Source organism: Coregonus lavaretus, assembly GCF_964263955.1.
Source record: "Coregonus lavaretus genome assembly, chromosome: 15".
In the NCBI taxonomy this organism is placed as follows: Eukaryota; Metazoa; Chordata; class Actinopteri; order Salmoniformes; family Salmonidae; genus Coregonus; species Coregonus lavaretus.
Window position 1 is genome coordinate 22,474,953 of NC_140002.1, and position 563,189 is coordinate 23,038,141.

Below are 563,189 nucleotides of genomic sequence, written 5' to 3' on the forward strand. Positions count from 1 at the left end.
TCAAAGCAGTCAGTAAAAAAAGAGAGGACACAAACTAAAAGGAATAAGGAAACTGCAGACCTTAACTGCATAGGAGCCGCTCAACACTCCACACACATAACGTCATATGATGCCAAAATGTATTTTCCCCGTGTCAAGCTATAACTCATAAGTGAAGTGTTGGATGAAAAGTGAATTGCGCTGAGACTCTTCAGTTGGAAGTGCCAACTCTTCATTGAGAATTACACTTTTATGGTTGAAGGGATTTTTTTTATTTTGTAACATTACGGTGACTAACTTCAATGTGAAGTTTGGTTTAAAAAACTAATCACATAACCTTCATAATGAAATTAAATTGCACAAAATTTCTATGGAAGCGATATCTGTACAACTAAAGTCTCCAATCACACTCCCATTTGCCAAAACAAGAGCTCAGCAATAAACCTTTCTTTCAAAGTACTAAAAGGTCTCTTTAGCAGTGGAAAAAGAATCAAACAATATTTGGTATAAAATCTGGATCTTCTTTCACCCATTTACAAAGCAAAAGCAAACAAACAAACTAAAACATGTTAGTCCCAATTATTTCAGAAAATCGACAGTGTCTATTGTAACAGGCATTCTCAAGTTCTGTAACTGAACGACATTTGACCAACAACGTGACCTATGTGTAATCAGATAGTATATACACTGAACTGAAAGTCTACTGAGACAGCAACTTGACATTACAGTAGATAAACTGATAGTGAGATGGCTACCTGACCAAACATCAGAAAGTTGGAGACCTCTGGCACTTTGAAGGTTGAGTAAGCCAAATTGGCACCATCCAACACTTAACACATACACTCAGATTTCTCCCCATGCTTGATAAAAGTAGTGTCCCAGTTTCAAAATCATCAGCTGAAAAATAGACCTTTAAGGAAGGTTGCTTATAAACCTGGTAGGGTAGTAGTAAAGGGGTGGAGCCAATACCATTGGTAAGTATAGCTAGCTTTGTTCTTAACACAATTAAGCCTTGTTCACACTGCAGGCCTTACTGCTCAAATTAGTTTTGTTTTTCAAATCTGTTTTGGAATACTGATTGTCCAAACAGCAAGTTACAAGTGACCAAATTGGATTTGTGTGTGTTCAGACAGCAGTCATTTGCTGACATGGCTACGCTAGTAACGACACTGTGGTGTAGGCTGATTGGTGGCGGTGCTCCTGCTTCCTATCACTCAGAAGTTATGTAGCTAGCTAAAGGTGACAACAATGCCTGCCATGGACGTTTCCCAGTTGTTTTGAATGTTGAAAATCATAGTGTAAGAACACTTTTAATGCCTCAAAGGATAAGATGATCCAACATTTAAAACAAGTCCTTTTTGGCTAGCTACAGCAGTTACTTAGCTAGCTGTTTAGCTTTCTAGCACATTCACTAACAATAAACAAGCTAGTTAGCTACCACATGTTCTTGTCAAACTGTAAACAGAGTAAATAATAAAATAATATGCCATTTAGCAGACGCTTTTATCCAAAGCGACTTACAGTCATGTGTGCATACATTTTTACGTATGGAGTAGCTAGCAAGCAACAAGATATGCCAAATAACAGTCTTAAAAACAATTTGAGGGTGAATAAATCAGATTTGACCGTTCAGACAAGTGGCATGGTCAGGAATCAGATTTGTATCGGACTTCAAAGGTACTTTGAAATGTGGCTTGAAATATTTGATTCCATGTGCTTTTTGGCTGTTGAGACCGCAGGAAAAAGACCAGATTCAAATCGGATATGCAATTTTTTTTGATTTGAGTCAACTTCCAATGTGAACAAGGCTTTAGTCAATGAAAATCAGATTAGATATAGCACATGGCCAAACAAAGGTGAACTGGACACAAACAAACTTGATGACTTCAGCAGTTTAGCAGGGATTTGTCCGGTTCCAAATCCATACAGTCAGTTGAGGCATTGGGAGCATATCAATATGAGTATGGAGGCATAGAGCTGAACTGAGGGAGGGGACTCCATAGACACCCAGCTTATATGAGTATGTAACTCTGCCACCACAACATCCTCTCATATGACTAGACAGCAAACAAGGTAGCAGCAAAGGACTGTGGGTGATGTAGTTCTATCATGCTTCCTTCACTAAAGCTCTAAAAACACAGCTTTCAGAAAACACAATATTGGATGTCAACTAAAGGGAGCCAAATTAGTTGTCCATTTGGAGTTGGCCGACAATGGCCCAAAACTACCGTAATACAACCAACTGTTAATCGATGTCAACATTTATTATATAGCTTTTCATCGTAATTTATATGCCAACCACCACTGTGTTGGAAACAAAATGTCAATCAGCAGTCAATCAGTAATGCATAGAGTAATATGTTTGACCACACTTAGATAATCCAAATTCAGATTGAATATGACATTATTAATGCCACCATTGTTGACCATTATTATAGTCTCCATTTCCAATGTCACTGGAATCACAACTCCATTAACATGGCGACTTCTGACTCTTCTCACAATCACAACAAGCCTACTGTCCCTGGCTGACTTCCAAGACTAAACACAAGCAAAAAGATATGAGAGCAAGAAAGAAACGTATTAATGTTTAAATCAAATCTCATCTTAAAACGGGAAGGCAAATCAAAAGCAAATAAATCCAGATTTCATCACACTTTTAGCAAATCTCGTCAAAAACCTTTTGTCACTATCAGTGGCTCTTGACATTGAATAAGGAGATCTAACAAGTCAAAGGGAGTGTATATAGTATAAATAAAAGCAAGTATAGATTGGGGCTAGTGATGTGCAATGACATGATATGGTTCTGTAATGTATATGCTTTATGAGAATCAAGGCATTGGTCTTCATGTTTACTGGGTTAACGTTTGTCTCACAAATAACGTAAGGTTATGAAATGATTGGAGGGTCATAAGAGAAATGTGAATCCATGATACAGAAACACCATGAGATTAGCGCTGGCTAATGCTAAAACGTCTGCAACGATCCTTGAAGTTGATCTTACAGTGTGAGGTTTTCGTAGTCCTGATATGGGGAAAAAAACTAAGCTATGGACACATCAACCCTACAGAGAAATAACTACCAATACTTTTGACAGTAATAACAAAAAACCAACCCATAGTAATTCTTAACAACTTGCTATAAGGATATATATCTGTACAACTTTATATGACAGTGTATATAATATTGATAGCAATCTACTTTAGTTCTATAGAAAAATATTTGCAAAGGGCAAAATCCTGAAATTCATCCAAAATAATCTTATGGTTTCTGCAACAATGGAACAACATATGTTTTTCTTAGCAACAGAAAAAGAACATGAAAACACAGAAGGGAACTGTAGCACAAAGAAACTGCACAAACACATGCAAAATGCCCTTTGTATAAACCAGTGTTGCTTTGGGTGCTTCCGCCAGGGTTCCACTGTGAAATCCAGTCCCCTAATTCTTCATGATACTCATAATCTTACCCGTTCATTCACAAAGCTACAGACAACTCTGTGTCTACAAAACTGACCAACACTTAAAGAAAACCTTTCCCTGTCAATGGCAGAAGTATACACATGAACAGGAGCAGAGAAAAGAGGATCGACCTCTAGTTCTTGGACTCCCAGTCCCTACAACATAAACACTGTATTAACTTGCGACTGATAAGCGTAGCCTGTCTTTATGACTTCTACATGAACATGTGCTAGACAATAACTCACAGGTAGTCAAGCCTGATTTGGTCCTCTTTCAGTTGTATTGCTCATGTATTGGTGTGTGATATCTGTCCTTGTCTATGTTCTGTGCCGGTCTAGTCAGCATTATTTCCATGACTGTGGCCTCAAGGAGAATCGTGTCCTTGAATACTAAGGGTGCAATCCCTTGTTCAAGAAAGAGAGTCTGACAAAGCAATGTCATATATGTGAACCTAACCTACAGCATGAGGAAAAAGAGGTGTGGTACACATTAACAAGAAGCAATGACGTTCAGACGGTTTGAAAATAGGGAAAAGTTAAAAACTAATTCCACCACTTTGGTTTCTACTACAACCAGAATTACTTCCATTAGCTCAGAGTGCACAACACCCCTTTAAATGATTACGATAAAATAATAATCCAAAACACATCGATCTATGAATTAATAGGGATAAAATCAAATAAAGATTAATGATGGTTGATCAAAAACATTTCCCTCTGGGTTAAAGGGCAAAACTACATGCAATGTTTCCAAAATGGCTGACAGCAGAACATGATTTGGGGAGAAAAAGTGAGAGAACTCATGTTCAAATCTTCTATTAGCATCAAATGAGAAATAGAAAAATAAAAACCAATCCACAGAAATTCAACTCCAAGTCAAAAAGCACTGCCTGTCAGCTATCGCTATCGTCGCCTGTACTAACAGGGCATTAGCTGGGAACAGTTGACATCATGATAGCACAACTTGACATGTTAGTAATAGTATCAAACTGAAATCCCTCTGGGAGACTCACATACCGTTGATCAAATCCCTTTCACTAGTGCCTACTCAAGCCTGCATCATTGTTAATGAGGGCCATACCGACTATCTGCATATGGGCTTTTGATTGTGTACCTCCTACAAATCTGTGGCCTACAAGTCTGCATTGGCATCACCTCTGGAGGAGCCAGCCCAGGACTGCAGACAGTCACAGAACTGGACCCCTTTCGTTCAACAGCAGTGGAGCATTTCCAGACAAAACAACTTTGCTACAGACGTCAACAGCTGTGTTGAGGACATGTGGGAGACCAGTCAAAATGATTGCTTGTTTCCATGTGGTGCCTGCACAAGACTTGGAGATCAGTGATGATAAGTCTCATGAGAATGACGATGGGATGGGCGCAAGACTTCAGTCCAAGAGACTGAGCCAGTTTACTGCATTCGTTTATGAGCAATCCTTAAAACAATATCAACACTTCGGTCACTTTAAGGCAAAGGCACTCCTATGAACTTAAGATAGTCCGGAGGAAAAGGCTCGCAGACGGTTAAGTGCTAAGCTAAGATATCTCTTTAATAGTGCTAAAACATCAACTCCTTTTTTTGAAAGGTAATGTTTTTGGGTATGATCAATTTAAGCTTTACTTTTCAAAAGCCATTATATGGAAATAACATTATTTTAAACTTGTCGCAGTACTTGTGCTTTTATCAAAAAAAGTTCAACACTCTTATTTTTTGGAGGGGTTCAATCTATCAAATCTTTCCAACGAAGTTCAGTAGAACAGTGTGACCAGCTGATAGGGACTGCTGTGGTTGGCCAGACTGGCAGTGTGGCACTTGAGGGAGCGTAGTTTGGAACCAGCCAGGACGCAGGGCTTATGAACAGTGTGCTAACTTCACTGCCCTCCAGAGGTGATCCAATCACCCCCAGCTTTGCTGTAGGAGGGGCAGCTGAGCAGTAGGCATTCAGGACCCACTCTATAGAGCCAGGGTATGACGCAAGGATCAGACAGCCATATATTAAGTCCAATGTATTGTGCTCCAAATGCGCACAATTTGAACAGTTGCCAATAATCTTTTTCTTTCTTGATAATGTGAAGTCTTTAAAGACTAAGCTTATTGTAAAGTCAGAATGGCATAGAACATTTTTAACAGCATGCAATTCAACTTTTAAGGTAAATTGTGACAGTTTTGTTGCCTTCCCCCCTTTTTAAGAGGTTTTTGGTCAGTAGTGCTTGTGCTTTACACACCTGTTTATTATTGTTATGTATAAAAATGTAATTTGATAAATTTTTGTTTTGTTTTAAAGAACTAAACCTATATTTAGCAAATAATAATTGTGGAAATAAAAATATTCTGAATAGTCGGGGTACGTAGTACTAAGAGCTTCACAAAAGTTTTAGATTTCAGCAAGTGCATCACAGTTTATAGTTTACTCCAGTTTTCTGATCCCTAGCCTTGTGCAGAGCCACATGTTGGTTAGGTTGTAGAGACCGGAAACCTCCCGGTCCTACAAATGAAGGCCAATAAACAGGAAATGCCAGTCACACTCTCTTGCTTGATCTAAGCCCATATATAGTGATCCTATCAGTGCTTATTTAGGAAAAATCTACCTCACTTTATTAATCTCAAATAAAGCTTGAAAATTTCAAAATAAATGTCAGATTCAGAGGTGATGCCAAAGGACAGCAGTTCCAGACCTTCAGATGCTATTGGTTCTCGAGCCCCACCACAACTTCTGTCCTGTGCTGGGTTCAGTGATACACGGAAAACGTACAAAATAGAATGAGTCAACCTGATTTCAATCATGCTTGCTGAGGTGATCTATCTTCATGGAAAATACATACAAATACAAGTTAAAAAGAAGAAAAGAAAAATGTACAGACACATCAAATCATGAACGGTGAATGCACCATAATGCTATCGACGACATCATCGGGTTGTTCTCTCATTTCAGTTCAAACCATATAAATGACACTGTCAAAACATATTCAAATTTCACTAATATACATGTATGACAACTACATCTCGTACGTATAACCCAATACTGCCGGCAGTCTATCAGTCTAAAAACATTTTTTTACATGACCCCTTATAGTCCCACACAATAATAATAATAATAATAATAATGTAAAACAGAAATCAAATAAGACATTAAAATGTAAAATACAGCCCCTATAAATAAGTAGAACAAAAAAATGAAACAAAAAAAACTTTGTTGAAGTCATCTACTGTGAGTCTTTAATATATGGCAATAAAGGAGACCTACTGTATTTGTGAGTCTGCTATGCCGTTAGCGATAACTTAGAAAACAGCTTAGAAGAAAGAAAGAGTGGCAGTTGTGCACTCTATGTGTGTGCAGGCATGTACAAATCAAAGCCACGCAGACTTATAAAACACACACAGAGACACACACACACACACACACACACTCAGGGGTGTGTATGGCAGAGCAGGGCAGCTAGTCCTCGCTCACACCCTTACACCCCTTTCTTACGGTACGTGCATACAAAATCACACACGCGCACATCTACTTGTGTACACGTACGTGTGTGCTCTCACACTCTCAAACACACAGGGAGAGGCAGTGGGCGGGCAGGCACTGTGAGCTTGTGGCATAGGAGGAAAGGGAGAGGATGGAGAAGGTTGCGATGTGTGCGAGGGGGTGTCTACTGTTCTACCATGTCTGGGAGAGGGAGGATGGGTTGAGGGTTGAGTATAAAATGAATGTCTTTGTTTCTTCCATTGACCCGTGTCAAGTGATCTTAACCTCTGAGATATATTCACATGAGGCAGGCCAAGAGTTTCAGCTGAAGGTAAGAGGACTTGTTGTGACCAGTGGAGAATGGAGATGCTACGTAACAGTCATGAATTGATCATAAAACTGGTCATATAAGGAAGAGAGCGCATTAAGACTGGTGGAAGAATCAGCTCGACTTTGAAACAGAGACGACCAAATTGGATGGGGGATGTCACATCAACAGTACTTTGGATATAACTTTTGGTATTGGTTATTAAATTAGTAAAAATGTACCTTGAAATATCTCTACTAAGTACTGGTACATTTGACCTCTTGACCTCTGAGCAACACAACATGACAGCCTGTGGAGAATATATGTCAGAGGGGTTTAAAGGAGGGACGTATGACAGGTCGACCATGACTAGGTCAGTCATGTAGCTCGTCGGTATGGGAACACACAAGCAGAGGAGAGTCCATCTCTTCCACCGACTCATAGTGCACCGCATGCAACAGGAACGGGGGTTTCTTGTCTTTCTTTTCTGTCTTTTGTTTTGACAATGTACATATATACACACAACCATAGGTAAAGAGTTGAGAGCAAAAGAGCCTGAAGCTTGGAATATACAGTAAAGTGAGCTGTGCATCTCCTGGCTTTTTCACCCAATGAAACGCAAGCCTCCCCGTCCTAGGGCCAGCCTGTGAAGTACAGCGGCCATCGGCTCCACTGCCCGCCCCGGTTCTGAGGTCTCAATAGTGTGTTTTTTTGTGGTTAAAAGAGGTTAAAAAGCAGGTTCGTAACTTTCTACTTTAAAAAATATCTAGACTGAAATATTTTTTTTCTCCATTAACTTGTATACATTTTTTACATCTTTTTTTTCTCTTTAGTTTTCTTAATTCTCAAACCTGATTTTGGCCTAAAATGGAGTGTATTAAACAAACGCTCCCAGTGCCACCAAAATGGCGTCCCCCGAAAGTCAGTTAAAGCTATGAAAGAAATGTGCACTACTTATCAAAGAGTTTCTAGATCACTCACGAGAAAGAACACTAAAAGTCAGCTACCACAAGATGTTTTCTGATTTTTCCTTTTTCCTTACATGACTGTTGCATTTTATGTTGTATGTTGAAAAATGGTGAATTAAAGTGATAATCTTTTTTCATCGTTCCTTTCAACAACTGATAATTCGTATTTTCACTTCTCATTTTATCCTTCCCAAGTATTTAGGAATCGAAACTAGCATTGTTTAGAGTCGACCGACTGTGCAATCTCTTAGTGGCAACCAAATTGCTATATACGTTTTTTTCTTTCTCAGAGGAGAAAAATAATTTTATAAAATTTTTGATTCCTTTCTCAATGGAGTCCATAGCATATTAAGAGTTCCAAAGCCATTACATGGCAACTTTTGGGGCACAGAGAAGAAGGTTGCTTGGGAAAGGGTTCTCCATGGTCCTTCTCTCCTGCAGACACAAATGTTTTAAATGCTTGGCTTTCCGTTTGACGATCCTTACAGATACCAAAGAGCTGCAATAGAGTTATGAGGAGGAGGAACCTCTTCAAAAACAGAGAAAAGAGAAAACATTGTAACATTTAGTCTGCTAGATGTGGTGAAAACTCACTGAGCGAACAAGGTTAGAAAAACTTTGAGGTGGCGAATAAATCTCTCAAAGGGAAACACACACACACAAATAAAACACAGAATTGCTTCTCGTGACAGTTTCCTCCTGTGGAGTGAAGCTCCTTTGTGAGTAGCGCAAGTCTTTCGTCTCTTTCGCACCTTTGGCCGGTGGTGTTAGGGCCCTGTGGCCAGCAGGGCTGTTAAGTGCTTTATCTACAAACAAAACAAGGTTGTTGCTGTCGTTTCGCTTCTGGAAAAAATCTCTAAACCCTCTTTGATATGAAAACTCGTAAAAGACACCAGTTCTTCTCTGGCAGCACTGCTCCAGGCTTGGCCTTGGGACTGTGCAGTCAGGGCTCTAGAAAAATAGGAACTCTCTCTTTCCCCGGTAGCGTGAGCAGGGGGGACCGTATTAGAACTCCCACTCATGGGGCTCGTCTTTGCTTGCGGCCTTCTCCAGACGGTGGATGATATTATTGAGGTTGGCGGCTTTCTTCTTGCGCAGGCTGTTGTCCCGGGGGTTGCGGGCAGCGGCGGTAGCAGCCACGGACACAGAGGAAACATGGCTGCTCTCTGGGAAGCTGAACAGGCTCTCCAGGGCACCGCCCTTGTGGTGGCCACTGGTACCTGCGGCAGTGCTGCCGGTGGCCAAGGTGGTTCCCTCGTCCCTGTGGTCGGACCCACCCTCGCCCTCCGAGGCCGGGTGGTGCTCGTGGCCGGGGCGTGTGCCCTCCACCGTGCCGTCCGACTCGGTGCCGTCGCAGCTGTCGCCCTCGCTGGCCTTGCCCGCTCTGGTGGACGGGGAGCCACCCTCACCGCCCTCGCCTCGCTGGATTTCCTCAATGAACAGCTCCCGTCGGATACGAGACCTGGAGGATAGAAAGAGAGAGAGCAGGACCCCAACAACCCTCAGTCAGACACAGACACAGTGCTGGGAGTCTCTCACATCAACAGAAAACATTTGGACCCAGGTCTGCATCCTTTCCCAGCCTTCTCCCCGTTCCTCTTCACCCACCTATAGTTGTGGAACCAGTTGATGACGGTGCTGGTCTTGAGGTTGAGCTGTGAGGCCAGCTCCTCGATGGTCTTGGGCGAGGGGTAAGGCTTCTGCTGATAGGCCCTCTTCAGGGCCTCCTTCTCCTCTGGGGCCAGCACCACACGAGCCTTCTTCAGGTGCTGCTGGGGGGGCTGTTGCTGGTGCAGGTGGTGGCTGAGGCCATGCTGTGGGCTGCCCCCCTGGCTGAAGTCTCCCCCCGACAAGCCCCCGCTGTCCACCGTCTGGCTCTCACTCACCGAGCTGTGGCGCCGCTTCATGTAGGCTGGCGGGGAGAGGAGAGACGGGAGGGGAAAGGGTTAAAAATGTGTGAGCCCCTACAAAGAGACGGAAGGGTTAACTAAATCATGAGGATGCCATGACTTGCCTGACAGGGCTGCACACAGGCCTGACAATGAAAATATTTCCTCTTTAATTCCGCTTTAAATTCTGTCCACAGCAATTGAAATATAACAGCATTCCATATAAACATTCAACAAATGTTGATGTGATATTTTATAAGGCTCACAGGCAGAAGCCATAGCTAAATACACTAATACAAGAGCCACAAAAATCTAACACATATTGCCACCAGGGGGCAGTATTACCACAAATACTCAGGAGACGCCAATTCACTCACAAGACAACATGGGTGGTAAGGTTCCCATGTAGAACCTGCACCACTTGAGACACATCTCTTCACGTACTTGATATGTTTAAATGGCTTGTGTGACGCAGAAGTCACACATAAGTTACATTATGGACCAAAAATAGAAACATGTTTTATGATATGGGTCATTCTTGAATTATGTGTTATTTAATAATAATGATAATAATAATATGCCATTTAGCAGACGCTTTTATCCAAAGCGACTTACAGTCATGTGTGCATACATTTTTACGTATGGGTGGTCCCGGGGATCGAACCCACTACCCTGGCGTTACAAGCGCCATGCTCTACCAATTGAGCTACAGAGGACCACTATTTGTATGGAGGCCCAAACCTGCTATAATTACAATTAAATGAATGAATAAATAAATACACACATACATAAATGAGCAAGGAAATACAAAAATGCTGACCAGAATTCATACATTTTTCTCTACATACAGTCAGGTCCATAATTATTGGCACCCTTGAAAATGAGGAGGAAAAAATACTATAAAATAAATAATACAAATACTGATCTATGCTCCCAAAAAAATTTAGAAATTATATTATTTTATACGAATACAATTGATCAGAGAAAGAGATTTTGTTTAATAAGTAAAAAAAGCTAAGGATAAAAATGATTGGCACCCCTGTTTTTAATACTCCAGCATCTCCCCTTGAGAGGATAACGACACCGAGCCTTTTTCTAAAATGAGATTGGAGAATACGTTGGGAAGGATCTTAGACCATTCCTCCATACAGAATCTTTCCAGATCCTTGATATACTTCGTCTGCGCTTATGGACTGCCCTCTTCAATTCAAACCACAGGTTTTCTGGAAACTGAGATGGCCATTGCAAAATGTTGATTTTGTGGTAAATTAACAATTTCTTTGTGGATTTTGATTAATGCTTGGGGTTATTGTCTTGCTGGAAGATCCACTTGCAGCCAAGTGTCAGGCTCCTGGCAGAGGCAACCAGGTTTTTGGCTAAAATGTCCTGGTACTTGGTAAAGTTCATGCCGTTGACCTTAACAAGGGCCCCAGGACCAGTGGAAGCAAAATAGCCCCATAACATCAAAGATCCACCACCATATTTTACTGTAGGTTAGGGCTGGGCGATATATCAAATTCATTTGAATGTATGTTTTTGCGCGATATTCCAAATGCCTGTATCGCAAGAACGTCGTTTCTTTTGTATTTTTTGTTTTATGACCGTTTATGTCAGCTTGTTCTCATGTTGTCTTTTTGGTCTCGTGTCCTTCGCTCCTGCTGTGTGCACCTTCCTATTTACACCAGAGAACTGTATATAATGACGAGATGCACGTCTCCACCCTAACAATAGGAGTCCCAAAGGACGGAAGGCTGGCGACAAGCTTAAATCCAAAATAAGCCTATAGAAACACATTGGGCTTATTTTGGACTGTTTTTAGCGAGAGTGAAACCTCTCGATTTGCCTCGTCCTCTATGGTTTACACAAATACACACCAAGCCCCTCCCACTCACAACAACAAAGATGAGAGATCACTCCTTCCTCTCTGACAAGCGGTTTCCACTCGCTATTTGCATTTGAGGTTTGGTCCGAAAGAATAGATCATATGAAAAACGAAACACATTGAGACATTATTTTACTGTAATAGAGGAGAACCTAACCTTTCTAACGATACCATTTTAATGTATCAACTACTTAAATTGCGCGCAGAGCAGACACTACTAAAACAAGAGTTGCAATGAACATTGATTCTGGAAAATGAATGCTGAGTTTGTTGAGCGTGGCATTGCGGTACCAAGTACCGCTAGCAGCATTTTAGCCAAAGACTGTTATACTAGCTGTCTAGTCTGTGTTTTATAAATGTGCAATAATCATAAAACACAATTACATAAGGAATTGGCAACTCGTTCTCATTCTGAAAAATAAGGTAAACCACTTGATTTCAACATCTGAACAAAGTGGACAGGCTAGCATGCTGTTCAAACAGTTGAAGACTGACAGAAGGGTGTGTTCATAACAATTCAACTGTTCTGCCTTGTTAGCTAGCAAATAAATCCAAGTTGGCTAAACTTGAAATATAAAGATTAGCTGCCTACTCACTAGCACGTGGGCTTGTACTTTAGAGATTGTTTATGAGACCTGTGCTAATTTTCTATAAATGGCTTCTACAAGAAGTTAGTCATTATTAGTGAATGCACATTAATCATGGTTCGGGATCAATTTCTAACTAACATTTTCATAGACAGACTTGAAAGCCAGATCAGTGATTATTGCAAAAAAGCAGGTTAAACTATTTTGATAAAATAATGTAATTATTAGTGGGTCTTGTGGAAGGCTTATATTTGTCTTAGGTATAATTTCACAAGACCTGAATTCATTAAATGATTGCTGACTGTTTGAAATGCAGTGTATTTGACCTGTAATTGTAAAACAAAGCTTATTTCGATTAAATGCTTTTATTTTTTATCAATATATCATAAATCTGCCATACGTTTGACCCAAAAATATTTTTAGGCCATATCGCCCAGCCCTACCGCATATGCTTCTGTTTTTCCAACGCCAAACCCACCACTGGTGTGCGTGGCCAAAGAGTGAAATGTTCATATCATCTGACATAGCACCACCTGGAGTTTGATAAATGGCATTGGCATCATGAACTTTACCAAGTACCAGGACATTATAGCCAAAACCCTGGTTGCCTCTGAAGAAATAATATAAATGAATAAAATGAATGAAAGTGGGATTAATGATTTATCTATTTATGTCTGCATTCATCCATTTATTTATTAATCTATTTATGTGTGCATTTATTTAAATGTTTATGTGTGCATTTATTTATTTATTAATGTATTTATTTGTGTGCATTTATTTATTCATTAATTTATTTCTAATTATGGAAGGTTTGGTCCTCCATACATTTTAGAAAAAATTAACATGATTTTCTGAAGTGGAGGCCACAAATGCTCAAATCATCAATACTTTTAAAAATATTTACTAAAGTAAATATGATTAATCTTTTTTCTGACAAAGTTATTTCCCTTCATTTAAATTGAGTAGCACCAAGTGACACTGGATTTAGACACACCAAATTATCAATGGAATCCTGAAATGTATGACATACTAAAAGGATGTGATTAGCTTATCATTTTATTTAATATAGACCCCTCCCCCCATAACAGTTTGCCCCGTGAGAGAACGCTCAAGGTTCTTATATATCCTACAATTGAAGTCGTAAGTTTACATACACTTAGGTTGGAATCATTAAAACTCGTTTTTCAACCACTCCACACATTTCTTGTTAACAAACTATAGTTTTGGCAAGTCGGTTAGGACATCTACTTTGTGCATGACACAAGTAACTTTTCCAACAATTGTTTACAGACAGATTATTTTACTTATAATTCACTGTAACACAATTCCAGTGGGTCAAAAGTTTACATACAGTGGGGAAAAAAAGTATTTAGTCAAATCAAATTTTATTGGTCACATGCGCCGAATACAACAGGTGCAGACATTACAGTGAAATGCTTACTTACAGCCCTTAACCAACAGTGCATTTATTTTTAACAAAAAAAGTAAAAATAAAACAACAACAAAAGAATGAGCAGAAGTAAAATAAAATAACAGTAGGGAGGCTATATATACAGGGGGGTACCGTTGCAGAGTCAATGTGCGGGGGCACCGGCTAGTTGAGGTAGTTGAGGTAATATGTACATGTGGGTAGAGTTAAAGTGACTATGCATAAATAATTAACAGAGTAGCAGCAGCGTAAAAAGGATGGGGTGGGGGGGCAGTGCAAATAGTCTGGGTAGCCATGATTAGCTGTTCAGGAGTCTTATGGCTTGGGGGTAGAAGCTGTTGAGAAGTCTTTTGGACCTAGACTTGGCACTCCGGTACCGCTTGCCGTGCGGTAGCAGAGAGAACAGTCTATGACTAGGGTGGCTGGAGTCTTTGACAATTTTGAGGGCCTTCCTCTGACACCGCCTGGTATAGAGGTCCTGGATGGCAGGAAGCTTGGCCCCAGTGATGTACTGGGCCGTACGCACTACCCTCTGTAGTGCCTTGCGGTCGGAGGCCAAGCAGTTGCCATACCAGGCGGTGATGCAACCAGTCAGGATGCTCTCGATGGTGCAGCTGTAGAATTTTTTGAGGATCTGAGGACCCATGCCAAATCTTTTCAGTCTCCTGAGGGGGAATAGGCTTTGTCGTGCCCTCTTCACGACTGTCTTGGTGTGTTTGGACCATGATAGTTCGTTGGTGATGTGGACACCAAGGAACTTGAAGCTCTCAACCTGTTCCACTACAGCCCCGTCGATGAGATTGAGGGCGTGCTCAGTCCTCTTTTTTTTCCTGTAGTCCACAATCATCTCCTTTGTCTTGGTCACGTTGAGGGAGAGGTTGTTGTCCTGGCACCACACGGCCAGGTCTCTGACCTCCTCCCTATAGGCTGTCTCATCGTTGTCGGTGATCAGGCCTACCACTGTTGTGTCGTCGGCAAACTTAATGATGGTGTTGGAGTCGTGCCTGGCCATGCAGTCATGGGTGAACAGAGAGTACAGGAGGGGACTGTGCACGCACCCCTGAGGGGTCCCCGTGTTGAGGATCAGCGTGACGGATGTGTTGTTACCTACCCTTACCACCTGGGGGCGGCCCGTCAGGAAGTCCAGGATCCAGTTGCAGAGGGAGGTGTTTAGTCCCAGGATCCTTAGCTTAGTGATGAGCTTAGAGGGCACTATGGTGTTGAATGCTGAGCTGTAGTCAATGAATAGCATTCTCACGTAGGTGTTCCTCTTGTCCAGGTGGGAAAGGGCAGTGTGGAGTGCAATAGAGATTGCATCATCTGTGGATCTGTTGGGGCGGTATGCAAATTGGAGTGGGTCTAGGGTTTCTGGGATAATGCTGTTGATGTGAGCCATGACCAGCCTTTCAAAGCACTTCATGGCTACAGACGTCAGTGCTACGGGTCGGTAGTCATTTAGGCAGGTTATCTTAGAGTCCTTGGGCACGGGGACTATGGTGGTCTGCTTGAAACATGTTGGTATTACAGACTCAGTCAGGGACATGTTGAAAATGTCAGTGAAGACACTTGCCAGTTGGTCAGCACATGCTCGGAGTACACGTCCTGGTAATCCGTCTGGCCCTGCGGCCTTGTGAATGTTGACCTGCTTAAAAGTCTTACTCACATCGGCTACGGAGAGCGTGATCACATAGTCATCCGGAACAGCTGGTGCTTTCATGCATGCTTCAGTGTTGCTTGCCTCGAAGCGAGCATAGAAGTGGTTTAGCTCGTCTGGTAGGCTTGTGTCACTGGGCAGCTCGCGGCTGTGCTTCCCTTTGTAGTCTGTAATAGTTGTCAAGCCCTGCCACATCCGACGAGCGTCAGAGCCAGTGTAGTACGATTCAATCTTAGTCCTGTATTGACTCTTTGCCTGTTTGATGGTTCGTCGGAGGGCATAGCGGGATTTCTTATAAGCGTCCGGGTTAGAGTCCCGTTCCTTGAAAGCGGCAGCTCTACCCATTAGCTCAGTGCGGATGTTTCCTGTAATCCATGGCTTCTGGTTGGGGTATGTACGTACGGTCACTGTGAGTCACAGTGACCGTCAGCCACCAATTGTGCAAGTTCTCCCACTTAAAAAGATGAGAGAGGCCTGTAATTTTCATCATAGGTACACGTCAACTATGACAGACAAATTGAGAAAAAAAATCCAGAAAATCACATTGTAGGATTTTTAATGAATTTATTTGCAAATTATGGTAGAAAATAAGTATTTGGTCACCTACAAATAAGCAAGATTACTGGCTCTCACAGACCTGTAACTTCTTCTTTAAGAGGCTCCTCTGTCCTCCACTCGTTACCTGTATTAATGGCACCTGTTTGAACTTGTTATCAGTATAAAAGACACCTGTCCACAACCTCAAACAGTCACATTCCAAACTCCACTATGGCCAAGACCAAAGAGCTGTCAAAGGACACCAGAAACAAAATTGTAGACCTGCACCAGGCTGGGAAGACTGAATCTGCAATAGGTAAGCAGCTTGGTTTGAAGAAATCAACTGTGGGAGCAATTGTTAGGAAATGGAAGACATACAAGACCACTGATAATCTCCCTCGATCTGGGGCTCCACGCAAGATCTCACCCCGTGGGGTCAAAATGATCACAAGAACGGTGAGCAAAAATCCCAGAACCACAAGGGGGAACCTAGTGAATGACCTGCAGAGAGCTGGGACCAAAGTAACAAAGCCTACCATCAGTAACACACTACGCCGCCAGGGACTCAAATCCTGCAGTGCCAGACGTGTCCCCCTGCTTAAGCCAGTACATGTCCAGGCCCGTCTGAAGTTTGCTAGAGTGCATTTGTATGATCCAGAAGAGGATTGGGAGAATGTCATATGGTCAGATGAAACCAAAATATAACTTTTTGGTAAAAACTCAACTCGTCGTGTTTGGAGGACAAAGAATGCTGAGTTGCATCCAAAGAACACCATACCTACAGTGAAGCATGGGGGTGGAAACATCATGCTTTGGGGCTGTTTTTCTGCAAAGGGACCAGGACGACTGATCCGTGTAAAGGAAAGAATGAATGGGGCCATGTATCGTGAGATTTTGAGTGAAAACCTTCCATCAGCAAGGGCATTGAAGATGAAACGTGGCTGGGTCTTTCAGCATGACAATGATCCCAAACACACCGCCCGGGCAAAGAAGGAGTGGCTTCGTAAGAAGCATTTCAAGGTCCTGGAGGGGCCTAGCCAGTCTCCAGATCTCAACCCCATAGAAAATCTTTGGAGGGAGTTGAAAGTCTGTGTTGCCCAGCGACAGCCCCAAAACATCACTGCTCTAGATGAGTTCTGCATGGAGGAATGGGCCAAAATACCAGCAACAGTGTGTGAAAACCTTGTGAAGACTTACAGAAAACGTTTGACCTGTGTCATTGCCAACAAAGGGTATATAACAAAGTATTGAGAAACTTTTGTTATTGACCAAATACTTATTTTCCACCATAATTTGCAAATAAATTCATTAAAAATCCTACAATGTGATTTTCTGGATTTTTTTTTCTCATTTTGTCTGTCATAGTTGACGTGTACCTATGATGAAAATTACAGGCCTCTCTCATCTTTTTAAGTGGGAGAACTTGCACAATTGGTGGCTGACTAAATACTTTTTTCCCCACTGTACACTAAGTTGACTGTGCCTTTAAACAGCTTGGAAAATTCCCAAAAATTATGTAATGGCTTTAGAAGCTTCTGATTGACTAATTGACATCATTTGAGTCAATTGGAGTGTACGTGTGGATCAAGGCCTACCTTTTAAGGCCTACCTTCAAACTCAGTGCCTCTTTGCTTGACATCATGGGTAAATCAAAAGAAATCCGCCAAGACCTCAGAATTTTTTTTTGTAGACCTCCACAAGTCTGGTTCATCCTTGGGAGCAATTCCCAAACGCCTGAAGGTACCACGTTCATCTGTACAAACAATAGTATGCAAGTATAAACACCATGGGACCACGCAGCCTTCATACCGCTCAGGAAGGAGACGCGTTCTGTCTCCTATAGATCAACGTACTTTGGTGCGTAAAGTGCAAATCAATACCAGAACAACAGCAAAGGACCTTGTGAAGATGCTGGAGGAAACAGGTACAAAAGTATCTATATCCACAGTAAAACGAGTCCTATATTGACATAACCTGAAAGGCCGCTCAGCAAGGAAGAAGCCACTGCTCCAAAACCGCCATAAAAAAGCCAGACTACGGTTTGCAACTGCACATGGGGACAAAGATCGTACTTTTTGGAGAAATGTCCTCTGCTCTGATGAAACAAAAATATAACTGTTTGGCCATAATGACCATCGTTATGTTTGGAGGAAAAAGGGGGTTGCTTGCAAGCCGAAGGACACCATCCCAACCGTGAAGCACAGGGGTGGCAGCATCATGCTGTGGGGGTGCTTTGCTGCAGGAGGGACTGGTGCACTTCATAAAATAGATGGCATCATGAGAAAGGAAAATGATGTGGATATATTGAAGCAACATCTCAAGACATCAGTCAGGAAGTTAAAGCTTGGTCGCAAATGGGTCTTCCAAATGGACAATGACCCCAAGCCATCACAAAACCTCAATCCTATAGAACATTTGTGGGCAGAACTGAAAAAGCGTGTGCGAGCAAGGAGGCCTACAAACTTGACTCAGTTACACCAGTTCTGTCAGGAGGAATGGGCCCAAATTCACCCAACTTATTGTGGGAAGCTTGTGGAAGGCTACCCGAAACGTTTGACCCAAGTTATACAATTTAAAGGCAATGCTACCAAATACTAATTGACTGTATGTAAACTTTTGACCCACTGGGAATGTGATGAAAGAAATAAAAGCTTAAATAAATCATTCTCTCTACTATTATTCTGACATTTCACATTCTTAAAATAAAGTGGTGATCCTAACTGACCTAAGACAGGGAATTTGTACTAGGATTAAATGTCAGGAATTGTGAAAAACTGATTTTAAATGTATTTGGCTAAGGTGTATGTAAACTTCAGACTTCAACTGTATATCCTGATTTTCAAGGCAGTAACACCAATGACATAAAACTGAGGGACACACATTATATTAGTAAAAAAAAAGGTATTTAAATAGTCTTCTTTATTTTTATTGATCTGTACAATATTTTAAATACTTTTGTTCACTTTCTAGCCTTCAAGATAATAGATATCTCTAAATCCCCAAAACATGTCAGTACTGCTCTTTCCTCGTCTGATCATATGTTCTCGCATACCCCGAGAGCATCTGGTCAGCGCGGCGGTGGCACAGGAATCCTCATCTCTCCCAAGTGGACATTCTCTCTTTTCCCTCTGACCCATCTGTCTATCTCCTCATTTGAATTCCATGCTGTCACAGTCACTAGCCCATTCAAGCTTAACATCCTTGTCATTTATTGCCCTCCAGGTTCCCTTGGAGGGTTCATCAATGAGCTTGATGCCCCTCACAGTTCTGGGTGACTTTAACCTCCCTACGTCTGCCTTTGACTCATTTCTCTCTGCCTCCTTCTTTCCACTCCTTTCCTCTTTTGACCTCACCCTCACACCGTCCCCCCCTACTCACAAGGCAGGCAATACGCTTGACCTCATCTTTACTAGATGCTGTTCTTCTACTAATCTCACTGCAACGCCCCTCCAAGTCTCCGACCACTACTTCATATCCTTTTCTCTCTCGCTCTCCTCCAACACTACTCACTCTGCCCCTACTCAGATGGTAATGTGCCGTCGTAACCTTCGCTCTCTCTCTCCCGCTACTCTCTCCTCTTCCATCCTATCATCTCTTCCCTCTGCTAAATCCTTCTCCCTCCAATCTCCTGATTCTGCCTCCTCAACCCTCCTCTCCTCCCTCTCTGAATCTTTTGACTCTCTATGTCCCCTATCCTCCCGGCCGGCTCGGTCCTCCCCTCCTGCTCCGTGGCTTGACGATTCATTGCGAGCTCATAGAACAGGGCTCCGGGCAGCCGAGCGGAAATGGAGGAAAACTAGACTCCCTGCGGACCTGTCATCTTTCCACTCCCTCCTCTCTACATTCTCTTCCTCCGTTTCTGCTGCTAAAGCCACTTTCTACCACTCTAACCCTAGGAAGCTCTTTGCCACCTTCTCCTCCCTGCTGAATCCTCCTCCTCCTCCCTCTCTGTGGATGACTTCGTCAACTATTTTGAAAAGAAGATTGACGACATCCGATCCTCATTTATTAAGTCAAATGACACCGCTGGTCCTGCTCACACTGCCCTACCCTATGTTTTGACTTCTTTCTCCCCTCTCTCTCCAGATGAAATCTTGCGACTTGTGATGGCCGGCCGCCCAACAACCTGCCCGCTTGACCCTATCCCCTCCTCTCTTCTCCAGACCATTTCCGGAGACCTTCTCCCTTACCTCACCTCGCTCATCAACTCATCCTTGTCCGCTGGCTATGTCCCTTCCATCTTCAAGAAAGCGAGAGTTGCACCCCTCCTCAAAAAACCTACACCTGATCCCTCCGATGTCAACAACTACAGACCAGTATCCCTTCTTTCTTTTCTCTCCAAAACTCTTGAGCGTGCTGTCTATAGCCAACTCTCCTGCCATCTCTCTCAGAATGACCTTCTTGATCCAAACCAGTCAGGTTTCAAGACTGGTCATTCAACTGAGACTGCTCTTCTCTGTGTCACGGAGGCTCTCCACACTGCTAAAGCTAACTCTCTCTCCTCTGCTCTTGTCCTTCTAGACCTGTCTGCTGCCTTTGATACTGTGAACCATCAGATCCTCCTCTCCACCCTCTCTGAGTTGGGCATCTCCGGCGCGGCTCACACTTGGATTGCGTCCTACCTGACAGGTCGCGCCTACCAGGTGGCGTGGCGAGAATCTGTATCCGCACCACGTGCTCTCACCACTGGTGTCCCCCAGGGCTCAGTTCTAGGCCCTCTCCTATTCTCTCTATACACCAAGTCATTTGGCTCTGTCATATCCTCACATGGTCTCTCCTATCATTGCTACGCAGACGACACACAATTAATTTTCTCCTTTCCCCCTTCTGATAACCAGGTGGCGAATCGCATCTCTGCATGTCTGGCAGTCATATCAGTGTGGATGTCGGATCACCACCTCAAGCTGAACCTCGGCAAGATGGAGCTGCTCTTCCTCCCGGGGAAGGATTGCCCGCTCCATGATAATAATAATAATAATATGCCATTTAGCAGACGCTTTTATCCAAAGCGACTTACAGTGATGCGTGCATACATTTTTTTTGTGTATGGGTGGTCCCGGGGATCGAACCCACTACCTTGGCGTTACAAGCGCCGTGCTCTACCAGCTGAGCTACAGAGGACCACGATCTCGCCATCACGGTTGACAACTCTGTTGTGTCCTCCTCCCAGAGTGCAAAGAACCTTGGCGTGACCCTGGACAACACCCTGTCGTTCTCCACTAACATCAAAGCGGTGACCCGATCCTGTAGGTTCATGCTCTACAGCATTCGCAGAGTACGACCCTACCTTACACAGGAAGCGGCACAGGTCCTAATCCAGGCACTTGTCATCTCCCATCTGGATTACTGCAACTCGCTGTTGGCTGGGCTCCCTGCCTGTGCCATTAAACCCCTACAACTCATCCAGAACGCTGCAGCCCGTCTGGTGTTCAACCTTCCCAAGTTCTCTCACGTCACCCCGCTCCTCCTTACACTCCACTGGCTTCCAGTTGAAGCTCGCATCTGCTACAAGACCATGGTGCTTGCCTACGGAGCTGTGAGGGGAATGGCACCTCCTTACCTTCAGGCTCTGATCAGTCCCTACACCCAAATGAGGGCATTGCGTTCTTCCACCTCTGGCCTGCTGGTCCCCCTACCTCTGCGGAAGCACAGTTCCCGCTCAGCCCAGTCAAAATTGTTCGCTGCTCTGGCACCCCAATGGTGGAACAAGCTCCCTCACGACGCCAGGATAGCAGAGTCACTGACCACCTTCCGGAAACACTTGAAACCCTACCTCTTTAAGGAATACCTGGGATAGTATAAAGTAATCCTTCTACCCCCCCTACCCCACCCCCACATTAAAATAAATAAATAATATATATATAAAATTAAAAATATACTCTACAAATTAAAAATGTAATTTAAATAAAATAAATTGTAAAGTGGTTGTCCCACTGGCTATCACAAGGTGAATGCACCAATTTGTAAGTCGCTCTGGATAAGAGCGTCTGCTAAATGACGTAAATGTAAATGTAGTACAACTCTACACATCACCACTGGGACAAGCCAATGTGCTTATCCTAAGTACTTTAAACAACGCATAAACAACGTTTTGCAGTATAAAGAACTTGCATTATGTTTTATTATTGAAAAACTGTTCAATATAAACAACATGATGTGTAACTATTTGTAATTTTAATGTGTTTTTCATGGTTGCAAAGGCAAGGGATGCAAATGCCACCATAATTCAACAACGACCCATATGTCTTCATATATATAAAAACATTTATCTAAACAATAGGCTACCTGACTGTACAATTCAAATGCTAGCTTCCCCATGATAATGGCCATTCTCTAACCTTTGGCTAACACTTTATCTTGAGATAGCTTGCTTTTTTTACCTCCAAAATGGTTAGGGTGAGGAGAGGACTGGGGTAGTGGTAAATGTATCCCTAGATAATCTGTTAAAGGGAAACAGAGCTTCCATTAAGCCCTTATAGCCGTCCATATCAGCTGCTCTATCATTTGACCATACAATTTAAAGTGCTTTTAGACCTAACAAAAAGCACTATATTAAACACACGTCATTATCATCACTATTAGTACAAAGCCACGTAGCCCTAGCTTTGTTATGAACTGAAGTATGCTCCAGGGGTGAAGCCAAAATCACACGGAGACACCGTCAACCGCATCAAAATTTGCGCGCGAGAGTAGAGAGTGTCAATTCACATACACTGCTTAGCGTATGCCATCTTAATTGTCAGGAGAATCCATAATAAACAGTTGTATTTGTTATGTTCTCTATGTAGCCCTTCATTATTTTTGTGTGTTCCTTTTGACTCACCTTATATGTCCTACGGGAGCCACCATACCTACCTGTGCTAAACAGTTATGTCAGTTTACAAACGTGAGGAGAGTTGTAGCTAGTACACCCGAGCAGTTTATAAAGAATTTAGCTAGTCCCGTGCGTCTACATAACAGTATTGTATGGAACGCCGTTTGGGTCTTTGCGTTTCAAAAAAGATACACGTCAAATAACACTATTAATAAACATTTAATTTGACACGTCAAATAATACAATTATATTATAGAATGTTGTGTGTGCTGAATTTGCTTGTGAAAGCCAAGCGCCACCACTACGATCAGTAGCACTGTCAAAGCTGTACAAAACAAAGTCTGCAAACAAGCACACACCCGCCACCAACGATGTGTTTCAATAGTGTGTTGGTAATAATGCATTATTTGTTCGACCGAATGGGAAAACGTCTGTGTGAGCATTTGAAATAAGATCAGGATCAAACTCGCAGGTTAAAAAATGTTTGCAAATATCTTTGATACAGATGTTATTAGCAACCTCTGGGGTAGCTAGCTAGCTTTAGCTTGGTAACGTTACATAGCTAGCACCAATGCAACTAACGTTAACCTGAAAACAATGACCAATAGAAACTGAAGTCATTTTCAATATTCTTAGCAATGATTTAGGAATCCATGTGAGTAAGTATTAGCTAGGTAGCCACTTGAACTTGAGTACATGAAAATAACTAGCTAGCCAGATACTTCACCCGGTTTCCCAAAAGCTAATGTTATAAGCAGCCAGTAAACTTCATTTGGCTGGTGAGGCTTGACCCGGACCGGGCTATGTGTTGTGAAAATAGCCACAATAAGGATTAGCCACAATAGTGGAATTTGCGGTTTGCCTTCCAAATAAAAGTACCTCTTTGAAAGTGACGCAAAGGGATACAATTGGTGAAATCATGCAATATTTAGACTAGATAATGTTAAACAAGGTTGGAATGTGGAGCAATGAAATTGGGTATCAGTCTATTGGGTGACACCCACAGAACACAACTGTGAAGAGTTTATGCAAATATTAGAGTTGTAGCTCTTATCGCGGGACTGTGCCTGTGTGAAATCACCTCCCCAGTCAGCCTTTTGTGCATATTGACATTTATATGGCACTGTACAGCCTTACCTACGGATTGGGGATCAATTAAATGGGGTGTCAGTCTACTCTACTCAGTACCAAGAGCTTTTCCCCCAACGTCCTCCTCAGAGTTATCAGACTCCAAAACATCCAGGTTGTATTGTTTTTCCTCTGGAATAGTGTTCAATACACATAGTAGGGTGACTGGTACAATACATGTGGCTCAATTCACAGTGGTTTCAGAGTCCCGCAATAAGAGCTACGACGCTAATGTTCTCTGGGTGTCACTGAGTAGATTGATACCCCATGTCATTGATCCATAATCCATAGGTAAGGCTGTACAGTGAAATACTGTGGTTTTCCACTTTAATTTTGAGGGTGACTCCAAATCCAGACCTCCATGGGTTGATAAATTTGATTTCCATTGATAATTTTTGTGTGATTTTGTTGTCAGCACATTCAACTATGTAGTATTTAATAAGATTATTTCATTCATTCAGATCTAGGATGTGTTGTTTAAGTGTTCCCTTTATTTTTTTGAGCAGTGTAAATATTCTCCCAATGCAATTCTAAAGTCTAATACATCCAGTGTAATTTCAACAGATTTTTGTCAAACAAACAAATTATTTTATTTTGTTGAATTTACAGAACCAATCAAAAGTTTGGACACACCTACTCATTCAAGGTTTTTTCTTTATTTTTTACATTGTAGAATTATAGTGAAGACATAGAAACTATGAAATAACACATATGGAATCATGTAGTAACCATAAAAAAAGTGTTAAACAAATCAAAATATATTTGAGATTCTTCAAATAGCCACCCTTTGCCTTGATGACACTTTGCACACTCTTGGCATTCTCTCTACCAGCTTCATGAGGTAGTCACCTGGAATGCATTTCAATTAACAGATGTGCCTTCTTAAAAGTTAATTTGTGGAATTTCTTTCCTTAATGCGTTTGAGCCAATCAGTTGTGTTATGACAAGTTAGTGGGGTATACAGAAGATAGCCCTATTTGGTAAAAGACCAAGTCCATATTATGGCAAGAACAGCTCAAATAAGCAACGAGAAGTGACAGTCCATCATTACTTTAAGACATGAAGGTCAGTCAATATAGAACATTTCAAGAACTTCAAGTGCAGTCGCAAAAACCCATCAAGCACTATGATGAAACTGTCTCTCATGATGACCGCCACAGGAATGGAAGACCCAGAGTTACCTCTGCTGCAGAGGATAAGTTCATTAGAGTTACCAGCCTCAGAAATTGCAGCACAAATAAATGCTTCACAGAGTTCAAGTAACAGACACATCTCAACATCAACTGTTCAGAGGGGACTGTGTGAATCAGGCCTTCATGGTCGAATTGCTGCAAAGAAACCACTACTAAAGGACACCAATAAGAAGAAGAGACCTGTTTGGGCCAAGAAACACGAGCAATGGACATTATACCGGTGGAAATTTGTCCTTTGGTCTGGATTCCAAATTGGAGATTTTTGGTTCCAACCGCCGTGTCTTTGTGAGACGCGGTGTGGGTGAACGGATGATCTCCACATGTGTATTTCCCACCGTAAAGCATGGAGGAGGAGCTGGGAAATTCAAGGCACACTTAACCAGCATGGCTACCACAGCATTTGCAGCGATACACCATCCCATCTGGTTTGGGCTTAGTGTGACTATAATTTGTTTTTCAACAGGACAATGACCCAACACACCTCCAGGCTGTGTAAGGGCTATTTTATCAAGAAGGAGAGTGATGGAGTGCTGCATCAGATGACCTGGCCTCCACAATCCCCCGACCTCAACCCAATTGAGATGGTTTGGGATGAGTCGGACCGCAGTGTGAAGGAAAAGCAGCCAACAAGTGCTCAGCATTTGTGGGAACTCCTTCAAGACAGTTGGAAAAGCATTCCAGGTGAAGCTGGTTGAGAGAATGCAAAGAGTGTGCAAAGCTTTCATCAAGGCAAAGGGTGGCTATTTGAAGAATCTCAAATATATTTTGATTTGTTTAACACTTTTATGGTTACTACATGATTCCATATGTGTTCTTTCATAGTTTTGATGTCTTCACTATTATTCTACAATGTAAAAAATAGTAAAAATAAATGAAAACCCTTGAATTAGTAGGTGTGTCCAAACTTTTGACTGGTAGTGTATATAACAACAATCCAACTTCGTTTAGCATGATCCATGGCATTATTACTAATTAATACTATTTGTATTAATTTGCATCACTGTCAATGACATACCTTTACTTTGAAGGCTAACAGCAAATTCCACTATTGTGGCTAAACCTTATTGTGGCTAGCTTCACATAGGTGGGTCCCCACCATTAATCAAATATGACCAGTTTTATAAATTAGGGGTATTCTAGATGAGGACACCTAGCTAGATAGTTAGCTAGCTAACTATAGCTACTGAAACAGATTATGTCGTTTTACTATGTTTTTGGGGAAGAACATTGTTTGCATCCATCAGCTAACGTTAGCTAGCCTTCTTTATGACTAGCACTGTCCAGAGCTTGGGGAAGGACAGGTGCGAGAGACAAAACTTTATCAGCATCATAGCATACGTATCGATGAGTCGTTGTGACATGAAATACGAGTGATAGTGTAATCAATGTGTAATAACTACGTAAAAACTTTATGACGTGTTCAATTATTATGTGACGTGCAGTCATATTCAGGTCCTGATTGGTCAACATGCTTATTTGACGCATCAAATAGTGTTATTTGAGACGTCAAATAGTGTTATTTGATGTGTATATTTTTTGACACGCAAAGACCCAAACGGCGTTCTATAGTATTCTCTCTTGAAATCGGAGTTCCTGGAGTTTCCCAGCCTTAGCCTGCCTAGGCTATATGCAATTGTTTTCAAATTTGTAGCCTATTTGACTGATAAACCTTAGCTTACAGCCCAACACATTTTAAACTACATATTTAGTCTACTTAGCATAGGGAAGATCATAACAATTCCTATTTTCTACAAATGACCTATGCAATTTATCTGCTTATTTTTACCAGCATTGCTCCGCGTAAACGTGAGAAAAATAGACTTGCTTTCCAATTTGATACGCGATGACGCCGTTGACGCTCGCAGCCCGTCTGCTTTCTCCCGTTCACTCCTGTGCATTCTAATTCAAGCCTGTACAACCGCCTAAAAACAAATCCACTTTTCATTTGATTTGGGCTTGAGGCAGGGAAAATAACTTCCAGGCCCTAGCGTTAGCTGGCTGATTAGGAGTCTCTCAGAGGTTAGCCTCCATGCTTTGCTACGCTAACCCACACACACCACTCCAGGCTACTTTGACTCATAAGTAGCCTAGTGTCAGCCCCAGCCCCAAAGAAGGACCAGTAATGATGATACCCCGGGAGAAGTGTTAAACAGTTCTAATCAGTCCAAGAATGTTCACTTAGCTTACAGAGAGAGGGAGGGGGAGCAGGAAGAGAGAGGGAAGGGGAGAAAAGAGGGATCTGATGAGTGCATTGGACTTTGAATAAGTGTACCCCGGAGAGATTGGGGCCCGTCATGTCTGATGAGAGCGTTGACGTCTCACGCCCAGATCGATCTTGACAGCACTGAGAAACACATACCCTCCGCCCCTCCGACACACACACACACACACACTCACGTCTCCTCCCCCTTTTCTTTTTAACCAGGAGCTCTGGGCATGGGCTGTTTGACTCTGCAGCCTAGGGACACATCTGGGCTATTAGAGGAGGAAAAAGAGCAATCTCTATTCCTTTTCTTCTCTCTCATTTGCTAGATCGTTCTCTTGCTCCATCTCGTTTTACAGTATTCTCTACTTCCAGCTTCGCGTTTACGAGGGTTGGGGGGGGGGGGGGGGGGGGGGGGGGGTTTAGGGGGGGGGGGGGGGGGGGCAGATGTTGGGGGGTAAAAATATGGCCTATGGAGGTAGCTATCTAGTAGCTAGATCAGCGTACAAAGACTGTTCTTTCTATCCTAGTCTCTGTCTAAGTAACAAGGACAAGACATAGGACACACTAATGCCCAACTCCAAATCCTATCCAAGGACAACGAGGCACAAATTCTGTCTAGCCTGTCAGAGCACAAGGCGGGGCAAATGCCATACTGTCCCTTGGCTTTAACCATTTCAGATTCCGTATAAAAGGGTAAGGGCTATGCTGGGGGGCGATTTAGAACTGGTTACAGAGGTGAGGTAGGGAGGGAGGTAAAGAAGAACACTAAAAAGAAACAGAGAGAGGGAGGAAAGAGGGATGGCGAGGAAAGAAGGATTACCTTTCTTCTCCATGCGTTTCATGTCCATGAGTTTCTCCACGTTGCTTGGATCCTGAAGCCAGAGCTGCATGCGGACGAAGGGCTCACGTCCCTTCAGACTGAGCTTGTGCCAGGGCTTGGGCCTCGCCAGCAGGTCAGACACCGAGCCCTGGGTCAGACCCAAGATGGTCTCCCCAAACAGACGCTGACCTGGGGAGAGAGGAGGGGTTAGATCCACACTGGGAGAGAGACAGAAAAGGTAGTCACTTGAAGTCCAGTAGAATCAGGAATACATTTTACGATTGACATGTTGTAGGTTAATACGAATCAAGGTTACACATTTGTTACGAAAAACTAAAACTGTAAACCACGTCAGCTGAAGCATGGATAGAGCAATATTCAGAAGAAAAGTGTAAAACTTAAACAGTGCCTGAAAATCTATTTAAAAAGGATGAGAATTAGGGCATGAGCTACTGTCAACATTCAACATTTAAAAGCTTTTTTTTCACTTTGCTTTCTGTTGGAATAAACTAGAATTCTTTGCACGAACACGCATCAACGTTACACATTCTTTAAGTTTCCGAGGTACGGGGGAGGGTGGCATTGAAAACTTGCCATCAGAAGTTGGCAGCGTTTTGTCTGGCTGACTTCACTCAGAGAAGAGACAGTTTAAATAGTCTTTGACTGGCGTTTGAGCGCCTGAGTTGGTTTAAAGGCATAAAAAAGGTCTGGATTCACATAAATAAATAAAAAACAACCAAGGTCTCCCTCTCTGTTCGCAGCATAAACATTCACCACAGCAGAATCCCAGGTTCTTGAAAGGCTTCAATGCTGGCGAGCTCTCACGCAGAGCGCTGCGGAGCTCCATTTCCCCCCACTATATCCCAGGGGACCCCTCAAACATGCCTTTGGCAGCAAGGAGGGGGGTTGTGTTGCTCTACACTGTGCTTCTCACAGTGTTTTTTATGCAGGTGAGTTGAGCGTCGGGCGGCTGAACAAACGCAGGAAGGCAGCGTAGCGGAGAGAGAGGCTGAGATGTGAAGCGCTACTGAAAGGCGCTGGGATTTGGGGAGCAGTTCCTCTAAAGAGAAGAGAAGTGGATGGGTAGACAGCATGGGGCTGGGAGGCTTTACAGTGTGAGATGGAAGGGCTGCTTTACAGTTTCCTCCTCTCACTGACTCCGACATGTGCTGAACACATACATTCTACATTTACATTTTAGTCATTTAGTCATTTTAGCGACTTACAGTTAGTGAGTGCATACATTATATATATACAGTGAGGGAAAAAAGTATTTGATCCCCTGCTGATTTTGTACATTTGCCCACTGACAAAGAAATGATCAGTCTATAATTTTAATGGTAGGTTTATTTGAACAGTGAGAGATAGAATAACAACAAAAAAATCCAGAAAAACGCATGTCAAAAATGTTATGAATTGTTTTGCATTTTAATGAGGGAAATAAGTATTTGACCCCCTCTCAATCAGAAAGATTTCTGGCTCCCAGGTGTCTTTTATACAGGTAACGAGCTGAGATAAGGAGCACACTCTTAAAGGGAGTTCTCCTAATCTCAGCTTGGTACCTGTATAAAAGACACCTGTCCACAGAAGCAATCAATCAATCAGATTCCAAACTCTCCACCATGGCCAAGACCAAAGAGCTCTCCAAGGATGTCAGGGACAGGATTGTAGACCTACACAAGGCTGGAATGGGCTACAAGACCATCGCCAAGCAGCTTGGTGAGAAGGTGACAACAGTTGGTGCGATTATTCGCAAATGGAAGAAACACAAAAGTCCTGTCAATCTCCCTCGGCCTGGGGCTCCATGCAAGATCTCACCTAGTGGAGTTGCAATGATCATGAGAATGGTGAGGAATCAGCCCAGAACTACACGGAAGGATCTTGTCAATGATCTCAAGGCAGCTGGGACCATAGTCACCAAGAAAACAATTGGTAACACACTATGCCGTGAAGGACTGAAATCCTGCAGCGCCCGCAAGGTCCCCCTGCTCAAGAAAGCACATATACAGGCCGTATGAAGTTTGCCAATGAACATCTGAATGATTCAGAGGAGAACTGGGTGTAAGTGTTGTGGTCAGATGAGACCAAAATCGAGCTCTTTGGCATCAACTCAACTCGCCGTGTTTGGAGGAGGAGGAATGCTGCCTATGACCCCAAGAACACCATCCCCACCGTGAAACATGGAGGTGGAAACATTATGCTTTGGGGGTGTTTTTCTGTTAAGGGGACAGGACAACTTCACCGCATCAAAGGGTCGATGGACAGGGCCATGTACCGTCAAATCTTGGGTGAGAACCTCCTTCCCTCAGTCAGGGCATTGAAAATGGGTCGTGGATGGGTATTCCAGCATGACAATGACCCAAAACACACGGCCAAGGCAACAAAGGAGTGGCTCAAGAAGAAGCACATTAAGGTCCTGGAGTGGCCTAGCCAGTCTCCAGACCTTAATCCCATAGGAAATCTGTGGAGGGAGCTGAAAGTTTGAGTTGCCAAACGTCAGCCTCGAAACCTTAATGACTTGGAGAAGATCTGCAAAGAGGAGTGGAACAAAATCCCTCCTGAGATGTGTGCAAACCTGGTGGCCGACTACAAGAAACGTCTGACCTCTGTGATTACCAACAAGGGTTTTGCCACCAAGTACTAAGTCATGTTTTGCAGAGGGGTCAAATACTTATTTCCCTCATTAAATGCAAATCAATTCATAACATTTTTGACATGCGTTTTTCTGGATTTTTTTGTTGTTATTCTGTCTCTCACTGTTCAAATAAACCTACCATTACAATTATAGACTGATCATGTCTTTGTCAGTGGGCAAACGTACAAAATCAGCACGGGATCAAATACTTTTTTCCCTCACTGTATATATATTTTTTCATACTGGCCCCCCATGGGAATCGAACCCACAACCCTGGCGTTGCAAACGCCATGCTCTACCAACTGAGCTACATCCCTGCCATTCCCTCCCCTACCCTGGACGACACTGGGCCAATTGTGCGCCGCCCCATGGGTCTCCTGGTCGCGGCCGGCTACGACAGAGCCTGGACTCTCACCTATAGTACACACGTAAATGTTACAGACTCACACAGAAACACACACGCACACAGCTCCAACCGCATTCTTATCGCATTCAATTGGATGCCGTGATGCACACAGCAGCCCTGTGGATCTCAGTCTGTGTATTAAAGTAAAGTAAAGTACAAGGGTGAACTTGTTCATCTATTCTAAATAAACCATGAGGGTCTAAATCAGATCACACAATTCCATTGTCATAAATCACAGCACCTTAGAAAATAGATATTGTGGACCACCACCTAATAAAATGTCCCATTGAAAATGATTAGATTTAGGTACAATCAGCAGGGGTAAACAAAAACAAAATCACAGTGATTGGTCACATTTGCATGCACCACTTTGAGTCCTGTAAGAAATCTGATTTGGCTGTGAATCTAACTTCATTTTGGTTGCCTTAACAATATTAAGGATAGTGGCTAGTTGATTTTGGTAAACAAGGGAGTATTTGGAGTGAGCTGCAGCCAGGTCTAGGGAACAGCAATGGAAGGATGTGGGGGAGTGAGACACTTCTCTGTGGGGCGAATTGAGCAGTCAGAGGTTGAGGCAGAGAGCAGTCTCAATACTCTAAAATTGCTTGCGTTCCTCATCTCCTTTCCTAAGGAACTAAGGCCAGCCATAGATGAAAGGACTGGATAAGTCTCCACTATGTTGCTTGAGCCTATTTCTCTGGTAATGTATCAACCAAACAGTAACTATTAAAGCTAGAATCCTTAGTTGAAACAATAACAAAGCCTGCCTCTGTTTTGGTAAAAAGCTGAGGGATGGGCCTGGAGAAATGTAACCATTCTCAAATTCATAGACAGAGGTATGGAAGCATGATATCAAAATTATAGTTTTAACCATGTTTTAAGGCTATACAGGGTTTGTTTACATTTACGTTGTTTACAAACATTGGAGTAAAAAAATTGTATATTTTGGGCTCTGATGGGTTATATTCTTCAAGAATCAATGGGTATCATTAATTTATATGTAAAAAACTGTATGTAGCAACTAAGGATTCAGATAAGTGACTCATTAAATCCAACTTGCTCAGAGGCTAACCAGCAAACACTTATGCTTAAAGCCGGGCCACATCCCAATTGTGACGCTACACTGGCTGTGATAGTAGCTAGCTCCAGCTTTGGGTCTTCCCAGGACAGTGTGTAAACTTTGCTTTCTGTTCCTCTGTTGTGTGAGTTGATAGCTGGGCTGCTTAATTTTAGCTGAGGGGACGGCTAATGAGCTAGCTGGCCAGCTTGTAGAACATGGCAACTGGTTAATTATTTCTGCCTTGGCAGCCCTGTGTGACGCTGGTGGGGTAAAGAGCATATCCCCGTTCTGGAGCGGAGCTAATGTGTACAATGATGACACGCTCCGAACCCGGCGCAACATTAATCGTTTGAAGTGTTGCAACTCTCAGCCAGGGGTTTTTAGAAATAATTGGAAAAAATTATTATCAGTGAGGAAAGAATGCTTGTTGAGAGATTGTGCTGCTTGGTGAACACTGATTGTAGCTTTGGCCCAATGTGCAATCCCTCCTCACCCCTCTACTGCCAGTGTGTGGTCACTGGTGACTGCCCTAGTACAAAATGGCTGTCATGGCATCACCCAGGTGCTACAGTACACAATAGTAGTGGATGAGGTGAGTTGTAGTTGTTGTTGCACACTTCAGGGAGAATAGGGGAGAAATTGATTTGGGTTTGTGTCTTTATTGTGCTGGTCAAGGCGAAAAGAGAGAGTTGTAGAAGTGACTGCTGAAAGAAAGAGTTGTATATCCCACCACTCCAACTCACCGAGGTTGTTATCGGTCAGCACCTCCTTGACCTTCTTGGTGATGACGTAGGTGTCCAGCTCCGGAGACATGGCCACCATCTCCTGGATGCTGAGGCCCGAGTGACCAGGGACGGGCAGCGGTGTGCCAGGCTGGGACTCAGAGGGCTCGCTGGGCTCCCTGGGGGGGAACTGGGACGACCCTCCTCCACCCCCACATCCCCCTCCTCCCCCCTGCTCCCCCAAGCTCTTCACTGACTCCTCGGCCGAGCTGAGGGGTGACTCTGGGGCTGGGCTGCAGCTGGCTGAGGTCTTTGGGGTGTTCTCTGTGGAAACAGGGGAGCGAGAGAACCAAGGGTCAGAGACAGAAAGACGTGATGGACCAGCCACTGCATAGACATAGTTGAAGGTGAGATGGCAACACGACCACAGTAGGACAGCCACATGACCAAAACATGTCAAGCTGTGCAGATTTCCTTTAATTGATTGAATTACAAGTAACCCTTTCACAAGAGCCCTGTTACTGCATTTCCACCAACTCTAGCGTCCCTACTGCATTAGCCCCCACACTGTCTGTCTATATCAGCTAGTCTCTAGCTAGCTTTATGGGCTACATGTACAGTCATGGTCAAAAGTTTTGAAAATTACACAAGTATTGGTCTTCACAAAGTTTGCTGCTTCAGTGTTTTTAGATATTTTTGTCAGATGTTACTACGGTATACTGAAGTATAATTACAAGCATTCCATAAGTGTCAAAGGCTTTTATTGACAATTACATTAAGTTTATGCAAAGAGTCAATATTTGCAGTGTTGACCCTTCTTTTTCAAGACCTCTGCAATCCGCCCTGGCATGCTGTCAATTAACTTCTGGGCCACATCCTGGCTGATGGCAGCCCATTCTTGCATAATCAATGCTTGGAGTTTGTCAGAATTTGTGGGGTTTTGTTTGTCCACCTGCCTCTTGAGGATTGACCACAAATTCTCAATGGGATTAAGGTCTGGGGAGTTTCCTGGCCATGGACCCAAAATGTCGATGTTTTGTTCCCCGAGCCACTTAGTTATTTACATTTACATTTACATTTTAGTCATTTAGCAGACGCTCTTATCCAGAGCGACTTACAGTTAGTGAATACATATATATATTTTTTTATACTGGCCCCCCGTGGGAATCGAACCCACAACCCTGGCGTTGCAAACGCCATGCTCTATCAACTGAGCTACATCCCTGCCGGCCATTCCCTCCCCTACCCTGGACGACGCTGGGCCAATTGTGCGCCCCCCATGAGTCTCCCGGTCGTGGCCGGCTGCGACAGAGCCTGGATTCGAACCAGGATCTCTAGTGGCACAGTTAGCACTGCGATGCGGCGCCTTAGACCACTGTGCCACTGTGCCACTGTGCCACCTGTGCCACTGTCAGTTTGGTGACCACTGTGCCACTCAGGAGACAAGTTATCACTTTTGCCTTATGGCAAGGTGCTCCATCATGCTGGAAAAGGCATTGTTCGTCACCAAACTGTTCTTGGATGGTTGGGAGAAGTTGCTCTTGGAGGATGTGTTGGTACCATTCTTTATTCATGGCTGTGTTCTTAGGCAAAATTGTGAGTGAGCCCACTCCCTTGGCTGAGAAGCAACCCCAAACATTAATGGTCTCAAGATGCTTTACTGTTGGCATGACACAGGACAGATGGTAGCACTCACCTTGTCTTCTCCGGACAAGCTTTTTTCCGGATGCCCCAAACAATCGGAAAGGGGATTCATCAGAGAAAATGACTTTACCCCAGTCCTCAGCAGGTCAATCCCTGTACCTTTTGCAGAATATCAGTCTGTCCCTGATGTTTTTCCTGGAGAGAAGTGGCTTCCTCGCTGCCCTTCTTGACACCAGGCCATCCTCCAAAAGTCTTCGCCTCACTGTGCGTGCAGATGCACTCACACCTGCCTGCTGCCATTCCTGAGCAAGCTCTGCACTGGTGGTGCCCCGATCCCGCAGCTGAATCAACTTTAGGAGACGGTCCTGGCGCTTGCTGGACTTTCTTGGGCGCCCAGAAGCCTTCTTCACAACAATTGAACCTCTCTCCTTGAAGTTCTTGATGATCCGATAATTGGTTGATTTAGGTGCAATCTTACTAGCAGCAATATCCTTGCAGGTAACAATGGTTAACAGAGGAAGAACAATGATTTCAAGCACCACCCTCCTTTTAAAGCTTCCAGTCTGTTATTCTAACTCAAATCAGCATGACAGAGTGACAGAGTCCTTGTCAACACTCTCACCTGTGTTAACGAGAGAATCACTGACATGATGTCAGCTGGTCCTTTTGTGGCAGGGCTGAAATGCAGTGGAAATGTTTTTTGGGGATTAAGTTCATTTTCATGGCAAAGAGGGACTGCAATTCATCTGCTCACTCTTCATAACATTCTGGAGTATATGCAAATTGCCATCATAAAAACTGAGGCAGCAGACTTTGTGAAAATTAATGTGTCATTCTCAAAACTTTTGACCACGACTGTACTCTGCTCCAATGCTCCGTCAAACAGGCAGTCATTCCAGCATGCACACACAGAGAGAATGATTGGAGCTATCATGTCACTGTGATTCTGTCATCTCCACCAGCACCCCCTTCCACCCTTCCGCTACCCAATGGCTGTGTGATGGCCCATTGCACGGCCAAAAAATTATCCTCCTGAGACAGCAGTCTGTCAGAGATGAGCAGAGAGAGGGAGGGAGAGAGAGGGAGAGGGAGAAGGAGAGAGAGGGCGGGAGAGGGAGAAGGAGAGAGGGCGGGAGAGGGAGAGAGGGAGAGCGAGAGCGAGAGAGGGAGGGAGGGAGAGGGGGAGAGAGAGAGTGAGAGAGGGAGGGAGAGGGAGGCAGAAAACGAGAGAATGCAGAGCTGAGGAGTAGAAAATCACTGCATGTGCAATTTTCTTCCTCTCTGCGCATCAGTAAGAAAAGCGCACGTTGAGTTGCATTGACGGGAAAGCGCCTGTCAGTAGATCAGATAAGTGTGTGTGTGTGTGTGTGTGTGTGTGTGTGTGTGTGTGTGTGTGTGTGTGAGAGAGTGCGAGTGTGATGGCTGTATGGGTTTTATGATTCTGTTCAAGCAGCACGCTTTAACAGTAAATTAACTTGAACACAAAACTTCTGACGTGCACATTAAAATTGACTCGTTTGTCACATTTCAGAGCACTGCCAAGTTGATGATGTGGGCGTGTCCAATACGCTGGTCTTGGCACTCCTAGGCCAGTGACTACCAAAAAGAAGAATGTTGTGTACCCTGACGTGTGTGTGTGTGTAACTATATCTACAGTGCATTCGGAAAGTATTCAGACCCCTTGACTTTTTCCACATTTTGTTACGTTACAGCCTTATTCTAAAATTGATTAAATAAAAAACATTCCTCATCAATCTACACACAATACCCCAACCTTCCAGAAGGACAACCATCTCTGCAGCACTCCACCAATCAGGCTTTTATGGTAGAGTGGCCAGACGGAAGCCACTCTTCAGTAAAAGGCACATAACAGCCCAAAAGGCACCTAAAATACTCTCAGACCATGAGAAACAAGATTATCTGGTCTGATGAAACCAAGATTGAACTCTTTGGCCTGAATGCCAAGCGTCACGTCTGGATGAAACCTGGCATCATCCCTACTGTGAAGCATGGTGGTGGCAGCATCATGCTGTGGGGATGTTTTTCAGTGGCAGGGACTGGGAGACTAGTCAGGATCGATGGAATGATGAACGGAGCAAAGTACAGAGAGATCCTTGATGAAAACCTGCTCCAGAGCGCTCAGGACCTCAGACTGGGGCGAAGGTTCAACTTCCAACAGGACAACGACACTAAGCACATAGCCAAGACAACGCAGGAGTGGCTTCGGGACAATCTCTGAATGTCCTTGAGTGGCCCAGCCAGAGCCCGGACTTGAACCCGATTTAACATCTCTGGGGAGACCTGAAAATAGCTGTGCAGCGACACTCCCCATCCTACCTGACAGAGCTTGAGAGGATCTGCAGAGAAGAATGGGAAAAACTCCCCAAATACAGGTGTGCCAAGCTTGTAACGTCATACCTAAGAAGACTTGAGGCTGTAATCGCTGCCAAAGGTGCTTCAACAAAGTACTGAGTAAAGGGTCTGAATACTTATGTAAATGTCATTTCAGTTTTATTTTATTTTATACATTTGCAGGAATTTCTAGAAAGCTGTTTTTGCTTTGTCAATATGGGGTATTGTGTGTAGATTGCTGAGAAGAAGAAAAAAACGATTTAATCCATGTTAGAATAAGGCTGTAACGTAACAAAATGTGGAAAAAGTCAAGGGGTCTGAATACTTTCTGAATGCACTGTATGTGTGTGTGTGTGTGTATAGCTACAGTGCCTTCAGCAAGTATTCACACCTCTTTTTCCACATTTTGTTGTGTTAAGGCCTGAATTAAAAATTTGATTTTGTGTCACTGGCCTACACACAATACCCCATAATGTCAAAATGGAACCATGTTTTTAGAAATTTTTACAAATTAATAAAAAATGAAAAGCTGAAATGTCTTGAGTCAATAAGTATTGATTGCTTGGTTTCTAGCATTTTGCTGAAAGGGAAAAATGGAGTGAATGTTGCTTGTTATTTATACTGAGTGTTCTCTACGGGCTGAAGATGTTTGTTACAAATTTTGTTATGGCAAGCCTAAATATGTTCAAGAGTAAAATGTTGCTTAAAAAGTCACATAATAAGTTGCATGGACTTATTCTGTGTGCAATAAGTGCTTAACATTATTTTTGAATGACTACCTCATCTCTGTACCCCACACATACAATTATCTGTAAGGTCCCTCAGTCGAGCAGTGAATTTCAAACACAGATTCAACCACAAAGACCAGGGAGGTTTCCAATGCCTCACAAAGAAGGGCACCTATTGGTAGATGGGTAAAAAAGAAAAACTGATTTTGAATATCCCTTTGAGCATTGTGAAGTTATCAATTACACTTTGGATGGTGTATGAATACACTCAGTCACTACAAAGATACAGGTGTCCTTTCTAACTCAGTTGCCGGAGAGGAAGGAAACTGCTCAGGGATTTCACCATGAGGCCAATGGTGACTTAAAAACAGTTACAGAATTTAATGGCTGTGATAGGAGAAAACTGAGGATGGATCAACAACATTGTAGTTACTCCACAATACTAATCTAAATGACAGACTGAAAAGAAGGGATATTCCAAAACATGCATCCTGTTTGCAATAAGGCACTAAAGTAAAACGTTATGTCCTAAATACAAAGTGTTATGTTTGGGGCAAATCCAACACAACACATAATTAAGTACCACTGGAATGTTGTCCCACTCCTCTTCCAATAGCCGTACGAAGTGGCTGGTTATTGGCGGGAACTGGAACACACTGTCCTAAACGTCGATCCAGAGCATCCCAAACATGCTCAATAGGTGACATGTCAGGTGAGTATGCAGGCCGTGAAAGAACTAGGACATTTTCAGCTTCCAGGAATTGTGTACAGATCCTTGCAACATGGGGCTGTGCATTATCATGCTGAAACATGAGGTGATGGCGGCGGATGAATGGCACGACAATGGGCCTCAGGATCTCGTCATTATATCTCTGTGCATTCAAATTACCATTGATAAAATGCAATTGTTTTCGTTGTCCGTAGTTTATGCCTGCCCTTACTATAACCCCACCGCCACCATGGGGCACTCTGTTCACAACGCTGACATCTGCCATCTGCCCGGTACAGTTGAAACCAGGATTCATCCATGAAGAGCATACATCTACAGCGTGCCAGTGGCCATCGAAGGTGAGCATTTGCCCACTGAAGTCGGTTATGACACCGAACTGCAGTCAGGTCAAGCCCCTGGTGAGAACAACGAGCACGCAGATTAGCTTCCCTGAGATGGTTTCTGACAGTTTGTGCAGACATTTTTCAGTTGTGCAAACCCACAGTTTCATCAGCTGTCCGGGTGGCTGGTCTCAGACAATCCCGCAGGTGAAGAAGCCGGATGTGGCGGTCCTGGGCTGGCGTGGTTACACGGTGTCTGCAGTTGTGAGGCCGGTTGGACGTACTGCCAAAGTCTCTAAAACAACGTTGGAGCCGGTTTATGGTAGAAAAATTAACATTAAATTCTCTGGCAACAGCTCTGGTGGACATTCCTGCAGTCAGCATGCCAATTGCACGCTCCCTCAAAACTTGAGACATCTGTGGCATTGTGTTGTGTGACAAAACTACACATTTTAAAGTGGACTTTCATTGTCCCCAGCACAAGGTGCACCTGTGTAATGACCATAATGTTTAATCAGCTTATTGATATGCCACACCTGTCAGGTGGACAGATTATCTTGGCAAAGGAGAAATGCTCACTAACAGGGATGTAGATAAATTTGTGCACAAAATGTGGGAGAAATAAGCTTTATGGGATCTTTTATTTCAGCTCATTCAACATGGGATCAACACTTTACATGTTGCATTTATATTTTTGTTCAGTGTGTATATGTGTGTGTGTATGTGGTTGTGTGTCTGTGTGTGTGTGTATGTGGTGGTTGGACTTTCTCCAGTCCTGCTCTGTGGAGTGGGTAGCAAGTAGTGGGTAGAAGTAGAGATGTAGTCCTACTGTGAGAGAGCGTTCCATGGTGCCTGGCTGCCAACAGAGGAGGGCCAACTCATCAGTCTTACCCAGCCAAGGCCAGGAGGAAGGCCAGCATGGGAGGAAGGGGGGCTGATGGAGCCCAAGGTCTCCCCACCACCACGGGCCTGGCCATTTGAGGGTGTATGTGTTTGAGGGAAGGGAAAAGGAAAGTAAAGGGGGATACCTTGTCAGTTGTACAACTGAATGCATTCAACTGAAATGTGTCTTCCGCCTTTAACCCAACCCCTCTGAATCAAAAAGGGGAGAGTGTGTGTGTGATGTACAAGGGTGGAACAGAGAAGGGGGTATGTGTGAGGGACAGTTGAGGGACATGAGATGGTGTGTGTGTGTGTGTATGTGAAGGACAGATGGGACATGGGAGGTGGAATGGTGTGTGTATGTTTGTAGGTCTGTGTGAAGGACAGGTGTGGGACAGGGAAGGGTGATTGGTGTTTGTGTGTTGATCAGTGTTGCAATACTCATACCTACAACTTTGACAGAGAAATAATGGCCAAACTGTAATACGACAGACCACATTGACATGCAACTCTTAAAACAAATCTATTATGATCAAAAGAGTAAACAACACATAGCAATACCCAACACAGACCTACCCTGTCCATTCTCAACACTATATAACTACAGACAGTGCCATCAGTTGTTTGCTAAAATGATTTCTGAAGTATGGAAAAACAAGACACTTATTTTGATGAGTCCCTTTGACATTAAGGTGTCAGAGGCTCCAAATGAAGCTCCTGCTCTCTTTCTCCCTCCACTATCCCTCCTTCCCACTCTCTGCCAACCCTGTGTGGTAGGGTGTGTGCATGTGTGTCTGTGTGTGAGGGTTTGTGCATGAGTTGTGTCTTTGTCTCGATGTGTGTGTGGCTGGCTGCGGCCCTAAAGTGAGCAGCCGAGGGGAGCCGTCACTAGTGATCACCTCCCTGCCGTGCTGGGAGAAAAAGCTGAGGGGGAGTGTGTGTGTGTGTGCAGGGGGGAGGCAGTCAGCTCGCATCTCCCGCCCGGCTCGCTCACCCGACTGGTGACATTTTAACTGGCGGCATGGCGCGAGGGGGGCAGGGGAGGGAGGTGGGAGTTGGAGACGAGGAAAGGGTGGGGTTCTCCACATGACATGTTGTCCTGTGACATGGTTCCCGCAACCCACAGCCCAGCCATGTCACCAGCCCAGTGGCCCCCAGAGGGACATTGCCCTGAGGAAGGGAGGGAGGAAATGAGGGTGGGATGGAGGGAGGGAGAGAGGAGATGAAAGAGGGAGGAGGAGGCAATGTTTTCAATTTTCCTCGCAGGGCACTCTGTTTTGCTTGATGCCAGAGGACGGAGTGAGAGGAGAGAGGATGGAGGGAGAGAGAGAGAGAGAGAGATAGCTGCATCTGGATGTACAGCTGCTTGCTGCTTTTAACTCTGACAGTGGTGACACTAAAAGGGCCTGAAACAGCTTTCACTGGCTTTTAGATAAACACTACTCCATGCCTGGCCCCATTCAACTGCAACCAACGGCTTTTTGTTCCAAAGATACAGCGGCACCAATTTAAATACCAATGTATGTCTACACTAGATATATATACATTTGCATATGCAAATGTGCACTCAATTTCGCACCAAACTACATTTCTAGATTCAATATCTGTACAAGTCAACACTCAACATTCTGATATACAGACGAAGCATTTGGGAACAACGCTGAACATGCAACATGTTAGTCATATGACCCTTGGTTAGTGTGTGGGTTAAAGCAGGCATCGGTATAAACAGTGTGTCTCCATGTTTCCCATCCCATTGTATCCGTGTTCCTGATGGAGAGGGCATGTTAGCACTGAGGGGAAAGGATGAGCTGAAACAGATGAGGAGGCAGGGAACACTCTTCACCTCACACACACATGCACACGCACAAACACAAATGTGCGTGAACACACACACACATTCTGAGAGGCACCTGGAGGGTGTGTACTCTGTATGTAGCTTCCACAGACATCCCTGGGGAGGGCTACTTATAGCTGGGCTAACTGTGGTGTGTTCTAATGAGGGGCAAGGATGTTATAATGTGCTGGGTGAAGAGCATACAGTGACACACGTTAACATGTCTCCTACACAATGAGGTACAAATTTAACCTTGTGTTGGTTTTGAAAGCTTTTGATCACTTTTCACAGATTTTAGAGCTTTTACATTATTTTCAGTCCATTCCATTTGCTTTCCTGAGAAGACTTTTGGACAACGTAAACAAACAATGGCTGAAGCGGTCTCTCTCTCCATCGCTTTTTCTTCCGTCCATCTGGGCTGTCCTGTTTCACAGGGCCCTGTGGTCTCCCCTCAGCCAGGGCACAGAAACACAGATTGGGACAATGTCATGTGAGCTTCTAAAGCCTGGTCCATTACACCGGCTATTCACATAATCCACCAAATGGGCCTTTTTAAACACACTTTGGCCCCCGCTGCCGTGACTGCCTAAGAGTGTGCGTGTGTATTTAGATAGAAAGAAATAGACAAAATATGTGTGTTCATGGGCGAGTGTGCATGTGTGTGTGAGAATGTGAATGATTAAGTGTTTTTGATTGTGTGTGTATCTGTTGGTGAGTGTGTGTGTGACAGAATCAAATCAGTGTATATGTATGTGTGCGCATGTTTCAGGAAAGGCCCACCCCTGCCCTGTCTGTCTGCCTGCCCTGCTCCATATCTAACAAGTGTCCCATTAAACCCCATCCCAAGAACATAATGTACTTTTAAATTCTCTGGCCAGCCCTGGATTAAGCAGACAGGCAAGCTGACATTTACATTTCTTTTTAAGCTACAGGCCCATTTTCAAAGCCATTAATTTCCGATCCTCTTTCTCTCTCACTCTCTCTTTTCACTCTCCCTGTGTTCCCGATCTCCCTCTTCGGTTCGAAAGTCATCTCTGTAATCTATATATTGCCGTGGCTAATTTACAGTGAAAATGATGGGGAAAGGGTACTTAATGTAGGACAGCCAGTAAATGTAATTCATCATGCCTCTGCTCCCCGACCAGGCTCTGCTCCTATTTAGCATACCATTGGCTGATTATTTGCATATTAATTAGCCAAAGGAGTGTGTGTGTGTGCAGACAGAGGGGCTGTGTGTGTATATGTAAGAGGTGGGGGGTGATGTAGCCCAGCAAAGCAGAGGGGCTGTGTGTGTGTATGTGCACGCAAGAGTGTATGAATTTGTGTTTGTGTGTGTGTGTCTGCGAGGGGGAGAGGGAGGGGGCTGTCTGAGAGGAGAGAGCATAGATGAGGGAGGGGAGGGGGCTCTCTCATAGTAATTATCATACATCAGTGTTCTGACGCTGTAATTGATTACAACAGCTCCGGGAGGCCCCCGGGAGAGAGAGTGCGCCAACCCCCCCACCCTGCCCCCCGCTCCTCATCTCCTGCTGCCCCCCCCGGCCTGTGTGTGTTATCGAGGATCCTCCTTTCATCTATAAGGTGTGACAGCTCTGTAAACAGGGCATGGAGCTCCCTCACATTAGAGGCTGACTATCCTCTGGTACCACTTCATCATCACAGCAAATGAGCTGGCGTCAAGTTGGCTAGCGCTGCCGAGGACCAGCTCTATAAAAAGATCAACCTTTACCAGATTCAGTGTGTATGAAGAGCCTACATGCTAGTGGTGCATAGTGGATTTATGAGTAACATCCATCCATGTTGTGCTTCTATAGATGTATCAGTGTGAGGTATGGTTTCTGTATATTGGTGGTGGTGAGTATTGCATATTTTTCTAAAATGGACGCAAATTAAATCAGGTTTAGTCCGACGAGCGTAGAGACCCACTCGCCGTCGATTGTCAATGTGACTATGAGGTGTGTTTCCACAGAACGTGACCAGACACACACACACACACACACACACACACACAAGACAAACACCAGGCTGGCTAAGCTTGTGACATGTCCGTGTCGCGTCTGCTCTCCGTCATGTGGAGCGGGTCGCTGTGTGGCTCAGCAGAAAGCTGCCATGACGACTCCAGCTCCACCCTGACACAATGGGCACTGCAGCATTCTGGGATAGTAGTCTTACTGTCTCTACTAATTGTCTGGAAGACGGCCTGAGGTGACCGGCCACACAAAACAGTAACGGTCAAGAAAATGTTTCGAAGTTCAACAGAGGCTTGGATATTGAATAGGAAGGGTTTTCAAATGCAGACATTTTTAATGAAGGAAAGAGGTTGACAAAAATTATAGTGAAATCTACAAATACAACATCTTTTATGAGGGGAACTTTGCCCACTACACTGAATCCTGAATGTTTCATCAGCAAAAATATCAAAGTTTCCCATCTTAACCAACACTTACAACACATTTTCTTAATTGTCTCCTGACCCAGTTCTAAGGCCACATAGAACCAAAACGTATTTGCATTAAAACACCTCATTATCTTCTTTAAAAACCAAATTTGATTTTCCTGTATCTTAATTCACGACAACAACAACATCAACACGGTGGCAATAATGTCCTTGGGTCTTCCTGGATGTCTTTTAGCAGTCATCACCTCCCTAGCGCCTTGTCTTTAATTAGCTATCCATAATTAGCATCCCTGCAGTAGGTTCGGCTCCGACTTGTCGGGATGCACACGCTCAGACAGGGTAGGTGGACGGGACGGCGTGGGTGTGTTACCCATAAACCCCCTTACCCTGGCGTATACCTTATCACGCTTCGGCTAATGAGAAATGAGTGGAGGCCATGGGCCTTTGATTTCAATGGTGTTGCTAAGCACTAGTCTTTTCAATGTTGTATCAAAATGAGAAGGTTTATTGAATCTACCTGAAATTATTTATTACGTTTAAAAAATATGTTGTGTTTTAGGCTTGTTTGAGAGAGTCTGAGTAAGAGGCATCAGTTTCTTTCAGGCCTGGAAAACAGACTTGGAATCAGCTCTTACTGACCCAGTCCAAACCTTAAAGGTGCTACACCTTAAATTTCCGATTTCCACTAGATAACACAGCCACAAAGTCAAAGCTTTCCCATTTTGACAACAGATGCCGCTCCGGTGGTAGAAATCAATAGGCGAATATCACAGCCAATCACAACACTAGCGGGTAAGTAATATTGTGAAACACTATCATTCCACTATTACTGCAGATATATTATGGAAATTGAAAAAAATCCTATGTGTAGCACCTTTAACCATTGTGGTCTAAATCAGATAACTGCTCCTGGGACAGTTGTTTGCGTAGCAATTGAGACTGGGAACAAGGACAGATTAAGAGTGAGTTAGAAAGGCGACAGAGAGAGCGTTCAGAGAGGATCTGGTATACTGTGTGTGTGGTGTGTGTGCACAGTATGTGTGTGGTGTGTACTTGTTTTCCTACCTTATCAGGACCCCAATGTCCTAACAATTTACCTGAATGTTTTCCTACCTTGTCAGGACAATAACTTTTCTTTAAAGTCAGGACATTTTTCATATCCTGAATTTGTTCAAATGCTATTTTAAGATTAAGGGTTAGGTTTAGGGTTAAGGTTAGGGTTAGGGTTTTTGGGGTTAAGATTAGAGAAAATAGGATTTTTAATGGTTAAACATTCTTACTCCCCAAAAAGTCCTGAAATTCCACAAAAAATTAAGCTGTGTGTGTGTGTGTGTACAGTATGTGTGTGTGATGGTGGGGTCAGGAGGCAGACAGACAGAGGACTGTGGGGGAGACCTGACGGACAGGTTCACACACACCCCTGGCTGATGGATGGCTCCCTCTCAGTGCATATGCCCAACTCTCCAGAGACGGAATAAAACCTGGAAAGATTTTCATTTCAATACAAGGACAGCAGCCGGGGAAAATTTAATCTCTGGGCAAGGACAGAGGCTCTCCCTGCTCTCAGTGGCCATCAATCAGATCAAACACTGGGACACGGACACACACACAGGCAGGTGCTCACACACACACACACACTTGTAGGTGGATGTACGCACAAGTGAATGAACGCAGACACACACATGCATGAAAGCATATGCTCACTGTCAATGAAAACGACAATGCTCAGTCTATGTTCCTTTGTGGTCAAAACATCTATTCCTTTCTGAGGAGGATTTGATCAGCGATAGTGTGTGTGTGAGGCTATAGTATCTAGTCCTCCATTACTAAATACCTGGTTGACCCTGTAAGCAGCATGTTCTGTTTGTGTTTGTGGGTGTGTGTGCATTAGTGCTGAGTGTTTATTGCTTTTTGAGGTCGGTTCGGTTTCAGTTAGATTATTAAAAAATAATCATGGTTTTCGATTTTTTAAACGCACTATGCATTATGTGGTTTGAATGCTGTAACAACACAGAATAAACAATTAATAAAAGTCCCATGATGGTAGTGACTGCCCATTACTGCTTATCACTTAACCATCATTTATTCACATTACTGAAATATTTCAGTTGTTGTGTATATTACATTTGTTTTATTTGATGACTTTATTATTTCATTCCAAGTCATCTCATCTCTATAGAGCTGCTGCCTATGCTGTCTGACAAAATCACTATTTTAGTAGTTCTTAAAAGTAAATAAAGCATACTTTTATGACTGATGAATACCAACTATCAATCACTTAGATCATGTATTTTCAGGTAGAGCTATCTCGCGAAGCAACTGCTCTCTATCCCTCTTGATCACGCATTCTTGTCTCTTCTCTCCCTCTCTGTGTCTGCCCCACACAGACCGAAAAAGTAGGCACACGCTAAACTATGTAGAATATTGGCCTGTTGGAAACTACAAATCCCTACTACATCGCACAGTTTTTTTTTTTTAGGGGGTAGATTCAGCTTTAATATTGCAGATAGATTGTAACGTCCATCAATGTAATTGTCTGCATCACTTCCAATCCCCCATATGTTTTTTTTCTCTCGCAAATATATATATATATATATACACACACACACACACACACACACACACACACACATACATACATACAGTGGGGAGAACAAGTATTTGATACACTGCCGATTTTGCAGGTTTTCCTACTTACAAAGCATGTAGAGGTCTGTAATTTTTATCATAGATACACTTCAACTGTGAGAGACGGAATCTAAAACAAAAATCCAGAAAATAACATTGTATGATTTTTAAGTAATTAATTTGCATGACATAAGTATTTGATCACCTACCAACCAGTAAGACTTCCGGCTCTCACAGACCTGTTAGTTTTTCTTTAAGAAGCCCTCCTGTTCTCCACTCATTACCTGTATTAACTGCACCTGTTTGAACTCGTTACCTGTATAAAAGACACCTGTCCACACACTCAAACAGACTTCACCCTCTCCACAATGGCCAAGACCAGAGAGCTGTGTAAGGACATCAGGGATAAAATTAGACCTGCATAAGGCTGGGATGGGCTACAGGACAATAGGCAAGCAGCTTGGTGAGAAGGCAACAACTGTTGGCGCAATTATTAGAAAATGGAAGAAGTTCAAGATGACGGTCAATCACCCTCTGTCTGGGGCTCCATGCAAGATCTCACCTCGTGGGGCATCAATGATCATGAGGAAGGTGAGGGATCAGCCCAGAACTACATGGCAGGACCTGGTCAATGACCTGAAGAGAGCTGGGACCACAGTCTCAAAGAAAACCATTAGTAACACACTACGCCGTCATGGATTAAAATCCTGCAGTGCACGCAAGGTCACCCTGCTCAAGCCAGCGCATGTCCAGGCCCGTCTGAAGTTTGCCAATGACCATCTGGATGATCCAGAGGAGGAATGGGAGAAGGTCATGTGGTCTGATGAGACAAAAATAAGTACAACCCCAAGAACACCATCCCAATCGTGAAGCATGGAGGTGGAAACATCATTCTTTGGGGATGCTTTTCTGCAAAGGGGACAGGACGACTGCACCATATTGAGGGGAGGATGGATGGGGCCATGTATCGCGAGATCTTGGCCAACAACCTCCTTCCCTCAGTAAGAGCATTGAAGATGGGTCGTGGCTGGGTCTTCCAGCATGACAACGACCCGAAACACACAGCCAGGGCAACTAAGGAGTAGCTCCGTAAGAAGCATCTCAAGGTCCTGGAGTGGCCTAGCCTGTCTCCAGACCTGAACCCAATAGAACATCTTTGGAGGGAGCTGAAAGTCCGTATTGCCCAGCGATAGCCCCGAAACCTGAAGGATCTGGAGAAGGTCTGTATGGAGGAGTGGGCCAAAATCCCTGCTGCAGTGTGTGCAAACCTGGTCAAGACCTACAGGAAACGTATGATCTCTGTAATTGCAAACAAAGGTTTCTGTACCAAATATTAAGTTCTGCTTTTCTGATGTATCAAATACTTATGTCATGCAATAAAATGCAAATTAATTACTTAAAAATCATACAATGTGATTTTCTGGATTTTTGTTTTAGATTCCGTCTCTCACAGTTGAAGTGTACCTATGATAAAAATTACAGACCTCTACATGCTTTGTAAGTAGGAAAACCTGCAAAATCAGCAGTGTATCAAATACTTGTTCTCCCCACTGTATATACATACATACACATACATATCCTTTAAAAAATATATATATTTCCCTTTATTACTTTCCAACCCCACCACCCCTTCCCTAATAAGAGTAAACTAGTGAACAACAATGCTTATGCCTCTACTTCCAGCTTATACATACTATATAAATTTTATGGACACAGTCAATTTTACAATAATTCTATTTTGTTTGTTTTTACTCCTGAACTTCCTCTACCCTCAACCTCTCCGATCATTTTCATAAATGATGTCCATCCGGTTTGCTTCTATATGCCATATCTTTCTAACTGTGCTCTTTCACAAAAGCTCTCAACCTATAACCTATATACTTATTATGGACACAGTATGCTTACATTATTAGTTATCTTGTTGTTATTAGTTGTTGTTAGTTGTTATTAGTCCCATCCTTCAACTCCATTCAACACCACCCATCTATCTCTTAACACCATCCATATTGGATTTCTATTTGCCATATATTTTTCAACTGTACTGTGATGTTTTACAAAAGTTTTACAAAAAAAAGTTCTGAACTATTCTCATTGTTTCTACAGATTGTACAATAGTACATTTTTGCTAAAAGTATTATTATATTATTGATTGATTGACTATGACTTTTCAGATCACCCAGTAATACATCGCACAGTTAGGGCTTGATCTGATTTATCTCAATAGAAACTGCGCATTGAGCTAACATAATTTTTTTTAACGAAATGGAATTCAAATAATTGAACCGACATCAGTCAATTAGTTGTTTAAAAACCATTTAGGTTATTCGCTCAGCACTAGTATGTATGTGTTTCTGTGTGTGTGTGTGTTTGTGCGTATGTCCTTGTACCTTGTGGCTGGTAATGAAGGTGCAGTACTTTCTAGCAGTGTGTGTGTGTGTGTGTACCTTGTGGCTGGTAATGAAGGTGCAGTACTTTCTAGCAGTGTGTGTGTGTGTGTACCTTGTGGCTGGTAATGAAGGTGCAGTACTTTCTAGCAGTGTGTGTGTGTGTGTACCTTGTGGCTGGTAATGAAGGTGCAGTACTTTCTAGCAGTGTGTGTGTGTGTGTGTACCTTGTGGCTGGTAATGAAGGTGCAGTACTTTCTAGCAGTGTGTGTGTGTGTGTACCTTGTGGCTGGTAATGAAGGTGCAGTACTTTCTAGCAGTGTGTGTGTGTGTGTACCTTGTGGCTGGTAATGAAGGTGCAGTACTTTCTAGCAGTGTGTGTGTGTGTGTACATTGTGGCTGGTAATGAAGGTGCAGTACTTTCTAGCAGTGTGTGTGTGTGTTTACCTTGTGGCTGGTAATGAAGGTGCAGTACTTTCTAGCAGTGTGTGTGTGTGTGTACATTGTGGCTGGTAATGAAGGTGCAGTACTTTCTAGCAGTGTGTGTGTGTGTTTACCTTGTGGCTGGTAATGAAGGTGCAGTACTTTCTAGCAGTGTGTGTGTGTGTGTGTACCTTGTGTCGGTAATGAAGGTGCAGTACTTTCTAGCAGTGTGTGTGTGTTTACCTTGTGGCTGGTAATGAAGGTGCAGTACTTTCTAGCAGTGTGTGTGTGTGTGTACCTTGTGGCTGGTAATGAAGGTGCAGTACTTTCTAGCAGTGTGTGTGTGTGTGTACCTTGTGGCTGGTAATGAAGGTGCAGTACTTTCTAGCAGTGTGTGTGTGTGTACCTTGTGGCTGGTAATGAAGGTGCAGTACTTTCTAGCAGTGTGTGTGTGTGTGTACCTTGTGGCTGGTAATGAAGGTGCAGTACTTTCTAGCAGTGTGTGTGTGTGTGTACCTTGTGGCTGGTAATGAAGGTGCAGTACTTTCTAGCAGTGTGTGTGTGTGTGTTTACCTTGTGGCTGGTAATGAAGGTGCAGTACTTTCTAGCAGTGTGTGTGTGTGTGTGTACCTTGTGTCGGTAATGAAGGTGCAGTACTTTCTAGCAGTGTGTGTGTGTTTACCTTGTGGCTGGTAATGAAGGTGCAGTACTTTCTAGCAGTGTGTGTGTGTGTGTACCTTGTGGCTGGTAATGAAGGTGCAGTACTTTTTAGCAGAGTGTGTGTGTGTTTACCTTGTGGCTGGTAATGAAGGTGCAGTACTTTCTAGCAGTGTGTGTGTGTGTGTACCTTGTGGCTGGTAATGAAGGTGCAGTACTTTCTAGCAGTGTGTGTGTGTGTGTACCTTGTGGCTGGTAATGAAGGTGCAGTACTTTCTAGCAGTGTGTGTGTGTGTGTACCTTGTGGCTGGTAATGAAGGTGCAGTACTTTCTAGCAGTGTGTGTGTGTGTTTACCTTGTGGCTGGTAATGAAGGTGCAGTACTTTCTAGCAGAGTGTGTGTGTGTTTACCTTGTGGCTGGTAATGAAGGTGCAGTACTTTCTAGCAGTGTGTGTGTGTGTGTTTACCTTGTGGCTGGTAATGAAGGTGCAGTACTTTCTAGCAGTGTGTGTGTGTGTTTACCTTGTGGCTGGTAATGAAGGTGCAGTACTTTCTAGCAGAGTGTGTGTGTGTTTACCTTGTGGCTGGTAATGAAGGTGCAGTACTTTCTAGCAGTGTGTGTGTGTGTGTTTACCTTGTGGCTGGTAATGAAGGTGCAGTACTTTCTAGCAGTGTGTGTGTGTGTGTGTTTACCTTGTGGCTGGCCCTGTAAGGGCAGGACATTCTGGCCCAGCTCTCCATTGAGCCACAGCTGCATACGGATAAAGGGCTCCCGGCCCTTCTGGGTCAGCTTGCTCCAGGGCTTGGGCCTGGACAGCATGTCGCTCACACTGCCCTGAGACAGGCCCAGCACCTGTAACACGTACACACACATTGACAAACAGACAGAAACACAGACACATCAGCCAATAAATAATTAAATATACCTGAGCTCACAATGACAGTAAAACAACATTCCAATGTGTAATTACACTGCACAGAAAGCATGCCAGAATGAAGCCTTATATTAGCTACTGTAAGCAAACAAAAACAATGGTCCTTACTGTACAGTACATAGACAAGTACAAGACATAGACAAGTACAAACACATATGCAAACACACAGAGATCATGCAGTTTTTCCTTCAAACCCCTGAGATCTGTACTGTACGTCATTACACCATCTGCTTTAGTTTGTACCAAAGAGGGTGTATAACAGAGTTTTTGTTGGTGGAATCCTGGTTGGCGGCCCAATGCTACATCACTGTGTGATGCCATTAACTAGATGACTGCTAAGAGAGACAGGCTTAGATGTGTCTAAATGGATGTGACAACTGCTGGCCAGTGTAGGAGCAGGGTCCCTCTGTACTGTACTGAAGCTTAGAGGACCACATATGTTGTGTGATGTCAATAGTGACCGTTTCACACAAATCTTTTTACACGCGTATGAATGGATTCATTCAGCAAACACACTCCAACGGAGGGGCTGAGCTAGCATAGTACACACAGTTTTGAGCTGTGCTGACCAAGGGTGGAGGGCAGCTGGGTGACTCAGTGGAAATGACAGGAAGGGAGAGAGGGAAGGGGAGCAGTATTACAGGGGAGATGTGAGTTGACACTACACTGGCGCAGGATGGGTATATCAGGCAGTATAAGGACACGGGTATGGGACGGTAGGGCGTAGGGTGGTCTGTGTCTTGCACACCTTCTCTCCAAAGATGCGCTGGCAGATGCCGTTCTTGGCCAGCTTGTCCTTGACCTGTTGCGTGAGCTCGGCCGTGTCCACCTCCTGGTACATGTAGACCTCGTACTGCTCAGGCGTGAGCGGCACCACCACCGGCTTGGCTGGTTTGGCTGCGGGAGTCAACAGGGAACCCAGGGGCCCCAGGCTCAAGGACAGAGGCAGGGGAGAGGGGCTGCTCTGGGGGGTGTCGGCGCGACTGGTCCCCTGGGTGTTGGTGCACCCGCCGGGCTCGGAGCCGGCCTGGGAGTACGGGGACTCGGCCCGGGGCCAGTCCTTCCAGTAGTCCACGGAGGAGATGGAGACGGAGGAGGAGAAGGGGGCCAGCGCCGAGGACGAGCCGGCCAGCCGGGGAGGCTTCTGGCGGAGACACAGAAAGGCACAGTCAGTGGGGGTGGTGGGGGAGTGGGGATGGGGCCTGCCACTAAAGGCAAACGGCTAATTGCTAACGGCACAGTCACTGTGCAGGGAGGGTGCTAACCACTAACGCTAACATCACACTATCGGCCAGCTATGGATACATAGGTGGTTCCTCTTCCCCTATAAAGGATTAGGACACAGCCACTGTCATTGGCTGGATCCAGAGTGGGTATGTGGAGCAAAGAAACTTAACTCCCATAAGTTGCTGGGTTAGGCCATGTTCTGCCTCTGAAAGTTGATAGTTTGCCATATCTGTTGGAGACGCACAGCAGAATGTCTCCGCCGCATTGCTAAACCGGTTTGCGGTGTCGACACGGACCTCACATACAGTGGGGAGAACAAGTATTTGATACGCTGCCGATTCTGCAGGTTTTCCTACTTACAAAGCATGTAGAGGTCTGTAATTTTTATCATAGGTACACTTCAACTGTGAGAGACGGAATCTAAAACAAAAATCCAGGAAATCACATTGTATGATTTTTAAGTTATTCATTTGCATTTTATTGCATGACATAAGTATTTGATCACCTACCAACTAGTAAGAATTCCGGCTCTCACAGACCTGTTAGTTTTTCTTTAAGAAGCCCTCCTGTTCTCCACTCATTACCTGTATTAACTGCACCTGTTTGAACTCGTTACCTGTATAAAAGACACCTGTCCACACACTCAATCAAACAGACTCCAATCTCTCCACAATGGCCAAGACCAGAGAGCTGTGTAAGGACATCAGGGATAAAATTGTAGACCTGCACAAGGCTGGGATGGGCTACAGGACAATAGGCAAGCAGCTTGGTGAGAAGGCAACAACTGTTGGCGCAATTATTAGAAAATGGAAGAAGTTCAAGATGACGGTCAATCACCCTCGGTCTGGGGCTCCATGCAAGATCTCACCTCGTGGGGCATCAATGATCATGAGGAAGGTGAGGGATCAGCCCAGAACTACACGGCAGGACCTGGTCAATGACCTGAAGAGCGCTGGGATCACAGTCTCAAAGAAAACCATTAGTAACACACTACACCGTCATGGATAAAAATCCTGCAGCGCACGCAAGGTCCCCCTGCTCAAACCAGCGCATGTCCAGGCCCGTCTGAAGTTTGCCAATGACCATCTGGATGATCCAGAGGAGGAATGGGAGAAGGTCTTGTGGTCTGATGAGACAAAAATAGAGCTTTTTGGTCTAAACTCCACTCGCCGTGTTTGGAGGAAGAAGAAGGATGAGTACAACCCCAAGAACACCATCCCAACCGTGAAGCATGGAGGTGGAAACATCATTCTTTGGGGATGCTTTTCTGCAAAGGGGACAGGACGACTGCACCGTATTGAGGGGAGGATGGATGGGGCCATGTATCGCGAGATCTTGGCCAACAACCTCCTTCCCTCAGTATGAGCATTGAAGATGGGTCGTGGCTGGGTCTTCCAGCATGACAACGACCTGAAACACACAGCCAGGGAAACTAAGGAGTGGCTCCGTAAGACTCATCTCAAGGTCCTGGAGTGGCCTAGCCTGTCTCCAGACCTGAACCCAATAGAAAATCTTTGGAGGGAGCTGAACGTCCGTATTGCCCAGCGACAGCCCCGAAACCTGAAGGATCTGGAGAAGGTCTGTATGGAGGAGTGGGCCAAAATCCCTGCTGCAGTGTGTGCAAACCTGGTCAAGACCTACAGGAAACGTATGATCTCTGTAATTGCAAACAAAGGTTTCTGTACCAAATATTAAGTTCTGCTTTTCTGATGTATCAAATACTTATGTCATGCAATAAAATGCAAATTAATAACTTAAAAATCATACAATGTGATTTTCTGGATTTTTGTTTTAGATTCCGTCTCTCACAGTTGAAGTGTACCTATGATAAAAATTACAGACCTCTACATGCTTTGTAAGTAGGAAAACCTGCAAAATCGGCAGTGTATCAAATACTTGTTCTCCCCACTGTACATACACACCGAGCACCTCGTTCTGAGTAGAGCAGCTGCACGTTACAGATGAACAAAGACAATGGCCCTCTGTTTGGTATGGTCTATTATAACACTGTCCAATATCACCTTCCAAATACATTCAAATTACAGGTACACAAGGGCTGTGTACAGAAGCTGATTTGAGTGATGGCCACCAACAAAAACTACAATAGTGAGTAACAAATCTCAGCAGTTTAAGGAGAAGTAGCAAACAACAGACAAACAGCATATACTGTAGATGTTCCATCAGAGGGCATTAGCCATGAGTGTAGAAATGAGTGATAGTGATTTGACCAATGTTCGCTCTAAACTGCGTGCGTGCGCGCGCAGCTCCCTCGGGACTGCCGCGCAGAAATATCAGCCCACAGAGAAGCACAAGATTGAACTTCACTCAACTTTCTAGAGTAGTGGTCACCAACCAGTCAATCGCGATCGACTGGTCGATCTCCAAGGCATTCCTAGTCGATCACCAAACATTTATTTAAAAAACCCAACGATAAAGCCTTGTGTTCCTATTTTTGGCGGTAGGTGCACACGATTCAGCTGCCCTGCGCGCCGGGTAGATGAACTGTTGCCATTTTGAACCATTTCATGTGTCTGAAGGTACAAACTCTGCTTTCCCGGCTGGCCCAGGGAGCAAATCAAGTGCACCATCGGCCTACCGCTGGCCAATCAGATGGCTCAGATGACCGTGTCTGCAGTAACGTAGCAGACATAAAAGAAAGCTACAGCAAAGTTGATATTGTGCGATTTCAAAACCATGATTAGAGAGAGACTGTCAACGAATACAGCAAAGAGATGCTGTTTTTATGAGTGAGTTCATGTTTAAGTTCTTACTCAGCACTGTCAACACTTTGTATTGAACACTTTTATAAGCCATAAAATGCGCGTTCTTCCTATTTCCACTCAACGCTACAACAAGCACTGCAGCAGTAATGAATGAGTAGGAAAGTGTATCTATAGGCTTGTGTTGTTGTTTTGGGGTCTTTTTTAATATCAAGGAATATTTCACTTTCTCTGTTCATAGGAGTAACAACATGTATTTGTGCATGAGGCAGAAATAATGCGGTGCGACTCGAGTTTCGCCATCATCAGGAAGACTGTGTCCCTTTTTGGTCAGTGTCAACCATCAGATTCAGGCACCATCAGCCCAATAAAATAAAAATAAAAAGCTAATTATTGAAATGTGTGCTCACTTAGCTGTGCTTCACAAGTAATACAACAACGGATCTATTACCGGTGTGATCATATAGCCTACCTCAACTTTTGAAATATAATTTTAAAAAATGGCCCGAACAACAATGCATTGGCAAGGCAATTCAAGCAAAGCCCAATATGCGGTGATAATGTATTGGGCCTATAGCTTACTGCACAAACCTAATTGCTACAGTACTGTTTTTAATTGGTTAATGTTGCATAGGCTTCCGTTTTTTAAGTCAAGTAAAAGAAAATCTGAGCGGTAGATCTCGGCTTGCATTTTGAATTAAAGTGATCTTGACTCAGAAAAGGTTGGTGACCACTGTTCTAGCGTTTTCCCTGTTAACACTATCAACGTTTCCCTTTACTGTGGAAATTGTGATTGACTCAACGCAATATTAGCCACTTTCAATGCAACAAAACAAACTATGCAAGATATTTTGTTGTAGGCAGAACACATCGGAGTAGGATTCTATTGCATTGACACGCACTACTCAGCCCGTACTCTACACAAACTGGTGTGGCATAAACAATCAGAGCTGCAGTAGGCCTATATGCAAATAGACCATTGCCATATATTGATCTGTGCCATTTACTTTGAACTGGACTGTGTTTACAGCATGAGTGGTCGTGAGTAGATGCGCTTGTTTTGAGATCAAAGCGACAGCTGCACGTAGCCACGTGTGCACATTTTGTTAATATCCTTTGCTAGTTAGTGAGTTATTAGCCCAGTTATAGATCAATTGTAGTCAGCAATAGGGGAGGGATTGCTTCCTACAAGAGCACATTTATACATTTATAGACATCTTTGAAAAGCGACTCAGGTAAGGAGCTTTATTTTTGTCTTAAAGGGGCAGTGTTGTATTTTGAGACAGGCTTGAATAAACTAAGTAGCCAATAGGCAGAGGGTAGAACAATTTGTCTGATTCTCTGTAATAATGGTATGGGAATAATAATGCATTTTATTTTGTAAAGTGGTTTCTTGCATCAAACAACACAACAACATTTTCAGTCACCTTCTTGTCTGAAGGACAAGTGGATAAACAGGTTAATGTCAAGCCCTCAAAAGTATCATGGAATGTAGGCCTACATTGAACACCACACATTGGCTGCTACTGTAGGCTGAATGATAGAACAGCTATTTCCATGTTAGAATGTTATGGGATGCATTTTCTCCATTGTTTTTGGTGGTAGGCCACTCTGGTAGGGCTACATTATGATCAAATAGCCACAGTAGCCTACATGGCCACTGTTAAAACTGTAAGTTAAAGCGGGTACAGCCTCAGTGTTCACAGTAAATTCGCGATGGAAGTTGCACATTGAATATGACACATTCTCAGAACATTTCAAAATTTTGTCAGCCAGTAACTGTCATGCAAATAACTGCCGGTCCGTTAATTAACAAAAACACGTTTAGTTCTTGGGGATCTCCGGCCACTGATGCGGGCCTTTGGAACATCTACATTGAAAAAAGTATAATAAATCCATTGAATATAGCCTACACCGTCACAATAAATTCATTATTTATATTAGACAGGTCTAAAGAAACATTATGATATGAAGAAAATTAAGCCTATTTCAGAAGAACAGAATAGCATATTCTATGTTAGGCCCTGATTTGGCTATGCCGTATGGCTGTGGGCTACACTAGTTCATTTTGCATACAAGATTTGGTTATAATTCTGTGGCATTATTTTATACTAAGAAGAATACAATTGAACATAGCTGAATAAAATAGAAAGGATACGATTGAGGGAGAGCACACATGCGGCTATTCTGTGTTGAGCGGTTAACAAAGTGATACTTTGAAACAGGTCCTCCTATATGCTTTATTTATTTATTTATGCAACTTTAGTTGTTATACAAACCTTAGGCTAAATGTTTTGATTTCTAATTCATTCTAAGGCTGCATGATGCAACGAATGATGATTTGAAAAAAGTTGCTCTGTTTCTTGCACAGGCTGAACACACTTCATCAGTCTCTCATTCACAATGTGACAAGCACTTCATAATATTCTCACCCAGACGACTATTCTCAATGTAATGTGGTCTTTACATATAGCCTACTAATATATGTGTGGAAATATTTTTTTATTTAGTGTAGAATGGCCAACAACAAAAAATACGTAATTGTAGCCTGTACTCGAATAGCGAATGGAGGAAGTGCTTACTGCGGTTGTTTTTAATATGCCAGGTAGGCTACACCGGTTGTAAAGCGGATTAATGTGCTTACATTTATTTTTATTTTTTATAAATATAGCAGCACCAGAAAGCTGGGATCATCTTTTAAATAGTGGCCAGTCAAAACTCTGTTTTCACAAGCCATTGTGCAATGACTGGGCTTATAAGAACATGTGTTTCACTTGTCTCTGTAGGCTATGGGCTCTCCAACCCTGTTCCAGGGGTCCTAGGCCTATAGGCTACGTTGAAAAGTTATTTGGCCACTTTAGTTGCGATACAAACCTTATCAAAACATACAGGTCTATAGGCTAAGCTACATGTGCATGCAACTATGATTTGAAGAAGTCGCCAAAAAATACATGCGCTGTTTCTTGCCTTAGACTGCACACGCTGGCATCATTCACAAGTGATACTATTCTCACCAGACTATTCTCAATTTAAATCTTGTCATATACTAAATAATACATGTGTAAAATTCGTTTTGATTTAGAATGGGCCATTATAGAATAGTGAATGGAGGACGCTTTTCCCGAGGTTCATTTTCATGCCAGCCAGGTAGGCTACTCTGGTTGTAAAGCGAAGCAATGTGCTTAATATTAGGAAAGTTGATAAATAAATATAGTAGGCCTAGCCTATAGAAAGCATTTGGATTGATGTCAGAGTGATTAGAGGGACAATAGAGCGCTGAGTACCAGGCCATTAGTGAATGGCTGTTAGCAAGTTTGGTAGACTACTAATGACCATCAGCAGTACCAGATTGCAGTTTTGGAGAATCCTAGTTACAGTCACGTGGAATTTGACTGCGGTCATGACTCGTGACTGCCGGTGTGGCGGTAATACGATGACCGTAACAGCCCTAATTGTGGCCCGACCACCATGGTTCAGAGGTGAGAGGTCATGAAGGCAGAGTGTGTAAGGTATTAACTGTACTGTACCTCCTTGCTGTCCTCCTGACTCCGTGCGTCGTCGTTCATGCTAGACGTGACTCCCCGCCCCCCGGGGTGCATACTATTCCACCATTGGTCCCTCCAGGAGCCCCGCCCCTGCTTGGTCCCTCCGTCCATTAGAGACCCTCCTCCTCCCCCGCCTTCTCCCACCGCCACCTCTCCTGCCTCCTTCTTCACTATGGTAGAGTGGAAGTCCAGGAGGGAGGAGGGTGAGGAGGATGGGGGGATGGAGGGCTTCTTGAGGGAGAGGGCCAGGGGTGAGTAGGAGGCCGGGAGAGTGGAAGCGCCCAGGAGTTTGGGGGAGAGCAGGGCCAGGTCAGAGGGGCCCATGGAGGAGGGCTTGAGGATGGGCTCCAGGGCGGCCTGCTGGGCCTCCATCTCCCTCCTCGCCTGCTCTAGGATGGAGCGGATGGTCTCGTCTGAGCTGGAGGATCCACCTGAGCCGATACTACCACCACCACCACCAATGCTGGACGAGGGAGGGGGTTGAGACGAGTCCACTGCAGGGAGAGAGACCGACAGAGAGGATAGACAGACATCATCAGACAACGCTACGAATGTCATCCACACTCAACCTCAGATGATGCTTCATGGCCCACGTATACAGTGCCTTCGGAAAGTATTCAGACCCCTTGACTTTTTCCAAATGTTGTTACTTTACAGCCTTATTCTAAAATTGATTAAATTGTTTTTTCCCCGTCATCAATCTATATACAAAATAATAATGGATATGACGCTACCAGCTTGGCACACCTGAATTTGGGGAGTTTCTCATTCTTCTCTGCAGATCCTCTCAAGCTCTGTCAGGTTGATGGGGAGCGTTGCTGCACAGCTATTTTCAGGTCTCTCCAGAGATGTTTGATCAGGTTTAAGTCAGGGCTCTGGCTAGGCCACTCAAGGACATTCAGAGACTTATCCCGAAGCCACTCCTGCGTTGTCTTGGCTGTGTGCTTAGGGTCGTTGTCCTGTTGGAAGGAGAACCTTCACCCCAGTCTGAGGTCCTGAGAGCTCTGGAGCAGATTTTCATCAATGATCTCTCTGTACTTTGCTCCGTTCATCTTTGCCTCGATCCTGACTAGTCTCCCAGTCCCTGCCGCTGAAAAACATGCCCACAGCATGATTCTAGCACCACCATGCTTCACCGTGGGGATGGTGCCAGTTTTCCTCCAGACGTGACGCTTGGCATTCATGTCAAAGAGTTCAATCTTGGTTTCATCAGAGCAGAGAATCTTGTTTCTCATGGTCTGAGAGTCATTTAGGTGCCTTTTGGCAAACTCCAAGCAGGCTGTCATGTGCCTTTTACTGAGGAGTGGCTTCCGTCTGCCCACTCTACCATAAAGGCCTGATTGGTGGAGTGCTGCAGAGATGGTTGTCCTTCTGGAAGGTTCTCCCATCTCCAAAGAGGAACTCTAGAGCTCTGTCAGAGTGACCATCGGGTTCTTGGTTACCTCCCTGACCAAAGCCCTTCTCCCCCGATTGCTCAGTTTGGCCGGGCGGCCAGCTCTAGGAAGAGTCTTGGTGGTTCCAAACTTCTTCCATTTAAGAATGATGGAGGCCACTGTGTTCTTGGGGACCTTCAATGCTGCAGACATTTTTTGGTACCCTTCCCCAGATCTGCGCATTGACACAATCCTGTCTCGGAGCTCTGCGGACAATTCCTTCGACCTCATGGCTTGGTTTTTGCTCTGACATGCACTGTCAACTGTGGGACCTTATATAGACAGCTGTGTGCCTTTCCAAATCATGTCCAATCAATTGAATTTACCACAGGTGGACTCCAATCGAGTTGTAGAAACATCTCAAGGATGATCAATGGAAACAGAATGCACCAGAGCTCAATTTCGAGTCTCATAGCAAAGGGTCTGAATACTTAATTTGTAATACATTTGCAAAAACGTCTAAAAACCTGTTTTCGCTTTGTCATTATGGGGTATTGTGTGTAGATTGCTGAGGATTATTATTTTTTAAATCAAATTTAGAATAAGGCTGTAACGTAACAAAATGTTAAAAAAGTCAAGGGGTCTGAATACTTTCCGAAGGCACAGTACAGTGCTATTTGAAGTGGAGGAGAATTCTGTAAGGTTTTGGATTTTCTGTTTGATACCTGAAGTTCTAAACAAAAGGGAAATGTATCATCTTACAAGAAGTGATTTCTTAACATTGCATTTGAGGCTAAAATAAATGCTCCATAGTAGAACCATATCCCTTAGATTTAAGACATGATCAAGGAAATGTTTTCTACATCCCTTACAGAAATAGAAGGCACAACAGTCTTGCAGTCTGTATTTGGTTTGTATATTCTCGATGTGGGGCCACACAGTGTGTAAGGTTAAATCCATTCCTCACCGAGTCTGAGACTTTGTGCATATTTTGCGAAATAGTTGCCCATGCCTCGGGGGTAACCTGTCTGTCGTCGCTGTCTGTCCTCCACACCATCTGTAGTGGGTGGCACGGTGTCAAAAGGGGGTTAGCACGAGGGACATCTCTTAGACATTCTAATGGCGGTGTATTGGGTAGTCACTAGCACTGTTTGACATTAGTTATGGCATTGGCAATTTAGGGATAAATGTAGGACCCATTAGATACAATTGGGAAAGCTTGATCCAACCACATCACATCCTAATGTATGTTCATCCACTTTACAGTATGAGGTCAACACACTAGGAAGTACCTTCATCCCTTCAATACCCACCATCCCTATAATTTACTTATAAGGGGCATGCAGTGTAATATGAGGGTTGGGGGTCAGACAAGAAGAATCAGACTCAACTACAGCGGGGGGAAAAAGTATTTAGTCAGCCACCAATTGTGCAAGTTCTCCCACTTAAAAAGATGAGAGAGGCCTGGAAAATAAGTATTTGGTCAATAACAAAAGTTTCTCAATACTTTGTTATATACCCTTTGTTGGCAATGACACAGGTCAAACGTTTTCTGTAAGTCTTCACAAGGTTTTCACACACTGTTGCTGGTATTTTGGCCCATTCCTCCATGCAGATCTCCTCTAGAGCAGTGATGTTTTGGGGCTGTCGCTGGGCAACACGGACTTTCAACTCCCTCCAAAGATTTTCTATGGGGTTGAGATCTGGAGACTGGCTAGGCCACTCCAGGACCTTGAAATGCTTCTTACGAAGCCACTCCTTCGTTGCCCGGGCAGTGTGTTTGGGATCATTGTCATACTGAAAGACCCAGCCACGTTTCATCTTCAATGCCCTTGCTGATGGAAGGAAGTTTTCACTCAAAATCTCACGATACATGGCCCCATTCATTCTTTCCTTTATACGGATCAGTCGTCCTGGTCCCTTTGCAGAAAAACAGCCCCAAAGCATGATGTTTCCACCCCCATGCTTCACAGTAGGTATGGTGTTCTTTGGATGCAACTCAGCATTCTTTGTCCTCCAAACACGACGAGTTGAGTTTTTACCAAAAAGTTATATTTTGGTTTCATCTGACCATATGACATTCTCCCAATCCTCTTCTGGATCATCCAAATGCACTCTAGCAAACTTCAAACGGGCTGGACATGTACTGGCTTAAGCAGGGGGACACGTTTGGCACTGCAGGATTTGAGTCTCTGACGGCGTAGTGTGTTACTGATGGTAGGCTTTGTTACTTTGGTCCCAGCTCTCTGCAGGTCATTCACTAGGTCCCCCCGTGTGGTTCTGGGATTTTTGCTCACCGTTCTTGTGATCATTTTGACCCCACGGGGTGAGATCTTGCGTGGAGCCCCAGATCGAGGGAGATTATCAGTGGTCTTGTATGTCTTCCATTTCTTAATAATTGCTCCCACAGTTGATTTCTTCAAACCAAGCTGCTTACCTATTGCAGATTCAGTCTTCCCAGCCTGGTGCAGGTCTACAATTTTGTTTCTGGTGTCCTTTGACAGCTCTTTGGTCTTGGCCATAGTGGAGTTTGGAGTGTGACTGTTTGAGGTTGTGGACAGGTGTCTTTTATACTGATAACAAGTTCAAACAGGTGCCATTAATACAGGTAACGAGTGGAGGACAGAGGAGCCTCTTAAAGAAGAAGTTACAGGTCTGTGAGAGCCAGTAATCTTGCTTGTTTGTAGGTGACCAAATACTTATTTTCCACCATAATTTGCAAATAAATTCATAACAAATCCTACAATGTGATTTTCTGGAGAAAAAAAATCTCAATTTGTCTGTCATAGTTGACGTGTACCTATGATGAAAATTACAGGCCTCTCTCATCTTTTTAAGTGGGAGAACTTGCACAATTGGTGGCTGACTAAATACTTTTTTCCCCCACTGTATACAGCAGGGTTGAAGTTGGGTTGAGGTCGGGTTGAGGTCAATTTATTTTAGCTCTGTCAATACAGGGAATCAATTGGAAATTAAAACCAGACCTTGGTGTATAGTAGTGTGCATCAGACAGAGAGCAAAGAGAGGAGTCACTCACCAGCCTTCTGGACCTGCAGTTCTCTCTTGGCCTGCTCCAGGATGGACTTGATGGCCTCGTCTGAGCCACTCTCCGGAGTACGGATCCGCGTGGTGATGTTACCTAGGGATGGGCAACAAAGGTCAGGGGTCAATGGACCGTACCAAAGGGAGGGACGGCGGGAGGCAATGGGGGTGATAGAAAGTTGGGGTAATTAATAAATGTTGCTAGTATTTGACTACAATATGTCACAGATGCACAGTCATAACATACCCAATCTAAAAAAGTGCTACTTTCCTATAAATATCCAGTAAAACAGTAAATACAGACAAGCTGTGAGCCCACTGTCTCCTGTCTAAAAGGAACCCAAGGTGACGTTTCTAGCCTTCTCCTTCAGTGCGTTCCGATAAACTGCTACGGCCCCCCTGGCCTGCAGTACTCCCCTGGGGCTCCCTTTACAACACAGCTCAATCCTGTTAACACAAGTGGCCAAGGCTACACATGTTCCTCATGAGCGCTGAACAGAACAGAACACTTCCAGCAGCCAGACAGCAACTCTCTCCGCAACAATGGGAACCAGACTTTGGACAAGCTCCATAAGAAAAATAAGACCTTGTGTTTTGGACGGGCTTCAGGAGGGAAGGCTAATTGCTGTTTGGAGCTAAACATGGAGGGGCCTGACATACGCGGCTCCCAAGCTTTCGGCTTCCTCTCCTCTCTCTCATTTGTCCTGAATAAGTGGTCGGAGTAATTGGGCAAGGTCGTGCTCGCTCATGTGTGTGAGTGAGGGAGCAGCTGGCTACGGGGGGTGAACTGGAAGTAATTATTGACAAAAAAGGGGTCTGACCCGGGCAAGGGCGGGTGACTCTGTAAGCGCTCCTCCCGGAGTGGAGACATGGTGGCCCACCAGTGACACCAGTAAGACCCAGCACGCTCTCACTCATACGCATACACAGAGACACACACACATGCACAGTCATGGTGGTGTTTGGGTACAGCTGCCGGGTCATGGGGACGTGATGTAACCTCTGTTTTTAAAGTTTCACAGTTTTGTTGAGGCCACCACCGCCTGTAAAAATAAAAAGGTTTGAAAATGTTTGTGTTTGCGGCCTACCGATGTGCCAAACAGCATGTAAGCACCACACCCTAGGCCATTTTCATAAGGCATGAAACACTGCATGGGTTTGGGGAAAGTACATAATACAGCATATAAAATAGCTTTTTAAAAGCTAAATTATATGTGTGAGGTTTCGCCCTGATGTCAGACTGGGAGAGAGATTGCGTGGGCTGGTTGGGACTGGATGTTTAGACTATGTTTTAAGACGCACCCTATGGGTTGAAAGGGTGCCTTTATACCCCCCTCCTCGTTTGCCTTATCCTGCCCCCCCTTTTCCGCCTGAGGTTGCCCTTAACCACCGATCTAGGACCAGATAAAAAACAACCCTTTAATGAGGAAGAAACATATCTGACCCTGTATCAGCCTCCTCCCTGTATTTTCAACCAGACTCCAGGCCAGAAGTGGTAGAGTGACTTTGACAATGGCTAACTGACACAACAAATTGGACAACATAAAAGCCGACCAAAACACTAAACCAACCACGATAGTGAAGGCAAAGAACAGACCTGCCCTCGAGGAGCCTTCGGAGCCGGTTCTTCGCTTCGGAACCTCCTGAAACACTCTGTTCAGGTTCTGGCCTGGGTTCTCTGTTGGAAAACAAGTGGCGACAGATAAGATAAGTGTCAGACCCCTAGACTGCCACATGGATGAGGGGAGATAACCCCTAGGCACAGGTCTAGGATCAGCTTACACTCCCCAAATTCAAAGCTTAAACATTATGGGGGAAAACTCAAAACTGACACTAGATCAGTGTCTAGGTGCAGTTTTATTCTACTCAATGGGTATAATGGTGGTAGTCAGGGCATTTGCTATATAGAGCTATAGATCTACAGTTACTAGACCACCTCATCACCACAACATCTAGACATCTGAGCAAAAACCCTAACATTTGGGCAAAATCAATTCAACTTATTTAACAAGAACGAAACCCATAGGTGATTTACTAAAGAACGCAAATCTAACTAGAAGGCATATGGTTCAGTATGTCATAGAGCTCTGCTACCTGACCCGAGCCCGACGGGCCCCGACATTATACATCGGGTTAGGGCCGGCTAGGGCCTGTTTCTTCATCAATAACTAGGCTAAGGGCAGGGCTTGGGTATCACCAAATTGATTACTAACATTTTGAAGCTAAGCCATTTGCTTCTGCTCTGCTGCGCAGTACAGCCATATCTTACTGAGATCATGGTGTCAGAAGTGCTTCAACCTCGTCAAATATAACACCAGAACATTGTCTCATTCGACAGAAGAGATTATTTCACCAAAAATAATAACGTTTCTTGAGTTTTGTCGGAGTTTAGAGTGACGAAAAGTAGCTAGCTAACAGCAAACTGCTCTCTCATGCCTCGTCATTGAGCAGAGAAGCCCCAAAGAGGAGCAGCTGCTATGGTTACTCACATACAGAGCCATGAACATGCAGCACAGGGAGGGAGCGGGGGACAGCAAAATACATCATCCCAGCTGAATTTCTGTATTTTGAAAAGTTATATATCTTAACTTAATTGCTGAAATGCAAAACATTTTGGGACTATATCAACAATGGACTGATGAAACAAATGCCAAAAGTTTGTTTTTGGGTGGAGTTTTCCTTTCAATTTGGCAGAAGCAATTGGGCATAGGTAGGGTAGGGTAGGTCCTGAACATCGTGGGCATGGGTAGGGCTTGGGCTTAAAATTCATGCCTGTGCCTGGCTCTAGTATGTTACAATGCTTGTAAAAAACACATTGGCCAGAGTAATACGCACAGTAGAAGGCAACAGTCACTTAATGTCAAACAGCCAGAAACAAAGAAAGTGGATTTAAGTTAACCACTCTACACAGTCTTAAACCGCCCTCTGAGAACCCTTGAGTCAATCCACATTTTCTACCATTCAAACCACATATCAAACTCTCCACATATACAAGAACGGACATTGATGGGGATTTGGGCTCACTGAACCGTGAGTTGTGGGTTCAGTTATTGAAAACTTAAATGATTGAAACAGAACAGAACTAGTAGCTACGGCACATAAGAACCACATTACATTTCTCCCCAACATGATTCTATTAAACTTCTGTTAAACTTCTCCCCTGGGCAGACAGGTTTGGGGCTTGCTGCCAGACCAACTCCTTGAAATCCGTCCAAACAAGCACAATAGACAAGAGTGCAGAGCTACAGTGTGTGCACATTCATCTACACTCACTACCCCGCTTTAACACAGAGTAGAACTACAGTGCAAACTTTTACATCATCCCTGCCCTGACTGCCAAGTGTGCCCTTGCTGTGAAATGCAGAGAAACCAGACTGAGGACGTATTTCCTAAACTGCACGTCTCGCCTCGCTCTCGTCCCGGGCTTCCTGCCGACGGCAGCAGCTCGTCTTGCCCTGCTACTGACTGAGCACCAAGCTCCAAACGATCAGTTCCTCACTCAGAGACAGAAATAGAGAAAGCGCAGAGAGACACAAACACAGTGAAAGAGAGGGATGGATATAATAATAAGAGGGATGGATATAATAAGAGGGATGGATATAATAATAAGAGGGATGGATATAATAATAAGAGGGATGGATATAATAATAAGAGGGAAGGATATAATAATAAGAGGGATGGATATAATAATAAGAGGGATGGATATAATAATAAGAGGGAAGGATATAATAATAAGAGGGAAGGATATAATAATAAGAGGGAAGGATATAATAATAAGAGGGAAGGATATAATAATAAGAGGGAAGGATATAATAATAAGAGGGAAGGATATAATAATAAGAGGGATGGATATAATAATAAGAGGGAAGGATATAATAATAAGAGGGATGGATATAATAATAAGAGGGAAGGATATAATAATAAGAGGGAAGGATATAATAATAAGAGGGATGGATATAATAATAAGAGGGATGGATATAATAATAAGAGGGATGGATATAATAATAATAAATAATATGCCATTTAGCAGACGCTTTTATCCAAAGCGACTTACAGTCATGTGCGCATACATTTTTACGTATGGGTGGTCCCGGGGATCGAACCCACTACCCTGGCGTTACAAGCGACATGCTCTACCAATTGAGCTACAGAGGACCACCGAATTTGAAGAGGGGATATGAAGAGGGGGATAGAGATATTTAGAGAGGGAGAGAGATTGTGGGGGAGGGGGGAAGAACTAGAAAGAGAGCAAAGAGGAGAAATACAGTGAGGGAAAAAAGTATTTGATCCCCTGCTGATTTTGCACGTTTGCCCACTGACAAAGAAATGATCAGTCTATAATTTTAATGGTAGGTTTATTTGAACAGTGAGAGACAGAATAACAACAAAAAAATCCAGAAAAACACATGTCAAAAATTTTTATAAATTGATTTGCATTTTAATGAGGGAAATAAGTATTTGACCCCCTCTCAATCAGAAAGATATCTGGCTCCCAGGTGTCTTTTATACAGGTAACGAGCTGAGATTAGGAGCACACTCTTAAAGGGAGTGCTCCTAATCTCAGCTTGTTAACTGTATAAAAGACACCTGTCCACAGAAGCAATCAATCAATCAGATTCCAAACTCTCCACCATGGCCAAGACCATAGAGCTCTCCAAGGATGTCAGTGACAAGATTGTAGACCTACACAAGGCTGGAATGGGCTACAAGACCATCGCCAAGCAGCTTGGTGAGAAGGTGACAACAGTTGATGCGATTATTCGCAAATGGATGAAACACAAAATAACTGTCAATCTCCCTCGGCCTGGGGCTCCATGCAAGATCTCACCTCGTGGAGTTGCAATGATCATGAGACTGGTGAGGAATCAGCCCAGAACTACACGGGAGGATCTTGTCAATGATCTCAAGGCAGCTGGGACCATAGTTACCAAGAAAACAATTGGTAACACACTACGCCGTGAAGGACTGAAATCCTGCAGCGCCCGCAAGGTCCCCCTGCTCAAGAAAGCACATATACAGGGCCGTCTGAAGTTTGCCAATGAACATCTGAATGATTCAGAGGAGAACTGGGTGAAAGTGTTGTGGTCAGATGAGACCAAAATCGAGCTCTTTGGCATCAACTCAACTCGCCGTGTTTGGAGGAGGAATGCTGCCTATGACCCCAAGAACACCATCCCCACCGTCAAACATGGAGGTGGAAACATTATGCTTTGGGGGTGTTTTTCTGCTAAGGGGACAGGACAACTTCACCGCATCAAAGGGACGATGGACGGGGCCATGTACCATCAAATCTTGGGTGAGAACCTCCTTCCCTCAGCCAGGGCATTGAAAATGGGTCGTGGATGGATATTCCAGCATGACAACGACCCAAAACACACGGCCAAGGCAACAAAGGAGTGGCTCAAGAAGAAGCACATTAAGGTCCTGGAGTGGCCTAGCCAGTCTCCAGACCTTAATCCCATAGAAAATCTGTGGAGGGAGCTGAAGGTTCAAGTTGCCAAACATCAGCCTCGAAACCTTAATGACTTGGAGAAGATCTGCAAAGAGGAGTGGAACAAAATCCCTCCTGAGATGTGTGCAAACCTGGTGGCCAACTACAAGAAACGTCTGACCTCTGTGATTGCCAACAAGGGTTTTGCCACCAAGTACTAAGTCATGTTTTGCAGAGGGGTCAAATACTTATTTCCCTCATTAAAATGCAAATCAATTTATAACATTTTTGACATGCGTTTTTCTGGATTTTTTAAAATGTTATTCTGTCTCTCACTGTTCAAATAAACCTACCATAAAAAAATTATAGACTGATCATGTCTTCGTCAGTGGGCAAACGTACAAAATCAGCAGGGGATCAAATACATTTTTCCCTCACTGTAGGTAGTCATTTAATAGGAACACAATGTATGCGTTTTGGAATCCATCTCAAATTCGACGTAATTGCTTGTAAAAGTGTCTGCATTAGTTATGAGCAGTTTGGGGTGAAGAATGAGGGCTTTGCAGCAGGGGGGCGCAGCTCCAGTCTTTAAATTGACCTCAACACACACACACACCCCTCTGAACCACTGCCTGTCCAGACATGCATGTTATTGACTGCTGTTTGAGCGCAGATGTGCCCATTCAGACAGATCAGGAAAATTTCCCCCTGCAATCTGATGGGATCAGCTTGCCACCCACTCACTGACTCAACAGTACAGGTTGCGTTCCCCAGCAGCACACAGCAATGTGCCATTTAAGACGGTTACAAAATCAATAGCAAAAGGCAGTGGGCCAACAGCGATAAGTGGTGGAACCCTGAGTGGCGCATGTGAAGATGACATTTTGATAGATTTACTTCTAAATGCTCCCTCCCTCTACCGGGTTTGATTCCTGGGAAGCTTGCTACGATGACAGGAGACAGGCGATAACGACAAGAAAGGGAACACGTCTGCGAGGTTAATCTGGATGTCTTAGCGGGCGACATGACTGGTGATAGTGATAAGGATCGCTGTCCATTCATCAAGGGCCCGGGCTATGGCTACACTGTTGAAGGGTGTGGGGTGGCGGTGGGGGCGGGGGCGGGGGCGTTTAAACGTCTGTTGTTAAAGAGACAGCGCTACCACCAGTGACCAACAATGCAACCGTTTGTCAAGTCAAAGGTTTACAGTTAGGGCCATGCACTGACTGAGGGTCAAACACCCAAACCAGAAACCGTGGATAGATGGCAGCATTCGAGTAAAACTGAAAGCGCGAACCACCGCATTTAACCATGGCAAGGTGACTGGGAATATGGTTGAATACAAACAGTGTAGCTATTCCCTCCGTAAGGCAATCAAACAGGCAAAATGTCAGTACAGAGACAAAGTGGAGTCGCAATTGAACGGCTTAGACACGAGACGTATGTGGCAGGGTCTACAGACAATCACAGATTACAAAGGGAAAACCAGCCACGTCGCGGACACTGACGTCTTGCTCCCAGACAAGCTAAACACCTTCTTCGCCCGCTTTGAGGATAACACAGTGCCATCGACGCGGCCCGCTCCCAAGAACTGTGGGCTCTCGTTCTCCGTGGCCGACGTGAGTAAGACATTTAAACGTGTTAACCCTCACAAGGCTGCCGGCCCAGACGGCATCCCTAGCCGCGTCCTCAGAGCATGCGCAGACTAGTTGGCTGGAGTGTTTACGGACATATTCAATCTCTCCCTATCCCAGTCTGCTGTCCCCACTTGCTTCAAGATGTCCACCATTGTTCCTGTACCCAAGAAAGCAAAGGTAACTGAACTAAATGACTATCGCCCCGTAGCACTCACTTCTGTCATCATGAAGTGCTTTGAGAGGCTAGTTAAGGATCATATCACCTCTACCTTACCTGACACCCTAGACCCACTTCAATTTGCTTACCGCCCCAATAGATCCACAGACGATGCAATCGCCATTGCACTGCACACTGCCCTATCCCATCTGGACAAGAGGAATACCTCTGTAAGAATGCCGTTCATTGACTATAGCTCAGCCTTCAACACCATAGTACCCTGCAAGCCCATCATCAAGCTCGGGGACCTGTGTCTGAATCCCGCCCTGTGCAACTGGGTCCTAGACTTCCTGACGGGCCGCCTCCAGGTGGTGAAGGTAGGAAACAACACCTCCACTTCACTGATCCTCAACACAGGGGCCCAACAAGTGTGCGTGCTCAGCCCCCTCCTGTACTCCCTGTTCACCCATGACTGCGTGGCCACACATGCCTCCAACTCAATCATCAAGTTTGCAGACGACACAACCATAGTAGGCCTGATTACCAACAATGACGAGACAGCCTACAGGGAGGAGGTGAGGGCCCTGGTGGAGTGGTGCCAGGTAAATAACCTCTCACTCAACGTCAACAAAATGAAGGAGCTCATCGTGGACTTCAGGAAACAGCAGAGGGAGCACGCCCTTATCCACATTGACGGGACCGCAGTGGAGAAGGTGGAAAGCTTCAAGTTCCTCGGTGTACACATCACTGACAATCTGAAATGGTCCACCCACCCAGACAGTGTGGTGAAGAAGGCACAACAGCACCTCTTCAACCTCAGGAGGCTGAATAAATTTGTCTTGGCCCTTAAGACCCTCACAAACTTTTAAAGATGCACAATTGAGAGCATCCTGTCGGGCTGTATCACCGCCTGGTACGGCAACTGCACCGCAGGGCTCTCCAGAGGGTGGTGCGTCTGCCCAAAGCATCATCAGGGGCACACTGCCTGCCCTCCAGGACATCTACAGCACCCAATGTCACAGGAAGGTCAGTACAGGTGCATCAAAGCTGGGACCGAGAGACTGAAAAACAGCTTCCATCAGACTGTGAAATAGCCATCACTAGCCAGCTACCACCCGGTTACTCAACCCTGCACCTTAGAGGCTGCTGCCCTATATACATAGACATGGAATCACTGGTCACTTTAATAATGGAACACTAGTCAATTTAATAATGTTTACATACTGCTTTACTAATTTCATATGTATATACTGTATTCTATTCTACTGTATTTCAGTCAATGCCACTCCAACATTGCTCGTCTTAATATTTATATATTTCTTAATTCAATTATTTTTCTTTTAGATTTGTGTGTATTGTTGTGAATTGTTAGATATTACTTCACTGCTGGAGCTAGGAACACAAGCATTTCGCTACACCCGCAATAACATCTGCTAAATATGTGTATGTGACCAATACAATTTGATTTGATTTGACCTGCTGAAGTTTGTCTTTTTCTAATCTGAATCGTGTGTCTGACAACATTCAATGTACCATTCAGCACCCCTTTTCCTGTTGAGTTGGGTACAGAGTTTTGTGGGAGAGCATAGCAGGACCTCACTGAAGCTACTGTAACACAGAAACAGAACACGAGGCCTTTCTACTATACACATCAGAAATACAGCTGTCAAATTTCTCACCTGGAACTTGATGTGTGATGCAAAGCATCTGGAGGCAGAGACATCACTATAATATGTATGTAAATTATATGTGACATGCTCAGCTAAGTGTGTATGTGAGAAAACAGAGTGATACAAGCTCAGATATGTCTATGTACTGTAAGTTTCTGTATGTCTGGGTGAGAGCAGTTGATGTGTGAAGTGTGTGTGTGTATACATTTCTGTCAGTCTCACCTCTCTGCCTCCCCTGGATGCTGCGCAGTGCCAAGATGTTCTGCTCGTCAGATAGGAACTGCCTCATCTTGTGGAAGGGCTCCTTGCCCCTGATGGTCAGCTTGCTCCAGGGCTTGGGCCTAGCCAATATCTCACTGACCGAACCCTGGGACAACCCCAGCACGTAGTGGCCGAAGATCCTCTGCCCGATGTTGTGCTTGATCAGCTGCTCCTTGACCTGACGCGCTATCTCAGACGTGTCCATTTCTTCACCTTCCGAGACACTCCCTGCCCCCTCTGACTGGCTGGGCGAGGGGGCTAGGCCGTTAACGTCTGGGCTGCCCGCCGACTGGTGCTGGGATTGCGACTGCAAAGACTGATGGGGCGGCAGAGGACTGGCTGAGAGGGAGTTAGGGGTTGGGTAGTGGGCGGGGGAGAAGAGCAGGGCCTGGCCAGACACTGAGTCCTGCAGGGCTTTGGAGTAGAAGGTCTGCATGAGCTGGCGCTGCAGCAGGGAGTTGAGCGACACCTTACCCGCCAGGGGGAAAGCGGTGCCTGCTGACGCCAGCGAGGAGGGGCTGAAGAAGTCCTGCCCGCCCAGCCCGCCACCCGCGGGCGAGAAGTGGTGCGTGCCATTGGCGGTGGTGACAGGGGTGGTGTCGGAGGAACCACCTGAGCCAGTGCGCAGGAGGAGTTGAGAGGAGGGAGGGGGAGGGGAGCCCTGCAAGTTGGTACCCATGGGCGTGGCGGGAAGACGCTGTTGACCCTCTGACGATTCTTTGACCTTTCGCTCCCTCACACCTGTGAGACCAGACAAAACATGACACAGATCAATACATAATGTGGCGTCAACAAAACGAGTCCAAAATAACAAACAAATTATCTAGACAAAACAACATCTAAGCACAAGTACACAAGATTCATCACACCCAGTAGTGAGAGATGTTGGGGGTACAGTGAACTCCAGTGGAGTAGCATAACCTTAGAGTGGAGATGCACTGATTCATTGTGCGAATTTGCCAGTAGGGCTTCTGGCTGTGGAGGGACACTGAGCAGTAGTGAAGGGAAGCGTCTGGCAGGCATGTCACAAGATATGGACAGAGGCAGAGAGCTGCCTAGGTTACCTGCTGTGTGGTGTATGCCCTGCCTAACCTTCTTGCCCCTGCCCCTGCATATCACCATCTCCAGGCCACCACTCACTCAAGGTAGCTTTGGGATTCCCATATTTCAGGGTGGATTAACATCAGTGGTGTGTGTGCCTGTGGTGTATACATCAGAGTGTGGGAACAGTAGCAAAACTTACACATGTACTGTACAGCAATTATAAACAATGACTGCCAAGCAATATTTGCTCTTTATACATACTTTTCCTTGTGAGCTTTGATTCATGTTAGGTATAGTCATAGGCTCAACACCACTGCAAAAGAGGCCATGGTACACAGATCATCAGGCATACAAAATTGAGTTATTATCATAAAACTGATAACACTGTATACAGTGGGGGAAAAAAGTATTTAGTCAGCCACCAATTGTGCAAGTTCTCCCACTTAAAAAGATGAGAGAGGCCTGTAATTTTCATCATAGGTACACGTCAACTATGACAGACAAATTGAGAAGAAAAAAAATCCTGAAAATCACATTGTAGGATTTTTAATGAATTTATTTGCAAATTATGGTGGAAAATAAGTATTTGGTCACCTACAAACAAGCAAGATTTCTGGCTCTCACAGACCTGTAACTTCTTCTTTAAGAGGCTCCTCTGTCCTCCACTCGTTACCTGTATTAATGGCACCTGTTTGAACTTGTTATCAGTATAAAAGACACCTGTCCACAACCTCAAACAGTCACACTCCAAACTCCACTATGGCCAAGACCAAAGAGCTGTCAAAGGACACCAGAAACAAAATTGTAGACCTGCACCAGGCTGGGAAGACTGAATCTGCAATAGGTAAGCAGCTTGGTTTGAAGAAATCAACTGTGGGAGCAATTATTAGGAAATGGAAGACATACAAGACCACTGATAATCTCCCTCGATCTGGGGCTCCACGCAAGATCTCACCCCGTGGGGTCAAAATGATCACAAGAACGGTGAGCAAAAATCCCAGAACCACACGGGGGGACCTAGTGAATGACCTGCAGAGAGCTGGGACCAAAGTAACAAAGCCTACCATCAGTAACACACTACGCCGCCAGGGACTCAAATCCTGCAGTGCCAGACGTGTCCCCCTGCTTAAGCCAGTACATGTCCAGGCCCGTCTGAAGTTTGCTAGAGTGCATTTGGATGATCCAGAAGAGGAATGGGAGAATGTCATATGGTCAGATGAAACCAAAATATAACTTTTTGGTAAAAACTCAACTCGTCGTGTTTGGAGGACAAAGAATGCTGAGTTGCATCCAAAGAACACCATACCTACTGTGAAGCATGGGGGTGGAAACATCATGCTTTGGGGCTGTTTTTCTGCAAAGAGACCAGGACGACTGATCCGTGTAAAGGAAAGAATGAATGGGGCCATGTATCGTGAAATTTTGAGTGAAAACCTCCTTCCATCAGCAAGGGCATTGAAGATGAAACGTGGCTGGGTCTTTCAGCATGACAATGATCCCAAACACACCGCCCGGGCAACGAAGGAGTGGCTTCGTAAGAAGCATTTCAAGGTCCTGGAGTGGCCTAGCCAGTCTCCAGATCTCAACCCCATAGAAAATCTTTGGAGGGAGTTGAAAGTCCGTGTTGCCCAGCGACAGCCCCAAAACATCACTGCTCTAGAGGAGATCTGCATGGAGGAATGGGCCAAAATACCAGCAACAGTGTGTGAAAACCTTGTGAAGACTTACAGAAAACGTTTGACCTGTGTCATTGCCAACAAAGGGTATATAACAAAGTATTGAGAAACTTTTGTTATTGACCAAATACTTATTTTCCACCATAATTTGCAAATAAATTCATTAAAAATCCTACAATGTGATTTTCAGGAATTTTTTTCCTCATTTTGTCTGTCATAGTTGACGTGTACCTATGATGAAAATTACAGGCCTCTCTCATCTTTTTAAGTGGGAGAACTTGCACAATTGGTGGCTGACTAAATACTTTTTTCCCCCACTGTAAATGTACAATCATTAACATGAATTCATCGAAAATCACATTAGGAAGTAACTAAGTAGAACGCCGGTCCAACCTGTAGCCAAACAGCGCCTTTGGTTTTACATCAACATGATCCGGTTGGACAGCGAGGGGTCCCATTAGGAATACAAATGAAAGGCTTAATTTTCGAGGGCAGAGGAGGGAGGGGGGAGACCTGAAGCCAATTGGGATGACATTTCCGGAGCGACCAAGTGCACTGAGTGGTAAAGGGCACACTGGGAGGAGAGACTAACAGGGCTTCATTAGCATACTGGATCACTCCATGTCCTCCAGCCTCTGACCTCCCTTGGCCCCCCTCTCCTCCTCGCCCAGGGTGGGCTGCACTGTGCCCCTCCACTACCCCCACCCTTCCGACACACAACTGCAATCTGTGTGGGCGCAGATGCGCTACCAAAAAAGCCCTGGAAAGCAAAAAAAATACTGACCTTAACCCGTAAAGATGAGATGTAGCTTCCAAACACTAGCCATGGTCGGTACCTGTTTGTGTAGTTATAGCCCCCTAACCTGTGGTGTGGTTAGGTAATTTTTGGAGAGGTCAAATCATTTGAGTTTAGGGTCAAATCTACTTTAGGGAGAAACTTAGAACAGAAAGCTAAAGCTCTCTGAAGTAGAAGACACTTATTGTTCTTCAACTGGAAAAAAGGCAGACTGAACACCAGCAGGTGTTAAACTAGGACCAAAAGGTTGATATTATATACCAAGTCTCCAATCTTTTCATCCCCAGAGTCTGAGTAGAACTTCGGGTAACAGATGTAAAGTCAAGGCCTTTAGATAAATGGAGATATAACAAGAAACCTCAAGCAGTGATCCTTTTGAAATGTAGCACAGAGAATGTTACACTTTATCTCAAATCGACCTGCTTAAAGGGCTGATTCTCTGAATTAGATAAATCGAGGATCAAGACAAGATGAGTGCCGCGCTGAGAAAGCAGCAGCACTTCAGTCTTAATGGTGTGAGACGACTGTCAGCATCGAAACGCTTCAATTCAACTCCATTATACATTTACATTTTTTTGTTTTGTTTTTTTGTATCAAACGCGGGAGCATGCCAATGGAAACAGTTGACACATTGTTTAGAAGTGTGTCTATATTTGTAAAAAAGAAAAAGCTCCTCGAGAGATAACCGTCTTTCCTTTGAGTCTAACAGTCTCTTCTGCTGGCGGAGATAGCTGGAGCTGCTTCCTGTTTGACTACTTTACTTCCTGTCTATAACCCCTCTAGGCGACTGACAGAAAATTAACAAAAGGACTGTGTGTCCTTTTAAGTTTGAAGCACCCTGGCACACACACAGAGGCACATGCCCACGCTCTGATGAAGGCTAATGGTGAGGGACTTTTACTCCATATTACATTCTGGTCTGGGGTAACTTCCGCTCAGACAATGTTTACACTTTCAAAAAGCTCTTCATGACAGATATCCTTGAATCTCAGGATTCTAGACATTGAGACTTAACAGACGAAAAGCCATTAAGTTTGTGAGTTTGTGTGAGTGTATGACTGTGCGTCTATGGGCCTGTGTAAGGCAGCTGAATGTGGGGTATGCGATTGAAAGAGCTGGCAAAGGGCTCAGAGATCAATGGTGGAATGCTAGGGCTCTGTGCATCACTGAATTAGGCTCAATGAGTTTAACCAAACATCAGCCCCCTCTTTGGAAACAACCCTATCAGTGCTTACGAAGCCTGTTCTGTTCCAGACCATGAATAAGACCTTGACAGGGGGCAGTTCACACCAGGAGTTGACTTTGTGGTCGTGTCTACATGCATATCACAAAATAATTCTGCTGATAACAGATTGGCTGCTCTGATACTGGTTCAAGTTGAAGTCAAACACAGTTTTCCCCCCTTTGACATCAATGCACGCGCAATAGAACAGCAGACTATGTACTACGATTGCTTTTTACCACGATGCTGAAGCTCCTCTTCTCCGTTTAATAAACAAAACAAAAACGCCTGGGGCGGCCAGTGGCGCAGTTTCCTCTAATGCGGATCTCAGCTTTAAGGAGATTTAAACAACTAAAAATGGTGAACACTAATGTTCAACTTGGTCAGTTAGCAAGTTCAAGTTGGCAAACAAACACTACATAGTCCACAACAGATGTCTGATTGATAAGTAATCTAAATAAATAATGTGTGCGCATGTGCGTATGTGTGTGTCTATGTACACTACCGTTCAAAAGTTTGGGGTCACTTAGAAATGTCCTTGTTTTCGAAAGAAAACAATGTTTTTGTCCATTAAAATAACATCAAATTGATCAGAAATACAGTGTAGACATTGTTAATGTTGTAAATGGCTATTGTAGCTGGAAACGGCTGATTTGTTATGGAATATCTACATAGGCGTACAGAGGCCCATGATCAGCAACCATCAGTCCTGTGTTCCAATGGCACGTTGTGTTTGCTAATCAAAGTTTATAATTTTAAAAGGCTAATTGATCATTAGAAAACCCTTTTGCAATTATGTTAGCACAGCTGAAAACTGTTGTGCTGATTAAAGAAGCAATAAAACTGTCCTTCTTGAGACTAGTTGAGTATCTGGAGCATCAGCAATTGTGGGTTCGATTACAGGCTCAAAATGGCCAGAAACAAATAACTTTCTTCTGCAACTCGTCAGTCTATTCTTGTTCTGAGAAATGAAGGCTATTCCATGCGAGAAATTGCCAAGAAACTGAAGATCTCGTACAACGCTGTGTACTACAGACGCCTCACAAGTCCTCAACTGGCAGCTTCATTAAATAGTACCCACAAAACACCAGTCTCAACGTCAACAGTGAAGAGGCGACTCCGGGATGCTGACCTAGGCAGAGTTGCAAAGAAAAAGTCCAGTGTCTGTGTTCTTTTCTTTTTATTGGCCAGTCTGCGATATGGCTTTTTCTTTGCAACTCTGCATAGAAGGTCAGCATCCCGGAGTTGCCTCTTCACTGTTGACGTTGAGACTGGTGTTTTGCGGGTACTATTTAATGAAACTGCCAGTTGAGGACATGTGAGGCGTCTGTTTCTCAAACTAGACACTAATGTATTTGTCCTCTTGCTCAGTTGTGCACCGGGGCCTCCCACTCCTCTTTCTATTCTGGTTAGAGCTGTTCTGTGAAGGGAGTAGTACACAGCATTGTATGAGATCTTCAGTTTCTTGGCAATTTCTCGCATGGAATAGCCTTCATTTCTCAGAACAAGAATAGACTTGACGAGTTTCAGAAGAAAGTTATTTGTTTCTGGCCATTTTGATCAAACCCACAATTGCTGATGCTCCAGATACTCAACTAGTCTCAAGAAGGACAGTTTTATTGCTTCTTTAATCAGCACAACAGTTTTCAGCTGTGCTAACATAATTGCAAAAGGGTTTTCTAATGATCAATTAGCCTTTTAAAATTATAAACTTGGATTAGCAAACACAACGTGCCATTGGAAAACAGGATTGATGGTTGCTGATAATGGGCCTCTGTACGCCTATGTAGATATTCCATTAAAAAATCAGCCGTTTCCAGCTACACATTTTCATTTACATAATTAACAATGTCTACACTGTATTTCTGATCAATTTTTAATGGACAAAGAATTTGCTTTTCTTTAGAAAACAAGGACATTTCTAAGTGACCCCAAACTTTTGAACGGTAGTGTATGTGTGTGTATGTGTGAGTGAGAGTGCTTGAAGGACTCACCACTCAGCTCACTGTTGTTCAGGCGCAGGGAGGAGCTCTCAGACTGCAGGCCTCGACTCTTCAACAACAACTCCAGAGGCTTCTTAGAGTCCTGACACAGAGATAGTAAATTGTTAAATTTTTTTTGATAAGATACATTGTCTAAATATTGTCCCAATAAAACTCAAATGCAATATTCAGCCTCCTTACCTGTGCTGAGGAGAAGTTTGAAGAGCCAAACTCCATGGACTTGAGGATACTGTGAAGTAAAAAAGGAGAAATGGACCACTTTATTACTTCACCCACTACAAAAAGGAGATCACAAATACACACAGCACCACAGGACTGACATTTATCTGCTATCAGCCCCCACAGAACATCTACATCAGCGACAGGCAGTCCTTCACTCTGCTCTGACCATCAAAATCTGATAATGCAATGAAATCCTTAGAGCCAATCACAGTAATTAAAATGGGTTATTCAATCATGTGCTGGGTGCCAATTGGATTTCAGGCGATATTATCTATAAAGGAAAAAGTGTCTATGAAAAGGTTGGGAGGCAAATAAAAGACACTTTAGTCTATTAGGAGAGGAATGTTTCCCTTTGGGACCACAGGCGGTCTATCAATACAAATTCCCACAAATAGCTCTTTGGCTGACCATCATAGTGGCGCGAGAAACTCTCACAAACAGAGCCATTCACTGATACTACCTTTAGGACTTCTTCCAATTGGGAATATTATGCCTGAAAATCCAGTTACCAAATTAATGTCCAGACGGCCCCTGCCGTCCAGACGAGTGGAGATTGTTAAATCCTGGCAAGAAACCACCCGAGTACCCTAAACATGGGCAGTGCCGTCCAATTATCTTATCGGCAAATCTTAACTTCGTTAGCCTTCTTGTTACTGACTTGGACGGAGATAAGACGCAGCACAACACCAAAAAACTGAAACCACTGTTCACTGTCGTCTTGGGATCCCAGACCAGAAATGCTAGAGCTTATACGAGCCACTGTCATAGAAAACTGAATATGGCGCAATAAAGCTCACGACGTGTGTTGTTAATGAGTGAAGATAAAAAATTACATTTATCATAACAGATTTCCTTGGTTTATTCAACCTTTTTTATATAAACAATTTATCGAGCTACTGTACACAACATATTTGACAACTGCAATCAATGGTTTCGAAAGAATGTCCTTAAGAGTAGCTATACTCAAAGTTGCAATATGCAGAAATCGCTCTGTCATTTCCTGGTTGCAATAATTCTAATAGTTCACCTAATTTCAGTTTATGTGACAAAAAGCTTTCCAGGGCTTTTTTTGTACCATCTAAACCGCGGTTAAATATATTTTCAATAAACAAAAATATTGTATTTTCAGCTTGTTTGAAGCTGGTGTTCAAAACCTAAGGTAAATTACGCAAAAAATAAACGTAAGAACGGGAAGCATAGAAACAGCGCACATAGAACATATCTACTGCTTCTTAGACTTGCTTTTATTGAGAATGACAGATCTAAAACTCCCATTTATATGTGAATTTGGTCTGGTCGCCCAAAAAGTTACATATTGCAGCTCTAAAAGAAGCGAGAAGATCAGAAGAGCATGCCACTAAACCCACATTTGGGGAGAAAGCATCCAGTACATACCCCTGTAATGAGTGTACAGCACAGCCATGTTAGCTTCCCATCTCCAGACCCCAAAACATTCCAATCAGATAAGAAAGCAGTGGCAAACAGAGGTTGAATGCAAAGTCCCACTGTCCAATCAAACTAGCTTCTCTGATAAGCACTACCAGTGCTTAGCCAATAATACCGCATTCAAGGGCAAAATCTAAAGGTTAATGATAGTCTTGAGGGTGGTTTGGCAGGGTGTCTGAATGGCACATACTTGCACTCGGTGGCATCACAAGTTTAGCCTCGGAAGCAGGAATGAATTTGACCTGGTTAATGTGTATGGTTTATTGAACTGACGCCTGTGGCTGAAGGGAGGGAAGGCAGACTGAGGGGGAAAGTGAATTACCTGAGCTCTTTCTTGACGTCTTCGTAGTCCGCCTGCTCTCGCAGTTTCTCCTCCAGTTGCTGTGTAGAGAGAGAGACACTTAGTTACTCTCTTAAGATGGGGCACTAAAGTAGCGCTTAAGCAAGTGTACACTTGGGGAGTGTACTCTTGGGAGGACAGAGCGTAAAAGTAAGTGTATAATCAAGTGGGCTCAATGCGCAGGGAAAGAGCACACTTTAGCTATTTCAAGGCATGGGCTACACACTCACTGGGGAAAATTACGGAAAGTATACACTTGAGAGACAACTCTGAAAAATAGGGGTGGTTTTACAGTTATCGTAATGAGGACCAATGAATTGGGAAGCAAATATTTGGAGAGTCACAGTATAGAATATGTTTCCTTGAGGAGTCCCAGTGTATTACCATGTGTACATTTGAGATCGCTCAGTGCATTCCAGTGTTAATACTATTGTAATTATTCTGCACTATAGCCTATTTACTGCCTTACCTCCATAACTTGCTACATTTGCACACACTGTATATATATTTTCTGTTGTATTTCTGACTTTATGTTTTTTACCCCATATGTAACTCTGTGTTGTTGTTTTTTTATTGCACTACTATGCTTTATCTTGGCCAGGTCGCAGTTGTAAATGAGAACCTGTTCTCAACTGGCTTACCTGGTTAAATAAAGGTGAAATAAATAAAATAAAAAAATAAAAAAATAAATGGAGAAGGGTACATAATAATTATACTCCTTTCTCTTTTGTGCAATCTTTAAAAGACACATTACCATGTAGCTACACTAAGTCATGACAACTTCCGATAGAGAAGCACTTCAGTCTCTGTGCATAAAGCTCACTGGATATGACATGCCTGTTCAGTCTCCGCAGATACAAAGACATGTCAGTCAAGTCCTAAATGCAGAGCCATGTGAGAGTTCAGTAAAACCACTGTGATGTTTATGGAGAGAGGGTTCAGGGCTACGCATTAGTCAGAGGGTCCTGACATGTTTCAGTTGTAAAATACTGTTTTGCTGAGTTAAAGCTGAATGGTAGTGCTTACAGTAGGCGTTAAGAACTCAAACCACCAATTGTTTATACAATATATAACTGCATTACCTGGAGGCACACTGACGCACTATAAACTACTATTGACAACTTCTGGTTATTTTTTTACATGGCACATAGTTAGGCTTACTCTTCCTAACTGACCCCTAACCTCATGTTATGGAATTGACCAGAGGCCTTGCTGATGACCAGACTAGCCTACCTACGGAGGAGAAGCTGTGACTATCGAAGATGATGAGGTGCCCGATGAAGAGCTCTGTGGCCTGTCTGTCTCTACCTCCCTGCCTGGCTGTACCATCTATGCTCCCTCCTCTCAATATACTACATTTCTGAACTGCCTATCACATAAAGCTGTGGAAGACCATCGCCCAAGAACTGCCAGATCCCTATTTTATTTTTAATTTTTAAAGAGACTGAGATTCTACTTGTATTGAAAAGCGCTATATACAGTGAGGGAAAAAAGTATTTGATCCCCTGCTGATTTCGTACGTTTGCCCACTGACAAAGAAATGATCAGTCTATAATTTTAATGGTAGGTTTATTTGAACAGTGAGAGACAGAATAACAACAAAAAAATCCAGAAAAACGCATGTCAAAAATGTTATAAATTGATTTGCATTTTAAATGAGGGAAATAAGTATTTGAACCCCTCTCAATCAGAAAGATTTCTGGCTCCCAGGTGACTTTTATACAGGTAACGAGCTGAGATTAGGAGCACACTCTTAAAGGGAGTGCTCCTAATCTCAGCTTGTTACCTGTATAAAAGACACCTGTCCACAGAAGCAATCAATCAATCAGATTCCAAACTCTCCACCATGGCCAAAACCAAAGAGCTCTCCAAGGATGTCAGGGACAAGATTGTAGACCTACAAGACCATCGCCAAGCAGCTTGGTGAGAAGGTGACAACAGTTGGTGCAATTATTCGCAAATGGAAGAAACACAAAATAACTGTCAATCTCCCTCGGCCTGGGGCTCCATGCAAGATCTCACCTCGTGGAGTTGCAATGATCATGAGAACGGTGAGGAATCAGCCCAGAACTACACGGGAGGATCTTGTCAATGATCTCAAGGCAGCTGGGACCATAGTCACCAAAAAAACAATTGGTAACACACTACGCCGTGAAGGACTGAAAACCTGCAGCGCCCGCAAGGTCCCCCTGCTCAAGAAAGCACATATACAGGCCCATCTGAAGTTTGCCAATGAACATCTGAATGATTCAGAGGAGAATTTGGTGAAAGTGTTGAGACCAAAATCGAGCTCTTTGGCATCAACTCAACTCGCCGTGTTTGGAGGAGGAGGAATGCTGCCTATGACCCCAAAAACACCATCCCCACCGTCAAACATGGAGGTGGAAACATTATGCTTTGGGAGTGTTTTTCTGCTAAGGGGACAGGACAACTTCACTGCATCAAAGGGACGATGGACGGGGCCATGTACCGTCAAATCTTGGGTGAGAACCTCCTTCCCTCAGCCAGGGCATTGAAAATGGGTTGTGGATGGGTATTCCAGCATGACAATGACCCAAAACACATGGACAAGGCAACAAAGGAGTGGTTCAAGAAGAAGCGCATTAAGGTCCTGGAGTGGCCTAGCCAATCCCATAGAAGATCTGTGGAGGGAGCTGAAGGTTCGAGTTGCCAAATGTCAGCCTCGAAACCTTAATGACTTGGAGAAGATCTGCAAAGAGGAGTGGGACAAAATCCCTCCTGAGATGTGTGCAAACCTGGTGGCCAACTACAAGAAACGTCTGACCTCTGTGATTGCCAACAAGGGTTTTGCCACCAAGTACTAAGTCATGTTTTCCAGAGGGGTCAAATACTTATTTCTCTCATTAAAATGCAAATCAATTTCTAACATTTTTGACATGCGTTTTTCTGGATTTTTTTTTGTTATTCTGTCTCTCACTGTTCAAATAAACCTACCATTAAAATTATAGACTGATCATGTCTTTGTCCGTGGGCAAACATACAAAATCAGCAGGGGATCAAATACTTTTTTCCCTCACTGTAAAATCAATGTATTATTAGTGTTACAGGACTGACCAGGGCCCTCATAGTGTTACAGTACTGACCAGGGCCCTCATAGTGTTACAGTACTGACCAGGGCCCTCATAGTGTTACAGTACTGACCAGGGCCCTCATAGTGTTACGATGGTGGTGTGACAGGGCCCTCATAGTGTTACGATGGTGGTGTGACAGGGCCCTCATAGTGTTACAGTACTGACCAGGGCCCTCATAGTGTTACGATGGTGGTGTGACAGGGCTAACCTTGAGCGAGCTCTCCTTGGTGCTGAGCTGCTGCTCCAGCTGGCTGATCTGCGAGGCAGAATTCTCCTGGATGTTGGCCAGGCTGGCCTGCAGTCTCTGCACGTCCTCGGCCAGCTGCAGCACCTCCCGCTCCTTGGCGCTCAACTCCACCTCCAGACTGGAGCGTGACAGAACCTCCAGGGCCTGCTCCATGTCAGGGGCCTTCTGGATCTGTGTGGCAAGCTGGAGGGACTTGTTGGCGGACGTCAGCTGTTCCCGAAGAGCCTCTGCTTCTCTCTCTGCTACCTCCGCTCTCTGTGAAGTAGAGAGAGACAAGTCAAGTTTCCCCACTATCCCACCCTTCGCAGTCATGTTGTCTACAGACAACCATAAGATAAATCACTGTAGGTCTCAAGTCTATACACAGCCATTTTTTAAGGCCCAATTCTAAACTTGAGATCTGCTAATATAACCTACATGTTTGTCTAATAGACATTTATTTATGATTTGCGTTAAAGTTTGAATTGCACACATGCATCTCTAGTTCCAAGATAGAACAGTGAGTACAGAATTTAGACCCACAGTGATTTCACTCTCATGGATTTGTATATTCATGCATATCCTCCTGCATCAGATCAGTACTGAACCACATAAGAAAACTAGCGGGGGAAGAACACAAGGGATCCTAATGACTCATTACATGTTGAAGATGCTTAAACATTCAACCTTTAGATATATCAGGAGCTAAAGCCTTCATCTTTATGGAATTATGGAGATGTGCAATTTTTCAGGCGGCTAAGTTATTCTAAAAGTTTGGGTAATGAGGCCGCTATTTCATATAATGCCAAATAATTGTTTTGGGTGATTCTATTATAAATTGTAATCAGCGGGCTCCCTTTAATTATGCCGTAGCCAGAGAAAAACAAGGTAAGCAGACGCACAGGCAAACCTTTAGTGAGATTTTACTCCCAAGGGCTAACGTATATTGAAGTGTGATGAAAACAGATACCCACACATTATACATATTCTTCCAAAGAGTACCATTAACAGCGTGCACTACAGAAGAAAATAAAATCCTCCTCCATTGTCTCTCACATTACTATTACACAGCTACATGTGACCATGATTGGAAGTGCTTGTACCACCATTTATAACGTGATGGAATGACACTGCAACTTGCCCAGTCATTGGGAGTGGAGCGAATGAAGTGTCGTCTGGAGAAGGCTGACACCAGTGATTCTCACTCAACGCCCCTCTCTAAACCCTCTCTGTTTCTTTGCTAGCAGATCTGAGGAGTGTGTGTGTAGTGTGCGTCTGCCTGCGCCGTCGGATGAGATGGGTGATTACAGGAACTAAGCGACAGCAAGGCGCACACAACACACACACACACACTTCACCTGACAACTAATCACTTCACCAACTGAGCTAATTGATCAACATCAGTGATTGGCTAATTTCCAACTACCTGGTCTCTAGGCTTGGGCGGTATACCCTGGTATGGATGGTTTTTCAATACCGTCGAAAATATATATTTGATGTTTTTCAATTCATGTTAATATTTGTAGATACTTTTTAAGTAATTACCTGCAGTCAACTTGCAACACCAGGTGTGTGCAATATGTTAGGACAGGGGTACTCAACTCTTACCCTACGAGGTCCATAGCCTGCTGGTTTTCTGTTCTACCTGATAACTAATTGCACCCACCTGGTGTCCCAGGTCTAAATCAGTCCCTGATTAGAGGGGAACAATGAAAAAATGCAGTGGAACTGGCTTCGAGGTCCAGAGTTGAGCTTGAGGACATTAGGAGATAAAGCAGATCATGTTCTTCATTTCACTTGTCACATTATCTTACATTATGAAGTTTACCTTAATTCTCCAGAACAGTTTAGCCAGTTAATTGTTTGTTTGAAAATAGGAGAAAGAGGAAGTCCAGATCTGTATTGACAGGGGTCGCTTTTTATATGGAAAGTCAGTGTTTCTTTGCTTCAATAGAATGATCAGAGACGTGCAACTATAGTTTTACTTCACAGAAAACATTAGTGCAACACATTCGGCAAAAAATAGCTTAATTTTCATCAGATGACAACAGAAGTGCAACGCTATTTGGCTGGCAGCCACATGAGTAAATTAGCTTACAATGAAAAATAAAATAAAACAATTCAAAAGAAAGAATATACATTTCCTAATGTTTCGCTTAAAGTTAATCTTTAATTTTCCGGAGAAAAGTAGCGACACATCAGTCAGAGTGCTGTCTGCTGATAGAATGCCCGTTTGTGAATTCTCATCTGAGTGGAGAAGTACAACTGAAGCACAAAATTTGTCTGATACGGAGCAGAAATTCCAAGAAGCATTTTAGATCTGTGTATAATGTATAATTTTTTTCTGTGTGCCAGTACTGTTCTTCCTTCTGAAAAGCATATGTCAAAACGTTGTTCATTTGCACAATGTCTCTCGTTCAAATTCGATTGTAAATGTCCAAACTCGGTAGCTCCTACCTATATATGTATAATTTAAATAAGCTGGATTACCTGTCTTTGCAATTCGCTTATTTTTGTTTGCGCTCGTAAGCATATTTAGCTAGCAGCCTCCATGGAAATTCGCTATTACTTGTGCAAATGTTATTAGCATTCTGGTAATAGACGCCTAATGGGTTTTTTTGGCGCCCCATTGTGTACTAAACCGGTAATACCGTAAATCCCGGCATTAGAGAAGGACGGTATGACGATATGAAAATCTGGATACCGCCCAACCCTACTGTTCTCCAGAAGTCAACATTGGTCGAGTTAGTTTTGCATGGCCCAGTGCCCCGGGTGGGTGGAGTTTGTTCATTTTAGACCATTCCATTGGTCCTTAAGTGAAATCTCCACCCACCCAGGGCACCGGGACATGCAAACAAACTCCACCATTAACTTCATGCCACCATGCTTGGATGACACACACAAACAGAACACATTCACAGTAGGGCTGTGACGATACCAGTACTGCGATATTTTTTCCATGGCAAAAATGAAAACAAGAAGCAGATCAAACTTTTTGGTCCTTTAAAAACCAGCTGTATGTAAAATATTGTGTGGTATAGCTTGGAAAAGAAATACATGTGACTCTGGATGACACCATAATGATGTTCTTCCAACATTAGGGCTGTTTTTCTAAAGAAGTTAAATCCGCTTTGTGTTTTGTTTCCTTGCCACGATACTAACGAGGATCGCGATACTGGTATTGTCCCGGCCCTAATTCACAGTCTAACAGACTAGATATAAACAAGATCACATGGTTAAGACGGCGATGATAAACCTCGCAAAGAATAGTTTTCAACTCCAGACCCAAAGCCCATAGAGAGTAATTACACTGCTGCTCATCATCTTGGCTTATATTCTCGGCAGATATCAAAGGGTCGTCTCAGTGTAAATAATGCCTAATCACCGCTATGATGTTTCTGTGCAGAAAACATGGAGAAATACATTAAAGGGGGCCAAAGATGGAGAGGCAACGCCAGATTAGTCACACTCTGCAGAGCCTCCTCTAATAGGATAGCCTCTGTGTGTCTGTGTATTGTTCTTCAAGAGGCTAGTTTAACTTTTTCTTTTTGGAATTTTCTATGTTTCATACTTTCTGGAACACAATTTTTAATGTATTTTAAACAGAGCAACTCCTGTATCAAGCTGCTTAAAAAGATACCCTGACACTAAGGCCAAAAGGTGTATATGAGTAGTATGTATGTTTGCATATTCAGAACCCACTTTGATAGGATGGTTGTGATGATGGGTTAAAAACAGCCAGGGACTGACCTGATTGGCTCTCTTCAGGTCTGACATCAGCACTTCAATCTCATCGGCCCTGCAGAAAGAACAGGGCACGTAATCAACAAGGAGGCAAACAAAAGGCTTGGCACACAAGCAACAGGATGGAACACAGTATAAAAAAGCGTAAGTGTGTAGAGTGATAGAGGAGTGTGTGTTCACATGAGTGGGACCGAGTGTTTACATGCACTGTAATGTTCTGTAGGTGGATTTGCACACAATTGTGTATACATCTATACAATGTATATTTATAACCATAACTGACTGGATTCCTACTGTATACAGAAACCTGACAATATGTTCCTACTGTGTGTGTTTGTGTGTTTGATAGTGAGAGCTTCGTCCTCTAGAGTTGGCTTGCTGCTTGTTGCATGTCCCGTCCCGGCCTGGTCCATGCCCATTAAGACCCTCTCAGTTACACCCTAATCCTTCCGTCTCCCTGCCACTGTGTCCCTTCCTGAGCCATGAGGACAAGCCCTGCCGTAAAACAGAGAGATTACACTAATATCGTTTTTAGGCCTCCCCCTTAATACACACTAATCTCATATCATATTTTTCATTCTGTTTAGCAGCTGGGCTCAAGCCCACAAATGGCTTTCGACTTAGGCGTTTATTCACATCTCTCCATGCTTAACCCCGGGGTTAAAGGTATGCTCCGCTGGTTAGTATTATCCCCCACTTTATGCTCCTCCGTCAGCTACTGGACTATTGTTCATAGTGACTCAATAGGATTTACAAGACTAGAGTCGGAACTAAACGTGCGCGTTTGAAAATATGATATTTGACATTGAATTTGATATTCACTTATCGGCGGTACAGGAACAGGTGTTAAATCCATTCCAGCAAATAGAAACACTATCGTGTTTTGTGTCATGCAACCAATTGCGAGTGTGTGTGTTGTGTGTTTGTGAGTGTGTGTGTTTTGGGTCGACGGTGGTACTTCTACCCTTGGTTTTTTAATTACCCCAGCCAGTCAGAATTGCAGGGCTCAGATAACGGTTTCTTCTCAGTGGGCCCCTTCCATTTAGACAGGCTCAGGCTGTGGCAACACTCACACGCTGAGTGGAGCCAAATGTTGCCATGCTTAATTTAATGGCAACATCTAATTATAGATAATAACTTTAAATGCTTTAAATTATGTTAATTGGGTTTCGTGTCACATTTTAAGTGCACGGCATATTTGTAATGAGCGAGGATTATCATTGAGATGCATTGTTATTCATAATATACTGGCGATCAACTGCTTCTATAAAAGATTGCAATGTGATACCGATACTGCTGATTGAGATACGGCTACAAACAAATAGTGTTGTGGATGGAAACAACACACACAGGGCCAATACAACCCTCTGGCTGCAGTCCAAATCATATGACATTAAATCTCCTCTACTGTTAAAAGCATTCTGTATTTGGACAACACAATCCAATTGGAAAAGCTTCTGGAGAGAGACAGAAGGGGAAAAGCTTTCCCAACCAGTCAGTGTTGTGATATTAACAAGACACCCAGGTATTAACAATGTGTGCTGCTCTTGATACTAATGCAAACCAAATAGCATTGGAATGTGATAGTTCAATCAAGGTACAGATGGAAAGTATTATTAAATACCTTTGGATTTGCCTGGATTTGGGAATTAGGGAAAGGAAATACTGCTGTAACGCTGAGAGGAGGATCAGCGATTAGGTTTAGAAAAGAAATGTATTTACAGCGTGTGATCTGTGGTCATGGCACCGATGCACAATCCCCACCCCTCACCCCCATCCCATCACCCAGCCGTGCTACAATACAACCCAGTTACACTGGGTTGTGAGCCTCCTGTAGCTCAGTTGGTAGAGCATGGCGCTTGCAACGCCAGGGTTGTGGGTTCGATTCCCACGGGGGGCCAGTATGAAAAATGTATGCACTCTAACTGTAAGTCGCTCTGGATAAGAGCGTCTGCTAAATGGCTAAAATGTCAAATGTAAACAAAGACAATACACTGTCACATCACAACAACACTGTTCTATTGGAGGGATACAAGCTAAGGGAAATCATTTGTTGTGATTCTCCAGACATCTGTTATGAAGCATACATATAGAAAGAGTCAATGCATGGAAATCACTGCCCCAAAAACGCAATTCAGTTAATGCAGAATGTCGGTAAATGTGGAATCCCTGATAATCAGGAATCTAAGCCAGAGACTCTGAGATTAAGACCAGAGCAGGCAGCACCTTCTGGGGAACATGCTTTGGTTGTCTAGGTCTGGGCACCCACAACATCCCCACACAGTAGTCGCTACCGGACCACGTGCAGTAAAACCACATTCAGACCACATCTCCCTCCGGGTGTACAGTGAACCATATTCACACAGTACGGGCCCCCACCCCGGACTACAGAGGACCGGAGGTGTTTGCCCTGCGCCTTAAGAGGGGCTCTGCTGTGAAAACACATTGATTAATGAAGTCCTTAAGGATGGAGTGTGAGCAGCGGGGGACACCTGGAAAATCCCAATATCCCCTTTCCTGGAGGGTTTCCTGTCTGGTAGGCCGAGTGTAGAGGGGCCCGACGTTAGGGTTGAGTAGTACAGGGGTTCCCAAACTTTTTCATTCAGGCGCCCATTCCAGCATTGGGGAACATCTCACGCCCCTCCCTGCGCACGCAATGTCTATTTCTATTGGCACAAGCACTGTTCATGACACAATCTGTTCACACCCCTGTTGTTGGCGGAGAGAAAATATTGCAGGTTTAAAGCTTATTTCCTACAATTCTACAAATTTTGCCATGTCTAATGTGTATTCATGTGATATTTGAGTGACTCGAACATTCCTACAAAATCTATGGGCTAGAAAACGATAGCTGACATGGGTTAGTTGATCTGGACATTTCTGACAAGTTATAAACAGCTCTCTAAGGTATGCAATGACAAGAGGAATACTGATGATGCACTACCCAATTTTGAAATTTCACCTTGTGCATTCTACTATTAAACATGGGGGTCCTTTTTTTTTAAGGAACTTGTTCCGGCTTTCAACTTACTCTTGAAAGTTATAATAGTAGAATGCACAAGGTGAAATTTCAAAATTGGGTAGTGCATCATCAATATTCCTCGTCATTGCATACCTTAGAGAGCTGTTTCTAACTTGTAAAAAAAAAACTGCTCAACTAACCACTCCAACCCCACAGTTTGGGAACCACTGGAGTAGTAGAGAGTGGTAGCTTTCTCTCTCTTGATACATTAGCTAATGGCCACATGTTCAAGTTCAGGGGATCAGATTCAAGTTCAAATTCACAGCTCGCAAGTGTTGAATACAGAACTCAAATGTCATGAAGTTATAAACAAGACTCCCAGAGACTGTGGGAACAGTGCAGTAGGTTAAGGTGTTGTTGGCTCCACAATTCTTCTACCACTCATCCAAAATGCTTAATCATAAATACTGCAAATGTGCTGAATATGATCTAATCCATTGAGCTCACCCTGGGTGCATTTTGAACCCTGACACCTGACATTAAAACGTCACCACCTCAGATGACTTGAGCCCACCTCAGATGACTTGAGCCAGAGTGAACCGAAGGTGTGCAAATGGCCCCTGTAGTGGTGCTGAAGGTGTGTGAGGCAGTTTTCTGGACAAAACCAGGGGCCAGGGCCCTCTTCTCTCGGCCACCCTGACAATTCCATCGCCTGTCGGAAATTAGCCGTTAACTCCTCTGATCAGGCTCTGTGGCCGGGACGAGTCCGGAATGCTGCGATACGCCTCCAGCAATCCTTTCCTCTTCACCACTCTATCCCTCTCCCTCTATCCCTCTCTCTTCCCTTCATATCCTGTGCCCCCTTACTCCCAGCCCAATCCCCCTGGGCCAGCACGACATTTCACAGATTTAGCCCATTAGATTTTCATTTTCCTCCCGCTCTCTTTCAGCACAGCCAATGTCGCCTTGGAGATTGTTTTCTTTCCTCCTCCTTTTTTTTATCCCCCTCGCTCACTTACTCGCTCCCTCTTTCTCTCTTCTGGTGTAGTTGCTTAACCTTTCTGCGGCTGGAGAGGCAAAATGGCCCCCGGGGTTTGGTTCTTCTCACTGTGTGTGTGTGTGTGTGTGTGTGTGTGTGTGTGTGTGTGTGTGTGTGTGTGTGTGTGTGTGTAGGAGGAGAATGGAAGGCCATGTTAACACGGCCATTCTTCACACTGATGTGGCCGGGCTGCTCTTGTCACAATATTGCTCTCCGCTTTTATTAGAGTTTCCACCCACAACAACCACACAGACCCAAGAGACAATGATACTGCTGGACCCATAACACTCATCCACCTAGCTATCACAGCCAATGCAGGAAGTAACACATAATTTAGTAGAGCACCATGAACCATTATTTTCTATGTTACTGGTTACAAAGTCCAGGGACATGAAAGGGTTGGGATATCATACATACAACAACACTCCACATATGATCCCATTCTTCCCGACATACAAAAGAGGGAAGAAATAGCATTGTGCTGATATAGTGTTGTTGCCCCGTTGCTGCGCTCGCCCAAAATAGCGCTAAAGCTAACGTCTGGAGTGAAATGCTCCAGTTCTGTCCGACTGGCGCTACAACACACAGTCACACACACACATTGTATTCTGCTGCCAGGCCTGCCATGCTCTGCTGCTGAATCTCTCTATCAATTCAGTGCTGTGTTTATATTGCTCGGGCCCTGGCGCTCTGCTTACAGTGTCACCGTGGGGGTTTGCAATAATATTGTGGAGGTCCGCCTGTGCTGTCATTTGTAGCACTGTACAAAACTATAAATAGACTCTTTTGGGATGGCTTGCCAGTCGTAATATAATAACTTAGAGGAAGAGGCTTCTGTGAAAAAATAAAGTGGGTTTTAAGGGGTTCTGGTGATGAAAATAGGAGGTGTGTTCGTGTGGGATGTGTATTAGCCAGTCCCTGTTCTGCAGAAGAAGAAGGAAGAAATCTCATCTGACAGCAAGCCATTCGGGGTGTGATGGTGATGACATGGGCCGTGGCATATCATAACTAGAGAGAGAGAAATAGAGAGAGAGAGGGATAGAGACAGAAAGAGGATGAGAGAAAGACAGATGAAGAATTGAGAGAGAGAGAGAGAGAGAGAGAGAGAGAGAGAGAGAGAGAGAGAGAGAGAGAGAGAGAGAGAGAGAGAGAGAAAAGGCCCATCCCAGCCCGATGCCAAATCACAACACATCAGGGTGCCGGGGAGCGAAACGGGGCTCCGACTGAGCGGAAACGGCACCATCGAAAAAGCCCACCGCCAGCGCGCCCGAGACCATGTCACAGCGACGTGCCGGTTTCTGGTGGATGGGAGACACACACACACAACCCGCATGTGACGGGTTGGGGGGAGAGGCGTGAACAAACCTGACATCTATTGGTGGAGCGAGTTGCTGAGGTAATCGGACTGCCATCAGGGTTTACGGCTGCTCATTTGAGCGCCTGTCGACATGCGTTCTGTACGTGCAGGCCTACTCAAATAAATCAACAAAGATCGCTCAGATACGCAGAAACAGACACTCGCACAAATTACATGGATGTGTACACCCCCCCCCCCCCCCCCTTCTCTGAACAGATATACGCTCTAACACAAACACCACTTCTCTCCCTCCCTCCCTCTAATTTCCGTTCCCTTCTTCCTCTTCTCCTCTCATCTATCCTCTTTCCCCTTGTTCTCTCACCTCCCCTTCCCCCATCTCTCCCTCTCACCTCTGCCTCCCTCCTCTCCCTCTCATCTGCCTCTCACTACCCCCTCTCCTCCCCTATCCCTCCGCTCCCTCCTGCTCTCTCTGTGGGCCTGTCATGTGCTAGGCTGATGTTATTAATGTGCACAGCTCTGGCGAGGCTGAGGCCCTGCCTGCACCAGCTCAACTGGCTCTTGGCTCTGTGGGCACACACACCAACGCACACACGCATGCACACACATCCTGTCTATCTGCTCCACTAAAGACGGAGACTGGGCAAGACTGGGCGTGAGAGAGAGGGAGAGAGTGGGCGTGAGAGAGAGGGAGAGAATGGGCTCTCCATGGAACAGCTTGAGAGATTGTGTGTGTCGAGAGAGTGTGTGTGTCGGCGTGTGTGTGTAATGTATGTGAGAAAGAGAGAGGCAGAAAAAGAGAGTAGGCCCTTTACAGAACAGCTCAAGATTGTGTGTGTGTAAGAGAATATGTGCAAGTCTGCATATGTGACTTGTCCCACATTTACATTTTAGTAATTTAGCAGACGTTCTTATCCAGAGTGACTTACAATAGTGAGTGCATACATTTTCATACTTTTTCCCGTACTGGTCCCCTGTGGGAATCGAACCCACAACTCTTGCGTTGCAAGCACCATGCTCTGGCTCTACCAACTGAGCCACACGGGACCCCATGTCACTACTTCACAGGAGAGGCATTTGAACGTAAACATTTATTTTTTATTCAAATGCGTTTTTTTTGGCAGAAATGCCTTCTGGAAATGCCTTTCATGTTCCTTAATAACAAACTTTTATGCCATCTGAAAATACGAATACATTTGTTACATTACGAGCCTAGTTGGTTTAGCCACATAAAAAGACAGGAACTTTCCCGCCAGCCATGATTGGCTGAGATAATGGATGGGCTGGACATGCCGAGAGCGGAGTTCGGATTGGTCTGCCATGTAGCATGCTTCTGTCTATCATTTACATTTATAACATGAGCTGCTCAGTATGTGTAGGTTATCCTTTCTAACTCTGCTTTTTTGAAAGATATCACAAAGAACTGCAAAAGTGTTGCTAATGCTCTCCACTTTCTGGAGGACGATTGTGCCATGCTGACTCTGAAAATGAATCAGCCAGTGAGGAAATCCCTAATTTAGGTAAAAACATATTCATTGAACCAGACATTGTAGAGTATTCTGAAACGGCGATCAACAGTGTTGTTGTCACGGAAGAAGTTGACCGAGTTTTGAAATCAGTGGAATGCCCAGTGGAAGCCGAGTATGATAGCTAAGGAGATGGAAAACATTATGTGTAGGCCGTCATTGTAAATAAAAATGTGTTCTTAACTGACTTGCCTAGTTAAATAAAGGTAAAATAAAAATAAATAAATGGAGAACATTCTGGTGTTTGATTGAAAATATGCGGAAGGAGTCGAAAAGAGTACACACAGAAGGCTGTTGTATAAAACACCTGTCTCCGGATTACATCTTCAAACTAAGGGCAACCATGGCATCGGTGACAGAGAGGGAGAAGCATTCTTCCATGTATATGGGTAAGAGAGTCTAGCTAGCTACATTTCAGATATTATAAGTTTCTAATTTTGTCAGAAAGTCATTTCCATTGCAAGTTAATGTGTACTGTTAGCTAGCTAGCTAACGTTAGCTGGCTGGCTCGCTAGCTAATGTTACGTGTATGATCTGTGTAGTAATATTATTCGTATCTCAGAAACATATTTGCATGCTAGTTATAGCCTAATGTTAGCTAGCGAGCCAGCTAGCTAGCTAACAGTACGCTTTAACTTAAAATGAAAACGACTTTCTGACAAAATTAGAAACGTAGAATATCTGAAAATGTAGCTAGCTAGACTCTGTTACCTGTATACATGGTACGCTTCTCCTTCTCTGTCACCGATGCCATGGTAACGTTATGAGTTGGGATTATAGTTCATTGTTTAGCTAGCTGGCTAGCTACATGTCTAAACAAAAGACTATGCAAGTAACCATTACCCTGTACTGTTTACATCTTCTGTATCCTGTGCATGTGACAAATAAACTTTGATTTTATTTGATATAGGGTCTGTTTATCAGAGACGGTAATGTGAAGAACAACATGGCCTGCACCAAAGTCAAATTAGGATATAACGTTAGGCCAACAAGACAGTGTCCAAGTTCTAAAATTCTCCGGTAGAATGCCCTCCTTTTATTTCGTCACACTCACAACCGTAAGCTATTTTCTGTGATTTTTAACTTGTAAATAGTGATATTGTTGTGAGTTTATTTCCCTGTAATAATGAATTAAAACTAGCTAAAGTTAAGACGCTGTCAGCTTTCATTTGGTCATTCTTTGAACTGGCTAGCCAGCTAACTTAACATTAGCTAGCTAACAAGCTAGAAACGAACCAAAACATTGTTTAGAAAGTTGCTTTTAGTTGCCTGGTTTGCTAGATTGACATATACTAAATTCATTTTGAAACGGATGGGTTTATTGGTGTTAAAATACATCAGTGATGCTATTTTGCACCACCAGCCTGATGATGTCATGCAGCCTGTCGTTTTTGTGTTTGATGTCAGACAACAATAAAATGTTAATGATGTCACTGCGACAACTGTCTACAGACATCTCGATAGACATAGTATAAACCAGCCTTTAGTCTTGAAATCTTTGGTTGTTTAGTACACTACCGTACTCCCTCTGTTTAGCATGTGGCCTCAAATGTGAATCCTTAAAGAAATGGGTGGGGCTAAAGCTTAAGAGGATGTCAACGATGCTGAATGGGTGTAGACAAAGAAGTGCTCTCCAGCAGGTGTACCAAAACATTCAAGGGCCATTTACAAGTTTATTAACTTTCAAATCAGAATTACTTTCCCATTGTTCCTAAACTGTAGTGTATGATATACCATTTTCTAGCCTCAAGTTTTATCCAATGTAAAAAAACACAATTTCAATTTCGTTACATAAGACTGAATCGAGCTGGTCGGTCACATATGTGTTTGTGTGTGAGATAGCGAGCGTAGGGCCCTCTGTGGAAAGCACCAGAGCTGATATTTGCGGAGCCTTCTCGATCAATAGGACATTAATCTTTAAAGGAAACAAAAACACAGGCAGGCGCGCTCAAAGAGCCCAGCTCTTCATGATCTAAGACCTTTCCCATCCAATTTGGGCTGAGGAGAAGCAACAGACTGCTGTTTTCTTAACCGCACGCACACCTTCAATGAGGTCATGCAGGGTGTGTGGGTGGTGGGCCTGACACTGCAGTCACTAGCTATATGGGGTGCAGTTTGTCCGTAGGGTGAGGAGCCAGGTATGTCCAAAAGCATTGGATGACTGATTCATTCTCTGTTCAAACACTGTATTTTACAGGAACCTGATGTACTATGGGGTGATCTAAAGATAGAGGTAAAGTGCCCTGAAAGCTGGAGCTACCTGGGCAACCGTGTGTGTGTGTGAGCATGTGAGTGCATAGCATGTGTACAGTGAGGGAAAAAAGTATTTGATCCCCTGCTGATTTTGTACGTTTACCCACTGACAAAGAAATTATCAGTCTATAATTTTAATGGTAGGTTTATTTGAACAGTGAGAGACAGAATAACAACAACAAAAATCCAGAAAAAAACGCATGTCAAAAAAGTTATGAATTGATTTGCATTTTAATGAGGGAAATAAGTATTTGACCCCCTCTCAATCAGAAAGATTTCTGGCTCCCAGGTGTCTTTTATACAGGTAACGAGCTGAGATTAGGAGCACACTCTTAAAGGGAGTGCTCCTAATCTCAGTTTGTTACCTGTATAAAAGACACCTGTCCACAGAAGCAATCAATCAATCAGATTCCAAACTCTCCACCATGGCCAAGACCAAAGAGCTCTCCAAGGATGTCAGGGACAAGATTGTAGACCTACACAAGGCTGGAATGGGCTACAAGACCATCGCCAAGCAGCTTGGTGAGAAGGTGACAACAGTTGGTGTGATTATTCGCAAATGGAAGAAACACAAAATAACTGTCAATCTCCCTCGGCCTGGGGCTCCATGCAAGATCTCACCTCGTGGAGTTGCAATGATCATGAGAACGGTGAGGAATCAGCCCAAAACTACACGGGAGGATCTTGTCAATGATCTCAAGGCAGCTGGGACCATAGTCACCAAGAAAACAATTGGTAACACACTACGCCGTGAAGGACTGAAATCCTGCAGCGCCCGCAAGGTCCCCCTGCTCAAGGAAGCACATATACATGCCAGTCTGAAGTTTGCCAATGAACATCTGAATGATTCAGAGGAGAACTGGGTGAAAGTGTTGTGGTCAGATGAGACCAAAATCGAGCTCTTTGGCATCAACTCAACTCGCCGTGTTTGGAGGAGGAGGAATGCTGCCTATGACCCCAAGAACACCATCCCCACCGTCAAACATGGAGGTGGAAACATTATGCTTTGGGAGTGTTTTTCTACTAAGGGGACAGGACAACTTCACCGCATCAAAGGGACGATGGACAGGGCCATGTACCGTCAAATCTTGGGTGAGAACCTCCTTCCCACAGCCAGGGCATTGAAAATGGGTCGTGGATGGGTATTCCAGCGTGACAATGACCCAAAACACACAGCCAAGGCAACAAAAGAGTGGCTCAAGAAGAAGCACATTAAGGTCCTGGAGTGGCCTAGCCAGTCTCCAGACCCTAATCCCATAGAAAATCTGTGGAGGGAGCTGAAGGTTCGAGTTGCCAAACGTCAGCCTCGAAACCTTAATGACTTGGAGAAAATCTGCAAAGAGGAGTGGGACAAAATCCCTCCTGAGATGTGTGCAGACCTGGTGGCCAACTACAAGAAACATCTGACCTCTGTGATTGCCAACAAAGTACTAAGTCATGTTTTGCACAGGGGTCAAATACTTATTTCCCTCATTAAAATGCAAATCAACTTATAAAATGTTTGACATGCGTTTTTCTGGATTTTTTTGTTGTTATTCTGTCTCTCACTGTTCAAATAAACCTACCATTAAAATTATAGACTGATCATGTCATTGTCAGTGGGCAAACGTACAAAATCAGCAGGGGATCAAATACTTTTTTCCCTCACTGTATGTGCTTGTGTGTTACTGTAAGTTAGTTTGTGTGTGTGTGTGTCCCTCACCTTAGGCCTCCTCCAGGCACCTGACCATGGACACACACCCTCTTGCAGCTGTGCACACACCTCCCCAGGTGTTCAGTCAGCCTCTACCCTTCACGTTGGGCCTGACACTGCAGTCACTAGCTATTCTACCCACTGGCCTACTTTTTCTCCCTCTCTGCAGTCCCTCCTTCTCTCTCCCCCTCTTTCTCTACTTATTCTATCTCATTCAATGGGGCTGGAGATGCACGAATAACACATACATAGTCACGCAAGCACACACATAATGTATACTCACCTACACACACAAACAACAAGCACACATGTACAGTACTGCACATAGAATGAATAGAACAGACGAATCATTGAATTTCTATGCATTTAATCCTATCTGATTGGCAAGATCCAGATAGATAACTTTAGAAAAACTGTCCCCAGGAGGTATCACATGGAGGTAGGAGAGATGGGGTACACACACACACAAAATTAGCAGTCCACATAGCCCAGAAGTGTGCGATGGCTCTGGTCTGTACTGTACATCAAAGTGCAGTTGGGTGTTTGGGGGTTTTCTAAAACGGGCTCCACTGGAGCGATACACACGGTGGTGTGCTGAGAGCCAGGTGTACTGGAGCCCTCAGCCCCCTGGCAATGCTAGCTACCTTACATATATTAACACACACCCACGTGCAAACACGCACGCACACACATACCAAAACACCTCACTCCATTTAGACGGCAGTTTTCTAAATGGATAGGATCGTATTTGCCTCCATGGAGTTCTTAAAAGCACTTTAGTCAGTCCAAAGGTTAAGATGAATTCAAATTGGGCTTTCAGCAGTTCCCCAAACAGACTACAAGCTAACTATAGTTTGAACATACTAAACAACAGAACACTTGAGTCTTGCTCACTACCTTTAATACCTGTATATATTTAATACACAAGTGATGAACGCTGGCTAAAACGACAGCAAAGGCAAAAAGGTCAGACAGAAACGCCAAACTTCTTTGTTATTTGCAAAAAACACATTTACAATTCACACATGCATATTAATACACACTTGTACATGTGTGAAATAGGACAAATAAGCACCCAGCAAATTATTATTATTATTAATGTCAGCAAAAAGCCATCGTCGACCGTAAATAGCCAGAACGATGCATTTTGCTGTATGAGGATAGCATTCATTTATACAGAAAGGGATCCCAGGTAAGTCATTTGTATCTGCTGTGTATGTTGCAGGGTGAAGGTGTTTTTGTCTCTACTGTCCGCTAGGAGGAGCATCCATTGTACTGTACTGTACTGTACACACACACACACACACACACACACACACACACACACACACACACACACGGTCATACCTCCAGCTGGCCTATTATCAATGCAAAATTAGAGACACACAGAGACACAAACACACACACACAAAACGACCTAATGCTCGAGGCACAGCAGTGCGTGTTTTGCTCTCACACACGCACAGGGCACACATGAAAACAAAAGCAAGCTAACTCCTCTAGGTAAGCAGGTGTGAGTGTGTGTGTGTGTGTGGGTGGAGGAGGAATAAGTCAGTCAGTCTACGCCTGATCCAGGGCCTGTGTGTGTTTGCATGTGCCTGGGCGGGCGCGCTGCTCAGCCGAGCAGTAAATGGGGAAGGCTCAGGGGAGGACGAGCCAGCAGTCGCTGCGCTGATAATGTGTGTGTGTAGGGAGGTCTGTGTTGTAAAGCAGTGCATTAAAATTTCAGATCGTGGCATGCCAACACTGAGGCCCGGGCTTCTGTCTGCATCAATGGAGAGCCCCAGGCGTGACGTGGGGGGAGGGAGAGAGGAGAGGAAGGGGAGAGCGAGGGATGGGGTTGGAAGAATCGGGGGGATGACAGACACCTTGAGGGCCATAACAGTGACATTCCTCCACAGACGCATGAAAAGGGGAGGAGGAAAGGGGGAGGGGAAGAGAAAAGGGGGGAAAGAAGGAGGAAAGGTCAGAGGAGATTTAGGAGGGTGGGTCGTACCCAAACGGCGGAGTGAACTGATAAGTTCCATTATCGCGCTTCAGCGGTTCTCTCTCCTTCTCAAACACTCCTACTGTACACTTGAGCCCCTACCTTCTTTTACTACAGAACGGAAGGACAGAGAAAGAGAGAATGTGTGTGCATAAAAGAAAAAAGGGAGAGAAATAAATAAATATAGCGAGGGAGTATAAAGAGTATGAGAGAGGAGTATGAAAGAGAAAGAATGAGAGAGTGAATGAGCAAGGAGCAAAAAAGGAAACAGAAAGAACAAGGTAGCTAACGGAGAGGAGTAGAGTGAAGAACGAAGGAAGAGGGGAAAAAAGTGGGCAACAGCAGTCTTGTGAGGACCAAAGAACTAGAGTACACTACAGATATATCACCTCATCAAGGCAGAAACACAATTGAGAAGTCAGACATGCTCGGGTCTAAATTCAAAATCAATAGCACTGACAGGGCTTTGGCTGCTCTCGCCCAGCAGAGTCCAGTTTTACGGCCATGAAGACAGCAAGTCACAGCTGCTCTGAGGACATCAAACAGAGCTGTTTCTGAGAGCTAGTTGCCTTTATCCTTCCAGAACTCCAGAGTTACAACACAGAGACAACACATTTACAGAGCAGTCGTTTGTCACAATGCCACTAGCTATTTATGTACCAAAGGTTTCAAAGTGAATAGAAAACTATAAATAAAAAAACAGGATAAAAACTGCATAGACCTATGCAAACAAAAACAATTCATTAACATAGACATCATATAGCCTTTATGTAGATGATCTCTATAACTGCAGCTGGACAGAGTATAAGGCGTTGGGTAGAGACAGAGTGTGGCAGAGGGAGTCGTCTCTGTGGGGTTGTGGGATTGAAGGGGGCCTCAGATCAAAGCACTGTGGCTGGGGCCTCCGAGGACTCGCATCCGTCTCCTCCTTTCTTTTCTGCTCATTACCACGCGACACACACACACACACACACGCACGCACACACACACGCATGTTTATTTAACATACGTGCCGCCTAACCCCCGTTGAGACAAGTTGGCAAGAACCCGCTACTCTCTCATATACAGCTCAACCCCTCCATAGATGAACGCACACACACGAACAAACACATACACACACACAGTTTCTACCAAAGAGAGGTGGAAGAGACAGCCACAGGCAGACACACAAGGGGGCCCGGAAGAAGGAGAGTGTATGTGTAAGTATGTGTGTGTCCGTGTGAGAAAGAAGCTGCACTAGCACTGCATGGATTACATAATATACTGTAGTGAGATGGACACCAGGACCAGAGCAATCCACAGAAAACATAGAAACTGTGTGTTTGAGTGTGTGTGTGAACATGGGTCTGGCTACCAGCTGTGACCATTAATGCACCTGACCCCAGAGGGGGAGAGAAAGAGAGAGAGAGAGGGAGAGGGAGAAAGAGAGAGATAGGACCCACCAACCCAGCAGACACCCCTCCTAGCACCTCCTGATAGCCCTCCTGACAACCCATACACGCCCACAGAGGACACACAAAATCCAGAGATTGTGCTCCTAATAGACTCAAACAGGAAATTTGTGCAAGAAAACGAACTCTTTCCTAAACACAAAGTGGCTAAACTGTGGTGTCCAAACACCCGGCGAGCCCTGGAGCTGCTATCAGAGGACCGACTAGGATCCTGCAGCCACATAATAATACACACAGGCACAAACGACCTGAGGGCCCAGCAGAAAGGAGTGGCCACAGACCTCCAGGGAGTGATTGAAAAAGCTCCTTCCACTTTCCCTAACACATGAGTGGCCATCTCCACCCTGCTACCATGAAAAAACATTCACCCTGCCACCATACAGCGGATGAATGCAAGCATTTCTCGTGACTGTGCCTCGAAACCCAATGTTTACCAGGCCAATAACCCCACCCTGGATTTGGACAGCCTGTACAACTAGGTACACCTCTACAAGGCCACTGTCCCCAACTTTGCCAGGACCCTGCAAGATATCGCACTCAACCACAGCCCCAGCATCTCACACATGAGCAACAGAGCAATGAGCAACCCGCACAGACCTGTAAGACTCCCACCCAGCCCTGCACCCAGACCACAGTACCACCAGTCCTACAAGAAACATGGTATAGAGGAGATGGAGCCACTGGTTGCCCTCTAGGTTACAGAGAACTGGTAGTCCCATCCACCAAACTACCAGGAGTATAACAGGGAAGTGACTCAGGGGGTATGTTAATTTGGGATAGATCAGACTTAACCCACTATTAAATTAATCATAACAGGAGGATTTCACATCTGGTTAGAAATGAATAGGGAAATGATCTCAAAAGAGAGAAATGTCCTCCTGTGTGCTACCTACAGTTGAATTCTGAAGTTTACATACACTTAGGTTGGAGTCATTAAAACTCGTTTTTCAACCACTCCACAAATTTCTTGTTAACAAACTATAGTTTTGGCAAGTCGGTTAGGACATCTACTTTGTGCATGACACAAGTAATTTTTCCAACAATTGTTTACAGACAGATTCCAGAAAATTATGTCATGGCTTTAGAAGCTTCTGATAGGCTAATTGACATCATTGGAGTCAATTGGAGGTGTACCTGTGGATGTATTTCAAGGCCTACCTTCAATACTCAGTGCCTCATTGCTTGACATTATGGGAAAATCATTGACTTTAATGCAGGGAAACTTAAATCCGTTCTACCTAATTTCTACCAGCATGTTAAATGTGCAACCAGAGGACAAAAAACTCTAGACCACCTTTACGCCACACACAGAGATGCATACAAAGCTCTCCCTCGCCCTCCATTTGGCAAATCTGACCATAACTCTATCCTCCTGATTCCTGCTTATAAGCAAAAACTAAAGCAGGAAGCACCAGTGACTTGGTTAATAAAAAAGTGGTCAGATGATGCAGATGCTAAGCTACAGGACTGTTTTGCTAGCACAGACTGGAACATGTTCCGGGATTCTTCAGATAGCATTGAGGAGTACACCACATCAGACACTGGCTTCATCAATAAGTGCATCGATGACATCGTCCCCACAGTGACCGTACGTACCCCAATCAGAAGCCATGGATCACAGGAAACATCCGCACTGAACTAAAGGGTAGAGCTGCCGCTTTCAAGGAGCGGGACTCTAACCCGGACGCTTATAAGAAATCCCGCTATGCCCTCCGACGAACCATCAAACAGGCAAAGAGTCAATACAGGACTAAGATTGAATCGTACTACACTGGCTCTGACGCTCGGCGGATGTGGCAGGGCTTGAAAACTATTACAGACTACAAAGGGAAGCACAGCCGCGAGCTGCCCAGTGACACAAGACTTCCAGACGAGCTAAACCACTTCTATGCTCGCTTCGAGGCAAGCAACACTGAAGCATGCATGAGAGCACCAGCTGTTCCGGATGACTATGTGATCACGCTCTCCGTAGCCGATGTGAGTAAGACTTTTAAGCAGGTCAACATTCACAAGGCCGCAGGGCCAGACGGATTACCAGGACGTGTACTCCGAGCATGTGCTGACCAACTGGCAAGTGTCTTCACTGACATTTTCAACATGTCCCTGACTGAGTCTGTAATACCAACATGTTTCAAGCAGACCACCATAGTCCCTGTGCCCAAGGACACTAAGATAACCTGCCTAAATGACTACCGACCCGTAGCACTGACGTCTGTAGCCATTAAGTGCTTTGAAAGGCTGGTCATGGCTCACATCAACACCATTATCCCAGAAACCCTAGACCCACTCCAATTTGCATACCGCCCCAACAGATCCACAGATGATGCAATCTCTATTGCACTCCACACTGCCCTTTCCCACCTGGACAAGAGGAACACCTACGTGAGAATGCTATTCATTGACTACAGCTCAGCATTCAACACCATAGTGCCCTCAAAGCTCATCACTAACCTAAGGACCCTGGGACTAAACACCTCCCTCTGCAACTGGATCCTGGACTTCCTGACGGTCCTCCCCCAGGTGGTAAGGGTAGGTAACAACACATCTGCCACACAGATCCTCAACACGGGGGCCCCTCAGGGGTGCGTGCTCAGTCCCCTCCTGTACTCCCTGTTCACCCATGACTGCATGGCCAGGCACGACTCCAACACCATCATTAAGTTTGCCGACGACACAACAGTGGTAGGTCTGATTACCAACAACGATGAGACAGCCTATAGGGAGGAGGTCAGAGACCAGGCCGTGTGGTGCCAGGATAACAACCTCTCCCTCAACGTGACCAAGACAAAGGAGATGATTGTGGACTACAGGAAAAAAAAAAGAGGACTGAGCACGCCCCCATTCTCATCGACGGGGCTGTAGTGGAACAGGTTGAGAGCTTCAAGTTCCTTGGTGTCCACATCACCAACGAACTATCATGGTCCAAACACACCAAGACAGTTGTGAAGAGGGCACGACAAAGCATATTCCCCCTCAGGAGACTGAAAAGATTTGGCATGGGTCCTCAGATCCTCAAAAAATTCTACAGCTGCACCATCGAGAGCATCCTGACTGGTTGTATCACCGCCTGGTATGGCAACTGCTTGGCCTCCGACCGCAAGGCACTACAGAGGGTAGTGCGTACGGCCCTGTACATCACTGGGGCCAAGCTTCCTTCCATCCAGGACCTCTATACCAGGCGGTGTCAGAGGAAGGCCCTCAAAATTGTCAAAGACTCCAGCCACCCTAGTCATAGACTGTTCACTCTGCTACCGCACGGCAAGCGGTACCGGAGTGCCAAGTCTAGGTCCAAAAGACTTCTCAACAGCTTCTACCCCCAAGCCATAAGACTCCTGAATAGCTAATCATGGCTACCCGGACTATTTGCACTGCCCCCCCCACCCCATATTTTTACGCTGCTGCTACTCTGTTAATTATTTATGCATAGTCACTCTACCCACATGTACATATTACTTCAACTACCTCAACTAGCCGGTGCCCCCGCACATTGACTCTGCACCGGTACCCCCCTGTATATATAGTCTCCCTACTGTTATTTTATTTTACTTTATCTTTTTTTCTCAACACTTTTTTGTTGTTTTATTCTACTTTTTTATTTAAAATAAATGCACTGTTGGTTAAGGGCTGTAAGTAAGCATTTCACTGTAATGTCTGCACCTGTTGTATTCGGCGCATTCCAAGATGGCGTAGCAGTGCGGTCGCTTTTATTTTTCGTCCTGTGTAAATATCCCGTTTCTTGTTTTTTTTGTCTATATTTCTCAATTTTTTACTTTCATTCTTTAACTAAATATACTTTCCTGCAACCCGCCTCACCCAACGTGGAAAGGATTCTATTATTTCTTTATAACTTTCATCAAGAACCGTAAGCTGAAAATAGTGGCTACCTGTTATTAGTCACCGTTAGCGTCTTCACCATTGTCCGTGGCCTACACTATCCACCAGCCAGCTCTAGCTCTAGCCTGGACAATTCGTCGGCCAGTCTGCACAGCGTGCTATCGACCCAGCGTGCTATCGACCCAGAGCTTATTGGACTTTCTGCCGGAATCACTGGACCCTAGCGCCGGATCATCACAACCAGCTAGCTAGCTGCAACCTGTTGTTGGCTGATTACCATTACCATTGCCCTATAGCAAGCACCAGTTAGCCTTGAGCTAGCCTCAGGCCCATCTCCCGGCTATCTACCTCTCTGTCAACCGGACGGGACCTCCTAGTGTTGACACTGAGCCCCGCCGATCCAACACGACTGGTTTGCCGACGAAATAGTCTGATGTGGTTTCAACAGGCTTCCCGTTGCGACGACAACGATGCCAGCCCCGGCCCGCTAGCACACGCAAACTACAACTGTGCTCCCTGCTAGCTGTGCTGAAGCACCAATTTGAACTGCTCTCGGACTCACATATTGCTGTTCACTGGACCTTATGATCATTCAGCTGCACAGCTGATGCCTGCTGGACTGTTTCTTTACACGGTACCCTGTCCTGTTTATTCTGTTTAGTCTTAGCCCAAACGTTATCGCTATTTCCAGTTGTGTCTTAGCTCTCTCTAATAACACACGTGACTGCTTTATGCCTCTCTCCCATGTCAATTATGCCTTGCCTATTGCTGTCTGGGTTAGTTCTTATTATACAATTTCAATGTAGAACCCCTAGTCCCTCTCAAACTGCCTCATATAGTTCCTTTGTTCCTCCCCCCATACACGCCGAGACCGGCTCAATCGATGCCTCCAATGACGCTATCTCTTTCATTGTTACCCAACGCTTAGGGTTACCTGAACTGTACTCATATCCTTCCATATCATTTTCTGTACATAATGCCCTGAATCTTTTCTACAACGCCCGGAGAACTGCCCCCTTTATTCTATGTACCCAACGCACTAGAAGACCAGTTCTTAAAGCCTTTAGTCGTATCCTTATTCTAGTCCTCCTCTGTTCCTCTGGTGATGTAGAGGCTAACCCAGGCCCTGCAGCCCCCAGTATCACTCCTACTCCCCAGGAGCTATCATTTGTTGACTTCTGTAACCGTAAAAGTCTTGGTTTTCTGCACATAAATATCAGAAGCCTCCTTCCTAAGTTTGAGTTATTCACTGCGTTAGCACACTCCGCCAACCCTGATGTTCTAGCAGTGTCTGAATCCTGGCTTAGGAAGGCCACCAAAAATTCTGAAATTTCCATCCCCAACTATAACATTTTCCGTCTAGATAGAACTGCCAAAGGGGGTGGAGTTGCAATCTACTGTAGAGATAGCCTGCAGAGCTCCATCATACTATCCAGGTCTGTGCCCAAACAGTTTGAGCTTCTACTTCTAAAAATCCACCTTTCCAGAAATAAATCTCTCACTGTTGCCGCTTGCTACAGACCCCCCTCAGCCCCCAGCTGTGCCCTGGACACCATATGTGAATTGATTGCCCCCCATCTATCCTCAGAGTTCGTACTGCTTGGTGACCTAAATTGGGATATGCTTAACACCCCGGCCATCCTACAATCTAAACTAGATGCCCTCAATCTCACACAAATTATCAACGAACCTACCAGGTACAACCCTAAATCCGTAAACATGGGTACCCTCATAGATATCATCCTGACTAACTTACCCTCTAAATACACCTCCGCTGTCTTCAACCAGGATCTCAGCGATCACTGCCTTATTGCCTGCGTCCGTAACGGGTCCGCGGTCAAACGACCACCCCTCATCACTGTCAAACGCTCCCAAAAACACTTCAGCGAGCAGGCCTTCCTAATTGACCTGGCCCAGGTATCCTGGATGGATATAGATCTCATTCCGTCAGTAGAGGATGCCTGGTTGTTCTTTAAAAGTAATTTCCTCTCAATCTTAAATAGACATGCCCCATTCAAAAAATACAGAACTAAGAACAGATATAGCCCCTGGTTCTCCTCAGACTTGACTGCCCTTGACCAGCACAAAAACAACCTGTGGCGTACTGCATTAGCATCAAATAGCCCCCGCGATATGCAACTTTTCAGTGAAGTTAGGAACCAATATACACAAGCAGTTAGGAAAGCAAAGGCTAACTTTTTCAAACAGAAATTTGCATCCTGTAGCACTAACTCCAAAAAGTTTTGGGACACTGTAAAGTCCATGGAAAATAAGAGCACTTCCTCCCAGCTGCCCACTGCACTGAGGCTAGGAAACACTATCACCACCGATAAATCTACAATAATCGAGAATTTCAACAAGCATTTTGCTACGGCTGGCCATGCTTTCCACCTGGCTACCACTACCCCGGCCACCAGCTCTGCACCCTCCGCTGCAACTTGCCCATGCCCCCCCCGCTTCTCCTTCACACAAATCCAGACAGCTGATGTTCTAAAAGAGCTGCAAAATCTGGACCCCTACAAATCATCTGGGCTAGACAATCTGGACCCTTTCTTTCTAAAACTAGCCGCCGAAATTGTCGCAACCCCTATTACTAGCCTGTTCAACCTCTCTTTCGTAATGTCTGAGATCCCCAGAGATTGGAAAGCTGCCGCGGTCATCCCCCTCTTCAAAGGGGGTGACACTCTAGATCCAAACTGTTACAGACCCATATCCATCCTGCCCTGCCTTTCAAAAGTTTTTGAAAGCCAAGTCAACAAACAGATCACCGACCATTTCGAATCCCACCGTACCTTCTCCGCTATGCAATCCGGTTTCCGAGCTGGTCATGGGTGCACTTCAGCCACGCTCAAGGTCCTAAACGATATTATAACCGCGATCGATAATAGACAGTACTGTGCAGCCGTTTTCATTGACCTGGCCAAGGCTTTCGACTCTGTCAACCACCGCATTCTTATTGGCAGACTAAATAGCCTTGGTTTCTCAAATGACTGCCTCGCCTGGTTCACCAACTACTTCTCAGATAGAGTTCAATGTGTCAAATCGGAGGGCCTGTTGTCTGGACCTATGGCAGTCTCTATGGGGGTGCCACAGGGTTCAATTCTTGGGCCAACTCTTTTCTCTGTGTATATCAATGACGTCGCTCTTGCTGCTGGTGACTCTCCGATCCACCTCTACGCAGACGACACCATTTTGTATACATCTGGCCCTTCATTGGACACTGTGTTAACAAACCTCCAAACGAGCTTCAATTCCATACAACACTCCTTCAGTAGCCTCCAACTGCTCTTAAACACTAGTAAAACTAAATGCATGCTCTTCAACCGAACGCTGCTTGCACCCGCCCACCCGACTAGAATCACTACTCTAGACGGGTCTGACCTAGAGTATGTGGACAACTACAAATATCTAGGTGTCTGGTTAGACTGTAAACTCTCCTTCCAGACTCACATTAAAAATCTCCAATCCAAAGTTAAATCTAGAATCGGTTTCCTATTTCGCAACAAAGCCTCCTTCACTCATGCTGCCAAACATGCCCTCGTAAAACTGACTATCCTGCCGATCCTTGACTTCGGCAATGTCATTTACAAAATAGCCTCCAACACTCTACTCAGCAAATTGGATGTTGTCTATCACAGTGCCATCCGTTTTGTCTCCAAAGCCCCATATAATACCCACCACTGTGACCTGTACGCTCTTGTTGGCTGGTCCTCACTACATATTCGTCGCCAAACCCACTGGCTCCAGGCCATCTATAAATCACTGCTAGGCAAATCCCCGCCTTATCTTAGCTCATTGGTCACCATAGCAACACCCACCCGTAGTCTGCGCTCCAGCGGGTATATCTCACTGGTCATCCCCAAAGCCAACACCTCCTTTGGCCGCAATTCCTTCCAGTTCTCTGCTGCCAATGACTGGAACAAATTGCAAAATTCTCTGAAGCTGGAGACACTTATCTCCCTCACTAACTTTAAGCATCAGTTGTCAGAGCACCTTACCGATCACTGCACCTGTACACAGCCCATCTGAAATTAGCCCGCCCAACTACCTCATCCCTATATTGTTATTTATTTTGCTCATTTGTACCCCAGTATCTCTATTTGCACATCATCTCTTGCACATCATTCCAGTGTTAATACTAAATTGTAATTATTTTGCACTATAGCCTATTTTATTGCCTTACCTCCATAACTTGCTAAATTTGCACACTGTATATTATATGTATTTCTGTTGTATTTTTGACTTTGTTTTGTTTTACCCCATATGTAACTCTGTGTTGTTGTTTTTATCGCACTGCTTTGCTTCATCTTGGCCAGGTCGCAGTTGTAAATGAGAACTTGTTCTCAACTGGTTTACCTGGTTAAATAAAGGTGAAATAAAAAAATAAAAAATAAAAATGTGGCCAATAAAATTTGATTTGATTTGAAAATCAAAAGAAATCAGCCAAGAGCTCAGAAAAAAATGTGTAGACCTCCACAAGTCTGGTTCATCCTTGAGAGCAATTTCCAAACGCTTGAAGGTACCACGTTCATCTGTACAAACAATACGCAAGTATAAACACCATGGGACCACGCAGCCGTCATGTCGCTCAGGAAGGAGACGCGTTCTGTCTCCTAGAGATGAACGTACTTTGGTGTGAAAAGTGCAAATCAATCCCAGAACAGCAGCAAAGGACCTTATGAAGATGCTGGAGGAAACAGGTACAAAAGTATCTATATCCACAGTACAATGAGTCCTATATTGACATAACCTGAAAGGCCGCTCAGCAAGGAAGAAGCTACTTTTTGGAGAAATGTCCTCTGGTCTGATGAAACAAAAATAGAACTGTTTGGCCATAACGACCATCGTTATGTTTGGAGGAAAAAGGGGGTTGCTTGCAAGCCGAAGAACACCATCCCAACCGTGAAGCACGGGGGTGGCAGCTTCATGCTGTGGGGGTGCTTTGCTGCAGGAGGGACTGGTGCACTTCACAAAATAGATGGCATCATGAGGAAGGAAAATTATGTAGATATATTGAAGCAACATCTCAAGACATCAGTCAGGAAGTTAAAGCTTGGTCGCAAATGGGTCTTCCAAATGGACAATGACCCCAAGCATACTTCCAAAGTTGTGGCAAAATGGCTTAAGGACAACAAAGTCAAGGTATTGGAGTGGCCATCACAAAGCCCTGACCTCAATCCTATAGAAAATTTGTGGGCAGAACTGAAAAAGTGTGTGCGAGCAAGGAGGCCTACAAACCTGACTCAGTTACACCAGCTCTGTCAGGAGGAATGGGCCAAAATTCACCCAACTTATTGTGGGAAGCTTGTGGAAGGCTACCCGGAACCTTTGACCCAAGTTAAACAATTTAAAGGCAATGCTACCAAATACTAATTGAGTGTATGTAAACTTCTGACCCACTAGGAATGTGATGAAAGAAAGAAAAGCTGAAATAAATCATTCTCTCTACTATTATTCTGACATTTCACATTCTTAAAATAAAGTGGTGATCCTAACTGACCTAAGACAGGGAATTTTTACTAGGATTAAATGTCAGGAATTGTGAAAAACTGAGTTTAAATGTATTTGGCTAAGGTTTATGTAAACTTCCGGCTTCAACTGTATATCCTCCCAATAGAATTCACATACATTAATGATGACAGCTTCTCCATCCTACAGGGGGAGATCAACGATTTACAGGACCAGGGACATGTACTAGTCTGTGGTGACCTAAATGCCAGAACTGGACAAGAACCTGACACTCTCAGCACACAGGGGGACAAACACCTACCTGGAGGTGACAGCATTCCCTCCCCATATTCCCCCCTAGACACAACTCCGACAAAACAACGGGTCACAACTCCTGTAGCTCTGTCGCCCGCTGGGTCTGTACATAGTCAATGGTAGGGTTCGAGAGGACTCCTACGGTAGGTACACCTATAGCTCATCTCTTGGCAGTAGTACTGTAGACTACTTTATCACCGACCTCAACCCAGAGTCTCTCAGAGCATTCACAGTCAGCCAACTGACACCCCTATCAGACCACAGCAAAATTACAATCCATTAGAACAGAGCAATACTCAACCATGAGACATTGAAGCCGAACAAATTGCATGCTATTAAGAAATGATATAGATGGAAGGAGGGTAATGTAGAAACCTACCAAAAAACAATTGGTCAACAACAAATCCAATCCCTCCTAGACAACTTCCTGGACAAAATGTATCCCTGCAATAGTGAAGGTGTAAACTTAGCAGTAGAAAGCCTGAACAGTATATTTGACCTATCAGCTAACATAACAAATTTAAATTAAAGCAGAAAACCAAAGAAACCTAACAACAATGACAAATGGTTTGATGAAGACTGCAAAAACCTTAGAAATAAATTGAGAAACCTATCCAACCAAAAACATAGACACCAAGAAAACCTTAGCTTACGCCTTCACTACGGGGAAACAATAAAACAGTACACTAAGAAAAAAAGAAGGAACAGCATGATAGAAAACAGCTCATTGTGATATATATATATATTGTGGTCCTCTGTAGCTCAACTGGTAGAGCCTGGCGCTTGTAACGCCAAGGTAGTGGGTTCGATCCCCGGGATCACCCATACACAAAAATGTATGCACGCATGACTGTAAGTCGCTTTGGATAAAAGCGTCTGCTAAATGGCATATTATTATTATTATATAAAAATCCATAGAATCAAATCACTTCTGGGAAAATTGGAACACACTTCTTTTATTTTTTTTAAACACGAAGAGCTATCTATCCAAAATTGAGATGTATGGATAAACCACTTCTCCACCTTTTCGCCATATAACAAAGAACCAAGAACAAAAACATATACAGTGCCTTCAGAAAGTATTCACACCCCTTGACTTTTCCCACATTTTGTTGTTACAGACTCAATTTAAAATAGATTAAATTAAATGTTGTGACACTGGCCTACACACAAGTGGAATTATGTTTTTAGAAATGTTTACAAATTAATTCAAAATGAAAAGCTGAAATGTCTTGAGTCAATAAGTATACAACCCCTTTGTTATGGCAAGCCTAAATAAGTTAAGGAGTAAAAATGTGCTTAACAAGTCACATAATAAGTTGCATGGACTCACTGTGTGTGCAATAATAGTGAATGTGGAATGACTCATCTCTGTACCCCACATACAATTATCTGTAAGTTCCCTCAGTTGAGCACTGAATTTCAAGCACAGATTTAACCACAAAGACCTGATAGGTTTTCCAATGCCTCGCAAAGAAGGGCACCTATTGGTAGATGGGTAAAAACTAAAAAAGCAGACATTGAATATCCCTTTGAGCATGGTGAAGTTATTAATTTCACTTTGGATGGTGTATCAATGTTGCCGGAGAGGAAGGAAACCGCTCAGGGATTTCACCATGAGGCCAATGGTGACTTTAAAAAAGTTACAGAGTTTAATGGCTGTGATACGAGAAAGTTACTCCACAATACTAACCTAAATGAAATCCAAATCCAACACAACATATCACTGAGTACCACTCTTCATATTATCAAGCATGGTGGTGGCTGCATCATGTTATTGGTATGCTTGTCATCGGCAAGGGAGTTTTCTGGGATACACTGGAGTTGCTTACCAAGATGACATTGAATGTTCCTGAGTGGCCTAGTTAAAGTTTTGACTTAAATCTGTTTGAAAATCTATGAAAAAACTTGAAATTGCAATGATCAACAACCAACTTGACAGAGCTTTAAGAATGTTTTAAAGAATAACGTGCACGTTTTGTACAATCCAGATGTGCAAAGCTCTTAGAGACTTACCAAAGGTGATTCTAACATGTATTGACTCAGGGGGTTGAATACTTATCCAATCAAGATAGGTTATTTTTAATTTATTCTTTACAAATGTCATAATTTGTCTTTCACTTTGACAGAGTATTTTGTGTAGATCGTTGACAAAAAATGTCAATTAAATCTATTTTAATCCCACTTTGTAACACAACAAAATGTGGAAAAGGTCAAGGGGTGTGAATACTTTCTGAAGGCACTGTACATGGTAATTTATAAAACTTAGAATCAGCTAGCAAAGACTACCAGAACCCATCGGATTCTCCAATTACATTGGATGAGCTACAGGAGAAAATACATACCACCCAACCAAAAAAGGCATGTGGTGTTGCTGGTATACTAAACAAAATGATAAAATATACAGACCACAAATTCAAATAATCTATTCTTAAACTCTTCAAAATTATCCTCAGCTCTGTCATCATTCCCAATATTTAGAACCAAGTTCTGGTCACCCCAATCAACAAAAGTGGAGACAAATGTGACCCCAATAATTACAGTGGAATCTGCATCAACAGCAATCTCTGAAAAATCCTCTGCAGTATCATCAACAGCAGACTCAGTGAAAACAATGTCCTGAGAAAATGTCAAATTGGTTTCTTACCAAAATACTGTATGGCAGACCATGTATACACCCTGCACACCCTTATTGACAAACAAAACAAAAGCAAAGTCTTCTCATGCTTTGTTGATTTCAAAAAATCTTTTGACTAAATTTGGCATGAGGGTCTGTTAGAAATTGATGGAAAGCGGTGTTGGAGGAAAAACATTTGACATTTTTTAAATCAATATACACACACAAAAAGTGTGCAGTTAAAATTGGCATTGAACACCGATTTCTTTTCTCAGGGCCGTGGGGTGAGACAGGGATGCAGCTTGAGCCCCACCTTCTTCAACGTACAGCATGTAGCAACTAATTGGCGAGGGCACTAGAACACTCTGTAGCAGCCTCACCCTACTGGACTCGGAATCAAATGTCTATTGTTTGCAATTCTGCACAGATTCTGTCAGACTTCGGCCCTGACAGTGAACACCCAGTTGCCCTAGAGCACACAAAGAATTATAACTACCTCGGCCTAAAAATCAACACCACAGGTAACTTCCACATGGCTGTGAATGATCTAAGAGACAAGACAAGAAGGGCCTTCTATGCCATCAAAAGGAAAAACACAATTATGATCTCGCTAAAAATACTTAAATCAGTTATAGAACCCAGTTCCTCTATGGTTGTGAGGTCTTGGGTCCCACTCACCAACAAAGAATTCACAAAATGGACAAACACCCAATTGAGACTCTGCATGCAGAATTCAGCAAAAATATACTTTGTGTACAACCTAAAACCCCCATAAATGCATGCAGTGCAGAATTAGGACTACACCGACTAGCTATCTCTAACTCCCGAGTGGCGCAGTGGTCTAAGGCACTGCATCGCAGTGCTAGCTGTGCCACTAGAGATCCTGGTTCGAATCCAGGCTCTGTCGTAGCCGGCCGCGACCGGGAGACCCATGGGGCGGCGCACAATTGGCCCAGCGTCGTCCAGGGTAGGGGAGGGAATGGCCGGCAGGGATGTAGCTCAGTTGGTAGAGCATGGCGTTTGCAATGCCAGGGTTGTGGGTTTGATTCCCACGGGGGTCCAGTATGAAAAAATTAAAATAATCTATGCACTCACTAACTGTAAATCGCTCTGGATAAGAGCGTCTGCTAAATGACTAAAATGTAAATGTCTATCAAAATCCAGAAAAGAGCTGTTAAATTCTACAACCACCTAAAAGGAAGCGATGCCTAGGGCCGCAGTAAAATTCCACATGATCGTTGAGTCACGTTAATCTTCTTTGAATCTCCTTGCTAATGATCATCATGTCGCTAATGGCCTGGTACTCAGGGCTTTATTGTTCTTCTAACCACTCTGACATCAATTAAAATGCGTTCAAAAAACACAAACACTTATAATAAAAACAGTATGTGCTTTTAAAATCAATTTGAAGAAAGAAGTTCAACAACAGGTTGAAACTGAGTGGAAAACATGGTTGTGGATGTTTTTTCAAAGCCTAACAACAAAATGGACAACGCTTTCTAAAGGTGATGATTCATTCAAAACACATTATTAAAGCATATTAAAGCTCAAGAATACGCATAGGCCTATACAGTGGGGAGAACAAGTATTTGATACACTGCCGATTTGGCAGGTTTTCCTACTTACAAAGCATGTAGAGGTCTGTAATTTTTATCATAGGTACACTTCAACTGTGAGAGACGGAATCTAAAACAAAAATCCAGAAAATCACATTGTATGATTTTTAAGTAATTAATTTGCATTTTATTGCATGACATAAGTATTTGATCACCTACCAACCAGTAAGAATTCCGGCTCTCACAGACCTGTTAGTTTTTCTTTAAGAAGCCCTCCTGTTCTCCACTCATTACCTGTATTAACTGCACCTGTTTGAACTCGTTACCTGTATAAAAGACACCTGTCCACACACGCAATCAAACAGACTCCAACCTCTCCACAATGGCCAAGACCAGAGAGCTGTGTAAGGACATCAGGGATAAAATTGTAGACCTGCACAAGGCTGGGATGGGCTACAGGACCATAGGCAAGCAGCTTGGTGAGAAGGCAACAACTGTTGGCGCAATTATTAGAAAATGGAAGAAGTTCAAGATGACGGTCAATCACCCTCGGTCTGGGGCTCCATGCAAGATCTCACCTCGTGGGGCATCAATGATCATGAGGAAGGTGAGGGATCAGCCCAGAACTACACGGTAGGACCTGGTCAATGACCTGAAGAGAGCTGGGACTAAAGTCTCAAAGAAAACCATTAGTAACACACTACGCCGTCATGGATTAAAATCCTGCAGCGCACGCAAGGTCCCCCTGCTCAAGCCAGTGCATGTACAGGCCCGTCTGAAGTTTGCCAATGACCATCTGGATGATCCAGAGGAGGAATGGGAGAAGGTCTTGTGGTCTGATGAGACAAAAATAGAGCTTTTTGGTCTAAACTCCACTCGCCGTGTTTGGAGGAAGAAGAAGGATGAGTACAACCCCAAGAACACCATCCCAACCGTGAAGCATGGAGGTGGAAACATCATTATTTGGGGATGCTTTTCTGCAAAGGGGACAGGATGACTGCACCGTATTGAGGGGAGGATGGATGGGGCCATGTATCGCGAGATCTTGGTCAACAACCTCCTTCCCTCAGCCAGAGCATTGAAGATGGGTCGTGGCTGGGTCTTCCAGCATGACAACGACCCGAAACACACAGCCAGGGAAACTAAGGAGTGGCTCCGTAAGAAGCATCTCAAGGTCTTGGAGTGGCCTAGCCAGTCTCCAGACCTGAACCCAATAGAAAATCTTTGGAGGGAGCTGAAAGTCCGTATTGTCCAGCAACAGCCCCGAAACCTGAAGGATCTGGAGAAGGTCTGTAAGGAGGAGTGGGCCAAAATCCCTGCTGCAGTGTGTGCAAAACTGGTCAAGACCTACAGGAAACGTATGATCTCTGTAATTGCAAACAAAGGTTTCTGTACCAAATATTAAGTTCTGCTTTTCTGATGTATCAAATACTTATGTCATGCAATAAAATGCAAATTAATTACTTAAAAATCATACAATGTGATTTTCTGGATTTTTGTTTTAGATTCCGTCTCTCACAGTTGAAGTGTACCTATGATAAAAATTACAGACCTCTACATGTTTTGTAAGTAGGAAAACCTGCAAAATCGGCAGTGTATCAAATACTTGTTCTCCCCACTGTATATGAGCACAAGCCCCCCCAAAAAACTGAAATTAAAATAATGATTGTGCCATTATACAATACATAGCCTACCGCATATTACACATGGCAAAAAAAATGAAAAAAAGATTTAAGATGTATTTTTTACATAATTGGTCTAGCTAGCCTATTCTCCAAAATGTAACAAATTCAGAGTTAGCCTACAATTATAATGAATTTGTATTTGATTCTGAATAGCCTAGTAATAGCTTTTTAAAATATATTTTCATAATTAACAGGCTAACACATTACCTTTAGCTACAGAATACCTCACCACTGTGTGTTTCCATCTCCTCCACTCTCTCCTTCATTCCTTTCTCCAGCGTGCAGAGAGAGGGGCTGTCAACAGTTTAATTAAATATGTTTCGTTGTGAAAACATATTAGGCTACTATCGATGTTCCTGAACAGATTTCACTTGGTTTCCCAAATTAAGCACTGGGTAGCTGCGGGAACAGGGTTGGAGAGCCCATGGCATACAGAGTTTGGGCGGAATATCACCTGTCGCGCAGCGAGAGACTGCATGCTCCTCAAACAGTGGTTGATGTGTGGAGTGAAATAACTGGAGTAGCCTACCCAGCTTGAGTGAAAATCGAACCAGTGTGAAAATGGCCTCCATTCTCTATTCGAGTGCATACGGATGACATGTATTTTTTCCCTTGCCCCTGTTCCTGCCGATTTGATAATGGACCATTCTAAATCTAAACAAATTTAAATATTAGTAAAGACAAGATTAAATTGAGAATAGTCTGATAGGTGAAAATATGATCACTTGATGTAATAACCTTCTGTACAGCCTGAGGCAAGGAACAGAGCGTAAGCTTTTTTTGCGACTTTCTCAAATCATCAATAGCCTATAGTCGCATCATGCAGCCAATATATGTTTTGATTTCTAAGACAGTCTAAGGTTTGCATCATTCACAACTAAAGTTACCAAATAACTCCCGGAATGGGAAAAATATAATTTTATATATTATTCAGCTAAGTTCAATTATATTCTTCTTACTATAAAATCATATAATATAAAATAATGGCATGGGACTTATAAACATATCTTGTCTGTTAAATTAACAAGCCTACAGCCTATGGCATGGCGCATAGCCAGATAACATACAGTAGGCCAAGTTATATTCTGTTCTTCTGAAAAAAAAATGTCTTCATATCATGTTTCTTTAGACCTGCCCAAAATAAATAATGGATTTATTGTGGTGTATATTAATTGATTTATTATACTTTTTTAAATGTAGATGTTTCAAGAGCCCACATCAGCTGCTTGTATGCGTGGAGGCTTGGAGATGCTAAACGTGTTTATGTTAATTAACGGTCAATTACCATCTTTTGCATGACAAAAAAACAGCTGACAAAATTTCAGGACCGCCACAGCCCTAATGGTGACCACACACTCCACCACAAAGCCCTCACCTACAGAGAAATGAAAATAAAGAAGAGTCCCCTCAGCCAGCTGGTTCTGGGGCTCTGTTCACAAACACAAACAGACCCCACAGAGCCCAAGGACGGCAACACAATTAGACCCAACCAAATTATGAGAAAACAAAATAACTATTTGACACACTGGAAAGAATAAATCAAAAATTGAGCAAATTGGAATGCTATCTGGCCCAGAAAAGAGAGTACACAGTGGCAGAATACCTGACCACTGTGACTGACCCAAAATTAAGAAAATCCTTGACTATGTACAGACTCAGTGAGCATTGCTATTGTGAGAGGCCGCCATAGGCAAAATGAGGTGGAAACTGTGCTGCACTTTCTAACCTCCTGACAAATGTATGACCACATTAGAGACACACATTTCCCACAGATCACACAGACCCACAAAGAATTTGAAAACAAATCAAACATTGATAAACACCTACATCTGTTAGGCGAAATACCACAGCAGCAAGATTTGTGGCCCGTTGCCATACAACCACAAACATTGTAAATACCACCAATATTCTTGTTTTTATTTATCTTCCCCCACTATTCGTACTACAACTATTTGCACATTGCTAAAATACTGTAAATAGCTGATAATATAACACTTGAAATGTCTATCTTTTAAAAACATTTTTGAGTGCAATGTTTAGTGTTAATTTCTAATAGTTTTTTGTTGATGTTAAATTTGTTTCTTCTCACTTTTGTTTATTATTCATTTCACTTGCTTTGGCAATGTAAACATATGTTTCCCATGCCAATAAAGCTCCTTTGAATTGAATTGAGAGAGAGAGAGAGAGAGAGAGAGAGGGGGGGGGAGGGAGAGAGGGAGAGAGGGAGAGAGGGAGAGAAAGGAGAAAGGGAAAGGGAAGGAGAGGGAAGGTGAAAGGGGGTAGTTGGTGAGTAAACAGGCAGCCCAGAGGTAGTGGGTACCTGCAGTATACAAGTGCTCTGGGCAAGGAGGTTAGGCTTGTTATCTGGAGCATGCTAACAGGGGTCCCATCACTCCCATTGTTTTTCACGCAAAGACTTTTATGCTAAGCTTTAGTTGAGAAAACAAAGCTAAATCTTTTATATTTCTCTAGTCTCTCTCAACTTCACCTAGGACCAAGATATCATACTAAGCTTTATTGGTCAATGTGTGCTGTGTTGTAGAATATGAGATGGAGAGAGATGGCTCAAAAGGAGGATAGTGCATTTATTGAAAGGAATAAGAGAAGAGGAGAAGAAAAGAGTTACTGAGAAGTGACGTGAGGAATGGAAATGAGGGAGAGGAGGATGGCCCTGCCAGAGAGGAAGTGAGGGAGGAGAGGAGGATGGCCCTGCCAGAGAGGAAGTGAGGGAGGAGAGGAGGATGGCCCTGCCAGAGAGGAAGTGAGGGAGGAGAGGAGGATGGCCCTGCCAGAGAGGAAGTGAGGGAGGAAAGGAGGATGCCCCTGCCAGAGAGGAAGTGAGGGAGGAAAGGAGGATGGCCTTGTCAGAGAGGAAGTGAGGGAGGAGAGGAGGATGGCCTTGTCAGAGAGGAAGTGAGGGAGGAGAGGAGGATGGCCCTGCCAGAGAGGAAGTGAGGGAGGAGAGGAGGATGGCCCTGCCAGAGAGGAAGTGAGGTAGGAAAGGAGGAAAGGAGGATGGCCCTACCAGAGAGGAAGTGAGGGAGGAAAGGAGGATGGCCCTGCCAGAGAGGAAGTGAGGGAGGAAAGGAGGATGGCCCTGCCAGAGAGGAAGTGAGGGAGGAGAGGATGTCCCTGCCAGAGAGGAAGTGAGGGAGGAGAGGATGGCCCTGCCAGAGAGGAAGTGAGGGAGGAGAGGATGGCCCTACCAGAGAGGAAGTGAAGGAGGATGAAGAGAGGCGTGTTGTTGGGACACCCGTTCTTTACAGAGTGCTGTCTGGGACTGTGGCAGTGGGGGACTGTTTTCCAGGGCGCGCTCGAAGTGGGGGAATGTTTTCCAGGGCGCGCTCTCAGCTCCAATGTAATTAGCCCTCAGAGACTGAACAAGGAGCCATTGATAAGGTACAAGGCCTTCTGTCTGAGCACTGAGACATAGTATGTGTGTGTGTGTACACTCAATGTGGGTGATCTGTCTGTGCTGCTGTAGGAAGTGTGATTGTGTGTGTATGTGGGAATTCTGTCAATGTGAAGTTAGTGTGTGTGCGTGTGTGTGTGTGTCAGCCTCCCAGAGTGTATAATAATGAGGGGGATCTCCACAGAGCTTCCATCCCTCCCTTTTCCCCCTCCTTCTCCTTCTTTCTCTCTACAGGACCCTCCATCCCACTCGCTCTCGTCTCTGCCTCTATCAATGAATGAAAGACTATTAGCAGAAATATTTTCTTCCCCCAATGTGATTTGTGCTACATTCTAATTAGCTGGACACTTAAACACAAACACGCATTATAGGGTGTACAAGGCTTAAATCCTACAGTTGCAAACATTATGCTGCCAATATTTGTACATTTGTTGACCCTACATCTGTCTCGGAAGTCAAGATGTTAGGTCAGATGTTATATCCATGTTAGTTATGACTAATTAACCTGGATAAATACTGGTTAGATAAATAAATAAAAACTGAATGACGTCAGTTACAGAATTAGCCTAGTCTTAACAGTGTGTGTGTGTGACTTCATCATCTGACAGATAAATGGTCTCTACCTCAGAGGATGTAATTCCCCCCTCGTCAATCACAACGTCCTGTTTGTCAAATTACATAATTGCAGTCACTCAGTAAGTCAGATTGACACGAACAAAATAGACCTTTGTGTTTCAAGAAACTAGCTGAAAGTCCCCTCTGCACTTTAAAGCCACAGAATTTCATTAAGTAATTTGAGAAGACATATTGAGAGTTACATACAACTGTTATGAGTAAGTTATACAGTGCCTTCAGAAAGTATTCACACCCTTTGACTTTTTCCACATTTTGTTGTGTTAAAGTGGGATTAAAATGGATTTAAATCGTAATTTTTTGTGTAACGATCTACACAAAATACTCTAATGTCAAAGTGGAAGAACATTTTTAACATAAAAAAATAAAAAAATAAACACACTAATATATCTTGATTAGATAAGTATTCAACTCCCTGAGTCAATACATGTTAGAATCACCTTTAGAATCACCTTTGGCAGCGATTACAGCTGTGAGTCTTTCTGGGTAAGTCTCTAAGAGCTTTGCACACCTGGATTGTACAATATTTGCACATTCTTTGAATTTTTATTATTCAAGCTCTGTCAAGTTGGTTGTTGATCATCGTTAGACAGCCATTTTCAAGTCTTGCCATAGATTTTCAAGCCGATTTAAGTCAAAACTGTAACTAGGCCACTCAGGAATATTCAATGTCATCTTGTTAAGCAACTCCAGTGTATATTTGGCCTTCGGTTTTAGGTTATTGTCCTGCTGAAAGGTGAATTTGTCTCCCAGTGTCTGTTGCGAAGCAGACTGAAATTAGGTTAGTATTGTGGAATAACTACAATGTTGTTGATCCATCCTCAGTTTTCTCCTATCACAGCCATTAAACTCTGAATTGTTTTAAAGTCACCATTGGCCTCATGGGGAAATCCTTGAGTGGTTTCCTTCCTGTCCGGCGACTAAGTTAGGAAGGACGACTGTATCTTTGTAGTGACTGGGTGTATTGATACACCATCCAAAGTGTTATTACAGATCATTGTATATGTGGGGTACAGAGATGAGGTAGTCATTCAAAAATCATGTTAAACACTAATATTGCACACAGAGTGCGTCCATGCAACTTATTATGCGACTTGTTAAGCACATTTTTACTCCTGAAGTTATTTAGGCTTGCCATAACAAAGTGGTTAAATATTTATTGACTCAATAAATTTCAGCTTTTCATTTTTAATTATACTGAACAGCAATATAAACACAACATGTAAAGTGTTGGTCCCATGTTTCATGAGCTGAAATAAAATATCCCAGAAATGTTCCATAAGAACAAAACACTTATTTCTCAAAAATGTGGTGCACAAATTTGTTTACATCCCTGTTAGTGACCATTTCTCCTTTGCCAAGATAATCCATCCACCTGACAGGTGTGGCATATCAAGAAGCTGATTAAACAGCATTATACAGGTGCTTCTTGTGCTGGGGACAAAACAAATACACACTAAAATGTGCAGTTTTGTCACACAACACAATGCCACAGATGTCTCAGGTTTTGAGGGAGCATGCAATTGACATGCTGACTGCAGGAATGTCCACCAGAGTATTGAATGTTCATTTCTCTACCATAAGCTGCCTCCGTCGTTTTAGAGAATTTGGCAGTGTGTCCAACCGGCCTCACAACCACAGACCACATTTTTACATTACATTTTAGTCATTTAGCAGACACTCTTATCCAGAGCGACTTACAGGAGCAATTAGGGTTAAGTGCCTTGCTCAAGGTCTGTATAATGAGGTCTGTAGTCTCATTCTGATTGGCTGGGCCTGTCTCCCCAGTGGCTGGGCCTATGCTCTCCCACCACCAGCTTATAGACTACGAGACTACAGACCTCATTATACAGACCATAGTTTACATTACCAGACTACAGACCAAGATGAGACTACCCACAACACTGTCTAGATTCTAGACCACATGAGATGTCACTGTAGCAAACACTAGGGAACTCCAGCTTGAGCCCTGTCAGCGTCTAGGTAAACTGCCAACGTCTACCAGGCATTTCTACACAGTGACAATCTGCCCAGACCAGCAGAGCTGTCACAGAGTGCCACTCTAAACACTGACTCCAGACCTGTAGCTAGAGAGGATTTAATGGCGGTAGAAACTGCAGAGCAGTACATCAGACCACATGGCAACTTCAGGACAACAATACGGTGGCCCAGATTAGGCTACATGGTAAAAGAAAGGGGTGGAGAAAGAGTGAGACACACAGACAGAGACAGAGACAGAGACAGACAGAGAGAGAGAGAGAGAGAGAGACAGACAGAGAGAGATCTGCAGCTCAGAGAGAAGACGCAGTCGTGTGTGTGCGTGTGAGATAGGGAGAGAGAGCAACAGACGAGAGCGATAAAAAGAGAGTGAGAGCGCTAGCTTCAGCAATAACCTGTCACTCAAATGTGGAGAGTGTGAGAAGGAAACTCGTTCTGTTCCTCTGAAACAAAGCAGCACTGGTGTTTAGTTTTAAGAGGAGACAGGGTTCACTAGTTCTGAGAGACAATCAGGGTGACACACACTTACTCTGACAGCACTGTCTGCCAGACAGAAAGCGCTGAACTCAAGGATCACATTCTTGGTATGCAAAGCATGCGCAAATACAGTCACACACACAGATAGACAGAAACAAACACACAGAGAAAACCATTCTGTGACCGAAGAACTTGAGCACGCACAACCATACATACACACCTGTTTCTCTGAGAGCTGTGTCTCACTCTACTGACTAAACCCATGAGGCCTCATCCCTACACCACAGGGAGGCCTCGCAAGCCTATGGGTGTGCGAGATAACGTGTATGTGTGACTGACACCGCAGCCCTGGCCGATAACATGGGAACTTGGATCACTTCAAAAGCGACCCAGGTGTGAGTATGTGTGTCTGCGTAGATGGCCTGGCAGTGGCAACAGCACATTTCATTCTTTTAGCACTGCTATAATTAAGAAACTTCCAGGAGCCTGGCTGGGTGGCATACCCAAGTGGTGTATGTGTGTGTGTGTGTGTGTGTCTGGGCGCAGCAACAGGCAGCATTTCACTGTGACAGGCCGACACACAAATTACCGCCTGCGCACTGCCTTTCCCAAGACCACAGGCAGTGCCACAGATAACACAGTCAGAGAGTGAGAATTACCCCTCTGACATTTTGTACTGTACACTGTATGGGCATAGGCTCATCACTATGGAGACACATACAGTAGCTATGAAGATATGCGTGCTGTGAACACACTCTCACACCTTAGTACATAGAGTACACCTTGTATGTACATACATCACATATACCCACAGTGTATGTAGTAGACACACACATACACACACCTAGACTACTCCATCCTCCTCCTCACTACTACAACAACAATCTGTCCCACACATTCAGGTTGAACAGAGCTGAAAAGCCTCCATGTCACTCATAAATACTTAGATATGAATCACAGAGCCATATAGCGATAAATCCTGGGGACTACTTTGTACTCAGCATCGTTATGGTGAGCAATTATAGACATTCTATTCCATTAATTTCAGGTCAGGCAGGGCTGGATGGCTTACAGTACACAGATCTAGGATCAGATGAGAGAATATGACTGAGTATGAAGGGGTAATGTGATATATGATTATAGAATGAGGTGGGTTATTACAGGGGATCAGATTTCCCATAGATTCAGGTGCAATTACGGCAGATGGCAACCACAGGGGTTTTATCTTCTAATCAAAGGAGCACAGCAACCAAGACGCCTCTGGGGATTTGTGTGTGTGTGTGTGAGCGTGAGTCTAGCACACAACCAAAAGTGTGAAGCAAAGAAACCGGGACCTACTTTGCTGTCGACTCTTCGTCATACTTGCTCTTCAGTTCCAAAACCTCTGCCTGAGTTGCTTCAAGTGCTGAAAAAACAAATCAAGCATTTTGAATGAAGACCAGTAGTAGTTGGATGGAAGAAGTACAATTGCTAGGCACTAACATACTGCCCTCTATAGATTCCTGTAAGGACTGAGTAAGGCCTTTCTGCATTCAATTACATGAGGTGAGGCTTCTAGAAAAGCCCCATCTTAGGTTTCACAACCTAAGACAACTTTGGTAACTTTAATTTACAGTCCTATTACAGCTGCTATTTTCAAATAAATGACATGCTAGCAGTTGATACTTTTCTGGTAGACCTACGTTTTCTAAAATACCCAATAAAATTGATAATACTAGGGTTAGTGGCTGGGCCTGGATAATACTAGGGTTAGTGGCTGGGCCTGGATAATACTAGAGTTAGTGGCTGGGCCTGGATAATACTAGAGTTAGTGGCTGGGCCTGGATAATACTAGAGTTAGTGGCTGGGCCTGGATAATACTAGAGTTAGTGGCTGGGCCTGGATAATACTAGAGTTAGTGGCTGGGCCTGGATAATACTAGAGTTAGTGGCTGGGCCTAGATAATACTAGAGTTAGTGGCTGGGTCTGGATAATACTAGAGTTAGTGGCTGGGTCTGGATAATACTAGAGTTAGTGGCTGGGCCTGGATAATACTAGAGTTAGTGGCTGGGTCTGGATAACACTAGAGTTAGTGGCTGGACCTGGATAACACTAGAGTTAGTGGCTGGGTCTGGATAATACTAGAGTCAGTGGCTGGGCCTGGATAACACTAGAGTTAGTGGCTGGACCTGGATAACACTAGAGTTAGTGGCTGGACCTGGATAATACTAGAGTTAGTGGCTGGGCCTGGATAATACTAGAGTTAGTGGCTGGACCTGGATAACACTAGAGTTAGTGGCTGGACCTGGATAACACTAGAGTTAGTGGCTGGGCCTGGATAATACTAGAGTTAGTGGCTGGGCCTGGATAACACTAGAGTTAGTGGCTGGGTCTGGATAATACTAGAGTTAGTGGCTGGGCCTGGATAACACTAGAGTTAGTGGCTGGGTCTGGACTCTGGAGCTGAGACAGGGGACTGTCGGTTCTAGAGGAGCAAGCAGGCTGTATGGGGCTGGGACAGTGTTGACAGGGCTGAATTTGTCACACACACACACAGACACAGACAGACAGACAGACAGACAGACAGACAGACAGACAGACAGACAGACAGACAGACAGACAGACAGACAGACAGACAGACAGACAGACAGACAGACAGACAGACAGACAGACAGACAGACAGACAGACAGACAGACAGACAGACAGACAGACAGACAGACAGACAGACAGACAGACAGACAGACAGACAGACAGACAGACAGACAGACAGACAGACAGACAGACAGACAGACAGACAGACAGACAGACAGACAGACAGACAGACAGACAGACAGACAGACAGACAGACAGACAGACAGACAGACAGACAGACAGACAGACAGACAGACAGACAGACAGACAGACAGACAGACAGACAGACAGACAGACAGACAGACAGACAGACAGACAGACAGACAGACAGACAGACAGACAGACAGACAGACAGACAGACAGACAGACAGACAGACAGACAGACAGACAGACAGACAGACAGACAGACAGACAGACAGACAGACAGACAGACAGACAGACAGACAGACAGACAGACAGACAGACAGACAGACAGACAGACAGACAGACAGACAGACAGACAGACAGACAGACAGACAGACAGACAGACAGACAGACAGACAGACAGACAGACAGACAGACAGACAGACAGACAGACAGACAGACAGACAGACAGACAGACAGACAGACAGACAGACAGACAGACAGACAGACAGACAGACAGACAGACAGACAGACAGACAGACAGACAGACAGACAGACAGACAGACAGACAGACAGACAGACAGACAGACAGACAGACAGACAGACAGACAGACAGACAGACAGACAGACAGACAGACAGACAGACAGACAGACAGACAGACAGACAGACAGACAGACAGACAGACAGACAGACAGACAGACAGACAGACAGACAGACAGACAGACAGACAGACAGACAGACAGACAGACAGACAGACAGACAGACAGACAGACAGACAGACAGACAGACAGACAGACAGACAGACAGACAGACAGACAGACAGACAGACAGACAGACAGACAGACAGACAGACAGACAGACAGACAGACAGACAGACAGACAGACAGACAGACAGACAGACAGACAGACAGACAGAGAGAGAGAGAGAGAGAGAGAGAGAGAGAGAGAGAGAGAGAGAGAGAGAGAGAGAGAGAGAGAGAGAGAGAGAGAGAGAGAGAGAGAGAGAGAGAGAGAGAGAAATCTAATATCTGACACTGCATTCTGGGTCAACATAAAGACATACTGCCAGCCGAGGAGTGTGTTGACACCAAGCTAGCCTTAGCTTACTGTGTGATGTTGGAGGATTTATGCAAAGGTTTGTGGAAGCATACCTGTGAAACTCAAGTTAGGATTGGGCCTGTGGGACTATAACTGGGTGTAGAAGGTTAGCTACTGCTTACCTGTCTGTAGCGACTGGGCCTTACGGTCTGCCTCCTCCAGCTTTGACACCACAGACTCCTGGTTCTCCTGTTGTTGACTGTGTGGACAGAGGGAGAGATACAAGTTAGCTTAGCATCACCTAAGTAAGAAACAACATTGTATCTAATGACCATTTCAAGAGGCTAATGTAGCATCACAGGGGTCAATTTAGCCTACTAGCATCACAACAAAAAAAGAGTGAACAGGTTAAAAAGTATCAACTTTAAAGATAAAAAAAAAGGCTAGGCCTATAGCAGGATAGTTGCTAACCACTAGCCTAGCATCAAGAGGCTACAGGTAAGCTAAGAGGTATATCATCACTCAAAGTGAAGGGGCCAATTCAGCCTATCAGCACTTTAGAAAAAATAAGACAGGTTCCCATAGCACCCGCTCAAACGAACGAGCACTCGCTCTGATTCCAGTTGAAGTGGTAGAGTGCAAGTGGAGAGGACAGTTAAGTGTTGTATTTTTTGCCAACAGCAGCTAGGCTGTTCTGCTCTGTCAAGTCTGTCGGGGGGTTATTATTATCAATACTTAAACACCTGGGCCGCCCATAGGGCCTCTCATCATGCCACCAGCCCTCCTGCACTGGCAGACGACTCATCAATTTACCTCAGCGCTAAAGAGGAGGGGAACATTCCAAACCCTGAAGAATGAATGTCAACTCCTGACTGGCTAGCTATTACTGAGGACAAGATGAGAGGGGTCGAGCCCGTTTCTCCTTGGGAGTTGGTTCATTATAAGGACAAACTGTCGATCTCCAAAGGGAAAGACTATAAAGGTTGGGTGTAGTTAGTTATCATCCATGATATCACTGTTTATGTGACGTATGGGTAGTCGCCAGATTTGGAAATGATAATGAAGACATAAGGTTTACAACCTGGGCTGTCCAGTTTCTGTCTGTATTTCGTTTTCATAGAGTGTGAGATATCACCAGATATCACATATCCTCGACCTTGCCAGAGTGTGTGGCCTAAATGGAGTTGTGGTGAGATGCTGGCTCATTGGTCAAAATCAGCGCACAAAGTCAACCAATCAGAATTGGTCTACGGGGATCCAGAGGCTATCTCCACAACACCAAGAATCACCACTCACCAGAGAATCTCTCAACCTCAAATGTATTCAAAAACGAGGAGGTGCCTCAGCCAAAGCTGCAGTAAGGGAAACAAACCTCACTGACACATTGGTTCTGACTGCCCTGCAGTTCCTCCCTCTGTGGATGACTGCACCACTGTTGTGCCTCTACTCATCCCCATGTCACTGTACTGTACCTCTGCTCTCTTCCTCTCCCTCCCCCTCTCTTTTCCTACCAGGTGCTATTTTTGGGTGACCAGGAAACATTAATATAATTCAAGGTAGCAGAATGGGGTCTATGGTGGCGTCTTTGTAACAAGGGTGAGAGCGGTGACAATAGGTTACAATGGGGCCGTATTGTTGCCCTCTGACATAACAGAGCCGAACTGTGTCCCTGTCCTGTGAGTGCCAGTCTGGCAGCAGTGATGATCAGGAGGCTCAGTGCGGTATTACCATCCATGCCGGGGGGTTTAGGAGTAAACAAACAGCGGTGAATTAAAAGGTATTACGGTGCAATGGGATTACAGTTTGGGTTGGTTGGTCCCAATAAAAGCCTTGTGTAACGGCCGCATATGCCTCCATCAGGACACACTGATGGGATCATATAATATTGTGTGACAGGGGGTTGAGGGAGAGCTGGTTCGAGTTCAAATTGAGATATCTCACATTCAGTTACAGTATGATTAGGAGCAAGTTCAATAGGAATACGGTGGGGTAAAACAATGCAAAAAACGAATGAGTGCCGGTTATCTCCCGTTCCTGATTCAATACTTGCTCAGCTCAAGTGCTGAGTGAAAGTGTAAATGACAACGTGATAGGGAGTCCGTTTCAGTGCCCTTCACAACAACCCTGATGTATCTGATAAACTACGGCCAAGCCTCACTGGAAGGTTAACTAAACTTGGTCACCCACTTATCTACAATGCAAACATGTATGAAACTGACCATCGTTAAGGCCAGACAGACTGAGCGGACAATTTATTAAGAGAATAATTGGTTCGCCATGGAAGTATGGAAATATGTAACTAAATACTGTTACAGTACAATATCAGATAATAGTTCAGACAACAGCTATAAGGGTATTCAGTCTGGGCCTAACCATCGCTCATACTCAGACACAAGCTGCAGCCAGTAGTCGCTGCCCATTGGCAAACACTAGCTAGCCTATCCTCCACAGCTAGTCCGTACTAGCAGAGTAGTTTCAGGGCAGGGTATGGGCTACAGGGGGCGCTACTGCTTACCTCTCCTCCTCTGCATGGTCGTTGTGAAGCTGCCCCTCCTCTCCCTCTTTCTTCTCTTTCTCCTCTTCCTTTTCTCCCCCTCTCTTCTCCTCCTGGCCCAGCTCCTTGGCCTGTTTCTTCAGGGTCTCTTCATACTCCTCTATCTTCTCCTTAAGTGCTTTAATTGTGACCTCTGTGTGTGAGAGAGAGAGAGAGAGAGACAGAGAGAGAGAGAGACAGAGAGAGAGACAGAGAGAGAGACAGAGAGAGAGGGTGGGAGAGAGAAAACACAAACAGTCAGTAAGTGATAGGATAACAGGTAAGAAATAAACCAGAGTACCAACATGATATTAGGGACCAAGCCATAAGGCTCCTGCACATCATCCTGATGTGCTAAGTCTGGATTGTCAGTTACACTGACAGAGGCAGACGGATTCTCCAAGTAAGATGGAGTAGGAGGAACAGGGCTCCACTCCACTGTGTGCAGTGTGTGTATTGGCACAGCCCACTTGTATTACTGACTGAGAGCTCTCAGTTTTCCCCCCACTTCTTACTCGTCTTCTCTTCCTTTTTTTCTCTCGCTCACTCGCTGGTGCCCTCTCTCAATCTCTCTCTCTCTCTCCTCCTCCTCTGCGGTGATTTAAACTTCACTGTTTCAGCCCTGACACATAATCAATGGCGATGAGTCCCCTCTGAGCCCTTTTCCCCCTTAACTGTTAAATTGAACTTTAAACATTTAGGTTGCAGGGGATCAATGGCCTCGGCTGGCCGGGATGAGAGCGAGAGAGATGAAGGAAGAGAGGGAAGGAGGAGAGAGAATGAGAGAGAGGGGATTCTCCTCTCCTCCGCCGCTGAGGTAGGAGATCTGTAGCTTAGCCTGGTCATGGGGACCAAAGGGGGGGAGAGAAAAAGAGGAGCGAGCAGGAGAAGAAAAAATGAAATAAGAAAAAAATCTATGGCAAAATAAAATATTGCAGCTATTGAGCTGGGTCAATTAGCTCTTGGTGGGAGGGGAATTCCAAAGACAGAGAGGGCAGGCCCAACCAACCCTCCTCCTCCCTCTATCCCCTCTTCTCCTCCCCTTCTTTTCCCTGCCTTTCTGAAAAGAGAAAAAGCAGTGAAGGCTTTTGAGGCCTATACAATGGGGCTTCATCTGAAAAGACTGCCCAGGGGATACTTTCTCATAAAGAGGGCTATGGAGGAGGAGAGCCTTTATTTAAAAAATATCTATATTTCGGGGTTATGGAGGGACTTTGGGACGACTCCGCTGACCACTTACTTGATGTTAGTTGTTAGCTATTTTACAGCATTTGATGTAACTCCACGGACATCGGCTCTTGAAACGGTATCCGCATTACAGATGATATCTTCTTACAACTTTTAACATTGCGCATATACTTTTACTATACTTTCAACCAGACCGCTGAGGTGTTCCATCCCTTTTAGAGACGGCTAAGCATTGATGAATCTCCCAATGGGAGTCTTAGCCTAGCTCTCTGTGCTGGTGTAGTGGAAGCGTTTCAGTGGATGAGGTTGTGTTAGCACCCTGAGCTAATGCCTAGGGCTTTAGCTCAGCAAGCCAACAATTTATTGTGGCCCATCGGTTCAAACTCGGTCGATCACACTGGTCCAGGATAGGTTCAGAAAGAGTATGTGTCTCAGTCTCACCGTGGTTCTTGACCTCAGCGATCTCCTGGGTGTAGCCCTCCAGCGTCTCACGGAGCTTCTGGTTCTCCGTCTCGATGTCGTGCATCCTCTGGACCTTCAGCTGTAGCTGCTGGGCAGTGTCCAGGGCCGACACAGGGTCTGAGAGGAGGGGAGAGTAAAGGACACTACATGTTACTAATCACAATTTCTCAGACTGCCCATCTTAATCTTTTATTTTTATGAGATATGGCTTTTTCTTTGCAAATCTGCCTAGAAGGTCAGCATCCCGGAGTCGCCTCTTCACTGTTGACGTTGAACACTGGTGTTTTGCGGGTACTATTTAATGAAGCTGCCAGTTGAGGACCTGTGAGGCGCCTGTTTCTCAAACTAGACACTCTAATGTATTTGTCCTCTTGCTCAGTTGTGCGCTGGGGCCTCCCACGCCTCTTTCTATTCTGGTTAGAGCCAGTTTGCGCTGTTCTGTGAAGGGAGTAGTACACAGCGTTGTACGAGATCTTCAGTTTCTTGGCGATTTCTCACATAGAATAGCCTTCATTTCTCAGAACACGAATAGACTGACGATATTTGTTTCTAGCCATTTTGATCCTGTAATCGAACCCACAATTGCTGTTGCTCCATATACTCAACTAGTCTCAAGAAGGCCAGTTTTATTGCTTCTTTAATCAGCACAACAGTTTTCAGCCGTGCTAACATAATTGCAAAAGGGTTTTCTAATGATCAATTAGCCTTTTCAAATGATAAACTTGGATTAGCAAACACAACGTGCCATTGGAACACAGGACTGATGGTTGCTGATAATGGGCCTCTGTACGCCTATGTAGATATTCCATTAAAAATCAGCCGTTTCCAGCTACAATAGCCATTTACAACATTAACCATGTCTACACTGTATTTCTGATCAATTTGATGTTATTTTAATGGACAAAAACATTGCTTTTCTTTCGAAAACAAGGACATTTCTAAGCGACCCCAAACTTTTGAACAGTAGTGTATGTAGCAAGTGGTGTTACATGTTTTGAAGATCGGTTAATTGAGGAGATCACACCCATCCAGTCAGTCTCTAACCTCTACCCCTCACTCCATTCAAACATACTTCCATGCACTGCAACAGTAAGGTGTAGAGTGGGGTTTTGTGTCCCTGTGCCTGGTAGTGACTGAGTGGCCAGGGCGAGTCACGCGAGGCTGACTGATGTGTGTGTGTTGGGTGCCAGAGCAGCAGAGCTATGTATAGCTGCCCCCATTCGCACAGAGCAGAACTGGAGAGCTGAGACAGCACTGCTGTTGCCACCACACACACACAGCCCAGACAAAGGAGAGGAAGAGAGGCAAAGAGAGTAAGAGGGAGAGAAAAAGCAAAAGGGCATGAGAGAGAGAGAGGCAGGGAGAATGAATGAGAGAGGAAAGAGATAGTAAGAGGGGAGCGAGCTAGGTTTCTGGACAATGATGATTACTTTCTTATCTTACGGACTTGGACAGAGAAACCCATGGGAAAACAACACATTCCTGTAAACAGACTTGTACAGTATGTATCCAATAGTAGTACAGCATAGACACAACCCACAGTAGTGGAAACTGTAGATCTATTGATGTACAGTACATATTGAATAATTGAATTAATCAAAACAGTATCAAGGTCAGAGATTGTAATGATGGTAATGGGTAAGGGATGGATAGGGAGGAGTTGGGATTTGGAGACTGGCAGGGTGTTCTAACCCTGATTCCCCCCCCCCCCCCTCCACGTTGGGCGCTGCCAGTCTTGCCAGTCCTGGCCTCATCAGTGCCCGGCATCGACACGGTCACTAATTGGCGTATGACTAATTATGCCCCAATTCCAGTTGATTTTCTTTAATGAGACAGCTGGGTTAATTATATAATCATATGATTACATTAGCCCCCCTGGCCCCGAGAGAGGGAGAGAGAGAGAATAGGAGGAGGAAGCTAGGGGGAAGGGGGAGGAAGAGGAGGGATATGAAAAGTGGTAGAGGGGGAAAGAACGAGGGAGATAAAAAGAGAAGGAGAGAGAAAGAGAGAGTTCACTGAGTATACAAAACATTAGGAACACCTGCTCTTTCCATGACATAGACTGACCAGGTGACTTCAGGTGAAAGCTACGATCCCTTATTGATGTCACTTGTTAAATCCACTTCAATCAGTGTAGATGAAGGGGAGGAGACAAGTTAAATAAATATTTTTAAGCCTTGAGACATGGATTGCGTATGTGTGCCATTCAGAGGGTGAATGGGCAAGACAAAAGATTTAAGTGCCTTTGAACGGGGTATGGTAGTAGGTGCCAGGCGCACCGGTTTGTGTCAAGAACTGAAACGCTGCTGGTTTCCCGTGTGTATCAAGAATGGTCCACCACCCAAAGGACATTACATTTACATTTTAGTCATTTAGCAGACGCTCTTATCCAGTGCATACATTATTTTTATTATTTTTGTTTTATTTTTATTATTTCATACTGGCCCCCTGTGGGAAACGAACCCACAACCCTGGCGTTGCAAACGCCATGCTCTACCAACTGAGCTACATCCCTGCCGGCCATTCCCTCCCCTACACTGGACGACGCTGGGCCAATTGTGCCATCCAGCCAACTTGACACAACTGTGGAACACTTGACACCTTGAGTCCATGCCCCGACGAATTGAGGCTGTTCTGTGGGCAAAAGGGGGTGCAACTCAATATTAGGAAGGTGTTCTTAATGATTTGTACACTCAGTGTACAAGAGTATAAGAGCATATTCAGAAATAGTCTGGAAACAGCAGAAGAGAGGGAGAGAGAAAGAGAGGGACGGGGAAGAGGTCTGATCTTGGAGATGAAAGACATCCAGCCTCCATGCTTCCATTCTCCTCTGTGTGCGGGAGCGCACACACACACACACACAAACACACACACCAGTGTGTTGTGAATCTGATACCCTCCCAGTAAACTAGTCCTTCTGCAACATGAAACAAGGCCCAAGTTATCTCCACAACGTCCTTGGAGGGAGAAGCAATACATTCTCCAACACCAGACAAGACGTTGAGGACACAACAGCATTATCAAAGGCCCATTATGTCAACAATGTTGTGCTGCGTTCTGACACCCTGCGTCATACACACACTGTTAATCTAATATTCTAAAACATCTAGCCATGGACAGCCTGTTCCCATGTTACGCTTCTCACAAATCACTATTTGATGGTGAAACACACATACACTTTTTTGCACCAACTCTCCTGCACTGATTCTATACACACACACACTGGACTCTACCCACACACTCCACATACTTACACTACTGTTCAAACGTTTGGGGTCACTTAGAAATGTCCTTGTTTTTGAAAGAAAAGCATTTTTTTTGTCCATTAAAATAACATCAAATTGATCAGAAATACAGTGTAGACATTGTTAATGTTGTAAATGGCTATTGTAGCTGGAAACAGCTGATTTTTAATGGAATATTTACATAGGCGTACAGAGGCACATTATCAGCAACCATCAGTCCTGTGTTCCAATGGCACGTTGTGTTTGCTAATCCAAGTTTATCATTTGAAAAGGCTAATTGATCATTAGAAAACCCTTTTGCAATTATGTTAGCACAGCTGAAAACTGTTCTGCTGATTAAAGAAGCAATAAAACGGTCCTTCTTAAGACTAGTTGAGTATCTGGAGCATCAGTAATTGTGGGATCGATTACAGGATCAAAATGGCTAGAAACAAATATTGTCAGTCTATTCGTGTTCTGAGAAATGAAGGCTATTCCATGTGAGAAATCGCCAAGAAACTGAAGATCTTGTACAACGCTGTGTACTACTCCCTTCACAGAACAGCGCAAACTGGCTCTAACCAGAATAGAAAGAGGCGTGGGAGGCCCCAGCGCACAACTGAGCAAGAGGACAAATACATTAGTGTCTAGTTTGAGAAACAGACGCCTCACAGGTCCTCAACTGGCAGCTTCATTATATAGTACCCGCAAAACACCAGTCTCAACGTCAACAGTGAAGAGGCGACTCCGGGATGCTGACCTTCTAGGCAGATTTGCAAAGAAAAAGCCATATCTCAGACTGGCCAATAAAAAGAAAAGATTAAGATGGGCAAAAGAACACAGATACTGGACAGAGGAAGATCGGAAAAAAGTGTTATGGACAGACGAATCGAAGTTTGAGGTGTTCGGATCACAAAGAAGAACATTTGTGAGATGCAGACCAAATGAAAATATGCTGGAGGAGTGCTTGATGCCATCTGTCAAGCATGGTGGAGGCAATGTGATGGTCTGGGGGTGCTTTGGTGGTGGTAATGTGGGAGATTTGTACAGGGTAAAAGAGATCTTGAAGAAGGAAGGCTATCACTCCATTTTGGTGGCGGCGCTTGATTGGAGCCAATTTCCTCCTACAACAGGACAATGACCCAAAGCACAGCTCCAAACTATGCAATAACTATTTAGGGAAGAAGCAGTCAGCTGGTATTCTGTCTATAATGGAGTGGCCAGCACAGTCACCGGATCTCAACCCTATTGAGCTGTTGTGGGAGCAGCTTGACCGTATGGTACGTAAGAAGTGCCCATCAAGCCAATCCAACTTGTGGGAGGTGCTTCAGGAAGCATGGGGTGAAATCTCTTCAGATTTCTTCAACAAATAGACAACTAGAATGCCAAAAGGTCTGCAAGGCTGTAATTGCTGCAAATGGAGGATTTTCTGACAAAAGCAAAGTTTGAAGGACACAATTATTATTTATATTAAAAATCATTATTTCTAACCTTCTCAATGACTACATTTCCTATGCATTTTGCTATATTTTCTATTCAAACTCATTTCATGTATGTTTTCATGGAAAACATGGACATTTCTAAGTGACCCCAAACTTTTGAACGGTAGTGTACACCGACACCCCAATCCATAAACACACACACACACAAAACACAAGCAAACATGCATACTGACGCCACACACACACTGTCTACCATCTATCCTGTTGTCTAGTCACTTTACCCGTACCTACAGTTGAAGTCGGAAGTTTACATACACTATGGTTGGAGTCATTAAAACTCGTTTTTCAACCACTCCACACATTTCTTGTTAACAAACTATAGTTTTGGCAAGTCGATTAGGACATCTACTTTGTGCATGACAATACATTTTTCCAACAATTGTTTACAGACAGATTATTTCACTTATAATTCACTGTATCACAATTCCAGTGGGTCAGAAGTTTACATACACTAAGTTGACTGTGCCTTTAAACAGCTTGGAAAATTCCAGAAAATGATGTCATGGCTTTAGAAGCTTCTGATAGGCTAATTGACATCATTTGAGTCAATTGGAGGTGTACCTGTGGATGTATTTCAAGGCCTACCTTCAAACTCAGTGCCTCTTTGCTTGACATCATGAGAAAATAAAAATAAATCAGCCAAGAAAAAAGAAAAAAACATCCACAAGTCTGGTTCATCCTTGGGAGCAATTTCCAAATGCCTGAAGGTACCACGTTCATCTGTACAAACAATAGTACGCAAGTATAAACACCATGGGACCACGCAGCCGTCATACCGCTCAGGAAGGAGACACATTCTTTCTCCTAGAGATGAATGTACTTTGGTGCGAAAAGTGCAAATCAATCTCTGAACAACAGCAAAGGACCTTGTGAAGATTCTGGACGAAACAGGTACAAAAGTATCTATATCCACAGTAAAACGAGTCCTATATTGACATAACCTGAAAGGCCGCTCAGCAAGGAAGAAGCCACTGCTCCAAAACCGCCATAAAAAAGCCAGACTACGGTTTGCAACTGCACATGGGGACAAAGATCGTACTTTTTGGAGAAATGTCCTCTGGTCTGATGAAACAAAAATAGAACTGTTTGGCCATCGTTATGTTTGGAGGAAAAAGGGGGGCGCTTGCAAGCCGAAGAACACCATCCCAACCATGAAGCATGGGGGTGGCAGCATCATGCTGTGGGGGTGCTTTGCTGCAGGAGGGACTGGTGCACTTCATAAAATAGATGGCTTCATGAGGAAGGAAAATTATGTGGATATATTGAAGCAACATCTCAAGACATCAGTCAGGAAGTTAAAGCTTGGTCGCAAATGGGTCTTCCAAATGGACAATGACCCCAAGCATACTTCCAAAGTTGTGTCAAAATGGCTTAAGGACAACAAAGTCAAGGTGTCGGAGTGGCCATCACAAAGCCCTGACCTCAATCCTATTGAACATTTTTGGGCAGAACTGAAAAAGTTTGTGTGAGCAAGGAGGCCCACAAACCTGACTCAGTTACACCAGCTCTGTCAGGAGGAATAGGCCAAAATTCACCCAACTTATTGTGGGAAGCTTGTGGAAGGCTACCCGAAACGTTTGACCGAAGTTAAACAATTTAAAGGCAATGCTACCAAATACTAATTGAGCGTATGTAAACTTCTGACCCACTGGGAATGTGATGAAAGAAAGAAAAGCTGAAATAAAATCAAACATCATTCTCTCTACTATTATTCGGACATTTCACATTCTTAAAATAAAGTGGTGATCTAAGACAGGGAATTTTTACTAGGATTAAATGTCAGGAATTGTGAAATTGTATTTGGCTAAGGTGTATGTAAACTTCCAACTTCAACTGTATATGTACATACAGTATCTACCTCAATTACCTCGTACCCCTGCACATCGACTCGGTACTGTAACTCCCTGTATATAGCCATGTAAATTTTACTCGTTATTCACTGTGGATTTATTCCTCGTGTCACTATTTCTATTTTATTTGTATCTTTAACTCTGCATTGTTGGAAAAGGTCCCTTAAGTAAGCATTTCACTGTTAGTCAAACCTGTTGACAAATACATTATACATTTTTGGGAAAATGTACTTTAATTTCTTGTCATAAAAAATTACTTTAGACCAACATACTTGAAGGGTTATAATGGAACTCATCTTTTAGTCCCATTAAAAAAAAAAGATATTAGTTACACTCTTGTTATGTGTGCTTTGAATACCCCATATGATTAAGAAAACTGACAGGACAGAAGGTCATACTGTCACATTTGGGTGATAATGAGTGCTGTCACAGTACTGGGCTGTACAACTCATCTGTCGGCCTAGTCCCAGTGCCTACCACTCTACTGCTGCTCTCAACAGAACAGACGGACGGACTACAGAGTGTGTCACATGGAATCTCTCTCTCCATGTCCTCCCCGGAACTTATAACCAGGAGATTGTCCCTTCACTTGACAGTCAGTGGCACCAGCACTGTCTGGATGGGCATGTGTGTGTGTGTGTGTTCTGAGCAGAAGGAGTGAGACAGTACCAACTGCTCAGTGCAATCACTCTAGCCTGCTACAGAACACTGGGCTGTTTGTGAGAACAGTGTGAATATTTCCAAAGGTTGCATGAGAAGGCTAGAGGGCAGACGGGTGGAGACACCTGTCAACTTTGACATTCTATTGCCAAGCGTCATCAGGATGAGAGTGAGGTAAGGTGTGTGCATTTTCCTTGGTGTTCAACAGAGCTCAAGGGGTGGTCACACACTGACGCTAGGTCTGTGTGATCACAAACACATCTATGAGATAATCAGTGGAGTAGTGATCTCTCATCCTCAGACATGGAGACAAGACTGGACAGGCTGCAGATTACACTGATAACATACAGACATTCCTAGATTTTCCCCACACAGGCAGACAGACACACACACTCAGACACACACACACTTGGAACACCAACTGACGTAAGGGAGCCAAGGCAAAGAGGTCTCTAGGTGCTGCTTCTCTGTCTTGGCAGGCTTTGAGCTCTCTCTGTGTGTGTGTGTGTGTGTGTGTGTGTGTGTGTGTGTGTGTGTGTGTGTTTACCTAGGCAAGGCTGGAATCTCCAAAACACAAAAGCAGTAATTTACGCATGTACTACGTGGTTCCCCAGGCCGGCCGGCTTGCTCCTACAGGCCTCTGTGTGTGTGTGTGTGTGTGTCGATAAAGTTCACCAAGGAGGAAATGTGTTTCAGACAGACAGCCACACACAGCCACAGGATCGAGTCAGCTCAAAAAGCTCAGTCCGTCACAGACAAACACACACTCCAGTCCAGTCGACCTCCACTACTGACTGTCTGTTTCCACTATTAGTCTGCCTATCCAAGTCGTCTAGTGCTTCAGTTAGGTGGAAAAACCACTGGCCAGGAGATCTCCATGGACAACAACACTGGTGTTAACAGTGACTGTGTGTCTGTCAGTGTGTTGAAATCATCAATGTCCTCCCCATCCTGGCCTAAAATTAACAACGCCAAATGCAGGTAGATTTTGGCATTGGTGGGTAAGATGTCTATTTCACCAGCCACATTGGCGGGTGGTCAGGGCTCCACAGTGCAAGCATTTCACTCGCATTTGTGAATACAAATAGTCAAGTATGATCACATTTATAGTAAAATAAATGCTGCAGTAGCTGTTTTCAAAGTATTTCCGCCATTTTGTTTCATAGCTGGTAAATTAAATTCAACAAAATCAAAGAACAATGAATCCTATATAGCCTATCCCACCTCACGCTGCAACACTGCCTGGCTGGGGGCTGTGCACACGTGAAGAGCTAAATGAAAGATTCATTTTTAGAAGCGCTGGGCACAGGCATAAAAGTTGGTCTAATTTACTTGAAACGAAAGCCTACTGAAGTGAGACTTTGTCCTTGTGTTTCTTGGCTATTTACATTGTTTTGTTTACAAGCTATGTTGTTTTTCTGTTTGAGTTTTAACTGCTAGGGAAGAGAAGAAAACTCTTCTACTAGTCAGACCCAATCTCACAGGCACAAACATGACTCGAGTCACGCTACCATGGTAACCTCCCGCCCTTAAAGGGGCAGGTGAAATTTGTCTAATCTGTGTTATTTTGGTTAAATCAGGTCACACATTTGTTATTATTCATTATAAACTGGGTGGTTCGAGCCCTGAATGCTGATTGGCTGACAGCCGTGGTATATCAGACAGTATACCATGGGTATGACAAAACATTTATTTTTACTGCTCTAATCACTTTGGTAACCAGTTTATAATAGCAATAAGGCACCTCGGGGGTTTGTGATATATGGCCAATATACCATGGCTAAGGGCTGTGTCCAGGCAGTCCACGTAGCGTCGTGCCTAAGAACAGCCCTTAGCCGTGGTATATTGGCCATATACCACATCCCCTCTGGCCTTATTGCTTAAATATACCACATTAGTTAGTTCTTACTAGTAATACATTTATTGTTTTAGAAACATTACAAAGCATGCTCATCTGTTTTTTCATGTTTTGTTGGTGTAATTTCGATGAATAAAAAATATTTTGGCTGGTAAAAAATCAGAGTGGCTGGTAGATTTTTTTATCTACTTGCCACAGCGGCTGGTGGATCAAAAAGTGAATTGTATGCCCTGCTCCCCATCCCTTCCCATTTTCCCCACCGCTCGGCACTCACAGGGCTTCAGGACGCACATTGTCTCAGGAACTTCAGGAGAAGTCATCAGGAACGCGTCTGTGTGTGTATGTGGGGCCAGAGACGTGTGTCTCATAAACATGACAAATGTATGTGCCTCGCATACACAGTTGCGGTGAGACTTACCTGGGACATCGATGAATCTCTTGTACACGTTTAAGAAGGCAGCCTCTGACTCCTTACTTCTTTTACTCACTGCGTCGATCTGAAAGGAGAGATGGAGAGATTGATTAAGAAAAGAGAGAGAAGGGGGGAAGGGGGTCAAGAGGAGATGATACATTTTTTTCCAGAGAACAACACAACAACCATAATCACATTTTTGGGATTATAAAGGCTTTTATACCTTGGCATCATCTTCCCTATACTATTCATTCCATCAAGATTAATCTAGTTTTATAGGACAAATAGTCACATATCCAATGTAGTTCAACATGAATCTGGTTTATATAGAAATCTATTAATTCTTAACAGCTTCAGCTACAGATCTATTAGTGCTACGATATCCACACAGGTCTATTGACCAGTCTTAAAATCACATGAATTGTAGTTTCATTAATGTAATTTAGTAACAACCTGCTAAAAGAGATTGAGCTTCCAACCCTCTCAGTTAATCATGAATACTGAGTGTTTCTCTGCTGTGGGCTGGGCAGACAGCTCTCCTAAAACTGGAAAGCACCAAGGCAGCTAAACAATGAGTCATGAAGGGGGTGATGTGATTTGGGGTTTGGCCAAGAGGCACCACAGACCTTGCTTTGAAGTTCATCAACAATCAAGTATAGGAGTGAAGTGCTGTGGTAGGGAGGTATTTTTCTATAGTCATGACATTTCTGTAGTATGCAGGTGTTATGATACAGCATTGCTTTTACATTAACTACACTATACTGCATGTGGCTCAAAAATCAAAGATTTATGATTTAAAGAGGTTTCATAAACTGCTATTTTTAGCTCCAAACCCACACTATACATCACAAATACCCGCCCATGAAGCATAGCATTACAGACGTCGCAAATGTACTTCATGAATCACGATAGAACACATCATCAACAGTCTGTGTGGCTCAACATCCATTCCAGATTGCCTCTCAAATACCGTCTAAAAGATTAAAGTAAACACACTTTGGAGATACGTCACAGACAGAGTCAAATACTGTACCATATTCCTCCTTGGCCCTTGGAGAGGTAGGGAGAGGAGGAAAAATACAGGCCACAGATGACTCTTCCCTGAACCCTCTCTCGCCCTCAGTTCCACACTGGGCAACAGATGGCAAAAGAGGAGAAAGGGTTTTGTCCAACCCTTTTTAAATTGCATGATTGGTGGATGGTTGGTTATACACCATCTTTGGGTCATACGACAGAAGTAATGCATCGGCCCTCTCACACTATTATAATCCCCCCTCACGCTTTGATGCATTTTTGATCAGCTTTCAGTCACATGGAAGCAGCTATATTAGTGGTGAGTACTCTATGTACACCATCACACACCCTTTTATATGATCTATTGCGCACGCACACACACACACACACACACACACACAAGCATGCGAAAGCCTAAAAGCCAAAGCTATAATAATAATAATAATAATAATAATAATAATAATATGCCATTTAGCAGACGCTTTTATCCAAAGCGACTTAGTCATGCGTGCATACATATTTTTTATTTTTTATTTTTTTTAATTGTGTATGGGTGGTCCCGGGGATCGAACCCACTACCTTGGCGCTACAAGCGCCGTGCTCTACCAGCTGAGCTACAGAGGAGCTGTGCTCTATACATTAAACCACCTTGCTATCATGCGCTGTCAATAAAATAATTTCCTATGTAAGGCATTTGGATCTAATAACACTCTTCGGAGAAAAATAATACAGTTTAAACTTTATTCAACAAGATTTCAACAAGATAAAAGACGTATTGGTCGTCAAATTGACCGACTGTACTGTTCTTCCTTTTCAAGATACTCACCATTTGGCCTCAGTAAACAACCATAGTAAAGCACTTTTTTTTAATACACTTGCTGACTTCTACCTGTAGTGTATAAGAGTAAGAAAGGTGTCCAATTGGCCTAGCTATGTGAGCTAATGATAGACAGTGGGCCCGCCCACTGTAGGGTTCAGAGTCTTCATGTGTGTGGCTGTTGTTGAGGTTGCACCGAGCAGCCCAGAGGCAGCGTGTATGTGTGTTATGTGTCTGTGGTGTCTCCTGAGAGCCCAGTCCAGGCCTTAGCCTTGTTGCTGAGTGTGCGCTCCTCCACTGCTCTGAGAGTGTGAGCAGCCAGCCAGCCAGTCCTGGCATCGTCTCTGAACTGGGCCAAAGCCAGCTAACTGGGTCATCCCTGGGTAGAGGAGGGGATGGGAGGAGGAGGGGAGGGAGGAAGCAGGGGAGGGGGGAGTAGAGAGCTACTGTACATCCTGTAACACACTGCTAGTGTCAGTCAGCCAGGATCTACTTCAAGTGTTTTTTGGACTAAACGCACACACACTTAGACCAACCAAAGAGGAAAGAAGTTCTGTTTGTTCCATCCACCTCCCCCCAACACGCACGCACGCACATACATACCACCTCCCCACAACACACACACACACACACATACATACCACCTCCCCACAACACACACACACACACATACATACATACCACCTCCCCACAACACACACACATACATACCACCTCCCCCCAACATTTACAGTTTCCTTCCCAACCCATAGGGTGGCAGTGTTTGCTCAAATTCACAAAAAGATGTGGCACAGTACAACTGCAAGTCAGCAACATACACACTAGGTTAAAAGCGTCCAGAACTAGTGTTTACAGACACCAAACAGTGGGTTCCAAAAAGGAGAAATCATATAAAAACAGTATTTTGGACGTCTCCTGCCCAGACTCTGTTAGAGGTTTTGATTTATGGAGCGAGGCAGGCAGTTGCCACTGACAAACGCCAGTGAGCCCCAGTCACTTTTGGCTCCTAGGGGAGAGAGAAATTAAACATGTTCAAATGGGCTTTTGCTGGAAAACATCTGGATCCAAACTAGGCAGGGCCAAGTTCCCCCTCCCTCCCTCCCCTTCTCCCCTTCTCTTCTCTCCTCTCGCTCTCTCTCTCTCTCTCTCTATCGCAGATGGAGCAATTAAAGTTCCATGCTTACTGGGCAAAGGGATCCACCAGACATCTTGTCAGGAAAAGGTTGTTTCCCTCTTTGGCTTTCCATTGAAAGTGAAGGGAAAGGGGGAGAAGGTGAAGTGGGATAGATAGTGACGGGGGGTTGAGGGAGGGAGGGAGAGGTACGGTAATGAAATGGATGTGTGTGTGTGTGTGTGTGTGTGTGTGTGTGTGTGTGCCAAGGCCCTGCGTGACTGTGCAGCCATGGCTCAGTGCAGATTATCTGCCTCTCTCTCCAATGCAGCCCCATACACATTCTGACAGGGGAGGGCATCTGGCAACGCCGGCCGTGCTGCCTTCTGAATGATCACACACACACACATAAACACACATACAAAGACACACACAGATGACTCCTGTGTGTGTGTGTGTGTGTGTGTTAGTCCGTTTGCGTGTTAGAAAGGCGAGATTTGGGCCGACGCCAAACCTGACCAGCTCACAGGTATAGCATAACGCCCCTCTAATGAACCATCTGGACTCTTTAGGGGTGCGGGAACAACTTAAAATTAGACGGTGGTTGCTAGCCTAATGACGCTAGTGGGAGCTAGATGAAACACAAGGAAGGCTTTGGCATGGGTTTAGGGGCCAGGGGACACCGTCGCCTGCTTGTCTCTGTCTGTGACCTGGCCTAACCCCTTAATTGCAGAGCAGCTTTTAAGCTGTGGATAACTGATCCGGAGTGGTGTGCGTGTGCGGGGCAGAGATTGCGGGGAGAGCGAGAGAGAGGTGTGTGTGTGTTTGAGTGTGCTTCTTTTTGGGCTGGGTAGGAGGGATTACTGGCTTTGCAGCTTTCTTTTAAGCAGGGAATTATAGTGATGGTGACTTAGAGCATTGGGCATCCTCTGGGCTTCCTAGGGAAACAGGAAACAGCTAGCTAGCTCCCTCTCTTCATCTCTGTGTCACCTGGGGTTGTCATATGGGGGCCTACTTGCAGGTAGCTACAGTAGTATGGATATATAGTTCTACTCATCGCTGTAGCCTTACATTAGAGAAGTAGGTTGATGTTCCTCTAACCACTGGTCCAGGGTCAGATGTTTTTCTCATCCCCCTAATGGTGGAGGTGAGGATTGGGTGTTGAGTAATCTGATCCTGATGCCATCATCACAGTCACCCCCTCTCTCTGTGTACCATGGGGGCGGGAGGCACTGGAGAGAGGCTAGCTTAAATCATATACAGAAGGAGGGACATCTTATTCAAGGATACGGTAGAGAGGAGTGGGTTCGAGGACAGGGGCGGGTATGCCTTTACACAATCACACACATATTGTATGTGCAATTCACACAAAATCCTTTTGAAAACACACTTTTAATAACCTGATATGTTGAGGCCCATCCCAGTCTCCCCTTTTTACTGTATGCCTATGCTAACACACACACACACACACAGTCTGAGAGTTGAGCTAATCCCAGCGCTGTGCGAGCTGCCAACTTGACTTTCACAGCCTTCTCCCTGGGCTCCCGGTGCCCTTACGACGAGACAGACATCCAAAATTACACCGCAATTATGCAAAATCAGTAGTGACTTCCTGCATTTGTCCCACTCCTATGCCACTTTGTACGTGTCTCTCTGCCACAGCCATCACGTCTCCTGAAGGTCTCTCTGTAGCATTCGGTTGCCTGACTAGGCTTGGTGGGGTTTGAATGTGTCACACTGATTCTGTGTGCCCTTAAATAAAATAATAGCCTACACTGCGTACTAACGATTTACTCACATTTAAATCTCATTCATTATCAGGGTTGGGGAGTAACAGATTACATGTAAGGTATTACAAAATAACTAACTGTAATCTGTTACGTTACCAGCTAAAATAGTCATCAGATTACAGATACTTTTGAAAAACTAGATGATTACTTTGAAATTCAGAAAGGATGTTTGCAAAAAAATATTTTGACACCTTTCTGTTTTCTCAATATCATTCAAAACAGCATTGAAAAAGGCGCAAGTTTAAGCTTGGTCCACCTGAGCGAGTCTGATCACAAATCAGAGACCACTATGATGACACACCAAATGCATTTGATGGATCGCGGGAAAAGAGCAGGAATAGGCTTTTGTAGGCTACAGTCCAAGCTATGTTTTCCAATGGTGCGACTGCTGACGTCATCCAAAGATTATCCAACTTTAATAAATGCTTGGAGGTAAGGACAACAGCAGTGGTGTAGCCTACGGGCAATATGGATATCACTTATTATTGATATCTAAGCTTCATAGCGCATTGATGTGATTCACATGGCTGCTCTCTCATTTAGCTATTTGCGCCTTACGGATGGATTGTGGTTGATGTGGATGGCTATTCACAAATGTATATGTGTATTTTAACCCAATAGCCTAACGGTTGAATTGAAGAAGTCTAAGTTGCTTATCAAGAATTGTTTTTGCGACCAGGGGTGTATTCATTACGGAAACCGTTTACCATTTAAGAACGAAACGGAAGCAAACAGAGCAAAATTTGACAAATTCAGGAAGGTCCCTCCCCGTTTCATTCAGTTTGCTTCCGTTTAAGAAACGTTTTCGAACAGAATCAGCGTAATGAATACGCCCCAGTGGACAGCCAGTGAAAATGCGCTCTTGCAACAACTGCATAGTGCAGATCCCAGCCTATGGAATAAAAGTTTGAGTTTCTCCCTTCTAAACTCCACCGTGATATTGTGCTCCATACTGTCAAAACAGGTTTAATTTAAGAAGACCACAAGTGAGACCATCTAGTTTTTCCACATGCAAATAATTTGCCAAATCTATATTTCCAAGTCCTATTCTTGAAGATCAAGGGGTATTAAATTAATTGGAATGACTGGGAATCTGACAGACTCTGTTTTCTTAATGTAAAGATAGACTAATCATATTATTAACTGAAATAGAAAGCAATGGCGTAAAAGAAGCCTACATAACCAACCCATAAAGTTAAATGCAACATCCATTTATGGCTGGCTATGTAAACTCTAACATTGACTTATCCTGCAATAGAGGTCGTTCAATTGGTAATATTCATTTTTGTCCTCTTTCAATGCCTCTTAAGTACGTTGACGTTTATTGGGATGAGTCTTGTCCTTGAGGCAGAACTGATCGATTTCCTCTAGATGGGCCAGCTGCAAAGTCAAAATTGGTTACATTGTAAAAATGTATGACATAAAAAAAAAACGTTTTGGTCTTAATTTAATGTTAGGGTTAGGCATTAGGGTTAGCAGTGTGGTTAGGTTTAAATCAGATTTTATGACTTTGTGGCTGTGCCAGCTACTAACTTGCACCGCTTAAGGGAAAAGTAATCTAAAAGTAATCAGATTACATTACTACGTTTGGGTAATCCAAAAGTTATTACAATTTTGGACAAGTAACTATTAACCGTAATGGAGTACATTTAGAAAGTAACCTACACAACCCTGTTCCTTAACGACTGATTTCTTTACACGCCACTGACTGACTTGATACGTGTTCTTCCCTTTTCATTTACAGTGACAGTTTGTCATCAAGCTACAGTTGCTGTGGCTATAAAATGCATCTGGGATAGACTCTCAGTGGTGTCTCGGAGAAGCAGAGGTGGTCCGGGGAGAGACGGAGAACACTCTGGTGGCGTCACACACGACATTCACACGTATCACACTTCACGCTACATGCAAGGATAGGTTCCCTCCGAGGCTTTGGCGACAGTAGGGACAGCATCAAGGGAGGCCAGGAAAGAATGTGTTTGCGTGCATGCATGTGTAAGTGTGTATGTGAGTAGGTGGGGGGAGGCTGCAGTTGCAGTGGGGGGTGGTAATGGTAGAAAGATCCCCCCTCTCCCCAAGAGGAGGTGCCATTGAGCTCTCAAGCCCTCCCTCCCTCCCCCTGCTGTGGTGTGTGTGTCCACATGGGCCTGTGGGCGCCGCGTGCAGAGCTCTGCTCCCCATTGTGTTCTCATTTCCTGACAGGAAAAGAAGCGCTCGCTCATTTCACAAATGAAAAAAAAAACTGAAACAGAAAGAAAGAAATAAAAAAAAGAGAAACAGCCCAAACAGATCTGGCTGCCTGGCTTGGCCCCTCTCCCTAACCCTTGAGGCCTTCCAGAAGTCGTAGAGCATCTCAGATATTCTAATGCGCCGCACGTCATGCTCTGCCTTGTGTATAAGGAACAGAGGGAACAGAAAAAGTGACCTTTTTCCTCTCCTTCCCCCTATGGAGAGAGCTGAAATGCTTGTGTCCTGTATCTTCTGACAATCCGTACTTTGAATCACGCTGAGTCTCCATTTAGTAATTTGTTTTGCTCTCTATTTAAGCAGTCAACACTACTGCTTTCACACGAGAAGCAGTTGCTGAGATCTAGAACACTTATCTCTCAACCAGCTGATGCTCATGGAAAACAAAGTGGAAGCCCCAAATTCCTGAGATGATAAGTTGGGCCTTTGCGAAGGTCAGGGACATCTCCTGTTGTTGCCAATCGTCCCATTTATTCACAGAGGAGATATATGAAAATGGCTGCAGGAGTCTCAGGCTGGTGCCTGTGAGACGGGCCTGTGTGATGTGGGAGGAGTAGTGGGTATTTTTAAACCTGGGGTGATTTAAACAGGGGCGATTACCTCCATCAATAATAGGCCTGGGGGCCCTCACGAATCGCTCGCGCCAACCACAATGAACGCTAATGGGCCAGACAGGGGCTGCGGTGCGGTTCCGCTCTGCCTGAGAGAGGTGTACAGGGAGCCGTCTTTCCAGACCCTTTAACTTCATGAAAATTATATGGCATTCCTCACTGCTGAATTATAAAGAAGTGCTTTTAGTCGCTTAAGCAGCCTCTTTATTGGGAGGCGTCGGCGATAGACATTTTGAGATGGTTTGAAGGTGACAGACATTTGAAGCATGGCAAATCTTTAAAAGTAGCTGGCGTTACTGTACATTCTTTCCATTCTCTCTTCTTTTTTTAAATCCCACCATCTACACTGGTCCAGGGGTCTATATATAGGCCTATATAGCATGGCAGAGCCAGGCTGATAACAGCCACTGACCAATTACTGAGTCATGGCATGCAGTAGCAGCTAGGAGTTTTATTTAGCAGCCATTCAGAGGGCAGACACATTCTTGGGCCTCTCAGTGAGAGAGTGGGCTTTGTTTTAGGTTATCCAGAGCACTTAACAAAATAATACTTTAAGAGCCGACAGGAATAGGAATATAATTAAGTAGTGGTGACTAATTACTGTCAGGGATAAGAAGCTGACTGGGGTGCTGGGTGTAACATGGCAACACAATGGTGCTCATAGAAAGCGTTGGGGAGCGTTGGGAGACGCGTGATCATCAAAGTGATCAAAACAACAGTTTGATTTCAAGGCGCATTTCTAAGATTACAATGTACAGTTTGTGTTTCTCTGAAGGGATTTCTCAAATAATCAAATATCTCAGTACAGTGGAATTAACTTAATATGCTTCAACTGAGTTAAAAGTTATAGAATATCTTTGAGCATGAGAGCAATTTGTTATAAACACCAACGAGGTAGCAAACAACCAATCAAAATAAAGGTGTACCACAGGGTTCCATTTTAGGACTGTTTCTTTTTCTAAGAATGTACACTGCTCAAAAAAATTAAGGGAACACTAAAATAACACATCCTAGATCTGAATGAATGAAATAATCTTATTCAATACTTTTTTCTTTACATAGTTGAATGTGCTGACAACAAAATCACACAAAAATGATGAATGGAAATCAAATTTATCAACCCATGGAGGTCTGGATTTGGAGTCACCCTCAAAATTAAAGTGGAAAACCACACTACAGGCTGATCCAACTTTGATGTAATGTCCTTAAAACAAGTCAAAATTAGGCTCAGTAGTGTGTGTGGCCTCCACGTGCCTGTATGACCTCCCTACAACGCCTGGGCATGCTCCTGATGAGGTGGCGGATGGTCTCCTGAGGGATCTCCTCCCAGACCTGGACTAAAGCATCCGCCAACTCCTGGACAGTCTGTGGTGCAACGTGGCGTTGGTGGATGGAGCGAGACATGATGTCCCAGATGTGCTCAATTGGATTCAGGTCTGGGGAACGGGCGGGTCAGTCCATAGCATCAATGCCTTCCTCTTGCAGGAACTGCTGACACACTCCAGCCACATGAGGTCTAGCATTGTCTTGCATTAGGAGGAACCCAGGGCCAACCGCACCAGCATATGGTCTCACAAGGGGTCTGAGGATCTCATCTCGGTACCTAATGGCAGTCAGGCTACCTCTGGCGAGCACATGGAGGGCTGTGCGGCCCCCCAAAGAAATGCCACCCCACACCATGACTGACCCACCGCCAAACCGGTCATGCTGGAGGATGTTGCAGGCAGCAGAACATTCTCCACGGCGTCTCCAGACTCTGTCATGTCTGTCACATGTGCTCAGTGTGAACCTGCTTTCATCTGTGAAAAGCACAGGGCGCCAGTGGCGAATTTGCCAATCTTGGTGTTCTCTGGCAAATGCCAAACGTCCTGCACGATGTTGGGCTGTAAGCACAACCCCCACCTGTGGACGTCGGGCCCTCATACCACCCTCATGGAGTCTGTTTCTGACCGTTTGAGCAGACACATGCACATTTGTGGCCTGCTGGAGGTAATTTTGCAGGGCTCTGGCAGTGCTCCTCCTGCTCCTCCTTGCACAAAGGCGGAGGTAGCAGTCCTGCTGCTGGGTTGTTGCCCTCCTACGGCCTCCTCCACGTCTCCTGATGTACTGGCCTGTCTCCTGGTAGCGCCTCCATGCTCTGGGCACTACGCTGACAGACACAGCAAACCTTCTTGCCACAGCTCGCATTGATGTGCCATCCTGGATGAGCTGCACTACCTGAGCCACTTGTGTGGGTTGTAGACTCCGTCTCATGCTACCACTAGAGTGAAAGCACCGCCAGCATTCAAAAGTGACCAAAACATCAGCCAGGAAGCATAGGAACTGAGAAGTGGTCTGTGGTCACCACCTGCAAAACCAGTCCTTTATTGGGGGTGTCTTGCTAATTGCCTATAATTTCCACCTGTTGTCTATTCCATTTGCACAACAGCATGTGACATTTATTGTCAATCAGTGTTGCTTCCTAAGTGGACAGTTTGATTTCACAGAAGTGTGATTGACTTGGAGTTACATTGTGTTGTTTAAGTGTTCCCTTAATTTTTTTGAGCAGTGTATTTAATTGTTCCACTAAGTAACGCTGCATAGTACTGGTAAATCCTCCTGGAACAGGAAAATCTGTAACAGGACCGTATTCACTGAAGACGGATTACTCATGGGTCAGACGACTAGTGATGTTCTAGTAATCGTTTCTGTCTTAAATAAACAACTGTCTTTTTCTGTGATTGAAATGCACTGTATTCAAAATCGTGTACTGCACATGAAAAAATACACTTTTTCATGTGCATGTCACAGATTTCCAATAAGTAATTTGTGTTTATTTCACAACAATCTGTGATACTGGGTTGTCTAGTCTGTGGTCTGGAAACATCGCCAGGGTGAGTGTTATGTATGGCCTGTGTCCATGACAAGGCAGAGAACTCCAGACATCATTTAAAGGCCTGCTACTCCCTTTATATGTTATGTTCAGACTGAACTCAAAACATTTTATATCATGAATTAGTGAGGTAGACTCACAAATGCATGCTCCGAATTAAAAATGCAATCTGACATAAAGTGGCAAAATGTTACAGTCCTTCATCATTACCAAATTAAATATGCACTGAGCAAGACAGAGGACAAATTTGCAGTCGGCAACACTTATCATGCATCTGTCCCCTAAAATGGTTGACAGATTTATGGATGTCGCTTCCTTTGGATGAGACATTGCTGCCTGTCAAGAATTAAAGAGCCTCAAGCAAACATAAACACTGACTTGTTCGCCAGTGTGACCACATCAGTGCCTATTCTAAATTCATTAAAAAAATATATTCTAATTGAATTTGAATTGAAATCCTTTCCTGATTTGATGAAGATTAAAAGTGAATTGACTGACTGTAGCAATTCAGGCAGCGCCTCGGACAGCCGAGGCAGGAGGCAGGCCCCAGCCGTAGCAGTATAGCAGCGGAGGCACTCAGAGGAGTGAGGCTGGGCCTGTTTAGATGCTCTCCAAAAGCCCTCACATCGCTAAGCCCTTATTTACTGCAGGAGTGGCACTCGAGGAGGAATTAAGAGATGGCGCCAGAAACACAGCTCTCACTCCCACACCCCTCCTCCCCGCCTCCCCGCCTCTCACAGCTCACATTATTATCATTAAAGTCCCCTAAATCAATTCTGAAGTTACCATACTTTTAGAGCGGTGCAAGGGGCGTTCTCAGGACAAAATGTTAAATAGGCAGGGCCGCTCTTCCCTGTGGCTGGCCTAGGCTGTCAGGGCGCATTGTCAGGGTCAGGGATTTAAACCCACCGCGGTCATAGTGGGCATTGCACCCCCACCCTGCACCCCCTCCAGACTAGAGGGTTAAAGCGCCATTGCCATCAGCCGCCCACCCCCTCGCTCCCCCTGTCCACCCGCGAATCAGCCCTTGGTCTAAACTGGCTCATTTACTCTAATCCACACCCCCGTGTTCACTTTTCTGAGGCAATGATACCACAATATCACACACACAGACACACAGAAAGTCAGAGACTCAGTACAAGAGACAATTGGCAACATGTTTCTCCCATTGGCAAGGAATTATTCAGGAGGCCAATTGCATTCATTTTAGCAGATATCAAAAGGAGCTTTGCATCAGACGATGTGACACATAGTCATAAAGGGGAGGTGGGGGGTGGGGGGTTATGAAACTGAGAAAGGCATGTCTGCCTGGACTTTAAGACTGCAGCTCTGATCAGGAGCAGTTTGGCTAGAATCTTTTAAGGGGATGCAATTTAAACATGGCTGGGAGCTAGAGAGCCTCATAAAAGGACACAAATAATGGACTCCCCTGGCGCGGGCTCCACTGGGGAAGGGAAGGCTCCTCCAGCAGGAGAGCAGAGCAGCCAGCCAGCCTGCCAGCACAAGTCTAGCCAGGCAAAGACGGCACATGTCAGCCTTTATGGGGTGCGTCAGGGGGCCACTGTCTCCCCGCAAAAACAAAATGTCCTCCATCCCTCACAACATACACGTTGTACAGTAGGCTACACACATCCTTAAATCGATTAAGGAAAGCTAGGTATTAAATGTTCTAGAGTTTTAAATAGCACTCACCTCTGCTTGGAAGCCCTTTAGCAACGGAGCTACCTGCTTTCGCAGATCCTGCAAGACAAAAAAAGAGGGAAAAGGATTAGCGTCGCATAACAATGCTACCTTGTGTGAGAGCAAAACACAATATATTCTCATACGGTGAAAATGGCCACATCCTCTGTTTCCATAGACTTTAACACCTTGGTCATTGGCTTTCATCCCCACAGTATTGAGCCGAAACCTCTTACAAACTAACCATATGTTTAGTTTAGAAAAGCCAGGCCCCATTTTCACTACATTTTCTCTGCGAGGCAAAATCCCTACTGTCAACTCTGATGGATGAGGCATGATGAGGCAGAGTGTTGCCTTTTGTTCTCAGATACGGAGCATAGAAACACATTAAACATATGAAAATGGGGATCCTGATTTGTCCAAACCCTCCCTGAGGGAAGGTTTGTTCTCTGGGAAAAGGAGGGAAGAAAAACAAAACAGAGTATCACCTTGTGCTACCCTTGAATGAGAGCAGAGAGGACGCTGTACTTAAAAGAAAAGCGTGCAAGCAGCATACATTTACTCTCCCTCTCTCCCTCCCTCTCTCGCCATGACTCAGTTGTTTCTGGTTAAATTACCATTCATGCAAAAACAGAAAGACGTAGAGACGCTACATGCAAATGTGGGCTCTGTTCATTAATTCACTTCTAAAAGCAATGTTAGGCCTGAAAAATTTGCCAACTTCAACAGCGGCTATTTCTGTAGAGTTATGTGCCTGCTTAACTTGTGAGAAACTGGGTCGAGTCTCGAATCTGCGGTCTGCGGCAGATGAAAATAAAACGTATTTGAAATGAAGTCACAAAAATAAGTGAATATACAAAGGCTCCAATCAAAACAAACGTTGTTCCGACCTTACTCAAGCAATGATGAATCTTACCTTGGGCAACCTACAGTGGAGCGATTGCGACGCCTCGCCATTAAAGTATATCTGATTATGGCCAATTTCAATGGCCCTTTTCATTTGAACAGAGCAGGCGTGTTTGATCATAAAATGAAATTAAATACACCCCTGAATAAATCTCAGCTGGGCACAAAAAGGCCTTACATGAGGCCTCCCTAAAGGAATGCACAGCATGCTCCAAAACAGAACTGACCACTGAAACCGAGTTAGCAGCCGCCAGTTAGTGGAATGTAATGCATCTACACACATGCGCGCACACACACACACACACACTCCTAAATGACTGGCCCACATTAGTCAAGTGGACATTTCAGTCACCCTCAGGATACAGAATAGGTGTACTCTGTGACACTTGCACAACACATGCACAGCACATGGGGGTCCTGTGACACAGTATAACCCCTGTAACCTATTACTGAAACCGTGTGTCAATTGGCAAATGTACAAACTGCACTAAGGGTCATTTATTTTAAGCTGACCAGCCCTAACTTGCAGGGTAGACATTACAACAGTGTTTAATGAAGAGCTCTTAAATGCCTGTGTTTCTGTTGTATCCTCTCCCCCCTCTCGTTTTACCTTCTCTCCCTCCACGTTGATGCGTGTAAGTGTGCCTTCTATTTCTGACTGATGTTTACACCAGTCTCCCCCCGCTCTCCCCTCCCTCCCTCCCACTAGGGAGCCTCTCTGGAAGACTGTGGGGACTGGCTGACCCAGACCATGCCATGCTGTGCTTAGCTAACGTTAGCGCCAAGCTAGCTAGGTACCTAGTGTGGTGGACTTTTCCCACTCCCCTGGAAGGAGCAGCTGGGCCCGCTGATCTCCCGTCCACACTGGCTACCGTACAGATTACATTTATGTAAGTGCCGTACCAGAAGGGGCCACGTGACAAAGAGGAAACATCGCTCAACATCTGGTTTCAACATAAGACTCCTGCCCCGGCCAAGAGAACTCGAAAATCTTTCTGGATCTCGACAGGGACACACTCACACACACACACACCAAGAAACACAGACACTCTGCTCGAGATCTGCAAATGCAATTGACCCGAATTTGATATACAGAGAGCCCCACTGCATAAAAATGATCTTTACACTGACGGATAAAAAGGCTTGACCAAGTGACCAATAAAAGCTAGCTCAGTAAACACTGATCTTCAGGCCAGAGTGATTGAGGACACACATGTTTCACAGCACAAGGGGTTCAGATGGAGGGAGCAGGACCATGAAAACCATATGGAAATGCAGTTTGCATACTGTACATACATACATACATATACTGAACCAAAAATATAAACCCAACATGCACCAATTTCAAAGATTTTACTGAGTTACAGTTCATATAAGGAAATCAGTCAATTTATATAAATTAATTAGGCCCAAATCTATGGATTTCACATGACTGGGAATACAGATATGCATCTGACTGGGCAGGGGTGCAGCCATGGGTGGGCCTAGGAGGGCATAGGCCCACCCACTGGGGAGCCAGGCCAAGCCAATCAGAATGAGTTTTTCCTCACAAAAGGGCTTTATTACAGACAGAAATACTCCTCAGCACCCCCACTCCCCCTCAGGCGATCACACAGGTGAATAAGCCGGATGTGGTCCTGAGCTGGCGTGGTTACATGTGGTCTGGGGTTGTGAGGCCGGTTAGACGTACTGCCAAATTCTCTAAACCGACATTGGAGGCAGCTTATGATAGAGAAATGAACATTCAATTCTCTGGCAACAGCTCTGGTATACATTCTTGCAGTCAGCATGCCAATTGCACGCTCCCTCAAAACTTGAAACATCTGTGGCATTGTGTTGTGTGACAAAACTGCACATTTTAAAGTGACCTTTTATTGTCCCCAGCACAAGGTGCAACTGTGTAATGATCATACTGTTTAATCAGCTTCTTGATATGCCACACCTGTCAGGTTTTTGTGGAAAATTACTGGGATTTTTTATTTCAGCTCATGAAACATGGGACCAACACTTTACATGTTGCGTTTATATTTTTGTTCAGTATAGATACATATATACACTATGTATACAAAAGTATGTGGACACCCCTTTAAATTAATGGATTTGGCTATTTCAGCCACACCGGTTACTGAGAGGTGTATGAAATCGAGCACACAGCCATGCAATCTCCATAGACAAACATTGGCAGTAGAATGGCATTACTGAAGTGCTCAGTGACTTTCAACCTGGCACCGTCATAGGATGCCACATTTCCAACAAGTCAGTTCGTAAAATTTCTGCCCTGCTAGAGCTTCCCCGGTCAACTGTAAGTGCTGTTATTGTGAAGTGGAAGTGTCTAGGAGCAACAACGGCTCAGCCGCGAAGTGGTAGGCCACACAAGCTCACAGAACGGGACCGCTGAGTGCTGAAGCGCGTAGCGCAGAAAAATCATTAGTCCTCGGTTGCAACACACACTACTGAGTTACAAACTGCCTCTGGAAGCAACGTCAGCACAAGAACTGTTCGTCGGGAGCTTCAAGAAATGGGTTTCTATGGCCGAGCAGCCACACACAAGCCTAAGATCACCATGCCAAGCGTCGGCTGGAGTGGTGTAAAGCTCGCCGCCATTGTACTCTGGAGCAGTGAAAACACGTTCTCTGGAGTGATGAATCAAGCTTCACCATCTGGCAGTCCGACGGACTAATATGGGTTTGGCGGATGCCAGGAGAACGCTACCTGCCCCAATGCATAGTGCCAACTGTAAAGTTTGGTGGAGGAGGAATAATGTTCTGGGGTTGTTTTTCATGGTTTGGGAAATCTTAACGCTACAGCATACAATTACATTCTAGACGATTCTGTGCTTTCAACTTTGTGGCAACAGTTTGGGGAAGGCCCTTTCCTGTTTCAGCATGAAAATGCCCCAATGCACAAAGCAAGGTCCATACAGAAATGGTTTGTCGAGATCGGTATGGAAGAACTTGACTGGCCTGCACAGAGCCCTGACCTCAACCCCATCGAACACCTTTGGGATCAATTGGAATGCCGACTGTGAGCCAGGCATAATCGCCCAACATCAGTGCCTGACCTCACTAATGCTCTTGTGCCTGAATGGAAGTAAGTCCCCACACCAATGTACCAACATCTAGTGGAAAGCCTTCCCAGAAGAGTGGAGGCTGTTATAGCAGCAAAGGGGGGACCAACTCCATATTAATGCCCATGATTTTGGAATGAGATGTTCAACGAAAAGGTCTCCACATACTTTTGGTCATGTAGTGTACATAACCTCTCAAACGTAAAAAGGGATTGTTATGGTGGTTAAATTTTTTAAAACTCTCCACCACCAGGGAGCTCCCCGTCCTGGAAACCGGCCCAGATCTCTAGGGAGGCAAGCCTGCAGGTCCACACACACAAACACACGCGCACTACAATCACAGGGCATCCTCAGAGAGCTGGAGGGAGCAGCGGGAGAGAGAAAGTGAGAAGGGGGAAAAGGAGGGGAGAGAAAGAGAGGGTGAGGAGCGTAAGAAGGGAGGAGAAGAGGACAAGAGTCTGATACCACAATGAGTTCACAAGCTTTACTTCAGACATGGCCTTCCTCACAGATCCCTCCACTGGCTGCCTGCCACTATTTAACCAATTACCTTCTTAGCACAATGTCTACATGAACAAAGTTTCTTCTAGGCCAGACTTTCTTTCCCCCAGTGACAGTCAGGGACATAGACAATGGCTTCTTTTCATATTCAGCTTTTAAGTAACTCTCGCTCCCCTTTTAATGGTCGACCCACTGAGTGGCTCTCGCTTTGTGTTTGAGTGCATTGGACCTGTGTGGTCATTGTTCAATGAAATAAGCAGCGTACAGTGGAGACCCGGAGGGTGTACTACTCGGGCCTATGAGCTCTCATCTCTCTCCACGCATCCCTGCTCTCCACTATACAGAAAGGGCTACAGCATTAGTCTACATTTTTACATTTACATTTTTAGTCATTTAGCAGACGCTCTTATCCAGAGCAATTAGGGTTAAGTGCCTTGCTCAAGGGCACATTGACAGATTTTTCATCTAGTCGGCTCGGGGATTCGAACCAGCGACCTTTCGGTTACTGGCACAACGCTCTCAACCACTAAGCTACCTGCTGTCATGAAGATGAGAGAGAAAGTGCCTGGGTTTGGTAATATTGCAGCATTTGTATCATTTAAGGGTTTTTGGCCTGTGTTGAGGGTTTCAAGCGAAGGCACTTGGTCTTTAGAGGGCAGAAAATAGCATGTCTAGTCCTTGAGGGTGGAGAGCCGCTCTCCCTCCATTTCTTCCTATGGTTTCCTTCTCTGTCCCTGCCACTGGGTTAGCACAGTAGACTGATTTCTCGCTCTCTTACTTCCTCCGTCTTTCTCTCTACACCCAACTCTCCCTCCTTTTGCCACTGGGTTACTGTAGCACAATGGCAGGAGTTCTCTCTCTTTCGACCGCTCTCTGCCACTGGGTCTGTGAGCCAAGCGGCTGCTTGCCAAGCCTCACAATGGCTGTGGCCTGGCCTGGCCGAGCCTAGCACAGGCAGGGGAGGCTAACCCCTGTGTCTGGGCTGAGGCTGACTACAGGCTGGCTACAGGGGGGAGACGAGTCGGCGGTCAGGGGCAAGGGGGCTTGTGACTCAGCCACTGCCTTGCACATCAGCGCCCGCGAGAGGGGGTCCCGCTGGCCCCGACATGACAGAGGGCAAGAAGAGGAAACACAAGAGGATGAGCCAGCGAATCAAAGAGGGAGGTAGGGCGAGAGAGAGAAATGGAGAGATAGACTGAAGAATAAGATGAAAAGATAAGGGAGAATATGAATGAGTTGGACTAAACATCCTTCACATGTCTCTTATAGAGATATTGGAGAGACAGACAGGGAGATATTTTTTACCAGATCATCCAGAAGAACTAGGCCATACCTTTCAGCGAAAACATTCCACACTCCCGGCCAGCCCCCCCACCCAACACACACACACACACACACACACCACACACACCACACACACCACAATGCATCTTTAATGCAGGGCCGTGAATGGAGGAGGGTTGCGTTGGTTTGTTCCGGAGAAATGATGAAGTGAATAATACATGACTGACAAGGCTTTCTCCTCAGGCAACGTCTGATGCTCCCTGCTCTCCTCTCTAGGCCTCTGTTCCTACTACCACTGGGGTCCTGGCTTTTTCTCGCTCTCTATCACTCTCCCTTTCTCTCTCTTTTCCCTACCCTCCTCTCACTGTCTCTCTCTGTCTTTCACTTTCATTTTCTCCCTCTCTTCGATGATCGCCTTGCGCTGGCTAAGGAGCTCTTCATGTAGGCTGTGTTGCGGAGGGAGAGGAAACCGGGGTCCTGATGCCGAGCAACTGAGCTGCCCGTGTTGCTGCCTGCCGCAGTGTGTGTCTGCTGAACCGGGTGAGTGTGTGGGCAGTACAGCATCACCAGGGAGAACACACACACCCACCTGCAGCCTCACCGTTTGGTTATGGCTATGCTAATGTATACCTTTTATAGATAACTGTATATATGTTATACACTAAGGTATTGTAACATTTACAATATACTCAATACAAACTATGTATAAAGGACTTATCAAAGTCTAAACTGCGCAATTAAATTGAGTGCAACTAGCCTCTTGGCAAAGAGGGAAGGAAAATGACATGTAAATGTATTTCCTTCCCCAGGTAACTTCTGATGGACTGACATTAATTCAGTGATCTCAGACATGCAACTGGACAGCATAATATTCTCTTTCACATTGGACAGAGTCCCAGGGAGAACAGGAACGGGTACACAGGTGAAGGTAAGAGGTAGGGTTTTGAAATGTTCTGTTCCTGCTCTAATGTCTCCACTCCCATTGCATCTAAGGCTAAAAACACCACTGGTTCTCTCACTCCATCTCTCTCAGAGGGCTAAGTAGTGGGTACATTCTCCACCTCCATGGTTTGATGGGGACAGGCTGACCCTTGCTTGTCACTCCCTGAAGATTGGTTGCGCAGAGCCCATCTGACAAAGTCAGTAGACATTACCCTGCTTATTATTCCAGGGGGCCTGGGCAGGCCAGGCTGGGCGCCACGCGGCTAGGCTACCCCTCCTACACCTCGGCAGCACAAAGAGAGAGCAGAGAGCGGGAAGCAGTGATGAATGAGAGGAGACTCCAATGATAAGAGAAACGCTGCCCGCCCTCCACCACTATAGGAAATAGAACCGCGACACTTCTGGGAGAGCGCCAATTATGGAGCACGCCCCTCACAACATCCCCACCATCCCCCCGTACCTCCCACAGCCATTCACCCACCTGATAGCAGACACTTTAGAAGTCGTTTTACAAAAAACGTTTTCCACACAACCTTGGATGTCAGACATTTTACGGGTTATTTTACTAATGGTGTCTCAAGTAGCAGACACTTGACAGAGTAAACTAGGCCAATTCTACAAACTCCATCACAAATCAAAATTCCAAGTTGTTGTTCAACAAACACTGACTGAACATCAGTCACTTTATGAGTTGTGGTTAGACAGACAAACACTCTCCAGAATATCTGAAGCCAGAGTTATTTTACAAACATTGGCCCAACAGCAGACGCTTTACAAACACTATCCTGACACTAGACGCTTTACAAACAAACACCACTACTCCAATACCAGACGCATACTGGATTATTTTAAAAGGACTTCTCCAATATAAGACAATCAATTTCCAACACCTAACTGGCATACAATGCATCACCCTCACAGCCAACACTAATTATGCAGATAAAAATCAAATTTTGTCCCAGCTCTTCTGGATCTACCAATCAGAATGCAGCTAAGCTTGTTTGAAGCGTTTGGGCATTGGGAAGACATACAGCCTCATTTTGCTCAGGCCCGCCGGCCACAGACAGACACCCTGACCACAAATCTCTCTCTGTCTCTGGAGATCCCTAGACACAGACTCAATCAGTTTATTATCAATAGACAGAGGCCCCCCCCCCCCCTCCTCCTCATCCACTGCTCTGCAAACACCATCCACCGTTCCCCATCTGGAGGGGGCCAGATCCACTCACAATTAAGGGCCAGGCTTTTTGACCTCCCCTCATTGCCCTCCTGCCAAAGGCCAACAACCATTAGGGCAGACAGGGGGGAAAGAGCCTGGTGTGGGAAACTCCAGACATTTGAAGTGTACCGCCCCCAACATTGTCACAGAAAATGACCAACCTTGGCTATATCTGTTTTCGATAACATGAGACCAAAAAGAGAGAAACATGAGTAGTTTAAGGAAGAATCCAACTCACTATTGTGGTTGTAAATTGATACGTAACCAACAGGAGGGTTGAGGGGGTCGGGTAGTCTCAGGGTCAAGTGGAATGGGGGAGGGGGTACGTGAGAGCCGGCCAAAGACACATACACACCCACCCCCCGTCCCCCGCTACCCTCTCTTGCCCCGGACGCTTGTCTGGGAATGAGGTCACGACTCTCCCATAGTCCCCCACACAAAGGGCTGTAGTGTCGGTGTTGCCCCGTCGGTATCCAGAGCTGGCTAGCCAGCCAGACTCAAGGCCAGCATCTTTTCCACACAGACGCTACACTGGGCTGGGCCACCATCCACCTCAATGCTCCAGACAATATGATTGATCACCGCCCCTCCCAATAAAGAGACACCCATCCTCATCCCCTGCCCCCACACCACAAACAAAACAAAAGCTGTCCAATTCTCAAGATAGGTTTTTGAATGGCAGGGTTCTTCTGATATAGGAGTATAGGGTTTCATTGTCCTCTGGGATTGGAGTGGAATTCCAACTGAAACCAGACCAGGGAGGGACAACTGTGCTTTTCACACCTTTACCAGGTTCTATTGTGGGCCCTTGGCTTGCCCTTCTTGGATGACTTAGCATGATAGCCACTGATATAATTTGACTTAACATGGGTTCTGTTGCTAGAGAAGGACACTGCACCGGCACCCTATGCAAATCCTGGTTACATTCAGCTGCCTTGATAGAAAGAGTCAAATAAAGTAAAATAACAAAAGTGCTCTAAAGATAAATTATAGTGGATCCAACATCTTACAGACATTGCCTGATGACTCATACTGAATTTAATCTGCTGCCATATATCACTACATACATTCAGACAGACTGCCATCGTAGAAGTCGTTTAGGCTTACGTCAAAGTGAGGCCGTTGTACAAAACAAGTCATCAGCGATTGAATCGTCTCTAACCAATCAGAGTACCAAAGCCAATGACTATTTCCGAAACGCCACTTCACCCACGTGTGTTCAGGCTCTGGTCCAAACCATCGGTTTCTGAGACCGATCAGAACGGTTTGAACGTGTTCGCTAGAGCTGGGAAGATAAACCAAAAATTTTCAACACCGACCATACCGATAATTTGACTGATATCGTTCATTACGATAAGTAGCCTTTACTAGAGAAATGTGAAGTTTGAAATACGTTTTCTAATACGGGTGATTGTTAATGGGACAATTGATGCCTACAACCATCAAACTAGTACTAGTAATTTAAAAGGTAATTTAAAAAAAACGTGGTGCAAATTAATGTTAACGTATCGTTCTATTTATCATTACTGTATCAATTCAGGCAATTTATTGAGATATGGGTTTTTGTCCATATCGCCTTGCTCCAGTGTTCACATTCGAGAAGTCGTTAGGGAGGAGAGAAAATCCAGACTTGTGGAAAAGAAACGTTAGTGGGCGTGGCGTTTGGCCAGAGCGATGTGGATGGGTAGCCTGGCAATTACAATTACAGACAGTAGTGGGGCAAAATATAGGTCTGACCATTTGTGTTTGGTCTGCAGTGAATAAAGAGAGGATATTCTATACAGAGTAAACAAAAGCTAAGGATGGCAAGAGGGAAAAAAAGGGGGGAGAGAAGGGAACTTTTCTGTTGCAATTAGTTCTGATGAGCAGGTCTGCTTGGCAGCCCGCTATTGAGGGCCTATTTTTAGCCATAGCTTCAAGAGAAAAACCTGTGATGCAGCCATGCAAATCAGAACGAGGGGAAGAGTAGGAGAAACCATGCCCCTCTGCTGCTGCGTGGTGTGTGTGTGTCAGTGCAGTCAGCACCTTGCTACATCGAGGGCGCTCACATAACCAAATGGGGTAGGCACCACCTCTATGCACCATGCAGTGCACATTTAGTTGAGCAAAAATACATACCACGATAAATTGACTGAATTATCACGATAACGATAAACTGAACGATACGTTTATAAAATGAATAAGCAACAGTTACTTTCTTATTTTACCCTTTAAACTACTCCTACTACTTGAATGTTAACAAATAGCAATAGCTTCAATAGCTAAGAAATGGAGTGTAATATATTAGAAAAATAAAGCAAACTGGATGGAATATGGGGAAAAATGCACCAAATTATTTTTTAATCTTCAACATAGGAATGCTACCAAAAAGAATTTATTGAAACTGGTTACAAATGACGGAGTCACCCATGATTCACCAAATGATATTTTGAAGGAGGAAACAAAGTACTTTACAGATCCAACAATAATATCAAGGGATTAGAAATCCAGGGCTTAAAAACAAAGGTGTCATTATACGCTGATGATTCATGTTTTCTTTTAAATCCACAACTTGAATCCCTCCACAGCCTCATAGAGGATCTAGATACATTTTCTAACCTCTCTGGATTACAACCAAATTCTGTTAAATGTACTATATTACGTATTGGATCACAAAAAAATACAATTTTTACATTACCATGTAGTTTACGAATAAAATGGTCTGATGGTGATGTGGATATACTCGGAATACAACTAAATAAATGATCTCAATCCCAAAAAATGCAATAGAAAGTTAGCAAAAATAGATAAGATCTTGCTACCATGGAAAAGTAAATACCTGTCAATTTGTGGAAAAATCACCCTGATTAACTCTTTAGTATTATCCCAGTTTACCTATTTGCTTATGGTCTTGCCTACGCCTAGCGAACAGTTTTTTAAATTATATGAGAAAAAAAGATTCAATTTTATTTGGAACGGCAAGCCAGACCAAATTAAACGGGCCTATTTATATAATGAATATGAATTAGGAGGACAGAAATTATTAAATATTAAAGCATTAGACCTATCACTAAAAGCTTCAGTCATACAAAAATTATACTTATATCCGAACTGGTTCTCTATCAAACTAGTAAGATTGTCTCACCCAATGTTCAAGAAGGGACTTTTTCCCTTTATTCAGATTACAACCCCTCACTTTCAGGTATTTGAAAAGGAAATAATCTCGCAAATATCACTATTTCTAAAACAAGCCATAGAAAGTTGGCTGCAATTTCAATTAAATCCTCCAGAAATGACAGAACAAATATTGCAACAAATATTGTGGTTAAACTCAAATATACTAAATGATAAAAAAACGTTCTTTTTTTAGAAGATGTTTAAAAAAGGTATAATCTTCGTAAAATATATTATCGGTAGGAATGGTGGAGTTATGTCGCACATGCAGCTAACAAAAACGTATGGAAATGTCTGCTCTACCCGAAATTACAACCAAATAATTGCAGCATTACCGCAAAAATGGAAAAGGAAAGTGGAAGGAGGAAAAAGTAAGCAACTTGTCTGTCGGCCTTGCATTAAAGAACATAATTGGTTAAAGAAAATTGTGATAAATAAAAAAGTTGACCAGTTTCATTTCAGGACCAAAGGATTGACAGCCGTCCCATATAGATTGCAAAATAGTTGGGAAGAGATTTTTGACGTACCGATTCCATGGAATAGTGTTTATGAACTGATACGCAAAACGACGCCAGATTCAAAACGTATTGAATTATTATATAAAATTCTTGCTACCAATAGAATGTTATTTATATGGGGGATACAATCTTCCCAGCTCTGCAGATTTGGCTGTGAAGAGACTGAATAATTAGATAATTTGTTTTGGTACTGTCCATTTGTAGCTTGTTTCTGGACACAGGTCCAGGAATGGCTGAAGGATTGCAATATTTGCATGGAGCTGACCCTGCAGATAGCACTACTGGGTGATCTGAAAAGTCATAGTCAATCGATCAATAATATAATAATACTTTTAGCAAAGATGTTTATTTTCAATTCACAAACTGTAGAAACAATGAGAATAGAAAGGTTCAGAACTTTTGTAAAACATCACAGTATAGTTGAAAAATATATGGCATAAAGAAATCCAATATGGATGGTGTTGAGAGAGATAGATGAGAGGTGTTGAATGGAGCTGAAGAATGGGACTAATAACAACAACTAATAACAACAAGATAACTAGTGTAAGACATGCTGTGTCCATAATAAGGATATAGGTTATATATTGTGAGCTTTTGTGAAAGAGCACAGTTAGAAAGATATGGCATATAGAAGCATACCAGATGGACATCATGAAAATGATCGGAGGATGTTCAGGAGTAAAAACAAACAAGATATCATTATTGACTGTGTCCATTAAATGTATATAGTATGTATAAGCATGAAGTAGAGGCCTAAGCATTGTTGCTCACTAATTTACTCCAATTAGGGAGGGGATGGTGGGGTTGGAAAGTAATAAAGGGAAATATATATATTTTTAAAGGATATACAGCGGGGAGAACAAATATTTGATACACTGCCGATTTTGCAGGTTTTCCTACTTACAAAGCATGTAGAGGTCTGTAATTTTTATCATAGGTACACTTCAACTGTGGGAGACGGAATCTAAAACAAAAATCCAGAAAATCATGTATGATTTTTAAGTAATTAATTTGCATTTTATTGCATGACATAAGTATTTGATACATCAGAAAAGCAGAACTTAATATTTGGTACAGAAACCTTTGTTTGCAATTACAGAGATCATACGTTTCCTGTAGGTCTTGACCAGGTTTGCACACACTGCAGCAGAAATTTTGGCCCACTCCTCCATACAGACCTTCTCCAGATCCTTCAGGTTTCGGGGCTGTCGCTGGGCAATACGGACTTTCAGCTCCCTCCAAAGATTTTCTATTGGGTTCAGGTCTGGAGACTGGCTAGGCCACTCCAGGACCTTGAGATGCTTCTTACGGAGCCACTCCTTTGTTGCCCTGGCTGTGTGTTTCGGGTCGTTGTCATGCTGGAAGACCCAGCCACGACCCATCTTCAATGCTCTTACTGAGGGAAGGAGGTTGTTGGCCAAGATCTCGCGATACATGGCCCCATCCATCCTCCCCTCAATACGGTGCAGTCGTCCTGTCCCCTTTGCAGAAAAGCATCCCCAAAGAATGATGTTTCCACCTCCATGCTTCACGGTTGGGATGGTGTTCTTGGGGTTATACTCATCCATCTTCTTCCTCCAAACACGGCGAGAGGAGTTTAGACCAAAAAGCTATATTTTTGTCTCATCAGACCACATGACCTTCTCCCATTCCTCCTCTGGATCATCCAGATGGTCATTGGCAAACTTCAGACGGGCCTGGACATGCGCTGGCTTGAGCAGGGGGACCTTGTGTGCGCTGCAGGATTTTAATCCATGACGGCATAGTGTGTTACTAATGGTTTTCTTTGAGACTGTGGTCCCAGCTCTCTTCAGGTCATTGACCAGGTCCTGCCGTGTAGTTCTGGGCTGATCCCTCACCTTCCTCATGATCATTGATGCCCCACGAGGTGAGATCTTGCATGGAGCCCCAGACCGAGGGTGATTGACCGTCATCTTGAACTTCTTCCATTTTCTAATAATTGCACCAACTGTTGTTGCCTTCTCACCAAGCTGCTTGCCTATTGTCCTGTAGCCCATCCCAGCCATGTGCAGGTCTACAATTTTATCCCTGATGTCTTTACACAGCTCTCTGGTCTTGGCCATTGTGGAGAGGTTGGAGTCTGTTTGATTGAGTGTGCGGACAGGTGTCTTTTATACAGGTAACGAGTTCAAACAGGTGCAGTTAATACAGGTAATGAGTGGAGAACAGGAGGGCTTCTTAAAGAAAAACTAACAGGTCTTGGGGTCATAGGCAGCATTCCTCCTCCTCCAAACATGGCGAGTTGAGTTGATGCCAAAGAGCTCGATTTTGGTCTCATCTGACCACAACACTTTCACCCAGTTCTCCTCTGAATCATTCAGATGTTCATTGGCAAACTTCAGACGGACCTGTATATGTTCTTTCTTGAGCAGGTGGACCTTGCGGGCGCTGCAGGATTTCAGTCCTTCACGGCGTAGTGTGTTACCAATTGTTTTCTTGGTGACTATGGTCCCAGCTGCCTTGAGATCATTGACAAGATCCTGCTGTGTAGTTCTGGGATGATCCCTCACCTTCCTCATGATCATTCATCACCGTTCTCATAATCATTGCAACTCCACGAGGTGAGATCTTGCATGGAGCCCCAGGCCGAGGGAGATTGACAGTTATTTTGTGTTTCTTCCATTTGCGAATAATCGCACCAACTGTTGTCACCTTCTCACCAAGCTGCTTGGCGATGGTCTTGTAGCCCATTCCAGCCTTGTGTAGGTCTACAATCTTGTCCCTGACATCCTTGGAGAGCTCTTTGGTCTTGGCCATGGTGGAGTGTTTGGAATCTGATTGATTTATTGCTTCTGTGGGCAGGTGTCTTTTATACAGGTAACAAACTGAGATTAGGAGCACTCCCTTTAAGAGTGTGCTCCTAATCTCAGCTTGTTACCTGTATAAAAGACACCTGGGAGCCAGAAATCTTTCTGATTGAGAGGGGGTCAAATACTTATTTCCCTCATTAAAATGCAAATCAATTTATAACATTTTTGACATGCGTTTTTCTGGATTTTTTTGTTGTTATTCTGTCTCTCACTGTTCAAATACACCTACCATTAAAATTATAGACTGATCATTTCTTTGTCAGTGGGCAAACGTACAAAATCAGCAGGGGATCAAATACTTTTTTCCCCTCACTGTATATATACAGTGGGGAGAACAAGTATTTGATACACTGCCGATTTTGCAGGTTTTCCTACTTACAAAGCATATAGAGGTCTGTAATTTTTATCATAGGTACACTTCAACTGTGAGAGACGGAATCTAAAACAAAAATCCAGAAAATCACATTGCATTTTATTGCATGACATAAGTATTTGTGGTTTCGTCTGTGTCGATAATTTTTGGTTTATCGTCCCACCTCTAACGTTTAGCCTCTCTCCCTCACGCATACATCCCCCACTCTATTCCTCTGTAAACGCCTGCCTCTTTCCTTCCATCTCTCTCTTTCCCCTGTTCTAGTCAGCAGCTGGTCATGCTGAGATCGCAGGGTGACTGAAGTGCCTCAACTTCCCAATGTCATTAACAGATCAGGCTGAAATTTTCAGTCGCTTTCTTTGACACACACACACACACACACACACACACACACACACACACACACACACACACACACACACACACACACACACACACACACACACACACACACACACACACACACACACACACACACACACACACACACACACACACACACACACACACACACACACACACACACACACACACTATTTATTTACCTATCAACAGCTGAAGTGTTGGAAGGACCAAGTGTCAGAGAGGGGAACATGTGGCAACAATCTGTGTGAGGTACCAACTACAACATACTGAGCTCGCAGAGGGGGGTGTCTTCACAATGAAGGGGGGATGCATAATTGTTAGCAGTCACTTCAAAAAGGTTACCCAGTGGAAACAAGCCCCAGTCCTCTTGAAATCTTCAAACACTATTTAATTTTGCGTGATGATCATCGGCTGCCCTGTAATTCCGTCAGGAAGCGGCAGCTCAGGCGGCCATTACGCGATGGCAGACACCAACATTACCTCAGCCTAAGCATAAATAACCGCCAATAGTCCTCACACGGAGGAAAGCCATTCTACTGTTCTGGTAGAGAAAGACCGGGAGAGAGAGAGTGGCTACATTGAGAGGAGGAGGAGGGGTAACTCTCTTTGGGATGCGCTGAGTAAATGCTCCGAGCAGACAGTGAAGAGAGGATGGGGGGAATGGACGTAGAAACGTCAGGGAAACATTTACAGAGAAACTAACATGGAACGCCTCTGAAATATTTAGGGATGGAGAGCGCTATGATTGCAGAGGGAGAACACACTCATACTGACATAACACACACACACACACACACACAGAGGGAGCGAGAGAGACAGATGAAAAAAGACAGGGTTACACCTAAGAGAGTAGGGCGTTCGCCATAAGGCATGGCTTAACAGAAGTGGTGAGGCAGGTGCCATCTTTTTGTGGGCTAATCTAAGAGCACCATCGCGCTCTCCCAAAAGTTTGTTTGTTGCATAAAACCCATAAATTCAGAAAACATACAACAAAGTGTGATGTGTCTTTTTGTGGGCTGAAAGCTTACTCTGGGAGAGGAGGCCTTTTAGGGTATATACTACTGTACAGCAGGGAGACAGCTAGTGAGGTAATGTATAATTAGCAGGAAGAGTGTAACCTGATGACTGAAAACACAATACACACGGCTAACATAACCAAGACACAAAAACAGATATCCTCATTTGACTCCCGAACCCCCCTCCAAAGCCATCAGGGGATTGTCACCAAAGCAGCGTCCAATTGAGGGGGGCACCAAATGCACATACCAGATAAGAGACACCCCCCTGATTGAATTGGAAATCCTGACTTCCTCAACATGCTGAACAGTGAGCCTCCATCTGCCCGCAAACACCAGTAACACATACACACACCAGCTACACTACCAGTCATAAATGTTGGACACACCTACTCATTCCAGGGTTTTTCTTTATTTTTACTATTTTCTACATTGTAGAATAATAGTGAAGACATCAAAACTATGAAATAACACATATGGAATCATGTAGTAACCAAATAAGTGTTAAACAAATCAAAATATATTTTATATTTGAGATTCTTCAAATAGCCACCCTTTGCCTTGATGACAGCTCTGCACACTCTTGGCATTCTCTCAACCAGCTTCACCTGGAATGCTTTTCCAACAGTCTTGAAGGAGTTCCCACAGATGCTGAGCACTTGTTGGCTGCTTTTCCTTCACCCTGCGGTCCGACTCATCCCAAACCATCTCAATTGGGTTGAGGTCGGGGGATTGTGGAGGCCAGGTCATCTGATGCAGCACTCCGTCACTATCCTTCTTGGTAAAATAGCCCTTACACAGCCTGGAGGTGTGTTGGGTCATTGTCCTGTTGAACAAAAAAAAAGATAGTCCCACTAAGCCCAAACCAGATTGGATGGCGTACCGCTGCAGAATGCTGTGGTAGCCATTCTGGTTAAGTGTGCCTTGAATTCTAAATAAATCACAGACAGTGTCACCAGCAAAGCACCCCCACACCATAACACCTCCTCCTCCATGCTTCACGTTGGGAAATACACATGCGGAGATCATCCGTTCACCCACACCGCGTCTCACAAAGCCACGGCGGTCTGAACCAAAAATCTCAAATTTGGACTCCAGACCAAAGGACACATTTCCACCGGTCTAATGTCCATTGCTCATGTTTCTTGGCCCAAGCAAGTCTCTTCTTCTAATTGGTGTCCTTTAGTAGTGGTTTCTTTGCAGCAATTCGACCATGAAGGCCTAATTCACACAGTCTCCTCTGAACAGTTGATGTTGAGATGTGTCTGTTACTTCAACTCTGTGAAGCATTTATTTGGGCTGCAATTTCTGAGGCTGGTAACTAATGAACTTATCCTCTGCAGCAGAGGTAACTCTGGGTCTTCCATTCCTGTGGCGGTCCTCATGAGTGCCAGTTTCATCATAGCGCTTGATGGTTTTTGCGACTGCACTTGAAGAAACTTTCAAAGTTCTTGAAATGTTCCGTACTGACTGACCTTCATTTCTTAAAGTAATGATGGACTGTCGATTCTCTTTGCTTATTTGAGCTGTTCTTTTACCAAATATGGCTATCTTCTGTATAGCCAGCCCCCCCCCCCCCCCACCGCGAAAATTACGGGCAGAGCTCAACATAAAACGTCAATTTGAGCTATCAGCTATTCATCATTTCAAATCAAAAACGAGCACTGGGGCATTGCCGGAAGGCAGTGCGACAGACGTCCTAGCGACCGGGGGGACAGAAGGGAGGGAAATAAACATGTAACCTGTTTAATGTTTAATTGACAGCTGCAGTTGTTGGGTGGCGAAAACCACAACCGCCCAAAGTCCTATCCAGTTATTGGAATAAGCCTCCGATGATGTCAGCAGCGTATAATTGTTTCAATCAATGTTTATTTAAAAAAAAATTACAGGCTTCTCTGGGGGCAATTACAAAGGGAGAGTGTGTATGGATGTCAAATGTTAATCGAGGAAAAAGACTCCCTGGTAGACAATTGGCTGTGAATATCGACTGCTTGGTAAGACAGTCTATCTCGCTTCAGTCAGTAAGTAAATAGTGAAGTAATAGTCAAGCAATAGCTTTTCCCCCCATGGTAACAAGCTGTTCACTGCTGGGGTTTTCAAACCATCAAAGCCATAAAAAGGCCCATTGCTAGTGGAAAACCTTTCAGTAAATCTTTCTCCTTCACCTCAGATAGCTCCTGACTCAAGTCTTTGTGGGGTTTGACTTACAGAGGGCTTCATATGTGTCCCTGGGCAACCAGAAGTTAGACCATTTGTTGCCAAGCTCTTTCAACCAAGGTTAAATTTATGCACTCTTGAGGTCAGGAGGGGGGCCAGCGGCAGCCAGGGCTTATTCTTGGCACAGGTGTCTGACCTTGTGTGTATCTTTGGAGAGAAAGAGTATGCGTATGTGTGTTTCAACCCCCCCTCTTCTCCCTCCCTTCCCAAGTTTACCAGTAACTCTGGAGCGTTGCTGCACCTTGAGACCTGCCTAATAGGTGAGCCAGTGAGAACCACTGAGTGCCGTTCCTGCACCGGCTGCACTTTCCCCCTGCAAAGTGTTTTCTTTATTTATCGACAAATTAAGTGGTCAGAGGGGTGTCTTGAAAACCGAGAGACCTCTCAAAAAATGTCAGAGGATTCCTCTAAATTGGGCAAATTCGAGAGAGAGAGAGAGAGAAGAGAGGAGAGATGCCAGGGTGTCATACTCATTTCGGCTTTTCAGCTAGTAGACTTTGCTGCACACTACTGAGTAATATAATATTATTTTGAGACCTACGTGTGTCTGACAACAGGTGATAATCAGCTGAGGGGACGTGCTGTAACAAAATGAACAAATGGCGGGAATCAACGCAATGGCGCATTAGATGACACATTCTCAGTGCTTACTGTATTCAATTTTTACAATACGTTCGAAATGGTATGTAGTATGATTAGTACACGGTATGCAGTTTAAGTAAGTAGTATGCAAGACAGATTTTGGACACGGTCAGAGAGAGAGAGAGGAAAAAGAGAGAGGTTCCTCTCACACTTCCCTCTCCCCAATGCCACCGCTGTGAGGGGGAGAGAGAGACTTAATAAGAGGGAAGGGGCCAAGGCCGGGACTGGAGCCCTGGACTCCATTAGAGGGTCACGGTGGCATGCTGTAAAGGCGCAGAACAAACACAGAGTAAACACATTAACGTCACTCTTCGCCTCCATGGATGGCTGCATTCGCAGACACTGACTCATCAGCACAGTAATGAGAAACGGAGGAGGAGGAGGCTGGGCCGGCTGGGCTGGCAACCCCGCCACACACACACACACACACACACACACAGTACAGTGCTCACTCACACACACATTAATATGATCACATTTGCCTTGTGTTCATGCATGCACACAATACTGTACTCAGAGTATTACATGTTTTGCCTTGCACACACACACGTGCGTTAACACAGACGTACACATTGTCACACTTTAATGTCTCTGTTCCTACACAAATACCACCCACATAAACACATGAACTAAAGCAGATGCAGTCTTCACACAAACATTATGTTCATCATGCACACACGCACAGACGTAAACACATTAACGCACACCATAATACCAGAAAGAATTTCTCTAACCTGCTTAGGAACCTGTTTGACTGGGGTTTACAATAGAAACCTAGTTTGTTTTATGACCGACCTTATAGGTTATGGCATCATATACAGAATATGACGGAGTGAGTAACATTTGTGTAGCTAATACCACATGCACACACACACTGTACACCGTTGATCTTTCTGTTGAGCTGCGTCAGTAAAATAAAGCTGAAACAACACTAGGCGTATATAAAAACAACGTGGGGCGATACAACAGTAGAACTAAAGCCACATCAATGATCGGCAGCCATTTTGTTTGCAAAAGTGCTACTTCTCAATTTTTGCTCTTATATCAGCGTTTGTGTGAAACGACTCACACCCCTACCCAAACAAACCCGCGGCAGGTGGATAATCATAGCTGCAGTTCGGTGGAAAATGTAAATGCACGTTTTCCCACATCGAGAAACAATATTATCACTCATAATAATGGAGTTACTGTAGAGAGCAAAATTCCATTACATCCACAAGCAAACAGGGACGGCATTGAGACATGCGTTTCGGGCCGTCAAAAAATACAGCGCTGTTCCTTGCTAATAGCCTGTGGCAATGCCACCTCAGAGGAAGGGGGGGGGGGGTGGCAGATGGCACCATGTTTTTTTTGGATACAGAGGGTGGTGGGGGGGGTGGGTTGGGGCTGGATGGTGGCTGGGGGGGTGGGTTGGGGCTGGATGGTGGCTGGGGGGGTGGGTTGGGGCTGGATGGTGGCTGGGGGGGTGGGTTGGGGCTGGATGGTGGCTGGGGGGGTGGGTTGGGGCTGGATGGTGGCTGGGGGGGAGGTTGGGGCTGGATGGTGGCTGGGGGGAGGTTGGGGCTGGATGGTGGCTGGGGGGGTGGGTTGGGGCTGGATGGTAGCTGGGGGGGGTGGGTTGGGGCTGGATGGTGGCTGGGGGGGGGGGGGGTGTTGGGGCTGGATGGTTGCTGGGGGGGGTGGGTTGGGGCTGGATGGTGGCTGGGTTGGGGCTGGATGGTGGCTGGGGGGGGTGGGTTGGGGCTGGATGGTAGCTGGGGGGGGTGGGTTGGGGCTGGATGGTGGCTGGGGGGGGGGGGTGTTGGGGCTGGATGGTTGCTGGGGGGGGTGGGTTGGGGCTGGATGGTGGCTGGGTTGGGGCTGGATGGTGGCTGGGGGGGTGGGTTGGGGCTGGATGGTGGCTGGGGGGGGTGGGTTGGGGCTGGATGGTTGCTGGGGGGGGGTTGGGGCTGGATGGTTGCTGGGGGGGGTGGGTTGGGGCTGGATGGTGGCTGGGGGGGTGGGTTGGGGCTGGATGGTGGCTGGGGGGGAGGGTTGGGGCTGGATGGTGGCTGGGGGGGTGGGTTGGGGCTGGATGGTGGCTGGGGGGGTGGGTTGGGGCTGGATGGTGGCTGGGGGGGTGGGTTGGGGCTGGATGGTGGCTGGGGGGGTGGGTTGGGGCTGGATGGTGGCTGGGGGGGTGGGTTGGGGCTGGATGGTGGCTGGGGGGGGTGTTGGGGCTGGATGGTGGCTGGGGGGGGTGGGTTGGGGCTGGATGGTGGCTGGGGGGGTGGGTTGGGGCTGGATGGTGGCTGGGGGGGTGGGTTGGGGCTGGATGGTGGCTGGGGGGGTGGGTTGGGGCTGGATGGTGGCTGGGGGGGGTGTTGGGGCTGGATGGTTGCTGGGGGGTTGGGTTGGGGCTGGATGGTGGCTGGGGGGGGGTGGGTTGGGGCTGGATGGTGGCTGGGGGGGGTGGGTTGGGGCTGGATGGTGGCTGGGGGGGGTGGGTTGGGGCTGGATGGTGGCTGGGGGGGGGGGGGGGGGGGGGGGGGCACTAGCCCACTAGGCATGATCAGTCATCAACAATGTGGGATGAATGAAACACACATCCACCTAAACCTCACATTTGCACAAGATGCACGGACACACACACCTACCACAACATCCCTATAGTCTAAACTGACCCAGTCTTCTGTGAACTGTCTAGTTATTGCTGAGGTAAAGGGTTAGGTCGGGATCTTAAACCACCTCAAAGCATCCAGCTGCCTTGAAGTGGTTTCCAAATGTGCTTACACAGTGGACCTAGATAGCTAGCTAGTGCTATTTTTGCAGAAACGCAATCTCTATGCAAACAAAATGGAGAATTATACCTTTAAAACAACCTATGAGCAGCGTTTGATTTTAACCGCTAACCATTTGTGTCCTTCGAAAAGTCCAACAGTCTGAAGTTCACAGTGACTTTGAGAAAGTACCGGCAGGTTTTTACACATTCTCTCCTCCGAGGTAGAGCTCTTGTGACTTTTCGGGCAGCCCACCCGAGGGGCCGTTTAACTGCCTGTGTTTCATGCTAATGGGTTCTGAAGAGGCTTCCCAACTGAGACACTGCATTTAGCACTGTAATAATCGCTGCGACCTTGAACTCTGTGACGCACACATTTCATTCAGGGGAGCCAGAAGGATTTATGCACCTCCTCTGTATATATAAATTATATATAAAACGTACCAAACAGAGCTCAGCCATACCGTCTGAGCAAAAGACAATGGAAAAATAATGAATGGGCATTGAACCTCTTCCAAAGGTGATTTCACCGGACATGCTGTTTTCGACTCTCTCTACCGCACCTGCTGTCTCGACCTCTGAATGCTCGGCTATGAAAAGCCAACTGGCATTTACTCCTGAGGTAGTGACCTGTTGCACCCTCTACAACCACTGTGATTATTATTTGACCCTGCTGGTCATCTATGAACATTTGAACATATTGAAGAACAATCTGGCCTTAATGGCCATGTACTCTTATAATCTCCACCTGGCACAGCCAGAAGAGGACTGGCCACCACTCAGAGCCTGGTTCCTCTCTAGGTTCTTCCTAGGTTCCTGCCTTTCTAGGGAGTTTTTCCTAGCCACCATGCTTCTACATCTGCATTGCTTGCTGTTTGGGTTTTAGGCTGGGTTTCTGTATAGCACTTTGTGACATCTGCTGATGTAAAAAGGGCTTTATAAATACATTTGATTGAACATTTGATTGATTTCTTTATGCATCTTTGGGTTTGAAATAGAATAAAATGTTCATTCCTCAGCCAGCCTGTGAAAAACACATATCACACCATGAAAGGAAACCAAATGGTGTATATGGGCAGTACCAACCATCCTCTCATCTAGCCTACTTTTCTGAGGCCAACCTTAAAGAAAGTGTTTAATGAGAGACATGGGGTTAGTGGGTGCACTGCAGTCGCAGCAGCACCCTGTAACACGAGGCCGGGGGGCATTAGGCCAGACTGCGCCTGGACACCTAATCCTGACCGCTGAGTGACTGACTGGCGCACGGAGGAGAGGAAGAGAGGGAGGGAGAAGAGAAAATAAATTACTGATAGACATATACTGAGCAAAAATATAAATGCAACATGCAAGAATTTCAAAGAGCAGTCTTTTAAAATAAACTCAGTAGGCCCTAATCTATGGATTTCACATACCTTAAAAAAAAGGTAGGGGCGTGGATCAGAAAACTAGTCAGTATCTGGTGTGATCACTCATTCAGCCGACACATCTCCTTCGCATAGAGTTGATCAGGCTGTTGATTGTGGCCTGTGGAATGTTGTCCCACTCCTCTTTAATGGCTGTGCGAAGGTGCTGGATATTGGCGGGAACTGGAACACGCTGTCATACACGTCGATCCAGAGCATCCCAAACATGTTCAATGGGTGACATGTCTGGTGAGTATGCAGGCCATGGAAGAACTGGGACATTTTCAGCTTCCAGGAATTGTGTGTAGATCCTTGCGACATGGGGTCGTGCATTATCATGCTGAAACACGAGGGGATGGCGGCAGATGAATGGCACGACAATTGGCCTCAGGATCTCATCACGGTATCTCTATGCATTCAAATTGCCATCGATAAAATGCAATTGTGTTCATTGTCCGTAGCTTATGCCTGCCCATACCATAATCCCACCGCCACCATGGGGCACTCTGTTCACAACGCTGACATCAGCAAACCACTTGCCCACACGACACCATACACGTGGTCTGCGGTTGTGAGGCCGGTTGGACGAATTCTCAAACGACGTTGAGGCAGTTTATGGTAGAGAAATGAACATTAAATTCTCTGACAACAGCTCTGGTGGACATTCCTGCAGTCAGCATGCCAATTTCATGCACCCTCAAAACTTGAGATATCTGTGGCATTGTGTTGTGTGACAAAACTGCACATTTTAGAGTGGCCTTTTATTTTCCCCAGCACAAGGTGCACCCGTGTAGTGATAATGCTGTTTAATCAGCTTCCTGATATGCCTGTCAGGTGGATGGATTATCTTGGCAAAGGATAAATGCTCACTAACAGGGATGTAAACAAATTTGTGCACAAAATTTGAGAGAAATAAGCTTTTCGTGCCTATGGAAAATTTCAGGGATCTTTTATTTCAGCTCATGAAACATGGGACCAACACTTTACATGTTGTGTTTATATTTTTGCCCAGTGTAGATCTAGGGAAGAGACACAGGGAGAGACAAAAAGAAAGGGGGCTGCTGTTGTGTGTGAGAGAGAGAGAAGGAACAACAAAGACAGAATGAAAGAAAAAGGATAGAGACACACACGGACAGAGAGGTGGGGGATGTCTGTCGTCAGTGAGTGGGGACATACGAGGGCCAGTGTGGGCCTGCGGTGAACTGGTGATGAAAAGCACAGGAAAGGCAAGCACACTGTTGACTGGCTGTAAGAGGAGCCTGTGTAAATAGAACCCGGGCCTGGGGAGTGCAGTGGTGACGCGGGGTGTGTGTAGTGCGTGTGTCTGTGTGAGTGGAGGGAGGGATGACCCTGACAGAGCCCTGAGCTTCCTCTGAGTGACAGAAGCCAGCCTCATTCCCACCCGCCTTGAAACTCGATCTCCAGGCAAGCCTGCGCCTTGCGCCCGTCGACCACCCACAGAGGGAGATGCAGCGCGAAGAAGAAAAGAGGAAGGGGGTGGGGGGATGAGGATGTGACCGCATAAGTGCGTGTATATACACACACATACACACGCACAAGACCCAGACAAAGGAACACACTTCCAACAAGCAGATTTACAAAGAGACAGACACTACCAGACATGCATAGAGACATATACAAAACGCAAAAAAAATAACTATTCATTAAAAAATATAAATGATAGCCTTGGATTAACTTCAAATGGCATATTTGGAAAAGACAAGCACAGACTCTTTAAGACACACTCCCAAGGGGTTTTCGAATCGTGCTTTCTCTTTCTCACCCACAAATATGGATAAACGTCTTAGGTGCTATATGAGAAGTGTTAAGAGTGTAATATGAACAACTGCAACTAACAGCTGTAGGCATACACATTCATTCAAGGTAAACACATAAAAAAACGGTAAACAAACAACAAACACGTGAAGGCACACAAAAACATGTCTCTCCTTTGACGGCAAAACAAACAAATCTCACCTCAAATTATGGTCATATTTGATCACAAAAGCAAATCTTGAGGAAAGCAATTGTGTGTGCGTGTATGGGTGCAAACTGCATGTGTGCATACGCACTATGGCTGCACAATTAATCAAATTCACATGGAAATCGTAATATTGACATGTGCAATATTCATATCGCAAGAGATATCCATAACGCAATACTTTGAAAAGCCACTCAGACACGTGTAACGTCAGTTTTTATAGTTTACTCTTTTTGTCGTCTCTCTCTCTCTCTCCTCTTGCAGCTGCTTCACACACACACACAAAGCCTTGCCCCCTGTCACTCAAGCAGTTCAGTTCCTCCTCCCCGCTGTTAGTTTTACTATAGGTTTGCATGCTGTTCTGTTAGGTCAAATGCAGTCAACAGGTTGTTCCAAACAAAAACTATGCTGCTTTCCACTTTGCTTCTTAATATAAATCATTCTATATCTATGATTCCAACAGTTCACCCAAGTGTTTTGATATTTACCGCAATTCGATTTTTTGACCATATTGTGCAGCCCTTATATGCCTGTGTAGCATGAGTGCATACGCTCGTGTGTGCTTGAGCATATTGTGAGCTCCTTCATCTAATATCAAATCCAATGTTATTTGTCACATGCGCCAAATCCAACAGGTGTAGACCTTACAGTGAAATGCTTACAAGCTCTTAACCAACAATGCAATTTTAAGAAAAAGAAAATATATATACACTTCAGTTCAAAAATGTGGGGTCACTTAGAAATGTCCTTGTTTTCGAAAGAAAAGCAATTTTTTTGTCCATTAAAATAACATCAAATTGATCAGAAATACCGTGTAGACATTGTTAATGTTGTATATGGCTATTGCAGCTGGAAACGGCTGATTTTCTATGGAATATCTACATAGGTGTACAGAAGCCCATTATCAGCAACCATCAGTCCTGTGTTCCAATGGCACGTTGTGTTTGCTAATACAAGTTTATCATTTTAAAAGGCTAATTGATCATTCGAAAACCCTTTTGCAATTATGTTAACACAGCTGAAAACTGTTGTGCTGATTAAAGAAGCAATAAAACGGACCTTCTTGAGACTAGTTGAGTATCTGGAGCATCAGCAATTGTGGGTTCGATTACAGGCTCAAAATGGCCAGAAACAAAGAACTTTCTTCTGAAACTCGTCAAGTCTATTCTTGTTCTGAGAAATGAAGGCTATTCCATGCGAGAAATTGCCAAGAAACTGAAGATCTCGTACAACGCTGTGTCCTACTCACTTCACAGAACAGCGCAAACTGGCTCTAACCAGAATAGAAAGAGTTGTGGGAGGCCCCGGTGCACAACTGAGCAAGAGGACAAATACATTAGTGTCTAGATTGAGAAACAGGCGACTAAAAAGGTCCTCAACTGGCAGCTTCATTAAATAGTAACCGCAAAACACCAGTCTCAACGTCAACAGTGAAAATAAGGACATTTCTAAGTGACCCCAAACCTTTGAATGGTAGAGTATAACAATAATATATATTTAAAAAAAAGTATTGAATATTTAAAGAGCAGCATTAAAATAACAATAGCGAGGCTATATACAGGGGGAACCGGTACCGAGTCAATGTGCGGGGGCACCGGTTAGTCGAGGTAATTGAGGTAATAGGTACATGTACAGTGAGGGAAAAAAGTATTTGATCCCCTGCTGATTTTGTATGTTTGCCCACTGACAAAGAAATGATCAGTCTATAATTTTAATGGTAGGTTTATTTGGACAGTGAGAGACAGAATAACAACAACAAAAATCCAGAAAAACGCATGTCAAAAATGTTATAAATTGATTTGCATTTTAATGAGGGAAATAAGTATTTGACCCCCTCTCAATCAGAAAGATTTCTGGCTCCCAGGTGTCTTTTATACAGGTAACCAGCTGAGATTAGGAGCACACTCTTAAAGGGAGTGCTCCTAATCTCAGTTTGTTACCTGTATAAAAGACACCTGTCCACAGAAGCAATCAATCAATCAGATTCCAAACTCTCCACCATGGCCAAGACCAAAGAGCTCTCCAAGGATGTCAGGGACAAGATTGTAGACCTACACAAGGCTGGAATGGGCTACAAGACCATCGCCAAGCAGCTTGGTGAGAAGGTGACAACAGTTGGTGCGACTATTCGCAAATGGAAGAAACACAAAATAACTGTATATCTCCCTCGGCCTGGGGCTCCATGCAAGATCTCACCTCGTGAAGTTGCAATGATCATGAGAATGGTGAGGAATCAGCCCAGGACTACACGGGAGGATCTTGTCAAGGCAGCTGGGACCATAGTCACCAAGAAAACAATTGGTAACACACTATGCCGTGAAGGACTGAAATCCTGCAGCGCCCGCAAGGTCCCCCTGCTCAAGAAAGCACATATACAGGGCCGTCTGAAGTTTGCCAATGAACATCTGAATGATTCAGAGGAGAACTGGGTGAAAGTGTTGTGGTCAGATGAGACCAAAATCGAGCTCTTTGGCATCAACTCAACTCGCCGTGTTTGGAGGAGGAGGAATGCTGCCTATGACCCCAAGAACACCATCCCCACCGTCAAACACGGAGGTGGAAACATTATGCTTTGGGGGTGTTTTTCTGCTAAGGGGACCGGACAACTTCACCGCATCAAAGGGACGATGGACGGGGCCATGTACCGTCAAATCTTGGGTGAGAACCTCCTTCCCTCAGAGAGGGCTTTGAAAATGGGTTGTGGATGGGAATTCCAGCATGGCAATGACCCAAAACACATGGCCAAGGCAACAAAGGAGTGGCACAAGAAGAAGCACATTAAGGTCCTGGAGTGGCCTAGCCAGTCTCCAGACCTTAATCCCATAGAAAATCTGTGGAGGGAGCTGAAGGTTCGAGTTGCCAAACGTCAGCCTCGAAACCTTAATGACTTGGAGAAGATCTGCAAAGAGGAGTGGAACAAAATCCCTTATGAGATGTGTGCAAACCTGGTGGCCAACTACAAGAAACGTCTGACCAACCAAATTGCCAACAAGGGTTTTGCCACCAAGTACTAAGTCATGTTTTGCAGATGGGTGAAATACTTATTTCCCTCATTAAAATGCTAATCAATTTATAACATTTTTGACATGCGTTTTTCTGGATTTTGTGTTGTTATTCTGTCTCTCACTGTTCAAATAAACCTACCATTAAAATTAAAGACTGATCATGTCTTTGTTAGTGGGCAAACGTACAAAATCAGCAGGGGATCAAATACTTTTTTCCCTCACTGTAGGTAGAGTTATTAAAGTGACTATGTATAGATAATAAACTGAGAGTAGCATCAGCGTAAAAGAGAAGGAGGGGGGCAATGCAAATAGTCTGGGAAGCCATTTGATTAGATGTTCAGGAGTCTTATGGCTTGGAGATAGAAGCTGTTTAGAAGCCTCTTGGACCTAGACTTGGCGCTCCGGTACCACTTGCCGTGCGGTAACAGAGAGATCCGTCTACGACTAGGGTGGCTGGTGTCTTTGACAATTTTTAGGGCCTTCCTCTGACACCGCCTTGTATAGAGGTCCTGGATGACAGGAAGCTTGGCCTCAGTGATGTACTGGGCCGTACGCACTACGCTCTGTAATGCCTTGCGGTCGGAAGCCGAGCAGTTGCCATACCAGGCAGTGATGCAACCAGTCAGGATGCTCTCGATGGAGCAGCTGTAGAACCTTTTGAGGATCAGAGGACCCATGCCAAATCTTTTCAGTCTCCTTAGGGGGAATAGGTTTTGTCGTGCCCTCTTCACAACTGTCGTGGTGTGCTTGGACATGTTAGTTTGTTGGTGATGTGGACACCAAGGAACTTGAAGCTTTCAACCTGCTCCACTTCAGTCTTGTCGATGAGAATGGGGTGTGCTCGGTCCTCTTCTTTTTTCTATAGTCCACAATCATCTCCTTTGTCTTGGTCACGTTGAGGGAGAGGTTGTTGTCCTGGCACCACACGGCCAGGTCTCTGACCTCCTCCCTATAGGCTGTCTCGTCGTTGTCGGTGATCAGGCCTACCACTGTTGTGTCATCGGCAAACTTAATGATGGTGTTGGAGTCGTGCCTGGCCATACAGTCATGGGTGAACAGGGAGTACAGGAGGGGACTGAGCACGCACCCCTGAGGGGCCCCCATGTTGAGGATCAGCGTGGCGGATGTGTTGTTACCTACCCTTACCACCTGGGGTCGACCCGTCAGGAAGTCCAGGATCCAGTTACAGAGGGAGGTGTTTAGTCCAAGGGTCCTTAGCTTAGTGATGAGCTTTGAGGGCACTATGGTGTTGAACGCTGAGCTGTAGTCAATTAATAGCATTCTCACGTAGGTGTTCCTTTTGTCCAGGTGTGAAAGGGCAGTGTGGAGCGCAATAGAGATTGCATCATCTGTGAATTTGTTGGGGCGGTATGCAAATTGGATTGGGTCTAGGGTTGCTGGGATAATGGTGTTGATGTGAGCCATGACCAGCTTTTCAAAGCACTTCATGGCTACAGACGTGAGTGCTACGGGTCGGTAGTCATTTAGGCAGGTTACCTTAGTGATCTTGGGCACAGGGACTATGGTGGTCTGCTTGAAACATGTTGGTATTACAGACAGACAGGGAGAGGTTGAAAATGTCAGTGAAGACACTTGCCAGTTGGTCAGCGCATGCTCGGAGTACACGTCCTAGTAATCTGTCTGGCCCTGCGGCCTTGTGAATGTTGACCTGTTTAAAGGTCTTACTCACATCGCCTACGGAGAGCGTCATCACACAGTCGTTCCCTTTGTAGTCTGTAATAGTTTGCAAGCCCTGCCACATCCGACGAGCATCGGAGCCAGTGTAGTACGATTCGATCTTAGTCCTGTATTGAAGCTTTGCCTGTTTGATGGTTCGTCGGAGGGTATAGCGGGATTTCTTATAAGCTTCCGGGTTAGAGTCCCACTCCTTGAAAGCGGCAGCTCTACCCTTTAGCTTAGTGCGGATGTTGCCTGTAATCCATGGCTTCTGGTTGGGGTATGTACGGACAGTCACTGTGTGGACGACGTCATCAATGCACTTATTGATGAAGCCAGTGACTGATGTGGTGTACTCCTCAATGCCATCGGAAGAATCCCGGAACATATTCCAGTCTGTGCTAGCAAAACAGTCCTGTAGCTTAGCATCTGCTTCATCTGACCACTTCTTTATTGACCGAGTCACTGGTGCTTCCTGCTTTAGTTTTTGCTTGTAAGCAGGAATCAGGAGGATAGAATTATGGTCAGATTTGCCAAAAGGAGGGCGAAGGAGAGCTTTGTACGCGTCTCTGTGTGTGGAGTAAAGGTGGTCTAGAGTTTTTTTCCCCTCTGGTTGCACATTTAACATGCTGGTAGAAATTAGGTAAAACGGATTTAAGTTTCCCTGCATTAAAGTCCCCCGGCCACTAGGAGCGCCGCCTCAGGATGAGCGTTTTCCTGTTTGCTTATGGCCGTATACAGTTTAATTGAGAGCGGTCTTAGTGCCAGCATCGGTTTGTGGTGGTAAATAGACAGCTACGAAGAATATAGATGAAAACTCTCTTGGTAGATAGTGTGGTCTACAGCTTATCATGAGATACTCTCCCTCAGCTGTATGTTATTCATGTCGTCGTTCAGCCACGACTCGGTGAAACATAAGATATTACAGTTTATAATGTCCCGTTGGTAGGATATATGTGCTTCTAGTTCGTCCACTTTATTATCAATCGATTGTACGTTGGCCAGTAGTATCGATGGCAAAGGCAGATTTGCCACTTGTCGCCGGCTTCCTACCAGGCACCCCAATTTCCTTCCGCGATATCTTATTTTCTTTCTACTGCGAATGACGGGGATGAAGGCCCTGTCGGGTGTCTGGAGCAAATCCCTCTCGTCGACTCATTAAAGAAAAATGATCCAGTTGTCCAGTTCAAGGTGAGTATTTGCTTTTCTGATGTCCAGAAGCTTTTTTCGGTCATAAGAGACGGTAGCAGCAACATTATGTACAAAATAAGTTGCAAACAATGCGAACAAACAAACAAAATAGCACGGTTGGTTAAGAGTCCATAAAACGGCAGCCATCCCCTCCAGCGCCATTTCTACAGTATCCAGCTGAATTAGTGTATATCCAGGGTCTTATCTGCTAGAATGGGGGTGGGGGGGATAGCCGTGGTCGTGACAGATCTGCTGTCAGCGGTGCAGACATAGGAAGACGGATGGCCAGGCTCCCTCTGCATGCTGGGATAGGGGGGCCGAGATGAGCGGCTGAATTCCAGAGGGAGAGGCCTATACCCAGTTGCTGTCTAATGGCCTTGTGCTCTGCAATCATTCCCCCCCCCCCCCGCACTGGGGGGCTAGCTGGAGCCTAGCGGGACCATATCCAATTTCCCCCTACTCTAATCGTCTGATCTGGAGACTACTCAGGCCCCCTTCTCTTCATTTGGACTCAAAGCTCCCCGGTCGCCCCCCTCTATCTAGTGTGGTGCTGGGGTGCTTTAATGTCAAGTGGGTGCCACTTTGTTATTGTCTGTCAGTGTGTGGATTTTTCATTTGCACAGGGGCATGGAGAGGTTACCACAAGGTTTTCATGTAATACCAACCTTTCTTGTATACGAGTGGGGGGAAATGCCATGTGTCTGGCATTGGAATACAATAATAACAATCTGTTTTATGTAGAGGGAAAGCAATTAAACCAAGATATGTTGAATGGGAGTTAAATGATCTAATTTGAGATGCCAGTAATGCCACATATGTACAAGTAGCTGCTAGCATAAAGCGGCCTCACACCTTAGTTTGTAATGTAAGCAACCGGAAACCACCCTCATGTGGAACAATGACTCCTACCATTGTTGATTTACTGCCTTCAGAGTACCTGATACAATGGGCAAAACCACCAAGGGAAACTGGAGCCAAAATGGGTGATTTCATAAGGACCAAAATGGAGAGAACCTTCATTTAGCCCCATCCTGCAGTACGATGGCATGATGACTAGGCTGGCTTCCAGGGTCTTGTACTGAATGCTGTCAGAGAGTGAGGATGCAGTGAGGGATGCCCCATGCCCATCTGTCTCTCCATGGTCCTCCAAACCCAACAAGCCATCCTCTTTCTGTCCCAGAGAGCCTGTGGAAAGCAGCTAGCTAATCATAGAGCCCCAGAGGAAGAGGAGATGGCATGTGCTCAACTCCTGTCAGTTCCACTCTTCCATCAACCCCAGCATTAGCTGACCAGATGGACCAAATCCTTTAGGCAGATATGCAATGTACCAGTGCATTAAACAAGTGAGCTTAAAAAAGAGAGAGAGGGAGATACTTAAAATGAGTTGGGGCATTTGATGGCAAATGCATCAGCAGTCCACAAGTTCCAGTGTTTATTTTTTATTTTTTCAGAGGGTTTTTAGGCTCAGTGATCCAGCTGTGAGGCACCATCAGGTATGGAGGCACACTGGGGCATGCGCTTGGTGCATTTGGCACAAAATGGCCACTCCTGATAGACAGATGAAGGGAGTGCTGTGGGAAACACCATAGACTCACCTGCGACTGACTCCCCCAGCTGGCTGTGCTCCACACATTTGGGGGCAAAGGGCTCTAAGCTCATCACTGCTAAGAGCCGCTTCCCATCATCGGAATATGGGAAATTGGGAAATACAGTACAACTCATCTGCACAAAATCAATCAACCGTGGTCCTCTGTAGCTCAGCTGGTAGAGCACGGCGCTTGTAACGCCAAGGTAGTGGGTTCGATCCCCGGGACCACCCATACACAAAAAAAAAAATGTATGCACGCATGACTGTAAGTCGCTTTGGATAAAAGCGTCTGCTAAATGGCATATTATTATTATTATTATAGATCATCTTGCATAATCTTTCAATGCATCGTGACATATTGTGAAATTAATTTAGGTATATAGTTACATTAAGTGACTTTCAAGACAAACAGTACACCGTATTCTGTGAGCACAGTGCTCGGGGTAATTGTAATAATGAATGATGAATTAAATGGGGGGGGGGGGCTTAAAGAGGGTAAACAGAGTTCCATAGGGATTAGATATATTATTGGGACAATTTCCATTCCTTTGAGCGAAGCTGGAATTCAGATTTACAGCCGGGTGTAAGGAGGCCCCTCTTTTCACAGTCTCCCAGAGACAGGGGCTCATGGTGGACAGGGGTCAGAGAGAAGGGTCATTCTCTGGTGTACGTCACTGATGCCGTGGCTCTCTGATGAACCCCTCACACATACACAAACAACCCTCACACACATTTACACACGGGCAAGGGATAATGTTCTCTTAATGTATGTATGGCTCTGTATTACGCAGTTAGGGTTCGCTCACCCACTCGGCCCATTCATTTAGCATGCGTCTAAAATGCTAATAATTTAGGGGGAGTGGGTTGACCTTTGTAGGGAGAGTGGGTTGATCTAGGCAGACGGCTGCCCTACAGAGTACAGTACACGTCTAGGTAAAACTCATCAAGGAGATGTCCCCTTGGCATACATCATCACCACCCCCTGCTGAGCTGTGTGTGGTAGACTGGGAGAGCCAGTCAGTCAGACCTCACCCCCCCGTCCTCCTTCCATCCTCCCACCAAATTCCTCAGTCAGGCTAGATTACCAGGCCCGCCTCTGAACTCAATAGGCGGGTTTGAAGGCAAAAAGGGGGAGGCGTCGGTGGCTAAGGTTCTCTCTCTTCTGTCGTTGGTTGGTTCGCTGGCTGTCTAGCTGGTAAATATCCCTGCGTAGTGTTAAACAGGAGGGCTATAATTAACTGTGGGAGACGCCAGTCAGCCAGGGTTGGGCGCCGTGCCAACGGATCAGCCCTAATTACTATATTCACTTTGTCAGGAACGCTCACTTTGCTGCTCCCTCTGATAGGCCCTGGCAGCCTCAGAAATCCCCCAGCACTGCACAGCACATTCTCAGGCAGGCAGACGGGGCCGACTGGCTGGCAGGAGGGCCGGGCAGGCTACCAGTTGCAAGGTGATGGAAGGCTGGGTGGGTGTAGGGCTGAGCGACTGCAGCAGAAGACACCACCCAATGGCCCCCGCTAAGCTCAGGGCCCAAACAAACACAGGGGCCACCAGACTGAGGAAAAATAATCCTGTACACAGTAATGCTGTTCCCAGCCGTCCTGATTGATTTTCCCATTGATTGGATCATGTACATATGGCCTTTTTACAGGTAGCACAAGACTGTGCCTTAAACCTGATCTGAGGCTCCCATGTTTAGTCAACTCTGATTTCAGATTAAGATAAACACCAGTTTAAAAACAGACATGTCTGCCTCCTGCAGTGTCTCCACGAACGGCTTAAGTGCTATTTTGTGGTGTCCAACATGCTCAATTTATTGATGTTGTTGAGAAGAGAAGTCGTATTTTTCACACGGTTTATAAACACCCTTTTAATATGTATGGGGTTTGGCTAAGATTAAATGCTTGGAATTGAGTTCCTATCAAAAGGCCAACTTAGGCTGGTGGAGGCCTGTGGTGAAATGCACAGAGTTTTTATTTTTTGTATTTATTTTTTAAACGTGGCCTGCTATCAATGCTTCTAATACATTACTGAACTGGAAATATGTGAGCTCGACAGGCGTGGGATGAATATGGCTTTATTTAAATAGTTTTACTGTGGAAGCAGCTCAGACAACCATTTCAGGGTAGTTTATCACACTAAAGCCTCTTTCACACTCCCGGCCCAAACTGTCCACATTCGGGCAAATCACACTCCAAAGCCTGTTTCAACACAGCCATAGCCAGAGAGGGATAAGGATCACTAGCATATGTGGGCGCCTTCATGGGGCACCACTGAGAGAAGCTTGATAGCAGAGATATAATTACGTACAGTATGCGCAAGCAGAGCCGATGACAGCCCTCTTGCCAAATGCAAGGCATTCATTCTGATGAGCTTTATGTCTGAGTACTATGGGCACTGGACAGGTGGTCTGACTGTGAGACTGAATTTGTTATTTATATATTTGAGGTAAAGACATACTGAGTGACATTAATTATAATATGGACTGTACATCTCCAATGCAATACAATTTGGCTTCAAACATGCGCCCCTGTTCGGTTAGACTATGCTTTGGAAACCTGTGTCTATTTCAGGAGACAAAACAAACAGAGATGACAGTGATTCAATTAAGCCCTCTTTTGACTCAAGTCAGACACTCAGCTCAGTCCTCACCCTCTCCGGCGTTAACTTCTTACCAACTTTCATACGGAAAACAGTAGGTCAACCTGACAAGAGTACTTACGTCTTCCCATGATTCTGGTGATGCCACACGGTTAGACTCCTACTCAGATAATAAAAAACGGCACCTTATGTCACAAGGTAAATATCAAACTCAAATATCATCTGACAAACTGGGTAGGCCCGAGACATAATTCCTGAATTCTGTCAGAATCAGATTAACCTCTTCCACGCAGACATATCTGGAATGATTTAACCTACTGAATGCCCTTGTATCTTATTCACAAAGTGTGTCCCGGAGTTCAGTCCTTTTCTCTCAGATGGCAACAAAGCCTTATTGAACAAGAGAAGAAACAGGCCCTATAATTGAATTATTGGAAAACAAATGCAACTTCCAGCAGAGAGGAAGGACGTCTCTCTTTAAGAGGGGAGTGTAAAGTGGACATATCAGGCCTCTATCAGACAGAGACAAATTGCAACACTGTACAGCCGTGAGGTCAAGTAGTGATAACACTGCTAGAAATCCCCTTGTTCATTAAACTACCTGTTCCGTCTTATCATTCCACTTGACAAAATAAATGACCGGGAACGCTCATGCAATACAAAGAACAGTAGTATATAAAGAGGTGTAGAAATCACCCTCTTTTCAATTTCATACCAAACAACTCCTTGAGAAGTTATCGGGCGGAATCTGTAACTAAAAACGAAGGTAATCAATACCCTCTTTCACCGTCTTCAGACAAAAATAAGTTTGAGAGAGAAGTCACATGCAACACTAGCCAAGCCTGCACTCTGAGCCAAAATGGAGGTGAACCGAACAACCCAAAAATATCCTCACCAGGAGTGCAGAGAGGAAGAGACACTCAGCACTTTGAAAGGGTGGCCATAACTCCCCTGCTCGGAGAGACGAGATGAAACACTACATTGAGTTAGCAACCCTGAGCCCCCTCTGAACAGAGTAGTAATTAAGGTAGCTTTCCAGCTCCAAGCGACAGAGGGATGAAATTTCCACCCCTCTGCCGGAACCCCTTGATGTTTTGTAACTTGGGTTCTGGGCCCATTCTGGCAACCAGATCAGTTATTTTTTCCCTTTTCCTTTTTTTCCTCTCTTACAGAATTCACAGAATCCCCGAGAACACAGCCTCCCAGCCAAAACCCCAGCACGATTAATTTAGTAACGGGTTATTAAGCTCAAACATAAATTGCAGCCCTGGACGGTTTATATGGAAAAGAAGCCTGATTTATTAGAGACCCGGAGACAAAACAGGTTTTTATTTTCCATTTATTCATCAACACTCGTTGGGAGTGGTAACTCGGAAGGAATTTTCTGACAAAAAAAGGAGAGGAGAAAAGGGAAGAAGTGGAGGAGGGGGGGCAGCAGCAATGGCTGCCGTGATCAAATTGCTGGGGAGAGGAGCACAATGGCCTTGACATTCTTATCCCAGCTCTTCGCTGGACAATACTATATTTGTTTGGCGGACAAATATATCAATAGTGTTTGCTATTGCACTGTATTCTTGTATCTGTTCTTGACTTTCAGTAGATAATTCATCAAGGCTGGCTAACGGCCTCCTCTGAGCAGTCGGAATAACTCCTGGGTTCGTCTAAAGTCCCCAAATATAGTTCTCAAGCCATATCTGAGACTGGGGAGACTTACAGAACTGGCACAATGTCATTCTCAATGAAAGAGACGTTCTTTACATTATGTCACCAGTCATTTCAACTCACATCAGTGTTATCTCCTATTCAAGGCCCAGATCTACATAATGATCCATCATTCCTTTGAGGTTCAATGGATTTTTTTTACAGAATTTATGACAAACTGAAACTAAGGAGTTTACGGTTACATAAACTTGACCATTATGTTGAAAGTGACTAAGCCACTTTGTCCACTCTCTTTCTTAGTAGACTGAGCGGTTTATGACTTTGGGGGCGTACTCCTCTGACTAAGAAAGGGGCCTCTGGGGCAGTGAGCCAACGATTGTGCCAAACATTGATAGTGTACCCTCAATATGTCTGCTGTAGAAGGACTGCCTCTAGTCACCAGTGAAACCACCTGCCAATGGGCTCACAACTCAGCTGTATACTGTCTTATACCATGGATCACAATGTGTCCATTCCAGAGAGGTCATACATTCAAACAGACTTATACAAAATCAATCACTCATAATGGTGTGCAGACCTCTGCATAGAAGGGACACAAATGAGCCTAACAGAAGCTGGATCTCAGTCCTCCCCTATCTCCTATCCTCTCCCTCTGTCCTGTTGAGGTGTTGTCCTCCTGCTCTCAAAGTCACACCATTCCCGACCTCTGTGTCTGCTGTGCAGTAGGTCTGCCTCTGTGTGCCAGAGCACCATGGGTCATCAGGGCCCAGAATGAAGCATGGCACGGCTGCTGCTGACACAGCACATAGCACTGCTGCGCTGCATTGCTCTGTGAGTGTGTGTGTGTGTGTCTGCGCCCGCGTGTGTGTGTGGAGGGGGGGGGGGGGACCAGACAGAGAAGGGCAGCACTGCCCTGAGCAATGAAAATGACCTGGCCGGCAGAGGGGCTTACTGTAACGCCACCTAACAGACTAATGGGAGCTGAGGATGAGCTGACTCAGGTGGGTCCAGACCTAAAACACCAAGCCGTCGTCTAAGACTGTTTGTGGGTGCAATTGTACATTCAGTACATATTATCTGATGAGTATTTTTTGTTATCCATTTTACATTCAATACTGTTTGAACGGATGAATTTCTGTTTCAACTACAGTAAGTAAATTAAGCTACTCGTCTGTCCTCCCACCTGCAGTCTGTTCTTCTCGCTCTTTCGTTCTCTTTATATTTCCCATTGCTCTCTCCTTCGCTCTCTTTTGTTTGTGGAGAGGAGAGCCATGGCGACGGAGGAACCACACAAAAGGGTCACGTGACGTCGAGCCGAGGCGGGCGGGTGGACACAATGGCCGCACCACTCCGCACAGCTGGAGTGTCACGCATTCCTGGTGTTTACAAGATTTAGGTGGAAAACAAATCCACCCCCCTGACGAACTCTGCGGCGCAAAATGGGCCCATTTTCTGTCTGAATAGAGGGCTTATGTCATCGGCATCGATGCATTTTAGGAGCATGAGAAAATGGCAACCTGTGAAAACGATGGCGGTGGTGCTAGGAGGGTTGAATCACAGACAAGGCAGAGGAGAATAGGCTACATAGTGGTCACTCTTCAATGGGAACAGTCGACAGAGCTAAGGGTAGGAGGGACAAGAGTCTACTTCTGTATTTCTTAGGGTAATTTGGTGTCATTTAAAATAAAATCTTCAAATTGTGGGCCTCCAATTCGGTTGCCATTTTGAGAATCACAGTGTTGTCATCAAAGACCAGAATCAAAAGCATGACTTTTTCTGTGCCGAAATATGTTGACGTATCGGTAATTGAAGCCTCTGTCGGATGTTGTTCCGTCATTGCCGAGGCCTTGCCAGCATACCTAAGCCCTGGCGGCTTAATCAGATCCACAGCAGAGTTTTCTTTAAATACAGAACCGCTCACCCCTTAAAACTCTTCACACGCGTCGCTAGTTTTTCCCAACTCAAGACATGACTTCACAGAAAAGCAGCAGGGCCGATCGAAACTGGCCAGAACAGCCTTGGCCAACCATGCGACAAGAATTTTCCTTAAAAGGCGGTCGTAGTCGAGTAATAGAGTTCAGTTTGAGGGGGTGGCTGTGGGCTGGGGGGTTGGGACTATTACTGTCATCCTTTGATGGGATGCCCAGAGGGTTTCAGATTGTACTGACAAACCTGGATTGAGTAGGAGTTTACAAGAGGGAGCATTGAGTAGCCTATGTAATGACATGTAATGAATGGTGCTTTAATAAACTATGCTAGCATGGGCTAACGTAAGGATGGGCTAACTGGATCGCATGGGAAGTGGAATCCAATGAGGAGGAACAAATGAGGAGCTCAGCCAATCATGAGGATGAGACACTGTGTCCAAAAGGTAAATGAACACATACGAAACGCCAATGGAAACAGCTGAAAGAAGGGTGGGGGGCGGAGGGCCAGTGAACAATGAGAAGACATTGTCTCCTCCGCTTGACTGGGCACCATTTCCCCGACCCCCCCCCGACAAAAAGGACGGGTGATGCATCCCTGTCGGATGACAATAGAGGCATTGATGACGGGAGTCTACAAACACACACATCGGTCCAGCCATGATGCTGCATGTGCATTACACCAACACAGACACACACATCCTGTCTGTCGTGCCTCTACTAATGCAGTGTGTGTGTGTGTGTGTGTGTGTGTGTGTGTGTGTGTGTGTGGAAAGACGGGCAGAAGCAGAGCAGACACTCACTTCTGGTGTGTTTTTCTTGAACTCGCGGCTCTGGTCGATTAGCTTTTTCCTGGACTGCTCGCTCTCATCTTGTCTGTTGGCCAGGGCTGTGGCGGTGGCATCCAGTTCTCTCTGTGAGACCAAGAGGGGGGAGGAGGAGAAAATACAGAATGATTACACAGGGCTCTGTGGGGGGCCATTTACATCAGCAGACAAACAAGAAAACCCCTCTTCTTTTAACTCTTTTCCAGTCTCTTTTTTTCTCTCTCCCTCTTTGCCCCCCTGTAGTCTGGCACCACTAGTCCCTCACTGGGAGAGGGGGAGCGTGAGAGAGAAGAGAAAGAAAGAAAGAAAGAGACCGAGTCAGAGAGAATCAGCCTCAATCAGCCTCATCTTCTCTCCTCTCCATCCATACTGACATACAGACCGACCTAGATATGGCACTAGCACAGGCACCATGACTACTTACTGGCTGGCATCACACACACCCCATATGGAAAACAAACACACATACAGTTGCAGACACACAAACTGTACACACACTGTACAGTGTACGCACACATAAAATGTACACATACACACACTCCCTTAGCACATCTTCCACCTTTAACTACAGACAGAAGTGTAGAAAAAGGTATAAAACTACTTGGATCCAGGCAGCATTTACACAGCTTATAAAAAACTGTATTCGAGAGAGAAAGGAAAAAATAAAAAACGTATGGAGCGAAATAGCTTTTCTCACGGCAGAAATTCACCAGCAGCCTTTAGGGTCGCTAGGCATGTAAATGTCATAGGGCAGATCCCAGATCATCAATATTGAGAGAGGTGCCCAGAAGAGATATAAACACTGACTCTAGATCAGCATGGACAAGCCAGGCTAGGAGGAGACTATACTACTATTCAGAGGCCTCCGCAGCCAGGCTACTAGCCTAAACTTTAGAATATCCACACAGAGGATGAAGCACCCTACACAATGTTATGTCTGACTCTGAACCTATATAGACCTATACTCTCATAATGTAATCCACGAGTATCTATAGTTAGTCTGAAGACAATTCCCCATCGGATTGGGACGTGTGAAGTGACTTACTGACAAGCAGTGTCAAGGTGGGCAACTGATGACGCTGTGTATGTGTTTGCGCCCACGCGTGTGTCGTCTCTGCTCTAAGAGAGAGAGCAGGCAGAGAGAGCAGGCAGAGAGAGAGGCAGAGAGAGAAGGCAGAGAGAGAGAGAAGGCAGAGAGAGAGAGAAGGCAGAGAGAGAGAGAAGGCAGAGAGAGAGAGAAGGCAGAGAGAGAGAGAGAGGCAGAGAGAGAGAGAGAAGGCAGAGAGAGAGAGAGAGAGAGAGAGAGAGAGAGAGAGAGGCAGAGAGAGGGAGAGAGAGAGAGAGAGAGAGAGAGAGAGAGAGAGAGAGAGAGAGAGAGAGAGAGAGAGAGAGAGAGAGAGAGAGAGAGAGAGAGAGAGAGAGAGAGAGAGAGGTGTGTGAGAGAGAGAGTGGCAGTCGAGGCTGACATCTGGGAGCCAGATGCAGGGAACAAATCAAGTTAATTAGGCTGGAACTGAGCGAGCCAGACTGCAGCCCCCACTTTACTCCACATAGCTACCACCACCACTACGTCTGGAGGGGCCAGCTAGAGCATACAGTACAGCTCTCTCAGTCTCGCTCGCCCACTACTATCTCCTCCCAGATCCTCCTCAAGTCTGCTATAAGAGCTGTTTCACTGATGAGGAGAGTCTATGAAATAGAGACTGTGTTCCTTTTGGGGGCTTCAGCAGATGTGTCACCCTAGACCCCACTTACTACTTAGGCCCCAACCCTAACATTATTTGGTTACAATAAAAAATGTTGGTGTCTTAAATGTTGGTGTCTTGTTAGGGCCATGTGTGCTTCATATTTCAAGAAAGACACAGTCCATTATTTGATGTGACACGTTATAGGAGTGTTGACGTATAGTAACGGGACGTCAACCTTCGCCCCCAACCCCCGTGGCGCCACCTCTGCCGCGGTGGGCATGCTAATTACAGCTCTGTGGGGTGGGCGCTGGGGGAACTGTTCCCAGGTCATGGTAGAGGGGTTGGTGGGCCTGGCACTGCCACTCTACCCTGCTGGCAACAATGACCCAGGGTCAGGGAGAGGCCCGCTGCGCGTTACCTTCACTTCCCTGTCTCTGGCCGTTAGCGGCGGGGGGCCCATATGACGGAAAGGCTGCAGAAACCAGGGTTTGCCACAGGGGCGCTGAGCAGAGCTGAGTGGAAGAGAAGCTAATAGAAAGGATATAGAGTTTCCTAGCCCTGGGAGCTAACACATTAGCACTGGCTAGCTGTACTGTAGCTCTCAGCAACTGTATTCCCTCACTCCCACTCCTGTTGTATCTAGACTAGAGAGGAATGGATAAGTGAGGGAGGGAAGGAAGAAGGAGGGTGGTTCGGAGAAGTTCCCCCAAAAGCTTCAGTCAAGTTAACACTCTTGAGACTGATTAGCAGATGCTGCTGTTAAGCCCATTATGAAAACGATTTGGCTAATCAACTCAAATTGATTAGCGCCAGGCTTCCTAACCCGAGTCCTAATGCGCCGCCGTGTCTCTGGGACCCCTCTGAGCCCGTCCAGGGGAAAGGAGGAATGGGGTGGAGTTGGGCATGGGGGGGGGGGGGGTGAGTAATTATGTTCTTATCAACAAGACGAGTCAGCCCAACCCCAGCCCCCTGTCCTCATCCACCCACCCACGTAGATAGGGAGGTAAATCCTAAACACCAGTGCCAATTTTAACATGAAAATATTGGTGGAGCAAACTCATTAAAAAAGCTAATATGCATCGAAACCACTAAACACACAAACGTTATTAACATTTAATTATGATCAGTTTACTTCCCATAGTCAAATTCAGCATGAGTATACAATATTGCTACATTGTCTGAGTATTGGGACGCAGTCAAAACACCTTTCTGAGTGCGTCTGCCTGCCTGTTACCAAGATTCTGCGGTTAAGAATAAAGCAACTCCCTCGCTTCATCTATTGAATAGTTAGTTCCATGGGTATAACAGTATGACATCAAACATTAAAGCTGCAATATGTAAAGTTTTGGGCGACCTGACCATATCCTTTGCTAGGAGATAGTAAACATGATTCTTGATCACTTTTCAGCTAGCTAGCTAGAAGACGTGGTAAACAATGAAGTTGACACATATCAGTCCAATCAAAGTTACCGGAGAAAAGACGTTGACTTATAGAAGGCAGTGCCTTCTTGGACGGACACTACCAATGTAACTCTATGGCAGCAACCAAGGGGGAAGAAGCTGCCTGGCCCTCAGTGGGCTCTCCCAGAAAAGTGAATGTGTCCAGGCTATATGACATTCGCAGGCCTTGGTGTATAGAAACAGGCATTTTTAGTTCAGCCTAGGCTATATTATTTACTGTATGGCATAGCTGTAGGAGCTATGGCATAGGCTAGTGAGAATGCTAGGGTAACACACAGACCACGGCTTATACTAATTAAAAATTAATCGTCACAAACGCTGACTATACCATCATAGGGGGACGTGACCAACTTCACCAACACTAATAGGAGGACAGATGTGCCCAAACCCCTCCCACATTTCCTACCCCCACCCCCCTCAGTATGTCCCACCCTCCCCCATCTCCAGGCTCCATAGCGTCGGCCCTCTCAGCCTTTCTGTCCGTCTGCCTACATCGGGCCCTGCCGCCTCTCACAGCAGCCGTGCTTAAATAAAGGACCAAATTGTGCTCTATAATGGCTTTATAATTTTTGTAATGGAAGAATTTTGCTGGCTCAGGCAGTGGTGCTTGTCTTAGTTAATTTGTTCAGTAGTAAACGCTGATGGAACAGATTACCGCGCTCCCTCGAGAGCTTGCCTGTGCCAGATGCTATCAACTGCATGCGCTGAGGGAAAAATATCTCCCTACCTCCCTCCCTCCCTCCCCCTGCGTCTCAGTCTCTCCCCCTGCGTCTCAGTCCCACCCCCCTGCGTCTCAGTCTCTCCCCCCTGCGTCTCAGTCTCTCCCCCCTGCGTCTCAGTCTCTCCCCCCTGCGTCTCAGTCTCTCCCCCCTGCGTCTCAGTCTCTCCCCCCTGCGTCTCAGTCTCTCCCCCCTGCGTCTCAGTCTCTCCCCCCTGCGTCTCAGTCTCTCCCCCCTGCGTCTCAGTCTCTCCCCCCTGCGTCTCAGTCTCTCCCCCCTGCGTCTCAGTCTCTACCCCCTGCGTCTCAGTCTCTCCCCCTCGCTCCCTAGAGAGGACTAGAGAGGATCCTGACAGTATTTACTAGGAGACAGACACCCCTCTATACTCCCTGCCTACTCCAACCAAGTTCTCCTCAAAACAGACCGGATCACAAATGTAATCTCAAGATCATTAAGGGTAGTTGAGGGAGGGGGGTTGGTTAGGGGCAATGGAACAATTGACTGTGATTAAAACCAATAAAAGGCAGAGGGCATTTTCTAAAGATGGTATTGTTGTGGAGAACTGCTGACCAACTTCAGATTCATGCAAAAAGCTTTTCAAGATGCAGCTTTGAATCTTTCCAAATAGATTAACATGATAGGCTGACAGTCATAAAAGTTAATTGGGTAACAGCAGACAAAACAAAGTTGATCTGCGCATCAGCTGACCCCATTTCTTGATTATAAGCAGGTGCAGGTTTTCAAAAAGTTAACTACATTTATCCTCCCTTAAATAGGCACGTGCAGAAAAAGACACAAAGTCATTATCTAGACCTACTGTATGTGTGTAACACAAAACGAATGGGGAGCAGATATTGCCGCTACACTGTTGGAGCCGCATTCTTCCCAGTCTCCCTCTCTGTGTGTGTGTCTTATCTCCTAGGACATCTGTATAATGAAGGTTGGAACACGCCACACTGCCACGACTGAAACAACTCTTCTGTTCAGGCGCACTTATTGAGTGACAACACCACCAATGACTACCCGTCTGCAATCTGCACTCACCTCTGTGCCTCACACACCACACTGCAGTCTGGGAATGTACTGTACTACTGTAAAGGCCAGAAAAACAGCACTAAGCAAAACCATAACGTTACACAAGGTTAATGAGGTGCAACTAATTTCCAGAATTACATTTATCAAAGTGGCCGTCCTGATAGTCTCCTTTTTTTATATACGTGAATCTATTATTTTCTCGATCCATGTTCACAGATACAGTTGAAGCCGGAAGTTTACATACACCTTAGCCAAATACATTTAAACTCTGTTTTTCACAATTCCTGCCATTTAATCTTAGTAATAATTCCCTGTCTTAGGTCAGTTAGGATCACCACTTTATTTTAAGAATGTGAAATGTCAGAATAATAGTAGAGAGAATGATTTAATTCAGCTTTTATTTATTTCATCACATTCCCAGTGGGTCAGAAGTTTACATACACTCAATTAGTATTTGGTAGCATTGCCTTTAAATTGTTTAACTTGGGTCAAACGTTTTGTGTAGCCTTCCACAAGCTTCCCACAATAAGTTGGGTGAATTTTGGCCCATTCCTCCTGACAGAGCTGGTGTAACTGAGTCAGGTTTGTAGGCCTCCTTGCTCGCACACGCTTTTTCAGTTCGCCCACACATTTTCTATAGGATTGAGGTCAGGGCTTTGTGATGGCCACTCCAATACCTTGACCTTGTTGTCCTTAAGCCATTTTGCCACAACTTTGGAAGTATGCTTGGGGTCATTGTCCATTTGGAAGACCCATTTGTGACCAAGCTTTAACTTCCTGACTGATGTCTTGAGATGTTGCTTCAATATATCCACATAATTTTCCTTCCTCATGAAGCCATCTATTTTGTGAAGTGCACCAGTCCCTCCTGCAGCAAAGCATCCCCACAGCATGATGCTGTCACCACCGTGCTTCACGGTTGGGATGGTGTTCTTCAGCTTGCAAGCACCCCCTTTTTCCTCCAAACATAACGATGGTCATTATGGCCAAACGGTTCTATTTTTTTGTTTCATCAGACCAGAGGACATTTCTCCAAAAAGTACGATCTGTCCCCATGTGCAGTTGCAAACCGTAGTCTGGCTTTTTTATGGCGGTTTTGGAGCAGTGGCTTCTTCCTTGCTGAGCGGCCTTTCAGGTTATGTCGATATAGGACTAGTTTTACTGTGGATATATATACTTTTGTACCTGCTTCCTCCAGCATCTTCACAAGGTCCTTTGCTTTTGTTCTGTGATTGATTTGCACTTTTCGCACCAAAGTACGTTCATCTCTAGGAGACAGAACGCGTCTCCTTCCTGAGTGGTATGACGGCTGCATGGTCCCCTGGTGTTTATACTTGCGTACTATTGTTTGTACAGATGAATGTGGTACCTTCAGGCGTTTGGAAATTGCTCCCAAGGATGAACCAGACTTGTGGAGGTCTACCATTTTTTTTCTGAGGTCTTGGCTGATTTATTTTCATTTTCCCATGATGTCAAGCAAAGAGGAACTGAGTTTGAAGGTAGGCCTTGAAATACATCCACAGATACACCTCCAATTGACTCAAATGATGTCAATTAGCCTATCAGAAGCTTCTAAAGCCATGATATCATTTTCTGGAATTTCCCAAGCTGTTTAAAGGCACAGTCAACTTAGTGTATGTAAACTTCTGAACCACTGGAATTGTGATACAGTGAATTATAAGTGAAATTATCTGTCTGTAAACAATTGTTGGAAAAATTACTTGTGTCATGCACAAAGTAGATGTCCTAACCGACTTGCCAAAACTATAGTTTGCTAACAAGAAATTTGTGGAGTGGTTGAAAAACGAGTTTTAATGACCTAAGTGTATGTAAACTTTCCGACTTCAACTGTATGAGTCAGAGATTGCAACGCTGTATGATTGTGTGTGTACTGTATAGTATTGAGGGTGCATAGTCCAGTTGAATTTTGTTAATACATCAGCATATAGGCCTTCACAGTACATTGACAGCTTTACTAAAAAGACAGGCCATGCCAACTAGACTAGAGCATTGGGCTATTATCAAAACACATGGAGAAGTAAATGAGGGAGGGGGGGGTGTCAGAGGGAGCTGTCTAGCTCTGGGTACCACTTCAAAGCAACTTTATAGCAAAATAGCAAATACAACTGTCTGCTCTTTCCTGGCTGCTCCAACAGCTGCTGTTAACATTAAGAGGAGGGCTAATCTATTTGCATTGCAGTGAGGCGGCACACTAAAACCTTCATCAAAGCCTTATGTTTTATTTTCGCTAACACTACCAGTTAAAACAGAACTGGCTTTGTGGCCACACTAGGCTAATCATACTCGTTGACCCAGTCTCAAAAGCTAGGCGGTTGTTTACACAAGATCTCAGAATAGGTATTGGAACAAGGAGGTCCGATTAGAAACCATCGACAATACGTATTTGGCAATGCTTGTGTGAATTTCACCTTGATGTGTGTATGTATGTGTGTGTATGTATCTAGGAGATAACTCAACCTTCAGTCCTAATCCGTTGACTTGAAGCGGCGGGTAATGCATACTAAAGCACTCATAATGGTCTGGTCAGAGTGAAGTGTGCCTTAAGCAGAATAAACTGGGAGCAATAAATTGGCGTGTCAGTTTAACCTACATGGAGAAGGGGGGGATTCACATTAACATTGTTTTCTAATAAACGGCCCAGTGTTCAAACTGCGCCCCGGTGACAGATTTGTGACGGATGTTTTAATAGGCTGTGAATCATACATCAGCAGACTGGGAGGAGACTGACAGTGTGCTGTGGTGGTAGGGATGTACTATTGAACAAACGTCCCCACAAGGAAGGAACACACTGTCCTCATAATTCACAGTCCTTCTACAGACCATCCTTAACAGCATCTTTAAAGTAATATCTCTGCAAAATAAATAAACTCATATTTATGTATTCTTATCTAGGGGTTTTATCGTTTTTATTAGCACTGTGACCTAGGAGCGTGTGTTTTAATTGAATTTCCCCACCATGAGGACCTCACCTAGCCGAGCGTGCCCACAATGGAATCATTGTGCCTGTACAGATCTCACCTTGGCTATGACCTTCCTCCTGCCTGACTGACTGCCAGATCAACCAATCAAAACCAGCCAATTCGCTGGGAGGTGGCCTCTGGAGGGCATGGTGCTCAAGTAAGAGAAGGGGAGGAGAATATATTATCTGAGAGTAGTAGCAGCCATGCCTCATAACCAAGAGGATTGCTCTTTGAAAAACTTCAGTGGTCATTGAAATGTCATTGGCCTCTTTGGTAACAACAACTCCCACAGAGTACATTCTGAGCACACAGTTTCTCAGAATGGGTGCTGGTTCTCACAGGGAGTGAACTACCTCTGAGAAAAAATTTAACCACTCCATCCAATTAAGCGACATGCAGGCCATTATCATACATGTGTATGCTAATTCCCAGCATGTAGCTTTACGGTAAGAACAATAAGGTGGTTGTTAACCGATGAAAAACACCCATTCACTCTGGAGTAGGAGTACAGCGGTTTATGGCACCGCATTCCGCATGTTAATAACTCATAATGATGCTGTGGGCTACAGTCATAAAACCCCAATTCATTGAGAATGGGAATGCATCAGCTGAGCCCTATATCGGCCTATAACAGGGGTCAGCAACAGGGGTCAGCAACAGGGGTCAGCAACAGGCGTGCAAGTCATTTTTTTGCCATCCCTCCCAAGTAAAATAAAAAAAATAAAGAATACTAAAATCACCAGGAAATCTGTTCAAAGTATTCCTGCGAATAAAAAAAGACACGTGATTGTGTCTCAATGTAGTAAAGGTATGAAATTATTGTTATTTTTAAATACAATCTCTTTTTGGGCATAGTTGTGGTCAATTTGCAGTATGAAAATTATTATAATTATGTTTACGGCCCTCTGACCATCCACTCGGACAAAAACAGGCCCGCAGCTGAATCTAGTTGCCTACCCCTGGCCTATAGGTTGGTCAATATGAAACTCCAATCTGAGAACCCTATGAAATGTGTCTGTCATGAAACTAAGAATAATGTGTGTTTTGTAATTTACTGGAAACGTCAAGTAAATAAAGACAATGAGCGATGACTCGTGGCATTTATGGTACAGTACTTCAACTAGCAGAAACAGGTAATGGGTCATCCCCATTCAACTTGACCAATTTGCAAACTTTGTTTGATCTCACAATCTAACTGCTCTATAAATCAGGCCTATGGTTAGATGTTCTCTCCATTTACAACTGATAGCCAATCAAAGACCACATGCTTGGCAGCAGACCAACACCCCCCCACCCCTGTCGCTATGTAAGCATCAAAACTTTGATTGATTAGTCTGAGGGGGCGGGGTTGCCTTCTGCTGGTGCTACTGATGTTGTAACATCTGCCTTGCGTGAGGCTTGTTTACATGCAAGCATTATGTATTCACTATAATCAGTCTATAATCACAAGCTTTATGGAGGGCTCTTCAGTTGTGAAGGATTAGGTGATTATGAGAACAAACCGGGAGAGGTAGAAGAGAGGGGGGGAGAAAAGTATCTTTAGGACAGAAGCTTTATTACTGTGAAGCTGCTGTGCAGATTGTGGCGCTCTGCTCTGCCCTGCCAGGGTCTATGGGTGGATCAATCCTGGAGGGTTCTCGGCGATATCAAACGCGCTCCAGCCCCGTAATGATTGGGGACTGATTCACTCACTCTCGGACAATTCTCCCAATCTCGCTTCAACCTCTGATTTATTATGCAACAAGATAGCTGTGATTCGCTTCAAAAAGATTCCCACTCAGCTTCATAAGGAGGCCCAGAAAGTGAGCTGAGCTCCACAGAAAAGTAGTGGATATGGCACAGTCAGCTAGGTTCAAGATCTGCCAGCTGATGTTTAGGCTGCTTCTATCATGCTAACCACACGCTCGCGTTGCAAATTAAATTTGCACATAGATGTTATTCAATCATTTAATCTAAAACGGCTCGCGCGCATCAACTATCGTCTACATAGCCAGGCGCTAAAATAGAACTTGGTTCTCTACAAGTTCTATTTTTCTCTCCAAGTTCTATTTTTCTCTCCAAGTTGGTTCTATTTCTGACGCTTGACGCGCTGCAAGTCCCGCCTCTCCCATCGCCTCATTGGTTTTTAGGAGCATATACCCACATGGGTGATTGAAAGATGAACTGAGGTTCACACTCCAGTCTTGGTGGTGGTAATGCACCTTAAAGTTGGTTGCCAACCGACATATAAAGTCCACAGAAGAAGAAGAAGACTAGAGGAGAGATTTCTAGAAACTAACTAGGTTTCCCCTTTAATCTGTGGATTAAATGTCAGCGTAGAGAACACACAATTGTGTGTGACTCAAAATGGGTCAAAATTCAACAAAGATACAGAAAAAAAGGACCTTGTGCATTTCTGGTAAAATAACAACCCAATGTTTATACCAGGACAAATTATCCAGCAACAGCAAGCTAGCTAGCTAAATGTCCATGAATGTTTCACGTGTTTTGACCTGTCCCCAAATTAATATACTTGGTTCAGAGTTCGTTTTGATATTTCAACCTGCGTGTCTGGATCGCATCTGGTGTGGATGTACAAAATCAACATGCGTGCGATTGCGTACGCAAGAGCGTACCCGGTCTAGACAGCATGTAATGGCGCAAATACCAGAACTTTGGTGACGCAGTGAGAGTGGGCATAATGAAGTTGTCCGACTCGAGAGTCAGAGCACGGCCGTTCTCTCAAGACCTTTACCGTCCCCACAATGTATCCGCTGACCAGACAATGAACATGGTAAACCACTTAAGATTCCTCGACTTGACCCTTGTGGCACGGTGGAGAAGAGAAGGCCAATGACAGACATGCTCTGAGGGGGGAGTGGGTGATTAAGTGTTTGACTGGTTGGTTGGTTGGACACTATAAAGGGTTAACAGGGAGAGAGGAGACTGAGGAGGGAAAAAAAATCAAAGTTTTAACATCTCCCTCAATTACAATGCAGAGATAAGCCAACGCTGCTAAAGGACAAGATGTGGAGGGGGGAGGAGGGGAGCGGGGGGCAGGCGTTTTTAGCTCATCTATACTTACAATTGGGTGTAATGGTGTGTGCACACACACGTAGCCCCCCCCCCCCACACCACACCAACATACACACATTGGTATAGGGAGCTGGTGGTAGCCTCCACCCACATCAATCCACATTCCTCAAATACTTTCCAAGCTTTACAGCGACTAATTAGAGAAATTATACAACTTGCTAAGAGGAGAGTTTAACTGGACCTCTTTGAATAAGGGGGGAGTTCAGTTTTAGTGACTACCAGGCTAACATTGACCAAGTCCTTGGGGTAAATTTGGAGAAACAAATAACCACCAAGCAAGCAGCACATAGTGTTCTAAGTAAGACAAATATTCACTCCGGGTAACTGTTTGATTGCATACATCGTGTCTAACTCCTAACAGAGAGCAGTGCAGATTTCAAATGGCATAAGACAGCACAATGGAACAAAGAAAGCAGGAAGAAGAATAACAATTGCCTGTCCTTCATTTCCTCTCAGTGGGAATAGGCTGCGCAACAGGAGAACTATATAAAACTTGTACAGTGGATTGAGTGCACCTTCTCTGCCTCCCTCTATCTCTACCATTGTTTACTCACACCTGAGTGCCACATACACAACCCAGGCTAGACTGCTCACCGCATTGCTCTGCTCCAAGACAAAACAACTCACTGTCACACCGAGCCCCAGAGTGCTGTGTACGCCTCACAATGCCTATGACAAGAGCCCACACGCTCCCGCCATCTTTCCATCTATTACCCTGCAAAGAGAATGAAGCCCTTCACTGTGAGAGACAGACAACACTTTTCTATTGAGAGGGAGGGGGAGAAGAGAAAAAAACCGACTGTGCCATCGTGTGATGTCATTATTAAGAGACGGATTCTCTGCGTAATGAAACCACTTTATCACAGAGGCCTTGCTTTTCTATGACACCCACAGTCATAGTATGAGAGAGTCGGACTAGGGCTGATGTGACGGCTCTCTCCTAGACCCAGTGTTGCTGGTGTCTCTTTGCTGACATGTACATATACTGAACACAAATATAAAACGCAACATGCAGCAATTTCACAGATTTTACTGAGTTACAGTTCATATAAGGAAATCAGTCAATTGAAATAAATTCATTAGGCCCTAATCTATGGGATTTCACATGACTGGGCAGGGGTGCAGCCATGGGAGGGCATAGGCCCACCCACTTGGCAGCCAGGCCCACCCACTGGGGAGCCAGGCCCAGCTAATCATAATGAGTTTTTCCCTACAGACGGGCTTTATTACAGACAGAAATACTCCTCAGCAACACCCCCTCCCAACCCCTCCTCAGACAATCCCGCAGGTGAAGAAGCCGGATGTGGTCCTGGGCTGGCGTGGCTACACGTGGTATGCGGTTGTGAGGCCGGTTGGACGTACTGCCAAATTCTCTAAAATGACGTTGGAGGCAGCTTATGCTAGAGAAATGAACATTCAATTCTCTGGCAACAGCTCTGGTGGACATTTTTGCAGTCAGCATGCCAATTGCACGCTCCCTCAAAACTTGAGACACCTGTGGCATTGGGTTGTGTGACAAAACTGCACATTTTAAAGTCGCCTTTTATTTTCCCCAGCCCAAGTGCACCTGTGTAATGATCATGCTGTTTAATAAACTTCTTGATATGCCACACCTGTCAGGTGGATGGATTATATTGGCAAAGGAGAAATGCTCAATAATGCAAACAAATTTGTGCACAACATTTGAGAGAAATAATCTTATTGTGCATATGGAACATTTTCTGGGATTTTACACTTTACATGTTGCCTTTCTATTTTTGTTCAGTGTATATTTTTTGACTAATGCTCAGGGTTAAAAGTCCCATCACCTGTCAGTGGTGTTTTTCTTGGAGCATGTGACCTCGGCTAGACAGCCTTAAATTCCTGTCAGGAAGCTAACTGAAGCCGATTACAAAATCAATAGCAAAACAATGGAGGAGCCGGGGCCTTGTGCAGGGAAGAGGAACCCTTCAGACGGAGCCTGTGAAATACAGCCTCTCATAACCTGCCCCTATAAATCCCAAAAATATAGTTACTTATACTGAGGTGGCTGTGTTTAATCCCACTCCCAAAGGTTTATCTAAATTCAGCACTACAAAAGTACATTGATTAGAGATGATAGTAATACATTTGAATGCAAGCCTGTAACTTCTGAAAAACTCTGCATGCAATGATCTGCCAATCTCGTCTTTCTGCTGATCTTGCCACTATAGTTTTTGTTTTTTTATGGCAGAATAAATTACTTAAGTAATTTGATCTAGTTCTAGTTACTGTATGCAGAAGCAAGGGGAAAATACAGTTGAAAATGTTTGAATACGGGTGTTTGACTGTAAACAGTGTTTGCCCCTAATCCTTTTCCTTGGTAGTGTTGGCTGGTGGCCATAAGGTCTTATTTCCCTCCATAAGGGTACTTGGCCAACAGAAAGACCAAGGTATTCTCATCATGCATGGTGACAAAATTACACAAGACCACTATAAGACCTTCAAATTATAAAATAAGAAGGGACTGAAACAAAACACACTGTCACCTGCTAGTAGTAAACTTTATTAGCAGTTAAGAGCCTACATTCTGGCCACTAAAGCCTGGATTCAGAGTGAGGTACAGTACACGAGCTAACAAGTGCTGCATTATATCAAGGAATATTCCGATGGTATCTCATTCACAGGCTTTGCTGCTCAGCCCCTTCCATGCATTAGCATTTTAACACTGGGTGGGGAGGAATGTGTTTACTCTGATGACTGGGGCTACGCGCTGCATTAATTATGATGCAGAATTATAATTTAATATTAGCATAGCCACGGCGCACAATGAATGAACAGAGGGGAGCGCTGGGCTGGCTTGTTTACGCCGGTGCAGAGGAGACAACAAGTGGGTGATTGTTGTCGGAGCGGAGGAGACGCAGACGAGAAGCAGACGGAATGCAGTGGGTTGGCTGTGACCTTGATTGTGATGTGTGTGCCGTAGTAGTGGCAGACGGGGCGCTGGGTAGTGAAGGCTGCGCCGTGCCCTCGCCCTGCTTTAACCTTGGCACAGCACCCTCAGATTCACAGCCTCCGCTTTCTCACAGTTGTGTACTGTAAACAGGAAACGCACTGGCAAACAGACACATACGAAAAAACGATTGTGCCGGAAACTATCACTGCTACAGTAGTGAAATGTGGAGAAGTAGTAAAAGTACAACAAGCTCGTCGTTCTCTTTCCTGGAGACGCTGCTTCCTGCTCGGCTGCTCTGAGAGGCGAGACAAGCGTGCCGTGAGCTGTGGTCTGCGGTCAGAGTCAGGTTTCCTTTTCCGCATTACACCAGGGCCCGTGAAACGCAGCCTTTGTTTGGGTTTGTGTTGGTTCTCACAAACACAATGCTCAGACACCACTGTCACGCACCCCACTATAAGGCCTGCGTGGACTTATTAGTGCACTTATTAGGGTTCCTCATCTGGCACTGGGGAGTAATGGGACACATCAGGGGAACAGGAATGTACAGCATGACTAGCCTATCTACAACATCTGAGGTATAGATCCAGAGGTAGGCTATGCTGAGACAATCCCTGAGATCATCTAGCTTCACTCAACTGAGAATATAGAGCTACATTATGGAAATTTACACAGACTTTCACACTTGTGCATGTGTGTGCATGATGTGGTGTATACCCAAGCCAATAATCATGGCACAAACTCTTCACCTCTGAGGTTTAAAGTCTGCCTTGAGTTTATAAGAAACAAACTTATCGCTCGGTAGGCCAGTTGCTCATCGAGTTGTTTTATCTATCGACACAGCTCAGGTATTTTCAGTAAACTGCTGGAATCTGCCTAGGATGTTTTGGTTTGGGCTCCTTGAGCCAACGTTAGCGTCTGACCTTCCTGAATGAACCCTTGCTTGATGATTACGACGGGCCTCTCTTTTCTCTGAAGCGAAACTCTCTGAGTGAGGCAGACATCTCCCTAGAACCCGGCCGGGCAGGGGAGAGACACTATAAGGAGGATAGACAAATAAACCAAAGTGGAGAATGCAGCTACTACAAGAGGTACCAGGCTAGCATTGAAAATAGAGGGTCAATTACGGTAGCGGTATTGGCCTTCCAAACGTTTGATTTGAATTTAATTAGACATTGAGAGGATGAGAGGAGGATAGGGAGGGAGGTCTGGACAAAGGGCCCCTACAAGGATTTAACGTTACTTACCGGGGGTGGGTTGGTGAGGATATTGACAACGGGAGATAGGATCTGGGACTAGCAAACTGTTTCAGGAAAGATAAGAGCTCAAATTTCTACATGAGCAACAACAGAATGGAGACAGTACTAAGGCGTACAATACAACAATAAATGGTTACCTCTAAGCTCATCTGAATGTTCTGTCATTAAACTCCAGTCAAAAGAGTTAAATTAAAAAGCACAGGGAGAGAAAATAAACATACGATTCTAGAAAGCACTGGAGCAGCCAAGATTAATTGCATCCAGATAACGCCTAGGGGGGGAAAAACACAAAGGGGTCAAGTCATTCCGAGGTCAACGAAACTGCTCAACCAGTCATGGTCAAGTTCATGTTCATCTCACCCTGCCTTAGACTAAGAGAACACAAATTAGAGGATTAAAATGGCAAAACAAAATGGAAAATGCATTAGCTTTCGACTGGGGCTTCTCTTCTCACGACATCCATTTTGGAAAAAAACATCAATTTGTGGGGCTGGAGACGAGCATTCTGCTGGCTAATTATCATGCGGGGCCTGGACCAGATTAGTGGGCTTAAACCTCTCTCTCTGCTCCGTCCACCAGAAGTTGAAGTGTTATTCTGGCTGACTGGCTGAGATGAGCCCTTATCGCTGTGTGGAGCTCCTTGAGAGACCGAGGAGCTGGGTCGCTGCACTAAGAGATGAATTAGGGGCCAGGACCAGCACCATCAGATAACACCTGATAATAACCTAGGGCTACACGATATGGGCAAACAATGTAATTGCAATTTCTTTTACCAAATATTATACATGCGATTATACATCAAAACACTTGGGTAAACTGTTTGATTCTAAGAAATAGAATGATCGTTCTGATTTTATGGTTGGAATACAGTGGGCACTTGGAATGCAGTTTTGTTTTGCATGACAACAAATGAAAAAGCAAGGGAAGGGATGGTTGTGACAGAGTAGGAACCAAAGTGTTGGTTAGTGTTTCCAATTGGACCCTAATTAGATATAAGATTTTTGAATATTCTTCACCTTTTCCTAGTGTTGCACGGTATACTGAAACTTATGTACTTTTTTGATACTACAACATGAAAAACGGTTCGGTACTACAATTTTTGTTACTTTCGGTACTTCTGTCAAATGTGTCTCACGTCATACACGTGTTGAGAGGATCAAGTCTGTCTAGTAATTTGTCTGAATCTTCTCAAGGAAGCTGTAGTAATTTATCCAGGCTACTTGCAATTGAGCATACAGCTGACACAGCGCGAGCCACTTTTGAGAAGCAAGTGAAAGAAGACAAAATGCCAATAGCATGGCTTCTGCTAACGAAAACGTCATACCTCCACGCCGCCACCTTGTTGACAAAACTGGCTCCAGAAGTAAACTATGGGAATACTTTGCTTACAGAGCAGATGATGATGTAGCCTAGGCAGCCAGATCTGCACAATTGTCTAGGCTAAATGTGCATTCCCGGTAATACACTCGTGTCCCCCGTGGACCGGCTCATACATAAAGCATTCTCCATTCAGGCTGCAAAGGCATTATTTTCCTCCTTAACTAGATTTAATGGTGAGAAGGCAGAAAGAAACAGGGAAAATATGCGTACTTTCTTTATGAAACACCATTTCCACCACCATGCTAGAGTGGCTAATGCTACTTTCTGATGTTGCGCCCCTCGTTCAGCCAGGGGTAAAAACAGACTGCTGCAACCTGATTGGCTGAACGCGATAAGCAACATCCGGGACTAGCATTCCTAGGCATTAGCCACTTCTCTTTTTTTTGCTGTGGTATCGATTCACTATCGATTAAAAACTGTAATATATTATGTTTCACTGAGTCGTGGCTGAACGACGACATGGACAACATACAGCTAGCGGGCTATACGCTACATCAGCAGGATAGAACGGCTGACTCCGGTAAGACAAGGGGTGGCAGTCTGTGTATATTTGTAAACAACAGCTGGTGCACAAAATCAAATACTAAGGAAGTCTCGAGGTGTTGCTCGCCTGAGGTAGAGTATCTTATGATAAGCTGTAGACCACACTATTTACCAAGATACTTCATCTATATTTTTCATAGCTGTCTATCTACCGCCACAAACCAATGCTGGCATTAAGATTGCACTGAATGAGCTGTATAAGGCCATAAGTGAACAGGAAAACACTCATCCAGAGGCAGCGCTCCTAGTGGCCGGAGACTTTAATGCAGGGAAACTTAAATCAGTTAAATCATGTTAAATGTGCAACCAGAGGAAAAAAAAACTCTAGACCACCTTTACTCCAAACACAGAGAAGCATCCAAAGCTCTCCCTCGCCCTCCATTTAGCCGATGTGAGTAAGACTTTTAAGCAGGTCAACATTCACAAGGCCGCAGGGCCAGACGGATTACCAGGACGTGTACTCCGAGCATGTGCTGACCAACTGGCAAGTGTCTTCACTGACATTTTCAACATGTCCCTGACTGAGTCTAATACCAATGTTTCAAGCAGACCACCATAGTCCCTGTGCCCAAGGACACTAAGATAACCTGCCTAAATGACTACCGACCCGTAGCACTGACGTCTGTAGCCATTAAGTGCTTTGAAAGGCTGGTCATGGCTCACATCAACACCATTATCCCAGAAACCCTAGACCCACTCCAATTTGCATACCGCCCCAACAGATCCACAGATGATGCAATCTCTATTGCACTCCACACTGCCCTTTCCCACCTGGACAAGAGGAACACCTATGTGAGAATGCTATTCATTGACTACAGCTCAGCTTTCAACACCATAGTACCCTCAAAGCACTTCACTAAGCTAAGGATCCTGGGACTAAACACCTCCCTCTGCAACTGGATCCTGGACTTCCTGACGGGCCGCAGCCAGGTGGTAAGGGTAGGTAACAACACATCTGCCACACTGATCCTCAACACGGGGGCCCCTCAGGGATGTGTGCTCAGTCCCCTCCTGTACTCCCTGTTCACCCATGACTGCATGGACAGGCACGATTCCAACACCATCATTAAGTTTGCCGACGACACAACAGTGGTAGGCCTGATCACTGACAACGATGAGACAGCCTATAGGGAGGCGTGGCCGTGTGGTGCCAGGAAAACAACCTCTCCCTCAACGTGACCAAGACAAAGGAGATGATTGTGGACTACAGGGAAAAAAAAGAGGACTGAGCACGCCCCCATTCTCATCGACAGGGCTGTAGTGGAATAGGTTGAGAGCTTCAAGTTCCTTGGTGTCCACATCACCAACGAACTATCATGGTCCAAACACACCAAGACAGTCGTGAAGAGGGCACGACAAAGCCTATTCCCCCTCAGGAGACTGAAAAGATTTGGCATGGGTCCTCAGATCCTCAAAAAATTATACAGCTGCACCAGAGAGCATCCTGACTGGTTGCATCACCGCCTGGTATGGCAACTGCTCGGCCTCCGAATGCAAGGCACTACAGAGGGTAGCGCGTACGGCCCAGTACATCACTGGGGCCAAGCTTCCTGCCATCCAGGACCTCTATACCAGGCGGTGTCAGAGGAAGTCCCTCAAAATTGTCAAAGACTCCAGCCACCCTAGTCATAGACGGTTCTCTCTGCTACCGCACGGCAAGCGGTACCGGAGTGCCAAGTCTAGGTCCAAAATACTTCTCAACAGCTTCTACCCCCAAGCCATAAGACTCCTGAACAGCTAATCATGGCTACCCGAACTATTTGCACTGCCCCCCCCACCCCCACCCCCGCCCCATCTTTCTACGCTGCTGCTACTCTGTTAATTATTTATGCATAGTCACTTTAAAACTCTACCCACATGTACATATTACCTCAACTAGCCGGTGCCCCCGCACATTGACTCTGCACCGGTACCCCCCTGTATATATAGCCTCCCTACTGTTATTTTATTTTACTTCTGCTCTTTTTTTCTCAACACTTTTTTGTTGTTGTTTTATTTTACTTTTTTTATTAAAAAATAAATGCATTGTTGGTTAAGGGCTGTAAGTAAGGATTTCACTGTAATGTCTACACCTGTTGTATTCGGCGCATGTGGCCAATAAAAATTGATTTGATTTGATTATCGTTTTGGCATTGAGTATCGTTTCGGTATTGGTTATTGTGATACTAAACCTGGTATCGGTATCAAAGTCGAAATTCTGGTATCGTGACAACACTACCTTTTCTTCTCTGATTAAGAACAAGCTGTTGAACAAACAATGCTGATATACTCCACTACTGGTACCGGCCTGTATTAGAGCAAAAGTTTGCTAGCAAGATTTGCCATAGCCCCTAATGCTAATCGCCCAGCTAGCTAACAAATTCTTCAGGCACATTTACAGCTTTCTAAGACCAACTAAGTTACACAAACGAATAGTATCATATAGAAAAAGTGGATTTTTATTAAGAAGCAAAGTGGAAAGCTGCTTCGTTCTTGTTTGGAAAAATCTGTTGACTGCATGTTGTTGTTTGGTCAATGCATGCAGAGTGAATCTCGAGCACGAGGAACTGCCTGCTTGAGTGACAGGGGACAGGGATTGGTGTGTGTGGGATTGGGAAACTGCCAAAAGAGGACAGACGGAGAGAGAACTCCGCAATTCGCACAATAAATCTAAACTTTTTTTTTTTTTTATGTGCGTTACAGACGGCTAAGTGCTGTTTAGAAATATCGCAGCCTCTTGCGATATGGATATTGCACATCAATATCGCAATTTTGATTAAAAATGTGATTAATCGTGCAGCCTTAGGATAATCACAAATGTTCCCCCTCCCACTACCAACACCACTAGCTTCCCCCATGCCACCTTCCAACCCCCCACCCTCAGCTCCTCTCCAGCCATACATTGTTGCCTGAACACCTCTCAGGCCTTGACTGAATCAAATCAAATCACATTTTATTTGTCACATACACGTGTTTAGCAGATGTTATAGCGGGTGTAGCGAAATGCTTGTGCTTCTAGCTCCGACAGTGCAGTAATATCTAACAAGTAATATCTAACAACTTCACAACATACAGTTGAAGTCGGAAGTTTACATACACTTAGGTTGGAGTCATTAAAACTCGTTTTTCAACCACTCCACACATTTCTTGTTAACAAACTATAGTTTTGGCAAGTCGGTTAGGACATCTACTTTGTGCATGACACAAGTAATCACTTATAATTCACTGTATCACAATTCCAGTGGGTCAGAAGTTTACATACACTAAGTTGACTGTGCCTTTAAACAGCTTGGAAAATTCCAGAAAATGATGTCATGGCTTTAGAAGACTCTGATAGGCTAATTGACATCATTTGAGTCAATTGGAGGTGTACCTGTGGATGTATTTCAAGGCCTACCATCAAACTCAGTGCATCTTTGCTTGACATCATGGGAAAATCAAAAGAAATCAGCCAAGACCTCAGAAATAAATAACTAGTCTGGTTCATCCTTGGGAGCAATTTCCAAACGCCTGAAGGTACCATGTTCATCTGTACAAACAATAGTACGCAAGTATAAACACCATGGGACCACGCAGCCGTCATACCGCTCAGGAAGGAGACACGTTCTGTCTCCTAGAGATGAACGTACCTTGGAGCGAAAAGTGCAAATCAATCACAGAACAACAGCAAAGGACCTTGTGAAGATGCTGGACGAAACAGGTACAAAAGTATCTATATCCACAGTAAAACTAGTCCTATATCGACATAACCTGAAAGGCCGCTCAGCAAGGAAGAAGCCACTGCTCCAAAACCACCATAAAAAGCCAGACTACGGTTTGCAACTTCACATGGGGACAAAGATCGTACTTTTTGGAGAAATGTCCTCTGGTCTGATGAAACAAAAATAGAACTGTTTGGCCATAATGACCATCGTAATGTTTGGAGGAAAAGGGGGGTTGCTTGCAAGCCGAAGAACACCATCCCAACGTGAAGCACAGGGGTGGCAGCATCATGCTGTGGGGGTGCTTTGCTGCAAGAGGGACTGGTGCACTTCACAAAATAGATGGCATCATGAGGAAGGAAAATGACGTGGATATATTGAAGCAACATCTCAAGACATCAGTCAGGAAGTTAAAGCTTGGTCGCAAATGGGTCTTCCAAATGGACAATGACCCCAAGCATACTTCCAAAGTTGTGGCAAAATGGCTTAAGGACAACAAAGTCAAGGTATTGGAGTGGCCATCACAAAGCCCTGACCTCAATCCTATAGAACATTTGTGGGCAGAACTGAAAAAGCGTGTGCGAGCAAGGCGGCCTACAAACCTGACTCAGTTACACCAGCTCTGTCAGGAGGAATGGGCCAAAATTCACCCAACTTATTGTGGGAAGCTTGTGGAAGGCTACCCGAAACATTTGACCCAAGTTAAACAAATTAAAGGCAATGCTACCAAATACTAATTGAGTGTATGTAAACTTCTGACCCACTGGGAATGTGATGAATTAAATAAAAGCTGAAATAAATCATTCTCTCTACTATTATTCTGACATTTCACATTCTTAAAATAAAGTGGTGATCATAACTGACCTAAGACAGGGAATTTGTACTAGGATTAAATGTCAGGAATTGTGAAAAACTGAGTTTAAATGTATTTGGCTAAGGTGTATGTAAACTTCCGACTTCAACTGTATACCTAATACACACAAAACTAGTAAGGAATGGAATTTAAGAAAATATACATATATGGACAAGCAATGACAGAGCGGCATGGACTAAGATACAGAAGAATATTATAGAATAGAATGCAGTATATACATATGAGATGAGTAGTGCAAGATATGTAAACATTATTAAAGTGACTGTAAACAACATTAAAGTGACTGGTGTTCCATTTCTTAAAGTGGCCAGTGATTTCAATAGGCAGCAGCAGCCTCTAATGAACACCTCTCCTCACCGTTCATTCCTCTCTCCACAGTCGCCTGGCGCTGCCTGCTGCTGCGATTCATAACCCAGAGATTGGAAGATGAGGGGAAAGAGAGAGAGAGGAGGAGGAGGATGAGGGGAGAACATAAGGGACCATGCAGCCTGGCTGTAGATTTGTTGTGTTGGACAGGCAGCACTGGGAGTGTTACACAACAACCCTGAGCGGCCTTCATCTTAAGAGACCAGCAGCCAATAATAACGCGGTACTCCAGTAGTCAATGATGAAAGAACACTGTTACTGGAGGCTCAGACTGTCACTCAAAATGCAGACCGTTTTGTGAGTGGCCATACTTGCTACGGTACGAACGGTCAAACACAGGATAGCAATTTGGGATTAGATGCGACAGAGTGAAATTTTCACATTTCAGTTCATCTAATAACGGGCAGCCATTTTAAAAGGCTATGCAATCGAGTTCCAACTACTATCAACCCTGCAATTCCAAGCGTGCACTCGACCAAATCTAAACCCAATAGTGCAGGTGTGATTCCTGATTTGTTTGGGTTGTCTGTTTGTTTACCTGGGATTGGGTTCGGTTATGGGGCTACTGTGGTGCGTGTAAGGAGTGGAGAGCTGTCTAGCAGTAGCAAATGGATTTGGAAGTGCCCTGGCAGCGGGAGCAGATAGGGTGGATAGGGGAACTGTTAGCTACGGCGCACATCTCCAGTTGCCACGGAAATCGGAACCAACAGGTAATCAATCAGCCAATGCACTGCCTCCTCTTGGCCCTCTCATAGGCAAGGGTGGGGGCGGGGCAGACTCTGGAATTAATCTGGGGGATCCAGAGGAGACCAGGCTGTAGCTGTAGGCCTAGCATATAGTATGCAAGCACAAACACACACAGGCTTGATCTAAATTAGGCCTATACTTGCTATTAACGCTTGTTTTTCTATCCTGAACTTACACTAGCAGCACCTGTATGACACGCTACAACCCACATTACAGAGTCTCACACAGACTTGAATGGATTTTCATATTTCTTTAATCTTTCATTCACAGTGTCATGACTTAACGGAGAAAGAAATTGAATTGTGTGTGTGGACATACCTTAGTGTGTGTGTGTGTGTGTGCTCGCATGTGTGACGCTACACGTCTGTCTCTCTGCCTTCCTCTGACACACACACACACGATTCATTTTCTTTCTCCCAGAGTATTATGATTAGCGATTGAGGTAATTTCAGGGTGGGCTAGAGATTTGCTGACAAGTGGATTGGAAGCTTGGAGTGAGGCTACATGTCTGTCTCTCTGCCTTCCTCTGACCCCTCACTCTAAACCCTTGGTTAGGGCCTTCTTTCCCAGACCCAAGCTTCCAATCCACTTGTCAGCAAATCTCCAGCCCTCCCTGAAATTCCCTCAATCGCTAATCATAATACTCTGGGACATCAATTTACCACCACCCCATTCTCAACCAAAGGCCAAATTCACACTAAAAAGGGAAAAGTACAGATGAGGAGGGGCAGAAGAACATAAGAAAAAAATAGAAAACGTGTCAGCAAAATGCATTCCCGATCCCGTGTGGAAAACGTCGGCATGCTGATTCAGGCCTTGTGCACGCTTCTAATTTTAGGTCCACAAACCCCCATCCGTACCCACACTCACTCTGCACACTCATGTGATTTGGCAGTTTTTTGCGTTCTGAATTCTCTCTCCCCCAGTGCAGATTAGTGAAGTCCCTTTAAACATGCTGACGTGAGTTTCCACACGATCAAACTGTTAGAATCCCACAGCCAGACCCATTTGAGAGAGAAAGAACGCAAACATAAGGTGCCCCATTGAAATATGAAACAATGTGCGGGTTCTCTCTCAGATGCTTACCAAAGTCTTACACATAATAAAAAGAAGGAGAGAAAATGAAGGGAGAAAGACTTGAGCTGGTCCAGGAAATCTATAGGGACTTTGCAGTTTTTTATTCAGTGTGGAGGTGTGGGCCTGCAACAGTAAAAAATGGCTTCTATAATATTAAATAGATACACATGTTCCAAGACGCACATATTAATTCATGGCCTTGTGTCTGAGAGAACAGCCAGGAGCCTCATTTGAAATATGAAAGCAAGGAGATCTTTTGTCTTGTGCTTTTAGCAGTGGAGATAGAGATAGGAAAAGAAAGAGAGAAGAGCACAGAAACACAGCTCTCATTGGCTTAATAATGCATGAAATACGCTGGAGCCTCCAGACTGCGCTAGCACAAGTGTTTTAACTATTTATCATTGAATAGAATGCTAGTGCGGCCATTTTAACCAAGCCTATCCCCCCTCGACCCAGCCCTTTTCATTTGGGTTAGTTCATTATTCAAATGCAGATCTTTGTAGAAATAACTGACTGACTAAATATCTCTTCCCCCCTTAGTCCTTCTTTCTCCACGTGAGACATTTTGGGGGCATCTGCCTAGGGATGTAAGGTCATGCGCCAGGCTGATGGTGCCCACTTGGGCTTGGGCAACCTCCGTGAGACAACCTGGAGAAGAGGTTTTAGAACAGTAGGCCTAAATAAGCTGCCAGAAATGGAAATGCGTCGTTTCAAACAGGTGAAAAGTGAGGCCAGATGGCGACAGGCACCATGTTGGCAGAGTGGAGTTGTGGGGAAGAAGAAAGGACGGAAGAGGAGGAGGGAGCTCTAGTGTTACCCAGTTAAGCCTATCCAGTCTTGCTCTTGATAGACTCCACTTTACGTTTAGCCTAAGCACAGATCTAGGATCGGCTAACCCTAGCCCTCACCTAACCTGCACCATAAAGAGGTAGGCTTCACAGCAAAACTGACTTAAGATCTGCGCTTAAGAACAACTTAAAGTTGTAAAACTAAACTACACTTCTATGGCAACACAGTGCAGGGCAGGCAGTACAGTCAAACCTCTGATGTAGTGGGATTCTGAGGTAGAACCTCTTAGCGGTTCTGACTAAAGAGAGAACAGCTGGGGAACCTGCCTGTCAGCAGGCCTCACTCAACTCCACTGGGCCGGGGGGAATGAGGGGAGAAACCGTGAAACATGGGGTTTATTTTCAAGAATTGGTATTTCCCTTAACATGCAGGTTTGCCGTTTCACCAGCCGTCGGTCTTAATAAAGGCAGACACAGCTCAGCCAGTATAATGGGAAGGGAGGGAGAGCGGTGGAGAGGGGGGTTTCCCCTTCGCCTTGGAAGGGCTCCAGTGAAAACTGGTTGGAACATGGGAAACATGGTGTCAGACCAGAGGAGAAGAAAGAGCACGTCTGGCTTGCGGTTTCCCCCGAGCACGTTCCGTCATGACAGTGCTCTCGCCGTCCGTTCCAGGGGCTCCCCTTTCACTACAATGCCCCCAAGGGCACCGCGCCGCTGCCAAACCCACACACAAACACACACATCCAACAAACACATACACGCACACATTCTCACATGCTGGCTCCAACCGCACTTCCAAAGCCTACTCTGCCACAATGGCAGTCAGATTACTCAGCAAAAACACACGCTTGCTCTCATCAAACCTATTTCCTCTGCCTGGTGGTAGCGATTGGCTGAACCTTCAAAGAACCCCATAATAGGCGGAGCTAGCACATCACATGTTTCGAGTGGAATAGGAATGTAAACTAACGATTTTTCTGTAAGGGCACTGTAAATCATCAAGATAGAAATAGAACGCCTAATATACAGCTTGTCTCGATGCCATGTCTCACTCAATAACAGAGTGGCTTGATTTAAAACTGACCCAGATACAGCCCCGATTACAGAGGCAGGCTGGATACAGTAGTAGTCATTGCTAGGTGAATCACATCCACGGTCGTAGAGTACAGCGTGGCTGTATTAGCTCTTTATCTGGGGTCTCTATGAGAGGGCTTGATAAATCCTAGTGTGGGGGAGAACAGGCCTTTCTAACAACCAGGGAGAGAAGACTAAAGCCTGAGGATGCCTTTGGTGCTGCCTTGTATGTATTACAGCCCTCACCTCGTAACCACTGGTTTTATAGTCAATAATCCAGGGCAGGGAGAGGGGGAGCAATTACAGGCCTCTGGCCAGACTCCTTATCGCTGGGGTGGAGACTTCATGATACCAGTGATAAAGGACTACTAGGCAGTTGAATGAGATTCAAATGGGTTTCTTTAAGGGAATGCAAGGTAGCAGTGGCCTGGGCAGAATACACTAGGGCTTTCTTTCATGGGTGGCTCCCCGGGAGGCCAGGAAAGTGAGTTTAAGGTGTGAATGCTGAGGAGCAGGCTCCATTTAGGCTCAAAAGCAAACCCAGTTTCCACTGGCCTCAGTCATCCTGGTAGAGGAAATGGCCTATTTTTATCAAGTTACATAGCAAAATCAGTCAGGTAAAAAGAGAGGTCGTAATAAAAACCCTAACACATTGGCTGTAAAACTGAGCTAAGTCAACGCTAAAAGGTTCACAGGGGATTCTCTCAAATGCATAAAAAAAATTGTCAAATTAAAATGTAGCAAATGTTCTGCATCATCAATGACCTGAAATATGTAATCACTAACTGTAAGTCGCTCTGGATAAGAGCGTCTGCTAAATGACTAAAATGTAAATGTAACTCCCTGGCCCTGAAAAAGCAGGTGGAAAAAGCAGGTGTGACGGGGAGAGATTTAACATTACATTCCAATATAATGCATCAGGGATCCAAACATAATGGATGTTCCTGGATGCATTTACACCATAATAATCTGGGTCCTGAGTCTGACGTGGGGGCCTAACTGAGTTAACACACAGCGAGAGCACACAGACCTGTGCTGTGTAAGTAACGCTCTGGATTAAAACTTAATCTGAAACGTCTGATTATCCCCAAAGATAAAAAATGCTTTAATGAGGGATTGCAGTGATTTAGATGAGCTGATCTTAATCGCATAATACTCACTTTTTGGTTTGCTTTGACATTATTCTGTGGTTTTTATGTAACGGGGTGAGAGACATGAATTCGTGAGAGAAAATGGGGGTTCACACGCTTTAGAATGGGGTTTCATCTACAAGAGAAACTGCATTTTACAGCTTTGCAAATTCAAACACCGGTTAAGATTAACACAAGACCAGTGTTTTGTATGGCTGGTAGGCTATTATTAATACCATTTTATGTGGATTCTGAACGTGCTCTCAAAACAAAGCCATTCAAGTCACCCCGGATAAGGTCAAAGAACAAATCAAATTTAGATCAATGGATCTCTTTTCCAACCGTCTCCTTTCATGCCTCCATATCGGAGGACAACATATCACAGTGCAAATGGAGAGTGAGCCCTTTGAATAGGCTTACACGGCACCGCTGAAGAAACAGTATATGTCTCTTATCTACAACTCTAATGCTGCAGGTAGAGGCTCTGACTGAGGAGTAGGCTCTTAAAAAGGGCAGTATTTCAAATATGCATTGGCCGCCAGCCAATTAGCCGCCAGCTCGAGATATAGGCCTGCCAAGAGATCCAGCCAGAAGAGGAGGCAAACGCCTCAAACAGTAACAGTACTAGTCCTACTGTAGTCTACCACTGAGCCAGAGCTCACTGTTACACAGACTGAAAGTGGATGTGTCCCAATACTCTGAGAGGGCCTCCAGAGTAATCTCAGTCATGTTGACAGTCAGGAGGATATGGTAAGACCTCTACTGTACATAAACTCAAACCTGCCTGCCAATGACTAATAGCTGGGTGGAGATCAGATTTCTGCTTCTGAAAAAGACTAATGAAGGTTACTTACAGCTGTAATTTGTTGAGGGGTAACAAAGACAATGGTCTATTCACAGGAGTATTTGAGATGGAGTGTGGTGGAAACAAGGGATAGCGAGAGAACCTCAAAAATCCACTACCGTAGGGTCACATTTGCAGTGGCACAACCACCTTCCTTTGCTGGCTGACATAATATAATATGCCATTTAGCAGACGCTTTTATCCAAAGCGACTTACATGTGCGCATACATTTTTACGTATGGGTGGTCCCGGGGATCGAACCCACTACCCTGGCGTTACAAGCGCCATGCTCTACCAATTGAGCTACAGAGGACCACATGGCACTTTAGTTCAAGGGTTTCAATCATGAACCAATGCAGCCTTTGTCAGAGTTGTTCATCACTGTTCTGGACATAAACAATATCCTATGACGGGGTGGCCAATTTAAGGGGGTGAGGGGTATACGTTTGTGCACAATGATCCTCCCAGCGCTAGGCTTGGCTAATGCTTTGTGTGGAGAAAGGCCTCCCTGTCTGCCTGTTCCCCAGCCTGCCTGCCTGGTAGGCTAATGAGGACACAAGGGTATAGAGGCATTGCACAGGGCTGGTTACCTCCCAACAGCCCCCCAGGCTTCCCTGCCTGTACACACACAGACCCCCAACCTGCACAGGCAGGGGCTTCTCAAAATAATTGCCCCTTTTTAGAGGTGCACTGCTAAAGGAGGCCTTGGACCCCAACAAAGGGAGGAGGGCGAAAGACACTCAAAACAAAGGGGTCCTTGTTAAGAGGGAGAGCCCGGTTTATTAGACTTAACCTGGGAGAAAGTGGTGACAGGGACGGTCTATTGTCCCAACCGTTTGGCCTGCTCTCCTCCGCCATTGGGGCGATTGCGGTGAACACTAAGTGGCAGAGTGACTGTCTGTCTGGAGTCCTGGGTTGACTAGCATTAGAAAAAGACTGAAGAAAATGCCAGCACAGGCAGAGCGACCACAAATATATCCAAAAGAACAATGAGGCTACGCAAGGACAAAGAACTGTGGTTTACCTGCTGAGGTCAAGGCAAGGGCAGATATTGCCAGAGATGCTATCTCAGCAGAATAGGCTGAAGGGCTTGAACTCAAACCCACAGATTCCTCAACACACTCTCTTTCTCTAGCAGTAGCGAACTTGCAAAGTTTCAGAAGGAGAATAGAAGTCTTCATCAGTGGAGTACATAAGGCAGTGTAGCGCCTCAGGAGAGGTGGCCTTCCAGTAGCCGCAGGGCAGCCCCAGGCTGTGGCTGCTGATGTGCGAGCTGCAGGGAGAGGAAAACGCACCCCTGGCCAAGAGACCCCCCTCCCCCTCTAGCCAGGGCTGCTCTTCCATCCCCGAGACAGAAAAACATCAGGCCCTCTCTCTCTCTCACTTTCTCTCTCCCCATTCAAAAAGGCATAATATCATTTTATAGTCACTAACGGCATCTGGCTTTCATTTACAGGACTCCTGGAGGTTTTCAGGTCACTAATAATAACGATTTCAGGCAAAGGCAAGAGTTCAGCCAGAGTCTACCTCCGTGCCAGAGAGATGTGAGTTACACCATTGACGGGGCCAACGAGGAAGTGGATGGGCCGACTCCCCTGGGCCTCCAGAGGCCCCCCTCAGAGAGCTGGTTTTGTTTTGGTATGTAACGGCAGGGCCTGCCTGATGGATGTCTGTCTGGGGACTGAGGGGGAGGGGGAGGGAAAGCTCAGAGGAGGGAGTTGAAGGTTCCTCTCCCCAGCCCGCCAGCAGCCCTTTGGGAACAGTTACTTCCAGCGCTGGGCTAGGACTCTCACTGGGTCTGGGGCCCTGGAGGTCCCCTCTGACATCACTTAGTAATGCTGATGAAGCCTACTTCTTTCTTTCTCTCTCTCTCTCTTTCCATCCCTCTTTCTCTCTCAGACAGACACAGAAGGCTGGAAACCCTACTCCTCCAGCTGAGCTGCGGGGGAAATTAGGGGAGAGCATGGCCGAGGTCTTAATGCTCTGTGGTGCGGTTAAACTTGAGGCTTAGCAGAGGCTAATGTGGCAGTCTCTACCTTCCCCTCAGACTAATGTGACAGGTTTAGAGGGCCGGGAGTCACTGGGCTAACCCGAGTAGAGGAGGTGGTCAACTCAAGGCAATGTCTGTCAATGGCCATTGAGACAAGTCATGTCTCCTATGACTGCCACCTAACCAGGCAATGGAGGGAGGCAAAGTTGTAAGCACTTGGGGTCGATTCCAAATGTGAGAATACACCATACTCTCATCAATGCATGATTTAGGCTTGCATCAGAATCCAGGTTAGGCACCCTTATCTCAAGTTAGGATTTGGGCCTAAGGGACTGTGTAGCATTTCAACCTAATTGGACTCTTCTTTTTCAGTCTGTGTCCATAAAGAAACTAGTGTGCTGACTAGTCACAGCTGCCACTTGTTATTGTAACACCTTGATCCAGTGCATGGGAAAAGTAGTTATGTGCCTCTGAGATGTATGATTACAAAGTGTATGATTACAAAGCTCTAAATTTAACACCGCAATTTCTCCCCAATTTTAATGTACTAAACATCTGGGCCTGTACTTGGTCATGTCAAAAATGGAAATTGAATTTTCTCCACACACACGACTTTCCATTCTTCAAGGCCAGTTTTCTCTTGTCAGCCAGACTATTCTGAGCCGTGAAGACAGAAAACCAGAAGGTTTCTCAGAAGACACAGGGATATCTCCCACAGCTCTTCTAATTTCTCAGCCCGCATTTGGATCAGATTTATCCTAGTTTGTCTTAGTGACAAGCAGAAACCAGGCTAAATCCCCTTTCTCCTCCACTCTCAGGTTACCGCTAAGGATGCGTTGTTACCAATTTTTCATAACCATTACAGATCCTAATTGATAAATTGCCATATATACAGTCAATAAAAAAAAAGTGCCATTTAAGATTAATTTATTGAAACTGTAATATCGACTGGTTATATTATATTGTGGAACACAATCTTCAAAAAGGTAGTAACTTCAGCAGTGTGGCTCTTGCTTGTAGAAGCCTATGGCTGTGCAATGGCATAGCCTTGTTTTGTTAATTTAGCAGACAAGATGCTCTTATTTCCCGAGCACTTAAAACAGTCAAGACACATATTTTATAGTAAAAAAGGGATGTAATATAACAGAATAGTGTGAAGTGATTCACATCTCACGTCTGGAACGGTTATTCTTAAAGAGTGATCATTTGAAACCGGGCTCAATTTGGCAAGTTCAAAGACAAACCAAAATCTGTCTTCTTTTTGATTTAGTTTATTATGCCTGTGCCTTGGAATTTTCAAAATTGATTAATAATTCTACATTGAACACTGGATGGGGATGAATTATGGCCAGGACATCTGTTTGGTGAGTAGGCTTAATGATTCTGATGAAAATATGCTCTTTGTCTTCATCAAATTAATGTTTTGCATATTTTCAGTGTGGAACCTGTCTATATTTACATGTTTAGGAGGGGTAATAGCCTAGTCTAACCAATTCTATATGCCACTTACAGTTCGTAAAGTAGGGTCGTCACTAACGTTAGTTACAACAAAGTCATAAACCCTGCCTGTTTCTACAATTCCACTTCTTAAAATCTGATTTTAAACCTTTAACCCTAACCATACCTAGTCCGAACCTTAAATTAAGACCAAAAATCATGAATTTTTATGATATAGACAATTTTGACTTTGTGGCTGTGATAACTAGTGACAAGATAGTTCTAGTCAGATTTATCCTAGTTTGTCCTAGATTTATCCTAGTTTGTCTTAGTGACAAGCAGAAACCAGGCTAAATCCCCTTTCTCCTCCGCTCTCAGGTTACCGCTAAGGATGCGTTGAACTGTCAGCCATGGGTAAAGTCTACGAGTTGATAAGAAACAGCAACAAAAAAAACACCATGAGCCACATCAGCAGATGATAACTCATCAGTGGCACAACAGGGCAGTCTATTAGAATTCAAATCAGCTGTACTTTCAAGCACAAAATCCACTTCCATTAACTGTAGAATGGCCAATTAACTGTAAAATGGGCCATTAATGCACTTCTAAAGTGAGAGCTTAGACAATCTCTCACTTTGACAGTCTGGGTTGCTGACAGTACATAAACTGCATTACCTCAGAAAGTGTGTCGGACAAGACGTGAGCATCTGTGTGTTGTGCTGATAAATCAACTCTGAGGGATAAACAACACTGTTTCACTTCACCAAAAGAGAAATGTTAAATTAGACTATGTCATTGGGAACTAGCTTCACTTGCAACAGATTTATGACCAAGTCTATAACATTATCCAATCAGTTAAGGTCATGCATTTTACTTAACTTATTTGATTGAGTAAAAAGGCAAAAACGACATACCGGTAGCCAGACCATATGGATAGTATGACCGTCCATCACAGTCATGATATGTGTTGCTTCCTTGTATTGATCAGCATTGGTGTAGGCTAGTAGGCTAGACAGTAGCATAGACAGTAAAGGTGCATGTCAGTGAGCCTGTCATGTAACACATTCAGTATAGACATGCCAGCACTCCATCACAGGACGCTAATCAATTCAGCCAGGTTAATAATTCATAAAGCAGGGAGGAGAAAAATGTATAATGTTATAGCTGGACTGAGACAGCGGTGGCAGTTCAGGCTGGGGGCAGGGAACGGTGGAGGGAGGGAAGAAAGGATGGGAGAAAGGAGGAGAGGAGGAGGCGGCAGTCAGGGACACAGTGCTGGGGCAGTCAGCTGTACTGAACAGCACACCACAGCACTCTCTGCACTTCCAATTTTAATGTCCAATCTGTCAGCCTGACAAAATTGACTGAAGTTAACATGGGTGAATCTTATTGACAGCTAGCCTACAGCTAGTCTGCCATATTCAAATGGCAACTGATACTGGTGGGTTGGCAGGTGCTGTGAATGGAACATTGAATAATTTTGTCCATATTCAGAATGCTGAAAACCGTACTGAAAATTCACTTCCAATTTTAGACTACTAACATATCTTCTGACTATAAGGGTGACCTAGAAGGATCAAGATCAAGGAAGATATTGAACTATACTTATGGATGTGGACAGGGCCATGGGAGAGGTATCCATTCATTTAAATTGTGTGGCATAATAGAGCACTTTTCCAGAGTTTAAGAAATGACTGATGTGGTTGTTCACACATTTCTCTTTTTCCCCCTCATCATTGAGTACTCTATGTTCATCCCTTTTCAGGTAACTGACTGCATTATTCAAGGGTACAAGTCAGGGAGAAGCAATAATTATATCAGTCTCTGGGCATTGGTCTGAACTTGTAACACTGTATTGCGTACAATGGTTAAATCTCTATAAAGAATTAGGCCTAAAATACTTAGGTATCATATCTACACATTGGTAAACGTAACTGTGATGGCTTATCTTTTCACTGCTTGTGATTAACAGCCTTGTCTCACGGTCATAATATCGAGGTCATGGAGTATCATGTGACAGAAGATGATACAGGTTCGACAGAATTATCTATTTCCAATGCAGCCCTACATAATGAGAAACTAAACACAGAATCGCTGTGCTGAACAAAACATTCTGTGCTGTATTATATTTAGAAGGCTGACTGATACAGAGATAGCGGCTGCTCAGGCACTTTCTAACTTGGCAATCAGAGTGAGGTAACCCTGCCAGCCAGAGAAAAAGAGAGCCGGTTGTACTCCCAGGCAGTTGACATTTTGTGTAACCTGACACACCCTTGATTCATGGCTAATTTGGACACCAGAGCTGAGTGGAAGCAAGAACAGAACATCGCCCCTCCTCCCTGGTCGCCTGCCTACCCTCTTAAGTAAAAATCCAGAGACCGGCACACAGAGAGAGAGGCCTCATATGCACCAACAAAACACATTAGCAACATCCCATGGATAAAACAATGGATGGAATAAAGTTGGCTACATCTTGCCTATTTGTTCACAAGTTGCCCATTTGAACTTCCCACCGCCTAGAGTTTCCTGACAGTCTCTGCGGTCGGCTGCCGGAAACGTGCTCTGGTGTTATAATTTCGTGCACATTTGCCGTCTGCCGGGTTCTGACGGGGATAGTCAGACTTTTCAATCATTCCTCCGTGGGAGCTGAGAGGGCCGTTCCTGAGCCTAAATGGAGTGTGCTTTAATGGCCCCCCGAGCTGCCCCCCTCTGATTAAACATGGCATGTGAGTGAAATACTCACCCAGTAAGAGTCGGCCTGCTCCTAAAACATTTACAGCCCCCATGGGGGGAGGGCCTGGGGTTACTGCAACGCCCCACCAAAAAAATCAATACGGTCAACCCTGCAATAACTCAACCCACTTATTGAGAAATATTCTCTCAAGAAACGTACCTGGAGGCAAAGAGGTTTTTGGAGAGCATTAGCCAGTGAAGTGTAGTTGTGGATGAAGTTCTTTAAAATTCTAATTCCACTTTATTGAGATTGATTTAGACACTGGGTGGTAACGTACAAGAAATAAAAGTAAAAAGTGTTCAGACATTTGTAGATCAACAGAAAACAACAGGTTCTTTAAATTGTATCGAAATGCAGGCAGCAGTTGTGTGTATATAATCTGACCATTACCTAGGCTGGGGGGAAACACCAATGACTCCGACTTTAAGCAGCGTAATAATATTACTGTGTTAAAGGGCAACTCCGCCACTTTTAACATTTGGGTTGTTATTATGAAGTATTTAGTGATGTCCTACATAGTTTTAGTGTAATTTTATGATTTAATGTTTACTGTTTAGTAGCCTCTAGGTGCTGAGCGATTAGTGCTAGGGATGGGCAATTGACCTTTTTTGACTCTTCGAGTACTGGCATGATTTTCTTTCGAGTACTCGAATGAAAACAATAGCTATTTTTAAAACAAGGCGCTGGAAAAAAATATTGCGCATTTATCTATATGCCAACAGTTAGCAACAATTACCAATTTTTCATAACCATTACAGATCCTAATTGATAAATTGCCATATATACAGTCAATAAAAAAAAAGTGCCATTTAAGATTAATTTATTGAAACTGTAATATCGACTGGTTATATTATATTGTGGAACACAATCTTCAAAAAGGTAGTAACTTCAGCAGTGTGGCTCTTGCTTGTAGAAGCCTATGGCTGTGCAATGGCATAGCCTTGTTTTGTTAATTTAGCAGACAAGATGCTCTTATTTCCCGAGCCCTTAAAACAGTCAAGACACATATTTTATAGTAAAAAAGGGATGTAATATAACAGAATAGTGTGAAGTGATTCACATCTCATGTCTGGAACAGTTATTCTTAAAGAGTGATCATTTGAAACCGGGCTCAATTTGGCAAGTTCAAAGACAAACCAAAATCTGTCTTCTTTTTGATTTAGTTTATTATGCCTGTGCCTTGGAATTTTCAAAATTGATTAATAATTCTACATTGAACACTGGATGGGGATGAATTATGGCCAGGACATCTGTTTGGTGAGTAGGCTTAATGATTCTGATGAAAATATGCTCTTTGTCTTCATCAAATTAATGTTTTGCATATTTTCAGTGTGGAACCTGTCTATATTTACATGTTTAGGAGGGGTAATAGCCTAGTCTAACCAATTCTATATGCCACTTACAGTTCGTAAAGTAGGGTCGTCACTAACGTTAGTTACAACAAAGTCATAAACCCTGCCTGTTTCTACAATTCCACTTCTTAAAATCTGATTTTAAACCTTTAACCCTAACCATACTTAGTCTGAACCTTAAATTAAGACCAAAAATCATGAATTTTTATGATATAGACAATTTTGACTTTGTGGCTGTGATAACTAGTGACAACCACAAAGTAGCCTAAGTGGAAAATGACGCAATTATTCCAAAACTGCAGCTCATTGTTGGAACACATTTCCCTACTTCAGTCAACCAGTCCATGTAGAATGTGTGATGAAACTGTTGTCATGTGGCAAGGAATGTCAGTTAGATATGTTTTTATAGGCATTTAGATAAAAAAGTTTTATAGTATTTGAAAAATAATTCATCTCTGATTAAAGATCGAGTTTTGACGTCAGTTCGAGTACTCATGCCCATCCCTAATTAGTGCTTTTTGAGGTCGATTCGGTTTCGATTCGATTTATTAAAAAATCATCACGATTTTTTAAACATTAAATGCACTATGCATTATGTGGGTTGAATACAGCAAAAACACAGAATAAAACTATTAATAAAAGTCGTGACAGCTGATCACTTATTAACCATCAGTTATTCACATTACTTTACTTTAAAATATTTCAGTTGTTGTGTATATTACATTTGATTTATTTGATGACTTTATTATTTCATTCCAAGTCATCTCATCTCTATAGAGCTGCTGCCTATGCTGTCTGACAAAATCACTATTTTAGTAGTTCTTCAAAGTAAATAAGACATGCTTTTATTACAGCTGAATACCAACTATCAATCTCTTAATCATGTATTTTCAGGTAGAGATACCTCACGAAGAAACTTCTCTCTTTGTATCCCCTCTTGATCGCGCATTCTTCTCTCTTACGAGGCGTAAAAGAAACACAGATCTGAAAAGTTTAGTTGCGGATTATGGTCATTGTAGTTAATTATCACGCTATCTGCGCTAAACTATGTAGAACATTGGCATGTTGAAAACTACAACTCCCTACTACATCGCACAGTTCGGGCATATGATCAGATTTATCTCTAGAGAAACTGCAGCGCAATGTGCACATTGAAAAAAAACGGAACTAAATGGAATTCAATTTATTGAACTGTCGTCAGTCAATTAGTTGTTTAAAAAACAAAAAAATAACCAACACTTTGGTTAAATCACTCAGCACTAGTAGTCTCGCGTTGCCATACCTCCAAAATCACTTCGTTGTCATGCCTGGAGAATTTTGTATTGCAAAAACGGTTTGAATGGTCTGCTGGCTCCCAGCAGCATGATTTTGATTGGACATTACATTTTAAGAACCCTCCCCCCACACACTCCCGTAGAAGGGGTGCTGTGTGTTATGTGTGTCACTGTTTTCCGTCCGGGTATTTGTTGCCTATGCTACTTTCAAGTGCTAGTTTTCAAGTTATCAAGTGTGGCCGACAGTCTGCGATTTATATTTATTGAAATTGAAAGTGGATTACGCTGGTAAAGTCAAACGTCACAACACGTTCTAAACCACTCTGACGACAAACATACTTTTTTAATTGTCTCCCTTCGTCCACATTGCTGCTGGCAGCGCATTGCTACCACCTTTTTTGTTGTTGAAGATTGCACATTACTTTGTTTTTGTAAGGACCCAAGAAACGTAGGCAGTGGGAGAACTTATTCAAGTAAGTAAACACATTTTTACAATGTTAAAAAACTATGTGACTACATTTTGCAGCTTATCATATCGCATGCAAAGCCAATGCAACCATAGGCCTACAGTATGAAGGCATTACTGGCCTTATTGGCATCTGAAGCTGAGAATTGCTAAACTCACACATTATTTACATGTTGAGCTATATGTTCTCAATTTACAATGATACCAGTCGACAATGTATATGTGGCAAACCATACCAGATTTTGTACATGCCTTTTAATTGCTGACATAAAATTGTTTAGTGCAAATCTGACCCTTGTAATTCAGGTCCAGTATGAAAATAAGGACATGACAATTAGGCTACAGGAGATAAGCATTACAGGTGACATATTATGAGAATCATTTTATTTTATTTTATTTTAATTCATTTTAGCAATGTTGCTTGCAAAATGATTGCAGTTGTTCCTATAGATAGTACTGTCTATGTATCACTGACCCTGGATAAACTGGCAACTGGGTTAACACAGCTAATCTTTTAGGTCAATAATATTCTTTTTTTTATATTTTTTTATGGCTTTATAATTGTGAGAGAAATGTAACTAGCTAGTAGCTATCTACTTAGATATACCTAGGTAGCTTACAAGGCTAGCTGACTTCTCAAATCGAACCTCAGGACACTGTCAATAGCCGGCTATCACCCGGTACTCTAGCATGCCTCTTAGAAACTGTTGCCCTTTGTATATAGAGTCATTGAACAATGGTCACTTTAATAATGTTTACATACTGTTTTACCTACTTTATATGTATATACTGTATTCTAGTCATGACTCATCCTATATAACTACACCTGTACACACCTGTTCTATTCATACAGTGCATTCAGAAAGTATTTAGACCCCTTCCCCTTTTCCACATTTTCTTATGTTACAACCTTATTCTAAAATAGAGTAAATAAATGTTTTTCCTCATCAATCTACACACAATACCCCATAATGACAAAGCAAAATTGTAGCATATTTATATATTTATTTAAACAGAAATAGCTTATTTACATAAGTAACCCTTTGCTATGAGACTCGAAATTGAAATTGAAACAAAAACCAAGCCATGAGGTCGAAGGAATTGTCCGTAGAGCTCCGAGACAGGATTGTGTGGAGGCAAAGACCTGGGGAAGGGTACCAAAACATTTATGCAGCATTGAAGGTCCCCAAGAGCACAGTGGCCTCCATGTTTATTAAATGGAAGAAGTTTGGAACCACCAAGACTCTTCCTAGAGCTGGCCGCCCGGCCAAACTGAGCAATCGGGGGAGAAGGGCCTTGGTCAGGGAGGTGACCAAGAACCTGATGGTCACTCTGACAGAGCTCCAGAGTTCCTCTGTGGAGATGGGAGAAACTTCCAGAAGGATAACCATCTCTGCAGCACGCCACCAATCAGGCCTTTATGGTAGAGTGGCCAGACAGAAGCCACTACTCAGTAAAAAGGCACACGAAAGCCAGCTTGGAGTTTGCCAAAAGGCACCTAAGGACTCTCAGACCATGAGAAACAAGATTATCTGGTCTGATGTAACCAAGATTGAACTCTTTGGCCTGAATGCCAAGCGTCACGTCTGGAGGAAACCTGGCACCATCCCTACGGTGAAGCATGGTGGAGGCAGCATCATGCTGTGGGGATGTTTTTCAGCGGCAGGGACTGTGAGACTAGTCAGGATCGAGGGAAAGATGAACGGAGCAAAGTACAGAGAGATCCTTGATGAAAACCTGCTCCAGAGCACTCAGGACCTCAGACTGGGGCGAAGGTTCACCTTCCAACAGGACAACAACCCTAAGCACACAGCCAACAACGCAGGAGTGGCTTCGGGACAAGTCTCTGAATGTCCTTGAGCTGCCCAGCCAGAGCCCGGACTTGAACCCGATCGAACATCTCTGGAGAGACCTGAAAATTGCTGTGCAGTGACGCTCCCCATCCAACCTGACAGGGCTTGAGAGGATCTGCAGAGAAAAATGGGAGAAACTCCCCTAATACAGGTGTGCAAAGCTCGTAGCGTCATACCAAAGAAGACTCGAGGTTGTTATCGCTGCCAAAGGTGCTTCAACAAAGTACTGTGTAAAGGGTCTGAATACTTATGTAAATGTATATTTCAGGTTTTTATTTTTAATACATTTGCAAACATTTCTAAAAACCTGTTTTTGCTTTGTCATTATGTGGTATTGGGTGTAGATTGATGAGGGAAAAAAACTATGTAATCCATTTTAGAATAAGGCTGTAACGTAACAAAATGTGGAGAAAGTCATTGGGTCAGAATACTTTCCGAATGCACTGTTTGTGTATTTGGGCTGCAATCTGAGGTTAAGTGAACGCTAATAAACGTATCCTAGTTCTATCCAAGTTTATCATTTTAAAAGGCTAATTGATCATTAGAAAACCCTTTTGCAATTATGTTAGCACAGTTGAAAACTGTTGTGCTGATTAAAGAAGCAATAAAACTGCCCTTCTTGAGACTAGTTGAGTATCTGGAGCATCAGCAATTGTGGGTTCGATTACAGGCTCAAAACGGCCAGAAACAAAGAACTTTCTTCTGAAACTCGTCAGTCTATATTCTTGTTCTGAGTAATGAAGGCTATTCCATGCGAGAAATTGCCAAGAAACTGAAGATCTCGTACAACGCTGTGTACTACTCCCTTCACAGAACAGCGCAAACTGTCTCTAACCAGAATAGAAAGAGGAGTGGGAGGCCCCGGTGCACAACTGAGCAAGAGGACAAATACATTAGTGTCTAGTTTAAGAAACAGACGCCTCACAGGTCCTCAACTGGCAGCTTCATTAAATAGTACCCGCAAAACACCAGTCTCAACGTCAACAGTGAAGAGGCGACTCCGGGATGCTGACCTTCTAGGCAGAGTTGCAAAGAAAAAGCCATATCTCAGACTGGCCAATAAAAATAAAAGATTAAGATGGGCAAAAGAACACAGACACTGGACAGAGGAAGATTGGAAAAAAGTGTTATGGACAGATAAATCAAAGTTTGAGGTGTTCGGATCACAAAGAAGAACATTTGTGAGACGCAGACTAAATGAAAAGATGCTGGAGGAGTGCTTGATGCCATCTGTCAAGCATGGTGGAGGCAATGTGATGGTCTGGGGGTGCTTTGGTGGTGGTAAAGTGGGAGATTTGTACAGGGTAAAAGGGATCTTGAAGAAGGAAGGCTATCACTCCATTTTGCAACGCCATGCCATACCCTGTGGCGGCACTTGATTGGAGCAGGGAAGAAGCAGTCAGCTGGTATTCTGTCTATAATGGAGTGGCCAGCACAGTCACCGGATCTCAACCCTATTGAGCTGTTGTGGGAGCAGCTTGACCGTATGGTACGTATGAAGTGCCCATCAAGCCAATCCAACTTGTGGGAGGTGCTTCAGGAAGCATGGGGAGAAATCTCTTCAGATTACCTCAACAAATGTTGATTTGTTGAGGTTATTGTATTGTTTCTAGATATTACTGCAATGTTGGAGCTAGAAACATAAGCATTTCGCTGCACCTGCGATAACATCTGCAAATCTGTGTACTTGTGTATAAAATAAACTGCAATTGTGTCTGACAGAATGATACTGGTCTGAAAATGACCTTGTTTTGGAAGAGGAAGAATCTGGCAAGAACATCTCACAGTGAAGTAGGCTACCCGTTTTATCATTAACGACTTGCGAAGCCAGATTGCAACCTCCTGTCCTGTACTATCTCGCTCTGGAAAACGGGGGGGGGGGGGGGGGGACTATTTCTTTCCCATAGCTCTTAATTCCCAAGTACTTCAGATTCCCTCATTTTCTCCAAACTGTTTCCAGATGTTTCTGCACAGAAGCAGATAAATTGCTGCTCTACTTTTTTTTGCTTCCTTTCACAGCGACGACCCCCCTTGTTTTCACTGTAAGCTTACTGTTTCAATTTAGGCATTGATGCTTTTCAGACTCTCTTACGAGCCATTTTACGTTGCCTTACATTTACTTTCTTGACCAGAGAATGAGAGCGCCAAAGTCTCAGTATCCCTTTTTATTTTCTCTCTGTGTGTGAATTCAGTGGATCAACAAATTCTAATATGGGAACAGATCACAAAGGGAGTTCTATCATCTCCTGGTCTTGAAGTGCTGTCGCTTCAAAGCCGTCTAAACTGGAAACAAAAAGACCTGTCAAAAGGTTGATATTAACATCTCCTCAGATGTTTTACTGTGGAATATGTTTAACCCTGGCGATAGAAACATCCCTTTCATGGTGTGATATAATACAAGAGGTTGTCAAAGCAGTTGCTGACTCACGTCATTCTTGTATAGTCTATGCCTAAATGTACCTGCGTTAAATAGGGACAACATGGCCTTGGTGATAGAAGTCTGCTGGCTGTGGCATTGCAGACATCATACCTCAGTCCCTGAAGTACACACTCACATTCAGGGTGAACACAATGAAAATGAACACTATCCACAATCTGAATTTCCGCTGACTAGGCTAGATAAAAATTATCAAAAGCAAGCTGTATGATTTTGTCTTCAAGCCTTTATAGACAAGTGTCTCCTCCGTGATGTGCCTGTATGCGAGACTCATAACGGATACACATGTCAACAAGATGCTTAAATGCTTTATTCAAGCTCCACTACTTCCCGTGATAATGTTCCTCCACTTACTCTCAGGATTGATCTATTTTTCTGCCAGAGTTCTCAAACAGTGAAAGAGAGACTGTGGCTGCCAGACAATAGTTTGTGAGGCTGGAAGAAGTTAGACTGGATAGTGAATGGAGGCAGGATGCAGTCACAGTGCGTGGGCATGCTCTGCAGTGTAGCCTTTACGTTAGAGCCAGTGGGCAGAGGGAAGTGAGTGAGGAGGGGCCAATTCCCTGGATCCCTCCATCTAACCCACCCACCCTCCCCGGCTGAAATGGACAGCACATTCCAGGGTAATTATGTATTTGGCGTCAGGGTTTCTATAAAAACTGTTTGAGGCAAAGGGGGCCCCCATGAAACCCCAGCTCACAGAGAGAGGGCGAGAGATAGATACAGTGGAGGGAGGGATGGGGCAGACGTAGTGAGGTAATGTAGAGGATAGTGTGAACTGGCTCTGGGCCTGACCCCTCTCCTCATTCCCAGAGCCACAGAGCTCATCTAGCCATTTGCATCCGAGTCCCTTCCACCATTAAAGAACACTGTACTGTAATCTTTTTTTTTTTTTACTTTGGAAAAGAACATTCATTCATTGAGTAGTGTAGTATCCCGATTTAAGACACACATTCCTAACTGCGAACTGAGAGTATTCAGTTAAAAGTTAGTCTGAAGAGTTTCATGGTTGCTCACATTGCATCTCTAGTCAGGAAAGAGCCCTTTGTGATTACTCTGCCTGGACCTATTTGTCTGACAGTGGAGATAAACCACTGATTGCCGAGCACAGCTCGCTACAGAACAAAAACTATGGCCAGGCAAGGAGTACATTTAAACTGATTTGTTAATCCAAGTGCGGTCCAAATGTCTTTATAAAAAAAATTTAATTCTCTGCATCATAAAAATGACCACAGATGATGGATTCCTTCTGAGCTTTTACAGGCATGTCTGACTAGTCTTATTTCACACAAGGAGGGATAAAAAGATAGTGAAGATAAGTTACAGCGTGTACGTCTTACAGCATTTAACTGTGCAGTGAGACAAGGGGTTCCAGCTGTGATCATTGAGCACAGCTCACACAATGACAGACTGATCGGGACTGAAGCGTGTTGCCTCGAAGAATGTGGTCCACAAAATACTGCGGGTCCCAAATGCTATGTGAAAACACATAAATATCAAGCTTTCCATTGCAATTACAAACTCCCAGGGGAAAAGGCAAAGACGCTTGGGCTAAATTTGGGTGGGGACATGCAAATGTCTGTCTTGTTTTGTGTCTTGTTTACAAGCTTGTTGGAGTTTGAAGTGGCGTGGATCTGACTGGGGAATCGACGGGATGGGAGTGTGTGTGGTGGGGGCGGGGTTGAGGGATAGCAGAGCGCTGAGGCACAGTTCTCCTTTAATTTCTGCATTAAGGAGTTTTCTAAATTTAGTCCTGAGTGCAGGCTCCAGCTTTTTCACTGACATGTGGCAAAGCTAGTCAGGAACTTGCCTGTTTTAGCATGGATGATTCATACTCAGGTGCCTGTGTATCTAAAATCCTGCTGTACAAACATGTGACCTGAGAGACCAGAGAGCATACAGCTCTCACTTTGACTTAGATCTAACACCTTCATAGAAACTTTAAATATTTGAGAGTGGATCTTTGTGTTGTTGCATCAATGTATATTTTTTGTATGTAATGGCGCTGCAATGGATAGCTGTCATTTTACGGGATCCTGACCAATTCTGCTATTTTGTGTTTCTTTTGCGCAGATTGTAACTTTTTTTGTACATAATGTTTCTGCCATTGTTTGCTATGACTGAAAAGAGCTTCTGGACATCAGAACAGCGATCACTAACCTCAATTTTGATTAATATTTCTACTTTAACGAGTCTGAGGAGCAGGAGATACTGCTCACCATGGACCAGGCCTTAATCCCAGAGACTCGGAAAAGGAAGGGCGTAAGAGAGGCCGACGTGCTGGCACCCTGACGAAACTACGTTGGCGAGTAGATAAAGCACCTCTACCCTCCATTCTATTGGCCAACTGGAGAACAAACTGGACAAGCTCCGTTCGAGACTATTCTATCAACAGGACCTAAAGAACTGTAATACATTTTTACATTTTAGTTATTTAGCAGACGCTCTTATCCAGAGCAACTTACAGTTAGTGAGTGCATTTATTAATTTTTTTCATACTGGCCCCCCATGGGAATCGAACCCACAACCCTCTACCAACTGAGCTACACGGGACTATAATAGCCTATGTTTCTCGGAGTCGTGAATGAACAAGGGAATGGACAATATACACTGAGTGTAGAAAACATTATGAACACCTGCTTTTTCCATAACATACACTGACCAGGTGAAAGCTATGATCCCTTATTGATGTCACTTGTTAAATCCACTTCAAAATCAGTGTAGATTAAGGGGAGGAGACAGGTTAAAGAAGGATTTTTAAGCTTTGAGACAATTGAGACATGGATTGTGTATGTGTGCCATTCAGAGGGTGAATGGGCAAGTGCCTTTGAACGGGGTATGGTAGAACTGCAACGCTGCTGGTTTTTTTATGCTCAACAGTTTCCCGTGTGTATAAAACAATATTTTAAAAAATTCAAACAGGAAGTACCAGTGACGCGTTCAATTCGAAAGTGATCCGATGAAGCGGATGCTAAACTACAGGACTGTTTCGCTAGCACAGACTGGAATACTTTCTGGGATTCATCCGATGGCATTGAGGAGTTTACCACATCAGTGACAAATTCATTAATAAGTGCTTCGACGACATCGTCCCTACAGTGACCGTACGTACATATCCCAACCTGAAGCCATGGATTACAGGCAACATCCGCACATAGCTAAAGGCTAGAGCTTCTGCTTTCAGGGAGCGGGACACTAATCCGGACGCTTATAAGAAATCCCGCTATGACCTCCGACGAACCATCAAACAGGCAAAGCGTCAATACAGGACTAAGATCGAATCCTACTACGCCGGCTCTGACGCTCGTCGGATGTGGGAGGGCTTGCAAACTACCATGGATTACAAAGAGAAACCCAGCCGCGAGCTGCCCAGTAAAAATTGTCAAAGATTCCAGCCACCCAAGTCATAGACTGTTCTCTCTGCTACCGCACGGCAAGCGATACCGATGCACCAAGTCTGGAACCAAAAGGACCCTGAACAGCTTCTACCCCTAAGTCATAACACTGTTAAATAGTTAGTTAAATAGTAAACCAAATAGCTACCCAGACTATCTGCATTTACCCTTTTTGCACTAACTTTTTTGACTCGTCACATACGCTGCTTCTGTTTATTATCTATCCTGTTGCCTAGTCACTTTATTCCTAGTTATATGTACATATCTACCTCAATTACCTCGTACACCTTCACATCGACTCGGTACCCTGTGAATATAGCCAAGTTACTCATTGTGTATTTATTATTACTTTTCAATTATTTCTCTTTTCTTTCTCTCTGCATTGTTGGGAAGGGCCCGTAAGTAGCATTTTTCACTGTTAGTCTTCACCTGTTGTTTACGAAGCATGTGACAAATAAAATGTGATTTGATCTTTAAAATGAAGACGTAGGTCAATAGTCTTGTCTGTTGAAGAGCTCAGCGAAAATAATCCTTCCATCAAATTCTTCTCGATGGAGCACAACTCGAAAAGACACGTCTGTGTTGCAACAGAGGGTTAAAAATAACATAGGGGAGCCAAAGCCCAGCCTGTGTCTGCCACATCATAAATATCAAACTGATATGCTTACAGCCAACGGCAGGCCGGCACAAGTTTAGGGCACAGGGGAGCTCAAATCTCCATGGTGCGGTCATGGGCGACATTGCTTCCTTCACTAATCTACATATGTTGACGTGTAAAATGCAGGACCACACACAGGTCCGAATGCCTCCGAGAACAGCATCTTACCTGCAGTTGGACACCTTACAAGCATACGGAATCAACACAGGTGGTATGCTGAGGTGCCGCCCACAGCCAAGTGACCCTTTGAAATGGCTGAGAACCTATTTCGTAATGGACGTCTAAGAAAAATAAGCTCAGAGGCTGGTGTAAGGGCAAGAGTACTGTACTAGATAAGCTTCTTCTCTCAAGCAAACATCTCTGTACAGTAACAAACACTTTGCTAGCTACTGCAAATGTAAACCAGACACTCCAACCATGCTCTCCCTATAATTTCAATGTAGGCCCAATATACTGAGTATACCAAACATTAGGAACACCTTCCTAATATTGAGTTGTACCCCACCTTTTGCCCTAAGAACAGCCTCAATTCGTCAGGGCATGGGCTCTACAAGGTCTGGAAAGCATTCCACAGGGATGCTGGCCCATGTTGACTCCAATGCTTCCCACAGTTGTGTCAAGTTGGCTGGATGTCCTTCGGATGGTGGACCATTCTTGATACACACAGGAAACTGTTGCGCGTGAAAAACCCAGCAGCGTTGCAGTTCTTGACACAAACCGGTGTGCCTGGCACCTACTACCATACCCTGTTCAAAGGCACCAATCTTTTGTCACCCTCTGAATGGCAGACATTCACAATACGTCTAAATTGTCTCAAGGCGTAAAAATCCTTAGTTAACCTGTCTCCTCCCCTTCATCTACACTGATTGAAGTGGATTTAACAAGTGACATCAATAAGGGATCATAGCTTTTACCTGGATTCACCTGGTCAGTCTATGTCATGGAAAGAGCAGGTGTTCTAAATGTTTTGTATACTCAGTATACATAACACAGCTCATTCAACATAAAGATGTTACAGTCTGCCTTAATAGTTTGAAACCTGAACTAATTCTGGGAAAATAGTAACAGAAAATGTAAGTTAAAAACAATGTTCAGTGGAAAAACTAAAACATTAAACATGCTATAATAACAGATTTTACAACTCACGTCTCAGATGGATAATTTTAATAAAGCACTACATCAAAAACAGATCTGCAACATTTGGCAGATAAAAGCCATGAAAAAATCATAATATTACCATGTGTCAATACATGGGGAGGGTTATGAACAAAGTGGCACAAATCAAACTTAAAATCAGGAGAGCAAGGGCCTGAATAGAAAACTGTGGGCGCCCTTTCAACTACAAAGGCAGCCCCGTAATGGTGCCGTTTCAAAGTTTCACACTGAGCTGCCTACTGTAAGCTGCATAGAGAACATGTCCCAAAAAAGGCCCTGACAAGAAACTACTTTATTCCGAGCTTCATCAAAGGGCCGACCGCAGAGATGCAAGCTCCTGTGGGCTGTCTGAGATGAGCAGGAAAATATTGAAAGTCACCACATCGCGTCAGATAGCCTAGCAGTTGGGCCAGTAACCGAAAGGTTGCTGGTTCGAATAACAGAGCTGACAAGGTGAAAAATCTGTCGATGTGCACTTGAGCAAGGCACTTAACCTCTATTTGCTCCAGGGGCACCGTACTACTATGGCTAAACCTGTAAAACAACACATTGAGATATCTGGTGTCTGTGACAATAAAACATTATTTTACATGATATTTTTATCTGAGAGGGGTAGTTTGTGTGTGTGTGTGTGTGTGTGTGTGTTAATTTCCTTCAAATCCTTAGCCCCTAACTCTGATCTTTGCACATGCACTGTCTGCAGTGTGAGCATCCTATATCCTAGTTTCCCTGTTTATTTGATGAACTACATAATATCCAGGACATGAAAACAGGGCATTTAATGATAGTGAAGTAGGAGTAGCATTTGTCAATGCATTGGTTCCACCTGGGCTGAGTTGAGCATTGAGTCCCAAAAACTGTGCAGTATGTACAGTAGGTGGTCTTTCCGACAGGATTGCATGAAAGTACCCGAACAGCTTGTGAAAAAACATTAATATCCTTGCAACACTCTGACAAGCTTTAGACATAGGCCTGCATTCCAGTTGGAAATAAGCCACTTTAGAATGTCTGGTGGTAAAAAATAAAATCCCCATTGGGTTTACTACAACATCTTGGATTCACATTATCTAATGCACTTCCCAGGTGATCCCTTAGTGGAAAGTAGTAGTTCCCTTGTTTGGGATAGTGGCCTCGATACAGAAATCCTATTTCTGCCGAGCCATTTAAGGTTTGTCTTGAAGCTTAATGTCTTTCCAATGTGGAATGCACCAATATGAGAAGGCCAGAAAACATAAACAATGTACTGGTTTATTACTTGTAACATGTACAGTACCAGTCAAAAGTTTGGACACACTCATTCAAGGGCTTTTCTTTATTTTTTACATTGTAGAATAATAGTGAAGACATCAAAACTATGAAATAACATGTCATGTAGTAACCAAAAAAGTGTTAAACAAATCAACATATATTTTATATTTGAGATTCTTCAAATAGCCACCCTTTGCCTTGATGACAGCTTCACCTGGAATGCTTTTCCAACAGTCTTGAAGAAGTTCCTACATATGCTGAGCACTTGTTGGCTGCTTTTCCTTCACTCTGCGGTCCAACTCATCCCAAACCATCTCAATTGGGTTGAGGTCGGGGGATTGTGGAGGCCAGGTCATCTAATGCAGCACTCCATCACTCTCATTCTTGGTCAAATAGCCCTTACACAGCCTGGAGGTGTGTTGGGTCATTGTCCTGTTGAAAAACAAATGATTGTCCCACTAAGCCCAAACCAGATGGGATGGCGTATCGCTGCAGAATGCTGTGGTAGCCATGCTGGTTAAGTGTGCCTTGAATTCTAAATAAATCACAGACAGTGTCACCAGCAAAGCACCCCCACACCATCACACCTCCTCCTCCATGCTTCACGGTGGGAACTACACTTGCGGAGATCATCCGTTCACCTACACTGTGTCTCACAAAGACACAGCGGTTGGAAGCAAAAATCTCCAATTTGGACTCCAGACCAAAGGACAGATTTCCACCGGTCTAATGTCCATTGCTCGTGTTTCTTGGCCCAAGCAAGTCTCTTCTTCTTATTGGTGTCCTTTAGTAGTGGTTTCTTTGCAGCAATTCGACCATGAAGGCCTGATTCACGCAGTCTCCTCTGAACAGTTGGTGTTGAGATGTGTCTTACTTGAACTCTGTGAATAACTTATTTGGGCTGCAATTTCTGAGGCTGGTAACGCTAATGAACTTATCCTCTGCAGCAGAGGTAACTCTGGGTCTTTCTTTCCTGTGGCAGTCCTCATGAGAGCCAGTTTCATTATAGCGCTTGATGGTTTTTGAAGAAACTTTCAAAGTTCTTCACATTTTCCGGATTGACTGACCTTCATGTCTTAAAGTAATGATGGACTTTCGTTTCTCTTTGCTTATTTGAGCTGTTCTTGCCATAATATGGACTTGGTATTTTACCAAATAGGGCTATGTTCTGTATACCCCGCCCCCCACCTTGTCACAACACAACTGATTGGCTCAAACTTATTAAGAAGGAAAGAAATTCCACAAATTAACTTTTAACAAGGCACACCTGTTAATTGAAATGCATTCCAGGTGACTACCTCATGAATCTGGTTGAGAGAATGCCAATAGTGTGCAAAGCTGTCATCAAGGCAAAGGGTGGCTAATTTGAACAATCTCAAATATAACATATATTTTGATTTGTTTAACACTTTTTTGGTTACTACATGATTCCATATGTGTTATTTCATAGTTTTGATGTCTTCTCTATTATTCTACAATGTACAAAATAGTAAAAATAAAGAAAAGCCCTTGAATGAGTAGGTGTGTCCAAACTTTTGTCTGGTACTGTACATGTATCACTAGCGACTCTTTATTCTGTGAGTCCAATTAAAAGTGGCTGTGGCGGCTTGTGATGAAAAGGCCAAATTGCAGCGCCTGAGCATATCCTGTCAGAAAGACTCACCGGTGGCAATACTGCAGCAAAGTAAATAAGTTGTCATCAATAATTGAGGTGAAATCTTCAGTGTACTCCCTGCTGTCTAGTCTGATCCTCCAGACAGGACCTCGCCTAGCTCCTCTCTGCTGAGCAGCTGTCTTGACTAATATCATCGGATGGGTTTTACCATGATTATTGCAGGGCTCTTAACACAACCTTTCTTGATGCATACTTTATGTGAGAACTATGTATGGCTGTCAAGACTCAATTTACACTCAGTGTATGTGTGTGTGTGTGTGTGTTTAGAATGATTGATAATAGTAGTTAACGTTTCTGACTAGATTAATGGTTCACTCTTTCTAAACAAATACAAAATACCCCCCAAAACATTCTCTGTGAGAGAGTATAACAAAATAGCCTAAATAATGCAAGGTATCTCTGCCAAAATATGTATTACTTAAGCTATAAACATTAGACATGTCATTATAGCTGAACTTGAGAATACATTTCGTTTCAGAATTCAATTTAACCGGGGTATGACGTTCCAACAAATGCAAATAAAGTAGGCCTATTACAAAATTGCATTATATTTAGATAACAGTGGAGGCAAAGTCATATGAATTTAACCATGACCACTTCAAAATTAAATCGAATCAATGTTGACTATTGTTAGCCAGAATGGAATGCACAACGCTTTAACCATTTAAATAAAGACATACACAATAACACTGCAGCCTATGGATTAATAAGGCAAACAGCACAATGTGCTTCTCTCAATTATCAGAGGGGTTACAGTGGGTACAATATCAGGCATTATATTCCGGGCGCCAAAAGCGCACCTCGTGTGAGAATCATAAAACAGTCATAAAAGCGTCAACATGTTCTACATCTTTTGGGGTTTTAAGTCAGACTGAAAAATATTTTGGGGGAGAAAGGCACAATAGCCTAGGCTACGTGAAAATATTCCCCCCAAAAAACCATGAATCAGTTGAATCCAAAATAGCCTGAACAAATTCCGATGGGGAAAGAACAGTATAGGAGCCTAGCAGTCAAATACACCCATATTGTATTTTAAAACAAATACAATTATTTAAAGAGGCGATGGCAAATGTCGCACAGGGCACAATAGCTGAGGAAACACATTCCTGTGATTGATTGTGAGATCAACCTGTTCCCTGGCCGCAGCAGAGCTTGGCTATGGCGGACACTCCGTGGCATGGAAAACAATGGTCGAGAATAAACGGCAAAGGGATTAATAAGATTATAACATATTTTCGCCACATTTTTTTAAATTTCATTAATCTTGCGATGGAAATATTGTCCCTTGAAAAATGCACGCATTGTCCCATTCCCCCTCCTGACACGTTATGCAAAACCCGTGAGACTCAGAGTGACGTGTACATTTCAAACGCATTCCTTTGATAGTAGCCTAGGGGCCACCTATATCGATATTACGACTCCTATTCATTTGAAAAACATTACTTTTGTATGTAAAATGCATGCAAAGAAGACAAATCCACGAAATTGGAGTTGAATTGGCTTTTAGTAGGCTACTAGGTTCACTGACATTTAGAAATCAGAAATTATACATAAATAAAAAGTAACCCGACAGGCCTATTGATTTCAAATGTTTAACTAGACTACATACACAAATAAGTATGTCGTGATTGGTAGTAGGGGTTTGTTTAAATGTGACAAATACACATTGAGTATCCTTCATGAAAACTAATACATTAGCAAACGTTTTCGAATCACATGAATTGTGACTCGTCCAATAACTCCTTAATTCTATAGACCTATTGATAGTCATTCGCACCCACCAAGCAATTTGCATTTGGAATAACATATTTTGAGATTAGGCTATTTCAAACATTAAACCAATGCCATTTGCCTAATATGCAAAAACCACACTCCCAAATTGCTACTGTCGATTATTCAACGGTCAATTCAAATTCAGGCTTAGATAACTTGAACCTGTTGAAATCAATTTAAAGAAGCGATGTATAAAGTTTGTGTAGGCTACGTGATTAATTTAAACTGCAGCCTTTGTCGAGATATAACTTTAAATTGTAAAATAGATAAACATAGCAAATCATGAACGCAAAAGTGCGCTCGTTTAAAATCTATTGAGCGCACAATTCAAACGAAATAAAGCATACAACTTGGTTATTAATTTAACGGTAGGCTAATCTATTTCAGATTAAAAACACGTAAAGTTGAACTTGGGTAAACAAATCCATGTCTACAGGATAGACTATGGCTACGCATAAAGAGTAGAAATCACAATTTCACTGGACTTCCTATCTTTAACACTTATCTTTCAACAGATTAACACTACCACGACATAAACTATGCGGAAACTAGACATTGACTAACTGTTTTTATATTATTAAAATATATATGAGTTACCTAGCTGTAGACTAAACACTTCCCTAAATAAAGAGCTCACACGGGGCAAGAGGCTTTGCCAGAGGATTTTCTCGAATATAATAACTATAAACAGCTATTATGAAAAGCATGGTGTCAAAGCATTTCGTATATTTCTTCTTCAAAAGCAATATTTCCCAGTGTAAAACATTTAAGATAACATAAATAAGTCACCTAACTCTTCTGCACCCAACTCGTTTCAGCACCACAGCGCCACCCGCGAGAGCTCTAGACAACAAACGCACTTATTTTCTTTAACAAAATTATTCAAACAAAACGCATCAAGAACATCAAATACATCCTCTCAAAAGTGTTAAGTTGCCAGTTTTGCACTAGAATAGTCTTCCATGAGTGTTGAATCGCCTTTGGTCCCCAAATTGCCATAGTGACCGCTTCCCCACGGCCATTATGTCTGATCGATGGGAATTGAACAAAGAGGATCAATTTCCGATCAACGAGAGAGCCGCTTTAATCAATGGAAGAAGCGAGCTCCAAAAGCGGCCACAAACACCGGCAAAGAGGGGCTCAAGCGCGAAGCCACAACTCGACAACGGGTTTCCACACATAAGGCTTCAAGAAAGCAGAGAAACTTGAAGGAAAAAGGCTGACCTGCAGCTGCTGTAAATCTAAGCGCTTCCAATATTGAAACATCGATCCCGCATTGGCCGCCATCTTGAGACATATTGAGACGGAGTGAGAGGCTGATAGAGAGAGCGCGAGGGGCTGGAGTTCAGTAGAAAGGAGGGGGAGCGCGCGCAAAACACGGAGCGGAGTAATTGAACAGGGCCATCGCTTATTGAACATGTGCGCGGAATGGAGTTATTGAACAGGAACCTGTAATATTGAATAGGGCCACGGAATAGAATTATTGAACGGGAGTTGGCAATTTCTTTAACAGCTAAAACACGGGATGGATCTTCCACGTAGATCGTGAACGATGCAGTAAGATTTGTTGTCTAGTGTGCATTTTGGACTGTTATTCGTTTTTCGACCTGTTACTCATGTTTTACATGTAGGCTATTATTTCTGATGTTTCTGTAATTTGTTTGTGCTATTTATTCATCAAATGCATTTAATGATTGTTGGATTAAGATTATCATGCTATAATATTTCGTTTTTACACTAGTCATGTTTTTGTGGCAGTCATCTTTTATGTCAAACAATTATTTTGTCAACCGTCAGTTCTCTTTCAGGTTAAAACAAACAAATTAAAACGTATAAACGCCTTATTGAAGTGTTCTTACTTGATCAAGACACCACCGATCAATTGATTGGTCGTTTTATAGTGGGGATATTTGTTGATAAAAAAGGAAACAGTGTCTGATCAAATGCATTTTAATTAGGCCTCTATAGTTGGATCTCGTTATATTGAGGTTGTTAACGTTGATATTAGAAAGGAATCAAATTAAACATGATAAAGTTCTGTAAGGTTTTTAAAAATAACACTGTGATAGTGGGTTAGACCTAATATTATTGTAAATTCATTCCTGCACAGAATATTTTACTTGAACTTTATTTAATAAATGTAGTAATTGCAATGTATAGTTTGCATTGTAAAAACATTACTATATCTTAACTATTTGACTTCATGGGCTGGTGTTTAGTTAATACTTCAGCCATTTCAACAATGTGTGCTTGAATTTGAACTTGAATTTGGGAGAACAGCGCCCCTGTAGGTCTGAAATAGGAATACAAGCAACCTGCTTGAATCTATAGGTTTCAATGTTGTGCTGTATACATAATGCTACTTTCGATTGGAAAGTTTCCTTATTTTGACATTAAAATCCATTCACCAACACCTTTTCTCAAATTTTCCAGATATAAAAATAGCCTAAAGTAAACTTACAGAATTTAATCACAACTTTGGTGTATTTGTTTTTGTTTATAATAGCGCAAAGAAATATATGTATGTCAAGTAACTCATGTAAACTTTTAACACATTTAAGAACTTGAATATTGCTGGATGTCAGTTGTAATTATTTTAAAGTCTCCAATAAAAAAGAATAATGTAATCGCAGTAATTATAAAGCCAGGTATTGTTCACTGCTGCACACATACTCATAATTTATTTGCCTTGATACAGCAGGCCTGAATGTAGCGTTATCTTTTAATATAATTTTTTTCCGTAGTCACAGACTGTTCCACATTTTTATTATGCTGATGAAGGTTATTTATATAACATACATACACTACCGGTCAAAAGTTTGGACACACCGACTCATACAAGGGTTTTTCTTTATTTTTTAAACTATTTTCTACATTGTAGAATAATAGTGAAGACATAAAAACTATGAAATAACACATATGGAATCATGTAGTAAGCAAAAAAGTGTTAAACAAATCCAAATATATTTTATATTTGAGATTCTTCAAATAGCCACCCTTTGCCTCGATGATAGCTTTGCACACTCTTGGCATTCTCTCAACCAGCTTCACCTGGAATGCTTTTCCAACAGTCTTGAAGGAGTTCTCACATATGCTGAGCACTTGTTGGCTGCTTTTCCTTCGCTCTGCCGTCCAGCTCATCCCAAATCATCTCAATTGGGTTGAGGTCGGGGGATTGTGGAGGCTAGGTCATCTAATGCAGCACTCCATCACTCTCCTTCTTGATCAAATGGCCCTTACACAGCCTGGAGGTGTGTTGGGTCATTGTCCTGTTGAAAAACAAATGATTGTCCCACTAAGCCCAAACCAGGTGGGATGGCGTATCGCTGCAGAATGCTGTGGTAGCCATGCTGGTTAAATGTGCCTTGAATTCTAAATAAATCACAGACAGTGTCACCAACAAAGCACCCCCACACCATAACACCTCCTCCTCCATGCTTTACGGTGGGAACTACACATGCAGAGATCATCCGTTCACCCACACCCGTCTCACAAAGACACAGCAGTTGGAAGCAAAAATCTCCAATTTGGACTCCAGACCAAAGGACAAATGTCCACCTGTCTAATGTCCATTGCTCGTGTTTCTTGGCCCAAGCAAGTCTCTTCTTATTATTGGTGTCCTTTAGTAGTGGTTTCTTTGCAGCAATTCGACCATGAAGGCCTGATTCACACAGTCTCCTCTGAACAGTTGATGTTGAGATGTGTCTGTTACTTTAACTCTGTGAAGCATTTATTTGGGCTGCAATTTCTGAGGCTGGTAACTCTAATGAACTTATCCTCTGCAGCAGAGGTAACTCTGGGTCTTCCGTTCCTGTGGCAGTCCTCATGAGAGCCAGTTACATCATAGCGCTTGATGGTTTTTGCGACTGCACTTGAACAAACATTCAATGTTCTTGAAATTTTCCGGATTGACTGACCTTCATGTCTTAAAGTAATGATGGACTGTCGTTTCTCTGCTTATTTGAGCTGTTCTTGCCATAATATGGACTTGATATTTTTCCAAATAGGGCTATCTTCTGTAGGGCTATCCCCCCCTACCTTGCCACAACACAACTGACTGGCTCAAACGCATTAAGAAGAAAATAAATTCCACAAATTAACTTTTATGAAGGCACACCTGTTAATTTAAATGCATTCCAGGTGACTACCTCATGAAGCTGGTTGAGAGATTGCCAAGAGTGTGCAAAGCTGTCATCAAGGCAAAGGGTGGCTATTTGAAGAATCTCAAATATAAAATATATTTTGATTTGTTTAACACTTTTTTGGTTACTACATGATTCCATATGTGTTATTTCATAGTTTTGATGTCTTCACTATTATTCTAAAATCTAGAAAATAGTAAAAATAAAGAAAAACCCTTGAATGAGTAGGTGTTCTAAAACTTTTGACTGTTAGTGTATATTTATATAATATGAAGTTAAACTTACATTTGCATTTTGCACTTTTGTTAAACCCTGCACAGTACAAAATGATACATTTAGCTGTCATAGAAGCAACCATTTTCCCAGGCTATTTGTATATCATTGTACAAGAATGTTTGTTTCAATGATAAGCTGGAACGTTTCCATTATGTTGTGTTTGAAGGAAACAACATAGCCTTTTTAAGTTACCATAGAATCAGAGGCTGTTTCACCCAGCCACAATTACTCCCATTGAAAATCCCTGCCTCTTAAAGTTGTTTGGCTTATTAGTGGCAGAATAACTTGTTGAAAAGTAGGGGCTCTTGAGTAACGAGAAACACCAGACACATTTAGCATTTAACAAAATCCCATGGCACTGCATGTAAGCCCACTTGAAGAGAGGGAAATGCATACTTGTTCGACTCTGTCATTTGAAGCATGTAACCGTACATGTATTTAAGATCTCCCATAAGACCTAGCGCACCATTGGAATGCAGACCAATCTAGTCTGTTCTCCTAAACGTATGGATTTTATAATCACACCCTCAGACAGATATTATGTTATCTAATGAATCATTCTAAGAAACAAAGAGTACATTAATGCCTTTAGGTGAAACATCTGTGTATTCTATTAAACCACAAAACGGCCTGCTTGAGAACGTATAGAGGCTACCAATTTATGCAGCCGATAAACTGATGTACTCAGACAAGTTATCTTAGACTACCTCATTTCAAATTCAATACATTTAGAAGGCTACCAAATACATCCCACACCTAAGTCAACCATATGAGTGAGTCCATTTATTCATAGTGAGTACAAACCTCCTAGAATCCCTCCTAAAATCCCTCCTAAAACCCGTCAACTTATTCATGGCTGCACTTTCCGTTTATGAGTGACTTTTCCCCAATTCACCCACATACATTTCGTCTCAGTTAATGCTTGGGCTGGGTGGGGTGCACAGTGATTAGAAATCAAACCTGAAAGACAGGCCAGCTTGCCCTTTTCCATTGCAGCCAAGGGTATCATTACTGTGAGAGCGAGAGAGAGACACCTTGTCAGTATTATCTCACTGTGTCTGTTCAGTCGTGCACTTTCCCCCACTAGAACCCTCCCAGGCACAGGGAGTGGTCTAGAACATTTTCAATTAAATGATTAGAATATAGGGGAACATACACAAACACTCATACAGTGCATTCGGAAAGTATTCAGACCCCTTTACTTTTTCAACATTTTGTTTCATTACAGCCTTATTCTAAAATGGATAAAAAATGTTTTTTGCTCAATGATCTACACACAATACCTCATAATGACAAAGCAAAAATTGTTTTTTAGAAATGTTTGCAAATGTATAAAAAATGAAATATTACATTTACACAAGTATTCAGACCCTTTACTCAGTACTTTGTTGAAGCACCTTTGGCAGCGATAACAGCCTTGAGTCTTCTTGGGTATGATGCTACAAGCTTGGCACACCTGTATTTGGGGAGTTTCTCCCATTCTTCTCTGCAGATCCTCTCAAGCTCTGTCAGGTTGGATGGGGTGTTATTTTCAGGTCTCCCAGAGATGTTCGATCGGGTTCAAGTCCAGGCCCTGGCTGGGCCACGCAAGGACATTCAGAGACTTGTCCGGAAGCCACTCCTGCGTTGTCTTGACTGTGTGTTTAGGGTCATTGTCCTGTTGAAAGGTGAACCTTTGCCCCCAGTCTGAGGTCCTGAGGGCTCTGGAGCAGGTTTTCATCAAGGATCTCTCTGTACTTTGCTTTGTTCATCTTTCCCTCAGTGTGACTAGTCTCCCAGTCCCTGCTGCTGAAAAACATGCTGCCACCACCATGCTTCACCGTAGGGATGGGGACAGTTTTGGGGCCAGTTTTTCTCCAGACGTGACGCTTGGCATTCAGGCCAAAGAGTTCCATCTTGGTTTCATCAGACCAGATAATCTTGTTTCTCATGGTCTGAGAGTCCAGACCATGAGACTGCTTTTGGCAAACTCCAAGCGGGCTGTCATGTTCCTTTTACTGAGGAGTGGCTTCCGTCTGGCCACTCTACCATAAAGGCCTGATTGGTGGAGTGCTGTAGAGATGGTTGTCCTTCTAGAAGGTTCTCCCATCTCCACAGAGGAACTCTGGAGCTCTGTCAGAGTGACCATCCGGTTCTTGGTCACCTCCCTGACCAAGGCCCTTCTCCCCCGATTGCTCAGTTTGGCTGGGCGGCCAGCTCTAGGAAGAGTCTTGGTGGTTCCAGACTTCTTCCATTTAAGAATGAAGGAGGCCACTGTGTTCTTGGGGACCTTCAATGCTGCAGAAACTGTGCCTTGACACAATCCTGTCTCGGAGCTCTTCTGAATATTCCTTCGACCTCATGGCTTGTTTTTTTCCCGGACATGCACTGTCATCTGTGGGACCTTATATAGACAAATGTGTGCCTTTCCAAATCATGTCTCATGGCAAAGGGTCTGAATACTTATGTAAATAAGGTATTTCAGTTTTTTTATTTTTAATAAATTACCAAAAATGTCTAAAAACCTGTTTTCACTTTGTCATTATGGGGTATAGTGTGTAGATTAATGAGGAAAACTAATATTTTTATAAATTTTCGAATAAGGCAACAACGTAACAAAATGTGGAAAAAAGAAAGGGGTCTGAGTACTTTCCGAAGGCACTGTACGTACAGTACAGACAGACAGATGACACACACACACAATGACCTAATCATAATCATGGATAATATATAGCTAGCTATTACACTCGCATCTGTATCTCACATCACCTTCTCTCACTTTCTCCTTTAGAGGACTTATTCCAATGAAATGCTCAACTCGTAATGAGACTAAATTGGACAACTTTATAGTAACTAAATAGAGAAAAGATGAGTTTCGGCTATAAGTTACAGTTCTAAATGGAGAAAAGATGCGTCTCAATTAAGCTAGACTTTTGTAGAAATGTTGAACAAAAGTATACTGTCCTGTCTCCATAAGGAGGCTTTAAAGAGGAGAAATTACATTAATCAAAGACAATCCTGGAGAAAATGTGCTGAAAGCACTTGAGATTTAAGTGCATGTATCACTTTTTCTCCCCCCACACATATAGGATTTATTTAAACAACTATGTCGGCTTCTCTCTCTCTCTCTCTCTCTCTCTCTCTCTCTCTCTCTCTCTCTCTCTCTCTCTCTCTCTCTCTCTCTCTCTCTCTCTCTCTCTCTCTCTCTCTCTCTCTCTCGCTCTCTCTCTCTCGCCATCTCTTCCTCTCCCCCTCTCTCTTTCCTTCTCTCTCTCTCCATCTCTTCCTCTCTATGCTCTTCTGTCTTTCCCTTTCTCAACATGTCCTCCTTCCCCCTCTCTCTCTCCCTCTTTCTCTCTCCTTTCCTCAGTCTCTCGCTAGACATTGAGTGAGTGTCGCAGATCCACCGTCAGTCCTGGCCTCATCAGGGCCGTCCATTTAAAGCTAATCATGCATGTGAGTGCGTCAGTATTGCAGGGACCAGCTAGCTCCTCGCTCTCTCTCTCTCTCTCTCTCTCTCTCGCTGAGCTCCGGGGGCTATCTGTGCCTTAACAAGGCATTTCGGCGTGACGATTGTGTTTGCGCAGGGGAAGATGGGAACTGAACAGACATGGATGGGCGAGCTTGATGAAGGAGCGTTTCCCCACATCTCCTTTCAAAAAAGAAAGAAAGAAAGAGAGAGGGAGGAAAGAAGGAGAAAGGTGGGGGTAGGGGGCTTTCTGATGATTAATTATGTTTGGGTTTCCCAATTAAAATGGAAAATTACAGTTAATCAACCTGCCAACTTGGTGTGTTGCGGTGAAGAATGGTACCAACGTTTTACATTACATGTACAGGAGGACGTACAGCATTGAATAGCACTTAAAGCAACATGAATAGTAGCACACACACACATCATAATTCTTCAAATGGAATTCTTATTCAAAATGACAGTACATTATGCACTGAAACTGTAGAGATAAAAAGATAGAAATTGTGCCGTGGGCTAATTCAAACAAATCATTGCTATGCCAATGGAACACAACAATAGCAGTGACATGCTGAATGAACATAGGCCATGAGGGAACTGAGAAGGAGACACTTTCCTGTCCCCATCTCCCCTGGCTGGGCTCCCTCGTGTGACTGTCAGACAGTCACACACACACATACATGTGAACGCACACACAAACATTCATACAAGTGTGCAGGAGAAGGGATGAAAACAGAGGGGGGAGAGGGGAACAGAGGAAGCAGTGTAACTCAGGTACAGTAAGAGGAAAGCTGAAAGTAAGAGCTGAAATCACACAGGGGAAGAGAGGAAGAGTGAGATATAGGGATCTGTAGTAGATAGTAGCCCAGGCATGCAGTGTGGTGCTGAGGAGGGGATTGGGAGTTGAGGAGGGCCCCAGTAGACCCCTGAGGCTCTGTGCTCCTCCCCTCTCCTCAGCGAGGGGCTCAGGGAGCACTCAGCCCAGCATCTTCCCTCCCACTGGCAATTTGTTTTCCTAACCCACCAGAGCCTGGTGCTACCACTACCACTACCGCTGCTGCTACTGCTGCTGCCCCTATGTCGGCTTCTCTCTCTCTCTCTCTCTCTCTCTCTCTCTCTCTCTCTCTCTCTCTCTCTCTCTCTCTCTCTCTCTCTCTCTCTCTCTCTCTCTCTCTCTCTCTCTCTCTCTCTCTCTCTCTCTCTCTCTCTCTCTCTCTCTCTCTCTCTCTCTCTCTCTCTCTCTCTCTCTCTCTCTCTCTCTCTCTCTCTCTCTCTCTCTCTCTCTCTCTCTCTCTCTCTCTCTCTCTCTCTCTCTCTCAGGCAGGGCCCTCTGGGGAGCCCAATTAGGGCCGTCTCCCCCACACGAAGATCTACCCAGGACTCCCCGCTTCTCCTCCTCGTCTTTTTTTAATCAAATAAGACTCCTCTGGAGGCTAGACCTTGTTTTAAGGAGACGGCATGCTGAATTAAATTTTAATTAAGGAAATGCTAGCCTTTTAGAAGACATCGGAAATGAATGGAATTGGGAGGGCGAGTTGAAAGCCACCCAGCGAGCATTGTTGGATGCTTGTCTGTGGGAGTGTTTGTGTGTATGTGGGGGATGAAATGTAAATCATATTATAGTGCCATTATTGGTACAAGTAGAGGTTCATCATTGGAATAATTTGATAGATTATTAATGTCATATCATATTGCATTACTATATATCAAACAGAAATAAAAACAAATCTTCTGTGGGGTAAATATACATTATTTTTCACGTACTTACTAAATATGTCAACAAACTGAATGGACTAATATCGAAGATGGAGGTTCATCCACTCTCTCTACCTGGTATTGTTTAGTTTCACTGTAAATTGAAACGGTATCAAGTATAACCAGTGCCTTTCTGTGGGAATACGTCGCCATCTACTGACAATCATATGAAATGACAATTTAGCTGAGGTACATAATATCCTTCTGTAGGAGATAGCTAAACCACTTAGTATATGTATTAATTCATGAATATATTTTCACCCTCCAAAAAAGCTTTGTTAATGCTCAGTACTGTACCTTGACATTATCTTGGATTATCTTTGCAGAATCTAGGATTTACCTTCTGTAATAGTTCAAGCTTGCCCTTGTAGGCTGAGGTTTTGCCATAGGCGTACAATTTTCAAATCTTCTCGGATCTCCACAATTGTTTAGGGGGCAGGGGTCAATTTAGGATAGGGTGTCTGTATGAGCTTGTTGTCAATTTCACAGTTATCTACCGCAATGTAATCACCAGGGGGCGCTGAAGGCCTGAGTTATAGAGTGGCCTATAATAAATTGTGCTGGCCAAAGGCCTATGACAACAGTGAGCTTCAGGTGGATCAGATGGATCCTTTCCCCCTGTCAGGGAATAAGTCAACACAGACAAAACATTCACTGGGAAGGGTCTAATAATAGGGACTACACTCAGAGATGAGCATACTCTCACAGGGCAAAATTCTAATATGAGAGACACATATGCAAAACTTGGATTTTTGTGCAAATGTAAGACCTTGTCCCTATCCCTAAGCCTTATTTCTCCTCTCCGTGTGGACAGTGGATCTGAAAGGACTGCCATTTGGCCATTCGGCAAACACTCCCCTGAGTCAGATATGTCTGGAGTACGTATTGTGGATGTAACCCTACATGCAGTAGGGGGAGAATTATAGAAGTGATTGACATGCCTGGTAGCCTATGATGTGAATACAGTGATTGACAGGGCTGGGTGGAAATGGAAGAGGGCCTTGAGGGTGCAAGAACAATGCCTGGAAGGAGTCCAAGCTGTCTGTGTTAGTGGAGGAACGCAATGCCCATGGCATTGTTGCCCCTGGAGACCTTGACTCCTCGCTGCTCCCTCTGCTTGGAGAAGCACCCAACATGGACACAACCCTCCATTGGCCCTCCATGAATATCCTCATCCTGGTCCACACAATGGCATGCCAGGGGCCACAGCAATAGGACATTCTCCACGGTCTCCAAAGTCTCCCCAAACCCATTCGTTATACGAGCAAATGTTATTTTACTGTACACACACACACACACACCTATCACTCAGCTAAAACAGGCCTCTCTACAAGGTTGGTCAGCTGTGGAGATGAGTTACTGCTGTCTGACACAACAATGGTCACCTGTTTTCCACACAAACATATAAAGTGCCGGCAGCACAACAGCAATCCATTTCTGTACAACTGAGGTCAATAGGAGCTATTTTCTCGCTTGACCGTTCAATTTGAAGGGCTTATGTTTCTATCAAGAATCTGGTGTTTAGCTTATACAACCCAGACACATCTGTGCTGCCAATAGTGACTTACTTTAGTCCCAAAATATTATTTCAGAAACAAATTTTGAGCTGTGAGCACAACTGATTTGGTTGACAAAAGTGATATATCTTGAGAGTGCAGCTGACTTGAGCTGTGTCAATGTTATTTCCTGTAGTCATCGCTGTAGTGGTTGCTCAATGAATTGTTCAACTCCCTAAATAAATATCTTAGGGGTTGATTATAACGTTTAATTGTGAGACAATGCAACAGTTTAGTGTTCAACAATGCCTGCAATGACCTCAGTGCCCTTATCCAATCCAGTCATGGTGTCCAACCCTCCTATTAGTGAAAAGCCCCACCACAGCTGTTCAAAGTCTCTCCTTCCACACAAACTAGACAAGGGCATCAATTCATTACCGTGGTAATCTAGCGGATTGAGACGCGGCGTTGCACGCGTCCTAACTAAACTCTTCGAAAAAAAGGTGCTATCTAGGAGAACCCTTTCAAGAACCCTTTTTGGTTCCAAGTAAGAACCCTTTTGGGTTCCATGTAGAAGCCTTTCCTCAGAGGGTTCTACATGGAACCCAAAATAGTTCTACCTGTAACCACAAAGGGTTCTCCTATGGGGACAGCCGAATAACCCTTTTGGAACCATTTTTTCTAAGAGTGTACAGGACCTGTGAAGTCTGAGGCATTGTCACATACTCACAACTACTCATACCCCACCTCCTTGAGGATACGTGCCGGATTTGAACTTCTGACCGTGGCCCCTGCTTCTAAGATAGGGTGTCACATAAACAGTTCAGAGCCACAGCACCCCTACACGGGTCAATTACAACGGGTGGCTGTGGGCGGTGGGTGTTAGTCCTCTATATGGCTGGCATGCCTAGGGTAATGTCCCCCCATTGTCTAAACATAGCGCAGGTGGGCAGAGGAGCCAAGTGTTTCGCTATATAAGTAACCAGGGTCACTTTTTAGTGTTCTCTCAAGAGTAAGGGAACAACTGAGAAACTCCTAACACAATGGTAAGAATGACACGTCCTTCACTCTCTCCTCTCTACTTGTCTTCATCTTCACCTTGGGGTTAAATAAGTGTCTCACTTCTATGGTGTCTAGGATGCTGAGAGTTCTTGGAGTAGCTAAGCTTACTTCAGAAGTAGACAGCTGTTAATGTTTTAAATGCATTTATTCAAACTCTATTTAGTGAGGTAGTTAAGAAGAGAACAGTCTTGTATAATTGATAACAGCTGTGGTAAATTGACAGAGTGCATGTCTTGACAATTGTAATTAAAATCCAAAACTGTAGTGATGGGGGAGCTTGATTGCATACCAAACATGTTTGAATGCTAAGAAAATTATTTTCTTGGAAGTTTACTAAGCACTATGATTACTAGGCCTAGGCCTTTTTAAAGTGTTAATCACTTTTTTCGGTGCAGACTCCATTGATTGCAACACCTGACCTCTACTACAGTGTTGTAAATGTTTGTGACTGTGGCTCTTCATTATTAAAAGCTCTGCATATTCTAAAAGTTATACGTTTAATTAGAGATATTAATAGCCATGTAGTTTTGTGACTGCATGCTGTGCTCTGTAGTTCAATGTTAGATGTTCATAGTTTTGGTTGTGTATTTGAAATGAAAAAAAATGCAGTAAATTATGACTTATCATTACTCACTATTATTACTTATCATGAAATATAACAGTAATTATATTATTACTGTTATATTACTGTTATATTACATGATACTGTCAATACTTCAAAATGTCAGTGTATGCAATCTGTATCAAAATGTATGCAAGCTGTTGTTATTCATCATAACCTCAAAGTAATGGTAATTTTCCTGTGTACAGATGTAGGATCTTATTTTGATCAGCCTGTTGCAGGATAACTTTACATTGCAGTACATTTAGTGTATTTGAGGTTTGAAAAGGCTCCTGATGTTCGGAATTTCCACTTTGAAATGTTTGACTTGATTTCCCTTTACGAAAAATGTATAAACCCCAACAAAAATGTCCATTAATTATAATCCACATACTGTAATAATTCACAATTCCTGTTGCTGCAAAATTTATTTTCCTGCTGTAGCATACTGGCTCAAATTAAAATCCTACATCTGTATCTCAGGCACCCAAAAAGGCAAAGAAGAAGGCAGCAGAGGCCAGCTCCAATGTGTTCTCCATGTTTGAGCAAGCCCAGATCCAGGAGTTCAAGGAGGCTTTCACCATCATGGACCAGAACAGAGACGGTTTCATTGACAAGAGTGACCTGAGGGACACCTTCTGTGCTCTGGGTGAGCTAAGGCAAATGCTAGTAACTCCTCTGGAGAATGACCCTTTGCAGTATTAAAGGGGTGGCGCGGTTATCTTCCTTGGAGAAGTAGTTACATAAGGGATAATCAACAAGGGCTATGCGTTCTATGGAGAATAATGAACACCTTCCACGACACGCTAGCGGAGTTGCATTATTTTCCAGAGAACGCATAGAGCCCCGAGTTGATCATCCCATTTATACTATGGCTATAATTTAACACATTTGGCTCTAGAAATGTGTTAATTTGCTGGATGAAATGTGTTCGACACCCACTGAAGTAGCTAGCAAATTTACTAGACAGCTACAGTAGTTGCCTTGGTAACCAAACATACTTGCTAATTTAGCTTGCTAAAATCTATGACATTAAAATGCCTATTTACTCTGTTCAATCTGACTGCGCAATCCACTGTCTCATCAGCCCAGCCAAGCAATTTACAAACTTGATCTCCACTATAAAAAGCATCCAGACATTATCTCACATTTCTTTTAGACTAACATTTAGTTTTCAACAGCGGAGATTTGTATAAACCTTGCTGTCTGTCACTCCAACGTTTGCAACATTGTTTCAATATTCAAATTCGATCTCCAACTGTCCCATAGTAATGACCGTGTCGGGAGTCGGGACGAGACAGACAGGCAGCGTTTCTTAGCCAGTCGAAATCATGAATCGGCGGTCATCCTTTTTATGGATATATACAAAGAAACGTCAATTGAAAAAAGGTAAAACGAAACAAAGTGCAGCTAGTTTGCAGCTTCAGTTTGAAGTGATTGTGTTAGCTGTGTTGTTGGCTAGCTCCTCTGAACAACAGTGTCCTGACGAGTGAGAAAATGTTCTATGCCAGGTGAAATCGCACCTCATTAGCTCATTGTTATGGATGTATCCAAATAAATGTCACTAAAAAACAGCTTAAACAAATGCAAATGCAACTACTTTGCTGTTATTCTGGCTGCACTTTTTGACGTGACTGTAAGTTCGCCGTAGTTGGCTAGCTAGCAAGCAAGGGATAAGAACGTTGCCAGCCAGTATGGCAATGGAACATTTAGAATGAATGACTGGGTCGCGTCTCTGGCAACCGAACCGATAGAACGAACAACCAGCCGGCTAGGGTAGCAACCCTAGATTTGTGTCAGGACTATATCTTGTGGAAGGATGAAATAGTATGAATACATTCATCTAAATAACGTTTTTAATGAATATGTTGTTGACCCGTTGTATAAAAGTGATAATGCCCTCGAAGCCGGTGTTTGGAGGATATATTGGTATGGTTTGCTAACAACACCCGTGCCAATATATCCTCCAAAAACCGGCTTTGTGGGCAGTATCACTTAATTATAAACTGGTTATCAGCATAATTATACCAGTAAATACATTTTTTTGTCATACCCATGGTATATGGTCTGATATACCACATCTTTCAGCCAATCAGCATTCAGGGCTCAAACCACCCAGTTTTTATAAAGGGAAATAATGCACTCTAGAATGCCCTTTAAACCAATCAGAAAAAATTCAACAATGACATGGTATAAAGTAGTTTAACACACCCTCTCTCCTCCAGCTATCTCCAATGAGACTGTAATGATTGCTTCACAAAACACAAAAATTGATTTAGAGAATGACTGATCCAAACAACCATCTCTGACCATAAGACCTGTGCTGCTGTACTTTCCCACTTTCCCCACCTGGTCATGTGAGTGATCCCACTGAACTCTGACCTGTATCTCTTCCTGTCCTGTGTGTCTCTGCAGGCCGTCTCAATGTGGGTAATGATGAGCTGGACGAGATGCTGAAGATGGCCCCTGGACCCATCAACTTCACCATCTTCCTCTCCATGTTCGGCGAGAAGTTGAAAGGTCAGGTGACACCCTTGTATGGCCGACTAGGGCTTGCACATGTCATAGATGGTGCATGACATGTAAACGGAAGCATTATGGCTAGTTATTGCTTTACAACAATCATATATTCAGACAGAAATTAAGAACTAGAATTATAATGAGGCAAATTACTACAGTATTTTCCTCAGTGACATTTTTCCACGGTGCACTGTTTAGACAGACCATCTGTATGTCTGAAACATGTATCTTCTCTCAGGTACTGATCCTGAGGAGACCATTATTAACGCCTTCAAGATCTTCGACCCTGAGGGACAGGGAGTCCTCAAGGGAGAAGAGTAAGGACTTTATGAACTCTAATACCATCAAACATTAAAACAGTACCTGTAGCTCTTTCCCCTGGGTATGCAGTACAGTCAGTAATAATCAAATTCCTAAAATGATCTAATTAGTCGCTTTAGGAATTATTCAATAAGGGCTTGATCCCGACTTAGGAATTTATGCCTTTCCTACGCATTTTTCAGTATTTGGTATTCAGACTTACCTTATTCAGTCGCATAACGCGCTCTGTAGGTGTGGTTACCTTGCGCGCTCTGAAAAAACGTATTAAACTGCTGAAAACCCGTCCACTTGCTGGCCAACAGAGTTTTCATTCAAAAGGGTTTTCAGTACATTTATCTTAAGCCATCCCTTTAAATACGGTGTACCTTTAATTAGAATTTTGGCGACAGACTCAATAGAATACATTGAGAGAACTGGGTTAGAATATAGGGATCAATAAAAGAAATCCATCTATGCATATTTGTCTCAGTTTCCACGGCAACAGGTAGATTTAAAAATACTCTGATCTTGTAGATTATTTAGGCACATTTTTGGGTTAGGAACGTATGTATGAATATGTTTTTATTTTTTTTTACTGTTTGGAGAGCCTTTATGCTCTAAATATATTGATGAATAAAAAATACAGTGGTTTGATTTATCCTGAAAGTTGTCATATTCAAATTCAATCCATAAAATATTGGAAGGTGGAAAAAAATGTACAATAGGGGTTGAACAATAATCCTATGAATCTACCCTAATTCTCATTAATCATGGAACTGTATGACAATGGTCCAGTCATCATGAACAGTGCGCCAGGCTCCAGGTTTAACCTGCTACGTGTGGTCTGAGTTCCATAATGATTCAAATAGGCTACATGTCCCAAATTATTGCACAACGTTAGCCTAATATGATCCACTAATGCTAGCGACCCTCAGGAATAACTTACAAGATGGCCGTGACAGAGGAAAGAAAGGTAAACGTAATGGAATGGAATGATGCAAAATTTCATCCACGCAGATTATGAGGGCACACAATTAAAATTCGGAATAACGGCACAGCTATTTATATCCTATTTCATTGTGGAAATGGGCCGCAATAGCCTACATGTCATGTTGATCTGATTTTCAGTTTGCTTCCATATGGCTGGTTTCACATTCGTCTCCAGAGATCATAAGGAAAAATCATCTAAAACAATTGCTATATGTATTTACAATCCGCTGTTCCAAACGGATTACACATTTACCTAGCTCTTATCAAAAGCTCTTATCAAGTTGTAAATTACAGTGCATGGAGAATGGTGTTATTTATATTGGAAAAAAATAAGTAGACGCTTTTTCCACTTAGAACCGGTATGTTCGCTAGACCTTATTCATGGTTTCCTCTTGTGTAAAGTTGGTGTAATTATGAGGGAATTAAGTCAAGGTCAGAATACAGAGTATCTGTAGACACACCTCCGCCACACCTTCATTTATTCGAGCTCCACCTCAAACGAATAGTGTGTGAATAGCATGCTTTTCTCATGCTTAAGTTCAAGGTCAGAATACGCATAGAGAGAAAAGCGCATAGAAAGGTAATTACGTTCCATTTACACATGCTTAACTCGGGTCTGAATCGGGGCCTACAGATGTAGGATCTTAATTTGATCACTCTTTTGTTTCTTGAGAATTTGCACACTTGTAGTGTATTCTAGGTTTAAAAAGTTTTGTAATTTCCACTTTAAAATGTCACTTGATTTGCCCTAATGAAAAATGTATCAACCCCTACAAAAAATGTCCATTAATTATAATCCAGATAATAATTCAAATGTCCTGTTGCTGCAGGATTATTTTCCTGCTGTAGCAAACTGGCTTAAATTAAGATCCTACATCTGTAAGTCATTAGCTACACTCTTAGAAAAAAGGGTTCCAAAAGGGTTCTTTGGCTGTCCCCATAGGATAACCCTTTTTGGTTCCAGGTAGAACCCTTTTTGGTTTCAGGTAGAACCCTTTTGGGTTCCATGTAAAACCCTTTGTGGAAAGGGTTCTACATGGAACCCAAAAGGGTTCTTCAAAGGGTTCTCCTATGGGGACAGCCAAAGCACCTTTTATTCTAAGAGTGTACTACAGTAATCTATTGAACCTCTCTTTTGTGATTTCTGATAATTATCCATCAATGATAGCTTCAGTAGTTTCATAGTCATGGATTCTTGTAGAACAATGAGACCTTTTCTTGTTGAATGTTGCATATGTTTTAGGAAATAATTAAGGAAGAAAGTGTAACTTCTTGGGGTCAACTCTGAGAAAAGAACTCCCTGTCACGGTTGATGTGCTGTACCTAACGAGTCATCGTTTTCCCTTCCAGTATCAAATATTACATCATGTCTCAGGCGGACAAGTTCACCGAAGCTGAGGTAATGTCCTTCTCTCAGGTTTCTGAGGCTCAGTGGGATTTGGGTTTGGAATCAGGTCAACCTTTTTTGGTTGACTCATATCTCATTTCCTGTCAGAGTCCCATCCATCACACAGGTCAATTTCATAGACTACATCTCTAACCCATTTATCACTGACCCTGAGCCCCATCAGCACCCAGTAACGCTATGGAACAAATGCTTCCCGCAGACCACTCCTCACAAAAGAGATCCTGTGTTTCATCACAGACCGTGAATCTGATCAGAGCCCCATCCCAATTCAGCTCAAAGTGCAAAAGGGCTAACTTAATGTATTGTTTCAATCCATGACCTAGCGTGACCTTTGTGTGCTTTACCCTTCCAGGTTGAAGACATGTTCACAAACTTCCCCCTGGACGTCGCCGGCAATCTGGACTACAAGAACCTGTGCTACGTTATCACCCACGGAGAGGAAAAGGAGGCGGAGTAAAGGAGCCAATCACAACCTTCAAATCACCTGACCAATCACTTCTGACAGCCAACTACACATCATCACCCTGTACACATGACCCGTGTCCTTTTCCACATCTCACCATTCTGACATTCAAAACGTAATAAAAAGGACTATGGTGTGTGAACAAGGCATTGTCATTTGAACTCCAAGATGACAGTGTTGAAAGTGAAGAGTTGACTGGGGTCAGAGGTAATGCTTAACAATGTATTCTATGCGAGGTGGGAATTTCCCTTTGCATATTTCAGACACCTTGAAGTTGCAGCGGTTCACAGAAGTTAAGTGAAGAAGAAGAGTGCAATAGGGATATACATAAAACACCATTCTTCAGGTTGCCCTTACACAATAGGAGTTTGGTGACTGATATGTCTAGATTCAGATTCATAGGAATTCGAGACTCAGATAAGACGAGCAATGAGCCAGAGTACATTACATTGTGCATGTAAAATACCACAAGTTATACTGAAGATCAACAAAAGACAGGTTCTTATATCATTTATATCTAATCAAAAATAGGGTACAATTAGAAATAAAAAATGTTAAGGCTAAAATCTTCTCATTTATGTGTCCTAAAATAGGCTACATTTACAATTCCATATTTATACTTTGCATTACATTCCAATCTGTACACTAGAGCCGTATCAATGGTGCAGAAAAAAACTAAGACAAAAATCCCAATCAGTCAAAATTATAGTGAATTTTATGAAAACATCTTTCTTCAAAATACTGTGCCAAAATCAAACGAAAACAAAAAACATCTACTTTAAAAAAGGGAACGTACTGTGAAACTGAACCGTTCTCCACAAAGATTAAGAAAAACTGAAACACAGAAATATGAAGTAATGAGTCAGGAAATTGTCAGAGACATGCTGTAGGGAAAGACATAACAGTTGAGCTGCAATAATAAACTGGTTACACGCTCTGCAAATGAGTTGGCAAGGACTCCACACCCAATATAACAACGGTCGTATGAGAGCTTCCAACACACAACCACATTCCATCTCCAATCCAACAGAGGTTAATTCTATTCAACCTATTTATAAATGTGGTTTTCAACAGATGCATTAAAACCATTATGTAATGTAAAAATTTGAGTTAATAATAACTCCAGACTGAAAGAAAGATAAAAGGTGGAGCTAAAAGTATGAGCAACAGGTCAAACTTTATTTTACAGTTGGCTATTCAACAGTTTCACCTGCTTCACCAGCCTACTTGTTGAAACAGGACTGCAAAGCAAGAGCGCTACCTAGTGCTACCACAGTTCATGTTACCTCAAACCATGTGAGGTGATGTAATCTGATATCAACATGCATGTCAATCTGCTCCAATGATATGCAACAGTGGCAGATACAATATCCCCTACTGCATCGAATACAGAATCATTACCATAAATATAAAACCTAAACAAAACCACATTATTTCCCTGTTGTGTTCAAATCAAATTCAAACCATCAAAAACAGAAAACAAATCTTCACAAATCTTGTAAAAAACAAACAATACAGATATTATCCAAACTCAGTCATGATATTCTTACTGAATACAGATAAAACTGTAATATATTCAGCCCACTGGCTAAACTATCGCCTTGTACACTTGGTACGTCCTACGGTTCCCAACAGGAGTATGTCATTGAGAATATGCACATATTGAGGCCAGTACCAGCCCCAAAGTTACACAATTACATTGAAATAAAATGACTACGATAATGACAACAGTACTAAAAGTCAATGTAACATTATAAACAGGCCAAATTCAAGGATCTGAGTAAGAGACGGGGTAATTTTGTGGACACTAGGACGTCCAAATCCCAGATTGATAGAATTCTGTGCTTCCATGAGGAATGACTGGTCATCCACTCTGGCCCAGAGAACACGGTACTTCTATTTCAATCTCTTACCCAATCACTGTTCATATACAAACCATGCTCTAAACCCCTTGGCAGGACCATCTAATTGCCCCTCCTCCTCACTCTTTCCTCTCCAATCAGCTTTCGGTCTCCTGTGGTGAGAGAGTGGAGCAGGGTATTGGGTCCTGCCCTTTTGTTTTTAAACATGGGCACCAGGTCTGACAGGATGTCCAGGCCAGAACCGGGTTCTAGTGGGTTCTCTGACAAATGACCAAAGAGAGAGAGAGAGGGAGGAAAGGATTGGGGATAGAGACAGAGGGAGATAAATTTAATCTCACTCTCACAAGCAGGACTCTCCAATACAACATAACTTGTCACTGACAGACACAGTGATTGCTTGGAATTGGACATAGTATATCCCTCTAACAACCCTTATTCCTAGAGACCCTGTCGTTTTCTGAGTAAGGGTGTGTGTCTCTCACCGTGAATGCCGATCATGTGCTCCAGAATGAGAACCCTCTCAGCCAGGATCTTCAGAGCCTCTCTCAGCTGCTGCACCCCCTCCCCCTGGACAGAACCACATCACTGCATCAAGTTCAGCTATCAAGCTATCAGCTTCCATCAGGAACTATATGTTAAGATCTATTCATTTATTCAAATCAAATCAAATTGTATTTGTCACACGCGCCGAATACAACAGGTGTAGACCTTACAGTGAAATGCTTACTTACAAGCCCTTAACCTAACAATGCAGTTTTAAGAAAAATAAGTGGTAAGTAAAAAATAGATAAGGAAAAAATAATTAAATAGCAGCAGTAAAATAACAGCAGCGAGGCTATATACAAGGGGTACCGGTACAGAGTCAATGTGCGAGGGCACAGGTTAGTCGAGGTAATTGAGGTAATATGTACATGTAGGTAGAGTTAAATTGACTATGCATAGATAATAAACAGAGAGTAGCAGCAGCGTAAAAGAGCGGGTGGGGGAACAATGCAAATAGTCCAGGTAGCCATTTGATTAGCTGTTCAGGAGTCTTATGGCTTGGGGGTAGAAGCTGTTAAGAAGCCTTGTGGACCTAGATTTGGCGCTCCGGTACCGCTTGCCGTGCGGTAGCAGAGAGAACAGTCTATGGCTAGGGTGACTGAAGTCTTTGACAATTTTTAGGGCCTTCCTCTGACACCGCCTGGTATAGAGGTCCTGGATGGCAGGAAGCTTGGCCCCAGTGATGTACTGGGCCGTACGCGCTACCCTCTGTAGTGCCTTGCATTCGGAGGCCGAGCAGTTGCCATACCAGGCATTGATGCAACCAGTCAGGATGCTCTCGATGGTGCAGCCGTAGAACATTTTGAGGATCTGAGGACCCATGCCAAATCTTTTCAGTCTCCTGAGGGGGAATAGGCTTTGTCATACCCTCTTAACGGCTGTATTGGTGTGTTCGGACCATGATAGTTTGTTGGTGATGTGGACACCAAGGAACTTGAAGCTCTCAACCTGCTCCACTACAGTCCCGTCGATGAGAATGGGGGCGTGCTCGGTCCTCTTTTTCCTGTAGTCCACAATCATCTCCTTTGTCTTGATCACGTTGAGGGAGAGGTTGTTACCCTGGCACCACACGGCCAGTACTCTGACCTCCTCCCTATAGGCCAGGGTTCTTCAATTCCGGTCCTGGAGGGCCGAAACACCTCTGTTTTTCATCCTCTCCTTCTAATCAGGGGCTAATTCAGACCTGGGACACCAGGTGAGTGCAATTAACTACCAGGTAGAAATAAAAAACAGAAGTGTTTCGGCCCTCCAGGACCGGAATTGAAGAACCCTGCTATAGGCTGTCTCATCGTTTTCGGTGATCAGGCCTACCACTGTTGTGTCGTCTGCAAACTTAATGATGGTGTTGGAGTCGTGCCTGGCCATGCAGTCATGGGTGAACAGGGAGTACAGGAGGGGACTGAGCACGCATCCCTGAGGGGCCCCCGTGTTGAGGATCAGCGTGGCAGATGTGTTGTTACCTACCCTTACCACCTGGGGGCGGCCTGTCAGGAAATCCAGGATCCAGTTGCAGAGGGAGGTGTTTAGTCCCAGGGTCCTTAGCTTAGTGATGAGCTTTGAGGGCACTATGGTGTTGAACACTGAGCTGTAGTCAATGAATAGCATTCTCACGTAGGTGTTCCTTTTGTACAGGTGGGAAAGGGCAGTGTGGAGTGCAATAGAGATTGCATCATCTGTGGATCTGTTGGGGCGGTATGCAAATTGAGTGGGTCTAGGGTTTCTGGGATAATGGTGTTGATGTGAGCCATGACCAGCCTTTCAAAACACTTCATGGCTACAGACGTGAGTGCTACAGGTCGATAGTCATTTAGGCAGGTTACCTTAGTGTTCTTGGGCACAGGGACTATGGCGTCTGCCTGAAACATGTTGGTATTACAGACTCAGTCAGGGACAGGTTGAAAATGTCAGTGAAGACACTTGCCAGATGGTCAGCGCATGCTCTGAGTACATGTCCTGGTAATCCATCTGGCCCTGCGGCCTTGTTAATGTTGATCTGTTTAAAGGTCTTACTCACATCGGCTACGGAGAGCGTGATCACACAGTCGTCCGGAACAGCTGATGCTCTCATGCATGCTTCAGTGTTGCTTGCCTCGAAGCGAGCATAGAAGTAATTTATCTCATCTGGTAGGCTCGTGTCACTGGGCAGCTCGCGGCTGTGCTTCCCTTTGTAGTCTGTAATAGTTTGCAAGCCCTGCCACATCCGATGAGCGTCGGAGCCGGTGTAGTACGATTCAATCTTAATCCTGTATTGACGCTTTGCCTGTTTGATGGTTCGTCGGAGGGCATAGCGGGATTTCTTATAAGCGTCCGGGTTAGAGTCCCGCTCCTTGAAAGCGGCAGCTCTACCCTTTAGCTCAGTGCGGATGTTGCCTGTAATCCATGGCTTCTGGTTGGGGTACTCCTCAATGCCATCGGAAGAATCCCGGAACATATTCCAGTCTGTGCTAGAAAAACAGTCCTGTAGCTTAGCATCTGCATCATCTGACCACTTCTTTATTGACCGAGTCACTGCTTCCTGCTTTAGTTTTTGCTTGTAAGCAGGAATCCGGAGGATAGAGTTATGTTCAGATTTGCCAAATGGAGGGCGAGGGAGAGCTTTGTACGCGTCTCTGTGTGTGGAGTAAAGGTGGTCTAGAGTTTATTTTACTCTGGTTGCACATTTAACATGCTTGTAGAAATGAGGTAAAACTGATTTAAGTTTCCCTGCATTAAAGTCCACGGCCACTAGCAGCGCTGCCTCTCGATGAGCGTTTTCCTGTTTGCTTAAGGCCTTATACAGCTCATTGAGTGCGGTCTTAGTGCCAGCATCGGTTTGTGGTGGTAAATAAACAGCTACTAAAAATATAGATGAAAACTCTCCTGGTAAATAGTGTGGTCTACAGCTTATCATGAGATACACTACCTCAGGCAAGCAAAACCTCCAGACTTCCTTAATATTAGATTTTGTGCACCAGCTGTTGTTTACAAATATACACAGACCGCCACCCCTTGTCTTACCAGAGGCAGATGTTCTATCTTGCCGATGCAGCGTATATCCCGCCAGCTGTATGTTATCCATGTCGTCGTTCAGCCACGACTCGGTGAAATGTAAGATATTACAGTTTTTTATGTCCCGTTGGTAGGATATCCGTGATCGTAGTTAGTCTATTTTGTTATCCAATGATTGTTGGCTGATAGGACTGATGGTAGAGGCAGATTACCCACTCGACGTTGGATCCTTACAAGGCACCCCGACCTACATCCCCGATATCTCTGTCTCTTTCTTATGCGAATGACCAGGTTTTGGGCCTTGTCGGGTGTCCTTTGCGTCCGACTCGTTAAAGAAAAAACATTCATCCAGTACGAGGTGAGTAATCGCAGTCCTGATATCCAGAAGCTCTTTTCGGTCATAAGAGATGGTGGCAGAAACATTATGTACAAAATAAGTTACAAATAACGCGAAAAAACACACACAATAGCACAATTGGTTAGGTGCCCGTAAAACGGCAGACTTCTCCTCCGGCGACATTCTCAATTACAGTACAATTATGGTATACTGTATTACTACTACATACTACTACTGTGCTACTATTATGTCTGCTTTTTCATAAGAGTGAGGTATTGAAGATGTGTCTCTGTGGACTATTAAATCATATAGAGGGAATGTGTAGGGTCACCTCAGCCTGGCTATCTTCTGGCTCACCCTTTGGCCCTGGTACACCCTAAAAACAGCATCACAAATGGAAAAAACACAGGTGGTTGGCAAAGATAACAATTTGTATATATGTTTAAAAGCAGGCATGTTGTATCCTCACTGGCTGGCCATGTTCTCCCCTGAGTCCTGGGGGTCCCTGTGAGGAGACAGAGGCTGTATGAGCGATGTAGACTCATCTCATGTATAGACTGTACATAGAGCATTTCAGAGTGGAATTCCCATCAAATAGAGTAATCTTCATTCACTTTAAAGGCAGCCAAACCTCACCCTTTCACCGGAGTCTCCTTTAGGTCCACGATCCCCAGGCTTGCCTGAGGGACCAACACCAGCCTGGAACACAGAGATAGAATTTCTTGCACTATTCTCCCTTTGACATCAATGTATGATTTACAAGAATAACAAGCACATACAGTGGGTCTTGGAATGATTGGATCCTTTGATAAAGATGAGATACTAATAAAATTGCTCAGAGAAAGAGATTGTGTTTAACAAGTAATAAAAAAAAGATAAAAAAGATAGTGGTCAAAATGATTGGATCCTCTGTTTTCAATACTACAGCCACTGGCGTACCAGACATCCCTGTAGCCCTCGCAAGGCAGGGGGGCCCATGAGCTCTGGGGGCCCATGCACCTGTCATCAATGTCTATTTTTATTTAATAAATCATTTTGACAGTAACCCTCCAAAAAGTAATTCATAAACCTTTCTAATTTCCATATGTACTAGGAAGTGAATGAAAAAGTGCTTCAGGCCTTGAAAAATAAAAAACGTAATTATTTAAAGTAAGGGGATGTTGGTGAACAAATGCCGTGGTCAAGGCTACAATGGTGCCAGTGCAATGAGTGGAGCTTATTCAGGTGTTCAAAAGCGCATATCAGGCCGAGAGCCTAATTATTTGTAGGTAGTTTTAGTTGCAATAGTCTATTTAAGACTTGAGACAATTGAGACATGGATTGTGTATTCACCCACTCAGAGGGTGAATGGGCAAGACAAAATATTTAAGTGCCTTTGAACGGGGTACGATAGTAGGTGCCAGGCACACTGGTTTAAGTGTGTCAAGAACTGCAATGCTGCTGGGTTTTTCACGCTCAACAGTTTCCCGTGTGTATAAAGAATGGTCCACCACCCAAAGGACATCCAGCCAACTTGACACAATTGTGGGAAGCATTGGAGTCAACATGGGCCAGCATCCCTGTGGAATGTTTTCGACACCTTGTAGAGTCCATTCCCTGACGAATTGAGGCTGTTCTGAGGGCAAAGGGGTTACAACTCAATATTAGGAAGGTGTTCCTAATGGTTTGTACACTCAGTGTATAATGCACAATGTCTCAGGAAAGACTGTCTGGGTTGGCAGACTGGTCTCATGGACTAGACGTAACATAGTAAATGTAAATCCGGGACACTGAAATTAGTATTATATGTTACGTTTGGTTATATAAGATAGAAGGTCACAACGCAAAAACGAAAGGAGGGTGGTTGATCGGGGTGGATGGGTGGGCGTATAATGCGAACGTCTAGCAACCCAAAGGTTGCGTGTTCCAATCTCATCACAGACAACTTTAGCATTTTAGCTAATTAGCAACTTTGCAACTAGTTACTACTTTGCAATAACCAGGAAGCTGAAACTTGGCCGCAAGTGAATCTTCCAGCAAGACAATAATCCCAAGCACACATCAAAATCCACAAAGAAATTCTTTATTGACTACTAAATAGAATGTTGCAATGGCCATCTCAGTCTTCGGACTTGAACCCCATTAAAAACCTGTGGTTTGAGTTGAAGAGGGCAGTCCATAAGTGCAGACGAAGGATATCAAGGATCTGGAAAGATTCTGTATGGAGGAATGGTCTAAGAACCATCCCTTCTCCAATCTCATTATTGTTCTTAGAAATAGGCTCAGTGTTGTTATCCTCGCAAGGGGAGGGTGCTGGAGTACTGAAAACAGGGAATACAATGTCAAGGCGTCAGTGTAATGCGGTAGGCGAAGTCAGGCGCAGGACACAGAGCTAATCAGAAGGCGTACTTTACTCGAAGGTAAAAGAAAGAACAACAACCTCCACGCAGGGAGGGAACAAACCCGCACACTAACGACAGCCGAAACATGAACAAACACACACAACACACAGTGTGAGACAGAGGGTTAAATAGGGAAGACATAACTACATAATGGGAAACAGGTGTGACCAATAAAGAAAAAACAAGTCGAACATAGATACATGGATCGGTAGCAGCTAGTACTCCGGTGACGACGAACGCCGAAGCCTGCCCGAGCAAGGAGGAGGGGCAGCCTCGGCTGAATCCGTGACATACAATATTTATTTATGTATTACTTGTTAAACAAAATCTCTTTATCTGAGCAATTGTATTCATATAAAATAATATAATTCTTTAATTTTTTTGAGCATACAATATAGCTCAGTATTTTGTATTATTTATTCGATAGTCTTTTTTGCTCATCTTTATCAAGGGATCTAATAATTCAGGACCCCACTATCTCAAGTTAGGATTCTGTTGCAGGATGTACATGAAAGTCCAATGTTATACATACGTTTCTCCCTGGGGTACCTGGGATTCCAGCAGGCCCCGTGGGTCCCGGACGGCCTCAGGAGATGGAAAATGGAGATGATAGTTTTCCCAAATATTCTGACAATATCCACTTAAATGTCCCACTTGGTGGCTAGCTGATATGGGGAAGTAGTATTCTAATTTCCCCTAATTAACATTATGACACTATTATCATTATGGCTTAATGGTCATGCCAGCAGGGGTGTGAGTGTTTTTACCTGGGGGTCCAGGGGATCCGGTAGAGCCTGGGGGACCGGTCACAGCTCTCTGGTTGTTCCGTGAATGGAGCGCAGCCTCTTCATCTGTGCCCAAAACAGAAACAGCCATGGGTTAGGTGCAACAGGTGGTCACTGTGCTCTAATTACATAGTACATGTACACTACCGTTCAAAAGTTTGGGGTCACTTAGAAATGTCCTTGTTTTTAAAAGAAAAGCAATTTTTTTGTCCATTAAAATAACATCAAATTGATCAGAAATATAGTGTAGACATTGTTAATGTTGTAAATGGCTATTGTAGCTGGAAACGGCTGATTTTTTATGGAATATCTACATAGGCGTACAGAGTTCCATTATCAGCAACCATCAGTCCTGTGTTCCAATGGCACGTTGTGTTTGCTAATCCAAGTTTATCATTTTAAAAAGGCTAATTGATCATTAGAACACCCTTTTGCAATTATGTTAGCACAGCTGAAAACTGTTGTGCTGATTAAAGAAGCAAAAAAACTGACCTTCTTGAGACTAGTTGAGTATCTGGAGCATCAGCAATTGTGGGTTCGATTACAGGCTGAAAATGGCCAGAAACAAATAACTTTCTTCTGAAACTCGTCAGTATATTCTTGTTCTGAGAAATGAAGGCTATTCCATGTGAGAAATTGCCAAGAAACTGAAGATCTCGTACAACGCTGTGTACTACTCCCTTCACAGAACAGCGCAAACTGGCTCTAACCAGAATAGAAAGAGGAGTGGGAGGCCCTGGTGCACAACTGAGCAAGAGGACAAATACATTAGAGTGTCTAGTTTGAGAAACAGACGCCTCACAGTTCCTCAACTGGCAGATTCATTAAATAGTACCCGCAAAACACCAGTCTCAACGTCAACAGTGAAGAGGCGACTCCGGGATGCTGACCTTCTAGGCAGAGTTGCAAAGAAAAAGCCATATCTCAGACTGACCAATAAAAAGAAAAGATTAAGATGGGCAAAAGAACACAGAGTATGGACTTTTTCTTTGCAACTCTGCTTAGGTCAGCATCCCGGAGTCGCCCCTTCACTGTTGACGTTGAGACTGGTGTTTTGCGGGTACTATTTAATGAAGCTGCCAGTTGAGGACCTGTAAGGACCAGTATGCGCTGTTCTGTGAAGGGAGTAGTACACAGCGTTGTACGAGATCTTCAGTTTCTTGGCAATTTCTCGCATTGAATAGCCTTCATTTCTCAGAACAAGAATAGACTGACGAGTTTCAGAAGAAAGTTCATTGTTTCTGGCCATTTTGAGCCTGTAATCGAACCCACAGTTGCTGATGCTCCAGATACTCAACTAGTCTCAAGAAGGTCAGTTTTATTGCTTCTTTAATCAGCACAACAGTTTTCAGCTGTGCTAACATAATTGCAAAAGGGTTTTCTAATGATCAATTAGCCTTTTAAAATGATAAACTTGGATTAGCAAACACAACATGCCATTGGAACACAGGACTGATTGTTGCTGATAATGGGCCTCTGTATGCCTATGTAGATATTCCGTTAAAAATCAGCTGTTTCCAGCTACAATAGCCATTTACAACATTAACAATGTCTACACTGTATTTCTGATCAATTTGATGTTATTTTAATGGACAAAAAAATGGCTTTTCTTTCGAAAACAAGGACATTTCTAAGTGACCCCAAACGTTTGAACGGTAGTGTATGTATTGCATGTATGTACTTCGAGTTTGAGTTAAGAGTACTTCCATTATTGACATACTGTAGTTCTGGTGGTATTTTGGGTTGTGAATTATTGTCAAACATTGGAGATGATAGGTTGTCTTGGTTGGTTGTCACTGTGGGTGTGTTGTGAGGTAGCGCCACACCCATCATGGTCATTGGTTGAGGTAGGGAGCAGAAACTCCGAGAGGGATCAACAGGAGGAAACTCCAATATTCTTAGGAGCAGCAATGCCACTGGAACACATTTCTGGTACACTATAGACTTGTCTGAATTAGACTACTTACTGTAGTGAACACACACACCCACACCCACACACAAACACACTTATCACTCAGCTAAAACAGGTCTCTCTCTCTCTACTCTTCCTCCTAACCTCAAACTACCTGCAGCATTGAGGTTTGACTTGAGAACCTCGCCTTGCATTTTATTGAGCAGTTTCTGGCTCCGAGGCGGCCCAGGGTTGCCAGATTCAGGCTGCTGTGCTGACAGGTTACAAATTGGGTCTGATTTACAGCAGGCAGACTGCAGCCAGAGCCCAGGCTTAAACAAAGCCAGCCCACCACAATAATTAAATACAGCTTTCCATAGACATCCGAGTGGGAGCATTTTGCCCTCTGCTGGTCAAAACTGTGAAATGCCTCAGATGGAGGTCAATTGAACATGTCAAATCAAATCAAATCAAATCAAATCAAATTTTATTGGTCACATGCGCCGAATACAACAGGTGCAGACATTACAGTGAAATGCTTACTTACAGCCCTTAACCAACAGTGCATTTATTTTAAACAAAAAAGTAAGAATAAAACAACAACAAAAAAGTGTTGAGAAAAAAAAGAGCAGAAGTAAAAAATAAAGTGACAGTAGGGAGGCTATATATACAATAGAATAAAGTGACAGTAGGGAGGCTATATATACAGGGGGGTACCGTTGCATAGTCAATGTGCGGGGGCACCGGCTAGTTGAGGTAATATGTACATGTGGGTAGAGTTAAAGTGACTATGCATAAATACTTAACAGAGTAGCAGCAGCGTAAAAAGGATGGGGTGGGGGGGCAGTGCAAATAGTCCGGGTAGCCATGATTAGCTGTTCAGGAGTCTTATGGCTTGGGGGTAGAAGCTGTTGAGAAGTCTTTTGGACCTAGACTTGGCACTCCGGTACCGCTTGCCGTGCGGTAGCAGAGAGAACAGTCTATGACTAGGGTGACTGGAGTCTTTGACAATTTTGAGGGCCTTCCTCTGACACCGCCTGGTATAGAGGTCCTGGATGGCAGGGAGCTTTGCCCCAGTGATGTACTGGGCCGTACGCACTACCCTCTGTAGTGCCTTGCGGTCAGAGGCCAAGCAGTTGCCATACCAGGCGGTGATGCAACCAGTCAGGATGCTCTCGATGGTGCAGCTGTAGAATTTTTTGAGGATCTGAGGACCCATGCCAAATCTTTTTAGTCTCCTGAGGGGGAATAGGCTTTGTCGTGCCCTCTTCACGACTGTCTTGGTGTGTTTGGACCATGATAGTTCGTTGGTGATGTGGACACCAAGGAACTTGAAGCTCTCAACCCGTTCCACCACAGCCCCGTCGATGAGAATGGGGGCGTGCTCAGTGTCTAGACTTCTCCAGCTTACAGTTTTACAATCCATAGAGTTTAGCCAAAGTAATCTATTAAATGTTACAGCATGAATTAATAAGGCCTACATATGCTATATGTTTAGTTTCATTTGAGGTCATTGTCTCTCTAACACTCATACATCACTACCACTGACTGCCCTCCTCCCCTAGTGTGCATATTTATTTCTGGTTGGAACCATTCTTCACTATTAGACTTCACATGTCTCACACAGATAATAGTACTACATGAAGAAGGTGATAAGGCCACTCCAGCATTACAGGAACCTTCTAGTCATCCATACAGCAGTCAACTGACATCTGTCTGAACCATCATCATCATCCACTAAGTCAACTTTATGGTTTATGGGGACTCACTATTGATTGATAAGATATGTGTTTTTGCAATGTAGACATTATCAGGTATTTGGATCCAATAAAACCTACATGATAAAACCTATATGACTTTTTTCCATAGTCTTGTGAGGGCTCAGTATATAAGCCCTCATTCTTCCTCTGAGTGTGGCTATATTATAGCTCTTGGCAGACCTTTTGCCTGTTGTCCAATGAGGGTTCTTCGTGTAGGAATAGAGCATTTTAACAGGCAGAGAGTGGGCTGTTCCACTGATGGACTTCCCAGATATGGGCCAATGGGACACCTAGCAGAGGTGAACATGCTAAACTATACTGTACATAGACCCCTATAACTTCATAAATTGTCCGTGAACAGTGGGCTATAGGTGAGACTGCACATTGCATGTCAATTGGCTTTAAGGGGTGTCATGACATATTTTTCTTTCTTCCATAAAATGTTCCCCAGGTGGAAGAGGCTTGTGGAAATAGGTGGGAGAGTAATGTCTCCCAATGTTATCAATTGATTGCTATCAGTAATTTACTATTGAAACAAGGTCTCCAGATATACAATATGTTTGGCAGATGGCCCTGAAATAATGGATATTCCAAAACGTTCTAGATGTCAAACTGTCAATGGCAAGAAAGGGGTCAAAAATCACGATACTCCTGAAACACTTTCAGAATGAAACATCATTCATATAAATCCCTATAGGGCCTATGGCTTACATTTCTTGCTGTAGTTCTTGACTTTAATTTATTGGTGTAGCAGGGATACTCACACTGGCCCAGCTCCCTCAGACCAAACACGTCTCCTCTGTGAGAGAAGGAAGAGGCTGGCCCCGGAGGCCCCGCTGGCCCAGGTACACCTATCTCCCCTGTGGCTCCTCGCTGGCCCTGGGGCCCTGTGGGAACCAGAGCACAGTCAGCCTCAACACAACACTGTCCTTACACACACCATGCACATCTAATGTGTGAACATGCATTTGTGCAAGTGTCAAACTGCTTTGTACCTTAAGTGATAGTGTATGGGTGAGATACAGAGGTGGGGGGAAGACTTATACCTCTGGGTCCCATGGGTCCAGGTTTCCCTGCGAGGCCTGTCTCTCCGGTGCGTCCAGGGGGTCCCGCCACACCTGGGGGTCCAGCTGGCCCTAGGGGGCCTCTGGCTCCTTGGAAAACAAAACTAGTTAACAACTCAGACAGAATCTCACCAGATTCAGACACTTCTTTAAACATTTGGTGCACTTTTCTGAAAATCCATAACATAACAGAGTGAAACAGCTGCCATGTAAAATTATGGAGGAAGAAAAGTGAATAGTTAACCATCTGAGCTTCAGTGAGGTCCTGCTGTAAAGCGTCTCACCAGGTAGGCCGATGGCGGGGGGAGTGATGAGGGTGGGCTTGGGTGCTCCCACCTCGTTATCTGATGACCCATCTGGGGAGTATCTGAATAGGAGAGGTGGTGGTCCCGCCTCCTCCAGCAACACAATCTGACACAAAATGAAGGAAGATTTGTGTTCAGCCCTGCTGAGATAGGATCTAGATTTTTGAGAATACCAGGCATTTGTGAGGTCTCATTACATTAATGTACTGTATGTAGTACTGTTTTAATGACAGGTTTGGTTGCTGCAAGCTTACCTTGGATTCAAGCATAGTCAGTCTATCATTCATATCAGCATAGCCAGTGCAGTTCATACATTCTAAGGAGAGAGAAAGAAAGAAAGAGATATGGGTAAGTAAGTGATACAGTGTAGCATGTTGCTTCAAATTAGAGATACTAGATTAACTCTCAAATTAGCAGAAACAGGTGAGACTAACACCTTTGTCCTTTCAATCCATCCATACCAATTCACGGTGCATCAATGTGTAATAATGCAATTCCAATAGTAGGGAATATCAGAAAAGACAGGCTTGGTTTTGCATAAGAAGATACACATTTCCTAAACCAGACTAGCGCAAAAGAGAAAACAAACGCACTGTGTTGGCCCAGACTGTGTTGTTGTAAGAGAGAGAGGGTTAATGTAGTGGCTGGGACATTATGAAGTGAGCCAGTCAAAGCATCAGCACATTGCCAAGATGACACAGGATGGATAGACAGCAACCTCCCGGTGCTCAGATGACATATGGGCTGGAGAGAGGGAGCGAGAGTAGGGTGAGAGAGGTGAGAGATGTCGAAAATGACGGAGAGAGAGACAGAAAGAGAAATAGATAGATAGAGGAAGAGTGAAAGAGAGAGACGTCAAGCTTGCCTGGCAGCCTCCCTGACCATCTATCTTTTCTCTTTGCCAGAGAAAAAACCCTTCCCTTCTCCTTTGCCAATTCTACCAACTCCTGGCAAAAGTGTCCTTCTCTGTCAGGCTGCACTGACATTTGGCATCTGCCATGTGTTCAGACGGCACCGCCACTCTGCCCCACTCCAGTGCCCGACAGAGACACCTGCCACGGTCCACCACCTCTGACAGGACAGCCTTACCGCTGTCTGTTGCCAGGTGCCCATCTCTGTGCCAACATGCCATCGGAACATCACGCCATGAAGGGCAGAGAGGAGCCAGGGCCATGCTGTCCTAAAATGCCCTTCATACTGCATTTACATAACATTTCACACAAATTCTCAAAGCACCTTATGTTGTCTGTCTGGCGTAACTCTATGGAACTGGAGTCGGTTTGGATAAAAGCATCTGCTAAATGGCATATATGATTTATTATATTATTATTATATTATATATTATATATTGATTATGCCATGTGGATGTGGTTATTAATAAGTAGAAAGAACATTTCTGGCCTAAAAGTTTTTCCAGTTCTCTGAGTAATGAATGTGACATCAGTATGAAGGTGGTCTAATTCATCAGCTTGTTCTCAGCTCATTAGGTAGGTGTGGTGTGTGCTGGGATTGGGAATCATGGAACATAGCAAGACCTGAGGTGGGATGCCAAAGAGACAGAAAAGGGAATGTGACGACTTCATGAACAGATCAGAAAGAGACCTTAAAACGCATTGTTACACTGTTATAAAATGTGTTTACACTGTTATTTTAAACTTAAATCCAATTGTATAAACTATTTTCTTTAGGAGGTTTAGTTGCTGTCATGTACACAAAACACTGCAGTTCATGAAGGTCGTTCTAAGCATAGGCCTGACGTGCATTGCCTTGATCAACCCCTAGAATATTGTTAATTCCCAATCCTCTCTCCCTGGCTATGTTTTCAATCTTGTAAGAAATATAATTCCCACATACAGTATCAGTAGATTAAGTAGACAAAGGATCTGACCGAGGACTACAGGAAACAGAGGGGCTAGCACGCCCCCATCCACATCGATGGGGCTGTAGTGGAGAGGGTCGAGTGCTTCAAGTTCCTCTGTGTCCACATCACTAAGGAATTAACATGGTCCACACACACCCACACAGTTATGAAGAGGGCACGACAGCGCCTCTTCCCCCTCAGCAGGCTGAAAATATTTGGCATGGGCCCTCAGATCCTCAAAAATGTCTACAGCTGTACCATTGAGAGCATCTTGACTGGCTGCATCACCGGCTGTTACGGCAACTGAAAGGCACCCGACCGCAAGGTGCTACAGAGGGTGGTGAGTATGCCCCAGTACATCACTGGGGCATACCAGGACCTCTATAACAGGCTTTGTCAGAGGAAGGCCCACACAAATTGTCAAAGACTCTAGTCACCCAAGCCATAGACTGTTCACCCATGGCAAGCGGTACCAGTGCACCAAGTCTGGAACCAACAGGACCCTGAACAGTTTCTACCCCCAAGTCATGAGACTGCTAAATAGCTAACAAAATGGCTACCAGGACTACCTGCATTAACCCTTTTTTGCACTAACTCTCTTGCACCCACATACACACACTACATACGCCCACACACACATAACATGCGCACACATGCATACTGACGCCACACACACACACACACACACACACACACACACACACACACACAGCTACAGCTAGCTAGCACTGCAGTGCATAAAATGTGGTGAGTAGTTGACTCAAAGGGAGAGAAAAACAATAGTTGAACAGTTTTCAACAAATTAATTTCTTCAAAAATGAATGAGAAGCGAGAGAGAGAGAGAAAGAGAGAGAGAGAGATTTTGTCATTTTTTTCACTTTCAGATTCACTTACCTAGCTAGCAAATGCAGCTGGCTAGTTTAGTTACTCAAACACATGGCTCAAACAGAGGGATGCTATGTTAGCTAGCTGGCTATGACTATCCAACACAACACTGGAACTCTTCCAAGTCAAGGTAAGCTTTTGGTTTTATTAATTTATTGCCACCGGGGCCCGCCTGTGTAACTGCTTACACTGTAACGACACTGCATGATTGTAGCGGGTTTACTAACACTTTAGTTCTATTAGCTATGTTGACTAGGACGTTACTTTAGCTAATATGGGGACAACGATGTAGGCTGTGTGTAATGGTTATGACATGGTTTGGAATGTTTTTCGACTGGTCACATACAGCTGATGTGTTGTTCATTGAAGTCCACAAACGAAGGGAAAGGGTGAGAGGAGGAGAGTGCATAGAGGCGAGAAGGAATACAACGTGGCTGCTATGAAAGTTAACTGTGTTTATGCGTGATCAGGGGTGTATTCATTCTGCCGATTCTGTTGAAAAACGTTTCTCAAACAGAAGCAAACGAAACAGGATTTGAGTCCCTGGCGGCGTAGTGTGTTACTGATGGTAGGCTTTGTTACTTTGGTCCCAGCTCTCTGCAGGTCATTCACTAATACTTATTTTCCACCATAATTTGCAAATAAATTCATTAAAAATCCTACAATGTGATTTTCTGGATTTCTTTTCCTCAATTTGTCTGTCATAGTTGACGTGTACCTATGATGAAAATTACAGGCCTCTCTCATCTTTTTAAGTGGGAGAACTTGCAGAATTGGTGGCTGACTAAATACTTTTTTCCCCCACTGTATGTATGTAGCTACCACAATTACCTTGTACCCCTGCACATCGACTCGGTACTGGTACTCCCTGTATAGGGACAGCAGGTAGGAGCGTTGGGCCAGTAACCGAAAAGTTGTTGCCCCTGAGCAAGGCAGTTAACCCACTGTTCCCTGGGCACCGAAGACGTGGATGTCCATTAAGGCAGCCCTCCGCACCTCTCTGATTCAGAGGGGTTGGGTTAAATGCGGAAGACACATTTCAGTTGAATGCATTGAGTTGTACAACTGACTAGGTATCTCCCTTTATATAGCCATTTTATTTTTACTCATCATTGTTATCCGTTGTTTACTGTGTATTTATTCCTCGTGTCACTATTTTATTTTGATTGTTTTATCTTTATCTTTAACTGTGCATTGTTGGAAAAGGACCCGTAGGTAAGCATTTCTCTGTTAGTCTACACCTGCTGTTTACGAAGCATGCGACAAATAAACATCTATTTGATTTGATAATTTGAAAAGATTTTGATTTGATTAACTAAGAGTGGTTGCACTATGTTCCATTCCATTCACAAATCCCTGGCTACAGAATATGCATTACAAAAAGACAAGAAGAGAATGGACGGTGGTGAACATCCATTGTGTCCACTGTCAATCAAGACAAACTCTGCATTGGGGTCTTTTGTCTGATGAGATACTAAAATAAAGAGAATATTGATTGAAGAGATGCAGGCCATCTGCACAGCATGTGTTAGCAGTGTGTTTGTGTGTCTGTGTGTCTGTGTGTGTGTGTGTGTATGTGTGTTTGTGTGTGCAACCTGGACTCAGGGGTAGACGTAACATAGTACATTTAAATCCGAGATACTCCAATTAGTATGATGTGTTATCCTTCTTATGATATGTATTAATTTGTGGATGTCCAACATCCATTTCATATGATATGTTACGAATTACAATTCTTATGATATGTTACGAATTGCAATTCATACAAAATGTTACGAATTGCAATTTGTACTGTATGTTACGAATTCCAATTTGTTGTGGCTGACGTTAGCTAGGTGGCTAGATGGCTAATGCTAATGTTAGCTAGGTGGCTAATGTTAGCTAGGCTAGGGGTTAGGGATAGGGGTTAAGGTTAGGGCTAAAGTTAGGGTTAAGGTTAGTAGTTATAAAGTTGCTAAAAAGTAGTAAGTAGATGCAAAGTTGCTAATTAGCTAAAATGCTAAAGTTGTCCGTGATGAGATTGGAACATGCAACCTTTGGGTTGCTAGATGTTCGTGTTATAACTTGTCCGTGATGAGATTCGAACACGCAACCTTATATTCCCACCCCGACCAACCACCCTACTTTCGTCTTTGCCTTAAGTAACCTTCTGTCTTATGTAACCATATCAAAGGTAACATATCGTACTAATTTGAGTTTCCCAGATTTACGCTTACTATATTACGTTTAGTCTATGAGAGCAGGCTGTTGTGTGTGTGTGTGGTGGAGCTCCATGGTGGCCTTGGCAGGTTCTCTCAGCAGCCTGTGATCTTGAACAGTAACATGACTAATTCACACACTGCCTCTTGCGTTGATGCACAATCAGGCACTGAAAACACATTTGCACCCCCACCCACCCCCCCCCCAACCCCCCCACACACACACACACACACATTCAGATTGCTATATAATGACTGCCAGGAGGCCAATACAGACAGAATTGTGATATTTATCCTGGCATAGGTAGTACTGCAATAACATAAAACAACCTTTTATGGTTACAAAAACATGCTGTTGGTTTTTGTGTGGTTGTCATGACTGTGGAAGGGCATCAAGGTCTGCAGCAGTTGGATACAGAATGGAACCCTTTTTAACTTTGAAAGTCTCTCTTGCTGCATGTCTATTAACAACTCAAGGATTGTCTTCAAATAGCTCAAAATCTGTAAGGTTTGAGTTCCTCCTAAAAATGCCACGGTTTTGGCTTTGGCGTGCCATTAGACTCTCATATAGGTGAGATAAATGACTACCTGAGCATCCTATAGCAGCCATGCTAGAGGAACATCTGTTAAGAAAGTTGTATGCTTCAGTAGCTATACAGTAACCAACACAAGAGTCAGTAAGAAAGGTGATAACAATGCCCCTAAAAGTGGTGACTCACTTGAGGTGAAGGGTTTGATACTGGTATGTACTTTCATTTACATTTTAGTCATTTAGCAGACGCTCTTATCCAGAGCGACTTACAGGAGCAATTAGGGTTAAGTGCCTTGCTTAAGGGCACATCGACAGATTTTTCACCTAGTCGGCTCGGGGATTAGAACCAGCGACCTTTCGGTTACTGGCACAACGCTCTTACCCACTAAGCTACCTTACCCACTAAGCTACCTGCCGACCCGACCTTTCACTGGTAACAACCCAACAAGAGCCATTAGCTTTGCATCAGCTGGTTGATTCAAGGTCTGACACTCATTTGATTTCTTTATATACATATCTAATGTGTCATGAAAGGCACTCGGTGTGATTCACTGTATAACATATTTTAATAGATTATTTTCCAACCAATAAAGGTAAACTTCTACCTTGAGTGATCGTCTACAGTCCACACAGATGGTTAGCTAGACAGTCTGCACAGAAAAGAGACAGGACAGGAGATGCAGTTTCAACACTAAAAAATTAGACATTTTGGGCCTGGAGAGTGAAAGACAGAAATGCAAAAACGGCTAAAACAAAAGTAGGGTGGTTGGTTGGGGTGGATGGGTTGGTGGATGAGTTCCAATCTCATGACTGACAACTTTAGCATTTTAGCTAATTAGCAACTTTTCAACTACTTACTACTTTTTAGCTACTTTGCAACTACTTAGCATGTTAGCTATCCCTTCCCTTAACCCTTCCCTTAACCTTAACCCTTTTAGCTAACCCTTCCCCTAACCTTAACCCTTTAACCTAACTCCTAAACTTAACCCTAACCTTAACCCTAACCCTAAGCCCTAGCCTAGCTACCGTTAGCCAGCTAGCTAGAATTCGTAACATATCATACCTTTTGCAAATTCGTAACATATAATACAAATTGTAATTTGTAACATACCATACGAAATGTTTGATTGACATCCACAAATTAATACATACCATACGAAACGTAACATATCAATCTAAATGGAGTGTACTGATTTACGTACAGAATAATACGAAATGCTCTGAGACCAGGTTGTGAGGAGAAACCCTCAGCCATATCCTGACCTAAACCACAGAGCCTCCTCCTGCTGCTGCTGCTGCCTCACAGAGGTCAAGCGCGGGGGCGCAGGATGTGCAGAAGTGAAGAAACAAACTTCAAGAGTCAAAGGCTGTAATTGCTGCCTAATTTGGCATCATGCCTTTGTTAGGCAGACCACATACAGTAGGATCGAACCTAGATAGCTCGCCTATACGCTAGTCTTTTGTCAGTACGCCCAAGACTATAATTGCCATCAACGCATGATTACACAAAAGTTATGTGTGCACATCTCAAGTTAGGATTTGGCCCAATGTTGCATTGTAACAATAGGGGTGACTGTACAATATGATTTCAACTCTAGGATTTCCCCCAAATTCCTCTGTCTATAAGAGGAAGATACCGATCAGAAACAGCCTTGTACATTACATTTACATTTGAGTCATTTAGCAGACACTGTTATCCAGAGCGACTTACAGTTAGTGAGTGCATACATTTTTAATACTGGTAGACAGATAACTTATCTTCCACACCTGCTAGTATTTTTTTCATCTCATGCCGTATAGCTATTAGGGTGGATCCATCTTGTCTTTTGTCTCATAGTCCTGTGATAGCTTTACCTCTTGATGTATTTTTTGTCTTTGTCTTACTTTGTTACAGATACTGTACAGTAACAGTCTCCTCCTTTCTTCCTCTTCCAGAGTAAGACATTTTTACATTTTTAGTCATTTAGCAGACGCTCTTATCCAGAGCGACTTACATGAGCAATTAGGGTTAAGTGCCTTGCTTAAGGGCACATCGACATATTTCTCACCTAGTCGGCTCGGGGATTAGAACCAGTGACCTTTCGGTTACTGGCACAACGCTCTTACCTACTAAGCTACCTGCCGCCCAAGAGATATGAAGTTATGAACTGTTGACCTCAGTGGTGGTCAGTGCCGTTTAAGATGAGGGAGGACGATTTTTTTTCATTACATTTACATGTACATTTATGTCATTTAGCAGACGCTCTTATCCAGAGCGACTTACAAATTGGTGCATTCACCTTATAGCCAGTGGGATAACCACTTTACAATGTTTTTTTTTTTTTTTGGTGGGTGGGTGGGGTAAGGGGGGGTAGAAGGATTACTTTATCCTATCCCAGGTATTCCTTAAAGAGGTGGGGTTTCAAGTGTCTCCGGAAGGTGGTGAGGGAGCTTGTTCCACCATGAGCATGGCCTTCTTTCTATTACAGCATATTGGATGACTGTCATTCATATTCCATTCACCCAGTTCAATGTAACAGCGATAGATTTAGGCGACTACATAATACGCACATTTTCCCTATACCCATCATGAGGTTACTACAACCTAGACTATGAATGAAAGTTTACAACGTAGGTGCAAACAGGTCGAGAGAAACATTTGAGGAGACAGACAGTGACATTCAATACCACCTTGCACACTCTTGCCTGAATCTAGTTGATATAGGAAGTAATCATTAGTCCAACAGTACAAACAACATTTTATTTGGACAAATTCAGGTATGTTTATCTCCGTTTTGTTACGTTTGCTTCCGTTTAAGAAAAGTTTTTCACAGAATCAGAAGAATGAATACACCCCTGATCACAAGTAAACACACAGCCAAGTTGTATTCCTTCTCGCATCGATGCGCTCTCCTTCTCTCACCTCCTCGCCTTGCTTGTGGACTTCAATGCACAACACATCAGCTGTATGTGACCAGGCGAAAAATCCTTTCCAAGCCAAACCGCTACACACAGTCTACATCGTTGTCACCATATTAACTAAAGTAACGTCATTGTCAGCATAGCTAATATAACTAACGCGTTAGTAAACCCCTACAATCATGCAGTAATATTACAGTGTACAGTGAGTAAGTAGTTACACCGGCGGGCCCTGGTGTCAATAAATTAGTAAAACCAAAAGCTTACCTTGACTTGGAAGAGTTCCAGTGTTGTGTTGGATAGTCATAGCCAGCTAGCTAACATATCATCCCTCTGTTTGAGCAGGGTGTTTCAGTAGGCTAAACTAGCTAGCTGCATTTGCTAGCTAAGTAAGTGAAAGTGAGAAAATAAATGACAGTCTCTCTCTATATATATTTCTCTCTTGCTTCTCCTTCATTTTGGAAGAAATGTATTTGTTCAAAACGGTTAAACTGTTGTCTTTCTCTCTCTTTGAGTCAACTACTCACCACATTTTATGCACTGCAGTGCTAGCTAGCTGTAGTTTATGCTTTCAGTACTAGATTAATTCTCTGATCCTTTGATTGGGTGGACAACATGTCAGTTCATGCTGCAAGAGCTCTGATAGGTTGGAGGACATCCTCCGGGAGTTGTCATAATTACTTTGCAAGTCTATGGAAGGGGGTGAGAACCATGAGCCTCTTAGGTTTTGTGTTGAAGTCAATGTACCAAGAGGAGGACAGAAGCTAGCTGTCCTCCAGCTACACCATGGTGCTACCCGTCAGAGTGCCTTTGAGGCTACTGTAGACCTTCTTTGCAAAATAGTGTGTTTTAATAAATTATTTGGTGACGTGATTATATTTAGTATAGTTTTATCTAAAAAGGATAACTTTTAAAATGTTTTACCATTTTTATTTTTTTATCAAATTCACTGAGGAGGATGGTCCTCCCCTTCCTCCTCTGAGGAGCCTCCACTGGTTGACCTTGATGGTGCTTGTCGATACTCCATGGCTTTGAGGGTCAGGTAAGTCTATAATGGTCGCATTTCAAAAGATGAAGTGCGCCTAGTCCGAAATCCTGGTACAGACTGTCTGGTCTAAACCCAGGTGTGCTTTCCCTGCGATATAGTGTACCACTGGGTAAAGGTCTACCTTTAGACCACTGGATAGGGGAGAGGAGGTGGAAAATACAGATGTTCTCTTCAGTCAGCAGTAAAAGAGAGAGAGAGGCACCCCCTGAAGACAATGAAGTATGCAGACCCAGAGAGGTGAATACTTTTTCCAGATGGAGATCTGGGGTGGAGGACCCATTGGAAATCATTGCCAGCAACTTCACTGCTTCGCAAGAGGCAGTAAGCAGACAATAAGGACAGTTGAGGTTTTAAAATGTAGACACCACACACATGCACACATCGCACATATGCCCAAACACACACACACACACCGACATGAGTAGAGGAACAGATTAGTACTTATGAAGCATCTTCAGGGTGAAAAGTACATTGCAATACATTCAAAACTCACCACACTCATGGAACAAACCCATAGACACATAGTTGTGGAGGAAGACATTTCTGGAGATCTTGCTTTGCAGCTCAGGGCATAAAGTATTTTCACATTGGGAGCAGTGGTAAGGCTTCTCCACGGTGTGCAATCCCCTATGTTTTTTCAGGCTACTTAACTCGGTAAAACTCTTTCCTCATCGATAAAGCTGGGCTAATAATAATACAAATCTCTCAGACAAAACAAATGGTCAGTTCTACAATCCCATCCTAAGCCCGTTTTACAGAATGTAAAGTATGTACAGCACAATATTTATACTCTAGCTAATCCTGATTCAGACCACTGTATGCCCCCCCTTGCAGAACGAGATGGTTAGACTAGGTCTCCCTGGTGCAGATTTGACAGACCACTCTCTGAGGTGGTCTATAGTATGTCTGACTGTACCCATAAACAAAGGAGTCTTGATCTCACAGCCCACAATGAAGCACAAGCAACTACTTAGCAGTGAAATTGTCACAAAAGACCAAATGGGGGACATTCCATCTTCTCGTCCCCTCTGCGGTGTCTAGCCCCAATCCCACTAACCCACGCCACAACAACAAGTTGAATTCCAAACAATCACTCCCAAACGTGCAGATCCTGTGTCTGTCTTAAAACCAACTAAACCAACATTGTTAGTAATTCCATTTAAATGAACTGTTCTAACAAAGCTTTTTGTATCAATGACTGTTGTGCATCACCCAGGTGGGTGCTACGTATTGGCTGATGGATGAGATGGGTTAAATCCATACAATATAAGGCACTTGGGGCCCGATTCAGACTTAGAAATGTACGCCTTTACTACGCACACCTTTCCTAACACTTCTCAGTAGTTGGTATTCAGACTTACCTAATGCAGGTGCATAATGTGGTCTACAGGTGTGTCTACCTTCCGCGCACAGAATAAATGTAATTCAATTGCTGAAAACCCTCACACTTGCTGGCCAACAGATTTCATTCAATAGGGTTTTCAGTACATTTATCATAAGACATCCCTTTATATACAGTGTACCTTTAATTATAATTTTGTCAACAGACTCTAGAATATATTGAGAGAACGGGTTCAGAATATAGGGATCAATAAAGGAAATCCATCTAAATATATGAATATTCGTCTCCGTTTCATCACCAACTGGTAGATTAAAAAATACTCTGATCTTGTCTATTATTTAGGCACATTTTTGGATTAGTAAAGTATGTACCCCTTGGTTTGTGCTGTGGTGGAGACCTCTGTGGGCTATACTCGGCCTTGTCTCAGGATTGTAAGTTGGTGGTTGAGGATATCCCTCTAGTGGTGCGGGGGCTGTGCTTTGGCAGAGTGGGTGGGGTTATATCCTTCCTGTTTGGCCCTGTCCGGGGGTTTCTTCGGATGGGGCCACAGTGTCTCCGGACCGCTCCTGTCTCAGCCTCCAGTATTTATGCTGCAGTAGTTTATGTGTCGGGGGGCTGGGGTTAGTTGGTTATACCTGGAGTACTTCTCCTGTCTTATCCAGTGTCCTGTGTGAATTTAAGTATGCTCTCTCTAATTCTCTCGTTCTCTCTTTCTCTCTGAGAACCTGAGCCCTAGGACCATACGTCAGGACTACCGGGCATGCTGACACCTTGCTGTCCCCAGTCCGCCTGGCCTTGCTGCTATTCCAGTTTCAACTGTTCTGCCTGCGGTTACGAAACCCCTACCTGTCCCAGACCTGCTGTTTTCAACTCTTAATGATCGGCTATGAAAAGCCAACTGAGAGACCTGAGCCCTAGGACCATACGTCGGGACTACCGGCCGTGGTGACTCCTTGCTGTCCCCAGTCCGCCTGGCCTTGCTGCTATTCCAGTTTCAACTGTTCTGCCTGCGGTTATGGAACCCCTACCTGTCCCAGACCTGCTGTTTTCAACTCTTAATGATCGGCTATGAAAAGCCAACTGAGATTTATTCCTGATTATTATTTGACCATGCTTGTCACTTATGAACATTTTTGAACATCTTGGCATGGTTCTGTTATAACCTCCACCCGGCACAGCCAGAAGAGGACTGGCCACCCCTCATAGCCTGGTTCCTCTCTAGGTTTCTTCCTAGGTTTTGGCCTTTCTAGGGAGTTTTTCCTAGCCACCGTGCTTCTACACCTGCATTACTAGCTGTTTGGGGTTTTAGGCTGGGTTTCTGTACAGCACTTCGAGATATTAGCTGATGTACGAAGGGCTATATAAAATAAAATTGATTGATTGATTGATTGAAATTGATTGATGTACTGTATGAATCATAAAAAAACAGTTTTGGAGAGCCTTTATGCACGAAATATATTGATGATAAAAAATACAGTGCTTTGATTCATCCTGAAAGTTGCCATATTCAAGTTAAATCCATGAAATATGGAAGGTGGAAAAAAGTGTACAATAGAGGTTGAACAATAGTATTCTACGTGTATTCTGACCTTGAATTTAAGCATAAGAATAGCATGCTATTCACCCGCTATTAGTTTGGGGTGGAGATGTTTTTAAATTAAGGTGTGGTGGAGATGTGTCTACAGATACGCGGTATTCTGACCTTGACTTAATTCCCTCACAATTCCACCACTTTTATGCGCAATGAAATTATGAATAAGGTTGAGTAACCTGTCGGTTCCAAGTGGAACAGCATTTACTTTATTTTTTCCGATAGAAATAACGCCATTCTCCATGCACTGTGATTTACAAATTGATAAGAGCTAGGTAAATGAGTAAGCCGTTTGGAAAAGGGGATTGTAAATATAAATGACAATTTATATAATCGCTGGAGACCAGTCATATGGCGGCAAACTGAAGCATATCAGCATATCTTCTTATGAAATGCTGGCCTTATAACTTGGGATGAAATTTGGAGACCCAAGCTATAGGCTTCTGTAGCCATGCGCAAATTACAGTATAGTGCCAAACCTACCAAGTTGATTTATGATTTCTACAATGTTTTAATTATATGCCCGGACTTTCACAGTATTTTTTACAATTTGTATCGTGTTAAATATTAGCCACTATCGGTAGCCACCGTCAGTTATACCCACATACATTTATAACTGTCACTGACTTTAGTGTTAGTTTCCTTAAATTTAGCATAATTCCATTACATCGTTAGTTTACCTTTCTTTCCTCTGTCACGTTCGTGTGATTGTTCCTGAGGATGGCTAGAAATAGTGGATCATATTAGGCCTACGTATTACAAGTTGTGCAATAATTTGGGACATGTAGCCTATTTGAATCATTATGGAACGCAGACCAAATGTAGCAGTTTAAACCTGGAGCCTGGCGCACGGTTCACGACAACTGGACCGTTGCCATCTAGTTCCATGATTAGTGAAGATTATTAGGGTAGATATAAAGGACCTCTATTTTACACTTTTCTCACCTCCCAATATTAGATGGATGGAACAATTGAATATGGCAACTTTCAGGATTAATCAAACCACTGTATATTTGATTCACCAATATATTTTGTGCATAAGGCTCTCCAAAACTGTTTTTTTGTATTATTCATAAATATTTTCCTAACCCTAAATAATATACAATATCTGAGTATTTTTAAATCTACCAATTGGTGCTGAAAAAGAGACAAATATGTATGTATTTACATGGCTTTCTTTCATTGATCCCTAATATTCTGAACCGTTCTCTACATATATTCAAGTGAGTCTCTCGAGAAAATTCGAAATAAAGGTACACCAAATTTAAAGGGATGACTTTAGATAAATTTACTGAAAACCCTATTGAATGAAAAATCCACAAGAAAATCTGTTGGCCAGCAAGTGGGAGGGTTTTCAGCAATTGAATACATTTATTCAGCATGCACAAAGGAACCACGCCCGCAAAGCTGAATACCAACTACTGAGAAGTGTGTAGGAAAGTAATGCGTAAGAAAGGCGTAAATGTCGAAAGTCTGAATCGGGCCCCTAGTGCATGCCTTTCATTGTTCTTGATCTACTTTATTACTGTATAATGTGCCACCATTTAGCATAAAGTGGTGGTATCATCTGACTGAGTCAGAGTCAGAGATAGAAACCGAGCTGGGTGGATCTGGCAGACTTTATCCTGGTGAGGGGAGACCTCCCTGCTGAGGAGCATTTGACAAATTTCTCAGCTCGAACACTCAAAATTATGTGAAATTTTAAATGCTCAAAGGAATGAATGATTCCATGCCTCATGTAATTCAGACCTCATGGTACTGCACAGTAACAGGGGGCATATGTGCTCACTTACAGCCCTTATAAGGTTCACAACTCATGCACTACACGTACTGTACTCACACAAATCTTTAAGAGTGCTTCGTGTTTAAGAGTAAGATAGATGGACTGTTGATAAGGCTGCATGTGCTATCTGATTAAAACAGTCTAGCCGTGAGTCATGTATCTAGACTTTTTTTTAAAGCTAATTAAACGAGCAGTCTCTTCTGTATAGACATATAGACATAAAAAAGTCACTATGAAGTATTCACAGTGTTGAGTTACTCGACAGACGGTTACGCCAGCTGTCTTGCGAAGTATCCCATTCCAAACAGTTGCTTATAAAGGACATGTGGCAAAATGATGGCAGATTCTGGAATTACAGTATTACTTGAGTTTGAAGAATGTGGCTTGATTAAACTGCTGGCTTACTTAGAGCTCTGCAATCAGCTGGCATATGGCTGAATGCTAAATGGAGCTCCCCAGAAGAATAGGAGTGGCCAGCCCCCACCTCGCCTTCACCCCTCCCTCAGCGGTCAGTCAGAGTTGAGCCTGTCTCTTCTCAGTCTCCTTAGTTCTGGCAGATTTACAGTGTCACAGTGGGTCAAGTGTAGGCACACAGTGGGTCAAGTGGGTCAAGTGCAGGCACACGTCCTGGTGGACAGTCAATTCCCCAACACACACACGCAAAGTGGCTTAAGGAGTCATAGTGATTCCAGTAAAGAGTAGCTGTGGTCAGAGTGCTTGGAGTTTGGGCAAGCATTGCACAAAACATATCTGAAACCTAGTTGAGGATACATGTGCTAAAGTAAAAATGTGTCAGGGGATACTTTTAGTAGTCATTCTTCACTCCATGTCCACTGTCCCCAGCCATGATACTTTGATGGAAGATGGAACTTGAAGTCAAACCACAATAAGTAATTGTGGCCTCATTTCCACATTGGCATACAGTAGTTTCCTACAAATCAAATAAAATCTAATTTTATTAGCCACATGCGCCGAATACAACAGGTGTAGACATTACAGTGAAATGCTTACTTACAAGCCCTTAACCAACAATGCAGTTTTTTAAAGAAAAAAGTAAAATAAAAAAAGTGTTAAGTAAAAAAAATTTAAGCAAATAACTAAAGAGCAGCAGTAAAATAAAATAACAGTAGGGAGGCTGTACATGGGGGTACCGGTACAGAGTCAATGCGCGGGGGCACCGGCTAGTCGAGGTAATTGAGGTAATATGTACATGTGGGTAGAGTTAAAGTGACTATGCATAAATAATAAACAGAGTAGCAGCAGCGTAAAAGAGGGGAAGGGTGGGGTGGTGGGGCAGTGCAAATAGACTTTCAGGCTCAGAAGACTGGTGATGCCATAGGGGATAGTGTGAGTGATGAGTGTAAGTCCCACTCCAAACCTAAACTTGAACCCTTAACCTCTAGGGAAGTGAGCCGGATCCCTCTCTTACGGCCAGTGTGTCCACCTGTCCCATTCAGCTGTCCTCTACTATTTCCTGCTATGCATTCCCCTGGGCTCTATACTGTCTATCCGTCTGTCTGTCTGTCTTGTTCTCACATTTCGTGGTGCAATGTGTCACGCCATTCCATTTTGATTATCACTTACAGTACCAAAGCTGATACTTATTGGCAGTTGGATGCAGTTGGATGCACAGCTGACGGAGACTTAATGAAACAATTTATCCTCTCCAGTCTAAGGTTGGGGTTATCGCTTGCTACTAAGTAGTATGGGCCGATTTTCGATGTACCGATTCCATGGCACATGGTTTATGAACTGATACGCAAAACGACGCCGGATTCAAAACATAAGTTTTCAATTTAAATTGTTATACAAAATTCTTGCAACCAATAGAATGCTATATATATGGGGGATACAACCTTCCCAGCTCTGCAGATTTTGCTGCGAAGAGACAGAGTCATTAGATCATTTATTTTGGTACTGTCCATATGTAGCTTGTTTTTGGTCACAGGTCCAGGAATGGCTGAAGAATTGCAACATTTATCTGGAGCTAACTCTGCAGATAGCACTACTGGGTGATTTGAAAAGTCATAGTCAAATCGATTAATAATATAATAATAGTTTTAGCAACATTTTATTTAATTTACAATCTGTAGAAACTATGAGAATAGAAAAGTTCAGAACTTTTGTGAAACTTCACAGCATAGTTGAAAAATATATGGCAAATAGAAATCCAATATGGATGGTGTTAAGAGATAGATGGGAGGATTTGAATGGAGCAGAAGGGTGAGACTAATAACAGCAAGATAACTCATGCAAAATATATTCTGTCCGTAAAATGTATATAGGTTCAGAACATTTGTGAAACAGCACAGTTAAAAATATATGGCAACTAGAAATCAAACTGGATGGACATAAAAAAATAGATGAGAGAGGTTGAGGGTACAGGACTAAAAACAAACAAAATATAACTATTTTTAAATAGATTGTGTCCATAAAATGTATATAGTACGTATAAGCTGGATGTAGAAGCCTAAGTGTTGTTGTTCATTAGTTTACTCCAATTAGGGGAGGGGTGGTAGGGTTAGTGGAAAATAATAAAGGAAAATATATTTTAAAAAGAGATATATATATATATTCAGTACCAGTCAATTGTTTGGACACACCTACTCATTCAATTTTTAATTTTTTTAAACTATTTTCTACATTGTAGAATAATAGTGAAGACATCAAAACTATGAAATAACATATATGGAATCATGTAGTAAGCAAAAAAGTGTTAAACAAATCAAAATATATTTTAGATTTTAGATTCTTCAAATAGCCACCCTTTGCCTCGATGACAGCTTTGCACACTCTTGGCATTCTCTCAACCAGCTTCACCTGGAATGCTTTTCCAACAGTCTTGAGTTCCCACATATGCTGAGCACTTGTTGGCTGCTTTTCCTTCACTCTGCCGTCAGACTCATCCCAAACCATCACAATTGGGTGGAGGGATTGTGGAGGCCAGGTCATCTGATGCAGCACTCCATCACTCTCCTTCTTGGTAAAATAGCCCTTACACAGCCTGGAGGGGTATTGGGTCATTGTCCTGTTGATAAACAAATGATAGTCCCACTAAGCCCAAACCAGATGGGATGGCGTATCACCGCAGAATGCTGTGGTAGCCATGCTGGTTAAATGTCCCTTGAATTCTAAATAAATCACAGACAGTGTCACCAGCAAAGCACTCTCACACCATAACACCTCCTCCTCCATGCTTTACGGTGGGAAATACACATGCGGAGATCATCCGTTCACCCACACCGTGTCTCACAAAGACACAGCAGTTGGAACCAAAAATCTCAAATTTGGTCTAATGTCCATTGCTCGTGTTTCTTGGCCCAAGCAAGTCTCTTCTTCTTATTGGTGTCCTTTAGTAGTGGTTTCTTTGCAGCAATTCGACCATGAAGGCCTGATTCACACAGTCTCCTCTGAACAGTTTATGTTGAGATGTGTCTGTTATTTGAACTCTGTGAAGTATTTATTTGTGCTGCAGTTTCTGAGGCTGGTAACTCTAATGAACTTATCCTCTGCAGCAGAGGTAACTCTGGGTCTTCCATTCCTGTGGCCGTCCTCATGAAAGCCAGTTTCATTATAGCGCTTGATGGTTTTTGCGACTGCACTTGAAGAAACTTTCTTGAAAGTTCTTGACATTTTCCGTATTGACTGACCTTCATGTCTTAAAGTAATGATGGACTGTTGTTTCTCTTTGGTTATTTGAGCTGTTCTTGCCATAATATGGACTTGGTCTTTTACCAAATAGGGCTATCTTCTCTATACCCCACTACCTTGTCACAACACAACTGATTGGCTCAAACGCATTAAGAAGGAAAGGAATTCCACAAATTGACTTTTAAGAAGGCACATCTGTTAATTGAAATGCATTCCAGGTGACTACCTCATGAAGCTGGTTGAGAGAATGCCAAGAGTGTGCAAAGCTGCCATCAAGGCAAAGGGTGGCTATTTGAAGAATCTCAAATATAAAATATATTTTGATTTGTTTAACACTTTTTTGGTTACTACATGATTCCATATGTGTTATTTCATAGTTTTGATGTCTTCACTATTATTCTACAATGTAAAAAATTGTAAAAATAAACCCTTGGTGTGTCTAAACTTTTGACTGGTAGTGTAGATATTTACAAAAAAATATATGGGGGATTAGAAATGATGCAGACAATTACATTGATGGAAGCTACAATCTATCTGCAATATTAAAGCTGATCTGGGCTGGACCAGCTTGGAACTTAATATTCCAGAAAAATACTAACTTGGTTCTCTCAATCAGCCCACCGTTTGTGCGCATGAACCGTATATCTATAGTACATTAATAATAGTATGTTTTTCCTTAGGTAGGGCTAGCATCTATGTATGTTTTCCCTGCTCTTATCAGTAAGTTGCAAGATGCCAGAGACGTGTAATTCATGTGAATAGCGGAGAATGTTCTCAGATATTAAATTAGCTCATGATGTGTGATATGGAAAAAGTTATGGAAAAACAAATAATCTGCATCATAATCAATTCACTTGAGGACAAACAGAAACAGAGTTTTCATGCCAGATTTCCCAGCAATGGTGCAAGGGTGTGTGAGTTAACCCTGTTCCATCTGGAGTGCATTAATGAACTACAAACAAATCTCCACTGAAACCACTTGATACCAGACAGACACATCTCTACATTTTAACTCACACACTCAAATGTATGTGGCTGTACATGTGACTGAACTACAGTGAAATGTATGGTTCGACATGACCGAATGCAACCTAACATGAACCAGTCTTGGGAAGTCTGTTTGCCAAAACCATTAAAAACATTGACCTGAAAAACATCAATGGGGACTGAACATGTGTAGATCTGGGTTTCATGACAGAGTTATCACTCACTTCTAATTACCTTGAGGGAAAAACCCTCGTTCACCTTGAAATGTAATCATACATTTTGACTGTTTGAGCTTCCACGTATACAATCATTCAACATAGGAATAGCAATAGAAAATGTCCCAAAGCCATAAAACACAGGTGAAATACATTGAAAAGAGAGTTCACAAAGCAGCACCAGGGGTGGATGGATACCTGACAGAGCACATGGGCACTGAGGAGCACTGGGGAGGTCCTGGCACAGCCCCAGTTATATATGGACTACAAAATATCCCCGCCAGAGATAGGCATCAAAAAAGCTGTGTCGGAAGGCGAGGGAGGGAGGGGGGACCGTGGTTGATGGGGAAATGAGAAGCAGGCTCCAGAGTCCCCCAGCATTGTGATTACCCTCCAGTCTCACAATAAGAGGGGATGGAAGAGCTCATCTGGACCTTACATAAACACTGCGTGGTTCTCTCTACAACACACCCCAAGATCACTGCTGAAGAACTCCATTAAAACCCAATCAGCAACTAAAACAACAGAGAGCAGTTTTTCCACAAAACACGCACATTTAGGGTTGATGATCTGTGTATCTCACAAAAACTACTGCTTACAGTCATTGTGGTTTAAAGTGATGATAACCTCTTGATTGGAGATGAGTTGTATGTGTTTACAGTGTCAGCAGCACATAGGCTTGTCTGTGATCAGAGAGTTAAAAGGAGTTAAAGGGACAGGCGCATCTTCCTCTTTTGAAGGCTGACGGCTTTTTCCATTAGAGTGTTCACAGTAGGGGAGCACATCACTAAGGTCTTGAGATGAGAGGGGATGTCAAAGATATGGATGTCACTGAAACGCGCAGGATGACGCAGTGGGGCGGATATATTTAATCTAATTGAAATGTTTCTGGGAGGATTCTGCCCTTTATTGATAAAGATGGGATCTGCTGGCGTCAGATGTCCGTGTTGGTCTCCTATGGCGCTGAGGATTAACTGGCCTGCCTGGGGCTGCTTGGGGGTTGGAGCTGACCAACTCTCCATGGGTCATCCTTACAAGCAAGCGGCACACCAAAATATTTTCTTAGATCAACCGAACACAGAGGGTCCCGAGTTCTGAGGCCCTTTGCCCAAAGCCTTGAGGATGAAAGAAGGGAGGAGAGAGGGAGTAAGTGAAGAGAAAGAGGAGGAAGGTGTGGAAGCCTGATTGATTTAACATGCCAGTAGAGAGCGTGGGACCCTTGGACATGACCCAAGCCAAATGAAACACATCTCACTGGGGATATGGCTACAGATCAAGGACGCCCTGAAGTCGGTCTGGAAGGGGGAAAGGGAGACCTTTGCCTCACTGTCTTTTATGCTGACTTATAGGGAGTATCTGTACGTAAGGTCAAGGTACCTATAAGTCACTATTGTTTTGGCTGTCAAAATCCATATGTCACTATTGTTTTGGCTGTTAAAATCCAATAATGTCACTATTGTTTGGCGGTCGAAGACTAACACTCTTTTTCTCCACTAACAAATGGAACATACATACCATCTGCATGCTGCGCTCAAACTCATTGCCCAGTAATTGTCAATAAAATGTCAGATATATCCCCGGTCACAGTTAGTTACATAGACCAAAACCCCCTTTTCCAAATGGTTTTCATAAGACTATCTTTTCCGATAAAGACAAGTGAGGAGAAACCAGTGACTCTATGACTACACAGCCCTGTAAGTGCTCAGGGACGCCTCCTTTTGGCAGGAGGAGCCGTGCTGTGGCAACGCAGGAGACTCGCCACAGGTCAAACGTTTTCTGTAAGTCTTCACAAGGTTTTCACACACTGTTGCTGGTATTTTGGCCCATTCCTCCATGCAGATCTCCTCTAGAGCAGTGATGTTTTGGGGCTGTCGCTGGGCAACACGGACTTTCAACTCCCTCCAAAGATTTTCTATGGGGTTGAGATCTGGAGACTGGCTAGGCCACTCCAGGACCTTGAAATGCTTCTTACAAAGCCACTCCTTCGTTGCCCGGGCGGTGTGTTTGGGATCATTGTCATGCTGAAAGACCCAGCCACGTTTCATCTTCAATGCCCTTGCTGATGGAAGGAGGTTTTCACTAAAAATCTCACGATACATGGCCCCATTCATTCTTTCCTTTACACGGATCAGTCGTCCTGGTCCCTTTGCAGAAAAACAGCCCCAAAGCATGATGTTTACACCCCCATGCTTCACAGTAGGTATGGTGTTCTTTGGATGCAACTCAGCATTCTTTGTCCTCCAAACACGACGAGTTGAGTTTTTACCAAAAAGTTCTATTTTGGTTTCATCTGACCATATGACATTCTCCTAATCCTCTTCTGGATCATCCAAATGCACTCTAGCAAACTTCAGACGGGCCTGGACATGTACTGGCTTAAGCAGGGGGACACGTCTGGCACTGCAGGATTTGAGTCCCTGGCGGCGTAGTGTGTTACTGATGGTAGGCTTTGTTACTTTGGTCCCAGCTCTCTGCAGGTCATTCACTAGGTCCCCCCGTGTGGTTCTGGGATTTTTGCTCACCGTTCTTGTGATCATTTTGACTCCACGGGGTGAGTTCTTGCGTGGAGCCCCAGATCGAGGGAGATTATCAATGGTCTTGTGTGTCTTCCATTTCCTAATAATTGCTCCCACAGTTGATTTCTTCAAACCAAGCTGCTTACCTATTGCAGATTCAGTCTTCCCAGCCTGGTGCAGGTCTACAATTTTGTTTCTGGTGTCCTTTGACAGCTCTTTGGCCTTGGCCATAGTGGAGTTTGGAGTGTGACTGTTTGAGGTTGTGGACAGGTGTCTATTATACTGATAACAAGTTCAAACAGGTGCCATTAATACAGGTAACGAGTGGAGGACAGAGGAGCCTCTTAAAGAAGAAGTTACAGGTCTGTGAGAGCCAGAAATCTTGCTTGTTTGTAGGTGACCAAATACTTATTTTCCACCATAATTTGCAAATAAATTCATAAAAAATCCTACAATGTGATTTTTTGGAGAAAAAAAATCTCAATTTGTCTGTCATAGTTGACGTGTACCTATGATGAAAATTACAGACCTCTCTCATCTTTTTAAGTGGGAGAACTTGCACAATTGGTGGCTGACTAAATATTTTTTTCCCCACTGTATGTGAGAATAATGTGGACATTGCCTAGTTAAATAAATTGGATGCATCATTGCGATTTTTTTGTAGCCTATGTGGCCGATGCAGGCACACATAATAAAGCCATGAATAGCGGTAGCATTAACCTCACCATCGCTGTTTTTATCATTAGAAAATGACCAAAAACCAGGTTCCTTCTTTAAGGGAAGGATTTCTATGGAAAGGCAAGTTGAAGCCAACATTAGATGTTGTCGTCCTCATAATAGCCTCACATGGTTTTGCCGCAACAGATTCTCAAATGAAGAGGCAGAAAACAAAACAAAAGTGGCCAAATCTCTCACAAAAAACAATCAAAGATGTAATCACGGATAATTATAAGGGAGCAGGATAACTTATAAATTGGCTACAATAATTTCAAGCACCAAATTGAGGAAATGTCTGATTTTCAAGGTAGGCCTATTTCAGTAGTTTAATTTCTGAGCTCCAAATTCAAGGTCAAGTAGGCTACTTCAAGCCCCTTTTATCGTTTAAAATTGCAGGTGTAACATGGAAAAACAAAATGTATTTGTCATGTTATTTCATTACTAGATCATATTGTGAATAAGCCCACTAGGTCATGTAATTTGAGTCATTATATCCAGCATAATTAATAGAAAGAGCGTTGGGTGTTGCGCAATAGTCTATCCTACACAGTTGCACACAGTAGACTCAGTGTCCAATCCAATCCAAGGCACAAAAACTCATTACCTTGATGCTTTCTCTGTTAAATCTAACGAGACCCTGCTGTAAATCAAGTAGACAACAACAGATTAGCTAGCGATATTAGATCCAATGTGGATCCAGGCACAACTGTCTTCACTGGCTTAACATTTTAGTCATTTAGCAGACACTCTTACCCAGAGCGAGTTACAGTAGTGAGTGTATACATTTTACTGGACCCCCGTGGGAATCGAACCTACAACTCTGACGTTGCAAGCGCCATGCTCTACCAACTGAGCCACACGGGACCACCAAAATGGTTGGTGCCATTTAAGATGAGGGAGGACGATTAATTTTTTTAATGAGCATGGCCTTATTTCTATTACAGCATATTGGACTGTCACTCATATTCCATTCACCCAGTTCAATGTAACATCGATAGGTTTAGGCTACTACATGATATTCAGATTTTCCCTATACTCATCATGAGGTTGCTACGACCTAATCCAGTGGTTCCCAACCTTTTTTGGTTACTGTACCAGCAGCAGAATTCTGCTCTGCCCGGATCACCTCTGAAGTACCCCCTCATGTACATTTTACCATTGGGCCTATGGTCTCATGAGTCTTCTCAAGTACCCCGTGTGGATAGGTGAAGTACCCCCAGGGTTCCTAGTACCACTGACCTAGCCTATGAATGAAAGTTTACAACGTAGGTGCACACAGGTCGAGAGAACATTTTGAGGTGTTCACCACATAACATAAGGAGACACAAAATGTTACACTGCATTTCTGAGATCTCCATACAAAAAACTGTCGGACAGCTAGATCCAGGATTCTTACAGGGTTCAAGTTCAATGTCTAATTTAACTGATTAATGCTTAATATATGATATAATGACAACTTACACTGTCATAAATGCAAGGACAGAAAAGTAATGTTTTACGTCACACGATTTTGGACAAATCCGTCAAGACACCAACCACGATAAAGGGTTAAACATAGGTTTTAAATCAACTCGTGAATTTTATTGAATACAGCTATGATCCCCCTTATATCTTAATGTAATGACATGGAGAGAAAAAATCTGATAAACCCTTGTTTATAGAAAAACCCACTTACGTAAATTAGATATTTCTGTATGTTATTTTCAAGAACAATTTTTTCTCACTTTGTCATTATGGGGTATTGTGTGAAGATGGGTGGAGAAAAAAATATATTTCATCCATTTTGAATTCAGGCTGTAACAACAAAATGTGGAATAAGTTAAAGGGTATGAATACTTACTGAAGGCACTGTATCTGACTATCACTCTATTGCCCGAGCCAGTGATTTGTGTACAATTTCACTTAGTTAGCTACTATACAAACGTCATTCTGTTACATACATGACCAAGTGTCTACCATGATACATAATTAAATTAGCCAGTACTTTGTCAGTGTAAGGCGTATTTGGTTGCACCTGGAATTCAAGCTACTGACTCATACCACTGAATTACATGGAGAGAGGTCTATTACGGGTGCTTCCCAGGGATATCGCACTGTCTTACTGTCTGTGGATGGGAGTGGTGGGTGGGGGAGGTTAAGTTAGCAGGACGTGAATCAAAACAAAGCGGTTGTCATATTTCTGTGAGAGCAGCTCCAGCTCCACGGCTGGAATCTGGTCACTGTAACCCAAGCTGAGTCTGGGAGAGGGGCTTCCTCTGAGAAACGCAACCCGCATCCCGAGGGGGCTCAGTCTGTCCAAATATTTGACCAAACACACAGATAAGTGTCTGTAGCCTGCAGACAATCACAGAACATTGCTCTCTCTGCTTGCTTCCACTTTCAAGGGACGGTTCACTCAAAATACATGTTTTGACATAAAGTCACAATACAAGTTCCTGTGGAGTTCCTTGAAGGCCATTTTCATGGGGTTTTTAGTATAGAAAAAGTATGAAAAAATGTTGTGCTCCCTCTTTGGTCTCCACACGGGGTGGGAATGAAGACACAGCATCAAATAAAGTAGAAAACACCTTAAACTAAGTGCTTCTGCTGTAGATGATGAAGAACTTAAGCCAAGCAAAGTGGACAGATGTTCTCAAGCCATGCTGTAAAAGCAAGGGGACCCCTCTTTCAAAGACTTGTCATCCAAATCCCTCCTTTGGTCACAACAAAGGCTGTGGTGGGTTTTTCTGGGTCTCATTCCTTCCGTTGACAAATGCATTCCAGGCTGGTCCACAGAAGTCAGGGACCCGACCAGGCCTCTCCAGCTGGTCCCACCAGCCCTCCATAACTCACGTCTGCTGCCACTCAGAGCAAAACACAGACAGACAGATGCAGTTCAGAGCCATGCCAATGGCTCGCCACACAGGCTCCCGTTATTTAGCAGATGACGCGCTTCAAGTCAGCCAAGTCAGAGCCTTATTTGTTTATAAATGAGGTACATGGCTGTTTGAAGAGTGTTTTGGGGTGTCTGGAATAGTTTACAGTAAGTTCTTAGACTCTCCTGACAATAGTTGTGCTCCTGGAAAACAATAAAGATGTTTATGGGAGATAGAGATAGATGAGTGGTGTTGAATGACGTTGAAGGATGGGACTAATAACAACTAACAACAACTAATAACAACAAGATAACTAATGTAAAGCATACTGTGTCCATAATAAGTATATACAGTCGTGGTCAAAAGTTTTGGTCTTCACAAAGTTTGCTGCTTCAGTGTTTTTAGATATTTTTGTCAGATGTTACTATGGTATACTGAAGTATAATTACAAGCATTCCATAAGTGTCAAAGGCTTTTATTGACAATTACATTAAGTTTATGCAAAGAGTCAATATTTGCAGTGTTGACCCTTCTTTTTCAAGACCTCTGCAATCCGCCCTGGCATGCTGTCAATTAACTTCTGGGCCACATCCTGACTGATGGCAGCCATTCTTGCATAATCAATGCTTGGAGTTTGTCAGAATTTGTGGGTTTTTGTTTGTCCACCCGCCTCTTGAGGATCGACCACAAGTTCTCAATGGGATTAAAGTCTTGGGAGTTTCCTGGCCATGGACCTAAAATGTCGACGTTTTGTTCCCCAAGCCACTTAGTTATCACTTTTGCCTTATGGCAAGGTGCTCCATCATGCTGGAAAAGGCATTGGTCATCACCAAACTGTTCTTGGATGGTTGGGAGAAGTTGCTCTCGGAGGATGTGTTGGTACCATTCTTTATTCATGGCTGTGTTCTTAGGCAAAATTGTGAGTGAGCCCACTCCCTTGGCTGAGAAGCAACCCCACACATGAATGGTCTCAGGATGCTTTACTGTTGACATGACACAGGACTGATGGTAGCGCTCACCTTGTCTTCTCCGGACAAGGTGTTTTCCGGATGCCCCAAACAATCGGGAAGGGGATTCATCAGAGAAAATGACTTTACCCCAGTCCTCAGCAGTCCAATCCCTGTACCTTTTGCAGAATATCAGTCTGTCCCTTGTGTTTTTCCTGGAGAGAAGTGGCTTCTTTGCTGCCCTTCTTGACACCAGGCCATCCTCCAAAAGTCTTTGCCTCACTGTGCGTGCAGATGCACTCACACCTGCCTGCTGCCATTCCTGAGCAAGCTCTGCACTGGTGGTGCCCCGATCCCGCAGCTGAATCAACTTTAGGAGATGGTCCTGGCACTTGCTGGACTTTCTTGGGCACCCTGAAGCCTTCTTCACAACAATTGAACCTCTCTCCTTGAAGTTGTTGATGATCCGATAAATGGTTGATTTAGGTGCAATCTTACTAGCAGCAATATCCTTGCCTGTGAAGCGCTTTTTGTGCAAAGCAATGATGACGGCACGTGTTTCCTTGCAGGTAACCATGGTTAACAGAGGAAGAACAATGATTTAAAGCACCACCCTCCTTTTAAAGCTTCCAGTCTGTTATTCTAACGCAATCAGCATGACAGAGTGATCTCCAGCCTTGTCCTCGTCAACACTCTCACCTGTGTTAATGAGAGAATCACTGACATGATGTCAGCTGGTCCTTTTGTGGCATGGCTGAAATGTAGTGGAAATGTTTTTTGGGGATTAAGTTCATTTTCATGGCAAAGAGGGACTTTGCAATTAATTGCAATTCATCTGATCACTCTTCATGACATTCTGGAGTATATGCAAATTGCCATCATCACAACTGAGGCAGCAGACTTTGTGAAAATTAGTATTTGTGTCATTCTCAAAACTTTTGACCACGACTGTAGGTTATAGGTTGAGAGCTTTTGTGAAAGGGCACAGTTAGAAAGATATGGCATATAGAAGCAAACCGGATGGACATCATGAAAATGATCAGAGAGGTTGAGGGTAGAGGAAGTTCAGGAGTAAAAACAAACAAAATTGAATTATTGTAAAATTGACTGTGTCCATAAAATGTATATAGTATGTATAAGCTGGAAGTAGAGGCCTAAGCATTGTTGTTCACTAGTTTACTCCAATTAGGGAAGGGGTGGTGGGGTTGGAAAGTAATAAAGGGAAATATATATATTTTTAAGGATATGTATATGTGTATGTATATGTATGTGTATGTATATATAAATATATATATATATATGTATATATATATATATGTATGTATGTATATATATTTGCGAGAGAAAAAAACATATGGGGGATTGGAAGTGATGCGGTCAATTACATTGATGGAAGTTACAATCTATCTGCAATATTAAAGCTGATCTAACCCCTAAAAAAAAAAAAAAAAAAAATATATAAATGTTTATGGGTACTTGGAGATGAATCATTCTAGCATTTGACGTCTCTATTCTTAGTCTCCTCAGATGCACACTTGCTTGGTTTTTCTGAAGTTCAGACTCTCACTATGGGGATGATTTGCTTCCTTTGCATGGTGAGCAGGGAGATCTGGATAATCTAATGATGCACTGGAGGAAAGTAATCAGCCTATTCCCAACTGTGGATCCAAGGAACCTGTCATCATATACAGTGCCTTCAGAAAGTATACATACCCCTTGACTTATTCCAAATGTTGTTGTGTTACAGCCTGAATTCAAAATGGATTAAATCAACAACAAAAAATTCAAACACCACTATGCTTGAAAATATGGAGAGTGGTATTCAGTAATGTGTTGTATTGGATTCGCCCCAAACATAACACTTTTTAGTCAGGACAAAAAGTGAATTGCTTTGCCACATTTTTTGCAGTATAACTTTAGTGCCTTGTTGCAAACAGGATGCAAGTTTTGCTAAACATTATTATTGCACACAGAGTGAGTCCATGCAACTTATTATGTGACTTGTTAAGCACATTTTGACTCCTGAACTTATTTAGGCTTGTCATAACAAAGGGGTTGAATGCTTATTGACTCAAGACATTTCAGGTTGTAATTTTGTATTAATTTGTCAAAATGTTGAAAAACGTAATTCCACTTTGACATTATGAGGTATTGTGTGTAGGCCACAACAAAATTTGGAAAAAGTCAAGGGGTGTGAATACTTTCTGAAGGCACTGTAAATGCACATCAATGCAGCAATCTTTTTTGACCTAGATAGTTTGTGTGTATGTATTGGTATTGATATCTAGGCTAAGTGTGCCTCTTTGTTTTTATGCCTTTTTTTTTTTATCTAGTTCTGTCCCTGAGCTGTTCTTGTCTATTAATGTTCTGTATTATGTCATGTTTCATGTTTTGTGTGGAGCCCAGGAAGAGTAGCTGATGCCTTTGCAACAGCTAATGGGGATCCTAATAAAATACCAATACCAATCGTAAATTGATCACGCGAGTTCCCTGCTGACGTTTTAGAATCAGGGTAATAAATGATAACCTTTTGACTGCTGACAAATTGTGCATGAATAATAGCATTACCAAATGCAACACGGTTATGTGAAGTCTAGTAATACTGCTGAACAGTAATTTGTTATGGTCACTTAAAATACAGCCCAGGGAGTATCAATCAAATTGGGGCGGCAGGTAGCTTAGTGGTTAAGAGCGTTGTGCCAGTAACCGAAAGGTCGCTGGTTCTAATCTCCGAGCCGACTAGGTGAAAAATCTGTCGATGTGCCCTTGAGCAAGGCACTTAACCCTAATTGCTCCTGTAAGTCGCTCTGGATAAGAGCGTCTGCTAAATAACTTAAAATGTAAAAAAAAATATAAATAAGAATCATGCCAAATTCAGCAAATAACAATTCACTACAAAGCCTGGGTTTTAGAGGAGGAAAGCAAATGATTGTGGCAACGATCTCAAGCCCCTGTCATGAAAGCCATCGAAGCGGAACAAAAATTGTCAAGTGAAATATTACAGCCACAATGCTAATTTTTTTCCTTGATGTAAAATGACATTAAACAGAGACTCTAAAGCCTTAATAGATTGGATGCATATGAGAACTCAAAAGGACATGGGTGAGTATGGGAAGCACCTAATTATGTGAAACTGATTGAAAAATAATCTGTTGCGGTTTTGTTCCCTCAACATTATGGACAGCTTGAGACAAAATGTGTGTTCCATTGGCATTGGACCTTCGTAGACTCTCTGCCTTTATCACCGGGTTCTACTGGATGCTTGCTTGAAAGGGCAGAGCTAAAACGATGTCCCCTTCCTAACATCAAGTTCTCATTGCCAACACGGGCAATACATCTATCGTCTGCTTCACCAACAAAGACTGTTTCCTTTCCTTCTGGTTAAAGTCTGACACTTTGATACAAAGGTATTGCATACACATCCAGCCAATTTCACAGGTGCAACTGAAGTGTCTGATCCTGACGAAGACCTAATGGTTAAAAATGCTACACAATATAACTATATTTTTCTTTCTTTCCTATAAAATCTGACACTTGCCATGTGCCTGCAACATGCTCATCTTGACATGGACTGGCAGTCAGGGCCGGTTCCAGGCATAAACGGCATAAGTGGTTGCTTAGGGTCCCCTGAGTTCCTTTCAGTTGGGGTCTCAACTTACTATTGAGAGTAAGAATCGTAGAATATACCAGGTGCAATTTCGAAATGTGGTTGTGCATCGGCAGTCACTGACAGTCACTCAATTAGCCATGTCAGCTAACCATTTTTTGATTGGTAGTTAGTCTAGCCAGCTATCTAAACTTGTGATAATCATGGCCGAATACCAACCGGCATGCAGGGCCAGGGGGCTCCCATTGATTTTGTTAGTCATTCTCACTCAGGTATAATATTAACATGGCATAAGTCATACAAAATGTGTAGAATTGCAGGAAATGAGCTTCAAAACGGCAAACATATCTCTCAACCCCATGGCATAATTAGTAGAATTGCATGAAATGTGTTATAAAATTGAAACGTTTTCTCTCCACCCCATAGACATATTTGTAGAATTACAGAAAACTTTCTTTAAAACTGCAACATTTTCTCTACGCCCATGGCAAAATGTGTAGAATTGCAGGAAATGAACTATAAAGCTTAAATGTTTCTCTCCACCATCAAGAGGGGGGCCACTATAATGTTTTTCCGTGATGTGGAGGGCCCTCCAATCAAATCTTGTTTAGAGCCCCCAAAAGTCTAGAGCCAGCCCTGCTGGCAGTTCATGAGAACACTTGCTTATAAAGTCCGATCATATTCTCTTGTCCAGCTGTTTCCATAGGTCAGTGAAATCTGCTGTGCAAGCACTACCACAGGCAGCTGGCTGAGGCACAGCTCTCACGTCCACCAGGTTACACACACACACACACACACACACACAGGGAGGCAGGCATCAAGGCCAGACACACTCGCCGCCCAGTGCATGACGACAACCTGTAAGAGCTCACTCTAGAGGCATCGCAACCCGGAGCCTGAAACAACAACGACGCGCTGGTTTCAACAAATGTAATGCTCCCGGGGAGCGAACACTCTCTGAAACGACTGTGTCGATAGAGTGTGGGGGAAGAGACTTCCAATTCCCAGATTATGTCATTTCTTTACCTCAAAAGCGAATGCTTTCGGGATAAAGATGGGGAAGTCATGTGGGTCTTGCCACATAAGTGGGATGACTTCTGCAACTGTGGCTTGCCTATCCAGGGATAACAATGCCTCCTGAGCACTGACCCTTGGGTGCTTTGCTTCAACAGTCTAGAGACGAGACTGTGAATAGGACCTTGCTCTTTGCACTTTTTTGTCATTCAAATCACAATGGAGTTTTGCAACAGGTATGTGTACAGTGAATGTGTATGGCTTCAACTGCTCATTTTCCAGGAATACACAGGACTAACCATTCTACTTTTCATACAGGTTACAAATCTCTAGTCTCTGCATTTCCATCTCCTCTCTTTCTCCGTTGCTTTATACCTATACAGTGCCTTCAGAAAGTATTCACACCCCTTGACTTTTTCCACATTTTGTTGTGTCACAGCCTAAATTTAAAATGGATTACATTGAGATGTTTTGTCACTGGCCTACACACAATACTTCATAATGTCAAAGTGGAAGTTTCAAAATGTTTACAAATTAATAAAAAATGAAAAGCTGAAATGTCTTGAGTCAGTAAGATTTCAACCCCTTTGTTATGGCAAGTCTAAATTTGTTCATGAGTAAAATGTTGCTTAAAATGTCACATAATAAGTTGTATGGGCTCACTCTGTGTGCAATAATAGTGTTTAACATGATTTCTGAATGATTACTTAATCTCTGTACCCCACACATACAATTATCTGTAAGGTCCCTCAGCCGAGCAGTGAATTTCAAACACAGATTCAACCACAAAGACCAGGGAGGTTTTCCAATGCCTTGCAAAGAAGGGCACCTATTGGTAGATGGGTAAAAATAAAACAGCAGACATTGAATATCCCTTTGAGTATGCTGAAGTTACTAAATACACTTTGGATGGTGTTTCAATACACCCAGTCACTACAAAGATACAGGCGTACTTCCAAAGTCAGTTGCCGGAGAGGAAGGAAACCACTCAGTGATTTCACCATGAGGCCAATGGTGACTCTAAAACTGTTACAGAGTTTAATGGCTGCGATAGGAGAAAACTGAGGATGGATCAACAACATTGTAGTTACTCCACAATACTAACCTAATTGACAGAGTGAAAAGAAGGAAGCCTGTACAGAATACAAATATTCAAAAACATGCATCCTTTTTGCAACTAGGCACTAAAGTAATACTGCAAAAAAATGGCAAGACTTGAAAATGATTGTCTAGGAACGATCAACAACCAATTTGACAGAGCTTGAAGAATTTTGAAAGGAATTATGGGCAAATGTTGCACAATCCAGGTGTGGAAAGCTCTTAGAGACTTACCCAAAAAGTTTCACAGCTGTAATCGCTGCCAAAGGTGCTTCTACAAAGTATTGACTCAGTGGTGTGAATACCTATGTAAATGAGATACATTTGGAAAGATTTCTAAAAACATGTTTTCACTTTGTCATTATGGGTTATTGTGTGTAGAAAAATAATAATAATAAAAGTAATCGATTTTGAATTCAGGCTGCAACAGCAAAATGTGGAATAAGTCAAGGGGTATGAATACTTTCTGAAGGCACCGTATACAGTATGCCATTTAGCAGACACTTTTCTCCATCGTGAAATGTTCGCATGGGTGGCCCCAGCGAGAATTCAATCTACAATCCTGGCAATGCAAGTGCCAACCTCTACCAACTGAGCTTGACAGGACTACTCTCCCATCTCTCCCACAGGACGACAATACACAACACAATATTGCGTTGCTGCCAGGGTCCGTCACCTCAAACTGCAACAAGGCTACACTGGAGCTTTCCATACCGACATTTTATACCTTTGAACATTTTTGCTTTAGTTAAATTTGTTTTTTTCTGACTAGCACTCATTTTCTTCACCAAAAAACAGATAAAGTCATGCATCGAAAATATGAAATGATATCTGATTTGGTAGATTTGGATATCTGGTTGAGATCTTATAAGGCCTGTGGAGTACACAGCCATGTGAATGACTGCAGAGATGGAGATGTTTGGTGGTGGGGCCAATAGCAGATGTTCATGACTCAGGGATGAATCCTAATTTGTAATGGGTGCTTGAGGTTCACGCAAATCTCCCAATGACAGTGAAGCCATTTGCTTGTGTGCATGTGAGTGTGTGTTTGTATGTGTGTGTGTGTGTGTGCGTGTGCGTGTAAATCCGCTAAAACAGAGGAGAGGTAAAGAGTGGCAGAGTTTGGGTGGGGGGTAATGGAGGGAATGGGGAAGACAGGGGAGAGTAGGGGGGATTGGTACATTAAATCCAAAACAAGGCATGGCCCCACGTAGAACAGACCAGTAGGGCCAGGGGAATCACTATACAGAGGGCCGCCCCACATCGCCACAGTCTGGCTCTGTTTACCCATTCACAGGGAGAGCACTTCCAGTCAGTGAGAGGCCCCTTTCCAGATGGTGTGTGTGTGTGTGTGTGTGTGTGTGTGTGTGTGTGTGTGTGTGTGTGTGTGTGTGTGTGTGTGTGTGTGTGCGTGCGTGCGTGCGTGCGTGCGTGCGTGCGTGCGTGCGTGCGTGCGTGCGTGCGTGCGTGCGTGCGTGCGTGCGTGCGTGCGTGCGTGCGTGCGTGCGTGCGTGCGTGCGTGTGTGTGGACGTGTGGACGTGTGGACGTGTGGACGTGTTTAACTATACTTGTGGGGGACCAGAAGTCCCCACAAGAATAGTAAACAAACAAATATTTGACCAACTGGGGACATATTGTTGGTCCCCACAAGGTCAAATGCTATTTCTAGGGGGTTTAGGGTTATGGTAAGAATTAGTGTTAGGGTCCCTACAAGGTTAGTTGTACAAGACTGTGTGTGAGTGTGAATGTGTGTGAGTGTGTGTGAGTGTGTGTGAGTGTGTGTGTGTGTGTGTGTGTGTGTGTGTGTGTGTGTGTGTGTGTGTGTGTGTGTGTGTGTGTGTGTGTGTGTGTGTGTGTGTGTGTGTGTGTGTGTGTGTGTGTGTGTGTGTGTGTGTGTGTGAATGTGTGTGTACGTGTGTGTGTGTCACCACACAATGACTTACAAATGTTTTTGCTCCAATTGTACACTATGAGAGTACAGCATACTCAGCGGTAGCCAGTGGAACACCAAGATTGAAAAGATAGATAGCGATGACAGACAGAAATAATCTTTGAGAACAACATAGACACAAAAAGCTGAAAACCCTGTGATGCCATTATTCATTTAGATTTTGAGTCATTACAACTTTATATTGAAATCTGCAAAAACTATTCTGCCGTTAATACTCATTTCACATCGTCATAACATTGCTTTCCTTCTGTAAGTTGACTCCTCAGAGTCAGCACAGAGGAGGGTCATCGCCGGTCCTATGTTGAACAGAGCTCCAGTCTGAAATGGGGAGCAGAGCCATGTTCTTGGTCTCAATTGGACTCCCTTTTAAAATAAAGGTAAAATAAAATCAGTTAAATGAACTCTGAACCACCGTATCGGTAACAGAAGAAACACTGTTTTGGTCCATTAACCGCTTGCCCGATGTGAACTTATGATAAGGAACATTGTCCCAAGAAAAAGCAGAACAGTGAGTCTGTCACGCCCTGGCTCTGGGGACACTGTTATGTTGAGCCAGGGTGTGTATTCTATGTTTGTATTTCTATGTTGGCCTGAGTGACTCCCAATCAGAGGCAACGAGTGTCAGCTGGTTGTCTCTGATTGGGAGCCATATTTAACTGTCTGTCTTTCACTTTGTGTTTGTGGTTTCTTGTTCGTGTTGGTTTGTGTTTAAACCATAGACGTCACGTTTTTCGTTTGTTGTTTTGATCGTGTGATCATTAAATAAATATAAATATGTTCACCTGCAACGCTGCGCCTTGGTCTCTCCCTGACGATCGTGACAGAAGAAACCACCAAAACCGGACCAAGCAGCGTGTCCAGGAGCCATCGCTAGCAGATCTCCGTGGCAACCTCGACTGGGTCAAGCCTTGTGAGGAGCAGAGAGGGTGGACTTGGGAACAGTTGAGGAAGAGCTTCGACTGGGTCAAGCCCATTGAGGAGCTGAATAGCGGGAGTTGGAGACAGAGGAGCGAGAGTTGGGCGAAAACGATAGAGGCCTGGCCCACGGGGAGGAGAGACCCCCAGAAAATTTTTAGGGGGGGGCTCACGACGTCGGGGCAGCAGAAGGCCGCTATAGAGCGGTCCAGCGGGTTGGCAGAGGAGGCCGCCAGGTTACGGGGGCCACTGGTCGAAGAGGGGATGGAAGGTGGAGAGGCACGGCGAGAGGTACTGGGGTGTGTTACCAGTCCGGTCCGACCCGTTCCAGATCCCGGTGTAGGGCCAGTGGTGTGTGTCCCCAGTACGGTCCGGTCTGTTCCTGCTCCCCGCACCAAGTCTGTGGTGCGTTTCGTCAGCCCTGTCCGGCCCGTTCCTGCTCTCCGCACCAAGTCTGTGGTGCGCGTCGCCAGCCCAGTCCGGCCCATTCCTGCTCCCCGCACCAAGTCTGTGGTGCGTCTCGTCAGCCCGGCTCGGCCCGTTCCTGCTCCCCGCACCAAGTCAGTGGTGCGCTTCGTCAGCCCGGCTCGGCCCATTCCTGCTCCCCGCACCAAGTCTGTGGTGCGTTTCGTCAGCCCGGCTCGGCCCATTCCTGCTCCCCGCACCAAGTCTGTGGTGCGTTTCGTCAGCCCTGTCCGGCCCGTTCCTGCTCTCCGCACCAAGTCTGTGGTGCGCGTCGCCAGCCCAGTCCGGCCCATTCCTACTCCCCGCACCAAGTCTGTGGTGCGTTTCGTCAGCCCGGCTCGGCCCATTCCTGCTCCCCGCACCAAGTCTGTGGTGCGTTTCGTCAGCCCTGTCCGGCCCGTTCCTGCTCTCCGCACCAAGTCTGTGGTGCGCGTCGCCAGCCCAGTCCGGCCCATTCCTGCTCCCCGCACCAAGTCTGTGGTGCGTTTCGTCAGCCCTGTCCGGCCCGTTCCTGCTCTCCGCACCAAGTCTGTGGTGCGCGTCGCCAGCCCAGTCCGGCCCATTCCTGCTCCCCGCACCAAGTCTGTGGTGCGTTTCGTCAGCCCTGTCCGGCCCGCTCCTGCTCCCCACACCAAGCCAGTGGTGTGCGTCGTCAGTCCAGCACGGCCCGTGCCTGTTCCCCACACCAAGCCAGTGGTGTGCGTCGTCGGTCCGGCACGGCCCGTGCCTGTTCCACTGGTGCCTGGTCCGGCACCGGTCAGATGCGTTACGCCGGAGCTAGAGCAATCCGCTCCATCAGTGTGCAGTCCAGCTCCGGCCAGCGGGGCCAGACCGGACCAGGGGTACTTTGGGGGGTTGGAGAGGGAGTGGGGATCAGGCCCGGAGCCGGATCCGCCGCCAAGGCGGAGTGCCCACCCGGTCCCTCCCCTGTGGTATTTAGTTGGCGCGGTCGGAGTCCGCGCCTTTAGGGGGGGGTACTGTCACGCCCTGGCTCTGGGGACACTGTTATGTTGAGCCAGGGTGTGTATTCTATGTTTGTATTTCTATGTTGGCCTGAGTGACTCCCAATCAGAGGCAACGAGTGTCAGCTGGTTGTCTCTGATTGGGAGCCATATTTAACTGTCTGTCTTTCACTTTGTGTTTGTGGTTTCTTGTTCGTGTTGGTTTGTGTTTAAACCATAGACGTCACGTTTTTCGTTTGTTGTTTTGATCGTGTGATCATTAAATAAATATAAATATGTTCACCTGCAACGCTGCGCCTTGGTCTCTCCCTGACGATCGTGACAGAGTCCTACCAGGAGGGAGGACAAGTAAGTCAAATCTGGTGACTATCCTTATCTTTTGTCTTCATTACACCACAGTCAGATTCAATAAACAAAACAAACCACAAAAACAAAATGCTCAGCCTAGAATACAGTGCATGAGTGGGTGAAGATCGGCCATTGTTTTTCACCCTGTGATTTTGTGTCATACAGTACATAGCAGGGAGTTTAGGATCAAAGAATGTATGAGGTACACAAGGTGACCCCTGTTTTGACTGCAGTGCCCTTGTGGCATTTCTACCTCCTGCTCACCAACTCTCTGAGTTTAAAAGGCAGACAGACAGATAGACAGACGAACGGACGGTAGGACGGACGAACAGACACAGGTACAGATGTAGGATCTTAATTTGACACAGCAAAATAATCCTGCAGCAACAGAATTTGAACGTTTAGTCCATAATGTTGCTTGATCAGTGGTTAGGCAATTAGCTGGCCAAAAGTAGGCTACATGAAAAGTGCAATACTCTTAATATAACCATGTGTTAGTGTGGGTTTTCAGTTAATTTATGTAAATCACAAAGCTCATCTGCATTTACAGGGAAATTGTCAGCAACAAAAGTGATGAAATGAAGATCCTACATCTGTACAGTACTCTACTCACCCTCTTTGCAGTCGTCTCCCAGGAAGCCGGGGCAGCACCTCCACTCCAATGCTGTCACCTGGCGATACGTCAACCTGTACGTGGGCCGGACCAGGGTCCTGTAACTGAGAGCAGAGTATAGTCACTGACGGGCAGCATTGTGGCACTGGGGCAGGTGTTCACTTCATGGACATCATTAGAGGTCTTAACACTGATGTCAGTAACATTAGGACAAACCTTCACAGACGTCATTCAAATCCTTTACACTGACCTCTTTACACTGGGAATAACTCTAAATCAAAAGATGTTTAACCCATCTATAACATAGGGATAAAATAACAATGTTGATCCAAGCTTAACACTATGACCGAATACCCAGAGTCCATTAAAGTAGTCTTTCTGGATGGATCCCAGAGACATAAAACAATGGAATGCAACCACACAGTTACAAACGGCTATGGTCTTACATCAGTGTCTTTTCTGTGAGCAATGGCAGACCTGGGAATACTGGAATGGGAAAAATCATATTCATATGCCTTAATGGTGGATGACTTGCTGCTCTGTGTGGTGGTCTAGGGATTAAATCTGCCTTCTTCGACCAACAAACAACTTAACAAAGAGCATTTCCATGGGGGTGAATTATCAGTCATTAGACTGTCTGTAGTCAAAGCTGGATGACATAAAGGACCCTTTAGGCAAAGAATATAAACACATCATAATTATGACCCCTGTGCAACATCTGGCCAGACTCTTGGCCAGCTGAACTGAAACCAGAATCAATGAGCTGATATTTTCCCTCAAGATGGCTTTGTCTTCACGAGATATAGAATTATGATTCTGAAGACACCAAAATGTAGTGGCACTTGACCCATAGCTATCCTGAAGGCGACCAAGGGAAACCTGAAAATGGTAGCCCTTCCCCCAAAGCTTTTGGCTCAGCAAGATGGTTTGTTACCTTATAGGCTACTGCAACCCATTAGGATTTATATCTAGATTGTTGACATGAGCAGATATTCCCTAAACTCAATATGGGTCCCAGCGCAACACTGAAATCATAACCCCTCATGTCTGAAGTTGTATTTGCCGCTGCATGACACTCGCACTGCATGAAGGGCCTGTGGGGGTGAGTGAGTGAACTGTGCCATTCATACCTGATGAGGTTAGAACAGGGTCCTGGCCACCGGCAACTCTGAAACACTCGCTTTACCAGCGTCTCCGTCCCGTTGTGCACCTGGCATGACACAATCTTTGACACTGTGTACTGACACCAGTTCCTACCAAAGGAGACCACAGGGAGGCAGAGTTTTAGTGTGTGTGTGTCTGGGAGATGGGGTTCATAACAAAAGGCAGCCAACAACTATTTTAATAAAGCACTAAAGAAATATATATATAATAATTTTCATCATCATTTAATATTGAGGAAAACTCTCTGGGAGGACTTATGTCAATTAAGAAGTCTGGAATATCAGGCCAAATCTAGTCTCAAATCAAATCAAGACAATAAATAAATGTGTTCATAGTGTCATAAACTAGCACTGAGAGACAATTCATATGTTAGATTGGCAGCAATGGGCAATTTTTAAGTAGTCTGCTCCATTAATCTATTCCAAACCAAACCAGAGCCACATCTTAATGCTCTGTTTCATTATTGCCAGTATTGCTTTTCATTTCGTTATTCATAGCACATATAAGAAATTAATTGCAACAGTTATATACTTTTGGCTACTTCATTCAGAATAAAGTCAATGCACATTGTATTGCTCAAGCATACACAAGTCCAACTTCCTGAACAGGATGATAACTATAAAATATATTTCTACAGATCAGTATATGTTTAACCTTGAACAACAACTTCTCTGATGAATACATGAGTGACTTCATTAGGTTTTCATTTAGCCTACTTATTTACTTGAGGTCCACTTACCTGCGAACCGCGTTGGTGCCTGCAAGGGGTCCAGCAGTGTGCTCAGTGTGGATGCGTTGAAATGTCATACCTGGAAACTGATAGACAAACCCGGTCTCTTGTGACAGACTGGGTGAAAACATCCAAATACAAAGAAAGCTCAAAATTATTGAAGCTGTCATTGTCCGCAAATGTAGGGTTCCTTTCGAGTGAGAGTTTGAACACTACCTGTATTGTGAAGTGCATAAAGTTTGGAGACGCGCGTCTTGGGAAGGAATAGCCGCAGGGCACGAATATATCGTCCTAATGTATCGTTAAAGTAAACGAATTCCATATAAATCTGCAAAGTCGTGAGACATTCTGTACTGTTCTCCCGGTCCCCGCCTTTGTCGTGTTGATAGGCTTTTGCCTTCCAACTCTGGAGGGATTGTCTGACTGTCTGCAGCAGCGTGCGCGCTATAACGCACTGGAGTTTGGGGAGCTCGACGCAGCAGTTTTTGTGCAGAGCGTATTACCGCTCAGTAATGTGGAACGGATAAAGTTCACGACCATCAACAGAATAGATAGTGGTAGGCTAGCTATTAGTTTTACATATATGGAATAGGAAGCCATATCAAACCTTATCCATACATCATTTACGAGGCACAAACAAACCATTTAATGAAACCTAAGAAGTGCCTGAATTCAAATCAAATAGTGATGCAAATCATATCGGTTTAATTGATCAAAAAGTGTAAAAAGTAGCAATAAATCTGAAGGAAAGAACTAGTATTCATCAATAGCTCTTTGGCTCTGAGATGTCACCAGGAGAGCTGGTAGGCTACATGGTAGTTACATAGGCAGGTAGGGGCCTAGAGTAAGAGTGCATTTACACATTGTTACATAGTACTCACAACCAGTATAATCTCCCGTGGGCAGATTCTGCGTGAACTCGAGATTTTACTTATGGGTTACAGAGATTACAACTAGTATAATTGTCCCCCACAATGGGACTGTGGATCTGTCTCCATCCATTAGTAGGCTACGTTACGGGATATCGCAGACAGCACTGGCCCGATTTTGATGAAACTTGGGTGAATGATGCGTCTTGCCATAGAGATCCGGCATTTACAAAATTACACTGATTGGCCCAAAGCGGGAGCTATAATAATTAACTGAAATGTGTTAGTCAAAGGTGATATCTCAATTGGCCCAAGGGGGGCGCTTCATTATTCGTGGGGAATGACATGTTTACATTTACATTTTTACATTTACATTTTAGTCATTTAGCAGACGCTCTTATCCAGAGCGACTTACAGTTAGTGAGTGCATTCATTATTTTTTATATATATATATTGTAATGACCTGACTAGATCATAAAAGAACAACTGTCCAGACAGAGGATTGAGTTTACGAATGGACGGTTTATTAAACCAACTTTACACAGGCTACTGTTTGGCCGTAGCCCACGCCAAATAAATGAAAGATAACCCACAAGCCAATCGTGACCTTCTCTTGTGAAGCCCAGATGTAAAGAGAGAGAACAAAGGCTAAACCTGGTCTTAACTTCCAATGCTCCATCCCCCTGCCCAACCCCCCTCCACGCCACTCCGCCAACCGCCAGGATGCCCGGCATCAGAACATTCCAGGCATTCCCGTGATTGGCAGATAGCAGGTTGATTGACATGTCGGACCCCGCGAACACTAGGTACTGGTAGGTACAACACAACCATCTACTAGCCTAACACATAACACACAGCTGTCTGTGCGGGTCGCTACACAGCCCCCCCACCACAAAGTCCCTCGTCCCCGAGGGAACAAACAAAGTCTCTGAAGCGACCCGGAGGTCTCCTTTGCCTGTGTGGCTGTGATGGCCGCAGAGTGCCCCTCTGAGAACCAGGGGATGAAGGCAAGGACATGGGGGACAAGGAAGCGGGAACGGGTAATACAGTCCGTGGCTCTGGGGAACCACGCGGTGACACAGGGGGAGTGGGCTGTCTGGAGCCTTGTCTGCGGCACCTGGGGGTGGGTGCCTGGAGAATGTCATTGCCAGAGAGGGGAATTGTGGGGGTTCCTGGGGTTTGGGGAGAAGAGGCCCCTCTATATGGGGCTAACCTGTCCCGGTGCAGTGTCACCTTTCTCCCCCTGGGAGGAAGCTGCACCCGGTAAACAACCTCCCCTACCCTCTCCAGGACACTGCAGGGTCCCACCCAGTGACTGTCCAACTTGGGGCATCTGCCCTTTTTCCTTAGCGGGCTGTAGACCCAGACCAGCTCCCCAGCCACAAAGTGCCTTCCCCGGGTGTGCACGTCATAGTTCCTCTTCTGCCTCACACCTGCATTCAGCAGCTGCTCTCTGGCGAAGGTGTGGGCTGTCTCCAGGCGGTCCTGGAGTCTCCGGGCATACTCCGGCCCCGGGGAAACATGAGGGCTATCCAGGGGCCGACCAAACGCCATCTCCGCAGGGGTACGGATCTCTCTCCCCAGCATGAGGAGGGCAGGCGTGCAGGAGGTGGAGTCTTGGACAGCGGAGCGGCATGCCATGAGGACCATAGGCAGGTGCTTGTCCCAGTCCCGCTGGTGTTTGGAAGAGACGATGGCCAGCTGCTGTCCAAGCGTTTTGTTGAAGCGCTCCACAAGGCCATCACTTTGAGGATGGAGAGGAGTAGTGCGGGTCTTGTGCATACCCAGCCTCTCACACATGGTGGCGAACACACGGGACTCAAAGTTTCTGCCTTGGTCGCTGTGGATGGACTCTGCAGCTCCAAACCTGCTGAACATCCCCGCTGTCAGGGCGTCGACGATGGTCTCTGCCTCCTGGTCAGGCAGAGCATAGGCCTCGGGCCATTTTGTGAAATAGTCCATGGCCGTGAGCACCCAGCGGTTTCCACTGTCTGTGGTGGGGAACGGCCCAACTACATCCACTCCCACCCTCTCCATGGGAGCCCCCACTGGGAACTGTTGGAGCTGAGCATGAGAGCGGCCTGGGGGGCCCTTTCTCGCTGTGCAGTTGTCACAGCGGCGGCAAAAGTCTTCCACATCCCTCTTGTGCTGCCCCCAGTAAAAGCCCTGACGGAGGCGGCGCAGTGTTTTTGTGACCCCAAAGTGTCCAGTCCCCACCCCCCCATGAGTACTCTGGAGCACAGCCTCCCGCAATGCTTTTGGGACCACCACCTGCCACCTTTCCTCCCCCGTAGCCGACTCCTTCCATGCCCGCTGTAACACGCCATCAGCCAGCCGCAGTCGCTCAAACTTTGACCACAACCCTTTGGTCGCGAGTGAGAGCGCTGTCACCTCTTCCCATGGTGGCCTCACCTGCACCTCTACCCACTGTAGCACTGGCTGTAGGTCTGTGTCCCGTCCCTGCTGCTGCCCCCATTCAGCCACGTCGACAGTCTGCAGCTCACAGCAGACAGGCCCGCTCGCCCGACACACTGTGGCACAGACCCCCTCCTCTGCACACAGCTCTCTCTCCCGTCCCTCTCTCCGTTCACAGTGGCGGCAGCCGTCTGCAGTACAGGGCCGACAGGACATGGCGTCGGCGTTGGAGTGGCGTGCCCCTGCCCTGTGCACCACCGTGAAGTCATACGGCTGAAGCTCCTCCAACCAGCGTGCCACCTGCCCCTCTGGCTCTCTGAAAGACATGAGCCACTGGAGAGCAGAGTGGTCAGTCCTTACAGTAAAGGGCAGACCACCCAGGTAGTACTTGAAGTGTTTGACGGAAGCCACAACAGCCAAGAGCTCCCGCCGGGTGACACAGTAGCGGCGCTCATGTTTGTCAAATGTTTTGCTGAAGTACGCCACCGCTCTCTCCCCCTCTGGCCCCACCTGGGCCAGCACCCCACATTGCTCGCGTCTGTGTCCAGGATAAAGGGCAATGTGAGGTCAGGGGGGGCGAGCACGGGGGCCTCGATCAGTGCACGTTTGAGGGTGTTGAACGCCTCCTCACACTCCACTGTCCAAGTGAAAGCCTTGTCCTTCGGCAGCAGGCGGTTCAGTGGAGCAGCAACGCTTGAGAAGCCCCGTACAAACCTCCTGTAGTACGAGGCCAGGCCCAGGAAGCTCTTCAGCTGACGCTGGTCGGTGGGGGTGGGCCAGTCTCTGACAGCCGCTACCTTGTCCTCCATGGTGCTGATCCCCTCCTTCCCCACTCGGTGGCCCAAGAAGGACACCTCTCTCCTCATGAAGTGGCACTTCTCGGGGTGGAGCTTCAGACCTGCGGCAGCCACCCTCTCCAGCACACACCGTAGCGCCCCCAGGGCTGACTGGAAGGAGCTGCCATGGGCCAGGATGTCATCGAGGTATACCAGACACTGCTGTCGGGGGATGCCATCCAGCACCCTGTCCATCAAACGCTCAAAAGTAGCTGGAGCGTTGCACAGGCCAAAGCACAGGACCTTGAACTGCCAGTGTCCTCTGTTAGTGGAGAACGCAGTTTTGGCTCTGGCCTCTGGGGAGAGGGGCACCTGCCAGTAGCCACTGCGGAGGTCTAGTGAGGAGAACCAGGAGGACCCCCTAACCAGGTCCAGCGACTCATCGATACGTGGTATTGGGTATGAGTCCTTCCTGGTTACCTCATTCAGCCGCCTGTAGTCCGCACAGAACCTCAGCTTGCCCCCCTTCTTCGGAACCATGACGACTGGCGCCGCCCAGGGGCTGTCTGAGGGCTCAATGAAGTCTGCCCGCTGCATCTCCAACACAGCCTTGTCTGCCGCCTCCTGGCGTGCCAGCGGGATACGGCGGGGACGCATCTTGATAGGTCGAGCATCACCTGTGTCGATCTCATGCTGCACCAGATGAGTCTGACCCACCTCTTCCTCACTCAGCGCAAAGCTGTCTCTGAATTCAAACAGCAACTGCCTCAACCGTTCCTGCTGCTCGGGGTCAAGACCAACACAGTTCCTCCCCCATATCTCCCTCACTGCAGACAGTGTCCTCTCCCCTCCCATCTGGGGTAGCTGGGCTGGGGGGGCGCGGCCCGGGCTCACAGAGGGCTGTGTTGTGGAGGTAGCTGGGGGAATGTAACACAACGCCGTAGGTGACAGGGGAGCTGGGGAAAAGTCACACCCAGATGTGGGGGAGGGGGGGCAGCCATGAGTCTCTGCTGCTTTAACTGTTGGAGTAAAGGGTTTGTTGGGTTGAGTGAATGTGACATTAGGGGCCATGGTGACCTCCGGCCCTCCCTGGAAGCTCAGTGTGCCCCTATTTAGGTCTAACTGGCAGCCTGTGCTCCTAAGAAAGTCCAACCCCAGGATACAAGGGTCCTGCACAGCCGCCACCCACACAGGATGATGCACAGTCCTGCCCCCTACTGTCAGAGTCATCCCTTTCATGGGTGCCAGCTCACCTGTGACTGTGCAGAGCTGCACAGTTGTAGGCTCACACTGAGTCCAACCTGGCACAATATCTGGCCTCACCAGGGTTACTGTGGACCCAGTGTCCACCAGGGCGGAGCAGGGCACCCCCTCCACAGTGACAGGGACATGACAAAAGTCCCCAACACAGGTCCGGCCCACCACAACAACAGGCTCCATCCGCTTGCCCTCGTCTGCTTCTGGGGGAAGTGGAGCCTTGCTTCCCCGTCTGTGCCGGTGGGCTCCTCCTGAAGAAGATGGTGGTTGGGATAGAAAGCCAGGGGTCCGCACTACCCGGTCTATGCGGACCCCGAGCCGTTTCCCTGAGCTCTGGGGGACATGGGGCAATCTCGGCGCAGATGGCCTGGCTGGCCACAACCCCAGCAGACCCTGGGACCAGGGCGTGTGTTTCGTGCCGCCTGTAGCGACACAGCACGAATGAGTTCTGTCATTTCAGCCACCCATGCAGGCTTTTCCGGCTCCGGGCTGCTCTGCCCCCCAGCTCGCACAGAGGGTCTGTCTCCCTGCACCCCCACCAAAGCCCCAGCTGAAGCCCCAGCCCACACCAGCTCCCTCTCCAAAGCCATCTCCAAGGCTACCTGCAATGACTCAGGATGAGCCAGCTGGGTCTGTATGCGCAGCTCCGTAGGAGAGAGCGCCTGTATGAACTGGTCCCGTGCTAGCTCGCTCTGCACGGAGGGGGGCATGTGAGCATATGCCCGCCGAGAGAGGCTCTCAATGTCATTAGCTAGCACCCGTAGAGGCTCTCCAGGCTGCCTGCGTCTATTACTCAGTTCGGAGCGCAGTAGCCCGGGCTGTACACACTGTCCATAGCGCCTCCTCAGTGCTCCCACTAAAGCACCATAATCACTTCTGTCCTCGGGGCTAATCAATATCAAACAGGCCAGAGCTTCATCCGTGAGGCATAAAGCCAACTGCAGTGCCCTATCTTCATCCGACCACCCCCTAAAATGAGCTAACAGTTCAAACTGAGCATGAAAAGCTTCCCAATCCGCCTTACCGGAATACTTCGGGGTCTTAACGGATACGGACGCAGCCGGGAACTGGGCGCCGCCATGTTTGTTTACATCCTGAGCCCCAGATTCTTCGTCCCGCCGCGTCGACGTCACCCCTTCGGTCCGCCCACCAGAATCCGCGCGAAACACAGTCGACGAAGCACTCATGCCCGCTTCAGCCGCCATCACTCTAACGTCCTCCCTCAAGCGGCCTCTGGGCTCCGATGCCCTGGCGATCTCCTCAGCCAGAACCCCCGACGTCCATGCACACGCACCTCCTCGGCCATAATCGTCCCCTACCTCCACCTTCACTTTCGGATTCCCTCGAAGCATCTTCAACCCCCGTTCTCACCTACGGTAGCTAGCCACAGAAGTCAGCTAGCTAGCTGGCTAACTTTTATCAACGTTTTTACTTCTGACACCAATGTAATGACCTGACTAGATCATAAAAGAACAACTGTCCAGACAGAGGATTGAGTTTACGAATGGACGGTTTATTAAACCAACTTTACACAGGCTACTGTTTGGCCGTAGCCCACGCCAAATAAATGAAAGATAACCCACAAGCCAATCGTGACCTTCTCTTGTGAAGCCCAGACGTAAAGAGAGAGAACAAAGGCTAAACCTGGTCTTAACTTCCAATGCTCCATCCCCCTGCCCAACCCCCCTCCACGCCACTCCGCCAACCGCCAGGATGCCCGGCATCAGAACATTCCAGGCATTCCCGTGATTGGCAGATAGCAGGTTGATTGACATGTCGGACCCCGCGAACACTAGGTACTGGTAGGTACAACACAACCATCTACTAGCCTAACACATAACACACAGCTGTCTGTGCGGGTCGCTACAATATTTTTTTTTCATACTGGCCCCCCGTGGGAACTGTTGTCTTGTTCTCTTTTGATCTCACATGAGCAGAATTTGATCATCCTTTTAATGCAGAGGAGGTCCCTGGCTGGAACAGTCCCTTGGTCACATCATTAGGACATCAAGGAAATGCTGCAAATGCTAAAACAGTGTCATATTTGTGGTATTTTATTAAAAATAATAATACAAAAGGTATTTATGAACGCAAGAGTCTACTAAAGAGTCCAGAGACTTCATTTCCAACAACAACTTGTCAGAGAGAAAACATCCACATAATTAATTTGTGCAAAATGCCACATGTAATTTATAGCCCACCGATGGGATATGACTCATACAGAATATCTTAATACAGTCTAGAACAAAACAAAACAAGCACAAACAAAAACATTGGATCACTGGAGGATGTAGGAATATTAATCTTAATTTAATAATACTGTATAAACATAAGAAATATGGGAACATAAACAAATCCCTTGACTTCTGTCATTGCTTAGTCTGAGTACATCCATTGCACATTACCCTCACCAAACACTTGAATCAGTTAGTTAGCACCCTCTTGTGGTCACAGTATATCATTGCCTCTGTGGTGAGTTCCGAGACAGCCTGTCCACTCCAGCACTATGTCCCACCTCCCCCCTCCAGTCACCTGCACCTTCTCTGGATCAAAGCTCCAGTACTGCTGCTCCTTGAAGAAGTATACCTGTCCATCAGGGTGGCTGAGGGCCCCATTGGCTCCCTGGGGGACGCCCCTCCAGTCCTCCAGGCTGCGGGGGTAGTATGGTTCGGGCCTCAGGGTCCCAAGGTTGAGCACAAAGTAGCGCTGGCCTTTGAACACCACCAGGTGGCCCAGGTGGGGGTAGTAGAAGGCCTGGTCAGGGTGTCCAGGGAGGCCTAGCTCACTGCTCCGCAGGGGGAAGCCTGGGTCCATACCGCTGCTGGAGTAAAGCCACACTCGTCTGCCTGGAGGAAAAGACGCAAGGAGGAAGGTGCTGAGGTGCTGGTGGTGTGAGATGTGAAATTGCAATGCAGCAACACAAATATCAGGACACAAACTGAAAAATCAGTCTGTGTGAAACATTTCTGCAAAAATCTACCTGACTGTACTGTGTATCTCGAACTTGAACGCTAACACCAACTGTGATTCAAGACAGTTATTACTGTAACAAGAACAAAGAATTTCAGGTTTATTGCCGGGTTACTTGTGTCTTCACGTGCAGACTACCTTTGAAAAAGTAGAACTTATTGTCCATCTTTGAGTAAGCAGCTGCCTCAATGGCGAGGGGTAGTCCTGGCCAGCGGTTCTGCAGAGGTAGAGGGGAGCTGGCCTGGCCAGCAGGAGACGCAGTCCAGAACAGCCCCCCACGGAATACTAGGATGGTACCATCTTGGTCTGCAAGGTAATATAACATGGAAGCTTTATAGGTATCAGAGTATATCACTGTCTTCAGAAGTCAATGAGGAATTTTCAACCTACTGTTCATGTAAACTTGTCCCAAAATTGTCATATGCCAAAATCCACCAGATGGCGATGCTTACTTGTTGTATTAGTCTTGTTTGAAACGTCAACTCTTATCCAAACCTTGCTTCTGACTGTGTAGCTAAGTTGGCAGAGCATGGCACTTGCAACGCCAGGGTTGTGGGTTCGATTCCCACAGGGGGCCAGTATGAAAAATGTACGCACTCACTAACTGGATAAGAGCGTCTGCTAAATGACTAAAATGTAACCTCAAATATGTTAGGTAAGTACAACTTCCAGTCGGGTGACAGGGAGCCTTTCAATTGAATTTATTTTTGAGCCTTTTTAGCATGGTCAGATAGTGACCACCAGTTCAGTCTTACCCATGGTGATGGCATCAAAGAAGCCCCTGCAGTAAGGAGGTGGGGTGGAATCAGGCTTCGCAGTGCCCCCTTCAGACAGCTCCCAGTCCTGCAGGGCAGAGCTAAACACCTGACCAGGCAACTGGTTTACCTGACCACTCTCTGGCTTCCCTATAGAGAACATTCAATTACAAAAAGGACAGTAGCTTTAGTAATGTATAAGCTTTCGTGACTATACATAATATACATGCATATTCTTCTATGTTACTACAATAGACCAAGTGCATCTGCAAAAAGCCTGACTGATTAATGTACATTATTTCTGACTACACAGCTTTCTGCTTTGGACAAGTACAGATATGACCTACATACCAGTTTCAAAGCAAGTTAGAGAGATACACAAAATATACTAATTGGCACGCCATAACATTGCAGCATGGAAAACCCAACACATCACGGATGACTGAGTGCTGAGATACTGACAGCTGAGCTGACTTTTGATTTACTGTATTCCGATGCCAAAAAAAGTCAAAAGAGCCAAATGATTTTCCGATGCCACTGAATCGCAGACACAACATCTCCTTTGATTTGTCTCCAGATGTTGCCCACCCATTCTGTTTGGAAAAGGTTGAGCAAACAATTGTGTAAAGGCCTGATAAAATCGGCATCCCTAAGGAGAGCGAGACAAAACATGAGGAGACAGTTTGTCTGGCTTCTCCCTGTTTTACTGTCTAAGTGGAAACGTTGATGTACAAGGATGTTGCTTGTTTACTTTGGTGTGACTTTGAGGGGACGAGAGGATGGGAAAAAAAGACTGATAAACAATGTTTCCATCTGCTGGAAGCCTGGCTCTGTGATATAGTGATCTCTGGACATCCCTTTGGGAAAGCATCAGAGTGTTCAGATGGAAAAATGGAGTCTATACAGTAGCCTATGCTACCTGGTGTGATTCCCTGTAATAAATGTGATGGCTTTAGCCACACTTTTAATATGAAAAGATTCCGTCCTTTGTTTTTTTCAATTGATGCTTCATATACTGTATGACAGAGTGATCGGACACTGTGATGTCATGGTGAATGATAGCACAGCATATGGTGATGGGTTAAATAAACGGATGCTGATCCAATCTCTAGTCAGATTTGTGGACTAAATTCAATATGAGGTCTCAATGTCATTTTATCATCATCTCCACACCCTTATGTAACCTTGTTTCCTCCTCTACCTGACCACTGACTATTACCTCCACATGTTCTCGCTCTCTTCCACAAGTTTTTTCTTCCACTCCAATTTTTTAAAGTAGTAGTTGGCAGGTAAATGACTGGTTCAAAATCTTGCTCAAATTCAAATAGAATTTAATGTTCCTCTCTCAGAGTGGAGTATGTCTACGCACCATAAAGCTGCTGTACAGCAGTGATGTCATCCCAGCTCAGCACCGTGGCTTTCCCCAGCTTCTTGTAGTAGGGGGACATGAGAGCATGGCGCACAGGAGAGTGCTCCAGGCCCAGCGTGTGGCCCACCTCGTGGGCAATCACCATGAACAGGTTGTGGCCCTTGTAGCCGTTCAGTGTCCAGCGCTCTGCCATGTCAAAGTGGGAAGAAGCCCCTCGGCATGGGAAGAAGGCGTGCGCTAGGGCGCCTCCTGGGGTTAATAACAAAAACGTAGAGAGGGTTCAGGGGTGGAAGAGAAGCTTCCCAACGCAATCCTTTGCCCTAAGAAATATGGTGGAAGCTTCTCGACTCCCATTTTCAGGCTAGGTGGAACCATCACAATGTTTCTTATGACTATCCGGTCCCTTTACATCTGAAAATAATGAAGCAGTAGAGGCTAGGGGCTGTTTTCAGACCAGGCAAGACAGATCTGTAAGCAAGTGAACATTGTGACAGCTGGGGCTAGACCCGAATTAGATCTTTCACAACTGAATCCAACTGATCTTTGGAAATTGCCCTGTTTGAAAATGCATCCTCCCTTCAGGTAAACTATGATCTTTCAGGATTCAATCAAAATGTCAAACCATCAATAGTTATACTGCTATACTCCCCACCTGGACCATCAAAGGCGTTGCCCATGCCGTCGTTGTGCTCCCCCTTGTAGAAGGCGAGCAGAATGTCAGCTGAACCCTGGATGACCTCTGAAGGTCAGGGCCGACACGTTGCTCCACAGCTGGAAAGCCTTTCGTGCGGCTAGGGCCACCTGACCCCGAGGGAGGTGGCCAGGCCAGTTCACCACCCGGTAGGTCAGGTGATGCTTGTGCCATCTCCCAGCTGCAGAGAGATGAGATGGATTGATGAAAATAGAGGAGCAAGGGGGACTCATGACAAAGAAGTAAGATATATGAATGTTGAAAAAGAGTAGTTAAATGGGTCACTAGCACCAACTGTTGGGATCGCTGTTGTGTTGAGTAAGATTCAGATTGTCATTCATGCAGCGAATGTCATTCATGCAGGGAGATAGGAGGATAAGTGAGAATGAGGAGACGGAGAGAGAGAGAGAGAGAGAGAGAGAGAGAGAGAGAGGTTTGCACATTTCAGGAAGTGTGAGAATGGTTCCAGATGCACTATTACAGTAATGGGAATGTGAGTGTTTAATTTTTAACAATAAGGGTGAATCCTTTGGCTAAGTGCAGAGAGAGTAATGTTTATTGCATTACTTGTGGTTTGAGCAGTGACACAACTTTAAACAACTCATTCAGAAGAGCTCTTGCTGTGTAGGATTTTTTGGTGTCAAAACAACTCCCTGCATCTTTGTAATACGAGTATAAAAATAACCTTGTAAATTGACTGCAGCAGAGGCCTTATGTCCCAGTAAGACACATTCATTGAGCAAGACCACCTCACACATACCTCTGAAAAAACACAAAGGTGGGAAGAGTTAGTCTTCTTCACCTATACGAGCTTAGAGCCAGTGTGATAAACACATTTCAAGAGCTTGTGGGAAATCACTCAGAGACCCCAAAAAACATTCACCTTGTTTCTACCTACAGTGAGGGAAAAAAGTATTTGATCCCCTGCTGATGTTGTATGTTTGCCCACTGACAAAGACATGATGTGACACTCTGGCTCCATGGACTTTGATTATTGAGCCAGGGTTGTTCATTCTCATTGTTTGGGTGTATTTCTATGTTGGGGATTCTAGTTGTTCATTTCTATGTTGGGTGATTGTGTTTGATTAGTCATATGACTCCCAATCGGAGGTAACGAGTGTCAGCTGTTCGGCTCGTTATCTCTGATTGGGAGCCATATTTAAACTGTGTGGTTTCTCCTTGGTTTGTGGGTTTTTGTTCCATGTTTCTGTCAGTGTTACAGAGGACTTCACTATCGTCATTTGTTGTTTTTCGTGGTTGCTTTATTAAATAAAAGTCATCATGTTCACTCCACGCGCTGCGTATTGGTCCGCTTCTTCAGACGATCGTGACAGAAAAACCCACCATAAAAGGACCAAGCAGCGCGTCCAGGAGCAAAGGGTCTGGACATGGATGGAACTGTTGGACGGTAAAGGGTCCTGGACTTGGGAGGAGATCCTGGATGGTATGGATCGCCGACCATGGAACGAGACGGTGGAGAGGCGACGGCGAGAGGAGCAACGGCATCGGCAGGGCCATCGTCGGAAGGACGAGAGGCAACCCCAAAAAGTTTTTGGGGGGGGGCACATGGCTTGGGCGACTGAGCAGCAGGAGGCTGCCACAAGGCAGATTCAGAAGGCTACCAGGTTAAGGGGGCTGACGGAGGCAGAGAAGGGACGGATTCAGGAGGCTACCAGGTTAAGGGGGCTACTGGGAAAAGCAGGGAAGGAAGGTGTAGAGGCACGGCGAGAGGTACTGGGGTGTGTAACCAGTCCGGTCCGGCCCGTTCCTAATCCCGAGGTACAGTCAGTAGTGTGTGTCCCCAGTACGGTACGGCCTGTTCCGGCCCCTCGCACTAAGTGTACGGTGCGCGTCGCCAGCCCAGCCCGGCCTGTTCCTGAGCCTCATACGAAGCCTACGGTGCGCGTCGCCAGCCCAGCCCGGCCTGTTCCGGCCACTCGCACCAGGGATACGGTGCGCTTCGCCAGCCCGGCCCGGCCTGTTCCGGCCACTCGCACCAGGGATACGGTGCGCGTCGCCAGCTCAGCCCGGCCTGTTCCTACTCCACGCACCAGGGATACGGTGCGCTTCGCCAGCCCGGCCCGGCCTGTTCCGGCCACTCGCACCAGGGATACGGTGCGCGTCGCCAGCCCAGCCCGGCCTGTTCCTACTCCACGCACCAGGGATACGGTGCGCTTCGCCAGCCCGGCCCGGCCTGTTCCGGCCTCTCGCACCAGAGATACGGTGCGCGTCGCCAGCCCAGCCCGGCCTGTTCCTGCTCTCCGCACTAGGCCTTATGTGCGTCCCCAGGGTCCAGCATGCCCTGTTGCTGCTCTCCGCACTAGGCCTTATGTGCGTCCCCAGGGCCAAGCATGCCCTGTTGCTGCTTCCCGCACTAGCCCTGAGATGCGTGTCCTCAGCCCGGTACCTCCAGTTCCGGCACCACGCATCAGGCCTACGATGCGCCTCAGACGGCCAGAGTCTGCCGTCTGCCCAACGGGGCCTGAACTGTCCGTCTGCCCAACGCCGTCTGAACTGCCCGTCTGCCCAACGCCGTCTGAACTGTCCGTCTGCCAAGCGCCGCAGGAACTGCCCGTCTGTACTGAGCCTGCAAAGCCGCCCGTCTGCCATGAGCCTTCAGAGCCGTCCGCCAGACCGGAGCCGCTAGAGCTCTCCGCCAGACAGGAGCAGCCAGAGCCTTCCGCCAGACAGGATCAGCCAGAGCCTTCCGCCAGACAGGAGCAGCCAGAGCCTTCCGCCAGACAGGATCAGCCAGAGCCTTCCGCCAGACAGGATCAGCCAGAGCCTTCCGCCAGACAGGATCAGCCAGAGCCTTCCGCCAGACAGGATTAGCCAGAGCCTTCCGCCAGACAGGATCAGCCAGAGCCTTCCGCCAGACAGGATCAGCCAGAGCCTTCCGCCAGACAGGATCAGCCAGAGCCTTCCGCCAGCCAGGATCCGCCAGAGCCGTCCAGCCAGGATCCGCCAGAGCCGTCCAGCCAGGATCCGCCAGAGCCGTCCAGCCAGGATCCGCCAGAGCCAGCCAGCCAGGATCCGCCATTCAGTCCGGTGCTGCCCCTTAGTCAGGTACTGTCCCTTAGTCCGGTGCTGCCCCTTAGTCCGGTGCTGCCCCTTAGTCCGGTGCCGCCCCTTAATCCAGTGGGGTTTAATTGGGGGGTGGTCAGGTGGAGGGGGCTACGGAAGCGGATAGTGACTAAGGTGGGGTGGGGACCACGACCTGGGCCAGAGCCGCCACCATGGACAGACGCCCACCCAGACCCTCCCCTAGACTGTATGCTGGTGCGCCCGGAGTGCGCACCTTTAGGGGGGGGTACTGTGACACTCTGGCTCCATGGACTTTGATTATTGAGCCAGGGTTGTTCATTCTCATTGTTTGGGTGTATTTCTATGTTGGGGATTCTAGTTGTTCATTTCTATGTTGGGTGATTGTGTTTGATTAGTCATATGACTCCCAATCGGAGGTAACGAGTGTCAGCTGTTCGGCTCGTTATCTCTGATTGGGAGCCATATTTAAACTGTGTGGTTTCTCCTTGGTTTGTGGGTTTTTGTTCCATGTTTCTGTCAGTGTTACAGAGGACTTCACTATCGTCATTTGTTGTTTTTCGTGGTTGCTTTATTAAATAAAAGTCATCATGTTCACTCCACGCGCTGCGTATTGGTCCGCTTCTTCAGACGATCGTGACACATGATCAGTCTATAATTTTAATGGTAGGTTTATTTGAACAGTGAGAGACAGAATAACAACAAAAAAATCCAGAAAAACGCATGTCAAAAATGTTATAAATTGATTTGCATTTTAATGAGGGAAATAAGCATTTGACCCCTCTGCAAAACATGACTTAGTACTTGGTGGCAAAACCCTTGTTGGCAATCACAGAGGTCAGACCTTTCTTGTAGTTGGCCACCAGGTTTGCACACATCTGTGAGATCTTGCATGGAGCCCCAGGCCGAGGGAGACTGACAGTTCTTTTGTGTTTCTGCCATTTGCAAATAATCGCACCAACTGTTGTCACCTTCTCACCAAGCTGCTTGGCGATGGTCTTGTAGCCCATTCCAGCCTTGTGTAGGTCTACAATCTTGTCCCTGACATCCTTGGAGAGCTCTTTGGTCTTGGCCATGGTGGAGAGTTTGGAATCTGATTGATTGATTGCTTCTGTGGACAGGTGTCTTTTATACAGGTAACAAGCTGATATTAGGAGCACTCCCTTTAAGAGTGTGCTCCTAATCTCAGCTCGTTACCTGTATAAAAGACACCTGGGAGCCAGAAATCTTTCGGATTGAGAGGGGGTCAAATACTTATTTCCCTCATTAAAATGCAAATCAATTTATAACATTTTTGACATGCGTTTTTCTGGATTTTATTGTTGTTATTCTGTCTCTCACTGTTCAAATAAACCTACCATTAAAATGATAGACTGATAATTTCTTTGTCAGTGGGCAAACGTACAAAATCAACAGGGGATCAAATACCTTTTTCCCTCACTGTACATGATTGAACCGGTTTACCAGTCGTGCCCCTCTTTTGAACAAGTATATAAGAAACTCCCCAAAACGTGGTCTTGGACACATAATATTTGTGTTATTTTAAGCAAACCAAATATCTCATTTATCTCTCAATGTTTACAGTGTGCTTCCAACATGCCTCATTGGTGAGGCTTGATCAATTGATGGTGCAATAGCTTGTTTCTCTCAGTCTCTCAACCATGACTTCTGTTGGCTGCCTTCACTTAATGGATGGATGGATAGATAGATACAACTTTCTTCCTTACCACACTAACATTTGAAAGAATGCCACAAAATGTTATTCCCCTGAAATGTACAGTGTCTTGCCCATTGACATTCCTGTTCAAATTGCATCTTGCCCATTGACCTTCACTGCCTAACTTGCAGAAACTGTCTTCCAATATCCTGTTCAAATTTAGGCTCTAGGTCAAATAATACCTCAACAAAATACTGTAGAATCCTTGCATGTATTATGTCCGGAATCTCTCTTTAAAGCAATAGCTCCAGGGGATCACAAGCTTCCCTGCTGTGGACTTCCCTCTCCTAGTATTTGCACAGGGAGCAGGTGGCAGCTGTCAGGTATCAACCAGAAGCTGGAAAAGTTGGCAGTATGACGCATGCTCCTGCATTCTTCTAGTATTATCCAATCACTCCAGGGGCTGTGTGGAATTACATACTTTTCAACATCCAGACCACAAACACCAGCACCCTGTTACCCAAAACCAGCTCCATTTACCACTGAGCATGTAGGCCTATCTCTCACACAGTGAAGATGTGTTGGACAGTCTCCATATGGGCCTGGGCAGATGTACAAGCTTACAGGGGGCTTATTGGAGAGAGTGTCGTATATCTTAACCATTTAGGCAGTGGTTCTCACAGACTAAAAGGGACCAGGGAGCTCCTTTAAGATAAAATAGGATGTGTGTGCAGAGAGTTTTTATCTAATTTAGAATGTGCTTCCCACGCACAAGTGGAGATTGGAGAATTCCCTGAAGATATATAAATGGCTGTGTGTGTAAATAACCTACATACTACACTGGCTGGGATTTTGAGTTAATATTGAACAACCCTAACAGAGACCAACCACGGGAAGCACATGGCCATGGATGTTGACTGCCACTACTGAGTCCTTTAATGGAGACATCAAAACCCATTTTCTTAAATTCGGACCTCAAAGCCAGGAGTAAGGATGATTTTCCGAACTTTCCTCTAATCTGGGATTGACTAAAGGAAAACCAGCCTGAGATTTGAGAATTCCTGCCTAACAGCTAATAACTAATTTGGTCATTGCGGAAACCAACAGGGCAGCTTGCCATTGGGAGTAATTGAGCAAACAACTTAATGTTATTACCTCAAATCGATGGTAATAGTTGATTCGATTAACATTTAATTGAGGATGCAGTATCAAGTCACAGTTCAGATGATGAGATGAGTTAGCCTGACAACATGCTTGACCTCTCCATTCTAGACAATAAAGTCACATTGGAATTGCTTTAGCAGTCTTTCCTTGAAGTATGACCTGGATAATCAAGTCCATCTGTATGGGCCAATTATATTTCAATTCAATCATTTGATCTTCAAAGAAGGAATACAAAATTAGTAAAATGTAGGGGGTTGGTTTGAAATTGGCCAGTAGTGAGCCCAATGTGAGCCCAAATCAGCTAAAGGGGGTCCATGGACTGGCCACTAACCTAGCTGGCTATGGCGCTTCCTGCGTAGACGCTGCCCACTGTTAGGTTTGGTCAGACCTCCATTGAAGATGCTGTTGACCCTCTGTGCCCAGGCTTGCTGGCCCCTGTCATCCCTCACCCCACACCTGGGCACTGCCATCTGGTGCTGGGTTGCACTGTCAAGACGCCCAGTGACTGGCAGGTGGGTGAGCCACTGGAACTCCTTGAAAGCCAGACAGAGGAGAGATGGATGAATGATAAAAGAAGAGTGAATGACACACAAAGATAGGAGAACACATCCAGAATGAGAGCAAGTAGAATCAAAAAGTAACAAACCGTAAAATGTGATGAAATCAATATAGCACTTCACAAGTGATCCCCATGTGATGGTAGTGGGTGTTGTTTACAACTGACATCAAACCTTGCTGAGCAGTGGAGGTAATGCACCGTCTAGCTCTCCATTAGTCTCAAATGCATGTGATCTAAATAAGGGCATAAATAATAGCTGCCATAATACCTCTATCACCTGGATAAATACCAGGCTCTGGTAGCAGACTGTTTCTTCCATTAGGGAAACCAAGCTTTTGCTTTGCTGATAGAACATAAACATGTAATACATTTAGATCAATCTTTTAAATGAGGCATGCTTTTCTTCTCCAAATATTGGGTAACTCCCAGTGCAACTGTGAAAACAGAGACGTGCTTGGTTTTTCACTCAAGCACAACTGCGGAATGGGACTCACTTTTGGTAAAGCTATGTTAACACAACACCTTAAAGACATTTTCACAGAGAATTAAAAAATTTCCTCAGATTTGGTGTTCTGAGAAACAATTAAGTGAGTTCACAAAATCTATGAAAAATGTACATAACATCTCCTTTAACAACCAATACATTGTAATCAATCATTGACGACACTCGATTAAAGGTTTCCCTAATTTCCCATTATTACTGTAAAGTAATTTTTCTGGTAGGTTGAATGATGCCAGGCTGATTGTACCTGAGAGCTGTGTTGACCTCAATATCATTATGTTGGTGATACTCCTCCTCTAGGTATCCATACTTCTCCAGAAAATGCTATTCAGGAAAACACAGAACTTACAAACAAATTCAGAATGTGTATCACACGCTCTCCTGGACCATAGACTATGTTCAACGTAAGGAAAGGGAACAAAACAATATAAAGTAATTGAGCAATTTGAGTGGACTACAACACTTAAGTGCTTTAGAATACCATGGTCAAGACATCTGGCCTGGAGGGAAGAGATGAAAGCATTGGGGCTGGTATGAAAGAACCTAAAACATCATTAAGCACTGAGTGAATACAGCGGAGGACTCAAATGAGGGCTAAGTGGTCTAATCAGCATAGTTTGTTGGGACCTCGCTAACACAGCATATGCTAATACCAGAGATGCCATTGATTATCACTGCTAGGCAAATCCCTGCCTTATCTTAGCTCATTGGTCACCATAGCAACACCCACCCGTAGTATGCGCTCCAGCAGGTATATCTCACTGGTCACCCCCAAAGCCAAGCTGCCAATGACTGGAATGAACTGCAAAAATCTCTGAAGCTGGAGACTCTTATCTCCCTCACTAACTTTAAGCATCAGTTGTCAGAGCACCTTACCGATCACTGCACCTGTACACAGCCCATCTGTAATTAGTCCACCCAACTACCTCATCCCCATATTGTTATTTATTTTGCTCATTTGCACCCCAGTATCTCTATTTGCACATCATCTTCTGTACATCTATCACTCCAGTGTTAATACTAAATTGTAATTATTTTGCACTATGGCCTATTTATTGCCTTACCTCCATAACTTACTACATTTGCACACACTGTATATAGATTTTCTATTTTTCTATTGTGTTATTGACTGTACTTTTTTGTTTATCCCATATGTAACTCTGTGTTGTTGTTGTTTTTATCGCACTGCTTTGCTTTATCTTGGCCAGGTCGCAGTTGTAAATGAGAACTTGTTCTCAACTGGCCTACCTTGTTAAATAAAGGTGAAATAAAATTAAAATATTCTCACCACTGACAGAGATGTTTGTGGTGAGGGAACAACCCATCATACTTTTCCCTGACTGGATTGATTAGGCCCTGAGGGCCGCCAGCCAGCGCTGTTCCCATGAGCAGCTGGGAGCGAGCAGAGTGCAATGTGGGATGGGATGTGGCGCTCTGGCCCACTTCGGCAGCTGGGTGATGATGGGCGGCACTCCCCTGGGCCTTCTGTGGCCTACAGTAGTCCCTTAAATGGCTGCCTAATGGAAACCAGCCAGCACAGCTGGGTAGAGACTAAATACTAGAGAGAGGGTCCTGTGCATTGGACTGGAACTCCACAGACAATTGTCAGTGCAAAGAAAACCAGATTAGTTGAATTTACTGGGTAGTCTTGGGTTTTGAACAAGGCTGGATCTAAAGCAGGCTAAATGATAAGTTCCAACAGACACATACAAAGATACCTTGCACCATCGGTAGGTCAGATCGCCAGGGCGAAATCCTAACTTGAGATCAAGTGACGGGCATGCTTCTCAAATTAAGATTCAGCCTGACAAGTTATGAGTTACAAGTCAGTTCTCTGTTCACTATACTCTTCGGAATTTGTGTGACCAAAAACTGGGCTGTCCTGTACTGAGAAGATTTAGCTATTTAAAAAAAGTAAAAAATAAAGCCAGACCACAAAGAGCTCAAAGTGTAGCCTAGTTTGCTGATCAAAAGCTCCATTCCCAAAAAGGAGTGAAGTAAAGTGAAGAACCATGAAACTGGGACTGACTTAAGGTCAGAGAAGCCAGGCAAGCTGGGGTCAGGAACAAACTGGGTTGTGTGCAAAGCCATAATACTATGACTGGGTCAACTAACCCTGAGCTCTGTTTACCCCATTCATAGACACTAACTACCTTTAGCAACTATTGACGATAAGATCTTTTGGCCGGTGGACTTTTGTTAAGAGCCCTGGCGCTCGGTCTGAACTTTAACACGGTATGGTTTTGGAAACATAAGGAACATATCTTTCATATCAGTGAGAAATAAAAAAATTTAAACAAAAGGTTAAATTACTACATACCTTTACATGCACAGTTACTATGGAGTTAGTCTGAACAGTCGGAAGACAGAGTCGACTACCTGTGCTAATTAGCTATCTGCATCTCTAAACATCTGTGTGTAAATGGAAGACGGACGCCACAAATACGTTGTTACTGAGAAATACTGTCAGCTGCAACTGTTAAAACAAGTTAAAACAGTGTAAGTAAGTGTATATTTAGTATTTGTGAAATTATTTTGATGTGATATGAAAGTGGAAGGCTTTATGTTTCTAGAACCGTACTGCAATTGAGAATCAATTTTAGTTTAGATGGAGTATTTGGCTGTTTTGGCTGCCAGAGACAATTAGTCTCTAAACAGAACATGTAAGGTCCTTGGACTATAAGGATTAATTTAGGCTCCTTTAGTCCATTGTTGGGCTATGTTTACCCCCAAAAGTTGTAAAGCTTTGCAAAGAGCTATCCAATCAGTGAGGGAAGCACACTCCATAGTAGTCTGATTAATCAGGCTGTAATACATCATTAATTGGTATATACAGCCTGAAACTAATGCCTGCAAAATTGTGTAAAGCATGCCATGACAATTAAAGTATATATTCTGAATCAGTGGAGGGTGGAGAACAATCGACACTTTTATTTAGTGTGGAATTTTAGATTTTTTGGAAAATTGAAATCCGAATAAAAAACATGTTGATTGTTCTACATACTCTCCTGATTCAGAATATACGATTTTCATTGTCATGGCATGCTTGGTTCATAGCTATTGACGAGAGAAAACCGAATGTCCAATATCAAACTAATTTTACCTTGGTGCCACACTGAATCAAATACCTACCAGCTCTGTAAAAAGTTGGGTAAACAATACTTTTCTGTGGATATTCTGTCTCAAATTTCGAGCAGCTGGAGGATAAACCACACAGACTAGTAGATTAAGTTGAAATGTAATTTTATTCAAGCCAGAATGGCTTTTAAGAAACATTTACACAATTTTGCAGGCATTAGTTTCAGGCTGTATCTACCAATTAATTGTGTATTACAGCCAGATTAATCAGACCAACTCCATAGTAACTGTACGTGTGATGAAAGAAAAGTGAATGCCTTAATCAAATAATTGAATGTAATTTATTACACTGAACAGTGACAGCCAGTCCTTGCCATAATTTAGGATTTTTCGGCGAATTTGCATAACCTACTTCTGTGCTAGTCTCAGGTGGTGGCGCGAGATTTAGCAACACAGGTGAGCCAAAGGTAATGGATGCCTTCAAATTGAGCAGCACACAAGAAAGCAGAAACAGGAATGTCCACAAAGTTTTCTCAGGTAAAATGTTAATCTTGCCGAAAACAACACCACAAGTCCTCATACTCGGACACTTTCAATGACTCACATATTTGACAATATATATATTGACAATATATCCCGAAAGATGTCTCCATGTCACTGTCTGTATCTAGAGCCACACTGTGAGGAGTCTGCTCAGAGGCACTGCCTCCAAAATTGAAGGGTGTGACTCAGTTTCCAGTGTTCCAATCCAACTTCAGTCTTGGAGATAAATATGGAGTTCCTTAGCTGCGTTCAATGTAGATCAGTGGCGGTCGGTGCCCTTTAAGATGAGGGAGGACAAATATTTTTTTAGGAGCATGACCTTATTTCTATTACAGCATATTGGATGACTGTCATTCACATTCTATTCACCCAGCTCAATGTAACGTCGATAGGTTTAGTCTACTACTGATACTCACATTTGCAACTTAGGTGTACAGGTCGAAAGACACATTCAGTAGGGCCTTGCACACCACCTAGCTGATCTAGGGTGTAATCATTAGTCCAACAGTTGCAAACAAGAGTTCCTATTGGACAAATTCAGGTATGTTTATCCCCGTTTTGTTCTGTTTGCTTCCGTTTAAGAAACGTTTTTCAACAGAATCACTTTCATAGCATACAAACAGCATGATCCCTTTGATCATTGTATAATTCCTTCTCACATCTATGCGCTCTCCTCCTCCCATCTTTTCCCTTCACTTGTGGACTTCAGTGCACAACACATCAGCTGTCTGTGACCAGGCGCAAAAGCCTTTCCAAGCCAAACCTTCATATCATAACCGCTAACCACTACACACAGCCTACACCGTTGTCACCATATTAACATCATAGTCAACATGGCTACTAGAACTAACGCGTTAGTAAACCTGATACAATCATGCAGTACAGTGTACAGTCAGCAGCAACCAGTTTAGCAGTTACACTGGCAGGCCCCGGTGGTAATAAATTAATAAAACCAAAAGCTTATGTAACCGGTGTGAAATGGCTAGCTAGTTAGCGGTGCGCGCTAGTAGCATTTCAATCGGTGACGTCACTCGCTCTGAGACCTTGAAGTAGTTGTTTCCCTTGCTCTGCAAGAGCCGCTGCTTTTGTGGAGCGACGGGTAACGGTGCTTCGAGGGTGACTGTTGTCGATGTGTGCAGAAGGTCCCTGGTTCAAGCCCAGGTAGGGGCGAGGAGAGGGACGGAAGCAACACTGTTACACTTATCTTGACTTGGAAGAGTTCCAGTATTGGCTAGCCATAGCCAGCTAGCTAACATAGCATCCCTCTCTGTTTGAGCCGGGTGTTTGAGTAGGATAAACGAGCTAGCTGAATTTACTAGCTAAGTAAGTGAAAGTGAAAAAAAATACAGCAAAATATAGCTAGCTCTCGCTCTCTCTCTTGCTTCTCCTTCATTTTTGAAGAAATTAATTTGTTCAGAACTGTTCAACTATTGTCTTTCTCTCTTTTTGAGTCAACTATTCACCACATTTTATGCACTGCAGTGCTAGCTAGCTGTAGTTTATGCTTTCAGTACTAGATTAATTCTCTGATCCTTTGATTGGGTGGACAACATGTCAGTTCATGCTGCAAGAGCTCTGATAGGTTGGAGGACGTCCTCCGGAAGTTGTCATAATTACTGTGTAAGTCTATGGAAGGGGGTGAGAAACACGAGCCTTCTAGGTTTTGTATTGAAGTCAATGTTCCTCCGGCTACACCATTGTGAGACCCTACAGAGGGCTGTTGAGGCTACTGTAGACCTTCATTGCAAAACAGTGTGTTTTAATCGATTATTTGGTGACATTTGAATAGATTTAGTATAGTTTTATCTAAAAAGGATAACATTTTTAATGTTTCACTATATAAAAAAAACGAAATTCACTGAGGAGGATGCTCCTCTCCTTCCTCCTCTGAGGAGCCTCTACTGATGTAGATTAATGTTTTAACTGTAAGGCATTGGAAAGAAAGGTTGGTGGCACCTGACCCTCATAGCAGGAAATAAATAAGTAATAATATGGTAATAATTAATGTGCTTGCTGAAACTACTACTGTTATTCCCAATACTAAACTACATACTACAGCTGAAGCAAGCACACACATTTTCTTCAAGATATACCTTTCTACACCTTATTACTTCTTACAACATTTCCTGCTGTAAGACTATAAAGAACTGTGTTATTATTTTTTCAAAATGTCTTACCCCGTTGTTGTTATTTCTGTGTTTTTTATTTTCATTCTTTAACATTGAATACTGATATTGATTTGTCTTTTCATGCAATAAAAATGACATTATTTGCCCAGATGGATTGCTGTTGAATACATTTTAAAATTTTAGTCATTTAGCTGATGCTCCTATCCATAGTGAGTAGTGAGTGCATACATTTTCATACTTTTTTTTCAATTTCGAATAGTTCACAATCGGTTTATTGAAGACACATTTTTACTCTGGAAATGTAAAGTTATTACACCTGAAAGTTCACTGATGCAAATGGCCATTTGTCTCATATTTGCTGTTGAATAAAATGGCCATTTGAAATAGTTGGCAGGCCTAGTTTACAATCTCACTGGATCATTGAAGACCATTCACCGTTACATAAAGTAAACTTTTATCTCAACAAAGATTCTTATAATATCTATAATGTTTGAGTTGGTTGAATGGATATCTGATGACAGGTCAATGTCCCTAATCCACCAATCATAGACGGTTGCGTGCGTCAACCCCAGCGAAAGGGGCGGTCTATTGTCAACATTTTTGCAGCGCTTCGCAGTGGAGAAGGTTAGTAGGGTAGCTGCTATCTAGCTAATGTCAACTTTATAAAGTTTAGGTAGCTAGATACAGAGTTTGTGTTTATAAACTGTGTAGCTACGTTGTTGTTATATATAATGTCAACATTGTTGCAGACAACTTCGTGATAACTTAGTTGACCAATTTGACCTCATTTGGCTATCAGATTTACTCCAGCTAGTTAACTTTAGCTACCAGCTCGCATGCTAACTGATAAGCTAGCGACTAAAGCTACTAGCTAGCTAGCTTAGCTGGCCAAGGAGCTCTGACCTGCAAGTTACTCCTCAGGTCTGTCATCTTTCTAGCTAGCTATATCTATTTTGATTATTTTTATGTAGAAAGTGTGATGACAACAAGATAATGATCAAAGCATGATGATGGAAAACAGATTTAGCTAGCTACCGCGTTAGCCTTTGGTAGCTATAGTCCTTGGTGTTTGAATGCAACAAGTAACTTTAGCTAGGTAGCTAGTTGACAGCTCTTTCAGGCTAGATGGCTAACTGGCCACCAATATGCCAACACTGGTTTACCATAACCAACTTGTGTTGACTTAGCTAGCTACTTAGGTTGTCATGAGTTTTTCTCACAGTTATTTTTACTAACTACAACAATTGTCTTCAGCCATAGTTATCCAGACATAAATACTTTGTTGTATGAACTAGAACTCAAATTCAATACCTAGTAGTGTTTAGTACCTAGCCACCTAGCTACGCAATTCTCACATCATCTAATTGAATTGAGCTGCCTGCCATCTGCATTGTCCCGACATGCCCCTAGATTAAGTGATAGTTACAGCTAATCCACACTGCAGGAAAGCCAACCTACTCAAATTTGACTAATCCTGTTGCCTAATCAGCTAGCTAACTCCATCCAACTATAGTCTTACAGGGGTAGTATAGTCTTGTCAAAGATGCACTGTGATTTCAGAAGTTGTAACACATTTTTTACTTACCACAGCAGCTGCCAGTGCTACCATGGCCTTTTCAGGGTTTCGGGGTGACGTTTTCCAGGTGCGTGGCGGCCGTGACCCAGTCTTCTCTGAGGCCATCAACCAGAATATGCGTGTCCCGGACCGGCTGAGAGTGGGGCCAGGCATGGGACAGGGAGGGGAAGAGGCAAGGCAGGGGCGTGCTGAGCGTTCCGCTTCCTACAGCATGCACATCCCAGACAGGTTGTCTCTCACAGGTGGGTGCATGGCAGGTCTGGAGGTAGGCCTATTGATGAAGACAAAACGGGAGGCATTTTATGTGGCTTAAGTTAGAAGTAGAGTTGGAATAGAACGGAGACGGGTCAGAAGAACTCCTTTAGCCACTTTACAATGCTGGTCATGAAAGCTCTTTAGATTTTCTCAAGATTTGAGATTCGGAGCAGTCATGGGATCTGTGTGTGAGTTCCTATCATATCTCAGTGTTCTGATATCTTTGACTTACTAATAGATGCCCCGGACATGAGCCCCCGTCCACTGTTCACGCCATCCAAGCACAACTCAGCCCTCCCCCTGGGGCCTGCATGGGAGGCACAGCAGCAAGGTGCCTGGGACAGAGACCCCTACATGAGGGAACCAGTGCAGGTATGTGAGACTGCAGACTGGACTTTATCTTCGGGAATACGTTGTCTGACAATAATTGGATCAGTGACTGCATGTGACTGATGCATGCAGTGTCAAGCCATTGCTCTCAGTATCATTTTTCAAAGTGTTCAGAGTCATGCTTAGGGAGAGCTGTTTAATTGATTCAATATGCATGCACCACCTGCATTGAAACATTCCAAGCAGCGTCCATCTGGTCCTACCCTCACCATCTAACTTATATTACTCTTTCTCTTTCCTGTGACAGAGTCCCCTGCGGAGGTCCTACAGCGACCAGGCTTTTGGCAGGAGCGACCCTGGCACCCCCACCTCCAAACAGGCACAGCACACCCCCACCTTGTAAGTACAAGACACATTGGATTAAACACTTCTTAAATCCTTTGATGAAGCCTATGATTGTCACCATAGCAATCCAGCTCTTTCCTTGGACCAGCGAGGGGGTTACATGTCTAACGCTTTCTCAGAAGCTGAGAAAAAAAAAGCTCCCAAAACACATATGGTGCTGAATGTTTTCAGAACACATTACTTTAAAACATAACTTTGTTGGTTTTTGTCACCTTGTGTATGAAACAACTTGGCCGTATGTAAGCATAGTAGCATTACTTTTACCCTTGTTCAGTCTTTCAACACAAAGCTTGCCTGCCCGTTCAAGCCTGGAACCTTTCAGAAAGACACAAAGGAAAAGTTGCATTGTCGGCTTGGGACACTAAATTCTATTGACTTTGCGCTGCCTCAGGCCCATACAGCTATGTCCTCCGCCTTTTGAGCTGTTTCCAGCAGAGGGAGACAAACATTGGTTCCTCTGATCTCTAGCCTCTCCTTACGTGTAGGTTATATTCGAGGCAACGTGAAGCCAGGCAGACAGTCAAAGTAATGTGAGTCAGTTGAAGTTATGTGGCTTGTCACTATGCTTGGTAACAGTTGTGCCCCTCTCGGTCTAACCTCTGTCTTTTTTGGTGACCCTATCCAACCCCTCCCTCGTGCCTGTTATAGTGGTGCAGGACGCCCCCCTCAATGCTCCTCTGCTGCAAACCCCCTGCCCATGCCCCTGGGGCTCCCTGCCATCCCACCCAGCCTCCTGTCCCCAACGACCATGCTACAGGCCGCCAAGGAACTGGGCCAGCAGGCCTCACAGCGCCTCCTGCAGACTGTCGCTCAGAAATACAGGTTAGGTGCTAGGGGCAAATTCTACCTTCTCCGTCATGAGTGACCCCTGCCTACCCACTCCTAAATCTTAACAAATGGCACCTAACCTCCTTCCATTCCTTCCTTGCTTGGGCTTGCATGTCTGTCCTTACACTACTAATTCAAATGTTCTCTGCCAGGCTTTTGCTTCAAGATATAGATTCTGTCTCAAAGCCTTTGCTTCGAGATAAGGATAAATTATTTTCTTCATGATCACTTCCATTACTCACAACTTCTGCTGAATCATAGTGTTAATCAATTGCTGACTAACCTTTTACCTTGATGAACTGTCCCGAAGCACTCTAAACTCTGCTTGTCACTTCTCCCTGCTTTGCTCTTGCTTCGTGTAGAAGTTGCCAGTAGGCACAGATATTGGATCAGCTCACCCTCCCCTAATCCTAACCTTTACAGACAACAATGGAAAACTGACCTTAGATCAGCATCCATGGGGCAACTTCATCCTACTACTGCTTTATGCTGGCTTCGTTGTCCTCTGGTTGCTTTTTCCTCTTTCTGGATCCCTCCCTGTTGTTCCTCTGCCTTGTGTTGAAGGCCCCTTTGTAGACTGTGATCTCTCCCTGGTTTAAAGGTTCAGCTATCCTGAACACCCAACAACTGCTGTGGTCGAAGCAACCCCTGCATACGTCAAACCAGCCAGGAAAAGGTGACATGTTCTGGCACACCATTTCCTGTTATTGGGCGTGTTCCTGGGGTTCGAAGAAACACTAATTTCAGAAGCCTAAAGCATTTAAGTGTGGTGTGTGCACATGCTCCATTTACATGTATCCCTGTGTGTGTGGTTGGCAGTGCCATGCAGGACACCTGGATGAGCCCAGATGATGAGGGAAGTGCAGCAGCTGTGGAGTTCGTCGTACTCAGGAGACAAGTAAGCAGGCTAATTACCCCTTTACTGTTAGTGTGGCCTTACTCTGGATCTGTCTATGCTGCCAGGTTGTGTAGCCAGTGTTTAACCAGTAGATGGAGCCAGAAGCCATATCTTATATATTTTCTTCTGGCCATTGTTGAGTCACTAATATTGCTTGTGTTATGGAGACTTGTATGTTGTATTTATGTAAGTTGTCCTTTCTCAAACACAAGCCTTCTCAGGCTCAGAAATCGAGACCATCTTTACACTACGACAAATGCTGTGTAAAAATAACCGGTTACTTACAGTATAACAGATCAGCACCTTTCTCTCTCGTGTCCAGGTGGTGAAGATGAGTCGTCGTCTGGCGGGTCTGGAGAGGCAGAACGCTGAATGCAGACAGACGGAGCTGGTGCTCTTCTCCCTGCTCCTTTCTGCCTGCCTGCTCAACGGATGGCTCTGGATACGCAGATAACAGACACACGTCGTTCAAACAGTCCACTCATCTGCACTACAACCCTAAGTCCACTCCAACTAAGTCCACTCCAACAAGCTACTTTGCTCAACTCTGCATTACACATCCACTCAGCTGGGTATTCCAGTGCACTTATTTACACACACATGTTGGTGTTAGATGCTGAGCACCTATCGTTTAAAATGACATCTCTTCCCTCATCTCCTTTCTTTCAAGGCCAGGGGAGGAAAGGAAGCTGTTTGGACCACTGTTAAGTAGGGAACGTTTTTACATGTGGCCTTATTTTCACTCTTTCTGTTCTTCTAGTTGATTCCCAAACCTTTTTTAAATATTTTGTTTCCTTACAGAGAAAATTGGTTGTCATCACTTGCCATTGACTATAATGCAATATCCAAATATGTCTAAAGCATATTAGAAAACTCTAAAACACTCCACATTACATAAGAATCCCATTCTGAATGATATCTCTTTACTCAATTTAGTTTTTCAAAAGTCCACTGTGCCATAAATCCATGTTTGAATGGTTCTGTTTACTACAACAATATGGATTTATTAGGACAGTGGAATAAATAAATAAAAATTGAGAGCAGAAACATAATTTAGATTTTGATGTGATATGTGACAGCCAATTTAATCTAACGAAACAAAACTATATATTAAAAATAAAACAGTTTGGGGGATCAACTACAAGCACAGAAAGTGAAAATAAGGCCACATGTAAAAATCTGTGAACTTCCCCTTTAAGTAGGGCCTTAGGACTGAGGATAGAATGAGAGTGTTGAAGAGTTAGAGGTGTGCATAAGTCACAAAAATGGACTAAATGTATTGTCAAGGTGGAGGCCGGCCAATTTCAACATAGTCAGGGATTGATCCATGTCATGTTTGCATAAAGTTTTGGCCGTCTCTGTGACCTGGACAGCTAGTGTTTACCACGGCTGGAGGAGGTGATAGGAAATTATGGTGTTACTGCTACATTCTGGTGGCTAAGTTGGATAATCAGATTCACATCATAGGTCTGTCAAAACACAACTTGTACAAACGTTTAACATTTCAATGTAGTTGGTAGTCTCTTCCCACAGTTGGTAACTGGTTTTAAGTATCTAGTATACTATTATGGCATGATTTACTTGGAACTCTTCAGACCTAAAGTGTAATCAGTTGCAGACAGTACATAGGTAAAGGTCCTTCTGTAAGACCTACACTATATATACAAAAGTATGTGGACACCCCTACAAATTAGTGGATTCGCGCTATTTCAGCAACACCGGTTGCTGACAGGTGTATAGAATTGAGCACACACCCATGCAATCTCCATAGACAAACAAACCGAGGACACGTTCTGTTGCAACACTCACTACTGAGTTCCAAACTGCCTCTGGAAGCAACGTCAGCACAAGAACTGTTCATCGGGAGCTTCATGAAATGGGTTTCCATGGCCGAGCAGCCGCACACAAGCCTAAGATCACCATGCGCAATGCAAAGCGTCGGCTGATGTGATGTAAAGCTCGCCGCCATTGGAATCTGGAGCAGTGGAAACGCGTTCTCTGGAGTGATGAATCACACTTCACCATCTGGCAGACCGACAGACGAATCTAGGTTTGGCGAATGCCAGGAGAATGCTACCTGCCCGACTGCTTAGTGCCAACTGTAAAGTTTGGTGGAGGAGGAGTAATATTCTGGGGCTGTTTTTCATGGTTTGGGCTAGGCCCCTTAGTTCCAGTGAAGGGAAATCTTAACGCTACAGCATACAATGACATTCTAGATGATTCTATGCTTCCATCTTCGTGGCAACAGTTTGGGGAAGGCCCTTTCCTGTTTCGGAGATGGCCCTTTCCTGTTTCAGGAAAGCGAGGTCCATACAGAAATGGTTTGTCAAGATCGGTGTGGAAGAACTTGACTGGCCTGCATAGAGCCCTGACCTCAACCCCATCGAACATCTTTGGAATGAATTGGAACGCCGGCTTCGAGCCAGGCTTAATCGCCCAACATCTGTGCCCGACTTCTCTAATGCTCTTGTGGCCGAATGGAAGAATGTCCACGCAGCAATGTTCCAACATCTAGTGGAAAGCCTTCCCAGAAGAGTGGAGGCTGTTATGGCAGCAAAGGGGGGACCAACTCCATATTAATGGCCATGATTTTGGATTGAGATGTTCGACGAGCAGGTGGCCACATACTTGGTCATGTAGTGTATATTTAATCAAGACATCAGTGAGACTTGTGTGTCTGCTTTTGAATGCCTGCGATATGAAGTGCTTTGAAGTCGGTTGCCTCAATGGCTTGAAACTTAACAAGTTTATCCAATGAAATTATATATGCAGTCATGTTTTTCACAGAAGTCAAATGATGTTAATCACAATGAATGTAAATGTTGCACTCATTTATTGCATGGGATTTCTTTTTCCATTTTCAAAGTTGCACTGGCTTTTCTTGTACATGTATTTAATAAATTAGATTTTATATTATGTTGAGTGAGGTATGTGTTGTCTGTTGGGTGTTTCAACTGCTTGAACCTTATCTTAGATAGTCTAGACCACCCAATTAAAATAAATGTGTAGTGTACATTACAATAGAGCATAATGCACAGAACAAACATGAGTCGCATTGTATATTTATTTATCAAAAAAATTAAATTAATTCTAAACCAAGAGAACTCACTTGAAACATTTGGAACATTGTCAGGAGTACATCAAAGTGAAACCACAAATAGAAACGGCATGAGATGATTTTTGTAAAAACCAGAATCTTGATTAGAATTACAATTTAATTAAACATGAATGGCGATTTTACAGCAGCGTCTGTTGTATGGACTTTGTGAAAATGGACCGAAATACTAGAATCTTTAAAGATGGTACTGGTAAACTCACCAACTATCTGCAACTTGATTGACCACAAACGTTAATACAAAGTTGGATGAGAATAATTCCCATCACCACACTGATATGGCAGGTCTGCAGGCACTTACTGCGCACATTGTGACATAAACATGTAAATGTTAAACACTTGTAACATGAGAGAACTTGTGAAATCGTCTGTTGTTTAACAGCACATATTTTTCCGCTCCTGGCTCAGAACACAGAGGGCCTTATGATTTAGGGTTGAAATTTGAAGCAAGACTCAAGGACTGGCCTTCGAGTGGGACAACAAAGAGTCGCTATCAGAACAGATTTTAAGTGGAACACCTTTGCTTTAAGAGTTGAATTAATGTAAGTATAAATGACATCTTCTGAAGCTTCAGGTGCATGCTGGTACATTACCTGATATTGGGGACTTTGAAATGTCTATATGATTGTCAGTCACACCATGAGAGAACATTTAATGCTCTCCCAATAAGTTGAATATTAAAATCCATTGGCCTTCTGAAAATGTAACCATTGAACATTTTTGATTTACATACGGTAAAACAGCAAGTGCAACTGATAGCCATCCAAATGAGCCTAAGCATGGCCAGATTACCGAACGGGCACGCAGGGCACATGTCCCCCATCCCCCCAAAAAACAAATACATTTGGGGTGTTGGGGCCCCACGAGGTCAGGGGCCCCCCAAATAGCATATGATAGAATAGCAGGAAATTTGCTTTAAAACTGCAACATTTTCTGAGCCTCATGGCAAAATGTGAACAAAAGCCTGATATAAGCTATAAAAAAGCAAATTTTTTCTCTGCCCCATGGCAAAAAGTGTAGAATTGCAGGAAATTAGCTTTAAAACGGCAACATTTTCTATTAGCCTCATGACAAATGTGTAAAATAGCATTATAAATGCCCGGAGGTCAGTGCCCTGGGGCCCCAAATGCGGTAGTATGGCCCTGAGCCTCAGCTGAAATGTAACAGCAAATAAAAAAAAATAAAAGCATTCAACCTCAATGTTCAGTCTCCAATCCCAGGGTCCATTGTCTATCCTGGACAGCCAACTTGACACTAGACAGGGAGAAATTGCCTCCTGTGCTGGAAATGTGCTTTTCATTCAGTTACAACACTGACATAGTTTTCTTAAACACTGGCCTACTAGCATCAGCCAGGTTGGAGAAATGTATATATGAGGGGACAGTTTGTTTGAGCAGGGGAAGTTCAATTTGTTGATGAGACACATTGTTGACCTTTGTGTGTTTTTTTTTTATGCCCCCCTTATAGACTTTTGAAACAACAGACGATAGTGGGGTCAAGCCTAGGTGACCGGCTGGTGGAGTGTTTATTTGGTCCCACATTTTTGGCTTTGGATTGGAAATGTTCACAACTGCTACCTTGATTGTGATCTGGGTGAATATTTCAAAGTCACTGTTAAAAAGTTGCTGATGTGATATATTATTTATATATATATATATATATATATATATATATATATATATATGATCCTTGTCTTTAAAACGAGCTATAGATAAACTCATTCTGTTACCTTTGGTCAAAAGCAAGGGACATGTGCAGTTATGAAACTGGCTTGGATTTCAACTGCTAACACTATTTTATCACCACATAGGCTGCATTTACACAGCCAGACCAATTGCTGATCTAATTGGTCAAAAGACCAATTAATGGAAAAAGATCAGAATTGGTCTGCTTTTAAAGGCAGCCCTATAGTGTCATATACAGTGCATTCGGAAAGTATTCAGACCCCTTCACTTTTTCCACATTGTTACATTACAGCCTTATTCTAAAATGGATGAAATGAAACATTTTCCTCATCAATCTACACACAATACACTATAATGACGAAGCGAAAACAGGTTTTTATAAATGTTTGCAAATGTATTAAACCTAAAAATCACTTATTTACATAAGTATTCAGACCCTTTGCTCTGTGACTCGAAATTGAGCTCAGGTGCATCCTGTTTCCATTGATCATTCTTGAGATGTTTCTACAACGTGATTGGAGTCCACTTGTGGTAAATTCAATTGATTGGACATGATTTGGAAAGGCACACACCTGTCTATATAAGGTCCCACAGTTGACAGTGTATGTCAGAGCAGAAACCAGGCCATGAGGTCAAAGGAATTGTCCGTAGAGCTCTGAGACAGGATTGTGTCAAGACACAGATCTGGGGAAGGGTACCAAAACATTTCTGCAGCATTGAAGGTCCCCAAGAACACAGTGGCCTCCATCATTCTTAAATGGAAGAAGTTTGGAACCACCAAGACTCTTCCTAGAGCTGGCCGCCTGGCCAAACTGAGCAATCGGGGGTGAAGGGCCTTGGTCAGGGAGGTGACCAAGAACCCGATGGTCACTCTGACAGAGCTCCAGAGTTCCTCTGTGGAGATGGGAGAATCTTCCAGAAGGACAACCATCTCTGCAGCACTCCACCAATCAGGCCTTTATGGTAGAGTGGCCAGACGGAAGCCACTCTTCAGTAAAAGGCACATGACAGCCCGCTTGGAGTTTGCCAAAAGGCACCTAAAGGACTCTCAGACCATGAGAAACAAGATTCTCTGGTCTGATGAAACCAAGATTAAACTCTTTGGCCTGAATGCCAAGCGTCATGTCTGGAGGAAACCTGGCACCATCCCTACGGTGAAGCATGGTGGTGGCAGCATCATGCTGTGGGGATGTTTTTCAGCAGCAGGGACTGGGAGACTAGTCAGGATTGAGGGAAAGATGAACAGAGCAAAGTACAGAGAGATCCTTAATGAAAACCTGCTCCAGAGCGCTCAGGACCTCAGACTGGTGCGAAGGTTAACCTTCCAACAGAACAATGACCCTAAGCATACAGCCAAGACAACGCAGGAGTGGCTTCGGGACAAGTCTCTGAATGTCATTGCCAGAGCCCGGACTTGAACCCGATCAAACATCTCTGGAGGGACCTGAAAATAGCTGTGCAGCGACGCTCCCCATCCAACCTGACAGAGCTTGAGAGGATCTGCAGAGAAGAATGGGAGAAACTCCCAAAATACAGGTGTGCCAAGCTTGTAGCGTCATACCCAAGAAGACTCGAGGCAGTAATCGCTGTCAAAGGTGCTTCAACAAAGTACTGAGTAAAGGGTCTGAATACTTATGTAAATGTGATATTTCCATTTTTTTATGTTTAATACATTTGCAATAATCTCTAAAAACCTGTTTTTGCTTTGTCATTATCCGGTATTGTGTGCAAATTGATGAGGGGAAAAAACGATGTAATTCATTTTAGAATAAGGCTGTATTGTAACAAAATGTGGAAAAAGTCAAGGGGTCTGAAGACCTTTTGAATAAACTGTATATACACAATGCTAATCAAGCTTGTAAATTTGTGTAGGTGTAGAAGGACAGCTGATTACCAGAATGTCTGATCGTTGCATAAACTAGAAGTTAAAATCCCAACGGACTATTTTAGGCCTAATATCATTTGAAGCAAGTCTGGGCAGAAGACCCTAACCAAACCCAGCCAGACTGGAATGAATTAACTGAACCTTATAACTGAAGCATAGGCACATAGGTGAACACCAAACCTCTTCTACTGCACTTAAGAGACTGACCCCATCCAGTGGGGTCACACAGGCAGCACATTGGACCACAGTAGAAATGTGTGATTCTCGCTCCCCCAAGTTCTCCACTGTGACATGTGGGGCCGGGCCCCCAATACTTTAAACAGTGCATTGTGGTCCTTGGCTGGCAGTGCCATGTAACTGAATGGCTTCTAAAAACCTATTCGATTCAGTTCAGTTAAATGATACACATGCCATACATACAGTATCTAAATACAGTATTTACAGGTTAAAATAATGTTTTGTAGTTTACAATATATCTTTGATTACCCAAGTGCCACATCTAACATTGGTGAATAATGTACTACCACACATAAATAGAATACCTAAGTCAGACTAAACGTAAAAAAAAAAACTTTTGAAACACACAGAAAAATAAGTAGTGCAATAAATGCAACGAATGGTAGCCAATACATTTGGTCCAAGGGGGCTAGTTAACCAATAGCCTCCAGCAACACTGTACAAGAGAGTTAATGGATCATTCTGATGACACTAAAACCTCCCAACTCAAACTGTACACGGTATTGCTAATTAAAAACACATCTAAAAAAGTAGTGCATTTTAACACACCCTCGGTCACCAGACAACTAGTTAAACACCAAACACATTTTTTTTAAAGAAAAAAAGTAATCCTTCACCTATTTTGAAAGTGTATGTATGAATGTGTTTGTGTGTATCGATTGTGCACAAACACACATTGCCCTCCGTCCTGTCCTGTGACCTACAGTGAGGGAAAAAAGTATTTGATCCCCTGCTGATTTTGCACATTTGCCCACTGACAAAGAAATGATCTGTCTATAATTTTAATGGTATATTTATTTGAACAGTGAGAGACAGAATAACAACAACAAAAATTTCAGAAAAACGCATGTCAAAAATGTTATAAATTGATTTGCATTTTAATGAGGGAAATAAGTATTTGACCCCCTCTCAATCAGAAAGATTTCTGGCTCCCAGGTGTCTTTTATACAGGTAACGAGCTGAGATTAGGAGCACACTCTTAAAGGGAGTGCTCCTAATCTCAGTTTGTTACCTGTATAAAAGACACCTGTCCACAGAAGCAATCAATCAGATTCCAAACTCTCCACCATGGCCAAGACCAAAGAGCTCTCCAAGGATGTCAGGGACAAGATTGTAGACCTACATAAGGCTGGAATGGGCTACAAGACCATCGCCAAGCAGCTTGGTGAGAAGGTGACAACAGTTGGTGCGATTATTTGCAAATGGAAGAAACACAAAAGAACTGTCAATCTCCCTCAGCCTGGGGCTCCATGCAAGATCTCACCTCGTGGAGTTGCAATGATCATGAGAACGGTGAGGAATCAGCCCAGAACTACACGGGAGGATCTTGTCAATGATCTCAAGGCAGCTGGGACCATAGTCACCAAGAAAACAATTGGTAACACACTACGCTGTGAAGGACTGAAATCCTGCAGCGCCCGCAAGTTCCCCCTGCTCAAGAAAGCACATATACATGCCCGTCTGAAGTTTGCCAATGAACATCTGAATGATTCAGAGGAGAACTGGGTGAAAGTGTTGTGGTCAGATGAGACCAAAATGGAGCCCTTTGGCATCAACTCAACTCGCCGTGTTTGGAGGAGGAGGAATGCTGCCTATGACCCCAAGAACACCATCCCCACCGTCAAACATGGAAGTGGAAACATTATGCTTTGGGGGTGTTTTTCTGCTAAGGGGACAGGACAACTTCACTGCATCAAAGGGACGATGGACAGGGCCATGTACCGTCAAATCTTGGGTGAGAACCTCCTTCCCTCAGCCAGGGCATTGAAAATGGGTCGTGGATGGGTATTCCAGCATGTCAATTACCCAAAACACATGGCCAAGGCAACAAAGGAGTGGCTCAAGAAGAAGCACATTATGGTCCTGGAGTGGCCTAGCCAGTCTCCAGACCTTAATCCCATAGAAAATCTGTGGAGGGAGCTGAAGGTTCGAGTTGCCAAACGTCAGCCTCGAAACCTTAATAACTTGGAGAAGATCTGCAAAGAGGAGTGGGACAAAATCCCTCCTGAGATGTGTGCAAACCTGGTGGCCAACTACAAGAAAGGTCTGACCTCTGTGATTGCCAACAAGGGTTTTGCCACCAAGTACTAAGTCATGTTTTGCAGAGGGGTCAAATACTTATTTCCCTGCAAATCAATTTATAAAATTTTTTACATGCGTTTTTCTGGATGTTTTTGTAGTTATTCTGTCTCTCACTGTTCAAATAAACCGACCATTACAATTATAGACGGATCATTTCTTTGTCAGTGGGCAAACTTACAAAATCAGCAGGGGATCAAATACTTTTTTCCCTCACTGTATAGAGGCCACGGTTCAGAGGTCAGGAGTTGAGGTTCAGATGAGGACCTCCACCATGTCGTTGTCCACCTCCTGTTGAGAGGCTGATGGGGGCTGGGGGTGGGACTGCACAGGGGCGCGCCTCTCCAGGGTACTGCTATGGAACACAGGCACATCTACAGACACACAGGGAGAAGGTTAGTCAACTGATCAAAGGGAACGTCTACCCCCAAAACAAAGACTCATCATAGTCCCCAATCCACATATAGAGCACGACTTTTGACCAGAGCCACATACAGTGCCTTCAGAAAGTGTTCATACCCCTTGACCTATTCAACATTTTGTTGTGTTACAGCCTGAATTCAAAATGGATTAAACAGATTTTTCCTCCTCACCCATCTACACACAATACCCCATAATGACAAAGTGAAAACATGTTTTTAGACAATTTAGCGCATTTATTGAAAATGAAATACAGAAATATATAATTTACATAAGTATTCAATACTTTGCAGAAGCACCTCTGGCAGTGATTACAGCTGTGAGTCTTTCTGGACCCCTGTAGCTCAGTTGGTAGAGCATGTCGCTTGCAACGCCAGGGTTGTGGGTTCGTTTCCCACGGGGGGCCAGTATGAAAATGTATGCACTCACTTAACTGTAAATCGCTCTGGATAAGAACGTCTGCTAAATGACTAAAAATGTAAATGTAAGTCTCTAAGAGCTTTCCACACCTGGATTGTGCAACATTTGGCCATTACTCTTTTCAAAATTCTTTAAGCTCTGTCAAATTGGTTGTTGATCATTGCTAGACAACCCTTTTCAGGTCTTGCCATAGATTTTCAAGCAGATTTAAGTCAAAACTGTAACTTGGCCATTCAGGAACATTCACTGGCTTCTTGTAAGCAGCTCCAGTGTAGATTTAGCCTTGTGTTTTAGGTTATTGTACTGCTGAAAGGTGAATTCATCTCCCAGGCTTTTGGTGGAAAGCAGACTGAAACAGGTTTTCCTCTAGGATTTTGCCTGTGCTTAGCCTCATTCTGTTTCTTTTTTATCCTGAAAAACTCTCCAGTCCTTATCGATTACAAGCATACCCATAACATGATGCAGCCACCACCATGCTTGAAAATATGAAGAGTGGTACTCTGCATTGTGTTTTTTGCCCCAAACATAACACTATGTATTCAGGACATTGTTATGCCACATTTGTTGGGAGTATTACTTTAGTGCCTTGTTGCAAACAGGATGCATGTTTGGAATATTTGTATCCTTTTCACTCTGTCAACTAGGTTAGTATTGTGGAGTAACTACAATGTTGTTGATCCATCCTCAGTTTTTTGCTATCACAGCCATTAAACTCTAACTGTTTTAAAGTCACCATTGGCCTCATGGTGAAATCCCTGAGCGGTTTCCTTCTTCTCCGGCAACTGAGTTAGGAAGGACACCTGTATCTTTGTAGTGACTGGGTGTATAGATACACCATCCAAAGTGTAATAAATAACTTCACCATGTTCAAAGGGATATTGAATGCCTGCTTCTACCAATAGGTGCCCTACTTTGTGAGGCATTGGAAAACCTCCCTGGTCTTTGTGGTTGATTCTATGTTTGAAATTCACTGCTCGTCTGAGGGACCTTACAGATAATTGTATGTGCAGGGTACAGAGATGAGGTAGTCCTGTTAAACACTAAAATCCTGTTAAACACTTATTGTGACTTGTTAAGCATATTTTTACTCCTGAATTTAATTAGGCTTTCCATAACAAAGGGGCTGAATACTTATTGACTCAAGACATTTCAGCTTTTCATTTTGTATTAATTTGTTTTAAAAAATCCACTTTTACATTATGGGGTATTGTGTGTAGGACAGTGACAAAAAAAAAAAAAAAAAAAGTTATACATTTAATATTCAGACTAACACAAAAAAATGTGGAAAAAGTCAAGGAATGTGAATACTTTCTGAAGGCACTGTAAGTGGTGCACTATAAAGGGAATAGGTGATTTACCTTAGAGAAAATAATATCCAGCACACTATATTTGATAGGATATTTGACCCCATATTACCCATCCAGAGCATCTGACCCACTCTCGCTTATCCACTTCCCCTCCAGCTACTGTATTGGTTTCATAACTCCACTTCTTTAAATGGTTGAAACAAATGTGTAGTTCCTAGATTATTTCTTGAATTAGTCTCGCAACACGTCAAAACAGATTTTAAACAAAACTCTATTTGTTCTTGGTTAGATCATTTTCCTAGAAACGATTCAGGTCAGTCTATTGCCTGAAGTGATGGGCCACACTAACAATCACAAGCGTTGTTTGCCATTCTGCAACGTTAGCACTCCACATTGCAGCGGCATCCTCGTGGGTCAGGTCTAGATTAATTCAACGTTTATATTTCTCAAATTGCAGACAGCAAACACTCAATATTAACTGGGTCTGACTCTGGACCCTAGTTAAAGGCTATAATTAAAGCCTATAATTAGGACCTGTGGTCAGGAAAAACCCCTGGCCCTACTTGTGTCCACGGCGGACTACAAAAAAAAATCTCTAATGTAATATACTGTAACATAGCCCTAAAGATGGCAGCTTGCCCTGTCCTACTGTACCTGCGATGCGGTCTGGTATGTAAACAGGGCTGGGGCTGGAGAGTCGGCTTGGCAGGGTCATGCTCTGCAGGGCTGGGGTGCTGGGCTTGCTGCTAGCCTCCTGACCCTGACCCTTGTCTGTCTGGGTGCAGCTGTCCCTGCTGCCTGTCTTAGAGTGGCCCGCTGTCAGGGGCAGGACTGGGGAGGGAGATGACGAGATGGACTCTGCCCTCAGAGAGTCAGTACGGTACTCTGGACCCAACAGAACTCCTGAGGGGAGGGAACAGAGGAGACCTGTAAGACATCTGGTGGTGCTGGGTTACCCATGACAAGCTCTCAAGTTTTTGTATTAACGCACATGGAAGCAAGTTGAAGTAGATAGTAAATAAGAACACATAGTACATTCATAATACACACAACAATTAAGCAGCATTCATTCAGTCCATACTGAAAATATCAAAATCTGAGTGAGCCAGCAGCAGAGCCAGCAGCACAGCACCATTGCATAATATTTAACTTCCCACCCTCCTTCAAGACCACGAGATTGTTATTCAGCCTGATGATTACTACTGAACTGTACATTCCATACCCACAGCTGACGACCATTCATGTCCTTGACACCCTCCACACCCATTTGTCTGTCCATCACCATGTTCTGACTAACACATCTCAGAGGCCTGTGAATCAACTTCCTGTACTCTCCCTGCCCTCTTCCTCCTAACCAGATTTCCAGCTGTTGTCCCTCTACCCTGCATCTGAAATTACACCCTATGCCCCTTACAGTGCACTACTTTTCACAAGAGCCCTAGGCTGAGTCTAGTCAAAAGTAGTGCACTATATGGTATATAAGGAATAATGTGTTATTGGAAATCTCCCCTCAAGTCTGCAGTTCCAGTATCTACCCCACTCAATTCAAATGTATCCATCAAATATAAGAAGGGGAAATTTAAATAGCCTTTGTCATGTGGCACATAGCACACAACATAACATGAAAACCAACAGCATTCCCACCCAAGCTGCCCTTCCAGCTGCTGTCCTTGCGCTCCTCTGTGATGGGCGAGCTGCTGAGGCCAAGGCTGTGGGAGAGCAGGCCAGAGCCACCCGTATTGACGATGGACATCAGGGATTTGGAGGGCCGCATGATGGCCTGGGCGTCCCGGTCCTTGCTGGGATCCTTCCTGGAACGCTGGTGGAGCACCTTGATCATGGCATCCTTCTCAATGATCTGGGCGTGCAGGTTCTTGATCCTGTGGGACGGGACATGAGTACAGTTATTCAAATAAAAGGAAGTAAAACATCCTGTAATGTGCAGACTGCATTAAATGTACCGTAGGGACTTCTTTTGTGTTCTGTATGATCAGTGAGAACAATGAGAGTTATAGACTGGGTTTGACTGGGGTCATGGTTACTTTGCTGTACTGAGGTTATGGGGGTAGGGTAAGTGGTCGTGTTAGGCTGATAAGGATAGTATCTGTACAGTGGTTTGTACAGAATACATTTAATATTATATCAAATGTATAGGTTAAACACTTCTCCAGGCATTTTGAAGATCTGTTGATCTGAATAGACTTGCGAAAATGTGTCTCAAAAACACAGCTATTTACCTGCTCTCCATGTCTAGACAGCGGCGGTTGGCCATGAGGATCTCCTCCTCCTCCTTCTGGATACGAGCCTCCACTGACAGCTGCTGCTCATAGCTGCTGCTGGGGGAGTGGCTTATCACCGACGACAACGTGTCCCTCTGGGTGGCGACAGAGGCGGCGGCGTCCAAGGCAAACTGCCTCATGACGCTCTCCTCCAGGTATTTCTGCTCCCACTTGGTCATGTCTGCCTCCAGGGCCAGGATTCTCTCCTCCTTCTCCCTCAGGTGCTCCATCAGGGCCGTGGCACTGTACTCCTGACCACTGCTGCTGCTCTGGGAGCCCCCTTGTCTCTGGATGGGGGAGGGGAGACAATGGGGGTGGAAGGTATGGTCGTCGGTAAACCTCACAATTATTCAAGAGCTCAACCACCATCCAATTGAGCCATCAACTCGCAGTCACAGGCACTGATGCATTTGTATTACAAATACACACAATTGCTGCCTACCAACACTGGCTGGTAGAGAGGCAGGGCTCCAAGTCTGTCTGTAGTCTTTGTTGACCAGGCAGTCTGTCTGCTCCCAAAGGCTTGAATGAAATATACATACGGCTGCTCTTCCTCTCTCTCTCCCTTCCCAGACAGAACCTCTGGTGTTCTGTCAGCTGCAACCTTTCCCCCACATTCCCAGCATCCCCCTGGCCTGGAGGACCTGGCTGCGCTCTAGTAATGGGTAAACATTCTGTGGTGCTCCGCTTGGACACACAGGAAGAGACAATGAAATTTATGGAAGATAATATTTTGGGACTGGGAGAGGGAGAGCCTGAAATTCTGGGTCAGGACACCCTGCTAACGCTGACTGCAGCTGAGACACTGCTTTGTCTCCAAGTGTCTTTAACACACTGTGCATGTCTCACCTGCTGCATGCGCAGTGACTCCAGCTCCCTTTCCAGCCGCGTGCGTAAGCGGTGCTCCAGCTGCTCTCTCTTCTCACAGGCAGCCTGGAGCTGGGCCAGAGCCTGCTGCATGCGCTCCACCTTCTCCACATACACCTGCTTCTTCTTCAGCTGCAGAGAGACAAAACACAGACAGTATGTGGTCAGGGCACAGAAAGGAAGTAGACAGGAAGTAGGGGGTCTGCATTCCATTACAGAAACCTGCTCCCCTTTTAGCCCGACTTGTCCCCTTCTGACTGGGTTGGTGAAAGCAATAGTTTCACCTTATTTGCGCCACAATATAATTGCTCTCACCTATTCAGTCATATTAGGTATTTGACGAGGAGTTAAATACGGCCAGGGAGGAGACAGGGAAACAGGTGAGACTTTGTTTCATCCCTTGCCCCCTTTCCTCCAAACCAGTAGAGGCTCCTCTGAGGAGGAAGGGGAGGACCATCCTTCTCAGTGAATTTCATTTAAAAAAAAAAAAGTAAAACATTGAAAAAGTTATCAATTTTAGATAAAAATATACTAAATATATTCACGTCACCAAATAATTTATTAAAACACTGTTTTGCAATAAAGTCTACAGTAGCCTCAACACCACTCTGTAGGGTAGCACCATGGTGTAGCCGGAGGACAGCTAGCTTCCGTCCTCCTCTTGGTACATTGACTTCAATACAAAACCTAGGAGGCTCTTGGTTCTCACCTCCTTCCATAGACTTACACAGTAATTATGACAACTTCCAGAGGACGTCCTCCAACCTATCAGAGCTCTTGCAGCATGAACTGACATGTTGTCCACCCAATCAAAGGATCAGAGAATTAATCTAGTAATGAAAGCATAAACTACAGCTAGCTAGCACTGCAGTGCATAACATGTGGTGAGTAGTTGAGTCAAAGAGAGAGAAAGACAATAGTTAATTAATTTATTCAAAAATTAAGGAGAAGCGAGAGAGTGTCATTTCTTTTCACTTTCAGTTTCACTTACTTAGCTAGAAAATGCAGCTGGCTAGTTTAGTTACTCAAACACCCGGCTCAAACAGAGGGATGCTATGTTAGCTAGCTGGCTATGACTATCCAACAACACTGGAACCCTTCGAAGTAAGCAAGGTAAGCTTTTGGTTTTATTAATTTATTGCCACCGGGGCCCGCCGGTGTAACGCTTACTGACTATACACTGTAACATTACTGCATGATTGTAGCGGGTTTACTAACGCATTAGTTATATTAGCTATGTTGACTAAGACATTACTTTAGCTAATATGGGGACAACGATGTAGGCTGTGTGTAACGGTTATGACATGGTTTGGCTTGGAAATGTTTTTTCAACTTGTCACATATAGCTGATGTGTTGTTCATTTAAGTCCACAAACGAAGGGAAAAGGTGAGAGGAGAGTGCATAGAGGCGAGAAGGAATACAACGTGGCTGCTATGAAAGTGAACTGTGTTTATGACTGATCAGGGGTGTATTCATTCTGCCGATTCTGTTGAAAAACGTTTCTTAAACGGGGATAAAAATACCAGAATTTGTCCAATAGAAACTCTCGTTTGCAACTGTTGAACTAATGATTACACCCTAGATAAGCTAGATGCAGGCAAGAGCGTGCAAGGCGGTATTGAATGTGTCACTGTCTATCCATGTGTCACTGTCTGTCATCTCAAATGTTTCTCTCGACCTGTGTGCACCTACAGTATGTTGTAAACTTTCATTCATAGTCTAGGTTGTAGCAACCTCATGATTGGTATAGGGGAAATGTGAGTATCATGTAGTAGCCTAAACCTATCGATGTTATATTGAACTGGGTGAATGGAATATGAATGACAGTCATCCAACATGCTGTAATAGAAATAAGGCCATGCTCATTAAAAAAAAAAGTTGTCCTCCCTCATCATAAACGGCACTGACCGCCACTGCTCCAAACAACCCCCACCCAGTGACCAACCCCAACAGCCCACTCCAAGATAATGCAGTTATTGTGTACCCAATGCCTATGTCTCAAAGTCCCTCTGCACTGCAGCCCCTTTGAACTGCAGCAGGAGCTATAACTGTGGCTCCACTCAATGGACTGATTTAGCTCAGGGAGACTCTCTGTAAAGAAAGAGAGGAAAAGAGAGAAAGAGGGAGAAATAGAGAAGCATATACAATGTTCCCACACAGAGGAGAGAGAGAGCAGGCAAAGAATCTGGCCCTGTTCAGAGCTCTTTCATGGCAAATATAAAACTCCATCTCAACAGCCTTTGTTCGGGGAAACAAGCAGGCGTTTGTGGTGGTGCCGGGCAGAAGAAGCGGAGCAGCCCTGTGCTTTTTAGGACACTACCGGTCCGTTTCCCGCTCCACTCAGCCCCCTGGCTAACTGGCCCTCTGGGCTGTGGCCAGGCTATTTCAGACACATTACCAGCCAACCAACAGAACCAACCAGCCAGGGGCATCAATGCTCGGAGCAGCTCCAGTTTTCCACAGGGGAGTTCTGTCCAGGCCCACACAAGGCCACAGAGGCCTTTTGCATTCCTCTGGCCTCTAGCAGGCTAGACCAGGGGCAGGGGTGATCTAGCCTCTAGTCATCAGGGACAGCTATCTGCTCACTGTAGTGGGACATACTGATCTTATCAGAAACACTGACTTCTGAGGGAAGCAACTTCAAAGAGGAAGGAGCTTTATTTTTGGGATTGTTTGTAGTTTTCACTGTTTTGGATCTGAGGACTAGTAGCAGTTGCTTCGTTAACAAGAAATTATGTTTTGAGTAAATGTAAACCCACTTTGCAGTCTTCGATCTTACCTTCTAAACAGTGCAAACCAACCCCATGGATGACAACTGAACACATACCAGACCCTGTCATCAGCCAATAATGTAATCAATACCAGGTGATAGGATGGATGACATGGTGACACAACCAGAGAAAGACAGGGAAGATAGCTAGACCATTTTACACTCAACAGAAAGTCATGCCTATGCTTGTCCATCAGGGGGCATAAATATACCCTCGAACTTAACCTCTCGTGGACAGATAAAACGGCGAGAATCTGTCAAGGCTATGTGATTATGAGCAGCAGTAGTTCCTGGTTTTGGGTTTTCGTCGTTGATTATTTGGACAAATCAGGATTGGGTGAAGGTGATTTTCAAGCCGTGTGCGGATGATAAGAGGTTTCCACTAGATTCCACATCCACAAATTCAAAATTGTCTATCGTAAAATTCATGAAAACAGGCATTTGCTTTTTGGCCATGATAAACATGGGTGAAATTAGCAGAAGGGAGGGGTTTGGCCGAGAGTTTCCGTTTGCGAGGGAGGAGACTTCGCTTCCTTCCTTTTCACAAAGGTAATCATAATTGTTATTGACATCCCCCCAGAAGAAAAAAGGAATTGACAAACTTTCGTGATAGAACTTTACTTCTGGGTAACCGAGATTACGTCGAGCTCAATCAACTGAACTCATGCCAGGATGAACTCAAGTATCCAAGACATTTCTTATATCACCTATTCAAATCAAATTTTATTTGCCACATGCGCCGAATAAAACAGGTGTAGACCTTACAGTGAAATGCTTACTTACAAGCCCTTAACCAACAATGCAGCTTCATGAAGCAACAGTGAGAACATTATGATACATAAAGCTTGTTAGACTAAGTAAGATCCTCACCTCTTCCTCTAGTTTGACTACTTTGGCCTGGGCGTTGTTGAGAGCCTGATCTCTGATCTCGATGTGTCGTCTCTGGTCGTCCGTGGTGGAGCGCAGGGCGTTCAGCTCTATCTCCAGCTTCTCCTTCTCACGCACCGTCTCTTTGTCTGGGAGACACATACACAACACACTGAAGACTAGCCCTCTGAAGAAGGGATCTTCCTTTCATTTACTAAAGTAGTTATGTCATGAGCTTACTTTTTGCTCTGATGAAGGTCTGATGACCGAAAGCTCTGCCTAACAAATGTAAAATTGTACATTGATCCTGAGTGTGTGAAGGTTCCTTTTCATTTCAATGAGCTTACTTTCTTAAATGACACTGCCCATATGAACTAAACATCGTAAACTATGTGTTTTGTGTGTGTGTCATTTTTGGTAAAGGCCCAGTGCAGTCAAAAATGTAGTTTTCCTGTGTTTTATATACACTGAGTATACAAAACATTGTATAAAATGTTTTCCATGACATAGACTGACCAGGTAAAAGCTATGATCCCTTATTGATGTCACCTGTTAAATCCACTTCAATCAGTGTAGATGAAGGGGAAGAGACAGGTTAAAGGTTTTTTAAGCCTTGAGACAATTGAGACATGGATTGTGTACGTGTGCCATTCAGAGGGTGAACAGGCAAGACAAAATATTTAAGTGCCTTTAAACAGGGTATGGTAATAGGTGCCAGGCGCACCAATTTGTGTCAAGAACTGCAACGCTGCTGGGTTTTTCACGCTCAACAGTTTCCCGTGTGTATCAAGAATGGTCCACCACCCAAAGGACATCCAGCCAACTTGACACAACTGTGGGAAGCATTGGAGTCAACATTGGCCAGCATCCTTGTTGAAAGCTTTCAACACCTTGTAGAGTCCATGCCCCGACAAATTGAGGCTGTTCTGAAGGCGAGGGCGGGGGCGGGGGCAAGGGGGTGCAACTCAATATTAGGAAGGTTTTCCTAATGTTTGGTATACCCAGTGTATATTTCCACAGTATGAGGTTGGAAAAATACTGTGAAATTGTGAAAATTATGATAATGCCCTTATAGTGTAAGAGCTGTTTGAAAAGACAGCCTGACATTTCTGCCTGTTTTGGTGGGATGGAGTTTTGGCCTGCTTGGTGACATCACCAGGCGGTACATTTGTTAATAGACCAATAAGAAAGAGAGTTCCAAACCTCTCTGCCAATAAAAGCTAGTTTTCAGGTTTCCCCTCTCCACTCAAACCACTCCCAGACAGTCCTAGCAAAATGTATCTTTGCTAAAAAGCTATTTTTGTTTATTTTCAAACATTTTAATTGAACACAATCACAGTAAGGTACTTCATTGTTAACCAGAAATGATTTGATATTGAGATAAAAATGGCTGCATTGGACCTTTAAAAACAGTGACTTGAATGACATTTCTAGTGGATATGTAGTGTTCTACAGTACATGTACCACAGACCCTTTGCCTGGTTATGTTCCTAACTGATGAGGCCACACAGAGGTATGTTCAGAGTGGATGTAGAATGTTGGAGAGGCCTGGCCTGGTGTTCCCTGGTAGCTGTGTTAGTGATGTACTCACTCTGGGTGAGTAGCTGAGAGATGGTCTTGCGGTTGTCTTCCGATCCCTCACACTCCTTAGCAGCTAGCTGCTTGTTGGCAGTTTCCATTCGCTCTGCAACAGAGAATGTCATTGCCAAAGTCAGGTCAGAGCCAGCCTGAGGGTCTAGTGGCCAAAGAGACACACTCTGAGCACACACAAATGCCTGTGAACACACACATGCATGCAAACTTGTGCGCGCGCACACAAAGGCATACACAAATATGCTCTAATTCTCATAAATCAAATCTTTGCAGGAAATTAGATCATAAAATGGCAAGACACATGTTCAAACTGGGGAATTAAGCTCCTTAAAGAGAACACTGTTAAACTCTTTGCAGAGTTGCACATTCAATGTGGTCATCCTCTAGTTAATATGCAGGATATGCATGGTATGTATGGGGATTTTGGTGCTATTAAACAGCTCAATCAGACTTTCAACATACAGCTCTGTGATTGTGTAAATGTAGCCATACAGACAGAGGGGCCATGGATTTAAGTGAATATGGAGGTGGAGGGAATTCACAATCCTCTGAAGAGAATTTAATAGGCCTGGACTCGGAGTCGACGTGGAACTTAAGTTCTTAAGATCCCAGCCTTCGTTCCACGCACATAAAACGCCTTGGGGCCCGGTTGCTCGGCAAAATGGAGAAAACAAAAATAAAACAATAACTTCACATGCACACATTTCCCCGCAGAGGGAGAGGAGGAGGTCCTCATTCTCTAATGGAGTCAGGAGAAAATTGGCCTGAAACAAAACAGGCCATTATTTCTGGTCCAAACGTTAAAATAATATTTAGTTGAGTGTTAAGTCAACCAGGCTGGGCCATGAAACATCCACAGAGAGCATTCCTGAAACAAATATTCAGATGTTCCATTTCCATTCCCTGTGTTTCTCGAAACAGAACAATGAGTGGGATATACATTTACCCTAAACCCACGAAAGTGAAGCGAGATATCCATTTCACATGTATAAGGCTGCCAATACGATAGGAGAAAAAAAAGAGAGGAAGGAGAGACCTAAAAAAAGGTTTCTTTGCGATTTGTTGTAAAAGCATGGAATCTCTCCATGGACCGGGCTAGGCAGAGAGCCAGGGAGCCATGGACCCGATCTGGGCAGGGAGCCATGAATGGAGGTTTTTCTTTCCTCTGCAGGACTGAAGAGCTTAGTGAGGTAGAAAGTAGAGACATGAAACTGCCCCCACCCACTGGGCTTCCGCTCAGCACTTCGTACAGAAACAGAGAGTGAAGATTGGAACTCTAAGGGTCTTTGGTCTTCTTTATAGTAAGGTATGAAGTTGAGACTTTGGACTGCCTGTAAACACTAACATATCCCATTGATTGATCATATTGATTCATTAACAGATCAACCAATTGATTGCTCTTTTACTTTTGCTCAGTACTTTTTCTCTGTGCCACAGTCAATGCACAGTAGTACCATTATGAACAAGACCAGTTTCAACATCACATCACTGTAAAATGCTCATAAACCGGACCAGACGAAATTGGTGAAAGCTGGATATCTCCAAGTCCTCAGAAAATCCATTCAAATCAAACATACCAGTGCAATCAATGCAAACACAGCTTCTAAACATGAATAAATACTACTGAACAAATATGCAGGCAACGCTATTGAGGTATCCCAAATCTAATGCAGAAAGGACACAAACCACACACTTACCTCCTAAAAAGTTTTTTTTATTTTTTTTTTTATAAATGTAGCTTGGAATAGGTTTCATCTACTGCCATAAATCCATGAACAGGTATCCTTTGAACATTAAACTATTATTTTGACCAGCAGGACCTGGTAACCTACATAATGGATATGTATGCATGCCATGGACATTCCAGCTGATTGTGACCTAATACCTCTGAGGTCCCTGTTGAAGTCGTGCAGCCTGCGCACCTCCAGCTCCAGCTTGTTCCTCATGGTCTTCTCCAGAGCCTCCCTTTTAGTGGATGACTTGGCCAGGTTTTCGTAGGCCTCAGACACCAACGTGATCTCTGTCTCCAACTGACCAGGGAGAGAGAGAGAGAGAGAGAGGGGGGGGGGGGAGTTATGCCCAATTCCAAATCCACCCCTAGCCACTTGTGTGGATCTAAAAGGATTGGATGGGTGTAAGCAGTATGGCAGAAGAGGGAAAGGTGGAAATATAACCACACTTCTTATAGCCATCCAAACGTTTCAGATCTACATGAAGTGCCCAACATAGTGACTCTCAGGGTTGTAACAGATTACAAAAAAACTAACTATAATCAGTTACATTACCAGCAAAAATATTGTAATCAGATTACAGATACTTTTGAAAAACTAGATGATTACTTCTAGGATTCGTTTTAAATTCAGAAATTATTTGACACCTTTCTGTTTTCAACATTGAAAAAAGGCGCAAGCTTAAATTTGTTCCGCCTGAGCCAGTGTGATCACAAATCAGAGACCACTATGATGACACACCAAATGCATTTGATGGGATCGCAGGAAAAGACCAGGAATGGGCTTTTGTAGGCTACAGTCCAAGATGTGTCTTCCAATGGTGCAACTGCTGTCGGCTATGGAGGACTAAAAGTGCCACAATTAAATAAATAAATACACCATTAAATAATTACTTAAATGTGTCATTAATTAATTAAAATTAGAATTAAATACATAAATGTGTAATTAAATGTATCATTAATTAATTCAAATACCGATTCATTTTATGTAAAATACATATATAATTATTTCACTATTTACATTTACATTTCATGATCCTGCATTGCAGTGATTCATGAATTACTTAAAACTGTCAAACTGACCCATCAAAGTCAGTGGGCGGGGCTAACGCGAATCTAGTCTGATCCATTGCTTTGGTCTTAAGTAGAGTAGGCCAACCTGGATAGAGACAATGGAGGATCTCCGTGAACTTTCCAGGGAGTTGGTTAGAGACATTTTAAACTTAGCAGAGGATGTAGAAGCAGGACCTGCTGACATTATCCGGAATTGATTTGTCTTGGCTTGATGCAGAGGGTAACCAATCAGGCGTTAGGTTCCGCCTACCAACTTTTGATGGGTCAGTTTGACAGTTTTAAGTAATTCATGAATCACTGCAATGCAGGATCATGAAATGTAAATGTAAATAGTGAAATAATTATATATTTATTTTACATAAAATGAATCGGTATTTGAATTAATTAATGATACATTTAATTACACATTTATGTATTTAATTCTAATTTGAATTAATTAATGACACATTTAAGTAATTATTTAATGGTGTATTTATTTATTTAATTGTGGCACTTTTAGTCCTCCATAGTCGGCATCCAAAGATTATTTAATTTGAATAAATGCTTGGAGGTAAGGATGACAGCAATGGTCTAGCCTACGGGTGATACGGATATCACTTATTATTGATAGCTTGCCTACATAGAGCATTGATGTGATTCCCACGGCTGCTCTCTCATTTAGCTATTTGCACCTAGGGCTGTTGCGGTGAGCATATTACCGCCACACCGGCAGTCATGAGTCATAACCGCAGTCAAATTCCACGTGACCATTGAGTCACCGTAATCTCCTTTTATGTACTCTGGACATGCGTTGGTGTACCCAACTCGCTAACGACCGTCAGGCCGCTAATGCCCTGAGCTCGGTTTACCAAAAGCATCTTAAGGCTATGTTCATGTTAGAACCTTAAGAGCATCGTTAAATCTCCAAGCAGTTTCAAAAAACTATCCTTACTAAAGTTGCTCTTGAAAACGCTCTTTAACGACTGCCTCAGACCACTCGTAGAACCGTTAAGTACGTTGTCAGATGCTTTTTTTGCCCTTCCACGTCACTTTATACACAGAAGATCTATGCTAAGCACAAAATCAAGATGTTTATCTGTCTTTCTGTTACCCTGATAACTTCAGAGACGAATGTAACAGTGACTACAAATACAAAGTTGCCTATTTCTTTGCATAACAAGTGAAGGATATAAATGAAAACGGAGATGACTGTATTAAAAGATAAATACAGTATAGGCTACATAGACCTATATTTTAGAATGATAATGAAATAAATGTCATGTTAATTTAATTGTTTTTTTTAGCTATTTATAGGCTAATGTCAAATTTTTAACATGATGTGTAATGTGCACAATGATGTGCCAAATCTTGATTAAGTGCATTATTATTGATTAAGCATTAGAATAAGCTGCCTCAATATTTGTAGCCATATGTGATATAACTCTAGGAGCTGATCCGTCATCAGTATTGTGGAATAATTATAATGTTAAGGTAAGATTGGAAAGGGAGAACGCTGATCCGAGAGCAGTGCTTCCTTTCTTTCGATCCTTTCGGTATCGACACATGCCTCAACGACGTACTTAGCGAACATTCTCTCTGTGTGGTGTTTTGGGAAACGCATGTTACATTTTCAGCCGTTGTAGCAAAGATGCATAGTTAAAACACTCGTAAGCCTAAATTCCATCGCTATCGGGAAACCGGGTCCTGGTACTCAGCGCTCTATTGTCCTTCTAACCACTCGGACATCAATGCAAATGCAATCGAAACATGACATCAAACACCCACCACTGTGCGTTTCCATCTCCTCCTCCATTCCGTTCTTGAGTGCGCAGAGAGAGGGGCTGTCAACAGTTTAATGAAATATGTTTTGTTGTGAAAACATGTTACTATCGATGTTCCCGAACAGATTTCACTTGGTTTCCCAAATTAAGCACTGGGTAGCTGCAGGAACAGGGTTGGAGAGCCCATGGCATACAGAGTCTGGGCGGAATATCACCACCTGTCGCGCAGCGAGAGGCTGCATGCTTCTCAAACAGTGATTGATGCGTGGAGTGAAATAAGTGTTCTTAAAAACCCAGACATTTCTATATGCAATCCCGTGTGAAAGCAGAGTTTTGATGGTTGCCACTTTAAAGAGGAGGATCCCAGCTGATACTATTTTATTTATCAGCTGCTAATATTAAGCAAGGCAAGATTTAATTGAGAAAAGACTGATAGGTGAAAATATGATCACTTGATGAGAAAAAAAGAGTGTGCAGCCTGAGGAAAGGAACCGAGCACAAGCTTTTTTTTGCAACTTTTTCAAATCATCAATAGCCTATAGTCGCATCTTGCAGCCCATATATGGTTTTGATTTCTAAGACATTCTAAGGTTTGCATCATTCACAACTAAAGTTGCCAAATAACTCAAACTCTAGCATATAGGACCTGTTTCAAATGATCACTTTTACACTCAACATATCTACTTCATATGAGCGCTCACTCCGGAATGGGAAGAATATTTTTTCTATTTTATTCAGCTAAGTTAAATTATATTCTTATTATTATAAAATCATATAATATAAAATAATGTACAAGATTATAAGCATATCTTGTCTGCGAAATTAACTAGCCTACAGCCTATGGCATGGTGTATACCCAGATAACATGCAGTAGGCCAACTCATATTCTGTTCTTCTGAAATACATTTTCTTCATATCATAATGTTTCTTTAGACCTGCCTAAAATAAATAATGGATTTATTGTGATTGTGTATATTAAATTGATTTATTAGACTTTTTTCAATGTAGATGTTCCAAAGATGTGCATCAGCGGCTTGTATGCGAATTAATGGTCAATCAGTGGTGGAAAAAGTACCCAATTTTCATACTTGAGTAAAAGTAAAGATATCTTAATAGAAAATGACTCAAGTAAAAGTGAAAGTCACCCAGTAAAATCCTACTTGAGTAAAAGTCTAAAAGTATTTGGTTTTAAATATACTTAAGTATCAAAAGTAAATGTAATTTCTAAAATATACTTAAGTATCAAAAGTAAAAGTATAAATAATTACAAATTCCTTATATTAAGCAAACCAAAAGGCACCATTTTCTTGTTTTTTTAGATAGCTAGGGGCACGCTCCAACACTCAGACATAATTTATAAACGAAGCAGGTGTTTGAGTGAGTCTGCCAGATCAGAGGCAGTTGGAATGACCAGGTATGTTCTCTTGATAAGTGTGTGAATTAGACAATTTTCCTGTTCTGCTAAGCATTCAAAATGTAACGAGTACTTTTGGGTGTCAGGGAAAATGTATGGAGTAAAAAGTACATAATTTTCTTTAGGAATGTAGTGAAATAAAAGTAAAAGTTGTCAAAAATATAAATAGTAAAGTACAGATACCCCAAAAAACTACTTAAGTAGTACTTTCAAGTATTTTTACTTAAGTACTTTACACCACTGTGGTCAATTACTGTGAGACTGGCCTGCATTTACATGACAATAACCGGCCAACCAAATGTTATGACCGCCACAGCCCTATTTGGGCCTTACGGATTGTGGTTGTTGTGGATGACTGTTCACAAATGTATATGTGTATTTTAACCCAATAGCCTAATGGTTGAATTGAAGAAGTTTAAGCTGCCCATCAATCATTGTTTTTGCGACCAGGGGTGTATTCATTACGGAAACCGTTTAAGAATCAATTGGAAGCAAACAGAGCAAAACAAGAGTTTCTATTGGACAAATTCAGGTAGATCCGTTCCCGTTTTGTTCCGTTTGCTTCCATTTAAGAAACGTTTTGGAACAGAATCAGCATAATGAATATGCTCCCAGTGGACAGCCAGTGAAAATGCGCTCTTGCAACAGCTGCATAGTGCAGATTCTAGCCTATGGAATAAAAGTTTGAGTTCCTCGCTTCTACTCCACTGTGGTATTGTGCTCAATACTGTCAAAACGAGTTTAATTTAAAAAGAACACGAGTGAGGCTTTTATTTTCTTCATGGAAAATTACCATCTATACTGAACAAAAATATAAACGCAACATGCAAAAATGTAAACAATTTTACGGCATTACAGTTCATATAAGGAAATCAGTCAATTTAAATGAATTCATTAGGACCTAATCTATGGATTTCACATAACTGGGCAGGGGCACAGCCATGGGTGGGCCTGGGAGGGCATAGGCATACCCACTTGGGAGCCAGACCCACCCACTGGGGAGCCAGGCCCAGCCAATCAGAATGAGTTCTCCCCCCACAAAAGGGCTTTAATTACAGAGAAATACTCAGTTTCAGCAGCTGTCTGGGTGGCTGGTCTCAGACGATCCCGCAGGTGAAGAAGCCGGATGTGGAGATCCTGGGCTGGCGTGGTTACACGTGGTCTGCGGTTGTGAGGCCGGTTGGACATACTGCCAAATTCTCTAAAACGACGTTGGAGGAGGCTTATGGTAGAGAAATTAACATTAAATTCTCTGGCAACAGCTCTGGTGGACATTCCTGCAGTCACAGCATGCCAATTGCACGCTCCCTCAAAACTTGAGACATCTGTGGCATTGTGTTGTGTGACTAAACTGCACATTTTAGAGTGTCCTTTTATTGTGCACCTGTGTAATGATCATGCTGTTTAATCAGCTTCTTGATATTCCACACCTGTCAGGTGGATGGATTATCTTGGCAAAGGAGAAATGCTCACTAACAGGGATTTAAACAAACGTGTGCACAAAATTTGAGAGAAATAAGCTTTTTGTGCATATGGAACATTTCTGGGATCTTTTATTTCAGCTCATGAAACATAGGACCAACACTTTACATGTTGCATTTATATTTTTGTTTAGTATAGTTTTTCACATGCAAATAGCTCAAAGCATGCCATTCTCAGAGCAGCATTTACCTTTCAACTACAAGCAATGAGCCCCAATCAGTCCTCCATGACAACAAAATCCTAGGCTAATTAGTCCTTAGTTTTGGGGTTATGCTCAGGTAAAACAATTTGGCTAATCTATATTTCCAAGTCCTATTCTTGAAGATCAAGGGGTATTAAATTAATTGGAATGACAGACTGTTTTCTTTTATTTTTATGTAAAGATATAGCCTAATCGTATTATTATCTGAGGTAGAAAGCAATGGGTTAGAAGAAGCCTACATAACCAACACATAAAGTAAAATGCAACATCCATTTATGGCCGGCTATGTAAACTCTAACATTGATTTATCCTGCAATAGAGGTCGTTCAATTGGTAATATTCATTTTTGTCCTCTTTCAATGCCTCTTAAGTAGGTTGACGTTTATTGGGATGAGTCTTGTCCTTGAGGCAGAACTGATCGATTTCCTCTAGATGGGCCAGCTGCAAAGTCAAAATTGTCTATATTGTAAAAATGTATGATTTCTTTAAGGTTAGGATTAGGCATTAGGGTTAGCAGTGTGGTTAGGGTTAGGTTTAAAATCAGATTGTATTACTTTTTGGCTATGCCAGCTACTAACATGTGCCTCTTAAGGGGAAAGTCATCTAAAAGTAACTGAAAGTATTCAGATTACGTTACAGAGTTTGGGTAACCCAAAAGGTATGTTACTGATCAAAATTTTGGACAGGTAACTAGTAACTGTAACAGATTATATGGTGACCCTGCCTAGCATTGATTTTACATGTGTAAACAATCAACCTTTGCCCCCCTTTTACCTTCCGCAGCTTGTTGACCTTATCGGAGCACACCACCATCTCCTGCTTGAGCAGCCTGTTCTCTTCCGACAGCATGTCCACCATCTGCTGGGCGCGTGCCATCATGGTGAAGGGGTCCCCCTGGGGGTGGGGGTAGTGCTGGGGAGGGTGGCCCTGGGATGACTGGGAGTGGTACTGTTGGTGCTGGAGTTGTTGTTGTTGCTGTTGCTGCTGCTGTTGTTGCTGCTGCTGTTGTTGTTGTTGCTGCTGTTGTTGAAATTGGTGGTGCTGCTGCTGCTGGTGGTGCATCCTGGAGGTGGAGCCGTAGGGGTCGTGTGGGAAGGCGTGGCCCCTCTGAAGTGGAGGGTGAATGGGCCCAGGGCAGTACGGGTCTCCCTGGTGTGATCCAGGGCCCTGGGGGCTGCGGGGGCCCATGGAGGCGTAGGGATCCCCTTGTGGGTGGGGGGGTGTGTGGGAGGGGTGAGAGGCACTGAGGAGACTACTGAGGGTGGAGGACTGGGCTCTGGACAGAGAGCCCACAGAGGTGACAGAGGAGGTGGGGCTGTGTTGATGGACAGATCTCTGGGAGTGGACCGAGCTCTCCTTATTGGATCTGTGGACACGACAGCCAATCAGAGAGGTTAATACTAAGAAAGGAATGTTAGTTTGTTTACCGTATGACTATGTGGGTCTCCAACAGTCCATAGATATAAATTATGATACTATCTTAGTGCTTGTTTTAGTATACAACAAAACATATCACCAGGCAAAACACATACAATGATACTATCCGTTTACTATGGTGATTCACCTGCCATACGCCAACAAGTTTGGGGATTTTCCAACTGACAAAAAACAATTGTGAACCACTTTGGAAATAAGCAAACATTCCTGTGTCTATAAGGGATGTCATCAGAGAGCAAACGATCATGTCGCCACAGGTTTTAGCTGATGATAAAAATTCTGCGGTACTCATCTCTGTTTGCCAGTGATTTACTTTGAGGTAAACGAATAAGCAAGCAGAAGGGAAAACAGGCAGAACAGGATCTCTATCCCTTCTATCCAGACAACTGTTTCTGTGTGTGTGTGTCTCTCTCTGTGTGTCTCTCTCGCTCTGTGTGTGTGTGTGAACCAACAGGCGGTGGAGACATGCCTTCCTCCTCAGCCTTCCAGCTAATCAATAAACCTGTTCACCTCAACAGACAGCCTGGCAGTCAAGTAGGAAGGCAAGCAGGCAGGCAGGGAGGTAGGCAGGTAGAGAGGCAGGCAGACCGGCAGGTAGGGAGGCAGACAGGGAGGTAGACAGGTAGGAAGGCAGACAGGTAGGTAGGTAAGTAGACAGGTAGGTAGATAGGTAGGTAGGTAGGTAGGTAGGTAGGCAGGTAGGTAGGCAGACAGGTAGATAGACAGGTAGGTAGGCAGGCAGGCAGGCAGACATGTAGGTAGGCAGACAGGTAGATAGACAGGTAGGTAGACAGGTAGGTAGGCAGGCAGGCAGACAGGTAGGTAGGCAGGCAGGCAGGCAGGCAGGCAGGCAGGCAGACAGACAGACAGACAGGTAGGCAGACAGGTAGGTAGGTAGGTAGGTAGGCATACAGGTAGGTAGGCAGACAGGTAGGCTGGATGATATATGAAGGACAGGTAAGTCGCCCTCCAGCAGTGTGTGTGTAGGCAATGACCCCAACTATGACTGAAGGTCACAGAGTTCAAGGGTAAAATACTAAATTACCCCTAGGAATGTTAAAGAGAAGGTCTCAATCATGTTGCCTTGTCCAAAAATACTCAAGACTATGGTTGGGCAGTATACTGTATATACCGTATCTCGGGGTGTTTCGAAATACCCTTGGTATGATTTTCCAATACCGTCAATAAATACCTGCAGTCAACTTGTGCACTAGGTAATAGATCAAGCAGATTGCGTTCATCATTTTGCCTGTTAGATAATTTTTCATTATGATGCATACTGGTACTAGTTTCTCAAACAGCTGTTTTAGCCAGTCACGTGTGTTTGTTTACAAAAAAGCACAATGAGCAAAACAGACGCTTTGTGAGGTGAGTCACTCCTGCAGCGGAACTTACAGTGCCTTCAGAAAGTATTCATACCCCTTGACTTATTCCACATTTTGTTGTGTTAAAGTCTAATTTAAAAATGGATTAAAAAAAAATCTTACCCATCTACACACATAATAATGACAAAGTGAAAACATGTTTTTTGAATTTTTTTGCAAATGTATTGTAAATGAAATACAGAAATATTATCATCTTTTACATAAGTATTCACACCCGAGTCAATACTTTGTAGAAGGTCCTTTGGCGGCGATTACAGCTTTGAGTCGTCTTGGGTATGTCTGTATCAGCTTTGCACATCTGGATTTTGGGATTTTCTCCCATTCTTCCTTGCAGATTTTCTCAAGCTCTGGTAAGTTAGATAGGGAGTGGCGGTGAACAGCAATCTTCAAGTCTTTCCACAGATTTTCAATGGGATTCAAGTCTGGGCTTTGGCTGGGCCACTCAAGGACTTTCACATTCTTGTTCTGAAGTTGCTTTGGTTGTATGCTTGGGGTCATTGTCCTGTTGGAACGTAAACCTTCACCCCAGTCTAAGGTCGTTTGCACTCTGAAGCAGGTTCTCATCAAGGATTTTCCTGTATTTGGCTCCATTCATTGTTCCCTCTATCCTTACCAGTCGCCCAGTCCCTGCCGCTGAAATGCATCCCCATAGCATGATGCTGCCACCACCACACTTCACGGTAGAATTGGTGTTAGATGGGTGATGAGCTGTGCCTGTCTCCAGACATTGTATGCAGGCCAAAGAGTTCCATTTTTGTCTCATCAGACCTTTTGCCTTATGATCTCCAAGTCTTTCATGTGCCTTTTTGCAAACTCCAGGCGTGTGGTCATGTGCCTTTTTCTCAGGAGTGGTTTCCATCTGGCCACTCTCCCATAAAGCCCAGATTGGTGAAGTGCTGTAGAGACTGTTGTCCTTCTGGCAGGTTCTCCCATCTCAGTCAAGGAACTCTCTAGTTCTGTCAGAGAGCTCATTGGGTTCTTGGTCACCTCCCTGACCAAGGTCCTTCTTGCCCGGTCGCTCAGTTTGGTAAGATGGCCAGCTCTAGACAGAGTCTGGGTAGTTCCATATTTTTTTCAATGTCCAAATGATGGAGACCACTGTGCTCTTGGAAACTTTCAACACTCTAGAAATTGTTTTATAGCCTTCCCCAGATATATGCCTCATCACAATTCTCTCTATATGGTATAGTTTCTGCTCTGACATGCACTGTCAACTGTGGGACCTTATATAGACAGGTGTGTTTCTTTCTAAATCATGTCCAAACAATTGACTTGGCCACAGGTGGACTCCAATCAAGTTGTAGTGACATCTCAAGGATGATCAAAGGAAATTGGATGCACTTGAACTCAATTTGGAGTGTAATAGCAAAGGGGTGTAAATTAGATATTTCTGTATTTCATTTTCAAAAAATTAGCAAACATTTCTAAAAACATGTTTTCACTTTGTCATTATGGGGTATTGTGTGTAGATGGATGATGATCTTTTACAATTTTGAATTCAGGCTGTAACACAGCAAAATGTGGAATAAGTCAATGGGTATGAATACTTTCTGAAGGCACTGTAAGGTGATGAAGTTACATGAAAATCACTACTAATGTCTGCCAGCTATATATCTTATAATTATTAAGTTAACTATGTAAGATGTGCCAAATAAATTCTCTCCAGCTGGGTTTTGCTAACTTGTTAATGTTAGCTAAGTGGGCTAACGTTAGCTTGACAGATCAAGCTTTTTGGTAACAGCAGCAGAAACAATGCCCTCCTGGATTAAGATCTGCGCTGTGCTGTCTAATATTGGTTTTCTGCGTGCTGCAAACTGCGTTTTGAGATACTTGCGTAACTTTATGAGCTGGGTTGTCTGTCTTAAGGCAGCCGCATACTAGGTTCGGTTTACTCCTAGCAGAAGTCGGCTAGACAAAGCAAACGTCTCTGCCTCGCATACTCCCTTAAAAAGTAATTTGCTTGAAAAACAAGAAAAAAGCGCCAATATGTCTGTCCCTCTTGAGACGCCATAGAACAACATACAATAACACTTCCTCAAAAGTCATAATCAATCTAAGATAAACCAAGAAATCTGTCATTCATTTAGACTTTTTTTCCCCGAGAAGGTCTTAGTCAAGCAATTTTACATCTAACTAAGATGTTTGGTGCAGTATATCAAGTTTTAAAATGTGCATGAAAACGAGTTGTCTGTCGTTGAATGACAAAAAACACTTAATTAAAGAATCCCTACTGTTGACCAAACACAGACGAAGGGGCGTAGACTTCGGCTACCGAACTTCGGCTACCTCAAGAAAAAATTGTTTGTTCGAACAGCCCAAAAAAAACCTGCCAAACACCAAAACGTCACAATTTTGTAATAATATATGAGCAAACTGTTTAGACTGGGAAGCATACAGTAAGCTTTAGTAGTTAATGTTTGCACGCGCTCGTTAGCATTTACCTAGCATTCACTATACAAATTCCTTAGTACTATTTGCATTTCTTTAGCATTCTGGTTTTTTAAAACTTTATTTACGTTAGAAATGTTTTTTTTGCCCCTTGTGTGCACTGCCAGTAATTACCATATATCCCTGGATTGCACAGGCACGGTATGAAGGTATGGAAATCTGGATACCGTCCAATCCTACTCAAGATGCAGCAGGTATGTGAATTGATGAAGCTTTGGACGGCACACCAACAGAGACTTTAAATAAATGCAGTAAATAGACATTCCTTAGCCAGCAGACACGGGGCAGTCGGTCTCTCTAGGGCCATGTTCGGGGAGTGTGTGTGTTTCTCAACTGAGTCAGGAGTGCGTGATTCAACTGAACAAGACAATGGTATTAGATTTCTTTAGCTAAGTTCTGGTAGTCACATCAACAACATGAAATTAAAGTTTGATACTACAGTAACAGTGATACAGCTCAGACAGACAGGATGTTCCCTCGGACAGTCAGACACACAGTGAGTCAGTACGGGGGGCGGTGTGTTTATCTTACTCACCTGAAGGAGCCGTACTCTGGCGGAGGCTGGTAGCGGACGTGTGGCACCTCGTTCCTGCCCTGCTCCCTGGGCCGATGTTCCTGGTAATAGTGCCCACCTTGCTCCTGATGCTGCGGCTGCTGTTTGGAAGGGGAGCCCATGTTCTTGAAGGGGTAGTCAGGTGGGGGGCCCCGGTGCTGGCCCGAAGGCTTGTAGTAGTCCCCCGGGGGACCGGGAGGGGGAAGCTGGGGGGAAAGGGGGGCGCTGGTGATGGGGGCGTGGGCCTTGACCCCGCTGGTGGCCAGCGAGAGCTGCATGAGGCGCTCGGAGAGGGAACGCACGTGGCCCTGCTTCAGGTCCTTGAGCCCGTCGTCCTGATGCACTTTGCCCCCGGTGCTAAGCCGCTGCACCGTGGGACGCCCCTCTGTACGCACCTTGCCGTTGTTGGTTGCGGCCGTCACGTAAAATGCCGCGCCCACCGACGGAGGCAACTGTTGTTGTTGTTGATGTTGGTGTTGTTGATGTTGCTGTTGCTGGTGGTGCGGGTGGCCCCGGAAATACTGTGACTGCACCTTGGCCTCCTCGTAGGTGGGTAAGTCCTCAGGGTTGGGACCCTGGCCGCTCCCTCCTGCACCACCACTCATTCCTCCTCCTCCACTACTACCCCCACCGCGGGAGCCCAGCTTCTCCATGCCACTGTCTGCCTGCAGCTCCTGTCCCTGAGGCTCCTGTCGGGCGATGTGGGGCACCATAGAGTCGTGCCGGTCGTCGTTGGGGCCTCCCTGGCCCGGGTATCCCCCGCTCACCCCTCCCTCCTGCTGCTGCCTCTGCTGCTGTTGTTGTTGTTGCTGCTGTTGCTGCATGGCCAGCTGGTAGTTGCGTCCCTCACCATAGCGCATCTGCTCCTGTAGGAGTCGCTGTAGGACGGTGTTGCTGCTGCCGCTGCTGCTGCTGGACGTTTCGTCGGCCACCGGCCTCATCTCAGCTTCCCGAAGACCACGCACCTCATGGAAGGATGAGCTGCGCCCGCGATCGATGTTCCCTGGGAGAGGGTAGGGTGGAACGAAGGAGGGTGGGTGAGGTGAGGAGGGGGATGAGTCGAAGAAGGGATTGAAGAGAGGGGTTGAGATGGAGAGAGGGTGAAAACAGGGAGATAGGTGATGGGGGAGAGAGGCGTTAGGGTAGGCAGGTGGGGAGAGATGGAGAGGGGGGAAAGAAGGGAGAAATGTGGGGGGAGAGAGAGAGAGAGGAGACAAAGTCAGAGAACACACAAGCCCTTTACCAACCACCCCCAACACTCATCATGAGAGTCATAGCTGAGCATACTGAACACTAGACATGAGTGATGTTAAGGTGAAATACAGAATGGAGATGAAAATAATGAAAGGAACTGAACCACCACTATCCTCTGAGAAACCTCAAACCAAAACTCTTAACACTTTGACAGCTGGGTAGCATTGGAGGGTATATCATCGGGGCCAAATTTGGTGCTTACAAGTATCGGTTTCCAAGGCCTTTTGGAGCCAAATGACAAATATGACTATATGACACCATCGTCAGCAGAAATACTGACTTATAGTCAGGCCAAATTGATGGTCACCCAAATCAACCGATTAGATGGTACTAAATCCCAGAGTCAGAGCGTTTAGGACCACCCAGGTGCGTATACTGTAACCCCACTCCCCTTGTGCAGGACAGGAGAGAACATCTGATTATTACTGTCAACATGCAGTGTGCACTACTATTGTCTAAATGAATCATGACCATTTTTATACACCCAACTATTTTTATCATTACCCAGCAGATAATTTGCAGAAAGCAAAACCGTTGATTCGAAAATCAAAACTCTTTTATCCCAAGCTAGGCATTGTGATTGGTAGACATATGACAATCATACAGTAGGGGAAGGCAAATGGGTTTTAGTAAAAACATACAAAGTCAAAGTAGAAACCACCCAGGGCATGTTAGCTGTGAATTAGATAACATGCCCGCAGGTCTAAATCAAACACACTCATTTCCGGAGAGTTAAAATTTACGCTTTAACTACATCCAGTAAAAAGCCACAAGCAAGCGTTACGCTTAAAGGGCTTCACTAGATGAAGGAGTTCTTTTGAAACTGACTTCGTCAATGTTTTTTGGGGGGATTTCAAACTGGGTTCTATGGAGTGGTTTCCACTGACAACCTTGAATGCCATTAAAAGAGATCTAGTGGTTAAAGAGGCACCATCTACAAAGTAATGAAGAAGGTGAAATTATTACATCTATTGCTTTCTGATATTCTTCTCATTCTCAAGGAGGATGAAGCTTTTTTCCGAAACATCTGTGGTAAATAAATATATATAAAAAAGTCAGCTTTGGGTCTGTCCGCTCGTGGGGCTCTCTTCCAAGTCGAAGAAGGAAAAGAGAGAAAAAAAATGAATATCACAATGGTAGTATACTCTCCTCAACATACTTCGACTGCTATTTCCTGCCGCTCTTCCCCCAAATCTTCTCCTTTCTTTGACTCCCCCTCTTCAGAACCAACTAGTACCAACCAGGACAATGGACAAATGGAGGATGGAACAGAAACAAAACAAAACACACAACTGAAAATAAATGTGGAGAGAAATGGAGGATCCACTGGTATGACATGGCGAGACACAGTGATTTATGGCTTGTTTAAAGGTTGCTGCCTGCCTGCCTGCCTGCGTCCTGTATACACACAGAGAAAGCAGGGAATCTGACACAGGCAGGCAGGCAGCACACTGGACCCCGAGCAGGCGGGGGCGTTTCTTAACTCATTTTACTTTCACATAGTAGTCTCTACTCTGACTTATGCTACATTATGAAATAACATTGGCATTCAGAATCGTCTACTTCTACTCAATCAAATTCAATAAATGGTCAAACTACTACTGTGCCAGCAGAATTGTTAGGTTGCTTGAAATCAAAACTCAGTCATACTGTACTGGCTCGTTTAAAATCTGCTCGTTAACTTTTCCTCTACCCCCCCACCTCTGTGATTTCATAACCCCTTCTCCACCTAGACTTATCCTACTCTCTCCCCCTGGTCACCTACCTGTGTGGCTGCTCTCACTGGGCTCTACTGCTCATGCTGCTGCTGGGGGGACAGGTACCGAGATGGGGGTCTCCTCCTCGTCCGGTAGCGTCACCAGTTCCTCCAGGCGCTCCAACGCGTAGAGGCGCTGGTCCACGTCGCTTAGCCCCAGCCACTCTGCAACAGGAAAAGCCACTCTCAACCAACCAGCCTCAACAATGGGGGTGGGGTCCGGTATGCACGGCCGCAGGAGCCGCACAGGGGAGGAGGAGGGGCGGGGGTTTTGGGAATGTAAAATAGGGGACACTTTCAGTGAAGTAGTTTCCTCCTCTGGTTCGACCGTGAGCTGTCTGGGAAGGTTATGGGAAGTAGGGTTGTGTGTGTTCAGTGTTGTGTTTGTGTGTTTGTTTTCAGTGTGTGTGTGTCCACGTGCACCTGTGTGTGTGTGTGTGTGTGTGTGTGTGTGTGTCGGCCTTTCACTGGAATCAAACACAGGATGTGAGGATGTGCAGGGTTCAATCAGAACAGAGAGAGAGTGGAGATCTGAGCTGCTCTTGACAAAACAAGACAACTCCCATCTCTGTGTGAACCAGAGGTGATTTTCTGGACACAATCTTTTGTGGCGACGTTACCCAACATTGGTGTTATTGTGAAACCAGAGGGTGGACTCGGCATACTCAGCAACAGAGAGCCAGTTACAGCTAAAACAAGAGTTAAAGTGTTTGGAACAACAACTTTGAAAGAAAATGTCAGATTAAATGTTCTTCACTCTCTGTCAACAGACGTTTGGAAGTGGGTGAAATCCCAGGGAGATAGTGGAATCCATTTCTGTTGCTGTTTGACTGACTCGGTAGCCACAGCGCACGCACACACGCACATACATAAATACACACGCACACACCGGCACGCACACCGCCCTTCCTCTAACACAGCGAGAGCAATCAGAACTGATAAAGCCAGATTTGGATTCTCAAAACACACACACACCCACGAAGACACATACAGTACATACACTTGCAAAAACACATACATTCACGTGAAAACAAATGTAGACACACAATCACACTCTTGATAGGATAGTATGAGTAAGACAATCAGTATCACAACCCTCCCCTCTGAAAAATTACTTCCAGATGGTCCCTTCATACTCTCTCCCCTCCTGACGCTCAAATTGTAAGTTCCTTGACTGTTTCAGATAAACAGTTTATTCCATAGCCAGAGCTGGCCACAGTGGATTCAGGGAATCTGGCATTCCGGTCGCTCCTCAGATAGGTTTCCCTGTAAGTGGTCCCAGTGGCTTTCACCTCTGTGTGTGTGTGTGTGTGTGTGTGTGTGTGTGTGTGTGCGCGTGTGTGTGTGTGTGTGTGCGTGCTTGTGTGGATCTGTGGGTTATGTCAGCCAGCATACCTGAGCTAGCCTGGGTTTCAGCAGCACAGACAGAGCACAGCCATGACATTCACCTCAACACCCACACGGTTTGAAATTCCACTGTCACGATTTGAGCAATAACATTCAATTTCATTGCTCACATCCATCCACCTTGTTTGAAATACCACTGCCATGATGTATCTCAACTGCAACTTCACACAAAGTATTAAAAAGGATCACATACCAAGGGAGCAGTAGGCTACAATGAAATAACATGAGATATTCCACAGAACCAAAACAATGCCAAGAGATCCAGCCTGCTGTATTCAATCCAATTTTTCCCACAGAGCAGCTCAGTAAAGCAGTCACACACTGCTCTCAGCTTGTACCTTCGTTCTGCAAAGAGCTACCACGGCACACCTCTCTCGCTCTCCTTCCTTCCCTCCCTCCCCCTCGTTCCAGCAAGTGGGGCTGGGACCGGGAGGACAGGTGAATCTGGAGGCCCTCCAGGATCTCGTCACACCCTCATACCTGAGCGCTGGCGTAACTGTTCCTTTACCATTACCCTGCCAGCCACCTGCTACTTCACCACACACTTCCTCTTTAGAGAGGGCCTGCCCTCACAGGTTCAGGTTCCCGCTGGTCCTAGATCAGTGAGTCAGGGGCAGACAGGCCCACACAGTTGGAAGGGGTGGAAAAGCTGTATCAGTCTCTCTACAAAAACCCTAAAGGGAGAGGGAAGAGAGGGAGGGAGGGAAAGAGACAGACAGAAAAAGAGAGTTTGAGTGTGAAAGAGAGAGAAAAAGAGTGCGCGGGTTTGCGTGTAAGAGAGAAAGAGAAAGAAAGACAACAGAACTCCCTTCCTCCCCCTCTCTGAGAGATCCATTGAATTAAAATGGCATCAATCATAGGTAGCCAGCCATGTTCTCAGCCCTAAAGGCTTATGACCAGTGTCGCCTCAGTGAAACATACAGGTAACTGTCAAAATGAAAGGAACACCAACATAAAGTGTCTTAATAGGGCATTGGGCCACCATGAGCCAGAACAGCTTCAGTGCACCTTGACATAGATTCTACAAGTGTCTGGAACTCTATTGGAGGGACACGACACCATTCATCCACGAGAAACTCCATAATTTGTTTTTTTTGTTGATGGTAGTGGAAAACGCTGTCTCTGGCGCCGCTCCAGAATCTCCCATAAGTGTTAAATTGTGTTAAGATCTGGTGACTGAGACGGCCATGGCATACATCGTTTTCATGCTCATCAAACCATTCAGTGACCACTGGTGCCCTTTGGATGGGGGCATTGTCATCCTATAGTCATGGTAGTCTAAATAAAGGCCTGCCCAGCATTTTTATACATGACACTAAGCATGATGGGATGGTAATTGCTTAATTAACTCAGGAACCACACCTGTGAACAAAATTATAAACACAACATGCAACAATTTCAAAGATTCTACTGAGTTACAGTTCTTATAAGGAAATCAGTCAATTGAAATAAATTCATTAGAACCTAATCTATGGATTTCACATGACTGGGAATACAGATATGCATCTGTTGGTCACAGATACCTTAAAAAAAACAGTAGGGGTGTGGATCAGAAAACCACAGTATCTGGTGTGACCACCATTTGCCTCATGCAGCGCGACATATCTCCTTCTCATAGAGTTGATCAGGTTGTTGATTGTGGCCTGTGGAATGTTGTCCCACTCCTCTTCAATGGCTGTGCGAAGTTGCTGGATATTGGCGGGAACTGGAACACGCTGTCGTACACGTCGATCCAGAGCATCGCAAACATGCTCAATGGGTGACATGTCTGATGAGTATGCAGGCCATGGAAGAACTGGTATATTTTCAGGTTCCAGGAACTGTGTACAGATCCTTGCCACATGGGGCCATACATTATCATGCTGAAACATGACGTGATGGCAGTGGATGAATGCCATTGATAAAATGCAATTGTGTTCATTGTCTGTAGCTTATGCCTGTCCATACCATAACCCCACCACCACTATGGGGTAAACTGTTCACAATGTTGACATCAGCAAACATCACCCCCCCCCCTCCCTCCCTCCCTCCCTCCCTCCGTGGCAGGAGAGAGTATGAAGCCCACTCTCCCTTGGTGTCCATTATTCTGGGTCTGGCCTGCAAACATCAGCAAACCGCCATACACGTGGTCTGCGGTTGTAAGGCCAGTTGGATGTACAGCCAAATTCTCTAAAACGACGTTGGAGGCGGCTTTTGGTAGAGAAATGAACAATTCTCTGGCAACAGCTCTGGTGGACATTCCTGCAGTCAGCATGCCAATTGCATGCTCCCTTAAAACTTGAGACATCTGTGGCATTGTGTTGTGTGACAAAACTGCACATTTTAGAGTGGCCTTTTATTATCCCCAGCACAAGGTGCACCTGTGTAATGATCATTCTGTTTAATCAGCTTCTTGATTTGCCACACCTGTCAGGTGGATGAATTATCTTGGCAAAGGAGAAATACTCACTAACAGGGATATAAACAAATTTGTTCACAAAATTTGAGAGAAATAAGCTTTTTGTGCGTATGGAACATTTCTGGGATCTTTTAGTTCATCTCATGGAACATGGGACCAACACTTTACATGTTGCGTTTATATTTTGTTCAGTGTACTTTGTATCCCTCGTTTACTCAGTGTTTCCATTATTTTGGCAGTTACCTGTATCTTATCTGTGTAGAGAGACACTGTTTCAAACTCTGCTCCCAGCTTCAGCCAGCGATTAACCGGGAGCTTTGAGATGCAATGATATACAGTAGTAGCTAGCTATATCTATTATGAGATGCTCTTTCATATTTTAATGGAGCCAGAGGTTGCACTGTCTTATGTAAATATTTGCCTTCCATGTGCAAGTTTCCCAGCGCCCCCGCACACGGCCTGTTTATTCTTGTAAAACGCCAGAGCGGGGTTAACAGCAGAGGGGGGGGGAAGAGTTTCACAGGAAAGCGAGGAAGAACAAGAAATTAAGAGTGCGATAGTTGGGTAGAGAAAGAGAGCGAGAGAGAACGAGAAAGAGAGCGAGAGAGAAAGACAGAGAGAGAGACAGACAGAAGAGAGATGGCCCCTGACTAACATCCCCTGACGTTAAGGTTGACGTTTGACCTCATCAGGAGACATACTGCAGGATATACACACTGGGTCCTGACAGCACCACACACACACACACACACACACACACATTCTTTCCTATACACACACACACAGGGGTCCTGGGAGCACATCATACACCCCACCACGGACACACACACCCCACCACGGACACACACACCCCACCACGGACACACACACCCCACCACGGACACACACACCCCACCACGGACATACACACCCCACCACGGACACACACACACACGTTTTCCCTGGAGGGTGATACTACAGGTTACATATGGGGTCCTGAGAACCCATCACCCACCACTAAGTACAAACACACACACTAGGTTTTCCTCAGGGGAATCATGAATAGGGGCAGTAGGTTAGATTAAGATGATTTACTGTCTATTCATACCAGGAATAGAGCCAGAGGCAGACATGGGTTCAAATACTATTTGAACTCTTTCAAATACTTCTGGCGTTTGATTTAGCCTGCCTGGACTGCCATGCAAGCAGGGTTTGCACCTTTAGGACTTTTCCATTGGTTTCACTGCAACAGACAAGCTCAATCAACCAGCCAAAGTATTTGAAAATAAGTAAAATAGTTATTAAACCCAGCTCTGCCTAGGGTTGGGGGGCTGGGAGACCAGGATGGTACGCACACACTTAACCCGTCACTTCCCTGAGTCTCATAAGAGTCCCAGTCACTTTTTCTCTGAGGTGACTCCCACACGTCTCCATATACACATGTAACTGTAGACGGCAGATAAGTGTCTTAGTTCCCCTCTGGTTCAGGTCCAACCAGTTGACTCTGCCTACGTAGAGTGATGGGCCTGAAGGAGTTGACTGTAATTGTCCTGTATCTGTTCTCTGTCAACTGTACAGTAACAAACACAGCATAGTAGCATACTTAGCCTGAGGCAACAACGGTCACATTTACATTTGACATTTTAGTCATTTAGCAGACACTCTTATCCAGAGCGACTTACAGTTAGTGAGTGCATACATTTTCATACTGGCGTCACATACCGGAGAACAGAGAGGAGAGGAGAGGAGAGGTGAGACAAGGAGCTGGTGAACAACATTCCAGGGAATGTGTGGGCAACCAACTCCTGACACACACACACACACACAGGGGGAGAGAGAGCAGGCAACTGACCCCAAACAACCCTGTAGCTAAAGCATTCTGGCCCACTTCACTCACACACACACACACACACTGTCATCTTTCTCAGGCAGTGTTTACATAACAGCGGAACATTAGTGGAAAGCGGCCAGAGGTTTAATGAACTCCAGAGAGCTCTTCCACGTTCAGCTTTTCTGTCAACTTATTGTAGGACAAGATAACACTGACAATATTGTTATGGAAAGAGAAGAGAGAAGACAGAGGAACAGGGGGAGAGGGGAGAGGGAGAAGAGAGGGCTAGAACAGAGAGGAGAGAAATATGTAGGGAAGGTCACAAGAAAGGCATGAGGGGAGTGAAAAAGAGGAAGGGGGAGAGAAAGGGGGGGAATGTGGTGCAGAGCAAGAGAGAGCACGAGAGAGGAAAAGCGCGGAAGAGAGATAGATCGGAGGAACGGGGGAAAACTGAGAAACACATGGCAGGAACCAAGCAGGAAATGCAACATTCCAATCTAGAAAGGCCGCCCATCACCCCCCCCCCCCTCCTCCCTCCCTCCGTGGCAGGAGAGAGTATGAAGCCCACTCTCCCTTGGTGTCCATTATTCTGGGCTCTGGCCTGGGAGATTCTCCCACAGCAGCACAACTGGGGAAGACAGAACCAGGTCAAGAAACTGACACACACACACACACACCTGTACGATCTCTCTCGCTCTCTCCCTTTACCTCTTTCCATATCCCCTTCTCCCCCCATTCTCTCCACCTCCCTCGCGCCAAGGCTGGCCGTTGCAATTATTAATATGAGGAGCTGGATCATGTTCCATTAAACATGGGAAGGGCTGGTTGAAAAGGCAGCAAAAATAGAGAGAATGCGGTAGAAGGGGTTGGAAAGAGAGAAAGAGAAAAAGAGAGAGAGCAGAGTCCTCCACAGGGGCCACATTACTTCGCTCCAGTGAGGATACTTTTGGAATAGTAAGGCAGCCATTGTTTGGATAGAGATGGGCGTCCGACCAGCTCTCTGTCACAATACCTCAATCTGTCAATCAGCGCCCTTCACTTTGCCTTTCAAAAACAGCAGACCTGTGCCAGAGTATTCCCTAATTCAGTTTGACCTACATATCAGAGGCATATCAGTTTACTGTTCTTCTGAAAGTCCTTTGTTGGGGAGAGAAGGAATTCAATAACCCTTCATTTGAATTACTCAAAACTCCAGTTCTGGTTGGTCAGGGAGGGTTTGGGGAGCTAACAGAGGTGCTGACATGGTAAAAGTGATTTTATCTGACTGGTTGAAGACCTTTGGCCCTCTCCCTAAATGAGAAACAGTCGTCATAAACGGACCAAACCTGGCAGCAGCCATTTTGACAAAGCTGACATGCTTCCTCTCTATGGAGCCCTTTTATTCCTTTTCTCGCTCTCTTTTTCCAACTCAATCACAATCTCTGTAATGTGGTTTCATTCTCTCCGCAACACACACACACACACACACACACAAATGTTCCTGATACAGGCCCAACCTTTCGGAAACACAGCAAACCCCCTCACCCGCGTATATACAACTCCCTAAACCCCTTACCACATGCGCGCCACACACACACACACAGTCTTAATGGGAAGCATGTGCTGCAGAGATGAGAACCCTCTTCATCTCTGTCACTCCTGCTGTGGATTGATTTGGCCTTCCTCTGCCGAGTTATGGCAGGGACAATCCCCCCTTCAAATCTCTTCCTTTACCCTCTGTTCCCCCTCTTTTCCCCTTACTTCACCCCTGTCTCCATCACCTTGCCCCCTACTCCCTCTCACCCCTCACCCTTTATTCACCCCCTCGCCTCAACCCTTTCCCCGGCATGTTTCTGGAGCAGCAGTGTAAAGAATATCAACCCCCCCCCCCTCCATCTCTCTGGTCCTATAATGCCAGATTTACAACACAACGATCAATCACAAGACTGACAGCAGAGGGAATGACTCAGACTCAGTGCTCCATCCTACTCTGTCCCAGTAGACTGAATGAAACTACCACTGACATACATCACACATTATATGACTATATCTCTGGAAAACGTGCTTTTGATTAGAACTTAATCTGGATTCAGGAGTGAGTGAGATCATCCCATGACAGGAATGGGAATGTGATCGGGTCCATGACAGGAAATGTTCCTGTGTCCAAAACAAACACCATCTGGAAGTGGAGCATGACCAGTGGATCAGAGCAGGGAAGTGTTGAGACGGTTTCGCCCCAAAACACTGATACTGTACTGAAGGTGACACGTCCGCCTGGAAACCTAGTGAAAGAATGCTCCGGGGTGTATGTGTGTGTATTTGTATTTGTGTAAATAAGCGAGTGTGTGTGGTGTGTCTGGCCATGCCTTCTGCATTATCCCCCCCACCCCTTCCTCCCATGAGTTCCAGGAGTCCGTCTCCCACACTATGACACATTCCAGAGTGGTACTGGCTGTCTGTTCCCTCCCTGGGGTTAGCAGGTACATTGCCTTGGCCCCAGTCACAAGCATTGGGTTACCCAGCGTCCCACTCTCCCAGCACCACGGTATGCAATGGCTCTTTTAATAGGCCCACAGTTCATTTCCCTCCTAAATGGTTACAGTATCACACCACCCATCGGGAAAAAGGAGGCGGAATGAAGAGCACTTCTTCTCATTCCTGCTGGGGGGTCATTGAGTTGATTTGAACAGGTTTTGTGTGTGTGTGTGTGTGTGTGTGTGTGTGTGTGTGTGTGTGTGTGTGTGTGTGTGTGTGTGTGTGTGTGTGTGTGTGTGTGTGTGTGTATGAGAGGGAGCACCGTGGCTCTGAGGGTGTTAGTAATTCACTAAAGTTGCATTTTCATTAATTAATGAGTGTAGTGATATTATTAAGAAGATGGTGGATAATCTGCATCCATTGTGTACGTCGTGTGAGCTCAGAGGAAAACAAGGCTGAGTCAGCAGACGGGACTTTGGGCCTCCTCTACAGAAGGAGAGAGGGGGGAAGGAAAGAGGGAGAAAAATATGAGGGTCTGAGATTGATAGGAAGTAACTAAGAAGTAGGGAGATAGAAGGGGAGGCTGAGGGAGCAAGCAATTACACAGAGCGAGAGAGAGAGGGATAGGAGGTGAAAAGAGTAAGACAGAGAGAAAGGGAGTGAGTGGAACAGTCAGACATTCCAGTGCTGTGAGTCAATGGTGCTAGGCACTGCTCTGGCAGACACTTAACACCACCTATACGACTCAACAAAGGCCCCCGGGTCCCTATTGGCCCAGGCAGGGCCACCATACAGAGGAAGGAAGGGGACAGGGGAGGGATAATCAACACTGCTTCAGATCCAAACACACACTGAGACCAGACAAGAGACCAGAGCAAGTCATTGTTCTTTGTCATTTGAGCATTTCTTGGATTCCTGTCAAACAGCAGGAAACAAATCCCTGTCCTGGCCCTCTGGTCAAAGAGAATAACCATGGCATTCCCTCTGGAATGTATTCTAACAAACAAACACTTTTAACAGATATGGACTCTGGTTGGCTGGCACGTCTTTGATGTAATATCACTATATTTCAATGGGTTAGGTATGAATTGGGTAGGTTTAGGCCTAGTATCACTGAATTTGATATAAGATAAAATGAATGAAAGAAATCCACTTCCCTCAACATCCCGTAAGGATGAGATCATTCCATGAGGCTTTGAGGCAAGTGGGTCAATTAAGAAAATAAGGGTACATTTGTTAGACTGTAACTAGTGTGTAATCAAGAGTGGACTAAACAGAACAATCCACAACTTCCCTTTATTGGGGAAACAACAACTACAGCTCATATTTAGCTTAGTATGACAATTCATGTTCTTAACCCTGGGCAACATGGGCCTGGGAGGCTCACAGGGATATTGGTACCCACAGTACTCCACATATCAGTTTTTCAACTCAAAACTATTACATAAATGCACTGTAATTTAAGCTTTAAAAATGCACAGACTTGGTTCATCCAGCCATGCACTGCAGATGTCATAGTAAAACTCCTTGTAGACTATTTGTATCGCACTAGAGTTGTGTTCTGATTATGAGGGGGTCCCTGATTAATTTCCTATCACAAAAGGGGTCCCCGGCTCAAAATGTTTACAAACGTACAGTTATGAATATAACTACTGTTCCCTGATGGAGGGAACAAGGTATAAAATACTATGGGGGAGTCAGCAACAAATCATATACCAATCACCTGAAGAAAACTGAAATCACGCCCAATGGATGCCGAGCCCGCCCTCGGAAGCCCCGCCTTCCTGGCTATAATGCCGGGGCTCGCATTAATTTCCTCTATTCAGTACCGCTCTTCAGCGAGCCCAAATCCCCTGCTCCTAAAAGGGGTTACAGAAAGCCACCTTTTTCCCTACTACTTACACGAGAAGCCTGAACTGTCAGAGCCCCATATAGGGAACCAGAACCTGCTGCAACTTGGTTATGCGCATTGACACGCTGCCACTGCAGCCCAAGTCCATAGACCCCACTGTTCCAAGAACAATACTTACCTTGCAAGCCTTAAAATGTCAGAAGTCTTAAAAGGAACCGCAAGTCCAAAACAACAGCACACGTGCTGCATAGAATCGACCAGAGTTGATGAATCACGGCAGCCCATGGCTCAAACCCACAGGAAATTGTGGTAACCCGGATAAATGCGCAACCTGCGCGCTGCCTAACACCCACTCCAGGACCCAGCCATAATAACACTATGAGCCGAACTGGGAGCAGTTACATCCAAGCGATAAAACCTAACAAAGGTACAGTTGAAGCCGGAAGTTTACATACACTTAGTCATTAAAACTCGTTTTTCAACCACTCCACAAATGTCTTAACAAACTATAGTTTTGGCAAGTCGGTTAAGACATCTACTTTGTGCATGACACAAGTAATGTTTCCAACAATTGTTTACAGACAGATTATTTCACTTATAATTCACTGTATCATAATTCCAGTGGGTCAGAAGTTTACATACACTAAGTTGACTGTGCCTTTAAACAGCTTGGAAAATTCCAGAAAATGATGTCATGGCTTTAGAAGCTTCTGATAGGCTAATTGACATAATTTTAGTCAATTGGAGGTGTACCTGTGGATGTATTTCAAGGCCTACCTTCAAACTCAGTGCCTCTTTGCTTGACATCATGGGAAAATCAAAAGAAATCAGCCAAGACCTCAGAAAGAAATTGTAGACCTCCACAAGTCTGGTTCATCCTTGGGAGTAATTTCCAAATGCCTGAAGGTACCACGTTCATCTGTACAAACAATAGTATGCATGTATAAACACCATGGGACCACGCAGCCGTCATACCGCTCAGAAAGGAGATCCGTTCTGTCTCCTAGAGATGAACGTACTTTGGTGCGAAAAGTGCAAATCAATCCCAGAACAACAGCAAAGGACCTTGTGAAGATGCTGGAGGAAATAGGTACACAAGTATCTATATCCACAGTAAAACGAGTCCTATATCGACATAACCTGAAAGGCTGCTCAGCAAGGAAGAAGCCACTGCTCCAAAACAGCCATAAAAAAAGCCAGACAACGGTTTGCAACTGCACATGGGGACCAAGATCGTACTTTTTGGAGAAATGTCCTCTGGTCTGATGAAACAAAAATAGAACTGTTTGGCCATAATGACTATCGTTATGTTTGGAGGAAAAGGGGGTGCTTTCAAGCCGAAGAACATCATCCCAACCGTGAAGCACGGGGGTGGTAGCATCATGCTGTGGGGGTGCTTTGCTGCAGGAGGGACTAGTGCACTTCACAAAATAGATGGCATCATGAGGAAGGAAAATTATGTGGATATATTGACGCAACATCTCAAGACATCAGTCAGGAAGTTAAAGCTTGGTCGCAAAAGGGTCTTCCAAATGGACAATGACCCCAAGCATACTTCCAAAATTGTGGCAAAATGGCTTAAGGACAACAAAGTAAAGGTATTGGAGTGGCCATCACAAAGCCCTGACGTCAATCCTATAGAAAATGTGTGGGCAGAACTGAAAAAGTGTGTGCGAGCAAGGAAGCCTACAAACCTGACTCAGTTACACCAGCTCTGTCAGGAGGAATGGGCCAAAATTCACCCAACTTATTGTGGGAAGCTTGTGGAAGGCTACCCGAAACGTTTGACCCAAATTAAACAATTTAAAGGCAACATTTTTACTAGGATTAAATGTCAAGAATTGTGAAAAACTGAGTTTAAATGTATTTGGCTAAGGTGTATGTAAACTTCTGACTTCAACTCTATGTGAGGAACCCCACCTCGCTGCAGCACAGATATCACCAATCGTCATACCCCTGAACAATGCCCAAGAAGCCGCCACACCCTTAGTGGAGTGAGCATGCACACCGCTAGGCAACCCTTGTCCGTTGCTGTCATATGCCAGGGAGATAGCCTACACAATCCAATGAGAAAGACGCTGCTAAAAAAGCGCCCTACCCAGAGCTGGATTAGCTAAACAGACAAAAATCTGTACACAAACGCGGATATCCATGACCAATCCATATACGTGCATAATGCGCACAGCAGAGGCTCAAATGGAGGCTCACACAGAGCATCCAGGACCAAAGCCAGGTCCCAGGTCGGTGCCATAGGCTTAGACACTGGTCTGAGCCGACGCACGTCTTTCAGGAACCGCATCACCAGAGGATGAGACCCCAGAGTAGAGCTGTCAATCTCTACATGACACACCAAGATGGCTGCCATATAAACCTTCAATGTGGAAAAAGAAAAAGACCCTGCTCAAAAAGCTCTTGCAAGAACATCATAATGTCCACCAAAGAGCTCTGAAAAGGAGAAACTCCTTGAACCTGACACCAACCCTTAAATGCACGCCACTTATATGTATACAGCCCTCTCATAGAGGGCGCACACGCCGACTATGCCCTTAATCACATTCGAGGGTAAACTCCTAGCGTCAAATACAACCTTTCAGGGGCCAAACCCACAGATCCAATATCTGCGGTTGTGGGTGCAAAACTCTCCTGTGCGCCTGGGACAATAGATCCCGATGACACAGAACCCTCCACGGGTCCCCGCCCAACAGGTGGATGATTTCTGGGAACCAGGTGTGGAGGGAAAGCGGGGAGCCACCAGAATCAACAACAGATCCTTCTGATGGACCCTCTCCACGGTGGCCTGAATCAGGTCCACCGGAGGAAACGCATAGAGCAGGATGTCATTGATACACCAAAGAATCCGTTCCCAATGGAGAGCCCAGATCCCTCATTGAGAAGAACAGACAACAAGTCACATTTTCACGCGATGTGTAAAGAGTTACATCAGCCCTGCCAAACCGGTCCCATATCTGGGCAACCACCGAAGGGTGCAGTCTCCACACCGTAGAGATAGGACCCCTCTGGAAAGTAGATCCACACCTACGTTGAGAGATCCGGGAAGATAGGTCGCCCTGAGCGACAGGAAATTTGCACTGCTCCATATGAGCAGATAACGGGCCAGGTTTAGGAGAGAGACCCCATCCCCCCCTGCCTTTTGATGTACGCTACCGCTGTCCTGTTGTCGGACCTTACCAACACATGCTGGCCCTCCAACATCGGAAGGAAACATCTCAGCGCTGTTGACCAAATCCCTCTTTCCAATTAACCCACACACAGCGCTCCCAATCCCAGTAAGGATACGTCTGTCGTGATCACCCTGCAGGACACTACCCGGCCCATGTAAATCCCCTGCAACAGTAGTCGAGGGTCCCTCCAAGGAATCAACGCCCCTATGCACGACGCGGATACCTTGAGCAACCAATGGCAGTGGCGAGATGCGTCCAGATGCGTAGCAATCACCCAGCGCTGAAACAAACGCATCAACAGAAGTCCCAGAGGCACCACAGCTATCATGAAGGCCATCAGACCCAATAACCGCAGGCACAAGCGAAAAGGCACAGAGTGCCCCAGCTGAAACTGTGCCAGATACAGTCCGGAATGCGAACCTCCTCTGTTTGGGACAAAAACACATGATTCAGAACCGAGTCCAGAACGAGACCCAGAAACTGAATGCGCTGAGCCGGAGTCAAACCACTTTTCTTGTGATTCACTACGAACACCAGAGACTGAATATGGGAAACCAGAGTGGCAGTGTGGAGCTCCACCTGTTCCCTCGACTCCGCTACGACCAGCCAAACGTCCAGATAGGCCAATACCTCTGATCCCCTGGCACCGGTGCCAAAGCCGCCTCCATCACCATAGAAAAGGTGAAGGGCAATAGGGAGAGCCTCAAAGGCAGGACCAGAAAGGTGTTGGCCTCGAAATGAAACCTCAGAGACTTTCTGTGGGGAGGATGTATAGCCATGTGAAAATATGCATACTTCAGATCTATGGATGCGAACCAATCGCTGGGACACACCGACTGCAATAGCTGGCGAAGTGTGAGCATTTTGAACTTGCAAAACTTGAAGTGCTTGTTTACCGCTCTGTACTCCTGACACAGGAACCACCCGAATAGCCTGCTTTTGAAGGAGAGAGGCAATCTCGTCTCTCAAGACAGGCGCTAGGACCTCAGGGACCATTGACGTAATGATGCCACGAAATCGTGGAGGACGCACAGCGAACTGCAGACCGTACCCCCTCGTCACCGTCCTCATCACCCATGGAGCACGCTGCCAGTCTCCCATACATTATCTCCTGAAGGGGCAGACCGCCACCCTGAGGACTGGGATAATTTGTTTTTTTGGCCATGCTTGTTTTCATATCCACCAGTCTTGACAACTGTGTGTCTGAATCTGGGGAAGGAACTGTGTTTATTATGCCGACACCTGGACAATACCGCACTCTCAATACCCCTGAACACGAGGAACCTCGGATAGAAACAATGTGCTTTCGTGGTACCGCCTTTCTGATACCCGGCCCACATCGGTTTCAGGGACTTCGGCAACCAGTAACTTGCCCCCATTGACCGAGCCACTTGAGAGCACTGTTGCCACAGGAAATACTTGGGGAGGAGGGCCCCGAGAACACGCCCCCTTCCCAGACAAATCTGCTTTCCACCCCGCTCTCCTTCGAACCAGCACAGCGTCTGTGCCAAGACGTCCGCCACTGCCCAGAAGCACCAACACGGTCAAAAACAAACCTCAATGCCAGGGGCAACCCACCTCTGGCCTGGACCCTTTCCTTCACGCCTTGGGAACTGCTGAGCCACCCTGTGAAGGATTTTCCTGGGAAAAGGACCCGTAGAGCTGCATCCAGTTTTGGTTTCTCCTTGAAACGGGCCTGTAAGGACTCCATAGCCGAGCCAAACAATCTTGTTGGAGAAACTGGCTCATCCAAATACATCCGCCTGTCCCTCTCAGGAATCCAGGACAACGTCTACCAGAGGTGGTGCTGAGCCATCAACTTCACCTCCATACTTTTCTCCACAGCCAGGATAGTACAGCGGGACAGACGCAGCAGAACATCTGCCGTAGCACGTATTTTGTCGAAAAGCTCTGAAACTGGCTTCGCCGTCTTCACAGTGTTATTCCACTCCTGCAGCAAATTGATATGATAGATCTACAGCATCCACCCCTAGGTGATCTGCCGCTCTATGACACAGCTTCATCAAAGGTGCATTAACCACCAATGGTTCACTCTCCCCCGCCGAATCCAAAGCCCCGGAATGATATCATACAATTCACACTGAAAACCCTCCAGAGCCAACCAGGCTCGGACTCTGAACATTGCCAGAAAAACCGGGATAACACCCGTATCAACTCTAACCACCGCTGCTGCCCTCTCCCGACAACAGAGGTAGCTTCACCGGAAGACCCTTCGCCAGCAGCCCCAATCTTTCTCAAAGTCAGCCCGACGCCCAATGGAAGTTGAACCAAGCTGGAGACAATGGTCACACGAACTGGTCCGAGCCAAAGCCTCCTGAGCGTGTTTCCACCCCAGGTAAAGAGGACAGCACTCGTGAGTATCTTAAATTTTTTCATTGTGAAACCACATGCCCTATGGCACGGTCGGAGGTTCAAACTTAGCTGGTTAGCCTTTTTGAACTTACTCTTACCACTGGCCATCTTACTCAAGCAAGGAAGCACTGGCTACACAAGCAGAGCAGAAAGTAGTTAGCTTTTAGCAAACACAAAAAACGATAAAGACCCAAAACTCGCAACATCTAGGGGGATGACTACTCTCTCCCCACTAGCAGACACCTAAGTCGGAGCCGAATCTCGTAGTCTTCGCGTGCTTGAAACTTTGTAAATTGCGTGACACATTCTTCCTTCAGGCGAGCTGAAGAGCGAAGAATTGAGGAAATGAATGCGAGCCCCAGTATTATAGCCATGAAGACGGTGCTATTTAACATGTTTAGTCTACATACCATTTCTTTGACTATACTAACCCTTCTCTTAGCTGAGAGCATATGTGTGCAAGCCCAGCTACCCCTGACTACTACTAGCCTACCACATTCCTGAGGAGCAGAGGGACATCTGTCCACATTAAGTGAACCTAGAGGAATAACGTAATTTAACAGAATTCTCCACACAGGCAAACAGAGCTACCCATGGCATTGTCACACAACAAAGGCTAGAGGTTGAATGTAAGTGAAGATGACTGATAATACGCTCACACTGATATGGCTCATTCATCTGCCATGTATGGAAGGGCCGATTGTTGTTATGATGAAGTAGGAAAGCTTTTTGAGGACCTCCACAAGCAAAATTAAATGGTCCCATGTCTATGTCTCAACTACTGTATAATAAATGCATAATTAAAGGCAAATGTATTTATATTAGGCAATGTTCAGAATTGAGCACAGGACACAAAAATCCATGAAAGGTACAGTAGTCAATTACAGGATTTATGGCTGACTCATCTGGAAGGGATAAAGGGGGTGGGGTATTGTATTGGTAACTACTGGAATAAAAACGTGGGACAGGGCAACATATAACATTGTATGCTGTAACGTAGTGTCAATGTACTGCTCCAGTAAGTCACATTTATCGAGAGAGAGAAAGAGAGAAAGAAAAAGAGAGAGAGCGAGCGAGAGAGAGAGTAAACATGGCCAATCCTTTCAGTGCCAGTACAAGCCCAATAAAAAGGTAACACACACACACGTCAAAGTCAGAGTGTCAGGCTGACATAGGTGAGTCCAAACATGAGCATCATCTGATCACTGTTATTTCCACGGAAATGTCTACAAATGTATCTTGGACTACTGTTTTGCTCTCTACACAAACATACATCTGGTAGCGTGACCAACAAATGGCCTATTCAATCATACACTTTTACAAGTCATGGCAAATAATATAAGCAAATGTTTATAGTAGCCTAAGCTATTCCGTTATGTAGTCGTGTTTACCTTTCAATTAAACTTCACAGAGAAACTACTACACCGCTGCTCCGTTGACGTCCCTGCTCGGGTATTTCCTTAAATTTGATGAAGAGCGGATAATGTGCAAAATTCCTCAAACTATTCTTAAAATGTTGATACGACTAATCCATGTTACTTCACAAATTTCCTTCGAATAGCATGCTACGCTTGCTCTTATCCAGATAATAACGCGTATGCATCCCTTCCCATTTTAACTGCTGAAAAAGTTGAGGAATCTTTTTTTCCACTTGACTGCGCTACGAAGGGAATGCATAAAATAATGGCCCCCTTCTACAAACCGCAGCAACAGTGAATGCATCTGAGACCGGGCAAGTGCAACCCCCAACCCCCTCGTTGGAAATAAGTCCAACGTTTTCAGGAGGGAAATCCCTCCTTCTCCAGTCTCCTATAGGAAGTAAGACAATTTTGCTGGCGTTTCTGTTGGCTTTTGGAATCGTCGCTCAGGCAAGAACTAAAAAATGACAAAAACGTTTTTTTAATGTTAGGAGATCAACCCCCTCCACGACTGAACGGGTAGACAGTTGTTCCAGTCACTGTTTTTACGCATCGTGCAGTTAGTTACCTACCCAATCAGTGTCTCTCCTATTTTATGTTATATGACCTTTTCGATGTGAAAATGGTTGCAAAAGTAAAATATATATCCGTAAATGTACTGTATCCATATGAGAAGTTTCCATCTTTACAAACTCACATAGACCTGTGGTATTGCTGCTAAATGACTAAAATGTAAATGTATTGTTCTCCGGCTTTTATTAACCCTCCCGTTGTCCTAGGGTCAAAATGACCCGCCACTGTGTTGAACCAACTTTATTTAATTTTTATATTTTTGGGATCATTTGTGAGAAGGAGGCAGTGAGACTTTAAAGAAAGTATCACTGCCTCCTTCTCACAAATGATCAAAAAAATATAAAAATTAAATAAAGTTGGTTCAACACAGTGGCGGGTCATTTTGACCCTAGGACAACGGGAGGGTTAAGTCATCCTGGGAAGCTTTACAGAAGCGCCTTTATACCACAGGATGGAGACTGCTTTGCAAGTTGAAAGAGAAAGGCAATAAGCGCTTGAAGATAAAATAGTCTCCAAGCTTCAGTATAAAATCGATTAGGCATGGTCTGATGGTTCAGACAAAGTCAAATATCTACTGAGTTAAATTCCAAGTATCTAAAAATATGCATTTGGAAACCTTATGTCTCTAAGACAGTCATGCAACTTGTCTGAGAGGAGAGGCATCTCCCTCATCGGTCAATGATTGTTGTCCAAAGGTGCAATAGCAGCACATCTCAAATTCCTCTCCCAACTGTACAATGCTACAGACCAAGTCCATGTTTTGTAATCCAAACCAGCTCTACAGATACGGGGGAAATCTAAGCATTAGGCCTACACATGCCATTATTATTTGAGAAGATAATTTCCTCAAAACATGAGGAGCATTATGGGGGAATAGCAATGGAGGAAATAAAACAATTCTAAGCCAAAACATATCATGCATTTTAAGCAAGACAAAGTCCAAATACTCTACTGGGAGAGGAAAGTGAATTGCACCATGGAATGCCAAAGTGATTAAAATGTATTGATACAGTCGACTCCTGATTCCAGGAGTATTTGGACTTTAGATAACGGGCCATTCCACAATAACGGAATTATACTTTGACTCAGATGTTTCACTTTAAAATGTTTGCCATTGATTTCAATGTACAGTTACAAGAGGACATGATATCATACCCTGGGTGGTTCTGAACAGAATGAGCCTGTTTGTTCATTGTGAAGAAAAGTCGGCGCGGCACACGCACCTGAATGCACTCAAAGCTCCTTTCTATGCGCACCAAATTACGATCTGTTTCTCTGAATTGCCTTGTGAAAGCTTAACACTGTATTATCGTATTTTATAACTTAGCTAGTCATGTTGGCAATACAACAAGCTTTCAAATCATGCCCACCTGACCCAGATTGCAATTTATAATGAACCGTTTTTGGATTGCGTAAACAGCAGTAATTGTGTGATGGCGGGGATGCAGGGTTGTGTTCCAAACGAAACAACTACAAGTGTGCTTGCTCTAGTTCCTCAAAGGCTCAACTAGGAGAGCTAAAAAAAAGAATGTGTGGCCCCTTGGAGACTCCAGTTAGTCCTCTCACTCAAATGTCTTTGTCTTGTGTTGCACGGACCCCACATTGTCCAGGAATAGTCTATCATGTTACTAAATGTATCCAGAATATTTTCAGATTTCGTTATCAACAAATGCGGCCAAAAGTCAAATGTAAAATGCACATACAATCAACAGTGTAATGTTTGGATTCAGTCTTGTGTCAGGTGAACTGTTGTGTACTTACCTTTGGTCTAATCATTTTCCCATTATCTCCAAACTGTTCCCTTTCAATTGCTACCATGGTTATGCATTTCATGTTTCTTCTGTAAGAAACAATTCAATGTATCCCTATCCATATAGGCCAATTCCCACGAGTGTAAATGGTTAACTGGGGATAGAGAGAAGTGTGAGAGAGAGGGAGAGAGAAGTTGTCCAGACTGTTTTCAGTCTTGCTTTGACCACCAGACAACAGAAAGAGAGAGAGAGAGAAAACAGTTATGAGCTGAACATAACAGTATTCCAGTGTAAGGGAGGACAGTAGCAGGTGACCCAACTGTGGTTTGTGACTACTATGATTTCCCATTGTAGCCAATTCAAATTACAGTAATTCCATTAAAGATTTTTTTAGCTAATTACATTACTGATTTGGGAACAGAATTACGAGTTTTAATCATTCATAAACAAACTTGATATCAGTAAAAACAACTAATTGGTAGGTTTAACTTTACTCGTTAATTCTATTAACTTTCATTATCCTCCCTCGTCATGAGGGAGAGAAATTAGAAAATATCTTTAAAATGTGGGTTTTTGGTAACAGAATTACAACGCATAAGGCAATGTTTCTTAAACTTACCATAAGCCGCCTCCGGCTCATTTGAGAGAATTTGACAGTATGTCCAACCGGCCTCATAACTGCAGATCACGTTTAACCACACCAGCCCAGGACCTCCACATCCGGCTTCTTCACCTGTGAGATCGTCTGAGACCAGCCACCCGGACAGCTGATGAAACTGTGGGTTTGCACAACCGAAGAATTTCGGCACAAGCTGTCAGAAACCGTCTCAGGGAAGCTCATCTGAGTGCTCGTCGTCCTCACCAGGGTCTTGACCTGACTGAAGTTCGGCGTCGTAACCAACTTGGGCAAATGCTCACCTTCGATGGCCACTGACATGCTGGAGAAGTGTGCTCTTCATGGATGAATCCCGGTTTCAACTGTACCGGGCAGATGGCGTCATGTGGGCGAGCGGTTTGCTGATGTCAACGTTGTGAACAGAGTGCCCCATGATGGCGGTGGGGTTATGTTATGGGCAGGCATGAGCTACAGACAACGAACACAATTGCAGTTTTTCGATGGCAACTTGAATGCACAGAGATACCGTGACGAGATCCTGAGGCCCATTGTCGTGCCATTCATCCGCTGCCATCACCTCATGTTTCAGCATGATAATGCACTGCCCCATGTCGCAAGGATCTGTACACAATTCCTGGAAGCTGAAAATGTCCCAGCCTGCATACTCACCAGACATGTCACCCATTGAGCATGTTTGGGATGCTCTGGATTGACTTGTACGACAGTGTGTTCCAGTTCCCGCCAATATCCAGCAACTTCGCACAGCCATTGAAGAGGAGTAGGACAACATTCCACAGGTCACAATCAACAGCCTGATCAACTCTATGTGAAGAAGATGTGCCACGCTGCATGAGGAAAATGGTGGTCACACAAGATACTGACTGGTTTTCTGATCCACGCCATACCTTTTTTTTAAGGTATCGGTGATGAACTGTGACGAGTACTGAAGATACGAAGAGGCAGGACGCAGACGCAGGAATCAACAAAGTAGTCTCTGTAGCTCAATTGGTAGAGCATGGCGCTTGAAACGCCAGGGTAGTGGGTTCGATCCCCGGGACGACCCATACATAAAAATGTATGCACACATGACTGTAAGTCGCTTTGGATAAAAGCGTCTGCTAAATGGCATATTATTATTATTATAAAGGTTTACTTAACAATGAGAAAGAGATTAACAAAGAGCGAGTAAATGACACAACGCTAACAATTACACACAACAATGACTGAACTGTCACGGTTTCGGCCGAGGCTGCTCCTTCTCCTTGCTCGGGCAGGCTTCGGCGGTCGTCGTCCCCGGAGTACTAGCTGCCACCGTTGTATGTTATCGATGTTCGTTTGGTTTTGTCTTTATTGTACACCTGTTTTCCATTTGGGTTAATTATGTCCCCTATAAGTTTCTCGTTTTGTTAGTCGTGTATTGTGTGTTATTGTTCGCCTGTCAACAGGTGCGGCTCGTCTTTTGTATTTTGTAATTTCCTGTCGTCGCACTGTACTGTTTTCGTGCGCCTTGGATTACTTGTGTTTTTGCGCATTGTTGCGCATAGTCCGCCTCCTATTTTGTTGAGGCCAGAGTCTGGTATATTGTTGTGTTCAGTAAAGTCGGTTGGACTTAGCTTCTGTGTCCTGCGTGTGACTCCTCCACCACATCCACATCAGCCACTGTGACAGAATAACACACCTTTATGGAGTCAGCAGGAGCAGCATCAGCTCCCGAATCGTTGGAGGAGCGCGTCCGCGGGCAGGACGATCGGATCCTTCAACTCGGGACCGCCCTGCAGGACGTTATTAACACTCTGCACCGATGGGAGACCAGAGGGGTACCCACGCCTCCGCCTACCCTACCATCACCATCGGTCAGTCCTCCCATCGGTGTTCCGGAACCCAGTGGCATTCGGCTCTCGCTCCCGAGGGCTTATGATGGCACCGCTGCCGGGTGTCAGGGGTTCCTCCTGCAGGGGGAACTCTACCTGGCCACCGTACACCCGGCGCCCTCGGGACACGAGAGCGTCTCCGCCCTCATCTCCTGTCTCACCGGCAAGGCGTTGGAGTGGGCCAATGCCGAATGGAGGAGGATAGACGCTGCTACGATCACCTACGCAGAGTTCTCTCGCCGCTTCAGGGCCGTGTTCGACCATCCACCTGAGGGGAAAGCGGCGGGGGAGCGTCTATTCTACCTCCGACAGGGGAAGAGGAGCGCACAGGAGTTCGCTCTGGAGTTCCGGACTCTAGCGGCGGATGCAGGGTGGAATGAGCGGGCCCTCATCGACCACTACCGATGTAGTCTACGGGAGGACGTCCGTCGAGAGCTGGCCTGCAGGGATGCCCACCTCACCTTCGACCAGCTGGTGGACATGTCCATCCGGCTTGACACCCTGCTGGCTACCCGCGGACGTTCCGAGTGGGGGTCGTCCATTCCACCCTCCAGCACCTCCGAGCCGAGCCCTATGGAGCTCGGAGGTGCTGGCGCTAGAGAGAGAAGGAGGAGGAGCCCGAGGGGGGCTGTCCCCTGCACCAACTGCGGCCGTGGAGGGCACACTGCGGCTAGGTGCTGGGGAGGGTCTCCTAGGGGAGAGGACAACAGGCCACGCACTGGGGAGTCATTCCAGGTGAGTAGGTGTCCCACTTACCCAGAGCTCTCGGTTGTGCACGTCTGTTTACCTGTACATTTTCCTCAGGTTGCACCTCATTCCCAGCATAAGGCGCTAGTAGATTCAGGCGCAGCTGGGAATTTTGTTGATCTAAATTTTTGTTTAAAACTAGGAATTCCCCTTCTTCCTGTCGACGCCCCATTTCCTGTCCATGCTTTAGACAGCCGTCCATTGGGATCGGGGTTGATTAGGGAGGTCACAGCGCCACTTAGGATGAGGACGCAGGGGGGTCATGAGGAAACTATTCAGCTATATCTGATTGACTCTCCTGCGTATCCGGTGGTGTTGGGGCTTCCCTGGTTGATTACCCATAATCCTTCTATTTCGTGGCAACAGAGGGCTCTTAAGGAGTGGTCTGCCCAGTGTGTGGGGCGATGTCTAGGTGTTTCCGTGGGGGCGACCTCGGTGGAGAGTCCAAACCAGGTGCCCGCACTGCACATTCCCCCTGAGTATGAGGATTTGGCAATCGTGTTCAGTAAATCGAGGGCGACGCAGTTGCCTCCTCATAGGCAGGGAGATTGTGCGATAGACCTCCAGGCAGGAGCAGCGCTTCCACGGAGCCATGTGTATCCTCTGTCTCAAGAGGAGAAGAGAGCTATGGAGACTTACATAGCCGAATCTCTGAGACAAGGATACATACGGCCATCCACTTCCCCTGCGTCCTCAAGCTTCTTTTTTGTGAAGAAGAAGGATGGAGGTTTGCGCCCGTGCATTGATTACCGTAGTCTCAATCAGATCACTGTGAAATACAGTTATCCACTCACTCTGATTGCGACTATGACAGAGTCATTGCACGGGGCGCGTTTCTTCACAAAACTAGATCTCAGGAGCGCATACAGCTTGGTGCGCATTAGAGAGGGCGATGAATGGAAGACAGCATTTAGTACCACCTCAGGTCATTACGAGTATCTCGTCATGCCATACGGGTTGATGAACGCTCCTTCAGTCTTCCAATCCTTCGTGGATGAGATCTTCAGGGACATGCAGGGGCAGGGTGTGGTCGTGTACATTGATGACATTCTTGTGTACTCTTCTACCCGAGCCGAGCATGTAGCCCTGGTGCGCCGAGTGTTGAGGAGGCTGTTGGAGCACGACCTGTATGTCAAGGCAGAGAAATTTCTGTTTTTCCAGGAGTCGATCTCCTTTTTGGGTTATCAGTTGTCTGCGTCAGGGGTGAAGATGGAGGTTGACCGGGTGTCAGCCGTGCGTAATTGGCAAACTCCAACCACTGTTAAAGAGGTGCAGCAGTTTTTGGGGTTTGCAAATTACTTCCGGAGGTTTATCCGGGGTTTTGGACAGGTGGCAGCTCCCATAACGTCTCTGTTGAAGGGGGGTCTGGTGCGTTTGCAGTGGTCAGCCGAGGTGGACAGGGCTTTTGGGAGACTGAAGGACCTGTTTACTTCGGCTCCGGTGCTGGCGCATCCGGATCCCGCTTTACCATTTCAGGTAGAGGTTGACGCGTCAGAAGCCGGTATTGGGGCCGTACTTTCGCAACGGTCCAGCACGCCACCTAAACTCCGCCCCTGTGCTTTTTACTCCAAAAAGCTCAGCCCGGCGGAGCGAAATTATGACGTAGGGGACAGGGAGCTGTTAGCCGTGGTACAGGCCCTAAAGGTGTGGAGGCATTGGCTTGAGGGGGCTCAACACCCTTTTCTCATTTTGACTGACCACTGTAACCTGGAGTACATCCGGGCAGCTAGGAGATTGAACCCTCGCCAGGCGCGGTGGAACATGTTTTTAGCCCGGTTCGTATTTAAGATCACGTACATCCCTGGGTCCCAGAACGGTAAGGCAGACGCACTGTCTCGGCGGTATGACACGGAGGAGAGGTCCGTTGAGCCCACTCCCATACTGCCGGAGTCTTGTCTGGTGGCACCGGTAGTGTGGGAGGTCGATGCTGAAATCGAGTGGGCGTTGCGTACCGACCCTAGTCCTCCACAGTGCCCGGTGGGTCGGACGTACGTTCCGCTCGAGGTTCGGGATCGACTGATATATTGGGCTCACACGTCACCCTCCTCTGGACATCCTGGTATTGGCCGGACTGTGCACTGCCTTAGCGCTAAGTACTGGTGGCCAACGTTAGCCAGGGATGTGAGGGTTTATGTCTCCTCCTGCTCGGTGTGCGCCCAGTGTAAGGCGCCTAGACACCTGCCCAGGGGAAAGTTACAACCCCTGCCCGTTCCACAACGACCATGGTCTCACCTCTCGGTGGATTTCGTCACAGACCTTCCCCCCTCGCAGGGGAATACTACTATACTGGTCGTTGTGGATCGGTTCTCTAAGGCCTGTCGTCTGCTCCCAATGCCGGGTCTTCCTACTGCCCTACGGACCGCCGAAGCACTATTCACCCACGTTTTTCGGCACTACGGGGTACCCGAGGATATAGTGTCTGATCAAGGTCCCCAGTTCACCTCCAGAGTCTGGAGAGCATTTATGGAGCGTTTGGGGGTCTCGGTGAGCCTGACCTCGGGTTACCACCCGGAGAGTAATGTTGCAGGTGGAACGTGTGAACCAGGATGTGGGTAGGTTTCTTAGATCGTATTGCCAGGGCCAGCCGGAGGAGTGGGCGAGGTATGTCCCCTAGGCAGAGATGGCCCAGAACTCTCTCCGCCACTCCTCAACCAATCTAACCCCTTTCCAATGTGTGTTAGGTTACCAGCCGGTTCTGGCAGCAGAGCCAGATCGAGGCTCCTGCGGTGGATGAGTGGGTGCGGCGCTCGGAGGAGACGTGGAACGCTGCACACGTCCACCTGCAGCGGGCCATCCGTCGTCAGAAAGCGAGCGCCGATCTCCACCACAGTGAGGGGCCGGTGTACGCACCTGGTGATCGAGTCTGGCTCTCTACCAGAAACCTACCCCTCCGCCTGCCCTGCCGGAAACTGGGTCGGCGGTTTGTGGGGCCTTTTAAAGTCCTGAGAAGATTGAACGAGGTGTGTTACAGGTTACAACTGCCTAGTGATTATCGTATTAACCCCTCGTTCCATGTGTCTCTTCTCAGGCCGGTGGTAGCTGGTCCACTCCAGGACGATGAGATCAGAGAGACTCCTCCGCCCCCACTGGACATCGAGGGGGCTCCGGTGTACACAGTTCGGTCCATCTTGGATTCGAGACGTCGGATGGGGGGTCTCCAATATCTCGTGGAGTGGGAGGGGTACGGCCCGGAGGAACGGTGCTGGGTGCCGAGGAGGGACATCCTAGACCCGTCTCTCCTGACAGAGTTCCACCGTGGTCAACCCACGCACCCTGCTCCGCGTCCTCTTGGTCGTCCCCGAGGCCGGGGTCGGCGCACGGCTGGAGCCGCGCGTCAAGGGGGGGGGTACTGTCACGGTTTCGGCCGAGGCTGCTCCTCCTCCTTGCTCGGGCAGGCTTCGGCGGTCGTCGTCCCCGGAGTACTAGCTGCCACCGTTGTATGTTATCGATGTTCGTTTGGTTTTGTCTTTATTGTACACCTGTTTTCCATTTGGGTTAATTATGTCCCCTATAAGTTTCTCGTTTTGTTAGTCGTGTATTGTGTGTTATTGTTCGCCTGTCAACAGGTGCGGCTCGTCTTTTGTATTTTGTAATTTCCTGTCGTCGCACTGTACTGTTTTCGTGCGCCTTGGATTACTTGTGTTTTTGCGCATTGTTGCGCATAGTCCGCCTCCTATTTTGTTGAGGCCAGAGTCTGGTATATTGTTGTGTTCAGTAAAGTCGGTTGGACTTAGCTTCTGTGTCCTGCGTGTGACTCCTCCACCACATCCACATCAGCCACTGTGACATGAACAGTCCAGGGGCTACAGTTGAAGTAGGAAGTTTACATACACCTTAGCCAAATACATTTAAACTCAGTTTTTCACAATTCCTGACATTTAATCCTAGTAAAAATTCCCTGTCTTAGGTCAGTTAAGATCACCACTTTATTTTAAGAATGTGAAATGTCAGAATAATAGTAGAGAGAACGATTAATTTCAGCTTTTATTCCTTTCATCACATTCCCAGTGGGTCAGAAGTTTACATACACTCAATTAGTATTTGGTAGCATTGCCTTTAAATTGTTTAACTTGGGTCAAACGTTTCGGGTAGCCTTCCACAAACTTCCCACAATAAGTTGGGTGAATTTTGGCCCATTCCTCCTGACAGCGGTGGTGTAACTGAGTCAGGTTTGTAGGCCTCCTTGCTCGCACACGCTTTTTCACTTTTGTACCTGTTTCCTCCAGCATCTTCACAAGGTCCTTTGCTGTTGTTCTGGGATTGATTTGCAAAAAGTACGTTCACCTCTAGGAGACAGAACGCGTCTCCTTCCTGAGCGGTATGATGGCTGCGTGGTCCCATGGTGTTTATAGTTGCGTACTATTGTTTGTACAGATTAACGTGGTACCTTCAGGCGTTTGGAAATTGCTCCCAAGGATGAACCAGACTTGTGGAGGTCTACAATTTTTTTCTGAGGTCTTGGCTGATTTCTTTTGATTTTCCCATGATGTCAAGCAAAGAGGCACTGAGTTTGAAGGTACGCCTTGAAATATATCCACAAGTACACCTCCAATTGACTCAAATGATGTCAATTAGCCTATCAGAGTCTTCTAAAGCCATGACATCATTTCCTGGAATGTTCCATGCTGTTTAAAGGCACAGTCAACTTAGTGTATGTAAACTTCAGACCCACTGGAATTGTGATACAGTGAATTATAAGTGAAATAATCTGTAAACAATTGTTGGAAAAATTACTTGTGTCATGCACAAAGTAGATGTCCTAACCGACTTGCCAAAACTATAGTTTGTTAACAAGAAATTTGTGGAGTGGTTGAAAAACAAGTTTTATTGACTCCAACCTAAGTTGGAGTCAATAAAGTGTGTGTGCAATCTAAGTGTCACATGATCTGTCACATGATCTCAGTATACATACACTTGTTCTGAAAGGCCCCAGAGTCTGCAACACCACTAAGCAAGGAGCACCACCAAGCAAGCGGCACCATGAAGAACAATGAGCTCTCCAAACAAGTCAGGGACAAAGTTGTGGAGAAGTACAGATCAGGGTTGGATTATAAAAAAATATCAGAAACTTTGAACATCCCACGGAGCACCATTAAATCCATTATAAAAAAATTGAAAGAATATGGCACCACAACAAACCTGCCAAGAGAGGGCCGCCCACCAAAACTCACGGACCAGGCAAGGAGGGCATTAATCAGAGGCAACAAAGAGATCAAAGATAACCCTGAAGGAGCTGCAAAGCTCCACAGCGGAGATTGGAGTATCTGTCCATAGGACCACTTTAAGCCATACACTCCACAGAGCTGGGCTTTACGGAAGAGTGGCCAGAAAAAAGTAATTGCTTAAAGAAGAAAATAAGCAAACACATTTGGTGTTCACCAAAAGGCATGTGGGAGACTCCCCAAACATATGGAAGAAGGTACTCTGGTCAGATGAGACTATGATTGAGCTTTTTGTCCATGAAGGAAAACACTATGTCTGGCGCAAACCCAACACCTCTCAACACCCCGAGAACACCATCCCTACAGTGAAGCATGGTGGTGGCAGCAGTGGGGATGTTTTTGATCAGCAGGGAATTGAAGGAATGGATGGTGCTAAATACAGGGAAATTCTTGAGGGAAACCTGTTTCAGTCTTCCAGAGATTTGAGACTGGGATGGAGGTACACCTTCCAGCAGGACAATGACCCTAATCATACTGCTAAAGCAACACTCGAGTGGTTTAAGGGGAAACATTTAAATGTCTTGGAATGGCCTAGTCAAAGCCCTCAATCCAATTGAGAATCTGTTGGATGACTTAAAGATTGCTGTACACCAGCACAACCCATCCAACTTGAAGGAGCTGGAGCAGTTTTGCCTTGAAGAATGGGCAAAAATCCCAGTGGCTAGATGTGCCAAGCTTATAGAGACATACCCCAAGAGACTTGCAGCTGTAATTGCTGCAACAGGTGCACGCTCAAGTTTTCTGTTTTCTTGTCTTATTTCTTGTTTGTTTCACAATTTTTTTTATTTTGAATCTTCAAAGTGGTAGGCATGTTGTGTAAATGAAATGATACAACCCCCCAAAAAATCCATTTTAATTCCAGGTTGTAAGGCAACAAAATAGGAAAAATGCCAAGGGGGGTGAATACTTTCGCAATTGGGTTTAATGGTCAATTTCACTAATCACATATAGAGATGTTTTCTAATAATTTTATGACTGCCATGCAATGGTTTATAATTGTATTATTTTATCAGAGTTTTTTTTGTCACTAGCCCATTTCTCCATCATAGTTTTGGGCTTTTAGGAAAAGTTTCCATATGAGAATTTCACCATACACTCTTAGAAAAAAAGGTTTGCTTGCTTCATATATGGAACCCCTAAAAGTTAGAAATATAACCCTTTTATAGCTGTAGCTCAGTTGGTAGAGCATGGCGCTTGCAACGCCAGGGTTGTGGGTTCGTTTCCCACAGGGGGCCAGTATGAAAATGTATGCACTCTGGATAAGAGCGTCTGCTAAATGACTAAAATGTCAAATGTAAATGTATAGGGTTATTTTTTATCAGAACCCCAAGGGTTCTTCACCACTGAACCAAAATTGGTTCCTTGTATGGTGTCACGTCTACTCCCGTTCCCCCGCTCCGCGCTTGACGTCACCTGTCTGCTAACCACCGGCCCTGGCAATCTTCATTATGCACACCTGGACTTCATCATCACCTTGATTACCTTCCCTTTATTTAGCCTTCAGTAGCCTCAGTCATCTGGCAGTATTGGTTTGTTTTCATTCACGTTCTGTATGCTTCTAATGTTTTGTTTATCTGCATTCTTCATGATCAAACTCACCTTCTGCACCTGCTTCCTGACGTATACATGACATATGGGGTCATTTATGAATAATGGCTACTACTAATAAATAGTAATATTTTTAGCTAAGAATATGTTATAATAAACAATTAAATAAAGGACAAAAGAATACCAGCATCGTTTTTAGATTTTGTCATTATATGCAAAAAATAGTTTAGAAATATGCACTGGTGGCCAGGGAGGCATCTCTTTGTTTCAATGATGGCCCACGTCAATCTTGATACCAACTAAGGCTTACTTCTTTATGGAACAGTACAGTATGGTTTGTTGCATGGCTGGTTCTTGAGAAGAAGAAAAAGGAGCAAAAACATGAGTTAATCTTCAGAGATAAACATGAGTTAATCTGCCAAAATGAAGACAAAATGCTATGCAAACATAATTATTATGATGTAAATTAGAAGAACAACTTACATGCAGTTGTCAGCAGCAGGGAAAGAGAGATGCTCTGCCTCTGATATTTGGGTTACTGCCAGACTGAGCAAAACATAGAGAGTGTGTTAAAAGTAATGTAATGATTAACTAGGTTATTGAATCACCAAGACTAATTACCAGTGGTGTAAAGTACTTCAGTAAAAATACTCGAAAGTACTACTTAAGTAGTTTTTTGGGGTATCTGTACTTTACTTTACTATTTAAATTTTTGACTACTTTTACTTCACTACATTCCTAAAGAAAATATTGTACTTTTTACTCCATAAACTTTCCCTGACAACCAAAAGTACTTGTTACATTTTGAATGCTTAGCAGGACAGGAAAATTGTCAAATTCACGCACTTATCAAGAGAACACATGGTCAACCCTACTGCCGCTGGCCTGGTGGACTCACTAAACACAAATGCATCTTTTGTAAATAATGTCTGAGTGTTGGAGTGTGCCCCTGGCTATCCATACATTTTAAAAACAATTAAATGGTGCCATCTACTTTGCTAACATAAGGAATTTGAAATGATTTATACTTTTACTTTTGATACTTAAGTATATTTTAGCAATTACATTTACTTTTGGTATTTAAGTATATTTAAAACCAAATACTTTTAGACTTTTACTCAAGTAGTATTTTACTGGGTGACTTTCACTTTTACTTGAGTAACTTTCTATTAAGGTATCTATACTTTTACTCAAGTATGACAATTGGGTACATTTTCCACCACTGCTAATTACACCATTTATTATAAATAATTTAGATACACACTTCCTCTCAGTCAGCTCACTGCCCATGACCTGCATTCAACAGAGGTCAGCAACAGTCTTCTAATGGCTTCATGAAACATAGTCCCCTCACCAGACTCCACACTAAAATACTAAAATAAAAAGTAACAATTAGCTAATTGGCAATGTCATGCTGGGTCTGTAGCTCTATTCCATCATTTAAAAAAATACGTATATTTGTAAGAGTTAGCTAGCTTTCTTGTAAAGTGGTTAACTAAAGTAGCCTTTTCCTGTCTAGCTAGCTAGCTACCAAAGTTAGCTAGATAACTAGCTTACAAACAGTGCTCAAATTCTAATACAACTTTATCTATCTAGCCTAGCTATAGTTTATATCATATGACTTTGGCTTCATATATTTGAATTAAATAATCAACTTTGCTTACCTTAATAAATTGAAAAATAATGTGTAAGCTATTTGCAAGTTCAACCATCGTCCTCTTGCATCATCATGCTGGAATGGCAGCTGGTTTTTGAATAGTCTCAGTTGGTATTAGATAGATCATCACGGCCCGCCCGCCTGTGGGGAAAACAAAAAATGTAATATTGTAGGGCTTCCCTTTGCCCCTTTTCATGACGGTGCTAGCAGCCACGTGAGTGAGTGCTAACTAGCTACTGACCAGAACATTAAACTAGCCAAGAACAACAAAACCAACAAACGGACTGTACAGCTACAATTAGTGAGTGGAGTTACAAACTGACTATACTAAGCAAGTTAAATGTCTTACCTGTGATTAAATGTTTTCCACACACATAGCTACGTGTATTGGACACTGGGTCCCCACATTTCCCATGCCGATTAGCCTGAAGCCACAGGGCTCTTCTCGCAGGCTCTATTTCCCTAAGTGGGAGCATTGCGATCCGTAGGTCAGAAGTTTTGACCTGGTTACATGTAAAATTAACAATACAGCAGCTTTTTGGCATGTTTTGTTATTTCTATATAACAAAAAATCAACAACGAATTTGGCTCTTTAACAGGGGTCAATGGGAAAGAATGGTTGTTGGGGTGGGATAGGTGTGGGGTGTCCATGGGTGGCTTTTGACCATTTTATTGGATTCAACATTACTCAATGGTAGGAAGAGGTTTGGACCAAATCGGATGTTGGGTACAGATGTACTTTATTTATTTAATATTATGTGAATCCTGTAAATCAAAAGGGCCAATTTAGGTGCAAACAATTAACTTAATTTCTCAGAGATCAAAATATTTTTTTTACAAAATAATGTTTCAGGAATGCTAATCTAATGTTTCTAACTACAGAAACGATTTCAGAACAATCTGTGATGGTGGGTGTCATGGCTTGCTGAAATGAGATGGAATGACTCGAAGAAGCTAGAACGCATGATTAGACAGAAACATGGAGGAATGTCACCCATCCCAGACAAATTGACCGCAAAAACATCACTGACAAGAGTCAAGACTCATTAGATCATTCAACAAAGGACATAACACACCTCACTCATCATGTGTTATGGAAGTAGGCCAAGGTAGACTGTTTCATTCCCCATTGAACAATATTCTCCTACCCCCAATAGTAGGCTATATGATTGTTTTGTTTCCCCTTCAAGCCCACTAAAGGATTGCAGATCTTTACAACAACTATTCCTTATGTGCGTTCAATAGAAATCAAATAACCTTAATGCTTTTTGAAGGGATATGTCTGAAAATGTATAGCCTACACCATATCCTAACTCACCTAACATTGAATCGCTGACTTCCAAGAGATCCAGGCCGGTTATTACATTTTCTGTGAGAGAAAAGAGAAATGTGTTTGAGGACAATGCTGAACACAATACTGTGATCTCCTGAAGGCTACATTATAGCCAAAATGTAGCCTACATTAGGGATGCTGTTTGGCGTATGCTGTGCACCACTGTGTGGTGGAAATATGAACTGCAATTGGGCCTGGGAAGAAAGTTGTGCCCTCTTCCAAATTGTTCCAAAGTTTGGAGAGAGCTGTAAATCCGGTGGCATTTAACATGTACAATAATATATTTGTATTTTCTTCAAATCTCTCCGCCATTCCCTACTTCAGGGGGTGGTCCAAAATAGGGGAGTTTTTTTTTTTTTTGGGGGGGGGGGGCAAAGGGGAGGGTAGTGTGTTTTTTCCCTGGCTTACATTTGCTCTTCTGCTTTTGATATGACCCTAATAAAGTTTAGAAACGTTTGTGAAGGTCTGGTATGGTGTGGTATTATTAAGCTTTAGCTACTGCAGGTCTATGATATGAAGGCAGTGCGCCCCGGCGCTCCAACTGACTCCGACAGTTGAACTTGAGGTGAGGAAGACTGTATCAGGCCTACCACAGTTACTTCTATAATCGAACAATATAAGGCTTATCTTTATACAAAATATGTGGATCGAAAATGTACAAATTACCCTCCTTCTGTACGTCTATATCTGTATAGCAGATGCAGTAGCCATCTGACATAAAGAAATGCATGTCGGTGTCGTAGCAGGCCACTGGCATATCAATCTCTCTGGGGTTAACTTCTCTTCCTTTATATAGGCTATATAAATTTATATTGGTATTGACAAAGTATACTGAACAAAAATATAAACGCAACATGTAAAGTGTTGGTCCCATGTTTCATGAGCTGAAATAAAAGATCCCTGAAATGTTCCATACGCACAAAAAGCTTATTTCTCTCCACTTTTGTGCAGAAATTTGTTTACATTCGCTAGTGAGTGTTTCTCCTTTGCCAAGATAATCCATCCACCTGACAGGTGTGGCATATCAAGAAGCTGATTAAACAGCACAATCATTATACAGGTGCACCTTGTGCTGGGGACAATAAAAAGGGCACTAAAAATGTGCAGTTGTGTCACACAACACAATGCCACAGATGTCTCAAGTTGAGGGAGCGTGAAATTGGTATGTTGACTGCAGGAATGTCCACCAGAGCTGTTGCCAGAGAATGTAATGTTAATTTCTCTACCATAAGCCGCCACCAACGTCGTTTTAGAGAATTTGGCAGTACGTCCCACCGGCCTCACAACCGCAGACCACATGTAACCACGCCAGCCCAGGATCTCCACATCCGGCTTCTTCACCTGCGGGATTGTTTGAGACCAGCCACCCAGACAGCTGCTGAAACTGAGGAGTATTTCTGTCTGCAATAAAGTCCTTTTGTGGGGAAAAACTCATTCTGATTGGCTGGGCCTGGCTCCCCAGTGTTCGGGCCTGGCTCCCAAGTGGGTGGGCCTATGGCTGCGCCCCTGCCCAGTCATGTGAAATCCATAGATTAGGGCCTAATTCATTAATTTAAATTGACTGATTTCCTTACATGAACTAACAGTAAAATAATTGTTGCATGTTGCGTTTACATTTTTGTTCAGTATAGTATGGGTTGCACCTCAGTCACTTGGTCTCGTCATTGCCATTGTTATCAACGTTCCACAGACGCTGCAGCCACAGTGATGGCCAAAGGTAGAACAGGGGGCAAATGACTGTTTCGCCCAGTGCTGTAGTTGAGTCACTAAACCTTGTCCCCTGTGCTCGAGTCAGAATCAATATGGCTGAAGTCCGAGTTTATTACCCAGTCAGATATACAGTGCATTCGGAAAGTATTCATACCCCTTGACTTATTCCACAGAAAAACATCCCCACAGCATGATGCTGCCAGACATGACGCTTGGCATTCAGGCCAAAGAGTTCAATCTTGGTTTCATCAGACCAGAGAATCTTTCATCATTCCTGAGAGTCCTTTAGGTGCCTTTTGACAAACTCCAAGCGGGCCGTTATGTGGATTTTACTGAGGAGTGGCTTCTGTCTGGCCATTCTACCATAAAGGCCTGATTGGTGGAGTGCTGCAGAGATGGTTGTCCTTCTGGAAGGTTCTCCCATCTCCACAAAGGAACTCTGGAGCTCTGTCAGCGTGACCATCAGGTTCTTGGTCACCTCCCTGACCAAGGCCTTTCTCCCCCGATTGCTCAGTTTGGCTGGGCGGCCAGCTCTAGGAAGAGTCTTGGTGGTTCCAAACTTCTTACATTTATGAATGAAGGATGACACTGTATTCTTGGGGTCTTTCAACGCTGCAGACATTTTTGGTACCCTTCCCCAGACCTGTGTCTCGACACAATCCTGTCTCTGAGCTCTACGGACAATTCCTTCGACCTCATGGCTTGGATTTTGCTCTGACATGCACTGTCAACTGTGGGACCTTATATAGACAGCTGTGTGCCTTTCCAAATCATGTCCTATCAATTGAATTTACCACAGGTGGACTCCAATCAAGTTGTAGAAACATCTCAAGGATGATCAATGGAAACAGGATGCACCTGACCTCAATTTCGAGTCTCATAGCAAAGGGTCTGAGTACTTACGTAAGTAAGGTATGTTTTTTTATTTTTAATAAATTTGCAAAAAATGTCTAAAAACCTCTTTTCACTTGGTCATTATGGGGTATTGTGTGTGGATTGATGAGGAAAAAGGCTGTAACGTAACAAAATGTGGAAAAAGTAAATGGGTCTGAATACTTTCCAAATGCACTGTAGTGTAGTGGCAAGAGGAATTTAGTCAATAAATGTTTTGCTATCCCTTTGCCTTTCTTTCTGTCCCACCAAATGTTTGCATATAGGCTACTGTTAATGTTAGCAGGGCGACGTTCAGTTGCAAAACATTCTTGAACGTTGCAGATAGAAATTGCATGAATAGAGCAGACATTATTCCTTATTCAACTTGCCAGAGGCATGTTTGTTCTACATAGCATATTTCTATCTGAACGTTCCAAAATGTTGTGTCCTGCTGAACGTGTCCCCAGATTGTTAACTATACCCAGCTAATGCTAATGAGGTAACATGACTGAGCAAGGTGTAGGCTAAACAAATGGTTAACGGTCCGGTCTGCAAGTAGCCTAGTTTTAGAACAGCCTGCGATATGCTTTATGAATGTACAATGCGGCCCGCCAATGCACGATAGAAAGAAAAAAACATAGCGCCTGTATTATGGGTAATATCTTTTGAACAGTAATCTCTCAAGCCGTTTTCTCAGAGGAAAAAAAGAGGGAGACTTGGCTACAGAACCTGGGTATGAAATGCATTGGGGAAAGTGGGAGGGTTGAGCGAGACTACAAATTCAAAGAGACTACTTTTCTATACTCAAGGGAGAGAAAAACATAGCTAGACGACTGTTTAACTATAAATATAGCTAGATGACTGTTTTACTATAAACTCAATGCTGCTATTGTTTTCAAATTTCGTAAAGCCGCTTGTGTTTCTTAACCAGGCAAAGGGTAGCTAACTAGAAGGCTGGTGGTGACCGGTTAGCTATGGGGAAGCAAGAGCCGCTTGCACAATGTGTATAATCGGAGGCGGAGCCAGAGCGGAGCCCGTCTGCCCACATTCATCACTTGCTCCCCAGCTGATGTAGGCTGTGTGCCGCATCCTTCCCACTGCTGAACAGAACTGCGCATCTGTGCTGCTAATATTAATTGTGCCCGTTACTGAAAATCTCTCAAACTATTGTCCAGTCCCCTTAGTAGTCATATATAGTCAGAGATAAAAAATAATTTTCCTTTAGTTTTTTTCCTGGTTAATTTTAGTCAGTTATAGCCTCGTCAATTGCCACTGAAAAATAGGTGTTTGACGAATATTATGGTCACTATTTTTGTTGACGAAATTAACAATGAATGACACAAGTACAAATAAATAGTCAAACATTTTATATTTTACACCAACTGTTTTATTATGTGAGCATCTGCTCAGGTCACATGACCCCTCTGAAACCACCACTGGGGAACGAACATCTTACAAGCCACAGGGTCATAGGATGTATGACATAACAGGGGGGAGAACATAGTTGAGACAATGGGGGAAACTGTGATACAGAGCCAACATTTGTGTGGAGGTGGAGGACAAATATAAAGGTCTAGATAGAGTTACAACACGTTTTTACGCTTGAAGGGTTGTAATTCTCCCTGGGCTGGCTGGCTATACAAGAGTGATGCAAAACGTACACACGCAAGCGCTCTTTTACACAGGTGATGCAGATGACAAATTCCCAAATTCCTGTATGCTGAAAACGATTGTAGCTGCAGTTGACTGGTCTCTGGCCCTCATCTCTGAGAAACACAGCAGGAAGGAACATAAGTGCATATGAGGGAGGTTTCTGTTAAGAACACCTCCACTTCCTTAGTGATGTAGATGTTGGGCACGTGTAGGTGCGAGAGAGAGATCATTGCAGTTTGTGTCAGCCGTCTGTACAGTAGTAGAATAGAGAGCAGAGGTGGTACTAGACAAGCACAGGGTGGGAGACTTAGGGAGCACTTTGCCTTGGGGGCTGGGTGGGTGTCCAAACTTTGTCTTCACTCCCACCTCTCCTAGGTGATGGGGATGAGGCTTAGGCGCTGCTGAGGGCATCCACACCGGGCAGCACTTTACCTGTGGGCAGAGAGGAAGACATACAATATGGTCACCGCATTGCAGAATAAAATTATTTCTAAAATGAGTTTGAAAGTAGTTTATAAACAGTTAATTATTAGTTTATAAAACTATTACCAAGCATCTTTTGCATTAAGTCCTCATATCCATGTATGCTGTAACGTAACGTTATGACTAACTACTGTTCCCTGAAAGAGGGAAATGAAGTACAACATACTATGGGGAGGTGCACTCCTGTGACTTCAGTTGAAGTATCTACAAATCACACCTGACATGGCCAATGAAATCCGTGCCGCGCTGGAAGCCCTGCCTTCCACAGGTGATAAGTGTGAGTCTCGGATTAATTCCTTCGATTTAATACCGCTCTTTACCGAGCCCAGGAACGGGCAGCGCGGGGCCAAACAGTTGTTGTACCTCGTTTCCCTCCTTCAGGGAACAGTAGTTACAGTCATAACATTACATTCCCCTTTAGGCAGTCAACTTCGATATAACATATTATGGGGAAATATAATCACGCCCAAAGCCAGCGCCAATGGATACTAAATGAAACTGCTCATGGCAGACCACCAAGACCTGACCCGTCAAATGCGGCAGTCTGGGTGTTGCGCACCCGGCGCGCCCTAGTGACTTTCCCCTGTCCCAGCATTAAGCATACTGTGGGCTACACTGGGAGCAGTGACATCCAAGCGATAACACCTCACAAGTGTGTGGTGATGCCCAACTCGCTGCAGCACAAATATCTCCTATAGTCAACCATCCTATAGCCAATGCCCAAGACGCTGTCAGCTGCCTGGTGGAGTGGACGCGTACACCACTTGGTAACCCTTGACCCTATATGCCAGGGACATAGCCTCCACAATCCAGTGGGAGAGGTGCTGCTTTGACAGCGCCCTGCCGTGAGCTGGATTAGCAAAACAGACAAAAAGCTGGTCACATAACCGTATATCCCGTGTCCGTTCAATGTACGTGCGTAAAGCTCGCACCAGACACAGGGCATGTAACCGCTGTTGCTCTTCAGAAGAAAAGGGAAATGGCTCAAAAGCTAAGGACCTGTAGGACATAGCCATGACTTTCGGGGTGAAGGTCGCATTTGGACGCAACGTCACCTTAGGTCGCCTGGGGCAAACTGAGTACAGGAAGGGTTTACAGATAACGCGGAGGTCCCCAACACGTTTAGCCGAAGCCAAAGCCATGAGCAGGGAGGTTTTGTAAGAGAGAGGATCTTCAGATCCACCGACTCCAGAGGCTCAAAGGGGGCTGCACACAGTGCCTCCAAAACAGCTCCAAGTCCCATGTGAGACGCCGGTGAGGCTCCGCCAATTCCCACATGACATGCTGAGATGACGGCCACGTACACTTCTAACGTGGAGAAGGCCCGCCCCTGCTCGAAAAAGCTCCTTGAGGAACATAAGGATGTCCCTCACAGAGCACTGAAATAGAACAAGCCCTTTCTCTTAGCACCAGAGCTCAAACGCTTGCCACTTATATGCATATAGCCCTCTTGTGGAGGGCGCCCTTGCAGACTGAATGGTAGCAATAACATGTGGAGGTAAGCCTCTAGCCATCAGATTGGCCTTCTCAGGGGCCAGGCCCATAGGAACTAAATATCTGGCCTTGCGTGCCAAACCTGCCCGTGCGCCTGGGACAACAGGTCCCTGCAGAACGGGAGTTGCCACGGGTCCCCATCTAAAAAGTGAATGATTTCCGCGAACCAAGGCTGCCTGGGCCAATGGGGAGCCACAAAAATGAATTAATTAAGCCCTCCCGGCGCACCCTTTCCAACATGGGCTGAATCAGAACCACTGGTGGAAACGCGTAAGGGGGGTCCGAGGCCACTGGTGTAGTCCCCACTCCTGAGGAAGATGGCCCCCCCGGATGGCAGATACGCACCCGAGTTGAGGCAACAGGGAACATGCATCGCCCGAAGTGAGATCAAATGCGCACTGCTCCACAGTAACAGGGAGCGAGACAAGGTGAGGAGGGGGAGGGACCGAGTCCCCCTCTGCCTGTTGATGTACTGTATGCCACCATTGCCATGTTGGATCTGACCAGCACATGCCGGCCCGACAAACGCGAGGCGCCTGAGCGCTAAGTACACCATCAGAAGTTCCAGGTAATTGATATGCCGGGCACTCTGACACTGTCCATACTCCCCGAATTGAGTAACCATCACACAGCGCGCACCACCCTTTGGGGGGACGAGTCGTGACCACCTTGCGGGACAACACCTGGCCCATTAGACAGTACCCGGAGTTCTCTCCACTGGGCCAGTGCCTGAAGGCATGTCGGGGACACCTGAATCGACTGGTTTAGGTGGCGAAACGCATCCAAGAGCGTTGCTAGCACCCAGCGCGGGAACGGCTAAGTCAATAATAGTCCCAGGGGAATGACAACTATTATAGAAGCCATTATCCCCAGTAGGCGGAGGAACTGGGAAAAACCTACTGTGTGCCCCAACCACCCTCTGCACAATACACCTTCTCCAGCTGAGCAACCAAAAAGCGACAGTGCATGTTAGGGAGCGTAGGATTCGCATTAGCCACATCCTTGTTAGCAAACGGGGCTAGGTAGCCAGCTAGCTTGCCATCCACTGGAGGAGTGTGCACCAGCCCTGCCCCCTCCATCCCCTCCAGATCCACGAAGGTGCACACCCATGTAGTATCAGCTTAGCTGAATGCGGGTTGGACCAGGTTGTTGTCCATTCGTCAATGAAATCTGGAAACAGGGATAGGTGGTGCTTGACTGTGGCAGCCACAGGGGGCAGGTTCTTTCCACTTCTGCCACGGGGGTGAACATGGCCACTACACCTCCAAATGCATAGCTGCCCTGCAGCACAGTTCTATGAGCGATGCGTTGGATACCATGGTTTCCCCTGCTACTCCTGTAGGTAGGTGGCTATATCTGAACAAAGTCCTCTTCGTCACCCGAGAAACCACCAGAGCCATCCTGAGACACCACCCGAACCTGGGCCCTGTATGTAACCAGCAGTCTCAAAATCGCTATGTTGGGATGCTAGTTCCACCTGTTCCAACCAAAGCCCCAAGTCCCTCTCCACTTCTTGCCCATTGGTCCCAGCCGAGGTACTGGCATCCGGGAAAGGAAAGCTTCCTCAGAGAGAAAGCTTCCAGAGAGTTTGCACGCAGTACGTGGCAATGCACACATGGACTGGTTCGAGAGAGGGCCACCTGAGCGTGTTCCAAGCAGAGACAAATTACACATAAATTGTGAGTATCTTTCAGAGAAATAGTACACTACAAGTCAAAAGTTTGGACACACCTACTCATTCAAGGGTTTTTCTTTATTTTTAAATTGTTTTACATTGTAGAATAATAGTGAAGACATCACAACTATGAAATGACACATATGGAATCATGTAGTAAACAAAAAAGTGTTAAACAAATCAAAATATATGTTATATTTGAGATTCTTCAAATAGCCACCCTTTGCCTTGATGACAGCTTTGCACACTCTTGGCATTCTCACAACCAGCTTCATAAGGTAGTCACCTGGAATGCATTTCAATTAACAGCTGTGCCTTCTTAAAAGTTAATTTGTGGAATTTCTTTCCTCCTTAATGCGTTTCAGCCATTCAGTTGTGTTGTGACAAGGTGGGGGGGGGGGGGGGTATACAGAAGATAGCCCTATTTGGTAAAATACCAAGTCCATATTATGGCAAGAACAGCTCAAATAAGCAAAGAGAAATGACAGTCCATCATTACTTTAAGACATGAAGGTCAGTCAAAATGGAAAACTTCAAGAACTTTGAAAGTTTCTTTAAGTGCAGTCACAAAAACCTTCAAGCGCTATGATGAAACTGGTTCTCATGAGGACCGCCACAGGGATGGAAGACCCAGAGTTATCTCTGCTGCAGAGGACAAGTTCATTAGAGTTACCAGCCTCAGAAATTGCTGCCCAAATAAATGCTTCACAGAGTTCAAGTAACAGACACATCTCAACATCAACTGTTCAGGGGGGACTATGTGAATCAGGCCTTCATGGTCGAATTGCTGCAAAGAAACCACTACTAAAGGACACCAATAAGAAGAAGAGACCTGCTTTGGCCAAGAAACACAAGCAATGGACATTAGACCAGTGGACATTTGTTCTTTGGTCTGGAGTCCAAATTGGAGATTTTTGGTTCAAACCGCAGTGTCTTTGTGAGACGCGGTGTGGACGAACGGATGATCCCTGCATGTGTAGTTCCCTGCGTAAAGCATGGAGGAGGAGGTGTTATGGTGTGGGGGTGCTTTGCTGGTGACACTGTCTGTGATTTATTTAGAATTCAAGGCACACTTAACCAGCATGGCTACCACAGCATTCTGCAGCGATACGCCATCCCATCTTGTTTGGGCTTAGTGAGACGATCATTTGTTTTTCAACAGGACAATGATCCAACACACCTCCAGGTTGTGTAAGGGCTATTTGACCAAGAAGGAGAGTGATGGAGTGCTGCATCAGATGACCTGGCCTCCACAATCCCCCGACCTCAACCCAATTGAGATGGTTTGGGATGAGTCGGACGGCAGAGTGAAGGAAAAGCAGCCAACAAGTGCTCAGCATATGTGGGAACTCCTTCAAGACTGTTGGAAAAGCATTCCATGTGAAGCTGGTTGAGAGAATACCAAGAGTGTGCAAAACTGTCATCAAGGCAAAGGGTGGCTATTTGAAGAATCTCAAATATAAAATATATTTTGATTTATTTAACACTTTTTTGTTTACTACATGATGCCATATGTGTTATTTCATACTTTTGATGTCTTCACTAATATTCTACAATGTAAAAAACAGTAAAAATAAAGAAAAACCCTTGAATGAGTAGTTGTGTCCAAACTTTGACTGGTAGTGTAGGTCAAAAGTCCGGATGAAACCGTGGTGACGTCACTCACCCTCCAGAAGCTCCAGACTGGCTCCGCCTCCTGTGCTGACATGGCTGACCTTGTCCTCTGTGCCCCATTTGGCGCAGCAGGTAGCTGTGTCGCCTCCACCTGGGCATCACCAAGACAACATGGGGGTAACATTAAGGTCATACAGACCCTTCACTGTGATAGTGATCATTCACTACTATAGATTTGAGGAAGAAAGGGTGTTGGTATTTGGCGCTATCTAACGGTGACAATGATATCAACAAAAAGAGTGGATAAAGAAAAGCTTCCAATGAAAATGCCAGAGCAAGCATAAACTTGAATAAAAATATGTTAACATTATACTCAGTAGCAGGCTTGGTTTCCTGAATGATCTCAATTATACATGTAGCTATTCATTTGCAAACATTGGTCTCAGGTGCCTGGTGAAAGACGTGCTTTATGGTAATTGTGCAAACAGTGTTATCGGGTCTTACCGATGATTGTGACGCAGCCTGAGTTGGTGACCTCCACCACTTTGTCCATCAGGCTCTTGGTTCCTTTGGCGAAGTTCTCAAACTCAAACACACCCACGGGGCCGTTCCACACGATCTGCTTGGCTCTGCCTACAGCCTCTGCGAAGAGCTTGTTGCTCTCTGGTCCACAGTCCAGACCCTGAGGAGAACAGAGGGACACAGAGCTCAACCCCAGTTTTACATGTTGTTATCGAGGGTATTCATCTACAATGTCTACATAAAACCGTCCTATATTTTATTTCACTATTAAAGTGATACAGTATATCAAATCGCTAGCTAGCACAATAATTCCCATGACCACCCCTCAAGAAGACAAAACCCAATCAGGGTTGTGTTCATTAGGTAACAAATGGAAGAAAACGGTCTGAAACTTGGAGGGACTCATTTTAGTTTTCTGTTACAAAGCATTTCAAAATGTTTTCCATTGCATGCCCTTATGAACATGACCCAGGTTGCTCACCATCCAGCCTGCGGGGATGCCAGCGGCCACGGTGGCGGTGCCAGTCTGGGCATGCTCGTCAAACTTCTCGGCAGTGATGAAGTCGACGGGGAGGTTGATCTTGACCTTGTTTTTCTCAGCCTTGGCCATCAGCTCCTTGACGATCTTGGCGCCCTCATCATCATACAGGGAGGTGCCGATCTGCCAGGGAAGAGAGGATCACTCATTGTAATATTTCAACTATAACCACCATGATATACACCATGGTCAATCATTGAACATATTTAACTAGGTGTCGCGTTAACAAAGGATTCTGTGTTTCACACAGAAAAGGAAAGATAAAACTCAAAAATCTTGCTGCGTTCTGTAAACGCAGATCTAAAATGCTTCTTATTGTAAATTCTGCTCCGCTTCAGTCAGGGTTCACTCCAAATCATGAATGTTAAAGGAGTAATTTAGTGCTTCAGTTGCATTACATTTGCTCTGGTCATTGGATCACCAGACAGCGCTCTGACTGATGTGTAGGCTACTTTTCTCTGGTACTTTCCTCCAGTGTAGTTTTTCTCTGGTAGGAAGTTAAAATGCAAGATTAACTTCAAGCGAAACATTAGGAAATGAAAGCTAGTTAATTTACTTATGTGTGGCTGCTAGCCAAACAGCGTTGCACTTCTGTCATTTCTCATCTGATGAACGATATTCTGCCGAATGTGTTGCACTAATGTATTTTGTGTTAAGAAAAACTATAGTTACACGCCCCTTATTATTCTATTGAAGCAAAAAGTGACTTTCAATATAAAACACAGGTGAAATGGTTGAAAGCAGATTTTTTGATGGTCTGCATTTTTTAAATGCAGATTTCTGAAAGCTAATGCGACCCCTGATTTAACTAGATTGTGCTGAGGCGTGAGTGAGTTCCGAGTTATGTTCAATCAAATAGGAGGTTAAAATCATGATATAAATACAATTGGCCAAAAAAGGGGCAGAATCATCCTCTCCATTTCTCCCCTCCAGTGTCTCCCTTAAACAAAGTATAATCTCCCTCAGTCTTCCTCCCCCCTCTCTGTCCTCACCTCCATGTTGTTGAGGACCTTGAGGAAGGTGAAGGCCATGCCACCACCGATGATCATCTCATTGACCTGGTCCAACATGTTGTTGATCAGTTGAATCTTGTCCTTGACCTTGGCTCTGCACACAACAGAGAGAAACTATGAAAACATATGAACACACTGGTAAACATAGTAAGACAATGACATGAAGCCCATTTATTTGAAGCCCATATCTATCATCCATTATAAAACACACTCAATTACAATGAGTTACAATGTAGTCATAATGCAGTGTTAGTGTAGTTATAAACACACATGGTAAAACATTGTTATGGAAAGGTTTCTAGTTGAGGAAGATAGCCATATTGGGAAAGTCATTTTGTTGGTGTTACATTATTTGTTTCCTGTTGTATAATGAATTTAGTGCTAAATCCTACCGCCTTTCATTAATTGTCGTGTGGCTTATTATTAGCCAACTCACGTCAATGTACTTTGTCACTGGCAGTGGCCAAAAAGCTGAACTGAGTTGAAAACTGGGGTCATCTTTGAAAATACACAACTGTGGCAGTGAAAGAACCTGATTGGATATAGCGGTTGCACAATGCCAGGATGATATGGACTCTGACACTGGGCCAATTTCGACATGTGGCCAACGGTAGCTAGCTGTGTGTGTGCGTGGCTCAACTTTCCCACTGTGCAAGGCTGTAAAGTGGCCAGTGGTAAGGGAAGACTAGAATGCATAAGTAAAGTACTGTCACACAGATTGAGGTATTACATAATAAACTTAAAATGAACTAGTCCATTGTTGATATAGTCCCAAAATATTTTGCATGTCAGCAATCAAGTTTAAGATATACATCTTTCAAAATACAGAAATACAGCCGGTATGATGTATTTCTGTAATCTGAAAGATCTATATCTTAACTTGATTGTTGACATTCAAAACATTTTGGGACTATATCAACAATGGACTAATGAAACAAATACCAAATGATAGTTTTTGGGTGGACATTTCCTTTAACACTAGAACCTCTAGCTAAAGCAGTCATTTTGACTGCTCATGAATGTATTTATTTTAATTACTCTGCCATTTTTTAAGTCATGCCTCCATCCTTGACTTTTCCTAAATAAGTCTATAGAACACACCGTTGTTAGAATCTTAATATCACAAACAGAATTGGAGTTAAACAGTTTTATGAGGGCACGTCATTTTTAAAATGGTTTTCCCCGTTGCCCCCCCCCCTCCTCCCAACAGTAGGGCCTGCTCCGCTCCTTCTCCCGACAGTGGAATGTGCCGTGCCCAGTTGATAATCACCCTGATAATTGCCTGGAAACTTAACCTAAACTAATTTCACACCTATAACAGATTAAATAAATGAAGTAAAGTGTGATGGGGGAGAATGTACTCCCGAGTGGCGCAGTGCTAGCTTCCTGGTTCGATTCCAGGCTCTGTCGTAACCGGCCGCGACCGGGAGACCCATGAGGCGGCGCACAATTGGCCCAGCGTCGTCCAGGGTAGGGGAGGAAATGGCCGGCAGGGATGTAGCTCAGTTGGGGTTCGATTCCCACAGGGGGCCAGTATGAAAAAATAATATATATATATATATATATATATATATATATATATATATATATATATATATATATATATATATATATATATATATATATATAAATAATGTATGCACTCACTAACTGTAAGTCGCTCTGGATAAGAGCGTCTGCTAAATGACTAAAATGTAAAGGGTGAGTTGATGAGTGAGGGGAAGCGAATTATGCATAATGATGTAATCACCAATTGTGAATGAAGACATTCTATTGTATTGGTATATTCTAATGATAATCTCAAAATGGTATGTACCCTATATCAGTCCACCAAATCCAAGCAGTCTTATCAGTCTACTCTAGTCTACTTGGAGTACACAGTGAGAGCGTGCTTAATTTAAAATGGCAAGAAGACCAAGACGAATGTATGCACATGCTGCGTTAGCACTGCCACAAGTTCTGAATGAAAACGACTCAGATGTCAGGGCAGAAATTAATCATGACATCTGATGATTATTCTTCCGATTCTGAGCCTCAGCCTGAATAACACAGAGGCCTAAGCGCAAAAAAGGCAGAACGGTGCGCACTAAGCAGGTGCCCGTGCCACTACCAAATGAAACAGTGAGACAGGAGAGAGGAACGGACAGCACCGTTTAGATAGAACAAGCCAGTGACAATGCAATGGGCCGATTATCAGCACAAAATCTCATCACTAAGCGCGCAGGTCATACATCTCAAGCAAAAAACAATATCAGCAATGCACTCACCATCTGTCATTGTTTATGTGACATGGACATGCTACAGCATTCAGGGACTGTGGCTAAGGCGCACATGGAGTAAGGAGACACTGCCTGGGATCTGACTGTTGATGAGCTGGAAGCGTTCATTTCAATCCTGTATGTCCGTGGAGCATTCGGTGTAAAGAGCTTCTATATGGAGAGCTTCTGGTCAGATATCTATGGGATACTTTTCTTTGGAGAAACCATGTCACGGGATCGCTTCAGAGAGATCATGCGTTACCTCCATTTTGATGACAAAGAAACAGACAAATTCGCTATGGTATCCAACAAATAAATAATAGACAATTTTTGACTGCTGTCATATCAACACATTCATTATAATGCCATTATTGATTTTGTGCTGATTTTTACTATTTATCAAGCACACTAGGCGCTTAGTGATTTTAGGTTACTGATGTTTTCATTTGACCGCGCATCTTGCTGACCATGCGTCTTGGTGGTTGCGGTATTTTTTTTATTTTGTCATTATAAAAAGCTGTCACCATGTTCTAATACATACACTTTTTGTTTCATAGTTGTAACAATGGACACTACACAAATACAATTTATTGAAAAATTGTTTTTTGTGCTGTTTTGTTTTTACTTATAGCCTACAGTAACAAAAACAAATGAAAAAGCTATTGTTTTATTTGAAATAAAATAATCGTATTCTAAAAATCGTGTTCATAAAAAACAACCAAATGATTATTTTCGCAATAGCATATATGAAATGTATTAATTACACTGTTAGAATGTTGCAGTCAAAATGACTGCTCATTAGCTTGAAAGGGGGTCCCTCGAGGCTCAGCGGTTTTGTGTTAAGGTCTCTATTCCTGGATTGCCTCTTCTGTATTTAAGAGAGACCTTAAAGCACTGCACTTGAGTATGAAACTACAACAGCCCAAGGCTGATATATCAGAGAAAAATAGAGATTGAGTGAGGGAATGAGTGGCAGAGAATAGAAAGAGTGAAAGAGAGCGAGAGTGTGAGATAAATATTTAAGTGAGGTTGCATGGCTTTTATTGTGCCTATAATAGACTAGATGAAGTCTATTTTAGCTGGAGAGCTAGTTGAAGAGCCAGTGCTCAATAGAGTGATACCAGAGAAGCAGATGCAGGCCTCTGGGTACTTTATTCCTAATTGATCACCGATGTGCTATCCCAGGACCATCCATAACCAGAGCCATGTTAAACTAAACCACCAAACTGTCTCTGGACCAGTTACTTACCCTCCGAGGATGGCCAGAAAGGGCCTGGCTGGTTTCTCCAGAGCCATGGCAAAGTAGTCCAGCTCCTTCTTCATCAGGAAACCTGCAGCCTTCTGGGACAGGTTCACTCCAACCATGGAGCTGGGAGAGGGAGAGGCGGGTATGCGGGTAAGGGGAGAACAGGAGAGAAAGTAAGGGATAGGAAAAGCAGTGCGAGAAACAGAAGCAGGGAGACAGAAAAAGAGAGGAAGAGAGGTAGAAAGAAGGGAAGAAGACGAAGGAAACTAGGAGACACTGAGTGGCAATGAGTGATTTGACAGAAAAATAATTTCCTCTTGAAGGACAATCATCATCACTCCACAGTAGTGTCCAGTGACCCTACCTGTGGGCTCTGTGTGCTGTGCCGAAGGCATCGTTGATGTAGACATCTCCCAGTTTAGACAGAGAGGCTCTGAAGGAATCAATCTGCTCCTGGGTTGCTTTGGTCTAGCAGAGAAAGGAGAGAGGATAGGACACATTGTTATAGACGGCAGAGGGCTCAGGTTACAACCAACAGGCTCTATTACATCTAGAATACAGAGCTGTACGGCCCATTGTGCGGTATACAGAGAGGCCTCATTTATTCATATAGATGGTATCGATGCCTAGTCATTCTTCATGTGAAGTTATAGAACATTGTTAATTTTGCAAATTCAACAATATGACCCATATCTACACTGAGTGTACAAAACTGCTCTTTCCATGACAGACTGACTTGGTAAATCCAGGTGAAAGCTATGATCCCTTATCGCCTTCAATCAGTGTAGATGAAGGGGAAGAGAGTTTAAAGAAGGATTTTTATGCCTTGAGAAAAATGGAGACATGGATTGTGTAAGTGTGCCATTCAGCACACCAGTTTGAGTGTGTCAAGAAATGCACAGCTGCTGGTTTTTTCACGCTCAGTTACCTGTGTGTATCAAGAACGGTCCACCACCCAAAGGACATCCAGCCAACCTGACAACTGTGGGAAGCATTGGAGTCAAAATGGGCCAGCATCCCTGTGGAATGCTTGACACCTTGTAGAGTCCATGCCCGACAAATTGAGGCTGTTCTGATGGCAGTTGATCAACTGTATTAATGGTCTATAATACATGTGGCAGATCACTAGGTGTGGCACATAGGTGGATAGTGATGCGAGACAATTCAGAGGCGCAACACATAAGGCATGGTTCAAAACCAGGCAAAAGCTGGTATATTTATAAAATGAAAAGGTGGTTTACAGAAATGGTCCAAACTTGGTCCAATCTTTCCGAGCGGCCATCTTTGTTGTGGCGACTTTGGTACCAGGGCTCCTCCTGGCTGGCAGCTGCAACCTTGGGGTGTGGGAGGTGAGACTCTATTCCATGGTGGTTAGTCATTCATGTCTCTTCATTTGCCATCTTTGGTTCTGAATGTTTCCCATAAGAAACATTACCATATGAAATGGATTCACTCACCAAGTTAGTGGGTTCCAGGTAGTTCGACGTTTGGCACTCATCTTCCATCTCCCGCTCAGCATCCCACCACCACTCTTCTTCTTGAGTGCACTGGGCCTTCAGCATTGCACTGGGGTCACACTCACATGCATCATGGTTAACATCAGCATGGGATCGGCAGTTTTGAGATGCATCATTCTTATGAGATTCATCAAGCCTGTCAGTCTGGCTACTCACAGAGATCAAATCTGGTGGGGCGTCCGTCTGGCTGTGACCATCTATTAATGTGCTGGTTTGGCAGCTTACATCTTGAGGAACAGTATAAGACTCACCAATCTGGGTTTCTTCATCTTGACCCTCGGGTACCTGCACCAGTTCACCCACTTTGGCCTGTAGCTCACTCCTCTCCCGCTTCAAGTTCTCAATGCACTTTCCTTGGACTGTGCATTCTTCATTGAGGTCATCAACCTCTTCTTGAAGACACTTTTTCTCTTCAGTTTTGCACAGGAGATCTTGAAGAATGTTCAGCCTCCTCTTCAAGTCTTCATGCTTCATCGTGTGGAGCACATTTTCTTATATTTACCTGTTTCAAAGTTTGCAGCTCCTGCAAAGTCCCCTTCCAATACTTCTCCAGCTTGGTGGTTCGCTGTTGCTCTTTCTGTTTCAGCAGGCTTTCTTCAGCCTTCTTCCTCTTCTCAGCTTCAGCAGTTAGCGGAGCCTTTAGCTCATTTTCTGGTTTGCTGACAGAACCTTTGACTTCTTGCCCAAACCCAGCCCCTTCTTGCTCAGGGGACTGGGTGAGTAAATGTCCATTCTCCATGCTGACGATACACTGTAAAGTACTACTCCTGGCCAACACATCCGGTTCTGATTGCCAGGCCTTTTGGTGATTGTCTAGCGCCACATCCATCATGTTATTTAGAGCTTTCCATAGCTCCATTGACCATTTTTCCATCTCACATCTCTGGGCACCTGGTGGCTTCTTCAGGAAGTTTAGGAGGAACTCCCTTTGAGCTTCAGGCAGTACTTCTTTGCCTTCCCCCTGCAGCCAGAACAGTGAGGGGATCCATCATCCATCCATGAATGTCTGCGGCCATTTTTGTGCAAATGTGCGCTCTGAATTCTCTCATGCACTACACCTCTAGGCCTGGGTTTCCCAAACTCTGTCCTGGGGCCCCCCCTGGGTGCACATTTTGGTTTTTGCCCTAGCACTACACAGCTGATTCAAATAATCAAAGCTTGATGTGTTGGTTATTTGAATCAGCTGTGTAGTGCTAGGTCAAAAACCAAAGTGTGCACCAAGGGGGGAGGGGGGAGCAGGTCAGAGTTTGAGAAACCCTGCTCTAGAAGCCACTAGGTAAAGCTGTGCCTGCATTAACTCCACCAGTGTGGCACATATGAGTAGTGATGCAAGACTATACAGCGGCTCAACACACAAGGCATGATACAACGGTATGGTGATTTACACAAATGCTCCAAACTTCAAGAGAAAAAACACTGGCCTCCACACTTAGATCATTACTGAACATAAAAGGGACGTTTTATATTTTACAACTTGAAGGGCGGCAGGTGGCTTAGTGGGTAAGAGCGTTGTGCCAGTAACCGAAAGGTCGCTGGTCCTAATCCCTGAGCCGACTAGGTGAAAAATCTGTCGATGTGCCCTTGAGCAAGGCACTTAACCCTAAAATTGCTCCTGTAAGTCGCTCTGGATAAGAGCGTCTGCTAAATGACCAATTAATTTAATTTAATTAACAACTTCATGTTAGAGGGTCGCTCACACTGAAAGTAGCCTATGGGCCAGGAGAGACTAATCCATGTTCTTTGAAGAGCCATTTCTATACGCTTACGTGTCTTTTTGTAGAGCAAAACTTTTTGTGGAAAGTACTACGTTGCGTACAAACCCCCCCCTGCACTCAACATCGTTGAGATACATTGAGTTTCATGTAAGCCTATTTGGCGGGGAAACTGAAGGGAGCTGTAGCCTTTTTCCTGTTTCTGAATCTTTTATTGAAGAATGTGAAACTGTGCGTTTGCTGCTTTTCATGAAATCATGTAGCTGTTCTTTAGGGTATGGCCTAAAATAAATGTGTTCATATAGGCAGAATATTATATTTTATAGCATAGGCTACAGAATGTATTAAAATAAACAGATCAAGCGAAAATATTCAGATCTGATAAAAGGCCGACATTTGGTATTTTCAATTTTTTTTAAAGACTGTCACATGAGAACAGAAATGGAAACATTGTGATTTTAGAGACACAAAGTAACAATAGCCTCTATGATTAAAGGGATCCGGGTCCATCTAGTACAGGGCTCTCACTATTATCATTATTTACATCATTCAAATTCACCATATTGTATTGTGATCCAACGTGGATCACAACTGTCTTCAACGAGACATCAAAATATTCTGGACTTTCCCGCACTGGCTGTTTTCGCACTGTGTGCTATAGGCCTATCACAACAGCGGTTTGTCACTTGACTCTCATTCCCAAAAATATTTCCTGGATCAGCTGATGATGGTCGACAATTTCACTACGCCTAACTAAACAGCTGGATACCAAATGTGCACCCAACAAGTAAGGTCTATTAGACTATGCATAGCCTATTGAAGAACCACGCAAGTTAGAGGTGACTTTTGGTTCAAAGTGTTCGATTTTGCAATTGCATACATCATTTTGGATTTGTGTGCCCATGAAAAGGGGTTTAACGGCATAGCCTAACATATCATTATGAACACAATCTCATAGACTCAGCAAGACTTTTGTCCCGCTGATGGCCCATAAGGGGTCGGTGGGTTTCGTATTCAGATGATTAATCTTTCAGAACATTCACACCTAGCCTACTCAGTCATCTGGACACTTTCCTATGTGTCCAGGTCAGTAATATTTCCCTCTCCTTTTCATATCAAAAAAATGCAACTGCTAGCCTATTGATACAGACTTTACATAGGCTATTATCACTACAGCCTAATACTCCTCCAATCGATTGAAAGATTTAGTGTGCTGCCGACAAACAGTGGTGCAGAATCTCTAATAATTAGCCTAAACTGAATCCTAAAAAATTTATGAATCTGCAAAGCCCTTGCTAAAGCCAATTATGATGTTTGAGTAGGCTAGGCCAATTCAAGGAAATATCATAGGCCTAGTTTTATTATATTGATCATTAGATTCTATATATCAAATTGAAAGAAAATGAATTATTACAAGGTTGAAATAACATTTCTTTATGTGAAGGTTTTTAATTAATGAATGTATTAGTAGGCTTATGGATTACATTTTTCTAGTTATTAACCCAACCCTGTTTTATTTATTCTGTCGAAAAGGCATGCAATGAATGCAGCGCATTTTTATTTATTTATTTTATACAATATATGAACACATTTATTTTAGGGCTTAAGTGAGCCAATATATGAGAGCCTTCAGACATGTTTAACTGATTTTCCCCACGGAAGAGATATGAGAGCCTTTACAAGTTTCCCACGGAGCAACGAAGCCATGCATAGTTCCCCAGTTAATCACGCACACACGGGCGCGCGGACGAAAGAGTCGCTGAGATAAAATAACGCATTGCAGCGGTGCTTCGATTCTATACAGTGTATCTATAAGAGCACATGGTGAATATACCGCAGTGATGCCAGTGGAGGTGACTGCATGATCAGGGTACTGTATGTGAATATACTGTATGTACTTTAGATCAGGTTCCTACTGCACTTTAGCAGGCTAAGTTTATAAACTCTTTCACAGAAAGGTCAACGCTGATCTGTGGTGTCACATCCAAATGCCAGGCGTTGGCACAAGAGCAGTTCAACTAGGTCATCATAGAACTTGCCCTTAACCACAGACCTGGGATCAGATTACGCTACCCACAATCCTAACCTTAACCAAGTTGAATTAAAAAAGAGCCGACCCCAAATCAGTGGTAACATCTAGGCTTACCTACTCTGTCGCCTGCCACAACCCAGCCAACGAGGGACCTTGTGAAAGGTCGACAGCTGCCCCCTTTCCCATCTCCTCTGCCCCCTCTAAGGGCTGCATACCAGCCAGGGCTCACATGACAAGAAAAGCAACACGCTCTGCCCGGGACAACACACTACCCTTAACTCAAAAATGTCAGCAGGTCAGGGCTGCACCTCGGCTGTATGAGAGGAGATGGAGGTGGTAGGGGTAGAAGTAACCTATGCATTGACATAATACTCTCAGAGGTGCAACCTTCTTAAGAGTCGCTGACTGTTGTAGTGGGTGATTCCTCACGAAACCAGAAGAAAAAAAAAAGACCATGAATTTGGGGATTTTCACAACAGTTAATAATATAAGGGTCCTTTGGAGGAAGGATTGCCAATTTATTTGTATATCGTTGAACATAATAAACTCTACGGGCATATCAACGTTCCAGAGTGGGATCTCTGCTGGTTTTAAAGTTATGGCCCATTTTATACAGAGAAATTGCCATAGTAGACAATCAATGTAACCAATCACAGCCCTCCTTTTACTTGTATCATTGCACATCCTGCAAATCCCCAGCAGAGGGTGACCATTTTGAATCTATTTTCACATTCACTCTGTTGGTAATGTTTACAAATTGGATCATAATTAAAAGTAGCAGAAATCCCACTCTGGAACTTTGATTTGCCCGTAGCATATATTATGTTCAACAATATATTGAAAAATGTGTCTAATCAAAAATGTGTATATTTTCAATATTAATGTTTATATTTTCACTAATCATAATTTAATGTAAGAAATGTGTTATTGAAATCAAAATACTACTCATATTACAGTGGATGCGGTAACGGTTCATATGGCATCAATGTTTGCTTTCCAGAACCTACAGATGAAACATTATGGAGTCTTAAAGGAGGCCTGGGTAAGGCCAAAATGTCACAAATATAAAACTTCAATTAATGATTTCTCAATTATGTGTTAAGATACAAAATGTCAAATATACACTGAGTATACCAAACACTAGTGTTGGGTTCTAATTTGAAATACCTGCTATGCTAGAAGTTAATGGTTACATGTACAGTGGGGAGAACAAGTATTTGATACACTGCCGATTTTGCAGGTTTTCCTACTTACAAAGCATGTAGAGGTCTGTATTTTTTATCATAGGTACACTTCAACTGTGAGAGACGGAATCTAAAACAAAAATCCAGAAAATCACATTGTATGATTTTTAAGTAATTAATTTGCATTTTATTGCATGACATAAGTATTTGATCAGCTACCAACCAGTAAGAATTCCGGCTCTCACAGACCTGTTAGTTTTTCTTTAAGAAGCCCTCCTGTTCTCCACTCATTACCTGTATTAACTGCACCTGTTTGAACTCGTTACCTGTATAAAAGACACCTGTCCACACACTCAATCAAACAGACTCCAACCTCTCCACAATGGCCAAGACCAGAGAGCTGTGTAAGGACATCAGGGATAAAATTGTAGACCTGCACAAGGCTGGGATGGGCTACAGGACAATAGGCAAGCAGCTTGGTGAGAAGGCAATTGTTGGCGCAATTATTAGAAAATGGAAGAAGTTCAAGATGACGGTCAATCACCCTCGGTCTGGGGCTCCATGCAAGATCTCACCTCGTGGGGCATCAATGATCATGAGGAAGGTGAGGGATCAGCCCAGAACTACACGGCAGGACCTGGTCAATGACCTGAAGAGAGCTGGGACCACAGTCTCAAAGAAAACCAATAGTAACACACTACGCCGTCATGGATTAAAATCCTGCAGTGCACGCAAGGTCCCACTGCTCAAGCCAGCGCATGTCCAGGCCCATCTGAAGTTTGCCAATGACCATCTGGATGATCCAGAGGAGGAATGGGAGAAGGTCATGTGGTCTGATGAGACAAAAATAGAGCTTTTTGGTCTAAACTCCACTCGCCGTGTTTGGAGGAAGAAGAAGGATGAGTACAACCCCAAGAACACCATGCCAACCGTGAAGCATGGAGGTGGAAACATCATTCTTTGGGGATGCTTTTCTGCAAAGGGGACAGGACGACTGCACCGTATTGAGGGGAGGATGGATTGGGCCATGTATCGCGAGATCTTAGCCAACAACCTCCTTCCCTCAGTAAGAGCATTGAAGATGGGTCGTGGCTGGGTCTTCCAGCATGACAACGACCCGAAACACAAAGCCAGGGCAACTAAGGAGTGGCTCCGTAAGAAGCATCTCAAGGTCCTGGAGTGGCCTAGCCAGTCTCCAGACCTGAACCCAATAGAAAATCTTTGGAGGGAGCTGAAAGTCCGTATTGCCCAGCGACAGCCCTGAAACCTGAAGGATCTGGAGAAGGTCTGTATGGAGGAGTGGGCCAAAATCCCTGCTGCAGTGTGTGCAAACCTGGTCAAGACCTACAGGAAACGTATGATCTCTGTAATTGCAAATAAAGGTTTCTGTACCAAATATTAAGTTCTGCTTTTCTGATGTATCAATTAATTACTTAAAAATCATACAATGTGATTTTCTGGATTTTTGTTTTAGATTCCGTCTCTCACAGTTGAAGTGTACCTATGATAAAAATTACAGACCTCTACATGCTTTGTAAGTAGGAAAACCTGCAAAATCAGCAGTGTATCAAATACTTGTTCTCCCCACTGTATGAGGAATGTTGATGGTGGGGTCAATGGAGGGTGGATAAGAAGTATGGGTCTGGAAACTTACTAAGTAAGGGAAAAGGCAATCACTTGGTTGCGTCACTGATAAGGTTGGATAGCTGTGGATTAGTGAGGAATGTGGGCTGAGGTCAGGTCAGGTTAGATAAGGGAGAAGGAACAGTTTTATTACACACATCACTTAAGTTCCTGCCTAGCAACAGAGATGTATTGGCTGTCTAGATGTGCAAGGAGTTGACTCCACCCAGTAGAGGGTATAAATATATGTACTCGTGTAAACACGTCTTTGTCTTATGCAGCTGTTTGACCCAGTGGGTGAATAAACTTGGTTTGAGCTTTGACTAGTTGTCCGTTAGTTTTTTTTAATCTGTTTATTTAGAATCTAACACTAGGAACACCTTTCTAATATTGAGTTGCACTCCCCGCCCCCCCTTTTGCCCTCAGAACAGCCTCAATTCGTTGGGGCATGGACTCTACAAGGTGTCAAGCATTCCACAGGGATGCTGGCCCATGTTGACTCCTATGCTTCCCACAGTTGTGTCAAATTGGCTGGATGTCCTTTTGTTGGTGGACCATTCTTGATACACACAGGAAACTGTTGAGCGTGAAAAACCCAGCAGCTTTGCAGTTCTTTACACAAACCGGTGTGCCTGGCACCTACTACCATAACCCGTTTAAAGCGCCAATTCATCCTCTGAATGGCACACATACACAACCCATGTCTCAATTGTCTCAAGATTAAAAAATCCTTTAACCGGTCTTCTCCCCTTCATCTACACTGATTGAAGTGGATTTAACAAGTGACATCAATAAGGGATCATAGCTTTCACCTGGATAGTCTGTCATAGAAAGAGCAGGTGTTCTTAATGTTTTGTACACTCAGTGTGTCAACAATCCTCCCTACAAAGGACCCTTATATGGATTAAATAAATGTGAAAATCCCCAAAATCATGGTATTTTTTTGTTCTAGTTTCATGAGGAATCCCCCTAGTATGGATGTAATTGCAGATGTGCTTCTCAAACAGATGAGATAAGACACCATTTTCTCTACCCTGGTCTCAAACTGCAAAATTCTTGCTTTTCAGGTCAGATGTCTGACTGGTGACTCATGCCACTGCAAGCTTGGCTCTATTTTCTTCTCTGCGTTGCCCTTGGTGGCTCTGCTGACGCTAACACCACAGGACAGTGACGCAGCTGCAGCTTGGGACTCTGCAGGGCAGGAGTCCTCTATTTATGTAAATAGAAAGGGCCTCTGGGAATGGCTACTGCGGCTGCAGCCGTTGCCATGCACCCACCTTGTTTCCGGAGGCATCCTTGCCCTTGCCCTCCTCAGCGACGTGAAACCTCAGGTTCTCCAGGAGGATGACGGAACCAGCTGCGGGGTCGGCGCAGGCCTGCTCTACATCGGGACCCACACAGTCCTTCAGGAAGTGCACGTCCCTGAAAATGAGTGCAAAGCAAACACGTGCACATCTGAGTACTTTATTGGGCTCCATAATGAAACACTGACTGAGTACAAAGAACCCAAATATTTCCAAAATGACAATTATGATTCATTCATTGAGACAAGTAGAGTAATCTTTCACTTGGAGCATGGTAATAGCTAGCTATGAAGGGCCATGGAAGAAGCCAGGAGGTCTCACTCACTTGCCCAGCAGGCTCTTGAGCTCGGCGGCCACGGGCTCCAGGGAGAATTTGTCGGGCATGGGGTTCCCATCAGGACGACCCAAGTGGCTCATCAGCACCACGGCCTTGGCCCCATGATCCAAACAGTGCTTGATGGTGGGGACAGCAGCCTTGATCCTGGAATACACAGGTACAAAGTATGAGCAAAGGCTGGAATAAGGCTCCTAATCATGTGTATTACTAATAGATGATCAAATGAAAACAAGCTCATCATTACCTCTGGTTGTTTGTGATTTTATGGTCTTTCATGGGCACATTGAAATCAACCCTGCAAAAGAGAAATGTCAAACATTTTTCAGTGAACAGAAATGTTGAGGAACAGAACCGAGAACAAAAGTGATCTATACTGTTCCGGAACAGAACTGTTATTTTAAAAGCATGGGAACCAGTTAATAATGTTATTTTATGTTCAGGGTGTTTTTTTCCAGTCCCACAAAAAATGCAACAAAGCGCCTATGCAAAGCCCTCACTGTCACTCAGAAACGTATTCCAGTGTCTGCATGCCTGCCAGCTGAAAACCTTTGCCAATCAATCAAATGTATTTATAAAGCTCTTTTTACATCAGCAGATGTCACAAAGTGCTATACAGAAACCCAGCCTAAAACCCCAAACAGCAAGCAATGCAGATGCACAATTGAGAGCATCCTGTCGGGCTGTATCACCGCCTGGTACGGCAACTGCACCGGCCACAACCGCAGGGCTCTCCAGAGGGTGGTGCGGTCTGCCGAACACATTATTGGGGGCAAACTACCCGCCCTCCAAGACACATACAGCACCCGATGTCACAGGAAGGCCAAAAAGATCATCAAGGACATCAACCACCTGAGCCACTGCCTGTTCACCCCGCTATCATCCAGAAGGCGAGGTCAGTACAGGTGCATCAAAGCTGGGAACGAGAGAATGAAAAACAGCTTCTATCTCAAGGCCATCACTGTTAAATAGCCATCACTAGCACATTAGAGGCTGCTGCTGCCTATTGAAATCACTGGCCACTTTAAGAAATGGAACACTAGTCACTTTAACAATGTTTACATATCTTGCACTACTCATCTCATATCTATATACTGCATTCTATTCTATAATATTCTTCTGTATCTTAGTCCATGCCGCTCTGTCATTGCTTGTCCATATATGTATATATTCTTAAATCCCATTCCTTACTTTTTTGTGTGTATTGGGTGTATGTTGTGTAATTGTTAGATATTACTGCACTGTCGGAGCTAGAAGCACAAGCATTTCACTACACCAGCTATAACATCCGCTAAACACGTTTATGTGACAAATACAATTTGATTTGATGTAGAAGCACGGTGGCTAGGAAAAACTCCCTAGAAAAGGCAGAAACCTAGGAAGAAACCTAGAGAGGAACCAGGCTCTGAGGGGTGGCCAGTGTGCGTGTAGGCTACCTGACCCTCCCCCCGAATCATGCATAGTCTACTGTAGCTACTGACATTACAGGCACAATCCAGAAATTAGGGAGAGAGATTTTTAATTAGAGAACAATGGATTAACTTCTTCAATGTTAGTTAAGGATACTATAGTTATCACATTGGATTTATTAACTACAAAAAGGTAAGACATGTTTTTATTTTTATTCTGATGCCGCTCTGCACACACAACCTTGTTAGCAAGCTAGCGCTGGTCTAGCTCTCAAACTCTTGGCGGCATTATGTGTAATCTAATGGAACTGAGAGTCATGATCAAGGGCTAGCTCTGGTCCAACGTTAGTTAAGCCAACTCTCTGAAGTTCAAAGACATTCAAAGTTCCTTCATACAAGCCGCTCCTCCGTAGATATAATTCTGTGGGCCTAATTCAGATACTACATGTCAATACAACAAGATGCCCAGCGCTTCATGCCCACCGCATCAGTTGCATTTGTCTGTCCAATGCATTGCTTGCACGCTCCATAGCAAGCTGATCTATCCATTGGTGAAGTAATTTAATGTCGAGCTAAATGTACAAAAAAAAAAATATATATATATATATATATATATATCGATTCCAGAGGTTTACAAAGGAACGATATAAACCTACTTTTTTTGGGGTTCGAATCAGTTCATAACTTTATTTAGCTGATTGGAACAGAACAAAAAAAATATGGTTCTGTTCAGAACGAAATGATTGGAAATTGATTCTGATTCTAACCCCTGGTTTTGAGCATTATCAAAATGTGTCACTACCCAGGGTTCCATCCAACCTTTTTATGTGAGTAAAGTACATGTCGAATAAAACATTTCATGACAGGCCTGATGGAAACTTTCCAAATGTCGACAAAACAAAATACAAGGTGGGATATTTTTGTGTCGGTAAAACTAATGATGCGTTAAATAAATTGGTGGATATGCTTTTATGCGCAAATATTGATATAATAACCATCATATCGAAGTAAACTTGGAGTCACGCGATGACATTTGTGGTCATCCCACTACGACTCTTCGGGAAAACATGCATCTTATTAGGCTACAGATTAATGTAAATAAGTTATGATGAACTTCACAGGGTGGTGAAATTGAAAGGTGATGAGCCTTTCCAATAAATATTGAGGGTCTTATTCTGGTACTAATAATCGATACTTGGCTGCAGTTTGACAAATAAAAATAATATTGCTCTTTTGTCCATAATAATCTCATCATGTATGCTATATACGTGCGCTCTAGCCAACAGCGCACGTGCCAATACCAGAGTGGGCACACTCGCTATATAAACGCAAACATTTTTGTGAGAAGTTGAAAATGTGATGGAAACCCATTTAACTTTATTTTTTATTCGGTACATGGGTATTTAACTGCAAAAGGTTGTATGTGCACTGCCTTCACGCACAGCCTTTTATCTGCAATAATTCCATTTGATGGTAACACCTCTGGTGGGAAAATGCATATTGTTTTCATGCAGATTTTAGAATAATCACATGAAAATCTGTCGCCAATTGGATGGAAACCTAGTTTATGACACTGGGCTGAGTATTGAAATGAAATGCAGTGACAAACACAGGGGTGCTGCACCATCTTGTCGGCTGTGCCACTAAAGATTTCAGAGCAAATTAAACTGATATTTAGTAATGATAGATAAGAGTAACTATCTTTGATCGCCAATGACATTGTTGTGAATTGCAAAACAGGCCGTTAATCAATTCAGAGCGTTATCTTCCTCAATTAATTCAGCGCATTTCAGCACAGAGCGCACTCCGAGTAGGCTATAGCGTTGTCAAATCACAAACTTTGTAACGGCAGTCAAACAAAAGTTAAATGACCAAAGTTGCTAGTCTTGCTAGATAACCTCCAACTAATGACAGAATATCTCCTATATTTGGCTAAATGGAGTTGATGATTATACAGATAGGCAGCAGATCAGCTCATGAATAACAGGGTGGTGAAGTGCGTAAATAGTTTAAATATCAAGGTATCTTAACGGGGATCAAGTCAGTTTAAAAAATATCCATATCTACTCTCATACCGTTTGTTGATCACACATTCTCTACCAAAGCGCTCATATGGGCAGAAAGTACGAGACAGCGCTGAGAAGTGGGGGACATTTTATAGGGTCCGTGCTTTCCGGTATCCTTGGGACGTCCCCAACCCCATTGAAGTTGAAATGTAAAATGGTTCATGGTTAAGGTTAGGGTAGAGGTTAAGGTAGGGACGTCCCAAGGATCTTGGATAGCATTGACCAATGTTCTAGCGGTATTTTGACATGCATAGGCGAAAGACATGCTTTAATAATGCAACCTATGGAATACAGAATAAATTTAGGAATTTTCATGCGAGACAGGAGTCAGGATTTTGGGTTTCAGTGGGATTGGGACAATGCTATGAGCGCTTTGGTAGAGAATGTGTGAAACACAAATAGAACTGTTTGCCATTATCTGTTTGGCCATAACGAACATCGTTATGTTTGGAGGAAAAAGGGGGCGGCTTGCAAGCCGAAGAACTCCATCCCAACTGTGAAGCACGGGGGTGGCAGCATCATGCTGTGGGGGTGCTTTGCTGCAGGAGGGTCTAGTGCACTTCACAAAATAGATGGCATCATGAGGAAGGAAAATTATGTGGATGTATTGAAGCAACATCTCAAGACATCAGTCAGGAAGTTAAAGGTTGGTCGCAAATGGGTCTTCCAAATGGACAATGACCTCAAGCATACTTCCAAAGTTGTGGCAAAATGGCTTAAGGACAACAAAGGTATTGGAGTGGCCATCACAAAGCCATGACCTCAATCCTATAGAAAATCTGTGGGCAGAACTGAAAGAGCGTGTGCGAGCAAGGAGGCCTACAAACCTGACTCAGTTACACCAGCTCTGTCAGGAGGAATGGGCCAAAATTCACCCAACTTATTGTGGGAAGCTTGTGGAATGCTACCCAAAACAATTTAAAGGCAATGCTACCAAATACTAATTGAGTGTATGTAAACTTCCTGCAAAATACATCATACGGGACAAAGTTCTGTATTTTGAAAGTTACATATAAAAACTTGATTGCTGACATGCAAAACATTTTGGGTCCACATCAACAATGGACTAATGAAACAAATACCAAATATATAGTTTTTGGGTGGAGTTTTCCTTGAAGGTTAGAGTTTTAAAAATATTTTAAGAAGAGAAATTGTAGAAATAGGCAGGGTTTATAACCATGGCAGTGTTCACTAGTGACAACCCTCTTGGACATCATTGGCGCGCAAAAATACATTGTCAAAACCGGAAAAGCTAGCTTCACGTCCACTGTGTGTCACAAATATTTAATATAAATTCCATTTGAACTTACTCTGCCGATTGTCCGTCGGGTTGGTTCTTACACACACACAGCCAACGCTACTGTCCCATGTTATAGAGACATTGAACCACTGGACACTTCCCGTTTCACACTGTATTTAAAAACTACTGTATTCTCGACATAGCTAATTCTAATACTTCTACTACTGTACATTGGATTTTAGTTACACTGTTTATACACACACTGCATATTTATATACTGGATTCTTGACATAGCTCACTAATATATTTACTGCTGTACCTACCATTCTTATACTGTATCTTGTGTAAATTCATCCGGTGTACATATGTATAGATTGCATTTGGATTACTGTTAGTGCAATTTCGGTTGTAATTAGATTCATTCCGACCTTTATTTTTATATATATGTCAATCAAGTACACAAAAATAAATTGTATATATCCACATTTAATTTTGTGTACTTGATTGACATTTTACTGCATTGTTAGGAGATAGTAACATAAGCATTTCGCTCCACCTGCTATAACATCTGCTTAGCTGTGTATATGACCAATAAACGTTGATTTATATAGGGTGAAATTTTTGACAAAATATCAACAGGAAATAATTATTTACCCAAATTTTCAAAGCACTGGTAGTGCGACCAGATGTCAACCACCCGAAAAATGCGCACACGATGCAAATACCTGCACAAGATGCATGCCTACGTGCCGAGCTCGTGCACTTATTTACATCATGTTGTGCATGTGCCAGGTGATAGAAATCGGTTTAATAATACTTTCCTGTGGATATATATATTTTTAAAAATCAAATTCCTACCCACAAAAGGACGAACTGCAAAGGCAACTAGTTCAGTAATTACATTTTATTCAACATTCTGGCTTGTAGAGCTTGTGAGAAAATTCCAAACAAATGTAGCTATTGCATTAATCCCAGACTGTGAACAAGAAGTATCACAGTCTAAGGGCGTTTTCAAATAGTTTTGAGCTATAGTTGGAATCAGAGTTTCACTATTTGTTACATTGTATTTTTTTCTCTCATTTGGTCCAGTTAATTTCACATTGACAAAAGTAAAACGAACTAAAATACTTCTAACATAACCACGTGTCCATGCAATACATTTGTTTATTGGACAAAAACGCTCAAGTTAAATCTATTTATGATTATCATGAAGTATTACTTTCGCTTTGGTCTTCCAACAACATGAGGGCGGAAACCAGGCAATAGCCGCTTTAACTGCGACGCGAATGGCTATATTCAGTAGCCTATATCCCCGGTATAGCCCCCATCTCCCCTAATCTGTATCGGATGCACTCGTAAATGCTCTGCTACTCACAATGTTTCATAGATCTCAAGTTATGATACTGCGTGTATTTCATCAAATGCTCGCAGTCAAAAAACCAATAATAATGCGTGACTAGGGTTATCTTTCTGTGTTTGATCCGAACTGGGTTCTCACCTGCAGCGAACCGCACCACGGTACGAATTAAATCGGACCTAGACCACCCTTTTTGAGCGACCACGGTGCATTGTTTAGTGCGCTCCCAGTCAACACGGTGAGTTCAACCCTATTCCATTTGAGACTCGGGGGACTTCATATGGGCCGAGCTCTTCCCGAGTCCGGCAGAATAACATTACTCTGGGTTCCGGCTAAAGGTACTCGGGCCGAGTCCACTTCAGCATATCTGTCCCGATTACCTTTTTCAGAAGTAGGGCCATATGAGGTTTTTAATTCGGCAGGTGATGGAAGAATTAAAAAAACGAATGAATGTAATAATTTCACTTCGAATTTGCTAGGTCATTTGCAAGCTACAATTCGGCCCATTAGGCTATTAGATGGAGAAGGACCTTAGATAATCTATGCTGTAAATGAATGAGATTTTACTACATATTTGTTTTTAGAACCCCACAAACTAATTATATTAATGTCAGTCCTTCGGCCAATCCTGGCTTAATATAATGGCATTAGTGATTTTTAGGCCTATGCTGGTGGCCACGTTAATGATGACTTGGGATAGGCTACATGATCCATGACAGACAGCACATCTCAGTTTCATAGGCCTACCATAGAAACGCCAATACATCCTGACAAAATATACCATATGAGTGGCCTAATGTAATTTTCTGGACCTTGTAAACTGACGGAGAATAAACCCATAACTGATCCAAATGGTTGTATAATCAGGGCTTTATTTCGGCATGAAAAACATGACGTTTGAGCGGTTATTCAAATTAGCCTGCATCACTGCAGTTTACAGCCTAGACAATAATTGTGTAGGCCGTCATTGTAAATAAGAATTTGTTCTTAACTCACTTGCCTAGTTAAATAAAGGTTGAATAAAATAAAAAATAAGGTGCAGAGGCGTTTATCCCGCTTATACCACGGTTGCCAAAGAAAACAAGCACACATTTACTGGTGAAAATGACGTTTTCATTGAGATTTAAATTTTGATAAGTAAATTGTCAGGCAACTCCGTAGCAATCTTGTTACGAATCACCGTGGCAAAGATGGTTGCTTGCGATGGTATAATCCCCTTTCCGCTGGCTCTTCGAAGTGACATAACTGGAACTCACCTCATGATCACGCGCTTCCCCTTTACGTCCACCTTGTCCAGGGTGAGTTTATTTGACAGCGACATTTTGATGTTTTACTTGCACCAGCTTTACTGTGTTCCGATCTTCACCTCACTCTGCTGATGCGGAGTAGTTACCGAATGAAAATGACCTTAGCGCAGCGAGGCACTTCGGGTGGGCGGGACGTTAGCTGCCATTGGGTTCTTCTTCGATGACGTTTAACGGCGGTTGACATCAAATTAATGTTGCATTACCGCCATCTACTAGACTGGAGTATAACTCCCTTATACTTTGCTTAAAAAAAAGAAAATAATAATATTTAATCAACAAATGCCCTACCATCTAACCCTACACTCACTAAAACCCACCACCCTACTCCACTATTTAAATCTATCTAGTCCTACCTCAGGCCAACAGCCTGAAAGGACAGGACACCACCACTCAACACACCCTGTAACTCTTCTTTAGTCAAGTCTCCTACACCCAAATGCAGCTGCCACCACAATCTAAATTGTCTGCAACTTACATTCCATCCCTGCAGTACAGTCGATAACCATTGCTATAAACGCTAAAAATCCAATCTTACTGAAGCATATATCACTTGTTGGCCTATCCCTCTGTATTGGTAGAGATCTAGTACTCATACCACTCCTCTCAGGATCCCTCCCCCTTCTTCTACTTTCTTCACTGCCTCAGCATATAACAACTTCTGCACTACTCTAACCCTGGAAACCTCAACCTGCCTCTCTCGCACCAGGCATTTCTGATCCCCAGCCCCATGGGCACCCCTACAATTAACACATACCACTACTTTCCCCAATGCTACACATTCCTTTGTCTCATGCCCTTCTGCACACTTCTCACACCTAGGAACCCCCCTCCTACACACTGCTACCACATGCCCATAAGCTTGACACCTGTAACAATGTAATGTAATCAGCACAAAAGCTCGTACGGGATAACTTATATATCCTAACATCACTTCATCAGGCAAAGACTCAACATCAAAACTTAAAAGAAAAGACAACGACTCTTCTGTTTCACCACTCACGCCAGCCTGTGCGTCTCACCAAACAACGAGCATCACAAACACCAGGAATCTTCCCCTTCAGTTGGTCAACTTTCACATTTACCGCTACCCCAGTAATCACTCCTTTCAATGGCACCCTTTTCTTGAGAGCAAAACAATTCACATCTCTTGTCCCCATTTTTTTAACGTGGAGCGCCTGCTCCCCCTGACCAGCATTAAACCTAGAGGTAAAACCCAGAAATGGTTCCAATTGTTTGTCTATCATTCATATTTCCGTAGGGGATTTTATAACTACTTCATATAAGGTATGTGTTACGTGTAGGCTTACCTTGACGTGACATTTTGATAACTGTGCAAATCTCTCTCGGACAAGGTAACTTTTATCAATATATTTGCCTGTATATTCGCCCAAAAATGAAATGCTAATTAGCTGCTAATATGGCTATCATACAGAACTACACATCCTGTCTCAAGCTTTGACATAATCACTCAAGGCGCAGGGTGGGAAAGACCTCCACATTTCTCCATGCAAACTCTTACTGACAAGTAGCAAGTAACCTAGCAAGGTCCTCCACTGACTGCACCTTGTTGGGCACGGCTGGCTTCCTCCACTCACATTCCACATCTGTACGGCGGATGTTGTGAACTGCCAAAATAGGCTACACTTATGAGTTCCATGGAGGCATTGGCATGTGGTAGAGAGAATCCCCTGGTCACCAGGGCAGGCCCACTCATTAGGGTGGCATTTTCTGGAACTACACTGACCAAGACACACCTCCAACAACAACAAAACCTCACATAATTCTGCCCAAAAACAATGACAATTTCTCTAAACCAGTGTGGCATATGGGCTTTTTAGGTGAGTGCTGATGCTGCCCTATGATAAGCAGTGCCCACTTTGTCAAAGGCAGGGACACAAAATATTTATCTTGTCCATTCCCAGCGCGCCTCTCCAGGGTGCTGTTGGAGAGACATCGCTGAGGCACTCCACCAAAATTCAGTCAAAAAAATAATCTAATATAAATCATGTAGCAGATATAGCATATGGTAGAAATAGTTTGTGGCCTTTTCTGTAGCCTACAGGCTGGTGATAAAATGTATGACAATGTAATGAGACAGACACTTTTTACATCATGCAGGTTTCTCCAATCAAATAGCCTAACCTAAATGGCGCCCAATCAAATAAAAAATTTGCTGACAACAAACAACATATCCTAAAAACAGGACAGGTCAAAATAAAATGGACAATCAGGCTACTCACAACTGCTGTCCAGGAGTTTCATCCTGTGGGCTAAATTGTCATGATCAGTGGTGTCAAGTTTTTATCAGTAAATCTTTTACGAGCTGATCATAGCAAAAAAGAAAATACTTCTGCATTTCCGCTGTGTAAGCACATTGCAAATAGGCTCAGGATAACTCCTCCTGATAAAGTTGGGTAGCTGATATTCAGAGCTTAAATAGCCAAATTGATTAGTCACAGGAATCAGGACAAATAAAGCCAATGCAATGGCCTGTTTTACAAACAGTGGGCCTACCCCAAGGATGGGCATTCATACAATTCCATTGCTGGCCGACATGGTTGGCTACACCCCAGTAAGCACAGGCCGACGTCTTTTGGACGTCTTTTTTTGGTCCTGTCTGGACTTCTTTTTTGTTGTTGGTGTTTTACAAACGGTAGGCCTACCACATAGATGGGCATTCCTAAAATTAAATTTCAGGTGACACGTTAGGCCAGGGATGGGCAACTCTAGTCCTTTGGGGCCTGATTGGTGTCACACTTTTGCCCCAGCCCTAGCTAGCTAACACATCTGACTCCAATAATGAACTAATCATGATCTTCAGTTTAGAATGCAATTAGTTTCATCAGCTGTGTTGACTAGGGATGGGGGAAAAAGTGTGACATCACTCCGGCCCCCGAGGACTGGACCGACGCTGACGCCTTTTGGAAGTAGCTGTTTCCCTTACCCAGCAAGGGCTGCGGCTTTTGTGTAGCGATAGGCAACGATGCTTCGAGGGTGACTGTTGTCGATGTGTGCAGAGGGTCCGTGGTTTAAGCCCAGGTTGGGGCGAGGAGAGGGACGGAAGCAATACTGTTACACCCACATCACTGTGCGTGCCTCCAACTCATCCGCCAACTGTTCAATAAAGATGAATTACATACATCTTTATGTGCACTAACTAATATCATAGTCTATTTAATTTGGGGCTCAACACCTGAGGAATTTGTTTATTTGGATCCCCATTAGCTTTTGCAGAAGCAGTAGCTACTCTTCCTGGGGTCCACAAAAAACACGACAAGTTAAAAACGCTGATACACTAATAGACAAGGACAGTCACACAAATGTAAAATACAATGATATACAAACAATACAAAAAAGATAATGTGTGTGTTAGTGTATGTCTGTGTGTTTGTGTGTGTCCCCTCACAGTCCCTGCCGTTCCATGAGATGTTGTTTAATCCGTTTTTTAAAAGTAATTTTGCTGTTTGCTTGAGTTATTGGAGATGGGAGTTCCATGCGATCATGGAAACTCAAAACACATTAACTAGATAGCTAAACTCTAAATACACTGAACAAAAATATAAACGCAACATGCAACAATTTCTTCATATAAGGAAATCAGTCAATTAAAATACATTAATTAGGCCCTAATCTATGGATTTCACATGACTAGGAAAACAGATATGCATCTGATGGTCACAGATTTGTCTCATGCAGCGGGACACATCTCATGCAGCGGGACCATTCTAGCCAATGAGAGGGCAGATACAGTGGGGGGAAAAAGTATTTAGTCAGCCACCAATTGTGCAAGTTCTCCCACTTAAAAAGATGAGAGAGGCCTGTAATTTTCATCATAGGTACACGTCAACTATGACAGACAAAATGAGAAAATAAATTCCAGAAAATCACATTGTAGGATTTTTAATGAATTTTGTCGTATCGAGTGAGTGGTGGCAATTATTGCTGATAAACAAAGGAGTCCGCTCATACTGAATCCTTGATCATAAGTTTATTCAGATCACAAGCTTCAGCATAAGTGACAGGTGACATGACACCCGGAGAGCGACGCCTCAGAATGGCTGCTCTGCCTCTCTTCTTCGTTTACCCCTATTTATAAACAATGCAAAAAGATGGGCTCCCTCTTCTGGCCAATCACCAGTCTCCCCTGTCTACAACACACTTCCTGTCTGTTGTATGTGGCGTTACACTAAAACATTCCCTTTTGATACTAACATAAACAACATTCCATTTCTTCATGAAAAACATTTAACAAAGACATAATCTTCATATACGACATTCCCCCCTTCGAGACGAACAGTCTCGAAAACAAACAGAATAGGATTATGACCAGTAACAATTTATCTTATTGAGTATCTTTAACATTAAACCAAAAACCATTCTCCTCTAGAGTGTATATACCTTTCTATGAAATATGAATAACTGTTTATGAAGTGTGAATACATTACTATGAAATATGAACAAATCTTTATGGAGTGTAAGAGCGAAAAACTGTCCGGCAACCTTCCATCCATCAATCAAGACAGTAAAATTCTCTCACGGTCCCTCTGCCCCAGGCAACCACCTTCGGTACTCCAGATAAACTCATAACCCATGTAAATGCATTTGAAGCTATGATGCAATTAAATACACATGTAAGCCCCTGCAAACAAAATCCTATCCAAAAACATCCACTTGTAAGGCTGGTCAACCCATTGGACCCTACAGTGAACCTCTCCCTGCCTAAATTCCCTGTCCCTAATCATTCACGAAATAAACAAAAACATCTAAGATCCTCACATGTATTCAATAACATCAAACATCATTCTACAAAAATTAATACCTAAGAATATGACACAATTATGTATTACACATGTCTATATTTCATTGCAGACACTGGAATGTAGTCCACTACACTTCATCTCCCCGTAGTCTCCTCTTCCAATGGATTTGTTGATGATGGAATCGGCCACACCCTCCTTGTTTCATCTCCTCCAGTCATATTGTCCCTTCATATTGTCCTTGTTTGAGTATTTCAATCTCCATATGTTCCCCAAATGCTTCTGAAAGAAAAGGAAAGACCAAACAGTATCTTTTGCAAAACAACACTTTCAAATTGACCATCAATATCAACTAAGAATATAAAAATGATATATAAATGATGTATGAATCACATTAACCTCTTCCCCCCTTGATTCATAAAATCATACCAACATCACCCTAATATTGAATTTTTTTTTTTTTGAAAAATCATCAAATAATCAAAAATGATATTTATCCATTCAGTTCCACTGGTCCATCTTCATCCAGATCAGGAACAGTCAACACCGGCATCTGAGTGTTGTCTCCAGGCATCACTCTCCAACCTATCTCAATATCATAGCTTTCTCAAAGGTTAGTAACAAATTACAAACATCACACAGTGTTCTCAAAGCTGCCATTAAATGTAACCCATCACTGCCCCTACTGGCCTACCTGATCTTGCAACCAAGTCTTCTCAGATCTCCCAAACGCATCCCTTATATTCTTCAATGCATATATAACACTCGTGATATTATCGGAACTATCTGGACTCAAAGTATACCTAATATTATCAATATGATCTTCCCAAATGTTACACCATACCATGGAAAAAGTCCCCCCTTCTCCCTTAGATTTATACTTCAATGATAGGCTTGAAGACTATGACATGTAGCCATGTCTCTTTTCATCCAATTTCAAATATAGCTTCAGATTTCTGTGTCCGGTGCTACCCCTCTTATAATGGTAGAAACCTCATATGGAAGCTTCAACGTTGACATGTAACAACATCCTGTCTATCCATAGGGTAACAATATATATGCTTTATCACCACAAACCCTCCAAATATCTAAAATTCCCCATAGTCACATTGTCAGGCAAAAGCGAATCTTTTAACCATCAAAGTCCTGCTGTTCTTACTACCTGGTACATAAAAAGTAACATATTTCTCATTACTACCCTTAAGGTCATGCCTACCCAAAGTTATCATATAACATCACAATCTGGTATTCCCATAAACATACCCCTTACCTCATATGTTTTATTAGAACCAAACAACTTTTAGCCCTCAATGGTTACACCTCAAATGCTTCAGGGTTTGCTGTTACCTGAGTTTCCTTCCCATCTAACAAATGCACACAAGTTAATTCACTTAACCCAATAACACCTAAACCTAGGCTTAAACAAATGTTTTGACAACGACATTATTTTATCTGTTACTGACTGTTGCTGATACCACAGTCATGACAAAGCATAAGATTGACACATACTTGATAGAGGTCGAGCGACCGTCTCTAACATGTTTGGTGCTGGAATTCTCACCAGACATGGACCCTCAAGATTCCTCACTGATCCTACAGAATGAGCTGCTGGAACCAAAGATTCCTACCTGCCATCTATCTCTAACTTTCACAACAGAAGAATCAAACCACATGCATTTAGTTTCTCTCTTCCCCAACGAGCGGTACTGCAGATACCTCTCCTTGTCTGTCATCAAAATCAAAGACCTCATCCTGTACCTCCATGATAAATCTATATTCTCTCTACTACTATCTGCTCTCCTATTTTAACCCTAAAAGTTGTTGTCGGTGTCATACTTCCTACATTTGCTATTGCCATCGTATCATTAATCCCTTCCAAAGTTACCATTAAAGTATGTATTAACCTTAATTATTTCTAGTGGCACAGTTACCAATATCCTCTGTGTATTATCTACTGTTGGAGTGGCTACTGTAATCTACTCCTCCTGAACTCCCTCAATGACTGTGGAGGCTACAACAGACCTCAACTCTTCCATTATAAGCGTTACTTTATGAATTACATAGCCTTTTAACCAATAATTCTTAACCGGAACAAATTCTAATGCTTGCACTAGATAAGTACACATATATTCTCCCTGACCTTTCTCTGTAACATTACGCAACATAAGTGAACAGTCACTCCTAACCCTCTTCCAAACTATACCTCCTTTGATTAGGTGCCACAGCTTCTACTCTTGGTCCTGATAACAATACTTCTTCTCCATAATTATCTCTCCATGTGGGAGGAACGTCCCCATCCTAACCCTAATAAGTATTTTTTCCCCTAAAATTGGCGCTGGAGCTATTGGTTCCCTTATAATCAAATGCGATATATTTATGGCTTTAATAACTATCAATGTTGAAAGAGTTAAATTGCTTCTCACTGTTGTTTTAATAGACTGAAGTGTTAATGTCCTTAGTTACTTCTAGTTTTCCAAAGAAAAGTTGTCTTTGCTTGTACTTCCATCTATCACCACTAGTGTCACTTTTTCCCAACTCTCAGTCCTATCTCTAATCCCTGACTTTCAAACTTTTGATTATAAAAAAATACACCTATAATTACCTTGATCTCCCTGCTGGAACTGTAAATATAGATACTCAATCACCCTCAATCTTCTCTTATCATTCAGCAACACATACTTTCTCAATGCATCTGCTCCCAACAGATCTAAACTCCTACCATATCTTCCCACTAAACTTTAAAATGTCCTTCACTACTGTTCTCTCTCTCTTACTACTAACTTTGAAACTTAGCTTACTGTCTTAGAGTTCCTTCAACCTAGTTCTCTTAACTTTTTAATCTAATCTTTTCCTCCTAACCTTTTAAAAACCTTTTCCCCTGATTTATTCACAAAATCCCTTTACCACCAAATTTTTAGAATACGTGATTGGGAAAGTCCCCACCTGCTACTGACTTTACTCACAGACTTGGCAAACGACTAAACACCTTTTAGCCTAGCCTGAAATCTCTTGGTGTAAGAATGTAACCCAGAATAACAGTCACCCCTTTTAACTTTATTTTTCAGACAGATTGTCTAATAGGCAGTCTAATAGATTATCATCCTTCCTATGATATTATCTTTTTAAGCAAATATGATTCCCAAAAACCCTACTTTTTAAAATCCTCTACCAGACAGTCGTCTAGTGTACATCTTATTGTACAATTCAATTTAAACAATGCATCTCTTCCCAACACTGCAATAACAGTATCTTCTAATATTAGTATGTCTATTTTAATTTCTCCTTGATTTTTTATAGCATAGCTCAATTGGTTCCTTAAGAGTAGCTGTTTTACTACCTCAAATCCCTATCCTAATTAGTTAATTTTACATAGTGATATGTTTAACCTCTTTAGGCTGAACACAGATAAGTTTTTCCACTATTCACCATCACTTCTAATAGTCCTCTGGTTTTACTTCAATTGTTAGCTATTTTCTCTTCTTCTCTAATCGATGCTATCAGCTGACACCCCCCTTCCGGATCTTCTAGGCACTCTAGAATCTTTAGGGTTCACCTGGAGAACAGGTGATCTTGAATTGCCCCTGTATCTTCCTTAAAAATGTTCTCTGTTTTTTCCTCCTGACTTGTTGCACTCACAGGTAAAGTAACCAATCTGTCCACAATTATAACAGTCTTCTGAAAGTTGCTGGAAGTGTAGCTGAAATCTTCCTCCTCCTTCTATTTCTTCTCGTCCTCTTCCTCTCCAATTCTGTGTCTGTCCAGAAACTGGCTGTGGATATGGAACATTTGGTACCCCCCTTGGCTGGTACAATTGCATTTGATATTGTTCAGTTGAAGCTGTAACAGTGATTGTTGATTTGGTTCACTCTGATTCTTCATAACCAAAGCTTCTCTTCTCCACCAGTTGTATGATTGAGTTTTCTCAGAGTTTCTTCGTCCTGTTCTTTCTTGCTGTTGACATATCAGGATTCTTCAAAAGCTTATATTCTAAGTTCTGTCCTCAAAATATAATCTTCCATCATCTTCTTACTTTTCTTCTGTGATCGTCGTTTCTGCTTGTCCTCTATCTATTATTCGTCTTCATCTCTGATGCCCCAATCACCCTCCTGGATGATCACCGGAAGCTGAGGATAAACATCCCTAAGCTCTACTCCCTAAGCTCTACTTCCTTCTCATAAGGTGGGTGTCTTTTTGCTGAATCCGTATGTGAGAAAGGTGTACTAACTTCTGCCATTAGTTTTTCTAACACTACTTTAGTTAAAGGATTACTATTTTTTCCCCTATATCAACCCTTTTATATTCCTTTATTGTGAACTTTTTTTTTTAAATAAATCAATTAAAAATCATGAATAATTAAAACCAATTTTTATTCCTATATCCTATGTCACCAATTTATCAATTAGTGTTGGCTATCTTACCACAACCCATCAAATGCAAGTAAATGTAAGTTAGTCAACTTCAAAGCAATCCCAAAAACAAAGCCTGTAACCCCTTGCTCTATAACCCCTAATTATCTTAAATTTACAGAATAATGTCAGTCCTTGATTCCCAACACAACTCCAATCAAACCCCAGTGATGCACATAGCCTCCAAAATGCAATTTTTAATGAAATAGTATTTGCCAAGCCTATGTGAAATTGTCATCTCAAAACCCTTTTTTTTTTTTTGACTTGATCCTCTGTCGCGTCACGTGACGTGTACGTCATCACTTCCTGTATCTCCTCTCTCTCTCCTGTCTCTCATATGACAAGGGAACAAAGACACAGAAACAGATTTTAGTAGTTAATGCAATCACTGAGTTATTTCAACCATATTCAATATTCGTTCGTTCTACATTCGCTCTAAGAATTAACTCAGGAATAATTATCGATCGCTCAAAAACATTTTATTTAATTTTAATCGTCTTTTAATTATTTAATTCAATTTATTATAATCCGTTACCATATATCTAATTTATAAATTCAATAGGTCATAAAACAAGTTTCATCTTTAACCATCCGCCGATGTAACAACTAGAAGATTCGTGTTAAAATTTCTCCTCTGTCTGTCTATTTCTCTGTCTCCCCCTTGCAGGGTAACCCCAGATGGGACCTATGACCTTTACCCACAATGCCGTGTTTTGTAGGCTTAGCACAACCGCATGTCGTAGTTTTAGCCCCGTAAAATCAAGCGCATGCGCACATCCACTTAACCCCATGCTTACCACACCATAGAACGCCAGCGTTCTACCTCAGTTCTCTATTTTACACTTATAGCCAGACAATAACACATAACAGAACTCACATTTGCGTAGAACTTTCAGTTCCACCCACATACAAACAAGTTTAAGAGGCTTGAATCCATCGCAGTGGACCTCTAAGGTTAAGGTTATCATGTAGCACGCAACACAATTAGCATTTAGCAACTAGCATTAGCATTAGCTTTAGGTACAATGTGACACAACACACATTTAGCATTAGCCTTTAGCTAACTGCGGCCTACAACATGTAACAAAACCCGCATTGCGTCTTAAATTCATTTTTCTATGTTCCTAAATTTATTTGCAAATTATGGTGGAAAATAAGTATTTGGTCAATAACAAAAGTTTCTCAATACTTTGTTATATACCCTTTGTTGGCAATGACACAGGTCAAACGTTTTCTGTAAGTCTTCACAAGGTTTTCACACACTGTTGCTGGTATTTTGGCCCATTCCTCCATGCAGATCTCCTCTAGAGCAGTGATGTTTTGGGGCTGTCGCTGGGCAACACGGACTTTCAAATCCCTCCAAAGATTTTCTATGGGGTTGAGATCTGGAGACTGGCTAGGCCCCTCCAGGACCTTGAAATGCTTCTTACGAAGCCACTCCTTCGTTTCCCGGGCAGTGTGTTTGGGATCATTGTCATGCTGAAAGACCCAGCCACGTTTCATCTTCAATGCCCTTGCTGATGATGGAAGGAGGTTTTCACTCAAAATCTCACGATACATGGCCCCATTCATTCTTTCCTTTACACGGATCAGTCGTCCTGGTCCCTTTGCAGAAAAACAGCCCCAAAGCATGATGTTTCAACCCCCATGCTTCACAGTAGGTATGGTGTTCTTTGGAAGCAACTCAGCATTCTTTGTCCTCCAAACACGACGAGTTGAGTTTTTACCAAAAAGTTATATTTTGGTTTCATCTGACCATATGACATTCTCCCAATCCTCTTCTGGATCATCCAAATGCACTCTAGCAAACTTCAGATGGGCCTGGACATGTACTGGCTTAAGCAGGGGGACACGTCTAGCACTGCAGGATTTGAGTCCCTGGCAGCGTAGTGTGTTACTGATGGTAGGCTTTGTTACTTTGGTCCCAGCTCTCTGCAGGTCATTCACTAGGTCCCCCCGTGTGGTTCTGGGATTTTTGCTCACCGTTCTTGTGATCATTTTGACCCCACGGGGTGAGATCTTGCGTGGAGCCCCAGATCGAGGGAGATTATCAGTGGTCTTGTATGTCTTCCATTTCCTAATAATTGCTCCCACAGTTGATTTCTTAAAACCAAGCTGCTTACCTATTGCAGATTCAGTCTTCCCAGCCTGGTGCAGGTCTACAATTTTGTTTCTGGTGTCCTTTGACAGCTCTTTGGTCTTGGCCATAGTGGAGTTTGGAGTGTGACTGTTTGAGGTTGTGGACAGGTGTCTTTTATACTGATAACAAGTTCAAACAGGTGCCATTAATACAGGTAACGAGTGGAGGACAGAGGAGCCTCTTAAAGAAGAAGTTACAGGTCTTTGAGAGCCAGAAATCTTGCTTGTTTGTAGGTGACCAAATACTTATTTTCCACCATAATTTGCAAATAAATTCATTACAAATCCTACAATGTGATTTTCTGGATTTTTTTTTCTCAATTTGTCTGTCATAGTTGACGTGTACCTATGATGAAAATTACAGGCCTCTCTCATCTTTTTAAGTGGGAGAACTTGCACAATTGGTGGCTGACTAAATACTTTTTTCCCCCACTGTACACATGTGAACAACTCCTATATCAAGTCGGGTTTTTTTCAAAGTTGCCAAAATGCCCCCTGCGTCCACTTATATCAGTGCATTCCTAACAACCTAACCTTTACGAAACTTATATTCAATAAAGTAAGTGTCACGTCGCAATTAGCAAAACAAAACATAATTGACCTCCATACAAAACATACTCACTTTGTGGTCTTATTTCGTGGACAGATTTTGGACGGATGGAAAGGTATTTTCCGATGCATATCTTAAGAAGCAACATTGAGAAGTTATTTGGTTTTAGGTTTTATTTATTCGCACCAAAGAAAAGAAGTGAAAGACAAAACAGTACAGATACAATTTTTTTTGTAAAAACGGTGTGCAGTTGAGATTGGAAGCCCAAAAGGTCTTATATGAAAACCACACCACAAATATAACTTGAAAAAACAAAAAAAAGTTTGTTCAATCAGTTAAAGCATATTATTTATAATTGTACATGAAATACTCAGTATACAATAAAAAACATGTTTGATTAAGTGTGTGTGTGTGCGTGTGAGAGTTAGGCTACATGGAGGGGATTATTGGGTAGTTTGGTTCATCAGGCTGACCCCCAGTCTTCGCTTGAAGTTTTTTGGTATTTTATTAGGATCCCCATTAGCTGTTGCAAAAGCAGCAGCTACTCTTCCTGGGGTCCACACAAAACATGACATAATAGAGAACATTAATAGACAAGAACAGCTCAAGGACAGAACTACATAAAAACATTTTTTAAAGGCACACGTAGCCTACATATCAATACATACACACAAACTATCTAGGTCAAATAGGGGAGAGGCTTTGTGCCGTGAGGTGTTGCTTTATCTGTTTTTTTAAACCAGGTTTGCTGTTTATTTGAGCAATATGAGATGGAACGTAGTTCCATGCAATAATGGCTCTATATAATACTGTACGCTTTCTTGAATTTGTTCTGGATTTGGGGACTGTGAAAAGACCCCTGGTGGCATGTCAAATCAAATCAAATTGTATTTGCCACATGCGCCGAATAGAACAGGTGTAGACCTTACAATGAAATGCTTACTTACAAGCCCTTAACCAACAATGCAGTTTTAAGTAAAAAATAATTAAAGAGCAGCAGTAAAATAGAATAACAGTAGGGAGGCTATATACAGGGGGTAACGGTACAGAGTCAATGTGCGGGGGCACCGGTTAGTCGAGGTAATTGAGGTAATATGTACATGTGGGTAGAGGTAAAGTGACTATGCATAAATAATCAAGAGAGTAACAGCAGCGTAAAAGAGGGGGTGGGGTGGGGTGGGGGGGGGGGGGGGGGGACAATGCAAATAGTCCCGGTAGCCATTATTAGCTGCTCAGGAGTCTTATGGCTTGGGGGTAGAAGCTGTTAAGAAGCCTTTTGGACCTAGACTTGGCGCTCCGGTACCGCTTGCCGTGCGGTAGCAGAGAGAACAGTCTATGACTAGGGTGGCTGGAGTCTTTGACAATTTTTAGGGCCTTTCTCTGACACCACATGGTATAGAGGTCCTGGATGGCAGGACACTTGGCCCCAGTGATGTACTGGGCCATACGCACTACCCTCTGTAGTGCCATGCGGTCGGAGGCCAAGCAGTTGCCATACCAGGCGGTGATGCAACCAGTCAGAATGCTCTCGATGGTGCAGCTGTAACTTTTTGAGGATCTGAGGACCCATGCCAAATCTTTTCAGTCTCCTGAGGGGGAATAGGCTTTGTTGAGCCCTCTTCAAGACTGTCTTGGTGTGTTTGGACCATGATAGTTTGTTGGTGATGTGGACACCAAGGAACTTGAAGCTCTCAACCTGTTCCACTACAGCCCTGTCGATGAGAATGGGGGCGTGCTCAGTCCTGTAGTCCACAATCATCTCCTTTGTCTTGATCACATTGAGGGAGAGGTTGTTATCCTGGCACCACACGGCCAGGTCTCTGACCTCCTCCCTATAGACTGTCTCATCGTTGTCGGTGATCAGGCCTACCACTGTTGTGTCGTCTGCAAACTTAATGATGGTGTTGGAGTCGTGCCTGGCCATGCAGTCATGGGTGAACAGGGAGTACAGGATGGGACTGAGCACGCACCCCTGAGGGGCCCCCATGTTGAGGATCAGCGTGGCAGATGTGTTGTTACCTACCCTTACCAGCTGGGGGCGGCCCATCAGGAAGTCCAGGATCCAGTTGCAGAGGGAGGTGTTTAGTCCCAGGGTCCTTAGCTTAGTGATGAGCTTTGATGGCAATGGTGTTGAACGTTGAGCTGTAGTCAATTAATAGCATTCTCATGTAGGTGTTCCTCTTGTCCAGGTGGGAAAGGGCAGTGTGGAGTGCAATAGAGATTGTATCATCTGTGGATCTGTTGGGGCGGTATGCAAATAGGAGTGGGAATAGGGTTTCTGGGATAATGGTGTTGATGTGAGCCATGACCAGCCTTTCAAAGCACTTCATGGCTACAGATGTGAGTGCTGCGGGTCGGTAGTCATTTAGGCAGGTTATCTTAGTGTTCTTGGGCACAGGGACGATGGTGGTCTGCTTGAAACATGTTGGTATTACAGACACAGTCAAGGACATGTTGAAAATGTCAGCGAAGACACTTGCCAGTTGGTCAGCGCATGCTCGGAATACACGTCCTGGTAATCTGTCTGGCCCTGCGGCCTTGTGAATGTTAACCTGCTTAAAAGTCTTACTCACATCGGATACGGAGAGCGTGATCACATAGTCATCCGGAACAGCTGATGCTCTCATGCATGCTTCAGTGTCGTTTGCCTCGAAGCGAGGCGTAAGTGTGTGGGGTAAGTGTGTGTGTCAGAGCTGTGTGTAAGTTGACTATGCAAACACATTTGGGATTTTCAACACGTTTCTTATAAAAAGAAGAAGTGATGCAGTCAGTCTCTCCTCAACTCTTAGCCAAGAGAGACTGGCATGCATTGTATTTATATCAGCCCTCTGATTGCAATGAAGAGCAAGATGTGCCGCTCTTTTCTGGGCCAGCTGCAGCTTAACTAGGTCTTTCCTTGCAGCACTCGACCACACGACTGGACAATAATCAAGATAAGACAAAACTAGAGCCTGTAGAACTTTTTGGAGTGTGGTGTCAAAAAAGCAGAGCATCTCTTTATTATGGACAAACCTCTCCCCATCTTTACAACCATTTAATCTATATGCTTTGACCATGACAGTTTACAATCTAAGGTAACGCCAAGTAATTTAGTCTCCTCAACTTGTTCAACAGCCACACCATTCCTTATCAGATTCAGCTGAGGTCTAGAATTTAGGGAATGATTTGTACCAAATACAATGCTCTTAGCTTTAGAGATGTTCAGGACCCGTTTATTACTGGCCACCCATTCCAAAACAGACTGCAACTCTTTGTTAAGGGTTTCAGTGACTTCATTAGCTGTGGTTGTTGATGTGTATATGGTTGAATCATCAGCATACATGGACACACATGCTTTGTTTAATGCCAGTGACAGGTCATTGGTAAAAAATAGAAAAGAGTAGAGGGCCTAGAGAGCTGCCCTGCGGTACACCACACTTTACATGTTTGACATTAGAGAAGCTTTCATTAAAGAAAACCCTTTGTGTTCTATTAGATATGTAGCTCTGAATCCACAATATGGCAGAGGTTGAAAAGTCATAACACATACGTTTTTTCAACAACAGGTTATGGTCAATAATATCAAAGGCTGCACTGAAATCTAACAGTACAGCTCCCACAATCTTCTTATTATCAATTTCATTCAACCAATCATCAGTCATTTGTGTCAGTGCAGTAAATGTTGAGTGCCCTTCTCTATAAGCATGCTGAAAGTCTGTTGTTAATTTGTTTACAGAGAAATAGCATTGTATTTGGTCAAACACAACTTTTTCCAACAGTTTGCTAAGAGCTGGCAGCAAGCTTATAGGTCTGCTGTTAGCACCAGTTGAGGCCGCTTTACCACTCTTGGGTAGCGGAATTACTTTGGCTTCCCTCCAGGCCTGAGGACAATGACTTTCCTCTAGGCTCAGATTAAAGATATGACAGATAGGAGTGGCTATAGAGTCAGCTTCCATCCTCAGTAGCCTCCTATATACGTTTTCAATGCCAGGAGGTTTGTCATTAATGATCGATAACAATAATTTTTCCACCTCTACCACACTAACTTTACAAAATTCAAACCTGCAATGCTTTTCTTTCATCATTTGTTTTTTTATGCATAAATACGATGGCTCACTGGTCGTTGTTGGCATTTCCTGCCTAAGTTTGCCCACTTTGCCAATTAAGTAATCATTAAAATAATTGGCAACATCAAATGGTTTTGTGATGAATAAGCCATCTGATTCGATGAAAGATAGAGTTGAATGTCTTTCTGTCCATAATTTCATTTAAAGTACCATCATTCTTTATATCATTGATCTTGGCTTCATAATACAGTTTCTTCTTCTTTTTGTTGAGTTTAGTCACATAATTTCTCAATTTGCAGTAAGTCAGCCAGTCAGATGTGCAGCCAGACTTATTAGCCACTCCTTTTGCCCCATCTCTTTCAACCATACAGTTTTTCAATTCCTCATCAATCCATGGAGCCTTAACAGTTCTAACAGTCAGTTTCTTAACAGGTGCCTGTTTATCAATAATTGGAAGAAGCGATTTCATAAATTCATAAAGTGCAGCGTCTGGATGCTCCTTATTAATCACACCAGACCAACAAAAGTTTTTAACATCATCCACATAAGAATCACAGCAAAATCTTTTGTATGATCTCTTATACAATATTTTAGGCCCAGCTGTTGGAACTTTGCCTTTCCTGGATATAGCCACTGCATCCAATGGGTACGGATACAGCTTTATAACAAAGTTCTACAGTATTAGTACAAATGTGATCGATACATGTGGATGATTTTGTTCCTGTAGTGTTTGGAAACACCCTGGTAGGTTGATTAATAACCTGAACCAGATTACAGGCACTGGTTACAGTGAGAAGCTTCCTCTTGAGCGGACAGCTTGATGAAAACCAATCAATATTCAGGTCCCAAGAAAGTAGACCTCTCTGTTTATATCACATACACTATCAAGCATTTCACACATATTATTTAGATTTACATTTTAGTCATTTATCATCTTATCCAGAGCAACTTACAGTTAGTGAATGCATACATTTTTCATACTGGCCCCCCGTGGGAATCGAACCCACAACCCTGGTGTTGCGAGCGCCATGCTCTACCAACTGAGCTACAGGAGGCCTTTAGATACTGACTGTTCGCACCTGGTGGCCTATAGCAACACCCCAAAAGAAAAGGCTTTAGATGTGCCAAGTGAACCTGCAACCACAACACTTCAATAACACTTGACATAAGATCTTCTCTAAGCATTACAGGGATATGGCTCTGAATATATACAGCAACACCTCCCCCATAACCATTTCTGTCTCTTCTATATATGTTATATCCTTGTATTGCTACTGCTGTATCATCAAATTAATTATCTAAGTGAGTCTCATAAATTGCTAAGCAAGTTATTGATTTCATTAGCCTTATTTCTATGGCTACATATATTAATATGGGCTATTTTCAGCCCTTTCCTGGGTAGCTTATCAGAGATAGACATAATACTGAAAAGAGCAAACAAAGCAAGAGTAAAATATAGGCTAGCTGCTACGCCAAATAGCTCCTCAGACCCGTCCTTGGTCGGCAAGATCACTGGACAGAGACTAGCAATCCCAGCAACTGATGCCAACTGCGTTGCGGGATCCAAACAAAAAAGTTAGCTAGCTACTAAGAACTTTCCAATACTCTTTCAAAACAACATACTTTAGTATCAAATACACTAATGTCAACCTTTAACAAGACAGGAGGACTGACTGTGTATAAGATTTGTTATTGAGGTTTTGGCAATGTGAAGATAAGAATTCCAGAATATGGTACCTCTGTATCTGATAGAGAATTGACTATGTGAGGTGCGGCAGTGGGGAGGGTGAAGATTATCGCAGTGTCTTGTGTTATATAGATGGATTTCAGAATTAACCTGGAAGAATCTCCATTGAAGGGTTTAGGTAAAATGTCTGGGAGATATGAGTATTTGTAGATGAAAGTGCATAATTGGCGTACATTAATGTCGTAAATAGACACGATATTGAATTTCTTAAACAAAGGTGCAGATGGAGCCAGGTAATTCGAGGAGGTGGCTAGTCTTGCAAATATCTTTTGAATGATGAGTAATTTGTGTAGGAAGGAGGCATAGAGTGCATTCGGAAAGTATTCAGACCCACATTCTGTTACTTTACAGCCTTATTCTAAAATTGATTAAATTGATTTTTTTCTCATCAATCTGCACAAGTGCCTCAACAAACATTTCTAAACCTGTTTTTGCTTCGTTATTATTACATTTTTGCAAATTTATTTTAAAAAAGAACTGAATAATTACCTTTACATAAGTATTCAGACCCTTTACTCAGTACTTTGTTGAAGCACTTTTGGCAGCGATTACAGCCTCGAGTCTTCTTGGGTATGACGCTATAAGCTTGGCACACCTGTATTTGGGGAGTTTCTCCCATTCTTCTCTGCAGATCCTCTCAAGCTCTGTCAGGTTGGATGGGGAGTGTCGCTCTCAGCTATTTTCAGGTCTCTCCAGAGATGTTCGATCGGGTTCAAGTCCGGGCTCTGGCTGGGCCACTCAATGACATTCAGAGACTTGTCCCGAAGGCACTCCTGCGTTGTCTTGGCTGTGTGCTTAGGGTCGTTGTCCTGTTGGAAGGTGAACCTTCACCCCAGTCTGAGGTCTTGAGCGCTCTGGAGCAAGTTTTCATCAAGGATCTCTCTGTACTTCTCTCCGTTCATCTTTCTCTGTATCCTGATTAGTGTCCCAGTCCCTGCCTCTGAAAAACATCCCCATAGCATGATGCTGCCACCACCATGCTTCATCATAGAGATGGTGCCAGGTTTATTCCAGACGTGACGCTTGGAATTCAGGCCAAACAGTTCAATCTTGTTTCTCATGGTCTGAGAGTCCTTTAGGTGCCTTTTGGCAAACTCCAAGTGGGCTGTCATGTGCCTTTTACTGAGGAGTGGCTTCTGTCTGGCCACTCTACTATAAAGGCTTGATTGGTGGAGTGCTGCAGAGATTGGTTGTCCTTTTGGAAGGTTCTCCCATCGCCACAGAGGAACTCTGGAGCTGTCAGAGTGACCATCGGGCTCTTAGACACCACCCTGACCAAGGCCCTTCTCCCCCGATTGCTCAGTTTGGAAGGGCAGCCAGCACAAGGAAGAGTGTTGGTGGTTCCAAACTTCTTCCATTTAAAAATGATGGAGGACGCTGTGTTCTTGGGGACCTTCAATGCTGCAGAAAGGTTTTGGTACTCTTCCCCAGATCTGTGCCTTGATATAATCCTGTCTCGGAGCTCTATGTACAATTCCTTCGACCTCATGGCTTGGTTTTTGCTCTGATATGCACTGTCAACTGTGGGACCTTATAATAGACAGGTGTGCCTTTCCAAATCATGTCCAATCAATTGAATTTACCACAGGTTGACTCCAATCAAGTTGTAGAAACATCTCAAGGATGATCAATGTAAACAGGATGCACCTGAGCTCAATTTCGAGTCTCATAGCAAAGGGTCTGAATATTTATGTAAATAAGGTATTTCTGTTTTTTATTTATAAGACATTTCCCTACATTTTCAAAAACCTGTTTTTGCTTTGTCATTATAGGGAATTGTGTGTAGATTAAATAAAAATGTTTCCTCATCAATCTATTTTAAAATAAGGCTGTAACGTAACAGAATGTGGGAAAAGTTAAGGGGTCTGAATACTTTCCGAATGCACTGTATGTACTGGCCCAGACAATATTGCAATAAATGAGATATGGGTAAATTAAACTATAGAGTTAGAAAGCAAGCCTGATGAACCAAACCACTAATCTTTCTGATGATACCAACAGATCGTCACTTTGCAACAGACAAATTGAATAGGATCTTTCCAGGATAATTTTTCATCAATTAGAACTCAGAGGAATCTAGTGGGTGTGACTTGTTCCATTTTATTCCCTCCAATTGATACTCTGGCTCTTTATTATTATTATTATTATTTATTTTTTTACAATGTTTCTTATTCTTACTAGTGAATACAATGAAGTTAGATTTTTTTAACATTTCAAGATTTAAAAAAATATCTGGAACCATTCAGAAAATTTGGCCATACCTGAGTTGGTGTCATTAATTAGTGAATCAAAATTCTTGAGAGATAAAATCAAATTGTTATCATCAGCAAAGAGACTGGGAAGTACCGTAGATTTGAGCCAATGTGAGCAAGACCTTTAAACAGGTCAACATTCACAAGGCCGTGGGGCCAGACGGATTACCAGGACGTGTACTCAGAGCATGTGCAGACCAACTGGCAAGTGTCTTCACTGACATTTTCAACCTCTCCCTGACCGAGTCTGTAATACCTACATGTTTCAAGCAGACCACCATAGTCCCTGTGCCCAAGAAAGCGAAGGTAACCTGCCTAAATGACTACCGCCCCATAGCACTCGTGTCGGTAGCCATGAAGTCCACCATCATCCCGGAAACCCTACACCCACTCCAATTCGCATACTGCCCCAACAGATCCACAGATGATGCAATCTGAATCGCACTCCACACTGCCGTTTCCCACCTGGACAAATGGAACACCTATGTGAGAATGCTGTTCATTGATTACAGCTCAGCGTTCAACACCATAGTGCCCACAAAGCTCATCACTAAGCTAAGGACCCTGGGACTAAACGCCTCCCTCTGCAACTGGATCCTGGACTTCCTGACGGGCCGCCCCCAGGTGGTAAGGGTAGGCAACAACACATCTGCCATGCTGATCCTCAACACGGAGGCCCCTCAGGGGTGAGTACTTAGTCCCCTCCTGTACTCCCTGTTCACCCACGACTGCGTGGCCAAGCACGACTCCAACACCATCATTAAGTTTGCTGACGACACAATGGTGGTAGGCCTGATCACCGACAACGATGAGACAGCCTATAGGGAGGTCGGAGACAATGGCTTTTCCCCCTCAGGAGACTGAAAAGATTTGGCATGGGTCCTCAGATCCTCAAAAAGTTATACAGCTGCACCATCGAGAGCATCCTGACCAGTTGCATCACTGCCTGGTATGGCAACTGCTCGGCATCCGACCGTAAGGTGCTACAGAGGGTAGTGCGTACGGCCAAGCTTCCTGCCATCCAGGACCTATATACTAGGCGGTGTCAGAGGAAGGCCCAAAAAATTGTCAAAGACTCCAGTCACCCAAGTCATAGACTGTTCTCTCTGCTACCGCACGGCAAGCGGTACCGGAGTGCCAAGTCTAGGTCCAAAAGGCTCCTTAACAGCTTCTACCCCCAAGACTGCTGAACAATTAATCAAATAGCCACCTGGACTATTTGCATTGACCCCCGACCCTTGTTTTTACACTGCTGCTCCTCGCTGTTTATTATCTATGCAGTCACTTTACCCCTACCTACATGTACAAATGACCTCGACTAACCTGTACCCCCGCACATTGACTCGGTACCCCCTGTATATAGCCTAGTTAGTTATTTTATTGTTTTACTTTTTATTTGTTACTTTAGTTTATTTAGTAAATATTCTAAATATTCTAAAAACTCTATTTTCTTAAAACTGCATTGTTGGTTAAGGGCTTGTAAGTAAGCACTTCACGGTAAGGTCTACACCTGTTGTCTTCAGCGCATGTGACAAATAAAATTTGATTTGACACCGCACCAAGGGCATCGATACAGATTAGGAATAACGAAGGTCCAATTATCAAACCCTGTGGAACACCACAGGATATATTGGCCCTGGTAGATGCACAGCAGTTTGCATAAACAAATTGTTCTCCATCATAAACATAACTACATAACAAATTATATGTATGATCATGAAAACCGTAATAATGCAATTTAGAAAGTAATATTTAATGATCTACCGTGTCAAACGCTTTGGATAAATCTAACGATGCCAAGAACGTATTCATTGTTGTTAAGGGCTGTAAAGATTTTATCCACAAGTTGCAAAAGAGCCATATCTGTGGAGTAGTTTTTACAAAAACCATATTGGTGCTCATATACAATGCTCAAAAAAATTAAGGGAACACTAAAATAACACATCCTAGATCTGAATGAATGAAATAATCTTATTAAATACTTTTTTCTTTACATAGTTGAATGTGCTGACAACAAAATCACACAAAAATTATCAATGGAAATCAAATGTATCAACCCATGGAGGTCTGGATTTGGAGTCACCCTCAAAATTAAAGTGGAAAACCACACTACAGGCTGATCCAACTTTGATGTAATGTCCTTAAAACAAGTCAAAATGAGGCTCAGTAGTGGGTGTGGCCTCCACGTGCCTGTATGACCTCCCTACAACGCCTGGGCATGCTCCTGATGAGGTGGCGGATGGTCTCCTGAGGGATCTCCTCCCAGACCTGGACTAAAGCATCCGCCAACTCCTGGACAGTCTGTGGTGCAACGTGGCGTTGGTGGATGGAGCGAGACATGATGTCCCAGATGTGCTCAATTGGATTCAGGTCTGGGGAACGGGCGGGCCAGTCCATAGCATCAATGCCTTCCTCTTGCAGGAACTGCTGACACACTCCAGCCACATGAGGTCTAGCATTGTCTTGCATTAGGAGGAACCCAGGGCCAACCGCACCAGCATATGGTCTCACAAGGGGTCTGAGGATCTCATCTCGGTACCTAATGGCAGTCAGGCTACCTCTGGCGAGCACATGGAGGGCTGTGCGGCCCCCCAAAGAAATGCCACCCCACACCATGACTGACCCACCGCCAAACCGGTCATGCTGGAGGATGTTGCAGGCAGCAGAACGTTCTCCACGGCGTCTCCAGACTCTGTCACGTCTGTCACGTGCTCAGTGTGAACCTGCTTTCATCTGTGAAGAGCACAGGGCGCCAGTGGCGAATTTGCCAATCTTGGTGTTCTCTGGCAAATGACAAACGTCCTGCACTGTGTTGGGCTGTAAGCACAACCCCCACCTGTGGACGTCGGGCCCTCATACCACCCTCATGGAGTCTGTTTCTGACCGTTTGAGCAGACACATGCACATTTGTGGCCTGCTGGAGGTCATTTTGCAGGGCTCTGGCAGTGCTCCTCCTGCTCCTCCTTGCACAAAGGTGGAGGTAGCAGTCCTGCTGCTGGGTTGTTGCCCTTCTACGGCCTCCTCCACGTCTCCTGATGTACTGGCCTGTCTCCTGGTAGCGCCTCCATGCTCTGGACACTACACTGACAGACACAGCAAACCTTCTTGCCACAGCTCGCATTGATGTGCCATTCTGGATGAGCTGCACTACCTGAGCCACTTGTGTGGGTTGTAGACTCCGTCTCATGCTACCACTAGAGTGAAAGCACCGCCAGCATTCAAAAGTGACCAAAACATCAGCCAGGAAGCATAGGAACTGAGAAGTGGTCTGTGGTCACCACCTGCAGAACCAGTCCTTTATTGGGGGTGTCATGCTAATTGCCTATAATTTCCACCTGTTGTCTATTCCATTTGCACAACAGCATGTGAAATTTGTCAATCAGTGTTGCTTCCTAAGTGGACAGTTTGATTTCACAGAAGTGTGATTGACTTGCGAGTTACATTTCAGTGTTCCCTTTATTTTTTTGAGCAGTGTAGAAACCAAATTGGTGCTCATATAGAATACAGTGTTGAAACCATATTGGTGCTCATGTAGAATACAGTGTTGAAACCATATTGGTGCTCATGTAGAATACAGTGTTGAAACCATATTGGTGCTCATGTAGAATACAGTGTCTCTTATACAACAATTTTTATAGGATTTTAGAAAAACATGGTAGTACAGATATTATTGACTCTTACTTTCCTGATTCCATTTGAAAGGTACATGAAAGGGGACACCGCAACAACAGAGTGCTTAAGTAAAAGATATTCAGTCAACGTTTTGTTTATATTTAATTTATTGATTACATGGGTAACGCCAGGGCGGCAACAAGCTAAAAACATGGGTATCCATCTGTACAACCAGAATGTTTATAGGAATATCTGGGATAAGTGTTTTGTGGTCTGCTGTGGTCGATTTCTCACAAGGAGAAAAGAGCAGTCTCAGTCCATTATTCTTCCGCCTCCCTCCATGGTTTGGGCTGGACCTTCCCAACTGGAGACAGATTCCATGTGATGCCGGTTTGTGTTAGTACCTGAAAACGAGGACAGATGTTGCGCATCACAAATAACGACTGAAATTAGTGTGTACACAGCACGTTAGGATTGATGTTGATGTGGGGAAGGAATAATACACACAAGAAAGACTAGGATATACAAATGTTATACATTCTTCTATACCACAAGGTGTTTAAGGCCTACTAGAAATTGGCACAACAAAGAGATTAAAATAAACATACAAATCCCCAGACAGACACACAGAACACGAATCCTCCGATCATCATGCCAGTGCCATACTTGGCATGGAATTCGGGGGCATGTGTCGAACTGAGCCTCACATGACGGGCACCTTGTCCTGCATTGAATAGATAAAACAAAATGTAACTGCAATGTTGGGGCAGGGCACAACATCCACACAGTAAGTGAATGTCAGTGATTCAGAGGTTATACTGATAACACAGGCGTAAGATAATGAACAGGCTACGGAATTCAAACCTGTCTGTTTTAGCACCCCTGGACTTCTCTAATCTTATCCAAAGAGTGGTGGGATGGAATGTCAAGATTACTTCTGCACGGACTATTACATTGTCATGTTGGATTGTTCAATTAAAAAGTCCCTCGGTATCTGACTTTAACACCACAATGTCTTTGTGTATGTTAAATGGTGCAATCGCTAACCAACACATGACCCTGGGGATGGGGTGACGTGAGGACAGCTAGCTAGAAGGCAAGTTGACATTGGAAGTGACCATCTAATTGTCTCACTGCCTGTAAATGAGTGTCAAGGCAAACTAAGCTAACAATGACAAATTGCATGAAACAGAAAAAATGGCATGAAACAGAATGACCAATGTTCAAAGTTAAGTAGCGTTAGCTAAGTAAAGAACCGCCAACAGCTAGCTAGCGAACGCAAGCCAACTACTAGTAGATTGATAGATACTACTACAATCACTGTCAATTTACAAGCGCTAACGTAATATGGTTACGGTAGCTAGGCTAGCTCGCTACAGACAGCTAGCTGCCAGATAGTTTAAGTAAGTAAGGACAGTCACTTAATCCACTGAAAAATAATTGCTAGTTTAGAGAAATGTTCAAACAGACACAAGATGAAGGAGCAGCTATCACTTTTAAACGATCTCTTACCGGAGACGTTCAGAGCTGCTTTAGCAAACCGAAGCATGTTGGCTCGACTAGAGTTTGTAGATACCCTTGAAAATCAAAACGGAAGAGCATTCATGACAAATACCGGAAACGGTTTAAAACGTACTCATACGCGCATGCTCATAATTTATCGCGCTAAACCTGATCGGTTTGCGCTATCTGGGAACCGGACGTCCCAACCCGAAACCTTAATACTAGCCTTAAATCCTACCCTAACCTTAACCATAACCTTTGCCTTAACCATTTTACTTTTAAACTTCAATGGGGTAACGTCAGAGTTGGGACGTCCCAAGGATACCGGATAGCAAGGACCAAACGTGATCAGCTATTTTTAGCAACTTTAGAAACTGTTCATACTTCAAGTCAAATCAAATTGTATTCGTCACATGCTTCGTAAACAACAGGTGTGGACTAACAGTGAAATGCTTACGGCTCTTCCCAACAATGCAGAGAGAAAGAAAATAGATAAATAATACAAAAGTAAAACACGAAATAATAAAAGTAATAATAGATACACGAGTAACGATAACTTTGCTATATACAAGGGGTACCAGTACCGAGTCAATGTGCAGGGCTACGAGGTAATTGGCGTAGATATGTACATATACTAGGAATAAAGTGGCAGATAGTAAACAGTAGCAGCAGCTTATGTGATGAGTCAAAAAAGTTAGTTAAAAAAGGGTCAATGCAGATAGTCCGGGTAGCTATTTGGTTAACTATTTAACTAACTATTTAGCTGTCTTATGGCTTGGGGTAGATGCGGTTCAAGGTCCTGTTGGTTCCAGATTTGGTGTATCGGTACCGAATGCCGTGCGGTAGCAGAGAGAACAGTCTATGACTTGGGTGGCTGGAGTCTTTGACAATTTTTAGGGCCTTCCTCTGACACCGCCTGCTATAGAGGTCCTGGATGGTATTGAGCACAGCCCCAGTGATGTACTGGGCCGTCTGCACTACCCTCTGTAGCACTTTGCGGTCGGGTGCCAAGCATTTGCCATACCAAAGCGGTGATGCAGCCAGTCAAGATGCTCTCAATGGTGCAGCTGTAGAACCTTTTGAGGATCTGAGGGCCCATGCCAAATCTTTTCAGCCTCCTGAGGGGGAAGATGCATTGTCGTGCTCTTTTCACGACTGTGTTGGTGTGTTTGGACCATGATAGATCCTTAGTGATGTGGACACCGAGGAACTTGAAGCTCTTGAACTGCTCCACTACAGCCCCGTCGATGTGAATGGGGACATGCTCGTCCCTCTGTTTCCTATAGTAAACGATCAGCTCCTTTGTCTTGCTGACGTTGAGGAAGATGTTGTTGTCCTGGCACCACACTGCCAGGTCTCTAACCTCCTCCCTATAGGCTATCTCATCGTCGTGATCAGGCCTACCAATGTTGTGTCTTCAGCAAACTTAATGATGGCATTAGAGTCGTGCTGGAGACATTAGCAGAAACCTTTTTAATATGACAAATCACAGGGTATCCAAGGCCTACTCTGCTGACACTGACAAACAGATCAATAAAAACTACCTTGTCTTGAATGCAACCATCTAGGCCTAAGAAAAGCGGAGACACACATTTTACAATATGACGTCCAACTAGCCTAAAGGAGGGCATTATTGTCCAAAGAAACTCTCCAGTGGCACTGACCTAATGTGTTGACTATTGGTTGTTTCAGCCCAACAATAGATTACATATTTATATGACACTAAAACACCTGAATGAATTAAACACAACCAAACAATCAAGAGCCCTGATGGTATACAGTGCCTTCAGAAAGTATTCATACCCCTTGACTTATTCCACATTTGTGGTGTTACAGCCTGAATTCAAAACTGATTAAATATATTTTTTTCTCACCCATCTACACACAATACCCCATCATGACGAAGTAAAACTATGTTTTTAGACATTTTTGCAAATTTATTGAAAATGAAATACAGATATATCTCATTAACATAAGTATTCACACCCCTGAGTCAATACATGTTAGAATCACCTTTGGCAGAGATTACAGCTGTGAGTCTTTTTGGGTATGTCTGTATCACCGCCTGGTACGGCAACTGCACCGCCCGCAACCGCAGGGCTCCAGAGGGTGGTGTGGTCTGCCGAACGCATTACCGGGGGCAAACTACCCGCCCTCCAGGACACCTACAGTACCCGATGTCACAGGAAGGCCAAAAAGATCATCAAGGACATCACCACCCAAGCCACTGCCTGTTCACCCCGCTATCGTCCTAAAAGGCGAGGTCAGTACAGGTGCATCTAAGCTGGGACCGAGAGAATGAAAAACAGCTTCTATCTCAAGGCCATCAGACTGTTAAATAGCCATCACTAGCACATTAGAGGCTGCTGCTACCTATTGAAATCACTGGCCACTTTAAGAAATGGAACACCAGTCACTTTAATAATGTTTACATTTCTTGCATTACTCATCTCATATGTATATACTTTATTCTATAATATTCTGCTGTATCTTAGTCCATGCCGCTCTGTCATTGCTTGTCCATATATGTATTCTAAATTCCATTCCTTACTTAGATTTGTGTGTATTGGGTATATGTTGAAATTGTTAGATATTACTTGTTAGATATTACTGTCGGAGCTAGAAGTACAAGCATTTCACCAGACCCGCAAAAACATCTACTAAACACGTGTATGTGACAAATAAAATGTGATTTGATTTGAAGAGCTTTGCACACCTGGATTGTACAATATTTGCCCATTATTCTATTCAAAATTATTAAAGCTCTGTCAAATTGGTTGTTGATCATTGCTAGACAACCATTTTCAAGTCTTACCATAGATTTTCAAACAGATTTAAGTAAAAACTGAACTAGGCCACTTAGGAACATTCACTGTTGTCTTGGTAAGCAACTCCAGTGTAGATTTGATCTTGTGTTTTAGGTTATTGAACCAGGTTTCTCTCTAGGATTTTGTCTGTGCTTAGCTCCATTTTGTTTCTTTTTTATCCTGAACCACATTCCAAATTCCAGTCTGCTGCTGGAAAAACTTATCTGTTATGGCTTTACTCCACCTGCTATATTGTGGGTACAGAGTTACCTGTCTAACAGAACACAGAGGGTGTTCTTTAATGGAAGCCTCTCCAACATAATACAGGTAGAATCAGGAATTCCCAAGGGCAGCTGTCTAGGCCCATTACTTTTTTCAATCTTTACTAATGACATGCCACTGGATTTGAGTAAAGCCAGACTGTCAATGTATGCGGATGACTCAACACTATACACGTCAGCTACTACAGCAACTGAAATAACTGCAACACTTAACTAAGAGTTGCAGTTAGTTTCAGAGTGGGTGGCAAGGAATAAGTTAGTCCTAAATATTTCAAAAACTAAAAGCATTGTATTTGGGATAAATCATTCACTAAAACCTAAACCTCAACTAAATATTGTAATAAATAATGTGGCAATTGAGCACGTTGAGGTGACTAAACTGCTTGGAGTAACCCTGGATTGTGAACTGTCATGGTCAAAACATATTGATTCAACAGTAGCTAAGATGAGAAGTATGTCCATAATAAAGCGCTGCTCTACCTTCTTAACAGCACTATCAACAGCAGGACCTACAGGCCCTAGTTTTGTCACACCTGGACTACCGTTCAGTCGTGTGGTCAAGTGCCACAAAAAAGCTCAGAACAGGGCAGCACGGCTGGCCCTTGGATGTACACAAAGAGCTAATATTAATAATATGCATGTCGATCTCTCCTGGCTTAAAGTGGAGGAGAGATTGACTTCATCACTACTTGTGTTTATGAGAGGTGTTGACATGTTGGGTAAACCGAGCTGTCTGTTTGAGCTACTGGTGCACAGCTCGGTCACCCATGCACCCATGCATACCCCACAAGACATGCCACCAGAGGTGGCCTCCCATAGGCCTCCCATAGTCCAGAACAGACTATGGGAGGCGCACAGTACTACATAGAGCCATGACTACATGGAACTCTATTCCACATCAAGTAACGGATGCAAGTAGTAAAATTAGATTTAAAAAAACACCTTATGGAACAACGGGGACTGTGAAGCAACACAAACATAGGCGCAGACACTTGCATACACACAATAACATACGCACCATACACACACGTACACATGGATTTTTGTACTGTAGATATGTGGTAGTAGTGGAGTAGGGGCCTGAGGGCACACAGTGTGTTGTGAAATCTGTGAATGTATTGTAATGTTTTTAAAATTGTATGAACTGCCTTAATTTTGCTGGACCCAGGAAGAGTAGCCTTGGCAGCAGCTAATGGGGATCCATAATAAATACAAATACAAATACAAACAGCAAAGACAGTACATTCACAGATAGATATTTCACGGATGCATAAATGTAAAGCAACCGCTTGGCATTTCCACTCACTACCAAATATGGTAGTGAGAAGAAGCCAAGTGACCGGCAGTGGGAGAAGATGGAACGAGATGGATTTTGGCCGATATTCTGCACATTTTCTTATCGATTTAAACATTTCATCTCAATACAGTTCTGTTCCCAAAACGAGAATCTGTTACGGACAGAGTGGACTACGTTTTGTAGATTTATCCTTTGCTAAAGTAAAACAAAAAATGCTTTTTTTTAGAAGGAGTGCAAAGGCGAATTTAGTTATTGCACACGTGCACTTCACAAAGTAGGCGTTCCCTAACGGAAATATGCAAATATATGCTACAACGCGTCAATAGGATCACTCTAGCTCGTGCTTGGCTCTGCCCATTTCTTTGCTTTTTCTGCCCACTATTACATTTTACATTTACATTTACGTCATTTAGCAGATGCTCTTATCCAGAGCGACTTACAAATTGGTGCATTCACCCTATAGCCAGTGGGATAACCACTTTACTATTTTTTTTATTAATTTTTTTAGGGGGGGGGGGGGGGGGGGTAGAAGGATTACTTTATCCTATCCCAGGTATTCCTTAAAGAGGTGGGGTTTCAAATGTCTCCGGAAGGTGGTGAGTGACTCCGCTGTCCTGGCGTCGTGAGGGAGCTTGTTCCACCATTGGGGTGCCAGAGCAGCGAACAGTTTTGACTGGGCTGAGCGGGAACTATGCTTCCGCAGAGGAAGGGGAGCCAGCAGGCCAGAGGTGGATGAACGCAATGCCCTCGTTTGGGTGTAGGGACTGATCAGAGCCTGAAGGTACGGAGGTGCCGTTCCCCTCACAGCTCCATAGGCAAGCACCATGGTCTTGTAACAGATGCGAGCTTCAACTGGAAGCCAGTGGAGTGTGCGGAGGAGCGGGGTGACGTGAGAGAACTTGGGAAGGTTGAACACCAGACGGGCTGCGGCATTCTGGATGAGTTGTAGGGGTTTAATGGCACAGGCAGGGAGCCCAGCCAACAGCGAGTTGCAGTAATCCAGACGGGAGATGACAAGTGCCTGGATTAGGACCTGTGCCGCTTCCTGTGTAAGGCAGGGTCGTACTCTCCGAATGTTGTAGAGCATGAACCTGCAGGATCGGGTCACCGCCTTGATGTTAGCGGAGAACGACAGGGTGTTGTCCAGGGTCACGCCAAGGCTCTTCGCACTCTGGGAGGAGGACACAACGGAGTTGTCAACCGTGATGGCGAGATCATGGAACGGGCAGTCCTTCCCCGGGAGGAAGAGCAGCTCCGTCTTGCCAAGGTTCAGCTTGAGGTGGTGATCCGTCATCCATACTGATATGTCTGCCAGACATGCAGAGATGCGATTCGCCACCTGTTATCAGAAGGGGGAAAGGAGAAGATTAGTTGTGTATCGTCAGCGTAGCAATGATAGGAGAGGCCATGTGAGGATATGACAGAGCCAAGTGACTTGGTGTATAGCGAGAATAGGAGAGGGCCTAGAACTGAGCCCTGGGGGACACCAGTGGTGAGAGCACGTGGTGCGGAGACAGCTTCTCGCCACGCCACTTGGTAGGAGCGACCGGTCAGGTAGGACGCAATCCAAGAGTGAGCCGCGCCGGAGATGCCCAGCTCGGAGAGGGTGGAGAGGAGGATCTGATGGTTCACAGTATCAAAGGCAGCAGACAGGTCTAGAAGGACAAGAGCAGAGGAGAGAGAGTTAGCTTTAGCAGTGCGGAGAGCCTCCGTGACACAGAGAAGAGCAGTCTCAGTTGAATGACCAGTCCTGAAACCTGACTGGTTTGGATCAAGAAGGTCATTCTGAGAGAGATAGCAAGAGAGTTGGCTAAAGACGGCACGCTCAATAGTTTTGGAAAGAAAAGAAGGGATACTGGTCTGTAGTTGTTGACATCAGAGGGATCGAGTGTTGGTTTTTTGAGAAGGGGTGCAACTCTCGCTCTCTTGAAGACGGAAGGGACATAGCCAGCGGTCAAGGATGAGTTGATCAGCGAGGTGAGGTAGGGGAGAAGGTCACCGGAGATGGTCTGGAGAAGAGAGGAGGGGATGGGGTCAAGCGGGCAGGTTGTTGGGCGGCCTGCAGTCACAAGTCGCGAGATTTTATCTGGAGAGAGAGGGGAGAAAGAAGTCAAAGCATAGGGTAGGGCAGTGTGAGCAGGACCAGCAGTGTCATTAGACTTAACAAACGAGGATCGGATGTCGTCAACCTTCTTTTCAAAGTGGTTGACGAAGTCATCCACAGAGAGTGGTAGAAAAGTGGCCTTAGCAGCAGAAACAGATGAAGAAAATGTAGAGAGGAGGGAGTGAAAAGATGCCAGGTCCGCAGGGAGTCTAGTTTTCTTCCATTTCCGCTCAGCTGCCCGGAGCTCTGTTCTGTGAGCTCGCAATGAGTCATCAAGCCACGGAGCTGGAGGGGAGGACCGAGCCGGCCGGGAGGATAGGGGACACAGAGAGTCAAAGGATGCAGAAAGGGAGGAGAGGAGGGTTGAGGAGGCAGAATCAGGAGATTGGAGGGAGAAGGATTGAGCAGAGGGAAGAGATGATAGGATGGAAGAGGAGAGAGTAGTGGGAGAGAGAGAGCGAAGGTTGCGGCGGCGCATTGCCATCTGTGTAGGGGCAGAGTGAGTAGTGTTGGAGGAGAGCGAGAGAGAAAAGGATACAAAGTAGTGGTCGGAGACATGGAGGGGAGTTGCAGTGAGATTAGTAGAAGAGCAGCATCTAGTAAAGATGAGGTCAAGCGTATTGCCTGCCTTGTGAGTAGGGGGGGACGGTGAGAGGGTGAGGTCAAAAGAGGAGAGGAGTGGAAAGAAGGAGGCAGAGAGAAATGAGTCAAATGTAGACGTAGGGAGGTTGAAATCCCCCAAAACTGTGAGGGGTGAGCCATCCTCAGGAAAGGAACTTATCAAGGCGTCAAGCTCATTGATGAACTCTCCAAGGGAACCTGGAGGGCGATAGATGACAAGGATATTAAGCTTAAATGGGCTAGTGACTGTGACAGCATGGAATTCAAATGAGGAGATAGACAGATGGGTTAGGGGAAAAATGAGAATGTCCACTTGGGAGAGATGAGGATTCCTGTGCCACCACCCCTCTGACCAGATGCTCTCGGGGTATGCGAGAACACATGGTCAGACGAGGAGAGAGCAGTAGGAGTAGCAGTGTTTTCAGTGGTAATTCATGTTTCCGTCAGCGCCAGGAAGTCGAGGGACTGGAGGGTAGCATAGGCTGGGATGAAGTCAGCCTTGTTGGCAGCAGAACGGCAGTTCCAGAGGCTGCCTGAGACCTGGAACTCCAGGTGTGTGGTGCGTGCAGGGACCACCAGGTTAGAGAGGCAGCAGCCACGCGGTGTGAGGCGTTTGTGTAGCCTGTGCGGAGAGGAGAGAACAGGGATAGGCAGAGGCATAGTTGACAGGCTGTAGCAAATGGCTACAATAATGCAGAGGAGATCGGAATGAAATGAACTAAACATCTGGGAAAGGAGAGAGCGGGGCCTCCCTCACCACAACTCCCAAATATAACTCTCCCAACTTCCACCTCAGAAACTATAATTGTTTCACTGAAACACCCGAATAAAACTCTCCCAACTTCCACTTTAGAAATTAGAATTGTTGTAAACTACAGCGGTTCAATGTTTCAAGGAATAGACTCAACTTACTTTATTCAGCTAGCTAACTATGAGGCCATAGCTAACTAGCATGCTAGCATCCAATAACACACGGTTTAGCACCAATACTTGGTTACAACAAACTACCAATAGTGTGTTAACACACTAAACAGATAATTCGTGTCCGTGTCTAGTACCTTTCATAACGCAGCAATAATTAAACATTGGCTAGCTAGCACAAAGATATTGTATTTAGCTGCTACAGTACTGCTAGCTGGTAGTGTTGGCTAGCTAGCAATGGCTGCTTTGTTGAGTTTGTTTGAAAAACGGCGTCGCTGCGAACGAATGTAGCTGACTAAAATTATATTGTATTTAGTTGCTATAGTCCTGCTAGCTGGTAGCGTTGGCTAGCTAGCAATGGCTGCGGTGATGACTTTGTTTGAAAAACGGCGTCGCTGCGAACGAATGTAGCTGGCTAAAAGGATCTTGTATTTAGTTGCTACAGTACTGCTAGCTGGTAGCTGGTAGTGTTGGCTAGCTAGCAATGGCTGCGGTGTTGACTTTGTTTGAAAAACGGCGTCGCTGCGAACGAATGTAGCTGGCTAGCTAACCTCGATAGTTACTCTATACTACACCTTTATCTTTGATACAAATACAACTATGTAGCTAGCCAACATTACACTAATCAAATCGTTCCATTGTAATGTAATGTGTCATATTACCTGCGGAGCGAAGTACAGCATGACTACTCACCTTGGTTTAGTTATAAAAGTATTTGGTTCAATACAGTGGCGGTCAGTGCCGTTTAAGATGAGGGAGGACGATTTCTTTTCATGAGCATGGCCTTATTTCTATTACAGCATATTGGATGACTGTCATTCATATTCCATTCACCCAGTTCAATGTAACAGCGATAGGTTTAGGCTACTACATGATACACTAATTTCCCCTATACCAATCATGAGGTTGCTACAACCTAGACTATGAATGAAAGTTTACAACATACTGTAGGTGCACACAGGTCGAGAGAAACATTTGAGATGACAGACAGTGACACATGGACAGACAGTGACATTCAATACCGCCTTGCACACTCTTGCCTGCATCTAGCTGATATAGGATGTAATCATTAGTCCAACAGTTGCAACCGAGAGTTTCTATTGGACAAATTCAGGTATGTTTATCCCCGTTTTGTTACGTTTGTGTCACGAATGTCGGTGGAATGCGGTAGGCCAGAGTCAAGCGCAGGACACAGAATGAGATGAAGAACCACTTTACTGAGTAGTACAGAAATACAAGGAAAATCCTCCAAAACATCAAAGGAGGAGCAAAACCCGCTCACACTAATGACACTCGTACATACAATAAACACGCACACCAAACAGTGGACGTGTACAGGTTAAATAGGCAGACAAACTAACATAATGGGGAACAGGTGCGCAACAACAGACAACAATCAAGTGAACATAGAAACATCTAACATAGAGCGGCAGCAGCTAGTACTCCGGTGACGACGAACGCCGAAGCCTGCCCGAGCCAGTCTCGGCAGAATCCGTGACAGTTTGCTTCCGTTTAAGAAACGTTTTTCAACAGAATCGGCGGAATGAATACACCCCTGATCACGCGTAAACAGACAGCCACGTTGTATTCCTTCTCGCATCTATGCGCTCTCCTCCTCTCACCTCTTCCCTTCGCTTGTAGACTTCAACGCACAACACATCAGCTGTATGTGACCAGGCCAAAAAACCTTTCCAAGCCAAAGCGCTACACACATCCTACATCATTGTCACCATATTATTAAAGTATCGTCATTGTCAGCATAGCTAATAGAACTAACGCGTTAGTAAACCCGCTACAATCATGCAGTAATGTTACAGTGTACAGTCAGTAAGCAGTTACACCGGCAGGCCCCGGTGGCAATAAATGAGTAAAACCAAAAGCTTACCTTGACTTGGAAGAGTTCCAGTGTTGTGTTAGATAGTCATAGCCAGTTAGCTAACATAGCAACTGTCACGGTTTCGGCCGAGGCTGCTCCTCCTCCTTGTTCGGGCAGGTTTCGGCGGTCGTCGTCCCCGGAGTACTAGCTGCCACCGATCTATGTTTCATGTTCGTTTGGTTTTGTCTTGATGTTGTACACCTGTGTCTAGTTAGTCCTCATTAGTGTCCTATTTAGTTCTCGTTGTGTGTGTCAGGTGTTGTGTGTGATTGCTCTTCTGTTTGGTGTTCTGAGCTACGTGTTTCCCTCCGTTGTTTTGGAGAGGTTTTCGCACATGTTAGTGCGCCTATTGTTTGACGCCTGTGTGCGCCTTTATTTCGCCTCCGGGCTTGTTGTGCTCGTGTACTACGTGAATATTTCACTAAAGTATTTTGGACTTAGTTTCTGCGTCCTGCGCTTGATTCCTGCACCACACCCACCTTCAGCACCCCGTGACAGAATCACACACCTTTAATGAATGGAATCAGCAGGAGCAACAGTCACGCCTGAGTCGCTGGAGGAGCATGTCCGCGGCCAGGATGACCAGATCAGACAACTGGGGACCGCTCTACAGGACGTCATCAACACCCTGCACCGATGGGAGTCCAGAGGGGTACCCACACCTCCACCTACCTTGCCACCCCCATCGGCCGGTCCACCAGTCCCAGGTCCGGAACCCAGTGGGATTCGGCTCTCGCTCCCGAGGGCGTATGACGGCACAGCTGCCGGGTGTCAGGGGTTCCTCCTGCAGGTGGAGCTCTACCTGGCCACTGTACACCCGGTGCCCTCGGGACACGAGAGCGTTTCCGCCCTCATCTCCTGTCTCACGGGCAAGGCGTTGGAATGGGCCAACGCCGAGTGGAGGAGGATGGACGCCACCACCATCTCCTACGCCGAGTTCTCCCGTCGCTTCAAGGCCGTGTTCGACCATCCACCTGAGGGCAAAGCGGCGGTGGAGCGTCTATTCCACCTGAGACAGGGGAGGAGGAGCGCACAGGCGTTCGCACTGGAGTTCCGGACTCTAGCAGCAGACGCAGGGTGGAATGAACGGGCCCTCATCGACCATTTTCGATGTAGCCTACGGGAGGACGTTCAACGTGAGTTGGCCTGCAGGGACACCAATTTCACCTTCGACCAGTTGGTCGACATGTCCATCCGTCTGGACACCCTGCTGGCCACCCGTGGACGTCCCGAGTGGGGTCCGTCCATTCCACCCTCCGGCACCTCCGAGCCGAGCCCTATGGAGCTCGGGGGTGCTGGCGCTAGAGAAAGGAAGAGGAGGAGCCCGAGGGGGCCTGTCCCCTGCACCAATTGCGGTCGTGGAGGGCACACTGCGGCCAGGTGCTGGGGAGGGTTCCCCGAGGGAGGAGACAACAGGTCACGCACTGGGGAGCCTTCCCAGGTGAGTAGACGCCCCACTTACCCAGAGCTCTCTGTTGCGCACTTTTGTATACCTGTTTGTTTTCCACAGGTTGCACCTCATTCCCAGCATAAGGCGCTAGTAGATTCAGGCACAGCTGGGAATTTTGTTGATCAGAAGTTTTGTTTAGATTTAGGGATCCCTCTCCTGCCTGTCGACAAGCCTTTTCCCGTTCATGCTTTAGATAGCCGCCCGTTGGGGTCGGGGTTGATTAGGGAAATCACAGCGCCACTTAGGATGTGTGCGCAGGGGGGTCATAAGGAGACTATACAGCTGTATCTGATCGACTCTCCTGCGTACCCGGTGGTGCTGGGAATTCCCTGGTTAAGTACCCATAACCCTGCTATTTCGTGGCAACAGAGGGCTCTCAATGGGTGGTCTGCTCAGTGTGAGGGGCGATGTCTGGGTGTTTCCGTAGGGGCGACCTCGGTGGAAAGTCCAAACCATGTGCCCGCACTGCACATTCCGCCTGAATATGGGGATTTGGCTCTCGTGTTTAGTAAAGCTAGGGCGACGCAGTTGCCTCCTCATAGACAGGGGGATTGTGCGATTGATCTCCAGGCAGGAGCAGCGCTCCCACGGAGCCACGTGTATCCTTTGTCTCAAGAGGAGAGAAAAGCTATGGAAACTTACATAGCCAAATCTTTGAGACAGGGATACATACGGCCCTCCACTTCTCCCGCCTCCTCAAGCTTCTTTTTTGTGAAGAAAAAAGATGGAGGGTTGCGCCCGTGCATCGATTACCGTGGTCTCAATCAGATTACTGTGAAATACAGTTATCCACTCCCTCTGATTGCGACCATGACGGAGTCGTTGCACGGAGTGCAGTTTTTCACAAAACTGGATCTCAGGAGCGCGTATAACTTGGTGCGCATTAGGGAGGGTGACGAATGGAAAACAGCGTTTAGTACCACGTCAGGTCATTTCGAGTATCTCGTCATGCCATACGGGTTGATGAATGCTCCATCAGTCTTCCAATCCTTCGTGGATTAGATTTTCCGGGATATGCAGGGGCAAGGGGTGGTCGTGTACATTGATGACATTCTAGTGTACTCGTCTACCCGAGCCGAGCATATAGCCCTGGTGCGTCGTGTATTGAGGAGGCTGTTGGAGCACGACCTGTATGTCAAGGCAGAGAAATGTCTGTTTTTCCAGGAGTCGGTCTCCTTTTTGGGTTATCGGTTGTCCGCGTCAGGGGTGAGAATGGAGGTGGATCGTGTGTCAGCCGTGCGTAATTGGCAAACCCCAACCACTGTCAAAGAGGTGCAGCAGTTCTTGGGCTTTGCGAATTACTACCGGAGGTTTATCCGGGGTTTTGGACAGGTGGCAGCTCCCATCACGTCCCTTCTGAAAGGGGGTCCGGTGTGCCTGCAGTGGTCAGCTGATGCGGACAGGGCCTTTAGGAGACTGAAGGACCTGTTTACGTCGGCTCCGGTGCTGGCGCATCCGGACCCCGCATTACCCTTTCAGGTCGAGGTGGACGCGTCTGAGGCCGGTATAGGGGCCGTACTCTCTCAACGGTCCGGCACGCCACCTAAACTCCGCCCCTGTGCTTTTTACTCTAAGAAGCTCAGCCCGGCGGAGCGAAATTATGACGTCGGGGACAGGGAGCTGTTAGCTGTAGTTCAGGCCCTTAAGGTGTGGAGGCATTGGCTTGAGGGGGCTCAACACCCTTTCCTCATTTTGACTGACCATCGGAACCTGGAGTACATCCGGGCAGCGAGGAGACTGAACCCTCGCCAGGCTCGATGGAGTATGTTTCTCGCCAGGTTCGTATTTAAAATCCCGTACAACCCTGGGTCCCAGAACGGTAAGGCAGATGCGCTGTCCCAGCGGTATGACACGGAGGAGAGGTCCGTTGAGCCTACTCCCATACTACCGGCGTCTTGTCTTGTGGCACCGGTGGTGTGGGAGGTCGATGCTGAAATCGAGCGGGCGTTGCGTACCGACCCCAGCCCTCCACAGTGTCCTGTGGGTCGGAGGTACGTTCCGCTCGAGATTCGGGATCGACTCATTTACTGGGCTCACACGTCACCCTCCTCTGGACATCCGGGTATTGGCCGGACAGTGCATTGTCTTAGCACTAAATACTGGTGGCCCACGTTAGCCAGGGATGTGAGGGTTTATGTCTCCTCCTGCTCGGTGTGCGCCCAGTGTAAGGCGCCCAGACACCTGCCCAGGGGTAAGTTACAACCCCTGCCCGTTCCACAACGACCATGGTCCCACCTCTCAGTGGATTTTGTGACATACCTTCCCCTCTCTCAGGGGAATACCACCATCCTGGTCGTTGTGGACCGGTTCTCTAAGGCCTGTCGTCTTCTCCCTATGGCGGGTCTTCCTACTGCCCTACACACCGCAGAGGCACTATTTACCCACGTCTTCCGGCATTACGGGGTACCCGAGGATATAGTGTCTGATCGAGGCCCCCAGTTTACCTCCCGAGTATGGAGAGCGTTCATGGAGCGTTTGGGGGTCTCGGTGAGCCTTACCTCAGGGTACCACCCGGAGAGTAATGGGCAGGTAGAACGAGTCAACCAGGATGTGGGTAGGTTTCTGAGGTCGTATTGCCAGGACCGGCCTGAGGAGTGGGCTCGGTACATTCCCTGGGCCGAGATGGCCCAGAACTCTCTCCGCCACTCCTCTACCAACCTAACCCCCTTCCAATGTGTGTTAGGTTACCAGCCGGTTCTGGCACCTTGGCAGCAGAGCCAGATCGAGGCCCCTGCGGTGGATGATTGGATGAGGCGCTCGGAGGAGACGTGGAACGCTGCACACGTCCACCTGCAGCGGGCCATCCGTCGACACAAGGCGAGCGCCGATCTCCACCGCAGTGAGGGGCCGGTGTACGCACCCGGAGATCGAGTCTGGCTCTCTACCAGAAACCTACCCCTCCGCCTGCCCTGCCGGAAGCTGGGTGGCGGTTTGTGGGGCCTTTTAAAGTCCTGAGAAGATTGAACGAGGTGTGTTATAGGTTACATCTGCCTGTTGAATATAAGAATATTAACCCCTCGTTCCATGTGTCTCTTCTCAGGCCGGTGGTAGCTGGTCCACTCCAGGAAGGTGAGATAGGAGAGACTCCTCCGCCCCCACTGGACATCGAGGGGGCTCCGGCGTACACCGTTCGGTCCATCTTGGACTCAAGACGCCGGATGGGGGGTCTCCAGTATCTCGTGGAGTGGGAGGGGTACGGCCCGGAGGAGCGGTGCTGGGTGCCGCGGAGGGACATCCTAGACCCGTCTCTCCTGTCGGAGTTCCACCGGGACCATCCCGCGCACCCTGCTCCGCGCCCTCCTGGTCGTCCCCGAGGCCGGGGTCGGCGCACGGCTGGAGCCACGCGTCAAGGGGGGGGTACTGTCACGGTTTCGGCCGAGGCTGCTCCTCCTCCTTGTTCGGGCAGGTTTCGGCGGTCGTCGTCCCCGGAGTACTAGCTGCCACCGATCTATGTTTCATGTTCGTTTGGTTTTGTCTTGATGTTGTACACCTGTGTCTAGTTAGTCCTCATTAGTGTCCTATTTAGTTCTCGTTGTGTGTGTCAGGTGTTGTGTGTGATTGCTCTTCTGTTTGGTGTTCTGAGCTACGTGTTTCCCTCCGTTGTTTTGGAGAGGTTTTCGCACATGTTAGTGCGCCTATTGTTTGACGCCTGTGTGCGCCTTTATTTCGCCTCCGGGCTTGTTGTGCTCGTGTACTACGTGAATATTTCACTAAAGTCTTTTGGACTTAGTTTCTGCGTCCTGCGCTTGATTCCTGCACCACACCCACCTTCAGCACCCCGTGACAGCATCCTTCTGTTTGAGCAGGGTGTTTCAGTAGGCTAAACTAGCTAGCTGCATTTGCTAGCTAAGTAAGTGAAACTGAAAGTGAAAAAAAATAACAATTTCTCTCTTGCTTCTCCGTCATTTTGGAAGAAATGTATTTGTTCAAAACTGTTAAACTATTGTCTTTCTCTCTCTTTGAGTCAACTACTCACCACATTTTATGCACTGCATTGCTAGCTAGCTGTAGCTTATGCTTTCAGTACTAGATTAATTCTCTGATCCTTTGATTGGGTGGACAACATGTAATTTCATGCTGCAAGAGCTCTGATAGATTGGAAGACATCCTCCTGAAGTTGTCATAATTACTGTGTAAGTCCATGGAAGGGGGTGAGAACCATGAGCCTCCTAGGTTTTGTATTGAAGTCAATGTACCCAGAGGAGGACGGAAGCTAGCTGTCCTCTGGCTACACCATGGTGCTACCCTACAGAGTGCTGTTGAGGCTACTGTACACCTTCTTTGCAAAATAGTGTGTTTTAATCAAATATTTGGTGACGTGATTATATTTATTATAGTTTTTTTTATAGACCAGAGTAGGCGCGTAAACAAGATGGCGTATTGAATAGAAATCGGTACAAAACACCTCAAGATAAAAACATAATATTCAAAATCAGTAAGTTAGACTAAATATTAGCATTTCATATATTCGCAGTTAATATAATTCAATCTGGATAATAACAGAAATAAGATCATAAGGCTAGAGAAATATATAGACAAATATTACTACAACAAGCAACACCCAAACATGACTGAAGACAAGCGTGGAGAGCCGATCCCCAAAAGAAAACGCGACTCATCGACAGATACAGATGATATATGCTTTTCACCACTAGGTATGGTAAGTGTGGAAAGCGACCTGTTGAAGTCGATAAATGACAAATTGGGCATACTAGAACTGGTCAGTAAAGACGTAAAAGAGTTGAAAGCGAGTCTTCAAATGAGTGACGAAAAAGCTTTGGTAATGGAGAAAGAAACCAAAGAAATAAAAGTGACAGTCTCTAAAATGGAAACGGACGTTAGGGAATTAAAAAAGGAGAACAATCTTCTGAGAGAAGCCTTACTAGACATCCAAACTAGATCGATGAGGGAAAATCTAGTACTTACGGGTATTCAGGAAAAGGAGGGAGAAATAACAGAGAATATTATGAAGGACTTCCTGCATACAGCGCTGCAAATCCCACTCGAGGCTGTCGATAAAATCCAACTCGAACGTGTACATCGTTTCGGAAAAAGAGGACAAAAATATGAGCGCCCAATCGTTGCCAAATTTGCTTTTTTTAAGGACAAAGCTATGGTGAAAAGCCTGGGAAGGAGACTTGCTGGCACGAAAATAGGCATGAATGATCAGTTCCCGAAGGAGATTGTAGAAAGGCGCAAAGTTCTGTATCCAATCTTCAAGGAAAACAGATTAAAAGGGAAACGTGTTGCACTAGTGGTGGATAAATTATATATTGACAACCAAATGTTCAGAGACACAAAGACTACTCCATGGCTATTCTAAAAGTTGTAATGGAGGAGTCAAATATTGGAGCACCTGATACTAGCAATGATAGGGATTGTAATATTAAATAATATTTATAGTAAGTATAGTATTTTATAAATGGATAAAACGATATAACAAGCAGAATAATACATCTTTATATACAAATAATTAGAACATGGATTTTTTGGCGGGAGGTTGTTGTTTTGGCGGATGGTTGTTGTGGTTGGTCCTGTGTTCTCTCTGGCGTCCTTTCCCCCTTGCAGCAGATGTGGATGCGGGTGCGTTTGCACGCTCGGCCCATTTCTTCCGCAGTCAGCCATGTGGTGTGCATTTTTGTGTTTGAAAAGGTACGGCGTTAAGTGAGTGAGAGGGGAAATGGTTGCATATCCCAGAGCCGACCGGGGGTCTATGAACAGGGGTAGTGAGAGAGAGAGCTTTCAATTTTGTGTAGATGAGGGATATACATTTTTAAATATAGTAAACATCTAATCTAATTATTCATTGTCCTATCATGATGGAAAGATCCCTAACCCTATAACCTGGACACCCACCTGAGCGACCCATACACCAAAGAGAAGTTCCCATCTATTTTATGGACCTGCTGTGAATATGCAGCCTAAATAGAGAAATAAATGCGGTCAGAGACCTACTTGAGCAGCACCGCCCCCTCAAGATTCTGAGCCTGCCTGGCAGGGTTGGTCCTACAAAGCCAGAGCCCCCTGATGGGAGAGCATAATATACAAGGAAATTCTCAAAGCTGCTAATGAGAACCTTGACGACCTTTTACCTAGCCGGTGGGGATTCCGGTGGGGTACGCCCACCCAGGTAGTGGCAGTGCTGGCAACACTGGCTGCAGTAACCCATGGGGAGGGGGTCACACTCGGACAATCAGAGAGGGGGTTTATCATTGTGGCCCAGGTGGCACAAAATAATCAAAGGTCTGACCGCATGGAGATGCTTGGGAAAATGGTTACAACAGGGGATCAGAGTGTTTGTGTCTCAGGTGAAGAGGGTGGATCTGATCTCCATCACCTAGGACTTGACATAGATTAAGTAGATTAATCAAATCTCACATTGTTGTCAATTTCTGCTCAATTTGCATGCTTTCTCAATCAGCTTTAACTGTATGTGCACTCGTAGATCAAGTTATTTCTCGGGTTGGGCTCTGGGATATAACAGCCGTTGAGTATTGGATTTTATGGTGGATTGTGGAGGAGGGGGGTTGAGTGTGTTGGAGTATGTGAGTATGTGCGTGTGTGCTGGTCAGGCATCTGTTGTGGGGGGGGTGGGGATGTTGGGGGGGGGGGGGTATGGGATGGACCGCGGGAATTATTTGCTAGGATAATAATTGCTTGTCAATGAATTAAATGTAATATAATGGCAATCCTGGTTATATGTTAGAATCCTATGCGTGAACTGCCGACATTATTACGCATATTAATTGATAATGATGGAAAATAGGATATGCATAATAAAATAAATAAATAATAGTTATATAGATATATATATATAGAGGTGAAAGCATTGGAAATGCTTTTGGCGGTTAACCTGCTTCTGTTTTGTGGGTGGCACTGTGTGCTGTTTTCGATGGATGGGTCCTGGCCTCTCAGGGCCTTAGGGATACGGAGGGACGTGGGGGGGATGCTGATCACTGGGATGACGGCTCAACTTGGGATGGGGAGGGGCTTTAGCGGGGGAATTAGTGGAGAACAATTGAAGGGTTACTCCGTAGCAATGCAAATATCACGGTACAGCTATATGGACACTCAATCATTACGCTATTTTTTATTGGTAAATTTACAAACATATATAATGATAAATAGACTTGAAACTTGTATCTCATTATGGTGTATGGTGAAATAAGTATAGCCAGTTATAATTGTAATGGCTTAGCTGATAATAACAAAAGAAGAACAATATTTACATGGCTCAAAGAGAAGGAATATAATATCTATTGTATACAGGAAACTCATTCAACAATTCGAGATGAAGTAGCGTGGAAAAAAGAATGGGGGGGGGAAATATACTTCTCCCATGGGCAAAGAAATTCAAAAGGGGTGATGATATTAATTAATAGTAATTTCGATCCGAATGTGCAAATTGTCCAAATAGATACGCAAGGTAGATGGATTATTTTAAATATGGTATTGGACAATAAACAGATATGGCTCATTAACCTTTACGGACCAAATAATGATGATCCACAATTCTTTGACAATATATATAATAAATTATCAAGCCTGCAAGCAACTCAAGACAATATTATTATGGTGGGGGATTATAATACTGTTTTAAATAGCTCAATGGACCGAAAAGGAAATCACACCACAAACAATCACCCACATGCTCTTAAGGAAATTGTGAATGTCATGGATACATTAGAACTAGTAGATATATGGAGGCTTAAATATGCTGATCTAGTGAGATATACATGGCGGAGACTGAATCAAGCTAGTCGTCTTGACTTCTTTCTTATCTCATTCTCGTTGGCACCAAAAGTAAAAAAAGTGTTGATAGGGGACAGAATGCGGTCGGACCATCATATAATAGGCATATACATTACTCTGACTGAATTTCCACGTGGGCGAGGATATTGGAAATTTAATCAAAGCCTATTAGATGATAATTTATTTATAATTAGAACAAAGGAATTTATAACTGACTTTTTCCAACATAACTTAGGTACAGCGAATCCCCTTATTGTATGGGACACCTTTAAATGTGCCTTTAGAGGCCATGCAATTCAGTACTCATCTCGAAAACAAAAGCAATTTAGGTCAAAAGAGTTTATACTAAGAAAGGAAATAGAAAGTCTAACAGAACAGATAGATGGCAATAAAAACTGTAACATAGAGGCTCAGAATAAATTAGAGGAAAAACAAAAAGAAATGGAAAAACTTATTCAAGAAAGATCAAGTGTAATATATTATAAAAATAAATCAAACTGGATGGAATATGGGGAAAAATGTACAAAATTCTTTTTTAATCTTCAACATAGGAATGCTACCAAAAAGAACTTAATGAAACTGGTTACAATTGACGGAGTCACCCATAATTCACCTAATGATATTTTGAAGGAAGAAACAAAGTATTTTAAGCATATGTTTTCTTTTCAGTCGCCTCCATCTCCTCTAACTGAAGCTAATTGTAGAGATTTTTTTCCTATTGATAATGTCAAATTAACAGCCACACAGAAAGACTCATGTGAAGGTGAAATTACAGAGGAGGAACTTCTGGATGCAATTAAAGACTTTAAGTCCGGGAAAACTCCAGGGTTGGATGGCATACCAATCGAGGTATACCAAACCTTTTTTGAAATACTAAGAGGACCGTTATTAGCATGTTTTAACCACTCCTATGTAAATGGTAGATTATCTGACACTCAAGAAGAAGGTCTGATCTCATTATTACTGAAACAGGATACAAGTGGAAAATATAAAGATCCAGTCCATTTACAAAATTGGAGGCCCCTTACACTTCAGTGTTGTGATGCAAAAATCCTAGCAAAATGTATAGCGCATAGAATTAAAAAGGTATTGTCGGATATTATTCATTCTAATCAGACAGGTTTTTTACATGGAAGATACATTGGAGACAATATAAGGCAAGTATTGGAAACAATAGAACACTATGGAAAATATGGGAAACCAGGCCTGCTATTCATAGCAGACTTCGAAAAGGCATTTGATAAAGTTCGACTGGAATTCATATATAAATGCCTGGAGCATTTCAATTTTGGAGAATCTCTTATAAAATGGGTCAAAATCATGTATAGTAACCCTAGGTGTAAAATAGTAAATAATGGCTATTTCTCAGAAAGTTTCAAACTGTCAAGAGGAGTGAAACAAGGTTGTCCACTATCGGCATATCTATTTATTGTGGCCATCGAGATGTTAGCTATTAAAATCAGATCCAATAATAATATCAGAGGATTAGAAATACAGGGCTTAAAAACAAAGGTGTCATTGTACGCAGATGATTCATGTTTTCTTTTAGATCCACAACTAGAATCCCTCCACAGCCTCATAGAGGATCTAGATACATTTTCTAACCTCTCTGGATTAAAACCAAATTATGACAAATGTACTATATTACGTATTGGATCACTAAAAAATACAATTTTTACATTACCATGTAGTTTACCAATAAAATGGTCTGATGGTGATGTGGATATACTCGGAATACATATCCCAAAGGAAATAAATGATCTCACTTCAATAAATTTTAATAGAAAGTTAGCAAAAATAGATAAGATCTTACTACCATGGAAAGGAAAATACCTGTCAATTTGTGGAAAAATCACCCTGATTAACTCTTTAGTATTATCCCAGTTTACCTATTTGCTTATGGTCTTGCCTACGCCTAGCAAACAGTTTTTTAAATTATATGAGAAAAAAATATTCAATTTTATTTGGAACGGCAAGCCAGACAAAATTAAAAGAGCATATTTATATAATGAATATGAATTCGGAGGACAGAAATTATTAAATATTAAAGCATTAGACCTATCACTAAAATCTTCAGTCATCCAAAAGTTATACTTAAATCCGAACTGGTTCTCAAGCAAATTAGTAAGATTGTCTCACCCACTGTTCAAGAAAGGCCTTTTTCCCTTTATTCAGATTACAACCTCTCACTTTCAGTTATTTGAAAAGGAAATAATCTCCCAAATGTCACTATTTCTAAAACAAGCCATAGAAAGTTGGTTACAATTTCAATTTAATCCTCCAGAAACGACAGAACAAATAATGCAACAAATATTGTGGTTAAATTCAAATATACTAATTGACAAAAAACCTATATTTATTGACAGAATGTTTAAAAAAGGTATAATCTTCGTAAATGATATCATCGGTAGGACTGGTGGAGTTATGTTGCACATGCAGCTAATAAAAACATATGGAAATGTCTGCTCTACCCAAAATTACAACCAAATAATTGCAGCCATACCGCAAAAGTGGAAGAGGAAAGTTGAAGGGGGAGAAAGTAAGGAACTTGTCTGTCGGCCTTGCATTAAAGAACATAATTGGTTAAGGAAAACTGTGATAAATAAAAAAGTATATCAGTTTCACTTAAGGACCAAAGGATTGACAGCAGTCCCATATAGATTGCAAAATAGTTGGGAAGAGATCTTTGACGTACCGATCCCATGGCATAGTGTTTATGAACTGACACGCAAAACGACACCGGATTCAAAAATTAGAATCTTTCAATTTAAATTATTATATAAAATTCTTGCTACCAATAGAATGTTATTTATATGGGGGATACAATCTTCCCAGCTCTGCAGATTTTGCTGTGAAGAGATAGAATCATTAGATCATTTGTTTTGGTTCTGTCCATTTGTAGCTTGTTTTTGGACACAGGTCCAGGAATGGCTAAAGGATTGCAATATTTACCTGGAACTAACCTTGCAGATAGCATTACTGGGTGATCTGAAAAGTCATAGTCAATCAATCAATAATATAATAATACTTTTAGCAAAAATGTTTATTTTTAATTCACAATCTGTAGAAGCAATGAGAATAGAAAGGTTCAGAACTTTTGTAAAACATCACAGTATGGTTGAAATATATATGGCAAATAGAAATCCTATATGGATGGTGTTAAGAGATAGATGGGAGATATTGAATAGAGTTGAAGGATGGGACTAATAACAAATAACAACAAATAATAACAAAGATAGCTAATAATGTAAGCATACTGTGTCCATAATAAGTATATAGGTTGTATGTTGGGAGCTTTTGGGAAGGAGCACAGTTAGAAAGATATGGCATTTAGAGGCAAACCGGATGGACATCATGAAGATGATCGGAGAGGTTGAGAGTAGAAGAAGTTCAGGAGAAAAAAAATAAATAGATGTGTATATGTATATGTATGTATATATGTATATATATATATATATATATGTGTATATATATGTATATATATATATATATGTATGTGTGTGTGTATGTGTGTGTATATATATATATATATATATATATAGATATAGAATTATTGTAAAATTAACTCTGTCCATAAGGTGTAGATAGTGAGTATGGACCGGAAGTAGAGGCCTGGGCGTTGTTGTTCACTAATTTACTCCAAGTAGGGAAAGGATGGTGGGGTTGAAAAGTAATAAAGGGGAATATATATATATAAAAAATAAAATAAAATATGGGGGATTGGAAGTGATGCAGACAATTACATTGATAGAAGATACAATCTATCTGCAATATTAAGCTGATCCTTCCCCCCGAAAAAAATAATAATAATAATAATAATAATAAAAATAAAAAATAAAAAAAATAAAACAACAACAAAAAAAAAAAGCTAGCTGCATTTGCTAGCTAAGTAAGTGAAACTGAAAGTGAAAAAAAATAACAATTTCTCTCTTGCTTCTCCGTCATTTTGGAAGAAATGTATTTGTTCAAAACTGTTAAACTATTGTCTTTCTCTCTCTTTGAGTCAACTACTCACCACATTTTATGCACTGCATTGCTAGCTAGCTGTAGCTTATGCTTTCAGTACTAGATTAATTCTCTGATCCTTTGATTGGGTGGACAACATGTAATTTCATGCTGCAAGAGCTCTGATAGGTTGGAAGACATCCTCCTGAAGTTGTCATAATTACTGTGTAAGTCCATGGAAGGGGGTGAGAACCATGAGCCTCCTAGGTTTTGTATTGAAGTCAATGTACCCAGAGGAGGACGGAAGCTAGCTGTCCTCCGGCTACACCATGGTGCTACCCTACAGAGTGCTGTTGAGGCTACTGTACACCTTCTTTGCAAAATAGTGTGTTTTAATCAATTATTTGGTGACGTGATTATATTTATTATAGTTTTATCTAAAAAGGTTTTAGGTTTTTTAATGTTTTACCATTTTTATTTTTATGAAATTCACTGAGGAAGATGGTCCTCCCCTTCCTCCTCTGAGGAGCCTCCACTGGTACAGTATGAAGAAGGCTAAAACTGCTTCTCCAATAGAAATCCCTGGGCGATGTCATGGCAACGTTGGCTAGCTAAACTCATGCATAGAAACACATCGGCTATGTTTCAAACACATAAAAGACACACCCTCCTACACTTACCCTCGCCTTATACCCTTGGGGGAATCCCGCGGCCATCTTTGCTATTGGTCCAAACAATTAGCCAAGCAAGGGAAGTTGGCAACGTAAGCCCCTCAGCCCTCGTTTGTGATCGAGTTTGCGAGTGTACAATTCTGTTCACTCCGGGGCCTGAAACGCCTCATAATTCAATTCGCGATGATTGTACATCTGCTAAGCAAGTCAGCCAAAACGTAAAACCAACATCAATATGGAGAAGTCAACATACAAGTGTAAGTAAAAACAAATTTAAATAAGTTAAATTGTGCTACTAATGCATATGACGGTAAAATTTACATTTACATTTACGTCATTTAGCAGACGCTCTTATCCAGATAAACTTACAAATTGGTGCATTCAACTTGTGATAGCCAGTGGGACAACCACTTATTTTTTGTTTTTATGGGGGGGTTGGGGGAGGGGGGGTAGAAGGATTACTTTTATACTATTCCAGGTATTCCTTAAAGAGGTAGGGTTTCAAGTGTCTCCGGAAGGTGGTCAGTGACTCCGCTGTCGTGGGGGAGCTTTTTCGACCATTGGGGTGCCAGAGCAGCGAATAGCTTTGACTGGGCTGAGCGGGAACTGTGCTTCCGTAGAGGTAGGGGGGCTAGCAGGCCAGAGGTGGATGAACGGAGTGCCCTCGTTTGGGTGTAGGGTCTGATCAGAGCCTGAAGGTAAGGAGGTGCCGTTCCCCTCACAGCTCCGTAGGCAAGCACCATGGTCTTGTAGTAGATGCGAGCCTCAACTGGAAGCCAGTGGAGTGTGCGGAGGAGCGGGGTGACATGAGAGAACTTGGGAAGGTTGAACACCAGACGGGCTGCAGCGTTCTGGATAAGTTGTAGGGGTTTAATGGCACAGGCAGGGAGTCCAGCCAACAGCGAGTTGCAGTAATCCAGACGGGAGATGACAAGTGCCTGGATTAGGACCTGTGCCGCTTTCTGTTGTAGAGCATGAACCTGCAGGATCGTGTCACCGCTTTGATGTTAGCGGAGAATGACAGGGTGTTGTCCAGGGTCACGCCAAGGTTCTTTGCACTCTGGGAGGAGGACACAATGAAGTTGTCAACCGTGATGGCGAGATCATGGAGCAGGCAGTCCTTCCCCGGGAGGAAGAGCAGCTCCGTCTTGCCGAGGTTCAGCATGAGGTGGTGATCCGACATCCACACTGATATGTCTGCCAGACATGCAGAGATGCTATTCGCTACCTGGTTATCAGAAGGGGGAAAGGAGAAAATTAATTGTGTGTCATCTGCGTAGCAATGATAGGAGAGACCATGTGAGGATATGACAGAGCCAAGTGACTTGGTGTATAGAGAGAATAGGAGAGGGCCTAGAACTGAGCCCTGGGGGACACCAGTGGTGAGAGCACGTGGTGCGGAGACAGATTCTCGCCACGCCACCTGGTAGGAGCGACCTGTCAGGTAGGACGCAATCCAAGAGTGAGCAGCGCTGGAGATGCCCAACTCGGAGAGGGTGGAGAGGAGGATCTGATGGTTCACAGTATCAAAGGCAGCAGATAGGTCTAGAAGGATAAGAGCAGAGGAGAGAGAGTTAGCTTTAGCAGTGCGGAGAGCCTCCATGACACAGAGAAGAGCAGTCTCAGTTGAATGACCAGTCTTGAAACCTGACTGGTTTGGATCAAGAAGGTCATTCTGAGAGAGATAGCAGGAGAGTTGGCTAGAGACGGCATGCTCAAGAGTTTTGGAGAGAAAAGAAAGAAGGGATACTGGTCTGTAGTTGTTGACATCGGAGGGATCGAGTGTAGGTTTTTTGAGGAGGGGTGCAACTCTCGCTCTCTTGAAGACGGAAGGGACATGGCCAGCGGTCAAGGATGAGTTGATGAGCGAGGTGAGGTAAGGGAGAAGGTCTCCGGAAATGGTCTGGAGAAGAGAGGAGGGGATAGGGTCAAGCGGGCAGGTTGTTGGGCGGCCGGCCGTCACAAGTCGCAAGATTTCATCTGGAGAGAGAGGGGAGAAAGAAGTCAAAGCATAGGGTAGGGCAGTGTGAGCAGGACCAGCGGTGTCATTTGATTTAATAAATGAGGATCGGATGTCGTCAACCTTCTTTTCAAAATGGTTGACGAAGTCATCCACAGAGAGGGAAGAGGGAGGGGGAGGAGGATTCAGCAGGGAGGAGAAGGGGGCTGTCACGGACGTTGAGAGACGGGTCAGACCAAGGTGCAGAGTGGTCTGCGAACATGTTTATTAAACTGGATAAACACTCGACAAAACAACAAAAGGCAACGTAATGTGACACTCACTATGGCTAAAGACATACAAGCCAAACAAGAGTGCAAACAATATCCCACAACCCAGACAGGAAAACTGGCTTCCTAAGGATGATCCCCAATCAGAGACAACGAGCGACAGCTGCCTCTGATTGGGAATCATACCCGGCCAAACATAGACGTATAACAACTGGACTCTAAACATAGATATACAACAACATAGAACTAAACATGCACACCCTGACCAAACTAACTATAGTTCTATAGGTCAGGGCGTGACAGTGGCAAAGAGCTTCCTAGGGTTAGAGGCAGAGGCTTGAAGTTTAGAGTGGTAGAAAGTGGCTTTAGCAGCAGAAAAAGAGGAAGAGAATGTAGAGAGGAGGGAGTGAAAAGATGACAGGTCCGCAGGGAGTCTAGTTTTCCTCCAGTTTCCCTGTTCTGTGAGCTCGCAATGAGTCGTCAAGCCACGGAGCAGGAGGGGAGGACCGAGCCGGCCGGGAGGATAGGGGACATAGAGAGTCAAAAGATGCAGAAAGGGAGGAGAGGAGAGTTGAGGAGGCAGAATCAGGAGAACGGAGGGAGAAGGATTTAGCAGAGGGAAGAGATGATAGGATGGAAGAGGAGAGAGTTGGGGGAGAGAGAGAGTGAATGTTGCGACGGCACATTACCATCTGAGTAGGGGTGAGTAGTATTGAAGGAGAGCAAGAGAGAAAAGGATACAAAGTAGTGGTCGGAGACTTGGAGGGGAGTTGCAGTGAAATTAGTAGAAGAACAGCATCTAGTAAAGATGTGAGTAGGGGGGGACGGTGAGAGGGTGAGGTCAAAAGAGGAAAGGAGTGGAAAGAAGGATGCAGAGAGAAATGAGTCAAAGGCAGACGTAGGGAGGTTAAAGTCACCCAGAACTGTGAGGGGTGAGCCATCCTCAGGAAAGGAACTTATCAAGGCGTCAAGCTCATTGATGAACTCTCCAAGGGAACCTGGAGGGCGATAAATGATAATAATAATAATAATAAGGATGTTAAGCTTGAATGGGCTAGTGACTGTGACAGCATGGAATTCAAATGAGGAGATAGACAGATGGGTCAGGGGGAAAAGAGAGAATGTCCACATGGGAGAGATGAGGATTCCTGTGCCACCACCGCGCTGACCAGATGCTCTCGGGGTATGCGAGAACACATGATCAGACGAGGAAAGAGCAGTAGGAGTAGCAGTGTTTTCTGTGGCTCGCTTTTGGAAACGTTAGCTAACGCATACAACTTTCCGTAACATCACACTTAAACATTGTAATTTTCGATTTACCTGATATTGTCGGATGGCTAGCATTCGATGTCTGTGGATGCGTTGTCTTCTAGCCAAGATATGAAATGCAATCATAATTGACTGTAGCACATTTAAAGCACACACAACAGCTACCAGTGGTTCCACAATGACTGATAACACAACCGTGGGACGAACGAATGACAGATTTCCAGCAAGGGTAGTCCATTTAAAATTAATTAATTCTTCCCTCGCCCCTTGCCCTGCAAGTGTCAACTCATCCTACGTCATGATACGTCATCAGAAGTGTACACTTCATTTGAGGGCTGAGGGGAAGGGTGTGTATTTTATGTGTTTGGAATGCAGCCATGGCTCGAATCTAGGTTGTGCCTTTAGATTTCGAGAAAATTAACAACTAAGGAATAATTTTTCAAGATGGCTGTGCGGTGGCTTTAATAGAGCGCCCCCTGTCAGTCATCTAGGGTTTATACCAATGGTTTATAAATACACTAGATGACTAGCAGTGGCCGCTGTTTTGAAGCCACCACGCCTCCATCTTGGCACTCCCCCACCGTTGTAAAAAATAATTTGGAAGCTATAGAAATGCATTTACTAATGTCTTAATTTGTTTTTGCCACGTTTATTCTATTACAGACACCTTAATTCATACTTAAAAATTATATTATATGAGTTAAACATACAAATAAAAAATGAAAAAATTTATTACATTAATTTCCTTAAAGTCTAATTTTTTGAAAGTACTAATGTTACTGTCCCACTACAACAACAACAAATGCTTAAATACATGTAATTTTGTCCTTGAAACATTTAAATAAAATACTGTAGATTTCCATTCATTCATTTGGAGGACTGCTTTTCTAAAGCGTGCCAATATGGCCGACCGGTGGCTTCAAAGTCTCTCATTGGCCAATACACAGCATCAGCAATCTAGGGTTTATAAATAAGTGTTGGCCCCATGTTTCATGAGCTGAAATAAAAGATCCCAGAAATGTTCGATACACACAAAAAGCTTATTTCTCTCAAATGTTGTGCACAAATGTGTTTACATCTCTGTTAGTGAGCATTTCTCCCTTGCCAAGATAATCCATCCACCTGACAGGTGTGGCATATCAAGAAGCTGATTAAACAGCATGATCATTATACAGGTGCACCTTTTGCTGGGCACAATAAAAGGCCACTCTAACATGTGCAGTTTTGTCACACAACCAGGGGCGGCCTGTTCAATAGGGCGATATGGGCGACGCACTGCCAAACGGGAAAAGGAAGGGATTTTTTTTCTAATCAATTATATCACGGCAACAGTAGTTATCAGTGTTGTAATCTATACGTCTGATCTGCCACAGTGCCACACTGCCACTAAATGTCGAATCAGGCTAAAGTCGTGCTTCAAATGGCTCCCCCCCCTTTTGGGGCGATTTCAGTCAGGTTGAAAATCGCCCAGAAGTCTGTCATAGACTCCCATGTAAAATCTATTTTTTTCAAATTTCAGAGCCTTCAATACAATCTCAATGGGTGTCTGTGGGCTTGCACTTACGCGCTTTCGTCATACGTTACGTAACCATGAACGTAACTGAGAAAAGAGTGGATTGTTTGAAAGAAGTTCCTTTTTGTCGGCGAACAAATGAAGATAAATTGGCAACGAAACAATTAGGACCTCCCAGACCAAATTTAATAATTCAACAGGTTTCTACTAAAGGCGGAAAGTCCTACACCCGAGGATTTTCCAAAAATTGGTACGAACGAAAAAAGACATTGCCACTCACTCAACTGGATGACGAGGGATACAGGCTAGCTGTCCGCCGCCACAACGATGAGGTTAGTGTTGATAATCACAAGTTTACTGGAGAACCAACTGAGACCAAGTAGAGACTTTGGACAGGGTGGATATGGTGTAATAAAGGCAGTTTATTCAGAGGTAAATATATCTGGAATCGCGTTCACGGACCCGTTCGTCAAACTCTTAGGGAGCTATAAATTAAGCCCCATTACTTACCATATCAGATAAGAGAAATTGCTGCAGCTACATATATTTTACATCCTGGCCCTACATAGTTCACTATTTGCATCACTTACCAAAATATTACATGTGGTCATATATGCTTGGAAAGTGGAGATGCCATAGAACGTCAAAAAAGTAAACATTGCTGGAGACACATTGCCGTTTTGGAGAAGACATCGCGTTTGCTAGCGAAGAGATTTGTTGTGGCAAATGAACTTGGGCTGGGAATTGCCAGGAACCTCACGATAAGATATATGCATCAGCATTGCGAGTCTCATGATTCTATACGTATTGCGATTCGATACTGTGATTTTATTGCGCACCATATGTCTGTTGCAGAGGGATCAGAAAGCCATGAGAACGAGTTTTGATCAGTCATGGAAATAAAAGTGCTGAAAACAAATTGGCTCCCAATGTGAAAAGATTGAGAACAAGCTATGAAGGAACAATAATGGTGTTTTGGTGCAGGTACAGCCAACTAGCGCTACAATATTGCGATATTGTCAATACAGTATATCGTAAAGTATCACTATGTAACTCGATTTCTTTCACCCCAATCCCTCAAATTAACGGTAAATAACTGAATTGTTTGCCCCACATTTAGCTAAGATGATTAGCTAGCCAGCTAAAATGTTTTATTTAGTTAGCAGTCGCATCTACAATAGTTTACTGTCAATAACATGTCTCCAAAAATGACGTGGTGTCTCCAATTGTGTTGACATTTTACAATTGCAATGCGCATCCATGAGTATCCACTTTCTGTAGCTCAGCTGGTAGAGCATGGTGCTTGTAACGCCAAGGTAGTGGGTTCGATCCCCGGGACCACCCATACACAAAAATGTATGCACGCATGACTGTAAGTCGCTTTGGATAAAAGCGTCTGCTAAATGGCATATTATTATTATTATTATTATTATCTGAAGAGAGCCCCGAAACATTGTGTGCAGACATTTTATGCAATAAATGAAGTAGGTTCAATCTAGTAGTTCTGATCTTCTGATTGGTCCTAATGAGTTGGGCGAGGTCACCTCCAGGCTACTGTCACTGTTGCATTGGCTCTGAGTCGGGTTCTCTGTCTTCAAATGTTCAGCCTAAGAGAGGGGATTTTTGTGTGTGTGTGTGTGTGTGTGTGTGTTTAACAGTGATGATGTGTGTGTGTGTGTGTGTTTAACAGTGATGATGTGTGTGTGTGTGTGTTTGTGTGTGTGTGTGTCCTCAGAGCAAGAACTCGTGAGTTGGAAGAACTGAGAGGCCTATGGCGTGGGTGTTGTCCTTGGCCACCTGCTGACAAGGCTGACAAGATAGGACCCTTTTGTCCATTGTTATTGGATAGGAACAGAAGTTATAACCAGCTCCTGACCTAAATAGATCTTAGCACAACATTTTACTCAACATATCATATTCCATATTCACTATAACAAATATATTTACTACGACATTAGCAAGAACCGCCACATCCTCAGCCGGCTAATCCAGTGTGTGAAGTTTTGCGGAGTGTTTGAGTTAGCTTTGCGAGGCAAAGATGAAACTGAGGGCTCCACCAACCCTGGTAAGCCAACACTTTTGAGATCAGTCAATAAATGCTTCTGGTATTGACTTATATGCTGCCCCTGTCTTCATGTTGTTGCTGGACATATCTTTTTTTAAATGTGTGTAGGTCACCTAAATCATCAGAAAAATTGCCCCTCCTGAGAATTTTTTCAGGAGCCGCCACTGCACACAACACAATGCCACCGATGTCTCAAGTTTTGAGGGAGCATGCAATTGGCATGCTGACTGCAGGCATGTTCAACAGAGCTGTTGCCAGAGAATTTAATGTTAATTTCTCTACCATAAGCCGCGTCAAACTTCGTTTTAGAGAATATGGCAGTACGTCCAACCGGCCTCACAACCGCAGACCACGTGTAACCACGCCAGCCTGGCTTCTTCATCTGGCTTCTTCACCTGCGGGATTGTCTGAGACCACCCACCCGGACAGCTGATGAAACTGTGGGTTTGCACAACTGAAGAATTTCTGCACAAACTATCAGAAACTGTCTCAGGGAAGCTCATCTGCGTGTTCGTCGTCCTCACCAGGGTCTTGACCTGACTGCAGTTCAGCGTCGTAACCGACTTCAGTAGGCAAATGCTCACCTTCAATGGCCACTGGCACGCTGGAGAAGTGTGCTCTTCACGGATGAATCCCAGTTTCAACTGTACCGGGCAGATGGCGTTGTGTGGGTGAGCGGTTTGCTGTTGTCAACGTTGTGAACAGAGTGCCCCTTGGTGGCGTTGGGATTATGGTATGGGCAGGCATAAGCTACGGGCAACGAACACAATTGCATTTTATCGATTGCAATTTGAATGCACAGAGATAACGTGGTGAGATCCTGAGGCCCATTGTCGTGCCATTCATCCACCGCCATCACCTCATGTTTCAGCATGATAATGCATGGACCCGTGTCGCAAGGATCTGTACACAGTTCCTGGAACCTGAAAATGTCCCAGTTCTTCCATGGCCTGCATACTCACCAGACATGTCACCCATTGAGCATGTTTGCGATGCTCTGGATCGACATGTACAACAGCGTGTTCCAGTTCCTGCCAATATCCAGCAACTTCGCACAGCCATTGAAGAGTGGGACAACATTCCACAGGTCACAATCAACAGCCTGATCAACTCTATGCGAAGAATATGTGTTGCGCTGCATGAGGCAAATGGTGGTGTCACCAGATACTGACTGGTTTTCTGATCCACGCCCCTACCTTTTTTTAAAGGTATCGGTGACCAAGAGATGCATATCTGTATTTCTAGTCATTTAAAATCCATAGATTAGGGCGTAATGAATTTATTTTAATTGACTGATTTGCTTATATGAACTGTAACTCAGTAAAATCTTTGAAACTGTTGCATATTCTGTTTATATTTTTGCTCAGTGTACATAATTGGTTCATACACATAATTATTCCACCCATTATGCCATCATTGATTTGAATGGGGCCGTCTATTCTATTCATTCTATTTCTGTGCTCGTCTTCCAACATGGCGCCTGGTGTGGTTGCTAGGCGATTTGTGACGCATCTGCAACCCCTCCATAAAGGATTTGTAATTACATCATAAAAAAATCAACACTGCAGAGAAAAGTAGGACATTGTGATTAGTAAATAATGTAACGGAATTGTACCCTAAACCCCTTATATTATTTCAGCCGAGTGCCATGCACAGAATCATATACGTCAGAAAGAACTACACCCTCCATGGGTCTCGGTGCGATCATGCTATCATAAACCAAGACCTCACTAGCATTGTATTCAAATATTTGTCACTAGTTTACTGAATATATCTTGCCAATGCCCAGCATTCACACACAAAAAAAACTTAAGAAATGTCTTACACAGTTTGATTATCCATTTGGGTAGATTTATCATAACAAAATATCAGTCTCATGATCACAGACAATTACATTCCTTAGTAATGGATTTTGTAGTGTTCCCTTCCCGTGTCTACCGGTATTCGAGTCCAGGAGTATTTGCCATGCCATACATAATGGTTACAGGCCGCACCCTTTTTCACTTGACATTTAGAAAGAAATTGTGCTACAGTATGAACATCCAAAAACCTACTTCATCCAGTGCAAGCCATACACTAGTAGTGTGAAAATTTCAGACCAATTGTGTTATTACAAAGTCATGCTGAAAGTAAACGCTAGACTAAGTATATCAAGCATTATCTTCTCAAACGCACATGAGACACACTAACTGCAGAGTCAGAGTATGTGATGTATGTAATGGAACTCTAACACCAGTGCAGAAAAAAAATTACACAAATATTTGTGATAGAACGTTATCAGCTTGTGTAATTTAAAATATGTGGTCATCTCAAGATTACAAAAAAGGAAATATATTCATATCAAGCTACAGCTGTTTATTTCATCAACAAAAATAGTGATTAATATATTCGTCAAACACCCATTTTGTTTAGGCTACACCTTCAGTCATGTTACCTCAATAAAATGTAAATGTAAATACCCAGCTATAGCCAACAAGCTAGGATGTGTTCAGCAGGTCACAACATTGTGTAACGTTCAGATAAAAATATGCTATCTAGAACAAACATGCCACTCTGACATGTTGAATAAGGAATAACGTTGGCTCTATTCACAGAATTTCTATTTGCAACATTCGAGAATGTTTCGCAACTGAACGTGGCCCTGGTAACATTACCAAACATTTGATAGCACAGAAAGAAAGGAAAATAAATAGCAAACAATTACACTATATCTGACTGGGTTAATAACTTTATTTTGAGTTAATGTGGATCCAGTGACTCAAACTTGAGCACTTGGACCAGGACTCGACCACTGGTGACTCAGACTCAAGCACAGGGGACTTGATTCGGACTTGAGGTTTAGTGTCTTGACTATATCACTGGGCAAAACAGTCATTAGCCCGTTCTACTTTTGGACGTCAATGTGACAGTGGAACGTTGATAACAACGGCAATGACGCGACTGAGTGACGGCCATATGTTTGTCATATTTCTGCTGTTGGGAATATAATGTTATGTAGAAAAATATGTTGGTAGGACAAGGCTATGTAGGTTTGTGCACATGGAAGTCAGTGATTTATGTTTCCTATAGGTTGAGGCAATACAAATGTGATGTGACTAAAACGAAAGGGCATTTAGTTGACTAAAATGGCCAACTGTTTCTATCATTTTGACAATAACTAGACTAAATTATTATTCAAATAACAAAAATGTGTGACTAAGACAATGATATTTTAGTCAAAATGACTAAGACTAAGTCTAAAAGAAGAGAGCCAAAATTAACACTGAGCTACAGTAATAGATCCTCCAACAGCATCTACATTACAACTAATACTACCTGTATAACTTTACAAAGACAGTACAGTATTCAATAATTATACTAACCTTAACCTAAAATCCACTTGGTTTTGGTAAATTAAGGTCTGAGGCATATGAAATTAGCATAAGAGGTGGTCCATGACAATTACATAATACAAACACCATATAGGAGAAAGCATTTCGCTCATTGGCTGCAACACAAGGCAATATGCATCACATTATCCTGAAAAAATTAAGGTATCTGAATTTCCCTTGTGCGCTCTAGTCCATCTTTTTGTCCTTCACCTCCTCGTCATCCGTGTACTCTGTGGGTTCTTCTCCAGGTTTCAGAAGTTTGCCGACATAGTCATACTTTTCTGTGAAAGGCAAGAAGAAGAAAATTACTGAGGCCCTCAGGGACCTTCACCAGACAACATCGGAGATAAACTCAAGGACATGGTAATTACTGGGTGGAGAACAGACTTGGCCAAGAAAGACTTCCATGTGTGGGTTTAAATTTACAGCACTACTCAATGTAATGTAGATGAAAGTGTATCAAACAGATTAATTTAGATGCAAAGTTGTATTACGTTATCCCCTGGCATGGTACCATATCATTGTATGTGATGTAGCCAACTCTTCTATCATTGCCAAGTCATACAACAGAGGAACACAGAGTAGTTGACTAAAGCACAAAAAGACTGGACCACCACAAGACTAGTTATGCCCTGAGGCACATAATAGACATACATTTTAAACATCAATAGTTCTAAGAGTCATCAAAGCTGTTTGGTGCATCAACAACTTGCACTGTTGAGTGGATAGTGGGTGCGTGTGATGTTCACTGCAAGCGGTCCATTTCCCTTTAGGTAGAAGTTGAAAAGAAAGTATCCGAATGTAGACAATTGTGTTTTGTAGCAACTACCAACTCCTGCATCAACTCACGAGTGAACTGGGTCTCCCATTCATTGAGGCTTTCCTGTTGCATGGCGTTGAGGTCCGAGAGGTCATCATGGGTGTCTTTCAGGGCCTCCTTCTCCAGACAGAAGGTGGCCAGGCCCCTGGAGGCATCTTTACCAGCAAACACTCCATAGGGACCCTCTGGAAAACATCACACACAGACACAGAGATCGATTTGATATTCAGCCAAATATTTTATAAACTAAAAATGTGATTGTGAATAGACACAGGTTATAACAAACTGTCAGGGTGATGACTACTATTTTATAAAAATATGCAGTTTTATTTATCTGCAAATTAAATTCCACATGCTCTCCAACATACATACAGTAGCTTACTGTATTCTATGACGGCTTCAAAGATAAGCCCCACAACAACAAGTCCTATTTTCTAGATGTTGAGACTGACAGAAGGGACAGACTGAATCCTTGAAATGAGAGTTAGTATTGCTTTCCAATAGGCCTCAACAAGCCTTTGTGCAACCATATGGTCTTGCTGAATTGAACATTCAACCTTTGTGCAAGGCATTCACCTGTGTCAAACTATTTATTTTGAAATGGCATGAAGGCAACTGAATCACACACTTCATAACACAGACTGAGAATATATGCAATTTCTACATATTTTAAGGGAGGGCGTTCGTGTTCTTCGGTGGTTGCGTGACAGTGTAGGATCAATCAACTTGGTGAGAGGTTACATGACATTGCCAACTCGGCTGAACACGCCAGATCGCGTGTTGTGAAATTCGATTGCGGGTGATTCATGAAGAAGAAGGGGGTGTGGCGTTTATATGGTCGTAGTTTCAATGCAACAACTTCGAAATACAAAAAATACACATAATTCAATAGACACAAAGTAACAAGTGTAAGAATAAAACTGACTAACCAGCAAGCCAGTTGGCTACAGACAGTTGCGCCAACCATTCTTTTGAGCGGAAATAGCTAAGTCGTTGCTCCACATGAACACAAATAGCCTACAACTAATTTTACCTGGCCCGTAGAATTTCTTTCCTCTAGTAACGTCGAACACCTTTGAATTGACAGCCATAAGAATTCTTGGATTTTGCAGACCATCGTACGGTTGTAGCTCCACTAACGTGAAATCTCTTTTCTTGAGTTTAGGCAGAGGTTCCTCAACCTCTCCCATATCTGCAGGCGTGTCTCCGCGAAAGATTTTGTACAAAAGAAATATGCAGAGGCCAAGCAGACTCAAATTCAACGGGGACGTGAACATTTCTTGCAAAATTCCTGGAGAAGTTTCCTCTGCTCCCTCTGTATCAGCCATGTTTGTTGCTGAATGCTTCTTCTTCGGTATCATGGCGTTCGCACACTTTGTTTGTGCATGCCGCCACCTACTGTTCGGTAGTGTGTGGTCAATCACTTTATATTTTGTGATTCAAAAATAAAAAAGCCATGTTTGGTATCATGGCGTTTGCACACTTTGTTTGTGCACCACCAACTAACCCTACACCTATATACCACTATTTAATTTTTGTTTAATTTTTATCACCACCCCATTCAACTAATTTAACTGATCTTACACCAGGCAGACGGCCTGGGAGGATGGGACTATTTCGTTCAACACACCATGTAACTCTTATGCAGTAAAACCTCGTACACCCAACTACTTTTCTGCAGCTGCCACCACAACATCTATTTTCTGTGATTAACGTTCCATTTCTGTGGTACAGTTGATAACCAATGCTAAGAAGCCAACCTTACTGAAGCACAAATTCGTATTACTCTGTATCGGCCTAGGCCTACAACTCACCCTTGACCCATCATCCTCTACTCTCTTCACTGCCTCAGTATAGGACACCTGTTCTACTCCCTCAACCTGTCTCTCGCAACGGGCACTTCTGATCCCCAGCAACATGGTCACTCCGACAATTGACACACACATTTTTATCCACCTCCAGGGGTGTCAAACGGGTTTAATCCGGCCCGCGAGATGATTTTGTAAAGTATAAAAATGCGCTGCAATTTTTCAATAAAATAAACTGCTGTTCCAATTGCGTCCACTGGATGGCGCAATAGCAATTGTGTTAAGCAAGCAAACTGTTTATACCGGGGCAGAGCAAGTAGGTCAAGCACGTGCAGCCAGTCCGGATGAGCTACTTTGTTTTGCCCGCGATATTTATTACGGCTTCTACTTTTAACATTATGTGCTTTGGCACCCTCATTGCCCCAATATGTCTCTGTCAAAAAAGAGAAAAGTGGACGCAGAGTGCAGTGTTCCAAGAAAAATGGTCATCCTCCTATTTATTCACGGAATTGAATGGGAAAGCTGTATGTTTGGTGTGTTCACAGCATGTTGCAGTGCTGAAAGAATATAACCTTCGTCGCCACTATGTGAGTCTTCATGCCGACAAATATGACAACTTTCAAGGACAGCGGAGAAGAGAGAAGGTGAATGAACTGTTGGCGGGTCTGAAGAAACAGCAGTCTGTGTTTACTCACAGCCGAGACATCAGTGACGCTGCAGTGAAAGCTAGCTACCTCATTGCTAATGAAATCGCAGTGGCTTCAAAACCATTAAGTGAGGGTGAATTTGTAAAAACATGCATGATGAAGGCAGCGGAGATTGTGTGCCCTGAAAAGCGTCAGGCTTTTGTAAATATCAGCCTGACAAGAAACACAGTTGCAGACAGGATTTCCGATCTTTCAGTGGATTTGGACAGCCAGTTGAAGCAAAAAGTAAAGTCATTTATTGCGTTTTCGGTTGCAATTGATGAAAGCACGGACATTACAGATGTTGCACAACTGGCCATTTTTCATCCGCGGAGTTGATGACACATTGACCGTCACCGAGGAGTTCGTGGAGTTGGTGCCGATGACAGATACAACTACAGCAGCTGATATTTTTACCGCACTCGTCGGCACGCTGGACAGGGTCGGAGTGGACTGGTCCCGCGCTGTCAGCCTGGCTACAGATGGTGCGCCCTCAATGATCGGGAAAAAAGCAGGCGTTGTGACAAAGTTCAGAGAGAAAGTGCAATCTGCAAATGGAGGACGTGATTTTTTGACTTTTCACTGTATTTTGCACCAGGAGGCTTTGTGTTGCAAGTCATTAAAGATGGATAACGTCATGAAGGTGGTCATCCAAACTGTTAATTTCATCCGATCCAGAAGCCTGAATCACCGTCAGTTTGACAGCCTTCTCAGAGAGAAAGACCACATCTATGGCCTGCCATACCACACTGAGGTAAGATGGTTAAGCCGAGGTGCTGTGCTGAGGCGTTTCTTTGATTTACGAGAAGAAATTGAACAGTTCATGGAAGAAAAGGGCAAACCAGTGTTAGAATTTCATTCCGCAGAATGGATGCAGGACCTTGCATTTATGGTGGATGTTACAGAGCACCTGAATAACTTGAACAAACAGCTGCAAGGGCGCAACAAAGTTGTCACGCAGTATTATGACAGCATACGTTCTTTCAAGTTGAAGCTGTCATTGTGGGAGACGCAACTCGCCGGTGGTGATGCAGCTCACTTCTCCTGTCTGAAAAATGTGTGCGCGACCCTTCATGTGGCAGACATGAAGCGGTTCAAAGATAAAATAACGGGACTGTTACGGGAGTTTGAGCAACGCTTTCAGATTTTTGGTGAACTGGAGAAAGACTTCAACGTTTTTTGCTCGCCATTCACCGTGAATCCCTCTGATCTGCCCGTCAGCATCCAACTTGAAATAATAGACTTGCAGTGTGACTCAGATTTGAAGGGCAAATTTGCCGCAGCTGGCTTGGACACATTTTATCAGAATCTCTTGCCAGGTTACCCCAACTTGACAGCCCTCGCTGCAAAACTGTTGTGCATGTTTGGAACCACATATCTTTGTGAGCAAGTTTTCTCTGTAATGAGCATAAATAAAACAAAGCTGCGCTCAAGGCTCACGCACAAGCACTTGAATCACATCCTGAAGTTGGCTGCCACTCAGGATGTGACGCCTGATATTGATGCGCTGGTGAAAGCTAAAAGATGCCAGGTATCAGGAGTCAAATAAACTATGCAACCCCACTTAAAGTGCTGCATGAGACATCCTGATATAGTTCTGTGATCTGTGATATACTTCTGTGAATCACTGAGGCATTGTGTGTTTGTGTGTTTGTCCTCAGAACTTTCAAATAACTTGAGGTGTTTTATGATTAATAGTGATGTTGTGCTTTTGGACACACTGTCATCAGGCTCCAGCTTTATGTTTATATGTTTTTATGTTGATGTGCTATTGTTTTTAATTGTTTTTATTTTATTTGTATATTTAACCTATTCTTGACTCTGTGGTTCTTGCACTTGTTTGGGGAACAGGATTTCATTATTTTTATCTACATTTCTGCCTGAGAAATGACACCCTGATATAGTTCTGTGATCTGTGAAACAGTTCTGTTAATCACTGAGACATTGTGTGTTTGTGTGTTCTTTTTCTTTAGAATTTTCAAATAAACTTGACGTGTTTTATGATTAATAGTGATGTTGTGCTTGTACTATTTTGGACACACTGTCCTCAGGCTCCAGCTTTATGTTTTATGTTGATCGTATTAAAAAACAATCTGAAGTTGTTGTTTTTAAGTTATATATACCATGATTTTTCCGGTCCGGCCCACTTGGGAATAGATTTTCCTCCATGTGGCCCCTGAGCTAAAATGAGTTTGACACCCCTGTCCTACACGCTCCTTTGTCCCATGCACTCCTGCACACTTCTCACATTTTGGAATCTACCTCCTACACACTGCTGCAACATGATCAGCTTGGAGTCTGAAACACCTTAGTGGATTCAGCACAAAAGCTCTCACTGGATAACTGACATATCCTAACATGACTTTATCAGGTAAAGACTGCTTCAAAACTAAAAAAGGACAGACAGTGTCTTCTCAGTTTCACCACCGGGTCTGTGTCATGTAACCAGTGTGAAATGGCTAGCTAGTTAGCGGTGCGCACTAGTAGTGTTTCAATCGGTGACGTCACTCGCTCTGAGACCTTGAAGTAGTTGTTTGAAGTAGTTGTTAGACGGGTAACGGTGCTTCGAGGGTGACTGTTGTCGATGTGTGCAGAGGGTCCCTGGTTCAAGCCCAGGTAGGGGTGAGGAGAGGGACAGAAGCAACACTGTTACAGTCGCACCAAACAGTGGGCGTCACAGACATGGAATTTTCAACTTCAATTGCTCTACCTCAACACCACCCCAGTAATCACTGCTTTCAGTGCACCCTGCTCCGGAGAGCAAAGCATGTCACAGGTCATGTCCCTAGTGACGTAACGTGAAGTGCCCGCTCCTTCTGGACGGAAGAAATACAGAAAATCATCAGAAGTCCACTTCGAGCTACCTTCACCGAACTGTACCAAACTTATTTTTTACCCAGCCTGAGACTACATATGGATCAGCCAAAAGGCAGGGGCTCCACTTTCTCCATAAATGTCACTCCCACTGAGCCTGAATCATCCTTTGCATGAACATCGGGCAGAGACTCTGAGGTCTTCACCACACCTACCACCACAGGTAATTCATCCTCACTCTCGTCAGGTTCAATTTCTGAGCCATCAGACAGCAGAATATGGTTTGTACTTGGCGCCATTCTTCCTCAACATACATCTTCCCACTACACTCGGCTCTTCTCCTTCCTCGCTGTCCATAACCACGTCTATCCGTTCACCACTCTCATGCCGTGCCTTCATCCCCCTGTACTGTTTGCAGAACACGCACTGATGGCCTTTCTCCAATACCCACCTTCTGTTCCTTAGCCCAATTTACTAGTCTAGCTATCTCTGGCCTCTCCATGCTGCCACAGTCGTCAGCCAGGTCTCTTCCTAGTCATCTATATGAAAACTGCCTCTCGAGCTCCTGTCCGATGCGTCTGTCTGTGTACACAAAATGACTTCCCTTTCTCTATGGTTGGGTGGGAGGACTGTACAGTACTTGTCTTGTGTTCAAAACAACTGAAATCCCAGATTTCAGTGTGTTCAAGACAAAAACGAGCTCCGACTGAGAAAAACTCAGAATTTCAAGTTGGAAATACGGTCTGCGAAATTTCCTTCCGTAGGAAGGCAGGGGCAATTTTATGAATATTCATGAGTCTCGACATAGAACCCTGCGGGTGATTGGTTGAGCCTTCTTGAGTGCGTGACATCACACAGATTCTCTACAGAGCCATCTGTTTAGCAAGCATGTCATGAGCAGTTAGCATGGACCGAACGACTTGGGAAACCCAGCTTCAGCTTGATCACCAAATTAATTGGGAAATAAATGAAAGCCTCATCAGCTAGCTAACAATTTATTTTAGTTTCATTATATGATCATTAAAAAATGAGGCCACTAATTGTTATTTTTACCTTTCCACAAACGGTCTGTTATGTGTTGCTTGATATGAGCAAGTTAATACAAATGTATCAAAGAATAGGTCATGCTTCCACAATTAGTTAGTGGCTACTGCCTGGCCAGTGATCTAGCTAGCTACATTTCAGTAATTAACTATTCTCCTAAATGCGGTGGTCAGTGGATAAACTAAGTTGAATAGTTGAAAATATTGGTCTGAAAACGAACTAGTCGACAGTTATTATTGCCCATGGTGAACTTGTTCTCAACTGGCTTACCTGGTTGAATAAAGGTTCAATTAAAAAATCTATTCAAAAAATCATGTCTAATCAGTTGGCTAACGTTGCCTGTGTGCTCATGAGCTCCCAAGTCTAGACAGCTGTGTCTTTTGGCGTCAATGATTAGCTAGCCAGTGTGAGCCAGAATGCTAGCTAGCCAGCTACATTTCAGTCAGTAGCTATCCTTCTAAATGCAATGGTCACTGGATAAACTAGCTATGAGTTGAACATATTTGGCTGAAAACGAACTAGTAGCCAGTTGTTGTTCCCATGGTGGAATCATATCTAACCTGCTGGCTTCTGAAGCCGATGTCCCCATGAGTTCCCGAGTCTAGCAACAGCTCCACTTGGGCTGTTCTGCTCAATGAAGAGACATGAGAGCAGTTAGCTGTTAGCTACTTTTTGTCACTCTGACAAAACTCAAGGAACATTATTATTGTCTGTGAAATGATCTCTCCTGTGTTATAAATTGAAGCACTTCTGACACCATGTTATGATCTTATTCAGATTTGACTGTACTGCGCAGTAGAGCACCAGCAAACGGCTCAGCTTCTTTTACTTTTGTACACCAGCTTCAAACAGCTGAAAATACCATATTTTGGGTTATGGAAAATATATTTCACAGCGGTTTAGATGGTACAATGATTCTCTACACTATACTTGCTTATTTGTCACATAAATATAAATTAGGCAAACTATTCGAATTTTAGCAACCAGGAAATGGCAGAGCGTTTTCTGCATAGTGCATGTTTAAGCTTTCAATCTTCAATAGCTCTTATACAAAGTGTGCCATGACTATGAAAATAATACATTTTGAATCGGGGGAGGATGGACAAAAATCCACAGCTTATTTTATATATTTTGTATTATGATTTGGACTGTCAATTTTCAATAGCTCTTAGACAAAGCGTGCCATGACTATGACAATTATATATTCTGATATATCCAATCCAATAATTTGTTCGTTCGACATTGTGGGATCTTTTTGTGTCTGTAAAATTAATTATGCGAGAAATGGTGGTGGAAACGTCTTTATGCACAAATATTGATATACAGTGCCTTCAGAAAGTATTCCCTTCCCTTGACTTTTTCCACATTTTGTTGTGTTACAGCCTGAATATAAAAGGGATTCAATTGAGATGGTTTGTCACTGGCCTACATACAATACCCTATAATGTAAAACTGTAAAAACGGAAATGTCTTGTGTCAATAAGTATTAAACCCCGTTGTTATGCCAAGCCTAAATAAGTTAAGGATAAACATTTGCTTAACAAGTCACATAAATTGCATGGACTCACTCTGTGTGCAATAATAGTGTTTAACATGATTTTTGAATGACTGCCTCATCGCTGTACCACAAACATACAATTACAGTGCATCCAGAAAGTATTCAGACCCCTTGACTTTTTCCACATTTTGTTACGTTACAGCCTTATTCTAAAATTGATAAAATGATTTCCCCCCCCCCCTCATCAATCTACACACAATACCCCATGATGACAAAGAGAAAACTGTTTTTTAAATTAGAAAATGTATTAAAAATAAAAAATAGAAATACCTTATTTACATAAGTACTCACACCCTTTGCTAGGCGACTCGAAATTGAGCTCAGGTGCATCCTGTTTCCATTGATCATCCTTTAGATGTTTCTACAACTTGATTGGAGTCCACTATGGTAAATTCAATTGATAGGACATGTCTATATAAGGTCCCACAGTTGACAGTGCATGTCAGAGCAAAAACCAAGCCATGAGGTCGAAGGAATTGTCTGTAGAGCTCAGAGACAGGATTGTGTCGAGGCACAGATCTGGGGAAGGGTACCAAAACATTTCTGCAGTATTCACTCTTCCTAGAGCTGGCCACCCGGCCAAACTGAGCAATCGGAGGAGAAGGGCCTTGGTCAAGCAGGTGACCAAGAACCCGATGGTCACTCTGACAGAGCTCTAGAGAACCTTCCAGAAGGATAACAATCTCTGCAGCACTCTACCAATCAGGCCTTTATGGTAGAGTGGCCAGACGGAAGCCACTCCTCAGTAAAAGGCTCATGACAACCCGCTTGGAGTTTGCCAAAAGGCACCTAAAGACTCTCAGACCATGAGAAACAAGATTCTCTGGTCTGATGAAACCAAGATTCAACTCTTTGGCCTGAATGCCAAGCATCATGTCTGACGGCACCATCCCTACGGTGAAGTGTGGTGGCAGCATCATGCTGTGGGGATGTTTGTCAGCTGCAGGGACTGGGCGACTAGTCAGGATAGCATCATACCCAAGAAGACTTGAGGCTGTAATCGCTGCCAAAGGTGCTTCAACAAAGTACTGAGTAAAGGGTCTGAATACTTATGTAAATGTGATGTTTAATTTTTACTTTTTTATAAATTAGAAAACATTTCTAAAAACCTGTTTTTGCTTTGTCATTATGGGGTATTGTGTGTAGATTGCTGAGGGGAAAAACGATTGAATCAATTTTAGAACAAGGCTGTAACGTAACAATGTGGAAAAAGTAAAGGGGTCTGAATACTTTCCGAAGGCACTGTGTATATATATTTTTTATTTTAAAAAATGTTCTCTAAATAAGTTTAGCTGTACAGCTAGGTAAAATACAGTGCATTTCAAACAGTCAGCAATAATCTAATTAATTCAGGGATTGTGAAATTATACCTAAACTAAACATTAGCCTTCCACAAACATAAGACCCACTAATTATTTAAAATAGCTGCTTTTTTTGCAATAATCACTGATCTGGCTTTCAAGTCCATCTATGAAAAGGCCCTTTTTGTTACAAATTTAACCAGAACCATGCATAATGCACATTCACTAATAATGACTAACTTCTTGTAGCAGGCATTATAGAAAATCAACACAGGCCTCATAAACAATCTCTCAAACACAAGCCCACGTGCTAGTGAGTAGCTAGCTCATCTTTATATTTCAAGTTTAGCCAACTTGGATCTATTTGCTAGCTAACAAGGCAGAACAGTTGAATTGTTATGAACACACCCTTCTGTCTGTCTCCAAATGTTTAAACAGCATGCTAGCCTGTCCACTTTGTTCAGACGTTGAAATCAAGTGGCCTACCTTATTTATTTGAATGAGAACGAGTTGCCAATTCCTTATACCAATGCATATTTTTATGCACAGTTATAAAACACAGACTAGACAGCTAGTATAACAGTCTTTGGCTAAAATGCTGCTATAGCGGTACTGCAATGACGTGCACAACAAACTGAGCATTCATTTTACAGAACCAATGTTTATTGATACTCCCGTTTTAGTAGTCTCCCAGTCTCAACGTCAACAGTGAAGAGGCGACTCAGGGATGCTGACCTTCTAGGCAGAGTTGCAAAGAAAAAGCCATATCTCAGACTGGCCAATAAAAAGAAAATATTATGATGGGCAGTCTGAGATATGTTTTGCGGGTACTATTTAATGAAGCTGCCAGTTGAGGACCTGTGAGGCGCCTGTTTCTCAAACTAGACACTCGAATGTATTTGTCCTCTTGCTCAGTTGTGCACCGGGGCCTCCCACTCCTCTTTCTATTCTGGTTAGAGCCAGTTTGCGCTGTTCTGTGAAGGGAGTAGTACACAGCGTTGTACGAGATCTTCAGTTTCTTGGCAATTTCTCGCATGAAATAGCCTTCATTTCTCAGAACAAGAATAGACTGACGTGTTTCAGAAGAAAGTTATTTGTTTCTGGCCATTTTGAGCCTGTAATCGAACCCACAATTGCTGATGCTCCAGATACTCAATTAGTCTCAAGAAGGCCAGTTTTATTGCTCCTTTAATCAGCACAACAGTTTTCAGCTGTGCTAACATAATTGCAAAAGGGTTTTCTAATGATCAATTAGCCTTTTAAAATGATCAACTTGGATTAGCAAACACAACGTGCCATTGGAACACAGGACTGATGGTTGCTGATAATGGGCCTCTGTACGCCTATGTAGATATTCCATTACAAATCAGCCGTTTCCAGCTACAATAGCCATTTACAACATTAACAATGTCTACACTGTATTTCTGATCAATTTGATGTTATTTTAATGGACAAAAAAATTGTTTTTCTTTCGAAAACAAGGACATTTCTAAGTGACCCCAAACTTTTGAACGGTAGTGTATGTTCTCTATAAACTGATTTGACAACTGATTTGCATTTCTGGGGTGAGGTGGGGCTAACTAAATGAGAAATGGCAATCCAGGAGAAACTGAAATATAGCATACTTTGTGATATCAAATGCCTTCTTTTCTTACACTTTAAGATGGGGGATGCTCACATGCTCACATGAAACCATTCATGATGACAAATGATCTGAAGCACGTAGGCCCCTACCTGCTGTGTATAAAAAATAAAGATTATTATAGATTATAGATACCCCCAAAATGATTGAATGGGCTTGTCATTCAACACAGACTGGTGAAAAATCAAGTGCATTTCATCTAAATATGGGAATATGATGGCATCTAATGGTCACCGGGTTTTTCCATCCTCAGTCACTAGCTATCATAAATGTGTATCCCCCTTTCACAAGCTTAATGTTGGGTGAGGCCCCTTTCCTATGCAAAAAAAAACACAACTAAAGATGTTGTGTACTAGCATGCAATGCAATGAGATATATTTGAAGCAGGTATTTACTTTGCAACATGTATTGGCATTGACTAGAACAAAATATAATTGTATGAGCTATGTATTTGTATAGGGCTTTTCCATTGTTTTGGTTGAGTTCCATTGACCTCTTTACCAGTGGTGGAAAAGGTACTCAATTGTCATCCTTGATTAAAGGTAAAGATAACTCACTACAAAAATACTCAAGTAAATGTGAAAGTCACCCAGTAAAATACTACTTGAGTAAAGGTAAAAAAGTATCAGGTTTTAAATGTACTTAAGTACGGTAGTGAAAAAAGTATTAAATTGTCATACTTCAGTAAAAGTAAAAGCTATACATCAAATGTCTTATTCATGGCAGGGGATGATTGGCAGTTGTTGAAATTAGACTTGACTTGAATTGAGACTTGGTTGGCTTTGTATGGAGTATGGTTTATCTAAAAGGAGACGGAAAGGTGAAATAATAACAGGCAATAACAGCAATGAACATACATAATTAACCGGCTGTTAAGGGCAATAATCAATGGCAATATGCAAATGCCATAAGCATATACAGTAGGTGTGAAAAAGTGTTTGCTCCCTTCCTGATTTGTTATTTGTTTGCATGTTTGTCACACTTAAATGTTTCAGATCATAAAACAAATTTAAATATTAGTCAAAGATAACACAAGTAAACACAAAATGCAGTCTTGAAATGAAGGTTGTTATTATTATTAAGGGAAGAAAATCCAAACCTACATGGCCCTGTGTGAAAAAGTGTTTGCCCCCCCTGTTATAACACAACTCAACTGTGGTTTATCACACCTGAGTTCAATTCCTCTAGCCACACCCAGGCCTGATTACTGCCACACCTGTTCTCAATCAAGGAATCACTTAAATAGGACCTGCCTGACAAAGTGAAGTAGACCAAAAGATCCTCAAAAGCTAGACATCATGCTGAGATCCAAAGAAATTCAGGAACAAATGAGAAAGAAAGTAATTGAGATCCATCAGTCTGGAAAAGGTTATAAAGCCATTTCTGAAGCTTTGGGATTCCAGCGAACCACAGTGAGAGCCGTTATCCACAAATGGCGAAAACATGGAACAGTGGTGAACCTTCCCAGGAGTGGCCGGCCGACCAAAATTACCCCAAGAGCGTAGCGACGACTCATCCAAGAGGTCACAAAAGACCCCACAACAACATCCAAAGAGCTGCAGGCCTCACTTGCCACAGTTAAGGTCAGTGTTCATGACTCCACCATAAGAAAGAGACTGGGAAAAAATTGCCTACATGGCAGAGTTCCAAGACGAAAACCCCCGCTGAGCAAAAAGAACATTAAGGCTCGTCTAATTTTTGCCAGAAAATATCTTGATGATCCCCAAGACCTTTGGGAAAATAGTCTGTGGACTGACGAGACAAAAGTTGAACTTTTTGGAAGGTGTGTGTCCCATTACATCTGGCGTAAAAGTAACACCACATTTCAGAAAAATAACATCATACCAACAGTAAAATATGGTGGTGGTAGTGTGATGGTCTGGGCCTGTTTTGCTGCTTCAGGACCTGGAAGACTTGCTGTGATAAATGGAACCATGAATTCTGCTGTCTACCAAAAAATCCTGAAGGAGAATGTCCGGCCATCTGTTCGTGACCTCAAGCTGAAGCGAACGGGTTCTGCAGCAGGACAATGATACAAAACACACCAGCAAGTCCACCTCTGAATGGATGAAGAAAAACTAAATGAAGACTTTGGAGTGGCCTGAATCCTATTGAGATGCTGTGGCATGACCTTAAAAAGGCAGTTCATACTCGAAAACCCTCCAATGTGGCTGAATTACAACAATTTTGCAAAGATGAGTGTGCCAAAATTCCTCCGCAGCGCTGTAAAAGACTCATTGCAAGTTATCGCAAACGCTTGATTGCAGTTGCTGCTAAGGGTGGCCCAACCAGTTATTAGGTTGTAGGGGGCAAACATGTGGGTTTGGATTTTGTTTTCCCTTAATAATAACAACCTTCATTTCAAAACTGCATTTTGTGTTTACTTGGTGTTATCTTTGACTAATATTAAAATTTGTTTGATCTGAAACATTTAAGTGTGACAAACATGCAAACAAATAACAAATCAGGAAGGGGGCAAACACTTTTTCACACCACTGTAAATTGGTTCAGCTATGCATAAATATAGCAGTAGTTAACAATGAATGGACAGAAAGGGGTGCAATAGCATGCGGCATGATAAGTTGAAGCTATAGAAGGCTAATTTATCAACATAGCACAGCATGGCAAACAAACAATATTAAGCTAACAGAGTAGCAAGCATAGCCATAAAGCAGGCCGATTTAGCATAACAAAGGCAATGCACAAAAAGTGCAACAATTATTGTGTTTTCTATTAACACTACATGTAACAAAGAACATATCAATAGATTCAAAATGTCTGTTTGACTGAGCCGTTAGCATTTTGCAACCATTAGCGGACGATATTACCTATATAAAACAATGGTGAGGAAATCCTTTTCTTATTCTCTACTATAAGATAAAAGATGTCAAACCAAATGGAAAGATTTTCATGTTTTTCAAATTTACGGACAGGTAAAGGCACACTCCAACACTCAGACATTATTTACAAACGCAGTATTGGTATTTAGTGAGTCCGCCAGATCAGAGGCAGTGTCACGGTTTCGGCCGAGGCGGCTCCTCCTCCTTGTTCGGGCAGGTTTCGCCGGTCGTCGTCTCCGGAGTTCTAGCTGCCACCGCTCGATGTTTCGTGTTTGTTTGGTTTTGTCTGTTAGTCACACCTGTTTTGTGTTAGGTCTCGTTTAGCACCCTATTTAGTTTCCTTGTTGTTAGGTTTGTGTTGTGTGTGATTGTTCGTGTCGTGGTTGCGCTACCTGTTACGGTACGCTATTTTTCCGTAGTTTCCTCCTTGTTGTTAGGAGAGATTTACGCACCTTTGTGTGCGCTTGCATTACGCCTGTGTGCGTCTTTTTGCCTCCGGGCTGTTGTGGATTATTTTGTGCTAAGTAAAGTCTTGTTGGACTTACCCTCTGCTGCCTGCGCCTGATTCCACACCACACCTATACACAGCACCTTGACAGGCAGTAGGGATGACAACATGTTAAATTGATATACAGTACCAGTCAAAAGTTTGGACACACCTACTCATTCAAGGGTTTTTCTTTATTTTTACTATTTTCTACATTGTAGAATAATAGTGAAGACATCAAAACTATGAAAGAACACATATGGAATCATGTAGTAACTAAAACAGTGTTAAACAAATTAGATTCTTCAAAGTAGCCACCCTTTGCCTTGATGACAGCTTTGCACACTCTTGGTATTCGCTCAACCAGCTTCATAAGGAATGCTTTTCCAACAGAAGGAGTTCCCACATATGCTGAGCACTTGTTGGCTGCTTTTCCTTAACTCTGCGGTCCAACTCATCCCAAACCATCTCAATTGAGTTGAGGTCGGGTGATTGTGGAGGCCAGGTCATCTGATGCAGCACTCCATCACTCTCCTTCTTGGTCAAATAGTCCTTACACAGCCTGGAGGTGTGTTTTGGTTCATTGTCCTGTTAAAAAACAAATGATAGTCCCACTAAGCGCAAACCAGATGGGATGGCGTATCGCTGCAGAATGCTGTGGTAGCCATGCTGGTTAAGTGTGCCTTGAATTCTAATGATGGACTGTCGTTTCTCTTTGCTTATTTGAGCTGTTCTTGCCATAATATGGACTTGGTCTTTTACCAAATAGGGCTATCTTCTGTATACCACCCCTACCTTGTCACAACACAACTGATTGGCTCAAACGCATTAAGAAGAAAATAAATTCCACAAATGAACTTTTAACAAGGCACACCTGTTAATTGAAATGCATTCCAGGTGACTACCTCATGAAGCTGGTTGAGAGAATGCCAAGAGTGTGCAAAGCTGTCATCAAGGCAAAGGGTGGCTACTTTGAAGAATCTCAAATATAAAATATATTTTGATTTGTTTAACACTTTCTTGGTTACTACATGATTCCATATGTGTTATTTCATAGTTTATGTCTTCACTATTATTCTACAATGTAGAAAATTATAAAAAATTAAGAAAAACCCTGGAATGAGTAGGTGTGTACCAACTGTTGACTGGTACTGTAGGTGCATACATTGGACCATATTGCTGTCCTGCCTGAACATTCTAAATGTAACGAGTAAAAAGTTCATATTTTCTTTAGGAATGTAGTGGAGTAAAAGTTATCAAAGATATAAATAGTAATGTAAAGTACAGATACCCCAAAAAACAACTTAAGTAGTACATTAAAGTATTTTCACTTAAGTACTTTGCAACACTGCTCTTTACCGCATCTATACTCTGCCAACTGCCATACTAAAGACAGTACAGTATACCCAACATGTTTAAAGACTTTTCAACATTGCCTGCTCCCAAGCGTTCTCACTACTTATAAAAACGTAATATTGTAGGGCTTCCCTCATGCCCCTTTTCATGACAGCGCTAACGTTAGCCACGTGAGTGAGTGCTAGCTAACTACCAACCAGGGCCCGCTTTCCCAAAAGCATCTTAAGGCTAAGTTCGTTAGAACCTTCGTAGGACCATCATTAAAACTCCAAGTTGTTTCCTAAAACCATCGTTATTAACGTTGCACTTGAAAACGCTCGTAATCTAACACCCGCTTCAGACCACTTGTAGAACAGCTAAGTGCGTCTTTATATGCTTTTTTTTGCCTTCCTGCGTCACTTTATACACAGAAGATCTTCACTAAACAAAGAATCATATGGGTTATATGGCTCTCTGACCACTCATAACTTCACAACAAAGTTGACTACAAATACAATGTTGCCAATGTCTTTGCAATTGATACAAACAAATCGGTGATTTAGTGTATTTTCATTGGGCAAGCATTATAATAAACTGCCTCAATATTTGCAGCCGTAGGCGGTAATATCTCTCTAGGAGCTGATCCATCGTCAGTATTGTGTAATAATTATAATGTTAAGGTAAGATTTTAATGGAGAAAGCTGATCAGAGAGCAGCGCTGCCTTTCTTTCAATCTGATCAGTATCGAAACATGCTCCAACGATGCATTTAGCGAACGTTCTTTCTGTGTGGGTGTTTTGGGAAACGCATGTTACATCTTAGGCCGTTGTAGGAAAAAAAGATGCATCATTAAAATACTTGTAGCCTAAGTTCCATCGTTATTTGGAAACCGGGCCCTGGTTACATGTACATTGAACAACAAAGCAGCTTTTCGGCATGTTTTGATATTTCTGTATATCAAAAAAAGTTGGCTCTTTTACAATGTGGGTCAATGGGATTTTTTTTTTGTCCCCAAGTTGTGGGCGTGGTTAAGGGGAATTCCTTCAAAATCCCCGATCACACTTGTAGGCAATGTCCTGGCGACGTTGGCTAGCTAAACTCATGCACAGAAACATGAATCGGGTCTAACGGTCGTCTCGTGCCGAAACCGTCAAATCATGAAAATGAAGATGTGTCACTTTCACGAGGTTGGAGTAATAACATGTTCAACTACTTGTTGGGTTCTATTTTCTAATAATTGTATTGATGGGATGACTAACTTAGAAAGAATGCATTCTTGACTGGGCTAATGTAGGTTGTGACACCTGGCAAGCTGTGATTGATGTGAAGAGCTGTTTTAGGGGGTAAAGGGAGATAAGGATTTGTGTCTCCAGATGCTGGAATATACTGGTTCTTTGTGATCTGTGAACCTTCCTTGGACGTAGGAATGGTGTCTAAGGGAGCTGGCTCTTCTCACTATGACAGGTTGTTATGATATGGACATATGCCTGGTAACAGAGATGCATCAACGGATTGGCTGAGTAAGTTTAAACCACGCTCAAGTCTTTACTCTAATTGGCCAGCAGAGAAGTGGGAAATTCTCTCTGTCAGAGTATTTGAGTATTGAATCTGAAACAATGTTTTAGTTCTCTGAAGTGCCCTGCGAGGTATTTCAAAGAGCCCGTATATACGAAACATCATATTTACCATTGAAGGTTTTTGCATTAATTAAAATAACTAGTATATCTTAGAAGTCGTGTTGACCTCTTTTGTTCCTAATACCAGATTTGAATTGACGCGACTTTGACAATTGGTGACCCCGACGTGATCTGGTAGAAGGGACTTCGCTGGGTAATGTCCGGCACATTTGGTCACCTCTTTCATCGAACCGTGTGTTTCACAAACTGCCCGGGCTTCTAAAAAGGTAAGCAGATACCTATTGTTAAATAACTAAACTTCTGCACATTGGCTTTATTCAAATTAATTTTGTGAAACAACTGTCTGATGTAAGTGAACTAAATTATGAAACTATTATGAGTAGACAAGCACAATATTGTGACATGCAAACCTGTGATAAATGTGATGTTAAACCATGGTACCACAGAGAGTATTGGTTCTACCGGCAAGGTCCGTGAGATACGGCTAGGTTCAGGAGACAATACTGACATCTACCGGCAAGGTCCGTAACTACGAGGATACGGCTAAGGTTCGGAGATATAGGGAATAATTGATTTAAGTAATTGCTATCGGCAAGGTTCGTAACTACGACAGTACGACTAAGGTTCGAAGAATTACACTGGCAAGGTCCGTAACTACGAGGATACGGCTAGGTTCGGGAAATTTTAGATATAGGGAATAATTGATTTAAGTAATTGCTATCGGCAAGGTTCGTAACTACGACAGTACGACTAAGGTTTGAAGAATTACACCGGCAAGGTCCGTAACTGAGATACGGCTAGGTTCTGGAAATTTTAGATAAATACTAGCGACTGGCAAGGTCCATAACTTCGAGGATATGGCTAGGTTCAGCTGAGTATTTTTTAAAGATAGTAGAGGAGACTGTGTGCCCAAATAGAAGAGGCTGTGTGCCCAAATAGATTGTGTGTGGAGTGTAGGTGTGTCATTTATGACTGTGTGACATATTTGACTGTGTGATAGGATTATGACTGTGTATTGTGAGTGAGTGCGATAACTGTGTACTATTTTTGCTGTGTGATAACTGTATACTACGTTTAACTGTGTACCATTTTTGGCTGTGAATACAAAGAATATTTTAAAACAGTAAATAATGAGAATTACAATTAGGAAATAAGGTTTAAATTGTGCAAACGTTAACAAAAGACACCCATAGGAGGTACTATAAAAAGTTAGACAGTGCGAGTGCTGTCGTATGCATGAGAGTGTGAATGATAAACCTGTATACCTTGATAGAAAACTAATTGGGAATCAAAAGATGCCTGTGACTGTCCAAACGGTATAATTTGGGAATAACTGTTGGATTTGTGGTTGCTTAAACCATATAACCCGTTAAAAACAATTGGGAACATAAAGCTAAAGTGATGAATTGTGTGACTGAACTGAAACGGTTGAGCTGATATGTTTGAACTGTGCCGTTTGGTGTTAGACATAGCATAATTCTGGTTATAGGTGCTTGGGTTGAGGCTTTTTTGTTGATTATTTGATGTAATGTTTGACGTTTGACCCTGCAAAATACTGGTTAAACAATTAGACTGAAATAATTCGGTTTATCGTTTAAATATAAACGTGCACCAACTTTAACTAATTAGGTGGGAATTATTTGATTTAAATAAATAGACTAAAGTACTTTGAATAACGGCAGAATATTGGAAACGCGCTAAAACGAGAAACAGCTCCTCACAGCTCCTCAAAAAGCCTGTTCCCCCTGGACAAGAAAGAAGTAGAGTTGCGAGGGGAGGGGCTGGAGAGAGCGAAAGTGTGGCTTTTGGAGCCATGAAAACTGGAAGTTGGCTGGGAACACCACGGGGTGATTATTTGAGAGGTGCAAGTGGGTTTCTGACGAGAGATGTTCTAAACTTGCTCACCCGAACGCAGACGTGCGTCATGGGGGAGAAAGTAGAGAATGTTTACATTTGCATTTTTGGTAATTTGGCAGACGCTCTTGTCTAGAGCGATTTATGGGAGCAATTGGGGTTGAGTGCCTTGCTCGAGGGCACATCGGCAGATTTTTCGCCTGGTCGGCTCTGAAATTGGAACCGGCGACCTCTCGGTTGTTGGCGCGGCGCTATTGGTCACTAAACTGCCTGCCGCCCCATATGAGTTTAAGATTGTGGCGTTGTTGGATAATATGATGGTGGAATAAACTGACCATAAGTAATGTTGTTTTAGACGTAATGTATAATATAGTACAAAGCAAATAGAGGGTTAAATTGAACTAATTATCATGGTAGAGCTAACGTAGTACAGTGAGGGAACTTCATTTTGTGTCAGAGGGTAAGATGAGATCATTAATGGTACTATTGGTGGAAATCTATTTATCATTTCAAGGCATGGAGTAACAATCTGCATTTATGAGTGTAAATTCCACTGCTGATGTGTTGATTGAATGGGTACGATGGAGTAGTTGGTTTGGTAATGTTGAATGGACTATTTGTAGCGTGTTTTGGGGTTAAATAGAAAAAACTCAATTATTCAATAGGGAATGGGTGGAGAGAGAAAGAGTTTTTACGTGTATTAAAAGTTGCATAAGATAGCTTTAGTGGTATTCTAGATGGATCTATGAAAATATGTTACAAGTACGAATGACATTATTTCCTAAGAAGGAAGATTGTAGGGAAGTTTCCCGCGCCTCCCCCATAATGTAGGAAGGAGCAGGAGACGGGGAGGAGATGTAAGAGACAGGACATAGTTCAGATGGTAGGAATGTCATTAAGCGTATGCTGATAAACGATAGCAAGTATTTGTTTTATTAATTAGGGCCTAATCAGAGAGAACAGTTAAATAAATTGAATAGGGAACTGAAATGGGTTAGCGGGAAAATACAAAATAGTTGGACAATTTTAGAACGATAATTTATTTTGGTTAGGATGCAAGTATGCATTGGCTGTTGTGCTGGGGAAATAGCGCCAGCCTGTGGTGGGTTCTGGATTGGTGAAACAGTGGGGACAGGAACAATAGAAGGGGAGACAGATTTTCCTAGGGGGTTGAACAAATAATTGATAATGGATCATTTGAGATGAGATCACATGTAGCAGAGTTAGGGTAATCAATTAAATAATCATTGTATACTCGAGGAGTTTTGAGTGGTTTTATGGATTGGTTGTGAGGAGTTGGATTGATGAAAGCAATTGTTGATGGGTTGAGACTGGGGATGTCTGTGTCGTGTTTTGTGTGTACTACCATCTTTGGATTATGACCAGGAGAAAGAGATTAGCTCATCTCAGTTAGGCAGTATTTAGGTCATAAGAGGGAGCTACCAAATTAAGTTGAGCCTAACTATCTCTGATTGTTATTTTTCAATTGGGTTTTTCAAATATATATATTTTTTTAAAACACACCCAGCATGATGTTTATAAAGGGTTGTTATGTTGGATTGAGGGGATTTTCAACAGATCATGGGTGGTGTTTACTATGCTGTAGGATGGAACGGTTTGTTGGGGGATATTTGAACCTAAATTAATGGAATAAGCTGCAGTAATCAGAGGAATGGTTATCACTAGGTAAATGGATAAAACAGGGGAAAAACATTACTGACTGGCAGAATACACCAAATGGGGATCAGTATGGCCACTCCACTGGGAGATATAGAAGAAAGTTGAATTGGAGAGTAAAAACCCAGCCCAGGGTCCACCTGGAGATAAGTTTTAACGGATGACAGGAAGAGATTTTCTTAACTCAGGAACAGGAGGCTGAGTTAGCAGCAATTCCGTTCAAATTATGGTCACAAGGACAACAGATGTAGGACTAAATAAGGGGGTAGCTCCAGTACAAGTGTACAAGTGATATCATAGATTCACGTCGGGTGAGGTTGTGTTTTCTCTAGCAGGAGGTAAGCTTGGCTTCTTATATGGTGTTGAGTAAAGCTTAAACCATGTATTTAGATTGTAGGTAGGTAGGTATTGTAGTTAGATATTGTAGGTAGTTTATTTAGGTAGTTATTGTAGGTAATTATAGGTAATTATTGTAGGTAAGTATTGTATTCGAGCGAGCCCGGCGAAGCACGAGGCTAGCTAACCTAGCGGGTAGCTACTGGTAACTTTTAGCAACGGTGGATAGTTGTTTCCAATGTTATTTCACGCTTAAGAGTACCTGTAATTAAGCCAGCTAGCTACCCACCATTCAGCTGTTTTTCTAACCTCATTATCTGAAGCATTAACCGATAGAGCTAGCTAGCTAGCGGGTAGCTACTGGTAACTTTTAGCAACGGTGGATAGCTGTTTCCAATGTTACTTCACGCTTAAGAGTACCTGTAATTAAGCCAGCTAGCTACCTACCATTCAGCTGTTTTTCTAACCTCATTATCTGAAGCATTAACGTTAGGTAGTTAGTAGCTAGTGTACTTAATTACAGCTACTGATTGCAGAAAACCACCCAGACAGCTGGCGTCGGGTAAGTTTGGCTTTATGCATAGCTTGGGCTTTGTCGAGTAAGGCTTAAACTATGTATTTAGATTGTAGTTGGGTATTGTAGCTAGGCATCGTGGGTTGTTGTGGGTAGTTGTTGTATGTAGTTATTGTAGGTTACTTTTGTATTCGGCGGTGCCGGGTGTAGCACGAAGCTAGCTAGCTAACTCACCTCCTGGACTAGCTGATTAGCAACGGTAGCAACTAAATACAATATCCTTTTAGCCAGCTACATTCGTTCGCAGCGACGCCGTTTTTCAAACAAAGTCAACACAGCAGCCATTACTAGCTAGCCAACACTACCAGCTAGCAGTACTGTAGTAGCTAAATACAATATCTTTGTGCTAGCTAGCCAACGTTTAATTATTGCTGCGTTATGAAAGAACAAGACACGGACACTAATTATCTGTTTAGTGTGTTAACACACTATTGGTAGTTTGTTGTAACCAAGTATTGGTGCTAAACTGTGTGTTATTGGATGCTAGCATGCTAGTTAGCTATGGCGTCATAGGTAGTTAGCTGAATAAAGTAAGTTGAGTCTATTCCTTTAAACATTGAACCGCTGTAGTTTACAACAATTCTAATTTCTAAAGTGGAAGTTGGGAGAGTTTTATTCGGGTGGTTCAGTGAAACAATTATAGTTTCTGAGGTGGAAGTTGGGAGAGTTATATTTTTTTGGTGAGGGAGGCCCTGCTCTCTCCTTTCCCAGATGTTTAGTTCATTTCATTCCGATCTCCTCTGCATTATTGTAGCCATCTGCTACAGCCTGTCAACTATGCCTCTGCCTATCCCTGTTCTCTCCTCTCTGCACAGGCTACACAAACGCCTCACACCGCGTGGCTGCTGCCTCTCTAACCTGGTGGTCCCTGCACGCACCACACACCTGGAGTTCCAGGTCTCAGGCAGCCTCTGGAACTGCCGTTCTGCTGCCAACAAGGCTGACTTCATCCCAGCCTATGCTACCCTCCAGTCCCTCGACTTCCTGGCGCTGATGGAAACATGGATTACCACTGAAAACACTGCTACTCCTACTGCTCTCTCCTCGTCTGACCATGTGTTCTCGCATACCCCGAGAGCATCTGGTCAGAGGGGTGGTGGCACAGGAATCCTCATCTCTCCCAAGTGGTCATTCTCAATTTTTCCCCTAACCCATCTGTCTATCTCCTCATTTGAATTCCACGCTGTCACAGTCACTAGCCCATTTAAGCTTAATATCCTTGTCATCTATCGCCCTCCAGGTTCCCTTGGAGAGTTCATCAATGAGCTTGATGCCTTGATAAGTTCCTTTCCTGAGGATGGCTCACCCCTCACAGTTTTGGGGGATTTCAACCTCCCTACGTCTACATTTGACTCATTTCTCTCTGCCTCCTTCTTTCCACTCCTCTCCTCTTTTGACCTCACCCTCTCACCGTCCCCCCCTACTCACAAGGCAGGCAATACGCTTGACTTCATCTTTACTAGATGTTGCTCTTCTACTAATCTCACTGCAACTCCCCTCCATGTCTCCGACCACTACTTTGTATCCTTTTCTCTCTTGCTCTCCTCCAACACTACTCACTCTGCCCCTACACAGATGGTAACGCGCCGCCGCAACCTTCGCTCTCTCTCTCCCACTACTCTCTCCTCTTCCATCCTATCATCTCTTCCCTCTGCTCAATCCTTCTCCCTCCAATCTCCTGATTCTGTCTCCTCAACCCTCCTCTCCTCCCTTTCTGCATCCTTTGACTCCCTGTGTCCCCTATCCTCCCGGCCGGCTCGGTCCTCCCCTCCAGCTCCATGGCTTGATGACTCATTGCGAGCTCACAGAACAGAGCTCCGGGCAGCTGAGCGGAAATGGAAGAAAACTAAACTCCCTGCCGACCTGGCATCTTTTCACTTTTCCTCTCTACATTTTCTTCATCTGTTTCTGCTGCTAAGGCCACTTTCTACCATTCTAAATTCCAAGCATCTGCCTCTAACCCTAGGAAGCTCTTTGCCACATTCTCCTCACTGCTGAATCCTCCCCCCCACCCCCCCCCCCCCCCCTCCTCCCTCTCTGTGGATGACTTCGTCAACCACTTTGAAAAGAAGGTTGACGACATCCGATCCTCGTTTGTTAAGTCTAATGACACTGCTGGTCCTGCTCACACTGCCCTACCCTATGCTTTGACTTCTTTCTCCCCTCTCTCTCCAGATAAAATCTTGCGACTTGTGACTGCAGGCCGCCCAACAACCTGCCCGCTTGACCCCATCCCCTCCTCTCTTCTCCAGACCATCTCCGGTGACCTTCTCCCCTAACTCACCTCGCTGATCAACTCATCCTTGACCGCTGGCTATGTCCCTTCCGTCTTCAAGAGAGCGAGAGTTGCACCCCTTCTCAACACTCGATCCCACTGATGTCAACAACTACAGACCAGTATCCCTTCTTTCTTTTCTTTCCAAAACTATTGAGCGTGCCGTCTTTAGCCAACTCTCTTGCTATCTCTCTCAGAATGACCTTCTTGATCCAAACCAGTCAGGTTTCAGGACTGGTCATTCAACTGAGACTGCTCTTCTCTGTGTCACGGAGGCTCTCCGCACTGCTAAAGCTAACTCTCTCTCCTCTGCTCTTGTCCTTCTAGACCTGTCTGCTGCCTTTGATACTGTGAACCATCAGATCCTCCTCTCCACCCTCTCCGAGCTGGGCATCTCCGACGCGGCTCACTCCTGGATTGCGTCCTACCTGACCGGTCGCTCCTACCAAGTGGCGTGGCGAGAAGCTGTCTCCGCACCACGTGCTCTCACCACTGGTGTCCCCCAGGGCTCAGTTCTAGGCCCTCTCCTTTTCTCCCTATACACCAAGTCACTTGGCTCTGTCATATCCTCACATGGCCTCTCCTATCATTGCTACGCTGACGATACACAACTAATCTTCTCCTTTCCCCCTTCTGATAACCAGGTGGCGAATCGCATCTCTGCATGTCTGGCAGACATATCAGTATGGATGACGGATCACCACCTCAAGCTGAACCCTGGCAAGACGGAGCTGCTCTTCCTCCCGGGGAAGGACTGCCCGTTCCATGATCTCGCCATCACGGTTGACAACTCCGTTGTGTCCTCCTCCCAGAGTGCGAAGAGCCTTGGCGTGACCCTGGACAACACCCTGTCGTTCTCCGCTAACATCAAGGTGGTGACCCGATCCTGCAGGTTCATGCTCTACAACATTCGGAGAGTACGACCCTGCCTTACACAGGAAGCGGCACAGGTCCTAATCCAGGCACTGGTCATCTCCCGTCTGGATTACTGCAACTTGCTGTTGGCTGGGCTCCCTGCCTGTGCCATTAAACCCCTACAACTCATCCAGAATGCCGCAGCCCGTCTGGTGTTCAACCTTCCCAAGTTCTCTCACGTCACCCCCCTCCTCCGCACACTCCACTGGCTTCCAGTTGAAGCTCGCATCCGTTACAAGACCATGGTGCTTGCCTATGGAGCTGTGAGGGGAACGGCACCTCCGTACCTTCAGGCTCTGATCAGTCCCTACACCCAAACGAGGGCATTGCGTTCATCCACCTCTGGCCTGCTGGCTCCCCTTCCTCTGCGGAAGCATAGTTCCCGCTCAGCCCAGTCAAAACTGTTCGCTGCTCTGGCACCCCAATGGTGGAACAATCTCCCTCACGACGCCAGGACAGCGGAGTCACTCACCACCTTCCGGAGACATTTGAAACCCCACCTCTTTAAGGAATACCTGGGATAGGATAAAGTAATCCTTCTACCCCCCCCCCCCCCCCCCCCCAAAAAAAAACACAAAAAAAAAACAAAAAAAACAATTGTAAAGTGGTTATCCCACTGGCTATAGGGTGAATGCACCAATTTGTAAGTCGCTCTGGATAAGAGCGTCTGCTAAATGACGTAAATGTAAATGTAAGTGATTCCTCGATCCGATAATAGACCATACCAAAAGCAATATACTATGAAACCAGAAGCAATAAAAGGGATAACACCTACATTTGAGCATTTACTTAAGGGAGGGGTGATAATTCCTGGAGATGAGGCACAATGCAACTCTCCAGTATTTCCTGTTAAAAAGGCGACACCTAGCGCCGACTGGAGGATGGTCATGGACTTACAGTTAGTTTAATAGAAATATAATTCCCAGAGTTCCATGTGTACCAGATCCACATACATTGCTGAACCAATTGAAACCAGAGAACTCCTATTTTACAGTGATAGATTTAGCTAATGCTTTCTTTAGTATCCCAGTTAATCCGGATAGTCAGGGGTGGTTTGGCTTTACTTTTCAGGGAAGGAAATGGACTTACGCTAGGATGCCTCAAGGCTACTCGGAAAGTCTTACAATCTTAGCCCAGGCTATAACTAAGAATTTGGGAAAGTTTGAACCTAGGGAAGGAAGCCAAATGTTAGATTATGTAGATGATATTCTATTGGCTAATCCCACTCAGGAGGGATGTAAGAGGGATACAATCCAATTGTTAACCTTCCTGGCAGAACAGGGACACAAAGTGAGCAAAAAGAAACTTCAACTTTGGCAGAGCGAGGTCATTTACCTAGGACACACTATAACTCAGGAGGGGCGAATGTTAAACTCATCCAGGAAAACTGCTATATTTGAAGCGCCAAAACCGTTAAACAAAAAACAAATGATGAGCTTTTTGGTAATGATAAACTGCTGTAAAGCTTGGGTACTCCATTATGTACTGCATACGGGTAAATTAAGTGATCTTATCTATGGGAAGGCAATGGTAGCCCATGGTAAAGTAATTTGGAACTCTAAGGAGGCATATATACATCAGGGATGTTATCCAAATGGTGGAGAGTGAAGAGGGATATGACATTGGTCGTGATTTAAAGATGATGAGGTTTTTTGGTGGGCTATTAGATATAACTGGGTTAATCATGAACATAGCGATTTTTATTCTTTGTTGCTAGACAGAAGACTTAGGTGACCTAAAAATAGACTTGTCATGTCCAACAATCAGTCTTCAGGTCAAGCCCGGGAGAGCCTGGGTAGAACAGAGTTTGAACTAAACATGAGTGTTTTTACAAGATAAGAGATTGAAGATTGGATTAATAATTGATTCTAAACTGGATGAAAGTCGAATTTAGCTGCCATAAAAGACAAAGGAAGTGGGAGGAGCAATAAAGAAGCAAAAGACAATCTCAAAAATGAAAGGCATGGCAATTGGATGATAAATTACCTAAGGGATGGTTTAGAAAGGTGGTAATATTGACACATGGGCAAATCATGTGTCAAAAAGGGGGAGTGATAGGATTAAATAATAATGATAGGATTTTAAAAAAAATACTTAAAAAGAAAAAACACAACAATAGAAATTGAGAGCTCAACATGTATGTGTGAAGATAGTTTATTAACCACACCTGTATGTCAGAGGTTTTGTGCCCCACAGGTGAACTAAAGGAGAAGGTGACCCACTCTATCTCACCAGGAGACTGGGTGTGGATCCAGTCCCTAAAAGAAGAAAAACTGGAAGCAGGCCTGTTGGGAAGGGCCCTATCAAGTCCTATTAGATCCACCTGGGTGCATGTCACACACTGAAAAAAGGTAAACCCAGTTACACACCTGATGAACAAACACAGAGTTTGAAGATTCCCTTACCCTGTCTGATCATCCCTGTGTGAGTTCGGTAGAAGGTGAAGCAGTGGGTTGGCGTCTGACATGTTCTCAGGGCGAGGGTGGGGATTCACAGGTCTCCTGACGGTAGGTAGCTGTCTGATTGTGGGGGCCATATTCCTAACACACTCAAACCCTCCGGATCAGCCAGAAGTAGTAGTTAACCTAAAACAAGTTGATAAAATAATACCTGAGCACAGTCTACGAAGGCATAGGAGACAGCTAGACGTAGGGAAAGGGGAAGTACTAGGGACTTTAGGGGAGGATATCACCATATGTATGTCACCATGTACATCCTGGGACTATGTAGTTGCTCATACCGAGAGCGGGGGGGGGGGGGGGGGTATGTAAATCTCCATACACAGTTTGAGGACAGGTGTAGTATTGTGAAAGTAGGGAATTACCAGAAATGGCAGTGCAACCCATAGAAGGGTAGGTACTGTCTGAAAGTCTGAAGTACGCAAAAACAGGTTTATCCTCCATGCAAGCCACCTGGGAATGTGGTGAAAGAGTCTTGTAGTAACTTGAACTATCTGTATCCCCCGATAACAAAGTCATTCCGACCTAGGTTGCCTACGTTTGAAGTCTCAGGGGATTCTAATTGTTTTTCTAGGACTAGTAAGATAGGATACAGAGTAGGGCATCTTAGCTCTGCTCCTACACAGAGAATGTCACAACTAAAAGAGACCATGACTAATCTCTCCTCTTTGTTGCAGCCAGAGGATTTTAGGAACTAAAACCAGGCCCGTGCTGACATCTGATGGTTGTGTGGTGATAACTGATTGTGAATTATAATAATATAATAATATGCCATTTAGCAGACGCTTTTATCCAAAGCGACTTACAGTCATGCGTGCATACATGTTTGTGTATGGGTGGTCCCGGGTATCGAACCCACTACCTTGGCGTTACAAGCGCCGTGCTCTACCAGCTGAGCTACAGAGGACCACGAATGAATTCACCTACATACGCAAATAATCAAACGTGTCAGAGACTGGTGAGTTGTCACGTAGAAAGTAGGACCTCCTCCCGGGATCCTTTGATGAAAGGATCCTTTCATGGGATAGGAGTACCTCGAGGGGTTCCAGAACAATTCAAAGATAGGAATCAGAATGCAGATGGGTTTGAATCAAGTATTTTTTGGTGGTCAACAATTAATAAAAACGTAGATTGGATGAATTATATTTACTATAACCAGCAAAGATTTATAAACCACACTCGTGATGCATTAAAGGGATTAGCTGAGCAGACAGCGGCAACTAGCTTAATGACATGGCAGAATAGAATAGCTTTAGATATGCTTTTGGCTGAGCGGGGCGGAGTTTGTGTTCTGTGTGGATATATGTGCTGTATTTTCATCCTCAAACAATATAGCACCGGACGGGTCCGTGACAAAAGAGCTTCAAGGGAGTAACCACGCTGACGAACGAACTGGCTGAGAACTCTGGTATTGATAGCTCCATAAATGGTTGGTTTGATAACATATTTGGTGGATGGAAAACTATTGTTGTAACTATTCTGGGTGAAGTTATAGCTTCTATGGGTATACTTGTTCTTTGTGGATGTTGTCTTATTTCCTGTGTCTGAGGTTTGGTGAGAAAAGGAGATGGGGAAGGTGGTTTCCCAACAGATGGTGAGATACGGCCCAATCCTGGACTCCGACCTAAGGAATTAAGGATATGACCTACCAGGCTTGGTGGAGTGACACTAGAGGGTGTCTAAAGGGGGCCAAAATGTACTTCTCTGTTTGTGTTTTATGTGTTAATAGTTTTATGTTTTGTGTTCTATTAATCCTGTGTTATATGGTTTGAAGTTCTTTGATGGCTGGTAACAATTTGCAAGTTGGGTGTAGATGGACTGAGGGTTTTAATTTTTTTGTATCATTATGGCCTATTAATAAAAGTGTGATTATTTTTGTTTGTATTGTATTTTAATGAGTGACACCCTAGAGGGTGTCAAAAGAGGGATTGTTGGGTTCTATTTTCTAATAATTGGATTGATGGGATGACTAACTTAGAAAGAATGCATTCTTGACTGGGCTAATGTAGGTTGTGACACCTGGCAAGCTGTGATTGATGTGAAGAGCTGTTTTAGGGGGTAAAGGGAGATAAGGATTTGTGTCTCCAGATGCTGGAATATACTGGTTCTTTGTGATCTGTGAACCTTCCTTGGACGTAGGAATGGTGTCTAAGGGAGCTGGCTCTTCTCACTATGACAGGTTGTTATGATATGGACATATGCCTGGTAACAGAGATGCATCAACGGATTGGCTGAGTAAGTTTAAACCACGCTCAAGTCTTTACTCTAATTGGCCAGCAGAGAAGTGGGAAATTCTCTCTGTCAGAGTATTTGAGTATTGAATCTGAAACAATGTTTTAGTTCTCTGAAGTGCCCTGCGAGGTATTTCAAAGAGCCCGTATATACGAAACATCATATTTACCATTGAAGGTTTTTGCATTAATTAAAATAACTAGTATATCTTAGAAGTCGTGTTGACCTCTTTTGTTCCTAATACCAGATTTGAATTGACGCGACTTTGACAACTACTTAAGACATTGGCTTGGATCTAGGTTGTGCCTTTAGATTTCGAGAAAATTAACAACTAAGGAGGATTTTTTCATTTCTCTCATTGATTTCTCAAACCCCAAACTCTGGCCTTGTCTGCTTGGTCTGTTTGGCAAGCGTTCCCGGAAGTCTCGGTATGTTGCGCCTCTGGGTTTAGAAACTCTGTGGTACTTCCTCTTGGAAAGTGTTTCATACTTTAGCTAGGTCCCCTAGCCAGAAGATACCGACCCTACCATTACCCTTGTTTACACCGAGCTGCACTGGGGTCGGAACGCAATCATGGTTACTTTAAAGATGAACTGAAACATTTTAGTAAGTTAAGGTGATTTTGATAACCAAATGTGATAAAAAGCATGTCCCCGCTGAAAAGCGTTTAAAAATGGCCTCATATGACTACTTTGTGCCGCCATCTTGATAACCTGTCAATTTTATTTTATTTTTTAGTCATTTAGCATACGCTCTTATCAAGAGCGATTTACAGGAGCAATTAGGGTTAAGTGCCTTGCTCAAGGGCACATCGACAGATTTTTCACCGGCTCGGGGATTAGAACCTGCAACCTTTCGGTTACTGGCACAACACTCTTAACCACTAAGCTACCTGTCATCAATGACATCACTTGAATGCTTGGTCTGATAGGAAGCCCAGATTACAATGCATATTAGTAGTCTCATTAAGAATGTTTTCAGTTTGACTGCAATACAAAAATATGAAAGTGCCTTTTTAGAAAGCTATCTTGTCAGGTAACATGGCATGAATTATAAATTGACTAAAAAATGTAAAGTGCAAGGTGGGCTATCAGCTAGTCCAAAACCATGGCTAGCTCATCTGACATTGATGGATATTTTGCTAGCTAGTGATGTTAGCAGAACAGCTTGCTACAGTGCAGGATTTTACTACAGATTATGGATTTCACTATGGACATTGGCAGCATCATTTGGTATGTCTCACAACTAGCTGCAATTGATTTAATAGAAGTGGACACTTAACAACCCTAACTCTTTAAGAACAGACACCTAGCTAGCTAGCATTGACTGAATACTCGTTTTTCTAGCCCAACTATCTAGTTTGCCTCTTCTAGGTTTGACCACATCTGAAGTCCCTCACTGCAAATCATATTGAATACCGTTTTATGCATATTGTACATGAGCTGCCTGCAAAAGTGACTATTATTGTGGGCATTACCATGCAGTTAACTTACCAATCTTGTTTGCTGTTAGATAGGTTGCTTGCTAACTTCGGTTAACACAATAAGATGAACACAAAAACATGTGCCAGTGTGTTTTTGACTGGACTATACAAGCTTATTCTATGCCAGCTACCTGCTTTGTTATTGTGGACATCATGCATTTAGCTAGTTTACTAATGTCGGGTAACAGTTGATTCGCCATGTGAAAATCACTAATGTAGCCAACAGCTGAATGAGCTCAGAAAGGTATGCAAGTGGATTTGACCGGACTATACAGGATTGTTAACATTGTTAGTATTTGATTGTTTTTCCATCTCAAATGGATCGTTTTAGCTTTAAGTTTCACTTATTGATCAGAGTCTTGGAACAAAAAGCCATGAGTATGCGCTACCATTCCCATGACATTGTTTCAATATGGCTGCGGCCACATCTTTCTAAGCTTGTGCTAGGTGCTCGAAAAACATATTATGTTCTAAAAGCATTTTTCATGACATCACGTTCAACAAGGTTACCTAACATCAACATGAAACAATGTTGAGCGTTTCAGTTCCACTTTAAGAAGCCATGAAGCCGGCAGCAGATATGTGTTGGGAAATGAATGTACCTCAATGCAGGGATGGGATATGGCACTGTACTCCAAATTTTACCTTTATCCACACTGCTCCATCGAGAAGATTGAAATACTGCCAGTTTTCCTGGAAAACGGCCCATTTCGTCCTCATGCTAGCTAGCAGTAGCTGCTGCAGCCATTTTGGAATGGCAGTGTCAGCTAATCAGCTCCTTTGTTGTTCAACACAACGTGCCATTCCATAATGGCTACTGCTAACTAGCATGAGGATGAAAATTGCAGTTTTCTGAAGAAACTAGCAGTATTTCAATCTTCTTGATGGAGCAGTGTGGATAAAGGTACATTTTGGAGTACAGTGGCATATCCCATCCCGGCATAGAGAGAAATAGTAATGGCGTCTTTTTGTAGGCACTAATTCCGCCATGGTTTGTTTCCTGTAAGGAAAATGAATGGCGGTTCTATATCGTGGAGCTCCGCCCCATAGGGGAGCTCTGCTCCTAGTGGTTTACCCTCTGCCCTAAGGCAGCAACAGCCTGAAGCAAATTTATGCACACACCTGCAGCCAATGGGAGCACAGGTGTCCCTATAAGAGGGGACGCCTCCCCTCAATCAGCCTCCCATTATCTTCAGCGACTGGACGACTAGACTGAAGAAGCCAAGAAGTAAGAAGACTCAGGAAGAAATCGCCGTCGATGAGCCAGCCATCGACGTCTTCTAAAATGAGCACGCCAGGAGATTTTCCACCCCCAAAAGCCCTTTTCAGGGCTCAGTGCCGATGCTCCTCCATGGCATCTGCGGACCCCCACGACCTTTGTTTCGTGTGTTTGGGGCCGCAGCATGCCAAGGAAGGGACCGGCAATCCCCCTAATTGCGCCTCCTGCGCCCTCCTTCCTATGAAGGTGAGGAAGCAGCGTTGGGCGTTCTTTAGGGAGGATATCCCCCTAGAGGATGTACTGTCTCTTCTCGCCTCTGCTTCAGAGGCGTCATCGGAAAGTGCTGGCTCAGGGGATGACAAGGAGAGAGACGCAGAGATGGATGTTCCAATGGAACAATCCGACCCTCTGGCGCCAACCTTCAAGACCCCCTTCCCTATGGGGAGTGTGAGATCTGAAGGCTCCTTGTGCGATGACGACACGGGCTCTGTTACGTCAGCAGCCCTGTCCTTCGCAGCGACCTCTCTGCGTGCGGACTTTCCCGAACTCATTGAGAGAGCCGCCAATCGACTCGAGATAGCGCTGCCCCCTGCTCCCCCCCCCGTGGAGGTCGACATGATGGAGGGCGGCCCCTACTCTAGACCGAGGAAGGCAGCTGAGCCGATGGCTCCTGCTATGCCTTCCCTCGGAAAATATGTCGAGGGCTCGTGGGATACACCCCTGGCGGCGCGTTCGCCAGCCAAAGTGTACACCCCATTCACGAGAGTGGCTGGACGTGAGTGGGCTGCTAAGGGAATCCCTAGGCTCGAGAGCGCCATGGCGGCGTATCTAGTGCCGGGTTCGAGTCCCTGGGCGGCCTCCAAGAAAGCCACCTTGCCAGCACAAAAGGACAGACTCACAGCACAGCTGGCTGAGAAGTCCTTTACGCTGGGAGCCCAGGCTGTGTCAGCGGCTAACAACATTGCCCTCCTCGCAGCCTCCCTATCCCGTCTAACAACGGGTAGGTCTGAGTTGACCAGCGAGGAGATTGAAGAGGCGTCCAGGATTTCTGGCGCTATTCTTCATTTGACACAGGCGTCAGCGATATGCGCAGGCCGGTCCATGGCCACCTCGGTGGTCATGGAACGTCACCTCTGGTTGTCAATGACAGCCATGAAGGAGACGGACAGAGCCTCGCTGCTAAACGCTCCCGTCTCTAGCGAGGGCCTCTTTGGGGTCGCCGTTAAGGAGGCGACGGAACGTTTTGGTAAGCTTGACGAAGAGAGAAAGCACCTGGCTAAACACCTGCCATTGGCAGGCAAGTTTAGCAGGGCCTCAACTAACCCATCAACCTCTAACGCCCCCAGTAGAACTACAGGGAGGCGACGGGCCAGGCGACAGGCGCCTACCACCGACAGCAGGCGAGCGGGCTCGGCCCCTCCAGCGACGACGGTGGTGGCGATGATTCCGCCGGCGAGAGAGGTCGTCACAAAACCGTCCTGGCAACACCAGAAGGTCAGCCAGAAACGACGGCGTCAATGACGGGACGAGGGGGAGAGGACGGATGACGGCTCGGCGCTGTACGCGACAGAGCTCACTGTTCCCCCCCACCCTACTGTTCAGGGCATGGAGGGAAATGTTTATTGTTGTTATGTGAATAAAGAGCTAGCTCTCACTGACATTGTCACAAAAGAGCCTTTCTTCGATGACACATTGCAGAGTACTTCACGTCCTATGAATTTCTCTCACCATCCTGAGTGTAGCTCAACCCACCGAGGGTGCGTAGTTGAACACACTCAGGAGAGTGTATTTTACTACAGACTCCTAGGAGCTCTGTAGTAAAGGTCTCATATAGCAGGCAGCTGTCTCAGTCTAAATATGACATGAAGACGAACCGCTAGCTGGGAATGACGCCTTGCTTCAGGCTAACGCCTCAGCCAGCGCAGTTCAGACCCGTGCGACGTTCACGGAGGGCCGGAATACTAGAGTTACAGGTGTAACCAATGTATGGGCGCCCCCGGTTAATTCAGAACGTAACAATGCCCACTACTCTGAGTGCAGCTCACCACACCTAGAGTGTGCTGTTGAGCAGCCTCATGAGACCAGTGAAAAAGAGGTATTGTGGCGCCACCTTGTGGTACCAGTTAGAGACCACACTTTCCAGACTCTGTTGAGTACTGCAGTGGACGGATCTCATGACAAGCAGCAGTCTCAGTCAGACAATGACATGATGACGCAATTGCTATCCGGGGAGGGCGCTCTGTCTCAGGTTAATACCTCAGTCAGTGCAGCTCAAAACCGTGCTGCGTTCACGGAGGGCCGGAATACTAGAGTTACAGACGTAACTAACGTATCAAGGCCTCCGATTCTCTCAGAACGAGCTGATGTTTCCTCTCCCTTTCGAGGGGGGCCCGCCTTGGGCTATTCCACCAACCCAGTGCTGGGGAATAGCGGCGGCGAGGGCCATAGAGGAATACAGGTCCTTCCTACTGGATGCACCACAGCTTCGTGCGCGCCCGCTTTCTCTGCATTGCTGGCAGTGGCAACGAAGCTGTACCCTCTCACGCTGGCTAGAACAGACGTTGCAGAAGGGTTATGCCCTCCAATTCCATCGAACCCCACCCCCGTTCAGGGGAGTGGTGGAGACGGTGATGAAAACGCCGGACAAAGTGGCCGCTCTGATGTCAGAGATTACGGAACTTTTGGCGAAGGAGGCGGTCACAGTAGTTCCCCGGGAGCAAAGGAACAAAGGGCTATATTCGCCTTATTTCCTAGTGCCCAAAAAGACGGGGGGAGTGAGGCCTATTTTGGATTTACGCACTCTCAACGAGAGCATAACCAAACGACCCTTCCGAATGCTGACGACAAAACGTCTACTGGAATGTGTCCAGAAAGGAGACTTTTGTACAAGCATAGACCTAAAGGACGCGTACTTCCATGTGCCGATGGAAGTACGCGTCACAGGAAGTTTCTGCGGTTCGCCTTTCAAGGGGTGGCGTACGAGTTCACAAGGATGCCATTCGGGTACGCCCTGGCACCTCGAACGTTTTCCAAATGTGTGGAGGCGGCATTGGAACCGCTGCGTCGTCAGGGGATAAGGCTATTAGCCTACCTAGACGACCTACTGGTTCTCGCCCAGTCAGCAGAGCTGGCGTTCACTCACACAACACAGACAGTGATTCATCTCACGCGTCTGGGGTTCGCTGTGAATTGGAAAAAGAGCGCACCCTGCCCCAGTCATCAGATTGTCTACCTGGGGCTACAGCTAGACACTGTAATGATGAGGGCTCGAATTTCGGACCCTCGAAGGGTAGCATTGTTGCTAGCCCTGAGGAAGTGTCGTCCGAATCACACAGTGACGGCACTGTCGATCATGTCACTTTTGGGTCTCATGTCGTCAGCCCACTCTGTGGTCCCGCTGGGACTCCTGCACATGCGCAGAATACAGCGATGGTTCGCCCAACTAAGACTAGACCCAGTGCGTCAACGTCATCGGTTGGTGGTGGTTCCTCTCTCGCTAAGAGCAGACCTGGACTATTGGAGGAATCCGAGCGTTCTCACGCACGGAGTCCCGATGGGCAAGGTGTCATCCTACATTCCAGTATTTACAGATGCTTCTCTGACTGGATGGGGAGGGACATGTCAGACTCAAGCGATAGGAGGTGTATGGCCTCAATCAGGTCGTCACATAAACCTCTTGGAGTTGGAAACGGTTCGACTGGTTCTGACCCACTTCGCGCCTACCCTTCGGGGTCGCGATGTGCTGGTCTGGTCAGACAACCAGACCACAGTAGCCCACATAAATCGCCAGGGAGGGGTCAGGTCACCTGCCCTCCACCGGGCGGCAGAGGAATTGTGGCTGTGGGCTCACAAGCACCTTCGCTCGTTGAGAGCAGCACACATTCCGGGCTACTTGAACGTAGGAGCAGACCTCATGTCAAGAGAGGGTCCTCGAGACGACGAGTGGTGTCTGCATCCGGACATTGTTCTCCGAATTTGGGAACAGTTCGGGAGAGCCGAGGTGGATCTGTTCGCGTCACGCGTGAACGCGCAATGTCCCCTATGGTTCTCTCTGAGGGAACAGGACGAGCCACCACTGGGAAGAGACGCATTCGCGCACTACCCGTGGCCGAAAGTTCTCCTGTATGCATTCCCTCCGCTGTCTTGCATTCTCCCACTGCTAGCCAGGGTGAGGTCAGAGGGGATGTCAGTGATACTGATAGCGCCCGATCGCCCGGGGGCTCCGTGGTTTGCGGAGATGAGTCAGATGTTGATTGCGCCACCTTGGCCAATTCCACATCGACGGGACGCGTTGACCCAGGCGGTAGGCTCGATAGGGTAGTGGCCCATAATCGGCCAACCACTGAAGGCTTGGTTCCTGAATGGGACAGGTTGAGGCGCCGTAGGTTATCTGATGCAGTGATCAGAACCATACAAGGTGCACGAGCCGGTTCCACTTCTAGGATGTATACCAGCAGATGGAACGTTTTTTCACGATGGTGTGACACACAAGGTGTGGACCCCATGAACTGTCAGGTTGAGAGTGTGCTCTCTTTTCTGCAGTTTATGTTTGATAAGCAGAAATCGCCCTCCACCATTAGAGTGTTTGCAGCGGCAATTTCAGCTGGTCATGAGGGGTTTGGCGGAACGAACGTGTTCAGCCACCCTTTAGTGAAACGTTTCTTATTGGGAACGCGGCGGCTTAGGCCAATGCCTAGAGCCACGCTGCCCCAGTGGGATTTGGCCTTGGTACTCGAAGCGCTATGTAAGTCGCCGTTCGAGCCATTGAATCAAATACCCCTCAAGATGCTGTCTATCAAGACGGCACTGTTGCTCGCCTTGACTACCGCTAAGCGTGTCAGTGATTTGTGTGCCCTGTCGACGAGACCCGACTGCCTTGCCATTAATGGCGATCTGAGCAGAGCGGTGTTACGTCCTAACCCGGCGTTTGTGCCGAAGGTTATTAGCAGTGCATATAGATCACAGACCGTGGAGTTGTGGGCTTTTTCTCCCCCTCCTCATGGGGAGAGGAGTGAGGAAAAGCTTCATTGTCTGTGCCCAGTGTGCGCTTTGGCGTGTTACGTTGAGCGCACAGCAGCGATTAGGTCATCGCCTCAGCTGTTTGTGTGTCACGGTGCGGCTGCATTAGGTAGACCACTTTCAAAACAGCGATTGTCTCATTGGCTTTGTGAAGGTATTGAGACAGCTTACGAGGCAGCGGGGCAACAACTGCCTCAGGGTATCAGAGCTCACTCCACTCGTGGAGTAGCAGCTTCTACTGCCCTCTTCAGAGGAACAGGGGTAGAGGATATTTGTAGGGCAGCGTCATGGTCGACACCGTCTCCATTTATCCGTTTCTATCTATTAGATATGTCTTCTAACTCTTTGGCTCGATCTGTACTCAGCGTGGCTGAAGGGAGATCTTGAGCAAGAAAGAGAGGGAAAAAGCAGGACTGTGGACATGGGTGTCCATCAGGTCCGCTTTGGTTAGGAAGACATATTCTGTTTCTATCTATTAGATATGCCTTCTAACTCTTTGGCTCGATCTGTACTCAGCGTGGCTGAAAGGAGATCTTGAGCAAGAAAGAGGGGAAAAAAGCAGGACTGTGGACATGGGTGTTCATCAGGTCCGCTTTGGTTAGGAAGACATATTCTGGACAGATATGTTTTCTAACTCTTTGGCTCGGTCTGTACTCAGCAAAGCTGAAAGGAGATTTTGAGCCAGGAAGAGAGGATAAAGCAGGACTATGGGCAGGTTCCCATCAGGTCCGCTTTGGTTAGGAAAACATGTTTTTTGATAGATAGGTTTTCTATCTCTCTGGCTCGATTGTACTCAGCATAGCTGAAGGGGAATCTTGAGCTGGAAGAGAGAAAAGCAGGACGATGGACACAGGTTTCTATCAGGTCCGCTTTGGATGGAAAGCATATCTTGTGGCATGTCTCTTGACTGACAGGGTCAGTATAGTAGAGACATGTATTGAATTGACAGAATGTGAGGTCATCTATCTGATTGTTCAGTTTAGTATGACTTATATTTTGTTCCTGCCTACTAATCTCTGGGATTCCATTGAGTGAGTGAGGTGGTCTACTGTGCACATAATGTAGAGTGACACTTGGTGTCATTCCATTAGTGGTCGGTAGTGTTTTCACAGGATATTGAGGCACATCTATCTGCTAGTACAGATTAGTGTAGCTTCTATTCTGGTGATCTGCCCACTAGTCATTGGCATTGCCATTGGACTAGGTGGGGCGGGTCTTTAACCGATGACGCGGTATATTGTGACGCCCGTAGGGGTTTTTAGTTGCAGTACTGCGGGAATTGGTTGCGGCCATTGCTAGGCTTGACCTTTTCATTTTTTAATGGGAAGTGTTAGGCTCGGCAGGGAGTACATTTTGGAGCGCTACGCTCCGCCTTAAACCACTAGGAGCAGAGCTCCCCTATGGGGCGGAGCTCCACGATATAGAACGATTAGTTACCGGAGTGTAACTCCAGTTCTATGAGTGGAGCGGAGCCCCATAGGACTTAAGGCCCTGCCGACCCTCTCTAGTCTCGCTGAAGATAATATCTCGGGAGGCTGATTGAGGGGAGGCGTCCCCTCTTATAGGGACACCTGTGCTCCCATTGGCTGCAGGTGTGTGCATAAATTTGCTTCAGGCTGTTGCTGCCTTAGGGCAGAGGGTAAACCACTAGGAGCAGAGCTCCCCTATGGGGCTCCGCTCCACTCATAGAACTGGAGTTACCATCCGGTAACTAATCGTTTTGGATCAATGCCGAAAATAAGGTATTTGGTCAACACAGGCTTAGGAGATCTTATACGTTTTGTTCTATGAGATAATTTTCATCAGCTAACGTTACTTTTTGTGAATTTTAAAGAATGTATGTAATAATAAAAAACAAATCACAAAGGCTTCATAGTTCATAAAGGTCGTGTTAACTGACTGCCATTATCTCATAGAACAAAACGTATAAGATCTCCTAAGCCTGTGTTAACCTCAGACGTTATTTTCTGCGTTTATTCCAAAACCATATTCTTTCCCTATTAATTTTTCCCATAGGGATGGCTGAATGAACCAGAGGTAACTTCTTTCCGGGTTTTAGGACTTAAAGCTGGCGAGCTCTATTGAGTTATGTTTTCATCCTGTCCTTTGCTCACTGACAATGAATGGCTGCCTGTAGCGAGCAAGAGGGTGTTTGAAGATGGCGACGAAAGAGGAATATTGGGACATGGATTTCTGAGGAGGAATGGAGGTGGAAGAAGAGAATGAGGAAAGCAGATGGTGGAGTTGAATTTGAGGAAGATGGCGATAAAAATGGAGATGGGGTGTCGAACAAGATTGGTGTCAAATGCAGAGTGAGCTGTGCGCCAAACTGAGTTCTGGAGGTGAAATGGAAGTGAATGAGGGCGAGTTAAGTGAGGTGGAAGGTGTGGTGAAGAGCTCGGAGCCCGAGCCTGGCATCGATGGACATGATGAAGAAGAATCTGGTCCAGTAGGAAAGGAGTGACATTTCTGGAGGAAGTGGATCCTTGTCTTTTGGCGGATTCATTTGGGTGGGTGGGAAAGGAGTTGGGTGCAGTTGAATCAGTGAAGGTAACCTGTAGTGGACTTATGATATTTGTTTGTGTTTCTTCTTGGGTCAACCCGGTGGTGAGCGTGGTGAAACAGAGGAGTCATTATCAGTCCTTTTGAGTCAGAGTTTTTACCCGACAAATTAATGTTTGGAAATATGTATCAGTTATCCTGTTAGAGCTTTTGTACCGAATCCACGGCGCTGTTTCAGGTGCAACATTTATGGTCATGTTGCAGCAGTGTGTATGAGGGAGATGCCAAGATGTGGGAAGTGTGCAGGAGGGCATGGGACAGAGGATTGTGTAGTATCGGTGGATACAATTGTGTGTCAACTGTAGGGGTGCCCATGTTGCTGGGGATTGGAAATGTCCAGTGCGAGAGAGGCATGTTGAGATGGCCAGAGTCAGAGTAATGCAGAAGCTGTCGTATGCTGAGGCAGTGAAGAAAATAGAGGAGGATGGGTCAAGGGTGAGGGATCCTGAGAGGAGCCCTGTGAGTAGTGGATCTGTGCCAGCACAGAGGGATAGGCCAATGAGTGATATATGCTTCAGTATGGTTGGCTTCTTAACATTCATAGCAATGGTTATCATCTGTACTGCAGAAATGGAACGTAAATCACAGAAAATAGATGTTGTGGTGGCAGCTGCAGAGAAGTGTTTGGGTATACGAGATTTGACTTCAGAAGAGTTACAGGGTGTGTTGAGTGGTGGCGTCCCATCCTCCCAGGCCGGTGGCATGGTGCAGGAGCAGATAGGGTCAAAGTAGTGGAATGGGGTGGTGGTTTTTATTTTCTATTAATTTTTATGAAATAGTGGTATATAGGTGTTGGGTTAGTTGGTGGTGCAATTTGTTTTTGCCCCCCCCCCCCTTTTTTTTTTATCACAAAATGTAATGTGATTGAACACACACTATTGCACAGTAGGTGGCAGCATGCACAAAGAAAACGTGAACGCCATGACACCAAAGAAGAAGAAGAGGTACGTTTTCCGATCCATATCATGCTGGCTTCATAGTGTGTTAATGTAACCATCATAGAGCCCCACAGTGGAGGTGTCATAATACCCATAAAACCTAGTGGTCAAACAGGAAAATGGTTCCAATCGTTTTTCCACCATTAATTTTTCCCATAGGACATTTTAAAAACACTTAAAATAATGGCTGTGTTTTGTGTAGGCTTACCCTGGTGTGACGTTTTGATAACCATGTAAATCTCTCTCGTACAAGTAGACTTTTATCAATATATTTGGCTCTATTTACTCTCGGATTCGAAAACGCTAATTAGCATCAAAGTAGACATCATGCAAGACTACAAATCCCTGCGAGCTCCTGTATGTCATCTCTAGCTGACAACTTTGCTAACAGGTATTGTGTCAATTTAAAACTTGCACAAGACAGTTCACAGAATTGTCCATTTAAACACATTTAGTAAATGTATTAATGACTACATTTAACTAACATTAGATAGTTAATACAGAGAAAATTACCTTTGCCTCGATTCGGCAGTCTTGTCCAGATCATCATGGAATTTGTAGTTCTTCATGATAGCCACATTAGTAGCTAATTAGCATTTCATTTTTGGGGGGTAAATACAGGCAAATATATTGATAAATGTCACCTTGTCCTAGAGAGATTTAAACTGTTATCAAAACGTCACTCCAGGTTAAGCTTACATGAAACACAGCCCTTATTTCAAGTGTTTCTAAAATCCCCTATGGGGAAAAATGAATGGTGGAAAAACGACTGGAACCATTTCCTTGTTTAATGCTAGGTTGTATGGGTATTATGACTCATACTGTGGTACTCTATTGCATTCCGATCCCAGTGCAGCTTAGTGTAAACAAGCGTAATGGTAGGTTCGGTATCTTCTGGCAACTAGTTCACCATTCCCAATTCCCCAGAGTGCCTGGTTAGGGTAAATGAGTATTAAGTGGCAAGGGTCAGGACTATTCAGCAGGTCTCCTACACGAAGGCACGTTAAATAGTTGAAGGAGCAAGGGGAGCTGAAGATATGGCGGTGGATGCTCCGCAGACTGGAGATTCAGAGTGTTGTTCAACAGTTGAGGGAAACTGCTATGCTGATTGTGAAGAAGGTGGATTTCAGGGTGTTTATCGCGCATGTGATTAATTGTACTGCACAAACGAACAAAAAGTCAAAGAAACTGGACATAATAGTATCTGGGGCTGAAAAGTTTTTGGGTTTCCAGTTCTTCACTGCTGAAACATTGCAAAGAATACTGTCCGAAGATGCTCTTCCTTCTCAGGCCCCAGATCCTGTAGGGATGGACGTTGGCAGTTGAATCTGAATAAAGGAGTACATTGAGTTTTGTTTTGTTTATTGTGTTTTGTTTTGTTTTGTTAATTCTTTGGGCTGATGTACAGCCAAAACAGTAGGTGGCGGCATGGACCTATAGCATTTGTTTGCGGACCGCAATAATGTCAAAGAAGACCCCGTACAGTAGGTGGCGGCAATACACCAATAGGTGTAGTCTGCTATAAACTTTGAAGAAGAAGAAGAAGAAGTTCCCCCATGACAAAGCCTCTTGGAATTTTGTATTTAGCTTGCTTGCTTGCTAACGACTGAGTCTACTTGCCATACGACATGGCAATGGCATAGACTATATACATGTTAGGGATGTTTCTGTAGCTTGTAGTTCTAGGTTGTAGCTAGAATTTACGTTGCTGACAACACCAAGTGAATGGTTCAAACACTGGCTAGCTAGTTAGCTAACTCTTAACGAAATGTTCATATTTTAAGAGCTATTCGACCATTTACCTATACTGTTAATCCGACTCGCCTCTGATTATTCAATTTGAACACATTTAGCTGAGTTTATCAAGCAGGTAAGTGTTTTGGTTTTAGCTCGCTCGCTAGCTAGCTTTCAAGTCATCATTAGCTAACGTTAGATGGCTCGCTAGCTAGCTAATAATGCTACTGTCAAGCTAGCGAACGAAAAGTTAAATTTTATTTTGTGTAATATTTCAGGTCTGCTTATTGTGTGTAACATTTTGTTGATGGTTTAGCTAATGGCAGCATTAACTAGTTGGCTAGCTACACACCCATGCCCATCAAGTTCACTTCTTAGAATTGTTGACATCTGCCACAAATGTCATGACGTCTTGAAATGTATCCAGCCAACTGCTCTCTTCAGACAAATTCTGCTGTGGCAATTTGAGTGCATTGTCTCAAAATCATTCTGTGGTGTTGGTGGCTGCTAAGTCATGCTGCATCGAAGTCATATGGTGTCATGGACAAAGTAGAATGAATAAAATGACTGTTTTTATCGTGACAAACTTAACCATACTATCTACTTGTTGGTGTTTTAAAATACATTTGTTTTTGTCTCTTCTGTTACACATCAATTCAGCATCCTGGTCAACCCCTCTACTGCTCCTCCTCTCCTTTTTTGTCCTGGTCCTGTGCACTATGACCATGCGTGTGGATGCCAAAGTAGTTATGCTTGGTAAGGAGAGTGTGGGCAAGACCAGCCTTGTGGAGAGATATGTCCACCACCGCTTTCTTGTTGGTCCCTACCAGAACGTGAGTATCAGTTGATTGCCTAGGGCGGTGTGTTGGACGCTCTCTGCTTTTGTGTGAAGGCTCTTTTTCAACATTTTACTTGCTACATATTTTTCTTGCAATCTTTCATTCTTCGATAGACTATTGGGGCTGCATTCGTTGCCAAATCAATCCAGGTGGGAGACAAGGTGGTTACACTGGGAATATGGGTGAGTGAGGATGACTGCTGGCATCCTTTATAAAATAAAATGGGAAATAGATTTGCATGAGTCTTTATACTCTGTATGGTGTTGTCTGGTTTATTATTGTCGTTGGATAATAATTAAATGAATCAATCTATCGTAGCCTGATCTGAGGTAGCTACAGGCTGTGTGGATAGACTATAAGTGATTCCTTCTCTGCAACCCAGGACACGGCTGGATCAGAGCGCTACGAGGCAATGAGTAGAATCTACTACAGAGGAGCCAGGGCTGCCATTGTCTGCTATGGTAAGTTCTTATCCCCTTGGAATGACACTATCAATAGCACTCTACGTTTCTGTTTTGCTACTATGGTGTTTAGTGATGGGGGGAAAAAATTCATAGTTACATATTGAAATTTTATTTTTATATATTTGACTCCCAAGTATCGATACTGTAGATAGCGTTAGCTAGCGGTAGTCGGCTGTACCTGCGCCAAAACTTGTCCTTTCATCCGATAGCTTGTTCTACATCTTATTTTTAAATAGTGAGAACCTTTTTTCAGCACTTTTATTTCCCAGACTGATCAGAACTCATTTTCTCAATCGTTCTCGTCTCGCTGCAGCTGACATACACTGAGTATACCAAACATTAGGGGACACCTTCCTAATATTGTGTTGCACCCCCCGTTTTGCCCTCAGAACAGCCTAAATTTGTCAGGGCGTGGACAAGGTGTCAAGCATTCCACAGGGATGCTGACCCATGTTGACTCCAATGCTTCCCACAGTTGTCATATTGGCTGGATGTCCTTTGGGTGGTGGACAATTCTTGATACACACAGGAAACTGTTGAGCGTGTGAAACCCAGCAGCGTTGCAGTTCTTGACACAATCCGGTGCGCCTGGCACCTACTACCGTACCCTGTTCAAAGGCACTTAAATCTTGTCTTGCCCATTCACCCTCTAAATGACACACATACACAATCCATGTCTCAATTGTCTCCAGGCTTAAAAATCATTCTTTAACCTGTCTCCTCCCCTTCATATACAGTGATTTTGAAGTGGATTTAACAAGTTACATCAATAAGGCACCTAAGTATCGTTATAATATCGTATCGTGAGGTCCCTGGCAATTCCCAGCCATAATGGCTTCGTTATATCCTAAATGTTTCATTAAGGAAATTCTTGTTGAGAGCAATGGATGTTTCTGCATATATGAGTGTCCTCCACTCTTATTTCCCTCATTGTTATTATTTTTACAGTTTGGAAAATAGCCGATGAGGCATTTCCCCAGTTGATGACTCATTTGTTAAGTTTCTTTTTTAGTTTTATATGGTTCTGTTTTTAGTGTTGATTTTATGGGCTGATTTACATTGCAATATTACTATAAGTACAACAGAATATTCTAGGTCAAATACACTTTCATAACTGTGAGAACATACATAATGTTTTGGTCTTGAGTCAAGTTTTATGTTGTCATTCACCTTCATTTGTGTGACTTTTTCTCCTGTAGATTTGACGGACACAAGCAGTTTCCAACGAGCCAGATTCTGGGTGAAGGAGCTGCAAAACTGTGACGAGGTTACAGACCCTTTCTCACTTACCAATGAGAATTGTATGATGGGTATTGTCATATACAGTGCATTCGGAAAGTATTCAGACCCCTTGACCTTTTCCCCATTTTGTTACGTTACAGCCTTATTCCAAACTGAATTAAATTCATTTTTTCCACATTAATCTATACCCAATACCCCATAATGACAAAGCAAAAACAGGTTTTTATAATATAATGTATTACAAATAAAAAACAGATACCTTATTTACATAAGTATTCAGACCCTTTGCTAAGATACTCGAAATTGAGCTCAGGTGCATCCTGTTTCCATTGAACATCCTTGAAATGTTTCTACAGCTTGATTGGAATCCACCTGTGGTAAATTCAATTGATTGGACATGATTTGGAAAGGCACACACCTGTCTATATAAGGTCCCACAGTTGACAGTGCATGTCAGAGCAAAAACCAAGCCATGAGGTCAAATGAATTGTCCGTAGAGCTCCGAGACAAGATTGTGTCGAGGCACAGATCTGGGGAAGGGTACCAAAAAATGTCTGCAGCGTTGAAGATCCCCAAGAACACAGTGGCCCCCATCATTCTTAAATGGAAGAAGTTTGGAACCACCAAGACTCTTCCTAAAGCTGGCCAAGAACCTGATGGTCACTCTGACACTCTGCATTTTACGTTTTAGTCATTTAGCAGACGCTCTTATCCAGAGCGATTTACAGTTTAGTGAGTGCATACATTATTTTTTTATATTTATTTTTCATACTGGCCCCCCGTGGGAATCGAACCCACAACCCTGGCGTTGCAAACGCCATGCTCTACCAACTGAGCTACATCCCTGCCGGCCATTCCCTCCCCTACACTGGACGACGCTGGGCCAATTGTGCGCCGCCCCATGGGTCTCCCGGTCGTGGCCGGCTACAACAGAGCCTGGATTCGAACCAGGATCTCAGCCACTGCACCACTCGGGAGACCATCTGTGGAGATGGTTGTTCTTCTGGAAGACCTCCCATCTCTGCAGCACTCCACCAATCAGGCCTTTATGGTGGAGTGGCCAGACGGAAGCCACTCCTCAGTAAAAGGTACATGACAGCCCGCTTGGAGTTTGCCAAAAGGCACCTAAAGGACTCAGATCAGAGAAACAAGATCGAAGTCTTTGGCCTGAATGCCAAGCATCACGTCTGAAAGAAACCTGGCACCATCGAGGGAAAGATGAACAGAGCAAAGTACAGAGAGATCCTTGATGAAAACCTGCTCCAGAGTGCTCAGGACCTCAGACTGGGGCGAAGGTTCACCTTCCAACAGGACAACGACCCTAAGCACACAGCCAAGACAACGCAGGAATGGCTTCGGGACAAGTCTCTGAATGTCCTTGAGTGGCCCAGCCAGTGCCCGGACTTGAACCCGATCTAACATTGCTGGAGAGACCTGAAAATAGCTGTGCAGCAACGCTCCCCATCTAACCTGACAGAGCTTGAGAAGAATGGGAGAAACTCCCCAAATACAGGTGTGCCAAGCTTGTAGTGTCATACCCAAGAAGACTCGAGGCTGTAATCGCTGCCAAAGGTGCTTCAACAAAGTGCTGAGTAAAGGGTTTGAATACTTATGTAAATGTCATATTTCCGTTTTTGTATTTTTTATTATGGGGTATTGTGTGTAGATTGATGAAAAACAACAATTGAATCAATTTTAGAATAGGGCTGTAATGTTACAAAATGTGGAAAAAGTCAAGGGGTCTGATTACATTCTGAAGGCACTGTGTGTATATATACAGTGTGGAAAAAAAGTATTTAGTCAGCCACCAATTGTGCAAGTTCTCCCACTTAAAAAGATGAGAGAGGCCTGTAAATTTCATCATAGGTACACGTCAACTATGACAGACAAATTGAGAAGAAAAAAATCCAGAAAATCACATTGTAAGATTTTTAATGAATTTATTTGCAAATTATGGTGGAAAATAAGTATTTGGTCACCTACAAACAAGCAAGATTTCTGGCTCTCACAGACCTGTAACTTCTTCTTTAAGAGGCTCCTCTGTCCTCCACTCGTTACCTGTATTAATGGCACCTGTTTGAACTTGTTATCAGTATAAAAGACACCTGTCCACAACCTCAAACAGTCACACTCCAAACTCCACTATGGCCAAGACCAAAGAGCTGTCAAAGGACACCAGAAACAAAATTGTAGACCTGCACCAGGCTGGGAAGACTGAATCTGCAATAGGTAAGCAGCTTGGTTTGAAGAAATCAACTGTGGGAGCAATTATTAGGAAATGGAAGACATACAAGACCACTGATAATCTCCCTCGATCTGGGGCTCCACGCAAGATCTCACCCCGTGGGGTCAAAATGATCACAAGAACGGTGAGCAAAAATCCCAGAACCACACGGGGGGACCTAGTGAATGACCTGCAGAGAGCTGGGACCAAAGTAACAAAGCCTACCATCAGTAACACACTACGCCGCCAGGGACTCAAATTCTGCAGTGCCAGACGTGTCCCCCTGCTTAAGCCAGTACATGTCCAGGCCCGTCTGAAGTTTGCTAGAGTGCATTTGGATGATCCAGAAGAGGATTGGGAGAATGTCAGATGAAACCAAAATATAACTTTTTGGTAAAAACTCAACTCGTCGTGTTTGGAGGACAAAGAATGCTGAGTTGCATCCAAAGAACACCATACCTACTGTGAAGCATGGGGGTGGAAACATCATGCTTTGGGGCTGTTTTTCTGCAAAGGGACCAGGACGACTGATCCGTGTAAAGGAAAGAATGAATGGGGCCATGTATCGTGAGATTTTGAGTGAAAACCTCCTTCCATCAGCAAGGGCATTGAAGATGAAACGTGGCTGGGTCTTTCAGCATGACAATGATCCCAAACACACCGCCAGGGCAACGAAGGAGTGGCTTCGTAAGAAGCATTTCAAGGTCCTGGAGTGGCCTAGCCAGTCTCCAGATCTCAACCCCATAGAAAATCTTTGGAGGGAGTTGAAAGTCCGTGTTGCCCAGCGACAGCCCCAAAACATCACTGCTCTAGAGGAGATCTGCATGGAGGAATGGGCCAAAATACCAGCAACAGTGTGTGAAAACCTTGTGAAGACTTACAGAAAACGTTTCACCTGTGTCATTGCCAACAAAGGGTATATAACAAAGTATTGAGAAACTTTTGTTATTGACCAAATACTTATTTTCCACCATAATTTGCAAATAAATTCATTAAAAATCCTACAATGTGATTTTCTGGATTTTTTTCTTCTCATTTTGTCTGTCATAGTTGACGTGTACCTATGATGACAATTACAGGCCAAGTGGGAGAACTTGCACAATTGGTGGCTGACTAAATACTTTTTTCTCCCACTGTATATATGTGTGTGTGTGTGTGTGTGTGTATATATATACCTCTGTAGCTCAGCTGTTAGAGCACGGTGCTTGTAAGGCCAAGGTAGTGGGTTCGATCCCCGGGACCACCCATACACAAAAGAAAATCTATGCACGCATGACTGTAAGTCGCTTTGGATAAAAGCGTCTGCTAAATGGCATATTATTATTATATTATATATATTTTAAAAAAAATGTTTTCTCCAAATAATTTTTGCAGTAGAGCTAGGGAAAATACTCTGCATTTCAAACAGTCAGCAATAATCTAATTAATTCAGGGTTTGTGAAATTATACCTGAACTAAACATTTGCCTTTCACAACCATAAGACCCACTAATTATTTGAAATAGCTGCTTTTTTTGCAATACACAGATCTGGCTTTCAAGTCTGTATATGAGAAGGCCATTTTTGTTACAAATTTAACCAGAACCATGCATAATGCACATTCACTAATAATGACTAACTTCTTGTAGCAGGCATTATAGAAAAGCACAAGCCCACATGCTAGTGAGTAGCTAGCTCATCTTTATATTTCAAGTTTAGCCAAATTTGGATCTATTTGTTAGCTAACAAGACAGAACAGTTGAATTGTTATGATCACACCCTACTTTCCGTCTCCAACTGTGTAAACAGCATGCTAGCCTGTCCACTTTGTTCAGATGTTGAAATCAAGTGGCCTACCTTATTTCTCTGAATGAGAACGAGTTGCCAATTCCTTATACAAATGCATATTTTTATGCTTATTGCACATTTATAAAACACAGACTAGACAGCTAGTGTAACAGTCCATTTTATTCTTTGGCAGGAGAAGGAAAAACAATTTAATCCATTTTAGAATAAGGCTGTAACGTCACAAAATGTTGAAAAAGTACTTTCCGAATGCACTGTACACCTTCTAGTTCCGGGTTAGACCCCTCCTTTGCTGGGTCCCATGTGGCTTGCAAGGCAGGGTTGTGGGTTCGATTCCCACGGGGGAATCATATGCAAATGTATACACTCACTACTGTAAGTCGCTCTGAATAAGAGCGTCTGCTAAAAGACTAAAATGTAAATGTAGAACTGCCTGAATTCTTCAGCGCATACTACAAGGTGTCGGAAACGTTCCACAGGGATGTTGGTCCATGCTGACGCGATGGCATCATGCAGTTGCTGCAGATTGGACGGTGGTACATTCATGCTATGAACAACCTGTTCCATCTCATCCCAAATATACTCTATTGGGTTAAGGTCTGGGGACTGAGCAGGCCACTCAAATAAACTGAAATTGCTGTCATGTTCCAGGCAATGTTTTTCCACTCCTCAATTGTCCAGTGTTGGTGATCACGTGCCCGCTGGAGCCGCTTCTTCTTGTTTATAGCTGATAGGAGTTGAACCCGGTGTGGTCGTCTGCTGCAATAGCCCATCCGTGACAAGGACCGACGAGTTGTGTTTTCCGAGATGCCGTTCTGCACACCACTGTTGTACTGCGCCGTTAATTGCCTCTTTGTGGCCGTCCTGTTAGCTTACACCAGGGTTTACATTGTTGGACATAAACTGTAAAAACACCAGGAAATCAGCTCCAAGTGATTTTAGTTTGGGAAATCTGTTCCCAAGTATTTCCACACACAATAGAGAGACACGTGATCATATACAAATGTAAGCAAGGTTTGAAATATTATATCTGTTTGGGTTTCTTGCGGTCAATTTGCAGTCTACAAATTATTTGTAATTATGTTCCGGCTCCTGACCGTCCGCTCACGAAAAAATCAACACGCAGCTGAATCTAGTTGATGATCCCTGGCTTACACAATTCTTGCCATTCTCCTTCGACCTCTCTCATCAACGAGCTGTTTTCGCGCACAGGACTGGCGCTGACTGGATGTTTTTTGTTTGTCGCACCATTCTCAGTAAAACTGTTGTGCGTGAAAAGCCCAGGAGGGCGTCCGTTTCTGAGATACTGAATCCGGCGCACCTGGCACCGACGATCATACCACGCTCAAAGTCGCTTAGGTCACTCATTTTGCCTGTTATAACGTTCAAACGAACAGTAACTGAATGCCTCAATGCCTGTCTGCCTGCTTTATATAGCAAGTCATGGCCACGTGATTCACTGTCTTTAGGAGCGATCTGTTTTCATGAACGGGGTGGTGTACCTAATAAACTGTCCTGTTAGTGTATATTATCCTACGTATGTAACTGCCCACGATGACACAGATTGTTTTTTCTTCTATGATCGCAAATGAAGCACTGCAAGATATACCTGTGTGGCACAAAGATTGACCTGATTGAGAGTGACCGGGGCCTGCGGCAAGTAGACTACCATGACGTTCAGGACTTTGCTGACGGTAAATTGTTAATGATAATCATCACTAACTCCCACTTAATCATGTAGTCTGAGTGTCTTACCAGACATCCTCTTGATTAGTATAAGGACTGGCTGTTTTAAAGTGGCTTATGTTTAGATTTTTTTCATTCTCATCTACAGAGATTGGGGCTAAGCATTTTGAAACATCCAGTAAAACAAACAACAACGTGGGTAAGTGACACCTCATATGATCAGTTAATTTAAAATCTAGTGTAACCTTATTTATAACTCATATCTCATAAAACGACATTTCCCAAAATGCAGAAGTAGACTCATAGTGTCTTTTAACCACATTCCAGATGAGCTGTTCCGAAAGGTTGCAGAGGACTACAACAGCATCTCCTTCCAATTCTTGACCGGTGAGACTTTGGCTCTCTTCCTAAATATTGCTCCAATAGCTTAGCTGTCAGTGTACATTTCGTCTGTAATGGTAGTATTACTATCATGAGTTGTCACTTTCATCTCCGCTGTGTTGAATGAATGCGCTCCTGAATGGGTCTGGTTGACACTTCTCTGCTCTCTTTACAGAAGAGACCGGTATTGACTTGGGTCAGAAGAAGGACTCTTATTTCTATTCCTGCTGCCACAGTTAAGCCTTTACTGGATGGACAGCGATCACTGGCTGTAAAACTATACTGGAAATGCAGGATGGATGCTACACATCCCACCTGGAGCCTGTCCATTTGAAAGAGAGGAGTCCAAACAGTACTATTGTTTTTTTTGGAGGGGGTTGCTTTTTTCAGTTGTCCCGTAGAAGATGACATGCTCACTGCATTTAAAGGAGTGCTAACAATAATAGGACACGACCCCTCTCCCAGGACAAAATGCCTGCCAAGGGTGATTTCCGAATGAAGCAGACGAGGAAATAGCACCTAACCCCACTTTAAAAAAAAAACATTAATTTCCTCAGTGTCTATCAACCCACCTTATATAAATGAATTATGCTGATGACACGAATGGCCTTCATCCCACAGTCAAATGCCTTGAGTGAGTGCTTCTTTTTAATGACTTGATTTTAATAAGCATTCTGTGCGTTTTGGGACCTTGAACAATATTTTCATTGTCTACTCTTCATGGTGAAATGTACTTGCCGTACTATGTACCTGCACATTTATTGTCATGTGACATATGTTTTTCTTTTTGTCATAAGCTCTGATCCAGTTGAAAGTATGGAACGCAACTAGAAAGATTGCACCAGCACAGGACAAAGCTTGTGGGTAAATGTAATATGATAGTTATGTCGCCATGGCTAAAAGTACAAGATATTGCTATATGTGGTCCTGGTAGAGCATGGCACTTACACTGCCAGGGTTGTGGGTTTGATTCCCTGGGCTACCCATACGTAAAATAAATGCACGCATTACTTTAAGTCACTTTGGATAAAACTGTCTGCTAAATGGCATTTATATATATGTGTGTGTGTGTGTATATACTCAAAGAAACCCAAATACAGCTATGTTTAACTAATGTTCAATGTAATCTCCAAGTCACTATTTCAATGTTACGGACGCCTCATCACCGTGGCTGACCATTGTCGTTACTCCACACACAATGGGAAGTTGCAATTGTATTGTTAATGTTGACACTTTTCAAGACACCTTTGACCTTTTGAGACAGTCTAACCAATGGCAGATTTTTACTTGATTTTACCAATGTGCGTGAAAATATACCTTAGTTAGAGCTATTCTTGAATTTGAGTGCAAAGAAATTTGAGAGGGAATTCTGAAACCTCACTGAGGGTTTTTTTCAGTCCCACTGAAGTTGTGCCTGTAGGGGACTAGTAGTAAACAGCAGCAATGGGCCCCACAGGCATGAATCATATCCATCATTAGCTGTGTATAGAAGGCTCCATTCAAGTGTACATACACTTCAACAGACGTGTTATTGTTTACACACACACAGCACCTTCTATGGTGCCACTCCCCACAGACGCAGACCTGGTGCCTGAGAAACAGGACTAGTTCACATAGCTCATTTTTATGAATGGTTTACAGGACTCTGTTATTAGTAGGTGCAAGGGGCACAGGCACAAAGCCAGAGGTTGTTTGCAGTCCCGCGTCTGTCTGAGGCCTTGTAGATATTATAACGTATATATTTCCAACACTATTACAGGTCCACAGAGAGTCGGCTGATATGATAATTCATTGTGTGCACTCCAGTGACTGTTTTGTAGCATGTTGTATATTGAAAAAATAAAGACTACATTTCTGCAAGTCTGTCTGTGTGACCTACAGTACATTGGCCTGGTCAACCAGACTGCTGTACTCACCATTGTTTTCCTTCACTTTATCATACAGTATGTGAAGTTTGGTTATTAACTAGGCTTATAGTACACTGAGCTATGGATGTGTTAAAGCCAGTTGCTATAACATAAGCACCTCTAAAGTGGATTATGGTAACAAATCTATTATGGTAACAAAGTTGTGAACTGTTATTACAGTAATATGGCTTCCACCTTGACTTTTCAGTCGGAAAGGTAACAATCAAACCTCTGTCCCAAATCAAAATGCCAAAAACAGAGTTGAAGAAAAATATGTAATTGCAACTTACATTTATTTATTTATTATGTACAAAGGACTCCAGCACATTTCAATATCCTCACAAGGCAGCAGGATATTATTGAACTCTTCAACAGTTCCATTTTAACAGATGAATTACAAGGCTTAATAAGGCAGAGAGGGAAGAGAGACAGAAGCTAAGAAGCATGAAGGCAACAACAAAAAAACAGCAGTAGAAAAACAATGTCCAGCTTTGTTACATATGTACAGTGAGGGAAAAAAGTATTTGATCCCCTGCTGATTTTGTACGTTTTCCCACTGACAAAGAAATGATCAGTCTATAACTTTAATGGTAGGTTTATTTGAACAGTGAGAGACAGAATAACAACAAACAAATCCAGAAAAACGCATGTCAAAAATGTTATAAATTGATTTGCATTTTAATGAGGGAAATAAGTATTTGACCCTTCTGCAAAACATGACTTAGTACTTGGTGGCAAAACCATTGTTGGCAATCACAGAGGTCAGACATTTATTGTAGTTGGCCACGAGGTTTGCACACATCTCAGGAGGGATTTTGTCCCACTCCTCTTTGCAGATCTTCTCCAAGTCATTAAGGTTTCGAGCCTGACATTTGGCAACTCGAACCTTCAGCTCCCTCCACAGATTTTCTATGGGATTAAGGTCTGGAGACTGGCTAGGCCACTCCAGGACCTTAATGTGCTTCTTCTTGAGCCACTCCTTTGTTGCCTTGGCCGTGTGTTTTGGGTCATTGTCATGCTGGAATACCCATCCACGACCCATTTTCAATGCCCTGGCTGAGGGAAGGAGGCTCTCCCCCAAGATTTGACGGTACATGGCCCCGTCCACCGTCCCTTTGATGCGGTGAAGTTGTCCTGTCCCCTTAGCAGAAAAACACCCCCAAAGCATAATGTTTCCACCTCCATGTTTGACGGTGGGGATGGTGTTCTTGGGGCCATAGGCAGCATTCCTCCTCCTCCAAACACGGCGAGTTGAGTTGATGCCAAAGAGCTCCATTTTGGTCTCATCTGACCACATCACTTTCACCCAGTTCTCCTCTGAATCATTCAGATGTTCATTGGCAAACTTCAGACGGGCATGTATATGTGCTTTCTTGAGCAGGGGGACCTTGCGGGCGCTGCAGGATTTCAGTCCTTCACGGCGTAGTGTGTTACCAATTGTTTTCTTGGTGACTATGGTCCCAGCTGCCTTGAGATCATTGACAAGATCCTCCCGTGTAGTTCTGGGCTGATTCCTCACCGTTCTCATGATCATTGCAACTCCATGAGGTGAGATCTTGCATGGAGCCCCAGGCCGAGGGAGATTGACAGTTCTTTTGTGTTTCTTCCATTTGCGAATAATCGCACCAACTGTTGTCACCTTCTCACCAAGCTGCTTGGCGATGGTCTTGTAGCCCATTCTAGCCTTGTGTATGTCTACAATCTTGTCCCTGACATCCTTGGAGAGCTCTTTGGTCTTGGCCATGGTGGAGAGTTTGGAATCTGATTGATTGATTGCTTCTGTGGACAGGTGTCTTTTATACAGGTAACAAGCTGAGTTTAGGAGCACTCCCTTTAAGAGTGTGCTCCTAATCTCAGCTCGTTACCTGTATAAAAGACACCTGGGAGCCAGAAATCTTTCTGATTGAGAGGGGGTCAAATATTTATTTCCCTCATTAAAATGCAAATCAATTTATAACATTTTTTACATGCGTTTTTCTGGATTTATTTGTTGTTATTCTGTCTCTCACTGTTCAAATAAACCTACCATTAAAATTATAGACTGATCATTTCTTTGTCAGTGGGCAAACGTACAAAATCAGCAGGGGATCAAATACTTTTTTCCCTCACTGTAGGTATGTATAAAAACAGTTATACAGCCTCCCAACTCTTCCTTTGTGCCACATCAAAGAACCCTCCAAAGATGAGGGAGGGGTAACTGACAATGTAGAAACAGACAATATTAAAGCAAAACGATATACAGCTCATTATCATATCAAGTGCCAAAGGTACTGTAGTGATAGTTGGGCCTTCCATCTCCCGACTCTTCCGATTCCCAGCTCATGTCATGTGACCAGAAATGACCCTCGACGACCTCATACTGTATGCTTTCATAGCCTACTATTATCTGGTTGATGACTGTGATACTGTTACATCAATATAAAGTGTTATTAACCACGTCTGTTGACAGCAACTCAACTGTAAACAACAAATATGTATCAAAGTTGAAGTGATCCTGTTTGTGGGAAAGGTTAATGACAAAGCTGAGACCAGAGAACACATGATATTCACTGGCTCTAGACTCATTATTAGTTCTTGTTTTTTTTTATAGCTTTTATATACAAAATGTATATACATATTATATACGATTTTGGAAGGACAGGCTAGGCCAATCTAAAATGTACAAATACTCTTCCAACAGATGTTTTCATCAGTTAAAATCTATCTGTGTTGTTAAAATTCATAGGCGTTTAGTGCTATAAATATGTTCAAGTCAGATAAATATTTACTATGGCCATGACGATGGGTGCCTGTATCTGTATATCGGAGCAACAGCAGGGGGCACCATGGCAACCTTTACAGTACAGTCTATGGACAAGAAGGGACCTTTGGAACCGTTTCACCCATTTTCAAGTCATTAAAAAACTGGTTGGTTTTCTATTAAAATATAAGAAATTGCACATATCTTTTCATGGGCCTCATCTAAAACTAAGCCAGTTAAGTTTTAATACATAAAGGCTGCTAGAGATACTTTGACATGACAAAAGTGACACAATTGGGAGACATTCAGCTGTAGAAATAGTGCGCATTGTGCAGATTTGGAGTAAAGCCATGTTACAAGCTTCAGAAATGGAAACACAACATTCCCATACCTGGAAAGTGGCAAATCCACTTCATTCTGTTCTCTGGCCCTCTAGAATCAACTTCACATCCCTTAGTTCACAAAAACCCCAACACTGATTGAATCAATTGGAAAGGCATAAGCAGAGAAGAAAAACTGACACAACAAAGACAGCGAGGCAGAGACAAGAGGGACAAAACACATAGCTGAGACAAATACATACTGTGGTAAAAGCATTTTAGCAGGGGAACGGACCAGTGTCCTTTTTAGTGCTAAACTAAAGGCAAGGAGTATAGCCTAGCAAACGGAAAGTATGGATTATATAAAGAGACAGCAATGTCACTAATATAAGTCAGTCCCATCTTCATTTGTGCGTTATAAAAGTCAATATAAATATGTCATAGAGAATATAATACACACAAGAGAGCTAGCTGTCTTAGTGCTAAGGTTACGTCAAGTAGCTTACTCAACCGCTGAGTACACTCTGGCACTTTCACATTGAAGGTTCAGTTCAGTTTGAAGGGAAAGCTAGACCATGTGAGGAAGCTTCCCACTGGGCAAAAACTGGTTGAATCAATGTCGTTTCCATGTCATTTCAACAAAAAAATTTAATGTGATGACATTGAATCAATGTGGAAACTGATTGGATTTGCAAAAAGTCATCAACGAAAGATAATTTCCTATTTTTTTCACCTAACTTTTAACCTAAACCCAATGACATGGTGAAATCTTTGGTTGATTTCACATAGAATTTACGTTAGTTGACAACTCAATCAGATTTCGGATGTGTTCAAAGACCTACAGTACAACCAACCGTACCCCAAACAGATATCAGTACAGAGGAGCTATCGGCAATGCAATGCCAGGGTTATGGGAGAACGCAAAGTGCCATCATGAATTAGGATATAGGCATGTCCAATATCAATATCACCTTGATGTACTACCCACATTTACAAACTAAGCCATTTGATTTAATGTGTATTGTCTAGGTGTCTGTATCATTTGGTGTGGTAAGGCAGATGGCAGCAGAGACGGTAGATTCATCATCATCATCATCAAATAGGTATGGATATAGATTGTGCACTGCACACCAATGACAAGGACGAAATGACTGATTGATAGTGTGACTAATAATTTCCATGGCTGACGCACTAATTTCACAGCATTACTCATTTGTGCCATGTAGGAGAGTTGCTACAGAGAGAAACAGCTTGACAGGCCCATCTAACACACCATAGGCTACTTTCTCATGAGGGGATTTCTGTGCCTTTAACAGCACTGTCCCTCTTCTCTTCAGTCTCCCCTTTGATAAAGGTGAAGCTTGAGAAACGTTAGTTGCCGTGTTCTCCAAGAGGAGGTGCAGAAATGTAAACATGTTATTAAAACCACAAACCACCAGCTATGACAACGAACCATGAAGAGATTCAAATGGGCCTATCTATATGACTACAGTTACCATCATACCCATTGTGCCCTTAGGCACATATCTAGGATCAGTGTACCTATCACAAACCCTAACTGGGACTATTAGGGGGAAACTGACCATAAATCAGTGTCCAGGGGAAACTCCCTCCTACTCCGTTTCGACACACCAGCTCCAGGCCACATTGTAACATCCTGCTATTTCTCAGGGGTCTGCATGAACAAGGCTGTGTGTAAATTCACAGATCTATAAATCATCTGTACATGGATCCTTATATACAAAGATGAGTGAATCTACATGATGCTGAGCTCAGTCCCACCCTCAAGAACAAGCATGTAGCCCTTCTCCCCTCCATGGCAGGCCTTCAGGCCAATCACATGCTCACCGGACAATAAGAACAGTGATTGACAAGGCTATTCTGTGGCTTGGTTGGCCACTGTCCGTGTCTCCCCCTGTAGGGACTGTGTGGAATGATAAGCCAGGATGCAGAGAGTTGTTGAAAAAGGACATAGGTCTTTACTCCTCTTCTTCCTCTTCCTCTTCTTCCTCTTCTTCCTCACCCTCCTCTTCTTCTTCCTCCCCCTCCTCTTCTTCTTTCTCCTCCTCTTCCTCATCCTCTTCATCTTTCAACTTTAAGCCTTCCATCTCTCCATCCTCCAACTCTCCCTCAATCCCCTCTCCATCCCCCTCTTCATTACCAAAAGGATCCTCAATTTCTTCTTTCTCATCTCCGTAGGAAGAGATGGGTGAGTATTGGGGAAGGAATAGGTGAGAGCTATCGATGGCCTCAGAGCTGGGTAGAGGGGTGCTGATGGGGCCAGAGATGGGACCAGAGATGGGGAGAGGGGAGAAAGACTCAGGGCCAGGGATAGGTTGGGGGTCCCCTGTCCCCCTTGTAGTGACTGTAGCCGCAGCACCAGCCACGTCAGCAGCAGGAGGGGGTACAACACTAGCCCCCAGGCCTGGTGAGATAGCCCCAGTGTCGGGTAGGTGTTCCCTGATCTCCCCTGGCTCCAGGGGGTCTGGTCCACAGGGGTCGTGTTCGCTGCAGGACAGCCGTCCGTCCAGCTTGGAGATGAAGAGCATGCCGTCGCGGTGCAGTGTGCAGTACGAGCTGGGACACATCTCACAGAAGGAGGCCGCCTCCTTACCACACAGGTCACACTGGTGCCACGGGCACTCCCACCGACCTGCAGCACAGAGAAGGCAGTCAGACACAGTCTATCAGACAGAGGCAGTCAGACACAACTCTGCATCAGCAGTAACAGAAAAGTAATCAGCACACTGAGACTGCTAACCAGTGTTCTGACAGACGTCGAACAGTGAAAATGCATGAAATACGTCAGGTACAGTTGAAGTCGGAAGTTTACATACACCTTAGCCAAATACATTTAAACAGTTTTTCACAATTCCTGACATTTAATCCTAGTAGTAATTCCCTGTTTTAGGTCAGTTAGGATCACCACTTTATTTTAAGAATGTGAAATGTCAGAATAATAGTAGAGATAA

The 563,189-nt window shown here is 44.0% G+C and overlaps 10 protein-coding genes, 1 long non-coding RNA gene and 1 pseudogene across 17 annotated transcripts in view; 3 read left to right on the top strand and 9 right to left on the bottom strand.

The window, feature by feature from the left end:
- Positions 1–7,852: 7,852 nt before the first annotated feature.
- On the bottom strand, positions 7,853–245,765 carry cux1a (cut-like homeobox 1a). The gene is made up of 24 exons (XM_084178371.1): positions 245,688–245,765; positions 193,361–193,471; positions 153,744–153,791; positions 141,599–141,677; positions 132,066–132,203; positions 130,419–130,590; positions 128,086–128,162; positions 125,469–125,535; positions 87,936–87,984; positions 84,168–84,461; positions 80,850–80,908; positions 79,040–79,088; positions 78,851–78,941; positions 72,080–72,859; positions 64,560–64,640; positions 62,958–63,059; positions 60,888–60,977; positions 58,530–59,041; positions 51,804–52,199; positions 50,814–50,973; positions 33,159–33,461; positions 28,315–28,503; positions 9,784–10,087; positions 7,853–9,637 (listed from the first exon to the last, which is right to left on the bottom strand). The coding sequence occupies exons 1-24, from the start codon at positions 245,748–245,750 to the stop codon at positions 9,181–9,183; spliced, it is 4,671 nt and encodes a 1,556-aa protein (XP_084034497.1). The 5' UTR covers positions 245,751–245,765; the 3' UTR covers positions 7,853–9,180.
- An 11,964-nt stretch (positions 245,766–257,729) lies between these two features.
- Positions 257,730–262,918, top strand: myl10 (myosin, light chain 10, regulatory; the record flags this gene model as incomplete). The annotated part of the gene is made up of 5 exons (XM_084177877.1): positions 257,730–257,892; positions 259,659–259,763; positions 260,002–260,080; positions 262,404–262,452; positions 262,814–262,918. Exons 1-5 carry the CDS (start codon positions 257,781–257,783, stop codon positions 262,916–262,918), a joined length of 450 nt encoding a protein of 149 aa, XP_084034003.1. The 5' UTR covers positions 257,730–257,780.
- A 1,970-nt stretch (positions 262,919–264,888) lies between these two features.
- LOC311143078 (collagen alpha-1(XXVI) chain-like) lies at positions 264,889–315,811 on the bottom strand (the record flags this gene model as incomplete). The annotated part of the gene is made up of 14 exons (XM_084178885.1): positions 264,889–265,046; positions 265,269–265,353; positions 268,986–269,030; positions 269,124–269,159; positions 269,291–269,353; positions 271,568–271,620; positions 271,803–271,886; positions 276,236–276,358; positions 276,518–276,625; positions 276,820–276,946; positions 277,095–277,156; positions 313,841–313,944; positions 314,971–315,093; positions 315,744–315,811. The coding sequence occupies 14 exons, from the start codon at positions 315,809–315,811 to the stop codon at positions 264,889–264,891; spliced, it is 1,239 nt and encodes a 412-aa protein (XP_084035011.1).
- Positions 315,812–323,499: 7,688 nt separating this feature from the next.
- Positions 323,500–341,173, bottom strand: LOC311142236 (matrix metalloproteinase-28-like; annotated as a pseudogene). The gene is made up of 9 exons: positions 341,096–341,173; positions 337,251–337,658; positions 334,008–334,084; positions 333,031–333,233; positions 326,798–327,017; positions 326,146–326,394; positions 324,777–324,926; positions 324,160–324,327; positions 323,500–323,897 (listed from the first exon to the last, which is right to left on the bottom strand). The product of its transcript is annotated as a matrix metalloproteinase-28-like (transcript).
- LOC311142237 (uncharacterized protein) lies at positions 340,110–346,718 on the top strand. Its single transcript, XM_084177844.1, has 8 exons — positions 340,110–340,134; positions 341,101–341,328; positions 341,580–341,713; positions 341,979–342,070; positions 342,725–342,898; positions 343,506–343,580; positions 343,724–343,802; positions 344,125–346,718. Exons 2-8 carry the CDS (start codon positions 341,118–341,120, stop codon positions 344,254–344,256), a joined length of 897 nt encoding a protein of 298 aa, XP_084033970.1. The 5' UTR covers positions 340,110–340,134; positions 341,101–341,117; the 3' UTR covers positions 344,257–346,718.
- A 129-nt stretch (positions 346,719–346,847) lies between these two features.
- On the bottom strand, positions 346,848–397,009 carry amot (angiomotin). Of its 3 annotated transcripts, XM_084177841.1 has the most exons (14): positions 396,689–397,009; positions 379,831–379,986; positions 379,225–379,295; positions 379,032–379,092; positions 376,794–377,814; positions 371,763–372,354; positions 365,213–365,357; positions 363,326–363,418; positions 361,738–361,883; positions 358,079–358,228; positions 357,188–357,516; positions 356,595–356,830; positions 355,605–355,853; positions 346,848–353,177 (listed from the first exon to the last, which is right to left on the bottom strand). In XM_084177841.1, exons 4-14 carry the CDS (start codon positions 379,090–379,092, stop codon positions 353,059–353,061), a joined length of 3,141 nt encoding a protein of 1,046 aa, XP_084033967.1. In that variant the 5' UTR covers positions 379,225–379,295; positions 379,831–379,986; positions 396,689–397,009; the 3' UTR covers positions 346,848–353,058. The 3 variants fall into 3 exon arrangements, with proteins under 3 accessions (XP_084033967.1, XP_084033968.1, XP_084033969.1); XM_084177842.1 differs by lacking the exon at positions 379,032–379,092; XM_084177843.1 differs by lacking the exons at positions 379,032–379,092; positions 379,225–379,295.
- A 12,223-nt stretch (positions 397,010–409,232) lies between these two features.
- LOC311142562 lies at positions 409,233–410,821 on the bottom strand. Its single transcript, XR_014614344.1, has 4 exons — positions 410,708–410,821; positions 410,308–410,416; positions 409,527–409,589; positions 409,233–409,396 (listed from the first exon to the last, which is right to left on the bottom strand). It is a non-coding gene; the product is annotated as an uncharacterized lncRNA (long non-coding RNA).
- Positions 410,822–415,968: 5,147 nt separating this feature from the next.
- On the bottom strand, positions 415,969–444,353 carry LOC311142371 (phosphoglycerate kinase). The gene is made up of 11 exons (XM_084178015.1): positions 444,147–444,353; positions 437,066–437,116; positions 436,810–436,965; positions 436,458–436,602; positions 427,477–427,580; positions 427,116–427,235; positions 423,588–423,702; positions 422,539–422,718; positions 422,040–422,217; positions 421,588–421,686; positions 415,969–416,701 (listed from the first exon to the last, which is right to left on the bottom strand). Exons 1-11 carry the CDS (start codon positions 444,209–444,211, stop codon positions 416,661–416,663), a joined length of 1,254 nt encoding a protein of 417 aa, XP_084034141.1. The 5' UTR covers positions 444,212–444,353; the 3' UTR covers positions 415,969–416,660.
- A 23,581-nt stretch (positions 444,354–467,934) lies between these two features.
- On the bottom strand, positions 467,935–469,307 carry cox7b (cytochrome c oxidase subunit 7B). Its single transcript, XM_084178886.1, has 3 exons — positions 469,219–469,307; positions 468,315–468,430; positions 467,935–468,110 (listed from the first exon to the last, which is right to left on the bottom strand). Exons 1-3 carry the CDS (start codon positions 469,253–469,255, stop codon positions 468,027–468,029), a joined length of 237 nt encoding a protein of 78 aa, XP_084035012.1. The 5' UTR covers positions 469,256–469,307; the 3' UTR covers positions 467,935–468,026.
- Positions 469,308–502,350: 33,043 nt separating this feature from the next.
- On the bottom strand, positions 502,351–505,548 carry pgrmc1 (progesterone receptor membrane component 1). Its single transcript, XM_084178372.1, has 3 exons — positions 505,235–505,548; positions 504,231–504,386; positions 502,351–503,662 (listed from the first exon to the last, which is right to left on the bottom strand). The coding sequence occupies exons 1-3, from the start codon at positions 505,527–505,529 to the stop codon at positions 503,568–503,570; spliced, it is 546 nt and encodes a 181-aa protein (XP_084034498.1). The 5' UTR covers positions 505,530–505,548; the 3' UTR covers positions 502,351–503,567.
- A 40,868-nt stretch (positions 505,549–546,416) lies between these two features.
- Positions 546,417–557,108, top strand: LOC311142866 (ras-related protein Rab-24-like). Of its 4 annotated transcripts, XR_014614391.1 has the most exons (10): positions 546,427–546,766; positions 547,291–547,463; positions 547,583–547,651; positions 547,852–547,930; positions 549,133–549,200; positions 554,778–554,877; positions 555,018–555,068; positions 555,197–555,256; positions 555,426–555,884; positions 556,048–557,108. XR_014614391.1 is itself a non-coding variant. In XM_084178563.1 (9 exons), the coding sequence occupies exons 2-9, from the start codon at positions 547,350–547,352 to the stop codon at positions 555,488–555,490; spliced, it is 606 nt and encodes a 201-aa protein (XP_084034689.1). In that variant the 5' UTR covers positions 546,427–546,766; positions 547,291–547,349; the 3' UTR covers positions 555,491–557,108. The 4 variants fall into 4 exon arrangements, 2 of the variants coding, with proteins under 2 accessions (XP_084034690.1, XP_084034689.1); XR_014614392.1 differs by lacking the exon at positions 547,583–547,651; XM_084178563.1 differs by having other exon boundaries at positions 555,426–557,108.
- Positions 557,109–560,847: 3,739 nt separating this feature from the next.
- Positions 560,848–563,189, bottom strand: part of LOC311142714 (histone-lysine N-methyltransferase, H3 lysine-36 specific-like) — a 46,490-nt gene continuing 44,148 nt past the window's right edge. The window contains exon 23 of the mRNA XM_084178373.1: positions 560,848–562,870. Coding sequence (XP_084034499.1) covers positions 562,197–562,870 — 674 coding nt within the window. The 3' untranslated portion in view covers positions 560,848–562,196. The remainder of the gene's footprint in view (positions 562,871–563,189) is intronic.

What these genes read in the sequence shown, in the direction of transcription:
- cux1a (XM_084178371.1), bottom strand. Translation starts at nt 245,750, where the DNA reads ATGGCGGCCAATGCGGGATCGATGTTTCAATATTGGAAGCGCTTAGAT. An exon ending in TAAAGGGCTTCCAAGCAGAG is followed by an intron (nt 141,678 to 153,743) that starts GTGAGTGCTATT and finishes CTCTCCTTTCAG; the next exon opens with ATCGACGCAGTGAGTAAAAG. An exon ending in CGAAGGCTCCTCGAGGGCAG is followed by an intron (nt 63,060 to 64,559) that starts GTCTGTTCTTTG and finishes GCCCATCCCTAG; the next exon opens with GTAACATCACCACGCGGATC.
- LOC311142237 (XM_084177844.1), top strand. Translation starts at nt 341,118, where the DNA reads ATGGCCTTTTCAGGGTTTCGGGGTGACGTTTTCCAGGTGCGTGGCGGC. An exon ending in AGACAGGTTGTCTCTCACAG is followed by an intron (nt 341,329 to 341,579) that starts GTGGGTGCATGG and finishes ACTTACTAATAG; the next exon opens with ATGCCCCGGACATGAGCCCC. An exon ending in ACTGTCGCTCAGAAATACAG is followed by an intron (nt 342,899 to 343,505) that starts GTTAGGTGCTAG and finishes CCTGGTTTAAAG; the next exon opens with GTTCAGCTATCCTGAACACC.
- amot (XM_084177841.1), bottom strand. Translation starts at nt 379,092, where the DNA reads ATGTTTCGGAAAAAAGCTTCATCCTCCTTGAGAATGAGAAGAATATCA. An exon ending in TAGTCAAACTAGAGGAAGAG is followed by an intron (nt 358,229 to 361,737) that starts GTGAGGATCTTA and finishes GTCTCTCTGCAG; the next exon opens with CTGAAGAAGAAGCAGGTGTA. An exon ending in CAGCTGGAAGGGCAGCTTGG is followed by an intron (nt 355,854 to 356,594) that starts GTGGGAATGCTG and finishes CCCTCCCCTCAG; the next exon opens with GAGTTCTGTTGGGTCCAGAG.
- LOC311142371 (XM_084178015.1), bottom strand. Translation starts at nt 444,211, where the DNA reads ATGTCGCTGTCAAATAAACTCACCCTGGACAAGGTGGACGTAAAGGGG. An exon ending in AGGATGCCTCCGGAAACAAG is followed by an intron (nt 427,581 to 436,457) that starts GTGGGTGCATGG and finishes TTTCTCTGCTAG; the next exon opens with ACCAAAGCAACCCAGGAGCA. An exon ending in AGGCTGCGTCACAATCATCG is followed by an intron (nt 421,687 to 422,039) that starts GTAAGACCCGAT and finishes GGTGATGCCCAG; the next exon opens with GTGGAGGCGACACAGCTACC.
- cox7b (XM_084178886.1), bottom strand. Translation starts at nt 469,255, where the DNA reads ATGCTTCGGTTTGCTAAAGCAGCTCTGAACGTCTCCG. An exon ending in AGCAGCTCTGAACGTCTCCG is followed by an intron (nt 468,431 to 469,218) that starts GTAAGAGATCGT and finishes TATTCAATGCAG; the next exon opens with GACAAGGTGCCCGTCATGTG. An exon ending in GTGTGTCTGTCTGGGGATTT is followed by an intron (nt 468,111 to 468,314) that starts GTATGTTTATTT and finishes CCTCGTTTTCAG; the next exon opens with GTACTAACACAAACCGGCAT.
- pgrmc1 (XM_084178372.1), bottom strand. Translation starts at nt 505,529, where the DNA reads ATGGCTGATACAGAGGGAGCAGAGGAAACTTCTCCAGGAATTTTGCAA. An exon ending in AAAGAAATTCTACGGGCCAG is followed by an intron (nt 504,387 to 505,234) that starts GTAAAATTAGTT and finishes GATGTTTTCCAG; the next exon opens with AGGGTCCCTATGGAGTGTTT. An exon ending in ATGGGAGACCCAGTTCACTC is followed by an intron (nt 503,663 to 504,230) that starts GTGAGTTGATGC and finishes TGCCTTTCACAG; the next exon opens with AAAAGTATGACTATGTCGGC.
- LOC311142866 (XM_084178563.1), top strand. Translation starts at nt 547,350, where the DNA reads ATGACCATGCGTGTGGATGCCAAAGTAGTTATGCTTGGTAAGGAGAGT. An exon ending in TTGTTGGTCCCTACCAGAAC is followed by an intron (nt 547,464 to 547,582) that starts GTGAGTATCAGT and finishes ATTCTTCGATAG; the next exon opens with ACTATTGGGGCTGCATTCGT. An exon ending in TAAAACAAACAACAACGTGG is followed by an intron (nt 555,069 to 555,196) that starts GTAAGTGACACC and finishes ACCACATTCCAG; the next exon opens with ATGAGCTGTTCCGAAAGGTT.